This window comes from Periophthalmus magnuspinnatus, chromosome 21 (genome assembly GCF_009829125.3).
Source record: "Periophthalmus magnuspinnatus isolate fPerMag1 chromosome 21, fPerMag1.2.pri, whole genome shotgun sequence".
Classification (NCBI taxonomy): Eukaryota; Metazoa; Chordata; class Actinopteri; order Gobiiformes; family Gobiidae; genus Periophthalmus; species Periophthalmus magnuspinnatus.
In genome coordinates, this window is record NC_047146.1 from 9,250,831 (window position 1) to 9,772,319 (window position 521,489).

Consider the following 521,489-nt stretch of genomic DNA (forward strand, 5'->3'; position numbering starts at 1 on the left):
TTATATCTTTGACGTTCAAACATCTTATTCAGTTTTGTGATATGTAAAGTAAAGTATCATTTCTGTGGAGAACATTTATCCCTGAACTCGTCTGTGTTAAAGTCTGTGTCAAGTTTTAACACTGTATTACCTATTTGTGACACTTGTACTTCTTTCATAATTGCACTTTTAAACAATACAAAACAAAAAACACAATTATGTACTACTTTATCTAAAGATATATAACTGTTCTTGTTGATTTGTGTTGCAGATTCATCTCAACGGCAGGGTGATACCTCAGGGTTAAACCATTTGGTCCAGACAACAGGGTGTCTGGACCAGAGCGCAGATGGGTATGACACATTTAACACACTGTTACATGGTTGTTTTAGCACAATAGTTTAAAACATGATTGATTCTACACAATTACAACACAACATACCTTTACTTCTACCCAAGCATCAAACAGCAAGGTCCTAGTGCAGCCACACACACTCTCCATACAGACCAGCCACTCTGAATAAGCCCATCTGTGCACTCTGCTGAAACAATGGCTGAATTTGTGGGCTGACACTAGAGTTATGCTCCTGTCTGCTACTCCACAACATTTAGTCAAACCAAGCAGAAAAAGCATACATAGCCATACATCTGTTCCATCTGTCGCTTCACTGTACTAATGTTCTGCACTATCATTTTTCACACTTTCTCTCTTGTTTTTTTTTAATGTACAACCACCAGCACTAGGCTCTTAAAGACTCTTTGCAGCTGAAGTGATTCCCAGCTGACAGTACATCAGCAACTTTTTGGAAGATTATTAGACATCTTGGGAAGGCAGGCTCTAATGCAGTACCTCAACTTTAAAGGTGAACTTTTCTGATGAACTAAACATAGGGTGACCAGATTTTCAGAAACAAAAACTGGGACACATCCGGGTGTTTTGGTAATAATTAGGAATATGCACTCAGCCCATTCATGACTTATTCACGTATCTTGTTAGTCAGTATAATCTGAGAGACCTCAGTCGGTGCATTTGAGCGCATAATTTTTTTGTTCTGGTCATTTTCAAGCATGTTTTTCTGTATTTTGGCTCAGCAAATGAACAAAAATAGGGACGCCTGAGACTTCCTGTGTAAAACTGGGACAAATCCCTGGTTTTGGATGAATCTACTGGGACAAGGGACACAGGGCTCAAAAATAGGGACGTCTGGTCACCCTAACTATACAGCACCTGTTTGTCTCTACAAATGTGTTGAATTGTTTTGCCTTAAATGTTTCACAGCAAGGCATCGATTAATCTTATCAACATAGCATTTGTTCATGGGTAATGTTAACACTGCTTGAAAAACTTGCATTTTTACTGAGCAGGCTCAACTCTTCACAGATTTGAACTCTAACCTGGAAATGGAGATAGACAAATAGAATGTCACACTCTGGAACATTCCAGGCAAAGCAGTAACATCTCCATGGAGACAAGCATGTGACAGACCCTCCACCAGAAGCAGTAGTGCATCTTTAACAATGGTCACAATGAAACAACCCAGTCTAAATTACATTCATAATAAAAGAGAATAACTCATCCCATACCTTACTGGACCATTTCCTTGTTGGTCTATTTTTGGTGCTCAAAAGTACCATCCACAGCCATCCAGGACTCAGCTGCAAAAAAGGGATCTCAGAGTAGACTGAGAGAGCAAGATAGAGAGCCCCTGCTACTCCCGCACCCATAGGCCAAAATCCTCCTCTGACATCCCATCAGAGAGGGAGGGGGGAGAGGGGGAGAGGCGAGGGGAGCGAGCCAATACAAGTGGACGCGGGGGATAGTAGAGAAAGACAGCCAATAGATAGTGAGTATGAGATTAAAGAGTTAAGTAGTTGTTTGGCATAAAAAAACTATACACGAGATAAAATCTCTTATTACGGTGTGTTTTATGGCAGGCCCACGAGCAGCTGGTAAGTGGTGCAGAGGAGCCCAGTTTGAAGTGTGTGTAGGAAGGAGGGAGGACAATAGAGGGAAACTAAAATCACAGAAAACAGACAGATAAAAAGCTGTGTGGAGCAGATGCATAGGCAAAAGGACACTTCTCACCTTCACACCACAATTAAAGCTGCTAAATCTTTAGACCATTTTGTGAATTTTAAAAATGAGTGAGTCAGGTTAGTAAACTTACAGATAGACATATTTTGGGCATTTCTCGTTCTGATTTCTGTTTTGAAGTTGGGGTTACATGTTACATGTTAAAAGCATAAACATTTGATTCATAATCTCAATCTATCTAGCATAAGATGCACTATGGTACTTTTCTGGTGGGGGGGTCTACCTGCTTGTCTCCGTGGAGATGTGCTTTGCCAAGGATGTTCCATTTATGAGTGTTATTATTCCTCAAGAATATTGAAAAACATGCATTCTGACTGAGTGGGGTCTCCATTTCACAGATCTGACCTGTAATTGGGCCTGGTGGTGCTACCTGGTTGACTCCATGGAGAAGGTTAAGTTTAATGTGAAACAATATAAGTAACAATATCTCTATGCAAACAAGAAGGTGGTGTACCCTCCACCAGAAAATATTACATAGTCCACCTTTAATATATTGTAACTGTACATGGTTTAAACTTTGACAGTTTCAGTTTAATTTAAATCACCCTCAATATTTAAAGGCAGTTTATCAACATGAACTTTATTATGTTTTTGTGCTTTTGGTTCGTACTTCAATAACCAGCCGTTGAATGTCTTATTGACTGTACACACAGAGGTCGCTGAGTTTGGCATCAACAAAGTATGAAAGACAGGCATTTTGTGGAAACAGACCTGCTCTGAAAGGCAGATTCTCTTTTGGAAAGCAACAAAAGTGTGTGTGTGTGTGTGTGTGCATGTGTGTGTATGTTTGTGTAGGGGTGTGTGTGTGTGTGGGGGTGTGTGTGTGTGTGTGTACGTGTATATGTGTGCATGCGTGTGTGTGGGGGTCTGGTTGTGGCAATCCAAAACATTTCTCTCTGGGTGTCATCCATCATTTGCACAACACCCACAGTTCAACCCCTGACCTTGACGAAACGGTCAAAATTATAAGCTTAAATACTTCTCGCTTTCATTTCTCTCCGAGCACAGTAGCTTTTTAAGACAAAATTAATTTAAACCCTATCAAACTGTGACACTTTCATGCACAAATACCCTCTCTCCTACTACAGATTTCATATTATCACATTTTCCAGATCAACGGCAATTAGTGTCTTCTCAAGCTGAGGAGATTTAAAAATTATGGGGGCCACAGAACACAGTGTTGGGAATTTTGAAGCGTGGATGGGAAAAATCCAGTTTGTTGATAAACCAAATCCTCGTTTTAAATGAGAAATCCATGCGGTAACGTTTGCCAGTTCAGCTGCAGGGATCAGCCTGATTACTCTGGGCTGACTGCTGCAGATCAAACTAATCCTTAAATACAACACAAGTACAAAATGTTGAAGAGACACTTGTCAAAATTTGACAAGGGCAATGCAAAGAATTTGTTTTGGCTGACAAATGCTCAAGCAGGATGGGCCGAATTTAAACAGAATATATCATCAATATTATTATTTTTTTGTTAGGTCAAATGAAATTTAGATTCAAAACTTTATTCAAAACAGGGTGAAAGATTTTGTGTTAAGCATACCGTATTTTACTTCACTGACTTTGTATCTTGGCGCTTTTTTGCGTTTTAAGAAGGCCCACTGAGTTTAGGTTTGTGGATCACCTTTAGCCCCTGTCATCAGTCAGACCTGTCCCAGAGCTCCAGGACAGGCAAAGTGGAGGCAGGGGCAGGAGATATGGCACATGGACAACAAGATGAGGAGCGAGTGATTCAGCTGCATCATGAACATATGAATAATCAAATTCAAAATTATAATCATAACTACAATACTTGTGTATATTTTTAGTTTAGGACTGATATGATATATTATATTTCTGGACAACTTATCCATTTTACATAATTATGCATGTCATTTTTAGACCAGTATTTATATTTCAAAATATGTATGAACAAAATAATGACATGTATCAGTTAATAAATAAATAGTTTTACGGATAATTGCTTTGCTCTACTCATTTTGTTGTACTAATACCATGATTTGTATAACTTCCTCTGACATTTGTTCCTCGCAGACAACAATATGCGTGATACCCCCCCGTCCTGTGTGTGAGTCCAGACCATAAACACTGGCTGCGTGTGTACACAGCAGGTCTCATTTCCTTCTTCTCGGTTTGTCTTCAGAGCCGAGCCCACAATGACATCAGCTTCCGCCAACACACCACCCGTCGCCATGGCACCGCACAAAGACATCTCTGGCCCGGAGGAAGGAGGGGGACCATCACGCCTGTCACATTTTACCCATTATGGTGAGATTGGTGCTGCGTCCTCTGTCTAACCCTCTTCTGTTGCTCTTTTTTTTTAAGCCGACTGGTGTTTGAACAGCCGCTCGCACTGTTTACCAGAGCATCAAAGACCCACTCTGACCCTGGTGACTAGTGCACCCCTATAGGCCTGTGTTCTCCACTACTGCCACTGCTTTACTGTCTCTTCACTAATAGTTCTGCATTACAACAAAATGTCCCACCTCAGGCATGTACTTCAGAGTTTTCTGTGCTCCTTCCCCCCTCTCTGTCTCAGTGTGGGTCGCGCTCCTTGTCAAATGGAACCATGACTCTTTGGACAAAGTACTCTCCAAAGAAATGACCACCCACCGGGCTTTGTCTAAGTCTGCACCACTGGAGACAAGAGCCGAGTGTGTCTGGCTGAACCAGTCACTGTGGAGAAAGTGAATACCACAACATCAGTGACAAAGAACTATATCAAGTTTATTTTTTTCCACTTAGTCTACCCAAGAATCCATGCATGGAAAAATGCTTATTTCTGAACTATGTTTTGATGAATGTCTCAACACCAGTGCAACCAACATTTTGTTAGATTGCAAGGTCAATTACTCCCACTTTAAGGGATCAATAATTCATTCATTTTAGTGGCTTCTTGAGATTTCAAGACCTTGAGGTTGAACTGATAGAGTATTACATACCAGAAGGTCATTGGTTTAAGTCCTGGTCGGGGCATTATGTTTATGGTTATTATAATTTCTTATGTACAACTTGCTATTGTGCATTATGGATTGAGACAACCAAACATGGTGAAAAATATTTGTATAGGTTTATTTTCCTTATTGCGGATTAATACTTAAAGCAGCACTATGTAACTTTCTGAAGGTAGCACGTCACCTGCATGCCCCTTCATGGAAGTAGAAAGTTAAAACCACACATTCTTCATGTAGATATAGTAGTTTTATGTGGTACCATGGAATATTATAGCCAAATAAACAACAGTTATGTGAAAAGAAACAAGAGGAGGCTCTTCTCCAGGCCAAATAGGAGGCAGTTTTGTGTAGATGTGTCAGCTCACAGTAAGAGTGCACTGCATTATTCAGTATATTACAACATTGGAGAAAAAAAAAAGCTTTATTCAAGTCAAAATTTTTGCCAACAATGTAACACAGTGGGGCTTTAACAGAATATATGAACTGTGTAGGTGATTTCGACAAGCAAATGTCTTTCTGTATAAATCTTTTCTCTGAGCATACTGTATTTGGAGAAATGCATTGATATAGATTTCCATTTGTGCCTCCTGCGTAATGTAAATATGTGCTCAGCTTCTCAGGTTCTCTGGTGTCCTCAGGCTGTCCCTCCTCATTCAGCAGCCCCTCTCATGAAGTTACCACATACAGAGCATCAGTAACAATTTAGACAGGTTTATAGCTTCATCTCTGCCTGTTTGCTTTCGCTCTCTCAGGGTGCAGTTCCTCTTTGAAGCTCCCTCTAGTGATATCAACTAGAGTAGCAACCAATCCACACCAGATGATGTCATCTATTGTCCAGAGGTGATTTATATGTGAAATATTTAGAAATAAATGTTTATAAAAACTGATCATGTCATGAGGTGATATTTGATTTGGCAAACTACTGATAAAAGAAATGCATTTTTGTACAAGGTGACACTAATGAGGATTAAGATGAAATATGTCACACTAGTTTGATTGCTCCCATGAAGGTGCCTTCTCCATCCAGGGAAATGTTGGCTTTGGGCCTGGGAACCAGCACCTCCAAGTGGTCCCCAGATTCCAGCTTCACAACACCTAAAAAGGAAAATTTGTGTTTGGTTATTTAGTTGGATAGAAAGCCATTCAAATCCTCAGAATTGATGGCTAATAACTTAACCATATATATTCCTGCTTGTAGTTCATGCATAAGTAGTTGACCTTTGCTTCACAGAAACAATAAAATATGCTCACCACCAGTGTAGCAGGTGTTAAAAGAGTATTCTTGTCTCATATTTTTGATGCAGCGGAACAAAACCACATGAGGAGCCTCGTTCCCCACCACATTGGCCTTCCACCTGATGATCACTTGGCCCATGGCGACCTGGGTGTCCCTGTAGTAGACCTGTGTCTCAAGGTAAAAATGACACATTAATATGTATTTTCATACTACTAGAAATGCATTTAAATAAATATGACTTCCTTAACTGCAAAGAGCACTCCCTTTCTTCACTGTATTATGGCTGAGCAGTGATTCGCAACTCAGGAGCACCCTCTTGTGTTGAGTTTATGTTACTAACCTGGCTGTAGACATAGTAGTAGCCCTCCTGTATGATCCGTATTCTGTCCTGGTCCTCCACCAAGGCAGTACCTCGCCTCAGGCCTGTTTGCCAAGGGATACCAGTGTGTTCATCAAAGTCAAAGTCTAGTTAATAATAGAAATATAAATACAATATGAATACAATTTTGCTACATCCATCCAAACATACATTAACTTAGATGCATGATAAAAGCACTGTGAGGTGTACCTTTATCAAAGGGTTTCCTGCTGTCATTTGCCATAAACTGCAAACACGGCTGGGGTACTGACAATAAATGAAAAAGAAATTTGAAACATTAACATGAAGTTAGGACTTTTTACCCTACTGTTTTTCTTGTCAGGTGGTTAGTTTCCCAGCAATGGTCACAGTCACATTTGACTGGAATTTACACTCAATTTTAGTAGTAAATGAGACAATTTGCTTTTGCTTTTATTTTTAACTTTAAAGTGCACTATTTAACTTTTCTTGTGGGGTCCACTACCGTTTTGTCTCCATGCAAATGTCATTGATTTGCTTAGAATCTGTCACAATATGACATTAAATTGATTAAAAAACATGTATTCTTACTGTGAGTGGGATTGCTTTTTCACAGATCTGACCTGTAACTTGGCTTGATGGCATCATCTGCTTGTCTCCATGGAGATAAAAAAGAAGACAAGTTGATGGCTGACTGAAAAGTTACATAGTGCACCTTTATTGCGAGAGTCAATACCATATGTCCTGCATTGGTTGTATCATTTGTTAATCCCACCATAATGTCAAATACAAAAATACTGTATTAATCACTTAAGTAAAATTATCCCACACTGTTATATATGTATAATTTACAGCATATATAGTAGGTGGGTACATTTGAATTACCTAATGTTTCTTTACTAGTGGTCAATCTCTTTTTCCTTGTCAGTTTTGCAGCATTCTCTGACTCAGGCCTTTGCAGAGTCTCTTGGTTCCTTGTCTTGGCACAAATATTGTCCATCTGAAGAGTACATAGACTAAATAATAAAATACAACTAAAAGCAGAACAATACAGAATAATTAGAGTATGGGGTATTAAATCTATTGACTTATATTATATTAAACCTACACCCCATGGTCCTTACCTGGCTTATGTGCCCGCCCTCCTGTCCCTCCTGTCTCCTGCAGCAGACTTCAGCCTTGAGCAACTCCACCTCTGCACGGAGGCTCACCTGCTGGTAAAGCGACAAAGCAGAGAGCGAGGAGGAGGTGACAGCTGCCAGTGTGAGCAGGAGTACAGGCCAGGACGGCCTCCTCTGTGGCTCTATCCCTGGCTCCACACCTGCCGCCATTGGCACACACTCAGGACATAGCACTAGAACCGTTCCTCCTCACTGATCTCAGCTCACGCTGCGCCTCAGTAGATGTTGACTTCAGTCATATTCTCTAAAACCTGCCTATTTTTTTTTGTAAACTTCAATTTTCTTTGCTTTCGTTTCTGGTGTGTGTGCACAGAGTGTGTGCAGAAGGCAGAGGCAGGGTACAGTAGCTTCCTTTATTTTCTTTATTATGCAATTAATCAAACGCCGCTTCCTGCTCAGAAAATGTGTACCTTGTTGATAACCAACTGGGTCACACTGTTTTTCTAAATGTGAGGATCGTTATATTTTACTTTTTATGCATATATTTGGTGCATAATGTTTACTAATTTTGAACAAATAATGTAAATGTGACAATTAACTTTACCTAAAAAGTAATAGTATCTATGTGACTATTACTTGTCTTCTAGAAATAGTAGTATTTCTGGTCTCCGATGGCTGTATGTAAGGTTTACACCATATAAGTGAAGTTATTGTGAACTGAAAGAAGGAAGTGCCCTATATTTAAACATCCTAAATTTAAAGTGTCTGTTGTAGTCAAAACAAGTTTCTGCAAAAACATAGATGAACTTCATCTCAATGTATCAATTTATTGCATGTTACAGTACAGAAAATAGAAAGTGAAAGTGTGCTTACAAAATAAGTTTGATGTTTTGAAATAGAAAAATGGAAAAGCACTCAATACTCATTGAGATGAGTATTTTATGAGTATAAAACAATGGTTCATTCAGATGTCATTAATGTGGAGTAATTAAAGGATGTCCACTAAACACTGTGCTGCCTCAATACAATAGACTCTGTGCCAACACTTCTCATATACAGACCACGGCTCGAGTCACAAGTGAACACAGTACTTCTGCCACATCAAATTAAAACCAGACATTCACTTGGATATTTTCAGCAACACATTCAAGCTATGTTATGTGACCCAAGTCTGCACTCAAAATTAAATTAACACATTAGCAATTCAATCATTAGGAATAAAACTTAAATATACAAACTAATCACAAAAATCCCCTGAATTTAGACTGTACAAAAATTAAAGGAATTTAACATATTAAACAATATAATGCTTTGGTGCCAGTCACATTGTGAAAAAGAAATGGGCCATAACAGTATTACAACAATATTGGTAAGTACATAGACAAAGGAGAAGCTTGTTGAGGATAGTTTCATCGGGTTTTTGAACATCACAATTCTGTCACATTAATGCCCCCAATTATTATAATCTTTTGAATTATCAGATATTCATTTTGCAATAAGTTGAGTTGTGTTTTTATAAATGCACCCACATTAACAGTTTAGGTTTTCTTATTTTAACATTATGTGACAGACATCAGTGTGTCATATCTGGGGTGTGGATTTAGTACAGTGTACAAACAGTTAAAATATGGCTGAGGAAATGTGTAATCAAATGGCTTTGTTGCGTTGCTGTGCTGTGCACTGCAGTGTGCTGCATTTTGTAAGCCCAAGCAGATAACAGTGTTTTCATTGTCAGACTCTGCTCCACCCCTGGAAGACATGCACCAAAGGTTAATTAGCTCATTAAAAGCCCTCCAACAGACTACAGCCAGAGCGTCAGATAATCATGGGCTGACACCATAACCCACAATCAGTTGTTTTGTCTTTGAAATATTGCAAACAGTGACACACAGCAAAGAATAAAATTAAGAACTCGATAGCTATACAGTATGTGTGAGACTGGGCTTCATGGTGTACATCTTCAGTACTCCAGTAACTACCAGTTTGTGTCATGGTAGTTACTGCCTAGTAGCACACAAAGTCTTTTTAGATACACATTAGAAGACCAGATAAAAATTCATTATAAACATGTACAGAGTAGATGTTAACTGACTCAAAAGTAACTTATTTCGCTTCCCTTGCTTCTGGATATTATTCGTTAGATTATTAGGGTGCACTTTAGAGTGGTTAGGTCTACTCTGGGATCTTTCAGAAAAAGGTCATAAGTTTTACATGCATTCATAGCTGCACCACAAGACACCTATAAATCAGCAGAGCCATCCTCCCATGAACCTTTGAAGATTTTTCATAGCAATTACATTTACAAACAGAAGTAATAAAGTGAGATAAAATAATGTTGCAGACAAATGCATACAAATGTACATTCTTTGCCTCATCTTGTAGTCAACAGTTTTAAATAATAGTTACACTTGCAGAAGGCTGAGCACACTCTTCACTAGCATGGCTTTTAAGTAAGTCTTTCATAAACTGCTCCAGTGCAGCAAAGTAGCCCTGACACTGCCATGTGTCGTTGTGTGTGCCCTCTGGAAAAATAGCCAAACGTTTAGTCCGTGCTGGAGACAACTCATAGAGCTGTTTCATCATGACGGGTGGGATGAGCTGGTCAGAAAGACCAGACACAAACAGAGAGGGCATGCGGCACTGAAGCACATGCCGATAAGACAGGAACTGATTCCTGTAACACCACAAGGGCAAGAGGCGCATGGGCAAGAATGAGAAAAGGGTAGACGCCATATGAGGGATGCTCAGGAAGGTGTTCTCAACAATAATGGCAGCTACGCGATGGGGGTTGGCAGAAGCCAAGCGCACAGCCACAGCACCTCCAAGTGAACGGCCAAACAACACCACTTTAGTCTTGTCCAGATCTGGTCGAGTCATAACGTAGTCCAGTGTGGCCTCTGCATCCAAGTAAAGCCCATCCTCACTTGGCTCACCCTCACTTTTCCCATAACCTCTGTAGTCTATGAGCACTACATTGGCCTTCAGATTGACCAGCATAAGCAGAGCATTTGGCACTCTGTGGCCAATATTGCCAGCATTGCCATGGAAATAAAGAATAGTTGGTGGAGAGGAGGTGCTTTGATTGCCAGTTGTGACTCCAGGAACTGCATCCCCTCCAGTGTAGCGGAGTAGAATAAGGTTAAGTTTCACACCGTCTTTGGTACGAATGTAGACATTCTCATGAGGAATACCTGTAGGCAATGGGACATAGAGTCGAGATGAAGAGGGCTGGTCTGGAAAGTAGAGAAGCACATCCTGGAATTTGTAAAGTATGGCAGCAACAGAGGCCAGAATGAGAGCTAAGAGGAAGAAGCCTCCATACAGGTGAAAAGTGAGGATGAGAGCCAGAAGAGAGACGCGACATGCGCCCCAGGACCACGAGACCAGAGAGAGGGTGCAGCGCTCCAGAGCCCCCCACAATCTCCAAGGCTTCTCCATAACAGCGCCAGAGTAGAGTCACACAACACTCGATCTGCAAAGGAAGGAAATACACAACACACCGACAATGAAGTTAATGATTCATGAACAAAGAAATCTTACAGTAAATATTAGGCCTCGCGTCACATTATTATTACTGTACAGTATTAGCATTACACCCTAGAATTTAATAATGATATAGCCGTTACACTTCAATGTCAAACTTAAACCTAAACTTTTCTATCTTGCCTATATTAATGATGAAGTGTCACTTAACCTACACACAACTAGCTACTACTTACACCACATGAAGTGATGAGTGTATCAGCTTAGCAAAGGTTAGCTTTTAACTCACCTCTTCTCCATTTTCAACGTCTCAAGTACGACATGCTTTTGTCACAAGCCAGAACAACAACTCTAAACCATAGCATTAATCCGTGCGCAAGAATTGTGAACGATATCCTAATCTCGATGAAAATATAAAAAATGTCCCAATAACTAAAGAAACCGGTTGTGCTAGCATTCCTCGCACAGCTGGGTGTTAGCGTCGGGTGTGTTGCTCAAAAGCTTCCGTGTTATTTGGCAATGCGTGCCTAATAGTTCCGGTACACTTTTTCGCCCCTGCGCAATTGTCCTTTGTTAAATTAAAACTTTGACATTTTTCGCACAATTGATGTAACACATAACAATAATAAGAAACTGCTGCTAAACGGCCGTTGTACCCTTTTCTGACTGTAGGTTAATTTTGTGTTATTTTGTTTCTGTCCTCTAGGTGCTGCTCTTGGACCCGGTTTAACATGGAACGGAAGATAAAGAAGGTAGGCAATCAAGGAAATTGCAATTTAATGATATAATCGTGAATTATATGCACTTTGTCAAATGGAAAATGAGCAGATGTATGTGAAGAATCAAGGTCGAAAAAGGAATAATACAACCAAACATGTTGTCATAATTTTAACATTGACGCTACACACCTGCTGCATATCTCATAAACTAGCATATCAAGCACACTTTGTTAATAAGTCTTATGCACTGACTCTACCTAAAACCACGCCTGACTTTAATTCTCCTCCTCACTGTGTATTGATATAGCTGTATTTTACATCTTGATCACTCAGAGTATGACCTTGGAGGAAGCAGGCAGACCTGTGCAGTCTTACAGCTGTTGGTGGTTCAGCTCTGTCCTTGAGCCTCACTGATTTCATTTGATGTCTTTTGAGATGTGCAAACATTCTATTTTGGAAAATCATTATAAAACCATAGCCTCCATTTTTGAGAATCAAGACAAATAATGGCACCAGACTAAAATAACTGATGTGTCTGATACGTGTTATATAACATTTACCTCTGTGTTTTGGCTCGACTGGTGCAATGTGAACAGGCCCACATAGGTCATTAACTCTGCACCTTCAACAAAATATTGCATTAAGCCCTCATTCATATACATTTTTTGGCTTTACTGTCCAACAATTATTTGAAATATTGAACAGTAATCGCTGCAGCTCTGTAATACAGAGTTAGCCAGAAATAGTTATGAGAACTAGTGACAACTGGAAACATTGTAGGGCCGAAGGACACACTTATAACTCACCTCACACAATTTACCCACCGAGACGGATGGAGTGGCTCGGTATTATGACTCTTTCAAAAAATGACTAATGACACAGATGCTAAGCCATTGATGCCCATTAATTTTCCTGTTGGTCAGCATGTTTTAACTGCTATGGCTTTATCTCTACTCTTAATGGCAGCCAATTAGCATTGGCCAATTAGCATTTGTTTTGTCGTGTAAAGACATAACTGAACTTGTCTGATATCACATGATCATGAGTTATGCGTGTTTTATTTGCTGGAGACTGCCCCGTGCGAGGTGAGAGAAGTGCTGGTGTCCATGGCTACAATGTAAATGTGTTGTCACCGTGGAGACAGAGCATCTCTTTGAGTCGAGGAAGACAGCTACAGAATACAATCATAAGATTTATCAGAATGTTTGGACTATTCATCATATATGTAGACTTATACATATAGGATTGGTGAAAGGATGGATCAGGTCTTATAATCCAATAAATTAATTGGTTGCAGGCAGAGAACGTTTTCTGTTTATTTACCTTGACTTATATACTACAGTTGTGAGTGGTTGCATCTGCCAAGGGTAAATTAGCTAGAAATTGTTGTCTTAGGGTGTAATTAAGAGGACTCCTGATGATGGAGAAGACATTCCATGAAGACTAGCCTCATTTCTATGGCAATAACCCACAGACCAGATGCAGATGAGTACGCTATGACTTAGGCCTTAACAGGATACTTTAGTAAAAAAAACTTACTAAAGTCAATGCTATTTTTCTACTCTGCAACAAATACCTTAAATCTCAAAAGAAGATATCTCTATTTAGTCAGGCTATCCAGTATTCTTTGAACCTCATTAGCTGTCTTGTATCAGTTGCTACATTTATACTAATATAATACTGCCACAATAACTTGGTGAATAACACTTTGGCCAAAATATAACAGCTCCAGTGGTTGTAAAATATTGACAATATGACCCTATTTTTGTTTTTCTGTTGCAACACTGAAAGGTCTCCATCTGTGTGACAGATGATGATTGTTTCATCAGTGAATTTAACAAATATCTGTGTTTTATATGTTTTCCTCTAGACTGATAACCAATGGAGCGACTGACACGTGCTACAATCCACCAGGATTAGGACAACTAAAAATATCCAATAATGCTTCAGAGAAAACAGGGCAAAAATTATGCATATCATTGTTTTAAACGTCTAGATTACATTTTTGTGCATTTGCACAAAAAACAATCTTCTGTGTCTAGGGAGGTGTTCTCCTAGTGGAGGTAGATACCGAGACAGACCGAGGACACACTTTATCTCTCTGTGGCCTGGAAATGCCTTAAGATCCCCTTAAAAGTGCTGGAGGAGTGTTCGTAAAAAAAAGAAAAAAAAAGTTTGGTCATGGCTTACACAGCTGCCTCTGTAACCTGTGGTTTATATATGTGTCAATGGCATACTGATGTTGAGGAAGGTTTAAGGGCAATACAAACAGTGTGTTCAGTTTAAACAAAAAGAGCAAAAATATATCTACTTGGTGTAAAATTAAGCCAGGACATTTCTATGGAGAAAAAGACTCCTGTGTGCAAAGAGGTCATAAAGCCATTTGACTTAATTTAAGAAGAATCTTGGTCACTTTCAGAAAGTCATACAACTAACCAGGTATACACAAGTATTTGTTTTTGGTGAAAAAATCAAGTTGCCATAGCCTCCAATCAGGAGTAACAAGCGGGGACGGTACCGGTGTAAAGGCAATGTTTTTATAAATGTGTTGTGTGCATTAAAAATTATGTTTTTAAAAAAGCATGCACACTGTTAATCTCAGTGTAGCAGTAATGTATTGTTGTAAAAGTGACCTAGCACTGGTTCATTAGTATGTGTCAGCAGGTTACTCCCTGAACACGTCCTGCGGAGCTGTTGTCATTAAGAGAAATATCCCAGTGGGGGGCAAATAAGGCGGATAACACCAAACATGCTTTATTAATCACTGCAGGCTTAACAATTATCAGCAATCACATTAACGTGCAAATTAAACCAATGACCTGAGAGTAAATAAAGAACTCTGGCAGGCTTGGTGTTTTACATGTAATGTTACCAGGAAGTGGCAGTCCAGTCTGTGTTAAAGCTGTCCTTTAAATGAACTTTTCAGTCTTTGCATGTGTTTCCACTGGATAGACTTGTTAACAAAAGGGTTTAGTTTAGGCCACCAACATAAATATAAACATAAACATAATATATTAATTTCATGAGAAATTAGCACCTGAAAGTCCATCTGCCTTGTCTGAAGCTTAAAATGGCATCAAGTTCTCAAGGTACCTCCTCCATCACTAGCCATATTCTCTAGACACAATCTGGTTATTTTTAGAGTTGGTCTGAGTGATTGAACAGATGGGTGAAACGCACCAGTCCATGCTATGATAAACGCACTGTATATCTTCAGCTCCTCCGTCACTCAGGACTGTAGTAAGTCAGTGGAATGGCCGTTTTCTCTGGGAGCCCCTGTGATTTAACTCCAAACACTTGGAAGGCCTCGGGAATCACAGCCTATATATCACCGCCTCTCCTGCCTGTCTGACCCCTCTTCTAGCCACACTCGGCTTTTAGAGCTAGAGTTTTAAGCTGTTTCCACCTTGTCATCTCATTCCCTGTACTCCATTTCTCTGACACACAAACAGGGGCTGATGCGTTTCCCAGTCACCTCTCCTCCTCCAAGACCCACACAGTAAGAGCTAATGAAAAGGTATTGTGCACTAGTGTCGAGTGCTCAAGGGATGCGGCTCTAAATGTCAATGTTAATGGGGGGAATTAACAGAGAGTGTGTTGTTTTGGACCTAATATATGCATTCTGCTAGCACTTGTATGTGACACTATAGTGATTTACAGATCTGTGCCCTCTTCAGTGTGTATAGTGACAGGTTAAGCTGATGATATGAGCTGCCCCACACCCCACTCTTGATTATAGAGTATCACATGAGCCGCAGCCATAACCCCTGAGCGACCCCCATGAATTAACCACCACAAGGGGCTCACAAATATTCCAACTATCTTTCCAGGCTGATTGATTTAACGACTGCCATCATCTCAGCATATCATTTATTCTCCGCTGCTCTCGTTTGCTGTAAATGGAGTATCTCAGTGGTGCAATGCATCATGGTACCAGCGAGCCTATAGAGAGCTGTGTAAAAAAAGATTGATGTTTGTCTATGGATCATCGGTGATAGGCCTGTGCAGCAGCCCAGAGAGCTGTTCTCATTCTTACAGGTAAACAAAGTGCACTTGTGTTCTACAAGGTCTTTACATTCACTTTGTAAACCCTATCGGTATTTCATATGCAGTGCAGACCATGCATTGCTGAGATAACCAAGCTTTTTGGACAAAGAATGTAAAGACTCTGTAAACCTTCTATACTTTGTAACTTCTCTAACTGCAGTGGGGTTGACATTTACTGATTAAATGCCACACACCCAAACAATTGTAATAACTCACTCAATGGTTTGCAGTGCTCTTCTTAGCATGCATAACATACACATTGAGCAAAGTTCAGGTTTACTGTCTACAGCAGCTGCACTGAGAGAAGTAGTACAAGTGCTGTGCAGTGAGAGGCAGAGATTCACACGTGACTGCCAGACTGCAGAGGGTGTCTGCAAAGTCATCTGAGGTCGGCCGCTCTGTGATGAGAGATGAGGCACAGGAAGTACGGGCCTATGTCATACAGACAGCTCTGCATTCAAGACACCGGTTACAAAGCATGTGTGAATTGGCTGGGGCTCAACATAAAGCAAAGTAAACGGCATTGCACTTTTAAGGCACTTTTTCTGATGAAAGCCCTTCCAACACTCATTGCTTCTCCAATCATGCAACCAGACAGCAATGATATGAGTGAGAATAAGACTGGAGAAAGCGGATGTGCTGTGACTATAGCCCCGTGAGCTGTGTGGAAACAGTGGCAGGCAGACTCATCACAGTAACACTCCGCCTGTGCACAGAGAGGTGGGACTGGCCCTGCTCCACACCCGTCCCCAGCACAATCTGTGTCTGCTCTGTTCCTCCACTAAGCACCTCCTACAGCTGAGAGGTGACTGTAGCCCGGGCACTATGATAGCCACGATTTGACTTCAATCCCACTCCTTCAAAGGGCGCATGCTTTTTTTCCAGACTACTGTTAGATCCAGGGTAGACATATCCCTTTCATCTGGAGGTGCTTTTCTCTGACAGCAGATTAGCAGAAGCCAAATGCATTTAGAACTGCCAGGCTCATTTTCTGCTTACACACTGAGCCTTTATGTTTAGTATTAATAAATAGTTCATACAAGGTCTTCTACAAGTTTCCCTATGGATAGATAGATAAATACTTTATTCATATCTGGTAGAGGTATTGTTCAGTTTGATTTTCTGGACTTACACAGTACACAGACATGTGAATAAAATATGTTGTTAGAACTATGCAACATTTAAACTTTTGGTGAGAAGTTTATAGAACATTATGGGATCGATGCAAAGAGATTGTGGCGTTCTGTGTGTTGGACTTATTTTTTAGACAAAAATGTTTGGATTAGTGATGACAAGAATTTGTTCAAAACCTAAATTACAACAGAAAGAACTTTTTGCAGTATGTCAGGGTTTGAAATGTAGGTGCAGTATACGGGGCATGATTCTGCTGCCACATGTGTTTTCGTGTTCATATATTTAACACATCTTCCTATTTTACACATCTTACCCACTTAATTTAAATGGAGTGGGGTTTGGGTTTGTAGTCTGGTGTCTCCCTGCTTCCTGTCCACTCCAATCCAGGGCAGAGTGTTGTTCACACAGGGCTGTTTGGTGACACGAGCCCTGAGGCGGGTGCACAGATCTCGGCTGGAGTGTGCTCCTCGCTCTCAGCCCGGAGTTCCTGTAAAGCCTGCCTTCTGCTGTTTGCACGACAACTCATGCTGATGTACGCAGGCATGCTCCTCCATCTGGACAGAATGTGCCCATCGGCTCATTCAGAGACTACCGGGAACTTAGGGTCAAACCAACATGTGACGTAGAACTAATCCAATATCAAATGCATGTTGCAATTTAACTTTGAATATTTACAATACTATAAATTCAAATATATAACTGCATACATTTACACACGAGTCCATACATGTTCGGAGTACATGGATTATACACGCACGATATTGTTCCTTTCATTCACCTTGGATAATGAGTAAATAGTGACATGGCTCAACAACAGTGAATTGAAAAAATATACTAATAGATGTATATTCCCCTTTTGACAGTGAAAGCAATCCATTGTATCTGAAGAGAACCCTCTGACTTAGGAAGACACACCAGCGTCTCTAATATCGAGGTATTTTCCACAGTTTTATATTTGCTTCCTCCAGCTTGATGTCTTAATTATGGTCTGTCAGACCTCTCTCGCTAATAGATATGTTATGCAAAAATGTACAAAAAATCATAAATTTGTCTTGCATGGTTCAATAAACAGCTATGCAACAAGGTCCACCACTGCCAATCAAACTGACACATTCACACTCCTGACTGTTAACAGATAAATTAATCAAAAGTCACTCATGGGCTGTTGTGAAAGCTCAGCAGTATAAAGAGACCAGTTTTTCAGTTTGTATGTGGATCTGGAAATATATAATTTACCTGTTATGTTACCATTGTGATTTCTCTCGAGTAGTCAGGCCTGCAGCTAAAAGGCAAAGGAACTGGTGGTTTACTATGGCTTGGTTGTGATGCAGTAGCAGAAATGCTGATATTACGGCAAATTCTCAAAACATATGCACATTGTTCATAAAAGCTGGTTCAACATTAATACCATTGCTTGCCCAGAGCAACAGACATAATGTGTTTAGTACTGTACTTGATGGGAAGAGTCACAGGCAGAGAGATCTGTGACTCCTTTGACTTGACTAATGTAATAGTAGTTACAATAGTTAAGTATTTTTATGTGAAATCTTGATTGCGAGTTTAAAGGTCTTATATTATGCATTAATTGTGAACTTGAATCCATGTTAGAATGATGTTACCTCATCAAAAACATACCTGAAGTTGTGTTTTGTTTTATTCACACATGTTTGAGTAATCCTGCATTATTAGTCTGTCTACGACTTCAAAGCTTAAAATGCTCTATTCCACCAAGTGCTGACATGAAGTGGTAGTTTTCAAGTTAATAGCAACATTTACATTTTGTTCAGTGTAGACTTTAATTCCAAGGATGAAATTATCCAACAGATTCTAGTGAAGATGTATGAAGTTTAAAAACACAGTGGAGCATTCCTGTATCACCACATGACATCACAAGGTGGAACAGAGTGTTTTCTGTTTGAGAGAAGAACTCTGCCTAAATATGCAGGGTTTGTGTTTTAAACATGTGTAAATCTCTGTATATTTTCATTGAGGAAACATTATAACATTGCAAACATAACAAAATTGGACAATATAGACCCTTTAAATGAACTTCCTTTGCTAGTTTATTAAATAAATTGGTTTCAGTTTTGCGTGGCCAGTGCTCTGACTTCAGAGGCCACTCTAGGCAGCAGTCTGCAGCCAGAAAAGTTACATAGTACACCTTTAAAGGCAAAAGGTGAATTGTTATACACGTCCCCACCCAAACGAGTCCAAATAAACCAGCACAGATAGTGTGTGGCTCCATCTTGACTGTCTCTCTCTGTGCCAAATTTGCGGTCTTCTAGGCACATCTCATTAATCCCTGTTTCTTTTTATCGGTTTCAACTAATCTGAAGGAGGGGAAAGCCTATTATTATTTGCCGCCTGTGCTCTCCCCTTTTCCCTGACAATTACCGTGCATGTAAGAGGAGACCCTCTGAAGCCGTCAGTGATGTAACAGTGGAGCAAGACAAATACAGCATTAACACAATTCAACTGTCTTTAACATAGCAAATATTTTCAGGCTGTACCAACCCTGTCATCTCACCTTGCTAATTACACTGGAGCAAGATTGTTTTGTGTTGTGTATTTTGCCAACCCTTGTATGCATTTGTATTCTGTGTGTTTTCTAGCCAGGGTTGCCTTCCCTGACAGGCTATTTCCTTTGAAGCTTGAGGCTGGTTCCCCACACACACAAATTGCACAACGGGAATATACAGGTCGGGCATCGGGAATCACGGTTATAGGAACGGGCAGTGTCCTTGGGATAGTGAGCCGTCTTGATAAGGAGCCAAGGGATTCCTGAAATGGGAGTGGGTCGGACCAATCGATCTGGAGTATAAACCCTTAGGCGGAGCTGAGGTGGTACTCGGCACTATGGTACAAGCGCACAATAGCAACCCCATTATTCTCGTAATGATCCTGGATTCTTGTGACCAATTAGACAGTACTATTCATTTGCATTGGTTCGACTTCAAAAAACAGCCGTTGCAATCTCGCAAGAATGCTTTCAGGACATTACTGGAGAATGTGCATATTTAATCCCATTTGCTGCATAATTACTTCACATAATAACAGCTAATGGTGCAGCAGTGAGCTCTGTTTAGAGATTATTAAGTGTCATCTCGGGGCAGGTTTTTATTTTTTGGCTAATTTATGCTGTCAAAATAAGATGGTACAATGCTGTTTGGTGAAATGGCACTGAATCATAACAATGGTTTACCGGAGCACGCTGTTTTATGTAACAATCTAACCTAGAAGTGCTTAAAAGTTGCCTATAAAACAATGTTATTAACCATGGTTTTCTCTAACCTTTCCTGAAAATGCCATTAAAATCTAACCCATACATGGACTATTTCCCCGCTAACAAGCTATTAAAGCAGGCAAAAACAGAACCTCCCTGGTTTCAGTAACTACTTCCAAAGTATCAAACACATTCCTGGAACTTGACCATGTAAAAAAAAAAAGATAATAATCTAAAAAATTAGTTTTCATGTTGGGAGACCTGTGATGTAGCTGGACTCTATCATGATGACCAAATGTCACTAAATACCAGGCACCTTTAAGGGGGGTTCATATCACACAGGCTCACAGTTTATATTCTGCGAAGGGGAAATAAATCACTGTAGTTAATTTAGCGCTTCTGATTATATATACCATTATACATGTATCAGCAGTGACACCAGACATCTGAAGAATTCTTCTATCCATTTTCTTCCGCTTATCCAGGGCCGGGTCGCGGGGGCAGGAGTCTAAGCAGGGACTCCCAGACTTCCCTCACCCCACCCCACCCGATGTGGAGGAGCATTCGCGCTCCTCCTGTGTGACCGAGCTCCTCGCCCTATCTCTAAGGGAGCGCTCAGCCACCCTGCAGAGGAAACCCTTTTTGGCCGCTTGTATCCGCAATCTTGTCCTTTCGGTCATTACTCAAAGTTTATGACTATAGGTGAGGGTAGGAACATAGATTGTCCGGTAAATCAAGAGCTGTGCCTTTCGGCTCAACTCCTTCTTTACCACAATGGTCCAATACAGTCTGATACTGCACCAATCCACCTGTCAATCTCATGCTCCATCCTGCCCTCACTCGTGAACAAGATTCCGAGATACTTGAACTCCTCCAGTTGAGACAAAGACTCACCACCCATCCGGAGATGGCACACCACCTTTTTCCAGTTGAGAATGACCTCAGATTTGGAGGAACTGATTCTCATCCCAGTCGCTTCACACTCGGCTGCAAACCTCCCCAGTGCCTGCAGCAGGTCCTGGCTCGATGAAGCCATCAGGAGAACATCATCTGCAAACAGCAGAGATGAGATCCTGTGGTTCTCGAACTGGACCCTCTCTGGCCCCTGGCTGCACCTAGAAATTCTGTCCATAAATACAATAAACAGAACCGGTGATAAAGGGCAGCCCTGACAGACATGCACCAGGAACAGGTCTGACTTACTGCCGGCAACGCGAACACAGCTCCTGCTCCAGTCATACAGGGTCCAGACAGCCTTTAGCAAAGGGCTCTGGATCCCATACTCTCGAAGCGCCCTCCAAAGGACACCACAAGGGACACGGTCGAATGCCTTCTCCAGATCCACAAAACACATGTGTATTGGTTGAGCAAACTCCCATGAACCCTCGAGGACCTGATGGAGAGTATAGAGCTTGTCCAGTGTTCCACAACCAGGACAAAAACCACACTGCGCCTCCTGAATCCAAGGTTCAATTATCTGCCGAATTCTCCTCTCCAGCACCCTGGAATAGACTTTACTGGGAAGGCTGGGGAGTGTGATTTCCCTGTAATTGGAACACACCCTCCGGTCCCCCTTCTTAAACAGAGGGACCATCACCCCAGTCTGTGAGTCCAGCGGTACTGTCCCCGACCGCCATGTGGTGTTGCAGAGACGTGTCAGCCAAGACAGCCCCACAACATCCAGAGACTTAAGGTACTCGGGACGGATCTTGTCCACCCCTGGAGTCTTGCCACCGAGGAGCTTGCCAACCACCTCAATGACTTCGGCCAGGGTGATGGATGAGTCCACCTCCAAGTCCTCAGTCTCTGCTTCCTCCTCGGAAGATGTGAAGGTGGGATTGAGGAGACCCTCAAAGTATTCCTTCCACCGTCCGACAGCGACTCCAGTTGAGGTCATTAGTTCTCCGCATGCACTGTAAACAGTGTTGGTGAAGCACTGCTTTCCCCTCCTGAGGCGTCGGACTGTTTGCCAGAATCTCTTTGAGGCCGTCCGATTGTCCTCCTCCATGGCCTCTCCTCCTGAAGAATTCATACTAAAGAAAATACACTAAGTAGTGTGTAATGCAGTTTGCATACACACTATAAAGGCTCATTCAGACTCCCCACAAACATATGACCAAACCAAAAATGAAATCAGTGTATTATAAGGTATGGATAACATGTATTTAGCAGTAATTTTGGCTAGTCAAAAGATCTATTTGTTAATCCAGTTTACGTAATTCCTCGGGGGTTGGATATTTGGAATTCATCTTCTGCGCTTCTTCTGACTTGCCTGAGATCCAGAACACACTACACAATACTTTACAAAGATGTGAGTCTGGTCACTGCTGAATCTCCCTGTTTTCAAATGGGTGTGATTGACAGGTGGATTAGCCATGCATGGTCCGTTTATAGTGGAAAAATATAAGAAAAAATACATCACAGTGGGCTGAGAAACATCGTGGATTTCTGCAAAATCAATGAGTGAAGCACTAAACTGTGTTAATCTGAAGTGAGATAAATTTTATTTTATTTGTTAATCTTAGGTGACCAATGAGCTCCTTCGTTTCACATGTCTCATAGAAAAAAAACAAATCTGATTAGACAGTATTAAGATCCAACGGAGGGTGTGTGGACCAGTTGGATATCAATCTGTATAAAAAATACACAGAGATTCTGAATTTTCCAAGCAACAGGACAACATTACTTCTAAATACATTAAATCTACTTTGTCAATGCCACATTGTGTTGAATTTTTATGTCTCATGATCATCATGATCTACTGTAGAAAAATGCATATTTACTTATGTAATGCATGTTATATTGCTGAGCGTAAATGCATTTCTTTACTTTTCCTCATTATCCAGTGATGCTTTAACTTAAAACTGCTGTGGGCAGTGTAAAGGCTAAATCGTCACAGCTTGGCAAATAGATACACCAGGGGTCTCTAACCATTTTCCTTCGGTGAGCTGCCTTTACAAAACGAAAATGCAGCTGCAAGAAATTGAGTTTATATAAGAGCCACAGAAACCCTTAGATGGGTTATAGTTTGATGCCTATAAAACATAAACCATTATCCATTTAATAATGCACAAAGTTAGACATGAAAATAATACATTTACAATGGTAATAGGCAGTTAATGAATAAACATTTGAAGTCATGAAGTTATTCAGCACAATACATGTAATTCAGAAATCCCTTGGTGAGCTACTTGGAAGAGGGTGGAGAGCTACAGGTTGGAGACCCCTGAGATACAGAGACAAATGATGTAACCTCTCTCTTACGCTTCCAAATATAGAACACTTTCCTGCCATTAGGTACTTATTTAAGAAATTGCCTGTTAACTTTATGACTCATGATTTTAATATTAACTGGGCCAAAATGAAATACCTTCAATAATCAAAGACAATGTAATAGACCCTGGGCATGTTTATTTGTGGACATGTCTTTTACGGTCAAAAATAGACTATTAAGAGCTAAAAATAAACAAGACCAGGCGGCTTGCACATTTGGGACACTGATGCTAAAATAGATCTAAAGAACTTCATCAGTAACGAGAAACACACAAGTATCAGACCCACTTTCACTGTCTTTGCTCCCGTCAGTCATGTGAGATGACACAATGGCTTTTTCTACTGTTGTAGATGTTTCCTCATTGACTACAACAACAGCACCTTCCCCAGCATGCATTGTGAATCACTCACGTCTGGCAACCCATTACTGTTACTGAGATGGCACCAGAGCCAGGGTCCACCGATCGGTATTCAGCTCACACACTCACAGGTAGGACAGTGCTGGAACTCACCGCTGGGACACACACACTCGCCTTATGTTGTTGATTGGCGAGCTCTGAGGTGCTGACAGTAATCTGGCCTCCAACATGAAGCAATGAAATATTACATGTGGAAGCAACCTGCTATTTTCTGATACATTGTTGTGAGGTTTTTACTAATCTCATACCTACTGGACAGAATATACCGTATGATTATGTTACATTTCACTGACATAAAGTACAAATGAAAGTTATCATACACAATTCTGCACTTGTGGTATAGCCTCTATGGATTGATCTATAAGTTTATGGGTTTTTTTTTTAATAATAATGGCCTGTATTTGTTCCCTCTCACCCCACTGTGGCGCTGTACTGTTGCACTGTCTGATTTAAAGATGCAGTATGCAGTTGGTAAACGTCTTAGCCTATTGCATTTATAGGCTATTGCGAAATAACTTTGCAAAAATAACTGGTAAATCTTTCATTGTCTTATGTAACTATATGTGTTTGAACTTAAAACACTACTTGTTTTAGACTACTACATGGGATATGGCAATCATCTTTACCCAAAATGTATGAAAGGTCCAGTAATATCAATATTTTATTCTTTCACTCAAGTGTCAACTGGTTCAAAGTGTCAACTGGTCGACACTTTCATTAGTATGTGAGATTTAACAGCGCACTAAACAAAATAAACATTGTTCCTATAAATAGATATGTGCGCATCTGTTGAATGAGTCCACAAATTGAAACATGGAGGGGAAAACTTCTCCCAATGTGTGCTCTGGTCTAGTGCACAGTTCAGGTAAGACCATGTGAGCTGCGGTTTTCTTATGAATGAAGTTTTGTTTATCTTGCACCAAAAGAAAGATGTCGCTAGAAGTGTCTCTCAAAGCCCGCGTGTGCTCGTGCTTCAGCAGAACACAGTCAAAACAGCGTTGTGCACCTCTGTGCCCGGGCTCTCTCTCTCTCTCCTCTCCGTGTGCCTGCTGTGTGTGTGTGTTTGTGTGCGTGTGTGTGTGTGCCTGCGTGCATAGGCTATAGGTAATAAGCTGCTCTGCCACTGCGCAACGATGGAGCTATCGCAGAGATGGAGATGACGCAAACAGACTCAGCGCTCCGAAAAAGTGTTTCAAGACGAACATGGCGGCAACTTAACCGCGGTCCTAGATGACAATGGCCACCAGGAGAACTGATTCGAAGCTTTCCCCCCAGCGACGGGACAGAGACACCAGGCTGCGTGCTTCTCAGTGGCTCGTCGCTTTCCTTTAAGTCAATCTGCAACACAAACGGCGCGCAGCATCAGAGGCACCGCAACAGCTGGTCTACCCCGACCACACAGGACAGCGGATCTCGGGAGGAACAAGGGGGCATGCGGTCAAAGAGGACACCGTTTCCCCTCGGAGAGCCATGGAGAACCGGGATGCGGCAGCGCGAAGCTTAATCTGTGCGGGCGCGTTAATTGGACCGTTTACAGGAGGAGAAGCGAGTGGAGTCCACCTCCCCCAAAGTCAATGAGTATTGTGGCAGAGCAGCCCCCGCGGTGGAGTCGGCCAGGGCAGCGCTTTCCTAAAATATGACCAGGGGTGCTTGGATGCGTCGGCAGCATGATGAAGGCTTAAAATACTGGTTCGCACCCCGAGAGAACGAAAAGCCATTCACCGAATCGGAGCGGGCCCAGAGATGGCGCCTGTCGCTGGCCTCTCTACTCTTCATCACCGTCCTGCTCTCTGATCACTTGTGGTTCTGTGCGGAGGCCAAATTAACGCGGACCCGGGACAAGCGCTGGGACGAGGGGCTTGCAGTCACGGACATGGGCGAATACTCCCTACTTTACCCTCAAATGACACCCCACCCCTACCGACTCGCCGGAGAGCCCCCAAACACTATTTTTCTAGAGAATTCTACCAAACCTCTGCGGCGGATGGACACCTGTCGCCCGGACAGTGTGTCCAAAGACTGCTATACTTTCACGGACGCCAGGACCGTGTGCCGGGGCCTCTCCAACGCAGGAGACAACGGAACACAGTTTGCCTACGTAAATCTGAGCGATTTGTACCTTTCTTTTTGTAATTCCTACTCACTTTTGGATTTGTTTAACGGGTTTACGAGTGTGAACAATACAAATTGCACGAGCCTGGACGAGCAGGGATGCACTGAGTGTGTGGAGGCTTTCCAGCTGCTGGACCAGCAGGCAGAGGACAACTATAAGGAGTTTGAGACCCTCATCACAAAATACGAGACGGATGTGTACTCCGTCAGGACCTGCATGGAGGAATGCATGGTAGGACTAACTCTGGAGGTCACCTACACACACGTGAGCACTGGGTGACATGGGTGCCACAAGGTTGTTATGGCAACCGCAGGCACATCTGTCAGCCTGATAGTATTTATTTACCAGACTCTAACACACTGCATTCTTTGACTTTGCGGCCTCACTGTAAACTAAACCATGCAAAACATTCAGAGCCTACAGTCATGTAAAAGTATTCATAAACATGGAGGGGTGTGTCATAAAGTCATTTCATTGTTGATATTTTGACTGTAGTGTCGCTGACATCAGAATCTTCGCTTGTCAATGGCACAAAGAGCAGTGATTTCTAAAACAGACTGACCGATGTTTATTTCACTGAATGCAATCTAGAGCAAGAATCTGATTTGGACAGAACAACAGTTTGATGTAATAACAAATCATGGATCATGCTCAACCATCCATAACACGGACAACTTGCCCTTACCAATATTTAAATGAAAGCCACACCACAGGACTGTCCCATCCCCCCCTCCGACTCCTCTGTCTTTTCTAAAGCTAATCTTCCTCTACTGCTTTGTGAGTGTAGAGCTGACATTTGGCATTTGGAGAGAGAGGAGCAGCTCCCCCTCAGTGACACTATTAGACAATTGCTGAGTACTCCATTTAGTTACAACACACTGATGATTCATGCTACTAATTTAGGCTTTTCCATTGTCCCCAGCTTGCTTGTTGTGGTAAGAAACACAGTGGTCTAGTGACTCTTCTGTCAATAAATCCAGACTATATCCATATAAGCATGAAATAATGGAACATTCCAATGGCTGGCACATAAAAAGTAAAAATCCTGACATCAAAATGAGGAATGCATTTGTAAACAGCTATTTTCCAACATCATAACACCACTTTGCACTCTGCGTCCTGATGCATTATACATGTGTGTGTTATTTGTTGTGCAGTGGACTGTGGCAGAGGGCCGATTGCTTGTGTGTAGCTGTCCATGGTGCTGAAAATACACTGCAATTGACTGCTTTCTGGGAAACCACCGTGATGAACTTTGTAAAATCTTTAAATGAGGTTGTGGGGTTTCGACACAGTGGGTAATAGTGAAAAGAAACTGTTGTTAGGATTAGCAGATGAACAGAATGTGCCCTGTAGCATAACAATAGCCACAATAGCATGCTAATGGACAAAGTGCACAGGTTGGAAAAAGCCCTTTTGCTGTTTTTGTTTCTTGCAAGTGATGTTGAGCAAGGTCAGATGTGTTGTGACTGTTGCTTATTTGTGTGATGTTTGCCATGAGCATGAATTGTAAGTAAATGTTGATTTCCTTAGCTCTCAATGATAGCGGACTTCCACTCTAGGCTAATGTAATAAGACAAGCAAGGCCATCACAGCCTCTTAGCCCCCTTTAGCCAAATCTGAATTGCTAATCTGCCTGAATGTTGGAATGACCTTTGCGGAGACACAGTACCCCGAGCCTACATCATCAAACTGCTGTCCCTTAAGAAAGCCCTCAGCTGGACAATAAAAAGAAATGAGACATTTTGAAACAATTATTATTAGTCCTTTCCCTGACACTCATTAGTGATCATTTTATTATTTTGTCAGGAAGCCTTTGTTATATTGCTACAGTATTGAATTTATTTGTTTGAGAAATGGTATTTTGACTTTTCTTATAGCACTTTATTTAAAGCACTTTCTTTCTTCTAGCACTTTGTTGTTGTTTGTATGACACTGAAGGCAAGGTAATCCAGGTTATCAAGGTAATTTATTTTTGAGTGGCGCAATATTTTTATACAGTATTTTGGCATATTCATTTTATTATGACACTATAGTTCCAGTCATCATGGGCTGTAAGTGAGATTAAGTTTAGGCTGAACAAGTCCAACAGAGAACTGCTTTCTGGAAGATTTTTGTTGTTATCTGTTAGCTCTTTCATTAATTAAGGGGCAATTTAAACAGATTTTGATGTATACACAATACAAACAAGTATCACATTGTATTGTGACCCACAGGGAATAAATAAGTGGTTCAATGCTTGTTTTTCAGTTTATGTCTCCTGAGCACAATAATTTAATGGCACTTGTCCATAATGCATTGCACAATCACATAAATACAACCCTATTGTATATTTTGATAATAGTATTTTCATTTACCAGACCACTTATATTTAAATGCCCCAGTATTAGCCTTTTGGTAAAGTTGAATGGATTTATTTTGTATTTCAATAGACAATAATTTTCATACAATCATAATAAGAAAAGCCACAAAGGCCTAATCACGCAATATCCTCGTTATTTGAATCCTGCCAGTTGTCTTCCTCTGACACTCACAGCACACCAAGCCCCATGTGCAGTGTTTCCAGCAGGTCCAGACCTGACTGTCCCTTCCGGTGTAATTTAATTTACACTCCCATAATTCCCTGCTTCTCTGGTGGCTGTGTCTCTAGGGCTCCTGGCTTCCAACATGTTGATCATGTGCTTGCTGCCTCGATTTGTCACTGTCCGCTGCCTGGTATTTCACTTCCTCTGTGCCTCCTCTTCTCCTCTGTCTTCTCCTCCATCTGTGTCTTGTGTGTGGCTCCCTCCACCTCCCCATACTTCTTCCTTCAGGAGTCTTGAAAAGGCGTGGGCGCGTGCTTCTCTTTTCCAGCTGGTCTGATAGATACCGATCTAGGTTATGGTCTGTTTTTTCCCTTTCAATTACTGACTTGTCCACTGAGAGCTTCTTCTTTTGCTCCTTAGTTTATTCAGTCATCATTTCTCCTCCAACACTGTAGGGCTGTACAATATTGTGGATTACAAGTGCCAGTGTTTGGTTGAGAATGGTGATAAACGAGTTGTTGGGTCTTGGATTTGTCCTTGTTTTTAGTCCTTTAGACCTATTTCAGAGTAACCTTGACTACCTGGGTTTATATGTTTAGTCCTACTGTATTTCTTCTTGTTAAACCCCAAACTATAGTTCTTAAACCTTTAACAGCCATGTGTCCAAAGTGATCATGCCATTATTACTAAGTTCAATATAGTATGGCTGCATATACCAACGCAGCAGCTCGACCTTGCCCTGTCTACATCTGTCTAATTAGGTTGCTCTAACCACGTAACGTATATGGAAGTGCGATTAAAAGCAACATTATGTCTCAGACTTAACAGCGAGTCTGAGTTAACAAAGCCGGGAAGGATCATATAAACCAGCACTGATTAGATTAGGATGACCAATATTTGCACTACAGCTGAAGAACCAACAGATAGACGCCTCCATTCATGTTGGTATGAGGGGCTTTTGGAAGTATAGACTAATACGGAAAACTATGATTGACTTGGATCATTTGTTTCATTATTACCACCGCCATAGAAGTTACAGTACAGTTACAGTTAATCTGAAAAATCAATAGCTCGTTGTTGGTTTTGTTTTAAGAGAAGGAAGAGAAATACCAGAAAATGAAGTCACTTACAATTATTTTGAGGATGCTACAACATTACTTCTAATAGGTTCATGTTCTAGACTTTGTTGAGATCATAATTTAAGATGGAGGGAAAAGGAGCCTATGTAACTTTATGGGAAATTCACTGTTATTGAAAAAATATCCACCTGCAATTCACAAATGTTGAACCCTCTCATTATTTCTCACAAACTGGCTCCACAGACTCGCCATATTAATCTTAGAGCTAAAGGTTTAACTGACGACAATCATGTGTTTGTGGTTGAATAATGACACCACTTTCTGAAGCTGAAAAAATAATAATTTCACTTTTGCTTTAAATATGCTGACAGAGAACACAGTTTTTGTTTCATGTGGATAGGCCCAATAATTACAGAGATACACAAAGCATTTGCATTTTGTTATTTGCAGTTAAAAGGCCAATTGAACGAGATGGCTATAAATCTTTACTAGTGCAAGATTTGGCTAGTGCCCTTGTGATGGTCTCGGGAGTTTTTGCTTTTTACTGTCACTATGCCAGTAATATAATATTTAATGAACTATTATGGATACAGTGTAAACATAAATAGCCACACGGAATTGGAGTTATTTTGTACATCCTGCTGCTTTATCGTTTCTGTGTCTGGCTGCAGTAAACCTGTTCAAACACAACATAAATAATTTCCGCTTTGACACCTGACGTCCAGATTGCTCCATTATCGTCACTGACAGACCCCACTTCTCTGGACATCTTGCTGCTCTCCGTTTGAAATTCAATTAGGGCTCTGTGTTGCTTCTGTGGTCATCTCAAATACAGCCAGGGAAACCCCCCTTCACATGAGCAGCCTGTGTTTGTCTCTATCCAGTCCAGAGATAAGCCAATGTGTGTGTTCCAACAATGAACGTACACCAGCCGGGCGCTGTCCCTGGAAACACAGGACAACAATAGGACCATGGTGTTTTCTTTTTTAGTCATAGGCTCCAATAGACACACAAGATATTTTTTTTAAGAATTCAAAACTTCATTTGTATTTCAGCTTCTTTACGTTTGTGTCACTTTCACTTTATAGAAATAAGGACTATGCAATATTTACGATACATAAACAAATCAGTTTTTTGTGTTTGTTTTTTGGTAGTTTTTTTAGAGGAAATGGGTAAAAAAAAAGCGTAAACCTCATTAATGTCAAGGAAGGTGAGGTAAACACAAATGATGGACATTATAACCTGAAAGGTGCAGTGAATAGCACAAGGAGTATGCTCATGTTTGTTGTCAAAAGCGAGTAAAAGCGTCTGATAAGAGCCTAATTGTGGTGGATAAACTGCTGGGTGAAAACAGGAAAAATGTGGCGAACTACTGTCTGTCTATGCACAGTGGATAATTATAGCTGTTTTCCATTTAGTCTCATTGGTTCAGTGAATACAACAGCGTTTATGGACCGTACTACATATGTTTGAATTTGTGTGAATTGCCCCATAGATGGAGACGCTGAAAAGTTTTCTTCTCCCTTTCAGTGATATCTGGATAACACTCAACAAAGCTAACTTTTCTAGATGTTTTGTTTCCTCAGGACTGGCTTTTTTGAGCTGTGTTGCTGTCATCATATTACTTTTCATTTTATATTGTATTATATAGTCATAGCAACACATGTGTCATACAGTTGGTGTAATGATAAGATTACTGTAAAGCTGTCACTCTTGTCTTTGTCTGATCTCGCTGAATGAATTGATGAGTGGGTGATGTGTTATGTTTGATTTTTGGTGGCAGAGCAAATGGAGAGAGCAGGCTAGGGGGGAGAGGTAGCTATTGATTGTCATGCTATTGTTTTGGACAATAACTAACAATTCACGACCACTTATTTTGGTACTGTCCATACTCAAAAGGAAGAATACTCCACATTTAAAAAATAACCTAGTGTTGATGACAATTTATGCATTGCAAACTGACTGCAGCACCTTGAATAACCTTAATTTTGATAAGTGGTTAGCTTTGTTGAAAGAAAATGGAGAAATTACAACAGTGGAACGGATGATCAGTATTTCTATTAATCAAAATCACTGGAGCAGCTTCCGAATTCATTCTAATGTCTGTCTGTTTTTAAATCCTCAGTGTTTTATAGAATGTGATGAAAGAATTGAAATTTTCTGAGCATTTCAATTCTTTGCTGGTAATTTCCTATCCGTGTCAAAGTGGTAGAGACGGTCACTGGTGTGTGGTCTAGAGCGCTGCATTGAGTTTTACCCTTAGTCCGGCACAAATGGGAAATGTAGCCACAGGGCAAACATTACTAATGCTGGTGTTTAAAGACAGGTATTCTCTCGGGGTTTGTAAACAAGATCAATAACTTTAAGGATACATGCTCAGAATGTGTGCTTAAAACAGCTAATGGTTTCTTTCCTGTTGTGTACGTGTGTCGTTACTTCTTCATCAGAGGTAAATGCTGTATGGATTTAAGATCACATATATGCTTTAATTTTGCCTTACTTAATCCTTTAATACAATAATATGTTTGTATGTGTGTTATAGGACCACTTTACTAACCTTTCACTTTCACAGAGAATGCTTGGATTAAGCGTCTGTCAACTCTCTGCATGTGTTCTTGGTTGTGAGTGCGTTGCTTGAAAATAGTTATATAAGCATTTAATAATGTTGGTTTAACATGATGCTCCTAGAAACTGTCATATTTGCATTATTGTGTCACTTCGGGCTGCAGCTGGTTCCTCTTGTGGAATTTATCTCAAATAGGCTTATGGCATTATTTTATTGCGCCAACTACTTCCTACTTCAAAATAGAGCAGCTTTGCTTTCTACGAGGGCTCTTTTAGGCTACTGATAAAAGCCATATCCTACCTCAATTACACCCTTATATAATGAACGCCATTTAAGAGTTGAGGTACAGTAATCCCATAAGGAAACATTTTCAGTTGGGATTTAGCTGTAGCAATACATCTGCTTTCAACGACACGTCTGTTTTTGTATACTTGAAGCAAAGTGACTCAAAATTGCTTTAAAATTAGCCTCACTTCTTCTTGTCACATAGATGTATCAGAGAGACGGGCTCTCATTGATTTCTGCGGGTCATTCCAGAGAGATTGCATGCGGCTGTGGCATTAACACTCGCTGTCGTTGCTTCCATGTGGGCAGCCTTGCCTTGCTCGTTGCCATCCTTATTTTTAGACTCCCAACTAATATGGCTTTGAATGTGGGCTGGAACATTTTAAAATGCATGTTTTGCTTCCCATGTGTATGTGCACTGGTCATAAATACTAAATGAGATCGTAATTGATTTTGCATGTTGAATGTGAAAGCCCACAGACAGGCCCTAATGGTGTTGCTAAAGAGCTACAAAACTTCTTACACGTAGCACCGGAGCAGCTAAAGTCACGGTATTTTTTGCGTAGACAGTTCTGAACAACATTAAGATTTTGAATGTACAATTTTAAAGATTTTTATGATTACAAGATAGAGCCAAATTAGCTTGAGCATGTTGGCAGATTGCTCCTATTATGTTATGTTCAGGATCCCATGGCAATTTCAGCCTGGAAGGATAATGAGAAACGGATTCAGTGTATTTAGGATTTGTAATGCTTTGGTGGAGGACTACTTTCCCAAATGCATGGTAAGTCCTTCAGTGTTGTATATAAAAAAATAATACAAAATGTTTATCCACTTCATATACAACTACAAAAATGAAGTAGTCTTTGTTTCCAGCCTTATATTTACCTTCAACATGACCACATTATGATGCACATTACGGAATAGAATATGTGGCCCTAATGAGCCTTTTGTCCAACCAATACAGCCACATTTCATAGAATTTCATGGACCAGTTCTATGAAACAGGATAGGATCACAGTGTATGTATTTTTTTTTACCACATCTACAACAAAAATGCAGCTGGAATGTTTGAACTGTGAAATATGTTTGGGGTATTTTCTATATTATATCTCCAAAAAGAAATTTGTCCTCTACATTTCACCCACATTTTAATTATGCTGGGCCAGGAGCTGTGTGGCGCAGCACGCGGAGGTCCATCTCCAGATCTTGAGTGTGGTTTGGTCAGGACTACCTTTGCTGGAGGACAAGCCAAATGAGCTTGTTGTAGGTTATCCCTATAGAGAGCGTATTGCAGCGGGGGTGATAATGAAGGACAAGGTTGACCGCAGCAGCATTAGCCGTAGTGCAGTGCGGTGCTCTGACAAAGACTGAGTATCACTAGCCCAGTTCTCAGACTCATGTGACATTCTCACATTACTGACTCACCATCAGACTCTCACAGCACGTCCCGCTTCAGAACAACACAACCCACACCCGCAGTACTGCACACAAAGTAACTGTATGGACCCCTGTGCATAGTCACAGGGGGCGGCCATGTTGCAGAGGGCTGGGCACGGCAATAACGAATGAATGCTTTGATTAAGAGGGAACCACCCAGAGATGTGTGTAGCTATTGGCACATCCCCCGTTCTTACTATATTTTCTCACAAACAATTCATCTGAGCACCTGGCCCCTCTAATCCTTTGCATTTTAATCAGGTTATGGGGTTTCTGTCAATGGATGAGTGAGCGCTGAGTGCATGCTTCAGTGCAGGGCAGAGGGGGGTGGGATGTTGTGCTTTTTGTTTGGAGGCTTCTTTCTTTCTCATTCATTGTCCCCTTTGTCCCCCTGTATTTGCCCCCTACACAGTATGTATTTAGTCTTCCTTATAATTATGAAATAAACATGTCACACCAGCCTCAACAAGTCACATCCTCATCTTTCCACCCTCATGTCGTCAACAAATATAAAACGCAAACAACAACAAAACAACAGCAAAACAACTATGAATCTTTCTAAAATGTTGTAAAGGTTATTTTAAATTGTAAATGAAATCAAAGACAAAAATATTGACAAAACTAAATTGGTGGATAAGTGGATATCTTTACTTTCATTTTCAGTTCAGATGTGACAGTTATTTGCCCAAGGTTGCACTGTCATTTTTGTTTATCTAAGCTTGGAACTGGCGCAAAGAGTACACTTGATTTTGTTAATCAAACAAGGGTATGCAAGGCTGTATTTGAGTTTAATGGTATTATGTAGAAAACACCCAGTGGATTTCCTTGTTGCTGAGTGTGGAAACATGGCAGTACTTTGAAGTAAATGTCTTGTTGTGCATTCTTGGCTCATAGTGTAATTAGGTGTAAATATTGCATGTTTCTTTTGCTGTTTGCACGGTATTGTAATAATCATGCGGTACCATCACTTTAACATACACTTTATATATGTGTCATGTTGAAGAGGCTGACCTGCTGTTGGAAGCACTTCCAAACTGCATTTGAAGAAGCCCAGAACTGGATAGCATGCAGATGAGTTTGTTTTTTCCTCACTGCCTTCATTATAAGGCAGAGCGACTGATTATTCACATCATTACTCCATCGGCACCTAGCAACCAACCCTTAGTGCTGAGGAAGAGCCTATTGCCGGTACAAGCATGTCAATGCTTTGGTGGTCCGCTGGAGTATTTTTGCTGAATTTATCCGTGTATCTCTTGAAGTCTGGCACAAGTATTTGATTGTTAATGGAAAAGAGATATTTGGTGGCTACTGAAAGAACACAGCAAAGGACCAAAAGGATTTTATTATGATGAAGGCCTTATCAGGAGTATTTGATTAAGCAGTTTTAGTATGTGTATGAAGATGTGAGAGAGGATGGTGGGTGAAGGTGAGGTTCTTGAGTTTATCTCTTCCTCCACCTTATGTTATTCAGACTTTATCTCTGTTGAAAATAGCTGTGCCATTCACCATTACTGTAAATAATAATGCCTTGCTTTTATACATCTTTTATACATCATACGTCTTTTGAGATACTCCTTGAACATTACAAGGCTTTATTCATTCATTCCACACTCTGTGGTATTAAGCTACTGTAGCCACAGATGCCAATCTGCTTACGCATTCATCACATTGATACTAGCCAAGGTGGGTGAAATGTCTTGCCTACAGACACAATGACAGTTCGCATTGGTCCGAGGAGGGTTCAAACCACTGAACTTTGGGTTGGTAGACATGTGCTGTAAACACTAAGCCACTGTTGGTGTTGTCATTGTACGGCTGCATTCACAACCCCTGTCTGATTCTTTTAAAATCTAAGTGATGACTTGAAAAGGGCACCGGACTTTGATTATTTTGAAGATAACAAGCCAAAGAAAGGATTTTTTTCTTTTTGGTGTAAAACATTATCATAAAGCAGCATACAGAGAAGCTTATCCAGCTAAGGGCCCACAGCAAAGAAGGATTAGACCTAAACCGAGCCAGATATGAGGCAGAGGTGACAAAAGTGGGGCAGCATTTGTGTGACAAGTAACTACTATGATAACAATTTTGGAGAGCACTTGATATGCAAGTTTGAAAGAAGAAAGGGTCTGTTGGAGCAGCAGACAAAGATATCAGCTCAGAAACACATGTACATCCAGGTTGCTACAGCACACTTATTGAGTGGATGTCTGGACAGCCAAATCTTTCTTCGGTGAGATAACAGGAAATCAAATTTGAATGGCCAGCAAAGGACATTCAGGACAGCACCGTGCACAGATGGTGACATCATTTTTACACAACTTGGAGCGCCACTTTGTTGGTCTGTGTAAGATATGGACTGTGCATGTGCAAGTGTTTTTGGTTTCATGTTTTGTTTTGTTTTTTTTGGTAAATGCATCATCCCACTGGCAATAAATACACTGAAATTATTAAATTATGCCCCTCATTAGTTTGTGCCACTTCAGTTTTGATTCTTGAATGGTCCTGGATATTGGCCTTTTTTAATTTAAATGTTTATTAATAGATACATGATAAATGGGCAGATTTTATACAGCGCTTTTCCACCTTCAAGGCATTCGGAGCACTTTATATCAAGGAACCACTCACCCATTCGCGCACACATTCATACACCAGTGTACGTAGACACTGGGGGTGAGGTGGGTTAAGTGTCTTGCCCAAGGACACAGTGACAGCATTCATCTGTGGGAGCTGGAATCGCACCGTCAACCTGTGGCTCAATGGATCTGACCACCAAAAAAACCCCAAAAAACCCAATGATGTTTATGTCGATAGAGGGACGGGTAATGTCATGTGAATATGTGAGCGTTATATTGTGCCTCTAAAGTTACCTTGCTCGCCCAAAACATCTCTGACCAGATAAACACTAATTAAAAAAAAAAAAAAAAAAAAAAATGCCGTCATAGGTCAGTCAAAGGCATAGTCATAAAAGTGAAAAATAATACCCTTTTCTTGATTACTTAGCCTACATTTCTTTCCGCAATCCGTTCTCTGCTCCAGTTAGCTGAACTGTGTTATGCATGGCAGCATTTGTGCACAGATGTCTTTTCAGTTCATCAACATATATTCCACCAACGAATTTCATTATTAATTTGATCTATTTTGAATGGAGGCGTGTATTTTTGGTGTGTGTGGTCCAGGTCTGGGTGTTTAAAGAGGGAATATAATGCAAAATTATCCATAAATTTACAAAAGAAGGATACAAAACTCTTCACTACAACTTGGTAAATCTGATGGGATGTGCAGTAGTTTATTAGCGGATTGCACGCTGATTGTGTTGTAATAGTGCTCTGAAGGGGGAGCGAATTAGCACAAAGAGTAAATTGAGAGGAGCATCAAAAACGGAAGTTAAACTTATAAAACATGTTAATACGTTGTTTCTGGTGAATATAGTATTTCAAAACAATAAAAGGTAACATGGTGATGCAGATGTGTTAGCATTAATTCCACATAAAATTGTAAGTAACAAAAAAAACCCTCCTTCAACAAAAAAGAAGTAATTACTAATGTTTTTGAACTGGAAGCCATAGATGAAAAATGTCAGATTATGTGCTCGGTGATAGTTTTCATGAGAAAACAATGAAAAGACAATGAGCCCGACTTTCACTAACCGTCTTATTGATTTCCCATTTGAAGCAGGGTTGAGGTATCGGACAAGAGGAGATGGGGAGGCGGAGCTGTCAAAAAAGAGGAAGACGTAAAGCCCAGAGAGAGAAACTGCAAAAATAAAAGAGTGAAATATGGCGCTGTTTTCCAGATGAGAACAGAAGGTATAGTAGTAGACATATATTGTAGCGGCGCGTTGTGTGTAGGCCCGTCAACAGAAATTTAGGGGTCCGGAGCAAAAAGCCGCACCTGGGCCATCGTCTAATTGAAATTAATTGGTAGAGGGTCCAAATCTGAGCTCCTAATTCCTTTTGGACCCAACCAACCCATTCTTTGTTCCCCCGATCTACTCCTCTGCGCGTGTGTGGGTAGGGTCTTGACCTAATAACCCCTCCCCATTCGAAATTGATGCTTCCAGTCAAGCTGCACAGATGCCGCGAGCACAACTGTGGAATAGGAAATGATGGTGATTGATTAATAGGGGAATATGGCGCTCATTTCCTGGGCAGTGGACAGAAGGACTGCTGCTGACAACACGATTTAGCCTCTCCCTCCGTCACGGTTTCCTCACGCACTAACACAGCCCTAAAGCGTCCGCCATTGATCGTAGAAACAAAATATAAGCTTTCATTGTGTTAAGTGTGAGAAAGTAATCAGGACAGTCACATGTAACAAACTAACAGATTGCCTTTGAAAACTGGTCTGTCCATGTATTGATCCGGTGTACGATTTGCGTCACTGAAGACATGCCCATTGCAGCAACTGAAGCATTCATTCCAATTTGGACAGGAAAAACAGAAAGATGTTTGTGTAGAACCAATCTTCTTCTTATGTGGTGTTAATAATGTGTTAAATAATTGAATATTGTTCATTTTGGTTGACTAATGGTTAATCATTTGCTTATGCTTTTCAACTATAATATATATTTTTGCTAAAACATCTTACTTAGCCGGTGGCATTTAGCAAATTGTGAAGTTTTTAATTATTTAGGTAATTTGATATTCTCTTCTAACAATAAAATACCCAGCTTCGTGGTCTTTTAAAACTGGCTGACCCAATTGTGCGTTCCGACTCGGACATGTTTACAATGTACTCAGAGCTGAAGTTTGCTTTTGAAAATGAATATAATACTTTTTCTAAACTCGCTCAACCGTAACTTGCTTGTTCCAACAGCTGTTCCTCTGCCAGTTCGCATTCAAAGCAGGCCCACTTCCTCTCAGCTCTATCTCTATGTTTGTTTGTTGATACATGGCTCTGATTTGGCCATGCGTGTGCTGTGTAATTTACATGTCTGCGTGCGTGTCGAAACGGCGGTTGTGTGCGTGTGCGTGCGTGTGCGTATCTGGTGAAATCGCAGCTCTAATATGTCCTCTCAGAGTCTGTGTGTGGGTGACATTAAAGTTCTCATTAGCACTGTAATTCAGCAGCCATGTCACTACCAAGAAGCATGTCAACCACACATTCGGTGCATGATAAGGTACCAGCTTTACACAAGAACAAGACCTAAATACATTTCATAGTGACCACTGATGTAGTTATACTCAAAGAAGTCTCTAGTCCGGGGGTAAATGCTCCATACGTTACGTGACAAAGCTCTCATAGTGGCTCGCTCGCACCTCACAACAAGAACGTCCCATGTTTGACGCTATAGGTGCCGTGGGACCTTTTTGTATGGAGTTTGCAGTTACCCCACTTTGCGATTTAGCATTTCTACAACTAACTCCCATTGATTTTAACTTGATAGACCCTGCTTCCCTTTTCAATGCTCCTGAAGAGACCGTATAAGTGCCATCTACTGGTGTTTTATAGACATATTTCATGCCAAGACCCATCATTTTCACTTATACTACTCAAAATACAGAGGCTACGGTGTCCAAAATTGTTTAATAACCCCGTATAATGCATAATATAAAACTCAAGACTAAGACTTAATAAATCTTCTCCTGTTTCATGCATTAGCGCTCCTCCAAAAACACATTTCCAATTAAATAACAGCCATATAGATAAGTCAAGGTGAAGAAACTGCAGCACTCAACAAAGACATCACAATCTGGAGCAAATGAAAAAGATCAATATTTTTAGTCATGCATGAACCTCCAGCTACACCAGTGCCAGCCTCTTACTTAATAACACTGAGGAATTATAAATGATGCTGCATGATTTAGGGGACAAGATGAACCATGTCCCACCGCTGCTCTGCATTTTTCATTAAGTAAGTTAACAGCCCTATAGACGCTCTTTGATAAACTTCTGCTGAACTAAGGCCAAACGAATGCGCAAAGAGGACACCGATAATAAAGAAATTGTTGGATAAGGGATGAGCTGGGTTGCTATAGTAACAGGAAACTGGAAATTGGTGAAAGACGTGGAGTTTGTTTATGACGTTTTTTGTGCAAAGAAGAAAGGGTTACAATACTGCCACTGCGGTCTTGTAGATTCTATCACCCACATACCGCATACTAATCCGCTAGACTTTTTTTCCCTTGACCCTGGAAAATGTTTTTTGAAAGTGAGTTATTCACTGTGAACATATTTAGATCCAGAGCAAGTGGGTCAAGGCAGGATAGGGATATGGGAAGAGTCAGCAGTGAGGCCTGCTCTGGTTGATTTCACACATTCCCCAGGCTAACTATACTCGCGCTTGTTTGCTCTCACATTCAAGACAATGGCTACATATTTAATTGTAGTTAATCAGGCTATGACGCCAGAGTAAAGATTGTAGTTTGTTGGAGCATAGGTGGTAGAAATGAGGTGAACAGAGAGAGCCATCAGACTTGTCTCTTGTGTCCTTGGTGACGCAGATCTGCAGCTTTTCTGCGGCAGCAAGAACAACAGAGTGGGGGGAGTGAACAGGGGAGGCTCCAACGGAGGAAGCAGAGGAGAGAAGGATGTATGTGGAGGGTCACAGGCTGTGGAGACTGAGGAGGCAGACTGAGGAGGCCCCAGCACCAAGACGGAACAGGCAGCAGCTGCACTGGGACTTGGCTGCAACTCCACTTGCGATTTTCACTCGCGAAACGGGGTCTGCAATTTGCATTATACACAGAACTCCAAATGTGCTGTCAGGGAGACTGTGACAGATGATGGCTTTATATTGAGTGGTCTGGTTTGTTTAATGCTGCTTGTTTTTGACATTTAAAAGCATTAGTCATTTTTGCTATCTCTTCTTCTCATTTCCATTCGTAGGTTACTACAAAAACACTATAACTTATTACATCCAGAGATTTGCATATTGTTTGGGACAGGCTTTGATGGCTTTATTATTCATATGGGAACTGCAATTCTTTTATGTTATCCAATTGTCATTAAGGAAAAATTGCATTAGGTTACTCATAACTTTGTGACCACAATCAGAACAGATGTTTTTGTAAAGCTATTTTTGTTTTTGGTAAAAGGAAGTAGGTTGTATTGAATCCCTTAGAAATGTGAAGTGCATAAATGTGGTAACAGCTTATGCACAGCGGACTTAAATTTTGTATTATGTAACTGTTTCTGTACTTCTGAACCATAAAGATGAGATGAGATGTACATGTTCTATTCGGTTTGGGTGAAGTGTGAAGAATCTTGCTTCCCATGCATTCTGTTAAAAGCTCCAAAAGAGATGTGTCATTTTAGCACATGTAGTGAGGCTCAACACATGTCATATTTGACACAACAGATGTGTGAACCATTTGAACACTCTTTCTGATAAAGCCCGGAAATACAGCAGAGAGGAGTGCAGATGACGTAAATGCAGTAACCTCAGTGCCAATAAAAAGGGCCCATATTACACTGTTTTCTGATCTATGTTATAATGTTGTTTCCTCATCACAAACATAGCCACATTATACCAACATTATAACATATCTTAACGCTCAAAAGAGTACATTTTGTGTAATACAGGACCATTAAGGATATGGATATTCTCTCAGTGGCTTTGTGACAAAACAGAACAATTTATTTATTCATTTGTTTTCAATGTAGCCAATATAATAGAGGTCATAAATGTTGGCTGTGATGTGCACTGGTGTAATTTAACTTTGAATCATGTACAGTGAGCTTCACTTATCAGCAGAAACCAGTCTTAACAATACCGCTCAATTCTAATAAATCTAAATCTAATTTCTCATATAGGTCCCAGCTGGGATTTTTGTAGCCGTGGGGATGAGAGGAGATGGATGAGGCAGAACTAGAGCTCAGAATGTGGGAATTAAACTGGGAACAATGGCTGACCACCGCAACATGGGCCAGGGACTCAAGGCCACCTCCACCGTGGACCACTTCAGTCTCCACACTGACGTAAATTGGGTTTTTGGAATGGACTGCCACTTCAGCTCATATTCCTCATTTTATTGTTGAAATATGTTGCTCTTCACTTAAAGGCTGTAGGGTGATGAGTCTAAACATCAGGGCTTTGAATGGGGCTCGTCGGGTTCAGCTAACTAGAGCATTACTGTGCATGTTTTGGACTGATGGGGGAACCTGAAGTTGTTGTTTAATTGACAAGCATGTTTGAAATCATGAATGTAAACTAAATAGACTAAAATATGACTATAACAAACACCAGGAGAACCAGATTGAACCCACAGTCTTTTTGTCACAATGCAAGATATTATTAACATAAGTGAGAAACATTTTTCTGAAGAGCTGAGTGCTTCATCTCTCCCTGACTAATAAATGTTTTAGCTTCTATAAATGGACCTCTGAAAACTTTGGCTTAATTAATAAAGGTTAATGCATTCAAGATGGAACACTTAATTCTTTTATACAGGAACATTTCCCGAACATCCACATTCTCTCTGTTTGATATCAGCTCATTAGGTTCATTTTTAATTTGGTAAAAAGGAATTCTGAATGGTCTTTCTGTATTTTTTGTGTCTTAACCTGGTCTTTTCCCGAACACCACAGAGTGAGTGCAGATCTTTTAACCAAGCTTCAACAGTGACTAATGTTATTTTTCCACTAGAGTGTGCTGTGCAGTGTTTGTGATCCCTGTGAAAATTGCTGCTTTGATCATGACTTGGTCAGTTATTTCAATGCATTTACAAGATGATCTGCAGCTTGCCTGGGTCGGCTATAATGTGCTAGGTTGTGGGTAGTTTGCAAGTTCAAAAACGTACGTCATTATGTTTTGGTTTTTTTTTCAAAAACAAATTTCAATTTTATTATGAGTTGCAAGTGGGTAATATTGAAATGAAATAGTTGTGAATTAGAATTGTATTTTTCACAATATAACCTAATTGTAAAATATGTTTGTACAGGGTGTAGCAGTGTTTACTTTTATTGTTTGTCCTTAGTTTATGGTCTTATTGAGCACTTACCAAGAAATACGTCTCCATGCAATGACAGTGAACTCCGGGGCGTTTTATTTCCTCATATTGTCCAGTCACGCTTAAAGGAAGTGTTTAAAATTGTATTACTGAGAATGAGAAAAACACATGTTCTCTGTATATAAGTGAGGGCCGTAGCAACCCAGGTTCAGCTGTGGTTGCAATTCCCGTTTTAAACCTGTAAAAGTGTAAGCTACGTACAGTTTCTTTAAACCTTCTTACATAGGAAAATAAATTCCATTTGTCATTCCATAGCCCGAACTCCTCTCCAACACATGTTTTTACTGCCACGCGATTTTCTGATAGTCCACATTGATGGAAAAGCCAGGGGTTACCATTTTGAAAGTAAAAAAAAATTCTCCACAAACTGTATTAATTGCACAGCCCTACAACCTTTCATCTTGATGGTATGTGATCATGATAGTTCTTTTCAGTATTGTGTTAACTCACCTATATAATCCCTTTATATTAGGTTAGCCGCAGAACTGTAACTGCCTGGAGCCTTTGTGAGAGGTACCAGGTGTGTGGGCAGCTGGTCACACATCTCCCCTATGGTGTGTGTAGGGTTTTCCCGGCCTGTCCACCTGATGTACTGTACGTGTGTGTCACTGTACAGAATCAGAGTACAGCCTTTGTCCCGTCCCTGGCCTCCCTCAGGACAGCCTTATCAGCCCCGTGTTGAAAGGCCCAGTTTGCCCTCTGCAGGTGCTCTCTGTGCAGCTGCCATATTGGATTTTTTTAAATGGCGAAGGCAACAAATTTCAACTTCTTCAATAATTTATCATTTGTTTTTCATAAATAAAAGAAAGACAGAAACGCATACCAGTGAATTTATATTTATGGAGTAGCGACACGTTTTCTCTAAAGCAGTTATTGGATTTGGTACGATATTGTTGTTTCAAGCTACATCATATCAATTTACCACTGACATTTCCATATTTGTACTTTGAAAATAAATAAATGCGAGCGATTTAGTGGAGTAATCTGTTTCATTACCATTTTGTCCAACGAAAGCTTTTTCTTTTTAATTTGACCATTTTTTCTCTTTTTTCTTCTGCATCTGCCGCCTTCCCTTTTTGTGTTTTTCGACATTTGCGGAATCCATATTCTTTTCCTGTTTACTTCATTTGGGGTGCATTCGCTGGCTTTTATTTATTAAAAAAAGCTGATTTTTAATTTTAATTTGAGTCATCTGCTGTGCATTATTACATCTTTCCTCTGTGATTATTCTAAGTCCTGGGCTGTGGCAGTGATATGAGTGCGTTGAATGTTTTAAAAGCTGTGGTCGGGTGGAGGCCAGCAGCAGTGTCACCTAATATAAACTTGGCATCCTCAGCTTTAGCCTGCAGTGCTCCTAGACCCATGAGAATGCATAATGGAAAATGGATCTCAGAGAGGGACTGACCACTATTGTTAACTGGAGAGGGTTCTGTCAATCATCCACACAACACATAATTAGAGTAAATACTATCATAGTTACAGGAGGATGAGCTCATAAATCGTATGATAATAACAATAGACCGTTAAATACACAGTTGTCAGAAACAGAAAGCATAGGTTCTGCTTGACTGTAAACATAAAACAATCATAACTTACATCAGAGCTTTGAATACACCAAGAGTATTCTGCTGTAGTTCTTATCTTAACTGTACAAATACTTAAATAGTAATGTTTTACAGTCTAAGGCTAAATTATGCACACATTTGCTATGTTACGCGGTCTGTTGGGTAGAATTAGTAAAGCAGTGGTAGTTTTGAACTTTTTATGATACCTAGCATTTATAGCAGGCCCTAGCAGCAGGTTTTGCTTGTTCTTTTTCCTCTTGAGCTAAGTGTTCTTTATGGAGCTGGCAGGAGGTTGTTGACTACAGCTTAGGCTTCTCGTCCCTCCTCTGTGTATGCGCCCACTACCACACACACTCCCTCTCCCCGGTCCAGATACCCACCTTAATATAGACTAGGCACCTGGGAGAACAGCAGGGGGCGCCGGACCCTCTGGCCTCTTCCACAACTTTATTGATAGACATCAAGCTGAGCTGCCAATATCACAGCTGCATACGCCACACACCTGTGGAGAATCTTAAAGCGGAAAACTCTTATGAAACGGCAAACTTAATTCAACCTGAGTCCGCCCTCCTTATTGGTACAGGAGGATAAAATATGGAGAATAATGGCGCAGTAGAGGGGGCTAATAAGGAAGTGGGGAGGCGAGCAGGACGCAGTCTGTGGATAGAGAATGAAGAGGTGCTTAATATTTCATTAGTTAATTAGACTGTGCTACATTTGAGCGCGCCTTTTGTAGCTCCAGGCTCCTGAGTGTCACTGTGGCCGGCGCAGTCATCACTTACACTACGGGCACATTTCCAGCAGCCCCCTTCATTCACACATATTGTACAGTACAAGTCACACGGAGGGTTCAAACTGTATGTAACACATATTATTTCTTTATCTACGACCATCTGACACTTTATATTATGTAAAATGAGTTCTAATTATCTTTCATTGTAACTGACAGTATCAAATCTGCCATGTAATTATTATCTAAGATGGATCCAGAGTGATGAGCAAAATTTGCATAATAGTTCTGCTTTGATGGTTTCCTTGGATATTTTCACAGTATTTGAACTGAATATTCATTGTCTTCACCTGCAAATGTCTGATTGGAATTTCCATTATTTAATTGTGTGAAACTAACGGGCTAAGGGTTAGATTTAAATAGGTCCTGTACTTAATTGTGCCACTTGCTTTGTGAAACTATGCTACTGGCATTTGTGTAGGTTTCTGTGCAATTTAAATGGAGAGATAGCTGGGTATTAACAAAAGAAGTTCATTCAGAGGCTTTATTAATTCAATTTAGTTTGGGATTATTATAATTGTTTTTGTATGTGTGTTTAATAAGGTATAAACGAGCTAAATACATTACATTGGTCATATTTATGATAGATTCTGTAGAATTTTCAAAAACGTACCCCTACTTAAGTCAAGCTTCAATCAAATTTAAATGTGCCTGTCAACATTCACAGTCTTGTGTGTTTGCCCAGAGTTCTTGCCTGAAGGTAGGCAAAGTCAGGACAACAAGGCGAGGAGAATCCAGAACAGAAAGGGCGGCATTAAGCAACGCAGTAGGAGGTTTTGGCTTACTCGGAGAGAAAACCAAAAGAAATGCCACCAATCACCTGGGGCTTGAAGGTGCAGTACAATGGCAAGTGTGCTGTGTGTGTGTGCCTGATAAAAACAGACAGTATTAGGAATATTTACTCGAGGATTGGAGCTTTTCTGCATGTGGTTCTTGAGAAGAGGAAGATGTTTTTCCTTGACTGAACTCATGTGTAATGTCCACAGCTATTTTAGGAAACGTGTGTAATGTCCAAAGCTATTTTAAGGAAAGATGTCAAAGCACTATTCACTTTGTCTGTGGAATGCCCTGTATTTTTACCTGTGGTTTTTCCTCCTGCTATTTTTTACAAGTCATCACTAGCTGCGTGTATATGTGTTTTTTTATTCAACTCACAGCTGAAAGTGTGTTTTTGTCCCAGCAATGGTCCAAAAACAACGCCTGTGTGTAGTATAAAAATGAAAAATGAGATAAGACAGATTCTTTCTGTAGCGAGGGCAACTCAGAAAGGTGATTGCTTAAGAGGAGACTGATGCTACGTTGAGATGATCAAATCAGAGGAGGAAGAGACCTCCTCCAACTTCAGGTAGAACAAATGAACAAATCACATGGTATACTGGCTATTCTTAGTTATAAAACACACCAACTTAAGCGGCGTGAAGTACTATCTTTGTGATCGTTTTTAAAAGTTACTGTTCTGTTGTGCTACTGTACTTTTCCTGTATTCAAAAATTAAAATTGAGAAAGTTGGAATAAACCACCAGGTACTGTATTATTGAAAGTTCTTTGGCTTTTTATTGAGTTGTAGTATTTTTGAACAACAAGTAGCAATTTACTTTACCATTGCAGGATAGGGCCCATGTGGAAATCGCTGCAGCTGATCACTTGCTTCATCGTATTGTTAAGTCACCATTATAAAGTATACATGCCACTGCCCACTCCACTCTAGTGCGGTCATGTGCTTGAACCTCTGCACAGTTCAAATGTATATAGAATATTCCCACTCACTCCGCTCTCTCTACCTGCAATGTTTCACCGAGCAGAATTAGCTTTACAAGGGAAGATTAGCACTTGACGCTAGCTTTCACTCTCACGTTTGGGTGTTGTTGCTGCTGTTTTTAGCTGTGTTCACTCCTACACTGACGGTTCGAGCCAGAGATGACTCAGGACTACTAATTGTCTCCGGGGCATCAGAAAATAACCCTTACTGATCACTCACCTTCATACTTTGTCTTATTTCACTTTTCCTACTCTGATTTGGCCAATGTTCTGTATGGATTCAATGTGTTAGCGATAAAGGAGATTCGTGGAGCAGATACTGATTCTGGCAGGTCAGTCTGATGGGATTGACTGCAGTCCTCGAAGGCTTTTACTGGACTAATTAATGTCTCTTGGCTCGTGTGATACTGTGTCGGCGCTAAAGGCCAGGTCACATCGCTCTTACTATTGATCAGTGATTAATCCATTTAAGACAATGGAAATTTAATTCTTCAGGAAAAAAAAAAAAATGTTAGGCTAGTGAGATCTTATTTAGAGTGACATCATGTTGTGCTTGAACTTATATTTTTTTAACTCCAGATGCTCAAGGGTCAGGTTTGTGGAGATGTCCAGAGTAAGGACACATGTTTTTTTATATTTTCCAGGGCAATAGACACAACAAAATATAAGTTTGTGTCTATTTTTGGCTAAAAAGTGACATACTACGTGTTCATATCTGTCTTGTTTGAAGAAGAATATGCATTGAATCGAACAGTGTAAAGTCTTTTTTTTTTTTCTATAATATCACCCAGCCTTAGATTTTAGGCTGTGTTTTCCTTTCCGAGTGGGACCTTCAACCTCCCTGACATCGACCACTGTCCTACTGTCATTCTACATTTTGTGCTGCCTATTACACTATTTTTATGGCCCTTTACTGTGACTACAGGTTAGGGTTGTAAAACTGGTTATAAAATGATCAACTTGGGTCTTTTTAATCAAGAATTCTACAGCCAATCCTCTGTGGTTTGAAGAAGAGTCAAGGAAGAAATTGTGTTAAATGGCAATTATTAAAAGTCTCAGGAAATGAATATTAGCAGCATTTTTTTTTGTCAAAATTTGGAATAATTTCAAAATGGGTAAAGCATTCTCTATACATTTTTCCTCATAACCCCCAGGCCTATGACAGGTCCTAACTGTACAGTATAAGACAGTATTATGCCGTGGCAGAGCCTGGCTGTGTTAATGGCAGTCATTCATTAAACTGCTGTCAGACGTCCACTCAGTGCTGCAAGTTTGTGAAGCAGTGATCCATCCTTCTTCCTCAGCTGCACTTCCGTTCCCCGGCTCCCCTCCTCACTGTACACCAAACACCGCCTCCCATCCCTATCCATAAATGTCCTGTCAAGTCCAAACAAAGCAATTACCGCGTGATTACGTAAAGGGGATGTAAAAGAAGCTGTAAATGCCAAAACGCCTGTTCTATCAGATCCATCAAATGTTACAGGTGTCATGTCTGCCACAGCGCTGCTTTTCAAACATGTCCAAAGGCATTCATGTTGCCAGTTAATAGACATTTTAATGTAATAATATTTACAGTGCATTGTTTGAGGAAATGAGGGAAGGGAGGTAAAATAACTTGAGTTTAGTCCTGTGTTGGAGAGACGGGGTGGCAGACAGAATGGAGCGCAGTGTGATTCTGAGTGAGCCTCTAATACAAAGGTGTTTTAAAGGAGTAAAGGGGAAGGCAGGTCACATGTTCACACCTAACTACAGATTTTGTCACAGGCGGGATGGTTAAAAATAAAATCACTAGTCTAGTTATGTTTCGCAGTCATAGTGAGATGTGGAAAGCTCTTGTGAGTATCTTTGCCATTTTGGGAATGTTTAAGTAGTTTAATTTAAAGTCAAACACACATTTAGTTTGAATTCTTGTGGTTTTGTTAATTACGTAAGGGTCTGTATCCGATTTTTTCCCATGTATTTGAGAAAAACTTGTCTTGCTCCAGTACAGATATATTCTATGAGGAGCGCTGGTGGTCAAAATGTGTCCGCTGTGTGCTGTCTGCATCTAGTTAGAAAATAATCATTGTCTGATAATTAGAAAGTGTGTGTTAGCATGCTAGTTGTGGTTAGCGTTACTGTGACAGCAAAACTCCACATTGGTTTCAGAGGGTTGTGAAGAGTGCTTATAAACTCATCATGGTGAATAATTAGGGTGTTCTGAGTGCATAAGTTAAGTTAGGAATAACTTTGGACCACTGCGAACCATTAAAATTGTTTTGTTTTTCACGTTTATAAGACAATAAAAATCAAGAACAGCGTCTCAAATATATATTTCTTAGAAGGTATTTCTCTATTTTTTGCTCTTTTTGAATGTCTGTGTAGCTCCTGCTAATGAGTCTTTGAGTCTTTGAGTTACTGTCCATTCACTTGAACAGTTGACTATTTCTTTTTTAAATTCTGACAGATGATGAATTCGAGCATCATAATTGTGTCGCTCATAATGAAATATTTTCAAAGGCAGAGTCTTCTTCCAGGTTGACTTCAGAGAATTTTTGGTGCCTATTATTTTGATTTTAATGTTGTTCACTGCAAGAATACAAACAATTTACCGTACAGGTACTTGAGATAACCCTCACCTTAGTCTGGACTGGTCTGGAAAATAATAAAAATAATATAAACCAATGTTATAATACTTTACTGTTTATGACCACAGCAGTGAGGACACAAAGAAAAGACACCCCCCACACACTCAGTCGGCGTGGCACAAACCTGGTGGTGGAGCTCCCACGCTCTCCGCGTCTCCCCAGCACGGAGCTGCTTCTGTCTGTCAACACTCTAATGGGAGGGAACCAAACAAGGCCGGGGGACAAGGACCAGAATATACACGGCCCACATGCAGCGACAGCAGCACACATAAAAGGATAATGAGACAGTCTTTTACACATCACCATGGGTTAAGCTGCTTATGACGTGTTTGATAGTCTGGGATCAAATACAAATCAAATTTTGATGACAATTAACCACATAAATTCAAGTATAAACAAAACATTAGATTAAATAAATTCACAGTCAGTACTCCATTCATTTGATTTTCCATGCATTTCTGGAATTTAGATTTTGGTGTTAAAATATGTTGGACGGCAGTAGTGGTGGGTAAATACTGAAATATGGATAATGTTGTGAATGTTGATTTGGAGCTATGCAAAATTTTAAAAAGGTATATTTCTGTTATACTGACATAATATAGTTTGCAGCATCCCGCCAAAACGTGGTATAGTTTGTGGATTTTGTTCATTGACAGAGGCTTTTCTGATTCATTAATTTTCCCACGATTATTTACTAATAGAGCCAATAACTTTGTGTTTATCCTTTATTAAACATTGAAAATGATTTTGCTCAAGTTAAAGTTCAAAATAAATCTTTATTTGTCCAATACTACCTCTTACTGAACAGTTTTTGTACTCAGCCCCAGCATAAAGCACCATCTGGGACTACTATTATCTGCCATCTAATGTCATTGGCAGTGGTCCAGCAGACACAATGCCGGAAAAACTAGGCCTGTTGTTTTAGTACAGTTGATGACACAGTTAAAAACAAGGCTGCATAAAATTGAATAATGATTACGAAAGCGCTGGGTCAAGTTAAAGAGTGAATAATGATATGGCATGGTCTAGTTACTGCCTTGGGGTGTGCTCTTGTCCCTCTGGTTCGCTAAGCGGGAGGTCCCATTGGAGTCTTTGGGCAGAGATGACAGCTAAGTAGGTCCAGGACTGATGCTCTTCCTCAGCACGGCACTGCAGAGGCCCCGGCCCCCCCTCCACCTGCATTGTCCCGCCATCACTCGTCTTCACTCACCTGCATTGCACCAGATATTTCTCACCTCAGACAATACACCTTCTGTCCCACTGATGCATCCTGGGAGGATATCCACCTGACTCAGGGCTGTGGGCCGACTTCTGTGTGGGCTTCAGAGTGCCACAATAAAGATATGTGGCAGCATATGATGATGCAGTGGTGTCCAATTGGAACTGAAACTACATTGAGGGTATGTGAAAGAATACTTAACTACTTTTCAAAGGAAAATATTGCTCTTTGAATCAGCGGACCATGTTTTTATACCTGACCTTCAAGGTGGATAAGTGGAGGGAAATTGTGTTTCTTTTTTTTTTTTTTAGTGTCATGTTTGTGTAGACATACATTATTCATTATTCAGCTATGTAACAGTACTCATTAATAACGCAATCTTTAGATAAGCACTGTTATCTTGGCTTTATGTTTGAGTTATTAAAACCAGTTCGCTGCTCCCTTCAGAGGCTGGATCTGAAAAATTATAAACCAGAGACAGCCCTCTTTAAACAACTGCTCTCCTGACTGGCACATTGTTGACCATGTGGTTAGAGTTCTGATAATAAAAACCAAATTAGTACACACTTTCTATCCAGAATGGATACATAGCTCTATTGTGTGGCTTTTTTGTAGTGTTTTACCAGCTGTTTTCTGTTGTCTCCCTTCCCTTGGGTGCCCAAGACTTGTTTCACACATAAGTATCACCTCTATAGCACTTTTGGTTTACTCTGAAGTGGTGCCGGCAATCATAGGAAATAATAGTTGTAAACCTGTAAAGTAGATAGCTTGTAAAATCCTACTACATGGTGAGGCCAGGCACGCTGTGGACAAGCCCTGTATTCTGGTATGAGCAGTGCAGTTGTAGAAAGCCATAGAGAGCATTTTTATGCCCTTTACCTTCATCCCATCAGCCCAAACTGAGAGGACATTGTTGGCCTCATATGTGCATGTGTTAGGCCTGTGATAGATCATGATTCTGGGGGGTATTGCACCGGCTCTGATGAGGACACTGTAAATCAGGGCCCTTCCTCTGGCCGTCGCTATGGCGATGACTTCCTGATCCACTCTGCTTTGATTTAATAGTCCCGAGGGACCTCTAAACACACGCCATGGATGCTCTTTGGGCTGTGCTCAGCAGGCTCACAGCACCGTAAATTCAATCAGTTAAAGCTGGAAGCACCTGTGTGCACTTGAGGGTTCCTTCGTCTCGATGTCGTTAGATCAGGTAAGATTAGCATGATAGGCTTGAAACTTTCAGCATTTGTTGTCGCATTACAGAATCCCAGCATTTTAAGCTATAACATATTTGAAACCATTTCTATTTGAAAAAAACAAAAAACAAAAAAAAACTCTTTCATGGCCTTAGTATATAATCATTTCTAAGACATCAGTACCTCATCTGCTTTAATATTTAGATCATGTTGATTGCTTTTTAAATAAATATGGATGTGGTTAATAGACGTGTCTAACTCAACAAGGTTTATGGGTTTAGAAAATAGAGCCAAGCCAAATTAAGACCACTGACAGGTGAATCGAACAGCCTATCATTACATGGGCTGCATTGTACTGCTCAATAGGCATAACAACATGATGACTCTTCGGCTGGTGGTCATATTTTTAAGCCTAATCACATTTTCTTTGTTGGCAGTGCACCTTCACCCTGAACAGTGGCTACCATGTGAGATATTTCGCTGGCACTTAGGATATCTGAAAAAAAGCTGGTCAGATTGGACTGCATTATGCCCCAGTGTTAAGTGTGACAAGAATAAATCAAATATCCCCTTCATTTTTACACTGGGAGGACGCTAAGTGCAGCTTTTTAGCTCAGGCGCTGCACCAGAACCTTTCTTGTCATATGGCACACACTTACAAGATGCTATGTAAAATACATCCAGAAGAAAGTGCATGAATAATTAAGTTTAACATGAATTTTAGGCATTGTTCCAGCAGAAATGTTGACTGGATATTGATCAGTTGACTTTGTTCTAAAGGCTAAAGCTTTGGGGTAACTCGTGGATGAGCGCTTGTTTGTAGATTGTCAATGTTGCTTTTTTAAAATTCAAGAATACCAAGTTAATTTCAAATACAAATCCGACCTATTACGCCTCTCATTCGTCATTCGACACATGTGGCACACTGCTCCCAAGAGACCTCCAAATTAAGTCTAGTGAGTAACCAGCAAGCAAGGACAACCAATACTGCAAAATATCCATGCTCAACTACTAGTGATGCTAATGCTAGTCATACAGTTTGTCAGCATAACGGATGAGGATTCAATATTATCATCCGACTCCCTTTATTGGCTTTATTGATGTCCACAAAGACTGTACAGTGCAATCCTCTTGTTTACTGGTCAAATACTCCTGTAGTTCATTAAGCTCTCTGACGAAATCTGTGAGTGACTGCATGAAAGTACCTCATCTTTTAGACTTAAGCTTTTAATGTCATTAACTGTCAAAGAATTCAGGACAGTTACCAGAATGTTTGCACGTTTTGGTGGTTGCTCAAATTATATAGTGCTCTGCCTGGTTTAAGGAGAAAGAAAATAGAATGTTTGATTTATTTAAAGAAGATCTATTGTGCTTGTGTTTGCTATATTGTTATAATCTATGACACCTGTGGATTATTATGGTATAATTTGCACATTTTAAAGCGTAAGATTCATCTAAAGCAATTTAATAAAAGAAACATATCCGCTGAATTCCGCGTTAGAGAACTGCAGTGCCCAATGGGACCTGACGTCGCCTTTAACGTCATCACAACAAAGAGCCGTGTATCTCTCGGCTCCTCCTGCACATCACACTAATTTGTACCAAAATGACTACACAGCACTGGTGAATCCTACATGTATCTCCAATTAAGAAAATAAAACTGAAGAATGGAGTAAGTATGTTAAAGTGGGAGTATACCAGTGGCGGTGAAAACTGGAATTGATCAGCAATATGGCGTCTTGAAAATAAGTGATTAAAGATTACTCATACATGCACAAATCACTCCAAATACAACCCCGAGAGGGTAAATGAGAAGGAGAAACAACTATAACATGGTTAGAAGCTCTGAAAATTAGATTTTGCATAATAAGTCTGCTTAAAGATGCTCAAAGCGTTTCTTGTGTCTGATATAATTTATCAAACTACTGTATGTTTGCCCCGGTGCAGCACTAGTCACCAGCTGATGTGAAAGCTGCTTTGTGGTTCTCCATACCACACGTTCAGTAAAACCCACAAGTATAAGTAAGAATCTGCGTTGTTTTGAAAAGCTCTCATTATTTACTTTAGGATCAAATGGGAGAAACTTCTATTTTCTCGAGCAGTTGAGAAGTTGGAAGATGTTGGACAATCTGCCTTTCTCTGTGCTGTTTTATTTACTTGCTGAAGCCTTATTGTATTTGCCTTGGCAGGTCTGACAAACACAGACTGCTGTTGTTGTGTGTATAGTTGAAATCTCACTTTGGAGCGTCTTAAATCTTATGACGGCAAGGAAATCTTCTTTGCAAGTGTTAATAAATTAGATTTGATAGTAGGCCTGTCTACTCTCTACTCCAGAGGATGCTTGTGTATGCAAGTCTGAATCTGCATCACCTATACAAGATTACCCCTCAGTTATTATTGCATTTAGTGTCAGCATATATGTCCCCTGTGCTTTACTTACTTTGTATTATATTTGTTACTCTTTCATGGGCTTTGACTTCCTAGGAGACATTTTGAGGACACTATTCAAAAGATATATTTTGTTTTGAAGTGCTATTGCTATGGTGCTAATTTTCCATCACTTTGAAACCCATAGATATTTATACTGAAGTCATACAAAATTATTGTTTACCATTTCACGTCGTGACTTTTTTGTGCTATTGATGAAACTGGGTCTTGCCGTTGCCATGGTTATCCTCTGATCACCCTGGGTCATGTGCGACTGCTTCCTGTTTGCTCTTCCCTTCGGACATTACGGCTTAATCGCGTGGAAACAGGCCAAATTGTAAAATATGAAGCTAAATCGTCAGCAGCAGCAGTGTGTACCCCGACTAAAATAGCTCTCAATGCGTTCAGACAGAACTGAGGATATCCCCTCTACTGTGGCATGGGGCTAGTCCAGTACCAATGCAACGTCTCCCGCAAGCTCCCGTATTATCCAACCAGTGGCTGACAGCTTTGGGATGTGCCTGCCCTGATATATTTGACACACATAACACGCATGCATACACACACATTCACACACAGACACACGTGCTGCAGCATCAATCCTGCCCTAGCCTTAAGGGAAATGTAAAAGATGTGGGAGCGATAGCCGCAGGGCGTTACAAGGTCGCTGGAAAAACCTTTTAGCCTGCTGTACTCATCCTATTGGCCAACATGTCAGGACCGGTTCATCAGTTAACACAACATGAATGCTTTATACAGAGAAATAAATAGTCTGGGGCTGATTGCTGCCATATTTCTAGAGCTTAAAGGAATGTTTGTTGTGTTTGTTGTGTGTGTTTTTTTGTTTTTTGTTTTTCTGTTGAATCGTTGAGTATGGAGCAGCAGTATTGACATTAGAAGCCATTTTATTCAAGATGCTGCCTCCGTGTCATTGTTGTAGTAGAAGATCTCTTTTATCATATTTGATCATTTCTAGTCTTTATCTATATCAGAAGCATTATGAGACCACATGGTAATTTTAAAGAAACAACCATAATTTACAGTTGAAAATTACATTTCATTATCCCCCCATTTTTATGTGTTTTGTTATCAACACTGTAAGTATCAGATATAGTAAGTGTTAGCCTTTCCCTTAGTATAAAAATTAGTTTGAGCACTCTAGTAAACTGGCTGTTAAGTGCTTTTATTTGAAATGCAATTTATAATAAGAGAATAAGATACAGTTGAAATGCTGAAAGTTTAGACCATAAATCATTGCATTTGAACGATAATTACTATTTCTACTCTTTCTCCGTCTTGTTGCCCAGTTTGATGGTAAATGGTCAAATTTTTACATAGCGTTTTTCTACGTTCAAGGCACTTAAAGCTTTATATGAAGGAACCACTCTCACCCATTCACATTCACATTTACACCAGTGTAAAATAGACACTGGGGACAAAGTGGGTTAAGTGTCCTATCTTAAGACACAATGGCAACATTCATCTGTGAGACCTGGATTCACTCCACGCCAACTTGTGGGTCATCAGATCTGACCGCTCTACCATTCAAGCCGCCAATCTTTCGATCAGTGGACGAACACTCTACCAACTATCGCCCCATGATGTACATATTTTGAGCACTCAAGAACTCAAACAGAACTAATGAACGATCTTTGTAATCACCCTCTGTGACGCTTCACCTCTGGTCACTCACCATCTCCTACTGTGACTTCTGACCTTTCCCCATGAGGCCGCCGTCCAATATCGGAACAGAACGAGGACCAGCATTGCCGGTGACAGCTAGCATCACGAGTGGCCTCATGGGAAATGTAGTTCTGGCAATCTAGAGTGGAGTGTGAGTCACCATCTGTCCTCCCCTCTTTGCTCAGTCACTCACATGCACGCTCCGTCGTCATAGCTTATTCGATCGGCCCTTTTTTTTATGATGACTTGAAAATTGTGGCTTGACCTTGCTAGTCTCTTGAACGGTATCCACTGTCTCCTCACCTGGAGCTTGTGTACAGAGCGCGACTTGACTTGGCGGGCAGTGTTTTGGTATTCCGTGCAGCGTTCCATGGCCATATTGGCATTCCCATCTCATTGCTCTCTTCCATTGTGCATTCCGAAAGAGCTGCTCCTCTGTACTGCCATTCTACCCCCCAGCCAGCCCCTCCTCTCAGCGTCCCTCTCATTCTCTAGCACATCAGACTTATTATCCCCATTCACACTTGACACTAAGAACACTGAAAGAAAAAAGTGGCTGGATTTGCTTAAAAATAAAAATGGAAAGGGGTTGCATGTAATAAAATGATGTTTACTTCTACATGTAGGATAAGTACAACAGAACAACAGTGAACATCACCATGTGCTGCTTTTCCTCATCTTCTTAAATAGACATTCAGAAACAGGTGAAAGTCCACTGGGAATATGTTGTAAAAATGTTGTAAAATATGTTGTAAAAAATAGATTCTGTCAAAATAGTTTTACCGTAAATTTCAGACTGTAAACCGTTACTTTTTTCCGACGTTTTGAAACCTGTGGCTTATACAATCGTGCGGCTAATTTCTAGACTTTTACTGTCTACTGGCCACCGAGGGGCACTCTCTACCAGGATATGCAAAAGTGAAACAGACTTGGGGAAAGATTATGTGCTGAAAAGATATCATGCACACACCCTCATCATGGAAAACCCACGAAGAAATACATATGATGCAGCTTTTAAGTTAAAGGCGATAGATCTGACATCAAAGAAGGAAATAGAGTCACTGCACGTAAGTTTGGCATTGTTGAATCGATGGTGTGACGTTGGAGGCGGCAGCGGGAAGAACTTAGTTAATGTAAAAAGACGACAAAAGCTTTAAGAGGAAATAAAAGCAGATAACCCATGTTGGTGCTGTTTTATTTTCTAAACATGCAGGTATGTTCATTCTGTGTTGATGGTGTGTTGGTGCTGTACTGCCACTTTTTTAATTTAAAATTCAAAAAACCTCCGTGTACCGTCTTTCTGTATAAATATCTCACGTTACAACATATTTGTAACCTGTGGCTTATATTCGAGTTCGGCTTATATATATACAAAATGTATTTTCTTTTTAAATTTAGCTGGTGCGGCCTATATTCAGGTGTGCTCAAGAGTCCAAAATTTACAGTAGTTGGTTCACTTTGTTCATCTGTAGCACAGGTATTGGTTGTTCTTCCAATTCTGTCTTTTTTTGAAAGATATAGATTTTTTACTGTCTCACTCTTTATTTTAATTTAAACTTATTTTAAAATGGTACTGGACAGAAACACTGACACCAAATATGATGTGTGTTATCTTACCAGCAGCTACAGCAAAGTGTTCTGTGTATCTCTGCTTCATGTTTGCAGACTCTGTGGAAGCAATAAGTTCAAATGTGAGTACACTCTACTTCACACTCTTCTAGTCGACAGTCACACTAACCGTTTGTCTCGCAGCCCTTACTTTAACCCTAATTTCAAATAAAGCACACATGAACAATGACTACATTTAGGCCAGAAATAATGGAGCATATTTTAAAGGTCTTACCTCCAGAGCAGCTCTCCCAATCCGCTTGGAAACACACTGCAGAGGCTCCTGTAACTGTCCTGTGTCCTGTGCACAGGACAGTCCTGTCCCCTCTGAAAGTTTTGGGGAGGGACATTTCCGAGGGAGGAGCTTCACCACAAATAATGACAAAGTCATGTTTTCTCAGTGTGATTAAAACATGCAGGTCTAACATCGGCCACAAGCAGACGATCTTTGTAAGGCTTCAACATGCTGGACACAGAACTGAAAAGAAGTCATGTTATTGTTGTCAAATTTGTGTTTGCAATTTGAGCAACACTTTTCAGATCTTTTTTTTCAGTGAAGACAAGACCTACATAAACACAGGACCAGGGCGTTGACGTGAAACAGTGATTACGGTCAGTGTGGATCCATTTCAAAAATAGTTTTATCTTTGTATAGTGAACAAAAAATGTTTTATTGGTTGGTTGGTCTTCTACATTGATACTTGGAAGTTAATCAGAATGTTCTACTACTAGGCAAAAGATATTTTAGTTTTGAGATATTAACTCCAATAAGGGGTCAGCAGTTTATCTTATGCTTTGGCTGTTTAATTAAATCTGTTTCCTATGGTTCATAAAACATTTATTTATTTTTTAATTTTGTTTTTTTTACACTTCAGGGGATGGTTAACAACTAGTGCTGTAAAATTAATTGCAATCAAATCAAAAATGTCCTCTGTTAACAACTACTTATGTTCACTGTATTTGAATCTTGATTTTATTATTTAATATGTAATGGTACGAACTTCACGTCCTGCTTTTTCCCATGGAGATGTTATTTTATTGCCTGAATTATTTCTCAGTATAGCAAAAATTTAGAGAATTACTAAAAACTTAAATCTAAACATTGAACTACACTCATTGAATAGCGTGGCCATGAGGATTACTTAGACCTGAAGTCTTACTCTTATAACTGTTAATGAGTCCTTGGATGAAACTTGAAATTGGCATTTGTCTGTGTCTTTTTCAGTCCAGATCAGGCTGTTCTTGCAGGATACTGGTCTTCAGGGTTGTTTTGTAGAATCATCACACCATCAAATGCATTTTCTCAGCACACCTCTCCAGTTGTGAATGACTGGTGTGACGTTGTAAAAGGACTCCTAAAGGTATTATGTGTGATTGATTTTGCTAACACCTGCTCTGTAATTAAAAAGACACTATAGATGCTATAGACATCAACACAGTGTCCTTCTTTCATTAAGTATTTTCTAAGCAATTATTAACTATTGTAATATGTTTTTGTGCATTTATAAAAATTTGCATTTTGAAGACATTTTTTAGACTAATTATGTACCATAGTTGAATAGCTTTTGTCTTACTCTGGACAGAATGGGAATACCAGAGACATCATTAAATAATCTTTGTCTGTGAATACTAAACACTCGGTTGTCATGGCTACTGCAGCAGGTAAACCTCTACTGTGCCCATAAACAAAGAATTTAAACACAAGCATATTTGTGTAGCCCATTGTTCTGAATACACACTTATGGTTTGTATCTGAGATGTTGCTATGTGTGAGTCAGGAGAGTGATAGCTGACTATAGAAAACACGTCTGAGGAGCCTGCGCTGAAGCTGGCACTGGGATAAAGAATGGCCATCACTGTGCTGTTATGTTCAGAATCATCGTCAGGAGTGCACGTTTGTCAGCTAAATACACCCCTGGGTTTATTTATTAGTTAAAACTCAGCCTTGTTTACTCCTCTTACCCAGCACTTGACAACGTAAGACAGTTAGCACACCTAAGTCTGTTTTCAGGGTAATTTGAGAGAGCGTAACATAATAGGAGAGCTAGAATCAAAACAATTTTATGAAGTGCACAAAACATATGATCAGTATTACACAAAGAAAGACTATTGATGTTAATTTATGCATTTATTTTAGTTCTAGAGTATATCCACTCACCAAAGATATTCAGGTATGTATAGGGCTTCTTTACAATATTAAAAAAAAAAAAAATGCATATTGATAAGATATTTTATTGTACTCAGTGGTTTCCAAATTATTATTTTTTGCCTCATTTAAAACACCTGTCTTACATGATTAATGTTTTCCTCAGATGTTCTTGGTGGCCCACTTCTCTTTCTATCTAACTCCGTCCCTGTCTCCATATATTTCTTGTGCATGGATTGATAGACATGATGGTGGATCTCTTTCATACTTTGTTCTGATGTTTCGTTGAGTCTGTGTATGTGATTTTGTCTTAGTAAACAATCATACACATTGTGCCTTTTCTTGAGGAGTAGCCATTTCTTAGGGGCTTATTCAAAAAGATGCCTCTTTAATCAACAGGATGCCTGAACTACAAAAACTCAATATGATTAAGAACTTTTATAACCACTGTGTACAATAGAGCAATAATATATTTTATCTTTGTTATTAGGTCAGATAACCAAAGGCTTATTGTTATTACTTTTCCTGATCTAGCAAATGTTGACAGTGGCAGAACCATAAACTAAAGGTTGTAGTTTAAGGTCCCTCATTTGCAAAATACCAATTGTTCAGACCTGGATAGTAAAGTTTTGGCTGCATCTTAGTAACACATTTTTATCCATGTATCAAAGTGCACTGAGTGGTTATAGGACACACCACTTTTCCTCTCTCCATTTCTCCATCTCTTTGAAAGCCTCCCAGCAAAGAAAGAGTGGCAAATTTTGAAACCAAACAACACGCTGAACTCTGACCCTGTCCCTAGAGGAAGAGGTACCAGAGAATTGAGAGACAGATGGAGCTGTGTTGGAGGGAGCGTGCTGGAAAACACAGGACACGCCCCAACGGAGGAGAGAGTTTGGAAACTGTGAGAAAAGAGCAAAGGGACGCTGTCTCTGGTGGGGCCCATCACAGACATCCTGCTGTCTCGACAACTGTGCCATTATGAGTCATATCTGTGCTAGTTGGAATCACTCAAATTAATTAGTTTGGGAAAATGAATTGAAAATTTCAGGTGAAGAACAGAGGCAGCATAATAATGTGCACCACTTGACTCCAAAAGAAAGATTACAACCAAAACACCTGGTGGAAGGAAATAACAAGTTTCTAGTTGTTTTTATGTCTAAACATTGATTTATGTGGGGAAATTTGTGCATGTTTATAATAATTAATTGTGTCCCATAAAGAAATATTGTGAAAAACAGAATAGAAAAGAATACAATCATGACCACTTCACATAAGTCATGATATAATTCTTCTGTTTTTATCCCACAGTCAGCTGAACAGTGCCGCTATGATCCTGAAAAATGTGAAACTTAGTTCTTTTTGAACTCGCAGGTGGATATATTATCCAGCACCTTTTGACCGGGAGCGGCTGCATTCGACAGTTGGGTTGAACTATTTTGCACCAGAAACAACTGATGGTATTAAGTCGCAGCGAGAATTGAACCACAAACCCTTCAGTTTATAGTTGAACTGTCTAGCCCTCTATGTCTTTTTCCTCATGTTTTCTTATTACATGTGTTTAGTTAAGGGATTTTGCATTGTCATTTTTCATATTTAACTGGGTTAATCACATATGAGCAATCAAAGGAGAAAACCTGCTACAGCTTTGCATTATATTGCGTTATCTACAGCGCTCGGAGTTGTGAGGCGTCTCTGAGCCTGTGTAAATACTGTAATGTCCTGATACGCTATCGGCCCTTTGCTTGTTCGGCACAAATCACGACTCTATCTTACCATCAAACGAATTTTAGCCTGTGAAAATGGGTCAAGCCATACTTATTCCCCATTTCCTCCGCAGCTCAGCGACACTCCCAAGTCTCTGCCTGACTCCAGAAAACTGATTATTTCTAGCAGTTTTGTATATGCATGTCTTTATCAACTGCAAGAGGGAATCCACTAATTCATGTATTGGAGAACACATTTATTGACAGATGTGCAAACAGGCTGAACACACAGAAGCTTAGGAGCTACTTTAACTGATCGGGCATTGATCAGTACCCCTGAGAGTGGACCTTTGAGCGGCGGTATTAATAAGTGATACTACCACACACTAGACTTTACTTAGCATATTAAGGAAACGTTTCCCTGGAAAGGCTTACAGGCACACAAGCCACTTAGGGGAGTTTTGTGGCTACTGCATTTGCATGCTGATGACATTTAGCAGTACACACAGCCAAGGGACCCTTATGTAGACAGCTTGAAGAGGAGACTCAGTTATAAGCTGGCAGTCAAAATACTGTATCAAGAGGGAAAGTAGACTGCACTACTATAAAGAGCTTTACACTAGAATCACCTTCTCAGTTAAAACTCAGGGAAAAGTAGGACCCGTGAATAACATTAAAGAGTTAAAACTGTTTTTTGCCAGCACTGAATTCAGAGACTTCCACTGTAGTAAAGTGTACCCTGGCTTTTCTCAGGCATGTTGACTTTGAGATGTTTGCAGACGTCTTTATTGAGCTGTTCCTCCGATAGGTTGGTTCCCTCAGTCTCTTCTGTTGTCGAGCCACAAATCTGCAGTTGAGTAGAGCCAGCAGGCTGGCCATAAATCTCACTGACATTTATGTGTAATGTAAATACATTCACACCATGTCAGGCCTGAGACCAGTCTTTACTACCTGCTGTGCTTCAGGTGTTTTAGTAAAGCTACACTTTTTCAGACCCTTGGTGATAAAAGTCTGCCATGACAGACTTCTATACAAAAAATAAATGGGCGAATTAAGGTAAAATGTTATTTTAAAAAAAAAATAAAAATAAACAAACATGGAAGCAAGTGAAACTTGAAGTTTCTTAGCCTGGCTTTAAGTAAATCTGTCAGTTGTTTTGGCAGACACATGCTCACTGTCAGCTGTGATGTTTGGATTTACACTGTACAAAAGTACAGCATCTATTTAAAACAGAGTTATGCATAAAATGCTAATGAGTGATTAACATTCAGATAAGCATTTTCTGATTAGCTTATGGTCAGAATATTCTAGCAATGGAAATATAATTATATAATACAATTATAAAAGGAAATACAGCACATGATATCTGCTGATTTCTTGTTACATTGAGCACCTCCAGCATCTCTTCTCCGCTAAAGTGTCTGAAACATTTAGTTCTATAAATACTCACCACTAATTTTACATTTCTCACGACTTCCTTTCTGCAACTGTGCAAGATTAAAGAAAGTGCATATGTAGAATAGGCTTACTATTCATTAATCAATGCACATTTTGAATTGATTACAATTATCTTGATTTGATTATATGTTTTTAGCAGTAAGCATATTCATTAATACAGTATAGCCCTTTACACACATGCAGGGACACACACTCCAGCCTTCTCAGCCTAGTTTTATGTACACAATGCACACACACTTCCTCACCCTGAGGTGTTTCTGCCAGGACCCTAGTGTCTCTGTTTGTGGACATAAAGAGTGGGTCCGGGTGGGTCTCTCTCCCTGTTCTTCACTTTGCTCTTTAATGAGGGTGTGCATTAGATAATGGACACCTGGTGAAAATCAGTGTTTACATTGCAGTGAATGCTTGTTTCTTTTCATCATTAGCTTTGAGTTGTTAGCCACCGCTCTGAAAAATCATCATTTCCTTCCTTCCCACACTCTTTCTGCGGCACAGATATGCTCATAGTAATGTTTTCATATGTAAAATATTGAAGTAACACAGACTTTGAGGACGGAAAAAGAACAAGGGACAACATCCAGAGATTGCCCATGTGAAATGTTTATAAATTTGTTGTTTTTTTACCCCTCGAATGGGCTAAAAGGCAATATGTTCTGTCTACATGATCTAAACGTACAAAACACATGGACATCTGTTAGTAATATGTTGCAGATTCCTTCCAACTTGACAGATATTAGCCATTTTAATTGTACTATCACACCCGGCATTCATCATTAAACGGCTGTATTATGTGAGATGACAGGTCAGGCTTGCATTGGGATCCTCCTCTATATTTCACAGGTCATTTGTGTTCATACTACCTCCAGTGTCTTGTAATAGAGACATTACCCAACAATGGCAGAGCTCACAGCAGTGCACCCTTCATATTGTTCCCCCTGATGGTCACACCAGCCCTGCATGTCCTCTTTTGGCACTGGAATGTCTTCATGTGCCCTGGCTCATGTGCACGAAACAACCTTTTGTACTGCATATTGTGGAGGAAAAGGCTTCTATTCCTGTGTGAGGAGGAGGACACTGGTGAGAGGGGTCATCTGGGATTGTGGATATTGACGGAATTAAGGAATTACTGACTCAGTTTTCAATTTAAATGCTAATGCAATGGAATATGAGTGGTGACACCGGTGTGGAGATGGCCTTACAGGAGAGGTGCATGTACAGTATATGAGGATGGGTATGTTATGCAGGAGATCAGGTTGTGAAACGACTAGCAGGAGTCAGGAGCACACTCTGCACCTGTTGCTTTAGTTATTGGCTTATGTTACCCGGGGAATATAATATTGCTAAAGTGGTGTGTGATACCTGACACTACTTTCCTAGTACTTTTTAATGAAAAGTGTTTGTTTGAATGAAACACCACCCAATGGTTTAAAAAAAAAAAAAAAAAAGTTATTGTGGCTTTTTTGTAGTTTATATTACTGTCATTTAGCAATATAAGACATTCATTTAAACACTTTATAGTGCCATGGTAACAGTAATACTATAACCCAGGTTTGTCTCTATGTAAGTGCATGCTTTTTGTGAAGTGTGTCCTGCTTTCACTCGTCCCCAGAGTAACTCTCCCACTCTCATTTGCATAATGGAACAGAGCATTCTCATTGGGGATTGTGACTTTGCAGAAATATGCTACAAATATTCACTTTTATTACACATATTCTCATGGTCTACACTGCAGACTCACAATCACATGCTACACTGTTAGGAGGTTTTTATTTGGGTCATTATGGGTAATGGCATACTATATATTTATCTATGAAAAGAATCACATTGATATGGAAATGAGTGTGAATAAAACTGACATGAACACAAATGTTACCAATACATCAGACAAATAATGTACTTCTAAATATCATTCCATGTAAGGTTGTGCTACAGGCATCACCGGCTCTGTCCAAATGTCCACACTGTCCCCTACTGAGGACATTATTTGGGGCTTACACCATTTTTAGTGGTGTTCAAATGTGAGTCAGTGAAAATGCAGTGCTCTCAAACTTTCCCACAATGCACCTTGAAAAGTAGTGTCTCAAGACTTGTCAATATTGACCACATTGCGAGAGGCGGATAAACAAGTACAAACAGCGACAGGTCTTTAACTGAACACACAATTGAATGAAAGCAGATAGAAGTGTGGGTTTAACACACTGTTGACCTGTGATTTTCAATAAACCGTTATTAAATAAACCATTGCTGTGTAAAGTTGCTAGAGTTAGTCGCTTGTCTTATCTTGAGCTGTTAAAAGAGCCCATCTGTTTACAAGGTCCATTTTACACAAGTCCCTTAAATAGTGCAGTCCTATGTAGTGAGTGAAGGGTTAGGGACCAAGGTGGACATTCGGAAATAGCATTTTTTTTATTCTATTTTATTTATTTATTTATTTATTTATTTATTTATTTATTTATTTATTTATTTATTTATTTATTTATTTATTTATTTATTTATTTATTTATTTATTTATTTATTTATTTATTTATTTATTTATTTATTTATTTATTTATTTATTTATTTATTTATTTATTTTATTTTATTTTATTTTATTTATTTTTTTTGCTGATTTTTTTTTTTTTTTTCAATTCTGAATGACCAAGACTTTGAGTGGACGATCCAGATATGACTGTTAGCTGAGCACAGGGTTGTGAAGGTAATCCCTCTTGACAGTCTAGGCTCAACACATATGTTTAATGGGACTAAACAGTGGTACTAGCCTTTAAAAATAGCACGTGTTTCTGTTTCCTTGCCTCACAAACTTAAACACCTGTGTCTCTATACTTTACCAGTGTACATGGTGATTATGGCTATTGCAGGTATAGCACTGAGACTATTTTGGTAACTACGCTTGCCTCTGAGCGCTCTTCTCCTTTCTGCTCTCATCTCGTCTCCTCGTATATCAACCTCTCTTACCAGTGGTGAAGCCAGGGCCCCAGGCAACCAGCGCATGCTCCTCCAGTCAGTTTGTGCCATCACTGGAATTAGAGAGCTTCCTGAAAAAATAAATATTACATGCGATTGTGGGAAGCCTACTAGAGTCTGTGTTTCCTGTTACTGTTAATGTGTGGGAGAAGGAGTTCTGTAACATATTAACTACATGGCTGGAGTGGTCCTTGAGGTGTAATGAGCTGTCAGGTGCAAAGGAGGAGAGAGGAGGCTGCCTATAGCTGAGATTATCCTCTACAACTGTGAGTCTACACACTGTACGAACACTAATACGTCTGTGAAGGTTTCTGCTGGTTTGGTTAAACGTGGTTATTATATTATTATGTTTCAGAAATACTGCAGAAAATAATTCAAACTGTTTTTGTTTTTCAGTGGATCTATTATAACCTAAGATGACGCAGGGCCAAGATGCAGCTATTTGCACAAAAAAATGTCTACAAGATATGAGTTGGAGGTTTTCTTGGTAGAATGAATGGTTAAGAAATGCAGGTGCCATTGTGCCTTTGTGCAAGACATTTCTCCTGCCCAGTTCACTGTTCTTCTTCTCATAGTATGTGATTAGAGTTTTAATCGTTGGGTGTTTCTTGAATATTTGTAATGTCCATTTGTAATTCAGGGCACGTAATTTATTTTCAGGTGACAATTTTCATCTCATCAGCCTTAGTACTTTTTTTAAGGTAACTAAAACTGTCTGCTTCTTGTATGTTTTTGATGCACAGTTAAATCGATCTCACTCCGCATAACAGACGCTGAAATATTGAAGGATGAGTTAATAAAAGAAGCATTAAACACATGCAAACAAAGTGGAACCATACCTCAAAACAGGCAGATTGTCACAGGGTCAGATCAGTACAGTTTTCAAGTTCGTTATATTCCCCACTGCTTTTCTAAGGCTACTACTCTTGTCTGAAATCCACTTAACTGCTGTCTAGAAAAAGCCGACGTTCTGTGCGAGCTGCAATTAGATTAATAAATAAACAAGCCTGTAATTGCCCTCAATGAAATATTTAATTGGTTCGCCTGTTGGCTCAAAGGATTCTTGTCTTGCATTGTCAGCATTAATGATGCAATAAAATGTCATCCTCACCCCTTACCTTATTCTGACTCTTACTTTATCCTCTTTTTGCATATGCGCACACTAAAGCCCTTGTAGGATCCATATGTTCCCCCTCAACCATGTTATATTTCACTGTGACATGAGGCAGAATTCTGTACTAATACCATGCAGCTAAACAGTGTCACCCATGTAGCCTGTGATGAAATATGCACCGGCGCTAGCTTGACATGCTAATTCTCCCATCCCTGTCCAAGTGCGTACTGGTACATATGTATATGTGTGTGCCTGTGTGCATGGGTGATCAGGGCTGAAGCATTACAAGTGCACAAGACGCATACCAAGCTAATGATTAAGCCATGAATGAGAACATCAGAATCTATCACGCGCATGTTAGACCAGGAAGTGTGTACGGGTAAGGCAGGGGGAGAGCAATTTATCTCCTCCCTTACCATCCTCTCCTTGCTTCCTTCCCTGCCTTCCATGACAGTAAGAGGGCAAGAATGTGGCCCGGTTTAATACATCAGCTCCGGACTCTGAATGCTGCCTGTACTTTTTAGCCTAATTGGGTGCACCAAAGCAACTATGTCTCAACGCTATGACCCCAGCGGATTCTGTCATTCCTTTCTTCTAAATTTGGACCCCCATCTGAAAGCGCGCCCGATCCTGGCCCACTTTTCATCCACATGTGAGAAGGGAACACGCACCCTCATTGACCAACATGCTCCTTTAGACACTTTCTTGCTGTTTGTTTTGTTTTGTTTGTCTTTTTTTTTTTCTCGTGAGAAGTGTATTTTTAAAGAAGTCATGGTGGGATTGCGCACACGTCTGTACTTTTCACTAGTCCATCCATTGGGGAAATACAATATTAGGTATTCTTGTTATTGTAGGAAAGATTACAATCCCAAGTGAATATGCTGTGTACTTTAAACATCGCTGTGTGTTGTTGGAAGTAATTATTGTGTACATTTATAATAGGTCTCTCTTCCTGTGCAAATACCACTTACAAAGGTCTTACAAAGTCCGTCACCGTCTTCCACATATGTTTACAAAGACCTCCTTGAAAAGCTGAGGCGTTAACCATTCTGTTCTATCTTTTAATGAACGCATGGAGTTATAACACTGAAAACACTGTAAATATTGGGGGTTTCTTCCATAGAGAGAGTTGCACACTTACATGAGTCAGTATGTTGGTGAGTAGGTTGAGGACATGTGAGGTTTTGGATTAGCCTGAGCTAGCCTTGGTGTAGACTGCACTGTTGGGCTGTTTGCTGTTGGCACAAAGCTTATTTTGATGAAGGGTTTTAAGCCCAGGTTTCATGATGACTCAAACTCCCCACAGAACTGGATTAAAGCTGTAGCCACATTTTCACATATTACTTGTGCATAAGCGAGTATTTCCTTTATTTTCTGTTGGCTGTCTTCTGAAATAACATGATCTATTTATAGCATTAGGCGCAGAGCTGAGTTTTTATTACCACCTTTTAAAATCACTATTCAAAGTGGCATGTCATTTTTAGTTTGGTTACATATGAAGAACATTTGTAAGCACAAGTATGAGTTTAAATCTATCTAACCTCTTCTTAGCTTACGCTTACCCAATGGCACACTGTGAATATTCAAACATGTATGAATTTTGAGGCTTTAGAACAGCTTTTTTCTCAGACAAAGTGAATACTGTTGCAGATGGCGTGCAGCGGTCTGATTTTGTCACTAGGTGCTGCTTTTAAATTAAAGTGGATGGGGGGAAACACATTTGCTAATTTACAAGAAAAATGTTGGATACCACAGCGTTCACATTGTACGTTAGCATTCTGTTCTACTAATGTGACGTCATCTTTTTGTAAGAGGTGCAAAATGCAGGACGGGTAATTTGAGGATAGTTAGTCCTAACCCTACCCTATTCCAACCGTAACCCTATTGTAACGCTATGGTAACCCTCTAGTCCTAACCCTAACCTAACCGTCTAACCCTAACCCTACGCTAACCCTCTAACCCTAGCCCTCTAACCCTAACCTAACTCTCTAACCCTAACCTAGCCGTCTAACCCTAACCCACCCTAACCCTACTCTAACCCTCCATCACTAACCCTAGCCCTCTAACCCTAACGTAGCTCTCTAACCCTAACCCTACCCTAACCCTTTATCACTAACAATAGCACTCTAACCCTAACCTAACTCTCTAACCCTAACCCACCCTTACCCTACCCTAACCCTCTAACCCTAACCCTAGACCTCTAACCCTAACCTAACTCTCTAATCCTAACCCTAACCCACCCTAACCCTTTATCACTAACCCTAACCCTCTAACCCTAACCTAAAAAGTCAAATACAGTAGTACTTTTTAGTTTATACTCTTTAAAATCTTTCTTTGGGCTGGATCCTGCTCGTGTATACATAGATTGTTTATGTATCTTCTCTTAGACCCAGGTCATGAAGGAGATTGTATTTCACATTTTTACGCATCAGAAGTTTCACATAAATCCTTGCAGCCTTCATTGGAAACCTCTGGACTATTCAATTACTAAACATTTTGTGCATGTGGATCGTATATTTTTCTGACTGTTGCCTGCAGGTGAATATTGGCAAAACCCAGAGACTTTGTAACGAGTCTGTGGGAGCGAAGCAGTCAAAGAGGTTTGAAGAATTGATGTGGAGACATGTTGAGAAAGGTGAGCGAGTACCCAGGAGTCCATATCACAGAGAAGCTCCGTGTTGATGATGTGAGACCAAACAGCGCCTATGGCATCCCAGGGAGGGCTTTAAAAATGTATTCGCTCGCTGGATGTCCTTATGATCTTACACTCATGCAGCTGTGTGGAGCGTCCCATCAGGGCCGACAGCAAATAGTCAATGGTCTGGTCTGGAAACACGGCCTTTGGATTTAGAATGATTTAACAACAGTTCTGAGGACATTTTTGATTCATAGCTCTCACGTTTGGACTTTGTTGATCAATTTTTTCCTCGTGTAATTCACAACTTATGTCGGAAGTAAACAAAAACTAAGAAAATTGAATATGTTATGCTTTTCTTTCCTGTTGTTGTTACTAAATATGGGACTGAAGATCCAAACTCCATCCACAAGGGGGAGTTTAACCAACAAATTCTCTGCTTTTGTGAGACAGAATACAGCATTAGTCCAGGTCCAGGCACTGTCAAGGTCAAGGTTTGTCCTGTATTTGTTTTATTTTGTATTTATACAGTCTTTTCTTCTATGAACGCTATATAATACGAATAGAAAGGCTTGCATGATGCTCCTATTAAGCCATTTTATAATAACATGAACCATTATCTGTAATAATCTACATGCCCCTGACCCCACAAATGTCACTTATAATTGTGTAGATATGGCCACGCAGTCATTCATTGATATGCATCTCTGTGGGCTGTTGTAAGTGCAGGCTTGTTTGACACAGTTAAATTGATATTTGCTCAAATTAGATGTTGCAAATGGAGTGCAGAGTTACAGGGCTAGGTAACCCCGCGCTTAGCAAACACATTCATTTGAACGTCATGTTTAATAAATGTCAGAGTGCTAAGTGTAATCAGAAAGTCATTTATTGATGGTTTAATTTCATTACTGGAAATTATGTTAATGCTGATTAGGAGTATTTGAAATAATTACATTTGATGAACGCTTCAAGACACAAGATAACAGATCCAGTTCATCAGTTGGATTTTAGTTTTAGTAATACATTTTAATATTTTATGCTAAGATACAGATTATGTCGTTTCAATGAACTTTAACTGAACAACTTGAGATTGTTTCCTTTCATTCTACATAAACCGGATTTTGTTTTTTGTTCAGATCCCATCACGTGTATTTGGGGGCTTGGCTGACAGACCCACAGTATACAGTATATCTGCCAAATGCATGCTTGTGAACAGCATTTGTGTTTTGGAGCCGGCCTTGAGTGTCCATTCATTCCTGGCACTCTCCCTTTTGCTCAATTTATCATTCCCGAAGGTTACAGCTTGGTTAATTTCCTTCTATTAGTCTAAATGCGCTTTGACAAATAGGCTGACTCAAAGTGACGTGGGCCTTCCATAGACGCAAAGCAGTCCTAAAATATAAAAAATGATGAGTTTTGTGCGTTTTATAGAATGTCAGTGCTGTTGTATCTGATGCAAGTCTGCTGACAGTAACAGTGGATTTCAATTACCACAGGTGATGTCCTATGATGCCCTAAAGAACGCTTTGATTTTTTTTTTTTTTTTTATCCCTGAACTGAACGCTGAGATAAAGACCACTACTACTGTTTGATGTTGTCCGTATCTTTTTAGGCTGTGCCCACAGACTATTTTAACCCTTTCATGGTTTAAATAGTCAACCATTTGAATGTGTAGCAAATGGTAAAATGTGTTTTATGGTTAGAGTGTGTATTTCATATATATTTGTGATTTTGCTTGTTATGATCTAAATGGTCACTTTTTGTATAGTACGTTTCCACCTTCAAGGCCCTCAAAGCACTTTACATCAAGACAGACACTATGATCATGACTGTTCTAGCAATTATGTTTATGTCGAGAGCGGGATTTGAACTGCCAACCTTCAGATCAGTGGACAAACACTCTACCAACTGTCGCCCCTACTTCCTACAATGAATCTTGCTAATAGATAGAGGAAGAGTTTGCAAAACACATGAACCTTGCTCATTTTTGTAGTCTTAAATATGCTAATAGTCTGGACTATAGGGCTCTTAAAAAAAAAACATCCTTAAAAATTCCTCTCACGATAGAACGGAATTTTATGTCTCAAAAACTTCTATTCTGTAACAGCATGCTCTTTATGTTGAAGTATATGTCCGTAAACAGACTGTACCCCAGCAGAAGTACATTCCACTGAGCAAGCTTCTTAAAAGGTCGCCCTGAGTTTGCCTGATTCACCTTTGGGACACGGTGATAACAGGCCAGTGGATACAGGTTATTAATGCTCCAAAGATCTGCTGACACGGCAGGTACACGGCAACACCAGTGTGCTTTTTACACATGCAGCATCTGGGTGTTCAGGAGCACAAGAGACAGAAGGAGAACACGTTTGAGGAATAGCACTGCGAGAAGGAGAAGAAGAAGAAAAATTTATAGGAGAAGAACTATCTATAGATCTGATCTCCTACAAAAATGCAACTCAATGTGCGTTACAGAAAAATAATACATAACAGTCTAATTAGAGTGCACTTAAAAATGATTAACACGCCCTACTTCAACCACAAAAATGATTTACAAAAATGTTTATTTTTGGCATAGTGAAAGAACGCAGTTGCACCAGATCTGGACTGAACACAGGATGAAACCAGAAGGCTGTGGGTTGACGATCTAAGGGTTCTACTGGGTGTATATGTTACAAATAGTTGGTTAATATAATGAGGGGCATAACCTTTTACTCCTGTGTAAACAGTAACAAACATTAACATTTTGAAGTCAATTCAAGCTTGAACAGGAAGCCAACTGAAGTTTTTTGTTTGTTTGTTTTTTTTTTTTTTTTTTTGTCTGAGTAAGAATACGTGCAGCAGCATTTTGAATTAATGCAACGTCTGAATTGATTTTTGAGTAGGACCAGAAAAAAGGCTATTACAATAATCCAATCTGTAACAAATGCATGAATCTAGTTTTCAGCATCTCAAATGAACAAAAAACAAATTTTTTAAATGTTTTTAAGGTGAAAGACAGATGCTTGGGTGATATTGTTAATGTGCTGATTAAAATTTAGATCTGCATCTGTGATGACACCAAGATCTGTAACGAGTTCTTTTGGCTTGAAATTGAAAGAGTCTAGTTATTTTTGTGCTTTTTTTCTTTTGTCTTTAGGTCCAATAAGAATGTATTTCATTATACAGTTGAAGAAAATGTTTGCTTTTATACATGTGGAAAGTTAGTCTATGTATCTGTTATGTGTCTGTCGGCAACCTTGTACCAACTTTCCTTACGGGCCATTTTTCAAGCTCCTGCATCAGCTCTGCAGTGTCAAGGAGAGCAACGGGAGATGGCACCAAGAGGGATTGGGCCTTGACACTCTAAACTGTTGTGGTGATGTCAATGGGCCCGAGATGAGTTTAGAGCAAAGACTAATGGAGGTATTTGGTGAAGAGGTCATTTTGTCTGTTTGAGATGCTGAGCGTACCACTTTGGACATCTTAGCAGTCTATTTTTGTCAATTGTAGCATAACTTTAGCCGCTATTGTTTTGCAATTGTAAACCCAGCAATTTCCCTCCATAGTGAAATGCAAGATGGAATCCCATGTTGAATCATCTGCTTCAGTTCCTTAAACGTCGATAATACTGCGTTAGTAGTAACTTCATTTAACATAGCGTAAATACTCGAAGTCGTACATGGCTGAAAATCTCATATGAATGCGTTCTGGTTCTCTGTCGGAGTTAGCTTTGCCAAAGTTTGCTCCAGTCAATCATATGCAAGCATAAACAGACATGATTAACACAGCATTCAATCAAAGAGGCGAGACTTGTAGTGGAGACATATTCACTGATTCTAATTGCTCTCACACATTGAACTTCAGAAGGAGAGAGACTTCAGAACCACATTAGAAATCATTTTATCTCCACTTTTGCGACAATTTATGCATTTTTATAAAACAAGGCTTGCTCTAAATATATAGTGTGTGTGCCTTTATTGTCTTTAGGTGTGGGCGATATCACAAAAATAAACAAATTATTATTATATGCTTTTCTTGGAGTCACGTTTTTGTTGTTTTTTTAAGATTCATGTGCACTTTGTATCTTTATCTCTTAAGTGTTAACCAAAGATATCTGCTGTTCACATGTCACTGTAGTTGGTTAAATCCTCCCATCACAGAGACAAAGTGGAGTCTGAGTTTGAGTAAAGAACTATGCTGAGAACTGCTGAATCACGATACAGAAATATTGCCTAAAAAGCATATTTGTCACAGGGATGAAAGCACAATTTAATTTTTTTATTGCCACATCATCCAGCCCAATTATTATCAATATCTATCAGTGTCTCTCAGTGATTTTTGCATCGGTTTATATCAGACGCCCTTTGTTAAGCGAGGAGAGCACAGATTATTCAAACACTAGAATGTCCTTGACTCCGCATAAAGATTTTTTAATGACCTTATTCCACCTCGCCCACTTTTTCCGTAAATGTGGTGGCTCTTCTGGTTAAGTGGATGGAGAAACGAGAATTTGGGAAAAGTTTCACCACTAAAATATTAAACAAAGTAGATTCATTTTTCCCATATGTTCAATGTTTATGTCAACACTGCACTGATTCCCGGGGACGCTTTAAAACGGCTTTGTAGTCCATATAGAACCTATTTGCTGGCAAGATCGGCAGCTCCGTATAAAATAATACAACCCAAATGACGACGACGGTGCTCACGGCGACTTTCGGAATGAGTTGAATACACAAATCATGTTGCACCTGCAGTTTATACCTCTACAAAAAATGTCTTTACAAAATTGTGCATCCCATGGGTCTCTGTTTAAACCACTGATTTGTGCTTAACTCATGTTTGTTTACCTTCACGTTTTTTGGGGTTTTTTTTTTGCCATATCATCCAGCCTAGTTCTTATCAGTATCTATCACCGTGTAGTATCCAGTGATTTGTTGCATTGGTTTACATGATGCCCTTTGTTAAGCATGGAGAACACAAATGTGAAACTAAAATGCTGAGAGTTTGACATTCATCGTTTGAAGAATGAGGACACAGCAGTGGAATTCGTTTATGGGTTGCTTCATGCTTGTGCAGGGGAACATGTCCTGCCACAGCTAACAGCAGGCCCAATGACTGCACTGGGTGTTGATTCATCACTCTCACTAGCAGTAGGCCCATCTTGCCGATAATTATCTTTGTCAAATTAATTATCAGTGTAAGTGTCAGCGTGATAGAGCCCATGAATTACATCCACATAACCTTGATTAATCAACACAAAAGGCTTTTGGGGCAAATGTTCGGTGCATATGGATGTGCTTGTCTCCAAAAATGTCCGCCTCGCACTCGGATCTGTCTTCATTTCTTATCTACACTCCCCCTTTTTTTCGCCATCCTGAGGTCCTTTTGTCCTTTTTGCAGTATCCTCTAGATGGAAAACAAAGCCGTCTGCCTGGAAACATCATCTGCTACAGCTGGGCTCTGCATGTAAACTGATCAGGAGCACTGTTACTATTAATAGTGTGAGCAGTGCACAGGGAAAGAAGCTCAAATCCATCTTTAGCATCAAAGCTTTCTACTCTAACACTCGAATTGTGCACTGGTATGTTTTTAGTTAGTTTAGATGCAGTTATTTCAAAGTCCATGTACATATCAAACACAGTTGCTTTAAATAGGTGAACAGATATAAACATATTTAGTTTGAATGTAGCTTTTGATGCTATTTACTCATGATAATTACATGCTTATACTATATGTTTACTTCTAATAATATCTAACCAAGCCCTGATGTGGTCAATCGGACATCAATTGACCTCATCAGGGCTTCGTTTATTCATAACCGAACTGTTAGAAAATGAATCTACAGCTGCAATTGTCAAACACATAATATTTCCAGTATTTGAACAAAATATATTGATTCTTCTGTGCGACTGCCTGCATTGTAGTTTGCAGTCTTCACCGTGAGACCTACGCATTCGACACCTCACATGCCCTCGTGCTCTCACTCTGTATGGGGCAAATGTATTTCCCATTAATAATTTACCTCCTGTCATGACCGTGTCTTAGGTTCATTCATTTTTCACTCCATCTTGTCCCAGTGCCTTTTGTCATTCAGCTTTTGCACTCACATTACACAACGAGTCTGTGGGACGGGCTGCTGTGAGGTCCGCTTTGCTTTTTTTAGGATTACCGAATGTTGCATGTGGTTGTTACAAGAATAAAAGGCGCTGGATCTATCTGATAGTCGGCGGTTCAAGTTTACATTTATTATATTTGATTTGTTAAAGTTTTTATGTTCACTGATGTGTGGTGGTGAGATTTTTTTGGAAGTTTCAGACAAGAGATCAAGAAAAAGATTGAATTTTATGAATGCTGTTGAAGTGGCGTGTCAGTTCTTAGCGTCCAACTTTGCCAGGTATAGAGTTGGACGATGATTGCTAACAGAACTTTAGCATCTTTTCGATTAGCTGCTGTCTTAGTTGATCAAATTTGTGTTAGTCGATGTTAATGTTGTTTTGATTATAAGGATTTACACAGAACAGCAGCAGATAGGGGAAGTTAGTGAGCGAGTTAGCTGAAGATTTCGTATTTTTGGCATTTGTATTCTCACGATTTAGTTTAATGATAAGTTAATCAAATCGCAAAGGCTGCAGTTATTTAAGTACTAGAATGTCCATGATTTTGTGCAAAGAATAAGATTTTTTTACAGACCCCCACAAAAACTGTTTGCAATTCAGTGGATTTATGTGCTAAAATACTTCTTAGAGAAATAGCAATTCATTTTTTTCCACCAAAAATTGTGCATCTCTGCGTTATACCACAATAACGCCATGGGTCTCTGCATAGACCACTGATTTGTGCTTAACTCATGTTTGCTTACCTTCACGCCTGATTACGTACATTGACTTAGGGCCGTGTTAAGCCATGCATGCCTGTTTATTTATTTATTTTTTTCAGTATGGGTATGTCAATGCTGTTTTTTTTTTGTTTTTTTTTCTGTCGATTATATTTGGAGTGACCTCTGCTTTCTGACCCTTCAACTGCATCTTGTAGTGGAACTCCCATGGGCCCTCGCTGCTTCCACTGCCTCTGCCTCTGCCTGCTACTGCTCAGATTAGGGGATAGTTTACATGCTGGTGCTATCAGGCGAAAAGCCCCTATTTGACCTTTGGTATACAGTGTCAGGGGCTGCTCATTTGATAGTAGTCAAGTGCTTATACATATTAACAATGGTATTTTAATATAAATGTCCATATGTGGTATATTTATCTACTTAAAGGGTCTGTATCCTATTCCTTTTTTTTTTTTTTAATGAAATAAGATTTGTTTTGTCCCCAGTACATGCAGCTGAAACCAGAAGTTTACATTCACTATATAAAAAGACACTTGTGCTTTTTTTCCTCACTGTCTGACATGAAATCTGACTAAACTTTTCCTGTTTTAGGACAATTACGATTACCAATTACTTTTTCTATTTCCCAGAATAATTAAAGAAGGATTTTTAATACATTTTTTCTTTACTTTCTTCAGAGTCAGAAGTGTGCATGTAGTAAGATTTAAACTATTTGGGAAAATCCAGATGATGATGTCATGTTTTCTGATTTATTCCGGTTTATTGACAACATTTGAGTTAATTAAAGACACACCTGTGAAAGTCTGGTTCATCCTTAGGTGCAATTTCAAGATCCCTCAAGGTGCCACAGTCGTCTGTTCAAATAATTATACACAAGTACAAACACCATGGGAATGCAGCCATCATATCGCTCAAGAAGGAGACTGGTTCTGTGTCCTAGCGATTAATGTGCTTTGGTCCAAAAAGTGCATATCAACATGTGAAGATGCTGCTGAAGCTGGTAAGAGTGTGTCATTATCCACAGTGAAGCGAGTACTGCACTGACATGGGCTAAAATGCTACTCTGCCAGGAAGAAGCCATTACTCCAAAAGAAACATAAAAAAGCCAGATTACAGTTTTCAAATGCACACAGGGACAAAGACCTTAATGTCCTGTGGTCTGACAAAACTAAAATTGAACAGTTTGGCCATAATGAGCCTCATTACATTTGGAGGAAAAAGGGGGAAGCTTGTGAGCCTGAGAACACCATCCCAACTGTGAAACACGGGGGTGGCAGCGTCATGGTGTGGGGTTGTTTTGCTGCAGGAGGGACTGGTGCACTTCACAAAATAGATGGCATCATGAGGAAAGAACATTATGTGGAAATACTGAAGCAACATCTCAAGACATCAGCCAGGAAGTTAAAGCTTGTGCACAAATGGATCTTCTAAATGGACAATGACCCGAAGCATACTGCTCAACTGCTTACAAAGTGGCTTAAGTACAACAAAATCAATGTTTTGGAGTGGCCATCACAAAGCCCTGATCTCAGTCCTATTGAAAATGTATGGGCGGATCTGAAAAGGCACGTACGAGTGAGGGGGGCGTACAAACATGGAACAGTTACACCAGTTCTGTCTGAAGGAAGCGACCATAATTACTGCCAACTATGGTGAGAAACTTATGGAAGGTTATCCACATTTTTTTTGACCCCAGTGTTTAAAGGCAATGGCACCAAATACTAATGAAATATATGCAAACGTCTGACTTGGAAGAAAGCAATGAAAATACTGGCAAAATTCTGGCATCTAAATTCTGATTTCACTTCAGACACTGAGAAAAGGAAGTGTATGTGTCTTTTTATATAGTGTATGCTAACGTCTGACTGTAGAATCAAATAATACAGCACTTTTATTGTCCTCAAATCAGGAAGTAATGCTGATACGCTGTTAGCATGACAGCAAAACTCCATTCTGGCTTTTGAAAGTTGTGAAAAGCAAATATAAACTCTTTGCAATGAATTCTTGCAGGAAGGAAGCCAGGAATACACTAAAAAATTTACTCTTTTCCCGTTTTTAAGACAGAAAAAAATCAGGCACAATGACTTTAATATGCCATAATAAGTCCTTTGTTCATAATAAGATCTTAATCCCAATTTCTTTTGCTATTTGATTTATTCATTCAAGTGAGTCATCCAGTGTCACTAGCCACCACTTCTGCTGCTGAACTGGAGTCGAAAGGTTAAGGCAGTCTGTTATAGAGAGAGCTTGGGGAGCACAAAGGCAAAAAGAATCGGAACCATAAATAAAACAATGCTGCTATTTTAGGACAGCTGTGAATGGGAGACAGGAAGTGTATTTTTATTAAGAGTCAATAAAGTCCTCCTGACGATTGCGCCTCTAGATGGATGTAGTTTGAAGTTAGTCAATAGCTAGATGTTACTTTTAAAGCCCCGCCACACACTGCAGGATCATTTGCTCGATTTAGGACCCGATTTGCTTCTCCTTGACTTCAGGTCGGCGTGACACGATTTAGGATTCTCGTGTGTGATTTTTAAGCCGCAGCGCTCCTCATGTGTGTGGTGTCCGAGTGTTTCTGAACTGCTCTGTCACATTTTAATTCCATAACCATAAAACATCACCAGCAACAGCCAATAAACCAGAGCGTCATGGGGCAAATGGAGAGACGGACACAGAGGCACAAGATACAAACTCAGTAAATGGTGAAAATAATTCAAAGACGTTTTTATTATTCATCTCCCTTAAAATTGTTAAACTGTAGCATTCTCATCCATGTTATCCATTATAATGTGTCCACAAAACAGCGCTATTAATCCAGTTCAGAGCATTGTTTAAAAAGTAAAAAGATGACAGTAGTTCCTCATGTGTTTCTGTCTAAATCCATACACAGAGGATCGGGGTGAAGCTGCTGCAGACTAGTGATAGTGACTCTACTTCCTGTGTCATTTATCTGCAGCCTTTTGTGCATTAAAAAGCATTAATCTGAACTACTGCACCACATTTCACAAATAATAATAGCACAGTTTTGGCTTGCGTCTAAAACAGAAGTACAATGCTCTGATCTTTTGAACACTTAAGAGTCTCAGAGTGAGTCGTTTTACTGTAGACAGGAAATAACTGTCACGAGGTGCGCTCACAACTTTTAGCTTGTGGTGCGTGGTTTCTTCACTGCCATATCCGGCTGCAGTCCTTTCCAGTGTAACTTTCCTCCCTAGCCATTGTCCTGTATTTTGGGGTGGGGGTGTTAGGTGATGGTGCCCCTTTGCTCCATTATCTTACATATATTTCATATCTGTGCTTGTTTTGGGGTGTGGCTGGTTGCCGTATAAATAGACCTGTCACAGTCTGTCCATGGTGCACTCTCTTGCGTTCTTTCTCACTCTCATTGCGCACTGCCTCACCCTCCACACCTGGGGCGCACGCTCGTTGTGTTCGTTCCGTGGCTCTGCTGCTCGGAGCAGGCTGCACCACACCTGTTAGCTGCAGTTAGCCCTTTTGTGTTTGACCTGGTGGGACCGGCTGTTCTGTTTTCGTCTTTTGTTTGATAAGGTTAGTTTGGGGATGGGTTTGGCCACATGCTTTTGTTCTGTTTGGCTCATCAGGTCCATCTTTCTGTTGTTGCTTAGTTTTGGGCAAGGGAGGGGGTTTGGGGCATTTTAAAGTAAATTCAAATTAACTTAAAATAAACTATGTAACTTTTTATTTATTTATTTATTTTTCCCCCCCAACATCACATTTGATTTTAAATGTTTATTAAATGTCTGTTAGCATAATTGCTCATTTTGGTGCAGATCATTACTCCAAAGTGAATGAACATCTTTACATTATAAAGGTTTTGTGGCTCAGAGTAGAGTCCCATACAACCTCACAGCCAAAAGAAAAGTCTGATCCCGCAAGATCTCTTTATGCTTTACTGTGACGTTTATAGTTTTATTTCATTCATATTTTGCTGTTTCTTAACCCATAACAATAGCCCTCTTAGCTCCACTTGTCAACCGTTTCAGCTTGAATCACTGAAACAAACAGCAGAGTGTATCCCGGCTCCTGACAGGGCTGTTCATGAGCTTGTGCATGCATTTACATGCCCATTTGCTGTACTGTGGAGCGTGCTGTGACAAATGAGCAGAGTGCCTCGATAGCGCCTCGCTCAATCTCTTTCAGCACTTTTCCCTGTGAGCACAAGTCCAGATAAAACATTAAAGACAAGGCAATGACAATACAAGGGCCATCTGGGGCCACTTTAAACCAATACTGAAGCACAGGGTGCGGCCTTTGTCAATTAAAACTGCATTGGACTAATTGTAAGGAGATAATCTAATTCAGGAGGATAGCTGGGCCTGAACTGAAAAGCAACAAACTCGTGGATAATAAACAGGAGGGGGCAAATGCTTGGTCAATATAAAAACAATCTGTAAAGAAGATAAGGCATCAACATGGGCTGAGACAAGGGCAAGGGAGAGGCAGAGGAGAGAGATGTCCGACCTCTAGAGAGATGCTCAGGGAAGGAGGGATTTTTTTTTTCTTTTACCTAAGAAAAGCCAAAGTTGTAAAGGAATATTGCAAGGGTACACTGGCTGGACAGAAAGATGATGAATGTGTTTGCTAGGACCACAGAGGAATAGAAAGAGCAGAGATCTCTCATAGGGTCGCGGCGGAGGACTTGGGAGCACCTGGTTCAAGTTCATTTATAACCACAAAATGAAGTTAGGTGCGTGTTTGCGCTGAATAATTTCCACAGCCATTACTGCATTACAGATTGATCCAGCTGTATATAAACAAAAACAAACTACCTTTCATAGCATTCTATACATCCTGGGACCATTCATTGTAGTTTGTTCATTCATTGTTTTCTTCACACCCCACCTACTGAATAACCTTGACTTTCTCATTGTCTCCTAAGCTTGGGAATGAGTCAAACAGCTAATAAATAACCATGCACAGTACATTTGTCTTACCTGTTGGTGCAGCTGACACTGTCGATATCATGTAAATGCGATACATTGCTTATCTATGGGAAATGTAACACATTACACAGTTCATTCTTATCTTCGCCTGTTGACAGCTTCCTTTCAGAGAACACAAGAGCATCTGTTGCTTAAGCTAAATGCTAACCACACCGCTGGAGGAAAGTCTATGGGGCTGTTGAGTGATGATGTTATATCATTATTTTAGGGTCAGATGGAATATGATTTTTTTTTTTTTTTTCTTTTAAATCCTGGGCAGTACCAAAACAAGTGTGCTCTGATTTATGTTCAAATAATATGTATGTCACTGGTATCTTTATAAAACTATTTTTGTCCCCGGATATATCTTTAAATTGCCAGGAGATTCACACAAATTCTGCTTTCGTTTCTAGGGAACGATGTCAAACAGCCCCATTGTGCTTTTTGTAGGTAGACTGACTCCTACAGTTAGATCATGTGACCAGATCAGGTGACCAGATTTGTAACGCTGACATTCACACTGCGATGGAAGATTAGACAGAAGGTCATTGTGTGTGCGCGTGGTGTCCTCAGGAAGCAACCATATCTAGCATGAGAAATCAGATTATTAGCACACAGTGGTTTACAGTGGGCAAAGGGGGGGAGGGGGGGTCCATAAGGGGGTGTGCGACGTGCGCTGGTGGCTGGTGGTGCATGTGCAGTGAGCTGTGTAAAGTGGGCCTGGGAGGGTTTGACATGCTGCTGCTGCCTGCCGGTTCATTTCATATAAAAGCAATATGGACTGAGTGCATTATGAAAGTCAGATGATGCAACTCGTGTTATTCAGGAGAGATCATGTGGTAATATTCTCGGTGTTTATGAAAGGGTTTTCTGACCAATATGCCATCATGGTCACTTGTAAATTTAGACAGTTTAAACTTATACAAATTATATAAATGTACAAAAAACAGCTTGAGCAGGTTGTTGACAAAGGGTTGCACTTTGAGCCTACTGTATACTGGGTACATAGTCATCATGCTTTTGTGGATTCCCATTCCCCATCATAAACATACTTCACGTTGCATTTTTCTTCATTCACAAATGTTTCAAGGTCCCCTCTGAGGTCTCACACTTAGCTTGGATATATATTAGCGTGTTGGCCCAGTTGCTTAATGGCTGCTTTAATAGAAACATTATTTTTTGAGTGGTTCATTCCCACTGCTTTCAATGGAGCCCCACTAACACCTTAAGACAGTGTTAGAAATTAGCTGCAATATGGGCCTAATCAATCCTCTAATATTCAAATCCCATCATCCCATTCCACAATCTGAACAAAATGTAATAAAATTGATTGAATCCTTTGCGGTACTATTTTGCACAGTGCTCCCTAAACACTACAGTTACTTACTACAGCCTGTTTACTTCCTGGCAGCGGCCCCACACGTCTGCAGATATAGGCTCCATGTGATGTTATCTGTAGTTTGGGTGCTGTGTTTAGGGTGTGATGATTAGCTCGCAGCAGGTGCTAACTTGCTCGCCGGTCCCTGGAGTGAAACGCAGGAAGTATAAGCTAATTGCTGCATGTGCTACTGCTACACAACCAGGCGACCAGCCTACCGAATAAGAGGCGGAAATAATAAGGTGCTAAGTAGTCATATGTCTTCACTTGTGCACTTGGAGTGTTGAGAAAATGGGTGTCAGGTAATTATCAAATTAGTTTTTACAACACATGCAAATTACATACATTACAAGTACAAATTACATATTATAAATTACACTTAGCATGATCCATATCAACAACTTGCATTGTATACTTCTGCTGGATTATTATCAATCAAGAACATTTTCACTGTGTCTTTACTGCTGTTTGTTGTTGTTTCCTGAACACCTTCTAGATCCAGAAACTAGAAAATATATTTAAACCTCCATATATTAAATTTAGTAGCATTTATAGATTATACCAGTGTCAGAGGTCCAGTGCCTTGGCATTGGTCTGGCAGTGTGGCTATGCAAACTCTCCACCAATCAGCAGCTCTTATTTGTTTGACAAGATGGATGGTCCATTGATTTTATCAAACATCCTTCAAATGATTTATTGTTTTAAAGAGTCATTGTTTTCTGCTATGCCTTTTTGGGTGATGACTAAGGCTGTTACTAGAAGATTATTTTTGTTGTTGACAGCAATTTCTATGCTTTTTTAGAATTTTAACCAAAAAACTCTTTCTCCTGAAAAAGCCGGTTTTACAACAAAAATGAGTTATTGCTGGTCTGATAACACTCGTTCAATTTACTTGGAAAATCTCTTTTATGTGAACAAGGAGTATGCTCTTGTAACCATTTTTATAAATCTACTCTTAAGATGTCTGATAATGTATACACTGATGTCAGCCTTGCATTAATTAAACCATGCAGATGAGAGTCAGTGCATAGTTAATCAATATCTTTAGAGGTCAAAAATGCTACGTGTGTGTATGTTGGGCAGTGTGACCCCTTTTAACTCATCAATACTTCCTCTCTCCCTCTCCTCTCATCCCACAGATGGTGTACAAGCCGTGGCTGTGCTCACAGTACTTCCAGACCAACCAGTACCACTGCGCCGATCGGATCCCCTGCAACCAGTACTGCTTCGAGGTGCAGCAGCGGTGCCCTTTCATCCTGCCTGATAATGATGATCTCATCCACGGAGGCAGCCCCAGTTTTGTATGCACAGGTAATTAAGACTAAGGCCACGTGTCTAACCTTTAACCTCTAACCTCCAAAGTCCAAGATCATTATGATTTTGAACAGAAACATTTGCAATTTCTATTTCAAACTTAGGATTCTTAACATGAAAGAGCATTTAAATATGAATGGATGAGCTTTAAACTAACACAATCAGAGGCATTTTACAACATATTTGTGGACGTCTACAGTACAGAGTTAGAGTAAGACAACATATTTTGAATGTTTGTGGAGGAAATCATGTTACTTTAATAATCATCCATTCCAAATACAACTTGCAATTACATTTAACTGCGAGTAATTGGGCAGCACTGTGTCTCCCCTCGTGGGACTGTAGTCTTCAACACAGTGGACACTTGTGACTTTATAGTTACAAGATGTTCTGTCTCAGGAGGCGAACCGGGGAAACACAGCAATTTACTGTTGAAAGCTCACCACACTGCAAGAATAACTTAGCGCACCACTGGATGTGTAAGATATACAATATATAATGGCAATGTACAGGTAAATGCTGTGCAGGTTATGCAATAATAATTATGCTTGGTGTGAGTGAGTAAGTAGCCTGAGCATATGAGCAAGTCTTTGATGTTCTATTGTAAGAGAAGGCTGCTCTCTGGTGGACACAATGAGTATTGACTTGTTTTTGTTTTTTCTTCAATAATGCATTAAAATACTAAATTACTGTTAAGCTACAATATCCCTTTAATGGCGTATACATTATATACATACCCATGTTATCAATGATCGTCACATGACTATAAATGCCCCACTGCAGATTTATATATGTCAGTGGCTCTTTCAGGCAGTGTACATTTTTAACACTTCTATATCTCAACACATTTCATTCTTTAACCATTCATCCATGTTCTTCTGCCCCATCGGATGTTGAACTGCAGTGATGACTGATTAACACACAGACACAAATCCATAAGTTAGTGAATATGTTTCTAAAGGGAACAATAGGCAGTTGTTATGTAAGGCACCAGCATAAATGTTACTCTGCAATGGTTATTAAAAATTACAAATAGGATTTCTCTCTAATAGCAGTGCACCCCTGGATTTTGTACTGCTTATTGCATGCTGAGTATGATTACATAATTCTGACAGTGCCATTTGTGTGCCTCCTCCCCTCTCCACACTCCTCCCCAGGGCTGCTGGAGGACTATCCATCAGGTGTGGACCCGCGCTCATACTGCTGCGATGTGCGGTGGGACTTGAGAGTGGACAACCGCTCTCTGGGGAGCCTGAAAAGGACTCACCCGCCATGCCAGCACCGAACCTCTCTGAGCTCAGCGGCGGCCTGCAGACTGTGTAACAGCCGCCTCAAACTCTGCCTGCTGGTCCTCGTCCTCCTACACACTGTTGCCAGCCTCACTGCATCCCACAATGCAACAGGACTGGGCCTCCCCACCATCACGCCTCTGGAGGAGAGCCCTGCCAATGAGGAGTGATGGAGCTGCCAGGAGGCGGGTGAGGGGATTCCCTCACCATGGCAACCGCTGTGGAAAAATACAGCCACGGTTGTGCGGGTGGCTCGTGCTGTGCTCCCATGGACATTCTGCAACATTTTCTGACAAAGAGAAAATACAGGAAGCAGCGAGACGAAAGACACACCAATCAATCAAAAGGAATAAGTAAACAAACAGACACAATGAGGGATGGGAACAGTCCCCATGGAGACAAGGGGACAACGCCACAGCTTTTGTTGATCGGGAAGGCCGGCTTTCTCATGGCTGGATTTCTCTCACTGCGCTTTTTTACACTGTGTTCCAATTATCCGTTTCTGTTGCACTGGCTGACTATGGAATAACACAATCATATTCTCTTTTTAATGTTCACTCTTTGTGCTTGTTTCTGGGTGGCTCTCACTGCACACTCACATGAAACCACTGAACAAGACCGATCATTTAAACCCGCTCGCAGCTTTGAGTTCATCTCCATTTTTCTAAAATAACTACCCCTAATATTCTGAACAACCTGTAGTGGTTGGCTATTTTTCAGCTCTGCCCCACCCCTCAGCTCCACGGCCTCCGACAAATCATTATCACGTAATGTGTGTCTCTCTAGTAACCCAAAAAATAAATTAACAGTTCTGTAACTACCTGTAGCATGCATGTAGCACATATGGACATTGTCTCAAATTTCTGAAAATATTAGTTGATTTATGTAGCTTTTATAGATCATTGGTATCATATGAGAGACAAGTAGTGTTTTTAATTACTGATTAAGCTGTGCTACTTATTACCAAGCCGAGATAATGACACTAATTGACTATTTTGAGAATATTATTGCATAAAATAACCAGATAACCATCAGGGCTGACTTCATCTTAGTTCTCAAATTGTACCAAACCAGTAGCATGCCCATTGTTCTGCACTCCTCATTAAGTAAAAGGGCTTATGAAGATCTCTATACACAGTGAACACATCGCCATTACACCACACACAATACATCCATGCAGTTTAATATAAATCTCAATTTGTGTTCCCACTCTCACACCCAGAGCTCATTTTACAAGTGTAGAGCAGCCCCAGACTCAAGCACAAAGCTCAGATCTCATTGTGTACATGTACTATGGCATAACCTGATAATCTTTGTCAGTCATTTTGAATATATTTTCTCAATGTTGACCAGCTTGTGAAAAGAAAGAAATAGGTTTGACTTTTAAGGGCTGACTTCTTAGTTATTTTCTCCTTCGATGAACAAGGCTGGAAGATCAGGTAGATACCACTGCTGTGTTCGATTTGCTTGTGTGTTTTTTTTTTGTTTTTTTTTCTTCATTCAAAAAGTATGACAATGACTGAAATCTAATGAGATGTCCAATCTTATCAAAAACACCTGATGTCAACATTTAAAACTGCAGCAGATATGAGGATCCATTGCATATCTATAGGAAATAGATCTGCTTTTCTGTATTGCAGTTTAAACCCCGCCCACTTCATCCTCTTCACTTGCATGACATGTACCTTCTTCCTCATTGTCATTCAGCACAGCCATGCCCATACTGAAGGACTGTATTTAATGACAAATGCTGCTATACTATCGGCAAACCAGTAGATGGAGACATTATATTTTGTACCGCGCTACTGCACAAGGACAGTGGATTAAGAGAAGAGGACTCAAAAGATGGAATATGGGTGGACCTGCTATCAGTGTGTACACATTTGTATCTATCGCTAATTGCCTTTTGAAGCTTGTCGGGGCAGATGCAAGAGAGCATCGTTATGTGTTTCTATCTAGACCCACAGAGTCCTACACTGGTACTCCTATCAGCCCCCAGAATTATAAAATGCAAACCAACAAGACTAATAACGATTGGCAGTACTATGTTATCAATGACAAAGAATCATTTAAATCAGAACCTTGTGCTCAAACAGTCGTGCCTCACCCCTCTAACTGATATAAATGTACTCTCTCAATGTACATTTCTTGTGCCAAATAGTATGTTCTGGAGGGATTTGAAGTTCTAAGGTTAGGAACAAGCTTATGGTAAGGTTAGGATTAGGAAAGTAAGGTTATATAGTTCCTCCAGAGCTGACTATCTACAACTCATCATGAAGATTCTCCGTGGTCAGGGTTCAAGGAGAACACGGGAACTCCTCTACCCCTGACTTAGCTCAATAAATGAACAATAAGCCTTATATTAGTTCAAGCGACTCAAAGTTACCTCTCTTAGACTGGAATATTCATTGTGTCTTCTTAGTAAACTGATTTCGTTTTTCATCTATACCATATAATATAAGCACCAGCTGATGTATTTTTTGACGGTAACATCACCCGGTGCGTCACTATATATCTATATGTATGATATTGATGAAAGACTAAATCAAACCCCTCCTCTTTCTCCTCAGATTGTGCAATGTCTGCAAATTCCCACCTCCACCAATGTCATGCAAACCCGTCGCCAAAACACACATGTTGTCCCCCCGGCAACAGACATGTGTCCTCATCTCACCTCTGTGCACCATGCCCCATCGCAAAAAGCTGCTGGCCATGAAATCCTACATATTCAATACTGTGTTATGTCTACCATGTCCCTTGCTCTGTTTGGTTGCTAAGACTATTTTAGCCAATTTTATAATGAGGTGTGGTCGTTAAAAGGCATTGTATGTGAGTCTAGATCTTGGACAGTGATCTATACAGTGTAATAGAGGTGTAGTGACATTCCATGCACACACAAACTGATGATTTGTCCTGCGTTTGTTAGACTACGTTTGCCTCCTCCTGCCCCACCCCCACCCCCCAACGTCCCCAGCACCAAAAGTCCTGGATGCCCCCCTCAGCCTTCTCACCACTTCTCAGTTCTCTCTCCTGTGGATCTATGCAGAAGCCCGTTCTTTCTTTTTGGTTGTAAATATGTTCCCTTGTATGCTGAACAATGTCTGTCTTTTTGTGTCCTAGTTCTTTCTTCTTCTTCTTCTTCTATTCCCAATGATTTCATTTATTTATTTGACTTTTAGTTGTTCGCGTCCAAATTTTCCTCAATGTTAAAAGAGAATGTGGTGAGGTTTTAACCAATAGACTTGTAACTCAGATTCACAGCCTTATTGTGGAGGGTTGTGGCTCTGCGTGTGTGTGCGTGTGAGAAAAAGAGAAAGATTATTTAAATGAAAAAGGTTTAAAGGCATATAGAAGTATCATTGCGATTATAATTATTATGATTACTATTATACAACCAGTATATTGTAATATGATAGATGCTTTAGTTCGAGTAACTTCTTTAATTTTTTTACAAACAACTTTGATGAAATGATTTATAAAAGTCTCGCGAGTCATGATCTTTTCAAGAAGTATAAAGATTACAGCTACAATGATTACAATTGTGTTCTGATGAAAATAAATACAGACCTATATAAAGTGGTGGTTTTGGTGTGCGTTTGTTACTTTGTATGTTACCTGTAACTGCACTTCATTTTTACATTTAATTCAAAATGATTTCAAAAGAATGCTGTTTGTTATTATATAGAAAACACTTCCCTGGCCGGACAAAATTACTTTTTTGTTGTGTTGCATCAAAAGAATGTTACAGCAGATCACAATTAGAGTGTGAATAGCAAATAGCATTGTGTTGATATGGAGGTCCAAAGGGTGTGAAGGATGTTGACTAAATGTTAAGAATATTAGGTTTTAGAGAAGACATTGGGCTCTAAAATAAATAAAAATATAATAATAATAATAATAATAATAATAATAATAATAATAATAATAATAATAATAATAATAATAATAATCACACTCATAATCATAATCATAACAATAATAATCATTCTATTAATAAAACCAACCTTCCAAAACCTGAAAAATTGGTGACTCTAGATCAATGGTGCAACATAACAGTAAGTAACATTTGTAAAAGTAGTACTATACTTAAGTAGAAGTTTTAGGTATTTGCACTTAAGTTGATGCTTTTTACTTTTACTTCACTACATTTGAGAGAAGGTATCTGTACTTTCTACTTCACTACATTTTTGAACAGGACTGAAACTCAAGATATTTTTTATGATTGTTTGAGACCTTCGGAAAATGCTGATTTATTTTTACCATATTTGTAATTTGAGCAAGCAAAAATACAAATAAAAACAACTAGGAAAAAATATTGATTCAATTGTTTCTGTTGAACAAAATTCAGCACAAATCTTTATCAAAATCCATCACTACATTTGAAGCTTTATAAGGCCTAAAAACCTGTGTGAAATACTTTACTTTTTAAAATGGGTACCATGATACTTTTACTTTGACTTTAACATTTTTTTGCTCTGGAATCTGTACTTTTACTTAAGTAACAAAAGTGAGTACTTCTCCCATCACTTGTAAAAAACTGAGAATATGAAAAAGGTCAGAAAAAATATAATATGTAAACATCAGGTATAAGACCAGATCCTCCAAACAGAAATTCTCAATGAGCTGGCTGTCATATGTACGGAGCCCGGTATAGGACATTTGCAAAATCAAGGACCACAGATGGAAATCTGGTGCAGCCATCTGTTTAATGTATCTGCACACTGTCCTTCAAATAAATAAATAAAATAAATAAAATATAATGTTAATGCGTAGCCACAAGATTATTTCACATTCCCACATGATATTTATCTTGAGGGAACGACTTAATTATCACTAGGGAATGAGATATTGTTTTTAATTTTTTTTAAGTTAAATATCTTGTGCGCTCGTGAAAATATATGTATAGAAATGATTACGTTCCCTCAAGATAATTATGTCGTTCCTTCAAGATAATTATGTTGTTCCCTCAAAATAATATCTCGTTCCCTCAAGATAATATATTTTTTTTACTTTTTATTTTGTAAATATTATTTTTCTTCTTTCTGTCATCTGCAGGGCTCCGTACATTTGTCATACTTGCATTGTATTATTAATAATAACTTGTTCTATGCACAGATGAAACACAGAACATGTAAATAATGGGCTATTACTTGTTTGCACCAGAAGATGGCAGTCAAATCTCTCCTTGTGCAACGTGCTAAAAATAACACTGTGAATAGATGCATCCAGCCCAACAGCAGAGTATAACAGCAGAGATGAATGAACAAGCTGTGGTCATCTCCAGCAGGTTTATTGTCCAACCCAATACTTACTGTGTCAATGGGATTAGCCAGACGCACAAATACCTACAATCAATAACATCCGAACAGCCAAACAGCCTATCTGCATCACTGGACATGAGGCAGCAGTGATATCTTGCCTCTTGCATTATAAAACAGCTGACCAACACCTGAGTAGATTCACCTAGGTCACTCAGGTGAATTGAAAAGCATTTCCTTTATAATGAGATTGCACATGTGTGTATATTTGCAAATATTCCTGTCACCTTCCCCGAGTATGTGTCAGTGAATGTGTGAAATGGCACCAGAATTGTCATCATTCACCCATCTTGCACGTGTAGAGTATTAGATTTGTGAATACTAACCTATTTTAAACAGCAGCTTCCTGTGTGCTCCATTTTAGTGCGAGACAATGGTGTTTTCTTTCTCTGCCGCTGGCCCCTCCACTTCAGGATTAAAGCCTTTATTTCTATTGCAGTGTGTTGCAGCGGGGATGAAGTGCTCGGCCAACTAATCCTCAACCAGCCTGCCAATAGTGCGCTCCAGTGCCCCACCTGTCATTCAGACCACACGCTCTCATTGAGGATGCAGCGTTTGGGAGGCAAATGTATCAGGCTCCATTGTTAAATCGGTTCATAGCATAATGTCATTAATAAAGATAAGTTCCCAGCAGATATGGAATGTGTTAGCAAGTGACTAAAATGCCAAGTGCGCAGTGGGTGGACTTATCAGAGGTTATGTTTTTACTGGCAGTAGTTTGATCATTTGTCGGGAAGAAAGTTTGTAGTTGTAGCATTTTGGTTGTGGTAATAGTTGATCATTTAAAGGGCCCATATTAGGCTATTTTCTGATCTATGTTATAATGTTGTTTCCTCATTAAAAACATACATGGCGTTGTGTTTGTATCATTCACACATGTTTAACACACAATCCCTGCATATTTAGGCTGAGTTCTTCTCTCAAACAGAAAACACTCTGTTCCCCCTTGTGATGTCATCTGGTAATACGGGAAGTGCTCCATTGTGTTTTTAAACTCTACCTTCACTAGAATCATTTGGATCATTTCAGCTCTGGGATTGCCAAACTCTACTGGACAAAAGGTAAAAGGAGCTGTTAACTAATTGCTTCATGACATCACAAGGTGGAACAGAGCATTTTGAGTTTTGGAGATGTAGACAGACTAATAATAAAGGATTACTCAAACACATGTGCATGAAACAAAACACAACTTCAGATATGTTTTTGAGGAGGTAACAGCATTACAGTATGACATGAATTAAAGCTCACAAAAGTATTATTTCCGTAATATATTTAAGAAATAAATTAATGTGGTAGACATTTTAAATATTTTGACATGGTAAATGGTTACAATTTTATAAAGCGATTTTCCACCTTCAAGGCACTCAAAGCACTTTACATCAAGGAACTACTCGCCCATTCACACACACATTCATACACCAGTGTACACAGACACGAGCACCAAGGTGGGGTGAGTGTCTCCCAGAGATGTTTATGTTCGGAGACAGATTCGAACTGGCAACCTTCAGATCAGTGGAAAAACACATTTTTTAAGTTTAGAATTCAATCATGACTGTGGAGCATTTACCCCTGAACTAAGCAAATTCAAATAGGTAGAAAGCTGGTGAAATAAAACCTTTTTAACTTAAACATGTAAAATGTAATTTTTTTCTGAAGGAAAGTCAATAACCTGCTCTTCTCCTGCTTGTCTGAAATATTCCAAATCCTCCATGGAGACAGGCTATATTACAGGTTAGATCTGTGGAGAGGCAACGCAGCTCATAGAATGTTATTATGTCTTTTTTGCTGTTGTTGTTTCTTTAAAGAACAGAATGAATAAATGCAAGTTTAGTTACAATGGAACATTCCAGCAAAGCAATAACATCTCCATGGAGACGAGCGCATGGCAGACCCTGCGCTGGAAGAGTTATGTGGCGCACCTCTAATGAATAGCTTTGTGGATGGCTTTGTGAAACACCTTTTACTCCAAAACCATGTCCAAATAATCATTTTGACCACTTTAGTTCACATAAAAGACATTACAACAACAGTGTGGTTAAAATGTTGTTGAGTCTCATTCTGGGTATATTCCATTTACATAACAAGAATAAGACATCATTTTAATATTGGATTCTTAATAACCCCAAAACAGCAAATCAATGCTAAAGATAATTTTTTTTTTTTTTTTTTTTTTTTTTGTGGTATGCAGCTTCTGATGATTCATATCAATTCTCACTTTTCCATGATCCACTGATTTCACACTTCATTTAACAAGAAATCCTCACCTATCTGAGTGTTTCATTAGCAATGCTACCGCTATGCCTTATTACATATTAAACTGCCAGTTCTTACGTGATGGCTGATTCTTTTCATCTTTTGTGCATTTTTCCTCTAGTCTTTGTAAAGGGAGGAGATAACATGGGATCAGGGGTGTTCCAATCCACTGTCAGAGGCCGTGGGATCGCTTTTGTCGAACAAGCTGCATCATTTTCATACGGTCAATTTGTGGACTTAATGGACGAGAGACAATTAAGGTGATCCTTAGTCTCTAATAGTCATGCCGTCCATCACATGAAGCCAAGTGACCAGACGGTGCTCCCTGTGGTTAGAGTAATGATCGACACTACAATGGTGGTCAATGTCAAAGTGCACTCATTATTGACTGTTCAGCCTGAATGTTGTTTTAATTACACATATGTTTTGGATTGATTTGGAAAATATAGAGTCGTGTCTGCCAAACATAGACTGTATATATAAATGGACATAGCTAACCTGCTAGCCGCCATGTTCCAAACAGGAAGTGATCATGGACTGTGCTTCGGGCTCCATCGACTCCACCGTCATTACGATCCTGGTATTATTCCGTAACTCAAGATATGAACATTAATAACAGACAACAGGTTTGACTGACAGTGTTGCTAAGCGCCCGCTCCATGCTAAACCAACGGTGCGGGCGGGAAGGGGTGGTACCTTCAACAGCTTCGGTCCAGATTGGCTCTTTGGTTGCTATGATACTCGTGGTCAGAATTTTCAAATATAGAACACGGCCCATATAACTGCTAGCTGATGAGTTTCATTTGAACGGCCGAACGCTATGGGCGCCGTTCACTTCTTTATACAGTCTGTGCTGCCAATGGTAAGATTCTTCCTTACACACTTGAGTAGTTCAAGGGAAGATTTGCTTGGGGTCCAGGATACACACTTCTTCAATACTTTATGAAGATGTGAGTCGTAAAGTATTGAATGAGCGTGATTGACACGTGGATTAGCCAATCGGAGGGCGCGCATGGTCTGTCAGTATCGGAAAAAAAGCAAAACACTTATTTTTGTTAGGAAAGAGAATCCTTCCTTAAACAGGAATGGAGGCCTGAGACATAAGCTCCCCCGCCCATCTATAACTCCATCCTCAGATCCAGAACAATGAGAACAATAGCAGGGTCGTTAAGGGCTGAATAGGGTAGTTAGTAGACAATAGATGTTTGCAGTTTAGGGAGGTTAGCCCCTCCCCTCAGACAGATATAAGGCAGCGTCCACCAGTAATCTGAGCAGAACTGAAGAAGAGGCTTGGATGAGCAGTGAAACGTCTTCACTCTTACAACGATTTGTCCAGTTGACATATTTAAACTTCGTCTTTTGCTATGGATCCGACCTGGACGACTGAGGGTTTACACGGACACTAAACTCTGTTAATCTGAGGTGAAATAAATTAGATTTTATTTCTGAATCACAGGTGACCAATGAGCTTTTTCATTTCACATGTGTCATTGAAACGAACGACTCCGACTGGACGATCCCGTTTGGCCGGGTTTGATACACAACAGAGTATGTGGGGACCTGTAAAAAATACAAGGCCTGAAGGCAGCTCCCCTAGTGGTCGGGGGTGGCCCTGACGTTCAGATCCTCTTTATTTATTTTTATTACTACTCAGCTTACACATCTGTAGCAACCAACTTAATTGTTCAGAGTGTTAGTGGTGGACTTATAAATCTGTATTCTAGTATTAAGAACCTGTCTGCTCCTCTCCATTACCGGCGTCACATTCATTTAAAATCACTCTTAATATTTCACGTGTTTGTTTTTCACACTTGAGCTCGATTCGCGCTGCCTCCTCTCGTACCCGTGAAGACACAATTCAAGCACTGAATCATACAGAGACTTTACGGTTGCCAGGTAGAAGCACTCTCCCCCTCACACATCCGTCTCATCTTCACAGTGGTAAAAGCCCACACGCACTGGCAACGTCACTTCACACTCTCATTCAACTTAGCATCTGACAAACAAGTCACAGGCACTAATGCTCCGTCATGTACAGCCTTCCTTCCACCTTTGTGTATTTACCCTGTTAAAAAAAGAAGTAGTGGACACATTTTCCCTACTTACTGTTTACTGGATATTTTTGTGGCAATATGTACAACTCTGGATATTTTGTACAATGATTTTGGCAGTGGTGGATGAAGTACTCAGATAGAGTAGAGTAACTCAAGTAAAAGTATCACATGAAAAAATCTAGTTAACTAAAAGTATTTAAGTGCCCATTTAAAAATGCACTTTAAGAGTAAAAAGTAATAGTATTTCAGACAAGTGTTGTGAATGTGTTCAAATGTTAAATCAATCAATTTCTTATTTTTTGTTATGAATTCTGTGTATTTATTTTTGTTTGCTCAAAATCAAAGCTTAAATTGAAAGACTTTAGACAGGATGTTACCACAAACAATAAAACAACCCCTAAAATCATATGAAAAGTGTTTTTTTACTTTTCAGTCCAGTTCTAAAATGTAGTGGAGTAGAAAGTACAGACGTCTGCTCTCAAATGTAGTTAAGTGAAAAGTATCCACTGTAAAATGTACTTAAGTAAAGTACAGATACCTAAAAATTCGACTAAAGTTACTATTACTACTTTATTTGTTGCCTTCCCCCACTGGATTTTGGTGACGCACACAGGAGTAATGGTCAGGTTAATATAGCATTTAATCCCAACTTCTGTCACCTCACAGGACTTAAAAACAGAACAAACATGGAGCCAAAATGCATTTTAAACAGTTTATTTTAAATATGCTTAGATTGTGCCACACACATTGCCTTCTAGTCAAAGTGTGGCGTTGTTAGTCATTTTTAGTCGGTATAATTTTAAGATTTATTAAAATATATTGTCCCCATGAAAAAGCACAGTCAGCATTGTTAGTAAGATTGTTCCTACTGAGGCAGAGGTTTCAATCATTTTTACAGCCATGGAACTATTTCACCTATTTTGAAGTGTGCTATTTCTCAGTCTTTACCTGTCACAGCCCATATAATAAAACAAAAGCCATGACGTTGTGTGGCAGTACAGCCTTTGCCATTTAGGACCTCCATTTTCATTGGTCGTTTATGTCGCTATAACAACTTCACTTAAGTTGTTCGACCTTTGACCTCACCCATTTCCGGTCCCTGTTTGTTGTTGTCTGTTGTCGCCCTTGTCTCCGGGGTGTTGTGGTGCTACTATTATATGTGTGTGCGTGTGTTCTGAGCTCTGAGATGTTTGTAGTGGTGAAATAATGAAACTTTTGTCACAGCTTTACCTCCAGCGCTGATGCAGTGCACAGGTTTGTTTTTGCTTGAGTGATGATTCACCGGCGGCAACACCACCACACCTCACTGGCAGCCATCACCTTGTCGCCATGGCAGCGCTTCAAACACTCAGACCCCAACGTGACACAAGCGCTACTGAGAGACTCGCCTTAAACACCAACCAAAAACTGCTATTCTGCCATGTATGTTGTCATCAGTTTTTTCTCATTCCCACTGAAGAAAGACTTTTTCAACAGCAAGTGAACAAGAAGTGTTGTATTGTTATCGACAGTAGTTCAAGTAGCACTAATGACTACATTTCGTGAGTACATCCAACACGCTTTTACATTCATTTTTTTCCCCAATCCGGTGTATTACTGCTTCACAGAACAACATATAAAAATCACGTCTGTTGTTCCTCCTTGAAACTCTCAGATCTTTTCTTCAAAGTTCACTCAACTTCTCCTCTGGGTACTTTGTTGAGTGAGTAGTTGAAGTAAGAGTACCTATAAAAAGCCATTTCCTCCACTCGCCCACAAAGTCGAAGCTTTTCCTTTTCCCGTGTCAAAGGGACGCCACGTCTCGTCTTATAGAAATATATAATCACTACAAACGCTGTTGCTATGGCAATGAAACCGCTGGGTACCACATTTGGCAGATAAGAATCTTTTTATAGTATTTCAATTTTTGTTTTCCTTTTGAGAACACATTTTGCTCTCTGGTTGATGCACATGGCCTATTATTTGCAAGATTACAAAAACTCTCTATATAGTGTTTGTTCTAAAATGGACACTGTGAACACACGGCTTTTAATCTACAAAAGACCTCTGGAGATTATTATCACAGAGTCCTCCACGTTCTACCATCACCTTCTCTTTCCTGCCACATTTTTCAAGAGCCACTACACGTAATTGTGTGATTAGAACAACAAGGAGAGAGAATGTTTTCACTGCATCTCTTCGAAGGTCAAAGGCCACACAGATGGAGCGAGCTGAGGATTTAAAAGTCGCATCTGGCTTTCTCTTTGCTGGAATATTTTAATATATCCCACATGAAAACATATAGAATCATTAGAAAGTTCCTCCCATAGACCTTCAGTGCATGATTTAGCCTATATGTTGCGTTACGTTTATGGTACACGTCTGCACACATGTTAGCCGGTCACATGACGCAACACTGTGATTAGACCAATGGAGCTGGAGCCCGACTGACATCATCTGCTTCCGATGCCATCTGTCACCGCCCGACCCACCCACACATGCAGACACTGGCGTCGGGATTTCCTTTACACTGAAAAAAATGCGTTCAAGTAAAGGGTTTTTATTGCACTGTGCTCAAAATCATGTTGAAGTGATTCTTGAATATTACATACATTTTTGTGAGAGAAATAAATTACATTGTCATCGGAGTATTTGGCTTTTTTTTTTTTTTTTTTTTTTTTTTTAATGATTTGGGGTAGATCATTTATATAGAGAGAAAATAATAACGGTCCCAGTATTGACCCTTGGGGAACTCCTCTGCCAACAATGGTGGTGGTGGCTGTGACATTTTGCCTTCTAGAGTGTAAATAAAAGTTGAACCGGAGCAGTGCATCTTTAGTGAGACCGGCTGAATATAGTTTGTCCAGGAGGAGGTAATGGTCTACTGTGTCCAATGCCTTTGTGAAATCGATAAAAATTGTGCGTGTTAGGTATTCATTATAAAAAGCTGTAAAAAATATCATTGGAGAGAATAACCAGGGCTGTTGTCGTGGAGTAGTTTGGTCTAAATTCTGTCTGACTTGGAGATACAATATTATGATAATTAATATAAGATGAAAATTGACTGATTTTTTTCAAATATTTTATGTACTGTACAAATATTAGAAACGTCTGTGTGGAAGAAATTCCAGGCATCATCTATATGAGGTATTAATGACAAATGGTCCCAGTTAATACATTACAAAAGTGTTTGTAATGCATTCAAAGTTTTACATTGTCTAAATTGTATATACTTAGGAGGGCTTTTAGGGAGTTATATTTTCCAGACACAGTAGATAATGGAACGATCGCTCATGCAGTTGGGCATAACCCCGATGTATTAATCTGGGTCACTGACAAGGATCCAGTAAAGGAAAGATGACGATTGGTTATCTACCTGCGTGGGTTCATTAATTAATTGAGTAACATTTTTGATAAGATTTTTATCATTAACCAGTTTCTGTTAAAGTCATCAGGAATAATAAGTTCCTTTGCTTTATCTAAAGAGCTAATTTTATTCAGAATACAAAACACAAGATGGTCGTCGATAAATGTGCCAATTACAAGCAACTTTTTGGCGTGAAGTGGAAAATAGTATACCCTTCATCCAAGTGCCTCGGTCTGCCCTACAGACTGTAAAACCACTGACTGTAATTTCAGTTTCATTAGTATGTAGCCAGGTTTCTGCAGTGGTGTGACATCAGGGTCAGCAGAGAATGTCCTGCTGGTCCTGACAAACAAAAAAATGTAAAACAAATGATTTTATTACATCCATTAAATCACAAATTGTATTTTTTAATCTAAAATTCTCTCAAACCTAACATGAATAAGAGAATCCTATCAGGTTTGGTGTTAGACAGCAGCAGGGAGTGAGGTGCTGGTATCATACGGTCTGTGCAGTAACTTAGATTACAGCCCAAAGAGAAAACACAATGTTAAAACTTGCCCGTTATTGTGTTCAGTTGTTGTGTGTTCTGACTCGACGTGTGCACTCGTGTCGTCATACCAATCTGCTAATGCACTGTGATAAGTACTTTATGTGTTTACGTAGTAAGGCAAACAGTGTAGTCAACAAAAGCACTAAATATTGTGGAGTATCAGCACTGTCACCGGGTCAGCTCAGCCTCCTCCAGAGCAGCTGTGCAGGTGAGCACACAGGCTGAGAGGCTGTACAGGTATATGGTCACTTTGGCATCTATAGGCCTAAGGATAGTTATATCTGTAAATATGTGGAGCTGGTCCATGTCCCGAGGCCATGGTCCATCAATGTGTTTCTGACACAGTGTTAGGCTTGTGCAGTGTAACATAGACACGGAGGAAGAGGCATGAATTTTAGATGGCAACCTCCCAGATGAATAATCTTCAAACCTTTTGTTTTATCTTCAGTGTTATCTGAAGTATATGCCTACTAGTAAGGGATTCAAGGTTAGGATACAGTTGTTTGAACACGACCAAACCGACAAGCACGCACGCACACACACACACACACACACACACCTATAACACATCGTCAAATAAAAGGAGCTTGGATGAAGGGTATACTATTTTCCAGTGTTTATGCAGGTCCAAAAACAGAAATTAAAAATAAACACAAGAAGCCCTAATATTTGTACATAAAGGGATGGAGAATAGCTGAGTTTTTAATCACTTTTTCTTTTTCTTTTTACTTAATTAAGATTTCAGCAGCCAAGAGTGTCCATGAGGAATGTTCATAAGTTTAGTTTGAACTTGTTTTAGTTTAGTCACCAAAAATGCCATGTTAGTTTAGTCAACTAAATCCATAGTTTTAGTCAAATTGAAAATATATCATTTTTCACTATGATAATTATACTGCATGGCCTTCTGGGACATGTACACATATGTTTCTTGGATTGAGTTTGTTGATGGTCTAGTTTGAAGCTCGGGAATTGAACAGCAGAACTTGGATCTAGTCTCCATTCATTACTTTCATTCATTTATGATTTATTTTACATTTCTGACAAAAATATCAGTACTTCTGGTTGACTAAAAATATTTCTACCATCATGAATGCTTTCGATTTATTTTATTTTAGTCAGCAAAAATACAACATTGACAGAAATTATGATGAAAACATTTTAGTTGATGGCATTGTTTTGTTTTTGGTTTTTTTCAGTTTTGCCTGAAATGTTCCATGGTGTGACATTAGCCAAGATGTAGGTATCTATAGTGAGGCAACCCCGCCTTGTTTTTTATAGACAACAAATAGATATGCTCTCTTCAATGTCATACTAAGAAAGAACATTTCCATGGAGACAAGCAGATGATGGACCCCACCAGTCAAGTAGTCCAGCTTTTAAGATCAATGATTGACGTCTTGCATATTTGAGTTGTATTTACACTCATCCCTCACTGGTGTCACCTCATGTTGTGGTAGTCAGCAGCTCCTCTGTGTTTTTAAAGACCATGTACCGTCACGTGACCAATTCATTCAGTCATGCTTGCCATAATCAACCGTGTGAATGTGTTAAATTTAGTTGATCAATTTGAAGATACATCGCCTCAGACTCACAGCCCCACCTGTACTTCAGATGTTTGTGTTTAAATGAGTAACATTTTATTCCAGTATATTCACCTTTCCCCCTCGTCTGACCCCCTGAAATGTCAGATATTAATATTCTGAATGACTAATTTAGGTTCCTGATTTTCCTGATTTTCCTGTTTCCGATAAGGATGTAAAAGTCACTGCTGTCGTAATCCCGGCTTTGTCATAGGAAACGAACCACTAATATGTGCGCCTGCAGACTAACAGTTATATATTGTCTATAATAAGCCGTGTTGAGTCATTCTCAAGCCGAAGGTCTGACTTACCTCTTTCCATATGTTATGTGATATTTAACCTGATGTGTATATTTATTTATTATTATTTATTTACAATGCATTTTTTTTACATTCTTGGTATGAAGGTTCTTTTGGTATGACAGTCTAGTTACCTGTCCTGAAGAAGTATCTGAAGGTAAATAAATAACGCAAATACCATGACAAACCAGTATTTCACAGAGCAAACGATCAGATCATAAATAGTCATGGAGTCTCAGTTATAGTCTTAGGCATTTCAGCCGAGGTCCTAAATGCGTCTGGTGTGTTTATGTGATGCTCACCGAAGAGGATATTAAGTCGTTCCCACTGTCAGCACGAATCAGACAATTACCTCATTAGCAAAGGTCGCCCTCTCACCTTAGGCTCGGCTCTGACAGAAACAAGGCAAGATCCTACTGAGAAGACTGTTGTGTCATGGTTACAACTGAAATATAGGGCCTTCAAAGTGCACTATGGAACTTTTTTGATGGTGGTGGTGGGGGTTTGTCTCCGCTTGTCTGTCTCCATGGAGATGTTATTGCATTGCCTGGAATGTTTCACAGTTATGCTTCATCTTTCTTGCATCTATACAATGTGTTTTTCACCATGGAGAAAGGAACATACTGTGGAACATTTGAGTCAAAGCAATAACTACAGCTGTATTATTAAATAGTATGTCATATTCTGTAGATCAATAGACATGTTCATGACAAGACATTACATTTAGGAAGGATGCACTAGCATATACTCAATGCAGATGTAGCCAATTGTTTAAACATGCACTAAAGCAAAATTGGACAAGAAAAACATCATGCTGTCTTTCAAAATGATATTATTTTTCAACCAAAATGTAAAAAAAAAAAACATGCCCACATAGGAGTTATATGCTGAGTGCATGTTGTGCATCATCTTGACATGCTAATCTTGTTACCGTAATGGTTGCTATTACCAACAAAATATTTAACTGCTGCTAACCTAACAACATCTCATACGTCATACATGGCACCGCTCTGTTACTCAAAGCTCTACTAAAGATCCATTCCCTTAATGCAAAGAAAATCTAATATGAAGAAAACACAACAGATTTAGGGTAGTCCAAACAAGTCTGATTTTTGTAATCACGTAGAGTGGCCCCTGTGTTTGCCCTGCAGTCATACATCTCTGCGCTGTTATTTTGTTTTCATTTCATTAAATTGTAATAACTTAATGGAAATGACCATTCAAACAACAAAACAGTATTTTGATCAGTTCTGTCTGGACAGGCTGAAGGTAGCCTGTTTGTAATAGGAGTGTGAATATTAACATTTAACTGAACATATTTTTATCACCAGTTTTCTCTGCTTTATTAACTAATCATATGCTCCCCCATCTAACATACAGTTATTTCTGCAACTTGAACCATATCCTCTAAATGTCGCCTCAACCTCTCCATTCTCCCCTCTTCACCACTTATTTGTCCGTGTTTAACTGTCTTCTGTTTTGGATGCTTTTTGTGTGAATACCCCAAAAATATTTTAATTGAAGTGCATAGTACCACTGTGGCAGGATACATTTCAGATCTCATCTCTGCCAAGATAATTACTCCTGTCACTGGGGGTCAATAAAGAACCGAATGATTACGACTCAATCATAGTGACTGCTTCTTCTCCTCTCACTCTATTTCTGAAATATTAAGTAGAAAAACACAGTCACATCAAAGCAGGAGTTTGTCTGGGGGCAGATTTATGTGATGCTATTCAAAGCACTGCTTTAAGAGCACACCTCAGTGCTTTACCTCCACATAATAAAACAGACTTGTAAGTCCAGTCCATGCAGTCCTAATGTAACCCTATGAGAGCACCCAGATGGCTTTGATCTCACATGCTATCAGTGCAAAACTATTTCCAGTTTATGACCCTTTAAACAATAACAAAACACAGACATGAGGTAACCCCCCAAAGTACTAGCTTTAACAGCACTAACGCTACTACTATACTACTGTGTTGTTTGTTTATTGTTTCTTGTTGCTAGTTTTGCAACCAGCCAAAACCAGAAACCCAGCCACATTTCCAATTAGGGATTTGCTGGATAGTCTTCCCATAATTCTCGCATTCATTTGAAAGACTTCTGTTCTGCAGCTTCCCGTATTCTGGAAATCTGGAAAGCATTTAGGATTTTGACTTTGTACAGATCGCAAATCTTTTTTTATTTTATTTTTTTATTTATTTTTTTTTTTTTATCAACGTGGATCATGTCATTTCCAGCATCTGTCTTCAATATATTTTCGCCCCTTGCTCATAATGAGTTATTCTGTATACCTGTATGTGTATACCCATGAGTTTTGCTGTTTCTGCTTCCGAGTTTTACTTATTAGAGAGTGTATGTCTGGTTTAAGAAAGGAACTACAACCTGGACCTGAACCTGAGCTGCCAATGCAGATAAAAGGTTCTCTGTATTGTAACAGAATAGGCTGTGCTGGACTGATTAATGATAGGCTGAAGGTTCTGCGGTTTAAGTACTGAGTATTCAGATCAGAGACAATCCTTTTAGTTTTATTACCGACCGGTTTTGGTCAGAGAGACTCATTCTGCTTTCTGATTGGATTAACTTGAGAACCAAAACAAATGAAAACATAATTTGTCCATCTTGTCTCTGTCTCTGTGATAGATCAACTTATATATTTGAAAAAAAAAAAAAATCTACATATCTTTAACTCTTCCTCCATTGAAATTCATGTATGATTTGCTGTAACAGAAACCACTGTGACACATCTGACCATGAAAACAGTGCACCTTGTGTTAAAGTCCATAATATCGCTGACAGACTAAGCCCTCGGGTAATCTTTAAAATCATACCATTAGCATCTGCTCCAGACCCGTACGTGCGCGTAACCTACAGTGAGCTCGGTGAATGTGAAAGAGGATTTTCTTTGGCATTCAAGCAGAAAGAGGCGAGCCAGGATTAATTGTGTGTTTTCATCAGCGTACTGGTCAGAGGGGCTCCAAATGGCAAACCTTTTTGGAACTATCTTTTATTCTGTCGCCCAAACTCCCAGTGCAATATTTATACTCAGCCCTGAGCCAAAAAGCAACCATCAATACAACAGTGGGGCATGAATTAACTCTTGGCTTCTAGCTCTAAGGTGAATTTCACACTCTCCGGTGTTAGCAGCATGTGTTAATGTCCAGACAAAAACAAGTCCAGCAACAACATATTTTGAACCAAAAATAAAAACGCTAGACAGCGTGAAAATGTTATATTGGATTTTTACATTCTGATGTGTTGACATACTCATTTCATTTCCTGCAGTTGTTCTTTAAACACTTTTATTAACATGGATACAGCAGTGCTCTGGTTTCAGTTACACCTCCACTAAGTTACGGTAATGAATTGAAATGGAAGTGGTCAAATAGAAATAGATGCATGTTACATTACAATCTGATGGAATGACTGTGAACAATTACAAACAAATTGGAGTGGAAGAGACAGTGAAGTGGGCTTGTAATTTGCTGGGTGGGGGGTGTGTGCTTATGTCTCAGCAGCTTGTTCACAGTACAATAATAACCACTCAAGGTGACTCACGCAGACCTGTCAGCTTCACAATACTCTGGATGTGCCAGTGTCCCGAATGTGGTGACATTTTTTGAATCTGAGTAATGGGACACAAAAGAAATTATGTCAGAAGGAAGTAATGTTACAACACAGGCTTTTGAAAATTGTGATTGTTTGTATAGCCTTGTAAGTCTGAGCGTAGAAAGGTTGAAATGAATAGTGCGACTTCAATGGTTAACCCTTAAGAACCTTAGAAACCTGTTGTAAGACTTTACAAGACCTAAATGAATGAAACTGAAGTTACCGAGTCAGACTTTAGAGACTGTCTGGAAACTTAATCCTGATTTAGTCCTAGCGGGGCAACTACATTTGAATTAAGTCCTGTTCTAGATAGATTGTATAAAGAAGTGGACTAAGGGAGTGTGACGTCACCCACAGCCAAATGAAGCTCATCGAGGCTAGCAGTTATAGGGGAGAATTTGGAGCCAACTTCAATACTTGGAATTCTAACTGCGAGTATCATAGCAACCAAAAAGCCAATCCAGAGTGAGGATGATGAAGATAAAGTCCCTTCTTGTCCGCATTGCTGGCTTAGTACGGAGTGGGGGCTTAGCAACGCTGTCAATCAAACCTGTTGCTAAGGCTAGTGTGAGTGACCTCGAGGAAAGAAGGCGCCTGATTCGTCTGTTGTTAATGTTCATATCTAAATTTATAGACACAACAGTGAGGTAAAAATTATGTGGATTATGTGGAGAGGGTTAATACGGACATTTAAGGACCAAAATGATGAAGTTCACTACAGCATTTACAGAGAGAGGGGTGACAATTTTTCAATGTAAAATGAATTGAAATGAAGCCGGTGGAGCCAGAAGCGAGCCGTGATCATTTCCGATTCAGAACACAGCGACTAGCAGGTTAGCTATGTCCATTCATATAGAGTCTTTGGGTGAGCAACACACCAGTCAAATATGGTTCATGTTCAACAATAATAGTATTTGTTTTGGTGTAACTGGCAGTACTACACCTTGTCCATTATACTTAAGGTTGTAACATAATAGTACATTGTCTGAAGTGCACTGGGTTCAGACCACACACTGGTGCTGGTAGTGTGTGTGTGTGTGGAGGTAGGTGAAGCCTGCCAGACCTGACGTGATCCTGTTTCTTACAGTCATGCTCCAAAGCAGAGCGCAGCGTTAAGCCGTGGCGGCCCAAGTGTGGACAGGGGATTCCAGTGGCCTAAGCCTGTGGTGGGTGGTTGCTGTCAAGGCTGAGTCGCTGCTGTGGCTGGCTCCTTTTTTACCCAGACGTTGAAACTTATCTGAGCCTTATCACAGTGCATGGGGTTAGATTCAGGATTTTCCATCAGCAAGAGATGAGAGGACTCAAGGCCAGACCATTGTTGACACAACACACACACAACACATACTCATTGTCCATGGAACATTACCTGGCACACCCACTCTCCTTTCCACTAACTTCCACTTTACTTATATTTTACTTACATGCCTATGTAATTATGGTCTTGTAGAGTATACAAAACTAAATAACTGTGTTGAATATATTGAATAATTTTCATTCAAAGTAAAATGGGACAACAAACAAACAGACAAAAACATAGTGGTTAGGTTAGCCTTTTTAGATAGACCATTGATTTATACATAATTCCTTCTTGATCAGATGTTATTGCACAATATGATGTAAAACTGCCCACAGTTGTATGAGCTCCAGTTCAATATTTAATATTCACACAACTATGTGTTCAAAATGACTTGACGGACTTAAACTGTAAAAATCTGTCTAAAAAGTATATGACGGTGATTTGAGTGTTGTGTTTTCACTTGGCCCAGGCTGCACTGAGGGGAGCCTGGTAATTGGCTCTGATAGATTTGATTACGTCAGTGTGCGCCCCCCGCTGTGTGACTGCTCAAACAGCAGCAATCTCAGACTGACATGTTCAGGCATAGGGCTCCAGAGTGAGACCAGTTTATGCGTCTAAATACATACGCCTAAAATATGCAACTAAAAATGTTACTCTTTATGAACGTGGATTATTAAATGGTATAAAACACATTTAAATGATTGTTTTGATTGACAACTGAATGAAATGAACATTAAAGAAAAAAAATTCAATTCAATTCTTCTGTCTCACCTTTAATCAGACCCCTAAAGCCAGTTGCAGCTGATGTGCTCAGATCACGCTCTGGTGCACAGAGCTAAATCCAGAGCTCATAACTGTGGCTTTTTCATCTATTTGTGAATGAGACCCAGTATTTACCTTCAAAGAGAAGCATCAAACCTGTAGATCCTCCAGTGTGTTCAGTTACTTAAATGAAGCTGTTGTTGTGCGAGGTGAAAAAGAAAATAAATCTAGAAGGCAAAAGATATCAAAGATCAACGACTGAAAGTGAAAGTAAGATGGCTCATACGCGCTATAGCGAACTGTAAAGATTAATTGCTTTTTATTAATTCAACTTATTGGCCCCAACTCATTAACTCAAAGAAAAGGTACACTATTAAATGTAATTTCATCAAATAAACAACTTTCAAAAGATAAACCTAGTCATCATTCAAATATGATTTCCTTTTTTTTCTTTAATATGTGTGCAGTGTAGAGTTTAATAAGTGTGTAGTGTAGAGTTTAATATGTGTGCAGTATAGAGTTTAATAAGTGTGTAGTGTAGAGTTTAATATGTGTGCAGTGTAGAGTTTAATAAGTGTGTAGTGTAGAGTTTAATAAGTGTGTAGTGTAGAGTTTAATAAGTGTGTAGTGTAGAGTTTAATAAGTGTGTAGTGTAGAGTTTAGTAAGTGTTAAGTGTAAAGTATGAATTGTATATCCAGGTAAAAGTAACTAACCAAGTTATTTATTTATCCCTTATTGCTGAAGCTATTTAAAGACAATATATTACTATGGCTTAAATCAGCGGCAGGTTTTTGGTCCACCCTATACATGCCCTATACACTCAAAATGAAAATCTTACCTGCACCCAACTCAAACTGTTAGTCTGGAGCCCTGCAGAGACATGCAAATGAGACGAGAGCGGCCGGAGGTTAATGCAGGCCTGATGAGCTGTGCGCTCTCTCACACCCCCAGTATACTGATGGTTAATAACACTGCCACTGAAGACTGTACTTGCACTTACTTTGATTGGTGCAGTTAATCTGGAGCTTTCTACAGCAATACACCATGTAGTATTACATTATAACAATCATAGTCATTCAGTTTCATCATTGTTCCTTCCTCTGCCCAGAAGAGCTGCAACACATTTGTTTATATTCTTAATATTTATTGAGTTTAAAAGAAAATTCAGACTGAGGGGCTTGAATCCTCCGCTTCTTTAGTGGGCACTGTCTCATAGTTCACGTCCCACATCCTCCCCTAAATCTACTATTGCCACCACTTCACGTCTACCACAGCCAATCAGCTGTTAGTTACATTTAAATGGTCCTGAGTCCTCACTGAGCCCTCAGCTTGTACTGCAGCCCTCCTCACATTAACACATTATCCACGAGGAGACAGCATAACGCTTCATTTGTCTACCTTGAACCATCATCAGTGAGACATTCTCTCTGCAGCATCTTCAGCTCATCACTTATCTTTCAAAACCACCAGACTAGGCCTATGCTCTGGGGGACATGTGTTTTCATAATCTCTATTTCACTTCACTTCTACATTGTCCAGTCTTTTTCTGCTGAGGTTTATAAGGCAAAATGGCATACTAACGTCAGTGTAAGATAATTGTCTTAGTCAAACACAGTCCATCTTCATCTTGTCCATTTTCCTGCTTTGTTGCCCTGCTGCATGATATCAACAGGTGCCATGTAGAAGAGATGATTTGTTTTTCACGCCTTTTCAGTGGCTGTAATGTTATGGCTGACCACATGAGGCTCATTGGCACTCTAAAGGCGTCGATTGACTGATTGAAACACATTCTTCACACATCTTCACAAGGCAGAGCCCAGTATGTATTGTCCAGTGACACCTCAGTGACATAAATAGAAAGAGCAGGCCTCAAACTGCCAACCACTTTAGCTGTATAAATGGAATGAATCTAAACATGTTCATTGCAGTAGTGACAGATCTGTATATGGCGTTTTACTGCTGCCAGTTTTTTGTTTATTTGCAATAACTTGAATAAGATAAATGCTATTTCTTACACACATCAGCCTTGCCATATGGGAAAAGAGGGATTAGAGCAGGAGAATGTTTAAGAAAAAGTGCCTGTCAGTTTATTTTGAATTTTAAATGAAGAGACTGTATTTTTGAATGGTTTTGACTTTGTGTGCTTGCATCTTTTTAATCCTGTTTGCCCAGGGCTTTGTTGAGATCAAATTGGTATTGCAAACTGCCAAAAGTCTTCCTGATAGAGAGAGAGAAAAACCTTGAATAAGGCCTAAGACAGTTTGGGGCTCGGATCACACAAATCTGATCTACAATAACACTCTGAAAAACATGTTTTTATTGAAATAAAATATAAACAATAAATGTGGTAAGGTCTCATTAAACTAATTATAGGCAATACAAAACACTATCTATGTCAGGATTTGGGTTTTTTGTGTGTTCCTGTGTCATCTTCCCCCCCCCCCCTTCTGTGTCCTTGTCTGGAGCTGGATGGAGACTCAGGCACCACCCACTACTCATCTGCAGCCCATGAGCCATCAAACCTTGTGAGCACAAAAGAGCTGGGGATCGCTACAGAGGCTGCCAGATCATCGCGTCATCTTCCTATGTTTCTGCAAGTCTTCCCTCATGTCATCCTCCAGTTTTCTCATCAGTGTATCCTCCGTGATCCCGTTTCTTGGACCCACCGTGCACCTCAGCCTCTGACCCAGCTTCCCACTACCCGCTCCTCCAACCACCAGCCACATCCTCCTGTTTGCAATAAATTCTGTTAAACCTGTACTCCGAGTCTGTATCTTTCAGCCACCATTCTTTACGACAATCCGACAGACAGATAGATCATTTGGCTCACTGCTTTGTACTCAGGAGACCTTTGGCAGACAGCAGCGGCAGAGTTTACGGAGGGCAGCTCGATCCTACTCAGCATTGATCTAAAAGGACTTAACAGAAACTGATACAGTAGCTCTGGAGGGACAATGTCAACGTGCTACATATGTCGAGATGGATGGACTTGTAATAAGAAAGACTACTGTTTTGTAGGTTTTGACAAAATTATAATATAGTTAAAAGAACAGTAAAGTCAATTTAGGAGGCTTTTAGAGTTCTCTGTGCTGTGTCCATACTGAAATGAGCTCCTAAAGTGAAGCGGGTGGTCTATCATTCATTTGACACGTAAATAACAACAGGGCAACTGAGACTCAGCCCTGTGTGTAGTGTAGTGTAGTTTATGGTGTAAACTAGAAGTGGAATGAGACTATTGATTTTAGGGATAATCAGCCAAGAAATCACAGCCTCTCCACCAATAGTGCCCTGGCATTAGGCTGTTCCCTGTGGAAATAACAAGAGGACAAAAAGCTGTATACCACATTTCAGTGTAAATACAGCTTGAAGCCTGTCTAGTTCTGGTCATTATTTGAGACCAAATCTTGCCTGGACAGTGGGCACAGAGGGAGGAATACCCATAGGACAAGTGCTATTCTTACTCATAGACCCCAGGCTAAACTGTATTTCAGCTTTCCTCAGCAAATCTCGGAGTCAACCTGAACAAACTAACTCTTTGCTAATATGGTGTGTTCTATATGCTGAAAAAAGGTTTATCACCACAACTTAGAGCGATCAGCCATATCATTATGACCTCAGGTATCCTAATTCTTCTCTCCATAACGGCTAGGGAAACTGTGTTGCAGGTCAAGTCCTCCAGTGTAGTTTTGGCATGACACTTGACCCATTTATTGAACACTGTAGTCTTTGTGACAGGATGGACATCAAGGTCAATGTGCAAAAGTAAAAGGAAAAAACAAAAGTAATATAATTTACTGTAAAATACTCTCAGATATGATTTTGTGTTTTAGTTTTGTTGTATATCTTTTGAAAAATACACAATTTGATGTTTTTTCTTCCAATTCCATTCACATCCAATGATAAATCTCATGATATGACTCTTACTTAAGTAACTGTTCTGTCTGTACTTGTCATTTCTTAGACTTCTAGTTTTATTGCCTATTTACTTACAAGCTCCCATATGATTATAGTCCTGCGTGTGCTGATTCAGTGTCTGCTGTACATTCAGTTCTATAACACGCTGTGAATCATGGGAAATGTGGCAGTGAACACGTCAAGGAAGGCTATGCTAATCCCATATTAGCAGCTGTGCCTGTTCCTCTCAGCAGGCCCGACATTTAGAAAAGTACGCATTTTCATTAAAGGCTAATCAATTGACAGCTTTTAAGCATTGCAATAAAGAAAAGGTTGTAATTTTTTTTTTTGCTTTAGTTTGAACAGGAAGGATTCAGAAGACATTTTTCCTTCCTTTTATATTCTGGACAGGAAATGTGATCAGTAATGGATTTTAAAGTAGTGTTTGGAAAATCGAGGGGGTCCTGTTGGAGCTTTTACTGTCCGTTCCATCAGGCCTGAGTTGGAGCCATATTAAAACACTGTGCTGTGTATTTCCATGTCTCTGCTGAAGGCCCACAATTTGTACAGTCTGCCCTTTAAATAAGCAATCAGGCAACAGGAGATGGAGCCGTCACTGACCAGTCATATAATATGACGTTCTGCCTTTTACACAGCTCTTTGGGGCATTTTATAAGGCTCCTGTCAGTCTGCCAATGTTGTGCTCCTTTGACTTCACCAGTTCAAGAAAAAAGACCTAAAAAGGAAACATTTTCTATGCAACATTTGTAAAACCTTCAGTGAAGTGTTTCTGCTTCACTTGTCCAGTATATGTGGTTAAATTGGGGCGCCTGCCGGCAGAGTGGTTGGCACTTTAACCTCATGGTGAATGAGGATCTCTCTGACCTAAGCCTGCCATTCTGATCACATGTATCAACACTTCAAGATTTTATCAATGAGAACACTAACTCACACACTAACTCAATTATTATTTTGTTCATATTTTTGGGGACATTTTGTGGGGCTGGTGTTTAGCTGCAGCGCTGACACAGACAACACAACTATCAAGGAGACAAACTGACATTTAGAGTAGTTGAGACAGGGCGTGTAGGAGCCACTGTACATACTGAAACATGTTATATGATTAATAGTTTCTATATATGAGTGGCTATGGTGATTCTTTCCATTCCATCAACACACTGAAATATAGCTGCATATTATTTAAAGAATAAATGCAGTATATAATCTTTTTGTCACTTCGTTCTCATTAGAACAATCTATGACCTACAAGAAACAGGAGTTCTTTGAACATTTAATCTTTCATTTATTAATCTAAATGTACAATTTAAACACAATGAGCCATAGAAAAGCTCACTGTAATCTTTTTGTATTTTATTACAGTGCCAAACAAAAGATGTAATTTGCCCCATTTTATCCTTCTGTTAGTTGCTAAGTTACAGGAATTGACAAATGAAACGTTCCTTTCTGTGGAGTGAACATGCTTCCCGATGCTTTTGTCCTCATCTTCTCAGTGCAGTCCTGTGACTTTGTTTTCTTTACCTCCACCAACCACGTATGTTGTGAGTCACAGGAGAGTTCTTCTAACTTCACTTCACCAACTTAGTTTTTTTAATATGTTTTTTAACAATTACCATTATAAATATTTGAGCTTTTTGCGCAAACAATTTATTTTGTGTTCTTTAAGGAATTGTGCTTTAGGTAACCTTAAAATACCCAAATTTGTGCATTTAATCAACATAGAATAATTTATTTAAAGAAGGCATTTATTTATTTATCATATTGTGACGAATGCAAATAAAACTAAGTATATGATTTTTTTCTAAGAAACATTTAAGTCGACACGATGAAAACTTATCCTTTAAAAAATATATCTTAGAATTATGTATCAGTTTAAAATCTAAATGATCATTTTATTACAGAAACAAATATTGTATCCCAATAAATTATAAAAAACAAATAGTGTGAGCAACCTTCCTCTCAACCTTCAGCCTCTACTTTGAAACCGTTGGATCCACATTTTCACTCTGCCCTTTGTTTTATTACAGGTGATGGATTTAAACCAATTACAGTTTTCTCTATAAAAAAGTGTGTTGCACATCACTGTCTGTTAGACGAGAACAGCATTGTATGAAACGTATCTATAAGGGACTACTTCAAAAAGTGCCAGAATACCTCACCTGCTTCTTAATCATTGATACCGGAACATTTAATCCCAGATCACATGACTATATAAGACTAAGGACGAGCCGCACCAAAAATGAGATGAGAAAGAGGCTTTTAGCTTCACAAAAATGGAAAACACTTCAAGGAAAAGCAAAACTGGATACAATGATGACACCGTCGCAATTTGATAATCTGATAACAAAGTTTTATACACACATCCGGACCTGTTTGTAATGTTTTATATGGACTTGTATACTTGTTTTGTTTCATTTTCTTCCAAGTGCTCTCATTGGGTTCCTCTGTATAAATAAAAATAAATAAATTGTCTTATGGGGACAAAAATAAACTCCCCATCATGCAAATCCTTTATTTGATCAACAGCATAGTTTACAGTTCACGTATAAGTTGAAGGTTAGGGTTGAGGTTAAATTCAGGTAAGTTGACACAATTTTTTAATTCTATAAACATGACCTATGTGTCCCTACGTAGATATGTTCAAATCAAAGATACTGTAGCTGTTACTGATAAAAATTGCAATGCTGATTTATTATTGATAACAAAAAGATTGGAGAAGTTGTCCCATTCATTTATGATATAACATGGTGTTTTGGTTCTCAAGATCCAATCAGAAAGAGTCTCACGAGTCTCTCATTTGAGGTGCTAGTTTCAATGCTGAAGTTCAGGTGGTTTAAACCTAAAATGAATCTGTATCTTCACAGCACCATCATTAAACAGTGACTTTGCAGCTGTTCTATATACTGTTCATATACTGAGAATGAAGAAATTGTGTATATGTCCTCCATCTGCAGGTAAAGGCACAAGTAACCCGGGTTCAGCTGTCATTGTAATACTTTTTTCAAACTGTAAGATTGCAGGCTATACACGAGTTCCTTTAAGGTTAGGATCAGTCTCCAGGAAATGAAAGTTAATGTAATGTTCCCAAGAAGCATGGAAACCCAATGTGTGTGTATGTTTGCGTTGGCGTGTTTGTTTTTATTAACCAGACATATGTTAATCCAGATTGGGAAACTTTTAATCCAAGTTAAAGAAAGCCAGCTGACAGACAGGATATTAAATGTGACACCTTCCCATCAGGTTTCATTGTCTTTCTCAGCCCGCCGCTATATACTTTTCGGTTCACTGTTGCACACATGACATTACGCTTTGTTTTCCCGCAAACTCCCAGAATGCCCCTCTCTCCGACACTAAGTTCACCAGCTCCACTCGGAAGGTGAGCCTCTGCTTCATCTTGTCATTGCCGCTTTATAAAACTGACTCTCCTCTTGCTTTGACTTCCCTCCAAGTTTCAATAAGGTTAAGGAAGGTCGTAACTCTTTAACAAAACATGCCTAGTTAAAGAAAAGGTGTCGCAAAGGTCGCAATGAACTCTCCAGGCCCTCCGATGAAAGTCTGAGTTGGAAAAAAAATAAATCTCGTTAAAACCTTCTTTCCTCCTTGATGAGGTCAGGGGAGAGGTCTGCATTGTCATCCTGTTATTAAACCAGCCCCATATAAACAACTGGAAGAAGATGGCAAAGAGCTGATTGTTTACGCTTGAAAGTCAAAGTATTTAAAGTCAAGGTTATCGGAGGTAGAGGCAATCCGTAATTTTTATGCAAACCTGAAAGAAAACCTGAGACGAATGCATGTTTCATCCAGTTTTCAGCTGTGTAAGAGAGAAAACAAATGCAGAAGAATTATTCATGCACTAAATGAACTGAGCACGCAAGAAAAGGTAAGAAACGTTACACACATTTTGTTAAGTAAGTTTAATTTCGTCAGCAATAAGGAACAAGATCTCTGCTTATAACAAATGTGGAAATGAAATGAAGCGTGAAGGTCCACTGTGCAGATTTTCTGGTACTGGGCCTGCCATCTGTTTGTCTCCATGGAGATGTTATTTCGCTGACTGGATTGTTCCACAGTATGACATTAAACCTATCGCCATGTACACAGCAAATACAGCCAGCCACCTTGCCATGTTGCAAATCAGATCTGTGGAGAAGCAACGCCACTCGGTGTAAGAATGCCATGGTGTTCGTGAGCAATAAAAACGCCGGTAACTGAATAAATGCAAGTGTTTAATGTTGTACTACGGAACATTCCAGACAAAGCGCGTACATTTTCCAAAGCAGATGGCACACCCTAAACCTGGAAAGTTACATTGAGTGCGCCAACCTTTAAATGGATCCAATTTTTATTAAGGTATTACCACCTCAGCAGCATAGACACACTAAATATGAGTGGGTGAACTAAATATTCCATGGTCAAATGCCGTAAAGAAGGCATCAGCACCTCACGAAACCGCTCCACTCTCCTCAGCTCTAAGTCTAGTTGTAGCTGAGGAACAATCTCATATGTGTCTTAGCAAAAACAATGAACAAACATAAAGAAAAGTATCTGAAAAGCAAAGTATCCCAACATGCAGCAGCAGGACCAAATCAATCTAACCTAAATAGTATCTCACCAACTTTGACTCCATCACCACTTCACAACATCATCACACTAACCTCAGCCCATAGCCTGCATCTCTTCCCAATAGATAGTGTACTTTGGCGGGACGGTCTGCTGTGATTGGTCCTTTGATGACGTTTAGAAAAAGGGTTATGATTTAGAGAAAGATTAGCAACATGGCAAAGGTTAGGGTTGGATTATAAGGTTAGTAAAATGTTTTTGGTTAGTTAGGTTTCGCCATCTGCCTGTCTCCATTTGTGGCATTAGACTTATTGATGTTCCATGTGTTTACTATTCAAATATCTCTTGAAAAGCACGTATCCTTACTATGAGCGTGATCTGACCAGTAACTTGGTGTCAGATATTGTCTTCATTGAGATAAAGAAGTTAAATGCCATACTCAAAGCAATATGATCTTAAGGGAGACAATCGGATGCCCCACAAACCTTTATCTTAACTTACCCCATAAAATAGAACAAAACTGTCAAATATACAATACAAGAACAACCCCTCTTTCTCCTCAGGGCTGTATTACATTGACTTAGCAGCAGAACCATCTCAATCAGGTCTCAGTATACCTCTGCATCTTTTATTTACTTGTGTACTTCAGCAGCAACAAAATAGGTCACTCATTAAAATGGATTATGAGCAAGGAAAACAAGAGTAGGAGGACAAATATATAGGCACATTAGTAACACTAAGGAGTAGAAAATGGGAATGGTGTGAGTACTTGTTTGTCACAGTCTATTGCCATGGCTTCTCTCCACCTTCTCATTCCTATACAAAGGCGTGGATGTGGGTCAGTTTGTTTGTGTTAATGGCCTTTGGATACATGTTGAGAGCAGTTGTTTGTCAGTTTGGGTCTCCAGGTGTATTTGGCTTCCCAAGTAAGTGCCGATTTCCAAAGGTATAACCAGCGTAAAGGTTCTTTCCTGAAAATATTTACTATATTAGCTAAGCTTTTTAAGGGCCTGTATTACATTATTTTCTGATCCATCTTATATTTTTGTTCCCAGCATGTTGAGTTTTGGAGATGTAAACAGACTAATAAAAGATTACTCGAACATGTGAGTGAATGAAAACACAACTCCAGGTATCAGCTTAGTAGTAAGGGCAAATACAGACTGAAATGATCAGAATTATTTAGGCGAGCCCAGAGTGGAGTTGCTGCACTGAGAGTAGCCAGCTCTATTATGCACTTTGTATGTTAGTTTATGCTTATTAAAACCTGGAAATGACATATAAAGTCCAAAACATTACATACGTGGTTCATGCTATACTGTTCTGTTCTATCCACAGCTTATCTCTGCACAAGTAAGGTGTGGCGAGATGAGTGGTGATGTTCTAGAAATAATCTTTTTTTAAACAAATTGTGCATTTATTTTACAATATATTAATATAGTTGAATGGACAGATGCATAAATTGTCTTGTATGTTTCATTAGTTCAGCTCAAAGTCCATTACATGACATAAGTGGGAGAATAAGTCAATGTTTGGCTTAAAGGTCAGGCCCATGTTAATGGAGCAAGAAGATGGACAAGGGAGGCTACAGTCAATAAACCACATTTACAAAGGCTCCAGCACCCACACCTCAGCTCCCAGGAGTCAACTTTAGAAATAAAAATTAACTTCCTGTAGATTCAACACACAGCTTTCCCCTCACAGGAACGTGCACTGTGGGGCTTTGACAGCGGGACCGCAACCATCCCGGACCAGCGATTACGTGTACGGACCACAACATGCGTCACCATGTACCAGGCCACAGCACTAAAAGAAACAACCACGTTAGGATCAAAACAAGACCCGAAGTAAACAAAGGAAACAAAGAGCACAATAGAGCGAGCCATTGGGGCCATTAAGACTGAGTTTCAGTGTAGTCAGCTCCTCCCTTCAGACAGATATAAGGCAGTGTCCACCAGTGACCTGACCAGAACTGAAGAAGCAACTTGGATGAGCAGTCTTTGTCTTCACTCGTACAACTTTTTGCCCAGTTGACAGATTTAACTTTGGCCTTTATTATGGATCAGACTTGGACAACTGAGGAATTACACAGAGATCAAACTAAGTTATTAAATTTAACTAAAAGAACACTAGGAGAATACGTGCAGAGTGAAGGACAGGGAAAACTGCCAGGGAAACCCATGAAGTGCATAGGTCAGATATCTATGGTGAGAGGCCAAGAATACTAAAGGAAGTGCTATCTATTGATTGACAGTTATCAGGAGTAGCCAATGGGAACAGTCTCTTAAAGTGGCGAGGCCACCTGCAGGTCACACTGCCACAAAGCCATTTCAGGTTCTGTGCACAGTTTTCTTTCAAGTATTTTTCATCTAAATTACTAGTGTGCCGACAGCTGTCAGTCAGCGCTGGAGGTCCACCCCCTCTCCCTGGAGTTGAACAAACAGTACAAGTCTATTGATGGTATCACATTAGCATGAAGTGGTTATGCGGTTGTGAGGTACACAACCTTATGTGTGATACCAATGGCTTGTGTTAGTGCTGTTTCCTACACGACAGAGGGGACAAAAGCCAATATTTAGTCTCATTAGAGGACTTCCACTTCAGTATGCATCTATTACACTCCAAAGGCTTTATTTTTCTACGAGTGCCTCTCCATGCACTTAATCCATTACAATGGTGCAGGTAAATGTCAAGAAACATGATGAAATTTGCTAACACTTACACGTTTTAATGTCAAGTGTGACCATCTCCACTGGTCGTTCATTGTGTTGTCTGTGTCACATTAAAGCGTCACCTGATGGTCTCCTGATAAGCAGATAGTTATTGTTTTGCCTAGAGTGTTCACAGTATGACATTAAAAAAATCTATCTCCATGGAGACAAGCAGAGTAAGGCAGTGATAAAAACATGCACTTTTTATTATAGTATAAGTACATATTTTAGATTAAATTAAAACTAAAGTTGTGATGCTTCCTTTATAATAAAAAACTCATTTTATAGCAAACATTATTGCTTTAATTATATTTATTTTATGCACCATGTCTTAGATCAACAGTAACCCCAAGTGTCCTCAGAAAACCTCAAGTTTTAAGACCCCTTCTCAACTTTGTAGCTTCACCATTTATTTTATGGTCTGTTTCTTGTCCCATAATGTAATTGAACGGCCATAAGAATTTTTTCCAGGAACAAATGCATCCCATGGCTGGATCTTTTCTGCTTGTGCTGTCTGAAACCACTGTCATAGCAATAAATGGAAAGTGTCATAAAAGAGGCTTACCTGTGGAGCCTTATCCGTTTATGGTATAATAAGCAGGATCTGAAACTGCATTCCAGACGACAAGTAATAACTCAGGCTTTGCACACGTCTCACAGCACTCGTACAGGTAAAAGTTGCCAAGAAAAGCACATTAGAACAACGCAATATATCATTTCTATCTTAAAACATATTTTCTTAAAGTGATATTATTGGTTAAGGAGAATCCAATCAGGCACATCCTTCATACAATAACACTGGACATGTCGAGTATAAATGAATTAAATGATCCTGTACTTGATTTTTTCCATGTATTTGTGCTAAATTTCGTCTGCAGATATGTTGTATAAGTAGCTCTTGAGGTAAAAATAGGTCTGCTGTGTGCTGTCTGCATTAAATTGGTAAGCATTTTATTGTCTGTTAGCTTTACTGTCGGCAAAACTAAAACTCTGCTCCACTGCTCTGTTGTGAAAAGAGCTTATAAACTCATCACAGTGAATAATTAGGATGTTCTGAATGCATAAAGTAAGGGAGGAATAACTTTCGATCACTACCAACTGTTTGAAATGAGCTAGTTCTGTGTTTCATGTTTTTAAGCAGTGGTGGATGAAGTAGTTAATTTTGTTACTTAAGTAAAAGTCGGATACTGAGGCAAAAGGTTACTCAAGTAAAAGTATCACATGGAAAAATCTACTTACGTAAAAGTATTTAAGTGACCGTAAGTAAAAAGTAAAAAATATTTTCACACAAGTGTTGTTAATTTGTGTTAAATGCACTGATATTGATTAAAAATGATAGAAATTTTGGTAATTAGTTACAATTTGAATCAATTTCTTATTTTTTCAGATGTATTTTGTGTATTTATTTTTGTTTGCTCAAAGTCGAAGCTTGAACTCGAAAACTAGTCAGGATATTACCATGAACATTGTAAAAATAACCCCTCAAATTATATGAAAAGTACTTTTTAGTTTTCAGTTCAGTTCAAAAACGCAGTGGAGTAGAAAGTACAGACAGCTGCTCTTAAATGTAGTGAAGTAAAAGTAAAAAGTATCCAGTACAGATACCTAAAAATTCTGTGTAAGTACAACACTTTACTACTGAGGGTTTACAGAGACAATACTTTACTACTTTTACTTATTATTATGTTCCACCACTGCTTTTAAGACATTACAAATCTGGTAGTGTTAGTTGCTAAAATAATCTAACATCAGATACATTAGTTTGAATACATTTATTGAAACAAGTGTCAATATAAAGCCAGTGAAACATAGCAAAAAACACATATGAATACAGTTATATTTACAGATAAGTAACATATTTAACACACAAAATGACCATACATACACATACTATATTACATACATTCACGGCACACTTAAGGCAATGGTGGCCTGGCAACTGTGAGACTACAATTAACCCTTCACCCCAGCTCATATCTTTGAGCCTATAACCTTTTCACATGATCACTGCATATTTACAAAGCATCACGAAGCTAATATTAGGCCTGTCACGATACATTTTGAAGTGCGAAATATTGCTGAGGTAAATATAGACAGTAAACGATTAATAAAAGAATGAGTTGCAATAAATAAACAGCAGAATGAAACACTTTAGTACTGAGTCATACAAGTTATTTATTAAACTTTCTATAGATCAAATCTTATGAAACAGTCAAAAAATAACCAACAATTTTCCTAGTAGTGCAAAGAAAATACACACATGATAAGTATTGACCCCTCCATCTAGCATATACCAAAGGATAAGTCGATATAGTACTTACCGTGACAGGCCTAGCTAATATACAGTACTAGCCACAGGTTGTACCCACAAAAACAGTTCAACAAGTACTGCATGACACAAGTACAACCAATATCGCAGTATGCGTTGTTGTGACATTCACGGCACAATGGCTGTTCTAATCCTAATCCTCCTTAGAGATGGTGGCATCAACATTAATGAAAGAGGAGTCTGCTGCGGTGTCTTTGTCATCCTCATGCACAAGGCAAGGATCAGATGTAACTTTTAATAACCATATATTAAAATGTACGTATTTATCAGACTAAGATGTGCCATGTAACTTTTCTGTTGGTTGATTCGCCATTTGCTTGTCTCCTGTTGCTTTGCCAGAACTGTTTGATAGTATGGCATTAAACTCATCTGTCTCCATGGAAACAAGCAGCTGATGCCAGTAAAACAGCCACATTACAGGTCAGATCTATGGAGAAGCAACCGCACGGTCAGAGTAAGAATTCATCGTTTTGAAAGAATTAAAACACCAGTAATTGAAAAAAATGAAAGCCGTATTAGTTCAATGCCATACTGTGGAACATTTCTGCCAAAGCCAACAACTCGATTAGAAAAGTTACATAGTGCACCTTTAAAGTGCAGTAGTGAAGATGAGACACATGAATAACCCAAATGTTGTGACATTACATTCCATAAAATATATCAAAAATATTGTCAACATAATATTTGAAGATACATCAATAACATCTATTATTACAAATACTGTGTGTACTTTTTTCATATGTACTTGTACAACTTTTGTGCCTGCGATCAAATTCTGTTTGGAACAAGCATATACTAACATCAGATCTGTATAGACTTTCCTCCCACAGTCCCTGAACGCACCTGTCTTGCACTTCATCAGACAAATGTGCAGTCAACAATAGCTTTTTCCCAATACCTGTATGTAGTTGTTGTTATTTACACCCAACCCACAATATTTGCTTTTGTCTAAGGCAGTGTGCATCCCAGTCAAGAATTGTAATCAGAAAGATGCTGCAGTGACAAATCCATGGGCGTTTTGAAGTCTTTGTGTGGACCAGATGACAGTTTAAGCACCGCTGTGGGCAGAATAAGAGAATGAGCGAGCGCTCTGTTTGCTAAAGGTCAGCGAGCTGTGTTGACTCGATATGATAGATTTGTTCAGTGAAAGTGAAAGGAATGATGCAGATTTGGAACTGAAATCAACTTGAATAGTAACAAAGTGTGTGAATCACTACAAGTTGTTTTGAAAAAGTTCAAAATGAGAAACTTGTATTAAAAATTTAAAAAGAGAAAGTAGAAAGTAAGTAGAATTGTTTACAAATTGGATACTAAGATTAAAAAAAAAGGGATGAAGCAGTACCTTTTTTTTAAAGCAACACCACGTAACCTTCTGGAGGTGGAACATTCTCTATGGAGTTAGATACATTTTTTGTCAAAAGAGCCTTCTACAGGACTATAGTGAGTGTATATAGGCTTCTGGTGAATCTCAGGCTGAAGTCAGTACATGCTGTGGTCCATATGTAATTACAAAAAGCATTTCTCTTTACTGAATGATGTATGAAACGTCATCTATCTGTTTGGTTACGCTGCTGTTAAAAGTGATACTTGGGAATCTCTGGAAAAGCTTCCAGGATGTTTATTGGATATGTTCTGGCAGCTTGTCTCTGCTCTGTCTCGTTTTAAACACATTTGAACTGGCTTTAAAGTCTTTACTATTGACCAACATATTCATCTTGATCCGTTAGACTCTAATGTCATTTTCACAGGGTTCTGTCATCGCAGGTAGAATGCAAAGTGATTAAATAGGCTTTACAAATGGGATTGTGCTGGCACTTTATTGGTGCTGGGATTGATATTTACTACTTTTCATGACAGGGCCCTGGGGTACTCTATAAGGACTGTCCTCATATGAACCAGGCTGAGCTCATACTGCTCCACTGAAAACATATTTTATTTAGTAAGCTTCTGTTTGTGTATCGCAGCTACCATTTTGTAATTTAAAATGGTCCCTTTGGATGTTATTGCTCTTATTTTTTTCATTTTAATTAAATGTCAAAATTAGTTATGTGTAATAATTTTGTAACTTTGCCTTAAATGATATAGCCATTAACAGCCTATGTTCTGAGGAAATACTTGCTGATTTGACAATAGTATGTTGGAATAGACCTAGGAGTAATCATTTTGTATTTAATTAATCCCGTGGAATATTCCATGCTAAGCAGTAACATCTCTATGGAGACAAGCAGGTGGCTAAAACTCCATCAGAAAGTTAGGCTCCATAGTGCACCAGAAATTGTCATTAACATTGTATAAAAAAAATTGTATGTAAGCTTGTATATTATTAGACACTTGTATGCAATCTGTTGTATATAAACTTGTATATTATCAGACACAACAAATAAAGAATTATTCAGTCACATTTCCAAATGATGGCAACTATTTGAGTGCCAAACCCTGACACATAGTAAACCTTTCTACCTCCAGTTTTCTGTTTGTTATAAAGACTTGTCATGAAGAAGCCTAGTAACTGTTTTCAGACATTGTAAAATACGTCAACACCTTATATGACTAAACGTGCTGTAGAACCACACTTCACCGCCAAATATAGCCCCAGAGAAATATGTGACACACGCTAATCAGTGTTAGCGAGCTGTTGTAACTCTTTGGTCCATATGGCTGAGAAGTGTGTTGTGATCTGGGAAACTAAGTGATTACTGGCAACTGTTGTAATTAGTAGTGTGCGGCTGTAATAATAACTATAACTAGAACACACTCAGTGTTTGTGATAGAGTCATAAAGCCACAAGAGATACTGCAGAAAAATCACACACCACAGAAAAGTGTCACTCAAACACCTGTAGCCTCTGGATGTGTGGAAAATGCACAAATGTCCAAGAACTAAGCACAAATTATAGATCTTTTTATGTAGGCAAGCACTAAAAAGCTGAGAAAAAAAGTATCATTTCTATTTAAATTAGTACTTTGGTTTTGTAATACTGTTGTTCTATCTTTCAAACTTCAGCTGTACTTCAGCTATACTTCTCAACTCAAGTGAATTAGAGCACTTGAGTTGAGAAGTATAGCAAGAAACACACGTTTCCTGACACAAAATATGTGTTATTTTGAAATGTCTGCTGTTTCAGTCTATTGGCCTTATCTGGAGCTGTAAACACACATCAGTCCATACAAAGATGGAGACCATCATCAACAAGAGTGCATCCACAGCACCACAAAAGAAGGTGGAAAATAAAACTTTACACTAACTTTAAGTATGTTGCATATACAAGTGCCACTATTGTTCAAGACAGAAAGCAAAAGCGAGTTCACCCAATAGTTTGTCACAATTACATCAAACTAAAGCTATGACGTGAGCATGGCTGTCGCACTTGGTGAGAGCGATAGACATATGCATTGTCTGAAACATTTGGGGAAAAATATATTCCAAGGTAATTATATTAAAGTTTAAACCCATTTTGCACAGCCAAGCTAAGCTAAGCCTTAAGAGCTTTTTCCGATGTTTTGGTCACACAGGAGCTATTACTATAATTCAGAATTCTTCTAAATGGGCGGGATGATGGATGTGTGTGAGTGAGGGACAACAAAAGGACATCGTCCATCTCTTTACTGGGAGACTGACAGCTCTGTGCTTTGGTGTTCAGAGAAATACACTGCTGTGCTGAGCCCGCTGGGTGAAGGTTGCAACACAATTAGTGAAAGGGAGGCACACTGAGCGACAGGAGCAACAACACAGGACTCAACAACCTCCTGCCATTCTTCAACACCTAACCCACTGCAGGCAGTCCACATATAAACACTATGTGCCTCTATCCTGGCCTGAGCCACATTAAAGTACAATGCACAATAACTGTTACGTTTTAGCCTTAAAAACTCAACGGGAAACCGAAAAATTATGTAAGCTAATCAAGAGATAATCATCTTGTTTATGTAGATTTGGGTTTTCTTGCAGAAGAGAGAAACAGCACACCTTATTAATATGTTCTTTTAAAATGTCAGCAGAAAAACATGAACTGTACTGTCATATTTTTTCTTAAAAATAACGCAGTGGATACTGTCACACATCCGCCATGGCATCCAAGTCAATTTTCTTGAGTCCATAACTCTGCTCTTTGCAAGTATGGATTTTATGATCGTAGAAGTTTCCATCATTTTAGTAGTGTAGAAATTAAAATGTCAAAACACTGTCTACCACCCCACGTCCTGGAGGTTGGAATGCACCCTTATGGATTAGAAAATATCTTAAATTAGTACAAAACTAAAGGAGTTTCAGTTGGATGTCAGAAACAAAACAACTTTTAAGAGCATTAAGTATTATGTAAGTCCTCTGACAACAATACCAGCCACTATTCATCTACAGAGCTATAGGTGGTGTTTCAAGATTGTTGTCATGTCTAAATTGTATGTAACACTTACATCAGGAAACAACATCCTTCTGACCAGAAACTGTTTACACTATTTTCTTTCTATCTTCCAGCCTGTAATGTTTATGATAACCCAGGCCACTGATGTCTCTGATCACACATTACGAAGCAGGCACTTCATCTACAAGGCAACTTCTATGCTACAAATACACACACAAAATGACAGTGCAGGTTTGATTATGTTCCATTATGTGTTCGAAATGATCAGAGTACCTGCTTTCATGCTGTGGCTAAATTAACTCTGCAGACACAACACAAGCAACGTTATAGCACTGTGCTTTTGGTAGAACTGCCATAGAGGTATTTACCATGTAATAACGGACACTGCAATTTAAGCCATCTACTGCTACAATATAATTTTTTACCCCAACATCACGGTTTGAAGTTTATTTTTATGCAGATGTCCTCAACAGGGACCCATAGTGCTCACTGTGGTATAGCTAAACTTAGACATGGATGCTGCAGTGGCCATGGCGTCCTCCTCGTGTTCCCGTATCGAGTGGCGGCGATGGCGGCAGGGTGACGAGCAACAAGAAAAGGTGACCAGGAGGGCTTTACGAAACCGCGTGTTCATGAAGCAGTAGATGATGGGGTTAACGCAGGCAGAGGTGTAGGAGAGGAGGTGGATGAAACCAATGGGAGCGCCGGAAAGAGCGTGCAAGGCCGAGACATTGTCAAAGGCTCTCCAAGTGTTGACGCAGTAAATGGGCATCCAGCAGATAAAGAACATGACCACGATGACCACTAGCATACGGATTACGCGCTTCTTAGCTTCCAGTTTTGCCTCGGAGGTGTTGCTGCGGGGACGGTCCGACTTCTGGGACTTGTTGTGGCCCACGCTGGACATCTCCATGGACGCGGGCCGCTGGGACACATAGCAACCATCGCCATCGTCGCTCCCAGTGGACAGAGTGGAGGTCAGGCCATTTTTCACATCTGCAGAAGATAGAATGGTGAGAATACTTTGTAGTTTGTAAGTGTCTGTAAAAGATAGTTTTTGTTTCACAGGATGAAACATTTGTGAGAGAAAATGGTACTGTGCCTGGCTGTTTTTATTTGGATATTTTTGTTCTCAAATTATGAACGTGTTAAAGATAAACCCTCAGCCTTTTCAGCAGGTCTTAAACAATAAAAAAAAACAAAAACAAAAAAAACAACAACTGACCTTCACTGATCACAACACCTAATTCAGTTTTAGTATTATTATTACTATTATTGTTATTAATTTATTATTATTATTATTATTATTATTATTATTATTATTATTATTATTATTATTATTATTATTATTATTATTATTATTATTATTATTATTATTTATTTTATGTATTTTTTCTTCTTTTCTTTCTTCTCATCTATATTCTCTATACCTTCCTTTCTCACTTATGAATGAATAGTATTAGCACTTTCCTTTCCCATCTTCACCTGAGCCCCCTCCAAAATCACAAATGTCACACGCACACAACACACACAACACACACTTGTCACATACAATTGTAAATAGCTGTTACGTTCACAAACCATGTTACGTCTTGGTACGTCTTGTATGTCTTACCACAACTTGTCACTGTTGTATATGTATGGTCACTATGTATGTCTGTTTTGCATTAAATAATAATAAAAAAGAAAAGTACAGATACCTGCCCTCAAATGTAGTGAAGTAACAGTAAAAAATATCCACTTTTACTTTGTTACGCTCCACTTCTGCTTCATTTTAACAACTGAAGGACTGCAAATTAACTTCAAGAAACATGATTTGCATATGTTTATCGTCATGAGTTCATTGAAAGTCTAAAAACATTGGTATTCGTCCTAAAAAATGGCACTTTGTATTAAAATCTGCCATATAGCCACTGTAAAAGATTGAATATAATGACCCTGAATAAAAACAGATATGTCAAAATCACTAATTACTTACTTATTCGCTCATTAGTGTCTTGACATGATTAAATGCAGCGAGTAAAACTAAACCCCCTCAGGCTCAAACATCTTATGAAAAACTTCTTAAATTTGACAGTAAAAGTAAAAAAGTACGAGGTCAAAAACACTGAACGAGTCGAATTTACCCTGTTTAAATTGAGATAATATGAGCTCGTTTTAGAGGTGCGTGGTGCAAAAATGTGTGTTTTATGAGGTTATGGACATTTGAATATTTACAACACGCTACTCTGCATATTTCTTTACAGCTCTTCACGTTCTTGCTGACTTTATAAGGGAGGTATTGATAAAAGCGCACTACTTCTCTGCGCTTCCCCCTTGAGAGGTTCGCTAGGTTTACAGTAAAGACAGTGAAAGCAGGAAGGAGAGTTCAGTAATGGAGTGTGTTCTGCTGAGTGTGTGTTTTTTAACAATGCAGATGTGTGATGGACAGAATGCTCAGATTAATAGGATTTAATGAGTGTTCCAGCGGATGCATAAATGTAAAAGAAAGAAAAAAAAAAAATTCAAATAGTAATAATTAGTGATGTGACGTCCGGGAAGGAGTTGGCTCTTTTGAACGGTTCCTTAACGGATCTCAGTTTTTGAAAAGAGCCAAATCTTTTTTTTTCTAATTTGTATGCATGTTTACACTGGTTAACGCTGAACTGACACAAGAATCAGGACAAAAGCAGAGGAGGCGACACGAGCGAAAGATTTGAGTACAAAAAACACATTTGACATTTTAATAACAGTCTTTTAATTATTATTATTATTGTAGTGAAACTTTTTCTTTAGATTCTACATAATTCCAAAGGGTAAACTCACTCCCACTCTCAGTCTGAACCAGTTTAAAAACATTTTAGCCTTGGTCGTGTCCCTCTGTGATTAGTTTGTAGATAAAATGAGTTCTCACATTGGCTTCTGTCATATAAATAAATAAAGTCTTTTGAACTGCTCTTTGACATGAACTAATTCAGAAGATTTGGATCCCATAAAAAATAAATGTCCCAGCACTAGTAATAATGTTGATTTTTTTATTATTATTATTTTTTTTTATCCAATGGTGGAACTGCAGAAAATTTACCTTTAAATAATAATTATATTACACACTTCAGCTGTTTGATATATATATATATATATATATATATATATATATATATATATACACATATACAGTATTCTTGAGTGTGTTCATGCAGTATTCTTCAGTGTTAGTGCAGTATTCTTGAGTGTGTTCATGCAGTATTCATGGTCTTACCTGAAGAGCCCTTCTTGTGTCCCATCTCAAACTGAATGCCTCGGTACAGCTCCCTAGAGATGAGTCCATAGGCCACAATCATCACTACACCAGGGATGGCAAACAGCACAAGCAACAGCAAGATGTACCTGTACACACAAAGAGGAGAGAAAATGGTCCAATGCAATGCAAAAGACTTCGACTAACTCAATCAATGTAGAGTTGATTGAATTTGGCCTAAAGCGTTTTTCATTTTGAGAACAGAGACACATAGCTGCTCCCATCTGTTCTCATCAGATGCCTGATGCTTCAGGTTAAAAATAAAATAAAGGCATTTTCATTTCATATTTTTACTAGACACCCGACAGAGACAGACACGTGTGGACTATGAGAACACAGCACAGCACAGTTGTAAAGCAACTCCATGGTTTATTTTGAAACCTCCCAAATTAGATTTAGCCATCCTAATACTACGTGCCGTCACATCTAAGGACATTTGGTTGTAAGGACAAACTGTGTTCAGCTGGATAATCCCTAACTGTTTTGCAAATGACTTTGTATCTTTTAATCAGATAATGAGATGCACAGAGCTGCTAATGGTGTGAGCGTCCCTATAGGGGTAACAATAACAGAACTGCAAGCCAGGCTTTCAAAATGTATTTGCACCAGTGCAAAATTAACTAATACAATGTAAGTGAATTAAAAAGAGATTCCCTTATGGTGATCTTTATGGAATACTGCGTGTATGTCCACCAGCAAAAGTGTATTTCTACTCTGATCTCTGATGTTTGCTGTTGTGATTGTGCTTGAAGAACAAAATACTAGTTCTCAGAGTAAACCATTGTGTCAAAAGGACCGTTGTTTTGAAAGCTCTTATCTGCCCCCGTACAGACTGACCATGTCTGCTCGGCGGTGGCCAGGGGCCACTTGTGGCGACACAGGTGAGCTGTGGAATTATCGACTCGCTGCACCCGCTGTAGGTGACTGACCACAGGGTAGGGGATCATGATGATGAAGGCCAGCACCCAGGTGGTCGCGATGACTTTGTAGGCATGGGAGCGCGTCTGCCACACCCGCGACTTCAGAGGGTTACAGATGGCACTGTAGCGTTCAATTGCTATGGCAACCAGGCTAAACGTGGAGATGCTGACGGAGATGCCTGTAACATAATACACAGATCACATTCAATATATATGATTAGATAAATAAAAGTTATTATACGTCGGGGTTGAAAATAGACTGGTCCAATAACAAAAAGTAACAAAACGTGTTTGTTGATGTTCTTTAATCAGAGCAGAAGAAATGGGCCCTCTCCTGAGAAGCAGAGCAAATGAATCTAGTTGGAGGCGAGGCATCTTATCGACAGTGCGTGCAGAGGAAATCATGTTGGTGCAGGCACAGATGTGATCTGCCACATCCCTCTGACAAGAGGAGGCAGGAAATTACTCTTTACCTCTCATTCATGTCCAACTCTGCGCCGCCGCAGAGTGCACGTATGTTCTACCTTCACAAAGAAGATCAAACAAGACTCCAGTCTGTCCCTGAGGTCCTGCTGTCTGTCACTCCCGGGCAGCACTTGATCCACTGAAATATTTCTCCTTAGACAGATGCATGTCCTTCCATCTTTTCATTTGATCAAATTCTAAATTGTTCGTGAAAGACATCATGTTTTTATACTTAATAAGTACAGTTAATAAGCTAGCTGACAAGCACTGTTCCCTCTAAGTTGCGCACGTGCGCAATTGCGCACTGCTGACAAGGTCTCCGCGCACAGAAAATCTGTGCTGCGCACAAAAAAATCAAACCAGAATTGAAAATAAAATAAACACACAACAATTCATTCTGTGCTATTTTTCAATGTGAGTCAGTGAGTGTGACGTCAGTGAGTGTGACCGGGGACGAGCTGCTCCATAACAATTATGGCCGTGTCCCAATTCGCCAAACTGGCCTTAGGATCACCATTCGAAGTGTGCATCGAAGGGCAGTTACGTAATTTCCGGCGCGACAAGGGCTGTCCCATTTCAACACACCCTACTGAATGCGACAAACCTGCCTTCCCTTTCCACCGTTTCCATGGAGATCGGACGTAACTGAAGCGTGCATGCATGCACACTTCACGCACTTCTATATCCCATCATGCACCGCGACTACGCAAGAAACAGAGGAAAATGGACTCCGCTGCGCAATATACGTTCAAATGTTCGTACTGGTTTACCTCATCTACAACAGAGCGACATGAAACTGTTAAATCTGAATAAAGATCTGTACAGGCTGTGTGTGTGACGATTAAAAAGGAGGGGAGTTATATGGAATAAAGGAATGTGCAGTTATTGCTACACAATAAGAAGACATTATTATCATTAGAAATTATTACTGCAATAAGAATAATGTAAGAATGTTCGTTTCTATTGTAAGCGTCAAAGACCAAGAGAAACATAAAGTCAGAAGGGTTTAATGATCCACACAGGTAATGTGAACAATGAAGCAACGGACTCTCCGGAAAGGACAGAACAGAGTCCTGAGACGTGCACAAAATCTTTATGTGTTCCGGTACATTCCATACGTCTGCACCTCCTGGTGGGCACGTGCCATTTACCTTCGTGTTAGCAAATCAAGATACTAGCTTGATGTAGCGCTGCACTGCTAGAAAATCCCTCACAATAATAATATGGAAAGAACTGGCACGGCATAGAAGGGAAACAGCATCCTCTACTGTTATTAAAGTGGCGTAGACACTGGCCAAAATACCAAACCATTAAACTGCAATATCCCACTTTATGTACAACTAATCAGTGTTCTCTGGTTTATAGACTATGAATGTGAAAATGATATTTTTTACCTCTGTCTCTGTTATTACGTTTTCACAAGGTATATTTTGTTAACCCTTTAAACTTATGAAGTAGCTACAAATGAGAAAAAAATCACCTTGAACGTTATATTTGCCTATTGATATTCAACCCCCCCCCAAAAAAAAAGCTGTAACGACGACATCTTGACTTTTCTTCTATTAAAAAATACATCATTAAAAAATAAGGTACGTAATGTACGTATCGTACACTCAAAGACAGCGGTACAAGTGCGGTCTGTGGTGTAGACCTGTCCCACTTCAGCAAAATGGCGGCTACACTGAGGAGGGCAGATTCTCGACCGGAACCTTCAAACTACACTTTGAAGAGTACTTAGAAGGGACCCTTCAAAAGGTGTATTTGGCGAATTGAGACACAGCCCCAGTGTTTTAGCCGATGTGGCCGACATGGAGTGAAAACTCGCTAATCATTCTAAGTGTTTAACCCCTTAACGTTCTGACGGCCCGCCCTCGGACAAAGATCCGCACGTAAAATTACGCGTGCGTAATTGAGTAATTTTACGCACTGTTTTGCAGCAGTTTTGTGATTTAAACATGATGAAACAGACAAAACAAAGGAAGTACGCAACCAAGGACACTGTGGATGTTTGTACAAGTTAAACTTGAGGCATCTCGGACCCGGAGCGGTTCATGGAACCGAGTGAAGATCTCATGATGGACTGAGGAGTAAAGGACCTTATGTTTTGATGGACTGGATGCTGTTCCTGATCGGTAAGCGTGGTTTATTCTGCTATTGACTTGATTGTGGGTCAAATGTGTATTATATGTAATTAGTAGCATTAGCTAATGCCAATCTGCACCCCCCCGACCACCACCAATCATCACGCACACACCACTTGGGTGAAGTGTCTTGCCTAAGGACACAATGACAGAACTAAGGACACAATGACAGAATTTGGTCCGAGCGGGACTCAATCCTCCAACCTCTGTCACAGAATGTCACACTGTCACATGTACAGTGTGTTCTTAGTTCTTAGTAAGCTCAAGTTTTGCCATAGTTAAAATTAAATATTTATACTTCCAATAGCATTAACATACTACACAGGTCATGACCAAGATTAGATTTGTCATTTTTAGTGGGCTAAAGCACTTAATTAAAAGTTTTATAACAGAAATGTAAATGCGGTAATTTGATTATTTTAATAAACCGTTTAACGTCTGATGTCACTCACAGTGGTCCATGGGACCGCTCAGGGAGTTTGTGTGTTTGCTCAGACTCGTGAAAAATTAGAGGGAACATTGCTGACAAGTTAATCTGGTGTTCATCTGGACACTGTTTTTGCAATCACAATGTTAAGAAGAAGGCAACATTATATGAAAGGACTAACTCTGGATGAAGTGTACGGCTTTTTACAGAAATGAGAAGATGGCACAATAACAAGGACTTGCCACATCACTAGAACCAAACAGTCAGTCCTATTACTCAACTGTCCATCCTCAATAATCTGCTGAAATATATTTGTTTAATCTCAAAATTGTTGAGACACAAAAATGTAGGGAAGGTAATTAAATGTTTGTTGTGGTGTATTGATTGCATACTACACTTCTGACTTGCCCAAACAATCAAACATATCTGCATTTATCAGCATCTCCACTCCCCCGACACCAGGAAAAGCCACAGTGCTAATCTACAGCTCAGAGTGCAGGGAATAAATTGCCATGATCTTGTTAGCCTGCTGATTGTTACTTTGTTGTACTTGGGAGCACATAAATCAATATTGGTTGTACCTGAATGGGGAATTACACTCAAGGCACATTGTTACAGAGATAGTGTGGCTTTGTACTAGTGCCTTTGATCTCGAGTCTTGTAACACAACTCCACTGGGCTGTGTGGGATTAGGCTTTACCAGTAAACCACAAGACTCTGTTTCTGTAACCAAAGACCATAACATGAATAAGATCGATATATTTTTACTACAAGGTTCAGGTTTTATCATATTTATCCATACTAGCCTTTTACATTTCTATTAATCAATTTTACTTGGACGATGTTTTGATTCTTCGACTGTTTTTTGGACACACCATCTCATTTAGCATTTTTTTTGTCTGTATTTGTACTATTTTATACATTTTTTATACTTACAAAAGACATCAAAATGACAGTATGAAGTAAGATGTACGGAATTATGTAGTAAAGCAAAAAGATAAATTACTCCACTAAATGTTACAAATGTATATTTATATTAAAATGCTCAAAATATATTTAGTAGAGGGTTCTTTTTGGGGGTTTTAAGAGTTTGTTCTTTGCTTCATAACTCCATGTATCTCATTTCATATATTTGATGTATTCCATATGTATCTAAAATAGAGAAAGTAGTAAAAATAAAGAAAAACTAATTAAATGAGAGGATCCAAACATTTGACTGGTGTGTTTTTAGACATATTTATACACATACACAACAGTCAAAAGTTTGGACACACATTTTAGATACATGCAAATATATTAAGACATATGTAAAGAAAAAAGTAAAGAAAAAAGTGTAATAATTCTAGCAAATATTATGATTATAACATTATGAGATCATGAGAACCTTCTGCACCATTTTTGATTTATTTGCTTCTTTGTTTGTTTCAGGGGCAGTGCATATTAATGAATATTTCTGTAAATATGCCAGAATTACCCAACCAGGCAATTTTTCATCTGTTTCATCTTACATTTTCATAATTTATAACCTGGATGCCCTTAATCTTGGCGTAAATTAGCACAAAACTACACAAAATAACATAACAAAACAAAACAGTAACAGTTACTGTTTTGTTTTGTTATGTTATTCCTTTGCTTGTAACGATCCAGTTTGGCAAAAGACATATCTTGCATTTATCTAATTACACATGTTATTACTTACAAAACACCTTTAAAAACATTCTTAAAACGCTTCTCAACAGATGTGACCTGCAACTTGGCCTGATTGCAACGTCTGTTCGTCTCCATGGAGATAGATACATTCAATGGCATACTGTGGAAAACATCCCAAGCAAAACGACAACAACAACACCTCTATGGGAAAAAGCGACATAGGAGAAACGTTACATGGTCCACCTTTAAGAACCATGTGTAAAAGTATACGTAAAACTTTTCAAATGTTTAACAGCTTGTACAAAATGTATCAATGGTCAGATCTACTTGGGCTTTTGTGACATTTGGTACGACCTTTCAGTATCTAAATCCCCCAGAATGGGTCCCTCAAAGCCTTAATAGCAGTGTGATCCGAGCTCGTCGCACGGAGCTTGACCTCTGTTTTCATGGATGACGGAGCTTACATTCACTTTGATCAAACACCAATGGCATTTCACTGAGGATTTCACTCTGCTGCTGGGCCCTATAAAAGCAGCTACGTATGTGCTTTATTTAAGAGGGTTTTAAGAGCCATGTCTCTCTCATGTTGTAACAAGAGTGCACAATATCTTATCTCCATACAGAGTTTATTGATTTGCCTGGGATGTTACATTAAAGGGCATTAAAGGTCCTACATAACACAATTTTGACTCTTGTGAGCTTTAAGCCATGTTAGAATGTTGCTACCTCTCCAGAAACATACGTGGAGTTGTCTTTTGTTCCATTCACACATGTTTGAGTATTTATGCATAGTCTGTCTACATCTCCAAAGCTCAAAATGCTCATGTAGTGATAGTTTTCAAGTTAGCAGCTACAGTTTACCTTCTGTTTAGTAGAGATTGGCATTTCCAGGGCTTAAATTATCCAGAAGATTCTAGTGAAAGTGTATGGAGTTTAAACAGAACTTCCTGTATTACCACATGACATCACAAGGTGGAACAGAGTGTTTTCAGTTTTAGAGAAGAACTCAGCCTAAATTTGCAGGGTTTGTGTGTTAAACATGTGTGAATGAGACGAAACACAACTCCAGGTCTGTTTGTGATGAGGAAACAACATTATAACAGATCAGAAAATAGCGTTTAAACTTGCAGAGTGGAGTATTTTTCAGCAATAAAAATACTGTAAATGAATAAATGATGATGACAGATAAGGTCTATACTGTGGAACATTCCAAACAAAACAATCACATCTATATGGTCACACCAGAAAAAGTACATAGTGCATGCACCTTTAGCTAGTTATAATTACAATAATTCTTTGTTGTTTTCATCACTTTTGAAACACAGAGAACTTTTTCACTAAAAATATGTATTTAAATGTGCTACAAATGATTTTTACCATCGTAAAAACATGAAAAACAGAACTAGTTCATTTTCAACACTTTGCAGTAGTCCAAAGTTTTTCCTAATTTTTACCTCATGCATTCAGAGCATCATAATTGAAGATGTGTATGTGTGTGAATGAACTCACTGACAAACAAAATTTACCTGTTTATACCAATTAAATAACCTTGAACTTTCAGACGCTTTTGTTTTGAGGGTGAAGCTAACAACAACTAGCATGCTAACACGCACTTCCTGATCATCAGACAATAAAATGCTTTCTAATTGGATGCAAATGGTACACAGTGGACTTATTTTGACCTCTCAATCTGCGTATACAATATAATTGCATTGAATCCAGACGTGATTTAGTCAAATACATGCAAAAGAATCGCGTACAGGAGCTTTAAACTCTTTTTTTTTTTTTTTTTTCCACACACTAAGGGACGTAAACTTCTCCTCATGTCTGGCAAAATCATTTAAGCCGTCTACAGAACATCAGCGTGTGAAACATCTGATGAAGGCGACAGGAGTGACTGAAAAGCAGATATTTGAACAGGTCAAACATGCCACTGTTTTGCTTTGTCTTCCTCTTGTCCCCCATAGAGAATCCTGTCCTGGATGACTGCTCATGTCATATCATCTGTCTAAAAAATAAATTGAATGCAATTTGCAGAGTGCTTTTTAATATTTCCAGCTGAGTGCACACAACTGGGATCCATTTTTTTTTTTTTTTTTACCAGCACACCTTTCATCTGCCATTGTGTCTGTTCTTTTCATGTGGACGGCGATCCCTTACCCATCAGGTAGGCCACGATCTTGCACATGGCCGCACCGAAGATGAAGTCCTTGAGGATACTGGGGATGAGAGTGAACGGGATGCACACTACCGCCATCATCAGGTCGCTCACCGCCAGTGACAGGAGGAAGGTGTTGGTGACTGTGCGCATTCGCTTGTTCACCGTCAGCACCACGATGATCAGTAGGTTTCCAAACACGCTCAAGAAGAAGATCAGGGAGTACAAGAAGATGCGCAGGGTGTGGTTGTCACCTACAAGGCACAGAAGGTGTTAGAACTATACCTGACATCAACATGGAACTTTCTGAAGGCGGCAAGTCACCTGCTTAAAGAGTCCATATTACGCCATTTTCTGATCTATGTTATAATGTCGTCTTCTCATCAAAAACATACCCAAAACAAAAAATTAAAACCATACTGTAGCAGATGAAGATAGATATGTTTATGCCATACTGTGAAATATTACAGCAAAAAAAAAAAACACGTCAAGAGTCAGATATGTGCAAGCAGACTCACGGAAAGGACGTACAGTTTTCATCATATTTTATTGCAAATTTACAAAAAAACATGGTTGAACTTCCTTTCAGCTGTGGAATTTGTCTTCTAATTGTCAGATTTGTTGACCTGGTTTAAGTCTGTGTAATCCCTCAGTCGTCCAGGTCTGATCCATAGTAAAAACCACAAGTAAAATCTGTCAACTGGACAGAAAGTTGTAAGAGTGAAGATGTTTCGCTGCTCATCCAAGCCGCTTCTTCAGTTCTGGACAAAGCGCTGGTGGACACTGCCTTATATCTATGTGAAGGAAGGAGCTAACTACACTGAAACTGGAAACAGCTTTTGTTTACAGTTAACAGATGTGGTTTATGGTTAATATCTTTTTAGCAATTACTGAGCCAATGCACATGATTCAAAAACTGGTACAAAATGCAATATCTCCTCTTTCTGCACAAATGAATTGAGATGAAGAAAATATACGCTGTTTGACAAGTGTTAGAGGCTCAGTTAATCTCCTTTTAGAGTTATGTAGGTCCCTGCCCTCCATCTGAAATCATGCCATCATATTTCAGAATGTCATGAATACAACCTATTTCCAAATGGTGATTATAAAAGACTATTTGGTTTACAAGTTGCTACATAAAGGTTTTAACTCAGGTGAAGTTACGGTGAATGGTCACATTTTTTAAATAGTGCTTTACGTTAAGGAACCCCACTCATCCATTCACACACACGTTCATATACACCAGTGTACGCAAATACTAGTGTTGACGCGGATTAGTGGATTAGATTAACAGACAAACACTCTACCAACTGAGCTACTGTCGAGCTACTGTCATGATGGTTAAGAGAAGGCTGTACAAATGTGTAAATGCTGCTCAAATTATAATAGTAATGGACTGATATACTACAAATATGGTAAACAGTCAGATTTTTACGTAGGATATTTTCACCTTCAAGCGCTTTACATCAATAATAAACACATCTTTATAGGATAGAGAAGAAATGCATTGAAATGGGTGTGATTTGAAATTTAGAGAACAGAAAAACCAACATAGTCCAAATACTACAGGGGCAAAACTTTGAACTCAATCAGTGAGTGTAATCGACCCGCAGCATCTAGAGTTAAAGGGTATCCGTTCTCACATCTGATTAGAGCAAAGGTCAAGCTACATTATACCTTCAATCTCCACCTACTCCACTTACAATAACACAAAAAAAGATAAATATGGGAACAGCTATGTCAACCCTAACAACACTGTAGAGACGGTTTCGCAAATGGATTATGATCCCCCCCGAATGTGAGTGTTTTTGTGTACAGATTTACTTTCGGAAATGCACTCAAAATGGCCAACTTCAAACTTGCAACTTGAGAGGTTTCACCATTAGCCTCTTCAGTGGGTCATATCCTGCAAAGTGTTTGTTATACGCTATCGACCTGCCCTCACTCACACAACACCACTGTCCACTGCTTGTGTGTGTATCAAGCACAAAGCAGTGGACTTTTTATTGGCGGAGGAATAGGAGGCCAAGCACTTCCGACAACTGAAAAGAAACAGCTTCAAAGTTTGGGTTTTAGGATTATTAGATTTTTCCTCTTTGTTACTTATCCGCAAGGCATAAAAGATTATCTATCCAATTAGTTTTAGCCACTCTACAGGTGAGCAGACCATGATAATAAATATATAAACAGCCTGCATAGTTCTTGTTTCAATGCACTGCTACTTTATCTATGACACTCCTGGATCATTATGTCATATTTTGGACATTTTAACTCGCAATATTGAACTAAAACAACTTCGTAAAAAAGAAACAAGTCTGCTTTACAATATGACGCCGTAAAAACATCATCGCAACAAAGTACCACGTGCTGTCGGGTATCAGTTGGATTTTTTCGCGTATGGCAAAACGGTTATATGGCACTGACGAATGGTGGTGGTAAAAACGGGGGTAGATTAGACCAATGACGTCTTGACTACAGGAGAAAAATGATTGCACAAACATGCATGAATCACTCTATATAAAACAACATAGTTAAAAGCTCTGGAAAGTCGATTTGCATGGTTTAAAGTGAAAAATCTTAGTCAGTATAGGGTTTAATAATGGTTTAAAAGTGTTTGCCAAAGCATTACAACATGACCATAACATTTTAGACGTATTGTACGATAACAGCAATAAAAACTCCAGGAGACATTGGCTATTGGCACACATACCCAGACCATCAAAACACAGCGTTCCAGACTCCTCTATTTTCTTTGGATTACTTCTTACTTTTCAGTTTTTGTTTCATTCATTCGAGTGTATTTCCAAATGGAATCGTAGCATTTGTCATTAAATCGTTTAAATGCCATTGCCTCATTGTGTTTTTCTTTCATTTGAGAGCTTAGTGATGGATTTGCTAAAGTTACTAAGTCACTCATTCTTTCTCATCCCTCTTTCCGCACTCGCACACGCACACACACACGCACACGTAGAGCGCTCCCATCCACTGACATGTGGCCTCACCATCTGTCTCCAGCTCCTATGCAAATAAAAGCAATATCACCCCTAATAAGGCAGCCCCCGTCGCACACCAAAGCTTTCTTCTACTTTGAACTTGCAATAAGAGCTCCTGTGTGGAAATGTCCCCTCTACATGATGAGTCGGTGACAAAAATTGACACAGTTGGTGATATTAGGCTCTATCAGTGGCCTGATCAAATATGTTACACGGGCTTTGGCCTAATCGAAGTCAATTAGCTTCTCTGTGTGTGTTAGCAGCTGCATAGGCACACACTGAAGTCTCTGAGCGTGTTTGGATTGGGTTTTTTCAGACTAGTGCTAATATAACATCGCACAGAGGAGCATTAATCACACTGCTTTGGACCGGTACTGTTCTGGACAATTACAATTACAATCATTCTATATATTTTTTATGCAGAGGGATATCGGACTCTTCACTCTCTGCATCGCGACTCAAGTCAGGCCCAAACACAGTGATGGAGTTTATTAATTTCAGTGACATGTGAAAAGGAAGGAGCTCATTGGTCACCCATTATTTGCAACAAAATCACATTTCTCTAACCTTTGTGACGATTTCCAGTCCCCTGTGTTATTTTTTTCTAGAGATTTGGGCCCATATTTGGACTTTTTAGCATATTGGCTATCAGCGTTACATCTCCAGCACAGGCCGATATTTAGTTTTGGTACACACAAAGCTTTATTTTAATAATATTTAACACTTTAATATGAAGAGAGAAATGCAGTAAATGTGATACACTGCTATTTTAAAGGTTTGTGGTTAAAAAAACAGTTTGTAGTAAATTTAAATGACATAATTTGAGGAAGATATTCAAAATCTGACCTATATATCAGCCCAAAACATACAACTTGCTCTGGATTCTAAACAATCGGCATCGGGCATGACAAAACCCATCTCAATCAATCTCATTTTTTTTCCCTCATAAGCAGCCATACTTATTTTGATACAAACGGACCATGTGTGTCCTTAATTGGCTAATCCAAGAACTCGGTGACCAGACTCACATCTTGGTAAAATACTGGAGAAGTGCATTCTGGATCCCAGGCAACAGAACAATATCAAAATACACTAAAAATGCTCTGACAATTGTACTTACACGAGGGAGATGCTGATATGGACGCAATCATTTAGCTGATTTAATGTTTTGTAGATGTTATTGCTTTGCTTGGAATGTTTGCTTGGAGACTATCGTATAAACATATTTGTCTTTTATTTATTCACATACTGGCTTTTTTATTGGCAAAAAAATACTTGTTTTGGCAGCGTCTCTTGCTTGTCTCCATGGATACTGCAAAGTTGTATGCCATTCGGTGGAAGAGCATATCCATGGGGTTGCATAGTGTCCCTCTAAGTTTCCGTAGAATAATAAATGAAGCTAAAAACTACACTGAGTTATACTTTTAGGTATGTAAATATGTAGTCATCTGTAGTAGATTTTGACACAATTCACATTTCATCAAAGAATTCTGCAGGTTTTATACTGCTACGGGACACTCCTGGATAGAGGAGTACTGAAAGTAATTTTGGACATGGACTTCTGCAAGAACCTGAGAAGACTTCAGACTACGAGAATACCTCCAGTTTAATCTTGGATGCAGATAGAAGAACCTGACTCCCAAAAGCATCCAGAGTAAAGCACCTTTCAAAGGACACACAGCAGCGAACATCTGGCACTGAGCTGTGACCCATATGCTCAGGGAGAGGATCAGGAGACCAACTATGTCAACAGCCTGAACAACGCAATACACACTTTCAAGTCAACTTCTTGTTTCAGTATTACATTTTTCTTGAACTGAACTGACAAAGCTTGTGACAAAGCTAGATTGTGGATGGTAAGCATTACACCAGCGTTTCTTTTCTGTAGCGAAATCATCAGGTTGTAAATCGGGCCGGTGGATTTATATGCCAGTTCTAAGCCTGAACAAAAGCGGCTAAAGCTAAGTAGTGTTTATGTTTGTCTGTGTTATTTTGGTAGACGTACATTTACTAAAGAGATTAAAATAAAAGTCCAACCTCACCGACTCTCTGTTTCTTCATAACGGAACATTCATCACTTCTATTAGCGATGAGACTGACCAATATGAACAGCTGTTTATTCCATTTCCTGACAAAATACAAACTTCAGCCACTATCGGTTGGTATTTATTCATTTTGAAATTGTCAGCACAAACATTGGAGCATTTAGCATCCACCGTAGAGTTAAATTAGCACAATGTAACTTTTCAGGTAAGGGGTCGATCACCGTGAAGATGTTATTTCTTGCTTTCAAACTTATCTAACAAGCAATAATAGATGTTTGTATTGCTCAATGCATTTAAAAAAACATACTTTGTGGCGTCTCTTGGAGCTAGATAAGTTTAAAAGTCCTGTGTTTGGCAAAATTGTGTCTTGTGAGATTTAAGCCATGTTAGAATCGGCGTTACCTTCTCAAAAATACACCTGGAGTTGTGTTTTGTTTCATTCACACTTGTTTGAGTAACCCTTTATTATTAGTCTATCTCACTCTCCGAAGCTTAAAATGCTCTGTTACACCTTGTGATGTCATAAAGTGTAGTTTTCAAGTTTAGCGCTATCTTTTACCTTAAGTTCAGTAGAGATGAGCAATTCCGAGGTTGAAATTATCCAAATGATACTAGTGAAGGTGTATGGAGTTTTAAAACACAGTGGAGCACTTCCTGTATCACCATATGACATCACAAAGTGGAACAGGGTGTTTTCACTTTGAGAGAAAAACTCTAAATCTGCAGGGTTTGTGTGTTAAACATGTGTGAATGAAACAAAACACAACTTCAGGTCTGTTTGTGATGAGGAAACAACATTATAACATAGATCAGAAAATGGCGTAATTAATTTGAATGAAATTTAATGCCATACTGTGAAACATTCCAGACAAACCAGGTGACGAGCCTTCTACCAGAAAAATTGCACATTTAAACAGACAATCCAGCTACTAAGGCCAAGGTCTAACCATAATGATTTACTCGCTGGACACATCAAGGCTAAGTGATTAATGCAGATTTCTGTTTGGAAAGAGGCAAAGTGAGTTTTTTTTTTTTTTCAAACTATAATTATATCGGAGACAGGCCTGCAGTTTGTCATGTGGCGACTGTGCTTACTCCAGCCCATAACACTTCAGAAACACTGTTAACCCGGAGCGTCAGTGTGGAGACATGCTGAATATTCATGCTCATACCACATTAAAATTGATTTGTGCTAGTGACAAATTGCACTATTAACAATTCAGATCATTTTGCTGCTAATTTTGAAACACTGAGAAATGGTCAAACTAAGGACTCGGAGGCTTGAAAATTGAGTTCACTCTTCAGGTCTTAAGCAAGAAGGCATCAGTGGTAATTGACAGTTAATAGCCATAATATGACATAGTGAAGTGTGTCATAAGCTACAAGTCGGAGACAGCTGTGAATAAAAATAAATGAGATCCTGTCGTCTGAATGTGTCGACTGGGATGAGGTTTCACGGGGAGCACATTCCATACAACAGTGCTGTGACACTGTATTGTACTGTTGGATATATATGTCAGCCACTGTCACAAAGTATTCTTCATTCAAACCAATGAGCAACGGAACTATTTTTATGCCATAACCACTATATTAATTCATTTAGTTAGAACAATAGACTAATACAATAGAGCTGTCACTTATAGGAACTGTATGTACGAGTTTGAATTTTATACATTTGGCCTACGTGTGTCCCCACGTACAAGGTAAACATGTTGAAATCAAGTATAGTTTTAATTGATAACATTCTAATGCTAATTTATTCTTCATTACAAAAACACTGGGCATGATGTCCCATTTATTTATGTTATAATTTGTTTTTTGGTTCTCAAGATTATGATCCAATCTGACATGACATGAGTCTCTCATTTGTGTTGCCAGTTTCAATACTCAAACCCAGTTGGTTTAAGCCTAAAAGGATTGTCTCTGATCTGAATCCTTTCAAAAACCCCAGCACCTGCAGCCAAACATTAATTGGTGCTAGTGCAGCCGTTGCAGCTTAATGAGTAAATTCTGGAGGTTTGGTCTTTCCATATACTGAGAAGAAGTTGTATGTGTCCTCTATCTGCAGGTTTAGGCATTGGCAGCACAGGTTTAGTTGTGATTTGAGCAGTAACCCAGAATTTACATCTGGAGCTGTAGCGACGCGTAACACAGGCAAAGCTGCATCTGTGGGTATTTTTTAAAGCATCAGCAGAGGCATTAGAACTGCTTGGTATATTCTCACATTTCCACACCAAACTGTTTTATATTGCATACATATTGGTCAGATGCATTATAACTTTACAAAGGTTGTCAAGAGGAACGATGCTTTGCATAGCGATAAGCTAAGGCAGTGGTGCTTGCATTAATTAGGCAACTTATTAAATAAGTTTTGGTGTTTGCACGTCATCTGCCTTTTCCTTCTTAAGTTGTCCTTGTAAAGTTGATGTTTAACGCCATAAAGTCTTTTGTATTTATCCCCTATAGCTCTAAACTTTTAGTCATGAGTCATTCCCTGGATGTGACACACATTGTTTAAGCAGCTGTAGTGTTATTAGAGAACTTATTTTGAAAGGGCAACAGAAGTTTATTTTGACACCATGTGCATTTTTTTCTATTTTTCCCTTGTTAAAAAGTCTTCAGTTTTCAGTGTCACTCCATTGACACTGAAAACCTAGTTTGAGTGTAGCGTAATTACACCCGCTACACACGTAGTTGTCCTACCGCTTAAAATAAGAAGTGATTTCTTCACTTAAGCATTGTTACTGCTTTGCTGGAACTTGGAGGTAAGAGCACAGGCTACATACAGTTCCTTGTGTGACATGTAGGACCAGTTATAGGACAAAGGTATTAATGTCCACCAGCAATCTGACCAGAACTGAAGAAGCGGCTTGGATGAGCAGTGAAAAGTCTTCACTCCTACAACTTTTGTCCAGGTGACAGATTTAACTTTTGCTTTTACTATGGATCAGACCTGAGCGACTGAGGAATTACACAAAGATCTCCTCAAGAACTATTGGCGTACCACCATCAAACTGGTAAGAGAGCAGAGAATAAGAATCACTTAGGCTTTAGATATCGACAGAATCAGTTAATACCCCCAAGGTATTACAGAGGAAGGCACCTGAACCAGGGCACAGAGCAGCCAGTTTAACTCAATGTAACCTTAGGAAAATGTTCGGCCGTAGAATCAGCTGTCTGCATTTTCTTATCGATAACCTGAAGTTTAAAATAGAAAGCTTAAAAAGCAGGATAGCCACTTTAATCCCAGAAGAAATAGCTCAGCGGATTAACAATCTCATAGCCATAGGGCAGCTGAAATGACACAAGGAAAGGTTGAATCTAAGCCATTAAGGCTGAAAATGTAAACAATTACTGTTTCCAGTTTCAGTGTAATTAGCTCCTCCCTTCAGATAAATATAAGGCAGTGTCCAGCAGCAATCTGACCAAAACTGAACTCCAGTTGACAGATTTAACTTTAGCTTTAAGAATTTAAAACATTTTCTTTTGCACGGGAAAACAATGGATGGAAAAACAAGATTCACTCAACTCAACCAAACAGACAGCACAAGCATGTATCTGTCATTACAGTAAAGTCTTTCTACTGACCAGCCCATCCTCAGCAGTGTGTGTGTGTGTGTGTGTGTGTGTGTGTGCTTCTGATTGTTTTGCTACACTGCGGCGTACTCCTCACACTCTAATGGCTTTCATTTACTTAATAATTGATACAGTGGACACAGGTAATAGCTTGTTTTTCTCCCACACTTTTCACGCCTGCACCTCTGGTCCTCTGCACATGTCCCAGGCACCACATCACGACACACCGATCATTTAGGACATACCCGGCCAGTGTGGTCAAATTACTGCTACGCTGTGATAACGAACAAAAACAAAATTAAACATAATTCTAGAGAACTCATATGGAGAGTATTGGCGCTGGTCTGTGTGTGTTTCAGTAATTATTTAGAGTAGCATTTTGAGAGTGCTCAGTGACAGATGGAGGGTAGCCAGAGATAGGTGTATGTGTGTGTTAGTTTGTGTCGGTGTGTGTGTGTGTGTGAGCTATGTCTGACCATTAACATGAGCATTTTCTGCTGTTTACTGACACTGATGGCACAAACCTGGCATCCTGGAGTCCAGCCACTAAAATCAAAAATGACAACTCACTTTGCAAAGAGACATTATACTGCAATTAAGAGGATTACACATATATGCACAGTAACAAGGCTCCAATACCAAAATGACAAGTACAATATATACACTGTCAGAAAAATCAGAACAACACATTTTACTAACTTAATTATTGCCCTAGATTTATTTGAATCATTTTCCCTATTTTATGAGAGGTTTAAATACTATCTGGGGTAGTAGTGTCTCAGAGATTAGAGGTCCACAAAGCCAAAGAAACTGTTGTGCTCTTGGGCAAGACACCTTACAGCCAGATTGCCTATGAAAGAATGAAAAAGTGATTGCATACTTACAGTTTATCCTTCTACGTTATCAAAATAAAGCTGTTTAGTGTGGTAAGATTATGTTTTATGAAGAAGGTACTTAGCTACATGACTAAAGCTGGCACTGACTTCAAACTTGTCCCATGTGAGCCTCCATAGCAACTCGTATGTTCTCTAATGTACGCTGATTTACATATTCATTTGGGCAAGGATTTACGCCACATGACCTTCTACTGTTGTAACTCTATCGAGACTGCATTCAATCACGGAAGCCAAAACACCACAGCACTTATTCAAATTGCACTGTACTGTAGTATCTGTTTGTACTATATTAGTGATAAAATAAATAGGCTATAGGTTATTACTTGACATTTATATAATTACAATGTAAGGTGAGGGTTAAATGATGACTTAGAGATTGAATGCGGAAGCTTTAGTAATACCGTTCTATACTGGGATGCTATTCTTCTCTGGACAAACAAAACCCAGCAGAGGTTTTGCTGAACAGTTTGTTTTTTTTCATTGTGTTTGTGCCACGTTTGGACAAATGAAAGGCCACCTTGTATTACAACCTTTGCTGCTAATGCTAATTCTAATGATGCGAGCTAATGATGCTATAGAAATGCCATTATTCCCATTTTCACATAATCCCTTTCGTAAAGAATGAAAGTCAAATCTGCCTCTGTATTAAAACTAGACATTCTGCTCAGTTTATTACCAATATATTGTGAGTTGTATCAGCAGTTTCTTATTATGTGCAGTTTGAATGTCAGATATCACTTTCATTATTCATTTTATATTTATTTTCTCTCACCAGATGCCCTCCCTGCTTTGAGAGCCTTATTCCCAGAGATGTGCAATAATCGTATCTATCGAACATATGTAACTGTTTATCGCAATTAATGTCCATGAGATGTTTAATGTCAACCATCTGCTTCTTGAAGGTCCACACTTCACTGTGATTGGTTAAAGGGCCCATACTACTCTATTTTCTGATCTATAATGTTGTTTCCTCATCAAAAAAGTAGCTGGAGTTGTGTTTCATTCACACAACACAACAACACACAAGCCCTGCATGAGTTAAACAGAAAACACTTTGTTCCACCTTGTGATGTCATGTGGTAATACAGGAAGTGCTCCGGTGTGTTTTTAAACTCCATACACCTTCACTAGAATCATTTGGATGATTTCAGCCCTGGGATTGTCGATCTCTATTGAATTTAAGGTAAAGAGAAGCTGTTATCTTGAGGACTACAGCTTAATGACATCGTAAGACGAAACGGAGCATTTTGAGCTTTAGAGATGTAGAAGGACTAATAATAAAGTTACTCAAACATGTGTGAATGAAACAAAACCCAACTCCACGTATGTTTTTGAGGAGGTAACAACATTGTAACACGGCTTAAATCTCACAAGAGTCCATTTTGTCTAACCATATCTAACAATACGATATCACAATATGAAGTCATCACAAAATATCTCCTCCCCTATCCCAACTCTATTACTCCTTATGAAAAATGTATAGCGTTGAAATTAGCGTGATGCATAATTTATTTGCTAGCTTTGGTAAAATATTTGGGCTACATTTAGAGCTCGGCTTAGCTTAGCCCATGCTGCATGATGAGATTTCAAAACCAATGGTGTTTGTACAATCTACCTTGACTATATTTTTCATTATAAATGCATTAAGTGACTTTTTCCTTTCCACATGTTGCTTCGCCTCGAACATCAGAGCCCTCTTCCATCTATAGGGCCTAAATGTCAAGGCGAGCAGCTAATCCGGCATGGTAAATGTCACATAAGCCTGGCCACTAAGCCCGCTACACCCTCCGCACCATTTATATGCACTTGTCCACCACTGACGGACTGACGCTGCCACTTGTGTACAAAAACACACTTTCATTTGCTGGCATTAAACTGCATGTGTTAAAAAAAACCTCTCAACAGGTTTCAGCGACAAGGGAAGGTGCGAACGGGGGAGATATAGAAAAACACAAAGTTGCAAATGAGATCCAGACTGAATATTTCTTGCGTTGATTCCTGTTTTGTATAGGTGCCATTCGAGCAGCGGCTAGGGATTAGTTTCCATTGGTTCCTGAGACTGACTGATAACCCTCTTTTGTTTTTGTCTGCAAATTAATAAGCTCCTGCTGTCCGTCGCTGCCACATGCCACTACGCTGTATTAACATTACTCCCATTATAAAAAAGAAGGCAAGTTATTAACTGTCGATGATGCCTATGGAGCCCTACAGCACAAGGTCAATGTTTTAAATTCCACTGCTCCAAAATGACTTTCCAAAACAAAAATCTCCTCCAAATAAAGATGGATCCTGGTCACTAATGGAGTATAGGGCAAAGCTTGCATATTTAATGAACCAAGTTGTTCGCCTGGATGAATCTCAGGGCTGGCACATCATCAAAGTCTGTGCTATTTTCTAGAAGCGCAAAGACTAGAAGCCAAATGATCAAGAATTTACAAAACATTAAGTAAACATTCAGTATTGTGCTTGTGTCTGATATAATCTATGACACCCGTGGATCATTATGTTGTGATTTGCACATTTTAAATCACTATATTGATACAATTCCGCTGAAATCCGTGTTAGAAAACTGCAGTGCCCAATGGGACTGTCACTGTAAACGTCATCAAAACAAAGAGCCGTGGAGAGTTACAGATCATACTAGCGAGTAGCAGATTTTTTTTTCATTTGTACCAAAATCACGTTGCCGAAACCTACGCGATCATCAATATGAACTTAAATAAAACTGAAAAACAGAGTAAGTACAGAGCGGTGGGCGTACGCTGGTGGTGGTGAAAACAGTTATTGATTGGCGATCTGGCATCTTGAAAATAATCGATTAAAGATTGCTCAAAGATGCACGAATCCCTCCAAATACAGCTTCAGAGGAGAAATGAGAAGAGAAACAGCTATAACATGGTTAAAAGCTCTGAAAAGTCGATTTTGCAGAACAGGTCTGATTTAATTGGATGACACAGACACCTCAGATGTGTAGCTACTTGATCCCAAATAGACAATGTTCTGAAATAACAAGGCTCCATCATGAAATTTAAATCCTGATTAAAAGATTTTTTTTCAAGGCTTTCACATTTCTCTTTAAATAAACTGGGATTAATACGGAGGTTTAGCTGGTTCTGCCTCAAACCTTGTACAAAATACAGTTATATTGCGCCTCTATAATATTATTCATTCTATATTACTTTATCAATAAGCCGTGCAGCCTCTATGACAGATTCTAATTATGATTATTACCATCACGGGAAACGTTCTTGATGATTCACGACACTGTGACGCACTCCTCACACAGGCAACCCTGACAGATCAAACTCAGGGATTAGATCTGACCGAGGACACCAGCGGAGCAGAGGGGACACTGGGGTCAAGGGACACTGGTTTTAGCGTTTGTTTGGTCGGCTGGTGTGCTGTCACATGTGTTTGCTTTCTTTTAGCTGCTGCTGATGCATCAGTCAATAGCGAGATCTTGCCTGGAAATCCACAACATATTTGAACAGGTAAATGCGACGGTTCAAGAAAAACCTCAATGCCTCAAGAAAAACCTCAATGCCCCAAGGAGACCACTTCGGGCTCAGAGGTTTGAATCCAAGCTGTGAAATGCTGTCGGAATGAAGGCCTATTAACTTATCTTTCATTCACAGGAAATCAATGCGGCACTCGTGTGACAAACCTCAGCTTCATCTCTTTCATAAATGTATGTTTGGGGACTGGGGACACTGCAGATGGATGGGCAGAGTGACGCCTGGTGTAATGACAGTGACATGGAGGTCAAAGATAATCATTTCATTGAGCAGCTGCATCAAAGAATTCACAAGGTTTGGCCAGAACTGAAAATCCTAATAGAAATTCAGAGTTGTTCTGGCTTAAAATGCAATATTATAATGCAATCAACGACAACTCAAAAACACATTTAAGAAAGAATGTTCCAGCTGTAGTTTTTTTTACAGATTTTGACAGATGTAGCCTAGACTTTAGTGGATACAATTAACGCAAATGAATTTAAAAACAAAAAACAATGTATATTTGTTTAGTTAGTATGCTGATTAGTTTATAGTTTCATTATGATAACAGTTATATTTTCATTATGTTTTTTGACTTCCGGGGTCATCAAACTTAATTATATGCGCCCGGTTACTCAGGACTACCATAACTCTAACATTATTTTGCCAAGTATTTCTGAGCAGATGCTTCACATAATACAGTCAAGGATTTGATGCCCGAGCATGATCCTGTCTGTCTGACCCCTCGATCAGTGCCTGCCTCTATGGGATTCACTGAAAATAGCTCACACATTAACAGCTCTTTACTTTGGGGAAATGTCCACTTATGGCAGATCAGACCTGTTACATTAAGGGATGAAACGGTCGACCTGGGAATTTCAGCTTGGTTAGATTTACAGGGTTCTACATTATGAAAAATTGACTCTTGTGAGTTTTAAGCCATGTTGGAATGTTGTTATCTCACATGTTAAAGTAATCCTTTATTACTGGTCTGTCTACATCTATGAAGCTCGAAATGCTCAGTTCCACCTTGTGACGCCATGAAGTCGTAGTTTTCAAGTTAACAGCTACATTTAGGTTTAGTTCAGTAAAGATGAGCAATCCCGGGACTAAAATTATCCAAATTAATCTAGTGAAGCTGCATAGAGTTTAAAAAATACAGAAGTCAGAAGAACTCAGCCTAAATATGCAGGTTTTGTGTGTTAAACATGTGTGAATGAAACAAAACACAACTCCAGATATGTTTATGATGAAGAAACAGCATTATAACATAGATCTGAAAACAACCCTTTACTATTGCAAACGCTCTGAAATACTAACACATTGAAATTTAGCAGAAAAAAAGAAACAATGTTCATTTACTAAACGATTCAAATGTTGGTTGCAGCAGAGCTCTTACCCCGGTGCCTGGTGTACTGTGATCGGAGCACGGACGCGTTGCTGCAGCTCATGTTGGACCTTTCCAAGTTCCAAGAGGTCGCATTGTGCTGCGCATCAGGCTGTGCTCCAGCGCACTCCGGCGCAGAAAAAGTCACATTACGCGCTAAAATGTCCTCCATGTTTTAATCAATGAAACAGTCTCTTGAGTTAGTTTCGTTTGTGCGTAAGGCTTATGCGTAAAGCTGAGAAACAATTATTGTGCATCTCAACTTTGAAAGCAGAACTCAATGTTGTTTGGTTCAGTGCGTTCCCGTGCGTTCCCGTGGATGGAGAGGTTGGGTTTGGACGATGGCGCACGGTGGAGCGGGTGTGCCACTTGATGAGAGCGACTGAGCGTTGGCAGAAGCGCTCCAAAGTCATACAGCGCGGTGCGTGGGCTGCGTTTGAGAGCAGGAGGAAAAAGGGAGGGGTGGACAGAGGAAAAGTCGCTCATTGGTCGGATCTTTTGGACGCTCACGGTTAATGAAAACGCTCATTCTGAAAATATGCTCGTAAACTATTAATGGCGAACTGAGAATATTTGGTTCTAAAGTGATGCAATGAGGTGGATTCTAGCATATAAAAGTGTCTTATTTCATTAGTCTCATCTTTTCTCTAAACGTGCGCAGTGTCGTGTAGGTCTACTTACACATTTAAAATGAGATTGGAAATCTCCAGGGAACTTAATTAATAGGCTTGTCATGAATATTAATGTACTAATTATCATTTAGGCAGGATCTCTCTCTCTCTCAAACCCATTCGACAGTGAAAAAATTACCCATCACTCAAAATATTTCTCTAAGATATTATCCTGTGGTCCTCAGCGTCACGAGTCATGATGAATCCAATCTACATTTTTATACTGAGTGTGTAAAAAAATACACAGTTTATGAACAAACCTTCTATGCTGTATCATTTTCTGGCCATTGAAAGCCTTTGTAATTGTGTGTAACTGAACTTTTAGGTCAAATCCTTGACATTTAAGCTCTAAATGAAGAGAGTCTGGCTTAGACTGAATGACTTAATGGCACTTGACTTGTTCCGGCACAGTCAAGTGCGTGTCCTGTGGTGACTCTACAGACACACAGCTGCCCCCGTGTGGCCCATTAGTGCATTGTGTACAGACCGAGCACCTTCATCAAGATAAGAGGGTGTGTGGGTTTGAGCAAATTGAGTGCATTTTGTATTTGATTCTTTCAAGCAGCACTTGGCATTGAATTTATAGTAATTTCCATCTCTCTGCACTGTCCAAACCATGCCAATTTGACCTTTCTGGATACTACCTAGGATGTATCTGTCATTCATAAAGTACTACACTCAAAAAAAAAAAAAAAAAAAAAAAAGAAAGAAAAGGATGGTTGTGCCTCTCAACAGTCTGCCACATTTTGATCACCACCAGATGACTTGACTTGGCTGTTACCAAACAAGACAACAAGACTGACACATTTAATATGTCTGGATGGACAAGCGTGTCATTTGTGCTCTGTGGGTCAGCTGACAGGTACACCTCATGTTCCACAGGTGAATTTGACAAACACATAACAGCTGAAATATCCAGTGGACCATGAGGAGAATGAGGTGCAGGGTTCATCATCGCCTTGGCAGCCCTCCTTCAGTATTTCTCCCAGGTCTAATTGGGTGTTTCGGGGTAGGTCATGTGCAGTAGCTCTTACCCCAGATAAACAAGCTGTCTGAGGATGCTAATCACGTTAAATGGAGGGAGACCAGTGCTCCCTGTCGAGTGCAGTAATCACAAACTGGCGTGACGTGTTGATTGCAGTAGCACGGTGCTGATGAAGACAGCCTAAAGGAAAAATCATTTTGGACTTGGTTATTTAGAGACAAGGGCTGGACAAATAGTAGGAAAGAGATTTTTTTTAAAAAAGGTTAGTCTAAAAACAAAGTCATTCTAGTTAGCATCATGGCATTTTAGTGTTAAATTATGAGGGTAACAGATATAATTTCTCATCTTTTTCCAGGAACCTCTATGCAAATCAAACTATGCTTCCAATTTACTAATGTAACAGCTGCGCCACAAACGATCTGCAACTGCTACAGAAGACACCTGTGGGAGATTAGCATGCAAGAAGGAAAGATTTTGAGTTTCACAATGTGCTCACACTTCACTTTACTTTTGCTTTGAACAGCAATGAATAAAACAAATGACACTTTATCATAATTACGCTTCTAATAGCCTTAATAAAGCATGAACAAAGACTTACTTCATAATGAGGACGTGGTTTATTAAGAATGATTCAGGAACTACAAACAGAGCCCAGGTGGCGCTCAAGCACTTGCCCCTTTGACTGAAATACCCTCATGGTCAACACATTTTTGAGGGTTAATAATTGCTTCTGTGTAAACTCTGCACCTGACTGGGTGACAGGTGCATTGGAGGTGAGGCACTTGACTGAAAGAGTTTAAGAAGATTAACGTACATTGTCTCACTTTTGGTTTACCTTTATTAGTACAACGTTTCAGGGACCGAAACCTCCACATGCAGGGGGCGCTCTGTGCACTGGAGCAGGGCTGAAGCACAGCGAGGGAACAGAACCGATGACATAGGAGCTGAACACAAGCGATCAGTGTTTATAAAATACAGGTTAATGTCAAGCATGCCATAAAAATAGTTGTTATAATAATATGTTTTGGAACTTAGAGAGAAGTGCTCTAGAACAATGGGCCTATGTGTCATTGTTCTGTATCAGACAGCTGCAAGAGGTTAAATACATTAAACAGGATTTCTTCATCTAAAATACCCCAGATTACAGGAAATAATTTGCAAAATGCTCCTAAGCACACACTTAAAAGTAAAAGAAGCAACTTTTAAAATGCGTCAATAATGTCACGTTAAGCGATATGGAAAAGTGCCCTATTTTCTTGGTTGAGCACCTGCCCCTCACAATGTGCACATCCCTGCCTGGAGTTGTGTTTTGTTTTATTCACACATGCTTGAGTAACCCTTTATTATTAGTCTGTCTACATCTCCAAAGCTCAAAATGCTCTGTTCCAGCTCCATTCAAAAGCTAAATTTATCCAAAAGAATCTAGTGAAGGTGCATGGAGTTTAAAAACACAGTGGAGCACTTCCTGTATCACCACATGACATCACAAGGTAGAACAGGGTGTTTTCCATTTGAGAGATGAACCCAGCCTATTTACGCAGGATCTGTGTGTTAAATGTGTGAATGAAACAAAACACAACTCCATGTATGTTTGTAATGAGGAATAGATCAGAAAATAGCATATTATGGGGCCTTTAATAAACTATTTGTTCTCAAAGTTGTAAATTAAGTATTTCGTCATGCATTATTAGCGTAATTTAAGTGTAGTTATTATAAAAGTGCAACCAAAGTGGTTTACTCATGCATACACAACTCCTCCATCAATAGAAAACTAGACTGCAGTGAGATGAATGTGGAAGTTGAACTATATTTTTTGGCAGCAGGAACTATTGACTAGTTATATGGCAGAACAAATACTTAATACTGAGAGAAAGCAGAAGACACCTATTCAATACGTACACTATTAGCTATCGATATGCATTACCCACATGACTATAATGTGCTGTGAACAACAACAACGTGCCAAAAAGATGGAGAATAGAATGATGGTGCAGTCAATTCACATTTGAGAACAGCAACTCTGGAGTTTGTGAGTGTATCTGAGAAATGTGCAAGGGATCAATGTAGCAGTGTTTATTATGCAGACTCTATATGCAGTTATTTCAAAAATGTGCTGGGTTTAAAGTGGATTTAACACATCCAAACGCTGAAGACACTATTCATACTTTCACTCACACATCATATGCACATTAGACATTTGCAAACGCAGTATCACATTTTAATCTTGAATAAAGATAAAAACAAATTAGTAGATCATTTTCGCAATATTACAGGGCGCACCTGTCGTGATTTGTTTTGCTTGGTTTGACCCTTGTCCCCTCGTGATGGCTGTTGTATCATAAAATAGTGAAATACCTTTTATAGTGACTGTACACATAAACATAAGTGTTCTGTAAATGTTGTTATACTGTGCAGTGAAGATACATGTTGAGGAGCTGTCTGTTATCTGATGTTTTGTGCATTTAAGTGACAAAATACTTGTCTTGTCCGCTGAGTAAGAGATTTTGATACTGATCCAACAGCAATATCTTATCACGCTATATTATATCAAAGGTAATTGAACTGTAAAATCTTATGACATGGAAACAAGATGAAGGCCACTTTTGTAGTTCATCTAATTAGTGTTTCCAGTATTTTCCAGATTATATGTTGTGAAATTACTCTTGGTACCAACTTGACCTGACAATCACTGCTTTCGTAAAGTAGTCAGGCTTCATATGAATTATACAAGAAATTGTTAAATAACTCAGCGTTTAAACTCACCTTTGGCTTGTCAAAGTCCTTTATGCTGAAGGAGCAGGGGTGGAGGCCTGGGAGGAGGGCATGCCGGAGATACAGCAGATAACAGTCCAGCAGTGGCAAGTGGACTCCTCCTTTGCACCGGGACACTGAGCAGGAAGGAGCTGGTGAGTCTATACAAAAGTGTTTTTATTTTCACTTATTACCTACAAAAACAAAAAGAAATATATCCTTGGTTGTGATTTAAACTGGTTTAAAATGGTTTGATGTAGCTTTGAAATAACAGGTGTAATGACGCAGTGAGCATCATAGAGAATTTTAAAGAAATCTGAACGAATAGACAGTTTTCAATGCTAATAACTTTGCATCAAACTAACAATGTTTTCTAGACACAAAGTCACGTGACAATAGCTGCATCGTTACTACTCAAACAAACCATTTTCATATGTGTATGTCATATGTGTGTATATATATATGTTCTTAAAAAGTACAACAGTACAACCAGGATTTTAGAAACTTTAGTAATGCTACATTGTCATTCCTTGGTAATTTAAATCCATTTGCCAGCGTTGGGTTTAAATGGAGACCCCCATCCATTTGTACTGCTCTAGAGCTTCACAAAATCTGCATATCAAACATCTTTATTGCATCGGTTATAAATGAATTTTCCTTCATAAACGAGTATACGGTGACATTCCCTGCTCTCAAAGTCCAGGCCCCCTTTTAAATGGCATGTCATCTTCTTCAGCTGTGACTGTCATTAACCATTAACAGCTCAAGAGCACTGATGGAAGATTAACTTGCATCTTAGCTACCAGCACTGTGACACCTCTTTAAAGAACAGGATGATCTCTCACTGTAGAAAAAAATTGTTTTTGCTGAATTGAGAAATGTAGCCAGTTAGAAAGAATGAATGTGTAACTTTTTTCTCTTCAAGGAAATGGCGAGATACAAGCCAAGGGTGATTTCTTTGAACAAGAGGTCAGAGCAAACTTTTGGCTTCTACTTGAGAGTGGAGCATGAGGAGGAGGGACACCTGGTTCGCTGCTTGGAGATGGGAGGAAACGCAGAATTGGCTGGAATGAAAGATGGAGACCGGATCTTGAAGGTCAATGGAACGTTTGTGGATGGACTTCCCCACTCTGAGGTATGGCTGTAGTCAACAACACAAAACACAGAATATAAATGTAAGATGAACGTAACACTGTTTATCTCTGGGGCAGGTAGTCGAATTGGTAAGAAACAGTGGCTCTTCTGTCCTCTTCCATGTTTTGGACGAGGCATCGTACAAACAAGCAAAAGCTCAGGGAGTGAACTTGGCCGACTCTCACAGCTCACCAGTCACTAATGGTGTGTCCAAACATGCGCCCAAACCCAAACTGTGCTACCTTGTTAAGAACAACAGCGGCTATGGTTTCTCCCTCCGCTCAGTTAAAGGTAAGGTTTGTACACTGCTTATAAGAAATTCATAAGTGAAAACTTTTGAGCAAATAAAGTTATAGATTCATGCAGTTTTAAGAGGCTGTGGCTCACGTATCTAGAGATCAGGACCTCACTTATTTAAGCTATCACTCTTTCTGAAATGTGTAACTGAAATTAAACTGTCTTGACTTTATAATGATCCGCTTGTTCTTTTAATTAGTAAAATATCAAGTCAGTACAGTACAGTGAGTAGTTTGTGCTTTAACTTTATGGTACTTCTAATACTATTTTTATGAACAAGAACTTTAAGTAAACTTGCATACACAGCTGATCATCACACTAACCTTTAAATAACATTATACAGTATAGCCAAACCTTTTTGACACAGTGCTTTTGTTCTTTCAATGCTATTACCAACTGCACAAGGACGTCTCACCGTGCATTTGTCCTCTGTGTCCCTGTAGGCCAGCAGGGTTTGTACATGACAGAGGTGATCCCAGGAGGTGTCGCGGACCAGGCCGGGGTCAGACTCAATGACCGCCTGTTAGAGGTTAACGGAGAAGACATGGAAACACACGACCAGGCAGTGGAGAAGATCAAGTCTGCAGGGGGCGCTCTCCTGTTCTTGCTGGTAGATGAGGAGACAGAGAGACACTACCAAAGCAAACACATAAAAATTGGGGCCTGGTTAGCAACGACTAAGTACCTGCCACACAAGCCCAGAATCGTAGAGATGACCAAAGGAAGTGACGGCTATGGTTTTCTGCTAAAAGAGGAACCTAAACTCTCAGGTACTATCATAAACTATTGCAATTTTGAATAAAGCTTTTGTCATAATGGGCGTTCAGAGCTCTTTACATCAAGGAATCATTCTCATATTTATATAGACAGATACACATACAGCAATGTAACAGAATTGAAGTACCAACTGTGGCCAAAGCTGCCCTGTGATAGACAAGCACAAGAGAGGTGGCCAATCTGTACCACTGACCCCTCTGACCACCAATAATCACATTCAAGCAGAGAAGTGGTGGGTGAAGTGTCTTGCCCAAGGACATAATAGACCATATGTCAAGGTTCTTTTGTCAACCTGGGCTATGAGTGATGTTCTGGTAATTTGTGCCAATTTAATGATCCAAAAACCCAAATGATATTATTATCTAATAAAAAATCTGAATGAATGACCTCTTGTACGTGTAGGGCACTTCATCAGAGAGATAGACAGAGGGAGCCCAGCAGACAGAGTAGGCCTGATGGACATGGACAGACTGGTGGCTGTGGACGGGAAGGAAGTGGCTGGACTTTCCCATGAGGAGGTGGTAGACTGCATCCGTATGAGTGGCAACCAATGCTCCCTCCTAGTGGTGGACAAAGAGACAGACCAAATGTACGAGAAGGTGAGACAGAAGTTGGTTAAATACATAACATAAATCAAGTCAAAACATATTGTTTCAATGTGTATCTTGCATAAAAGAGGAGACATTGTCATAGTCACAGGTATGACCTTTGCAAATTGTAAACTTTGGTAACCTGATGACTTTAGTATGAAAGGAAATTGACAATATACCAAAATAATCATGAAGTGTGTACAGAACTTAAATTGCAAGATTAAATGGGGAAATTGTGTTTTGAGTAATGTGTTTGGTGGAATAACCCTGATTTGAAATATCAGTTTTTGAAATGATCTTTTAGTAGTTGTGCAAACAAATTTAAGAAATTTAAGATACTGAAGTCATACTCCAAGAGAAACCTAATCCTTACCTTAACCCTAACCCTTTCCGCTCTGAGCTGTTTAAATGTAATATAAAACAAGTACACTTAGAGTTAGGACTAGACTTTAACCTATTAAACATATCTTCTATTGGAATAGGGAAAAGTCTCCCCTATGCTTTTCTGGGAGGAGATGAAGGGTCTAACTTCACCTCCGAGCTACAACGAAGCTGTAACAATTCCTGCTGCCCACCGTCCACCTTCACCAGTTCAGGACAGAGAGGAGGACCTCAAACCCAAACTGTGCAGAATGGAAAAGACCTCCGCCGGATATGGGTTCCACCTAAACGGCATTCAGGGCGTGTGTGGACAGTACATCAAAGAGGTTAGGCATTATTAGATTATTGAAAGGTCATGTAAACTGTTACACCAGATGTCAGTACAAAAATGAAAGAGAAAACATTTGTAATTTATTCTCCAATTAGAACTGTTATGCAATGATCGTTTTTGATTATCAGACTTCTTTGTGCTTACGCACCATAAACCAGATCTAGTTAATGGGCTATCTGATTATTTTAGTTATCTGATTTTAACTGGCCATGCAAATGTAGTCCTGAGTTACCTGATCTGTCTGAAACTGTAATACATTTGATCCCAGGTCGTGAAAGGGGGTGCAGCGGACAGGGCCGGGCTGGAGGATGAGGACATGGTGGTGGAGGTTAATGGGGTGAATGTGGAGAAAAGCACCCATGAAGAGGTTGTAGGTCTGATCCGGAGCAGTGGTAGTTATCTGGAGATGCTGGTGGCCAGTAGGAGCGTCTATGACAGGCTCACAGCTAAGGGAGTGCCCATCACAAGAGCACTGCTGGGGGAGACGTCCTACGCTCAAGTTCACACTCCTGAAACGAGAGAAATACGACAAGAAACTCCACCGCCAGCTCTGCCAGAAGAACCAGAGCAACCAGCAAGATCAAGGGTGAGTTTTACATGCAAAAACATAATATAAATTTTAAAATATATGAACAATTAACTATTCTGAACTCTTTTGTTTGATTTGGTTTCAGAGCTCATCCGAGTCATCTTCTGCATCTGAAGCCAGTGTAGATGAGAGATTTTGAGTTGGTCTCCTGTTAATATTCACCATTTAACTTAATATTACCACAGTCACCAGAGCAGCAGAGCTCAAATTAAATTAAATAAACAAATGGAACTCTGTTGATGAATATTATGTCTGTATTTGATTCTATTAATCTTCTGACAAATAGTAAGAATAAAAATGTTTGAGGAATCAAGTTGGTGGAATAACACAAACACAAAGGTAGTGATGTAAGAACATGGACTGACACCGTTAGTACGTTGAAACAGTACGTTACATTTTGTAGCTAAGCTGGACTTAACACTGGTTCTGATAGAAAGAAGACAAAAGTCAACATGTATTGCAGATTCCTAGATGATAGTCTGTATTTAGGAGAGGTTAAGAGTTAAACATTAAATAATTAAACACACTTGAGTGAACTTTTTTCCAGTAGAATTTAATTGTCAACAACTGTCAAGTATTTGCAAGATAATTTGAAGGTGCCCTGCCTCTAAAAAGTCCAGTGTAATCTTCCATCTCTCAACTGGAAAAGAGACTATGTTCAAGCGCCAGAGTTTTGATCATGTGATCAGTTCTGGCTCATAAAGCCATGTGTTTCTCCGGTGCCTGCTTATGGGCCAGATACAGGAAAAGAATGCTGGACAGAGCGCTGACCAGGAAAATGACATCAAACCAGCGATGGTAGAAGTTGAACTGCAGCTCTCCCAGCACCTCTGTCACAATGGATCGGTATTCCAGCGGCATACTCATTCGCATTAGAAGAACAGAAGAAACAAAGTACATTCCCTGAAAGAAACAGACAAACATGCGTTACAATTTTTGGTTTAGAGTTTGTTTTCACAAAAAAGAACAGATAACTCACCATTATCTGAGCCAAAACAAGCACTATTACATTAGAAGACTTGCTGCTGGATATAGCGTAGAAGAACTACAAAGGAAAAATAATATATAAAGTTATAAACAAAATGTTCAAGACACATATTCAGGTGCATTACCATAACAGCAGACACAAAAAAGAGCTTTTACCTTTGTAAGAGTGATGAGTAAGCCTCGAATAGATGTTACAATTATTATACCAACCAAGATAAAAGAAATGTGTTGAGACCAAAATTTAACCTAAAAGCAAACAAAAAAACAAAAAAAAACCAAAGGAACAATTAGTAAAGAAATTTTCCATTTGCCATATTGTCTGTGATTTGCAGTATTTGGGTGTGAGAGTGCACATACATCAAACTGGATTCCCAAATAGTTCACGGTGATTTCAATGCCTCTGGTTACTGGATCTGTCTTTCCAACCCGATCAAATACAATGTTTATTGTTGCCTGCCAAGTAGTGAATATTAAGAACAGTCTCTCAGCGTGGAATACTATTAAGTTACAGTTTGATAAGCAACAGCAATCATACCATAAATATTTTCCAAACGCAATAAATGGAGAAGAAGTACCCTAGAAAGTTAAAATATTTCCCCTGGAATGTTTTGGAGTACTCAATTCTTTCCTGTAAGAAAAGAGTAAAAGAATAATTAAGGACAATCAAATAAATCACTATGAAATAAACTTGTTAATTATTACTGCTACTTAGAGCTTTTTTCATGTAACCACATTTTCTACAAATTTTTGTAGTTACTAGTTACTAGTTTCCATATGCAATATTCAAGAAGAAAAAACTACTGTGAAATTGCAGGATTTCAAATTATATATCATTTCACTATTTTCATTTATTTCCAGTTCATCATCACTTTTTAGATTACCTTGGTGGCTTGTAAGTCCACAGTTTCAAGGAAAAGCTGCCGACTTAGCTCCTCTAAAGCATCAACTTCCTGCTGAATTAAAGAAAGGTCTGGGGAAAAAATAAATAAAAAAATTAAAAAAATATATATATATGTTTCTCATTTATAATAAAGCAGAAGCATGGGTAAAATGTAACAGCAATGTTGCATACTTTCACTGCCCGTTTGTGTAGAGGTCACACTCTTGATCATGCCCCAGAATCCAGTCTGCTTGTTTTGGTCTTCCCCACGCTGGTAAATCTGTCTCCGTGTCATGGCAATTCTTAAGAAGTATTGAGATATTAACATAAAAAAAATTATAATAATCATGCAAATACAGCTGTTACCTACCTTTTCTTTTTGCTGACAATCATGTCCATTGTTTGTAGCAACCGCCTCTCCAGAGCAAGTATGTCACTTTCTGTTACATTCCTGCAAAAGCATAGTTTTGGATGCAAGGTAAATTTGTATTGGCAAATACATAATAGCAATGAACTTGTTCTACCTGAGAAAATATGACATGTATGTGTAGGGACAGTTCACGGCACCAAAGCCAGACAGTAAGGCCATGAGTGTGACTCCTATTACTCCAACACGACTAATAAGCTGCTCAATGGATAGGATTCCTGAAAATATTTAACAATAAATCAAACAATTAAAAAAATGCAAAAGTCATGATCTTACCATGCTTTGGACTGAGAATTGGAAAAGGGTCCCCAAGTTTCCAGAAGAAATACATAAAGGTAAACCAGACCATACAGGAAAATAGTAGACGCTGTCTGTGCACTGTGGAAACATACACAAATATCAACTAAGGCAATTGCACGCCAATTGAAAGATTGTCACACTGTACTTACACAGGCGTATGTTGCTCACAACAAAGTAACCAATGTAGAAAGGCACAACAAATATCAGCACAAGCAGTATCACGTAAAGGTTGAGCTTCCAGTGGAAATACCGTGAACTGTGGTGACAAGAACAGAAATATAACTGATAAAGTGTCTCACTTAAATTCATGGTGACAAAACATGAACATTATGTACCGACCTACTGCTTAAGGCCCCCAGTATCTCAAAAATGATGAGCTCAAACATGGTACATGAAAAAGCAAAGGTTACAGAAAATACCACCTGGACCACATACTGCCGCACCTGTCAGACACAAATCAGGACGCAGAGTTATAAATGCAAGAATACATTATTACATTGAAATGACCCAAATGAGTTCGACATAAAGATTGAAAATAAAAAAAGAATACCTCATAGTCTTTGAACAACTGCCGCATGAAGAACAACCAGCCAAATCCAAAGAACAGCACCTAATAATGCAAAAAGCCAATAGCCACATCTGTTCATCACTGCTGGTTTTCTCCAATTTCCAATAACACCCACTTTTCTCCGAACATGTTTATTACTAAGAAGGCAGTGAGAGTGGCAATAGCATCACCATAATGCAATATGCTCGCTGTACTGTAGTATTTAAGGACATATTTCTTTAAACGGGCTAAACAAAGTACAGAATAAAGTTTACCTGTGAGGTGAACATGATGACTGAGTCCACCAAGAAAGACATGTTTCTTGTTTGCAGTCGATCAGTGTTATATTGTGTTGAATTGGACCGGATTCTATAAGTACATTTTAAAACGATGGAACACGCAAGTTTTATCTCGAAATGGCATTTTTAGACAATATTTCGCATATTTATGGCTAAAACTTGCTCTACTGACAGATTATAGGCGATAAGATACGTCATTATTAGGCGTCTGAAGTTCCGTCGCCTACTGATGACGTCTCAAGTTATTTTATTTTTTTTTATTATTATTTTTTTTTTAATGCCTTTACCATTTTATTTGCCATCAACGTAGCGGATATATCTTGTGTAATTTTGTTTTATTATTTAATGAAATATACATAAAACTAATTACAAAAAATACGTCGGGTTGTAGTTTCCATCTTATTCCAGCAGAGGTCGACAGTAGACAGAATATGAAAAAAAAATAAAAATAAAATAAATAATAGGGATAAGCCTTTTTAGAAAATAAATCCTGAGTGCATGATGACAAAAAAATAACATAGAAATGTGTTAAACTTGTGGGTGAATTATATATTGGCTATAAAGTTATCCAAAGTACGCTCCAGGCTTCAGCTCTTGACCAATGGCACAGAAGATCCAGAGGCGCACCGTGGCTGTCTGCGTGTATCTGAGAGTTCTGACTCCTCATTTGCTGCTGCTGGAGAAAAGAGAAAACATTCGAGTGGGGAAATGTGTTTCTAGTCTGACTGGAATGTTTGAAGGAGCTGCTGCTGGATTAAATTGGGATGTACAAAATGTTGCAGGGATAAAATTCTCAGTGACTTCTGGACCAGGGCAGGGTAAGTTTGATGCTATTTTTATGTGAAGTTTTGATGCTTCTTCAAATACAAACTGATTAAATAAAATTCGTTTTACAAAATGTTTTGATATGAGCTCAAAGCTGCAGACACTTAAGAAATGATCATTTCTTTCTAATATTACAATGTTTTGTGTGTACCAGTAGGCCTATCCTTTTTTGTAAAAGACAAAATTGAAGATGAGGGTTCTGATCAGCTGTACAATTTCTCTGCCCGTTTTCTTAATGCTGCTGATGGCTGGGAGACTGCAGGGTAAATGTGACATTTTAGTCCAATTATAATAGTCTTTTGGTAACTGTCAGTATGTAATCTCTGTGGTATTCTGTATTTCAGGAAAAGTCACTGCCCCACAGTATATGCTGGCTCCAGTCAACAAGCCCTACACTTTGACTTGCAGTGTGTCCAAGGAGAAGGGCGAAACTGTGAGGCAAGTGCGCTGGATAGATGTAGAGAATAAAACACTACTGACCTACCAGCCGGGCAACAAGGACAGTGTGAGTGGCCAACAGCATGTGGACCTTGGCCCTGCCCCCAAAGACACCTCCAACGTCATCATAACCAGGGTCAGCTACAGAGACGAGGGCTGCTACACCTGTATCTTTGACATGCTTCCTTCTGGCTCACAACAAGCGACCACATGCATCACTGTTACATGTGAGTGGATTCCTGCTTTTAACTGGTTTTGATCAAGTTGTTACGCAAAAAAAAAAATCAGTAACAGGTTATATGTTTCTATTGTGGAGTTGGTGTAATCCCTTGTTTGTCCAGGAGTGGTCCAGGGTAGGAAAGGTTACTGAAGAAGTCATCTGTTTTTGAAATCAAGATGTTTCTTTGGCTTCTGGATGGGAGTCAGAAAGTAATACGCCATAGTTGTGTGATGTCTTGTACATTTTTCGAATTTGATTTTATTATTAATGAATTTTAAAAATCTGTAGTGGGAGGAAGTGATATAAATGAATTTCACAGTATACCTTAAAGATGTTAACAGATGCTTATAGGAAACAACCTGAATGCATTAAAGCCATCCATAACACATTTTTAGTGAAGACAGATGCCAGACTCAGTAGCACTTCGTTTATTTGAGTTGAATGCCAGGGGCTGAGCTTGGACCATAAAGCTTAGGATTTGCCTTTTTTTTTTCTTATACAGCAACATACAGGTGACTTGAGTGCATTTTTCAACACATTGCTGGGACCGTACACGTTTATATTTTAGGTCTACTGAGGAGGTTTAGATGAGTTATGAGTGTACACTACCTTGATCTAGCTTCTCCAAACACACTGCTGAGCCTATAGAGACTTCATCTCAGCTCTGTTAATAAAAGGCAGAGAAAAGGGGTTTACAACTCTAACTAGACACAGATGTTGCAGATTCCACTTACTGTCCTGTGCGAGGTGGTCTCATAGTTCCAGCTTTATTAATCACTTTATGTTGTACATTTGTCTTTCGCTGGACGGTGGCTGTGATAGCTCAAGTCACGGCTGACCGCAACAAGACAGCAGTGAGTGGCAAAAAGACACTTCTCTCCTGCTACTATGGCCTACCTGAGAAAGTGCAGCAGGTGGAGTGGACGCACAGCTCGCCGGACGGGCAGTATAGTCCCGTGGCTTCGTACGCGAAACAGAGTGACCCTATGATCGAGCCTACGTACGAGGGGAGAGCATGGCTTAGCTCGTCCCAGTCTGACAGCCAGCTCACCATCCAGCCTGTACTGATCAAGGATGAGGGCTGCTACACCTGCCTGTTCCACACACACCGCGATGGACCAAAGACCGCTACCGTCTGCCTCTCCACATATGGTAAACATCACTATATTTTCACCTAAGCACATAACATAAAGGAGAAAATATCTTCAGGAAAATTTATGTAACAATTTCAGCTTCAAATAAAAATTATTTATAGGCAAACTCCATAAAATCTTGCCAAGCAGTATTTCAAAAGTTTCCAGAAGAATTTCCAGCATAACCAGCAGCCGTAGTGTCAGATCTTCTGAGCCAAAACAATGCTGATAATGGCAGGTTCAACAGGTGAATACAAGTTGCCCATACACAGGCTTTTGTCTACCCTGGAACCTTACTATAAAGCCACTAATACATTGCTATTAAGTGTTTTTATACTATTTTGTAACCTAGAAAGGAATATATTATTTAAACTTGTGAAGTAAATAACTGATACGGTGCAAGCGATTCTGGCTACTGGAATTGTAGTGCTTTGCTTGAGACAAATCGATATATGTGTTACATTATATATTGCAGTTCTCTCAAGACCTATTAGTAACTACTATGTGAAGTTATAGTCATGAGAGTTTCTGAGAGACAAAAGAATACCATCGTTATCTTGTTGAAAAATGTGTTCTGTATTATAGCTATAGAGTTATAGAATGGTCATCTATCCTAAAGTGAGCTGTCAGCACAGGTCAGAGATAGCAGCCGTGGGAGTGTGTGGAGAGACAGGTGCCCCTCCTGGGATTTGCACTAGAATGTTGATCTCCTCTTCCGGACTTCTTCTGCTGATGTGTTCCTGATACTACAACATTTCTGATTCATACACACACACAGACAAAGCAGTGTGTTTGTGGAGTGAAGAATAGAGCGCTTGAAAGAGCACTATGGAGGCAGGGTCTGAGGTCTTGATGTGTGACTGTGGCAGTGTTCAGGCCGTACACTGATGCCTTCTGTGCTTTCTCCCACTGTCTCCCGTTCTCGCGCTGAAGTCTCCCCAACAGACTTGCTATTGTTTTGAATGGGGCTGTACAGTAAAGCGGGGTTTTCTGTTGATGACATACGATTTGCATTAGTGACGTCTGTGCGCTACAAAAACAAAATGCTTTAATATTGTGTTTCCATTGGATCAGATGAGAAGTAGACGCATTATTTATCAGTTTATGTTGGGGCTGGGGCTCATGAACAAGGTGACATCCCTGAATAGTCTATATCTAAGTGTACTCTGACCACAATTGCTCTAATGAGGAAATTGAATGAACTTTCAGACAAAAAATCCTAGGTAGTCTAATCTACTCTAGTGAAGAAATCAGTTTGGTATCTACTGTATAATCCAACCAAACTGGATACATGTTTATCTCGATTGTTATTTGTCCCCACCCAAAATTCTGGATAAAACAAGCCAAATGTCTGTGGCTAGGTCCGATGGTGCCAACAAAAATGTTCCTGCTTCCAGTGTATTACATTCCAGCTTCAGCACAGACAATTGAAAACAGGCAGAGGTTTACTTATGGATTATAAGTGTGCAGGAACTCACATAGTTTAGTGAGTCCAAAGGCTTCAGTTCCAGGTAACATCCCAAGACTTAACACTTAATGTGGTACAAAGCACAGAACCCTGCTCAAATGAATTTCTCATCCCTCTTAAAGACATGGCTCCATCTCTGTCTTCTATTTTGTTATGTGTGAGATGTTATCATTTTGCAATATGAAACTATTCTGTCTGATGTTTTTGGTAGTACATTTTATAACACTGAAATGAGCTTTTACTCTGCATTTTCTATTTTCCTTTATAATCAACAGCTCTTTACTTATGTTTCTACTCCCTGTCTTGCTTGCAGTTCTCCCAAAGCCTCATGTTACCTATAAGATGACCTCTCCAGGCGTGATAGAAGCCAACTGCACCTCTGTGTCCCGACCCCCGGCGGAGATCGTGTGGAACGTGGAGAGGGACAACCGCACCATAGGCCCCCCAAAGACCGCTCAGACGCCTCAGGATGACGGGACGACCCTGGTTATCAGCACCTTAACTGTCCAGTCAGGCCTGCTTAAAGATGTGTCAGTGAAATGCCTGGTGCACCACAAGGGCCTGGAGTCGCCTATTGCTGTATCCATGAACACTAAAAGTAAGTAGTTTGTTATCTGAAAACACAAGGGCTCAGTTTGTTGCTAGAAGGAGGAACAAGGAGCATTTAAATGTCAAATTTTTATGTAGCGCTTTTCCACGTTCAAGGCACTCAAAGCACTTTACGTCAAGGAACCGGTCACCCATTCACACACACATTCATACATCAATACACGCAAACACTGGGGGTGAGGTGGGTTAAGTGTTTAGCCACTTCACTTCAGCAATGTTGTCGTGAGCGGGATTTGAACCGTCAACTTTCGGATCAGTGGACAAACACTCCCCATTTATGTGCAAAGTTTGCGTCAGGAAAAAGTATAGTTGGTCCAAAATGATGATGACAATGCTGAAAAAATGACTAGAAAGGTAATCATAAAATCTTCATAACGGCTAATACTGTCCACGTACAAGTTCATCTTATGATTTAAAAAGAAAAAAATACATTAGATTTGCCACTGAATGCAAATCTTCTAAAGCATGTGTTATAAGAAACTAAGAGGTGAGACCCTTTGCTCTACTCTCCTACACTGTGCTGCAAAACAATGCAATACTGTCTTGTACTGTTGCAGTATTCAAAGTTAAATAATACCTTTGTACATACATACGTTTTTGTTTTTCATCTCTCTTTCAGTTGGCACGGCTCTGACCATCCTCATCTCCGTCACCACAGTCGCTGCCCTCTTGGTCCTGTCACTTTGTTTCTGTCTTTGGAAATGCTTCTTACAAAAAGAAGGTAGGTTTTAATATATTTTACATCGTTCTCTACATAGCTTCAGCCAATACATAAAAAACCACTACTAAAAAAAAACAAACACAAAAAAGAACAACTGAAGCGTATTATTTTTATTGCATCTTCTATTTTGCCTGCATGTCTTTTTAGCTGATTAATTTTACAGATGACAAAAGACGACAGCGCTTCACTGAGCCGCCCTTGTGAGTCGTCCCCTGTTGTCCCTTATCCGACTGCTATGGGTCCACTGACAGGAGGAGAATACACGCAACATCTAAGCAACAACTACGTGAACTTTGACACAATCTTATCATTATGTGAGCGCCTCCTCCACATCCTACTGTGATTCTCAGTGTTACGTAATCTCCTGGACAAACGGAGAAGTGCGGTATTATAACTGGTTGTACTGACGTTTCATATTCATTCAGTTTGTGAACTTTTTGTACAGCCTTGCATTAGTATATCTATGTTGTGCATCACTGTGGTGTGTGTTATTGGAACTTAGTTTTGGTCAAAATGTATTATATATTAGCAGAAGCATAGTACCGGAAGTAGTGAGTGTAATTTAAAAGCGCACTATGTAACTTCTCTACTTTCTTATCTCCATGAAGAGGTTATCGCTTTGAATGTTCTACAGTATCTTGCATTTATTCAATTACAGCTGTTTTTATTGCTCAAAAATAAACCAAAACCCTCGCATTCTTCTCCCCTCTCCACAGATCTAACCTGTAAACTGGGGGTAGATAAGATTAACGCCACACTGTACGTTAAAGGTTAAATTGTAGTAGCCCGAGAGTTGAAGAGAAGAGGCATGACGCTGGAGAAGTTTATTTTCCATCAAGACTTTGTGATAGTGTTGCCCATTCCCGGTCTAGGACACTCCAGTCTGGCTATGCTTCCGTTGTAGGGAGTATTATACCTCCGATGACATAAACCAAGATCACGAGCTGGCACTGAAAGTCCTGCGTACAGCACAGTAATGGAATTTATACAACATGGACTCCATGGACATAACCAGAGTGTGCTAAAATAGTGCACTTTTGAATTCTCTGAAACTGTAACTATATCCCATAAATTTCTTACACATACACATGGAATCCCTTGTCTCTTTCTGAGTTTAAGTACATGTAGTTTGGAGGAAAACCTGCTTGTGCCCTTGACAGGAATGCGTGTCCAGTCTCTGCGCCTTTAACTGTGTGACTGTAAAGTTCAACTGTGGTCAAGGGACAGATGCCTGAGATGTTCTAGTTTTCAGTAAAACGGTAACCACTTCAGTCTGGATTATAGGATTTGATAGATGTTTGTTAGCAGCGGTGGGAAGAGTACTGACAGTTAGCGGTGATAAAAACGTACTCAGTTACAAGTATGTGCGCTACTGCTATATTTATTTGTATTAGTCGTAAGTATTAGTTAGTTTTTAAAGCAGTTTTGGTTGCGCTTTAGTTCAGTTTTGTCCAATTGCAGGTGTAAAAATCTCATTACCCAAAAGATCAACAGTTACAGACAGACACATGAGTGACCACAATGTTGTACTGCGGTGATGTTACTTTTTATGATGTACATGCTGCAGGTTGTCAGATTTATATGCGTATAAAAAGACATGTCAAACACTTTAAAGCAGTGTAGAGCGATGCAACTTATCAAAGACACTACTGCGTATGTGTTAGTCTTAAGTAAGTTGTTAAAAAGGCATATCAAAATCAAATTACTCCTGCCTCGTAATAAAGAGGTTGTGGGTTCAATTCTCTGAGACTCTGGACTTGCTCAAAAATAATGTAAAGCATTTGTGACTTTTACTTTCTGTTAGAGCAGCGTTTTCAGTTTTAATGAACCAATCGCCTAAAGTCGCCTAAAACCATGAAAAGCATCCATCAGCAGAGGAAGATAAACTGTACACAAATGCCCTGATGGTTTATTTTATAGTTATAGAGTAACCATGGTGACCACTTGTCCCTGTTTTGATTGTACACACACACACAGGTATTTAGGCTCCTGTGCCTCGTCCCACTTATTTATGTAATGTTCTACTTTTTGATTGATGCCACATGATCAGTCGAAAAAGTGAGATTTTTGGGTGTTTCAACGTTGTAATATGTTGGCGTCTATTTCTCTTCCTTCTGTTTGTTACAACTGAGCAAAACTGAATCCCCTCCGTGTATCACTTCACCTCTTTTTCTTCACTGTCAGGTGGTCACTCTGAAAATTATATCCTTGTACTTTTAGCAGAACATTAGATACAGTACAATATTGGTAGTGGATAGTTGTTTAATAGTGAGAAATAAAAACATAAAAACAAGTTGCATTGTGCTGGTGCGTCTTATTGGTCTCATGGGTGTTCTCCTCAAGTCTTCAAATACTTTACATTCCTGCGTGGTTGGTCAAACCTGGCCTCCAGATGGCTCTTTTTTTTAAATATTTTCATACTAAACCCATGGGATAGTGGATCTAAAAATGGTGTTAACTCTCTCACACACACACAGGTTCACACCAAATACCTGCACAGTGAGTTAATCTAAATGTGATTATTTATCTGCACAGTTCGATATATTTAACTTGAACTTGAACAGGACTAAAACATATCTGGTTTCACGTGACAACCAGATCCTACAGCGAGGGAGTTCATTATTTCCACAGAACAAATGTACACACTGCAGACGTTGAGTTTAGTTACACAGTAATGGTCAAAAATATTTAACACTGAAAGATATAAACCTGACAGAGATTCTTCAAATTACTCAAGTGATGTGTTTGAAGCAACGCCAGATTCTGACACAAACTATCTCTCCTAAGTTGCTAATGCAGTGAACCCTGTTGTTTTGCACCAGTCCATGTTCATTTAAATTGAATAAGAGTGCTGTAAAACAAATAAAAATGTCATATATGTACAGAAAAATCACTTCACTTCTTAAAACTCTACAAAAAAACTGATATAAAGCTGCATTATCAAGTCATATTTTAACTGGCAGACGTTTGAGAAGTTCTGTACAACGTGGAGCCACCAACAGCAAAATAGATGAGATAAAAATGTACCAAAACTGCTCATATCTACTTTTTATACTGTCACATAAGATAATCATTAACGTACTGTAAAGTGAAACCACATCGAGGACCTATTGCCCCACAGTTTAAGGTTTAAGTAAGGTTCGTTTCCTGTATGCTCAAAATCAGTCACATGTGGTCTGTGAGCGTTTCCTCTAGGGCCAGTGCAAATGTGCAAGATATATGACATAAGAAGCATAAAATACATCACGCAGTACGCCGGTGAATTTATTTTGAATACATGTTTTTGTTGAAGGATTGTAACATTATGAAATCATGGTTCAAAACAGGACAGAAAGCTACAGATGACACAAATAGTCAAATCATAGCAAAAAGTATGTACAATTTTACGTTATGTTATCTGAAAAGAGGCCGGCCAGTCGGGTAAAGAAAGTAAGTTGAGTACGTATTTAAAACATATCAGTATTTGCTATTTCCAGGTAGTTATGTAGGTTTGATTAAAAGGTTATTGAAGTACACAAAACAAGAAGTAGAAAAATGTATGGAGCCTTTTAGCTGAAAAGATGGAAAGATGGTTGGAAAAAGTTCAGTGGTAGTTGAGTAATAAAAAAAAAAAAAATCTTAAAACTTGATATTATACAGTAGCTTTCCCCATTTATTCTACTGTACCTATAATTCAGAACTGACAACACTAATTACACTCATTTCACAGGTAACTTCAGTTGAGGCATGATGCTGAAAACTTTTCTTCGACTTAGTGCGGTCGATTTTTGAGTACACACCAGATGTTAGACTTTCAGCTGCACTTGAACCTGTTAAAACCTGGCTCCCGATGGCCCTCTCTGAGTTATTTGGAGGTTCTTCTATTACCGAACTTGAAATGTTGCTCACGATGCACGAGGCCTGGCGTAAAACTGGAGGACTTTTTTTGGGTAGGCCTGGTCTCAAATGTGATGGTCGTTCCTATATCAAAGAAAAATTGTGGCATTTGAACAATTAAAACTATTGAAAAAAATTGATCATTACAACCCACCTCATGTGTTTTTGGTTGGCGTCTTGGTCTCGCTAAAAAAGGAATGAGACAGATGTTAAGATCCTTTAGAATACTTTGTTAAATACTGTAAAATCCACACGAAATAGGCTTACATTTGCAAACGTAGAGTCTGAGCAGGGTTATGACTGTAATTGTGAGTAGGAGCACAGCTATAGAAAGAAAACTGATAAAATACACGAGTGCGGTCATCTTCATGTCATCTTCACTGGGCACGTTTTGATCTTCTGGAGAATTTTTAGGATGATCTTTGCCCCTTTGGTTTGTCTCTGTGAATAAAACTCCATTTAGTTTGGGTTAAATGAGGTGTTAAATAGCATTTTTCACATTAACAGTTTTCAAAAGAAGTTTAAATACAGATTAGATGAGGGATAATCTAGAACATTTTTAACGAGGATTTGAATAGCTTTTGCACAGTCACATGTGTGCATAGGGATATTTGAAAACCCATGATCAAAATTATAAAAAAAAAATGTGTAAAGATATAAAAAATAAAATGTAATTTACCTGAAACATTGACTTTTATTGTGTGGCCTATTGATCCGTAATTCAGTTCTCTACATGCGTACAATCCACTGTCCTCTACAGAGATCCTTTTGAATGTTAAAACAGACTCCATCTTCTCATTCGACAGCATGTTTTGATTTATCTGAATGTGATCTGAATTATTCAAACTCTCGCATTCACTTGTGTCCAGAACTTTGCACCAGACGACATGCACAGTCCTTCCGCAGTGCTGGATGGGACATTTGACCTCCGCATGTTGGTGAAGAGAAAAAGCAAATGCTGTTCCTCTTCGAACTGTCACCACAACATCACAGCTCTGCAAACCTAATGAAATACAAACATATATTACAACATTTCATTTATACTTGGTTTAGATTAGTAGTCCCATCATGGTCCTACCTTTACTTCCTCCACAAGGAATTACGATGAAACAAAAGAAATAGATCAGAATACGTGTGGTGGTCGTGACCTCCATCAGATTAGAAGAGGTAAGAAGCAGATGAGAGTAAATGTTGCTCACCTATGTGCTCTTCACCACTTCCTGTCCTCACTCTATGTATACAGTGTGTCAGACCTGTCAGACCCAGTCCTATTGTACCACCAAAATAGACACACAAAAAAACAAAAAACAAACTTTTTTTTACAGAGAAGACATGACACAAAGTGAAAATCTAAATATAATTAAATATACAACAATTCTATGGACAACAGTCATTATATAACGTATACAGTTTCTCATGTTTTTTTTGTTTTTTTTTACTATAAATGTGTCCATAGGTAATAAGGGAGTAAGAGAGGGGCAAAGGACTAAATTACTGAACTGATCTATTGCACAAACTACCAACTACCTGAATGCATGTCTCCATTACTGCCCCCTAGTGTCTAAATAGAAGTGTTGCAATCTGATGAAAGTGATTTTGTGCTTACATTAGTTTTGCATGTACTGCCCCATGCCAATACTGCCCTCTAGTGTCATACACGTATACAACAATATTTAACAGTATGTAGGGTCATAATTTGATAACGCTAAGATTATTTTTTCAGACCAAGGTTTAGTTTGTTTTCATTCCTGTTAGATAGAGACAAGCACATCTGATAAAAGTTGTGAGTGCGTGCTGGATCCAAAGACAAAAATGGTAGAAAATAACAAATAGATTCACACTGCAGTTCTTTGGAGCTTTTATTTATTTATTTATTTTATTATTATTATTATTATTTTATTTATTTATTTATTTTAATTAAATAGCACCACAGTGTTTCGGCTTCAGACAGGAAGAATGGGTTTGACTCAATGTGGTGCTATTAAAATAAAATAAAAACAAACTGGGAGCTCCAAAAAACTGCACTGCGGATCTGATCTTTCTTAGTTTGTTTTCATACCTGACAGTTTTGACTCCTCATAAATGGTCGTTTAATAGATCCATGGGTGTTCTTCAGAGTGGTTACATGATGTTGTTATGATGTGATATAAACAGACAGAAAACACACAAAACACAAAACAGAAAGGAGCAACTCAAATCAGCCATTTCTGACCATTGTAAAAGAGAGAAGCACATTATGGACTGGGACAGAGCAAACATTACTTATGGAAGCAATCGAAATATGAAAACATGCTCACGGGACTTTAAACCGGGACGAGGGGGACTTTTTACTCTCACACATCTGGGATACTGTCCTGAAGAAGTCAGACTGCAGATGGCGCTGTCGTCCTGCCTCCACTGGTAGGAAGCACAAAAACCAATCTGTGACGTGTGGAGCTGACTGGACATGACTGGACACGTCACAGCAACATCATGTGACCAGAGGAAGACGCTAGAGGGAAACTGTGATGAAAACAAACCAAACCTTGGTGTGAAAAAATAATCTGTTAGAATAATAATATCTTGTGTGCTATATTTGAAGACTGTGTACCTTCTGCTGCACAAACCCACATAGCTTCCGCTCTCTTCTGTCTCTCTCTTCTCTCTCTGTCTCTCTCTCTCTCTCCCTTTCTCTCTCTCTCTCTCTCTCTCTTTGTTTCTCTCTCTATCTCTCTCTGTCTCTCTCCCTCTCTGTGTGTCTTTGTCTCCCTCACTTTCTCTGTCTCTCTCTCTCTCATACTCTCCGTCTCTCTTTATCTCTGTCTCTCTCTCTCTCTTACTCTGTTACTCTCTTTGCCCGCCCCCTCTCTTCTCTCTCTCTCTTTCTCTCTCTCTCTCACTCTCTCTCTCTCTCTCTGTCACTCTCTTTGCCCGCCCCCTCTCTTTTTCTCTTCTCTCTCTCTTTCTCTCTCTCTCCCCTCTCTCTGTCTCTCTCTCTCTAAAGAAAGAGAGTAAGGGCTCAGCATGTTGTTCTTCACATAAAATCATACAGACGTATCATGGGAAACTGCACCTCAGGGTAAGTCTGTGTTTCTTATTCTTGTTTGACTATTTTATTGCCACAGTTTAGTCCAGTGTTTTGTATTTGTCTGTTTAAAAGTAAAAAAGTTTATTGAAATATTTATAGAGCTGATGACAAGTTCCTTTTTACTAACAGCTCAATGTTGCACTTATGAAAAACTTCCTGTTGCAGCTGTCAAGGAAATACTCAACTTTATCCAGGAACATAACATTTAGATTTTTACATTTATATTTATATTTGTAAAAAACAAAAAAACAAAAAAAAACATGGACTTTGATGAATTATAACGACCTAATTATGTTTTATTAATATATTTATATAGGAAAAAGAAGAAGAACAAAGCAAGAAGGAGTCAAGGTAAAGTTGTTGTGGAAGTAACTGTGAACAAAATTGCACAAATTTAAAAGACGTAAACAGCAGAATGAAATAAAATAGCACACAGTAGAAATGAATGAAGAGTTAATTTGTAAAAAAAACAAAATAAAAATTCTACAAAGATGACAAATTACCCTGTGTAAATGTGGAGAATATGGCAAAAAAAGACAACATTTCAAAACAGAGCTCTGTTTTTGCAATGAACTCTTCAAATATATCCTAAATCTGTTGTATTTTATTTGTTACATTTGCTGTTCATAATTATTACATATTTGTTCTTGTTAATTTTCTATTTATTTTACAGAGGATTCTGAAAATGAGGATGCACAGGTACTAAGAAAATGTTTTATATTTACTTCAGCAGCTCTGAGTTCTCATGGGATTTGGGTCTGTGCAGATAAAAGATGTGGGCAGTTATTTGCATTTGTAGTTAACATATCCAAACAGACACACTGTACATGCTGGATTTTAATACAGGAAGTAATAAATGGGAAAAATTATGTCATGTAAAATCTCTTTCTAGTAGCTGGTGGGAAGGCTGTAGAGATGATATATGTGAACTGAACCGCAAAGCCCCCACAAACCTAAAACAGCCCCGTGAGAGTGCACGTTACTTGAACAACATTTCAGTCAGAATGATACTATGATAAAACATGATACATAAAACGAGGAAGTACGGTAACAGGAGAGGTTCTGTCCACTTTTGCATGTTTGTATGGTGAGATATAGCCTACGCTGTATAGATAGGGGCTCATCATGTTGTCATGACTACTAGTAGTACAAGTAATAGCAGTACTTGTCATAGTAGCAGTAGTAGAGTGGGCTAGTGGCTCTTGGAGTAGGACTACTACTCTAATACTCGTGTGTATGACAGGGCTGTCAGAGTGTGCGTTGCATCACCAATGAAGGAGCAGTGACATGACCTTAGCATCAGCGCTCTAGGCTCCCTGGTCGTCCACATCACGGCCCGTGGCTGAGTGAACCAGACCTGGAGCAATGGGAGAGTCTTTATGCACTGAGTCTCACAGCCCATAGGCTACAGATGCACACACAGCAAGAAGCAACTCATTTGTCTTTGGCAAAAGCCTACGGTCAATAAATAATATGTTTATAATAGCACTTAAAACTACCATCTGTACATTTGTTTAAATTGTATTTACCAGTAGATGGCCCCCTCCCCACTCCCCTCGCCCGGCCTTTGTCCAGGCTCACCTCTGTCACACGATCAGACTGTGTAAAAGTGAACTAGACACTGGTGCTGAGTCAGTGTGTATGTACAGTTTACAGTCACTGCACAGCTTCCAAGTGATGTTACACGGGGACCCCATCAACTATTGTTATTAACACAAATAGATATAATATACAAAAAAAAAAAAAACAAAACAAAACTTTTTCAAACTATAATATTTACTTTTTTTTTTTTTTTTCAAATGAGCTCTTCTATGTATATGTATCCCCTCTGTATCTGCAGCCACGTGAGGATGTGACTTATGCCTCCATCGACCACAGCAGCTCCAAGTCTGTGACCACCAGAGCCACTACAGAGGCAGACTGTGACTACGCCACAGTGAACATGCCCGGAGCCCCCCTGCAGGAGGCAGAGTCTGACGGGTCCCAAGAAGACTGTGCAGCAGACGATTACATCACCATGAACTGAAACATCCACTGTCTGCCTCATATTGTTGTTAATATAATTTATTGAGTTACTTGTTGCTCTTGTATTTTGTATTTGTTTTTTGGATTATTATTCATTTAAATAAAATGTCAATAACTTCATGTATGGGACACCTCCTGCTACATAAATAACCAGAAGATGGAGCCAGCCAGAGTGTCACTTACTTACACTTCATTTCCATCTTTAAACCTCTCAAAACTTCTCCAACCTTTTTTTAAACGTTCAGTATCATTCAGGACATTCATGTATTTTAACAGCATCTTTTCTGCAACATCCACCTCAGGACACATTTTTTACACAGCTTGTGATGAGCCCAGTAGATATTACATCTTAAACGACTGGAACCATGACTGATGTTTTTCCTAGACCAGATGGTGAAATGATAGGGCATCCGGTGCACAGAGTAGTGTGTTCAGAATCTGCTCACATAATGCTCTATGTTAATGTTGTTGCGTGGTGTTTTTCAGAGCTGACACCAGTTTAATACAGGACGAGCACAAAAAACTGAAGATGAATTTCATACATTATGTCCTGGTCTTATTCTTTCAACTTACTTTATGAGAAAAAAACATGATTAGATCTTTGCAATCCCACTGTGTTGTGAAATATTGGACTTTATTCATGCGTCTTATGTTTGGTTCAACTCAAATTTCACCTACTGCACATCATTTCCAAAACAGTTTATATCGCCATAACTTCTCATCACAATTTAAATCTTTTAAACTGATGCTGATGTTAAATTTCATAGCTATAATTTTGACATTGTGTATTTTTTCAGCTCTATAATCCAGTGAGTAGTCGACGCTTTTTGAATAGTGTTTTTAATTTTCATCATTAATTATTTAGGGTTTTACATTTTACATTTTAAATTAGACAATAAAACATACCACCAAATATTTACAAATCATAAGATAACCTGCACAGTAAACAGCATGTGAGAATATTATTACTACAAAGGTAATTACGAGCCTAAAGTGTCTTATAGTACATGTAAATTACCACGTACTCATGTGTTCCAAGCTCTTTGTGACAGATGTTCCACTCAGCCTTTTCTGGTAAAGTCCTTCACACATTTTCAAATAAAAGTAGATGTTAAACGAACAAGTCTCTGGATGAATTATAAATGGAGTTGACGCGTTGCACATAGCTCTCGTAGGGTTCCACCTCCTCCACATAGTCCACCTGGATAGAAAGAACAAGAAAAGACAGTTCAGTGCAAACCTGGATAAGTGTTTTGGATGGTGTTTATTTCAGTGCTGCAGAGGAGAGGACTACTCACCGATTTGGATGAGTTTTGATTCATCCTGAGGAAAAAAAAAGACAGATTAAGAATTATTTCAGTGATTTCATTGAAAAATAAGTTATGAATCAGAACATCAGTGAGTTCTTCAGTGGTGTGTGGTGAGCTATATGTTCTTTAGCATGCTCTTTTATTGGACCTTTTTTATCTTTTATCAGTTATGTTTAAAAAAAAAAGTTATTTTAATTGACATAAAAAAGGAAAATAAAATGAAATATTTATTCTCAGAGATTCTCTAATTCAGTCATAGTCATCATCAGAAAGCTACACACGGACAAAGGGCTTTTATGTTGCACTTTTATGTTTCCAGCACAACTATATACACTTTTAAATGAAATAAGTGTTAATTGGACAATGTGGCACAATGATGCTTTACCTTAAATCTATAACTTTCTTTATTCCCAAAACCAGCAAGCCCAGGCAGAACACCACACTGATGAGAATAGTCGTATAAACCACAGGAAGATTTTGACCTGCGCCGAAAAAACAAAAAGACGAAAATGTGAAACTGAAATTCCTGAAACTGAAAACCATTTTTGTTTTTTTTGTTCTTACTTATGGCCTGACTGTTGTTGATGTTTGGCACAATGACTCGAGGCTCGTCCCAGTACACATGTCTGATGGTGCAGGACGTGTTTTGTGCTTCCTCAAGTGTGTTCACCTCCACAGAGCTCTCCACGGTGATGAGGCCGTCCGGTCCCCTCTCCGTTTCCACGGTGACATTACCGGTGACGCCCCAGCTGATGTTAGCCACAGGACTGGCCCTCTCCGCTCTGCACACCACAACTCTCCTGTCGCCTCTGCTCTCAACCCAAGAGGAGATCTTTGGAGGAGCTGAAACACACACACATTGAGCCTTTGTATTTAAAGTGTTTTATTAGACCAAACAAGTCCAATGGAAACTACAAGAAAATGAAATATAGAGGTCTTCATTATAGCGTGTCTGATTTTGATGAAAAGATTAGAAAAGATTTTGTAAAACAATTATTTAACAGGAACAACAAGAATAGATTTTTGGGGCAAAGTATCAAACCAATCACATTCATTATCAACAGTACGGTTACCACGGATACCCTAATGCTACTATTTAGATCAGGGGTGTCCAAACTATGGCCCAGGGGCCAAATGTGGCCCCCAGACCAGTTTTATTGGCCCTCAGGTCTCCTGCTGAACCAACTCAATTAATCATAAGCAGTACTTTTTACATAAAATTAAACTATTAATACCACTATATCCTCAAACATCACATTGCAGTGTGATACAGACCTAAAATGAATGTGTTTCAAGCCTTACTAATACACAGTGGCTCTGTCCAAGTTGTGTAAAACGCACTGCACTGCATTGATCACCGGTCTGTGGCCCTCTGCTTTGAATATGTATTGAGATGTGGCCCTTGATAAAAAAAGAAAAAAGTTTGGGCACCTCTGATTTAGATTATAATAAATAGTTGGCCTTGGAAAACAGAAAAAAGAAATTACGTGCTAAATAATCATTATTTTCACACAGTAGTCTATAGTGTAATATATATATATATATATATATATATATATATATATATATATATATATATATATATATATATATATATATATATATATATATATAATATTTGATATGACAGATTAAATATTTGATATAGGTTTTTTTTAGGTTAATATAGACCTAAAAAAATATATATAATATAATATAGACCTAAAAAAAAAAAAAAGTATTACATTTTTTTCTATTTATTTCTTTTAATAATAATAATTACTTTTTATTGTACTTGGAGGACACTGACACCAAGCATGTCTTTTTGGTAATATAAGCCCATGACATTTACATGACATTATACAGTTACAAAGTGTATTTACCTCCTCAACTTCAAATAAGACGTCTAAGCGCACAAACAAACAACATTTTCGCATTTCATGGTTCATTTTTTCTACATGTACCTTACCTGTGATATTGATGTGGTATATGAAGTTGACAGCTCCTCCACTGAAGGCAAAGCTACAAGAGTAATTTCCCACGTCGCTGTAGGAGAATTTAGGGATGTGAAGGACCAGCTTGCCCTTTGTGCCATTTCTTAGCAACTTGCCGTCATTGCAAGTGTCTCGATCATTAACTCCATTTTTTTGTCCAATTTCGCAGTTTTTGTCAGTTTGATTTAGGTGCCAAATAACAAAAAGTATTTTGTTATCTGTCCTTACTGCATCTTCACATGTCAGGTCAGCTTCCTCCCCGAGTCTGAAAGATGCGTACTTTACCCCTGAAACACAAGATAATATTGTGAGTCTGATGTGTAATGAATGAAATTTGTATCATATTCAAAATGCTACAATACAATACAGGTTTCAGAATGATACAAAAGCACTGTTTCCATAGCGCGTAACCATTTAAAATAAAAGTCTTTATATCTTTTGAATGGAAAAAACATCAAATCAAAACTCATGGATACATTTAAGTGTTCAGTTCAAAATCATTTCATATCATTAAATAAAGTTACATTAGCTTCACATAAGTACACTCCGCAAATACAACTGACAAATAAAATGACAAAACTATAGTGCACCACAACTGCTAAATCATAAATGTATTTTTACCATAGACTCGCGCAGAAGTACTGAATGTCTTGTTGGTTTGATTTGGGCCTGGAGGGATTAATATGTGAGTTAGTGAGTGTTAGACAATTAGAAAACATTGTTACTTGATATAGTTAGTTGGTTAGAGCTAGTAAGTGACTTTTTAAATTACATTTTGACATAATTTTACATCTTACCAATCCACAGTGCTTCAGTTTGTTTAGTCTGGTAAAGTACCTAACCAACAAAATTTCCTTTCACTCACTACTTTCCAGTTTCAGTTACAAATTAGGCACAAATCTGTACTGTATCCATGTATTTTTTTATTTATATGTAAGCTGTAAAGGCCCATAACGCTCGGATTAATGTCATTTTAGATACACTTCTTCATACATTTTACTATATTTAATGCTATACTGTGGAAAGCAAAGTAATAACATGTCTATGAGGATAATCAGGTCATAACCTCACCACAAATGTTCCATAGAAATGTATTGAAAATTATAATAGTGGCACAAACCTTCTTCAGCGCCCCACGCCTCTGATACCAAAACAACAAGGGCAACATGAAGCAGCAGCATGTCTCCTTCTCTCAAAAAAACATCTAAAATACCATATTAGTTCACCATTCCCCACCCTGGTCACCGTGTCCACAGCTACTCCTCAGTGTGAATGATCAGTGTATGGCGATGTGTCATTATGTGTGACTTGTTCCTGTGTCTCCCTCTGAAACGTCTTTCCACACAAACATCTGCCTCTCGCTCCCACTCATATTCACTGACGTTATCACCCGGTTTCCTCTGCTGTGGGTCACATGATCTGCAGCACAGCACCCTATTCCACCCCCCCCCCCCCCCCCCCCCTCTCACCCTTCAACACACTTCACCCAAAGGTCATGGAGGAAGCATTTGTAAAAGAATATTAATTACTCGTACTTCTATAAACAAAGTACTGGACTTGATATTGTTAAAATGTGTTTTTTACTGTACAGTATGACTCAAACGCTCAGATATCATTTTGAGTTTCATTTTTGTGTTCTCCTCTTATCGAATTACTACATTACTACGTTTGTCTTTCCACTTTTACTTCAAAGTAACGTACAGATAGTTACTCGAGTGGTACTTTCCTCAAATAGATTTCTACTTTACTGTAATTTCCATGATTACTCACACTTTAATGATGTGATATGATATATATTTTGAGTTAATGATACTTTTCCTTTGCAATGTGAATAATCTTAACATAAACACACATCTTTTGACACTTAAAAACTTAATAGTTGTTACTTCTGCTAAAATTGTACACTCACACTGCCAGAGTACTGATGTAGAAACCACATGTACTCAAACAAAAACTACAGTAAAAATACCAGCTACTGACTGTTTGAATCTTACTTTTAAAAATGCTCTTTGTGTTGTACAGGATGCGTGCAAATTATTTATGCTGAATAACCCCATATATGCAGAAGTCGACAGTTGTGGTGAAGCGTTGATGATAAGAATGTCATTTTTCAGTCCTTAGCTGTGTTTTGTTGAGCAGTTCACAGTAAACATTGTGAACGCACGCACTGGCAGCATTTGTGGTTAATAGACAGCAAGCACAATAAGAACATGTGGTTTGGGGGTAGGTGCTGACACATACAAGTGGTAAAACAAGCCTACTCTGGCAAGATTTATATTATCACCATCAAACTTTCCACTGTGATTTTAAAAGGGAAATTTTGCATTGAAATTGAAATGTTATATCTTAAAACGTTTAGATTTTATTTACTGCTTCTGAATATGTTTTGGTCCAATTCCTCTTTCTGGACTAATATTACACTTTGAGCACACAGCTGACTCTGTGCTGGCATGGTTTTCATTGCGACATTACCAATTGCTTAGTCAGCTGAGCATTTAGAAAAAAAATAACGTATTTACAAAGAAATGTTTCTACAGCACATACAGTTTCCCTTTGATAAAGCACACTTCCTGTTGTCACATCTGCGTAGTCAAACTTAGTGGAATACTTTCAAGTTGTTCACTATTTATTTGCATAGACAGATTTATATTAGAAAGTTACAAAAAAGCAAATACTGATGATGTGACTTTAAAGGGCCCATATTACACTATTTTCTGATCTATGTTATAATGTTGTTCCCTATTCAAAAACATTCCTGGAGTTGTATTTTGTTTCATTTACACATGTTTAACGCACAAATCCTCCTCATTTAGGCCGAGTCCTTCTCCCAAATGGAAAACACTCTGTTCCACCTTGTGATGTCACACGGTAATACAGGACGTGCTCCACTGTGTTTCTAAATCCCACACACTTTTACCAGAATCATTTGGATTTCAGATCTGGAATTGCCAATCTCTACTAAACAAAAGATAAAAAGTAGTAGTTAACTTATTCTTAACTATGAACTATCACGTCTTTACCTCACAAGAGCATTTTGAGCTTTGGAAATGTAGAACGGTTAATTATTAAGGGACCTCCCCGAGACAATATCTGACTTCCTACAAGCAAGATCTACCTCAGTGAGTCAGTTTTTTGTTTTTTTTTTGTTTTTCCTTCAAAATCCACCAGTCTAAAATCCCTAATATAAATATGTTAAACAGTAGGTTAACGTGAATCACAATATGACAAAAAGTGGCCCCTAAGCTTCTCCTCACACTCCAAGTACCTCTAAAAAATCAGTTACTTTAGTATATTTTACATGATTACTATTAGATTTTCATGTTTTATTGATTTGATATCCAAAATCTTCCAGGTAAAATTTACGGGAAAGAGCATTTTTATTCAAACCCCTTGATAAGTTCTTGCGTTGCTTCTCTATACTCCTACTCCTATTTTAGACCAAATGAAATAAAACCCACTTTAAATCTTTGTAACTTAGGAAAGACATCACAGTTTTTAGTTTGAATCGTTTTCTTATGGTCCCTTGTTCGCCTAAATACATAATATTACTTTATAGATTGAGGTATCAATTTACATCAGCTTCTTGCAGTTGCAGTTTGACACCTATGCAGAAGCGACGGGGTCTTTACTTTCGTTTGAGAGTAAATTGTATAGAACACTTTACATATTACTCATGCTAATTCACAAAACAAAAAGCGAGAGCAACAATTTCCACTGATAAAAACTTGTTTCCATACAAAGTTTATAACGTTTTTTTACCAGCACGATCCTGTTTTACGTTTATGTACTTACTGCATGTATTTTCAGAGATTGGCAAATGTATACACAAAACAACTTTATTCACAGATAAGTATTTTCTGTTCACTTCAAATACAATGATTCAGATTACTTCTATAACCCCCGACTTGCATTGTTATACGCTTAAAGTTTCTACGAATACAAAATGGTAAACAAAACAGCACTATGATATATTTACAGTTTGGTTTGTAATTTGTAGTTATGACCATCTTTTTGTTTCACCATCTCCATTTCGGACTTCTGTGAGTTCTTCCTGGGTTTATCTTCATCGTCATCGTCGTCGTCATGTTTAACTTCGTTTGTGAACTGCGCCTCGATCTCTGCAGGGTCTATGTAGGTGTAGAAATACGCCATGATGGAGAAGATGAAGCACACTGCCACCAGGAGAGAGGCGAACAACACGTACTCTGTCCACTGGGGAGGAAAAGTGACAAAATGTTGGTTTAGTTGGTTTAATTTCATAATTTCTACTCATTTCAATCTGTGCATTATATATTCTCAAATGTAGTATTTTTATTCTGGTTGCAGTGCATTAGTGTTGTCACGATATTAAATTTGAACTTGATTTTGATACTATGAAATGGACTCGATACTCAATACTGATTCTAATGCCACGATGATTAAAAAACTCTTAAACTGTGCTTAAATATTAAATAATAGTACTTTTCCTACTGCCATGTAGAGTTAAATCTATGTAAAACCCTCAGTCTTTACTTAAGTACATTTTAGAGTGGACATTCTACTCAACTGGACTGAAAAGTAAAATGATTTGATTTGAGTGGTTATTTTTACCATGTCCGTGGTAACATCCTGACTAAAGTTCAAGCTTCTGCTTTGAGGAAACAAAAATAAATACAAAAAAACTGAGAAATAATTAAGAAACTGACTCACATTGCTACTGTTGACCAAAACATGTTTCATTTTTAATCACATTTTTATCACTAAACTTAACACTTGAACTAATTTATAACACTTTTTACTCTTAAAGTACATTTTAAACAGGTACTTAAATCATTTTACTTAAGTAGAGTTTTTCATATGGCTTGACGTTTTTACTTTTACTTGAGTAACTTTTTTACCTGTGTATTTGTACTTTACTTAAATAACAAAATGGAGTACGGTACTTCATCATCATCATCAGTTTCGATAATAGTTTTTGCATCAATTACTATGTGATTTCCAGTGCTTTCCAATGTAACTCTACACTTATCACGTATAATAACTACACCTTACTAAAAGCATGAAAAAAGAAACTTCAGTGCATCTAATTTAAGCCAAAAAATGAACTGAGTATTAATAAGTTTGTACCTGTTTCGGAAGTTTTGCGAGTTCAGCGACAATCAGGACAATGAAGTTTCCAACTGCAACAGTGAGTAACCAACCGGCTTGGAGCACAGCCTTCATGTTGCTTGGTGCCTATGAAAACAGACCAGAGTATGATTTACATCCTTAAAGTACCAATATGTCACTTTTCTGGTACTTTTTCTAAGATTTTCAGTCAGTTTACTTTAGTATATTTTGTTTCAGTTAAAAGTTACATGATCCCCTTTTAAAATCCTGGCATTATCTCTCTATATGTAGTAGTTATTTTAGTATTTCATCATTTTTTACCTGTGAATAAGAAAACTCCAGCCCAGTGACAGAAAACATGACCTCTCCAGCAGTTATAAAGAAGTACTGTGGAATCTGCAAGGCCATGTGTACTGTGTTTGGTTTGATTTCCTCCACTTCAGTAATTTCACCTCCACACTAAAACCAAACAAACACACAAAAAAACAAGTTTCATAGACCAGAACACAATTAAATTTTATATACTGTGCAGGAGTAGAGCCTTACATCCGTCGAGAAAGTGAAAGTACTCGGGATGAAGTAAGTATACGAGCTCCCAAAGCCAAATTCTTTCTCGACGGTACAAGATGCAGAGTTGGAGCGGATGGTAAAGGTTTGCCTGGATTGAAACATGACGAGAACCATGAGCATAGTTGAGGTGAAAGTAGGTGTGTTTTCGTATTACTGTGTAGCATACATACTTTCCGTTCTTTAACAGCGAGTAGTTGCTGGCTAAAAGTGGTTCAGTGACTTCGAACTCGACTTCAGCAGTTGAAATGTTTATTGGGGTATTGAACCCATTGACAAACCTGAGAAGACAATTTTAATACTTACTTACTTACTTACTGTGGAACATTACAGTCAAAGCAACAGATCAGATAAGATGTTTACGCCCACCAGAAAAGTGACATCATACATCTTTAAGTCTTAAAAAGAAATGCAGATTGCCTTGCGCTTCAATATGTGTCTTTTTATGGGGTATTTATGGTACTTACCGAATGGCATTGGCTCCTTTTTGGGGTTTAGAGATTAAATCATCTGTCTACAAACAAAAAATAAAAAACTAAACTAAAACTAAAAGCATCATTTATAACTTTTACTTCTGCATTTAAGATTCTGTCTCACCAGCTGCCACTCGTTAGACAAATTTGTAGGAAGGAGAAGGGTCTGCCGATGACCTTTTGTCAGGGAAATGGTTTTTTTCATAGGAGGATTTACTACAGACACTGATATGATGTCGGTGTCCAGTGTGTAGTACTCAGGGCTGGCCTAATAATAAACACAGATCAGGTGAGTCATTTTGGTCCTAATGTTCAATACACTGTTCAAAAAAGGCTGAAATAACATACCTGATTCGGTAGAAGCTGTTCTTCATTATTGCCTTGTATCTGAACACTGATCACGTTGGGGGCCATATTTAGAAGTTTGATTTGGCTCTGGGAGGATGATGGAAACGTGGGCAGTGTTTTCTGAAAAGGAAACCAATAATGAGAAATGTACATGTTGATTTTTTGTTATTTGTTCTATTTATGTCTTTCAGGGAGATGAAAAATTGCCCTTGTTCCCATAACAATTAACTACAATTTCAAAATAGCATGTTCTAATTCTTGAAAGATGAAAAGTTCACGCTGTTTTTGATGAGACCAAATGTTCACTCGCCATCCAAAATTACTCACTCACCTGCAGCTGATCACACTACTTGTAATTTTTCAGCAATCCGTATCTTTTCGGTTAATATTTCACATGATTTTATTGCCATTTTAAGTAATCTAGCCCGACGTCCCTCTGTAATTAGATACTTACATCGATCTGTAGTTGGACGACAGCAGCACAGACAAAAGCCATCGCTGCTAGAAACATCCCCACTGTCATTCTCTTCAAGGGTCTGAAATCAAATGGATTATTCCAAACAGCTTCTTTTAGTTTGAAAAAATATAACAATACAATATGCAAATAATTTTTACTCACGAAAAGTTGAATCCACATTTCTTAATCAAGGGATAAATAATATTATCCATAATTGGCACCAAAGTCAGAATCAGAATGGGATTAAATGTCTGCAAAAATAAAAGTCATGTACTTTTTATTAGACTGAACATTTTAAAAGAAAGAGTAGCATGAAATTCATCTGAAGTTACCTGCATCTGATCAGGTTGGACAATGAATACCCCCTGCATTTAAAAAAAAATAAATAAAAAAATACAGGTAAATAAATAAATGATATAGAACTTTTATTTATATATTTATTTCTGTTTTTGATGTTTTAACTTACAAAGTCTCCATTCAGTGTAGTGGCCTGCAGTGTCCATCTTGAACCCTTAAAAACATATTAGATTTTTGTAAGCAGGAGAAATAGTGGTAGTATAGTAGTAATAGTATTAGTAACAGTACCTTTTGGTCAAACAAAGTCCAGAACATAGGGAGTGGGAGGTATAAAAACAAAACCTTCAGCACCATTTTGATCTGTGCTATCAGAAGTTTCTGTATAACATGAAGAACATTTTAGTCATTTTACAACAAATACTGTATCTGTTTGAAATGATATTAGATAAGATAAGATAAGCCTTTATTAGTCCCACAGTGGGGAAATTCCAGTATTGCACCGCATAATTAAAGAACAGAAGGAAAATGGTACATGCAATAAAACAAAATAATAGATAAATAGCTTAAAATAATTTAAAAAATAGACTTAAAAATAAACAAAAAATAGACTCTAATATAACATCTCAGGTTTGATCACTTACACCATATTTCTCCTCTGCCCAGTCCATCCAGTGTTCTCTCTTTGGATATTGCTTGCTTCTGTGTTTGTAGCGATTCTTAATAGCAAACTAGAAAAAAAATAAAAATAAAAAAAAACACTTATGAGGTATGAACTTAACTTGGTTACAATGATTATGTTCGTGTGTAACTTACCCCTATACACTTGCACACATCCAGCATGATATTGCCCTGTGGCTTTGCTTTGAAGTACATGGGACTACCCACAATGAACACCACTGTATGAGATACAAATATCATAAAAATCACACCACTTACTAATGCCTTGTAACGAGAGTTTGATAAAGACGTACCAAGAGCTACCACCATGAGAGCAGCAGGGACACCAAACGCCAGAGGATAACACTCCATCTTTGTGTGGATGCCACACTGCTGAGCTGCAGACATGATGTGAATATGTTTGTGAAGGCATCCAGTAAAACAGTAATAGACTATGTTTGAAACCATGCTACAAAGATCATTTGAGTTGTGCTATATGTTGTATACTCATACTGAAATCACCACTGTAAAAAGATGACCAAAAGGATTTTATTGATTTAACAAACCTATTATTCCAAACCATTTCTGTACTTCTTGCTTTGGTGTGACCAAACACCTGTGTTCAATACTGTTCTGTGTGTGCTGTGGTTGTGTACCTCTGAGAATAGGAGTGATGATGGTGGACAGCAGACTCCCTCCATTAATGCACAGGTAGAAGACAGAGAAGAAAGTTCTTCTTTGATTTTCCTATATTTCAAACATGCGCAATAAAGAAATGTAATTATTTTTGTTTGTTTGTTTTCATTGACTTTTGTGATTAAAAAAAGGGCAGAGGGAGGAAGTGGGGGAGGGCAGGACCATTGTGATCACTGGTGTAACAAATGCTCAGGAAAGATATTTGCACACCAGCCTAAACACATATCGATAAACAGTAGGTGTATTAAGCCTGAGTACAGAGCAGAGGTCACCTGTTCATTAGTAAACTGGTCTCCACCGAAGGCAGCCACACAAGGCTTAATCCCACCAGTGCCCAGAGCAATCAGGAAGAGGCCCACCATAGACAACACTCTGAGGATATGCACATATAGGATCAATAACACAGTGTAAGACTGAAAGAGTTTAAGCTGTAGTTTACGCACACATGAAAGGTCATGTTGTCTGGAGTCCCATCCCTGTTCTGGTCAGTAATGTCATGGACGGCACTGATAGCCATTGCGATCTGACCCAAAGCGTACACAATGGACAGGTATATGATAGTCCTGTAGAGAGGCATAAAGCGGTTGTTAAGCTCACCTGTAGAAGTACAGTTTCCATCTTGTTAAATGGCATCTGACATATTTCCTTTACTCACTTGAACTTTCCAAGCCATGAATCTGCTACAATGGCCCCCAGGATTGGGGTCAGGTAACAAAGGGCCACAAAGACGTGATAGATGGATGTTGCAAAATCATCATTCCAATTTAAGAAGTACTTGAAGTACAGCACAAGTACAGCTGGTCGAAAAAGCAAACTTTGTTTTAATGTAATGATGAAAGTCAGACATGTGTTTAAACATGTTTTGTCTCACCTCGCATGCCATAGTAGGAAAACCTTTCACAGAACTCATTAACAACTATGAAGAAAATGCTGAGGGGGTATCCACATATGACTGGACCCTAATGGACAGAAATACAACAATATTAGGAGTGTATCTTGGCTTATAAACTCTCACAATTCAGGACAACAGATCATTTGTTTTATCTTCATAGCGACGTTCCATTTTATATGGCATCAATTGGATTGCACAGTTGAATTAGTGATCTGTGATACATATGACATGATGTGGAATAAACGTATAAATCTACAGAGATTACCTTGCCCCTCTTCTCCTTCTTCAGCTCTTCTTTTTCTTTGTTTTGCAAAATAAATAAAAAAAGTTATTTACCCAAATAAATACCTGCACAGACTGCATCTACATCCACTGGTGTGTAAATGTGACAGTAAAACTATTTAACTGCCTAATGGAGGAGTGTTAAAGTGCTGTTTAAGTGGATATGAGGACATTTAATTATACACAAATATCTATATAAACTCACCTGTCATGCTGGTGGTTGTAGCACTCCTCTGGATGGGTCCTGTCCCCCTGCTACACTCAAAGGTAATAGTTGCTTATTAGCCCCTGATCTGAACCTACTGCTGACTATCTTTTTTATGATGGGAGGGAACAGAAGATATGGAGTGCTGCAGAATGTACAACATCATAAAGACACTGATTTCTAATGTCACCATAAATGACAAATAAAAGATAAAGCTCATTTATATATGTGTATTTTATTTAAACAAAAAAGCAAAACATTTCTGTTTACAGCAGAATGTTGACATTTGTGATAAATAAAAAGATAAAAAAGACATTATGCCCCAAAATATAAAACAATGTATAAACAATTAAATTAACACTAAAATGGTAAAAGCTTCATAGTACTTTTGCAGTAGGTGTACTGTCTGGATCCACACTTCATTGCTTTGGCGTGAAGGTGAACTTTTTTGTTTTTACAGTGTATGGGCCCCAGCACATTTTTTTCTTTTTGCAAATATTGCACACAGTCCTTTGCATGTACATAAATAAACATTACACTTCTGGTATGCAATGGCTTTAAACATATACTGTGTTAAACAACTTTCCCTCTGTTCTAAGACTTAATGTGATTAAAATAACTAAAAGGGCAAACATGTCGTAAAAACACATAGAACAGAGAGCAAATAACTGTCCATACACAGGCTTAAAAAAAGAATACTGTACATATACAACAAAAATGTCAACATGAAAAACACAAATGGGACGCGATGACATGCATAGAATGAGCGACTGCAGACACAATGTGGAGGCAAAGTCCAGCCACTCTCCATATCTGACCCTGAGGTCTGTTTCCTGTAAAACACTCTCTCACTCACTGCCATGCGCTTCTCAGTCTGCACCACAGTTAGCGTAGCTCCTGTGGTTTTCTAGGACTCCCATGGTTGACATGTCTCTGTTTTGACTAGCAGTGACCGGCCGAGTGGTGCAGTGGTCCGGTCACACTACAGAGGAGGAGCTGGGGATGCCCTGGATGGTGGCGCTGGTCGGGGTGCCGCTGATGGCATTGAAGATGTGCAATGAATCTGGCAGGACGCTCTTCATGCCATCTTCCACTGGACTGATCTGAGGAAAGACAATGAATAAATGTTTGATTTTTTAATGGTTTAGGATGATATTATAAGTATAAATCTAAGTTGGCCAATCTGATTTTTAATTGAAGAGTGCATGGTGGCGGTAGCAGAATGGTTAAGGCTCCTGTGTCTCAGGAAAGAAAATATGTTGGAATTGAATCTTTGGCATAACCAACAATCTTCTTTCATCCAGTTTCAACCACAAGGGTTAACCACTCCACCACATGGCAGCCTCACATTAACAAATATGAGAATTGAAACACAAAAACATATAAATGAAACCCAACAGTCACTGGATTTTTTCATCATAGTCAAACAATGAAACCTGCCTTTTACAAAAGACAAAACAAGAATTTGAAAACATATACTGTATCTTATATGTTTGTTGATGAGCACACACAGCAGATGTATGCATGCACGCTCTGATAAGCACATGCAAAAGTCTCAAAACACTGTTGATCTGGCCAGTTGAACAAGAACTGAATATAGGAGGAGCTTTTCAAAATATGACATGTGCTATTGATATGTGGCGGTATGCTGGCCATGTGTGAACTTTCATTGATTGTAAAATATGTTAAGATAAGACTCACGCATTGGTAATGATCTGTAATGACTGTTATATTATATAAAATTATGACAAGGCAAACCTGTAACTAGCCTGACACGGTTTGTTTAAGATTTCACCATTTCACTGCGATGCTGTAAATGTACTGTAAATGATTTTATTTAAGACTAGATATACGTTTGGGACTACTTTTTTGTCTGGCTGGACCAACACTAAACCATGTATTTTCACTGCATACATATAAAACTTTACCATCCAATCTGCTCATGTCAGCACAGGGAAGAGAAAACCAAGTTATCATTTGACAAAGCATGTAGATATGTCACGTGCCATCTTTCTCTAGATCCTTTTGCACACATGATTTAATCCAAACAAAGCACCTACTTGCTCATGCATGATGATAGACAGTTCTCGGGCCAGGTCCCTGTAGTTGGCCTTCATTTCATCATGGTACTCCTGCTGGTCCTCTTTGATTAATCGCTCATTGATGCCCAAACCCTGACCGCACGCTTCCACAAAATGCCTGCACAAACCGACAACCTTAACACACACGTAATGGCAATAATAACCTTGTGTGCATCATGTGACCTCACCTGAAGACCTCTTTGAGCTGCTTGACCTTGTTATCTGGATATTTCTTGGCACAGGAGTCATCTAAAAAGGCTCTAGCATATGCAAGCGGCCCCGCATTCACCTAAAATCAAATATTCTCAAAGCTATAGTACTATTCACAATGTATTTTAATATGTGATTTATGGTAGACACCTGAACACTGATGCTGCCTTGGAGCTTGAGCTGTAAGCGGATCATGTCCACTTCACTGGAGGAGCACAGCTGTTTTATTTCAGCCACTTTCTTGCTCATCTCGTCTATGGCCACCTCAATAGGACTCAAGTCTGTGTGGTGCTGGTACATGATGGCAATGCGCTTCTTTACATATGGGAAGCAGTGTGTAGCTGCGGAGGGAAGCAAAGAATTAGTTGGGACTTTTGTAGTAAGGTAGAGTCACATTAAGTGCATTTGTCTATTGGTGAACTATGTATTAAAAGGTCCATAAAGATAAGACAGGTTTGAACTTTTGGAACTTGAGGAATCGTAAAACAATAAAAACGTGATTAGAAGAAAACCTTGACAAACAGCTGACACCTCCAAATCCTAATCAAGAGATGTAGCATTTTGCAGACTAAACTAAATCACAACACTTCACTTTGACTCTTAAAATTATATTTTCTCATTTTAAAATACCTTCCCTGCATTATATTAAGGGGGGTAGGGTGTACAATACAATGTGCCAATATAAAAATAATATAATGAGCATTCCCAAGAAAATCTGATCATCAAAAATAATCAGTGGATTTTTTTGACTACTTACTGTATTTGTAAAACATAGTATGATGAATTTTACCTTTTTAACTTTTATCTTTTATCAGATTTGTTTGTTTCAAGTTTCTTTAAGTGTCACCATTCATACAGGATGTACCTATCTAAATGACATTTCAAACTTGTGATAACTCCATAAATCAGATAATGATCAAATGGTGTGCAAGTAAACCAAGCCATACATGCCACATTTTGGAAATACTGTACAATACCATAATAACTGTTATGGTTGTAGTCCTTCACTGTCGATACTTACTAGTTAGTATAGTCCTGCGTTTGCACTGTTCCTCCACCCCCCCCTGCTTTTTGCCTGAGATGGTAAAAGGCATCTCGAACACAAATCTCCGGATGTTATGACTCTTTTCAAAGTCTGTCGTCCTGTCGCCCACCTCCTTCTCGTCCAGATATGGTGTTACATGCGTCACCTGAATGTATGCATACTTGGAATCCAGGTCTTTAGGATTAATCTACAAAAACACATCATTGATATTATTGATATGGTTAAGGCTTTACAAAATGTGTTTATTTAAATGATCAACTCTTACCCTGCCAGAATCTTGAATCATCTTCACATTTTCTTGTCCAAATTTTTCAGAGTACAACTTGAGCAATCTTTGGGATATTTCAGAGAGCGGAGTGAATTTGGGTTCTTTGTAGATGTATTCCTTACCATCTTCATCCTCAAAAAAGCCCTTGGGAATAGAAAAAAAATGTACACTAAATGTAATGGTCAGACAATTTTGTACAAAGCCAGCAAGCAAATCTACCCAACTTTAAGCTATGCAAGTCCCACTTTGCACATACACAACACATCCTGCAGCCGGCCATCTATTGGGGCTACAGATTCTCTTTGTCAATGAATGTTATGTCCAATTTAGTGGGCCATGCACTTTGCTATTGAGAGGCACATTTGGTATTAGCATTTTAGGGCTTTACTACAGCTATAAACTACAGAATTATATAGTTATATAAGGTTTTATTAGTTACACAACAATAACTCAGTACATCACTGCAGACAACTAACTGCAACAGCACTGATTTACCTCAACATCTGACTCTGTAAACTGGTAATGCTAAAAGAATAGAAAAATAAATGTTATTCCTTACTTATATACTATAACAACATGTTCAGTATACTACAATGGCTAGTACAGCTTTAGAATATCAAGATAATCTTGACATTATGGCACTGGGAGTGAAACACAGCACACAAGGAGAAAGCCTCATGTTATGCACTTTTTTAACTATTAAACTGTTAAAGTTCCTCTAAATGTCAATAAGCCAGAAAAGTAAACAGGCAAATACATTTTTTTATGCAGGCAAGCTCCATGCAAAACAGGTTTAATTAGGGCTGGGCGATATGGGCAAAAAATATAATTGATTTTTTTGCGCGACACTTGAAATCTACAATTTTAATCAAAGTTAGAGCAGTGACTGCTAGTCTTTCAAATAGGGGAAACTCATTTTCAACATTTTCATTCTCATCATTCATCATCATCACCATTCTCATATTTAAGAAAATGTACAGAATGCATTAATGAGACTTTTAGCAATACCAATTGTTTAATTGCATAATAACCCTGCTTTGCAAGTAAAAAAGTCAGGAGTAAACTTGTTTCATAATAATCGATTTCACGATTTTGCAATTTTTCAAAATCTCAAATTAATGAAATTAATTTGAATAATTGCCCAGCCCTAGGTTTAATATATGAAATAATAAATATTATTTGTATTATAAATACATAATTGAATTTTAAATAGTGGCTGAGCAGTAAAATCAGCAGTAAAAGCACAAACAAAAACAAGCAAAGACTACAGCACAACTTACCGCAGCCTTTAAAGAAGGAAAAAAGTGGATAGGGATGGTGAATTATTAAATGCCACAGGCTTTGATTTTCTTTAAAATATTAAATATGCTCTATACTATGTGTGCATGTATGGGTTTCTAAAGATTACATAAAAAGTCAAACATTGTAGATATTTACCTGACCAAAAAAGGCCACTCTGAAGTAGGTCCCCAGTAGTCTCTTTCCAGTGTGCATGACCTCAGTCACTTTACTGTAGGCACGATGTAGTGTGTCATACAGGTGGGCCAGTTTCTGAACAAAAATTGGGAAATATTAGGATATAAAAATTCTGTATCGTACATAGAATAAAAGATTTACCTCAAAGTCCCTGCGCTTCTCATAAATGGGGATGATGAGTTTGTAGATGTCAGAAATAAGCTCATAGCGTTCTGCTTTCCACAGTCCATCTGCACAATTCTCCAACAGCTCCATCAGAACATCCTGAAGGGGGCAGCGGTGAGACAAAATGTTTTAGTGTCATTTTGTTGGATTGCTTCAACATGAAACAGAGAATGAATAAATTAATGAATAAATGAATAACAAAAAACACCTCATTGAAGTGGACATCTTGCATCCCAACATCTTCCATCATGGACGCTTCTTCATCAATATTTGGAGTTACAACCCGGAATGCTGAACAACCCTGTTTGAACATCCCTGCAGAGGAAGATCATGTATTTAACTGCCACTAAGTCAACCTCAAATACAGCTACAGTATATGTATATAACAAAAAGATACCTTTTCTCTCTAGGTATTCTGCTACAAGTGCTGCAACGTGCACATAGCACATGGCTGCCTGTAAATGAACGAAGTATCTTGATTAATATCTATGAGACTACAATCAGATGGAAGTGAATAATCCCTTACCTCTGACAGGTCTCCATTCTTCACATGGATGCGCGCTATGCTGTCTAACCAGGTCTTGCGTAGCTCTGGAGTACTGGCATAAGACTTGGCCAGACTGTACTGCAGGTCCACGAGCATCTCTGGGTCTCTCTCATGTTCTTTCATCTGCGCTGTGGCCATCAGAACTGTCCTGATGCGTTTGGTCAAGTCCTTCACGTCCGATGGGAAAGCTGTGTTCTGTTGTGGAGGATAGTGAGAATATAAGTACACAGAAATAATTACGTAAGACAGTAGAAAAACAATATGATTCCCACCTTAATAGTTTTGTCGCTGTTGGCACAGTTATTAATTATTGACAAAGATTGTTGGAACCTTGTGCTTCCTATTCCAATGACATCTGCAATCAACTGACTGACAGCAATCACCACCTGTAAATACAGAGACAAAAGTTAAAGTGTTACTTATTTATTTATTTTTTAGATTAGGAAAAAAAAAAAAAAAGCTAAATAAGATCAAACCTGCAAATGTGTTCGAACAAAAGACTTGCGACCAGTATAGTCAAAGTTGCTCTTCATGAGGAAATACAGCAGGTGAGCCGCGTCACTGCGTATGGAGCTCAGCTTGGAGTTACAACACTTCAAGATTTCATAGCAGAATGCGGCACACATGTCGGCGCGTCCTTCAAAAAATGTACAGGGAAACTACAAGAGAAATGACAGAGTCAAGCATTAATTGGAAACATTGTATTTGCAAACACAAGCTAGCATCTTTCTCCATACCTTATATATGAAGGTGCGCAGTGAGATAAAGACCTGCTTCAGTGCCGTTTCCGACTGGTTGATCCTCAGAAAACAGAGGTGCACTTCAAAAACCTTCTGCATGAGCGGACTATGACCATGGTCTGAGCACAGCTGTGTCTGTGAACAGAAATGGAGGTCATAACATGCTGCAAAAAATCAATAATGCAAAGATTGTAGAAAATGCTACCTTAAATCCCATGATGAAGACACTGAGAGTGTCCAGGACAGTAAGGCAGACCTCGGTGGCAATGTTTGCCTCCAGGAGCGACTGGTTCAACACATCTGCATCTGAGTGACTGTATGCTGCATGGTTAAAAAGAAACAAAAACATTACAACCAAAGCATTGAAACATATAAAGATACATTTATACAGCAAAGCCAGGTAGCTGATACATACAGATGATTAAACCAACACCATAATATATGGGCCAATAAAGTGTGTTTATGGACAAGAAGAACTATAATTCATGCAATGTTCCTCAAAAGGTTTTGTAGCTAAAAATGTCTGGAAGGAGCTGGTTTGTAGAAGGAACTTCTAGCTCTGCACAGAAGTTTGAGGGCCGACTGTATAAACATGCTCATAATTCAAATAAAAGAGCTTTTAAGAGTAACATATTGTCTCTCATGTTGATCCACTCTTACCATGATCTACAGATATTCCAAGAATACTTGAAATCTTTTTAACACTGAAAAATCAAAGATACTTTATTACACAAAATCAATCAGTAGACCACATATCTATACGCCCTTTAGAATTTCCCTAACAAAATGCCTTTGAGTTTATTTTGGTGAGTGATGGATTGTTTTTTAAAGCTTTGGTCAGCCATGGGTAGGATGTATGACAAATGGAGGTAGTTAATGAGTAACCATGTCACTAAGAAGCATAAGCAGCCTTAGGACATAATGTTGACAAAAGTGATCAGAGATGTTTTTCTTTGCTTGAAAGAGGACATTTGATGAACACTTGAATGGCACACTTACTGTGGTTAAATGTGAATGAGTTATCCAGGCTGCTGAGCTGCTGTAAGCGGGCATGCATCATTCCTGCCCTGTTACGGGACACAGGCAGAGTCTGAGACTTCCGCTCATGTGCCACGGGTCCTGCCCCATCCTGGTTCCTGATGAGGCAATAGCACAATGTCAGATGATGATCAGCCTTCAACATAGCCACCATTAGTATGTTAGAAAGCACCCAAGACAGTTCTGGCAGTTCTGTTGAAGAGCAGGTGTGAATGGGGATGTGTGATGTTTACATGCAAAATGTTAAGCAACTTAAAAGAAAAGAGTGCAAGAAGATTTAATATCCAGGCCATGCATGTTAGTAAAACCAAGTTAAACATGCACATGCAATTAGAGGATGTAAGTTGCACCCTTGTTCTTACCCAGGCAGAAGAGGACAGGACCCAGGCTTATTTCATTATGTTAAACTTGTCAGCATTTAAGTGAACAGAAGTGGAGACAGTTGGGGAGGTTAGAGAAAATAGCCAAAGACCTTTGAGACTCAAGGCCAAGCACCTCAAACGTGTCCCTTAATGCATTTATAAAAACAGCTATATCTATATATAAATGTAGAGTGGCTGCGCCTAGTAACAAATTCATTTCACACCTCTAGTTAAACAGACAGGTATGATTAAAACATAAAAAATATGTATGTGGTGAAATATTGGTATACTTGTTTTTTTTCCCTTTTGTCTTTTGTTTTCTTTTGTTTGTGGCTTTGAATGTGGTTATTTTTAGCAAAGTACCTACAACCACACTTGTGACACCTATAAGTACAATAATAACATACTATGATATCCTTTTGAAGAAGTGAGAGGTGTTTATTGACAACATTACCTTGCTATGTATCGCTTCCCCATATATCTGAACTGATGAAGGCATATTCTAAGAGGAAACATAACATAAAACACATTATATAATACATCTCAACTATAGACACTACTGCATACATCAGAATAGTCTACATTTAGTTTAATATAGTCTAAATGACTCACTCTAACAAGGTAAAGAAGTCCATGAGTTCAGCAGAAGAGGCTTTGTTCCAGTATGTGAACAAAGCATCTGAAACATATTTATATTTTACAGTTACTTAACCTGAACTTAAATGAAATCTTGGGAATGCGATGCTGTGCCGCTGTTACCTTCAGACATGCTTTTAAGCACATGCAGGAAGCACATGAGGAGGCTCTTGATCTCGGTCTGGTCCAGTTTGTCTCCTCTCAGTGTGTTTCCCACAGTGGATGGGGGCAGGTTCTGCAGTATTCAGCACATAATATTTTGATTATTCACACACATTTCACACATATTTCTGACCAACATTCTAGGCTTTGTACCATGGATCTATGCTTTATACAGATTTTATGTCGACACAAAACGCTGCCTTTGAAGAGAAAAGCAGAGAGGAGCAGCAGCACCACCAAGTGGTTTGTTGGTATAAAAGAAAATTGTTGGAGTGAGGATGTTTAAAACTGAGTTGCATTATGGAAAACATTACGCCACTAACTTTTACAGTTGTTTTTGTGAATTAAACTTGAGATTATAAGGAGCCAAATGATGCATGGTAGGATATTCACTGAATATTTTATTTGCAGTATGCTTGGACAATGTGTGCTCAAGATGAGAAGATCTTAAAAGTGCAATGTTTTTTTCTTCATTATCAAGTCAACACAAAGAAAGTAGAGCAAATAAGAGGTAAATCTCTTGAGAGCGCAGCTTATCAGCCTCCAGAGAAGGTCAGATAATGCCAGTGTGGTTTAGTCAGGAGGACTCTCAGGAGAACAGAGAACCAAAGCCTGAGATTATCTGGACGTGAAAGGGCTCAGAGTTCACCACACCACACAGACTTCACACTCCCAGGTGGGACAGAGAGACTGTACTTGTGTTGTAGTGTTGGATTGTGGTTCAGGCTCACATGGGGCTAGAGAGCAAGGACAACTCCACAGTAACACACTTTTTACATTTGGAGAACATGGATTCAAGAGGCCCTGCAGCATTTAGGCCAGTGCATTTATACGGAGTGTCCCTGTATAAAAGTCTCCATCTGACAGCCATGTGGTTAACAATGACACACAAATAATGGATTTTATATTGGTCTGCTTACATTTGCATTTACATTTTTCCCTCCCCATCAATAATTAATGTGGATCCTTATAAAATAGTAAAACCTGCATCAATCAAGTCATGTTTCATGTGGAGTACCTTGTCTAGGGAGTTGGTCTTGTCGTTGCTCTTCTCTATCAGGCTATTCCCAGAGTCAGTGCTGATGAGGGAGCCACGGGAATCTGTGTTTCTCACCAGGTTAATGTTTGGAGTGGATGAGTTGTGAGGTGAAGATGCTATGGTAACAGTTTTACCATTAATATTTCAGATATTTAATACAAAACAATGTTTATTTTATTAAAGGTCACCAGAAATAGCTCCAAAAACATCTTTGTGCAAGCTGGTGTCCAAAAATGTGCTGGATCTTGGAGGGGTCATCAGAGTATTGGTGAAGAGGGACTCCTCTTTCCCATTCTAAAACATCAAAAATGTACAATTATGAGCAAGAAATGCAATGAATACAGTTATACAGGGAGTGGTTAAAAATAATGCGTCAACTGATACTGACAAATGTTTCCACTCAAACCACTAGATGGCACCCTTACATTGTTGGAATGATTGACCGCAAGGGGCGAAACCTCTTTCACATTCAGCCTATTTACATTTTCCTGGAGTAGGCCAAACAAGGGGAAGTACAGAGTGGCCAGTCTGGCTTGTTGGCTCTGAAACACAAAATAATGTCTTAAACAAAGCCCAAATAAAATATACACTTAGGTGTCATTGTCACAGTGTCATACCTTGGAGGTATAGCGGTCATCAAACGTGTGCTTGATCATCAGGTTCTTCAGCACACAGATAGAAATCTGACGGATTTCCCTGAACTCCCGCAGTGCTGCACACACCTCCCTGAGGAGCAGTCCCACCAGGAAGTGATTTTTACAGAAGTCGTCTGTCAGAGAGTAATCCAGCTGGAAATCTGCCAGGACCAGTAAGAAAAGAGGAGATTAGGAGTGGTGGACAAGGAATCACATAAACAACTTTACATTCAGAAACAGATTTTTAAAGATATAAACAACTGTAGATGTACTTGATAATCATTTGTCTGATAGACTGTAAACATACAAAAAGACAGATGTCGACTTGGACATTTGACAGATGCAGGTGGTGTCAGAGAGTTTTGTTTCACATCAGCTTTGATTATTGTGGACAAATAGGATTAGAGCTAGTGATTGAACAGAGGCAGCTGTCAGGGTCAGGGTTTATTTACATGAAAACCAAGCCCAGTGATCACAGGCAATATTACATCATAGAAAAATGCTCAATCTAGAAAACCTGGAAAGCAAGGTTGAAAGTTTACCAAATACATTTTAATCTTTTATTTGGGAGATGATCTTTAGACAGCACAAGCAACAAAGGATTATAACTGATTCTTCTTGATTAGATTGACGTCTGCAGCATTTTAAGTGACAGACAGCAGCAGAACTTTCACCTACCTACTGCATTATCAGACTCCACTGTATTGTCCTGAGACAATACATCTAATATAGAAACACAGAAGAACCATGCATTTTGTATATCAAAATAACAATTGTTAACATGTCAATTAAGCTAGAATAGGTGGTAGTTGTGACTTACCTTGAAATCTCAGTATCCTTCCTTTTCCAAATGGCATAGGCAGGTTCAATGGCACATAGTGTTCATGGTTACACACAACACGTAGAAATTCAAACTTGAATTCGAACAATGTCTGTAAATGAAAAAGTAATTCAGTGCTAAAACTTAAAATACAATTGGTTATCTATGAGTTTTACCTTAGGGTCTCCAGGCACAAAACAGTTCATGTAGTTGTTGATCTGCTTGAACACAAAGCCTCTGTCCATTAGGTTAAAGCATCTCTGCAAAATGGAGGTAGAAAGTTTCTGTTAATGATTACAGATTTAAATAAATAAACAAATAAATAAATCATCATTGCGACTTCTAACCTTGATGAAGACTGCAAGGCTGTGGTTGGCGTTTCGGGCTGCGTCCAGATTGTCTTTGTACTTCTGGGTGATATGTGGCATTATCATATTGACCAGAGTCTCTACCGTGTGATGGAAGGATGCAGAAAAACGCTGATTTCTGGAGAGCTGAAATAAAACAAACATGTTATATAATGATGATAATGATGAAATAAATGTTTTGCTTTTTTAAGTATTTGTTGATCAGTATAAATGGGTTACACATACCTTCACCTTACAACTCTCAATCAAATACTGAGCCATGGACTTGACCAGGGCTTCAAAGAAATACCAGGAATACTATAGAATAAAGCAGAATGAATAGTTAACAAAACACAGAGGGCCAAGATCACTTGATTTACCACCAATATCCTTTACCTTGAGCAGTTTGTTACTCGTGAGGAAGTCAGTGGAGGGCTTCAAGATGGCCATCATGGCTTTGGCCAGTTCCTCATGAATTGTCCTGCTGTTGGCTGATGTGTAAGGCTCAGTCCTGAATACATACTGTAGAGAAATAAGCAATTATAACATTTTACTCTATTACACATGCAAGTAAATAAAACTGAAGTTAGTTGAAGTTTGTACCTTCACGTATGATCTCAAGTAATGTTCCAAGCCTTCTTCATGGCACTGAGCAACAATGTGGATCATGACTCTAAGAGGAAACACAAATTTATAAACTACCTATAAATAATACTTTGTACAAGGATCATATCATTATGTTTTATTATCAGTTCTTGCCTGGTCACATTGACAGCCACATCTTCCTGGGTTGCAGTGGTGAGCACCCGGAACAGCTGATTCAAGATGGTGGGCAGGAACTTGATCATTACATGAGCCTCCATTGCATGTAGACTCTGATAAAGGGAGGACATTAATAAACAAATCATTTAATTAGCCTGGTAATAATGAAAATTACACAGCTTAAAAAAGCAGACAAAAAGCTTTGTGGGCTCTGACGCACATGGAAACTAATCTAATATCAGCATGGGCCTTATGCCTGAGTGGACGGGACAGGGCAGACCCTGGGCTGTGGTGCTGCAGGGCATTTGTAACAGTTTAGCCAAGTCATTTGGACAAGAGCCACTCCGCACTGCTGACCTGCTGTTGACCCTCAGGACACTGCACAAAGGCAAATGGCCTGCCGGTAAACTGAACAATGTTATAATCCCAAAGGTATGCAGCTGATGTTATGCATTTCAATTGTTATCGTCAACATTACAAAGTTTATAAATGTTCTTTTGATACATATTCCTCAACTTCAATAAATCAATTACTCCTCGCCATGTCTTATATGACGACAGGTTGAATGACGATAGTTTTATAGTAATATTTCTTTTCTCATCCAGAAAGTAAATGAGCAGATTGGATTTAGAGAGCCTCTTGATTGTGTAAAAGTAGGCGATAAGTGTACCCTTTAAAAGTGTACCTTAAGATATTTGACCAGTTGTCCTCCTGACACTGGAGATGCAGATTTGTGGCTCTGACAGTGATGAAAGAAATTGTGCAAATGTTGATCCTGCAAAAAAGACATACATAGATGTCAAAACAATCATGTTAATAAATGTCATATTTTATAAATCTATAGTTTTTTTTTTTGTTTTTTTTTTTATACCAACCTGAGTGTAGACTGTGGAAACTAAGTGAGTAGATATCCGGAATAGTGATTTGCCTCCATCCACCCATTTGACCTCAGAATTTGTGTGCTATAAAATACAACACATTTTAGAGAGACATCGATTACTGCTGTTCTGTTAATACCTTGATAAAAATGGTAATACCTTGGCACCATCCTGACAGCTGAGGTATCCAGGGGGGAGGTTGGCAGCTACTGGGATGTGACTTTCATTCATGATCACACGACCATCTTTCAACAACGGGATCCAGGCGTAACCCACTGAAAGAGAAATGAGGAGAATAAAACAACAGTCATAGCTATCATTGTAGACTGTTTATTTACTAATGCATTACCTTGAGTTTCGACCAGTTCCCTCTTTTTGGTACTGGCCTTGCTGTTGCTCTCACAGCTGATGTGATAAAAGGTGAAGAGCAAGTGATGTTTCTCGTGCAGCTGAGTGGGAAGCTCAATTTTAAACTAAATCAAAAAAAGACAAAACGATCAAATGTCATTCCATACCAATCCATTTCTTCTCACTGTTGAGTTGCAGCACATTATCTTTATTTTCTATAGACTTTACATCAACCTTCATTTATACAAGCTTGAAACTGCCACATGTTAATTAATGTCTAACAAAATATTTACCTCATCATAGAACTCTGGGTTTTGCTGGTGATGCAATACTGCAGCGAAGGAATTTTTGGTAAATAAAGGTCCTCCAGGTCGGCCATAGATACACTGGAAAACATGACAAGTAATGCTAAGTTGGATTTACATAATAGATTTTTGCAAATTAATAAATTCTAGGCATTTTTTTTTTACAGTTTACCTTTAGTGATACAGCATCCTCATCATCTGAATCTCTGAACTCAATGCATACCGCTATATTTCTTGCCTGTATAACATAAGCAAAGTAGTTTCAGCATTTGTGGTTTCAGACAAGTTATAAAAATCGCGTTGTGTAATTAGTAATACCTTAGCAAATGACTTCTGCCCATCATACTTGAGGTACTTTGGATAGACGTAGAGGTGATTACTGTAGGTGGTGAACGGCTGGGAACATTTGGCTAAACAGGGAACAAACTCCTCCACTTCAAAGAAAATGGTGGCCTTCTCACTGACATCAAACTGCTTCACAGGAATGTAGGATGAGGTAACGCAATCTAAAAACAGGAACAGAAGTCAGACTAAATACACGGCCCACTGACACGCCTGTCTGGACTGAGCAGCGAGGATTTATGGAGCTTACTCGTCAAGTCAGGGGCTACGTTGTCGATAGTAACATCAAGATTTCCTAGGATTACAGGGAGCTTGGCCATCTTCTCGGGTCTTTGGAGTAAAGACCAAGATATCAGTTAAGATCAGAGTAGAAAGAGCAGATTATAAGAACTTCAGTAACAATAAGTTTCATCATATTGCCTCTAAAATATTCTTAGTACACATGCAATTACTTTCTGAAGTCAGCCAGCAGTTTGAGCATGTCTTCGTTGGACAGCTTGTTTCCGTCCTGTCTGTACAGTGCAGAGAAGCGAGCTCCTTTATCAAGAGTTCCTGAAGCATCTTTAAACAGAGGCCTAGGAGAGAAAATACTTGTTATATTTTTGTCCTGAAAAGTGTTTGAAACATCCAGATGAAAATAGTTCCCAGGGCAACATTGTAAATAAGGATTTGTTCTCAGTGTTTTTCCTGTTAAAATAAATGTTAAGCAAATAAAATAAATAAAAACAAAACATATACGTAGAGCACGATTTAATGCATTGTGTATTTAATATGCTTTTTGGCTGTTGCACTATCGCTGTTATATCAAGTTATAGCAACACAATACATTCTACATAACATTTATCAGATTAAAAAAAGTATTAGATAAGACTATTAAGGTATTTCACAATGATTACGGAATATCTGTAAGAAAAGGCTACACCTAATTATAAATAAAAAGATATCATGAAAACATACCTTGCAGCCCAGGCAAAAGGCATCCTGTATTGTCCTAATCTGCCACATGCAAGCTTGGCATTTTTCAAAACCTTCTGCGCCACCTAGCGGGGGAGAGGAGGTGTGCTTTTATTGCTTGTATTCACAACTTTATCCTTCAACACTGCTAATATTTTACATTCACAGTGAGAACATAAACACACTGACAGCTCTGAACAATGTGAACTCTCACAAAATGCATTATACATTTTCTCCAGATGATTGAATTACTACCACTGGGCTCCCTTCAGGGCCCAAAAGGACATTTCTCAGCCAACGTCAATGCTTATTTTGAGTGTGTGACTGGTCAGCACAGCAGCGATTATCACTGTAAAATCTGTAGTTATGCTGAAATCTGCTGAGACAGGTTATGTAAAAGGTTTTGGTTGGTCCATACCTTGGTGGAGTCTGAATTTTTCATGTAGGGTTCAGCGCAGTGGTTGATTCCCCCTTGAAGAACTTTTTCTATTCTTGCCACTAAGAAGATATCTGGATGTGGGCATGTTACTGAAAAGACTCCCTGAGAAGAAATAACAACACATAGGTATGAAGGAGAAAGTTTAAAAGAGTGTTGGTTGTAAAATATTTTTGTTGCTCACCTGTCTGGGATACTGCATGACTGACTCTGGGACTCCGTGGACTAGCCGGACCTCAGTGTGGATGTCTCCTCCTCCGTTAATGTACTGACTCGTGTTACTGGGCAGCATCCCTCGAACAGACGGGTGATTCAAGTCTACATGGAAGTCAGACGAGATCTTTCGGCCATTTTGGATGTCAAACAGGGACAGGGTGATGTAGAAAGGCTCCACCTGACAAAGACAAACAAAAAAAGCAATTTAGATGTAGGAGAGAAGTAGGACTATGTGAGATTTATTCGCTTATGTGTACAAGGTGAGAAAAAGTGTAGTACTATGTCAAGATGCTAATTAAAATAAAGCAGATTTAAAAAACAATTGGGTTTAAAATAGTGGATTTTAAAAATAATTCTTTCAATGTTTAATTTTATCATTTGTTTTGACTTTGCCATTTTAGTCTGCCTTTTTTGCAGAATTTTATTTCATCATATTTAACTATTTACATAACATTTCAATAATATAATGCATACTGAAATTAGATCCTGATTTTTTCGTGTGCATGTTAACGTAACCAATCACGATCATGTCACCGGAGGGAGCCGCTTCTGCATGTCACCTCGCAAGCTCTGTGTTTTGTTGGTATCTCGGTGTCATGTTATTGTTTCTCTGGAAGTCTTTAATAAACCCTTTCATTCGGGAGGACGTCCGGATATCAGAATCCATTATACAGACTAATGCTAAACATGCACTGTGGTCGCCATGACAACACATCCCTTCACTTGCCCAATCACCGATGGATCCGGTCACTATAAATAACCAGCACTTCCGTCTTTAATCAAGCGGCTAACTTTTTCTATTATTTGAGGCTTATTCTCACATTGGTGGTGGGTCCCTCCTCGTTCTCGGCCACACAGCTTTGCAGATTAAAAGAGAGGTCATTACAGTTCACCAGCACGCGCTTGCCAAACTTCTCTTCAAACTGCTTCACATCTGGCTCAATTCCTGAGAAATCTAATTTCTGTAAGTAAACAAGGACAAGTTATTACGCTGAATCACCTATATTTACTCTGTATGTACTTGAGTAGTCATGAGATAAGTGTAATGCTTGAAACGTTATAATCCTCATGCTCGATCGTACCTGTGTGTCTGGATCCAGTGTGAAAAGCTTTAACCGGGTCTCATTCAGCAGCCTAGTCGCAATATCTCTGGAGCTCTGCAGGAGAAAAATACTTACTTAAATTGGAATGGAAGATAAAACATAACTTTTCCTCCTTTGGATTTATTAGCTATTACAGCCTGTTCACCGTCATACTCTATAAAGTGATGTTATACAGAAACACGGGGGCTAGAGTCAAGTGGTACCGACGCAGTCATTCCTTCAAACACAAGGATTTACCGCTGACCAAATGACCTGCCTTGAAATGTAGGAGAATACATGTGCGCTTTCTAAGTAGTAAATCATTTCATTCATGTTAATTTATATATTTTTTTTAATTGTGACAGAGCACAGGTTACAACAAGATACAGAACTGTATAGTGTGGTCAATATTTTGGCATAGAAAGAGAATGATTTAAGCTTTTGAGTCATACACCTGCCCAATACTGTAGAGATAAATTACAAACTGATGTGCCAAATGATACGAAAGAGACAAAACAGTATATAAAGTCTATATAGTCATGCGTCAACAGATAACGTAGCACTAAAACAATGTAGTAGTGTACCAAACCTGGATATGAAACAAGGATCTCCCGTCTCATCTCCACAAATTTAGTGAAAACATAACTTGGAACATCAAAACAAAATGGGCAAGTATAATGCAGACCTACCTGAAAGCTGTCCATGCTGCCAGGGGAACTGTCAGACTTTCCAAGATCATCATCTGAAAGAAATACAAACATATGGGATAGGAGACATTAACACGAGTAATGGCAGGACATTACCAATGTATATTCTTTACTATCTGGTGACAGTTAAAAGCCAGTTATTTAATGCACACTAAAAGTAAGATCCTATATAGACATTGAAACCACACACAACGTCAAATGAATGTTATGCTCTTAAGGATTTAGTGAGATTAGTGAACCAGTAGACAGGAGGTGTTATATGAAGCCTGGGTGGTCTGGTAACAGTTAAAAAAAAAAGGTCAAAACTGAACCAATTAGAGTGAATGAATGAGTTCTATCTAAAAACACGTGCAAGTACAGAGAATATAAACAGAGGCTTATCCCAGCATAGCGCAGACATTTGCACTGTGTTAAATCCTGTTTAAACACACAATACGTTAGGGCATTTTCCATAACATAAAATGCAGTCTTGGAATATATGTCATAACAACGTTTTTCCCCGTTTAGGCCGTTGAGCTGTGAGCAAATAGCTACTGCTAAATTATGCTATTAAACGAAACACATTATGGACCATTAGCTCTTGCACTACCAGGCAGACTTTATGATCATGATAATAAAGCATTTTAGCCGTCAACATTGATCAGACAACATATTTTAATACTGTATCGTCCAACTTAAACAAGCCAGGGGATTTGGTCTATCCTGCAGCGTACTCACCCCTTCTGGTTATATATTTAGCCTTATGTTGCAATAGTACAGAATTTTTTGTGATGTAGACAGTGCTGCACATCTGTCCGTATACCCACCATCATGGACTTCTCCGTTCCTCTTCTCCTGCATGGCCATCTCAAAGCTGCTGTGGAGGATCTTGTTGAGGGTGTTGATCCATTCCTCCATCTCCCCCTCGCTTTCCGCTGCCAACAGGTACGTGCTCTTATCCTGCATCTTCAACTCAAAGGCAAACCTCCGGACTTTGGTATTCTGCAGAGAGGAAGCGAGAGTGTTGATGTTTATTTTAAAACACCAGAAAGATATGAAATACCCAATGTGTGTTTTTTTGTTTAGTTTCTGATTAAATGATTGGGGAATATTTACTTTTCACTAGGGGGATAGCAAACCTGAAGGAATTTTTGGTAACCTCCAAAGCTAACATGCAAACAGTGTCCGCTTTAGGTGGGTAGTTTATATTCTAACCTGTTACAAAAAGCCAGTAAGATTTTTATTTTTATTTTTCTTCCTGCTGGATAATTTCGATTGATTAGACTTCAGAACTTGCTTTTTTAACATTTGAACCATTTTAATTATAGCTGCCCCCATCTTTTTTTAAATAATATTGGCCTATAGAATACTGCAATGTAATGTGAAACACAGCCATTAAAAAAAAAAAAAAGACAGGTATGCTAATTCAAGGGCAAAACTCTTAAACAAGATTTACAAACTCAACTTTTGACCCCAACCCGAGTGGAGAGATATCACTGCGCTGTTTTCCATCACTACCTTATCATAATGTGGTGATCTGGCTGATTCCCGATTTTAAAACAGGTTGATAAGGTTTGAGCAAGACTTTTAGGGCAGTTTGTGAGCCTTGTCATTGCCAACATAGGGTGGATTGTTATGCTTCAGTTTTGGCTGCTTTGGGCAAAATGTTGACACAGCAGAGTGGGAGGGACTGGGAGGGAATGTCATTTTCTGGAGGTTGGCCAAGTAAACATTCGGGTTATTTTTTTCCTTTCTTGATAAGTAAACTTAATGAATTGAATCAAAGGAAAACACAGTTGTTAACTTATGTTGTGAGTTGTTTAGATAGTCTACAATATGAAATTAAATGTATCAATCTTACATTTATTCAATTACATATGTTTTATTGCTTAAAAATACTTTGAAAAAAAAATATTATTATTATTGTGAGCAGGTAGCTTCTCCACAAATCTGACCTGTAACTTGACCCAATGACGTCACCTGTTGGTCTAGATCGTGACAGGTGCCTTCAATTGTATACTGCAGAATATTCTAGACAATGCAATTTTCTTGGAGATGCCGGACCCTTCATCAGAAAGGCCTGGAAGAACAGGTCCCTCTGAGTTTTAAAATGAGTCTTTGAGGAGGCTGGAGGACCTGAGAGAGCAGCCAGAGGAGTAAAGGCACAGGAAGTCAGCAGTGTACTGGGAGTCTGTCCATGCCACGGAGTTTTGCACAAGTTGCAGTTTTTGCTTGTTTTACTCTTGCAGTTATTGCTTCCAGTGGATTTGCTGATCACCTAATTAGGACGTGACAGGGGCCCTAAACTCTGACCACATGTTGGCGGCCTAACAAAGTGCAGCGGCAGTTTGAAGTTTAACATGATGTCATTCTACACACATGATTAGCCTCGCTGCAAACCCTTTTCAGCTGGTTAAGTCATATCCCATATCCCAACTATATATGGTATAAAGGAGGTAATTAAACATAACAGTAATAGGTTTATGATGAGTGTAGTCTAGTAATAAGTGAACATGAATTGAAAACCATGGCTAGTTACTACATGTAGAGTATACTGTATGCTGTGTATAAATGTACAAATAAAAGTTTCATGACACTCCATTTAAAGCAAACTTAAGGAGGAAAACAGTCTACATGAAACAAAGCTAAACATGTAATGAGCTTGGATGTAAATGTCTTTTACCACAAGGATAAATACTCATCTGAGCCATTTTGATGCTGTCAGTTTATTAGATCTTTTCCATCCATTGACATTACAGGTAGACTCAGGAGTATGCACACTGCGCTGAATAGGTTAGCAGACACTAACACGTGCCATTGATTGTGCGGTAAGTGCATGGAAGTGAGACCTCAGCACTCACCTTGTTCTGTTCAGAGTCAGCAGTATGAAGCTGGCCCGAGGGAAGGCAGCTCCGGTTTCATTCAAGCATTCAGCAGGATGCTTTGTGAAGTGTTTGGCTACTGGATGTCGTGTTATTTTTTTTTTCATTAAGATGTTAAATTATTTGATTAGAAAAAGATATGAATTGGCATACAATTGGTGGATAAATGCGGTCATGACTTGTATGACAATGGGAATTCATTTTATTTTTACCTGGATTACACCCATACAGGAGTCCAGAAATATGGTTCCTTTGGGCTCTTTGGAGATTTTCTCATCCTTGTAAAAGTTGAGGTTATAGGAGCCGTCTCCCAGCTGTGCTAGATGGAAATACCTGCGCTTGAAAGACTGAAACAAAGAATAAAAAACTATAATTTAAGTGCATCAATACAGTAGACTTGAGACTACACAAGTACTGGCTCTCTTACCCTCATAGTAACACTGATGGCACTGTTCATATTGCCTTTGTAAAGCCAGCCATGTTTGGTGATCCCTCCCTTTTGTGATCCTAAGGAGGCCGTGTCCTGTAAAAGCAGAGACAAAAAAAACCTAATTAAGAAGTTAAAAGTTAACCCTGTTAGTCACAGACCTTCAACAGATGTTTAACTCACAGTCCAGCAAACATCGTCATGCCATTTATTATTCAAAACAAGTATTAAAGAGATTTATTTTTAGTAGAGGCGGTTTTAAAATAATGGTAGAAGGAATAATAACTAAAAGTGTAATGGAATGTTCCACAATATGGCATTAAACTTTTCTATCAACCACACAGATTAATGATTAATGACCAGATCGACCCCACTCTCAGTAAGAAAAAAGTGCACTATGTGAGTCATGTAAAGTGAAAATGTTGCCAATATAAAATGTCTGTGATCTGGTAAAAATATAACGCAATAGAAATACGCCACATGTTTTAAACCCATTTGAAATAAAGTACAGAAACACTGGCGATATATCACGAGGCTCTGCCAGACTTAGTTACAGACTCCAATATCATATCTCCTCTGTTTTGAACACACCCTCTGATGGCCTCAGATCTTGCGCTTTGAGATGACACAGACCTGAACATGATGTAGGTCGGCCTCCCTAAAAACAAGCACGCTCCAGAACATTCAACAAACTGGGAGCTACGGACCAAATAAATAACCAAGACTTTAACACATGGATCAAATCTTCTCACACTGCATGAGATCACCACCTTTTGTTGGCGTAGACCATCTATGACTACACACAAAGCTATCTGTAAAAATAAACCAGTTTTGGGAGTTATGGGGAGAAAGGTCTAAACTGGATAACACATTTGTCATTGTGAGTCAGACTACAGTAAGAAGTCAATGGTTTTTCAATAATTCTCTGTTCCAGTCCAAAATTATGGTCAAACAAAGCGCCCGGGGGCTTTAAAAGTGTTGGCACAGATGATGATATCTTCACCAGGCCTTGTGGACAGCGTATGGAAACCTTGCAGCCTGCCTGTGAGTGCTTGTCGTCAGTGTCTAGACAACTTTGAGCAGTCCCTGAGAGGCAACACAGTCTCCTGATTAAGTTTGTGAGTAAGATGTATAAATAGGTGTGCACAGTTTTTCAAAGCAAATGAGTAGTGAAATACACATTTATTAACGATTTATAGCTTTCAGTGGGGTTAGAAGTCATGATTTTGGCTAGTTATGGGTAATAAAGTTTGAAATTGTAAGTCACATTGAACATTAACATTATAATATACAGAAAATAGTTAGAAAAAAACAAAGTATTGGCTCTTTTGACCTCATTCCGCCCCACCCCCTTTTGCCACTACATGCTACTAAACCGCTTTCTTTGTGGTGGTACTTCCAGTAAAGTAGAGAAAAGGTTTAAAGCTAAAATCTCATATAAAGTTGATTGATTTGAGTAAAATGTTGAGTGTTCCCATGCACCAACAAGTCAACACTGCACCTATTCTCTGGGAGGCTTTAAAAATGACTCTGTAGTCCCTATAAAACTTATTTACTGTCAAAATCAGCAGCCCCATGCAAAGTAATACAACCCAAATGATGATGACGGTGCCCACAGCAACTTCCAAAATATCTCTCAAAATATCCAAACCAAAAAGATTTATATTAGTTACCAACAGGAGGTGCTGTTTATTATACCAGGTTAGTCATTACTGATATAAATACAGACATGGGACAAACAGGGAAAAACATAAGTGAAACGATGCCTAATTCAAACAGTTATGTCAGTCAAGTCAATGAATACTGAGCTGTTCTCTTTAAAACCTTTCCAAAGATAACAAATAGTGGCTTAATCTGTGCAAAGCTCACACCCTCGTCTCATTAGACCTACAGGAAATCCATCGTCTGCAAGGAGCTACACTTTTCATTGTCAAAAGAAAGTCTTGTTTAACTTTAAGTGGAAATTACCCCTAATTACACCCTGCACTAATGTAAGCTATTAGATCCAAATCTCTGTAAGTGCAGTAATGAGAACAGGAAAGACATTATAAACATTGAAATAAGCCGCATAAGCACTAAGTATAGTAAATATTATGATACTAAAATGTACCTCATCTTTGTCAGCATCCTCGTCCACCTCAAAGATATGGACAGCCAGTTTGTCAGGCCGGGACACTTTGCTGCAAAAGACATGACATATAATTCATAAGAAAAAGTAAAAAAAACATGCTATTTTTGATTAAATGCAGCATAAACATAAAGCAATAGGGTTTCACTTGTAGTAGGGATAAAAAAAAACGTTTAAGTAGTTAAAGATTTAGTGATGGTGGTAGTGGTAGGAGTAGGTCGTTAGTGTTTGGTCACAGCAGCAGTAAATAATATGGTAGTGGAGGTAGACAATAGAAGAAAAATTTAAATCTGTCAACTGGACAAAAGTTGAGGAGGCAGAGACTATATGGACTTCCTAGTTTATTGACCACATACAAATAATTGAGTACATTTTGAATATACTGTTAAGGTTACTTTACAAAGCTATACCAATTATATCAGTCAAACCCTAACAAGATTTAAATAGACTTTTTTAAAGCCCCACCACGTAACTTGAATGTTTGTCTTTACTGTAAATTGTCTTGCATTTCCACATACTGGACTCTTGTTCTGAAGTACGGGTTTAACTTTTAATTTCCATGGATTCATGCAAGTGACGTGCCATCTCCAGAAAGTTACGTGGTATCGATTTAATAACAGGATACTCTTTGTGCTCTCGTCTTGAGTGCCAAAGACCAAAACAATGTGAATATCAAAGTACTCAACTGTCCGAAGGATTCTAGCAGCACTTATCGTCAAACCTTATTGTTTCTTACTTCCTTAAATTCACAGTTGTCATGATGTCTCAATGTTAGTGTCCCTGCATATTAATATTTGGCAGTCAAAGTAATATTGTTCGGGGAATAGCTTATGATAACTTCCCAACATACCAACAACGACAGTGCTTTCCAGGCACACACCAGCCGGGAAATGCCCTAAATGCAATTTAAGGAAACATGCAGGTGAATAGAACGTAGGTGAGGTTTCCTTCTCATCATCTCAACACAGCACATTGACACCTTGTCTGCTACATGTTTTTTCCTAAGCAAAGTTTGTGGAATAGTTTCAGTTCAGCGACACTTTTGAACATAAATTATATTCCATAGACTTACACAGGCAGCTGTCTGAAGTCCCCTGAATAGTCCTCATACTTGTAGTTGACAACGTGCCAGTCGGACTTGTAGGTCTTAATGCACTGGAAGAGAAGAAAATTACAAAACATGTAATGTGTATAGATATTTAAATGGTTATAATAAAAAGTTGAACACCGAGGCAAACAACTAATATGCAAATGTGTCTTACTCTGTTTTATAAAATACTAAACGAATTACGAAACGGCAAAAAAGGTTCATGAAATCCATAATAATTATTTGAGTAAAACCAGGAGCTTTCGTTTGTATCATTTGTTTGTGTTGGGGTTGCCTAGTAGCTCGCTTTCTCAGATCCCAACCTGTTAAGGGTAAGAAACGATCTGAGAGACACAAATACATGATACAAGGTAGTAGCTCCTAGTTTTACTCAATCTACCTAATAATAAAGTGAGGGTCTGTTTTATCATCACACAAGATGTTGCTTGCCACCTATGTAATGTGTTTTAACTATGATAAAACATTTGTCAGTTTTACTTTGTGCTTGCTTATGAAACTTATACTTTTCATTACTGGCAAATATGTTCAACTTCAACTTTAATTTCAACAGACAAACTGGGAGTATGAGCATCACTGGCTTTGTTGGAAGACATCTGTTCTCCGTTATGGTCAGTGATAGGAGCAGCTCAGTGGTATCGCTTTTGCAGAAGGACATGCCCTTTACAAGAAGTGAGACCAAACGCAACTCGATCAGGAGAGACATCGGGAATAAGGAGGCTCCTGCAGTGATGATCGGCATGACTACCCTAGTGATGTCACCGTGTGGAAGTTCATGGGATCGGACAGGGCCAACACCCACGACCTTTGGTGCAGTGAATCAGTTGTTTGCCTAATATAAAAAAATAACATTTCTTGAAAATGGTAATCAACAAATGATCAACTCCTGTCATAGTTGGATTAAATGTATTGTACTAGAAATGTGGACCAGGGGTGAGTTGAATTTTACTGATATATTGTACCAGTTTTTATCTTTCATAAGTTACAGGAAAAAAAATTGCCAACTTTAGTATCTTTACTTTGACATCTCATACCTCTTGGACAAACAGGCGTTGAGCTTCTCTCTCTGCGTTCTCAGGCACCGTTGAAAAAACAGTTCTTCCTTGCCGCCTCAAAGTGGAGATCTGCGGAACAAACAGAAAACACTTCTTTAAATAAAAAAGTCAATCTGAAACCTATGAGACAATAAAATGAAACTGACTGCAGTCTATTTGTACCATATATAGTAGGTCAGTATTCTTAGAAGTAGGCCAAGTATTCTTAATGTACAATAAATAAATAGAACAGAATGCAATACTTAAGTAGTTAGTTAGTGTCTATAGTGAGTCAGAGAAGTTCATAATACAACCTTCTACAGCTGAAATCTCATAGTACAAAAAAATAACCAAAATGTTCTCACTAGTGCAAAAAAGTCCCCATGATAAATATTTTCCAATATTTTCAAAATTGTTCCACCTGTCATGTATTGAACAATAAGTCGTATCATCATAAAAGGCCTAGTAAAGGTTCAGGGTTGGTCATAGTCACCCAAATATGGCTTTGTTTAGGGCTTGAGAAAGTACGTGTAGCTGTGAGTTTACGGGGGCAGTTTGATTATTTTTCCATATGATTCAGCTATAGGTTGCGCCTCAGACAACACCCAGTCTTTGGACCTGTGCCCATAGATCTCTATTGTCTAACTAATCAGCATCTCTGACTTCATCTAACTTCATCTAATGACTAACATGAGGAGTCAAATCATACATGATGTGATCAATAAGACAGATGCTCCACAATTCTATATTTATATTTTTTTAATTTAGATATACATATAGATGCATATAAACTAAATTACATAAACTTAGTAGATATACCTACAGATATACATATATAACCATAATGAATGTCAGTGTACTGTGGACTGCATCCATAGACTGTATTTATAAATGGACATAGCTAATGGCTCCATCGACTCTGGCTCTAAATCACTTTATATTCAAAATTGTCACCCTATCTAACTGCTGCAATGAGCCTCGTCAATTTGGTCTTGAAATGTTCGTATTAACCCACTATGTATGATAATAAAATAAAAAAAATAAAATTAAATAATTAATAAAACAAATAAAAATTATGAGGCCAAAATTGTAAGTTGAACCGCACAATTATTATATTACTCTTATTATAAACAGTATCAAAATATTCTCTTGTCTTGTTCTCATGGATCCAATCTTGTGCCAACCTTGCTACACTACAAATATAATATTTTACTTCCTGGGGGTGTCCTCTAATCAAATGCATTATAAAGCAGCCCTTAACATCCCAGGAGGATTAGGTAAGGCATTAGTAAAGTGTGTATGACCACACACAATCCCTAGGAGCAAAACCAATGAATATAAGCATTAAGTGTCTCCACTTCAGCTGACTTTATTCAAAGGAAACCAGTGAATTGTGGCTTTGTGTGGGTCAAATGCTTATCAGCTGTATGACCTGGAGGTACGGAAAGAGTCTACTACTCACAAGTACTCCTGAAATAGTTGTGGATAGTGATAGTAGTAAAAATAACTTGTTTGATTATTATGTGGACTGGAATTTACCACACACCACAAATATGGGTGTTTTCTTTGAGGACAAACAACAAATTTCCTATTTGAATCACTTTGTAGAAATGGTCTTAACAATTTCCAGGATTTCATTTGTGAAACTAAAGGCTCCCTTTCCTCTGTGCAGCCAGGTTTCCTTTGAGGAAGAGACTAATCGGTACAACTCCAGCAGGAGAAATATAATGCGTTTGTTTGAGGTAAGAGTCAGGAAGTATGCAGACTTAAGGAAGCTTTTAATTAGAGCACAGGTCACCACAGAGGAACACAAGATCCCAAAACTAACATTCACTCAAAATGTGGTCCTGGCCTGGAGTGTGTGAATCCTCTTCTCTAGCCTAAGACCAAATACAGAAACCAGTAAATGGTGAATTTCTGATGTACTTTTGGCTTATAATGACAGGCTGGTCTCCCACAGATTTATAGGGAATTTAATATCCACCATGATTAGATATTAAATTAGATATTCAATTCAATGATATAAAATTTTAGGTTCAGCCTGGTAACTATATAGAGCTGTCATTGTTTAGATTCAGCCCATCGTTGTATGTCTATTATGTTACAGAAACAAGAAACCCCTAGATTTGCTTAACAGCATTATGACATGTCTTGAACATTCTATTAACTCCATGTGAATATTTTAAACATTCCCATTGGTTTTACTTTTAAACATTGTCAGGGGAATGACAGACTTTGAGATGGGCTGATAAAGCATCTACATCTGGTTTGTTTCAAATGATTCTTCTTCGTATCCCAGCTTTAACATACGCTCCACAATTAGCTCTGACTGAGTGTGCTGAAGTCATGGCGTGGCTATACATTTCCACTAAAAGCCCCTGACACATATAGTAATTGTCCTTGACACAGGCAGTGAAGGAGCACAGAGGCTGGAGCAGATGTTAGCTTCAGTCAGTGTTATTCTGAGGAGCAGTCACCTGTTGGGCCCTGACAACCAGCCCTGTGTGTTATAAGTGAGTGCAGTGGTATGTGCCGTCGTGGCAACAGGGTTAAAGAGAGTCGGGCACAAAGGCACAAAGTCAAGGCTGATGCCACAGAGCACCAGCTGCCACCACTTCACAAAACTGAGACTGACACTGTAGCCACTGTAACATGTAATTGTTATTTTCTACATGGATGTTTTCTTTCTGGGTAAATGAGTTAATCCAGCAAAGGCAGATGGTTCTAATGTCAAACCTACAGTAATCTGCATTTCTTGCCAATGCCATAAGTGAAATAAGAGTTAAGCCAGCTCTGAATATGGCCCATTTAATCATAAACATTGAAGCTATGGCTACAATACTAAGATCACCAGTGTTTTAGTCTCACTGAATAAATGTAGTGAGTGTGATTCCAGGACTGGCCAGGGCCTTTCTGTGTGGAGTTTGTGGAGTTTACATGTTCTCCATTTCTGTAAAGGTGCTCTATTTTCAACTACCACTATAAACAATAACAATATGGCCCCCTGTAGGGTTCGGACTTTCCCCGAAATGAGATTCCAAATCTTAAAAGATAATATCATTGTAAATAAAATGTTATGTGTTTCTAAAAATGAAATACTTTACTTCATTTCAATAAAGGAACCCACAGCAGATATGTATTGGTAACACGTGAGAAATAAAATGGGAAAAAAAAGGTCAATTCCGTGCTGATTGTGGGAAAGACTGAGTTTCCAGGGAGGACATCGTGCCTCATCCCTGTCTGTACAACACGGAAGGAGATAACACAAGCTCTGTAAAAACATTTGTGCCTAGTAAACTGATGGCCTCTGACCTGTCTCTGGTTTACAAACGCACTTAAACCACACCCTGGAAGCAAATGTGCAAAACTGATGGGATAATGATACAAACAATACATAATACTCTCTGGTGTAAAATATGACCCAAACTGACAAAGACTATTTCCAGGTCCAGTCTTGAGGATGTCATAATGATGAAACTACAGGAGTTGAACTTACTTCAAAGTCCTCCAGGGGGAACTGCAGCATGTCTCGTAGGACATCACTGAGGATCTGGGTCTTCCTCTGCACCAGCACATTCTCATAGTCCAGAGGCTCGATCACCTTCGGCTTTACCTGTGGAGAAGGCAACATTAACAGTAAGAACACCAAAAATAATAGTGTTTATATGGGATAGAAAAAAGAATATTCAGATAAAACCAACGCAAACAAGCACCTATGTACAATATATGACCAAATCTGATACAAAAAGAAAACTACTGGTGCATCTGGATTGAGTTGACAAGACTTCAAAAAACTTGAAATGGTATGGAAAATAAAAACATCCCACATACTAGGCCTGCAGTTAACTACTAACTCTCAAAACTATTACGTATTTCTATGTATCCAAACTGCACTCAGAAGACTACAACTTTGTTTCCTAGTACTTTTTCTGTATAAAGATATATAGGTGTAAAGACATATTACATTTGTGAAACATGAGTTTAATCTGCCTTTTACATATAAATACCAAATCTAGAGCTAAATCACTCACTTTCTGCTGTTGTCCCATATAAATGTGGGAGTGGGATTCATTTTTACAGAATGTCATACTTTCATAATATTGCAAGGACAACACTTACAACATCTGCAATTTCATGTAGACTTAAATATTCTTCAGTGAATTCATGGAAAATTGTCACATTTTTATACTGCACTTTTTCACCTTCAAGGCATTACATCAAGGAACCACTCACCCATTCACATACACTCATACACCAGTGTACACCGACTCTAGTGGTGATGTGGGTTAAGTGTCTTGTCCAAGGACACAACAAGAGTATTCATCTGTGCAGCTCGAATCGCACCACCAACCTGTGGATCTATGGATTTGACTGCTCCATCAGTTATGTTTTTTTTATGTCCATTTGAACTCATTAATGCAAAGAGATACTGCACAAAACATGACTTTACACCCGTCTTATACGTTTATGGTAAAAAATGGGTGTGAGCGAGTTTAAAATATAAAATTTGGGCAAAATAATCCAAATCAGCCTCACAAAAATCTCATCAGACCTGGATTCTAAACAGTATCAGTATCAGCCATGGAAAAACCCATATCGGTCGATCTCTTTTGGAAAGCGATGGTACATGTTCACATATGGTCCAAAGAGGACCGAAGTAAGTAGGGCAACAATAGCTCACATGGAGCTTATGGGAAGGAGTATGAATCAAATGCTGGTAAGTGCCAAATGAACAGTGACACATCTGGGACTGATATTAGCGTGATGTCAGTGAAGTCATGGAAATAAAATGAAATTAAATACGTAGCACAAGCAACATTGTTAATAACCTCCATAAAGAAGATCTGGGAGTAGAAGCTTGTATCAGTTTCAAGGACAAAGAAGAGCTAATGGTGCCTCTGTGTCTGCAGAGTGCGGTGGCTTGGACATTATCAGTCATCAAGTGAGTGATCACACATTTATCAGTGTGTCAAAGAAAAAACTTTGTGTTAAAACAAACTGTAGACATTCAGTGATTGTCTACTAGACAGGTAAATATTGGAAAGGTCCAGATAGTACAGACAAAACAGAAAAGCAACTAAGGATCTTAAGAAAAGAAGTATGTGGGCTTGTGTCGAGTAATCCTTCCAATATCTCCACATCTCAGAATAAGACAAGGTGAACAGGAAGTACAGCAGACACTTTAAGACAGCCAGAAACCAAAATATGATTTGATGATAACCTCACAAGCTGATTCATTTCCATTGTTCTTGAACAGTATACACTGGAAGTGCATAATCTTTTGTATAGTTCTGATTCCCAGTTTTAATCTATGTACATTTGTAGAAAATACTGTTCTATGTATATCTGTTCTATCAGCAATACATTTAGTCACTTATTGTAGCTAAAAAAAAAGGACACTACACTTGATTCTTCCCTCACCAAAAGAGATGCCTGTACAAAGAACTGCCCAATGCCCATAGTAAATGAACCTGACACAGTGAGAGTGAATGGGTGACTGTCGACACACGTCTTAAGTGGTATCTCTGCAATTAGACAGCCACTGTCTGAGGTCTTGATTTCAGTGTTCCCTGAGGGATTGTCTGCTGTGCTGCAAAGACATTTCAATTTCACTGGACTCATTCATCTCTGAGTCATTTTAATAGTGATGGTCTGATATGAGCTGATACTGATATCTGATATATTGGTACAATAAGAATATTTTTAAAAATACATACCATAGACCTGACATAACATATTTTGAAGCAGGATATGTCGCTACAGAGAGATACTGCAATAAGTGATAATACTGAAACTATGTTATCCAACTGACTCAATAACAATAGAGCAAGGTAATCTCAGTATACCTTTTTTAAAATAGAGAGCATCATTAAAAGGCCTGAGCTGCAACAAACAACAGAATGAACCAATAACAGGCCACAAAAGTAACTTATTCAACCCTTTACAGCTAAAATCTCATCGTATTGCAACTAAAATATCACAAATTTCCCAATTTTCACACAAAAAAGGATACAAAATTATACATGATAAATATTGAGCCCCAAAATATGTTGTTCGTGCTTTCATGTACTGAACGAAGTCGCTATAGACATTACTGTGACTGGTCTAACATACCATTTATGGGCCTTGCTAAGTTACAGTCAAGTTCACAAATTACCTTTTCACTTTTGTAACAAGATGTATTTATCTGGGATTTTAAATAATTTGTAGCATTGTGTAAATATACAGCCATGTTTTTAGCCAAGTTACTGTTACATTTGCATTTTCACTCATTTGTCTGTCCTCAGTGAATCAGATTTGCATTTCTGAACAAACTAGGAATGACACGAGTACATAAAAGAGTGCCGCAGTTTCGGACTATCGGCAAAAGACACTCCGGTATCAATATTCAAACTGTAGTAAAAGACAAAGAGTTGTAGGAATGAAGACGTTTCGCTCATTTAAGCCGCTTCTTCAGTTCTGGTCAGATTTCTGGTGGACACTGCCTTATATGTATCTGAAGGGAAAGGCAGTGTCCACCAGAGGTCTGACCAGAAATGAAGAAGCGGCTTGGATCAGCAGCGAAACGGCTTCAAATCTGTCAACTGGGCAAAAAGTTGTTGGAGTGAATTTTTCTTTTACTCTGGATCATCCCTGGACGACTGAGGGATTACACAGACGATATTGGTACTGATACATGGCTCTTCCCTACAGCACCAAAGTCCTGAGCAAACTTTTGAACCAGATGACATAAAATCAACAAACGCAACCAATACTACCAAGTCCAAAAATCCAGACACTTGAATATTTTAGATGTCCCATTTGTTTTAATAAGACCTCTATATAAACATCCTGGCTTATATTTTTTCAGCGTACATCATCATCACTGTTTCACTTAGAAGAAAGCCAAACCGAGGATCTTGCAGGATGCCAAACATTATTTAACTTGCGTCCACAAAGAGACAACCTCAGCCCTGAGCATCAAACAGAGCCACATAAATCTGTGGTCCTCCCTGTGTCCAGTGAAGCAGCAGCTGTTCAGTCGCACTCCTCCCATCACTGAGCTCTCAACACAGAACAATGGTGTAGTGTTGTGCCTATACCCGCTGATAACACACGCGTCTCTGCTACCAAACACTTGCAATAAATAAATACAAGTGTTGGGAAAGGGGTCAAAGACATTATAAAGCACTTATGTACTATTTTCAGTGTTAGATTTGTTTTCTCAGGGGTACGTTAATATGAATTGGATATTACTTTTGTACAAGTTGTCATATCAAGTCACAAAAGCACTGAAACGTAAGAGGCAGTGCAGATTGCAAATGAGAAAATCTGAGTACTGCCTGTGCATAGTTATAAAGTTATGACCAGCGCTTTGTCAGAAAATTGTGCTAACAAGTAAATGCAACTTTAATCTTAATTAGTTTCATTGTTTCATCCACCCAGACTGTTGCTCAATATGTTTTCTACCATCTCTGTGGATACACAAGTGCAAATTAGAAGCGGAGCCAAACTTGACTTAGACGTTTTACAGGTCTGCCATGTGAAATTATATGAACTACGCAAACTACAGGTTACGTCTCTGCAGGTATTTGGTGCAAAGTCCAACTGTTCTTCCTGCTAACTTGGCACTTTGAGGTTTAATGAAAGAGATGACAATAGAACACATGACACCTGCTGCACCGCTGTTGTAAACTTTTATAGGCAGTGCACAGTAGGCTACCTTTCAAAAGTACAAGTACATACATATTTGTTTAGGTATTTTAAGTACTACAACCTGTGGTACTGCATCTTCTTCAGCTTCTATGATGGGAGAGTTCTTGTACTGCTGCGGACTATGTATCACCAACTCCTTTTTAGCTTTGCTCACTCTTCCTTGCATTATTAACACTTGGGTCTAGATATCCACAACTTAGATCCAAAATAGGAAGAAAAAAACTGCATGTCAGAAAAAACGAAAATCTCAAAAAAATCCTTTTAGAAAGTTTCTCTTCACAGACTTGACAGCCTCCTCTAGTCCCCAGCCCTGTCTGAGTGGAGTAAGATGCACACCCAGAGCCACAGATTTGGGCCCCGCCCCCTCTCAGCTGTGCAACCCGGGGGAGTTTGTTACACAGGCGGGAGTCAGATAACAGCGCACTGGTCCACCTGCGCTGGGACACGGCTGACGCAGACAAACAAAAGACACATTCCCCCACGCAGTACAGTCTGGACAGCGGACAGGGGAAGACAGGACAGAGAGGGACAGCTGAAATAAGAAACGAGCCCACACAACAGTAAGGGGTCAGAGGTGGGGGATCTACGAAGGTGCACTAACTTTTCAGGCGGTGGAGGGTTTCTCTTCTGTTTTACCTTTATTTAACCAAGAAGAATTCCTTGACATGTAAAACGTATTTTACAAAAAAGACCTGCCAAAGTACCAGCATGAAACTTAGTGATCTCCATGGGTCAAGCAAAGTTACAATCTGCAGGGTGGCTACACTGCTCACATTTTGAAGATTGTACAGCAATATAAACATCTGAACACGGATAGACGTTTTGTTTATGTTGCAGGATTAGACACTGATCAATTGATTGTAGCAAAAGACCTTCATTGCTCAATATACAAATTCAAACTTGCAACTCATAGTCGTCATCCAGTCCTCCAAACGTACATCCCACAGAGCTCGGTGAATGCGGTACATTTTTGAGTTCTTAGTAATTGATACATCTCTGTGCTTTGCCTCTACCTCTCTCTGCTTGTTGATGCAACTGCTGGAGGGGCATTCCAGTCTGCCCCAGCCCTGGACGGCCCACCAAAGGTCCCGGCCTGACCTGTGGATTCCTGCAGGCCACATTAGAGAAGGATGTTGTCTTTTCACGCCTGACCCCTGTCCCCAACACAAGAGGGGTCTGCCGGTCACTCTCCCAGCTGGGCTCAGCCGGAAGAATGACATGAGGCGAAATATGACATAATGGAAATGAAATCAAACTGTATCCAAGCAACAAATCGATTGCCTCATTTTCAACATTTGGTTATTGGTTCTTGATAGCGAGCAAGAACGGGCATGTTATATGACTATTGTTAACCGGTATGTAGAAACACACTGTGTATTTGAACTTTACTGGGCCGATGGTGACTCATGTGTCAACTGATTTGTAATTGAGACATGTGACTCAAAATTCTGAGAAGATGTTAAAAATATTATTATTATATTATTATTTAAAAATAAAGTTGAGCTCATGACTGATCCTTTTGGAGTTGCATGGAAAGTGATCATTATTTTTGTCGAGAAGATTTGTATCACCAATTCTTAAGCCGACGGTAGAGGAAGTATACAGTCTGAACGCTCCTCGATGATGCCAACTAAAAGCCACAAGGGTCAACCACAAATGTATTTTTAAGAAGCAGGAGAACGATGTGGTTTATTAAACTAAAATATTAATATCCATATTTGCCCCACTCTCAACCATCAACAAGAAGATAATCAAATATATTAACAAAATGCCCAAACCACCTCACTCACTGTTTTCTGAAGGACTGCACTCCCAACTTCCAAATGTGTTATCAATACATCAGTATGACTAAAGCACTTATCATTTCTTGAAACCACCTCTTTTATAATATATTGACAAAAGCACTGGACTGAACTGGAATGGGGTAGGACTTTGAGGTTATGTAATAATGATTTGATGTAATCACTGGGCCCTCTCCGTATGAGCATAGCAAAACAGGGTGTAACCAGGAATGTAACAAAAACATCACCCCACTGTATCCCACCCCCCACCCTACTACGCAAACACGACTTAGCAAATTGTTCTCCTATTATAATTAAATGTCTTTTCCACATGCTGGATTCTTATTATTATATTTAGGTACAATACAATGCAGGCGGCAAAATAACAGGACACGATTAGTCAGAAATGAAAAAAATAATAATTGGATATATTTATGGATACATTTAAACTCTCTAGAAATATGTTCGCCAGCCATATTGATCAACCTAAACTTAAAATGTACTATATATAGTGTTCAATATCAATTATGGTCGCACTGGACAAGAGGAAAATCTGCGCAGGGAAGACAGGAGCCAGAGTGCAGCAGATAATGTTCCATGCACTGATTAGAGCTCACACGAAACTACTTTAGCCTATAGAGTCACTGCAGTCTGCAACTCCTTCTAGACATCAAGACGGCTACGAAAAAAGGAAGGAAAGTAGGAAGTAGCCACCAAACGAAACAGCCCTAGTCTAGTGAATGTATATGGAGCCTGACTGAATCCATTTGGGCCAAAGAGGAAGGTGGAGTGCTGATTGGAAGTGTATTGACAACAATTCACTGAGGAATTTGGCCAGTAGTGTGGTTTTGAGACCGCTTCATGGGTTGCCAAAAATCTCTCAAAGTGCACTTTCTTATATTTTCTTCTTGTGGTGGAGTGATACGCAGGCCCGGGTCTACATGTGAGCAAAAGGGAGCATTGCAACCTCAGTTAAATATGTTTGCACCCTCATTTCAGGCACATATTTGAAACTCGGCCTGCACCTGGACCTCGTGATGGTGATGGCAAAATGAATATGATCCAGGAAAAGCTTTAATTTAGTTTACAGCTACATGCTTAATCCATTTCTGCATTCCCAACCTAGTAGTAGTAGTAGTAGTAGTAGTAGTATTCTGTTCATTGAGTAAAATGAAAAACATAGATTTGACATAAAGTTGGGGGTACACGTTTCAAATTAACACAAAAAAATTACTTTCTCTCATCAACTTTTTTTTTCAGTCTTGCAGAGCTGACCATCCAAGAAAAGAGACAATTACTGATCGTCTTTAGAGCAGGGGTGCCCAAAGTGGGGGCCGCGGGATAAGTAACTATTTTGATTACATTTTGTGCTGAAAAGACTGTCAATAAATAAAAGGGAGCCCATATCAGACCCATATCAGTGCTCTAAAAAGAACAATAATTAAAGACATTTTTTTATATTTAAATGCCACTTTTTTACATTATAAATATGAATAAGGATGACCCTCGGACTGCTGATATGTATTAATTTTGGTCCGACGTGGAAAAAAGTTTGAGCAGCCCTGCTTTAGAGCTTAAGCAGACAGAGCAGACTGCTTTCATCTCAGTTCAAACTCTTATCAGCCTCTTTCCTTCATGAGCACCACTGATAAAGTCCAGAGAAAGTCTTCTTCACTGCTATCATATTAATATTACTGTTGGCTTCAGGCGTTTTCACAAATCCAGGAAGGAAATAAACCTTTATTCAGTCAAAGGCTAAGACAACGTTTTTTTCTCAAGTTCTTGTGTGCATAAATTGTGAGAATCAGGAGATATTGAGAAAGGGAAAAGACTGTTAGACATACAAAATATTTCAATTTAAACATAAAAGCCACATAACTGCAGACAAGCATGTCTATATACCGAAATTAGTACAACTGCCAATACCAGATATTTACCGATACCAGTGTAGGGACAGAAAATGGCACGTATTTCCTTAAAACATAGTTAATTTATTACACACGAGATCCAATTGTGTTACGCAACTGTTATTGATCCTTGAAATCACTACTGAACAGCTTTGTAGGGATAAAAGTTCAAACATTATAAGACATTTTAGACCAAAATCAGCATGTAAATAATCTTGTTACATCTAGGTGAAGGCCCAACCAGGATATCAGCCTAACTGCCATCACGAAACTGATACACGAGCCAATTTTTCAGTATTGGTGCCGATATTCTATAAAAGTATCATAACAGTGCGTCCCTAGTTATAGCTATAGTCTAGTATAGCATGTAGTAAATTAAAAAAGGCAAAAAAGTTGTATCAAATAAACAATATAAACCTGCAGCCATAAATAAGAGCAGTTTAATCAGAGGCATATGGTGCAGAAACTGAAATGCTAAAAGCTATACCCATTGTGTCTTCCTAATCTAATACATATTGCACCAGGATGACCCACTACTACACATTAAGTCTAGAAAACCCTCCTTTGCCCTATTGATCTTAGACTGCAAATGCTGGGTGAGGATTAGCGCTCTCATCCATCCAGCCATCATCATAAGACCATCCCAGAGGCCAAAGGGAAGCAGCCAGCATGCCCTTGACCCAAATCCCTGCTTCTGACCACGTTGGCCACAGTCCCACTGCCACTGCTGCGAAACTGATGGGAAACGCACAGTAAACCCACAGCACGAGAGGGAAGACAAGCTGGTACGGAGCCCTGCCAAGCCCACCACTGTACACATGAAGAGGCGTGATTGATTCAGAGCAGACACAGAGCCCAGTGTCACCCCTACCAACACACACATATTACACATAACACACACACACACACACACAACCAGATTTAACCCATTGAGAGAGACGGAGAGAGAGAGAGAAATCTGCCTGGCAGCTCTCCTACTGCCCTACATTTTACAGTTACACATGACAGACTATCAGCAGCTCTGTGGCAGGAGGAGTAGGAGGAGGAAGGGGGTTAGCTTTGTGGAGGCTCTAATTGTTGCTTCTATGCTGAAATGTAAAAAAAATATATATATAAGTATAAGTATATATATAAGTTAAGACGGTTTGCAGGTTTCCTTAGAAGAGAAATAAATCTACGGTTTAGAGTTACTTTGTATTAAATTGCTAAATATTTTCATTCATATTCAAGAGTATGACAGTTCAGTTGAATCCAATATGGGATTTTTAAACAACCTGTGCCATTTGTGTGAACAATTTAAAGTGAATGAAGCTTACTAAGGTGACCACATCATTCTTTTCATGAATATATATATGAGGTCATCTCTGACTCATGATGCAATTACACAAAGTATTTATAGATGAGAGACTGCAATAAATATGATGTAACCCCCAATAAACTCACACTATCAGTTCCCAAACCCACCTTGAGCACTCTGGGCACTAGCAGCACCCTGGACTCTCTCCGACTCAGCGCCCTCTCTGCCTGGGACGGTCCACATGACTCTGCCGCCTCCTTACACATGTACACGCTACAGTTTCTCTCCAGCACGGTCCGAAAGCCATCCACCACCACGGCGCTGGCGGTGCACCCCATCTCCGCAAACGCATTTGGGCATCAGTCAGCCAGGACGCCCCCCTCCCCTGGTTCACAAAGCTCTTGGTTCAGCTGTTCATGGTGAATAAGTCCCGGCATCCACAGAGGGCAGTGAGATAGAGACGGGAGTGCGCTGATAGAATTACCTCGATCAGCACGCGAGGAAGAGAGACTGAGAGAGAGGAAAGAGAGAGAGGGAGAGAGAGAGAGCGAGAGAGAGAGAGAGATGGGGGGATGAAGGATGCTGATGTGCACACAACATCACAGAGCTCGCAGCATCTGTCTCTTCCACTGTCAGCGACTATGTTTCATCTATAATATAAATGTTATGACTTTTCCCCTCATTTACATATTTTTGGTCGTAGAACTCATTAAAATTTGAATGTCCCTGATTGGTGAGATTTTTGGGAGCATAGTAAATGGGTTAAGTCGTTTCTCCAGAGGGACAGTGTGGTCCCCGCTTGGGCTAACTGCAATATGGCTGAGTGCTTATTTAGTTCAAATGAGAATCAAGAGCTACAGGAAGAAAACAAGCACATGTTAGAGTTAGCAGATGGGTTTTAATGTAGAATGAGCAAGTTTAAGGGATTTAGCAGTGAAAATTTAGGCTAAGCTTTTTACCCCTGATGAAGAAGTGTCCATCACTCGCAAAGCACTTCAAATACTAACACCAGAAACAAGATAAGTGAAGTGCCTTGCCAGTGGAGACATGGTCAGTAGGCAACAACAATGGAATAAGTATTTGAACCACAAACCTCCTGAATAATCAGTGTTTCTAATCTTGAGCTATTGCCTCAAATGACTGGCAAATACAAGTAGGTGTTCCTGTGTATTCTTTCATCTATCGTTTCAAAATGGGGACGCACCTTCAGATATATAGGCTGCAGATATTACAGTTATTCTGATTCTTCATGAAGTCATATTGAAAAACTTTGATGATACACATGGTAAATAGTCACAGTTTTATATAGCACTTTTCCACCTTCAAGGCACTCAAAGCGCTTTACATTAAGGAACCACTCACTCATTCATATACCAGTATACGCAGACAGTGGGGGACTAGTTGGGTTAAGTATCTTGCTCATGGACAACAACAGCATTCATCTGTGGGAGCTGAAATCCCACCGCCAACCTGTGGGTCAGAGGATCAGCTTTCAGATCAGTGGAGAAACACTACTAACTGAGCTATTGTCGCTCCAAGTGGAACAGAAGACACATTCAGGATCTGTGTAAAATAAATAATATCAAAATAAAGTTGGTAAATCCCTTGTCCATCTCCAGGTATAATCTCCATCTTTAGTATTAACCAAATTGAATCCATCATGTGTTCAATCAACTAGATACACATTATTTAAGATATTCTTGGTGGTGTCTCGTCCTGGAGCTATGGGCCTCTACACACTACAGCACTCCAGCAACACATGCTAGTGAAGTGCAGCAGCTGTGCTTACTCACATGACACTAAACTACCCTTTACTATACGTAAGTCTCTCTGACAACACAACACAGAAGAAATTTGGATTAGTAATGGAATAATTCAACCGTTTCCCTGCATTTTCATCTATTGCAATGAATTGTCTTAGGCTAAAAGGCAATAATAGAGCATAAATAGGCAAGGGCGTTCTCCTGCAAGCTGCTGTTATGTTAATATTTCAGTAGAGCATGACACAGTGAACTACATTCAGCATCAAGAGATAGATGCAGAAGATGGAGAGGGAACAGAGGTTTTGTGAGGGAAGAAAAGATCTGGTCCGCTGATTTGAGTGAAATTCATTTGCTACTTCAGTTTATCCTTTTCTTGCACTTGTGATCCTCTCTCTATCCTTAGTGCAAAGAGGGATTTTAAAGGCTTAGTATGTGTAATGGCTAGTAGTAATCTGGTGTAGGACTTGTAAAACTGCAAAGTCAGAAACCTAGACTCAGAGGAGCTTTGACACGCACTTAGCCAAAATAGTGTTGTTCTTTTTGCAAATGTAATCTACTTTCTACCCAAAATGGTTATTGGTCAAATCTGCAGCTTACAGTTATTACTATGACACGATTCAAACTATTTATGGACCATGGACCACAGATCATAGACTGTATATATAAATGGACATAGCGAAACTGCTAGTTGCTGCGTTCCACAAAGGAAGTGATCATAGGCTGTGCTTCCAGCTCCATCGACTCTGGCTCCAATTCACTTTACATTAGAAAACTGTGGCTCCTCTCTCTAACTGCTGCTGTCAGCCTCGTCATTTTGGTCTTAAACATTTTGTATTAACCTGCTCTACATGATCCTGGTATTTTTATTTCGCTATTGTGTCCGTAACTCAAAATATGAGCATTAATGACAGACAAATCAGGCGCCTTCTTTTCCAGAGGTTGCTCCTGCTGGCGTAAGGAACAGGTTTGATTGACAGTGTTGTTAAGCGCTGTCCCCTGCTAAACCACCGGTGCAAGCGGGAAGGGGCGTTACCTTCAACAGCTTCACTCTGGATTGGCTCTTTGGTTGCTACGATACTCACAGTCCAAATTCCAAATATGGAACTCGGACTCAAATTCGCCTGTATATAATTGTTAGCCTCGATGCACGTCATTTGACTGGAGTCGGACGCTATGGGTGACGCCACACTCACTTTGTCCACTTCTTTATACAGTCTATGCCACAGACCTGAAACTGTGGGAAGTAAATGCAATGTGACAGAGAACACGTTAAGCTAACTAATGCAAAAATGTTCTTTGTTCTTACTTACACAATATAGTAGAACACATTTTAAATACTGACAACATCTAAGCTTTGTCAAAAGAAGTTCTCATCTAACAATTTGTTTGGAGCCAGATTTATTTGAACCATGCAAGTCTTGTCTGTTCTGTAAATGTTTAAATTTAGAACTGAAAATGTCATCTTTGGGTAACTGTTTATATAGGAAGAGAATAAATACCATATATTGCTATTGGTCTCCTCTTTCTAAGTCCCAATACTCAATTAATAATCAGAATCTGCTTAAAATATTCTCACCTACCTAGCAGTTTCAACATTGCTCCTTTGTAGAAGTTTTCTCAGCCAAAGTTTGGCAGATGACGTGTAGTATCATGGCCTACATCTACAGCAGCAGGAGAAGAGATAAGGACCGCTCTGTGTGGGACTGGGTGGATTACTACTGCCATTGTTACTGTCAGGCATCACTTACTCAAAAGTGGCTTCACAGCTTGTAAAAGTGTCTACTGGTCTGTAAGATTGCAGTTTGTCAACCACATTTTTTTATTAGCCAATTTATTAGGCTTATACGGATTTATATGGACCATAATAGTAGTTTCACAGATGAATATGCTGTTTCTACTCTGAATGAGATGACATGTCCAAACTTTTGACTGGTAGTGTCTACAGAGTTTTTTGTTGTTGTTGTTTTTTTTACCATTTTCTACATTTTAAGTACATCCAGAAGACATCAAATAGTAGTAAAATAGTAAAATACCTCTACATTTTTCATATATCTTGCTTCATATATTTGATGTCTTCCATATGCATCTAAAACGTAGAAATTATATACTTTTGGTAGTGTATTTGGCTGTTTTAGTGCAAGATCATCATTTTGAGAATTTATGTTAGTGCTACATGTCCCGCCTCCTTTTAGTCAATTAATCCAAGCACTGAGCATGTCTTTAGTTAACCAGGAATTCACTTGTTGACCACAGCCTTCCTGGTTTGATGCAAATATTGCAAATGTATTCCATATTCTTCTCTATTCCTGAAGTAGAGCTATAATTTGGGACAGCACTGGCTCAGTTGGTAGAAACATTCACAAATCATCATTGCCATTGAGAGATAGATACGCAGCGGGTTAACTGTCCAAGGGTGAAAAAATGTAAACAAGTTTTGGGGGTTTTGGTTCCAGGTCACCGAGCAACGTTCCGGCCCTGGAAGTGTTTTAGGCTTCCAGCTTTTCTCTACAGTAACCATGGTAAACAAATCAACATATTACATAAAAGGTAGGGATCTCCAGCTGAAGTCATAAAGTACAGCTCAAACATCTGCCTCAAAAGTGGTTCGCTGTAGCCCCCAAATCCCGCCACTCGTATCTTTGCAGGTGTTCACGCTGTTAGCAGCAAGTGGCGGGTGGAGCCGAATGAAAAACATCAAAGGAGTTCACATGGAAGGACAAAGGTGAGTGCGAGTTTCCCCCTTTCTCACATACGAACGCTGCTCGCAACAATATGGCCGATAATACCCAAATGTGAACAAGGAGGCCTTCGGGAAGAGGTCAAAAGGTCAAGTCAACACTGAGTTTCCATGTATAGACATATCATAGGTCCAGGTTCAGCCAGGCAAAATGACATCATCTTTTGGCTACTACGAAGGTGGTAGGGCACAAGTAGATAAACGCACACTAAAAGTCTATTGAAACACACAATAGGAAGTGGCTGTTTCCTGCTGATGTGAGAGGATAAACCTTGTTAAAACAAAAAGGAGAGAACCAAGAAAAAGATCGGCCAATGCCAAATGATGTAACATTTCCACACTGGGGTTGATATGAACTAGAGAGCATAGTTAAAAGTACACAGCATGGAAGGTACTACTTACATAATACGACATGACAGGAGCGGACTGATAAAGATGCCAGAAAGTCAAATGTCAAATGCGCAGTAGTAATAGACATACCACTGGTTTAGTTTAGTATAAGTGCTAACAGCTGTAGCGTTAGTAGTACCAAGTAATGACATCTGAACACGGCGCAGTGATAGTAGTAGTGGAATATATTGCTGAAGTAAAGAGACGATAAACAGTATTAATGAAACCAAACCATAAAGCAAAACTATCCCCCAAAAAGTATTGTAACTATCCACCAAAAGTATTCTAAATGTGCAAAATTGTAAAAAAAAAAAAAAAAAAGAACTGTAATAAATAAATCTCTAAGTAGCTAGTTTGCATCTATAGTGAGTTCATAATTCAAATTTCTACAGCTCAAATCTCACCGTGGTACAGAAAATTAACCAAATATTCCCCGGAGGTACAAAGAAAAAGTACATATGATAAATACTGGCCCCCCAAAAATGATTGTTCCATCTGCTATGTATTGAACGATAACTTGATGCAATTTTTTATACTGATATAGTACTCTACATTACTTAAAATAAAGTCAGTGGTTCCAACTACAGATCCAAATGCTCAATCAGCAACGGTTGGAATGCCAAGAAGTCCAATCCCTGCCAAGTAGATTTTTTAAAGTCACCGCATCAGCTGAATCATTGTCTAAACAGTTTCATGCATTGCTTTTTGAAAATTGTATAAACTTTTGTTGGTAAGATTCGGAGAACTGTTTGTCTTGGAGCAAATACAGGGCCTCTCCGGTCCCTAAAATGGTGTAAAACAAACACGAGAGCCACATCCTCTTCCTTTCACGAAGTTGGTATTTTGGGACAGTTTATTTATCCTCAGATGAAAATCACCCATTTTCCTGAAGAGTACGGCATCCTTTACTTTGTAGTGAAGGCCACCAGAAAACAATGGAAGTGGCATTATTAATAGGGGTGTCAAACTCAATTCCACAGAGGGCCACATCAGCAAAATGGCTGCACTCAAATTTGCATAGATGTAAAAAATATGACTGTGAAACTGCGCATCTCCTGATAAACTGACATTTCAAGCCAGTCATGCCTTTTAATTTACCTTGTCGCGGGCCACATAAAATGACGTGGCGGGCCGCATTTGGCCCCTGGGCCTTGAGTTTGACACATGTGCATTATGGCATGACAATCCATTAACAGTTGGTCATTAACATTATTGTATTTTTGGTGGTATATTCAATTATATTTAAAAAAAAAAAAAAAAAAAAAGGTCAAATATTTTATGATTTTGAAGAGGGGCCTTGGTAACTTAAACAAATCCCTTACCTAAAGTAGTACACAGTTATATTCAGTCTTCATTCCCACACACTTGCATCTTCACTGATGTTTTACCACTGTGCCCATTATCTTTAATAGACGCCCCTATAATCCCCCATACCCACACAGCTCTGCCTCAGTGCCAGGTCTGAGGGTCTGAAGCAGTGCCAACCCCCCCCCCAGGGCCCACAGCGCCCCTCACTCTCTCGCACCAGCTGTGGTCGGCTTCACTAGACACAACATGTTGTAATCTCATAAAAATACACACTTGCTTACTTTGCTTCCACAAACTGATCGCACTGCATTTTCCAACCTCACCCCAGTAAATAAAAGGCACTTTCTGAGAGTTTGCTGAATAATGCTGAACGAGGATCCAAGTAAAATGTCAGATTAATGGATTTATAGAAGAACATTACAGCTGAAGGCAAAAGCTAGCACCCACACTTAGATTTATACAAAGACTGAATCAGAATCAGAATCAAAATCAGAAGACTTTTATTGCTATTGTCAATGAACACAACTCACAAACTAGGAACTTGCTTCGGTAATAAAGTGCAACATAAAAACACTGAATAATAATAATATAAAAAAGTAGAAATATAGCTATAAGAAGAAGAAGACTTACTTTATTCTAGTTAATAACTTTAAAAGTGCATTAAATTTACAACACATCACTCATTCACGCACCATTAAGTGTCAATATGCACTGGTCAGAGCAGGGTTCAGGTTGTCACACTAGTAGAAATCTGCATAGTAAAAGTTGTAGTTGTTGTAATTTAAGTTTTAATAGTATCATTAAATAAAACACTTAAAACATTTATAATCAGTATTTTAGCAGAGTAACACAAGTTCACAGAGTCTTTACTTTCATACAAATTCTCTTCCATCACCTCTGTATCTAGTCAGGAATGCTTCTACTGCCCCCTACAGGACCACAAGAGCACTGCAAGATCAATGACCAGCAATTAGTCACCTTACAGAGTATTCCATGATAATAATGAAACTGAGAATTGCCTCTGTACTCACATAACACACATTTGAGTCTCTTGAGCAAAACAGCCCCATTATACACACACAGGCCTAAGGTTATCCGACTTGCACTCACACACAGCATAGAGTAGCCATTGTTCATCACATGGATGTCACTTCTAGCAGCTTAGTGTGAAAACAACACTGCCATCTCTGCGCAGGAAGCAGAGGTGAATGTGGACACACAGGAAAGACACTGGAACTAGCCTTCAGCAACAGACTAAATGTAGGTATATGATTTGGCCTGCGGTATCTTTAGCTTAGCGCCAGTGCAGTGGTGACTAAGAATGGCTCATAGCAGGGTCATCGGCCGAGTGCAATCCAGGTGTGAAGTCACTTTTAGAGGCCCGGCTGTTATTAAAGTCAGGCAAAGACATGCAGTGTGGAAACTCCAAGGAGTGCGATTCACGGGACAAGCCTATACTGGTTTGAGAGGGGCCGCTAACGGGTGATGCATTCTGAAGTGAAGATACAATTGTTGCCTTTTCAAAATATTACAACACGATAATTTTATTGGTTTGATCTTGTTGGCAGGGACATTTTGTGATCACTGGCTATGCTTAGACTTTTTTACTTTGGTCTAAAAAGCAAATAAGGATTGTAATACAGATGCCCAACACCCCTTTTGTTGTGTTGGGCTCTATTTACGTTAAGTGTTTTGGAACAATGAACACACATATATTGATAAGAAATGTCATACAAATGCATTGATGAGGTTGGATTCTTTTCCAGTCTCCATACAATGTAAACTTGCACTAAAAGGTTTTGTTTTTTTAATAACGTTGATCAAATAAACGCCTGTAAGATGACTCTAATACCTACCATTATTATTTACCAAAGATCAACAGTAGTAGATTATATTTGGTGACGTGTTGTGACTATTTATTTTTTTTTAACAGATGGCATATGCTGAGATGTATCTGACATAAATGAATCTGCTGACCCCAAACAAATTAAAAGCTAGCTATAATCAATACGGCCATCTGCAGACAGATATATAAATGTAAATATTGCAATAGATCAGGTGAACAGAGAGATTTTGACAAAGGATATTATCGAGACAGTGTAATCCTTCCAGGAGTGATTCAAAGGGAGGAGTGACCAACTGCCAATCTTCTTTTGGGGTTGGATTTAATCATTCCCAGTGTTTCCAGCCAGTTCCATCAATAGAAAATGGCTTCTGGATGCGAGCCAAAACGTCTCGAGTCCAGCTGACCACAGATAAAACCTTCTCTACAATGGATAATATCATAATTGTTATTTCGGGGATATGAAAAATTAGAATACTGAGTATTTTCCAACTATAAGAAAAAAAAGCACACACACAAAAGACAAACTAATGATTGCTAAAGTGATATTTCTACATTTTCTATGGGTTTGGCAATGACTTGCAAGTGCCGCAGTGAGGTACAGAGCATGACAGTGAAGAAAGGGAAGTGTTTTGGGAACCTTAAAGACTCAACTGTAATCTGAGTTGGCTCATTGTGGGTAATCAGTGGAAATCCTGTGAGCTTGGTGCCTTGTTGACAATAAGAGGAAACAGGGTGGTAAGAGGGATAGAGGGGGAGATGAGAACATGTCCGTGCACCTGCGCTACTGTTTTAGTGAAGTGTGTGGTGCCACGTGGGTCCCCTGGAGAACAGCTGTGAAAGGCCATAGACTGATTTAGTACACTCCACTTATCTAATTAGGTATGACTGGGCTTCAGATGACACTACAACATTATTTAAAAGGTCCTATATTATGGAAATGTGACTTATGAGCTTCAAACCATATTAGAATATTATTAGCTCAACAAAGTCAGACCTGGAGTTGTGTTTTTTTGTGTTTTTCTGTGTTTTTCATTCACACATATTCGAGTAATCCTGCATTATTTGTCTGTCTACATCTCCAAAGATCAAAAATGCTCTGTTTAACCTTGTGATGTCATGTAGTGGTAGTTTTCAAATTAACAGCTACCTTTTACCTCTTGTTTAGCAGTGATTGCAAATTCCAGGGCTGAAATTATCCAAATGATTCTAGTGAAGGTGTATGGAGTTTAAAAACACACGGGAGCACTTCCTGTATTACCACATGACATCACAAGGTGGAGTGTTTTCTGTTTGAGAGAAGAACTAAGACTAAATATGCAGAGCTTGTAATATACTGTAGGCGCTTTAATACAGATGGGGGACAGCTAACATAAACACGGTCAAAATGTAAGTTCTTGTGTCTAGTCACTAATTGGTTCAACAGTTCTGAATTTACCTCTTGCCCTCCCATCATCACATAATAGCCATCACATACCACCAACAGTCACCATATGGTTTTGGTAAATAAAGTACAGTTTACATCAGCCTTCCTTAATAATGAACTTTAGTAGAGTAGAAATTGTATGTTCCATATGGTCCAATTGGTCCATCTGGTCTTCCGATAATTTATTTTAATAGTTTTCTTCAGACCAAGGTTTAAATCAACTGAATGAAGGCGTCACAGCATCACGTGATCACTCTGAGGAAGATCGCTAAAGAGCAGTAAAAACTGTCAGGTATGAAAACAAACTAAACCTTGGTCTGAAAAAAGAATCTATTAAAATAAACTAACTATATGGTTGAAATGTTAAGAGTCGTCAATGTTCTGTTTTCCATCCGATTCGCTGGTTTGAAAAGTACTTGTTTAGTCCTGGTTTAGTCCTCTTGTCTCAGACCGGTCCAAAACAAATTAAATTCACCTTAATAAATTGTATTCTGTTGTATTAAATATACATTAGCCTTTCCATAATTATAATAAAAATATATGCGTCATGTTTCCAGGTTGTGGTACTACACAGAAACACGCCCCTTCCCCTATAACCCCGCCCTTCCTGACAGAGGAAACACATGGTCTGGTTATGCTTCTGTTTGGGAAAAGCTTTACTTGGTCCGATATGGCACTGCCACATTCCCAGGTCTAAAGATGAGCAAATATGAGGAGTCCACCGCATTAGTATTGTTATTTGTTGGGGTCTAAATGGGGCTGCTATGGCAACGATGATGAATCTGACAGTTCAAACACAAAGTCATGCACGGGAAGTTTGAAGAAGAGATGTCCCAACAAGACACGGCAGAGGTTAGACGAGGTGAAGAGGAATTATCTTAAGGTAAATATTCTTTTCACAAGGTGCCGGATGCATGGAGCTGCTGTTTAAAGGGCAGCAGAGTTGAACTAGCTCTCTTCTTCCAAACTGTGTCTGTGGGATTTGAGAATGCATCACCTCCAGATTAGAATATAACACTTTGCTGGATTATACAGTATCAAGATAAAACTCATGTGATCTTTTATAGAGAATTTGAAAACGAGCAACCTAAAATGTCGTCTTAAGATGACTATTGCAAGATATCTGTGTGAAACAACAGGGCTAGCCAGGATGCTAATAGGTGTGAAATCACTCATTAGGGATTGAATGACTATGCTAAGTAGGACTCAGGCACAGTGCACAGTTAGGGTAAAAAAAAAATAGACCTGGCCTATAAACAGAAACTGTAAACAATAGGAGTTTTGAGTTTCAGTTTAGCCAGCTCCTCACTTTAGATAGAAATATATATAAGGCAGAATCCACCAGTAATCTGACCAGACTGAAGAAGCGGCTTGGATGAGCAGTGGAACATCTTCACTCCTACAACATTTTGTCCAGTTAACAGATTTTCTTTTTTTTATTTTGCTATAACTGTTGCAAAATAAAATCGAACTGCTTTAATTCATTTAAGCTTCTCATCGAGGATCCAAACACAGACAACAGTCATTTGTCAGTACTCACATACAAACATACATAATAAACCAAACTAATTTAGTGAAGTTAGTAATTTAGTGAATGAAACAAACTAATTTAAAAAGGTAATACGTCTTGACCTATACAGGTGAGGATATAAAAACCTGCCTTGGAGTTGCCCGTTCCTTTGGCCCTCCCTGTGTAAGCCCCGCCTCCCCTGCTCCAGCGTACAGCCAGTGGAATGTCAGCTATGTGCGCTACATAGTGGAAAGTCATTAGAGTTGATCCCTCCAGGCGCTGTCAGGTCCCATCCTCACACACCGCACAGCCCAGCCATCCTTATAAGAGCAGCTTTCAACCACGTTTAATTAGGCAAACAGCATGCACCGTGGGAACATGGGCCGGATCATATGGAAGGTTCTGATTTTCGCTCAGCAGTGGATGGACTCCCGTGTTGACTTAGATAATGATGCATTTAGCAGCTTACAGTGAGCAGTTTGGGAATTCCCTACTTGAGTTTGTTCTTCACTTTCACTTTGATCTGAGAGGGAGAGAGAGAATATGCCTAAGATTCTGAGCAAACACATTATGTGACACTAATTCTACATCAAAACGTAATGGAATAGTTTTTTTTTTAATCAAAGTCCAAAATCAGTTTTCCTGTAGAATTCTAAGTAAAAAACAATACTGATCAACTGATGAAACCTAATCACCAAGTGTCCAACTTTCTTGCACAATCCAAAACCCCAATGAATTTGAAAGTTCTGCCAAGTTTTTATGCCAAAAGGAAGGTTCTTTGATGTGGTAAACTTGGAAAATATAGAAGGAACAAGTCAAAAGGAGTAATGCTCATAGGTCAACCTTTATCAAGATGATTATGTTTAAATTGAGAAGAAGTCTATAGCTTTTGTCTCCTAACAAATGTATCGTGTCTGAGCTTCTTCCCTGTCTAGTAACTGTAGGTCTGTGATCAGAACCTGCCAAAGTCATGGAGGCCAGTCTGCTCCACACCAGGCTAAACCAGAGGATTAAAGTGGATTAACCTGATAAATGACTTGTTTCAGTATTTTGTCTGTCTAAGTACTTAGCCAATAGCCAACTTTTTTGCATTTACCGTGACATTCCATATAACCTTTTCAAAGGGCAACAAAACCTGATGGGTGAGTGCATCACTGGGTCAAATAAGGTGCAAGGCAGGTGCTCTGTGAGGATCCAGGGGGAGAAGAAAAGAGATCCAAGGCACTCTAAAGTCCTTTATTTAGGCAAAGCAGACATGTCGACACATTTCAAATGGTCTTCTTTTGGGCAGATAAAAATAAACCTTTTCAAAGCAGTTGACTATGAATATACATCAAAGATCCAGGTCTCTTTAATCATTCATTCACAAATAGCCCAACTGGCAAATGTTCAAAATTAGAACAAGACAAATCCTTAAGGTAGACAAAATAATAAGGTTTGCAGTGTATCTGGCTGAGTCCACCCTTCAATCTTTCCATCATGGCAATAGCAGCCTCTCCACAATTACAGGTCATCCCTCATCTATGGCACATGATGGTGGGGTACAATTACATTTAGGAAGAGGCTGGGAGAGTGGACGCACTGACAAAAGATCTTAAAAGCAAATGTGCAACTCATTAGTATACTTGCACTCCTAAATATTTCTCAATGAAGCCGTGGTGAAAGTGTTTGTGCAAAGTTCAGTCAGAGGAATATGCTTCAAGTCTTAATCCGATGAGCTTAATCTGCATGGGCCAGTCCATGTGTGCAGCCTGACCAGTTTCACCTCAAGGCAAATGCTCCGTCTACAAAACTAATGAATCAATGTGGCAAACATGTCTCCGATTTAATGTGACGGGCCGTGCAAAGAGTTACCAGGCTTGGAAAATAACTATGAAGCTGGAAACTACACAGGGTTTAATATATCAAATAAAAAGTATGTTATTGCAAATGACAGTTTGACAATAGCGGCATTCATGAGATATGCCACAATGGAAATCATGGTGAAAACTAATTATATATACTTACTACACTCATTGACAACTACTACAAAACATTTCACAATTAATCACCTTCATTAGAACAGCTTTAGGTTAAGACTGCTGGTTGTTAAACTCTCATCTTTCATTGCGTAACTTAAAAGGCATTCACAATCTAAATACACTTGCCAACAGGCCTGACTTGTTGACTGGTTGGCCTGTTGTTATCAGTTTGCGAAAGACAAACTTTTTAAAACCACTTGCCTAGGATCCAGAAAACACACTTCTTCAATACAAAGATGTGAGTGCGGTCAGCGGTGAAGCTCCCCGTTTTCAAATGGGCGTGACACACATTATCTGAGGTGAAATGAGTGTTATTTTATTTGTAAATCGTAGGCGACCAATGAGCTCCTTTGTTTCACATGTGTCACTGAAAAAAAAACAATCTGATTGCACAACCACATTTCAAACAATGGAGGACGTGGGGAGCAGACTGATATCAATCTGTAAAAAAATACAAAGAGATATTCTGGATTTACCAAAAAACACCATAACTGAACAAAAAATCAGCAGAGTTACAAGTTTGTCTCCACTCTTAAAACAGTTCCTTGAGTAGCAGCTGTAGTGCTGAGTAGAATTAGGATTAGAACTTTTCTTGTGGAGGGTCCAACACTTTCTTATCTTCTTGGAGATGTTACCGTTTTGCCTTCATAGATCTACAGTATGGCATTAAATCAATCTTTCTCCATAGAGACAAACAGGTGACACATGACTCAGGACAAGTTACAGGCCAGATCTGTGGAATGCACATGTCTCAATGCTTTACACCTGTAACCGAATGTATATATATACGCAAGTTTAACGCCATACTGTGCAAAGAAGGTAATAAATAACTGGCAAAGCAATAACATGTCCATGGATACAAGTCGAGATTCCACCATGAAAGTTACAGAGTGAACCTTTGGCCAGCAGCTTTCATCATAAGAAGCTTTACTTTATCACAATGTTCTCTGTCTGCAGATGGAAGAACAGGCAAATTAAATAAACCATCCTCGTCTGAGAGAACATACCAGCCTCCACCAAAACAAATCTTTCTGTAGCAACAACCTTTGAATTACTGACAAGAGAAATACCTTGAAGTTTGTGTTAATGCCCAAAGAGCCTGTAAAATGGCTAGTTAAATCCTAGAGGGTTAGTGAGAAAGTAAATGAGCTTAAATCCTTGTACAGAGGAAAATACTAGCTAGTCAGGCTCCTCAGCTGGTCTCTGTTATAGTACGGCAGTTTGGAACATGGAGTGACCCAAACTGCTAAGGTCACATACAGCTACAGGAAAACAGGCCTATCTATATAATAGCCTTGGGTTCTTCCTATTGACACAGTGTTACAACGGAAAAATCACAGCTCATTTTGGTATCGGTGGTGCAAATAAAAGTGGACATTGTATACAAGAAAATGTTATAAGGCATGAACAAAATGCAGTGACATATTAATATGAGTAGAAATACATAAGTAAAAACAGATTACATAGGCCTACACTGTCAGACCAAGTGTGAACAGCTGCTTGATAAAATAATATAAAAATGAATTGAATAAGCATTTCCTAAAACTACAAGATGTTCCTTATTGTGAGAGCAAAGTGAAACTGATGCTGTGTTTGTTTAATGACCTCTGATTTAGCAACTCATTGATATGGCATTATCAGAGCAGCTCAGGAGGACTGGAGTTATATCTAACATTCGCTTCAAAAAATTCTGTGACAGTGAATCATGGAAGTGGAAAATCTGGTTTAGAAATACAGCCAAAACATGCCCAAACCTACTCATAAGGTTGAATCAGTTTAATTTATGCCTCATTTATACCAACTTCATCACATCTTCGATTTGATACATGCGCAACTTCTGTAACAATTAAGATGTGTTAAAATGAAGTCACGTCTCTGAGTGCGTGTCTGCGGCAAAAATACGCAAGGAGACTATTTTTATGAGTGATTTTGTACCAGTTAGAGCCACACAGAAGATAAACACAAGAGCGCACAGGTTTACTTTACTTTAAACTGTGGAGTACTTGTTGAATACTGAGGGAGAAAGCATGATGGTTTGTGGTTTAACAACGAAAAACAGCATAGAGGAGCAGAGGATGAGTGGTGGAGAGTGCAGAGGAGTGGAGGATGATCAGAGGAGGAGAGGGAGAGGATTGGAGAAGAAAGCTCACGTCAGACTGAGGCGTGTCTCGATATTTTTGCCAGTCTTCTACAGCACAGGTAGGCTATATGCAAACTGTGAACACACCCACGTTTCACCTATAGACTGTATAAAGAACTGGACTAAGGGAGGCCAAATTCTGACCACAAGTATCATAGCAACTGAAGAGCCAATCCGGAGCAAGAGTGTTGAAGGTAACACCTCTTTCCTGCCTGCACTGGTGGTTTTGCAGGGAGCAGGCGCTTAGCAACTGTCAATCAAACCTGTTGCTAATGCTGGCGGGAGGGACCTCAGGGGAAAGATGGCGCTTGATTTGTCTCTTATTAATGTTCATATCATTAGTTACGGACATAATAGCGAAATAAAAACACCAGGATCATGTAGAGCGGGTTAATGTGAACATTTTAAGACCAAATTGACGAGTCTGACAGCAGCATCTACAGAGAGAGAGGCAATGTTTTGTAAAGTGAAAACAATGTAAAGTGAATTGGAGCAAGAGTCGATGGAGCCAGAAGTGCGTCCATGATCACTTCCTATTTGGAACGCGGCGGCTAGCAGGTTAGCTATGTGCATTTATATATACAGTCTATGGTTTCACCGCAGCCTTACCTATTACACATTTAGGTAACTATGCTGTTTTATAGTGTGGTAAGTCTCAGTGTAAACTGGAATGTGTGACAAAGTTGGTTTAAATGAGGCATAATTCTTGCTTAATAGATGAGGATTATTTATATGAACTGTGATCTGTTCTTTAGATTTGAAGACAACTATACAAAACATTATGATTTAATGGGTAAATCCCTTCAAGTTAAATTTTATGTGTTTATAACTGAATAAGAAAGCACTGTAAGTTAGCACTAACCACGCAATCATAAATAACCCATAAACAGTACAGTTCTACGAAAGCAGTTACGCAATGAGCCCATGACAGAATCATTTAGCACACATCAATACTTAATGTCACAATAATCGATCCCTAACAATACAACAATGGATGATCATTTCTTTTTATTTGATTTTATCCATGTTTTTATTGCTTCCTAAATGTAGCGGGCCACACATAGCCTTAAGATAGGTGTACCACTTAGGGCCTCTTCATGCATTATTGAACTGTGTGGATATCTGGCTCTACCCCCTGGGCTTACTCTTAGTCGTACCATTTACCAGCACTGTAAACAGGCACCTGATATGGCCTCTAGCCTCTGCTGCATACACGTGTAGGTAAGTACAGGTACAAGGTAGGTACATTCAATAGAGTAGAGTATGAGCAAGCTGCTGACGTCACACATTAGGGTCGTGTTTTCAATGTTTCCACAAGGAAGTAGGACCAGGAAGTGGAGCTTTATAAGGACAACTTAGCTTTTAATGTATTTATAGGGACATTTGATTTATGCATTTGGCTCATCACAGTGTCAAAGGTCAGAGTTTGACGCATTGACCCTAATTTACATGATGCGCCACTAATTATTTCAAGATATGACCAATAATGCATAAACATATCACCCAGGATTTTTCAGTTACTTGCAAATCAATTAAATAAATACGGACGTCATGAGGTGGGTCAAATTATATGTGAATGTTGTTAAAATGTAAAACGTAAGGGTATGTTGTTTATAATAAAAGAATTATGTCAAAATGCTGCAAAAAGAGCATCTTAATGTATGTGTATCTTTTAAAAACAAGGGTAATATGTACTTGTTTGGATTAGGTTTAAGTACCAAGTATATCTGACTTTTATTTTGTATTTTTTTGTAAACATTTCTGGCCCTTAATGTGTGTCATAAATCTCCAGTATATTTACATTAGCATAGAGAATCTTATTAAGCTGCAAAGCCAATAAAAATAACGGATTGTGGTAATTTCTCTAGATGTATTTCATAGTTAGTATCTTGCACCAACAAACTGTCCACATTGTCAATATTTTTTTACGGTTAATTCAATACGGATACAGCACTGCCACTTTGTTCTGTGGAGATACAGTGACTCAGCTGTTTGTGCATTCAGCTGAGAGGATAATGGCATCACTCCCCAATAATGACCCCATCTGGACTACAGCTCCCAGGGGTCAGAGCACACAGAACACAGGGCAGATGAGAGGACTGCTGTCATGGCATGGGGCAGTTAGAACTATTGATTACAATTACACAACAGCTCCCAGTGCCTCCATACAACGAGTCTAACTAAACTAAACATTTCCAACTGCTATTGATTTGTGATACCCACACATCCATAAATGCAAAAATGTAGTAGATAGTAGCTAAAACAAGCATCATCAATTATAACATCATTATATTTTGGATTTTACAAAAAAAAAAAAGCATAACTAGTCTTCTACAGTTTGACAATTTGGTGAAGTTTATAGTTTTATTTCCTGGTGGGATATGAGCAGCATATGGTGACATGTGGTGAGGTAATTCCCTAAACTAGCAAACATAATTTTAACAAGGTCCAAACTTTGTCTAAACCGCACCATAGTTCTGACTTGACTAATACAAAGATTCTTAATAAACTGTATATTTACCACATGTACTATCCCACCAAACAAGTAATAATTAGAAAAACAAAAGCCTGTCAGATGCACTTTAAGGTTTGGTTTATACAACATGGGATTAGGTGTGCTTTTGAAGAATATGTTTGGGAAAAGGCACATGAAGACTAATTAGAGGATATATTTGTATTGTTTATAGTACAGCTGCCAGTATTGATTGCAGGGCCTGCTGTTCTATCAGTGCATCCTCCCTTCTGGGCTGTCCTTGGAGAAACATGTTTTTATTAGAGGCACAGAACATTTTCTTCAGTTCAATCTGAAAGCTGTTTGAAGTAATCTTACTTTGTGATAAATTAATAGGCGTGCACTGTATATACTGTGTTGTCATTTAGTTTCTTAATGCATCCAGAAAGATTTTATAGGTAAACTTTACTTTTTCAGCTTCTCCTTTTAAGAATCACCTCACCTTTTAAGAATAATGTCACTTTCTTTTATTAGTAGTGCGCTTTATCCAAATGAATGGACTGATTTGTTTAAAAGGCAACCGAGATCTTTGCATATTTCACTTACTTTCTCTTATTAACTTTATGTTTTTGTATTAGCACATAGGAGTGACAGTGGTAAAGTTTAGCATTGTATAAGAAAAAGGGCTGTAGTCGACTTAAGAAATGATTGGACATGTCCTAACGATTGCTTGGTCAGCCATTCCCAAAGCCTGCTGTGCCATGGTCCCCCCTATCGATGCAAAGATCATACAGGGCCACTCTAATAATATTTTACACCACATTTTTAAAAATATATAATGTTTTCTCTAGAGATGTATTATTTAAAACAATACATTTCTGTGGGCTTAATACTAATATAAAGAAATATAAACAAATATCTTGAATTTTCTTTCCTGCTTGTTGTGGTGACAATCTTAATGCTTCTGATGTCCCCAGATGACACTTTGGGAGCCACTGGATTAGTCAATTTAAAAGAAGGCGTGGCAAAAGCTTTCAAAAGTGCTACGAATCTCTATGTACCAAACTCCACTCAAAAGACTATAACTGCATGGGAGTTCATGCAAAAACAACTATTTATGCAGATCAAATTATGAGGAAACGAAGAATTTATATAAAGACTATTACATTTGTGAATCAAGAGTTTAATCTGGCTTTTTACATTTAGATATCAAAACAAACACAAAATCTTCCGCTAACTCGCTCACTAACTTTTCCTTTCTATTGTTGTCCCATATAAATCATTACAATCTAAATTAAATTATTAGACTAATACTAATCTCTCCAATAGGCCCCAAAACATCCTTTAGAAATAGAAAGTTACCAGCAGTTCCCAGTAAACTACAGAACTGTGATATTTACCCCTAGCGCAAACATTGTAGTGGGAGCCAAAACAGATGACCATCAACCACAATATGGTCTTTATGGATCAGACTTCTCCTCCCTCTGTGGCACATGTCGCATGGAGGAATACATTAGCGGACAGCATATTGTTTTGTGTACTGTGACATTCTCATCCCACTGAGAGGTCCCAAAGAACACAAGACCCCAACAACACAACTATACATCCACTTCTACCGCGTGCATGTTTGCCCTTATGTTTATGCCGCTCACACAACAACATTCTGCATTAGCCCAGTCCTTCGGAGCATGTTAATTTCCCAACATGCATTCTTCCTCTGTGCTCTCCTCCCTCCAGGCATCTCTCTGGCAGAGCACCACAGTGAAAATGAATAAATAATACGAAGGTGTGGTTGGATGTCTGGGATCCTGAGTCAGGATTCCTTTTTCGTGACAGCACAGTTCTGGACGGTGTCTGTTGCCGTTACCACGCAACTTTCTTCCAGGAAAACAGTTAGAGACCACTCACCACAATACAGCACACATTTGATTAGCTTTGATGTATTAGAATATTGGAACATTTTATAAACCAAAAACAAATCTCTGTGAATGGATCCAGATGCGATGTGAGATTGTATTTTGATTGACACATCAGAAATTGAATGGGATTTGGAATAAACTTAAATTTGTGCAATTCTGGCTAAAGCAGACTGAAGTAAACCAAGACAAATTCAGGTAGAAAACACTAGGAACTGCAGCTGATTCCAGATGAGCACTTTGTTTGGGGCATTGCATCTCAGGTGAGCCAAACCGACTCATTTCATGCAGGCAAAAAAAGTAATATGCACAGTATTGTAGTGTAATACGTGTGTCTTTGTTCATGGTCTTTTGTACAGAACTATATGGCAGACAGACCATGATAGTTTTAGACTGGTAGAAAAGTGATACTCTGCAGGCACCAAATGCTCACTCAAACTTGTCATTATGTCACTGTCACTGGACACTCCATCCATACACCACATCCACACACACACATACACACATACCCCTTGTGAGAAGATATTATGTCATGACAGTGCATCCCAATGAAAAACAATACGCTCACTGACATATGGCACAGGGGTTAAACTGCACTGATTCTTTGGTGTCCATAAGAAACATTAAGACTGAAACAACACTAGTTTATTATGAATACTCTCTGGGATGGGATAGTCTCTCATCTAAAGTGATGTTTTAAGTCTGTTCAGGTATGTTTTCTTAAAGGAATCACGCAAAAGAACATAAAAAAGAAAGAAAAACAACTGTCTAGACGTGGTCATCCTAGTGTCATCCCTAACATACCTTTTCGAAACCTGACCTGTATTTTAAACCCTCCTCATGCCCACCACACGTGCGCCCTCCCCTCCCCATCCTTCTCCCTGTGCCAAAAGTCAGCTTCCGCTCACATTTTCCTATCAAATTCCCAACCAAAACAGGGAAACCCAAACGCGCCTTCGGGTCAAATACAAGAGAAAGTTGAGACGGGCGGAATTCAACGTGGAGCGCGGGTTTTATACTTACTACAAGCACGGATGTCCTCACCACCTCCGAGACGCTTTGCCTGAGCTCTGCCGCGGTGCCAGGCTTACCCAAACCACGCGTAAATTTCCTCGTCTCCGAATGCGCTGGAGTTGCCATGTCTTTGAGAGCTTTTGCATGAATACCAGTTCAGTCCACAAGTTACAAATAACACCCAAATGTATCAGTTTTATCCGTTTGCTCTAGCGCGTCTTTGTCACTCCAGTTGGAAACATGCTGAGGTGCGTCCACGCCTCGTACTCCACAACTTTTTCTAAACGCTATAAACCTTACATTTTAGTTTTGTGCTGTCAAGCCCTGCCTCGTTTTCTGACAGAATAACAAAACCGCGTTGAGAAGTGTGTCATTGGCCGAGTCCAGCCAGAAGAGTCAGGAGGTGTATAATCCCCTTGTGCGCGCACTGCACTCCGCCCCTCGCCGGGTAAAGGCCAACCCACCGCCAGAGCTCCATGGATACTCCACTAACTACAGCGAAATCTGGACTGGACTTTGAACTGCTGCTTCAAATGCTAAATATGAATACGTAAAACACATTATTAGACTAATTGAACACATCTTATCTGTGAAATATTTAGTTTTTTTCTGGTGATTCAACAAAAACGCAAAGGTAGAAAAGGTATTTGTTTTGCTCACATTGTTCCTCATTCTTATCAAGAGCTTTAACTGTTAAAAAGGGAAAGTAAATTGTTTAAAAAGTACATTTGTATACATTTGTTAATGTGGGTCAGTGTGTTGGTGGAATGGTTCAACTCGCTGCTGAATTAGATTAAGACAATGTCGCCATCTGCTGGCCACAGTTGGGAATACAACAACAAATATGATGGATCTTAAAGCAACACAAAAGTTCAAGCTATACCTTGAACGTTCTCCATAAAGATAAACGTGTAATATCAAACCATGACACATTTTACAGTACGGTTTCTTTGGAGAGAAGCAGGTGGTCACAAAAGGACGCATATTTTTCATGGTTTTCTTGTACAACTAAACATTTATGGTCTTTTTTGTGGGATAAAACGTTATACAGTACTGGATTTAATGTGCACATCTTGAATCAAAACATAAGAGACAGGTTTTACATTGAGTAAGTGTTTTATTGCTTTCATTTCCAAAGAGCTCTCTGTTGCATGGAAAGTTTTCCATTTAATATACTTTTCTTCAAAACCTTATCAAATGCATATTACCATTCGATTAGACCCACAGTGGGTCTGTGCATACAGGAAGCAGCCTACTACTTCAGCTGATGGCAAACAGCTTGGAACTGAAAGTCACTATTTCATTTCACACATAATCTTTTTAAAGCTTTTCATAACAATAACCTTGATTATGAATAAGATTATGACCTCACATTTTCTCTTACAAGAAGAGCTGAATTAATTTATAAAACAAACATAAATGATAAGTATCCATACAAGAAAGCTACAACAAATATTTACTTCACATGAAATGGCATTAATGATAATGGCACCTTCCTGGCTACACTGTGGGCTAGAAAAATGTCATCAAAATACTTTCATAGTTTAGTGATCACATTGTAAGCCAGGTATGAAAAGAGCACTAGGTTTTAAAGGGTGAAGTGTGAACCATAGAAAGAGATAGAAAATTAGTTTGGCACTGAAAATGAAGGACATGTTCATAGTTTTACATTACAAAGAAATGTGAATTTGTGGTGATAGTTTGACTATCTATAAAGAATACTGGAAATCTATATCATAATATTTCAACTGTAAAAACAATACAATTAAACCAGAAAACCAGTAAGGACTGAGGCCTTTAGAAAACTGTATAAAATGGCACCAGTAAAAAGAGGTTTCAAGAGTTGAGCAAAAATGCAGTCTCTGATGCAGTCTAAACCAGCGGACATGTCACCATTAAAGCATAAAAAAGCACCAAAATGTGCATGGACACGTGTATAAATGTCCCAGATATGTGTAGAAAACCAAAAGTCCAAAGAGGAAAGAGCAGAGAGGGCAGATGCTACCCAGAGTGTGTGAGCAGAACGTGAGGCAGCTTCAGTGCACATGGAGCTCTTTACTGTTGAGAACACGGCCACGACTGGCAGGCACTGTGGCACTGCGGATCACCTCCATCCATCTACACACAACAGAGACGTGCTTAAGGTCTTACAACGAGAAAATCACATAAAAATGTACAAAAGATTGAGCAAGTATACCTTTCAAATGTGTATTCACTCTCGGATCGGAAATAGTAGACGTGGGACTTGAAATGCAACTTGAATACATAGTCCTTGTGAATGTTTTCAGATTCATTGGGGATGGTGACAGAATATCCCAGCAGTGGAAGACTGGCCAGCGGGTAATCATCCTGAACAAGAGAAAAGCCAAGGTTAAATACCAGTAAGTGCAGGAAGAAAAAGTACAAAAATTCTCATTCTCCATGCATATGTGATACTGTGGTTCAAAGTCACAGAGCTGATGTTTGTATAGTGTTAGAGTGCTGCTAACCTGGTGGGATTTGTAGAAAAACAGGCTGAAATTGGTAAAGACCACCCATAGCTTCTGCCAGCCGTTGCTGTTTTTGAATTTCCTCAAGAGGTTTCCAGACAGCTGGTTCTAAAACAACACAATCAAGTTAGTCATCTGAGCAATATTCTCAGAAAAAAACTATTACTTCTGTTGTACAGTAACTGTACATTATGTACGCAGTGTGGACGACTTACAAGGCTAATTTAATGAAACAGGTGGTGTGCATTCTTTCAGTCAACTTAAATTAATCACATTTGCCACTCATTCAAGGCAAACTTGGCTTAGGATTTAGAAATACTGGAAGCACTGCATGTTCTTTCATGCAGAAATATAACTGCACAAATACAACACTGTATTTACTTGTTATAGAAGAACGCTTTAGTAATACTTGTAATCCATTGATCCTGAATATTTGAAAACATTAAACACTGAGCTTGTAGTAGTAACTGAGTAAATATACATTATAATTGTATTTTGAGTTATATATTTAGAGTCAGTGTGTAGCTTCTTCTGGTGTAGTGCAGGTAAACATAGCCATGTGCCTGTTTGTCTGCCTGGTTGTTTTACCTCTAGACTCTTGCAGCATTCACTAAAGGACAGGTTCTGAACTCGGTACCAGCAGATAACAGACAGAGGCACCGGTCCCTGGCCACTGGGGGGCCCCACCGAGGGGGCCTTATTCTCCCTGACTGGACTAGGGTCCTCTACCACGGAGCAATGCACAGACGCATGGGAGCAGAAAACAGAGAAAAGGGACAGGGAGAGACAGAAACACATTGGTGAAACACAGGATGCATGCAGTGGCAGGGATCACACGAGCGGCCAGTCCAGGCTGTGAACAGACAGGGTAACAGGCAGCTAGAGCAGAACGACCACACACTACAACAGTAACAGGGCTCAGAGTGGACAGCTGTGGAGGTTTAGTTCATCTACTCTTTGTGCTGCTCTGGTTCCATTAGAAACAGACAGAGGTGCCAGGAGAAAAGAACAGAGCAACAGAGGAAAGCTACCGTTGGTTAGAAAAGGACATCACACTGACGGCTGTTACCCACAACAGGGGGAGGTGGGAGAAGTATGCTCATGCATAAAATATTTCACACCACTTTACACAATTGTCTCTGATTATGTGCAAGATCATAGATAATCATATCTTATTATGTAACTGATGTGAAGCACTGCAGTTCCAAACACACCAGGACTAATTCTCCTATTCTTTAAACATAATAGCTGAAGGGCAGAGTCTTTTAAGGCTAGGCTGTTAATTAACAGAATACTTTTCCCACAAGAGTTTATCAAAGTGAATTAAGTAACAGTGAACACATAAAAACAGAGTAGAGAGAGGCGAGGGCAGATCTGAGGTAAGGCTAGCAGTTTGGACTGGTACCTCCACAGCTATGCTATAGTCCATCATGGACACACTGGTGTTCCTGTGCCAGCACACGTGCACCATGGTGTTACCACGGTGAGGGGTGGACCTTTCGGAGGGCACGTGCGGTGTGTCGTCTTCAGACTCCGCCTCTGCCGAGGAGTCCTCCGGGCATTCTGGGAAATTAGGAGGCTGTTACTGTTAGAAATGAGTGGGGTAGTGAAGGGGACAGAGAGGTGCTAAAAAAGACACTGATCACACATTAAAGCTTTCATGAAAGTAATAGTTCTGTGCTTTCCAAAATCCTCAGCAGTTAAAATTAAAATCATGTGCAAACGTCAGAAGAAAAACTTACTGTTGTCATTTAGGTTGCTCATCAGAAGATCTGTGGATGGTCCATTGCTGGTTTTGACCGCCTCTATCGCCATCTTTAAATCTTCTATCCACTTTTCCATTTCTGACAATGAACTGTGGTTTAAAAATAACAACATTCACTTTCTAGTTAGAAAAAAATGTGCTGCTTTATGCAAACAAACAGGGCTGTTCTATTAATCGTAGCATTTCTTTTCCCCATAAATAAAGCAGGATTCACATCAATAAGTGGTTTAACTGTAACCATCAAATACATTACTTTCATACCTTGCTGCTACCACCACTGACTGCTGCTGTCCCACCAACGTGAAGGCATGAGGCACACCCCATTCATCTTCACTCTCTCTGATCTGGAAGACAAACACGAGATAACGAAAAAAAACAAAAAACAACATTAGAGATTAGCGATATCTGGGACACCAAAACCAAAATAGAAGGTGTGCAGATGAAAGGCAGAACATGTGCCTGTGTCTTCATGGGGGGCATGTCAGCTGTTAGTAGCAGATACTTTGTAAAAATGGCAACACAATGAGAGAGATATAAGCAAGCAACTGTTTATTATGGAAAAACAATACATACTGTCATTCCACGCAGAGGCAGCTGCCCGTGGACTTTAAACTGATTGGTTGATGTCATCCCTCGACTTGTGTACAATATGACGTCGCTGAACTAACATAAACAAAGAGAGAATGTCATGGCAACAGGGCAAACAAAAAAAGCACCATGTGACCAGATATACAGTACTTTCCAGTAGCCAAAAATAGCACCAGTAGCCCTTTATTTACATTGACTTTAACTAGATCTTTTTGGTTACATAATACTTTCAGCCAGTGGAAAGTTTCCTTAGCTAATGATTTGTATGAGCCAGGAATTCTGCGTAATGTGAAAACCAGAAATACAACGGTTTCCCATTGACATCACTTTTCTCAATAATTACAGATATCCCATAAACCAAGACGAGAGCTAGTTACCAGGAAAAACATTCGCTGCTGAAGACCTTTTCCAGACAACTTGCTGAGGCATCCTAACCTAATGAACTCCTGGAAAAAAAGGTACAAAATCCATTATTTCTGCAATAAATGATTTCAGTGCAGTTAAATATATCTTTTATGCTCACCCGCCCTGGAACAACAAGATTGTCCACGCCAACTAAGTCCTTTTTTAGCTCCAAAAGTTTCTGGAAGTTCTCCATCTTGATTAAGCTTGTTTGGAGCTGATCCACTACTTCTGACACATCAGCTAAAGCCGCTATAGACCAAAGAAAGATATCAGTTTAATTCTACTAAGAAATAAGTCAGCTATCCACACTAACACTAACACTTTATAATAACTACACCTTAAATCGTTCATAATTAAAATAGTTTCTTGCTTATCATTATAAAGTGTTACTACATCAGCTAAAATATGTTGAGTAAAATACCTCTGCAGTCTCTAAAATCCACATGAGTTGCCGGGTAGTGTTTACATAATCGCTCCAGGATCTGCTTGTAGTGGATAAGTCTGTGTAAGGGTCTCAGGATGAACACATTGAGCGGGATATAACAGACTTTCTGAAGCTCAAAGTCTCTACAGAGGGTCTCCAGCCTGCGTGAGAGCTGGCACGCCTTCTCCAGCTCCACCAAGATGTCCGACTGCTTGTGTAGGCTGGTCGTCAGGGGCTGCAGATACAAAAACATCGATATTAACATTAACGGTAGTAGATCGTGTGTGTGTTTTGTGTTTAAATATAGTCTGAAAGTACTTTACCTTTAAGGCTTGTAGGTTCTTTAACATTACATCTCCAATGCGCTGGTAATCTCCTTTAATGTGGGCATTTGATCGTCCTTCCCTGTAGCGGATAGAATGATTAAGTAATACTGTTGTGTTGCTTTGTGTTTAGTGCCATATCTTTTAAAACATCTTTCACTGGCTTAAGCAATCACCTAAAAAGCAATATTATCCCCCCACACACATTATCATAGTTTCAATTAAAATAAATAATAATAATATAACTTAATTTAATTGTAAGTAGCCTATTAGATCTTTCTGTTTTTAATTAGTTAGAGAAATATTATCTATCTTGGTCCTCTCTTATTATAATTTTCTTTCATATTTTTTTTCTACCAGCAGGGGTCTCCCTTTAGCAGGATTTTTTTCTACTATTCTACTGTTACTGGATGCTTTGAACAATTCACTTTTTCACTGTTTAATTAAGCATGGTCTGCTTGATAACAGCTGCAAACAACACATGAAACATCTGTTATATAATGTTGTACCTTCACAGAATCATTTCAATATGCAAAGGAATAAACCACACAAACAACATCGATTTGCATACGCTTTTGGAGCAGAGTTGGTGGCAGTATCACATTGTGCTGATGCAGGTTTGGAAATAAAAATACCACCACGGCCCCGGCGGATGGGCACACATTCCTTTAGCCTTACAGCGTTTGTGCATCAGTGTCGGAGAGTGTGATGCACCGTGCTATCGGCATAACGTCATTAAAGAGATCAGACGACAAACCCCACAGGCAAAAACAGCTCTGCTACTGTATGACTGTTGCCATGGAGACAGCAACCCCTTAGGTCATCTAAAAGAGACTCTGCTGTTTGATTAAATGCCACTAAAACTCATTAAAACAAGCTAAGAAGTTGACGTGACAAACCGACAGCAGCAAATATGGCTGAGAGCTATAAGAACAACCTCACCATACTCACCATAGGGCCAGCCTCTGCTCCACCTCCCTGAGAAACCCTGTGTGGAATCTGTGCAGCGGCTCAAACGTGGAGGACAGGGTGGTCTTCAGCGAGTCGGGAGTGGACTCGTCTTTTCCTATGGCACTCTGGAAAGACTGAAAGAAGCAATAAACATGATTACTAAGCTATGTGCACAAATAGGGTTGCTAAACAAATACAAATGCTTCTATACTGTCAAAATCAACCTATAGAAAATGCACAGCTCTAATATACTGTATGCTTAGTAGTGTTGTGATACTTTTGTAATGACTTTTGCTGTAAGTGGCTTTGCTCCAGGTTTTAAGGGGCAGAACAAGTGCACATAATCATTCTTCTTTTATAATTGAAAGGAGATTTTAACTTTGATTAATTGCACAGCTGATAATGAACGCATACAACCCTGATTGGTTAAAAAGAGTTATTCAAGAGACATTACTCAACCAGCATTGCAAGGACCATTTTGATATTCCTTGATTCTGGGAACCTGGGAACCATTTGTTTCGTGGTATCTAAATCAACTTTCTTGTCATTGTTTTTAATACATGAATTGTTGAACTTCTATCTACTTCACACTTTACAAAATAAAACTATAAAAGCACAGATTCAAGTCATTAGTTGGACATAGTTGAAAGTAGTTTGGGAAAAGTAAATGTTTTGGAGAAGGGCCTGATGAAGTCGACCAGGGGGCAGCAGCTGTTGATCGGATGACTTCACTCTTAATAGATACACAAACCAGTCTGTGGGAACCCAGAGGCATGAGAGAGACACATATGGAGCAGCATGACTCCAGTATAAACACTACACCACACAAGATATACAATGGGTACAGTACAAATTTGAAATTAAGAAGAGTAACATGATATTATATAATGATAGACGAGCAGGTTTGCAGTAGTAGTAGTGGTAGTAGTAGTAGTAGTTCTGTGTATCCATATGACCATCTGTTGCTAAAAATACACAAGTCCAAATCAATGCAGGTCCTTTTAAGCACCACACATATTAGTATTCATGGCCTTGACTCCTTGAGATAAATCGTTACAGAAAAAAACCCTGTGTGGTGGTGAATGAATAAAAAATGAATTCCCGGCTGCCAAAATATCCCTGTGTCACTTCCCCACTGTTTTGTTTGGGTTCTGCAAACTGAAATGGAGCAACTAAGTGGAATAATCAATGTCTGCTCCCCAAGGTGAAAGAGAAACAAAAGTTTAGAAAAGAGATAGCAGAGCAGGAAGTCGGACTTACCACCGTGATCACCTCCAGATCTTTCACATACGTCCTCTCCGTGGTCAGCAGCTCCTTGGCGATGAAGTAGGCCCGGTCTGTAGGAAAACGCTGCACAAACACAAGCAAATAAGCAAATATGTTTCCTCCTGTGAAGTAAAAGGGTTTTTATTCTTATTAATGCTAATTTTATGATGATTATTTGTGATTATTTATGTTTTAATGTTGTATGGTGATTGTGCACTTTGAATTACGAGTTTGTGTATCTGTTGCTATATAAATAACCTTGCCTCGCCAATAATGTATAGTGGATTTTATCTAGAAGAGATGATACATTTGTTTTTTGGAAATATTACTATGCAAAGAGTAAAACGCAAGCCTCCGATGACCTTTTCAAATGGCACTTATCTGTTTTTGCAAATGAACAGTTCGTATGAATTTCCCAACAATAAACAGCAAAAACTTTACAACAATTAGTGCCATTCAACGCACATTTCACAGTCAAATTTATTCCTCCAAAGCCTGCGCTCTTCTCCACACAACATGCTTTCCCTGACAGAGAATCGGCTATAAACTTTACCTCATTGACTATTTGAGTCTTGATCTTGATTAAAATTTGATTAATTGCACAGCTCTAAACGATACTGACATGTTTTACTACAGGACATGTTTTAAAATCTAAATTGTTCATCGTTGGGCAAGACATTCGACCCACCTCCTTGTGTCTCTGAACACTGACGTATGAATATGTGTCTGAATGAGTGAGTGATTTGCAGATATAAAGAACTTTGAGTGCCTTAAAGGTGGAAAAGCACTATATAAAAATCTGATCATTTACCAAAGTCTGGCTGCCGTTTTTCTCATTGGTTTTGGCTATGAAGGACATTCTTAGTCCACAAGTACAGATTTCACTTTTGGATTTAGTATAAACTTTCCATTTTTGGGGTCTCATTATTATTCTGTATAATCTAAATGACCTCATAAGGCTGGTTTGTAAAGAATAGCAAGGAATGGAGAAGAAATGATCTGATTTTAGTTGTATTTATTTATGTTTACTAAAAGGAACCCACAGGACTGTCTATTTGTGCTTCTTTTGTTTCCATCCAGCCTATGTAGGAGAGTGGAAAATACTATGATCCCACTGGAGAGTTATTGAGGACAGTGCTATTTTTGGTATCAGACAGGGACTTTTTGTGGACCCGGTTTGGCATCAGACTTTATATTGTGCTCTCTGAAGTGACAAACCTTCCTGCGTACATCGTCTTCATCATCGGTGCGTATGCTGCAGGCGTCGTTGAGCAGGGGGCTGGTTAGAGGAGAGGGCTGCCGACCGTCTGGGCTAAGGCTGCACAGGTCCAGGGACTTCTGCCCATTCACCAGGCCCAGGGAGTGGCACGGGGACACGGGTTGATGAGGAGTGACTATACCTGTGGAGGGGTGACAGCAGGACGAGTGAGGGAATGGTCAAAATGTGGACATGTGTATACACCTACACCTTTAGACCACTCCCATTACTATTCCCGCAACAATTGATGAGACAACTGCAGGTATTACACTATGAGGATTACTACAAAAACTGCAATTGACAACAAATACTACAAATACCACTAAAACTAACAACTAGTACTACTACAATTACTACTCCTTTTACAAATATGACCACAACTAATGACTACTACTACTACTACTACAATTAAAACTACAACTACTAAAACTACTACTTCATCATTTACTACTGCTATAACAACTAGCCTATAACTGCCACTGCTGTTACCACCTCTGCACAACAATTGTCTGTACTTCTCTGTAAAAAAAACAAACAGTATACTTACTTCAGAGAGTATTAAATTGAAATACTGAACGTTGTTAATTTCCACTGTGTCTATTATATATAATTATTATAAAATGGTTTGGTTTGTGTATTTTTAAACCAGCGGTAAAGAGTAATTACCAGTGTTAATGAAGCCTGACCCAGACTAGACCTGTCCTCGGGGATATGAGTAACAGTGAGTGCTCTGTGAGGGATCTTCCAGAAGTGAGAATCATCATGAGTCACTGTACAGTCCAGACACATCTGACTTACACAGTCTCGTTACAGTCACTAAACAAGCTCAGACACACAAGGGAGCTACAGCGAGGGGGGGAACGGGTCTTTTATGTATCCGCACTCATCATCTACATACAAGGTCAGATCCACTATCCTCTGCTGTCCTCACTGCTGCTGATATAGGCCAGTAAACAAAATCTGTGCTACGCAAAACAGTGGGGGGGACATTCATAACACATCAAAACATATTTAACAAAAGCTTCATAAATATCTCCTTTATTGACTTTGGTATAATTTGTGTATACAGTACTAATATTTTTATAGCAGCATATATAGAAGCTCTGTGAACATGAAATATAATTAGTGATAGCGTCAAAAATCATAAACACTACACATTTAGAAAGCTAGTTTTGTTAGTAATGTTAGTACATATCAAATACAAGTTGCAGGTTGCAGTCTGTGGTTAATATACACATGCACAGAGTCTAAAGTTAGTAGGAATTTACAGTGATGTGAGGACATTGAATAAAGTCACATGCAGTGAGTAGCAGCACAAGCAGAAAAACAGCAGTGATCAATGAAACATGAGATTTGTCCGTATATAATTAGCTTCCTTTCTGATCACTGTCAAACAACATTTCACAATTTAAGTAACAGAACGGATTCATGCATATGCAGGAAACAGACAAGTCATGACAATTGCATGCTGGCAAAACAAAAAATGAATCATGTGATACAAAATCCATCACATACCATTCATAATGCATGACAGAGCATAAACAAAAACACAAGTGCAATAGACAACGCAGAAGGAAGAGGTGAATGAAAGTGCAGTGCAGTTTGCAGTTAAGTTCAGAGGAGGTGAGAGCAAATCACTGACAGAAACTCAAGCAGGTGTCAAGAGCAGAGAGAGATGAGAGCTAAGGGGAAAGGACTATAAGCTGTTATGAAGAGGATCATCTACTGTAGAGCTGGACCAGACAAGTCGCTCTGACCTGGAAAAACGCTACACTCAACCAAAACGGACTTTCAGACTGGCCCGGGCTGAACCAAGGGTATCAGTGGAGATGATGACATTTTAGCCTATTGCTCTTTTCCAGTGGGTATAGTGAGGTCGCCAAAGCAAATCAAATCATTTCCCTGCATCATTTCCTTTGCATGATTTGCAACACCTAATAATGTGCTTTCCTCATTTATTCCTTTTTTGGTCTTGCTAAAGGCCCGCTACCTGGAAACTGTAACCTTATGTGTATATACCATTCACATGTACATTCAACACCTAAAAATGGGGTCTCTTTGAGGTTTAAATCATCTAACTTGAGCTGTTCTTCTCCTGAGTCATTACGATAAATATAGGTCATGTTGTAAATAAATAAATAAATACATATATAAATAAATAAATAAAATATGAAAATGTTATTCAAGGCATCAGGAATACTGCTAAAAAGGTGAAAAAGATGTAACTTAAATAAACTCTGACTCATGATTTTCAAGTCTCTATGGCTAACAACTTTTTACAACAACAGTAATGGCACTTATTTCTAAAGATACTGACAAAAGACAAGATTCTGTATAAGAAAATTGCTTAATGTACCAAGCCATAAAAGTCTGACTATTTTATGCTGTCTCATAAGCAATGCATCTCCTACAAATAGAACCACTTATCCCTACCTCCTGCGGTGATTTCTTTTTAAGGTAGCGCTAAGCTTAAGATGGTCCCTCTGAACATGTAGCCAGACAAAACCAATATATCTCCCGCTCCATTAGGCCAACACGCAAAAGCTTTAAATGCAGATGTAGCAGCATAACGGGGATAATGCTAGAAGCTAAATTCATCATCGCTAAAAGTTTGGCAGGTGTTCCCATCTGCCTCCTCGTCCAACTGGAGGCTCCCGAAAGAGAACTTATTTCTAGGGATATTAGAAGAAGAAGACTGGACAGTGTTCCTGCACATTACTGGACTGCCTGGGTTTTCGGATTCGCTTGATTCTGAAGCACTGGTAGGGGAACTGTCATTGATTAGAACTACGCCCATGTGGTTGGTACGTGCTTGTCTTAAGCGCCTATGCCTAGGTCTGCCTCTACCTGGAGCTGTTAGACCGTTGGCCATCATTCGGCGCTCCAAGGCAGCCAGACGCTCAGCCCTGGATACACTTGGACGGGATTCCTGGTTTGACAAGTTGTGGGCTTTATGTGATCTAGATTGTCGATTTGGGGCAGTTGAGAATCTACCATCAGCGCAGTTTGATGAAGTAGGACCATAGCCATTTTGGATGCTATTTTGGTTAGCTGGTCTACTTTGGTTTGCAACTTTTCTCATTGGCAAGGTGACAGGACTGCTGAAATCTCTCCTGCCATCCCTCACTATTGTATTATTAACGTCTTCAGTCCTTTGATAAAACTCATTATTCATTCTAGTATAGGAGTCGCTACATCTCATCCTTCCTAAACTGTTCTCATGATAGCGGGGTGCACTCTGTGCCATAAAACTCTGATTTGAGCGAGCAGATATGTTATAATCAAAATCGATGCAGTCACTAAATGGGATGTAAGTGCCTCTGGATTTGGTAGGCCTAGATGGCGGACCTATATTTGGAGCGTCCATGTTGGTGGGTCTGGCCGGACTCCGGGTCTCATCAGATGGTCTGGACACAGGCCGCTCCTCGTGACCGTTCCTCTGGTGGTACGGACTGGCCCGTGTGATCCGGGACACTGCAGGGTCCTCCGCACTCACAGCCACTGAGTCTTTCCAATGACGATGAGGAGAGTCCACTCTTTCCCCCGGAGCGCCATGCTGTTAAAGAGGCAAAGACATGTAAGGACAAAAGTCACGTGGAAATGCTGTAGGTGTAACATTGGGAGTATTTTTGTGTTTTTGAAAAGACTGTACACTGTATACATAAACAATGATTAAATTATCATATTATCATAACTACAGTTTGCTTTCCATAATTTGGCAAATTTGAAAATATCATAAAATTAAAAAAAAATTTTAAAAAAAGTCAAAAAATTGTTGAAAGAGAAGATTTTTTTGTGTGTGTGATTTTTATTTTTATTTTTTTTGATTGTTTGTTCTGTTTAAGACAGTACAATTTCTCTGCAAATAGTTTTAACCAGATCTTTTTGTCTACTGTTGCAGGGGTCAATTTTACTCCAACGATTAAAATAGTGACATATATGTTTAAGTTAAAGACATACTTCTGGCACTTCGTGGTGTCTGGGTGAAGGCAAAGGTGACAGTCTGCTGTTATGCTGCACTCGAGTGTTGTACTGCACCCGGCTGTGTTTCCTGTCACACAGGAAGCGGAAGGTCAGTGTCTTACAGAGTCCAAAACACCCTGAGATTAACCAAATGTGTCCAAGCTGCCGGCAATCTTTACCTTTCAAACGGGATCTTCTTAAACTCCGACTCCCTCACGTAATCAATCACCTGCTTCTGTGTGCGCCCGCTGCCGAGACAAGTACAGAGGAGATAATAATGGGGTTTTCACGTAGAGCTGTGCTAGACTATGAGGTGATGGGTAGGGCCTGCTGAGAGGTACTTTATATTAAACTGAAGGTACCTGAAACGAAATGACGATCCCCGAGACATGAGCACCGGCTTACGCTTGGGCTTGGGCTCCTCGAAAAGGCGGAAAAAGGCATGATACTCTACACAAATCTTCCAAAAGACTTTACAGCAATCCCGGCTGGCCATCAGGAACTCCAGTGTGTCCTGGTATGAGCTCTGGTGACCAAACACAATTTAAAATAAATAATCCAGCTACAAATGAGCTTTGCATCTTACCTTGTCACATACATTCAGGTCTGGCCTCAGTTTGATAAGAAACCGTTTTCTCTTGAAGCTCAGTTTACGCACTTTAGACCAGTTGAAGGCGTTGATCTTGGTATGTCCCTATAATAAGAAAACAGAACATGCAATTTAAAAAATAAATATAAGGAACCTAACTTTAACCACTGTCCTAACGCTAACCTGAACATAAACACTATTCCTAAACTTCAACCAATCAAAACAAACCGTCCCTAACTTGCACTAATCATGTCACAACATGTCTCTTTTTGTTATTTTGTTCTTCAACATTAAAACTCAACTTAGCAAAGCCCTAAGCATTTTGCCTCTCTAAACTCAAAAGTAGCTTAAATATAAAACATTTCATCAAACAAGTAGAGACTCTTTCACCAATGCCTTCAGCTGTTGGCATGAGCAGAACTAACCTGAAAGACCAGGACGCCTGTGTGTGCCACTGCTAAACTCAAACTGGACCCCTCCCGATCCTTGGCGGGGTGCAAACGAATCCCGTACATTTCCAACCTTCGAGCCACCTCCAATAAATGATAGTCCGATTCTGCTGGTGTTTGACCTCTGCGACAAAACAATAGCAGAGAAGTTAAGTCTGTTCCCTTTCATTTTAAGTTTTGTTTTGTTTTGTTTTTTTATTGTATTTTATGTTTTGTATTTTGTATTTTTAATTTTATTTATTAATTTTTTTAAATACCAGATGCCCCGTCAGACAAAAATTTCTAATTTTCACTGGATTTCAAAATGGCATGGCACAATGTTAACCAATGGAGATCAATATGTGTCACAAAATGTAGTTTGTGTCAGAGAAATAATAGCTACCCTTTTCCATCAGCAAGTATTTTGTTCATTGCTAACAAACAATTAGACACGCTAACCACTTATTTCCTCTGTGCAGTTCTAGCTAACAGTGTAGATTAAACTCATTATGGCATCGAGCCAGAAATAACAACCACTTATCACAGAAGTTTAGACAGGGAATGAATCCTAATGGAAATCCACATGTCCGTCTTAAATATCAGCAGAGGAGGTAAGTCTAAAACAAAGTAGAGTTTAGCCGCTGCTCAAATGTCGTGAAGTCATGCGTGAGTTTGAGCGGTAAACAGTGAGGAGGAGATCTGGACTGTTTCCAATAATACTGTTCTGAAAGCATAGCAACAGTCACATAATGAGAAGAGTGGATAAAAGAAAAGCTCCAATACACAGGAATGCACCACCAGGCCCCTTCCAATAAAGACAAGAGGATCTGACACAGCTGTGAGCTACAACCAGGGTTTAAAGATGTCAACAGAGTCAAAATTGGGTTGAAGGCTATATACTGTTATAAATCCCACTATTATTATAAAGGTGATATATAAGTACACAATATAACATGGTGGACAAATACCAATAACTTAAACTGAAAGTAAGTTATTTTTTTCCACTCAAAAAGTACACAATATCTAACTGAGAAAACTATATTTTTACCAATTAGAAAATGACCAAAACTGCTGATATCTACAGACATTCAATACTTTTCCAGCTTATGCCACTACAGTCAAACTCAAGGGAACGAGCTTTAAAAAAATCCCTGTTCTTGTTCACGCATGAGGAGAACGATTTGTGCCCCGTCACGGTTTCACTGACCTGATGATGTAAGCTATAAAAAAAAGCCTGTTCTTCCAGTACTCAGCCTTTGATCCATACTCCACGTGTTCTACACCATTGACTCACATATGCTTTGAGTGAAACTCCATGATCTTGTCGATAAGGGGCATTTGATCTGGGATGTACGAGTTGTTGAGGAGGTGTGACCGGCACTGGCTCTCCTCGAAGTCCCCAATCTCAGCTGAGGACAAAGGGAAACGGAGAGGTACATTTAAGCCATTGTTATTAGTTATAATGAATAAATTATGTTTATGGGCTATTAACTGACTGCACATCGCTGTAAGTTACTGTCTTAGCTGTGTAGTGGTTAAAATTGTTTGCTGATAAAAGTTACGCTGTTTATCTTGGCTGGAGACACAAAAGGTTTACTAGCTCTTTAGCCTCTGTTAAAAGACTATAAACAAAGAATTACTTCAATTTAATGATAATAATTAATGAGGTTTGTACAGCCTAGGCTTTTTTTTCTGTATTTAAAGGTGCACTATGCAACTTTTCGGAGGGGAGGTGGCACCATCTGTTCTTGTGCTGCCTGGAATATCCCACAGTATAGCGTTAAACTTACACTTTAAAGTCAAAACAGTGTTAATCCACTGTCAGAAAAATATGGCCTTATCTGAGAGCCCATTTAACAATAGAAGGTAGTGTCATTTTTCTTTTTCTTTTTTTTTATTTATTTTGAAATAAAACTGACTTTGAGCTTGACATCCTTTCTACATGTTTCAAAGAATATGGTGTATTTGTTCACCATGGCACCACTTCTTCTCCCTGCAGCTCTGAAATGTCAGGTTATAAATATATGCAGTATTCTTTCGACAGGACGTCACCATATGCGCTCTTTCTGTTTGAGATTTCTGATTGAAAGGTATCCATGGCAACGTAAAGATAATCGATTTGAGACAAGGCGCTGAGGGCCCTCTCATGATGAGTAAGAAGAGAAAATGTCTGATTTACTTTGATCCGCAGAGCTAAATAAAGACTCACATTGGATAATATGGGAGACCAACAGTGCGGCGCTGGTGTCGTTACACGTCAGGCGACCACAAGAGAGATCCTGCTTGATCTGAAGAGCGAATAAATATCTGGAAAAAGACAATTCAGAAAGTTGGTAGAGTGTTTGTCCACTGATCTGAAGGTTGGCGGTCTGTATCTGCATATGGGTGTGTGGTTCCTTGATGTAAAGCGCTTTGAGAGTCTTGAAGGTGGAAAAGCGCTATATAAAAATGATAAACAATCCTCTTTTCTCTCTTCTTTCAGTTTTGTGTTAATAGGTGATATTGTGAGGACCTTTGCCCATTCAACATATTTTTTTAAATTGTTAACTGCAGTCCTAGATTTTTCTCACTCTGAAATTCATGGATAGTAAGTTCTGGCAGTTCATATCTTAGCAAAAAATGTTCTGCATAAAATACTGCCTCAATAAGTAAAAGCTGAGTTTCTTACAAAAAAAAAAAAAAAAAAAAGTAATCTAATCCTATCCACTTAGAAATTCCTAACAAGCATTTCTTTTCCAGCATCATATTTTTTCCACACTGTAAAATATGCGTATTAAACGAGCTTGATCCTTGCGCAAAGCAGAGAATAATTTACTCATTGTAATCTCTAGAGAGGAGTGAATCGTAAACATGGCAGCCGTGACATGTGAAGTGCAGCATTCCACCAGGAACCAGAACATGTTTCAATTATGCGTGTTCAGTACCGCTTTGCCACATCTCAAGGCATTTACATCAACAAACTGTGTATAAAAGCTAGTTTACACATCTCCTAAGAAGACATAATGAAATCATAACACAGGGCTAAATACAGAAGCATGCTTGGATAGACAGGAGATTACCTTGTCAGTTCTTCAAGTAATTGAGTGTGGTCAGGGGGAAAGAACTTCACGGCAAATCTCAGAGTGGTGTGTTTAGGCCCTGCAAAAGTATATGACATAATATTATTGTTTTTATAGGAGAATTGGAAGCTTAGTTTTAGGTGTACTTACGTCTGAGCTGCTTTATAATAGGCTTAATGTGATCTAACCAAACCTGAAAAAAACAAACAAAAAACAACACATGCATTCATTAATTTCACATTATGCCAGAGTAATTGGATACCAGCAACGAGGTACACTCACACCGCACTGCCCTGCCTCCAACTATCCTATTTTTCCTGTGTATTTTTCAAACCTACCATCATCTTTTGGTGGTTCTGAAACTCCAGGCCAAAGTAGTCTCCTTCAATGAGGTTCATATGGGAGCACACCAAGTCCAACAGCATTTTTCCTGGGGCTTTTTTCTGCAAAAACAAAAGGAAACATGTTGATTACACTTAAAATTCAAACACAATACTACAACAACTAGATAATATACACACTTTTACATATCTGCTTCAGGCACCACATCACTCTATATATATATTAGGGCTGTGCAAGTAATTATCATTTTAATCATAATAATAAAGATAGAGACTTGATGATTCAGTTGTCAATTATATGCTTGGGTGTTTTTAATCAAGAGGTTCACAGTCAATTTTCTGTCATTAAAAGCATGTGGTTTGAAGCAGAGTTTAGAGATTGGGAGAACAACGTGTCGTAAAGGCAACAATTGAACAATCGCTCAGAAAATATGTGTTCGATAAGACAGAATAAAATAAAATCTAAAATTATGAATGATTAATATGAGGAAAAAAATGATTGCTGCATTTTCATAACACCCAGGCTTATCCAGTAAAACCCAAACAGAAACAAAAGCTTGGTGTCCTTTGTAGCCCTGTCAGACTCACTATTGGTTAACGTCGCTGCTCTGGGCTTCCCCCTTGCCCCGGGCTCGCTGTCAACCCCCTTCCCCCTATGATGCTCCATACGCTGTGGGCCTAGCAGACTCCATGCGCCGCTGAAAGACTCACAGCTTAACTCCTGCTTTGATTTGGTAAGCGCTGGCAGTGTCGCTTACTGTCACAGGTTTTTAGCTTGAGCAAGATACAAGATTGAGCAAGATAGCAAGCAGCAACAACACAAAAATGCATCCAAATATCGTCCTTTAAGGTCAAATAAATGTCAGGGATTTCCACCACACAAGCAGAATGCGATCTTATCAGACACACAGCATACACACATGCACTACCACGTAATCATGTAACAAAACAGTAAATGGCATAAGGCATAGGTACGCTGCATGGCCAAAAAAAAGGTCACACACTCTAATATTTAGCTTTGATTATCATGCTTTGATTATCATGCTTTGATTTATCATGCGTTCACTGTGGCATTGTTTCGATAAGCTTCTGCAAAGTCACAAGGTTTATTTCCATCCAGTGTTGCATTAATTCTTGCATTGATGATGGTAGAGTCTGACCGCGGCACAAAGCCTTCTCCAGCACATCCCAAAGATTCTCAATGGGGTTAAGGTCTGGACTCTGCGGTGGCCAATCCATGTGTGAAAATGATGTCTCATGCTCCCTGAACCACTCTTTCACCGTGCCTGTGCCATCCGGGAAGAAAAAATCCATTGATGGAATAACCTGGTCATTCAGTATATTCAGCTGACCTCATTCTTTGAGCAAATACTGTTGTTGAACCTAGACCTGACCAACCAAAAGAGGCTCGTACCTATTTGCGTAGTTAAATTCAGGTGCTAGATGCTACAAAAAAGCATTAAAACACTAAAAACTAAAATCAAAACTGCAAATCTTGCTTTGTTCTATAAAACAGTTTCATATATATTACCAGTAGAATAGAGTATCAAAGATTTCATTTTTATTTGTCTTATTTTTTCTCATCTTCCTGTGTCCTCTGCCTCACTCCTGTCTGCATGGGCTGTCTCTTACAGAACACAGGGCGACCAGCTGTTTCCATATGGTGAGGGCTTTGATGAGAAAACCCACAAGAACTCATGAGACGGCTGCAGGGAAGGGCCACCAGCCAAAAAACGCCTTCTGCACAGACACACAGCACTAGTTACTAATATGAGACTCCGCTTACGAGCTGCAGCAAACCAAGAGTACACATGTGAGGTTGAGGTTTTGAGTTAGTTTGCTTCCTCAACCGTAGACTGTATAAACAAGTGGACTAAGTGAGTGCGACATCAATCACAGTGTTCAGCTCCAGTCAAATGAAGCTCACTGAGGCTACAGGTTATAGGGGAGAATTTGGAGCCGCGTATCATAGCAACCAAACAGCCAATCCGGATCCAAGACTGTTGAAGGTAGCACAACTGGTTTAGCAGGGAGCGAGCACTTATGCTGTCAATCAAACCTGTTGCAAACGCTAGAGGGAGCAACCTTGGGGAAAGATTTGTCTGATTTGTCTGTTATTAATGTTCATACCTTGACAAAATGGCAAAATTAAAACACTAGGATCATGTAGAGTGGGTCAAGATGAATATTTTAAGACCAAAATGACCAAAATGTAAGACCAGAATGACCAGAATGTATTTTAACATATACAAAACAATTAATAGAAAAGCAAAATATATATATATATATATGTGTGTTTTCCGGTCTGGTTTATTTTGCATTTTGATCTTAAAAAGGCTAAATAATTTGGAAAGCTATGGGCAGTATTTTCCAGATAGGTAATACGTAATGCCATATATCCAGTGTAGATATATATGGAAAATATGATGTTATGGTTTTCAAAATGTTGTGTCTCTTTACATGGGAAGTAGGGATTCAATTTTGATTAACAGACAATTAAAACACAGGTAAAAATTTCAGCACCAATGTGAGAAATTTAGTATTTAAAAAAAAAAAAAAAAAAAGCCTCCTTCACAGGATCCTCACTGTAAAAATCAGCTGTCAGCGTAAACTATGAAGTGACCAGGAGCCAAGAGGAGATGGTCAGCTCTGGGCCTGATTAGAGTGGGTCCGCTGTAGATTAAAAGCAGCTGTTCCCGACTGCAGAAGTGGAGCTGCCATTTGACACTGCTGCAGCCGCACAATAACATCACTGTTGTTAATGAAGCACAAGCCGGCGTGATTCAGTGCGGTCGTAATACGCTGGAAAACAATTACCTTGGTTGGTCAAGCGTTCCAATGACCAAAATTAGGGTAAAGATTTTGTAATGAACGGTAAAAGTCTTTGTGAAGGATTTTCAGCCTGTAGCCTTCAGCATGTGACACCAGACATCTATACAGAGAAAACAAGGCCAGGACTGCTCTCTTGTTCTGCTTTTTTATTCCAAATGCGACAAGATTTTTTCATCCTTTTTTCAAGCACAGTGTATCTTGTTTATATTGGTATTGGTATCTAGACAATATTCAAAAAAATGCATAGCTCTGTTGAGGCATTAGAAAATTGTAAAAGTTTTCTATGAGTTGATCAACAGAGCCACAAATAAAAAAAAAATTAAAAAAATAAGCATGAAAAGATGATTACTAATGATAAACCAGATGCTCATAAACTATTTTCTTTACTGTCCCATTGTGGCTGACATGGATTATCCCTATTTTCTAGACTTGGAATTCCCAAAATCCAATGGCAGTGTCATTTTTTCCGCACAATAAATACATTCTGGGAATACATGGAACTTTGGTGAACTTTTGGACTATTTTATTGCTGTTCCACTTCATGCGATAGAAAAAAATGTAAAAGCATAAAAAAATAACAAAATTTTCGATACATCTCTTTTCCATAAACACGTCGTGTGACCCGACCCAGAAAAGTATGAACCTCCTGCCACGTCTGGTAGAGCAGATGACATTCTTTCATCACGCGAAAGGCCAAGAAAATGTCACAGCCTCCTTTTTACGATCTATAAAATCCGTGCAGTCCAAACCCGAGTAGCTATAGTTCCCAAGTGGAGGCATGAACGTGATCCAGTCGCTTGGATTTCCTTAGACCGAATCTTTTTGCTTCGTTAGGCTAGCACACTGGCTCTTGGGATGCTACTACTGTTTACATGTGTATGAGTGCGAGCAAACTGCATCGCTACACTGACCCTGCCACGGCTGGGCTCACAGTGAAAGGCTAAATAAAGATGACAGCGATGTCTGCACACGTCTGCTGCTCTGAGGTCCTGAGGGTAGATGGTAATACAGTGTACCTCCCATCACCCATGCACACTTGGAATAAAGGCCACGGCACATGCCCAATAAAAAAGGTACAAGGCTGGACATTAAATAACACTTTGTTCTTGCTACTGTTCCCCTGAAGGAGTTGTTGGCATGGTCCGTCTCATTCACAATGCACTGGCAAGCACCCACATTTCACCAAGGGGAATACAAGGATATAAAGTGGATTATAGTTTAAGGCTACACTTTATGAAAACCAAAGTCGTTCACCCCAAAAAGCTGGAAAGCTGTATCAAAGACTTTTGAAAGTGCTGTGCCAAGCATCATATACTGTATGCTTCCACTGGCCACAGTAAATAATGACTAATATGAACATCAGTGCTGCTTGTTTTAACCATCGACTGTATATATAAATGGACATTTAGCCTCCGCGTTCCAAATAGGAAGTGATCACGGGGGCGCTTCCGGCTCCATTGACTCCAGTTGACTCCAATTCACTTTACAGTAGAAAACTATCGCCCCTCTCTCCGTAAATGCTGCTGTCAGGCTCATTTTGGTCTTAAAATGTTTGTATTAACCCACTCTAAATGATCCTGGCATTTTTATTGTGTGCCTTCAACAGCTTTGCTCCAGATTCATACTCCAAATTCGCCCCTATAACTGCCACCTTCAATAAGCTTCATTTGACTGAAACCCAATGCTATGGGTGTCCCTCAGTCCATTTTTTTACAGTCTATGGTCCTAACTTATTTGCAGTGTGTTGCAGCAATGTAATTAAAATGTAATAACACTTTTTTATGGTGTGCATCTTAAAATTCACATCTGCATGGAGGTAAAATGCATCATTAAGACGTATTGTATCTTTTTCAATTATAAATCAATTATAAACTTGGTCATATTAGGCCTTATTATTATATTAGTTGTATATTATTTTTGCATATAGGTGGCCCAGCATGTTTGGACTCAATAGTTTAACATATTACAATAAATAGAAGGAGTTTAAAGAGTTGATGTATGTTCTTCTTTACACAGTGGGCATCTCACTACAGCACCCCCCCGCTTTTCAGCCATACCTTGAAAGATAACGGCGCAGTCTTTACACAGCAGGACATGTCCTAGCCTTGACATTCAGCAAGCAGATTAAGGTCAGTGATGAAAGAGCCATTTGAAAAGTGAAATAAGCAAATCAAAAAGCGGGAAAAGGTCAGGTTTTGGATTCCGACTAACTCTACAAGGCTTATCAGCGCGTACACAAACAAGCTTAGGGCTGTCGAAAAGGCAGGATTATCACAAACCAACTCACTTTTATTAACAGAAGAAGCCTGGTGGTTACTGAAAACGGATACAAATCACATCATGTGCCTCATATTAAAGACTACGCTGTACCAAAACAGTCTGAGATCTAACATGAAATGCACAGTAATAAGCCAACATTATAAAGGTGGGTCAAATACTCGCACTGATTGTGTGTTGAAGGTTTGCCCCTGTTCCACTGTATAAAAAAGCTGTTGCAAAGTGTCAAAGGGTTTGTGAAAGCGAGGAACTGGTTACTACCAACATGTGGTTTGAATATTGTGGTTTTTTGTTTTTTTTTAAATTTGTTTTATTTAAAGTCCAATAAGATGACTGAAGATATGCCAGATAGATAAGTGCCATACAGTGTTAATTGCTGATTGTAGCTCTACAGTAGTACATTTTATTGCATCAGCTGAGACAACACTTTCAGTCACGGTTTCCTTATTGCATCATAAATCTATTTGATGGGCGAGCTATTATCTAAAAACCTTATTGGATGTCCTTGCTTATAAAGTCACGTATCCCTCTTGTATTCATTTGCTTGTTATACAGAGCCAGCCTATTTGCATATGCCAGCCTGAGCACACTGTAAGGGAATGGGAGGACGGGGAGGTCATGGTATCCAGGCTGATTGAGATTCAGGTCAGGCACTATAGAGGTTCCCAGGGTGACTCCAGGAGTGTGGGGGGTGGGCGGGGGGAGAGAGGAGGGAGTGGGGAGTGATAATCCTGTCCGACGCGCATCCAAACGTGTGGATACGCATATGTTAGCAACAATAATGAGCTGCAAATGATTATACTGTATGGCATTTCAACACCGCTTTGATGAGAGAGGAAACCAGGGAGCTAAGGACCAAGGTACGTTCACAATGCATCTGATTTTGACTAGTTCAGGGGTCTCAATTAACACTGTTTTGCCATATTGTCCATAGACAACGCACAGTGGCTAAATCCAGTTTTTCCTCGCTATAACACAAACATCCAGGATTTTTTGACTGGTAATAATATTTGTTTTTGTCAATAAAATAGTAGTGAAAGGCTTTATGAGGAGAAAAAACATCTTAAATATAAATACATGTACTGGTGGAGGGTCCAACACCTCGTCTCCATAACAATTGTTCCCCAGAATGTCACTAAACCAAAAATGTGCCTTGACTCTTTACAGGGTTAGACAAGAAGCTGTCATAGTCTATATAAAAAAATTGTGTCATGTGGAGAAAATCCATCTCCATAGAGACAAGCAGTTAACGTTACCAGGAAGAGTTACAGGTCAGGGGTCTCATTTATGAAGTGCGTGTACGTACAAAAATGATATATATGTGATTTTGCATATTAAGTTTACAGAAACGTGCGGGCAAATCCATAAACCATGAGCTCAGAGAGAGGAGAAATGATTAAGTTTGATGAGACTTGTGTTTAGTATGTAGATACACTTACTAAACATTCACTGCATCTCTTTCTATGTATTTTTTAAATGCCTGTAAAAGAATAAATGCAGGAGAATAAATATGTTAAATACAGTGAAGCATTCCAGGAAAAATAACCATCTCCATGGAGACAAGCAATTGGCAGACCCTCCACCAGGAAATGGCAGTGCACCTTTAACGTGACCCTGGAATACACTGCTCAAATATGATTCTTTTCTGCTTTGTCTCCTTTTCCATTTGCTCAGCTCCAGATGAAAAGTGACACGAGAGAATGAAAGCGAAAGTGGCGATCAGGTCGTCACAGTTGTCAGGACCATTCTGTCACACCAGCCATCCCTGCGGGGACTGCAAGGACAAGCATGAAAATAATGTCCCTCGACTGAATAGAGGTGGAATCTGAAGTAAAAGTGGGTTCCCGAGCACCCCCCCCCCCCTTCCTCCCTTTCTGGATGGCAAGAAACATATTGATTTAGCATAAGGAATAATTAAATGAGCTGTTGCGGCCATTGTGCTGGTGTGTGGAGACCTCCCACTAGTGACCATAAATCACGACAAGGGGCTAACTGTTAGTGCACGATCATTAGCAGACAAAAGAAACAACAGCAGCTATTTCCATGGATCATTCAACAAAACAAAAAGCTAAAACAAACTCGTGCTAAAGTGCTAGTTTGGGAGTTTGTGAATAAAAAGATCACTCTAAAACAATTCGGAAAAAAGGTGAAAAGGTCAAATTTAATCTTATTTATGACTACTTTTTTTTTTAATCTACTCATTTGAATATCGATTAGTAACCTAGGTAACTATATTTTATTCTCAATCTCACTCTTATATGTGTACTTTTCTTTTTCTGCACATCAAAACCAGCACATGTCTAATCCACAGTGCTGTTTTAAATTTCCAGGTTAACTTCACAGCACAAAAATAATCATAATTTTAACTAAACCAGATATTTGTGATTAGGATTTTTGCATAATCAAGCTGTTTTACCCAGATTATAGAGAACATACAAAAGGAATATAAAATGGTAATAGTCACATGGGGGGGGTTAAGTGTCTTGCCCAAGGACACAACAACAGCATTCATCTGTGAGAGCCGGAATCGCACTTCTTTATGTCGAGAGCGGGATTCGAACCGCCAACCTTCACATCAATGGACAAACACTCCAACTGCCAACTGAAATTCTGCCGCCCCCAGTCTTTCTGAATGTACTACGCCGATATTAAGGATTTACCGCAGTAATACATGCTCGGGGTATTTAAGGTGAAAGGAATTACCAGAAAACGAGTCCTCTTTTCACTTACTGAGGCTGGCAGTGAAATGTGACTCTTGGTGGTTGGGCTCAGACACCACGGGGCTGGAGCTGGGATTATTTCACTCACATGGAGAGAGATTCACTTTACATTCGGGCAAGAAGTACTTTGTATCAGGGCAGGGTTATAAAGGGACAGAATAATGCATGTAAAATGAAGCTTTGAGGAATAAAACTGTGGCCAGAGCCGATTGTTACAATTTGTCAAATAAAAGTGGTTATGGTTGAAACTTATATTTTCTGGGGTCTTTATGGCAAAATTCTTGTTCAGGGCTAGATGCTCCGTTTGTCCCAACCCAACGCTCAAAAATTGAAAAGTTGAGCCTATTTAAAGTGCACATATTGTGGTATTTGATGACTGATTATAATGTTGTTTCTTCATCAAAAACATACCTGAAGAACAGAGCTTTGGAGATGTAAACCGATTAATAAAAAAGGGTTACTTGAGCATGTGTGAATGAAACAAAACACAACTTTAGGTATGTTTTTGATGAGGTAAGAACATTGTAACATGGCTTAAAGCTCAGAAGAGTCAATTTTGCGTAATAGAGTACCTTTAAATATATTATGACACCTTTTTCCGTTTAAATACTTTGGGAATGGGAGGGTCAGCGTTTCAGTTTTTGGAACACAACCCAACTAATGTGTTTAAATTGATTCATCCAACACTTTTTCTTCAAAGTCCACTGCTCTACCTGCTCTAATACGTGCATTAAAACACTAGTTCATTTATATATTGCATTAGTTGCTCATCGACAATATATAGATTGCATGGTCCTGTAACAGTGACATGAAGACATCCCCACTACAATACAGAGAGCGTGAACAGAGTAGAGGCCTGAAGAGCAAATGAGACAATCAATAGGTTAATTAGGAGCTTAATTAAGATGAACATGGGACTGGCAACTCCCACAAGGTCAAACCAGCTGACAAAATCTTACGTACTAATTGGAGCATAAATGGACATGTATATCTTGCATGTATGAATTGCAATTTATATGTTATGCTGGTCGCTTATAGGAACAAATTAAGAAAGCTGTGAGGGAACCAAGTTGATAAATCTCGGTTTGGACATTATTTTTTCCTTCCCAGCGTAAAATCCAAAAAATGTGTCTGAAATAGTGTCTGGCCAACAGTAATTTTGATCCATCTTGCACCTTTACTAGATAAAAACACATAATTAAACCTGGTTCATTACGGTCATATTCCCTCAATATCAGACGATGTGACTCATGCAAATGTGTAACAGCTGTTGTGTCAAAGCAAGGCCAGGTAAACATCCACACCTTGAGCCCAACTCCTCACTCCTCACAGAGCAGCCAGATGGGACGCTGCCTTATACAGGAGCAAATGCCCACAGTCAGTTAATTACGTGGAAGCTCTTCATAACCAGCAGCTCGGTGATGCAGCGGCTGACATCTTGATTGGCTTAATTACTGTGATGTCTTCAGTGTGAGTGTGCAATGGGGGCATCGGGGTGTAATAATAATAGGAGCAATAATAGGAGGTTATTAAGACAAGGTGTGTTAGCATAATTAGATGCATATTGTTCTTTATAATATGCCCAGACTGATTTATAGTAAAGAGATCATATGTAATACAGTTAGTCTCATAGGGATTCATAAATAGATGCAAGGAGAATGAAGTGTTTTCATATGACACACTAAAGTGGTAACAATTATTGACAAAAAATGCAAGGAAGTACAAAAAAAATACATACATGATGGATCTTGCAAATAACAAAGCCTGCAAAAAGGCAAAAGAAAAAAACCATTGTGTTATATCATTTGGGTGGGATCCGGAATACACACTTCACTTCAATCTTTACGTTTTCAAATGGGCGTGATTGACCGGTGTATTAGCCAATCAGGAAATAAATATCACCGGGGCTAAAAAAAACGTTGCTGATTTCTACAGAATCAATGAGTAATGCACTAAATTCTGTTCATCTGAGGTGAGATAATTTTATTTGTAAATCAAAGGTGACCAATCAGCTCCTACGTTTCACATGTGTCGCTGAAAAAAAAAAATAATCTGATTGGACGATCATGTTTGTCCAGGCTTGAGACGCAACAGAGGGCATGGGGACCAGACTGATATCAATATGTATAAAAAAAAAAAAAAAATAGAAAAAAAACGAGAGATATCTGTCTGGATTTGCCAGGCAAGTGTATAATACAATAATCTATTAAATTTGATTAGTAAATAACTGAATTAGCAATGTCTTGAAAGTTGAGTTGTGCATGAATGTATCCACACTCTTAAAGGGACCACACTGCGCCTCTTCTATGTCAGATGCCTTGTCCCTTGTCCTCCTGTCTGTCCCCTGCACAAATAAATAATGACAGCTGCACATGCCTCTTTAGTGCTGAGTCTTTCCAGAGATTAGCTTTAAACGACTTAACCTCAGCAGAAGAAATCCACAGGTTGCAGCTCTGTGATGCAGTTCAGTTAGTGCATTGATCAGAGTCATGGTAGCATAGATCAGCTTTGTTATTTCTGCTTCACAATCAAACTTTTTAAAAATCAGTAATAAAAAAAAGGATAATAATTAATCTATTTCTCATTTTAACTGAATCAACCACATTTAGTCTAATTTACAGATTATTTGACGCAGGAAATGAATAGTATCCAGATCATGTCCATGTTTATGCTTACTCTCTAATAAATATTGTTCAAATGGTCAAAGTAATGCAGTGTAATCAGATATACAGTGCTGGGCAGTGTCCAAGTCCACAAGGTGCTTTCTCTTGAAGAGGATTAAGGTCAGGAGCCAGAAACTATTTGCAGAGTGAAACAACTGCCAATAATATAACTTCTACTGAGAATGTCCTCATTGTTTCTACTGGAACAGGATTAGAATTTACACTGAATAGGACAGTCTTTGTGAGCACCCGTCCATAACGAGCTGTACTGGTGTGATGTCGCCACCTGACCATGCGCTACAAGCAGTGAAGTGTGCGTTATACTCTCACATTTAAATTATTAACAAGTGGAGGTACATCTGTTGAACTGGACCACGCAGCAGTATCCCCACATTCCCTTTTGCTACACAGGTTATCTTGGTGTTTTCTTCGTGTTTTTTTCTATGTACTGTATCATCTACATATTTGTTTTTTGTTGTGTTTTTACGTGAAACATTTTGTGCTGCTGAAGTTGTATTTGCTGGTGCTGTATAAATAAAACTGAGCTGACTTGAATTACTTGACCACAAACACAATGAACATAATAAAACATATCACTGTGCACCTAGGCCTGTCATGGTAATTACTATATCGACTTATTCAATATGTGAAAGCTGGAACTATATGTTTTTGGGCTCTTAGTTTAGTTTAGTTTATTTTTGTTGTAATACGATAAGATTTGAGTAGTAGAGGGTTGAATCAGTGACTTCTATGGCTAATTATTGGTACATTCTGTTAATTTCTCCTATTTATTGCAGCTTTTAATGATATAATGGGGTTATCCTATTGTATCAGTAGCATGGAGTAGTGTCAATATTATCATTTATCGCAATATTTCTCTGTAGCAATATTTGTTATCATGATCGTGCACCGTGAACAGATTTTATAATTCACATCATCTGCGTTGGTTATAATATTATGTGCTTTCAGAGGAATAAAACCTCTTCAAATAATTAGCACGTCATAAAACATGCATTAAAATCTGCCCGATTTAAACCTGTAGCCCGGAGCTGCTAGCACGAGCGCCGGCACCATAACCACACACCATGACAAATGCACATGTTGTCCGGAGGTGGAATGACACATCTGAGGTTGTCGTGGAGACGTCAGGCGCGAGCTCACAACTGTGCGGCATCGGCACGAGCAGCTGCTGCCTCATGTCCACAGGCCACTGGGTCCAGCAGGGATCCAGGCCCGAAGTGACTGCAGAATACCAATGGTTTTGTCTTCCATTCAAACACGCTGCCTGACCGGTAACCATGACAACATGAAGACGTTTGTGATATTGAGCTGCTAAAAAATCGGTGGGATCATCTGAAGCTGACAGGAAGCATATGGTTTCGACAAGCAACATTTTCAGTGCTATGTTTTATTGACAAAATTAAGAATATGTTTTTGCTTAGTTTTATGGAAATGATTAAAATAATAGTAAGTAAAACCAGGACAATAGCAGTATAAACATGTGCAACTGTAAAACAAGAGGAATGTAGAACTAAGTCAGGTCCAAATCAGGACTACACAAGCACCAGTAATACTCAAATGAAGGAAAAGCATCAGGTACAATAAAACAGCAACATGTAAACTGCTACATAGTATATGGGGGGTCATTTATGGGTAAAACCTATAAAAGGAGAAGCCAGGAATGAAGGAGGATGCGGTCAGAAATGTGTCCTTTACTTAATTTTTCAATGTAATAATTACTGTAACCATAGGCACACATTTGGAGTTTAAAATGGCTACAACCACACCCCTTTGTGCACCTCAGATTTGCACACACCCAATACTGTAACTATGCGCTGTGTATAGCAAGCTTAAATTAAAAGAGTGGAGTAAGGGTGCAGGGTGCAGGGTGCAGGGTGCAGGGTGCAGGGTGCAGGGTGCAGGGTGCAGGGTGCGGGGAGGGGAGTCATGTCTCAGACTTGAGGGGGCATCTCTGACTAATTTAAGAATATATGCATTATACATGGTGCATGGGCAGAGGATTTGAAGCTCAGGTTATAAACTAGCTTTGAATGAAACGTGGATGACAATATTGTAAACCATTATTGCTTAAAACAGGCGTTCAGACCAACATCGCCATGGTAACGTGTAGATGAATATTTTGTCATTTATCCATTAACTCAAAATCCTATATAGGCTCAAATTATATCAGTTTAATTCACAACTAAGGGTCACCACACTGCATTCAGTATATCAAATGCTATTGAAACCCCATGCTTCAAATTTGCACGTTTGCGTCACTGCAGTCACTCGAGTGTAATTTCGCTAACTGAATATATTTGTATTGGGTTAAATGCTTCCATGCAAGCTACACAGAAAATGAGGTCAACTGTGCTTTTGAAATGAGGAGCCAAACGGATAAGATGCGTTTCATTAAAACTAGGTCAAGATAATCAGAACACTTTGAGTTTTTAATTCTCAAAATGTGGAAATCAAATGAAAGTGGCTGCAGAAAAAATATTTACTCAGTATTTGGTCCGAAGGGCTAGTGCTAATCATGCTAATCTGCCTCTTGACCATCGTTTCTGATGATTATCGCTCATTACACATTCATATAGGCAAGGCAGGTGACTTCACTTGTCTTGCAAAAGGGCAAAAGGGCACAACTGCAGCATGGACTGATCTGAGCTATTTCAAACCACTAATCTTAATCTTGGCTGTAAAACCGCTGAGCCACTGTCACTTGCATTGTTTTGATTTGATCCAACTCCTGAGGCATTAAGAAGTCTTTCGCTTTCACATTTGTCTCTAAAACAAAGCTATTTAGGACAAAATATACAGACAGAGTCCAACAGATGTTTACTTGAGTTGATGTTTCCATGACCCAAAATGAAACTTAACTTCCAACTGGGTGCAGGCGGCCTGTTTCTGACCCCTCTGGTTGGATTTGCATGTAAACACACTGATCACTCTTTGATGCGACAAAACTGAACTCCGTCTTCTGACCCTTTTAATCCCGCGCTGAAAAGGTTCATTCAGATAACTATTCACGAGTCAATGACAGCTTGTGAAAGGCACTCATTTGCTGGTGGGGAGACACAGCAGAGACCTGATCTTCCCAAAGCGGACCGCCCCCTACTGTTTATGTGAAAGGCTGCTTCCCCGGAGACAGATCTTTTGATATCCATTAAAGGGGCATTCTCACACTGCCCTTCAGTCAGGACACCTCTGACTCTTTTGGATCCGGTGCATCGCTCAGTCAATAGAGAAAGGCCAGAGGGAGGCTCAACAGTTGTGATACAGGTTGTAAAGCTTTAAAGATAGTGTCGTGAAATGAGCGGGCTGAAAAGTTGAGCTGAACATCGCCCAGGGCTAAAGGACACTGTTTAAGGTACAATCGATGAGATTAGTTTTCCACGTTACGGTGTGTGTGTGATTATGTCTGTAAATGCACAATAATGTTCATTGATTGATTTAATATAACAATTACAAGAACAAATGTGTGTTTAAGGGGGAATTATTATATTATATTATATAGTTGACTTTTATGATCTTATTCCCTCATTCCCTCATTATTAACCAAAAAATTCTGTTTTCACCTACCACTCTGCTGAGTGCTCTGTACTAACTGGTAATTATTCCAAAAATTAACTCTAGGTCATGAAGCCATTTTTCAACACAAGAGATTTATAAAAGAAAATGTGCTGCTCAGTTCTGTATTTTTGAACAGGACGTTAAATTGAAAAGGAAGTTAAATTGAACAGGAAGTTAAATAAATCAAGATTTGTTTTTCTCTCATCTGGATTATTGCCCAATGGTGTGGTCCACTGTGACAATCACAAAGATCAACAGACTTCAGCTGCTTGTCCTGTGTGGAGATGCCACCACTACACAAGTGATGCAAAAAAGTGATGAAGAAATATTAGATTATTCAACAGCTGTGTTTATCAGAAATATAATTCACACATACATATGTTTCAAAAAAGTGTTCCTTGGACAAAACAAACATTTTTATCCAACCAGACATGCCCTGAGATGCAGATGTGCTCTGCCAATATCCAGGACTAACATGCAGATAAGAACTGCTCTGTACTGAGCCATGCAACTGTAGAATACTTTACCTACAGAATGTATTAACGTAGAAGATACACAATGTTTAAAGGTCATTAAAACATTATTTTAAGAAATGTAGTGCATAGTATAGATTGTTAGGTACGGTAATTGTTATTTAGCTTTGTGCAAAATAAGACGGCACTGTTAATGATATATCTGTTTATTTTGTGTTGTGTTTTAAATGTAAAATATAATGTACATTATGTATGGTGTATGAATAGCGGCAGCTTTGGTGCAGTCTGCCATTTCTGTTGTTTTTAAAGAAAGATCTAATTCAGACATGTCTGTGTAATCCCTCAGTCGTCCAGGTTTGATACACAACAGACGAACAATCCAATTCTATCAACTGGACAACAGTTTTACAGTGAAGACGTTTCGCCGTTCGTCCAAGTGGCTTCTAAAAGAGGAAGAATTAAATTTTTCATCTGCTACTAATTCAGAAATAAAGTTCTTTTCAGGGATTCGTTACCATGGGAAGATGAGGGTAATTTGGCCTCTGCAAACTTTAAACCAGAATAAAGCTACTAAAGTGCCAATGCTATAACAGGAAAACTCTTGAATATTTTTAGGGCCTGGGAATGAGAGTTACCAGAATCACAAAGTGAAACTGTAGAATTCTTTTGTGTGAAGCTGAAGTCCTCTGTGGTACATATTATGTAACCCTCCATGTGTGGTGGTGGCCAGTATCTGGCATGCACAGAGCAGTATTTTCACACATTCCTCTTCTCCTCTGGTTTCCTGGCACGCTCTCTCTCTCCAGCACTCTGCAGCACAATGCCTTATGTCCCTCCTCACTCCTTCACTCATTAATCGTCCTCTGCCTCCCACATTTCTCCTATGCCTGCCCCGGAGACCCCCTCATTCAATTACTGCAGCGGACCAGTGGGAGGCGGGCTCAGCTGCACAGGTACACAGCAGAGGGGAATGCAACATGTCGCCAAACGGTCCATGGGAGGGTGGCTGTACTGCAGACTGTGCTGTGGTCTGCAGTAGTTCTATGGACAAAAAGGTTAATGCAGTCGTCAGGGGTTTGAAAATGTGAGGTCCACTTTGTGCAAACCTGGACACTGGTGTTGTGTGAGTGAATTTAATGAATAAATGCATATATTATAAGCTTGTAGTGAATTGGTTTTACAAAATATGTTTCATTAAAAGCAGCAGCTATAAAGTGGACTTGTGCCTTTCCATGTACACTGTCACTTCACATATTTTAAGCATGTTTGGTGCACTATAGCATTGTTTGCGTCCTACATTACCCAAAACTGCCTCTTGTGAGCTTTTAGTCATGTTATAATGCTGTTAACTCATCAAAAACATACCTGGAGTTGTATTTTCTTTCATTCACATGTGTTTCAGTAATCGTTTATTATTAGTCTGTAGGGGTAGTTTTCAAGTTAACAGCTCCTTTTACCATTAGTTCAGTAGAGATGGGCAATTCCAGAGCTGACATTATCCAAATGACTCTTGGGAAGGTAGATGAACCAATTATATTCAGTGGTCTGAAATATTTGTCTAGGCTGAGACTCAAACAATGACAGACACATTAGATACAGTATGTGATATCTTAGTATTAACACAGCTATATATAAGGTTACTAATTATTTTTTTCTTATGAAGTCGTCAATTATTAATAGGCTTTTTTTTTTCTTTTTTTTTTATTAATGCAATTATACATAGCTACAGGGCATCTAGCCACACCATCATTTTCAGCCATCCAGCATTGGGTCAACTAAAACATTTGAACAATATTTCATGACGTAAAAAGAGGCGCTCTGGTCAGCCCTGACATAAATTATCCTGTACGTTCTCAATGAAAAATTGATCACTCAGTCACCATTCACTAGGAGAATCCTTCTGAAGCTGAGTTACGGTGTTCCTCCTGAGAATTCACGAATGTATTCCAGACTGGGAGCACATCAGAGGGATTGGAGATTTGCCCCGGAGCAGCAGCGTCCCCGTAGCCCCGCCCATTGCGCCGTCTTGTGATGTCTGCCTATAGCCTTCTGCCACTCTGCCGGTCTACTCCAGCTCCACAGTTCAAGGGCTTAATATGAGCATCAAAGGGCGACGTGCGGCAGATAATATATGCAGGAAAAGTCACGGATTCCCATTCAAGCATGTCATGAAACTACACAATGGGATCAGAGGGTTTGTTTGGTTTTGTGTTGCGCGGCAGTAATAGAGTCAACTGGCGCTTGGCTGTACGAGGGAAATAAACATGAAAAAACTATGTAGGTACACACATCCACCTTGGTTGCCATAGGAACAGGAGAGACTCATTATAAAGGGATCACTTTTTTCCCAGAGCACCTGTGCACAGTATAGTCTCCGCAGCATAATGTAGAAGGTATTGGAGCCTTAACTATAACTTTCTTTATATTTGACAGTCACTCCATCAAACACAAACATCTGGACAATATTGCAATGTTTATGTCCAGAGAAAAAGAAGAGTATTACAGATAACCTAGACACCAATGGCAACAGCAACATTCGGCCAATGAAAATATATCTGAAAAAAAAATTACTACTAAAATTCTTATCACAACATTCAACTGTTACAACTTGTCTTCCATATTTTTGTGTAATATCCCGAAGCTATGAAATATCTCCACAACAAATCTCCACATAATTGAGTTAGCTACTTCAAATTTAGGTGTGCCAAGTAATTAAAAGTATGTATTTCATATCTCCAAGTTGAGTTACTTGGCCATACCCCAAAACTAATCAGCAAATGCAAGGATGGCAAGCATTCTCAGCGTTCTCCGTAATACGCCACAGTATTCCGGATAATTCCCCCCCTGCCTTTCCATTCCCACCGAAGCCACCAGCAGTCCACCACAACCCAATTATATTTTGGGATGCACCAGGGAAACGATGGCTGTGGGAAAAAAAAACATCCATCTCTCATCTGAGTCCATCCTGCAGTTCAGGGCTTCAATTTCAGGAGGTGAAAAAGTCATGAAAGAGGACAGAGTTCAGATGAGAGAAGTCTGTTTTGGCTCCGCGATACAAGGCAGGGAGCATGTGACATGACTTATGAAGCAATCTTATTCCATTTAGAATAACAATACAGCCGCAGTCTCCCCATGAGTACAATTACACGTGGTAAAGTGGTAAAGATTAAGCAAATCTATTTACTCTTGTGGATTCTTCGACATGTTTCAAAGCATCATACTTTTTCAATACATATTTTTTTGCTTTCTGCTGAATTACTATTGTTACTTGACGCATTTAGTGTAAAAAAGTCCAAGTATGAAAATCGTGCTTGATTAAAAACAGTTTATACTAGATTAATATTCTGAATTCAAGCCATTTGTTACCCTGGCACTACATTTTGGAGCTTTTGCATCGCCAACTAACTTTTCACACTGCAACCCACAAATCTCCCATGTACGTATACGTGACAGTAAGCATCAGACCCCCTCCCCCGTCCTTATAAAATCCCCACAATCCTAAACACAATGCCATCTTACAGGGGCAAAACTAGGTCAATCAAGCAGCGAAACCAACACGGGCTGATAATAATCCCCTCCAAAAACCTTACTGTCGGTCATATTTAAAATAAGGGGGATTTGCATACTATAGAAAAGTCTTGGCGCAACAAATGAACACGTACGGTACAACAGGAGTGCTCCGGTCCAGAATGTCTGCGGCATAATTGGTGTGCAGCCGTGCATTGCAGTACAGGCAACATTAATGCAGGGTGTATATGCAGAAGACCACCCCCCACATGCCCCCTTGCTCCACCCTCCCCTCACTAAACTACTCTGCTTCTTCTTCCTGGCAGCAGATATGTAGTAAGAGGAAGACAGAGCTCTGCAGCACGACGCTCCACATGCACCTCAGAGTGTCGCCATGGCAACCCCACATACGTAACGCCGGCGTGGTTTCATGATCTGGCCTTTTAAAGCGCGCGGCTAAAGGAGGGGAGGGAATAAAATGTAGCGCGATGTTTTATTCAAGGTTAAAATATGAATTATCTGGTGTTTCCGTGGCAGGGAAAATTACATTCTTGTCTTGTATCAATGACAATGGATTGGAAAGTGGATGTTTTAGAGTGCAAGTTGTATATTTTACTTACTACTACTACTATTACTACTACTACTACTAGTACTTACTATTACCCAGACATAGACCAACACAAACAGGGTCTAGTAAAAGGTTAATAAAGCTTAAGTTTAAGTAGAAAGGTTGGTGAAATAAATCTAGAGTGAACAGTTCCACAGTGGAGCTGAGATGAACAGTACTAATATAACACTACTACTACTGCAATACTACTATTATAATAATATAGCACTACTACTACACTACAAGAGGAGAAATAAGATAAAACTGTATTTATCTCACAGTGGAGGACTTCCCCGGTCATAGGATCTGTTTATATAAAGGACAGATAGTAATAATAAAAAGTATACATGCCATAAGATTCAGATAAATGGGACTGTTGCTATGACCACTGACTCACTTGACACAAAAAATTGACATAATAAAATACTGTACAAGATATTCCACATGGCAAACAGAACTTTCATTTCGTTTTTGGACATATAGATCACGTCTCACATCATTAAAAAAATGTACTACGCAAATCCACAGTTTATTTTAATCTTTGTCATTGCATAAAATCCATGTATTATTATTTGAAAAGACATGGGTAAACTATAATCACCACTTCAGTTGTTGTGAATTGTTACCCAATCTTGGCTGCATCTTTCATCAGTTATCTCGAATTATTTTGACACAAATTAAAGTCGTCTCCAGTGTAACAGATCTGTTGTTGTCTGTCTGTTGATGTCCAAAACCTAACTGTGAACAAATGTAATATATTAACCGAGACAGTGAGTAGTGACAAATTTCAGATTCTGGGATGCCACACATTCCCAGCCGCTCTGAGCCAGTGTGTCAGCAAACACTGCAGATAAGCATCACAGAGGTGCAGCAATCTGTACACTGTCACTAACAAGTCTTTTATTCACAAGGGGGAGGGAGATCGCCACGGTCAACAGTCTCCTACCAGTCCGCTGGCGCTAAATCACGGCACAAATAGAAGCATGTTGTAAAAAGCTCAAACTGACTGTCTCCATCGGACCAGCAGCACAGTTAATCTGCAGAGATATGAGTGTTCCTCTCATATTAGAGAGTAGACAGTGAATATAATAAGCTCACAAGACTCATTGACACGTGAACAAGTTGGAAGGAGGTTCAGACCTGGAGATGCTGCCTAAATCACACCGAGTAATGTGCTTTCCTTTAAACTACAGTACACAAAATCACATGAGAAATTGAGATAACATTAGCAATTGTTTAGATTGAAGTTTATAAGGTTAATGTGGAATTATCAGTAAAAATCAATACAGCTTTTCCAGAAAATATAATTAGAGATGGTGCAATATGGATTTTTATGGATTTTTTTTTGCCCTTTTGTGTTGCTGCTGCAACCGTTAATCAACGTTATCCAGCACCAACGTAAAGATTTTAAAAGTGGTAGCAAGACTCACGAATTGATGATGCGTTCTAGTAAGATGTAGCTGATTATAGTCGAGCACAAACTAATTATTTGCAGTTCTCAAAATACTCACCAAATGCATTTTTCTGGAATTATCACGTACTGTAATGCCAGATTGTATAAACATGCAGCTACTTTAGTTCCATTGCTCTTGTGTGTTTAAGAGGACACATCTGATCCACTCTGGACAAACCGGGGCAGCTTAGAAAAATACTGATGCCAAATATTTCCAAAAATTGTTATGTGGGACGATACAACCCCCCGATATTAGTACTGATATATAGACTGTCCCGAATATATATTTTGGAATTTTGCCATAGCAACCTCACATCCATTTATTTATGAAGCGGATTCTAAAATAAAAATGTTGCAGGTTGTAAATTCGATTCCAAGGCCAGCCAACTCTGGAGATTGGTGCTCACGATCTTGTCAGTATGTCAGCCCTGCAGCTAATGTCTCCAATGTGCCCTGCCAAAAGCCCATAGTTGAAGAGTTCTTCCATCCCCGGTAGCCCCATGGAAAAAGAAGATGGCGCTGGATTTCAAACCATTTGGAAAATTCTGTGCAGCCCGATTCCAAAACTAATTGTGCCCACCAGAATATAGCTGCCAAATCATGCTTGCTTTTCCAAACCATTTTAGCCCAGGTTTCATCAGTGGTCCCCCCCTGGAGCGCTGTGAGGCTGGGGTAGCAGACCATGTCCTCCACAGAAGAGTACAGTTTAACAGGATTTAGCCCACACCCACTCTCTCTTTCCTCTCTCAGAACCCCCCTCCTCAAACGTCGGCATGTAATATTTGAACGTACACACGCAGTGACACGAGGCGCTGAGGAGCTGGTGGTCTGTGATGTGAGCAAACAATATGTGGCTAGAATTTCAACAACATCCCTGTGTCCCAGAGCAGGGAGGCAATCCAGCAGAAAATCAAAGTTGCAAATAAGTCAGTGCTTTTGAAAATTTCAGCTCAATTTGATGTTTGTCTGTTCGAATGCTGCTAGACTGTGTTTATTGTGATTAAGGAATAATTAAGCTGGCAAAATGGGACAATGGAGACTGCTTCTTGGCAACAGCTGCAATAATAACTTCTCATTAAAGTCTAACGGAAGTGAAACAGGGACACATAGCAGAGAAATATTTATCCAGCACCGCAACTCAGACAAAGACTAATTGAACATGGATAGATCAGATTAAAATGTGTAACTCATACACTCAGACAGGACCTCAGCCAAGGCACTGAACCTGTCATGCAAATGCAACTGTATAACCACCATGGAGTCAAACTAAAAATATTTCTACTGGATCAATAGAAACAAGCATAAAAGTATAATAAATAAATAAATAAATACATAAATAAATAAATTCATGAATAAATAAATAGATAAATTTAAAAAATAAATGATAAATAAATAAATAAATAAAGAATGAATGAATATTAATGTTGAATGTTTAAATGTAATATATATTTTTTAATTATTGGATATTTACAGAGTGGGCTTAGACATGGACATGGGTTTAGACATGGATGCCATTTTGAGGACATTTGATTCGAACAATGAAAGGAGTAATGCTTTTTATCACACTGAAACCTATATAGTAATTTTATTTAGCAGATTATAACTTACTTTTTCTCAATAAACAGATTAACAAAAACATATAAGTCTATTTCACAACATAACATGACAGCTTATAGACCTGACATTTCCCCTGCCTCATTACATGCACATGTGATCCTCTTTGCTCTATCTTTTTTTCGGTGATTATTATTCTGTTTGTGTGCGTGCAAATTGGTGCTGCTCTAATTCCTGACATGTAAGCATTGATCCACAGGTGCCTACAATTCTACAGCGACATTAGACTTCATTGCTCCTACAGCCATCCAATGACAGGACTCCTCCATTATGTCATTACGCTGAGACCTCATTCCCATTCATTGCGAACAGAGCGGACCGGGGTTCTCCTAATTGCTTTCCATCACAATGAACAAGAGACAGTGTATAGGGGAATAGGCCAATGATTAGAGACATTTTTGGAGAGATGGAATTGAGCGCAGAGCTTTCTAGATGCTTGGGTGGTCTCTGCTGCCCTGGATACTATTGAAAACCATGTATGGGAAACAGAGTGCGGGTCTTATCTGTCAGCTAAAAATAGGTTAAAAATCACCAGTCACAAGAACAGAGGTGTGGACACACAGTGGCTCAGTTCAATCTCACATCTCACTTGTTTTATGGTTCGATATGAAGTCTGCTGTAGAAAATGCCAGAGCATGACCAGCTTAAGTATCCAGCCATGGGAGTAATGCGGCAGGACCACCACGGTCACATTGAGATGAATGAGAGCCTGTCACATGTGGGCCGTGGATAATGGCATCGTGGAGACTTCACCTTTAACACATAAGCCTGGTCTACCCTGAAATGGTCTCCCCGCAAAGTCCACGAGATAACATGGGTGACAGGAGCAGGTCAGTAATGCAAACCTGTTGGGCTGGGTAATCACAGAAACGTCATTTCTTTAATTTATTAGATGCACTTTCACAGAGTATAGAGATATATCAGAGAAGATTTAGTTACCATGGCACCTTCAATAGCCTAATGCGATACAAAGGGAATAATCATTTCAGTTTTACGCGGCTAAACCTGGAACAGTTTTGCTGAAGATGTGAGACAGGCCTCTACTTGGACAATGTTTAAATCCAAGCTCAAAATGTTCTGTTTAGCTGTGCATATGACTGAAATGTTTTTATTCTGCACTCTTCTATTTTAATTTTAATTTTATGATGAGTATTTATGATTATTTATGTTTTGATTTGTTGTGATTTTAATGTATTATTCTGTAAAGCACTTTGAATTACTACTATAAAACATATAAAACAAAAAATGTGGTCTCACTTGTCAAGAAAACTATAATATGTAATCGTCTCTTGGACTGTAACACTAATATTGCGCACATAAAACAGCATTTGAACATTTAACAGGACATTTAAGGCACAAGCAGGATTGTGGGATTGTGGGATCATGATTTGAAGCAATTCTGGCCAAGTGGCTGCAAATCAATTGAAAACCAGGCTCACTGTAACACTCTGAAAACTTGAGTGTTGCTGGTCTCAATGATTCTAACCACAGAGGCTCGGGATTTAAACCATCTGTCTATTTGAAAATATTTATGGATGTCAATTGCACATAGCCCGTGTAATCAGCTAATGTAAACACAGCCACATAGAGCATCCAACGCATGTCCGGCTTTATCAACTCATTTGTAACATGACCACAGTGATTGAATGTTGGCAAGTATCACCACTGATAATAAAAAAGGCAATGTTATTTCTGTATTCCAGGAACTACTCTATACAAAGCTTACAATGCAGAAGCCTAAAACACTCAAAGGAAGCACTCAGAGAAATGAAAGATGGAAGTATTTATCAAATGTTCTCCAGGGCTACGCTAATGGACAAATGCAATGTGCTATATAGAAGTCGAGCTGCCCTAAGTGACTCATTAGGACGAGAGCAATTAGCAGCTCTACAGTAAAACAAAGAGACAACTCTTGTGCACATATCGTCCCATATGAAGAGGGACTTTCTGTGTAGTTAGTATGCTACGAGTAAAGTGGGCCTAATGGACTATGTCTGCTGCCTTCATTCCCAGCACCAAACATGAACGTCTTTCTCTTCTCCTCAGCCCCGCACTTATCCAACTTGCTATCGCACTTCAGGAGGCAGCCAGACCTTGCACTGGCCATTACCCGACATGACCATCAAAGCACCAGAAATCTAGATTGCGTCAGGCCATTTTAGAATCTGGACAACACCAGCAAACCAAATGGAAAGGAAACGTACTTGGAGAGAAAAGAGTTTTGTCCAATGTCCCACTAATAGAACAGTAATGGCTTTTAGTCGGCTGACAATAGACATCAAGGTTCAACAACATTAGCAAGACACAAAAACCAGGACATTTTACATGCTTTTACTGACTCGGTTGTACATCTGTCGATTCAAAAGCCCCAAGCTTATTATTGACAATATGAAATGATTGGATTTTGATCTCCACATAAATTGCGCTGCCCGACGAGCTGCCTGTTGTGAGGTAAATGTCAAATACATTATCATATTTAAAATTGAACATATTTTGTAAAAACTTCATATCCTATTTCTGACCAAATTGTATATGTTTGGGATAAAAATTACATTTAATTTAACGTTAACACAAGCCGGAGGACATCAGAGGTTTTAACCAAATATAAGACTAAACCATAGACATATTTCATTGCCGTGTACCATATACAGTAGGTTTGTTCAGCCAATCAACATCACTGTACACAGGCAGCGTGCTAAGTAGGACAGCGCATGGTATGTGGCCCAAGAGATGGCCCCTTTTTGTTTTCTAGACCATATGATACTCTGCCTGCTGAGGTGGAAACTTATCCCGTGAACCAGAGGAACAGGAACTGAAGCCATTGGTATCGGTTTCTGGGAGAGGCTGCTGGACGTTTTTATACATTCGTAAAGTTGCACATTAAATAGTACATTGTTTGATCGAAGCAGACTTAAAATGTCACGATTTGAGACAACAGTACAAGATGCGATAAGCGCTTGACAAATGTGTTTGGTAGACCATGAAGTTATCTTAGCTTATCCCGCTGCAGGCAAAGATGATATCAGTGATGTGCAATCATAACGGCCATGTACTCTGTGTGTTTCATCACGATCATTTAGGATGAATGAAGTAGTCTTGAAAATGTATAAGTTATAAATATAGATATAGGACCTTCGGCATAGGTTCAACTGTGCTAATAACTGGTGATAGTATTTGGGAAAAGGTCCCGTATTACACAAAACTGACTCTTGTGAGCGTTAAGTCATGTTATAGTATTGTTACCTCCTCAAAAGCATAACTGGAGTTGTGTTTTGTTTTGAAATCCTTTATTACTGGTCTGTCTACATCGCCAAAGCTCAAAATGCTCTGTTCCACCTTGTGATGTCATGAAGCGCAAGCTCCTTTTACGTTTTATTCAGTAGATTGGTAATTCCAGGTCTGAAATTATTCAAATGACTCTAGTGAAGATGGATGGAGAAAAACACAGTGGAGCACTTCCTGTATTACCACAAGATGACATCACAAGGTGGAATTGAGTGTTTTCTGTTTGAGAGAAGAACTCAGTGTAAATATGCAAGGTTTGTGTGTTAAACATGTGTGAATGAAATAAAACACAAAATTATAACATAGAAAACAGCATTATATGGAGATATTTTTGTGATCACGCCATATTGCTACAACAAAAAACTGGTCGAGACTGATTAAAAAGTGACGACAAGTGAGAGGTACTCCTTGGACGCATTGGTGCCAAACTACATGAAGCCAGCTGAAATTCTTATCTTGACTGCTGACTCCAGATAGAAGGGGTAATGTGTGTTAAATTGAGCGGAGAATAAAGCATTCTGTTAGCGGGGTCCTTTTGTTACCCCTCTGCCAGCAGCCTCTTCAGACATGTGAGCCCCGCTGAAAACATGCCCACATCCAATCTGAGTGTTTACAAGTCTATTCCATGTATATTTGGATAATGTGCTTTTTTTTTTTTTTTACATTAGCAGTGAGTCAACTTAGCATTTAACTGGCTTTCTCTTAAGACTGTCAAATTCAAACATCTGCAGAAACAGTTGGCAATGCATTATTCATGTACAATAAAATGCAGATGGGAAGACTACAATTTTAAAAGCATATGATATGAATTCTATAAGCATACAAAGCTATTATTTATAAAGACATAGTAGTTCATCTTTGTCTCTTGAGATCCAAGGGCTATTTTGACTATAGGGAAGTTAAATATTTATAATTCCAACTCGGAGTATTAACTAATATGCCGGTTGTATCCTTGAGCACGACACTTCACCCAGCTTGACTTCACAAACATGTGGCGTGTGATAAGTGGTGGTCGGAGGGGTTGTCGACACAGATTGGCAGCTGCTACAGAAATGGCTGAATGTGGAGAGTGAATGAATAATGCACTAAACTGTGAGGTGACTTTGAGTGTCTAGAAACGCACAAAAGCCTCACTATAACCAGAGAAAGTAGTTCTGAAGCTAATATATGTCTCAACGGGATGATTTTTTTTTTTTAATCTTTTGTCTCCTCTATGTTTTTTATGTTTGTATAGGCAGATGTCCTTGGGCAAGACACTTAACCCCCACCTCCCCCCAGGGTCTGTGTACACTGGTGTATGAATATGAATGTGCGTGTGAATGTGCGAGTGGCTCCTTGGTGTAAAGCTTTAAGTGCCTTGACGGTGGAAAAGCGCTATATAAAAATGTGACCATCTACCATTTACAAAATCCAGTCGGTTACTTTTAAAAGCCAATAAATACAAAAATAACAAAAGGTGTAGGTGAGTTTATGCAAAAACCACAATTGTTAATGTATGAGGCATAAAAATAAAAGAGGAAAAACATATAAGAGGAACAACTGCAGTTCTCTGTATAGTTGGTTAGTAATATGACTCTTAAGCAAACATCGTTTCACAAATAGGCCACATCAAAGCCATTATACCTGTTCATTTTACAGCCATAGAAACAATCTATGGCCCACAAACTAACACTTTAAATACTTCCCTGTCCCAAAGAGTGCCAAGTATCTTCAATTACTCAAATCAATCAGAGTGGCCTTAAGCATCAACCACCGCACATTTGATTAAACTCTCACTATCTCTTACTCTCGTACTTTCTCCTCTCTCTCTCTCTCTCTCCTCTCTTACTCCTTTTTTAGAAACACTTTAACCTATATTGCCTTGGGACAGAGCCAGCGGGACCCATCCATCCTGCTTGGTGCACTCCCTAACTGTCAGTAATAAAGCTTAACTACAGAGTCCCATCCGCGCACACTGGATTGGTATGGTCCAGCTGCTCCTCCATCACCTCTTCAATGTGGTTAAACGCAGTGGCTTGGCTTTCTATTTCTGAGCCAAATGGCAGTCTTCTCACGTACTCCGCCCAGCACTCGTGACATTAAATCAAAGTGGACGGACACCTCTGCAAAAACACAACCGTTCTTAGAGGAATGCAGGAAAAGAAGCGGCTTACTCCGGATTCCTATTTTTTTCATCTGTAATGTTACACTTGGAAGTTAAACCGTATGTATGGGATTTACACCTCTGAACGTGTACTCCTGTCTGGATAACTGTAATAAATCATTTAGGTATTAGTATCAGTAGCACTAAGTCTTCCCTAAGCTTATGAAACATTGTGTATCTGATTTTGAACACATGTTGTGATTAGACATGAGCTGGGTTGTTCAAATATAGATCAAAACGAAGAGCTGCTTAATCCTCCAAATCCTGAAATCATGAATGGAATTTATTTTGTATTACTTTCCATTCATTACAGGAGCAGCTTTTTTACTAGACAAAAAGGACATATTTCAGTTGTCTAGTTGGTGAATAGAGGGATAATCAAAAGTGCAATACGATGCAATTATGGTAAATCAGTAAATCTCATCTTTTATATAACTATATTTTTGCCAAGGTAATGCCAGTACCAACCGGTTTGCATGTTCTTCTTTTTCACTAGCAACTTTCACAGAATTCAAAAAACTCATAATTGATCTGCCTCAAGGTTTTCAATCAGGTTTTCAATCAGGCTCCTCTGATGTTTTCTTTCATAATCTTATCCATCTCTGTCGCTCCAAAAAATAAGCCTCCACATCTACAGCTTTGCGACCTTGAGCTAGTTGTATAGTTGTATAAAAAAATGCACATCCCTTTATTTGCAGGCCCAATAAAAACTTAACAAAACACTTACTCCAGTTGGTTTTCCTTCTTATAACACTTGTCCCACCAGCCATTAATCTACCATCTTTTTACCTTTCGTGCACCTCTTGTACACCAGTTTTACAGTTCGATGCACCACTTTGGCACAAGCTGTTTCCATGCCAACCTCTTCCAAACACCATATAAAAAACTTGTTAGTTTTAGGGATGGTCATGAACTCACCGAGACGTCAAACACCTCCTCCGTGTCGTCGAGCATGCGGACCCTGATGGTGATGTGACGCCCGGGTGGCATCGCTGGAGGTCTGTGCCCGGGGTCCAGAGTGCTGATGCCCAGAGTCTCCGGAGCCCCAAGGCGCTGCCCTGCTCCAGACACTTTGGGCTCTGGGTCTGCCTCAGCCATCCTGCTCCTCTCTGCGCGCTACTGCCTGCACGTGGGCATAAGACAGGAGAAAGTCACGAGGCGTTTGATCAAATGTGTATAGGAAAGCAGGCCAGTCACGTTAAATACTATATCAACTTTTAGTCATTTTTGGGGGTCAGTGTTTATCGTAATTACTTTGTCTCAAGAACCTTTTGTTATTTTTCCTATTCTACGATTACATTTTAGCTGTAGATGATTGAATAAATAACTTCTATGACTCATTATAGATACAAACTCATTCAAACACAAGCGTTTCATTCTGTTATTTATTTATTTATCGCACATTTAGAATACTTTTTGGAGGATATTTCTGCTTTATGGTTTCTATAATATCGTTTATCGTCAATATTTTCTCCAGCAATATATCGCACTTCAAAATGTATCATCATGACAGGCCTACAGGAAAGAGAAAGCGTAATAATGACAGACGTCTTTGGGACACATTAAGGAACATGGTATGATGTCAATGGCAAGTAAGGCTGAACAGTATATCGCAAAAGTATTGATATCATGATACTGACTGACACAATAATCGATATCGCAACTCACTCAATATATTACCAGTATAACACCACAGTTCTCCATCTATGTACTGTTTTTAATGTTAAATACAGCTGATTTTATTCATGATTTCCTTATTAAATCCAAAAGTAGCCTTGAGTCAGTCCTGGTTTTGTCTGTTTTTTTGTTTTGTTTTGGGGTTTTTTGACACCACTTTCACTTCAGTTAATGTAATTTGTACATATATAGCAACATTCTCCCATATCCCGCAGTCCTAATGGCAAACTTTACTTTTTCTTCTCCTCTACCTCCACTATTACAATGTGGAGTAATTAATAGATACCAGTCTAGAGGCAACAGATTACATGCTTAACTATATATGTTGCTACTTTAAGAATGCAGTAGAGTAAATTATAAATACTTTAGTCTCCCTGGAGATACATTTGACCACTGCATTTGTCCCATGCTTCAACGCCACTGGAGCAACCACAATACTACACCTGATGAGTAGCTTTACATTCATTTGAAGTTTATGAAGCTGTTATTAGGTCTGTCACAATAAATAATACATCCACTAGTCATTTTTGGGGGTCAGCATTTATCATGAGTACTTTGTCTTAGTGTTAGTCGGGAACTTTTTGCTATTTTCCCTATTCTGACATTGGATTTTAGCTGTAGAGGGTTGAATAAATAACGTCTATGACTCATTATTGATACAAACTCACTACCAAAGTGTTACTTCAGTTCATTTAGAATCATTTTTGCTGTTGTGTCAGTGGCATAAATTAGTTTCAATATTATCGTTTATAGCTATATATCGTGCTTCAAAATGTGTTATCGTGACAGGCCTCGCTGTTATGAACTGTTGCAATGTAATTATAATGTAATTTATGTTGCCAAATAGTGTTTAAAGAGTAAATAAATAGCTTACATCAAATATACTTTTTCCCCAAGTCTGGACATGAAATACCACACCGGAATTGCAAAGGCAGCATTAACATTTCCCACTATTGGCTGATAACTGCCGCCCACAGGACCATTAATTAACAGTACACTCACAAGTCCTGCATTTCAAAGAGCATACTGGACACTTGTAATTTGATTAGATAAAGATGTAAGGAGGCTTGAGTCAAAAATCAAAGAGCTCATTGACTGACATGTTATATGAAATCACCAGCAGCCACCCACTCTGAAGGTTAAATTGGTCCCTTTGGCCATATGTTAAATGTAAGTATGTTAGCGCAATTACTTTTGAAGATGCTTTGTTAGCTTGACACCTTACCCTAATGTAGCCAGAGGGTTCACCACACAGAGCGACCCCAGTGTTGGGACAAAGTTGCATACTCATTCATTGTGCGCTGACATATGAGCCGGCTACAATCCAGGAGTGTCCACGGAGCATGTCCCCAAGGCCTGGCTGTCCTGCTTAATTTTGTTCTTTCTGGACACATTCCTGCAGCAGACCCATGTCATTCCCAGGATTTGGACCAATGTTTCATTAGAGCACTACGGGATCAGTGTAAAAACGACTGCAGAGGTGAGTGAGCGCTGCCAATTTCAACTCCGGCTGAATAAGGTGTTTTAAAGGATGACATAATGTAATCCAGGTGAAGACAAAATGGGCCAAGAACATTCAGGCTATTTTCCACATTATTAATTCAATTGAAAACTAAATGTTTTTCATTGCTTTTGTAAATGTTTTTCACAGAGCACATCATGGATAACGGCGAATTGAACTGAATTTACAAAGGGCGGTGGATTCAGACGTTGGGGTGACTGAAGCCAATTCCAGGAAATATGGGCCAATTAGAGCCATAAATGGACAGTGATTGTATCTTTTTCATGTTCACGCTCATTCAAAACTATGATATGTTTACCAGTGTGCAGGTGAAGCAATTTTTCATACCTTTGTCTTAGATTTTAAGTGATTTGCATTCTGTTTCAATACGTTTTTAACCCCGATACCCTTCTACACACGTTTATCTCCATTTTATTTGTGCTTGCAATTAGCACAAAGATTACAATGATCTGATCCACTGTACCTGTTAATAATAGTGCTTTGGATGATCCCAGCTATTGTTTACAATGTTAGTACACATAGCTAATAAAGATGCTACTCACTGCCTCAAGTGATACCACACTGCATCCTTAATACGCCTGCACTTGTATTCTCATCAGTACTCTACTCTAGCACTTGTTAGATCTAAGGTGTTACAGAACAGCGCATACACATACAAATACAAATATATGTGTTCTATAGCTCTACTGTATAGCCAAACACTGTCTGTAGATCGGCTGCTGAAAAGTTAATACTGTCAGTGTGGGCGCAATGAGTAATTACATAATTTTGTATTCAGCTGATGTGGTTTGGTGCCATTTGATCCCCTGGCCATCTCTCAAAGCCTGGCGCTCGCCCAGATTGCTGCCGTGTATCGAATGCAAGTGTGTAAATTCTTGTCCTGTATATCTGAGTTTAACCAGATGCTCCAAACCAAACACTGTACCAGGTAGTGAAAGAGTAGCAGTAATAATTTGAGCCAACATGCCCCCCTCCCTTACACCGGTCACATAAGTGCCTATGTCAAAAGCTCTATTGAAAAGGCAACTAAACAAACACACAAAACAGCTGCCAGTTCAACAGCTGTGGGAGTGACATAAAGTTGAAAATATATTGTCAATGGGGCATTCATGAACCCTGTTCCTGTCTTTGAACGTGTTTGCTTGAAATTCCCCACAAATGTGTAACATGGACCAGTGCCTGTTGACCTATTAAGTGGCTAAAACAGTGGCTCTTCTGTGTCCTGGGGCACACAGGGGCCACTTAGTCTAAATGCTCACCCCAGTACTGCACAACTGGAAGCCTTTAGTGACCGTTTAGAACCACACCAGCAGCTGTCTACCTGTGACAAGCTCCCATAAGACAAAACAGGCAAGAAAAGCATCTAAATTTGACTGGTAAGAAACAGAAACGTGATTCTCCTGGGTGTGGCTGGCGTTACTGGATCATTGTAAGTCTCATATGTTCACCATGGGGAGCACAGTCAACAGGGTACATGCATGTTGCAGCAGTAGCACCAGTAAACCCTATGCAAAATATGCGTAAATGGAGCGCGTAGTAGCAAAAGAGTAGGATGGCAGTTTGCACGCACCGACTCCTTCACGCACGCACGTCTTGTAGTGCATTCACACCGTTAAGGTAATGTAGGTTAATGGAGCAGTCTGCTGTAATCCCCAGGACACGATCAGCTCCTTCAGGAAGATGTGACATTGCACCCGCTTGGACTCACCTACTGTAAAATGTATATATGCATGGAAAAAGCAGTGCCTAGGGAAATAATGGCACATAAAGACACAATGCGTTTCCCCAAATATGATCCATAGCCTATATAATAAACTGCATTGCCATCGCCCATCCATACGCGCGCCGCAGACACATCGCAGGGGTAAACGGGGCAGTTACGCGCCGCACATGGACATTTCTGGCACATAGCGATACTTATTGACCTTCTACAAAACCGCAGGATCACTGAACAACACGGCAAAGATTCTCCCGAGACTTAACCCTAATCCGATTCTCATCAAACAAGTTGAATCACTTCCCTCAAGAGCACACACGCAAGACTCGGGCTTCGATCTACTTACCCTGCTCTCTCCTAATGCGGGCTTCTCCTTCTCCTTCCACACGTATGTAATTTCCCCCAGCACAAACGAGTTGTCACACGCACGTCCAGGCGTCCGGGGGAAAGAGGGGGAGAGGTCCGGGTGAGTTTTTTAGATGTTGCTGGTGCGGGAGAGGAGGCTTTGCGCGGTCGCCATGGCGCACGACTGAGTGAGCGAGCCCAGAGAGACGGGATTAGAGTAGAGCGAGCGGTGGATCCACTCCCGGAGCCTGCTCAGACAATGAAGGAGGCGCAGCACCTCCACCTTCAGAGCTGCGAGGTGATTTAGAAAGGCAACAGTGACATCTAGTGACGGATGACGGGAGTGCGCTTTCTACTATGCAAAAACATCAACTTTTCTACACGTTTTTACATTTCAGCCCAGGACAATGTTATGCCCATTTCAATTCATCAATACCAGGTGCACACAGGTTATATGCACACAAGAAAAACTAAAATATATAGGCCTATTAGCAATTAGCAATTAGATAAGCCAAAATAAAGATAATCACTGCCACTGAATTAACTTCTTAGGGTAGAAAAATACAACTATTTACTAAAAGAACCATCATTTTGGCTTGCTGCTTAAACAATGACTCTATCCTCCAAGCTTGAAACATAAACTATACATTTAAAAATAAGTCATAACATAACTAGGCCTATTTAAAAATCTAAAATGCACTTCCTAATTACAGTGGAGTTGTAGCCTATTGCGCTTCACTTGTCCTAAATGGGTTGACCAGGCCACAGCCAGTAAAAGTTCACTGAGTAGAAAAGTGAGTGAGCCTAAATGAGCTTCCCTGTTGTCACTGGTGTGGGTAAACTGCTGCTGTTGTTGGCTCAGGGCACATTTCTCACATAGTGCAGATGCAGCTGACCTGTCTGTGCCCTCTGCTCACACTCAGCTGCAGACACAGGGCCACAGTCTGCTGGTGACACTCTTCAAACACTGTAAATTCTCTCAACTTTTCAAATAAATGCCCGGCTGGATAAACACATGCCTGAACTATGGCTTTGTAAAAGTTCACTGAGAAATAAAGTGCAAACGTGTTGTTTATCCCAGTGAAATGTTCAGGAAGCTTTATTTTAGCTGGAGTGTTCTTCTTTATCCTTCTGTTTGAGTCAATCCTTACATTGTTTTTAGTACAATTGTGCTTGTGTACATCCTACTACTACTGTTACTACCTTATAGAACTGTTACTATTAATATGTGCTGCCACTATAGCCAGTTTTGTAACTACGATCACTATTGTCACTATGCCATTTATTTCTGCCCCTGTGTCAAATGATACCAGCACAACTATGTACCCAGGCTCACTGCAACACTAAATACTGTCAGTACTAATAATACCAGGACAGACCAATCTATGGGCAAAAATGGAAATACTTCTTGTTAATCGTTCATTGTGCAATGACAATGACTCACTGACATGCAGAGGATCAGGGGATGTGAGTGAGGGGGCGAGAAAAAGGAAAAATTATACAGCGTGTGCCAATGATGCAATATGCTGCACATCAATAAAATACCTGAGCACAAAAATAATGCATATAAATACAAAATACATTTAACATTAATGGAGACATTGTTCAACACAATCTATTTCCTGTACAGACTAATTAGCTTTACTACAATATCCTGCTGCTGTAATTACATAAAAACTCATTTCCTCACAGTCCACACAGCTCTATATTCCTCATTGTTTTTGCTTCTCCTCCTCCCCTTCCTCCTCCATATCTGAAACAGGACAGGGATAAAAAGCCATTTCTGGAGAGTGTATTTTGCATGTCTCCTTTGCGTGTATCGCGCGCCCACCTACCTTCACACTGGCAGGATAGCAGTCTCCATCCTACGCTTGTGTGTGGTGTACAGATGGGGATGGGAGATGGGGGGTTTCTTGGCAGCTCTTGTGGCCCTCCAGAGACACTGACACAGAGCTCAGCGTTTGAGCTATGTGAGAAATTGACTGAAAGATGTAGAAGGGGAGAAAAATAGTGGGAAAGTGGGTACAAGACAATTGAGCTTGGGATTAGTTATGTAAGCAGTCCAGATCTGCTGCCAGGGTGTCGCCGAGTGTAGAGTGATGTAATTTGTCAATGGATTCACATTTGAACAACACATCAGAGTTAATAGGATTACACCAAATTGTAAGCACTGGCATGGGGCATTCTGGTGAACAGGTCTACTATGAGAAAAATACTATATTTCTTAAATTAAAAAGTAAGTATATGTTTGACTACAGCAGAAGTTGTTGTTGTTGTTTTTTTTTGTACAGTCAAAACACTTTACTTTGCATGATTCATTTCCTCCACACCTGGTGGTGGTAAGCTCCTACAGTCATGACTGTAGTAGACTGATAGAAGCTTCTTAGATCTGATGAGATCAGGCATTGGTGGTACGGCCGTGTACCGAAGTATCACATTGTTCAGATGCAGTTATGTTTGTAAAAGTAATGATACTATATTCCTCTCGTGCAGCAGAGGGCATCTTTCACTAAATACTGGGGCTATTCATCATAATCTGACATTAAGGGCTTTGAATTCTCAATTGCTGTATCCATTGGCCTTTCTCCAGACATATAATATTGTTTGTCAACAGAATGGTAAAGAGAGCTGTGGTTTGTACAGAGAGAGAGAGAGAAGGAGAGGGATAAGCCACAGATCCCCGCTGAGCCCACCTCCTCCACAAGGAGATACAGCAGCAGGGGGGCTCCTCTCTCTCCACATGTTTTAACATAAGGCAGAGGAAATATCAGTCACTGCCAGAAACAAACAGCTCTAACTGATGTCACTGAAGCCATGTAGGAAAGATTAAAGACTCTCACCTGTATAATGTGTGAGGTGACACTTTTATATGACATTTGGGTCAACTGTCAGTCAATAATGTGATAATAATACATTTGCTTTGGGAGGGGCATTGCATCATTTCTAAAAATGTGCTTTTGTAATGTTTTGATACTAAAATGTAAAATGCTATTTGATCCTAAGGAAAAAGCTTAATATATACCCTACCATATTTGACTCAACAATAAAAAAGAAATGGAAAAAATGTCAGATTGATATTTTAACTAAGTAGTGTACTTTTATCAGTTATACTCTAATTGAAACACAGAATAAAAAATACTTTCTTTGCACAAACCTGGCACAGGGAAAGCACCAATCTCACGCAAAACAATGCTCTTACATCTCATAGTAGTTAAAATAAAGTGTTCTGCAAAACCAAGTGAACAGTTTTCAAGTGTGTGTGTGAGAGTCCATAGACCATCACTAATCTCAACAGCACTGCTAACGAACAAGCCTGACAACACCCCCATAGAGAGTGAAGTAGAAGAAAGATCTTTTGAAAAATCTAATCTCATTTACCTGTTTTTTCTTTTGTTTTGTTTTTTTGAATTTTCCCAGCTGTGCATTAGGACTTAATTAAATATTTAACGCTAAATTATAAGCATAATAAGACATGCATAATTGTACACTTCATGCTGTGAGAGAAGTGGACTGGTAAATAAACTGAAATTAATGGTCTGGCAGCTGTCCTTGCTCTATTTTGCAATACATTTAAATCTTTAAAGGACATTTCATGCACTCTTCCAGCAGAGGAATCTTGTTGCTTATTTACCGATCCCCCACTACTTGCTGCTCTGTTACAGCTGCAAATTAGGCTGTGAAATCGACAACTCATGTGTTTCCATCTTGTTGCCATGACAGCATGTTATTAGGCCTGGTGACAGTCATAGCTTTGGGCTTGTTTGCTCGCTCCTTTGGCTTTCTGCACAACAGTTGGTAATATGAAAGGCAAGGTTTTTCAAATGTGGGCTGAGAGCGAGGAGCATGTTTTAGTGGCTCTGTCCTCAGGAGGTGCAGATATAATGCAAGAGGAGTCAGCTGAATACTCTGAGAAAGTGTTTTAAGTGTCTATCCTTTGGTTATTTTAGCATATTTAGCAAAAATCAGGACTGTACTGACACTGGTAATCCCATATTTACAAAAGATTTTCAAAACATGGAGTAGCAGCTTAGAACGGGCAAGTACTCTTATTTAAAGCAACACTATGTAACTTTATGGTGGTCGTGGCATGTCACCTGCATGGTTCCACGGAAACAGAAAGTTGAAAGCATACTTCAGAACATTCTCCAAGGACATAAATCAGTTTTATACAATACAGTGGAATTTTATAGCTGAAGGAATAACATTTCTAAAGCTCCAGGCAAGTAAGAGTCAGGTTTGTGGAGATGCAAGTCCAACACATGTTTTTCGGTGTAATAAAAACACCCAAGATCATTTTTTTTTAAAGTTTTTATTTTAATCTGTTTTTAGCTAAAAGGTTACACAGTGGGGTTACATGCAGCAGAAATTTAGTATATACATCCAATTCATCGTTGTCCCCACCCACCTCGCCCTTTCCCGTGTTCCCGTGTTTCACTTTCTCTTTTGCGATTGGCTGCATCCTCCTCCATCCTTTCCTCACGTTTATTTGCATGCTCTGCTGCTGTCTCATGATTGGCTAATTCCTCTGTATCTGCATTTTGATTGGTTGCTTGGTTCATATCTTTACTCTGATTGGTTGATTCCGTCCAATAGAGTGTGGACCCAGGTCTCTAATAAAGCCCTACCTTTCACATTTACATATAAAGTGGCTAAATATTCAGGTTCAAGGAGAAACATTGCCATTATCCTGTCAGAAGTCGCCTCTTATAGATAAAATCCTGCTTGAAGCATGCTTTGCTTATAGAGTTCATGAGGTTCTTGCTGCGCCTGAAACTACATATAGGATAAGAAATGACATAGAATAAAACAACAAAACACAGCAGCTGCAATGTAATAGTGACTCATGTAACATTAAAAAGGTGCGATGGAGGGAACAGCCCACGGGGACCACTCATTTCTCTATCCGTAAAGTGCTAAAGTGTCTGCCTCAGGGTTAGCACCTCAGAGTGTGAGATATGTACAGTGTCCTTGAGGAAAAAAAACCTATATCCAGATGATGTGGAGGCAACAGTTTACAAGTTGTTTACAATTGTTTTTTTCACAGTTATTTAGTTAATGTATTTTATGTGCAAGCGTATACTGCTGCTCCGCCTTAGCTACACACATTCCCTGGCAGTCTCTGTAATTAAAATAAACTTCATTTAAGAGAGTCAAAACCATTAGGGAATCATTGTTCTACTTGTGTTTTGCAAGTAAGCACAATCACACAGCGGCTCCGTGTTTCTGCCTTTGTTTTTCTGAGCGCTAATTCCCCCTTTAAGAGCTCAAGACACTATTGATTTTCACAATTCTTCAGGTCCTCTGGCTTCATTTGCACCGCCTCCAGACTGGGCCATACTGAGACTTTAATGCTCCAGTGATCAATGGTGAGATTAAGGGCAATTTGAGGCTTGCTTTGTTTGGTGTGGTCAATGGAATCTCCTTCATCCTCAAAAAGTCCTTGGCTTAGCAGGGGGTTCTCATGCAGCCATCCCGAGTGTAAATGTCCTGATGATTAGCCGCTGTATTCAGACTGGGAGGTAGAGTTTGGGTCGGGGAGGGGCGAGGAGAGAGTGACTCACCTCTGCGTCTTTAGTGGAATAAGAGGTTGGAACAAACAAGCAGGTGAGACTGAGGGAGTGTGTAAGAAATCACAGGGCCAAGCAAGCACCCACTGAGAACCCAACGCAGGAGGGTGCCTTGTAAACTGTTCTTGAAAATGTGTTCCTTTTTGTCATTTCTGAAGTTTATTTTCAAGTGAAATTCATTCAAAGTGAAGTTTCAGAATAAATTAAGCAGAACATTTCAGAAATATTTGCAGATAAGTAACTCCCAACAACTTCATCTTAAACAGTCGCCCCAGAATTATGATTAATAATACTTGGGAGTGAGTACTTGTGACAAACAGGTTGGGAAACACTGCAGGATAATAACATTAAAACTTTTATCAACCATGACTCTCACCAACTATAATTTTGCTGTTTCTCCTCCCAGTAAACGTGCTTAATTTTTTCTTCTCCACCCACTCTCTCTAGCTCATTTACGGTGAGCATTTGGCAATCTATTCTTATTAGCTGCTTCCTGTCGACAGCATTGTGCCGGACGATGTGTTTCCTCATACACAAATGATGCTGCAGGATATTCCCTAATGAAGCCCTTTGAGACCACCGGCGCACCATCAAGTCGTTCAACCCTCCTCCCCTCCGCCTCCCCCTCTCCCATCACTCCATGCTATAAAGTAGCTCTGCAGTACAACACATACAAGTGACAGGCAACATCAGGTGGATCTGAAGAGGTCCTCAGAGGAGCCTGCGATTCCACACATCCATTAATTGGTGATTTCCCCAACAGACCTCCACAGCATCAGCTGTTCAAAACAACAAGAGCACCTAAATAGAAGGCCAAAAGAAGCCATTTTGGATTATAGGAGCTGTCCCCATTTGAAGCAGTGCATCCAGAAGGTTGGTGGTATGATCCCAGCTTCGACCAAAGTATGTTTTGTACTTGTACTTGACATGTCACCCACACTATATGTGGTGTGTAAGTGAATGCAAATTTCTAATTTTATGAGGGCTCCAGTCTGACATCAGACTTTCAAAGGGGTACAACGTTTTTTTTTTTTTTTTTCCATTGTAATTTAGTTCCAAACACAGTGTCCATTGGGAGGGCAGATGATCTGTTGCATCCACCAATTTACAATAGGTCTGTGACTGTTCTTCCAGTTCAAATGAAATACATCTTTTAACATTTAGTCTCTATAATCAGTGTTTCACCTTTTGTCTATGTATGTCTTACTATTTATATAATTTTGGTGCACTTCAAGGCTATTCTTACATTTTTACTAATACTACTAATAAAGTGTGGTAACATGATTTTAACTGCAGTACAAATTTTCCCAGGATGCTTTCTGGTCTGCTTGATCAAACTTGAGCATGAATGACCTGCATAATGAGAATCACAGTGTCTCTTGTTTTCCAAGTGGGCTGAAATACGTCTGTTTGCTAAAGCTTGTGCTGTGTAAAGAATAAGAGATGATTCCTCATTTGTGTACCAATCCTCAAAGTGTATCTCCACAGACTGTTGGCAAACACACTGGCCACACAGGCATACAAATGAAGAGAGAAGTCTGGAACATTTTAAACATTTCTATTTCTATTGAATATGTTCTGAATTAGGATTTGAAAGTTTGATTGTCATGGAATCATGCAGGTGCAAAGTTACATTGTGTTGCTTTAATAGTGTAGATGAGGACAATGGGAGCATTTTGTTTCTTTTCCAGAGACACAGTTCAGGTTAACTGGTTTATAAACTAAGTCAGACAATTTTACTTCTTTGATTCAGTGAGTGATCTAAAGATTATAAAGCAAAATTGTCTTGGCAGAGGTCTTTTGAGAACACCCCTTATGTTGCAGGTTTTCATCTTCCTGACTGAGTCCTCTCCCCTGACAGGAGCAGACAGGAGCAGACCGGAGCAGAGACCCGGAGCGGTGAGGACACTGGCAATCTCACGCTGCCTTTCGATGAGGAGGACTTGAATGTAGATGAGGTGATGAAGAGTAACAGAGGGCCCAGCATCAAACACTCAGAGGTGGACACAAGGTCAACCTCATCTGCCGTGCAGCCTCTCTCTATTTGGGGCTGATTTGAGACAGATTGAGAAAGCAGTGTCAACACATGAGAAACTGTGAGTATATTTGTGTGGTAAAGGAGAGAGGGCAGATGGAGGGAACAGGTTATTTAGAGTAAAGTAGAAAGGCTGTCCTGTAAAAGTCAAATAATGGGTGTAAATAAGTGTACCTCCCTCAAAACACTGCAGTATTTTCATCTATTTTGAAAGATATGGCACTTCACTGAAAGATAATGCAAACTTCACTTTCTAAAAATGTTTAAAATTCAGGTTTTTCCATAAAATGTAATGCCGTGAAATAAAATCTTAAGCCACTTTGTTTAATAAAGTGGGAAATTCTGTATATGCATATGTATGTATGTGGATGCATGGCTATGTATACTTTAGGTCTATATTATGGATAAAATTGTATATGTGGTGTGCATATATACACTCACCTGAAGGATTATTAGGAGCACCATACTAATACGGTGTTTGACCCCCTTTCGTCTTTAGAACTGCCTTAATTCTACGTGGCATTGATTCAACAAGGTGCTGAAAGCATTCTTTAGAAATGTTGGCCCATATTGATAGGAGCATCTTGCAGTTGATGGAGGTTTGTGGGATGTACATCCAGGGCACGAAGCTCCCGTTCCACCACATCCCAAAGATGCTCTATCGGGTTGAGATCTGGTGACTGTGGGGCCATTGTAGTTCAGTGAACTCATTGTCATGTTCAAGAAACCAATTTGAAATGATTGGAGCTTTATGACATGGTGCATTATCCTGCTGGAAGTAGCCATCAGAGGATGGGTACATGGTGGTCATGAAGGGATGGACATGGTCAGAAACAATGTTCAGGTATTCCGTGGCATTTAAACGATGCCCAATTGGCACTAAGGGACCTAAAGTGTGCCAAGAAAACATCCCCCACACCATTACACCACCACCACCAGCCTGTACAGTGGTAACAAGGCATGATGGATCCATGTTCTCATTCTGTTTACGCCAAATTCTGACTCTACCATTTGAATGTCTGTCCAATTTTGGTGAGCTTGTGCAAATTGTAGCCTCTTTTTCCTATTTGTAGTGGAGATGAGTGGTACCCGGTGGGGTCTTCTGCTGTTGTAGCCCATCCGCCTCAAGGTTGTGCGTGTTGTGGCTTCACAAATGCTTTGCTGCATTCCTCAGTTGTAACGAGTGGTTATTTCAGTCAACGTTGCTCTTCTATCAGCTTGAATCACTCGGCCCATTCTCCTCTGACCTCTAGCATCAACAAGGCATTTTCGCCCGCAGGACTGCCGCATACTGGATGTTTTTCCCTTTTCACACCATTCTTTGTAAACCCTAGAAATTGTTGTGGGTGAAAATCCCAGTAACTGAGCAGATTGTGAAACACCTTTCTTTCCCATTCTGACATTCAGTTTGGAGTTCAGGAGATTGTCTTGACCAGGACCACACCCCTAAATGTATTGAAGCAACTGCCATGTGATTGGTTGATTAGATAATTGCATTAAGGAGAAATTGAACAGTGTTCCTAATAATTCTTTAGGTGAGTGTAGATGCAGGTATATGGGTATTTACATTTTTATGCATTTGTGAAACTAAGAACTGTGTGTGTGACAAAAACAAACAAAAGAACTAACTTTTTTGTTTTAGTTTAGCAATGAAATCCATTCTCTTCACCAAGCAAAGGTCTAAGAGAACTGCAATACTCAAGTCACTTTACAGAGATTTTATATTAGAGTCTATTTTTAGTTTATTCTTAAGTCAATTTTTTTTAAAAATTATTTTAAGCTATTTATATATTATCTTGTTTTATTGCATGTACCATTTTCCTTCTGTTCTTTAACTGTGCGGTGCAATACTGGAATTTCCCCACTGTGGGACTAATAAAGGCATATCTTATCTTATCTTAACTCCACGATATAAAATATGTTTGTCTTACCACCATCCACTTTGTAACTGTGAATAACGCCTCCACCACTCACTTGTTTACCCAGTAGTAAACTGTTGAAGGTAGATAGCATTATTTGTGTTTACACCAGTATGTGTGAGGAAGTGATGGCGCAGAGTCCCGTGTTGAACGCACTTTTATTGTTTGGTGTCAAATGTAACAGTGTCGCCATCCAGAGAGGAAATAAATGGTCACATTAAAAAAATAGAAAATCAACAATGAATATGGTCACCCGGGAGACGAATTGGTATCCAGGGGCAACATACTAGATATACAGTCCACAGTGTCCAGATCCAAAATGACGTGTTAGCTTTGCACATTTCCACAGCTCAGAATCATCTCAAACCATAGAAAGTCCTTTTGGAGTTTAGCCACGCGCATAGACCATCAACTCAGTCCAGTCAGGGTTTTCCACAGGAGCTGGCACTTTGCAGTACAAAATATTTACACTACTTTATATTCTTTAGATCAATGCTGTTGTCGTTTCTAGTACTTGTTGCTAAAATACTCTGGGCACATAAAAGATGGCTATGGCGAGGGCTGCCCCATTCACAGGCACACGTCGATAAATCTAAATTATCTCTTGCTCTTGAATAGATATAATTATCATTTTTAATTTAAAAAGTAAAAAAGTAACGTGTTTCAAGCATTCGTTTAACTGTGTTGATTTTATATGGAAAGTTGGCATTACTATACGTCATGTTAAAGGCCATAAGAAAAACAAAACAAAACTAAAAAAACACTGGTATTTGACTGAATAAATGTGGTTTAAACTACTTTTTAAAACTTTGTGTTTAGCTCATACAAACAATAGTAAAAATGAACTATTCCACAATACGCTAATTTATTGACATGTGCCTGTATTTTGAAGGATAAAAAACTGATTAAAAAATACATAAATGTGACAAATGTTGGCATCTTCACGTGTACAGTGTCCCGTTCCTCAATAGAAACAGGTAATGCTAGGTAAGAGATTCAAACACTGAAGATGGTTTTGTACCATCTGAATGTTCCAATCAACAATCTGCTGTCTGTCCAAAACATCTCACGATATGCACCAATAGACATCAAAAAACAAAACACTTTTTGTCTGAAGTTTGCGCTGATAAGAATAGAAAAATAAAAGGTACTTTCAGGTCAAGCATATATTAATAAATTATTATGATGATCAGAGTGTTATGAAAAAAATATTAAACTTAACTCAATAAAAACAGAGTGATTTTTTTTAAAAGATAGAGTATGTAGCCTGTGCTCGTACTAGTTTAAAAAAAGAAACTATAATCGCGACTGAACCTGGGTTGCCAGTGTCTTAACCTGCAGATAGAGGCACAGACAAGTTTTCCTCATTCTCAGTGTATGAACAGGCCTCATGTGAAAGCTCAGAACCTCCAGAATTCACTCACTGAGCTGCAAAGGCTGCACTAGCACTGATTAACAATTGGCTGCAGGTCTTGGGGTTTAAGCTCAGAGAAGGTCCTTTTATGTTTATTTCCAAAATTAAATCTGAATTACAAATTATCCATACCCGTCCTTTACGCAGTATATTAACCTAATGGTGCTACAAAGACTACTTTTATTAGCCAAAAAGAAGTAAACCCACAACCTCAAGACGAGGGCTGTTTCACTCTGTTAAAATTAAATCACCATTTTACAGAATTAATCTTTTGAAAAACTGAAATGATATTTTTCGAACAATGTCCCAATTTATTAATGTGTGCTTGTACCTTCAACCTTGGCAAAACCTAAAAGCGTAGAAAGTCTAGGGAAGCTCATTAAACTTGTTTTTGGCTTAAGATTCTACAACTGAATGCCTGATGTGATGAATGAGGTACTTTGGAAAACCCCATTAACCATTGCAGAGTGAAGAAGACACTAAATGGTAATGGTGAGTGTGGTGATGACTGCTAAAAATGTCCCCACTGAAAATGGCAACAAACAACAACATAAGGCGAGGGCATGTTCCTTTAGACTCTATTTCTTTTGTGGCGTTTCTCATTCAAAATGTGTCCACCGCTCATACCATTTATCATTGTGTCACTTCTGATTTTATGCTCCGTAGACCTAAAATCCATTGCGTTCAACCGTGAATCCATCCTCCTTGTAATTGGCATCTGCATGTGTGTGTGCATGTCTAATTGCAAATATATTCCTCCACTGCTGCTGCTGCAAGACCCAGTCAGTTCCTCTTTGCAGCCCACTGTCCAAAGGCCCAGAGGCTATTGTATATTACAGGAGGAGCAGCAGGGGTCGTCCTTGTCGGGCTGGGCGGCGTAGTCCATTTGCCGCACGATTTCGGCGAACAGTTCGTCCACCATGGTTTTGCTTTTGGCTGAGGTCTCCATGAACGGGCAGCCCCACTCCTCCGCCAACGCCTGACCCTCACTCGAAGATACCTCCCTCTCGCTCTCCAAGTCCACCTTGTTCCCCACCAGGATCACCGGAACCTTCTCATACCTAAAACACACACAGATATGTAAGGGGTAAAATAATAGAAAAAATAAACACATTTTACATTTAGCTTTTAAATTGATGGGCAGTAGTGGCCCAAAAGTTGTTAATTCAATCTCATCTCTGTGCATCAGCGCATACTGTTGTTATGTCTTTGGGTAAAACACTTGTAACTGTAAATGTATAAATGTCATGTGAGTGATTGAAGATGGTCAGCGATGGTGTAGTAGTCTCACTCCTTTCTGTTCTGTCTTCTGTCTCACTTCCAGAGCAGCTGTGGTATAGAGTGAATGGATTATCACATAAGTGAGAGGTTTGTCAAGGTTGTAAAGCACAATAAAAATGCAAGTTATTGTGAAGTGACTGTGTCCCACAAGCTGTAATTCCCCTGCTTATAAAAATAAAAAGTAAGATTTACAATTTGCTGTTAAGTATTGTTTACAAAGTCAAAAGACATTTACACAAATTTAAAAAAGCCTTCCACGTAAACATGGAGTAAAAGACTGCAAGTGGGCAAGCTCTACATGAGTCTTTATAAGCAATCCACAGCCTGGATTTGATTTATTACTACTCAAATGCAAACATGTGAAGTTAAAAGTAAAATTAAATATGCAATCATTCTTGAAAGAACCTTGAGGAATGTTTTTGCAATAAAATGACATTATTTTCTATAAAAGGTATCTGTTTTGATTGCAAATAAACGTGACATTTTATAACCCATTGAAAAGAGCAATTTCAGAAACATCTGTTTTGAAGGGTGAAAATTGCAGACGGCTCGCTGTGGGCGGAGGGCCAGAATGGAAAGAAAAATATGTATCTACTTCTGTGACACTGCGGAGGAAACTAAAACACATCAAGTTCTCCGAGGGAGCAGGCGGTCACAGGCCTTCTCACTGTGTGGTCATCACAAAAACACCACGAACCAGGAAATGGGACTCTAAAGAGGGATCAACAGGGATAAAGATTCAAAGATTTGTATCTTATTTTGAGCACTCTGTTGTTTAAAGCCAGTTTACATGGCACCATTTATAGCACTCACCTACAAGTCCATCATCTTCAACACTACTAACATCAACAGAATTATCCCTCTTAAGTGAAATACACACTGCCTGGCCAAAAAAAAAAGTCGCCACCTGGTTCAGGGAGCATGAGACATCATTTTCACACATGGACTGTCCACCACAGAGTCCAGACCTTAACCCCATTGAGAATCTTTGGGATGTGCTGGAGAAGGCTTTATGCAGCGGTCAGACTCTACCATCATCAATGCATCTCAGTGAAAAATGAATGCAACACTGGATGGAAATAAATCTTGTGACATTGTAGAAGCTTATCGAAACAATGTCACAGCGAATGTGTGCCGTAATCAAAGCTAAAGGCGGTCCAACGAAATTTTAGAGTGTGTAACCTTTTTTTTGGTGGCGACGTTTTTTTTGGTCAGGCAGTGTAGTTTAAAATGACTACAAACTCAGTTACTGCCCATACAACACATAATAACATCATAATAAGGAACAATTACAGTATAACACATAGAATGGAAAAAATGTGCAGTCTATTACTGTTTCCTTGACCTGCACTTAAAAATACCTTTATTTTTAACCTACCTTTGAACCACGCTTTCAAAATTTGAGCCGATGAGTCCTGGTATTGTCATCTTGGAATATGCCCGTGCCATCCAGGAAGAAAAAATCATTGATGGAATAACCTGCTCATTCAGTATATCCAGGTAGTCAGCAGACCTCATTCTTTGAGCACAGACTGTTGCTGAACCTAGACCTGATCAACTACAGCGACCCCACATCATTTGCTTAGTTAAATCCAGGTGGCGACTTTTTTTTTTGGCCAGGCAATGTAGAAGGGTCATACATTAGGGAAAAAATCTCAATTGCCATGGTAACAGGTACACAGAGATGGAGGGGGTCTCCTAGGGTCAGGACCAGCAATTAATGAACTGTAAGTTGCTGAGAATAGCGACAACTTTGATCCACCCATTAATATATAATGCACAGTCCACTTTAATCTTAGCTAGCCCAGACTAGGTCAGCACCTGGAAGTGACTACAGCATGATCTCAAAATCTGTATAATGGTATAACTTTGGCCTGGTCCAACCATGCTCCTTTTTGTATTAGCATGTATTCTAGATGCAATTAGAAAAAGAAAATCTTCTATTGGTGGGGCGAACAGACATAGAGTCAGAAAAGCAATACACATGACACTAGCAAGGCAATCTCAAACCACAAGTGTTTGCATGTTCTCTCTGTGTCTCGGTCAGTTTCCCCTGGATACGCTGGTTTCCCTATCAACCTAAAACATACAAAAAAGAAATCAATCCTTAAGTTAAATTAATTTAGTTCTGACCAAGTCAAGCTATGGAGCTAGGTCCCTGGGCACTGCACTGGCACAGCTCCAGACAGGTGGCCCCAGCGACATTAAAGGATGTTGCTTACTTTATTTTACACAAAATTGAGAGAAAAAGTAAACAAATACATGGTAGCCTAATGTGACGCCTCTGATACAGAGAAACTGCATGGAGTTAGTCAGCCTGCAGTAAAGGTCTGCATTTAGCCCTAACCCACCTTCCACCTTTACTGCAACAGCCAATTATACAGTATCCAAGAAAATAACCCATAGATGGATGGCAATAACCTTCTAAGGGAAGCCACAATGTTCATTTAGGGGGGTGGTTCCATTTTTGGAGGCGGTAGTTATGGTCTCCTCAAGTCACAGGGAAGGTTGTGGTAACATAAAAGTACAGTATTTTACAAACTAATGCTGGAGTGCTCTGAAAGATGCTCAGTATAGTACTACTACTAGTGGTGTATGTTACATGTATGCAACAATTTGAAAAATATATGACAAATGATCAAATCTGATGTGATAGGAATTCCTACAATCACTTGAGGTACATATGTGAAGACTTTTGAGCATAATGGCTACATATAGGTCTTTATGCTGTCGGCACTACTTGAGGTGAGAGATTAAAACAACCAATAAAATGTCTGAACAATAACAGATTTAACAATATCAGATGCAAACTGTGAGCAATGTTGTACAAGTTTAAAACACAGAAGAGTCCCACATCCATATTAGTCCATGAGACTGGTGGCACTGAAGCACTGCACATCCATCCCAGCTCTCCCAGACACACTTATCTATAATGCATAACACCCCAGCTCATAGGCCTCTGACACAAGACGCTTAAAGAGAAGAGCTAAAATCTGCCCATGGCAACATCAATGTTGAAACAAGCATCTCCCAATGAATGCAATGATAGAGGGCAATTTTAAGAACTACATTTTTAATGAACAAGCAAACAGATTTTTAATGTAGAACCTGCAGATGATCGACAAATATTGCCCTGTGAGGTCTGAACAGAAAATCTACAAGTGCTACATTCTGAAGATGATTCTACAGATGATGTTTATACAGAGCAATGTAACTGGTTTACTTATGAGGTTATACCTTTCTCTTTTTTCCAGACGGGGCTATGCAATTACTTTCTCATACTTTCTTCACATCTCAGTGTATGCTTGGAAGGCAACTAAGTACCAAACATCTGTTCACTTCTTTAAAAGTCCCACAGAGCAGAACTCTGTTCCCTCCCCTGCTCTAAAAGGAATACTGCATTAACATTAACATCTAAAAGATTTAAAATGTATTTATCCTGTAAGGCTATTACTACTGATTATTCTGCCAATCGATAATCTGACTATCATTTCTTTGATTAAATGAATAGTTATTGGGTTGTACATATGAAGTTTTCAAATTATAAATACATAATGTTCAGACAAAATCCTGTGTCATTTTTATGTAATTAGCCTACACTGTAACTTGAGTCATGAAACCTCTTCTCTCAGCACATGGCATGTTTTGGAGTGTCTATACTGATGATAATTATTTGATTATTAAACTAGTTGTCCATTACTTGTGATTATCCAGTTACTTGTTTCAGTTCTATTGTCCTGTCTATGTTGTCCATACTGAACAGATACATTATATTATTATTATTAACAGTGTTACCTTATCAAACATGCAGTAACTTATGTTTGTAGTATTTTGTATTTTGTTTGTGCAGCACCACAGACTTCCTTTTCTGCAACATCAGCAACTTCTTCAAAACATTGAAAATATATACATCAAAAGCTAATTATAAAGCGAGCCTATAGAGGTGTAATAATATAAAAAGTAAAAAGTATATTGTGGTTGAGTTAAGGTAATACACTTGGTTTGAAAAATGCATATTCGCTGTGTTTTGAAGAAAGTGCCCCGAAAGCACAACTGCCTATCATGGAGAAACATCCGGGCTCCCTGGAGATCCACATTTTCCTTCTGAGCCAGTCGGATGGGGCTGTCAGCTAAAGCAGGAATGCAAAGAGGCAAGAGACTTTAAAGTGTGCACTACTGGGATTCAGGGACCCTTTATGGTCATAGGGTCTGAGAGTAGTAAAGGTATAGAATGTGGCCAGAACATTCAATTGAGTACCCACAGACTGTATAAAGAAGTGGACTAAGAGAGTATGACGTCACCCGTAGAGTTCTGCTCCAGTAAAATAAAGCTCATTGAAGTAAAGAGCCACTCCAGAGCCAGGCTGTTGAAGGTAACGCCCCTTTCCGGCCGCACTGCAGGGAGTTGGTGCTTCGCAACGCTGCCAATCAAACCTGTTACTAATGCTAGTCAGATCGACCTCTGGGAAAGAAGGCACCTGATTTGTCTGTTATTAATGTTCATATCTTGATTTAAGGACACAACAGTGAAATAAAAACACCAGGATCATATAGAGAAGGTTAATACGAACATTTTAAGACCAAAATGACAAGCCTGACAGCAGCAGTTACAGAAAGAGGGTCAGTCATTTTAAATGTATTATTATTTATTATTTAATAGATGGAGCCGGAAGTGCGCCCATGATCACTTCCTATTTGGAACGCAGCGGCTAACAGGTTAGCTACGTCTATTTATATATACAGTTTATGTGAGCACCACACCAAACTTGTTACTAAACGTAAAAGAAACCTAAAATCATCTCAAAACAAACTTAAGCTAAAACAAAGTCCTGTTTGTATACACTGCCAAAAACATGCAGGAGGGTCGCCTCTCCCAGATCTGACCTGGAACTTGGCCCACTTTTAATGCTATACATTGCAGGCAAAGAAATAAGCCGGTGGTGGACCCTCTACCAGAAAGGTTACATTGTGTACCTTTAAATACCTGCAACTACCTATTCTAGCCTAGCAAATCACATTTCACTTTAATATCCAATGTACTGCCCTTTAGTCATAAAACACAGTATCCCATGTGAACAGTTACCAACAGAGCAGCTGAGACATGCGGGTGATGAGGTCCCCAGTGGATATGAGTGGACAAGGGCATAATCATGCACCAGAAGTCTGCCTCTGCCACTCACTGCACTCTGTGATGGAGAGTGACAGGGTTTAGAGTGAGCCCAATACACAGGCACCTCTCTGACCCACCTGTACGAGGATATGCTCATGACAGGTCAATGTTATTCCAGCACTAACACAATACTGAATGAAAATATGCTTTGACAACAGAAGTTCTGTGTTCAAAAGGTGCTATTGCTATACACCAAGACTCCACTCCCAAGCCGGGCAGGGGCCTTTCTGAGTGGCGTTCCCTCTCCTTTTGTCTGGCTGGATTTTCTCCGGGTACTTCAGTTTAAGTTATCAACCTAAAACATGTGCAACAAGTAAAATCCTCCAGCTAAGGTTGTCCTTATCATGGCCAGCTCAAGATCTAGAGATGCATCTCCTGGCACTGCACTATGATCGCTCATGCTCCTGACAGGTTGCCCCATGGTACTGAAGGATGTCCGAAATTCAGACAAATGGGAAAAATGAAGTACAATATTGTTATTGTGTTATTGGGCAAGACAACTAACCCATCTGAAAAATGAATGGATGATGGGAAGTGGTTGAAAAGGGCGTAGATTAGAGTGGTAGTCATGTCTCTGTTAGACTGCTCTTGTGTTGCTACTCAAAACATCCTGGAAAATATCAAAATCTTGTATAGGATAAACCATTGGTTTCAGCCTTCATTTCAACCTTATCTCAAAAGCATGTATTATTATAATAAGGGCTGTAACCATTCAATGCCAATAACATTCTGCTATAATCACCATAAATGATATATTATGGGTACTATGAATGGATACATATTGCATTGTGAACCTCAAATGAAACTCATTTGCATTTTTTAAGAAATTTGACTTTTTCTGTTCTTTATAACTGATGAAACTATTATAAATTATTTTAAATGATTAGACTGATAAGTTCACATGAACTGATATCATCATATTAGTCGTTGTCAGGGATGTGCCACTGTGGCAGACAAGACATTATTTGGGGAGACGGTGCTGTGAATAGGGACATGCCCCAGGAGATTATAAAACAACTTTTTTAGTGAGCACAGATGTTTGTCGCAGTATTGTGTTACAAATACTATATGTATTAAGTATGATTTTTTTTTATATTTCATAAAGGAGGATGATAACAGTGTGATATTTATAAATTGCATGTGTGACACTAAACAATAGCATAATTTGTGTGTAGTGTGAAGTCTGCTGTGAGAGTATGAGGAATTTACATACAGTAGGCCAATAAACACAGCCTCTCAGCTCAGATGGGGAAACATGTTGATTTTGACCCCATTCTTTCAAACAAGCACAAACACACGTTTACAGAAGTGAACAGAATGTCACTTTAATTAATTATTTTGAAGAATTGCTGTTGTTGTAGCAAAAATATCTTTAATGATATTGTGACCTGATCCTTTAGTGTTGTGAGCTTACTGAAAAATAAAACTCTAATAGAAAGTGTGCAGTGTGAGCACCCATCTGATGGGCAGACAGCAAAGGAGCACCAGAAACATGACGCATGAGAGCCTGAGCTAACCTCTGCCATGTATCAATCCGATCACGTGACTTTGTGTGTCTGGCTAACTGCAGCCGACACTACAGACTCATCTCACTCAGCAATCTACTGGATTGTACCACTGTGTTAATTAAAACATGGCTCCTCTTATGCAGAGGCTGGTCTCAGGCATGTGTGCTCCCCTTCAGTGTACAGTGATGCACTGAGCTGTGCCTCTGCAGAGCAGAGCCCTGGGTATTCCCAGCTTCTTTCACTCAGGTTGCAGCATCCACCAGCAGACACTTTAGGAGGCTATAGATTCATGGGATGTGGATAGTGGTGATGTGGGTCACCATTTGAGAGCTTTTGCTGTTCCATATTGGCCTGCATGAGGTTTGCATTTGTCACTGCAGTGACATTGAGAATAACAGCAGGATTCAGGCACAGTAAGTGCATTGTTAGACTAAAGGACACAGTAATGCACTATATTATTACAGTATTGTTATAGTATAGTATGCACTGAGAAGCACACCCTTCCCACTGAGACAGTTAGATGAGGCCAAGGCTCGTCCTCGGATTGCAGGGCCCCAGAGGACAGCCTGCTGTGTGGAAATCTGTTGTCTGAATGAATGACTGTTGTTTTGTTTGACTGACCTTTTGACTCTTATGATCTGGTCTCGCATGGGCTTTATGTCCTGAAAGCTCTGCTGGTTGACCAGGCTGTAGACCAGAATGAACCCTTGTCCGTTTTTGATGTACAAGTCCCGCATGGAGGCGAACTGCTCGGTGCCGGCGGTGTCCAGGATCTCCAGGACCGAGGGAGACGAGTCCACCTCGATCTCCTTGCGGTAAAAATCCTCTATAGTGGGGTCGTACTTCTCAATGAACGTCCCGGTGACAAACTGCACGGTGAGGGCGGATTTTCCGACCCCACCGCTGCCCAGGACCACCACTTTATACTCGCGCATTGTGGATGAAATAAACGTGGTGCGGTTTCATCAATCTCCACGCGTCATTGAAAGAAACCCCGAATGCTCGTTTTTACATTCACCACTGGCAGCCCATTTTGAACAGATGGAGAATAACAGAGTTGCTTGCCGCTGATCAGCAATGGCAGAGCACAAAGAGTCGCTGCCCCAAGATGGATTTCATTGTAGAAATTCTCCCATGCAGGCCACACACTGACAGCTACACGGACACCAGGAGGACCGCGACTGTCCCAAACGCGCACGGCGAGCTGCTCAAATACGACTCAACGTTGAGGATGTTGGCTTTCATCTGCTTAGCTCACCCTTCTATCTGCACGAGGAAAAAAACAAACTTGCTCCATCGAGGACAAACGCTGGGATGGCCACAGGAACGAGCGCTACGAGCGAGACGTGGAGCTGAAGGCCGCTGCGTAAAAACAGCTCCAAAGCAAACTAGTAGCACACTTGTCCGGAGAACTTGCGTCTCTTTGTTTCGCCATCACCATCTCTGCCGTGGCGCTGCTCCTGCCAGTGCAATCCAAGTCGCCATACTCTCGGGTGGAGACACACGGCTGATACTGCGAAACCAGCCGGTCCCCACTCGGCTCCCGTACCTCCAAAAAAAACGCGGATCCTCCTTTCGTCAGATAGATGTGAGAGCGGCCCAATAGCTGCTTCCGCCCTCGTCCAAAACTCGCCTGAGCTTGAATGGAAGGCGCTCTCCGGCAGCCAGTTAAATTCACCGTTTCCGCTCATGTGTTAAAATTCCCATCATTTGGTTGCCCCAGTGACACCCAAAGAGCAGCGGGCCAATCACAGCGCGGCTTCGCTCTATGTTCAGCACGAATATGCACCGGATGCTGTTGCTATGGTAACGTTGCCAATTCGGTTGCCAAATTTTGGAGATGTCTGTAAGTTTACAAGCACAGAGGCACCACCACCAGCAGCATCATCTATTAAGACCACAAGCTAGTTCATTTATGTGTACAATGAATAGGGATTTGGCAATAAAAGTGCTGGTTCTGAGTTTAAAAAGCAATGACAGCAACAATAATAACAATGTAATATGTCAATACATTTCAAAATTTGTGACAGAGTCTAAATTATTACTTAAAACAAATCATTTCAAAATCTCTTGTGTGGTTGGGTCTAATCTCATGTTTCGTCTTGTCGGAACTCTGTCTTGACAATAATAAAGAGTCCAAGGACCATAATTGTGAAATGAATTTATTTTTTTAAACATTCCAAATAAGTGAGGAAAAATGAAAATAGCAACAGGTGGGAAATGTAAGGCAAACACCACAAAAGCATTCTTTAGAAAGTGCTTAAGAGAAATGCTTCCATCAATCAGGCAACTCTAAACATTCTTTCATAGCCCTCTTGATCAAAATCACCAGTAACTTTAGTGTGCAAGAGTATCCAATGATTTTGGAATGAACTGGTAGAACCTCAAAAATGAAACACTTGATATCAAGTTTCTGTTACGCTGCATTTACAACAGTCTATTTTGATCGTAACATTATAAAAGTGAAATAACAATTTTGTTGGGGGAAACGAGCCAATCCTTTTCACCCTTTTACTGCACAAGAGAAGAAACCTTTTGGGAATCAACCCATACCACAAACATTACATTTTAAGTCTAGTATTTGAACATGGGCAAAGTGAATTATCTAGCCTATCTGCTTACTTTAAGTGATCAACAAAAAAAATACACTAATACAATTGACTCTGTCAAGGCAGTAACACCCATTTTTTTCAATCATCTGTCATTAAGTCACTGCACATGGCAAAGAAAGCTTTTTCAATAAAAGAACACGTCACTTGAACCTCTGAGGCTCTTTAAGTAGACCTAACCTTAATAAATTACATTCAACATATAGTATTTAATTTGTAAAGTGTTGAAAGTTCATGTAGGCAAGGTAGTCAAGTGTTACATCAAGATTAAACTTGAACAAGCACAACTCTCTGCAGATTGTCTCGGTTACTGTACATATTTTCTATTAGTATATTTAATAAAACTGTGTAACCTATATTATACATTTTATCAACTGAGTTTAATCTAAAAACATGTCTGACTCCTAATGAACATGTCAACATAAAAAAAATGTCCATTATATCAATGACAAAGTATAAGTATATCCAGTTTTCAATGGTTATAAAATTTACTTTGACTAAGAAAAAGGGATGACTGTATGCTGAACATTTTACAGAACATACATAAATAAAAACCTCCAATAATAAAATTGACTAAAAAACAAACAGTGAACTATCTCTATTCACAAGTATTGATGCAATGACATGGCACTGCAAATCACATCTCCTTAAAGTACAGTTGGATTAATAGTATGCCACATATGCACAGTTCTTAGGCACTTGTACTATTCAGACAATATACAGCTGGCCAGTGCTTTTTCCACTATAAGACTTCAACACCAGCAGTAACACCACACTCCTTTACAATCACATTGCTTGTGTCTGATAACGATGTGAATATTCTGTGCGCGCACACACACTTACACACACACCCAATGTATCGACTATTGCTGACTTGCAGCAACTAAAATATCTATTTTTCTCTGTATCTGCAGTACAAAGGCACACCAAAAGAGGGAGCTCTGTTCCTTTTTACTAAAATTTTAAGGACTTGGTGTTCAGACAAACTATACTCAAGCGCTGGAGTTTAGTTAAAAGAAGTGCTTGGTTAAAACTAATGAATCAACTTTATGAAAATGTTATAGACACTTAACCTATAAATGTTTCTTTACAACTTACATTCAACAACACATTTGTTTGCTCTATCTGAATCTATTGGTTTTAAGCTTATCTTGGTTTGACTTAAATGTTACTTCTAATAGCTTGATAGACATCTTTATGATATTGTTGTTTATGGGGTTTGGTTTCTTTACCATATTCATATTAACCTAAACTAACATAAGATAATATTGAAGATAAAGTGTCATGCTGCTTGCTGTTGACTGTGTGTGGAAATTATGCTGTATTTACAAAGCTGCTGTTTGGGAAGTTCCATTGATGCAACATGGCACTCATATCCATTTCTGGGGATTACTTGAGGATGATCTGTCCAGGAGAAGAAAAAAAAAAAAAAAACACTTAGTGATTACAAAAAACAACTTGTATCTTAACTTAAGTTAAACATGGAGTAGGAGATTCATCGTTCATTGCATTTGTCGCATTTTGCATTGAAAGAACGTTTGATTGCATAAGCCACACACAAAGCAAAGCATGCCACGAGAACCATAGTATGTGCAACAGTTATATGCAGACTTTAAAAAGTGCACTCTATAAGTGATGAGATACAGCTCAGTACTAAACATCTACATCAACCACAAAGCCTAATAGACAAAGACAGACAGGCAATGCTGAGCTGACAGAGCAACTCCCCTGAATTAGAGACAAAGCATTTCTTGAGTCTATAACAGAAAGCTTTAAAAAGGAGCAAACCTGATTGGCGGGTGCTGTTGCTGCGTATGGGACACTGGTTGCGGGAGTTGTTGCTGCAGAGACAGTAGCAGGCGCAGTACTGTACATCATGGGGACTAGTTCAGGAAGGGAACCATGAAAGCAATGAAAAGGTATAGGTGGAGGGTTATGGTAACCAGTGCCATGTTTTTGCCTTGTTCTGGCCAGGCAAATACAAAACAACACTAGCAGCCAACCATCATTGGGTTAGACCAGCAGATGGCATGAGATCACACAGCAAAGCGAGACAGCAGGAAAGCACACAGAGGGCTGCTAATATGTAACATTAGAAATGTGTTTAGCATTTGACGGTCCAAGAACTCTCTAAATAAAACAATCTGAAGTACAACAAGGCATGACTGTGAAAGGAATTTCAGAGATTTAACTAGGTCAGATGACTGAGACAGTAAACTACTGAACATCTACTTAAACTTAGTTAAACAGTTACTAAACCATTTTCACATTTAGCAGTGTTTTGTTTTTGTAGTGATAAAATTGCTTACCCATGTTTGTGGCTGGAGACATGCACAAGACTGAACCTTAGAGTAAAAATACAGACAATTAAATGTATGAATGAGTGCATTGGAGACTGCAGGTGACTTTGAAAGCCTGGTGTTTTACCTGTGGGATAGAAAGCAGCTGAGGGCTGCTGCAGTTGTGCATTGGTCAGCGCCTGTTGGTAATGCAAAAAACTGGGATTGAAGAGGGAGCTGGCCCAACTGCTCTTTTCCAGAGCTTGTCTCTTTGTTATGGGCTGCAGGGTGCTGTTAGGAAACCCCTAGAAAACAACAACAGTGGTCATGAAAATCACTTCACTGTTCTACTTTTGCTGCAATGTACCAGAACTGTGTGATAAGCAGTCTAGACAATAGCATACAGTATGTTGGACATATGTATATAAACACTACAACTACTAATCATAGTAAGCAAACATCTTCCCATTCCAAAAGTTTAAAAATCAAGCAGTTTAAAACTGAGGTATTAGCTTGATGGCGCTGTAAATCACAATGACAAAACTTGTTATAGAACAATAATAAAGTACATGCAAAGCAAAAGGTCAATATACCAGGTCTAATGTTGCTTCGAGGGGTCGCTTCAGCGCTTTGGCAGTCGACTGAGTCTTTTAATAGCAGGCAGAGAGCACAAGATGACGGTGGGCCAATGGGATTGAAGCATGTAACATACAGGTAACAGCAAGCAGAAGTGCATCATGGGAGACAGCATGTGGACAGGTGAGGGGAAAAACAGAACTAAATAATGTAACACGTAAAACACAACAAGCATGCAGATAACACAATAAGCCCACACTGACTACCTACAGTTAGTACATTAGTTTATATATCACCTCTTTGTGTTACAATATGACTACACTATTATTGTGCATTTAAAGTCATTTTTTCAACTAATTAGTACAGGAACAGATTCTAGTCATAGTAATGACCACTGGTTTAACTAAAGATAAAATGTATCTGAATGTGTACTTCAAAAATGGTAATTGTAAAGAATCATACAAACATACACATCTGTAAGACAAAGCACAAAATTATCCACAAAAACTAAATATTAACTAATTATGGCTCCCATATTTGTTTTATATATTTACAGAAAAGATCAAATGTAAAAATCTGAAAAACATTACCATAGCTGCAGCAGCAGTCTGTGCTGCAATAGCGGTTTGAGTGACTTGTTGGTTGGACTTGATTTTAGCAAGCAAGTGTGCGGGCGGGTGAAAATATTTGCACTTCTCTCTGGAGCAGCGGCTCTTGACGTAGTCCATGCAAACAGTTACTGTGTTATCATTGGTGTCAATCACTGGACTGTCGCTGGGGTGAGCAAATCGGCAATCTGTCTCTCCTCTTGCACAATTCCCTCGTTGGAACTCACGGCACACCTGAATCAAATATTTAAAGCAGCAAAATGCATGCATTAAAAGTAATGGTGATGTTCAAATGATGGCTGTTAGGTCTACCTCTAGTTTGTCAGTGCGCTGCAGCTTCTGTGAGGGGGAAGAGGAGGAGGAAGAGGAGTTGGACACTGTCACAGGTGAACTCCCTGGAATAACAACGGAAGTGCTTGGAAGCATCTCTGTAGGAAGCAGATTCATGCTGTGGGCCAGGGGACTCATGTAAGTGCCATATCCAAGACCTGCATTTGAGGCCAGTCCCTGTGAGAAAAGAATGCAAACAAACACACGCTATTGTGCCATTGCAATGCATGAGAAAAAAAGGTGTTGAGGTGAAGTGCTCACCAGTGGCTGCAGACCAGAGCTGGGGATCATGAGCTGCATCTGATGTGTGAGCATGGCTGCTGCAGTCTTCTGCTGGATTAGGTTGTTGCGCCCGTTGATCTCCAGCTGAGTCTTGAGGTGAGAAGGAGGATGAAGGTACTTGCAGTTTTCTCGAGAACAACGACCCTGTACAACAGAATTTTTGTAAGTGGACACAGGCAATTACTTACTTCTTACAATAAAGATAGTAGGATTTTTGCAATTCATCAGATATGCCTGCAAATGTCTTGGTTGAGGTTCAAGTATTGCAAATGTAAATGGACAGTAATATTAAAGAGTACATTTTATGAAAAAAAAATAATTTCATACGCTTTTAACCAGACAACAGTATTCCCTCATCATTAACTTACTCAAGAGTTGTGTTTTAATTGAGTCATGCATGTTTTGCTTGTTAAGTGCAATTACTTAAGATTATTTAAAAACTGTAGATCACAGTTCATACATGCAGGGTTCATAAAAAAACAAAAGCTATTTTCAAAATATAAAACACATAAATGAAAATATGATTGCTACGGTGAAATTTTGTGAGGAGCTGGTCCCAGTTATGTAGTTTTGAACAGAAAGTCAAGGTACCAAGTTTTTTTTTAGCTCAGTATTGACGATATAAATGAACAAAATATAACAAATGATCTACATGTGTTGTTTAATAACAAATACTATTAATCTTCAAAATGATCAGTTTTGATAATGATAATCTGGAAGGCCATTTTAAAGTGGTGTTAGTAAGTACAGTTAGCTCAAAACATGAACTTTAAAGTAAGATACAGAGAAGTTGGAAGTTGGACATATGAGTTACTTCTGTTCCACCATGAGTCATGTGAGGTTCACAAACATACAGAAGTCTATTGATGCGCTCTGACAGCCGCAGAGCTGACTTAAAGGCCCACTACAACTCTGCTTGTAGCACCATCCCACCTCCAGTCCAAACTACAGAATTTTGCAGTTTAATCTTTCAGCAATGGTGTGATATTTCTGCACTTTTGTGGTTAATATTACAGTCCATTCACTTTATGTTCAGTACTTGAACCTCCACCAATACCTTTACAGGCATTTCAACTTTTGATAAATTGTAAAATAAAATATTCTCCCATCATCATTAATGAAATATTTCATTTTCTGTCAATATTGTCTTTGTTTGTTTGTTTATCAAATTGCATGTCTAAGAAAACAATACAAAGAAAAAAATAATGCAATCATTAAAAGTCCTCTTTCTAGGCACTCTGTGTCAAACTGTCTATATACAGAAGCTAAGACGATGACTCAACATGGGTGTAATCCGGGGGCAAAGCTGCATTGTGTGGTACTGTTGAATGTGTGAGAGTGGATTAGGACTACTAAGGCCTCACACAGAGCTAGTGAGCAAATAGGAGGCTGTAATCCAATTGGATGTTAGATTTCTTTTAGTGCCATTAGATAAATGTCAAGAGAGTCCTTTACTGCACAGTGCGTTCTTTATGTTTACATGTTTCACTGCACTTCATTCACACTAAGCCACTGCTAATCATTCAAAGGCCACAAGTGAAACATGGTCATCAGCAAAAAAAAAGTTTTTATAATCACAATGTCAAACAGCAGTCGGCAATCTATTACCTTAAGTGAGTCAAAGCAGGCAATTACTCTCCCATTCTCGACCTGGCAGCTCTTTGGTGGGTGAGCAAATTTGCATTCCTCATCACTACGTGAACAATTTCCGCGCTGAAACTGCCGACACACTTCCAGAGTCAGCCATTTTGTGTCTCTTATTGAAGAAATGCTCAATGCCATATTCAGATGCTTTGAATTTAGTGTATTAAATCAACAGGTAATTAACAGATAAAGCGCTTTACTATGTCCTTTGAGACCAAAATCTGCTTATGCACAGAGGTCTACTTTGAAATGACTTGATGAGTCTTCCATTGGCAGAGAAAACAGTTGCCAAACAACCTTTTAGGTTAATAATCCACAAGAAATATGGTCCATACTTGTAGTGATTTAAGGAGGAAAACGTAAATCCAATTTTGGTGTAAACCTTTGGTTTTAATATACACTTGGGTTTGTAGGTTGGGAAGTTGTCGTTTCAAGTCAGGGTTATCCTCTTTTCCAAGGCACTTGATGATCTGAAAAGTGAAAAATAATTTAATATTTATATGGAAAACCAATAAATATACTACAAAATAAATTAACTATAATATTTCACATCTAACAAATTAACTAAAACCACTATAATCTGTGTTAAAAATAAGGAAGTAAAAAGAGCCAATGCACAGTTCAAAAAGCTTGTGTCTGCCAAAAATAAATGAGGAAATGTTGAGATCCAAGCAGAAAGTGGACTGTACAAAATGCTCAGGAAGTTGATGATTAGGCAGAAAAGACGATTGGCTTGTGAGCAAAACAGATCTGCATGTTACAACGGGGCTAACAATTTATAGGGTCTTTACAAACAGTGGCCCAGATGACACAGATTTCAGCCGTCAACTACAGCCGTCAACACAGGTCCCTATTGTAGCACACTTACAACGTGGTTTCCCACAACATTCTGGAGCAAATTCCTTCAGGCGCAAGTCAGGAAGCGGAGCAGAAAAACCTACCTCTCTTACTTTGTGTTGATCTAAAAAACTTCTGGAACAAAACAATCACTTGCGATTCTATATTTGTAAGTTTAAACTAGATTTTAACCATAGACGTAGTAAGTATTTAGTAACTATTACTCTACTATCTCTCCTGGGATCTGGTCATCAAAGTTTCTTCTAAAAACAACACGGCTGTGCAACTGGCTGAACATTTCCAGCCACCCCCTTCCTGCCTGGTGCCGGCCTCTGGGAAGTCCCACCCAGTCTGCAGAGAGCCAATAGAAAATAAGGAAATCATATTCTGTGCAAAAAAGCCTGATCAGTTATAGGAAGCAAGAGAGAGGAGATTCATGGTTTATATGAGGTTATGTACAGTCATTTTGCTCCTATTTAGTCAAAAATATGTCAAAAATAGGTCCAAGAGTAGCCTTAGTCTAGTTTACCCTACAACTTTGTGATTTGTTTAGTCAACTATTTTGATTTAGCTTATTATTAGTAGTGACCAAAGACTAATATATTGGTGTGTTCATACTTGTTCTAGTTTGGTTCTGGTTTAGGCCCAGTTTAATTGCTAATATAGATTTGGTTTGGTCTTGTTCTATTCCAGGTTTGATCCAAGTCCAAATTTTGATGTAGTGATTGTGCAATTGTGAACGCACCCTAGTCAAAATACTCCAAATGAATCAAAGGAATGTAGGCTGAGCTCATTCACTGTGTCATTATTAAAGACAGTTCATGCGAATGATCAATGACTGTTATTACCGTCTTATTTACAAGGTTATGAGCATGTACATAGATACATCAACACTCCCTTATTATTAAATCTCAATGTAAAAGATGACGTACTATGGAAAAAGACACAGCTTCCTGGTCTTGTATTGCCAGCCTCAATTAAAGTTCTAGCCCTATAATTGACCCATAGCCAAGTCTAAAAAAGTCAATGTAGTCGCAAGCTAACGCTAACAGCGCATACATATCTGCAGTCTACAGGGGTCTATGGCGACTTTAACACTAAAATATCAATGTAGATGGTCCACTTTCTCTCGGGGGCTATAGCCTTAGGGCTAACGGTGTATGTCAAAAGCGACATACAGTAGATTAGCTGTATTAGCACCGCGTTAGCAAGGAGTACACCTGCTTACCTCATCATCACGGATATACGGCTGCAGAGGAAATCACGAATCATCCAGGGAAGTTTACGTCAGCCCAGACGAGTGACTCCAGACGTGTGCAAATACCTCTATTAACATAAAACTAGAAAATATTGTATGTAGCCTTACTTCCTCATCGTCACTTTTATGCACTGCACCGATTTAAGCAACAAGCTTTTGACAGCTTACTGTACTGTAGTGTGTTTAATGATACGCAGGGGGATCCCAAAACTCCGCATGCCTCTACCTCTCAGGGTTAATAGAATATATGCAAATAAACGTGTGTTGTATGCTTTTATACTCAAAGACGAATGGTATAAAAGGAGAGGCAGATATATTCTGGTACCAGGAGACCCGCTGCTGGAGGAGTCTTCCCTCCTCCCCCCCTCTGGTCACACAGTGGTACGGTCCACATGACTGCCAGGAGGCGAAAAAGGGCAAAGGGTTTGCTGTTACCAAGGGAACAGCAGAGACACCATCAGATTTTTACAAATGGCGGCTTGTTAATACTAATTTATCTCATTATTACCCCAAAATTTAGGCTTTTCGTTTTGTCTTTTCTTTTTTCATTGCATTTGTTTGTTGTCTTTTACCTTTCACATAAGGTCATGTGAGAGCCTCGTGTTTGTACGCGCTGCAGCCCACAAGTTTCCCAGTTTCCCACTCAGTCTTAATGTGTTTATGGTTTGCTATTGGTCTGAGCAGGTCTAACTAGCCTACCATCTGAAAGACAACAGGATTGTTTTGGCCTACACACACTAGGCCCACTCAACATTTTGTTCTTCTAAATTGTAAATGTGTTAAATTGTAATAAGCTGTTTATAATGTTATTAATAATGACAGATAAAGTTATGGACATAGTCTGTACAGGCTACTTGCAGATTCTAATTACAGACATATTTTAATAAATTAGTTTTGAATTGTACAGACCATGTGTTATTAAGGCTATCTCAATCCCCAAACACACCTAAATTAAATTCCATTTCATTTTAGCGAGCACATGGTGCTTTAACCTTAAGCCAGTATTTAGATATGGTACGCAACAGAGTATAGACTCAGGCATACAATTAAAAACAATTTACATGCAATTTACAAAATAATAATAACCTAATCACATGTCAGTTTTCCTATATAAACATATCCGTCTTGGACTATGAATAATTGACATATTCATTGTGTACCTGGGGGGCCTCCACACTGAGCTTCATCTAATCTGTCTCTGGCTCTTAAATAAACAGGCACTGCTGCAGCATTAAGTGGCGCACAGAAAGGTCACCATATTTTTCCCTTTGGTGCTACCTGTCACTGTCACTACACATCACTTCTGGAAACACAACACCCCAGTCTGTACCATGCATGCTTTGACCTACCAGGCTCAGATGGCCACTTCATTGGCTGATTTTAGCTTACAATTGAATTGTTTTTTTGTTTTATTATTATTATTTTTTATATTTATTTTAATTTTTTTATTGTTGTATTAGCAAAATTGAATATAGCCTAAATGCTTTTTTTCATTACAGTAACAAATGAATGGGAAATGGTAAAACAAACAAATTACAAAAAAATAAATAAATAAATAAAATGCTGTTTTACCCCACCATGTAAAAAGAGAAAAAGAAAAAAAAAACATTTGGGATTTTTGTATTGCAGTGAAAAACAAATGAAAACATGTATTCCCAGTGTCCATGTGATGGAGAATGAAGAATGTTAGGAAGCATGGTTTTAACTTTTTCATGGAAGTATGTGGGTGACCTCCAGAAAGTTATATGGTGTTGCTTTAACTTTCTATGTGTGACAATATTATATACGAAAAAACATGCAATTCCGTAATGTGGCCGGTAGATGTCAGTATTGTAGTTGTGTGTGCTCACTTCTCATCACTCCCACACGTCTGAACTGACAGATAGGCAATGAACCAACAGATTACTGAGAGTTGAAATCATTTTAATATATCCACAAAATGTTATTTGTATATGTATTTTTAATTTTATATTTATATTATTTAATTACCGTTTATGTCAATAACTAAAGGCAGCGTAGATTCAGACACACATTCCATCCTAGACATTTTATTACATTAAAGATTTAAGACTATGCCATTGTCTTCCTGTGCAGTTATATTAGCTCTACTACCATTTTCATATTGTGAGAGCAGCCTGGCTTTATGCTGACTATAAAAGCCCATAAAGTTGCACACACTTAAAACTCATTACACGTTTCCTGTGGTTAAACATGAATCTAATAGGATAGGGACCATCTGGGTGCAAGTGCTGAGGTAGCCAATGCAAAGGCATTTAACCCAGGCAGAAGGTTTAGCATGAAATTAAACATAATGTAAATGTGAAAGAATAGGGGTGGAAGAAGAAGATCTGGCTACATGACTTCAGATAACATCAATCATATGGAATGTAGCTAATTTTTAGTCTTTAGTTTCTATCCATTTTACATAGCGTTTTGTCAGTATAAGTAATGTTGAAGTCATACTATTGGGGTCAGCTAATCAAATCAAGCACACTTTTATTAAGACTCATGGAAGACCAACTATCACACACGATTGAAAACATTTGATTCTCTGTGGTGGTGCACTTTCAAAAATGATCAACAATTGTGTAGCAGACAGAGTTTGTGGTGAGAGGAAACAACTGCATGACACTATCCCAGACAGTTGTTTCTGTGTCATGGTGCAAATCACAGCAACAAAAAGGACTAAATAGGTGGGAGTAAAAGTTCAAACTAAAATATGTTCCTGACTCACAGTTTGAAATCATGTACTGACCCTTTAGGTTGTTAGCGTATTAATAGAGAAGTAGCTTATTCATGGGAATTGTTTCTGATATATTCCATTAATCTGCTTCGATAAACTATGCTTCTATTACAGGTTCTACTCCAACCGTTTGGGAATCGTATAAAGTCTAACCTAAGTTTTACTGGTTAAGTTGTTTGGAACTTGTGTTACTATTGTGTTATTAAACAGAAATATGTTCTTGCAATCATGTCATATTTGCCACTACATAAAATCATTAGTTAACCAATTATCTCTTAATTGTCTGCAAATAGGTGGTATCAGGCCTGTCCCCCTCTAATATAAATGAATAGGATGAAGGTCTAAAACCCAGGGGCCCGGGACCCCTCTATTCCCCTGTGTGGTATAAATTTATTGAGATGGTCCTATGTTAGGGACATATAAATGTTATGATTCATTCAAAATTACAAGACCATTAGAAACATGTTACAAACAATGTTGATTTGAGCAAATAGATCATTTATTGTCATAAACATAAAAGCAGCAAGCATAATCAGTCCTGGCCATTCAAAGCATTTATTTTGTTACTTTATAATAAAAAATGTACTCATCTTTTGGGTCATATTTTCAATGTAGAATAAGTATTATGTGCCCACATGTGGCATTTCATTTCATCACAAGACTTTGAGACATGTACACAGAAATAACTACACTTGTCTTGTTGAGTGCACAAAATTAAAACAAAAAGAAACAAACTGGTTCTCATTAGCGTGACAGTATCATTCATTCATTAAGACCCCTGCCAAAATGGGTGCGGACAAATCGTGATTCTCACTTCATTTATTTACAGTCCTGTCATTTCTGTGTAGATCAGAAGGTAAAATGACAAAGCAAAAATAAACAGTGGAAAAATGGGGAAAAAAATGCACATAAAGTGGAAAAAAATAATCTGTGTCACTGGTTCAATTCAACTATTCCATACCAGATGAGAGATCAGCTTGTCCTTGTTATTCCCTGGGTGCTCCCCCCGGAGGGACTTCTCCATGAAGGGTCCAGCTGATCCAAAACAGGTGCATGAGCCTCCCCAGTGAGATACTCTGGATGTGGAGGAGCAGCGACTCTACTCCAAGCTTGCTCTTTGTCTTGTACCCGATCCCTTTGGTCATGCCTCAAAGCTCGTGTTAATAATTTGGTAAACAGATCGAAAAATAAAGCTAGATTAGTCTTTCTGCACCGCTTTTTCCTTGCCACAAAGACCATAATAATTACCTCCCATCTGAAGCAATGGCTCGCTCTATCCATGTTTTTAGGTCTGGAAACTGGCGAGAGGTGAGTGTGACTTGGGTCTGATTTGCACACAAGAAAAGAATGAGATTGATTGGAGTGCAGGATCAGTGCAGAAATTCTTAACTTTATTATAGGCCTCAGTCTGTGCCTGCAAAGTAAAGAGGATTGCATCAAGGCATTAGGATATTCACATCAAATTGTCTCTCAGCATCTGAACTGAGTGAATCCATTTGACATATACTGACATGTGATGTTAACATGAAGAATGGATCAGGAAATGCACTTCTCGTTATGTTGACCCACTGTTTCCGCAACATGTACACTAATGTTTTGCATCTTCCACATTTACATAGTGTATTTCATGGTGATGTGTGATGTAATGTTTTTGGATGAAGCTTATTTAACATACACACTATGCATGGTCTCATAACGAGCTCCTACATCTGTCACCAGCTCACAGAACTGCAGAGTTCAGTCTAATAAATATCAGCATTTTGAAATATATATCTTTTGGCAGTTTGTGATGCGGGGCTTTGAGAGTGGACCAAATGCTCTGGGCTCAGCGATAATTAAAACAAGCTATATCTGCAAAGACTAATTTTAAATTTGAACATAAATAGCATATTGTATACAGGCTGATGTTCTGAATGGTGAATAATCCTATCAAATATGCAATTGTTTGTGTTTATAGAACAAATATTGTGCTTTTACCGTGAATAGTTTTACACAAATCATGGTCATTAGAAACTAAAATAGATGATTTTAATTTTTTTTTAAATGCTTTACTACCTTTCATTTTTTAGCACAATTCCGTTTTACTGGCAGTGAAAAGCAACACCAGAGAAAAGACTAAATAGAATTGAACAAACTAGACGTAACCAATCAGAATAGAACAAACCACATCAACAATCCAGGGACATTATCTGATGAAGTTGCATAATATAACCCCTTGACACATGTTGATCTAATTGAAACAAGATTGCAGTGTCACCCCTCTCCCATTCACTCTTTTGTTAATTTGTGATTCAGCTCAGAGCACACTTCACAAAATCTCCACCATGTGAACCACTGTTCTGAAAAAGTGGCACAATTTGTAGGTAATTTCACACTAAATGTTAACCCACAGCAAACATCTGCACTCATGTTTAGTGGAAAGCGGCACAGGGATTTCATCTGATCATGAGATAACACAAAGTGCCACTAAAGCCTGTTGAAGCAGGAGAACAAACCCTCATTCATCTCATCCCTGACACTGGTGCGCTGATACAAATGTGTGGAGAGGGGAACAGCAGAGCTATGCAGGGACACGCAGCTGGACACTGTCTAGTGCCACTTTTTTTCCATGGTTTTCAAAACGATAAAACAATTTGGACAGAACCATTTAAAATATTAAATTATATCTTTTGAATGTGTAAAAGTCTTCAAAATGTTGCAGATAGCAGGAAGCTGAAACCCATGAATACAGGCCTGTGTATCAGTCTGTTCACAGTCACAGCAGACACACACGCACACACAGATATTTATCAACTTTTTATTTCTGTCTCGTTTGTGCCCAAATGTTTGTCATAGGGGCCGCATTAAATCACAATTTAAATCAAGGTTATCAGCCATTTGGGGCGTCAGGACCGCTGATATTAATTTGAAAAAAATCCATGCATTCATTCTCAAGAGTGCTAAATTAAAAGCTATACTGTGATCTCGCTTCACTTTGGCTTACAACATTTCATAAAAACTCTTGAGATATTAAAAAAGTGGACATGTGACATGCAGTTGTCTTCTCTATGTTATATTCTCAGTGAAACATGAATTTGACTAGGAACAGGGACAGTCAATGACATTCAGCAGATCTGCAGTGAACATGTTTATGGCAGTTTTTATGTGTTTTTATCTTCATTTGAACACACCATAAATAAACCAAGGCAGAAATGAGGTGACAAAAAGTGTGTTTTCAGTATTTAAGACACTGAGGGGCAGTCCAAGGCAGCGCTGCTGTGAGCCTCAGACACTTGGCAGTTTCACAAGCAGAAGCACAGCTCCGGCACTGACAAACGGAGGATGCTAGGGCGGACTTATGATCAGAGACACGTGTGTGAGGCAGTCTGAGGACATGTTCAATGATTTGCACACAATACAACATGGCTGCTGTGCCTGCAGCCTCACCAGCGGGCCACCTGACTCGTGTAGTCCTCAGTGGTGGCACTAAAGTCCACGTCCTTGTCCATACGTTTAGTCCCTCCCCCTTGGCGTCTGGGAGGCCACGGCCTGCCCTGCTCCCTCTGCTCCCGGAGCAGACGCCTCTCCTCACGCCTCTTTAGACGGCTCTCCTGGTGCTGCTTCTGCCGGGTGAATTGGAAGCGCTGGAGGAACAGGTCTTTGGCGTACTCGTACAGCTGCACGTCCAGGTAGTTGAGCTCCTCGATGCGCCGGCGCACGGCCTCGCTCAGGGCTACATTAGCGGCACGCGTGCTGTTGATCTGAGTGAAGGCGGAGATGAAGCGCAGGCTGAACGTCCTCTCAAACAGGTACTGGGTCTTCCGCTGGAACTCGGTCAGGCCATAGAAGGCCATGTTCTTGAGGTTGCTCATGGCGCTGCTGAGCAGGATGTGTCCACGCTGGCTCTCATTCATGGAGGACAGATTGTAGCAGCCCACCAGGCTGAGGTCGGCCAGCATGCGCACCTGCCTGTTGTTGGCCAGATTGGAGGGGCAGTTCATGAAGTCGCTGAGGGTGACTCCGGACCAGTCGTCTCCGTTGTAGCAGTTGGGCAGCTCGTCCTGTGTGGGCGAGCGGCCATCACACATGTGCAGGGCGGTTTTCCAGGTGGCTCCTCTCTGAACGTGCTTCCACTCGCTCAGGTAGCGGGAGACGGGGTCACGCAGCATGGTGATGTAATAGAAGTTCCTGCAGCCAAAACAAACACAGTTAGAGAGCTGTGAGCGCGTCATGGTCACACAGAGCAGCCCTGCATTGTGCTGACAGATGGTGACTCTATGGTGTGTGCAACAGACTCAAGGTTGAATGCTAATTGGCAAACAGAAAGTCTTTCTAATGACATATTTACACTGTTTGTATAGGTTGCCCCGTAATATTGAACTATTGCATCAGGGAAGGATCTTTTCCATAACTTTTTACAATCCATACCTTCTCCTGGCAGCAGTGGGAATAATTGGCCATAGAGTCATAATGATAATTTCTTGGACAATGAGAAAGTGAGTGAATGTGACCCCTTTAAATGTGCAATGTGTCACTGTTTACAAAATAATGAGAGCTGGGTGTGAGTGCATCCAAACTCCTCTAACTTTAAATAGGGCTCTGAGCCATCACCAATCATGGACAAACAACCCACATTGGCCTGCAGAAGGTCTGGAAATGAGATTTTTAAAACACACCACTATCTTTACTCAGACAGTGAAGACATCCTCAGCCTCTCATGAAGGACAGTCCTTCAATATGGAAGACAAATGAAGAGCTTTACTTTGATTAATCAGTTTCGGCTCTGACAGCAAGAGGAAAGTCAGACCAGGGCAAGATCTGTCATGAAGAAAAGATGGCCACATGCATCCTTCTAGACAGAATCATCTAAATTGTAGTAAGCCATACATATTTTTGTGAAATGTAATTACTGTAATCTGGACAGAGAGAGAGTCATCACTGGTGTCAAGTTATTAGCATCTAACATTTTTGCACCATTATTTTGCAGTTCAGGGAATATTTATCTGGTCAACTAACCTGTTTTTCCAAAACATGGATTATAAGTTCACTTGAATATCTATTTAATAGAATGACTAAACCATCAAAAGAGAGATGATTCCACTCGACCAAACAGAGGGAGTAACTCTCTTTAACGTTTCATATGTACAAGGACTACATTGTCTCTGGATAGCACTTCTGTTTATGATCTTTGTTGGATTTACAAATACAAAGGATAAGTAATATAAAGTCCTTCTCTTAAAAGACACTCAAAGTACTTCAGGTTTAGACAGGCAGCCTCACAGGAGATCCACTCAAGTGCCCCGAGGTTTGGTTCAAATGCATCCTGATGGAAAACAAGGATTGGACAGGCGTAGGCCAGGTAAACCTCTGCTAAGGTAATGTCAAATGAATAATGAATGTCACAGCACCCGCGGGTGCAGTCTAGGCTGATAAAACACATCGTATGAGACTGAGGCTTCCCACACTGCAGCAGATGTGTGTGCCAAGGCTCTGTGTGGGATTCAAGGAGGATGACAACAGACACAGGCCAAGCACTCTCTGCTTTCTACCTCCAATCCTGTAGAAACAGGATGCATCCAATACAATATTTAAGGCAAACCACATTGTGCCTGTGTGAGTTTCTGGATATTCATGATAGAAGAAATGTGTGAAAGACACGCAAAAGGTGTAGTAGCACTATTATTCCATTAAGTCATAAGGTTGGTGTAGTGTATTACAATTTTGGTCAATACTTTTTACACAGTTAAGAGCACTGGACTCACATAGTTCTAATTGTTTCTTTCTTACATGAATGTAGATTTATGTATAGTATTTTTCACCCCAGGCTAGTTTTGAGAACATTATGAAGAATAGAAAATCACTCAAAAGGCACTAAATTGCAGACATCGAGTTAATGCAGAGTGCTAGTGAAGACAATGGTTACACAGCAGAGAATCCACAGGTTGCTATAAATACACTAGGCTTTGCCTTGGAGACTGACAGGAGGTGGTGGTGTTGACAGTGTCACCAGTGTTATCCAGGCCAGGAGCAGTGATTAGAGGCCCAGCTGCAGCCTGGCACTGGCACAGGGAGCGAGCAGGAGAGGGGAGGGGGCCAGAGAGAGGGGAGAGGAGGGGATAGGAGAGAGGAGAAAGTGGAGAGGAGGGCAGACAGGGGAAGAGGGGAGAGAGGGGGCAAAAAAGAGAAGCAAGAGAGAGGAGGGGCCAGGAGACAGGGGAGAGGGGGGGTCAGGAGAGAGAAGAGAGGAGCGAGATAGGGGGCAGGAGAGGGGAGAGAGGTGCTGTCTGTGTGCCCTCCATCCTCATTAGACGTTGGGTGGGACACTTGGCTGGCCCTGTCTGAGAGCTCTCCAGGCCCAGAGGTTAGGCCTGAGCTCCATCAGTGTCAGGCAACATCAGGCTCAGCAGGTCACAGGGCTCTTTGCACATATGTATGAAGCTCACAGGAGGGGGAGGGGCCAGGCAGGTGCTGGGATTTTAGGTTGTTCTACATGAGAATTGTCCACACCTTTGGACAAGTGGTACACAGAGGAGCAGAAAAAGACAAGGAAGGGTGTTACCGACAATATCCAACTGAAATGGTTTTGATATCTATTGTGGGAAAGCACATATAAATAACGCTATATTTCTACTACTTCTATATTAAGTCTGTGAAAGTATACAATCAAGTTATGTCTGTCTTTTCTGTCCACAGCCACACTTGGTTGTTGTTATTGCTATTACATCTCCATGGAGACAGAAAAGTTGCATATAGTACACCTTTAAATAGATTCCTGGAAATATAAAAGGGTAATGTTGGCAATTATGCAAATAATCCTTGCAGACAACTGAAAATGTTACTAACTAAAACAGTTATGAATATGTTGTAAATACTTTCCCCATGAAAGGAAATAAAATTGTTTTTGTGTATTTTGATAAGTTAACTGGCCTTGTTCATGCAACATAGAATTGTGCTTTTGAAATGGTCCATTCTGAGCACTTGGCAAGGGGCTTTTGTTCAAAATTGAGACCTTCAAAAAGTTTTAGTTCAATGAAAAAAATAATTACAAAACTGAAAGAAATAATTAGAAGTGGAAGAAGCAAATGAAATCAGATTGAGCCAAAATGGACTGAGATTGAATCCTGGTTCCAGTTTAATCACTGAAGCAAATCACTTTCCAAACATCAACAACAAAGTTTTTCTTAGTGTCTCTTGTCACCCTGAACATGTCGAGAATCACTGCTGCTGCCATGTTAGTCATGGATCAATAATGGATAGGAGGCATAGTGCATAATCATGGCAGACACACAGCTCCACTGGAGCACAAACTAAATAGATACCATTAAAGGGGATGGAGGAGAAATTGAAAAGTGTGAATAAAAATGGAAGGTTAAGTATGGGGAAACGATGAGCGGAACAGAGGAAGCAGTGCCGACAACACACGCGCTTAGTTCAATTTAGCAGCCAGTCGCTAATGGGGAGGCAGAAATATTGACACATGCAGCGTGCATAAAAGCATGAGAAAAAACAAGCGGGGAAAATAGAAAATTCATTCATTCAGAACCTAATATTAAGCAGCAGTGGTGAACAGGCAAACAGGCAATGAGGGAAGAAGTACATTTACTTATATAAGAGTAAAAGTATACAACTAAATTGTTACATGAGCAAAAAGTATGTAATTACCGACAGATAGTTAGGATAGGAAAATAGAAAAAGAAACTTAACTCGAGAACAGGGTTTGTATTTTTTTTTTTTTTTTTTTTTTTTTGCTGTAAAACATTGTTCAGATCGGCTGATGATGGACTCAATCACACCTACAATTGAAGCAAGGTCTGAAGAGTAGAACAATAACAGAAAAAAAAGGGCCAAAAATGCTGTGAGGCTGGCAATAAGTTTTATAAGGAATAAAAGTACATGCTACAGCAACTTGCTGAAAGTTCTGATCTACTATACTAAGTGACACTCAAAGAGCTTAGTGCTTAAGCCATTCCATATGGACTCTCCACATTTGGTGGTAAGTTAGCCATAGCTGCCTTGGGGCTGACTGTCATGCTGCGTTTAGTCTAAGTGCAAGGTGGGTCCGGTATGTACTTTGAGTGTGTTACTTGCAGATAGCCTGTTACACCAACTACGACAACTGTGGTGTGTATTTGACCAAAGCAACGTGGTTTCATGTAAGTTCACGCTATAACATTCGATGAATGACCAGAAAAGCGGGAAAAGAGATGCATTCTTTCCACAGACCTGGGACTCACTCAGACTCACACTCGGACTCGTACTCGCATTCTGCCTGTCCTGAAGTATATTGTGTGGCAGGTCGCAATGATGTGAATGAAGTCTTGTGGGACAGGCGCGAGTCCCGAGGCACACTGCACTTGCTGTCACTGTACAACCGGCAATTTGTGGCAATGGCCTCTCCTCCAATCACCCCATACAAGATTCATATTGCCCAATGTGATAAACTATTTTTTTTCCCTTAAAAAAACACTCAAGCAGTAGCGCAGTACAGTTTCTCATCTATTGTCTGGGCACTTCCCAACTCAACAGACAACAAAGACAACACAGTTCCTCAGTTTTATCCATTTGGCAAAGTGCACTGCCTTCGAGAAGAGTAATTGTCCATAATTATCTTCCCTGACACTCTTTGGCCCGGCACACATGTTTGATTACAGGCTGCTGAAGGCTCTGGATCCACTGCAGGAGAAGAGACACAAGTGCGTGGGAGGGGCGTGTAGCGGGACGCCGCAGGGTGGGCTACACTACAGGGACACAGAAACACAATCAGACAGGCCGAGATGGGCAGAGAGCTGTTCTAACACCAGTAAATAAGTAAAGACATACAGGTCCCGTATCAACAGTGGCAGCGCGCAGGGGTGTGTGAGAGACAGAAGTGTGTGTGAGAATCAGACAGATTGAGGTGTATTCTTTGGAGTTGGGAACTATTTTTACTACTGTGCACAAGGCTTCAACAATTTGACATTAATGATATAGCGTTGTAGAGAAAACCGATATGTTTGTGCATGCTAGGGGTTTGTATGCGCCTGCTACTTTACTGAAACAGAAAATATATCTACTGTGACTTGTATAGGGTTTATCTTTTGAGTTTTGATGATGACGATAATGTAATGTTGAAATATAAAGTAAGTACAATATAGTTTTGGATAATTTGGTATCTTACTCATGATATAATATAAAATTTGGTTCAAAATAATCAGAGTTACACCAGGTCATGTCTAAGGGAGAGTAAAAAATTCTGTAAATTCGATATAAAAAACACAAACAGGCTCCATATAGTCCAGGAGTTGAACTCGCAACCTTCACCTCAAGCACGGTTATGTTTTATTTATGAAGCTAAATAAACCAGCGGCCAAGGCATATTGAAATAATATTACAAGCTACTTTAATACATCTCCTAGCAACAAAGCTCAGACAAATGCTTAAGTGTGTTTACATCAGTAGCAGCCAACAGAGAGATCAAACTAAAGACATTTTAATTATAGGCCACCAGACCTTGCTCTTGGGCACACACCGACACAGTGCTTGTATTTACTATATGATCGAGTGTAATAGCTTAAACTGTCTTTGTATTTTTCTTTGCAGATCTGTCACAATGCTGTCAAGTTTTTACAACACGGTGAGAAGTCTTGGATAACTTAATTACTTGAACAAAAGAAACTTTGTGGGTGCACTGACAGCAAATAGCAGCTCTGTGTTATTTAAAAGATTAGCTCAGAATAAACATCACGCGAGCTGCTTAATTACAAGTGCAACCGCAGAGGAGACAGCCTGCTCCTGTCCCGAGTGAGACAGAAAGAAGGACACCTCACTTGACTCCTGGCCTTTTCTCCGCTCCTGTGTCCGCCTTGTCCCGCCTTGTCCCACACACATTAGTGTTCCCTCTGGATCCATAACCTTTTCTTAAAGGTTGTCACATTAATCACACGGCTGATTCCACTACTCCACAGCTCCACAGTGTCTGCTTCAGTCTCCTCTGTGCCCTCTGCTCAGATACTGCATACAGACAGTACTCCAGGCTCTTTGGCTTTGCATTTGACCTAATACGGTAAATCAGAGTGCGGGAATTTATAGAGGAAGTTATGTGTTTGTAAAAAAAAAAAATAAAAAAAAAAAAATACTATAGTGTAATGTAATGGTTTTCCAGCTGATATCCGTCTGATAAAAATAGTCGCAAATTCAGACTGAAGCAGATTCTGAGCCCTTCGGAGTACAAATGAGTGGCTGGTGTCTTTGGAAACTCTGTAGCAGTAAATAAAAATGTAAATATAGTAAAGAGTAAAGCTGAGTGGAGATAATGACAGTACACTGAGCATTTGATGGGTCTGGACAATTCCCATTTCAAAGCTGAAGTTTCACGTTACTTAACCTGGCTGTACATTTGTTTTAGCCTAGTTTGATAGAAAAGTTGACAGATATTATTTAATCTTTGAAGATAAAAAGGAACAGAAAAGAACATCACATCCACCCACCAGCACTCTCATGTCTCTGCCTTGACTTGAAGAAAGGCTATGTTTGTAGATACATTTGTTTGCACATTCACTTAAGATGAAGTTTAATAAAGCACATTTTTATAGGCCACTAAACACAATTGGTATATAAATTATGTGCAAAAAAGCATATAAAAAAGCAACTTCTATAATAATGTCATGTTTTTTATATCCCAACAGTATGTTAAGAGCACTAATAGCACATATTTAGCCAGTTTACAATGAATTCAAAAGTTATTAAAGAAGACCTATTATGCTTGTGACTGCTGTAAAGTGCTAGTCCATGACAACCGGGAATCGTTATTTTATCATTTGAAGGTTTTAAATCTCATTCATATAATTTCACATAAAATAACTTAATAAAAGAAACAAGTCTGCTGGCTTCAGCATTAGAGAGTGGCCAATGGGAGCTGACGTCGCCATAAACGTCAGCACAACAAAGAGTTGGCAGCTCCTATGGATAGCTGCAGATCACACTAATGAGCAGCGGATTTATTTTTTATTTGTACCAAAATGACTATGCAGTGCTGCTGCACATATCGCCGTTTAACAAAACAAAATTGGAGTACAAAATTAGTAGAGAGCCGATGGCATCTTGAAAATAAGTGCTTAAAAATTGCTCAAACATGCACTAATCACTCCAAATGCAACTTTGGGTGAGTAAATGGTGAGGGGAAACAAATCTAATGGTCAAAAGCTCTAAAAAGTCAATTTTGCAGAATAGGTCTGCTTTAAATAAACATCTGTACTGTCCAGTCCAAATTTCCCCCTATGAAATTTTAAACCTTACATATGGCTAGTTGCACAACCTTGGCTAAACCTATTCACTGTATTTTTCATTCATAAGTTTTTTTTTTCAAGGATGGTCAACAAAGCAGTAATCCTGATGTACTATAAGGAACCACAGACATGTTGAAGATGTGGAGGTACAGTATATTGTCGTATTGACAAAGTTAAACGTTACATTCCTGTCATTTCCGGTGAATTCTCTATACTTAGTACTAAGTACTATGCTGTTACTTAGTGTAAAAAGAACTACTGAAATACTGCAGTAATTTGTTTACTCCTCAGAAGTTAGCTTTTGATTCATATGGCCAAGGACACAACCTACACAAACCTTTAACAAACAACTTGAGGCTAAAGTCTGCTGTGCTGTGGCATTTTCATTCACACTGCAATGCTTGAAATGGGTTCCTTGACTGCATTTGAATGAAAAGCAAAAAGAAAAGTGCATTTCAATAGCTTGTAAAAATATGCCTATCTATAATCTTTCATAAAGATTTGACATCAATCCAATTATGAGTTTTACTGACAACAAAAGTATATAGAGATGATTAATTAACAAAAAGCTTTTTTCATATCATAAAAACGTACATTGTTTTACTAGTGCACTGCACTGCATAATATGCCACATGAAATGCATGTGGTAAAACATATTTTTCCATCTCAGAGTTCACTGTTCAGAAAAGCCACTGTGCGTTCACATGTGTCCTCCAGGTTTGAGCTCAGGTTAGTGTTCATGTAGATTTGGTTTGGCCTGTTCTAGTCCTGGTTTAGTCCCGTTTTCGTCCTGTTTATACCTAATCTTTTCCACGCAGACCTGTCACGATAACAAATTGTGAAGTGCAATATATTGTTGTAGTAGAAGTAAATATAGATGATTATAAAATGATAATAAACAATAATATTGAGACCAAAACATAAACTAGAATGATCCCCCAAAAAGTATTCTTAATGTACAATATTGTAAAAAAAAACAAAAACAAAACATAAACCACAATAAATTCAGTACTTAAGTATTTAGTTTTCTACAGCTCAAATTTCATCATAGTACAGAAAAATGACCAAACCTTTCCCACTAGTGTAAGGAAAAAGTCTCTATGATAAATACTGACCCCCAAAAAGTATAGTTTCATCTGTCATGTGTTAAGTCGATATAGTATCGTCGATTTGATATAAGTCGATATAGTACTGGTGACAGCCTAAGCTCAGGTTCCAGATTTCGTGCTAGTTTAGTCCCAGTTTTGACGTGGTGTATGTACAAGTGTGAACGCACCATGAGAGTCTTTGAAAACACTTGTATCTAAGCATTATCAGAATTTGTCTGCTGAATTGTCATGAATGTGCACTCATATTCATATTCAAACTCATTGGCAGGTCTTCCCCTCTTGTGCACAATCAGAAAACACCATCTCCACACTCTAACAGCTCGTTCTTCTGTCGCGTGCTGCCATTAAGTTCTGTGACACTGATGTCTTTTTAATGAGCGAGCTAAATTGGCTTCATACACACTGATTTTTGTGCAAATGGAGGCTCGGCTGACTATGAATGTCAAGTGGAAGACTAAATGTTGTCGGGCACATTGCGGGCCACGGGTTGTAGTCAAGCTCAAGCCAAGCAGTTCTTTTTGATGATGAAAAAATAATGACAGAATGCGGCGCCTATGCCACTGCCACAACAAGATTATTACAGAATGTGTCCCAGCAGACATCACTGCACCAATCACCCGCAAACACTTTTAACTTTTTAATATCAGAATAGTATCAAAGGCACACATGGTTTAGGGTGGGTTCAAACTCACCAGCTTAACTTTGCTCAAATTAACATGCTCCAACTTTCTCCTTGTGCAGTTAACTCAAAAAGTTGAAAAGTGTTATTTACACCATGATAGCATCTGAAATACTGAATACTTCCAATTTACTGAGCAGAGTTGAAAAATTTATTGAAGTAGTGGACTATACATACTATATCATATCAAAAGAAAGACATATTCAGGCCTTCATGGCAAGTCTTGGTAAAAATGGTACATGGTCACATTTTTATAGACCACTTTCCCACCTTCATGGCACTCAAAGCATTTACATCACGAATCATTCACCCATTGATTCAACAGTGTACACAGACACCAGGGCGAGGGGGGGTTAAGTGTCTTGCCCAAGAACATAACAACATCATTCATCTGTGTTGAGTGTGAACTTCAAACCACCAGCCTATGGATCAATGGATCTGACACTCGACCAGCTGAGCTACTGTCTTACTTTGTTGTTATGCAAAAATCTCGTCCATCTCATTTCCAAAAGAAAACGACAAAAAAAGTGACAAAATGTAACCGCATATGAATTAAAGACACTATTTCAAAAACAATCAACCATATTTTTGCTGAGAATGTGACATTTTGAGCAAACTCAGTGTAGAACTCCTGCTCCTCCTCATTTACATTTTTGCTATTTCTGCTGTTTCCTGTATGTATTGTACTGTATTTCATATCATCCATGCATCTTACATTGCTTATCCAAGGCAGGGTTGTTATTGCCTGGTCAGCCAAGAATAAAATCACATCCAATACCATACAAAGACATGTAATCTGGGCGCCAAGCTCCCCAAGTAAAGGGAGCTTGGTGCACAGGGAGGTTCATACATGAACCTTTTGTATCAAAACAAAAATGGCTGCTTACAAGTGAAAAAGAAAATGAGAAAATACTGGTATTCAGAGTAGGGAGCCATACTGAGATGTTGTGTGTAGAATATGCAGAGAGGACCAGTCTGGATCTCAGGCTAGAGTTGTTGAGGCAGCAGTTGCACCATCTCTGACACTGTCTTTGTAATCCCTCAGTCGTCCAGGTCTGATCCATAGTAAAAGCCACAAGTAAAATCTGTCAACTGGACAAAAAGTTGTAGGAGTGAAGAGGTTTTGCTGCTCATCCAAGCATATCTATCTGAGGCGTGGAGCTAACTAAACCGAAACTGGAAACAGCTTTTGTTTACAGTTTCTCTATGTAGGCTAGGTCTATTGAGATCTAGATAGAGCTAGCCAGGTTGCCAATAGGTGTGGAAAAACACCCATTAGTAGTTCAATAGACCTAACCTACATACAAAAACTGTAAACAAATCTGTAAAACAATCTGACCAGAACTGAAGAAGCTTGGATGAGCAGCGAAACAGCTTCACTCCTACAACTTTTTGTCCAGTTGACAGATGTAACTTTTGCTTTTACTACATCCCTGACATTATATTTGACCATAAAGTTGAACTGTAATTTTAATAAGTACTTTTTGAGTTCATTGTCGCTTTTGAAGTAAAATCTACTTTATTTTCTTGTATCCACATCCCATCTGACTTTCGCACAAAGAAGAGGTGACTGAGACTCTATCCTGTTAGCTCTCCCTCAGCATATACAATCACACTAAAGCTAACAAATGTGCCAGGCACTCCATCCCTTCTGTGGGTTTGCTTTAGCCTTTCATAAAACTGTTAAACAACCTCAGACATGGGATTGTATAGCACACTCCACTTACTGTGCAAGCAGTGAGATGATGTACTTGGTCTACGGCTGACCGATTTTGGAAAAAAAAAATCGAATTGCAATTTTTCGGAGGTTCCAAGTATTGTACACTGTAAACAACTGCAAGATCAGGAACACTTGAGAGAACACTGAAATATGAACTGATAAACTAATACAAAAATCCCTTGAATATTGCTGTTTGTAGATGTATTTAGTTACAGTTGTTACTTCTATAAAAAGATCTTTTGAACAGGACATTCTATTATCTAGGGTGCCCTAACTTGTTTCTTTGGCAGGCCAAGTATTAACATGCCGAGGGCCAAACCTTCATGTTTTCCATGTAAAAAATCTGTATGCGAAGATGTTTCTGATCAATTCTTGTGCTTTGGCTATGGACTCCTGACAGTCTTCTTAATGCAACATGGAATCAAAATAGACTTCATAAAAATCTCAGCAAACCCTGCGTGCCAAATCAGACTCCCTAGAGAGTCACTTTGAGCACTCCTGATCTAAAGAAATGCAGCCGTTGCACAAAATCAAACTGCAAACTCCATTTTAATATTTTTTTTATTTATCAAAAACAGAACACTGTTTTGAAAAATTGTTGAAAAGTTGTTTTTTTTTCTTTTACAGATATTATGAATGATAGTAAAGTTGAGTGGATTTGATCAAGGAGGAGGGAATCATATTTTTACTGCACTGAAATAGTTTTGGCTTGTAAATGGCCTACACCAGGTCTAGGGGTTCAGTCTTTTCTCCCTTAATGAGAAAAATTTGGATGCCCCTGGCCTACACTAATATGAAAACACTAACTTGCACACATTACTTATTATTTAAATATCACTGAGGTCTATCTGTTTTTGCATGTTTTGTCTTCAATATACAAGGTCTCCACAGCACATCTCCTGAATGTCTTGATTCCTGAATGAGGCTTAGAGACACATGCATTATTTGTAAGTGATCCTTAATGCTAGCGTGCTGCCACTCTTGCTCCCCCCTTGGCAGCCCGTAATGGACCATTTTTGAGGTTCCCGGCATCGGGCTCGTCTGACGGAATGGGGACAGCCTCCGTCACCTGGGGAAGACACAGCAAGAAGGATGGGACCTTTCATTTACTTGTCACCATGACGTCGAAGGAGGCACTTGACACGATGCGGCGCACAGAGGCAGTGTGTACCGGGAGTGGAACAGACAACAGGAGGAGAAATTGCCCTTCAAACTAAAGGAACATCACAATCTTTCTTGGCTTTGTGAGTGAGTAATGCGGCCACTTCAAGGTAAATGGCTGTATTGGTGAGCAGGGTTACGCTGTGTAAAATAATGTAGCAAGGTAACAACTTAATCCTCAGGTTTTGGACATTTTTATTAGGTCTCTGTATAAAGTTTATTTAGATAACTTTTGTATCAGGTAGGTGTTCCTTAATGTGCATTGGGACCTAGAATGTCCTGGTTTGGTCCTGGTTTGGTTCCAATTATAGTTCTAGTTTAGTCTTGGTTTTGTTCCAGGTTAAGTCCAACATAGACACTTAGTTCTTATGCATTTACATAATTATTGTAACGTTGTTTTGAAATTTCTCCACTTCCACCAATGCAAAGCCTTTGGTCACAAAGTCAAGAAATTTGCCCAAATTAGGTCTAAAATATGATCTTTCATCTGGGTTGAATGCTTCATCTATTGAGTCACAGAGCTCTTAATTAAAGCAGTCTGCCAAAACCAATCATTTGTTACTTTACTGGTCCCTTGTGGTTAGAATTTGGCAATTTGACAATATACTGTAATTAAAAGTTTTGCGACAAGTTGGTTTATTTTTATTTTGCCCATTTAAAAATATTGAACTGTAACTTCATTACATAGCATTATTCTGACAGTCTTTTCAAACACTATAAGTGCCTAAATAATGCCTTTTGAGTCTATGATTGCAGCTTATTCACAGCAGAGACACACAATGCACACACACAAGTGTCACCTGCAGGTGAAACATGAGAAACCACTTCACCACACTGTGAGTACAGCCATGTACCTCCCCTGTGCTGTGAGTGTGTGCTGTGAGTGTGTGCTGAAGCCTGAGCATTACCACATTCACATCCACAACTAAAACCAAGTCATCTCAGGTCACTTTAAGTCCTCGTGCGATTTTCCATATACGCTGCAGTGGTACCCTATATGTAACCTTGCAGCAAAGAGATAGGATAAAAATCTTTACGGTGTAATTATAAGCCATATATTTGCCAAATGGATCTGGAGGGCCTCAGCATCTTGCTGATCTGAATGAGAGCGTATCTTAAATGGAATCTGTCATCTAATTTCAGCGCGGGACAACAATGGCTTGACCTCCTGCTGCACGACGAGGAGCAAAACAAAGATTTAAATAGAAGATATGAAGTGGCGGTGTGGCTATAGAGAAGTATAGAGAATTGTGTGAGGCTTGAAGTAAAGCTGATTTAATACACCTTTCCCGTGTGTGAGAAAGTGCAATCTGCAATTTACTGCTTTACAAGTGTCTCCAAGGAGAAGCAACATGGAGAATGGCTTTGTGAGTGTCACAGTAATATGCCAACAGGGATAAGTTGAAATTGGACTTAACACACTTTAACACACAGGTGTGGGGTAATACATTTGTCATAAATGAAATTCTGATGAAAAAAGACTTTACTAATACAAATCTTTGAGTCACATTTTTGGTGGATGTGATTTCAGTAGAAATAACTGGCTAATATTGGCTAATGAAATTCATTGCACCAATCTGCGCCATCGGCCCCTCCAACCACCACCACTCACGATATTCAAACACAGGCAATGTAGGTGAAGAGTCTTGCCCAAGGACACAATGAGCCACAGCTGCCCCACTGTGGCACTTGGTATATTCCTTGCAGGCCCCTAGCAATGTCCTAACCAAGCACAAACCTCCTTAATTTCCAGGATCAGACGAGATCAGGCATTGTCACTGTGGTACGGCCGTACATCATGATAAAGCTTTACACTTTAGATTCAAAATAGTTGTTGTTACAACCCAGCTCAGATAGGGACAGAGGCGGTAACAAACCAAAATGGAAAACTAAAGTTATACTTTATTTTAAAGGTATGTTAATGTAAAAAGAGTGTAAGCGATAGTGACCAGGTGTGGCAGGAGGTCCTTTTAAGGTGGCCAGGTTCTAGGCAATGCATCAATCTACAGAGGACCCAAGAGCCAATCAGATGATAGCTGGAAATCAATACACCAATTGCCAAAGAGGTCTGTCAGAACAAGGCTTGGACAAAGCAACAGAGGGATCAGCTACAGGTACTCGACACATATTGCTGTAGGAGGAGCTGGAGGCCTGAGGCTGTAACGGTTGTAATGAAAGTGGCAGTGTAAGGTATTTTCTAGCAGTGCAGCACTACATCAAACTGGTATCTTAATTTACTAATGCTAAAAGCACATGCCCAGCAGTGGATACGGAATGCGTGGGGGCTCACAAAAGACACTATGTAGACCAGCATGGGGGCTTACAAGGACGTATGGATAATATACAAATGTAATACATTGCTTACTTTCTTACAAAGGTGCAAAAGCATCCTGTTTCCCATGACCAATAGCCATATACACTAAGGGAAGATAGCAGCTATGTTCTGGTCATTTTGGTTAAGGCCACTTCTTATCTGTAGCCCCTCTCACTAAGGAATGTGTGACCCCCCACTCTGAGAGGATTATAAAATACTCAACTTGTTCAACTTTACTTAAAATTTCTTAATGTGTAATGCCATGGAGACCAGACCCGCCTTACACATACATTGAGAGACATTATAAAAGCTGTCGAGGTGCACATCGCAGAACTCTCTTCTATTATTTCCGGAGAGTCCATTGCTTCATTGTTCACTTTATGTGTGGAACTCATTAAAACCTTCTGACTTTATGTTCTGACTCTTGGTCCGCTTTGACGCTTACACCAGAAATGAACATCCTTACAGCAGTTAATGCAGTATAAACAGTGGAAGTACTGATAATATTACTAGTTTTTAGAATAAACATATTAAACTTCATGGACAGTTGGACTACATTTAGTGGTAAAACTTGTACCGGTTTCAAAGAACAAGTAGTAATACTATGAAATAGTGCTGATAGTGGCAGTATAGAAGTGTATACTAAAAAGCAAGTAAGCAATGCTAGTACTTGTGACCAAATGGCCTTTTCCCCTCTACTCTCCGTCCTTCTGTTCTAACCTGTATTCTGTGATAGGAGACCAATTAGACAGTGTTATATGACAGGACTGCTTCAATTACTACAACAGGCCTGATCCTCCTGTCTAATTACGCTCCGTTTTATAATCTGCCCCCCTCTCTCAGATCTAGTATCGGGCCGACAGCGCGGGAGGAGAAAGAGGGGCGGGGTGGTGGTGGTACTCCCTGAATTAATCATATCTCTGGAGGGAAGACACAAGCACACAGGCTGGCATACGAGACCACACTGCATGTCACATCACATAACGCGGCATTCAAGACACTGAGAGCTGTGCTTGAGGAAGAAAGGGAAGAGAGTGAGAGAAAGAGCGCACGAGAGGGAGAGCAATAAAGATAGAGAGAGAGCTCCAGTCCATAGTATAATAGTATATATATATATACTACTATACAACATAGTGGTGCTAGTGTGTGTCAAAATTGTGTGGATAGTACTAGTGGTCTTTTTATTACTATTATAAGAAGTATCTTTGAACTCTGTAAATGTGCTGTACTTAATGTTGGTATTTTTGGCTCAAAATCTTAAAGGTGCATTGTGGAGCTTTTCTAGTGGGGGGCATTTAACCTTGGAGATGTTATAGTTTTCCCCTTTTTTTTGCTCTTTGCAGAATGGCACTAAGCTTGTTTATCTATCTCCATGGAGACAAACAGGTGACACCACTAGGTACAAGTTACAGGTGAGGTTTGTGGAGAGGTTATCCCACTCACTTTAAGACTGCATATAAAAAAAACAACAAAAAAAAACCAAAACAACAACAACAAGAATAATAATAACAATAATAATAATAATAATAATAATAATAATAATAATAATAATAATAATAATAATAATAATAATAATAATAATAATAATAATAATAATAATATATGTATTTGAATATTAAAAAATAAATAAAAAGCTGATAGCATCAAAGGCAACATATGCAAATGAAGCTAAATAGTATTATGTCTAAATGTTATGTCATTTTGGGAAAAAAGAACCACTTTTTATGTCTTCTGGGTTTTCCAAAACACGACCACTACATCAGCCCCCTCTCTCCCGCTGAGACTGAGGTCAACAAGCTTCACAGAACGGAGGAGATGTAAACACGCTGGGTAAACTTCAATGCAGCAGACCATGGAATATGAGCACACACTGTTTACATTGGCTGAAATAGATTTTTATGGCTACAGCAAAAACATGTCTATAAAAACATGTGATGTGCAAAAATTTACAAATTCATTGCAAGCCATCGTGTCAATATCAATCACACACCAGCAGTATAATTACATCCTCTGTGTCACTGCCATTACCACTTCTATAATTTTACTAAAATAAAATTCAACATTTATTGCATCGCTGCATAGTAATCTCTTATTCTTGAAATGTGCAGATCTGACATGCATGGCCTCCTGATAATGCGATGCAATAACTTCCCAAGTCTTAAGCGCTTTTCCTGTTCCGGCCTATTGAGCCAGATTAGATTCTAATGAATACATTTAATCAAGAACAATGGAGCTAGTATTGATTTTACGACTGTATGAATTTAGCCTAAGTGAGCGCTGGCTTTATTTGAAACGCCGCAGCCAAGAACTTATGACCTCGGAGAAATGGGGACTGCAGTATTGAATAAACATTTGATATAATGTGCATAATAATCCTATCTATTCATAACATATGTTTCAATGTGGAGTACTTCTGTGAACTTTCAGCAGCCGTACAATGAATCTTTATTTAAAAGTAGGCTCTGTTACAGTTTGATTTGAATGCACACACAGTTATTTCAACATGTTGTTTTGAATTCAGATTTAATGCAGTACTAAAACTCATGAATTTGGCACAAGTTTTTTTTTTTTTTTTTTTTCCACCCCATTAATTTAAAAACTCCTCCAGCAAATCACAAAAAATACTACCATAGCGCTAACTTTTCTTTCACTGTTCTTGTTTCTTGCATTTGGCTACCTCCACAAGGTCAAAATATAAAGCACATCCAGGTGTATAAAAGTCATCTCTTGAATGTTTTGTCTGATCCTTTCTGCCATGGAGCTGTTGGGAAATTGCATGAAAATAAATCTGGATGCATTTCCCAACATGACTTTTTCCTTATATGGCTGTGGCTGCATTGATCGGTCTCTCGGTCTCTGCATAATATGAAAATGGATACTTGCATATTAAGGCGGCTACCACTTTGGCCACTAGACGCTTTGCACTTTACAAATTAAGTTATTCCTATATACACTGCACTGCACAGACTGGACTTAATGCGTTATCCTAATGAAATGAATGCATCTATCTAATACTAGATGGGGAGATTATCTAACTTTGTGGAGCTGATTTTAGTCACTGCTTGGCACTGCGGATCAAGCCAGCCGCTCCGGAGAGGGGTTTAACCAAGGCTATAATCCCTGCCCTGCTGAGAACTTGGAGCAACTGTCTGCGTTCAAACCAGAGCTGGAAGTAGAAGGACTGCAGAAAACAAAAGAACAACAAACAGACATGGCTACAAATGACTATGTTGCTTTCCAATAGTAATTATGACAAAGTTCTTTTACAAAGTATGCAAATGAGCTGTTACTCACATTTATGAAGATGTATAATGATACCTTTTCTATAAAATAAAATGATCAATGAACTAAAGGCAACTAACAAATGTGAAATCTGGTTCTTGATAATACTTTTTGTCTGTATAATTAAGGTGCAATTCCACACAAATATTAGTAACATGAATATAAGGATGAATGATGTGATATAGGCAGTGGTACCAAGTAAAAGTAGTAAAGTACTTCGAAATTTGAACTGGACTAAAAAGTAAAAGTATGTTACAGAGGAGTTGTTCAAAATTTGAGCAAACAAAAATATTACGAGTAAAAACACCTGTAAAAAATGATTGATTCAACTGTTTCTGTCGCACAAAATTCAGCACAAATCTGTATTAAAATCACAACATCTGAAGTCGTATAAAACCTTAAAATCTGTGCGAAATACTTGTACTTTTTACTCTCGAAGCACATTTTAAAACGGTACTTTAAAACTTTCACTTCAGTAGATTTTTTCAAGTGATACTTTTACTTTTACTTGATTTTTTATATATATTTATTTGCTCCTGTATCTGTACTTTTACTGAAGAAACAAAACTGAGTACTTCTACCATTACTGGATATATTAGCCATTTTACTGTTTCCTCGATAAGTAAATAATCATTACAAAAGAGTGACTGAATATGTTGCCATCCTTTCCCACAGACAGCCTTTTCTCTCAAAACTCTTTACATTATTTAAGTGTGAGATTCTTACACGCTGTTTGGAGTCCGACCTTACCAGACCCTTTTTGTTGTTGTTGAACTTGCGGCAAAATAATTGGGTTCAACGATTATCCAAAAAAATGAAGCAAGAGTTTATAAGTACAACAAGTGACTGTGGTTAATGTGAGGACAGGCTGTTATTTGTCGCTATCACAAATATGATAACTGCACTTTAAAATATTCATGAGCAATCAGAGCTCTCATTTTGAAGAAAACCTGGCAGAAGTGAACAGAGTGAGGATGAGGAGGAGTGTTAGGTACTCACATTTATGCTGGAACATACGCTGTCGCCTTAAAATCTAAACAATGATTCCTCTATTGTATGAATTACAAAACAACTTGGTCTGAGATGTTTTTCTGAGTCTCTGGGCAACGCACTTCACACAAATTGTCTAATGGCAACAGTCCGTGGGTATGTTGCTGAAAAGGTCTAAAGAAAAAAATGAGTTTAATACATGATAATAACATAATAATAAAAAAATAAATAAATAGAAATAAGAGAGTGAGACTGTTGAGACTGCGGCTGAGACTATGTAGATCCGTGATTAGTCATAATACGCTGCATAAAAATAATGTTTTTGACAACACTAAAGAAAACACTTCTTTTTTTTTTACGTTATAGCAAAACTGGTATCAAAATCAGATCATTTCGGACTCATTTATACAGCACTTTTCCACCTTCAAGGCACTCAAATCAAGAAACCACTCACCGATTCTCAAGGAGCGTTAAGTGTCTTGCCCAAGGACACAACGAGAGCATTCATCCGTGGGAGCTGGGATCGCACCGCCGACCTGTGGGACAGTGGAACTAACCACACAACCAACGGTGAGTGTAAAATGTTTAGTATTACGACACTACTAACTACATGAAAAGCAAAACATTTCGTGCTTGTAGCTATAGAGTTAGAATATAAAAGAATAGACTAAAGATTCAGCGTTGTATTTAAAACCTTCCTTGGCCCTTCTGAAAATCCTCTGCTATAGGCGTAAGGCAGTGAGTAATAACAGCTGCACTTATAGGAAGGGCACTGTGGCAAAGAGGTACATTTAAATAGACTAAACTGTGCACTGCTCTTACCACAACACAACACAGCACCACTTACTAACACAACACTTGATTAATAGCTATTATTGTCTTGTATTACATGATATGCTCCGAACATATAGCTATTTATGCTAATTAGCACCGTGGCATATGGAAACACAGTTCGTCCGGCTGCTGTTTTATTGTAATGAATCGGTGGGATATAAAACATGTATTGAGTTCATACAGCAGGGCCTATAGGGAACAACTGTGTGTTTTCTAATGAAATATTCAACAGGTCTCCTCCACTGATGTCCAGCCTAAAGAAAAAGAGTCTCCTGGTGTATGGAAATCATCATCACCGTATCAATATAATTCACCATAACAAGAAAGGTGGTGACCTGCAATGGATTCTTTCATTCATCTTCCGCTTGTTTCGCTGATGATGTGTGGAGCCAACTACGAGTATGCAAGAGATATTTGACTTTGTTTGAACTGTATTTTATGTCATAGTTGTTGTTTTGGTTGAATAAAATGGTCCATGTTTTTTTCCCATGCGTCGCTGAAAAACTAAGGATGGTCCGAAATGCTTTTTACCATAGACTGTATATATAAATAGACATAGCTATCACGCTAGCCGCTGTTTTCCAAATAGGAAGTGATCATGGGCTGTGCTTCCGGCTCCATCGACTCTGGCTCCAATTCGCTTTACATTAAAAAACTGTCGCTCCTCTTTCTGTAACTGCTGCTGTCAAGGTCGCCATTTTGGTCTTAAAATGTTCGTACTGACCAGCTCTACACGATCCTGGTGTTACTATTTTGTCAGTAAATCAAGATGCAAACATTAATTGCTGTGATAGATGTGATTGGGATTACAAATATGGAGCTGAACACTATGGCGGACGTCCACTTCTTTATGCAGTCTATGATTTTTACACACCAATATTTGCCGATAGCCATATTACGATTTGAGCATCACTAGCAAGGCCCGCAAAGTTATAGTAAAGTTCACATTTTTTTTAAATTTTCACTTCTGTTCGATGTTATAATGTAGTTTCCTCATCAAAAACAGACCTAGAGTTGTGTTTGGTGTCATTGTTTAACACAGAAACCCTGCATATTTAGGCTGAGCTCTTCTCTTAAACTGAAAACACTCTATTCCACCTTGTGATGTCATGTGGCAATACAGGAAGTGCTCCACTGTGTTTTTAAACTCCACACACCTTCACTAGAACATAAGGTGAAACAGAGGTGAAGATTTGGAGGTGTAGACGGACAAAAAATAAAGGATTACTCAAACATGTGCGAGTGAAACAAAACTCCACGTATGTTTTTGATGAGGTAACGACATTATAACATTTTTGGTGTCGTATAAGACTTTTAATCACAGCTCTGATGCGCTGAAGACAAATTGGAAATGTGGAGACTAGGGCTGCAGCAGAAAAAATCCATATATATCGGTTACACTTTAAAACACTGACCTGTTTGCACACGTAACATTACAGATTCAATCCGTCGTTGATCTGTGGTGTCAACCCAACTCAAAGCCCTCGCTGCTGCTCTACCACCTCTATCAGCAAAAACCCCCTGCGATCTTAAATGGACCATAACTTCACATAAGCCCGCAGCCCACCTTTCTGTCTCCCCCCGTAAGAGAAACGAGATGAAATATATCACTTTTCTGTTTTATCTTCATCAATCATAATGTCCCATGCCCGTACACAGCAGTCCTCTCCTTTTAAGCCGATTTTAAGAGTGCAGATTTTCCAACCAACTGAACACTGTAACTTTGCAAAATGCCAGGAAATACGGCGTAGTCTTTTTGTAGATTCTCGTGATCCCTGTAATGCCGCAGTTGGTTTTTACTTGTCTCAAATCTTGGCAAAGCCTCCAGACATTTGTGCATATTTAATGAGACTTGTCCCCCGCAGTGGCGCTTGTCTGATTTATGGAGAGAGCAGAGTATCATTAGATATGAAAAGGAGCGTTTCAGACAGTTAGACCGCTCTTAAATAAATAAACGCTAACACTGGTGCGTGACTTTAATTACATTTTAACATTTGCATGGATCTACAATGTGTTATATGGGTAATTTTGCCTGAAAATTCATATATTTTCTTGTAATTGCCATGTGAATGCGTGTGACCATTATGTCCTTAAAGTTGGTCTTTAGAAGCAGAGTAAAATGGGCGAGCATGTGGATTTGAACTAGTTTCACAAAGGACACATTGTATAGGTCCTGTGGGGGGAATCAAAAGTGGTCCATAAAAGGAACAGCGGTACACGGCGACAAGTAATGGAAAGTGTGGCATTAAGGCCGGTCTGTTCAATCCAACTGACAAATGTAGAAAATATAAAACTGACAGAATACTGTACATTTAATTGACCATAGAACGAATGGTTTTACTGAAAATAATGTAAGTAAAATATGACACAAAAATCTCTTGTATTTTCTCTAATGTTGTCACTATACTCAAATTTCAAACTCGATTTTGATACCAATAAATAAATGCTACTATATAATAAAGTCTTTAGACAATAGAGTATCATTTTCAACATTAAAACTTAGCACTTTCTCATACTTGTGTAATGCCTCCGTCGTCCAGGTATCCCATAGTTCCATAGTGGTCCATGGGTGTATACTCATCTTATCTCATGGGCGTCTTATACTCAAAACCATTCTAAGGCTATTGTGGGAAGGTTCATTTCTCTCCTGTGAATATGACTTTTTACTATGGATACCTGCACAAACTGATCTAGTTTCAAGTGATGAAGATTTACCTTGAAAACAGAGTTAAGATTGTCTTTATAAACAATGTGGAGCATTCTTCCTGAAGATGTGAGACAGGCCTCTACTTTGACAAATTAAACTTTAAATCCAGGCTCAAAACAGTTCTGTTCAGCTGTGCATATGACTGAAAGGGTTTTATTCTGCACTCTTCTGTTTTAATGTTAATTTTATGATGGGTATCTGTGATTATTTATGTTTTGATTTGTGTGATTTGATGTTTTGCTTATTCTGTAAAGCACTTTGAATTACTCCCCATATTTGAATACTCTGTGCATTGGTCTTGTTCCTGGTGAAGTGTATAGACTGTACCTACTGGTTTGACAAAATTTATACCACAATTTCAGTAGTGAAAGGACACGGCAACAATAGTAATGTTGGAAGTTGTTTCAAATAAGGACAGCAATGAATCAGAAGTTAGCACGTGGGATAGTGTGCACTTTTTAAAATACAAATCCAGTACTTTTCTCCTTTTGTTAATACATGATGGGCATTTTGTCACTGCACTACTGCACTAAAGACACTGCCAGCTCAGTCCACATGTATTGTATAGCTCTATCAATGACCTGTGCCATCAAAGTTTGTAATAGTCATCCCGACAATGGAGGCATGTTACCAGGTCCTGTGTCTAGAGTTTCCTGTTGATTCTACTTTTCAACTCATGTACAACCTGGAACTTGGAAAAACTTCAATAATTTTCACTACAATAATGACTTTTTTTCAGATTTTTCATCATTACCACTTTGAAGTAACAGTACATGCCACACTCTACTCGTCTGGTCACTTAAATCATGTATTGCACTGGTATTTTCATGATCAAATTAATGGTGCCACCTTTCCGCTGTTTTGTAGATAGACTTTTATTGATTGTGTGAAATTGTAGCCTGGGCCTTAAATGGGTTCTGTGTCTGTTCCACTACCTCACAGCTTTTTCAACACTCGGCAATTGTGAAATGAAGACTCAGGAATCGATACGTGCCAAAGTCAATTTTTACTCATTATCATCAAGAACCCAGGTGTTATTAGGAGTCGATACAGCGGGAAAATGCCTTCATCAACAAATACAGGAATAGCAGAAAGAGAGACGTGGCTTTCTCTAAATATCATTATTAATCTGTGGAATATGAGCGCCTGTGGTGTGGGCCAAATGAGGAGAATTAATCACGTCAGACAGCACAATTTACATACAATTAATACTGCATTTCCTCTCGGTAATGCGAGACTTCCACTTCAATACATCGATTAATCTAAATATGATTGCATTGTTTGTGTTTCAGAAAGCTCAGAGAAAGATTCTGCAAAGTTATTTCAATGGGGAAATGGTCATTAAATTTAAAAATGTCTAAAATAGATTTGCTCATGTGTTCACAGAGATGGGGATGGCAGTGTGTAATGTATTCTGTCACAAGGAATGAGTCATTCACCGAGAAAATTGTTCTTGGTTTCAAATGTGATGCTTCAGAGGTCTGGGTAGTTTGAAATTGTATTTTTAGTTTGGCCAATTCAATACAAGTCCTATTGTGCAAAATGAAGAAATTGACAATTTAATGGTGTATTGTGTAACAACTAGCCCACTGTCTCCAACACTGGGGGAATTAAATGTACGAGAAATATAAATCTGGCTAAGTCGGAACAGTCTTGAGCATCCTTGGACATATTAACAACACTAAGACAGATAGAAGATAAAAGGATTAATGTTGCAACACTATAAAACATTAAACAAACAGTATGTAATGCGATATGTCAATATGCAATGCTATGCTACAGTGTGCTATACTCCAGCCGCTACAAGAGATTTGCTCAAAGACACAACAATGATGTGCCATTAGCTGGGATTGAACCACCACTCTTCAAGTTAGTGAGCAATCACAACTGATGCACATACCCCCAATGCTTTTTACATTTGAAAAAGTTTTCCATTATTCTCTTGCATGTCACCATTCAGCCACTTTGAAACCTTTCTTTGTGGAGTTTGCATGTTTTCCTTGTGTCTGTATAGCCATAGAAAAAATAGATTCATGTTTAAATCAAAGTTAACAAGCAAAATGCTGTACAGTTGACTGTAAACACATCATACTGAATGACATTTAATTACCTCTTCTCTGTGTAAATATTGACTGAAGGAATTCTATTGAGACATTTATCCATACTTATACATGTCCATACATATTGTGTAGCTTGTGGTATAGGCCGCCACGTTAAATGTTGTACGCCACGTTTCTCTGCGCTGCTCTAGTCTGGACTCATTCTTTCGCAACAACTTCCGGAGAACTGTCAAGGTCCTTCACACAATCTCTCGCTCTTGCTTTTTATTTGATTTTTTTCCTATTGAAGCCATTAGATCAGGCAATTTGAACAGAACCACGGCTTCCCACCCAGACAAACACAAGAAAATGTTTCTTTGAATTCAGCTGTTTCCTTTTTCTTTAAAAATTTTCAGAGAGATACACAGAGAGTTCGAACAGGTAAAAATGACAGAACAACCTTGGTGCAGTTTTCTATTCCATTTCAATGTGACTGTTAATGGGTATTTGAAGGGAGGGTCCTGTGTGTATGCACTGGTGTAATTTAATGATACTACGACTGTAGGTCAGCACATATTTCCATCAGCTCTATGGAGAAAAGTGGAGGCCAGATTGATGCAAGATTAAAACGTGGAAGGCAAATTGGGATTGTTATATCTTAACCGTGAGAATATATATAAATGTCAAGCCTCAAGTACTGCACATTGCAGTTCTTTAAGGTTCGTAGCTTCACATAAAAAGTCCGTACTATAACAATGTGACGAGTCAACATAAACATAGTACACTTCCTTAAAGGTGCACTATTGTTTTTGTCTCCACAGATACTGTATGTTATTGCTTTTCCTAGAATCATCCAAAGTATCGCATTAAACATATATTTCCATTGAGACAAGCAGGTGATGTCAAGAGGCCAACTTACAAGTCAGATATGTGGAGAAGCGAGCCATTCACAGTAAGAATGCATACTTTACAATGAAAGTATCCTCTGAAAATACAGTATATATATTCAATGCCACACTGCAGGATTTACTATTCTTGTGCCTTTTCTACACCCTGGATAGAAATCATCAAAGTCCTATTTCAATCAAATCAATAGTTCACATTTAAGACTCAAAGTTTTGGAAAACAGCAGTGCGTTCTGGGTAAAACTGCCAGCCGTTTCATACCTGAAATGACAAAGCTTTCTATATGTTCCAATTTCAGCTAATACCCGACTACACGCTGCTTCTTCTCAGCCTGTATATACTAAGACGAATTCTGTTTTCCAGCTTTGACATGCGCTCAATTCACTCTCCAAATTTCTTTTCACATATTCTTGTTTTTTTTTTTTTTTTTATCACTTTCCCCCTGTTGAGATGTACTTCATTCGAATGCATTGCTTTGAATGTGTGTAAAAATAGTGTCCGGGTCGGGTTATGTGAAGGGTGGAGTGAGTCGCAGTATAAATCGGGATAAATATAAAAATACTCAGAGGATTTGGACAAAGGGCATCGTCTCCATCACCGGAGGAGAACAGAGTGGGGAGAGTATAGGAGTATGCTTCATTCTAATGCAGTGTCCTTGACAGTGGCCAGGTTAGAACAGGGCCCCTGGAGTCAAAGATGGCTGCCATTTATTATCAAAGCGAAGTTCTAAAAAGGGCATTAGATTTACTGTATGTGCTGCTAGCTCAGAGCAATGACATGTTCAGCCTCCAGCTCTGCTCAAAAGATCTATGAAGGGCATCACTGAGTTTATGTGTATTTTAAAATAATCCAAATCAATTGTATATATTTTGTGGTGGGACATTTGACAAAACAGAATGGATATTTACTGTAGTAACTTGAATAGTTTTAGTTTATTCATTGTTGTGTGTGTGTGTGCGGGGGTGTGTGTGTGCGTGTGTGGACAGAGACACTTCACCTGTGCGTGCGTGTGGATGGAGACACTTCATCTGTACGTGTGTGTGTGCATGTGTGTGTGCATGTGTGTGTGCATGTGGACAGAGACACTTCACCTGTGCGTGTGTGTGTGTGGACAGAGACATTTCACCTGTACGTGTGTGTGTGGGGGGGGGGAGTGTGTGTGTGTGTGCCTGTGTGTGTGGACGGAGGCATTTCATCTGTGCATGTGTGTGTGTGTGTGTGTGTGTTTGGACACTTCACCTGTGTGTCTGTGTGTACATGTGTGTGCGTGTGTATGTGTATGTTGGGGTGTGTGTGTGCGTGTGTGTGTGGACCGAGACACGTCACCTGTGGGTGTGTGTGTGTGTGTGTGTGTGTAAAAAAAAAGCTGTACTGCAATCCTGTACTAAATATAGTTACATCTGCAGTCCTGGGGCATGTTAAAATAATGTTTATGACTTCAAGATACCTCAGAGTCTTTGTTGGCATGAATTTCTTTATTAAAAACTAGCAGAGGGCACTGGCAATGAATCCACAGACAATTTGACAAGTGAAAGACTTTGTATGAACCAACAGTTTGTTAGCCTCATAGCACAATCGCCTAAGTCATTTTTTCAAAGTTTCGGGAAAAATACAAAAATAAACTGCCCATGCTAATAAGCTGACTGGGCCAGATTGTGGTTTTGGCTGTGAAAATCTTAGTGATTGGCTGAGGACAGAGGCAATCACACTGACATATGTATCAGGGTCTGGAGAGGAGAAATGATTGGTTCTTCGGTCCAAATCCTTTATTGTGCATTGGAAGCTATTTGAACACGTAGTATACATATGGTGGTTAGGGCAGGTATTTTTAGTTCTGGAGAAGGAAATACACCAGATATGTTACTGAAACATTAATTAAACTCCAGGAGAATTATATATTTTTGATGAGATTATGACTTTGAAGTGACTTTTTTGGTGGAAGCTCGTTGTGAAGCTGCTTGTCTTTTTAGAGATATTATTGCTTTGACATTGAACGTATCTTACATTTACACTGGTGAGCAGGTTTCGCCTCTCCACGGATCTAACCTGTAGCTCGACATGGTGGTGATTTATGGAGATAGACAATGTTGTGAAATATTCAAGCAAAACATCTCCATAGAGTCCAACAGGAAGCAGACCCTCCACAAGAAAAGTAACCTTCAAATGTGCACTTTGCAATTTGTTTGGTGGAATATCTGCCACCTGCTTGTCTCAGTGGAGATACTGAATTTTCCAGAGTAAAGTATTAGACTTATCCATCTCATTTAAGCAGGTACCATCATTTAAGTTGCCATTTGAATCCAGAAAAGTGTGAAAAAACATGCATTCCTCTGATTGGTTAATCCGCTTGTCAATCATCCCCTCTGGAATCATGGAGACTGAGATTGTATCTGCATGCTACAGCACCACGAAAACTGCAGTAAAAGTACTCTGTTGCTCCATACTGCATCAGCTATAATCCCCAGCTTGAGTGGCACAGCGGGCTTAAATATCCCCAGTCCAGTTGGCCTTTGTATTCCAGTCTCTCTGCTCCCCTCTAGAGTCCACTTTGGTCCCAAATAAGCCCAAATGCCACTGTTCTGTCAGCTCATCTGTTCGCTATGGATCTCCTGTCCCAGCTTTGATGTCATTGTGATGTCCCTCTATGGAAGATCCCAGATAAAATATTACGGAGGGCTTTAGCTTTTAAGCCTGTTATTTCTGGGGATTATTTGGGTCCGCAGTTGAATTAACATTTTTTATTCTTTTCCTTTTTTTGGTGGCCACAAACTGGATTATGTGACTTGCAGAGGAGATATCAAACGCCCATCGATGATAGTGCCATGAGTCCCCTTCCATGTAGGAAACAGGCCGGTGTTGATTGGGTCTAGAAAGAAATGGGGACTTTGCAGTTTGGACTATACAATCTTACAGTAGAGTGAAGCCAGGAAGCAGAGCAAGAAAGTCAAATGGAAAGAGCCTTTTATACAAATGTGTTTAAATGTGACTGGTGTGCCACTGATAGTGCTGATAGTGCTCAGTCTAGTCTAAATCATAATTTAATAGTCACACTTAGCAAAAACCAAACATTTAAATAAAAATGTGTAAAACCTGCTAGTAATAATAACAGTAATAATAATAATAAAAAAAAGAAAATCCAATTCCAACAGTCATGCTTGTTAGACAAAAAACAACATGTTTTGAAAAGATTTTATGAAAAATTGAAGTCAGAGTGTCCAGAAGTGGGGCAAATCATATACAGTTTTTGGACTGGTTGGTTGGTACATGGCCGAGTGTTGCAAAAGAAAAACCTGAGTGTGGATGTGGTTGACTGGCCCGTCTACAGGGCATGCAATGTGCTGTGCACAAACACAAGGGCACTGCACACAAAGCAGAATACAGAGCAAACAAAAGGCAGATTAATGGTCAGGATAATCTGAGAGATTGGAGTTTTGTCCAAATCTGCAGCATGGCAACAACAACATCCATCACAAAACTACAATAGAATATTATGGAAAACGCTATGATATGAAAAATGTATTAAGTGAGTATGTCTGTCTATATCTATATCTATATATATGTGCATGTGTGTGTGTGCACGTGTGTGTGTGCATGTGTTGTGTGTGAATATAATTGTTACGTTTTCAAATACAATCATGTTAGTGTCAAATTTTAATTCTCCTAAAAGAACATTTTATTTCATTTTCACCTTCCCCCTTTCTCTGCCCACATTGCTGTAATCACTTACTGATTAAAAAAATAATAATTAGACTCACGTCTAAACCCAGATGCCCTACCCTGCTTAATGCCACCTTTTTCAGTTTGAAATTCCAGAAAAGTTGATGGTTAGACTTACTCTCCTTAACTGACTTTGTTTACTACGATCTTGTTTAAGTTGTTGGAATTAGGACAGCACGCTTGTACGAGGGGAGGCGTGCCAGTCACAAAAGCGTGTTATGAAAATGCTGTAAATAAAAGATGTGCTTGGAGATGTCTGCAGTTGGATGATTTCTCTGTAGTATTGTGAGGAGGGGTCAGCTGTCAGGTTGAGTACACAACAACATACTGCTTATCACTTTAGAGCTCATATGTTACACTTTAGGACACGCTAACACATTAACGGTAAGATTACATTTTCTTAATAGTAAACAAACACGCTGGCAATAGGAATAGCAGTAATAAAAGATGTAACAATCTTTTAAACTGTAGTATTTTTAAGGTGATATCAAGTACTTTCTACACATGAGACTTAAAACGTTTTGATATATGTTTAATTTCTTTTAAACATGCATAGTATAATTGATATGTTGATAGTAAAACCACTTTCAAGGTTTGTTAATAGTAATATCGGTACCACTTAATAATAACTACACTTTAATAAGCCATAATAACACATGAACAAAGAGTTTATTAAGAACTATTCAGGGTAACAGGCTGCTTTAAAGGCTGCTTATTTGTTCATTAGAAATTAAATATGTTTCCACGTTTTATTAAGGAATGAATATGTGTAGTTATGATAAAGTGTTACCATAATAATGTAATAATGGGAGTAGGCTGCGGGGGAGACCCAGGACACGCTGGAGGGACTCTCAGTTAACGTGGGAACGCCTTGGGGTCCCACTGGAGGAGCTGGAGGAAGTGTCTGGGGTGGAGGGAAGTCTGGGAGTCACTGGTTAAACTGCTGCCCCCATGACCTGGCCCCGGATTAACTTAAGAAAATGTATAAGTATAAGGTCTAACCTTTACTCAACAGTGCAGTAATATGCATATTAGCCCCGTGAGTACATATAGAGGATTTTGTAGTATCTGTACTTTAAAATGAAAAATTCTACATCAAAGAATTCAACCCATTAGCTTGAGTTTAAAGTTCAAATATTTCTAACTGCTAAAAAAAAGTATAAGTCGTGTTTTTGTCTGTGTCCTCTAATTGAGTATAACATCTATAAATACCTCATACTGGGGGGAGCCAAAATCTCCCGAGTATGCGCTTTACTTTTGTTTGAGTTCACTTTGAAGTAAAACACTCAAATACAGCCTGCTACGTTTCTTTAGTCACATCTATGCAAATTAGAACCAGGGCAAAATGAGTAAGAGCTTAATAAGGAACACAAAAGAGAGAAGGAAATGGAGGAGAAAGAGGGAAATGGAAAACACTGGCGAATCACTAAAATCATTTCCTATAATAATAATTTCCCCAGGGCTCTGTGGTTCTAACAGAGAAGAGACTGCAGACTCCCTCCGATAACAAGGTCAGCCCTGTTACCGAGTCGATACCGTCACGTCGCCCGAGCAAGTACAGTGCACTTGACTCATCAGTGGATCTGCATGTGTTTGATAAGCAACGTATTATATTACATTCCTTATAACGTTTTGTTCATATCAAACTTTGATCCATCTGTGGAAACCTAATGGAGAAGCACATCCAGATCTTGAAGCGGGACTTGGTTCAGGAGCATCAAACTGGAAAGGATGACAGACTGTGCTTGATTAAATTGACGGGGGAAATCAGAACATTCAGAAATCCAAAGAGGTGAAGTACAAGAGCTAACCACACAATTAGACTCCAAAAGGACATATGCATTTTACAGCAGCAAACGCCCAGGAATGTCTAGACAAAGTACATTTTTTTTTGTTCTTTTTCTTGAAAAGAGCTAATGTCAATACTTTTTTTTCACAGATTAGTTATAATTTGTGATAATGTAATTCAGAACTTGACTTTTAAGAGTTGCTGAATTTGCCTCATAAGCAAAAGCTGTTACATAAACTTACCAAATGTCTGTGTACTTTATAAGTACATTTTTCAAGTCTGCAAAAACACTTTCCTCTTAACAGAAAAAACAATTTCCTCTTAATAGAAAAAGAGCATGAATTAACCAGGCACAGACACAGACTGAACAAAGTTGATTTGGATTAATTGTTGGGTGAAGTACATTGACACTATTCTTGAGAGAACAGGCGTCTTTCAAATTCATCAGAGTTTGTGACTAACTGTGAGTAACTGCATAATGTTTTAGGTCTTTTCAGAATGATGAATAACTTCAAGACAACTTATTTTAGTGTTTTCTTTCTATATATGATCAGTTCTGCCCAAGAATATTATATTTTCAGAACTTTTAACTTCACAGTTTTTCCTTCACATTTATACAGAGAGAGCCCAATGAGAGCACCACACTCTCTTTTTCATGAGTGTCCTGTTAAAACACTGTACAATACAAACAAAACAAACTAAACAAACAACATTGGTCCATTTAAAACATTAAAAACAGGAGCTGGTGTGAGTATAAAAGTTTATCACCACATTATTAAAGTCCATTTGAGGCACCAGTGCATCCAGTTCTGTATGTCCTTCAAATACATTACATTTTTGTCGAGCAAAGTAACCAAAAGCTTTTTTAGTCCCTTATAAATACATTTTATACAATGTTGTTCTCCTCTGACAGATAGTGATGTTCATCCTACTTCTTCATAGAGTGAACAGTGATGGGTTTAAATTCATCACTTGTTATGAAACAAAGAGCTGAGTGTATTTAAAGGTTTCAAAGTACTGAAAAATGAAAGATTGCTTGAACAATTTATTTTCTGTAATTCAGTGGGATACAAGATTTGTTTCTGTAATAAAATGATCATTTTTATTTTAAACTGTTACATAATTCCAATATATTTTAAAGGATAAGTATTTGTCAAGCCAAAACTCAAGATATTTATAGGTTTATAGGCTTTTTGTAGCTTTTATAATTTACTTTTATTCCCTTTATTGTATTTATTTTATTTTATTTCAATGATTATTTAATATTTTGATGGAATTTTGGATTTAATTAAAACCTTGCTGCAGTTTTTAAATGACCTGCTCAGTAGAGGGAGCACCTGATCATTTTGGACCCAATTATAGGTAGAACTCTCAAATCCAATATGTTTTTCATTCTAATTTTTCTTTTAGGTGCATGTCTGTCTGCAATTTCATTAAATGTATTAATGAAAAAGTTCAAGGCCGTATCAGGGTCAGGGAATGCTGATGTTTCTGTAATCCAGGTCAGAGTACATGAATACACCTATTTGGACAGTGGGAAAACACCATTTCCCTTATAATTATAGGATTAGCTTGTTAAGATTATATCAATGAATGAGCCTTTATTTCAATTTCTAGAGTCAGGTCTGGTCAGAATAGACATAGTTGTGCAATTCAGGCAATTACATAAGTCTTTAAAAGTTTCATAGTCTTTCCCCAGACAGTTAATATTTATATCGCCCATTATTACGACCTAATCATTTTCCTAATAATAAAAGCATCAGGAACAGACAGAGACACATATTCAAAACATTTAGGCTTTGAGTACTTTGAGCATGAGAAGAGACGCTCCACAGTAGGGACGGGACAATAAACAATAATGTTGTTTATCGTGATGTAAAGGGTTGACAATAATCATTCCTGTGGCAGTTTATATAATCACCAACAAAGATAATCGCTGTTATATCACCAGAATGTGCAGATAAAATGACTTATCCACAGGGCAGTCAACGTGGGGGGACAATGGGGTCTGTTGTCAGGGGCCCCAGAGTGTTAGGGGCCCAGAATTGGACCCTCGTCTTATTAATTTGTATTACAAATTTCAGAATCAAAATCAGAAGACTTTTATTGCCATTGTCAGTGAACACAACTCACAAACTAGGAACTTGCTTCGGTGATAAAGTGCAACATAAAAACAATGAAGAATAATAATATAAAAAAGTAGAAATATAGCTATTATAATAAAAATATATACAACAACATCAGAACAACAGTGCAAACGTGACATATTATTCAGTCGATGGCTCTTCTTATACATAATATTCTCTGTTAAAGTTATAATTATTCATATTCATAACAGCTTTAATAATTATTGTGATATAATCGTTAATCAGAATTATTTTGGCCATGATAATCGTCACACAAAAGTCCACAGAGAGGTGAGCTTTAGCAGAAATCTTTTAGATCGCCTGTCACGACAAAAAAAACGTACAAAAAACGTGTAATTTTCCCTATTAATTTCCTCATCACTTATTTAACTTGACAGCCACATTTCAGAAAACACAAATATCTAGATGTGTTTGATTTGCCCAGACTTTAATATAATCTTTTTTAGATGTATAAATCATTTCACTGTGTACCTGTAAGCCATGTTTTCACACTATTGGACTAAAACACCAATCCCGTAGACGCTGCGATCTCCTAATTGCTTGTGTTGTTATGTGGCCCGGTGCGCATCATCACAAATACACTGCCCTTGGACTCAGATCAAATTTCATTACAGCACATTCTCACAGTGGGAAGACGGCTCGGCAGCTCTCCTCTGTGTGAAACGCTTTCAGTAAAAATATGAGGCTGTCGCGGTGACCTTTTCGCAGGTATCACCGGGAATAATTGGCAACAGTAGCAGCGTTGCTTATTCCATAACACAATTTTCCGGTTAAACATGAAATATAATAATACTACCAGCTTTTATTGATCACGGTAATGTCTCGTAGATAAAAATCAGCCCACGACTTGATTTCTCCATTTTGCTTTGAAATGATACAGGATCGAAGTCAACAGCGCTTCATGGATATAATGTGTATAGTTAGGATCGATCTGGGTCATCACGCAACGCTATGTGGAAGGTCATACCTCACAAAGATGGCGGCTTCTCTTCAGCGCTACAATCAATAATGACATTTAATACACACAAATGGAGTCAGGACTTGTAGGACAGTGACCGCACACTCGGACTAACAGCTCGGTAATGTCGGAGTCTTAGGTTGGAAAGTACTTGAGGCATACTTCAGTGTGTTACATTAGTGGACCGAAGCAACAGCGCTCGCAGTGTGTAAACTATTGGTTGTCGTCAGCCCCGAGGCACATGGACCAGACTGTCATCCATAAAAGGCAAATTGGTGATGTTACGACTCCTGGCTCAAGAGTTGCAATGAAGATAGAAACCAACACAGGGACTTACCAAAAAAACTAGTTTGTTTTAAAATACTGGGCGTTGGTTAAAGTTTTACAATAACAAAATGTGCAAAGGTGCAAATGTGCAAAAGTGTAAAGGTGGGAAAGGACAAAAGGGGCACCGGGATTAACAGACCCAGCCCTTAACTGGATGTCGGGGGGCTGTCACAGGGAAGTGCTCTGCCCAACGACACAACAAACCACCAACCTTCATCTCAAGCAACTAGTAACTGCCATCAATTTTTAGCTAATTTATACCATTAGCACAAGAGCAGATTTAAACCACCAAAAGTATTCTAAATCTACAATGTTATTAAATAAAAGAAACAGGAGCTGCAATAAATAGATAGCAGAATGAAACACTTTAGTAATTAGTTTGTATCTATAATGAGTCATCGAAGTGATTTATGCAACCTTTTATGGCGTAAATCCAAAAAATGACAAAAAAATGTCCCAGTAGCGCAAAGAAAATGTAGATATGATAAATACTGACCCCAAGAAAGTATTGTTCCAGCAGTTCTACAAGTCGATATGGTAATTATCATGATAGGGTTTTGATTGATTGACATTTTTGTATCAGTTTTGTTTTCCAATGCTCTGAAATGTTCAAATTATGATCGCACATATCTGCCATAGCTTTAATTCAATTCTGCATGTTTTTACAGTTCATGTGCACAGCTCTTGTATGTCCTCATTAGTTTTCTCTATCTTCTTTCTCTGCACCCAGATGGACACACAGATGGACCTTCGATTAGTCCAGTCTGCAGCCAGCGCGTCATGCTTCGGTCTATCAAACCCTACCGCTCCAAAATCCGCAAATTACACTTTTTTCCCTTTTTTTAATTCAACTGCAAATCACAGAATCATCGCACATAACAATAAAACGGAAGTCAACAGATGGTTAGCACCGTCAACGCAGCCACAAACAAAGCTATTTTGTCTTTCGAATCTGCAGCGTGCTTGTTAGTGTGCCCTGACAAGATTCCCTCCCTTTTGCACTTAGCTCCCGACCGACCTCTAGCAGTTGGAAGTCTGACCATCATTATCAGACAAATGTAGCTCTGATGCAGTGTAGCGTTGCTGGATTTGATAGCTGTCTTGGCCCCTGTGCTCTGAGGCTTTTAGAGTTATCAGCCCAGAGCATCGGAGCAAGAACCAAGACCCAAAATGGAGGTCTATATGGAGTGATCGGGCGTCTTCACCTGATAACATCACTGTGATTTATCTGTTTTCTGTCAAGCAGTGGTAATACAGTCCAATACAGGAGGCCAAGCTCGAAGGCATGATAGCCCCACAGCTTCCATGGCTTCTGTTACCAACCGGATCAGCTCAGATTAGGAGATGGGGATCCGGGAATCTACCCTCGCTCAAACTGAATGTAACAGGATGTAAAAAGCTTTGATTGAAATTGACTAAACTGACTAAATGTCCCATGATTTACTATGTTTTTTTTAGTTTAGCAGTGTCTCATTCAAAAAACAGAATACCATTTTGAGTGCTCTAGTCAACCAAAATGATTCCCTCTTCTGTACAGTATGGGAAAACTGGAAGATAAATGCAATAACTGAAGTAATTTACCCATTATTTAGACAGTTTTTGGTTTGAGTCCAGTGCCCCATTGATCGAGATGGGGATCCAGTCACATCTCCTTGGGGAAAGACCCTCCTGGCCCGTACATGAGTATGGTGACGGTAATATGAAGTGGTTCGTGGTGGTTGGACGGGCCAACGGCACAGATCGGTAGCCTCGCTTCCGTCACTATTTCGGTTGTTGAGGAAATAAAAACACATGCTATATATGCAGAGTAGAGTATTGTGAAAGTGTTATATTTTTACTATGATAATGTGCTTTGATTAAAGTCTGAATATTTGTTTATTGTTTAACTTTATTGTTTAACTTTATTGCTTTTAAATGTTAACTCAAGACTCATAAAAATGAATGGATATATGTGTACTCCCTTTTTTTGTTCATTCTGCTTGAAATAAGTAAATGAATTTTTACAAAAGGATGTTGTGTAAAATTGGATCATGTTTTCCTTAAAGGAGTGGGAACAAGGAAATGTATTTAATCCCACTGTCTTCCATTAGAACATAAATTGAAATTGTAAAATTAGTTTGGAAAAATAACTGGATAAAGAATGTATTTGTATAAAGTATCAGCTGTTTAAAGCATCTCATCTCACAGTTTGCTTTGCTATTTGCCTGCAAACACTACTGCTCTTAGATCCATAACAGAAATTTAATCTGTACTCCTTAATATCCGCAGCCACATTAAATCAATATGAGTTAATGTCCAAAACTCCTGTTGCATCCGGACAAAATGATCCCAGAACTCTGTCTCTTGTCTGGTCCAATTACAGTTCAATTCCAAGTGCTCCGTAAACTGTTGTATTTCCTACCAAAGCTGTCAGATTTAGTTGAATAGCAGAAGACGCAAGAAGTAATCACATGGAGGGGAGTAACTGTTGTAGGCACTTGAGTGGGACTTTGAGTGCTTTGGAGCCTGGTGTAGTTTCATTGAAGACTACTGCAGCAGCAACTTGTGTGTGGTGAACAAAGACTTCAGCGCTTTGACAGACTGATCACAGAACGCAGACAGCGCCGAGCCAGAGAGACGAGCGGCAAACAAGAGGGGACGGTGTATGCGGGAGCAACACTGATGATGTATTTGGGCTTATTTTGTAGGATTTTCTTCACATTACTATAGATTATTATTGCATTATCTACTGTGATTGGAAATGGTGCTGTATATCTTCTTTAAAAGACAAGTTGTAAGATAACTAAATATATTGTTTTGGAATTATGTCAAAACAGAACAGCAATAAGACTGAATCTACAGGTGTCATGAAAAATGAAGTAGTTTCTATGAAATTAAAAAGACAGTGAGAAACAGCCCCAAAATTGCTTATCTGTGCAGGGTAATTAGATAATTGTGTTTTTAGGCTGGAGTACAATGTGCTGACATATTCCAGTGCTTTGGGTCCTTTGATTTCTGAAGAGAGGGAGACCAAATCGAGGAATAATGAAATGTACAAGAAAAAACAAAAGACAACTGTAGGTAAAAGACAACTGCAGGCATGTTATTGATACCACAGCCATAGAGGATACGACATGGTAGATTTTGAAATGGTAGGGGGGAAAAAAAAAAAAAAGTTAGTTTAGAATTTTTAACTTTTTATAAAAGGTGGCAAGAAATAAAAGATGGATTAAAGCTGCATGTGGCTTTAAAAAAAAAATTAGAATTTAAAAAAATAAAACTTCAAGGGGGCGCCAGAGGGGCATCTTAAAAGATAGACCCTTAATTTGCATGTCATTGCTTCCAGCTCACAAATTTGCATTTGTCCTCCACCGTATGCATTCTGATCTGCCGATGTTTGTGAAGGATAGATTTTTTTATTTTTCAAAAATTTGCCATTTTGTTGAAATAGCGGCATGAGCATTCCTGACATTGTATACAATAAATAAAAACTGTCTGAGGAGATACCAAAAGTACGACAGTGTGCACTGTTGTCAGTCGCGGTTTGACCCAATATGGCCGACTTCCTGTTGTCTTGAAATAAGCACATTTTTCATCAGACGTTAAAGTTTTGTCAAATAAAATTGAGTTTTTGTCAACGCTCAGGGGGTAAAGACAATAGATAGAGTCATAAGACTTTGTCACTTTGTGCCTCATCACAAATACAGCCTCTTTGCATTTTTTCACACCTCCACAACAAACAGATTTCCTTTTTATTAATTTTTTTAGAATTAAATTTTAAGAGGGCGCTAGAGAGCCATTTTCTCAGATAGTGACTTGATTTGCATAGCATTGCGCACACCCACACCCACAGTTATAATCAAATTAAATTAATCTTTAGTCAGACATTGGTTTTGAGTCTTTATAGCAAGTTTTTTTTATAAAAAGCTGTTGGAGGAGATGCTAAAAGTAGGACATGTGCACGGTTGTCAGTCCTGGGTTTGATCCAATATGGCCAACTTCCTGTTAGGTTTAGGGCAGAGCCCTATTTTTTGCATGTCCTGATATATTCTGTTTTTCAGGTCAAGTTTCACCTGTCTGTGTTGATTTTTTTGCCGGTCCAGCTCCCATTGGCCCCATGAAAATCAAAGTTTGAGGTGGCGCTACTGAGCAGTCTTACAATATTTTCTCCGGGCTCAAAATTAGAGCTGATTCTCGTTCTGAGGCTCGGGCCTAATAAATGTTGTAAAAGTAATAGGAATAGTAGGAATCACATGATCATATGAGTGTGTAGGGAGGTGGGCTCCAGTGGCTCCCCCAGTTGTTAACTAAAGCAAAACACATCTATAAACGTGAGAATGGGAAGGATCCTTAGGGGCTAAAATCTGCTGTGGGATTTCATTGACATGTTCAGCTAAATAAATAATACTGTAATACAAATAAATATCAGTGGACTACTACCTTTATTAAAAATATATAATAACTTATTCATAATTTATAACCTACGGTATCTTCTGAACCGTTCTTTTGAATAATATTGTATTTTGGTCAACACCTATATAAACCTGTGAACAAAGCATGAAATTCCTTCCCTGCACGTGCCACTAGACAACAGCAAATTGACTAAATGGTTGAGTAAATCTGCTACAGTGGAAGTCACACCTTCCACAGTGTTTACGCCAGTTCCACAGAGAGCACTTTCCCCAGTTGTTGATTTATGCCTGACGTGGGACTCCTGGACCCTATGGAACCATCTCACACTTCATTTACTCATATGGCTGCACCGTGACGACTCCCAAGGGTGAGTGCAAAGGTCATAAGGCATTTCACGGCCATCTTTTATCCTAACGCTTCACACGCATTCAGTAGATTTAATAAGGTTTACTTGATAGTGCACAGTTAAAGTGGTGAAGATAAGAAAAGCTCTATTAGTTACATCAAACTGTTAGTATAACAAAAGAATTAGAAATGCTGACATGGCATATTTTAAAATAGATTTTGTTGGTGAAAGGTTTATTGCGGTAAAGGCAAATCTTCAAAGGAAAAAAAAAAGTCTATAAAGAAACAAATTGTTTTTTGTGATTGCATGAAGTAGCAGAAAAGACTATAGCATGGAAAAACTATGGTTTCTATTCTTAAGACACACTAGAAAAAGCATGTAGCACTGTGGTCCTCCCTATTAATCGACTTGAGACATGCCCTGTGCATAGTTGTTTGAGCGAAGTACTTCAATATATTATGCAATACATCTGTTGGTTGTTATACAAGAGTAAGAATGTGGGCTTTGATTGAAATTTGTTACAGAGCGTTTCATGCACAGCTGCTTTGAGTCCCTTTGTAAAAGAGATGCTTTGCTAATGCACACCGCTCTCTCCAGTTGAAAACGAGCAGTTGGCCAGACAGAAAACTGTTGCTAGTCAGCCAAGAGAGTTAGAGCTAAAGAAATATTTCCAGAGTCATTCTGCAGCAGTTCTGAAATTAACTTGTATGTTGTGCCAAGACACACCCAGCCCTGCTGTTGCATACACTATACCAGAGAGAACCAGGGCCAAAGAGATTCAGTAAAACTGCTGCAAAGAAAAATAGTGGGACGGGTTATGTCAAAACAAGGTTAAAAGGTTGGTGAGGCAAAATAATGCAGGTGTTGTCTCACTCATAGATAAAATATGAAGTAACAAAGTTGAATTTGAGAAATAAACTGTAGTGAATAAAGCAGTAAAGGAGTATTCTAGGAGAACATAATGAAAAAGGTGTCCAGAAGACTTCTATTCTCACAGACTGAACTGGATGTTGACCCCATATTTAAACAGTGAATTGATTCCCCCATATGATGATTTGCAGACAGTAGCCTTGCACCTTCCCACTTCCGGATCCATAATTCCAAACACATTGATTGGGCCTCACAGGGAGAGACTTTTATCTATACTTTACCCAATTACTAGCACAGGCTTATTCCACTCACAGTCTTGGGGAAAACACTCCAGATTGGCGGCTATCGTCATGACAGCAAGTCTTAGGCGCGGTACATTTGTGTGGCGAGCGGGAAGGCTGCCAGTTTGTGCACGCCACTGCTGCAGATTTACTGTGCCTGTCTGCATCTTCAGCGGCAGACGGAGGACCTTGCTCAGCCAACAAAAACACTGTCGGAGATAGCGCAGTGAGCCATGAAATTGATTTTGTATTAACAAACAAGGGGGATCTGTTTCTCCCCCTACTGTTAATCAAATCATTTCGAGGAATGAGGAGAAGATGAGAGCAAAATCATTAGGACCCAACGGTAAATCAGGTTCAAAGCCAACCTGTTGTCCCATTAACCCTGAGAGTGGCTCAATAGCTAATTAAGGCAATTACTTCAGGCAGGACACGCCAGTTAATCACCAATGACTGGGACATTTATAGAGGTGGCTTCATCACCATTGGCAGTGCTCTCTCATGGCTCCTTATGTTCTGTATGTGCAGAGGATAAGCACCAACATGGTCTGTACGCCTCCCACGCCTTGTCTACAAGCTATTAAAGGATACATGTGTTACGGACAGCTTTATCTCTGAATTTATGTCAAGGAAAATGTCCAAGAGAAGCATAAGAGTACTTGTTAGACATATATTCTACCTTCACTCTACATACTCAGTAATGCAGGGTCAAAGCAAGTAATAGGGGCTTAGAGGAAAAATCCTGACAGCCCCGATAGATAGAAAATAGTTTACTGTATTTTGTGTAGGTAAAAAACAAGAACAATGTAACTTTACTAACAGTTAGCAGTTAGATGCAGTTATGTAGGTAATAGAATTGCCTCTGTAAACAACAAAATGCCTTAATGTCTCATTAATGAAAATGGACATTACAGTGTATAGCGACAGGAGATTCTCGAGATTCTTGTTTTAATTAAGCAGGTCATAGTTCAATCTTTTATACGAGGTAATGGATGTGTTCAAAATGGACTTGGAAAAACTGACTCCTGCCTTGAAATCATAAATTGCATATATAATCAAAATAAATACATAAATATACATAAATATACATAATCAAAGCAAATGCGATATATTTTCCTTCCAAATTATGCCATCCTAGTTTAGTGCTCATTCTGGGGTCTCTTATTATATTTATATTCTACAGATTTCAAGACCAGCGACCTGAAAATTTTAACATCCTCCAAGTGCCTCATATATCAGTTACTCTGTAGTACCACTTTGACCTATACCGTTCCCTACGCTGCAGACTGGCACGGAGCTGTCCATGGTGCTGAACAGGGTTTGAGCACCTCTCTGCTCTAACAGTGTGATCAGCTTGAGCGCTGACACCTACCTTGTCAGCAGTTCGCCCGTCCCATCTGGCTTGAGGGACGGAGTTGACAGGCGGCACTGAGGGAGGCCCTTGTAGTGAACTGTCCTGAGTGGTGAGTATTGATTTTTCTGTTTGTCTCCCCTGACTGAGCCAAGGTGAAAGCTGAAATAACTCCCCCAGCAGCAGCAGTAGCCCAACGCTCTGCCCACTGGTTTCTCCCCAGACCCACACTACTTCCATAAGGGGTTGTTGGTTGGAAGGTCTGTCCACTGGCTGCTCATCCACGCACTGGTAAATGTCAGAGTTTCCTGGCCGCTGCACATCAGTAAATGCAGCCGGAACAGCACGGCACCACTCCTGGTTATACCATTTCCATTTTGCACACGTGAATATAAATCTGAGTCCAGAATGCCAGTTACAGTGAAGAGAATCCCACCCGTTGTGATGTGTCTTTCATTTCAACAAAGAGCCCAGTAGTGCATTAGGGAAGTGCAAAAGGAAAAGTCAAGAAATCTAAAACCAGTAATAGGTTAAAAAAGAAGAATTTATAATGATTGATCACAACAAGACTGAACTAATATGAAAACATGTAGCCATATAGTATATACTTCAAAGTTTTGACACCACTTGCTAATGTTATCTGCCCACTCACTGACAGCACACTTAATTACATAAGTCAGGCACAATATGATTCATGAGGAAGGGCCTCCATCTTAAACCACTAATGACAGAATAGTACAGTGGTTCTTAATTTTCCAAGCACTGACTAAATATATTAAACTCTAAATCACCACCCGATCTAAACTGCTTCAAAGACAGGAACATTTTAGCACTAAAGTAGAGCTAAACTAAGACTAAACCTTAGTAGGAACAAGGAAGACAAACAGAAATCTAGCTTTAAAATAAACAAACACTATAACTACAGAGGACCTTCACTGCCATCACTGAGAAATCACATCACATACTCACACTAAAGACAGACATTTTTGTTTTTGTCTCTCTAACCATCAGAGCTTCACATCACCGTCAATATTACAAAGTGAAAATAGTAATAAAAGACCAATTGCTTCCCTGTTAACGCTCATCCTGTGATCAAAAGCACTGTGCATTAATTAAAAGCATCAGTTTGTTGTTGTGTATTTGTAGCAGCCAGGGTTGTGTTGTTTGCTCTGAATAATTAAGAATGAGTGGAGAGGCCCTGGGGAGTCTATGATGAATCAAACATGAAATCTTAATAGGCACTTCTTTTTATGTCAGCATAAGACCGCTAGTTAAGTCAAGTATTTAAGTAGTGCTGTGTTACTGGGAGTTTACAAAGTACACAATGCCATAGTATAAAAAGTAGTATTCTTCAAGCTTATAAAACAGTACATGTAATAAATGGTAAACCAGGAAAGTTTGTTATTCATTTTGTTTTGATGTGAAAAATTCTAAAGTGTATTTTTACGGTCAACAGATGGTGCACTCTTGGGCCATTCACGAGCCTGAAGGAAAAGGTTAGGTAATAATAACTTGGTAAATGGTCACATTTATGTAGCATTTTTCCACTTTCAAGGAACTCAGAGAGTTTTACATCAAGGAACCACTCACCCATTCACACATACACTCATACACCAACGTACGCCGACACTGAGGGCAGGGCAGGTTAAGTGTCTTGCCCGAGGACACACCTGCATTCATCTGTGGGAGCTGTACCGAAAGCGGGATTCAAACCATTAACTTTATGATCAGAGGGCAGAGCTACTTTGTATTTTTTGAAATTCAGATAAAAAAAACTTTATTTATCCTCAAGGGCAATTTATTCATATTGCAAACTTGTTGAAATTTACATACAAAGCAAAAATAAAAAGCAAAAGAGTGGATTTTGGACTCCCATCACTTTATAGCATAGTAAAACAAAGCCTGTATAATTAGTTTTTACTTACACCAATCTCCCGCTGATTTGAGACGGCTTTTAGGCATCGCACTCCTTTCCAAAAATAATCATCGTGTAGGGTGTGCCCTGATGAAGGCTTAACATGTCTGCAGTCACTGTAAATACAAGCTTTTAGTTGTGCTTTCATAGAGGAAGGTGCCTCACTGCACAAAAACATATATTTCACAGCTTTTAAACACAGCCACCCACTGAGAGAGCCATTAGGACAGCTAATATCAGATGTAAGGACATGAGAGAATGGCATATTCAGGATCGTAAGGAGCAAAAAGGATGTTTAATACAGTTTTTATGTGCAGAAGGACCTGTACAATTAAAAGTAGTATATAATAGCACAAGGATAATTGCACCATATAAAAGAAATGAATGACTCCCAGGCTTAAATCTTGGGCACATGATTTTCACACTAACAGTAGTTTGAACTGCTATCTGCATGTCTAACTCGTTCCTTGCCTTCAAAAACTTGCAGAAGTCTGATTTTGCAATTTGTTTTAATACAAAATATACTATACATACAACATCTAGCTTTAGAGTAAGCTACTATGAACATTTGACTCAATTTAAAGCTTGCTTGTCTAAAATTACAGTTCTGTGGTTATATTTTTTCACTGCTGTGTCCTTGGGCAAGACACTTTTTTCCAGTCTTCTTACATTGGTGTATGAACGTGTGAATATGTATAGCTTGTGGGGCGCCATAGAGGTAGAAAATGTAATACAATTTCATCATTTCATAATTGAGGCATAGCTTGATGTCTTTGTTCCAGCGTCCCCTGGTTTGCTAAATGTTATAATGCTCTGTTCCATCCGGTTTTAATCTGTCTCTTCAGGAAGTGCCTAACCATGTTTTTTAAGTAAATCACATACCTTCGCTTCCTTAATTGACTTTACTACAAAGTATGTTTCGCTAATAGCTGACAGATATTTGTTTTAGTCTTATTTTAACTGCTTGGTGCCTTCTGTTGACAAAAATGGAGTTTGGTATGCACAGAAATTAGAAGTCTCAGCCTTAATGTTGTCCAATATAAGACTATTAACTTTGCTGCTGTTCTTTATGTTGAAAACTCTCTCCATTTACCAAAGCTCAGAGCATTTATTGTATTAGTATATGCCACAAAATAACCTAAAATGACCCTTTTCATCCAAAGCTGCATTAATACAAATATGGCTGTTTCTGTGGGTAGGTAGTGTTCTAAATAGTGATCTGTTGGCTGTTAGATAAAAACGCATACATTAGCAATCTGTTCAATAGGCTCAGACAGGCACACTGTGTTCTGTACCTACACATATAACCCATAATGATTCATATCTTTATAACACCATTTATTCTCAGCACATTCTGCATTTTCGCTATCGGTTTCAATATGAATGATAATGAAGTCTTTGTATTTGAATGTCTTAAGTGAGAGTCCGGCGTGAGACCAAAGTCAGTCACCACGTTACACTGTCATCTCACTCATGACGAAGTGTTGACCTGGACATATGCGGACTCCTCCCACACATGAACAGTACAGAAGCTGCTAAGGCCTACATGGATGAGGAAGTATAGGTTTGTATTCTAATAGCTGACTTCAACCTCAAATTTTGATTATGAAAAAGACACTTCGTGAGATATTAAAACCCTCAGATTTCAATTACAATATCAAAGCCTTAATGGGAAGTGGTGTCTGTTCATTTAATCTACTGATTATAGACTTGCTCTGCCAAACTCACATTACTACAACCACCTTAAATTAATACAATTAAACTTGAGCTTTCATGGATTTAAACTTGACTTTTATGAACTTTTTGTAACAGTGTTCCCTCATGATTAGCTTGCTCAAAGTTGTATTTCAATTGATTCATGCATGTAATCTTGTGTTGTCCTTCATTTGAGCCTTGAGCGCTTTGAAAATTTCACCTACCCCAAACCCCCGCTCTCAGCTTTGTCCTTACTTGAGATTATTCCAAAAAAAAAAGAAAAAAAAAGAAAACACAACAACAAGAAGCAGTGTGTTTCAGTTGTGCCTTCAAATACATCCACAGGTGTGTCTCTAATTAATCAAATGTTGTCAATAAACCAATCAGAAGCTTCGAAAAACATTATCTGTATTTTCCCAAGTTGTTTAAATGCATAATAATCTGACTGTATGTAAACTTCTAAAGAAAAACTATCTAAAAAAAATCCTTCTCTCGTTATTCTGACATTTAGCAAACAGAAATAATGTTGATAACCCTAATTGACCTAAGACAGGAAAAGTTTAGTCTGATTTCATGTCAAACAGTAAGAAAAAAAAAGTGTATGTGTCTTTTTATATAGTGTATGTAAACTTGCGGTTTCAACTATTTGTCAGATTAAACAAGGTCAAATTTTGCAACAATAAAAAAAAACGAAAACTCAATACTTGCTACAGTGAAATGCCACTATAAAGAGGTGGGACTTATCAGTTCTGCAGTTTTGAAAACAAAGTCAAAGGGCCCGTTTTTGCTAGTAAGCTGTCTCAGATCAATATTACAGTTTACAGCAAAGAAAAATAAAATCGTACATATTCTATAGTAATTTCAGTGTGTATAAAGGACAATATAGTGAGTGGTGCAGCGGTTGACTTTCACCTCACAGTTTTGGGTTTCTATTCTGAGTGGAGTTCTTTTTAGGTCGGTGTACAACTAGTATGAATAATTATAATTAAAGCACTTTACTTCATATCTGTATTCGTATTGTATTTTACTGCATGAAGTTAACGTACTCTAATAATTGATTTTCCTCAGCGTTTTATTCCTGGTTGCCTGTACATGAAATATGGCCTGCAGACACCCCGCGCTCCCCTCTCTCCACTTAGATATACTTCATAGTTGCTTCCTGTGTTCTTTTCTCCACTTTTTCAGCGGAACATCCTCTTTCCTCTCGCAGAATAAAATGAATGTGGTAGGACTCTACAATAGTGCGTTTTGGCCTGGCCTGGATGGATTGCATGGGAAGCGCTAAGATTGGTTCCAGTGTTCCCCTGTGGACAGAAGCCTTTGGTGTTTGGTGATAAATGCCTTCTGTGTGGTAATATGCTGTGATTAACGGACACAGCGCTCGAGCCGGACCCCCTCCCTTACCCGCCCCTCAAACCTCACAGAGACGCGCAGACACAGTCCCACTCCCACCGCACCTGAATCAATCATCTACATGGAAAGGCCACAGTGTTGTACCGGAACAGACGCGGAGAATCGGCTTCCAAGTATGTGTCAAAACTGCATAGATCCGAACAGGAATCATTGGGAATATATTCAAATCATTTTTCATGGTGTCGTTTCAGCGTGGAAGTGTCCAACAATCCACTCAGAAACTTGAAACGCAGGTAGTAAAAATCTCCACAAATGCTTTGGGTATACATCTAGTAATGGTCAATGTACAGTGGTCAGAGTCAAAGCTATTGGCGCACAGGTTGGCGGTGCGATTCCAGCTCCCACAATTGAAAGCTGTCGGTGTGTCCTCGGGCAAGACACTTAACCCACCTCGCCCTCAGTGTCTGTGTGTATGAATGTGTGTATGAACTGATGTAAAGCGCTTTGAGTGTCTTGAAGTTGGAAAAGCGCTATATAAAAAAGTGACCATTTACCATTTACCATAATAGAGGGTTTAATTACTGCTGCTTTGGGTATTTACGAAATTTAATTCTTGAATAGGCAGTAAACTCTACTTACTGGTGACTTGACAAATAGAGACCCAAATACAAAGTCATTTCATAGTAAAACCTCACACATTCTGTTCCATTACTGCGGACCTGTTTCTACAGCCTAATACTCAGAGAGAGAGTTTAAGTCGAGCTCAGGGGGGATGTAAGAACATGTCCAAAGGCTAACATTTGCTTTTAAAACCAGCAGAGACATTTGCCAAACCAAAAGTATGTGCATAATTTAACAAGTCAGAAAAGAAATATGTAATACACTCTCTCCTTCTAACCTTGCCATGACTTTGGACAACTGGACACTGATACAAGAGAGACTGAAATGGAATTTGTACTATTGTTTTAACTAGGAATGGGACAATAAACAATAAAATAATTTACCGCGATAAAAGGGTCGACAATAAGCATTCACGGGACATTTTATATAATTGTGAGAATTGCCAACAGAGATAATCGTCGATACCTCAGCGGATTGTGCAGAAAAAGCTACTTCTCTATAATGTTCTTTGCTAAATCGTAGTTGTTTTTACTAATAAAAAGGTACAACTCTGTAACAGTTGTTTAAATATGGAGCGTAGTCATAATATTTAAATTATAATTCATATATTAATATCCATAATATAATCGTGTTACAATCGTTAATTGCAATTATTTTGGCCATAATAATCAAACAACAGTTTTCACTATCGTCTCATGCCTAGTTTTAAGGCAGATACTGAACGTTCATTTAGCATTTTAAGCAAGCGGAAAGCATTACAACATAAGAAACAGATGATAAGAGCGCAGATACAGTAGCTGTCAGCTCGGTGACAGCTAATGGGGATCCAAAGAAATAAATACATTTAAAAAACAAACAAACAAACCAGCAGACTGCAGCGGTGTTGTGCTCTTTTGAACAAAAACAGGAACACTTTCTACTTTTTAAAATTCAAATGATTTACTTTCGCTGAACTAGACTAGAGCAAAAGAAGAGTAGGTGGACATGTCAGAGGTTGCGGAATGAGAACAACTGAAACGTGCATGAATGGAAGAAAATATACCAGTCCATCCCAGTTCATGAAGAAGCATCTTAACAACAAACTTTGTAGCTCCTTTAATGACACAAAACAATCCAAATATTAGCTAACACTTCATAATAACCGCACTTTGAATAGCCTTGATAAAGCATAAACAAAGACAGGAATTACTTTGACTTCTAACACTAGCTCTATATTACATTTTTTTATGTCTTTATCAGGACGAGCAATAACTTTTTCCATCTCCCGTCTCCCATCTTGTTGAGCAAATTAAGTCTAGAATGATACATTGCGTATTTGCATAAACACACTAGTCCTCCCACAGATGTGACAAGGTGCATCCAACTTGAAAGTGTAGTTCGGCAAACGCTGGCTAACTCCGAGATCAGATTTAATATCAGAGGCGACATTCAAAAGGCCTGCCGCAGCACTTTCACAAATAGCCGTGAGAGCGTATCATTGGCGGGGAGATTATGGCGGTGGCATAAGCAGTCAAATCAATCCCTGAGTATTTCTGTGCAAGTCGATGGAGGATACAGGTTAGGCCCATTAGTCATGTTGGCACCCTCCACCGCATTCCCAGCTTACAGACTTAGCCCTGCGCACTTCTGCTCAGAGCTAGCCACAAATGAGCTTTTTGTAACAGTATGTGAGAAATGGAGATGCTTATTGCTATTGTATATGTAGCATTTTGGTTGCTTTAAGGTTTATTGAGGAATTGCGTGTTACCACTTCAGTCAAGAATGGATCATAGAAAAACAAAAAAGTATCCAAAATTTATTATTTTAACTAGACTGGCAACCGATTTAGTCCAGATGCACTTCCTGGATTAAGCGTTTTTGTTGCTCCAATGCATGTCTTTACCCCAGAAACAAAACAAAAAAAAAAAGAAAGAAAGAAAATGGGTATCACAAGTTACTAAGTGATACTAAAACTACTATTGAACCTAGATACTTATTTGAAGTTGAAGATTTGATGTTGAAAAATAAAATAACAAGGATAAAATTTGACCTTTCCTGAAAAGTTTGAATCTTCTGGCGTTATAGAAACACTTTTTAGACCACAAGGAAATATTAAACACTCCACTTTTCTTTGTTGTTTTGAAAAAAAATAAAAAATCACATTCTATTATCTAAAAAGGAGTTTCTTATTATCATGGCGCTATCAAAATGATAATGTACTGTATTTGTTAGAATTCCAGCACCTCAACTTAACATGTCCTTGTAATTCATAAGTTGGATTATCACAGTGAAGAAAAGCTATTTGCAGATAATAGCATATAGTGAAGCTCTCAGACACTTGTTCTGGGTTGTATTATGATTCAGCACAGAGCCGGCTTTACAAGTGCAGCTAATGCCTCCAGCGCCTCCAGGACCATTTCCTCTCTCTACCCTTGAAAACAAAGTAAACTCATTCTGTGGCCGACTCCAGCAGAATACAAGCCAGACTTCTATTTGTAAAGTGATGAGGAGTTAAGAATGTAATGTATTCGTGGACATCTATCTAGTATTAGAAGGAGGTGGTACATTCCAATGACGAGGTTGATGTGCTGTATCATAACACGTACTGCGACATAATGCTATTTGTTCCACGCCAGCACTCTGCAATGCCACAAGATGTTGCTCTGCTGTCGGGGCACGTTGTGGTTAGTTTCCCATATGTCTGTGTTACTGTCTGGCCCAGGAGAGGCATGCAGGTGCTACAATAAAGCTAATAAAAAAGTCTTTATGAGATATTTTAAAAAACAACATCTACGAAGATTAAATTTAAAGAGGTGGTATTATGCTTGTACCATGTTATAGCATTGCTCCCTCATCAAAAAAACATGCCTGAAGATGTTTACGATCCCTCACGCTCCTATTTGAACACTCCTGTACGACTCTGTCCAAAGCTCCGCCCACAAGCCCACATCATCCATGCTCCCACACGACAATTCGCCATTAATATACAAAAACATGATACAAAACTACGACTTCACAAACCTGATGCGATGCGCTGCAGTGTCATAAGCGGAAAGCATGCTGATCGTGCTGAAGGGGGAGTGGCTTAGCATGGAGAGCAAAGGGAGAGGAGTGTCAAATTCGAAAGTGAAGCTTATGAAACGTGTTAATACGTTGTTTCTGTTGAATATTACATTTTCAAAACAATAAAAGGAAACATGGTGATCTAAATATGTTATGTGTTTGCAGTAAATACTCAATAAAACACCTTTTTTAACCTGAGAAACCTGATTTTCAAAAGTGTTTAAAATGTTCTGATGGGAAAACTGCACAGCGATCAGACTGTATTTGCTTTTACAGTATAATCTAAGTGGGAAAAATATAATAAATGACAAAAAAAAAGTCTGGTATACAGGCTTTAACTCAAAAATCTACATACGGTCCTCCACATTTTTACTTGGTCAAATGTTCCGAAGCTACATCTTAGGGGTTCATTCAAATACAGCTCATCTTCATCTCCAGTATTCTTACAGTACATTGCTTTTGTGAAATAGTGCTAGGAGGTAAATGGAGTTTGGAATTACTGCGCATCAAAGTGGTGTTTTAGAAAATCACAGGCACTGACACTGTAGAATAAGTCAGAGTACTTGGCAAATACAGAAATATAAATAATTGCAAATATAATAAATATTCCATACATTAAAATGTGTTGAGGGTAATGAACTTCTATGGGGTATTTACATATTTAGATCACCATTTTAGGAATTTTACTCTAATGATTTCCCACTTACATCATTAACAAATTGTCAGAATAACTATTTTTTAAATTAAGGAAACATTAAATAAACTATACACCATTACGTCTTTAAAGCAGATGGTGTAAATAAAATGATGGATATTCTTTTGTGATTCTGATCGTCCAATAAATAAATTTACCATTTAGTAAAACAAGATCCAGCACCTATTTATAACTGCTGAATTTAAGAAGCAATCTGGACGCCAATCTGTTGTGTGAGTTTATTCAAATATCTTTTCGATCTCAGTGTGACGCTGTAGCAGGAGGCGGCAGAGGACACCCACTTCAAGTCAGTTATCATGTTTAAGACGCCGTAATGTCAATGTGGAATTCTTATTATGACATGAAAACAGTATGTGGGGTTTCGATTTTACCTGAAGCAAGACTACGAGCTACTGCGACAACTACCAGCTCTGAAACAGCTTCCAGTTTAACCTGAAACTGCAGGTCAATTATTTGTGTTATGATTATCATGAGAAGCAACATAAACATTTAAAGACTAGTCCCGATTCCTGATTCCCGACACTTTAGACCTAGTATGTGAGCTGTGAAATGAAACGTTTTGAATTAAGTAAATGTGGCATAAACAGACAAAGACGGTATGGTTGTCAAAAGTATCAAAAATCGGATACTAATTGATACAAACTAGTACTGAAACTAGATACTCATTTGAGCAGGTGCTGATATTAAAAAAGTCACATTCACAGGACAGAAATTAACCTTTTCTGAATAGCTTTAGAATTCTCTTGAGCTGTATCAGAACAAGTATAAGACCACACAGACTAGTATACGCCCACGAAACACTACGGACTGACTGAGGGATTGCAGACACAAGGACAAATTGTAATATAAAAGAGCATACTATTATTTAATGTTGAAAATCACATTCTATTGTCTAAAGAAAGAGCACTTTTTATCATCATTGTGGTATCAGAATCAGTATTGAGTATCGAGTATTCCTTAGTATCGACTACTACTTCACTTGTGTCAAACAGAACTCCAGAACATCACGAGGTTTAAAGCAGGGCCAAACCGGGACATAGGAGTCTTAAACAGGATTAAAACAAAACGAATGCTCATTTATCAAGGAGAAACAAAGGTCTAAATCTAAATCAGGTCAGAGATAAACCTAGAATGAACCAGGACTGAACAAGGACTGGACAAGGACTGAACCAAAACTAAACCAGGACTAGAGTCAATGTAACATATACTTTGGATTTCCATTTAGGGACAAAAAGTACTACTTAAATCCCAATTTTTGGTTTCCACATGATTCCTTCGTACTCACTGGAATACATTACATTTATGCTGTTTTTCTTAGCACACCACGTTTAAAAATAACATTCCAGACATGGCAACTCTTCTGTCAGTCTGTCTGCCACATATGTCAAGTGTGAAGTAGTTGTGTATAAGGGATTACAATAACCCTACATAATTGAATACTAGAGAGACTGCTGTTTGAAGGATATATACCACTATGTTTTTGACTAATTGCAAAAGAATACATCTGTCAGGTGTGGGCTGTTCTTGTTTGGTTTGTGAGATCTAAACCTAAAACTGAAAAATCATCGAGATTTTATAAAACACCCAGCCCGAAAATATCCCCAAGTGCGAAGAATTTAGAAGATGCGTCTGAACCACACTGAGATGGCAGAAGAAAGTTCAAAGAAAAGAAAGAACAACAAAACCTTTTACCACAATCAAAACTATTTCAAATCATAAGGTACAAGTAATGTTAGAGCAGTGAGCATTTTGAATCAGGAGTGGCTGTGTAATACTCGTCATTTTTCCACAGCGAGGAATGCACCTTTATATACTATGCCTCTTAACATCACATAACACATGCAGCTTTCAGACATGGCAACCAACTGCACTAAGACGGACAATTCAGACCAACATAAAAAATATAATGCCACCACACACTTCAAATACGTATAGTTACAGTTCATGTATTTATTGTTCTGAGTTATTCTGAAGTCTGAATATCATAAAAATAGCTGGATACAGGTGATGAGTGCCTTGAAGGTGAAAAAGCGCTATATAAAAAATGTGACTGTTTGTGACCATTTACATATCAATTGCAGTATATGATGTTGGTTTCGGGGATGAGGGAAGTGCTTTCCACTTTTTAAATGTGTTGTAAAGTTTTTGGTCTCTATCAGCTGAAACATCTGTGCTACTGTATACCAATAAGAGCCTCTTCAAAGCTGTATTCATGAACATGCTGATTAAGCCCTCTCTGCAAACAGCCAACACTAAAGAATTTATGGTAAGAAAAAGTTTTTAGCCAATTACTTTTTATAGAGTGTCTATAGAGGGAGAAGTAGAATGGTCTTTTCTCAATTAGAGGCAAAACAGAGCCGGAGCTAATTGCCCCTCTCATAGCAGCGCAGCCACCAAACGTCCTGGTGGGGACATTAATAGCGGGCCACGGCTGGCTCATTTTCACCATTCTGAGGACTATTTTAACTAGATCACTACAAGGCGCTCTGTTTCTTGTACTGCCTGGGTCTAGGGGCTGATTTTTGCACTAATCAAAAGCTGACTTGGATGTAGGAATCCAGGCTCCCCATAGTACACCAGGGATCAAAGTCCCATTAAGAGCACGGTTTTAGACCAGGCCTGGATGTCTGGGCACGTTGAATGTGTGAAATGTGACACACATCTGAATGAACAAGAATGTGGACTGAATGTAATAGTATGAGTATAATAACAGTACATTATGAATAATAAATAAATACATCTTTAAAACAAATAAATTAATTTGATGACTCATAATATATAATTTTTTATATATATATTATCTTCTACATTAAAGTGAGACCATGCAGCTTCCTACAGACATGGAACATTCTCTGAGAAGATAAATAAGTTTATCCCAAACTGTGGAGGATTATAGCCAAAGGAAGAAGATTTCCATGGGAACGAGCAGGAGGAGGCCCTCCATCAGGTCAAATAAGGATGCATGTTTTTTCTATGTTTTTCAGTGCAATACAAACAGGGGAAAATAAAACATGGTTTTATTTTTGTGTATTTTTGGCTGGAAAGTTATGTGGTGGGGCTTTTAAGCAAAAAATAAAAAATAAAATAAACAATACTATACTATACTATAATACTATAATATAATATATTTGAATTATATAAAGCTACAATAGTGTTTGGTTGAGTTATTTTGGTTTGATTGAATTAGTAAAGCTAATAGCCACATTTATGTATCCAAGTCACAAAACACATTGTCACAATTCACAATAGAAGAATAAAACCAGACAGAAGCTCTGCCAAAAGCATCTAACCAGATGCATCACCACTTCCACTGTAACCGGAGCTGGATGGTTTGGCCACATGACCAAACAGTGCACTTTAATCACACCATAAGTGCTGATTCAGACTGGAACAGATTCAGATTTGCCAGAGCAGCAAGTCTCTGACAGCGGCATCAGAGGAGCGGCATGGCACAGCACAGCTTTCATTACCCAAAGTGGCTTTTACACAAAGACGCTAAGCTCCGGCCCTACCACCACAGAGCGGGTATAGCTTCAAGTCTAATGGACAATGACAAATATTCACAGCAAGTCAAGCACATGCCCAGGTTTTCATTTTCCAACGGGCTAATGATGCAATGACCTATAAAGGCTGTTATTGCATTAGGCTCGGAACAATGGGAGACAGCCCACATCTGTTTGTGACGGCCTACTTATCCAAGGATGATGATAATTCATGACATAAGAAGTTAATGTTCTGTCCAAACGGATTATTCAAAATGGCAATGATGCACACTTAAGTAAACAAATAAAGGTTGATATAATTGAATAATGGTGGTTAGACTTTTATTAAAGCAGATACAAATGTCAGAAATGGCCCCCAGAAAAGGGATATTTTTCAGTAAATTGTGTCAAACTTGCGTCTAATTCAACCTGAGAGCTGTAACCTCGGCCACATGAGGTCAGCAGAGAGATGGATAGGTATTCGTAGATAAACTAAATGATGTCAGTGGGTAGAGCATTTACCCGAGAACTCAAAGATCTGCAATCGTAGCCCAGGAAGTGAAAACGACATACAGAGTAGAAAAAGGTAGGCATCTGGGACAGGGTTTTTGAAATTGAGCCGTTTCAACTGCCATCCAGAAGTGATTTTCAGTCTAAAGGTACTGGTCTGAGAAGCAGAAATTAAATACACAGACTACAGTGTTTAAAGCACTGGTGGTTTCTGTAGCTCTAGCTAAATAATCATTAAATGCAGATGCCACTACAGACCTCTCAATAATAGCCATTAAGTTGTTTGTCATTCACTGAGCTTTGAGTCTGCAGTCTTCAAACACATTTAGTGTTTTAAGCGGGAAGAAAAAGTCAATTTATTGCACACATCCTGTCACTGTCACTTTCAGAGGAGCACTGTTTATGCATAGATGAGTTTGTATGGCTTAATTTCAACACTGATTCTTCTTTTCTTCAAGCAATCAATCATTTTATAGTTTCATAAGACTTTCACACATTTTGCAGACCATTAAGTGAACACTCCTTTCCTCTGCAATTTCAATCCAAGTACTTTACACTAGATCTCATGATTTATTATGGAGCTGACAGTAAAATGACATAGTTGAATAAGTACTCCTTGGCTGTGGGAGCATCTCCAGTTGGCATGTCCATCCACCGATTTATTACAGGTGAAAAAATGTAAAAATACACAGTTGACACATTTCTTCCCTGGTATTACATTATGGCACTTCTTGAAGGGTAATTCTAATCTTCTTTGTCATGTTGGAGAATGAGAGTTTGACATATGCCACTGCTCCCTCTGCAGAGGTAACACTTAATTATCAAACCAACTGGAATACTGCTCGGGCCTGCCAGATATGACGACTTCAATTAATGACACATGAAAAGCAATTGGGCCGCTCTGTGAGTCGTAGGCCTAAAAGGGCACAGCTCTCCCTTCTGATGAGGTGGTACTATACATCCGATCACTGACCCATGCTGTAAATCTGATACTTAACATTGAGCATGTCCATTGGGAGCCTCTGGTCTGCTGGTTTGTACTGTATGCTCCAAGACTCTTCTTTAAAAGGGAATTAAAGTTACCCCCAGTGGATGGAAATAAATTCAGGACATATACTCTAGGGTTGAATAAGCTTTTCGATATTATAGATACCAAGGGAAGCGAGCCTCCAACCACTATGCAGTTTTAAGACGGATGCGCTAAAGTCTCAACAAAGTCATAATTCTGCTACTACAGTGAAGTGTGGAATTGGATCACCTATAAAGTAATCATTTAACTGCATGAAGTTTCGTGGGAAGTAGTTGTAACAAGGGGAACAACATTGACAAAGCTGTGGTCTCCAAAGTCAGAATCGGGAGGGGCAAGGTTATTGTGGGCTTAGTATACAATGAGGAGTACAAGTCAGTGTAATCCCTCATTCGTCCAGAAGTGGCTCATGGTAACAGGATCGCAAAAGTTATACTCATTATTTTCCACATGGGTTCTGGCTACACTTGAGCCTGTGACAAAACTCTGATCTGACATAAACCTTAGCTGCCAAACATTCACTCTGAAGCCAGTTACAGGTGTACTGTGTAACTTCTCTAATACTTCAACCTGTTTGGCTCCTTGGAGATGTGATTACTTTGCCTGGGAATGTTTTACAGTATGGCATCAATCTTGCATTTAATCAAATACGGATGTTTTTATACCTGCAAAATACCACAAAAGGGTAGATTTTTGCCCTGAGCGGAGTCCAGTTTCCACAGACCTGACCTATAACTTGGCCTGATGGCGTCACATACTTGTCACTCTGGTGAAAGGTAAGTTTAATGCAATACTTTGGAACACTGGAGGCAGTCAGGTGGTGGACCCTTCATCAGAAATGCTATATTGCAGATTTAAATATGTAAAATATGTAAATATGTAACAGATTCCACTCTGCAGAAAGAGATTAAAGACATAGAAGAATTTAACACCCAGCAACCTTCAAGCCATTGTTCCCCATCCATGCATCTAACTTTCTATCACGTTTGTTTTAACTTAGAAAATGTTAAGGTTACACTGAGCCAACTTTCATAATCTATGCTTCATTTAGGCCATTTTGAACATTCACAAGGTGCAAGGGAGTAGCAGCGCATGAGTGTATGGGTCAGGTAGTGTAACAGACGCACGGTTCAGTGGTCAGAGCTCAGGCAGTTACAAGCGTGCAGTAATTGCACCCCTCTCTGCATCATTTATAATGAATAAAATATGACGCAGAGTGTTATTCAGCCAGGGATTAGAGCGTGTCCTTTGGGTGCCATGTAAAATGTCTATATAGTCCTGCAGCAGCAAGAGAACTCTTAGCAATAGACAAATCAACAAACAAAACAACTTGGGTGAAAAGCTAATTTGCACTGAATTAAGTATTATGTTTCTTAATGTCACAGTTTACAAAGGGGAGCAGACACAATTGGGAGTTCACCTATCCAAAAAGTTAAATATTTCATCTATAGTCACGCCATTCAACGCATTCTTCAAAGTCAGATTATTCTCAGAACTGGAAATGTTATTTAATTGTTAATGCCCCAAATCCCAGTAAACACATCTTTTGTCATAGCTTGATCTGTTTTCCCCTCATAAAAAGACATTGGGAGCCCATCGTCGCTCTGTTCTGCTGTTTTCCAGCTTGGATCTCTTTGTACTTGGGAGCTGCACATCCATAATGCATTAGCGACAAGAGCCAGGCTAATGAAGATTTTATAATTGATAAAAAGTGCGACATCAGCATATGCATAAAATTAGCATGAGGCTGCACTTAAAAGGGGAAGAACTGACATGAAAAAAGAGGAGGAAGTTAGTGGTGTCCAGAAAAAGACGCTTACACCATGTCTGACTGCTTTTTACTCCCAGTGGAAGAAGGAAAGCATGTGTAAAGATACAGCTGGGTTTCATGTGTATATAAGGATGAAATATGCATTATAAACAGAATGAATTAAAAGGCAAAAATGTTTCACTTGGTTCCACTGTGGAAACCAAGTGAAACTACGTACTAGTTTGAATCTTAATACTATGGGCCAAAGGTTGAAAAGCAAAAATATCTTCTAGCAAATATCTAGCAAAAAAAAATTACATAATAATCACATTTTTCCCATTTTCTTTTTCAATTGTATTCTGTCTCATTAAAACAAATATAAATTGCTTTCAATTTATTTTAATCTACAGAACCCAAACTATGCACAAAAATAGTCCCATCTGCACTAACAAGAGGATTGGCTGTAAACTGCTCAAATAAAAAGACCCAAGCATATAATTGACAATTAAAAATGACTCAATCTTGATCTTGATTAAAATTGGATTAATTGCACATCCCTCATTTTAGTTCCTGGGACATTTTGAGAATCCATCAGCGGGAAATTATGTCTGATCATACCTTACCTTCACTATTGCGGGATAGTACCGCTGCCTTGGTGGGGGTCTGGTGCATCTCCACTTATCAATAATACATTTGAATACACTTGTAGATGACATGTAGATAGCTGAAGATGAACCATATAAATAAATGAGGGTCTTACAGTAATCTGTGGCTTCTAAGCTCAGAATTTAAAGGGACAAGCCACAATCGTGAGAATCCCAACAACTGTAAGATCCTTCCAAGTGTATTTTATCAAACGACATCTTCAAACAGCATCTTCCACACATAAAAATAATATAACTTAGAGTAGGTGGAAGTGTAACAGCTCTGAAAGAAAACATATGCCGCAGTGTCAGGACTTCAATGCGTTTTTTAATCATATTTGTTCTCCCGAGACCCGCAGCCATAACAATAAAGCTTTGTTGTTGGGTGATAGATGTCATGCCAGCCTCGGAATGAAAACTGATGAGAAAATATTACAAAGACTGAGCCCAACAACTTTACTTTGGTGAATAAATATTCCTTTGATACTGCCCTATACATGAAGACACTGTAAAACGCTGATGTCAGTTTGCATATGTCACACCAGTGTACTTCATTATGTGTGATACAAGTAGGGCTGCCATTATTTCTTTACACTGAGATATTTTACATGCATTTTTAAATATATAAAAGTTGAAATATAGTGATTGAAGGCTTGGTTACAGAATTTTTATGAATAATGTTAATTATTGCTGAAAATCATAAATTGTTCATGTATTCTTTTTGACATTTTAGTTAAATAATGCCACGATCTTTGTTATAAAATGTTTTGTGGGATGTATTTTAGAGTCTGCATTGTTCAGTTAAGGATTACACAAAAATACAATGATTTTAATAGTCAACTAGTTAGAGTTATTCTAAATCAAATAGCTAGTAGTCGACTAGTTAGTGGTTTTTTTTTTGGTTTTTTTGATTAATTGAAATTTTGATGCAAATTTTATTCTTTTTGACATTTTGATTTAATAATGCTGTTGTCTTTGTTATAAAAGGTTTTTAGTGTCTGTATAGTCCACATAATGATGATGACTATCAAAATACGACTAAGGTTATTGTTTCATAGTCAATTAGTCGTGATTAGTCAAGTCAGCGTTGCAGCCCGACCTGACATCATTTAACATTTGTGCTTGGGTTGGGGACACTCACTCTTCTTCAGTCTCAATAAAACACAATCAGATCGTCTTCAACTAATACAAAATGCTGCAATAAGGCTACTGTCTAGAACCCCCCGATACTGCCACATCCCTCCTGCTCTTGCCACTCTTCATTGGTTGCCTTTTCAGTACAGAATCAATTTCAAAATCCTGTTCACAGCCTACAGAGCTCTCCATTAGCAGGGCCCAAGTTACCCATCCCAGCTTCTCCTCAGGCATGTGCCAGGTCGTAGTCTCAGGTCTGCTGACCAACAGCTGTTAAATGTTCCACGGACGAGGTTCAAAACAAGAGGTGACCGAGCATTCAAATCTGTTGCACCTAAACTCCCCCTTAATCTTAGAACAGCAAGATCTACTGAGTCACTTAAAATAAATTTAAGACTCACCGGTATATACTTGTCCTTCTTTGCTGACATGTTTTAATTGCCCTGAGTTCGTATTTATTTTATTGTTTCATAATGTTTCTGCGTTTTATCTTTATCCTTATCTCTAAAGCACCATGTGAGCAGATCTCTGTGAAAGATGCTCTATAAATAAATGTCACTTAAATTTGGTGACTGGGACATGCAGCAATGGCTTGAAAGCCTTACAAAGAGCATATGATAAAATGAAGCTTCTCACAATACAAACTGTGTCTTTTAAATAGCCCCTCGCTGCAACTTAAATTTACCCTGGCAGCTCTCTTGAGTTTAACCCAGCTTGCTCAGCACAGCAGGACATTTCTATTCAACAGGCGATGTACTAGCACCACGACTTGAAAGCCCAGCACTTACACGACTGTTTCTCCATGAAAAAGCCTTCACAGAAAAGTGTTTGTGCTGGCTCCACTACTCCCTGAATGACAGATGCCTCTAGAGGATCCACACCACTCTGACATATCTGACCTTTGGAGGGGCAGGGGCTAAGGGTGGCACTGTAGCTTTGGCTTCTGCTGAAAAGGCCAAACAGAGCCACGCAGATGTGCCACAGCTGCCCCGCCCCAATCCCCATGTCCCAGACCGGAGAGGGGAACGCCGGGAACCACAGAGAGACAGCCACTCAATCTGAGAGGCACCCAGCCGCAAAAGAAGCCTGTGCCATCTGATACGGGCACTGACGGAGCATCAGTATTCCTCATAGCCGTGCCTTGAGGTGGGAATGGAAACTTCGTGCATTTGTTTCTTCAGCGTTTATATGATTGAAAACATTATATTTAACTGTGGCATATTTCATTAAGTGGATATCAAGATTAATTAGCAAATGTCATCACTATTAAATGGGCTCTGATCACCTACAACTTCAATTAGAGCTACTCCACTTCCATCACTATGACGGACAACTATTTAAACTGCCACTAACAAAGGAATACTTTAATACTCATTTGGAAAATATATACAGTATAGCATTTAGTTGCCCTGTTTTTCACCCAGATATTGCATTCCCACTGCAACAAAAATGTAATCCTACTTTTTACTTCTAATACAAAGTAATACTTGAGAATTAGAGTAGCCAAAGTCTTTAACCGCACACTAAAGCCCATGAATGCAATCAATTTCTTTACATCAAAGCAGCTTATTTCACCATGCTAAACTGTCTATACTTACTCTATATTTAATTAAGGCACAGCTCATACACAAAGTGGATATAGAGATAAAATTTGCATAATGCCATTAGTCACCCGGCAGTAAAAGCGCCTTGCTCGGTGGCTGTTTAGTGAGCTGGTCTAACATTCTGCGTGTGCCAAGTGTGCGCTCACTCACTCGGGCCTCGGCACTGGGAGACTCATCTGAGAATAGCCAAAGAACAGGGGATGAGAAGCGCAGTAAGTGCACAGAGGATGGTGCAGCTGTGAAATGAAGAGCTGTCGCATCTACTGGCCACTCTCTCTCTCTCGCCTACAGTAAAGGAAAGGAAACACTTGGCACAGCACAAATATAATGTGTACTCATGTTCTTTTGACTTCACTGCATGATTATATTTTGGAGGAAAAAAAAAAAGAGAGGTGCTTTTGCAATCTTCCAACACCGACTTAAAAGTGTCTAGCCGCAGCATTTTCCATTTGGTACTTCTAACAACGTTTGCATATCACGTTAATTGAGTTTTTAATACTTGAATGGCCAGAGGAGTGGACAGTAGTTGCATGAAAAATGTGCTTTATATACAAGTCCAATTGAGATAAAGATGGACAATAGAAAGTAACACACATTTTTTTTTTTTTTTTTAAGATTACAAAAATAGCTATAACTTGCACAAAATACAATAAAAGACTTATTCCTGACATAGGAAAGAAAAAGAATTAAGCAAGTTAAGTAAGTGTGCCCAATCCTACCATATATATACCTATTTCTCTTAGGATTTATTGAGTTACAAAAGAGTAACTAACAAGCTAACTTTTACTTCCACAACCCCTTAACCCGGTGACTGTGATAAGATAAAACATAATGGGATAATTATACAAAATGGAGACTTGTGCACTCAGAACATTAAATGCACTGAGCAAAAATCAGTTTTCTTGCACACCATCTACACCTTACAACGTGTAAATCCTGCGTGGACATAAACAAACATTTCAAAGGAATCAGTAAGCCCGCGCTAGAGCACAGATTGGACTTGCAGGTGAACTAACACAGGTATAGCAGGGCCACTGAACGCTCCCCCCTGTTTGATAGAGTTGGATACACCTCAGCCTCACCGAGATGAAAAGGAATTGGTGGCCTTTCAAATCATTCAGAGTGTGTGTGCTTGCGCTTAATCGTATTCCGTTTTTAGCAGGTACAAATGCAGCTTTGATCTGGTGACAAATAAAATCACAACAGGGTGCTAAAATATTCGGACAAGCGGCTCACCAACACAGCAGTGGCAGTGGCACATGAGGAAGGACAAGATCACACAATATCACCCGAGCTGGAATACGGCTGTCAGGGAGGCTGTCAAAATACTGGCATCCAACACAGGGGCAGAGCTAATGTTAGTGGATGCATATTGTTCCTGTTTTTTTTTTTGTTTTTTTTTTTAAATAATTGCACCATATCAGCCTATTCATCTTGATTCATTATAGGAATTAAGGGTGAACGACCTCATTTGTCATCAACTATGGGCCTTGGGTGGGGTGGTGCACTGTGGACAAAGCTTGGTTAGTTTGCAATACTTCACTCACACATGGAGATTAATAGTTATAATACAAAGATGTGACAGAAAAGTGATAAAAAGTGTTGTTTATCAGCAATGAAGTCTTGTAGGTGTCTTATTGTGTTATATGTGCAAGGCTATCCTAGACATACAATACCAAATGTCCACTATTAAGATGATCTGATGTTTGTTATAATACTATGCAATAATATAAAAGTAGTATACAGACTGTAGAAAAGTCCTGCGTTTAAATATCTCATTGGACATAGCTGGTTTTCTTTAGTTTTGCATGCACGCAGGATTGGAGAGCGCGTGTGCTACTACTACTGTACCTTTTATTCCTCTGGGCTTCCTTCTTATCCATAATGACAGGTACACAGTTCGTCAGCTCGGTCCAATCCGCATGCAAGCCGCAGCTCCAGCCCGTAGAGAAGCGGGAGAACAGCCACGACTCCTCCTTCCCCGGCCGGTGACAGGTGCACTTCTTTTGCCCGGGTTTACAGTCACACGGCTGCTCCAAACGGATATTCCTCACCAAGTGCCTTCCGAAAGTGGTTCCTCCTGTCTTCTGGATGTGCAAAAACACAATCACATCGTCTCCCTTGATGTTGAACTCCACATGTCTGTCCAAGTCTCTTTCAGTGAAGTTAAACTTAGAGGGTGCTTTAGGAGGACTGTCTTCCTCCAAGTCTTGATCCCGGTAAAAATCATCAGTGTCCTCGTAGGCGCTGGAAAGAAGGCTCACCCCTCTTAATTTCTCTCCAGTCTTAAAATGGCATGAATTGCTGCCAGTGGGGCATATATACTGGTAACCTATCATAACAAAAAGAACGGCTAAAATGGGGACCAAGATGAGCTTACTGGATCTCTCATCCATTATATCAGGATATTGTCTTCATCTCTTTACTGTAAACAACTAGCACATGCTTCTTGGGAGTGGGTTATCCTCGTGCCCAAAACGTGCCACATGTTGATTACGCACAATCATACAAAACACCGCCAAATCTACCTACTTCCCGTAAAACTGCACTGTTCTGCGAAGCTTTTCCAAAGTCAAGACGCATTCGCTGGAAGGATTTGGCAGTCCAACTTCTAAAGCGGAACGCAGCATCTGTCCCGACGACTCCCATGCTCCGGCATCAAGTTCAAAACGGGGAAGCGGCGAATAATTTCACATGAGACAACAACATCACAGTTTAAATCACATCAAAGAACGTTTTAGTGGCAGACCTTCCTTCAGAAAGATCGCAATAAACGTGGATCCTCGGGCAGCATCCTCCAGCCTCCTTCTGAAGCAGATCTGACTGACTGCGCGGAGCAGAGCGTTTTTAGAGGCAGCCGCATCCAGCTCACAAAGGCGTTGTGCTCTCGTCGCCGCTGGGCTGGGGAACTCCACATCCCAATCATCATCTCTATCCCATCACAATCCAACCAAACGGGACGCATGGTAGATTGTAAGTATATGCGTAAATTACGCACAGAACAGGCTACACGTTATCATTTTGTGATCACGTCCATGCAAAAAAGATAAACGCATTGTAATTTAGTCAAAAGGTGGTTATATTATAGTACATATGGATGGATGTCACGATTTTGAAAAGCATACTCAATCAATCAACCTACTTAGAAGTTTAATCAACAGTAAGACTAAAACTAAATCTAACAAAAAAAGGAAAAACAACAACAAAAAAAACAAACAAAAACTAAGCAAAAACAAAAACAAAAAACAAAGCAGCAAAATTATGAATGGATGAATGAATAAATAATTATGCAAATTAAAGGGATAATTAAGTCCAGATAAAAAATAAAAATATAAAATAATAATAATAATAATAATAGTAGCAGTAGTAGTAGTAATAATAATAATAATAATAATAATAATAATAATAATAATAACAGTAATAATAATAATAATAATAATAATAATAATAATAATAATAATAATAATAATAGTAGTAGCAGTAGTAGTAATAATAATAATAATAATAATAATAATAATAACCATAATTAACTGATAAAAAATCGCATACATATACTAGACGTAGTTTTTATGTAGTTATGTGTACTATCCTATACTTGAACTGCTGACACACAACTTTTGTAGGATGTTGAGTGGGAAAATGTTCAAACTGTAAATCCAGACTGTGAGGTGTCCAAAGCTGCGCCTGACTAAAATCCTCCCCCCCTCACGTGTGATCCATGTTTACGCGCTGTTTTCATTGCGTCAGAGCTGTGCGTATCGCAAAAAAGACACGCTGTATTTATCACCGGCTTTTAACTCAGCGCTGGTATTGAAAATAAAGAAACTCCGACAACTTGCTAACAGGATGAGCTATGCGTGCTAACTGCTGCCCAAAATATCTGAAGCCCCTCGCTGTACATGGAGTGGTCAGCATCCACAGCTGGGTAAGAGCTTGTATTAAACATTCGTGCAGTGGGGCGATTTGCTTTAGATTCTGCTACTTTGATAAACGACTGTGGCAGATAATGATGGTTACAAGTGATTAGATTTGGGGTTATTGCCTGCATTGTGCGCTGCGTTAGCCCATACGCTCCAGGTACTATTCAAACGATCTACTTAACCTTCTTAAGCCTCACCAAAGCGACCAAATGGTGCGTTATTGCGCTTTTTGGGGGTTTTAAACTGGGATAATAACACTGTCGTTTGCTAGTCTCTTGAACTTGACCCTGCACACTGCTTCTGATGATACTGACATGTAATTAAGAGTGGGGTTACTACGTGGCAGTCCCGTGTCATGGTGCAAAGATTTGACCCTCCTGCTGAATGTGAATGTGTGGTTTCAGATTACTGCTCCCTGACGGACACAATGAGGAACCGTGGTTTGTTGTCACTGCTGCTGCTGCTTCTGCTGCTTCTGCTGAGCCCACAACATGTCACCTCATCCAAAGGCGTCAGTGCCAGTCTGAAAGCCAAGTGGAGCATGACCCCCTTTCTGTTGGAGACATGGTAAAGAGGGGGGTCCATTCAGTTTGAGTCACGCAATAGGTTTACATATGTGTCCTACTTCAATCAGCCATCATCCTAATAATGTAGGGCAACTCCCAGGCAATAAAGAAATAGTAATTCAAGCTATTATCTATATCAAGTCACTTATGGGAGTCTAAATTGACTAAAGGTTAATAGAGGGATCTTTAAAGGCCCTTTAAATGTGCCTCGATGTGTAAATGAACAGCATTAGTGGAACATGAAAAGGACAATGTTGTGGAAAAAATTACAATTCTTGATGAAAAGTAATCCATTTCAGCAACATTATACAGCATTATTCCTGTGGCTACCTCACTTGATTGCAGTTGCGACTTTAGTTTTGATTTTAGTCTACTCATCGTGTGTAATTATAGCTCGCTGCGTGTCTTTTGGGGTAGTAGTCTAGTCTGTAATGATGCACGTTTGAAAGCAAAAGCTACTTGTGATTTACTGTGTCTCATTTATCTGTGTTTGTTGTGTAGTGAATTTGTCGGTGAAGATGGAAATGAAAAATTCTGGCAGTTTGTTGACACTGTGAAAGAGCTCACTGTTTACAAGCAAGGAGGTGAGATTTAACTGTTTCTTGTAGCTATTGTAGTGACTTTATCTCATGACTTTCAAAAACTCTGTTAACCAACATTATATGTTGTTATATATTATCCAAACTTGTGAATTTCAATGGTCTTTAACACACTGACATTGTTAATTGCAGAGTCTGTGCGCTCCTACTTCAATCTGATTGTTAAAAAAGCTGGCCAGTTCCTCACGGACCTCCAAGTTAATCTGCTCAAATTTGCTCTGTCATTACGAACCTACTCCCCAGCGGTCTATGCGTCCCAGCAGGTATGTGGTCAAACACTGAAAAGATAGTTACTGAAGAGTTGGGCTGAGCAATTAATCAAATTCTTTTTATTTATTTATTATAAAACAAGTTTACTCTTGACTCTCTTACTTTAGCAGGGTTATTATGTAAGTACAATTGGTATTGTTAAAAAAAAAAATATATAATCTAATTTAATCTATTAAAATTAGATTACATGTTTGTAGAAATGTAATTTAAAGCAATTTGCAATTTCTTAAATATGCTGAGAATGAAAATGTTAAGAGCTTTCTGAAAGACTACAAGTCACTGCTCTAACTTTGATTGAAATCAACTAAAATTATAACTGTCAGGTTTTTGCAAAAAAAAAATCAACATTTCACTTTTTGGCCATATCGCCCAGCCCTACGAAAGATGTGATAATGATATGACCATTTCTTGTTGAATGTAGCATTACTGTATTATTTTCATACAAACACAAGCACATATTTCTAAAGTGAAGTTACTTGGTCCACTGAAAAATATCTTGTTAGGTAATCGTCGTATGAAACTGTGTGTAATATTTCGCATCAATAACTCATTTTCTCTCAACAGCACTTTTTCTCAAATCAACTGTAGACCGATAATTTTGTCCAATTGATCGGCACATGAAAAACACTGGGCTGATGATTAAACTTGATTAAAGTGATTTCAAAAGAAGTCATGAAAAATCAAGGTTCATTCATTCAGCATCATTGACTATCAAAAGAAATGTTTTATCAAGGTCTGTTAGGTCCTTGATAAAACATTTGTTTTATGTAAAAAAAAATTTAAAAAAATTGATGGGGTCAAAATTGGGGCTTCAACAGCTAAAATTGAATTCAAGGCAATTGTACCTTGTTCATCTATTGTTTTTGTATTACTTTATAATAACTACACCTTAATTAGCTTTAATAAAACACCGACAAAGACTTAATTCATAATGAAGTAATTGTTTTTTAAGAATGATTCAGGCTTAAGTACTTAAGGTGTTAGGAGTATGAGTTAGTGTTACCTACATTTTTATATTGCAATGTAAAAACAAGCAACCTTTTAGCCATATACGCAAAATACCCATTTCACCATAATTTTATCTGATATGAAAATTTCAGTGGTAAATAAAAAGGTGTTTCAAGGTTTTCAAGTACCGTACTTGGAAACTCATTGAACACCAGGATTACCAACACATTTGACAACTGCTAACAAAATAATGAGTGCAGTTGTTGAATTTGTTTAATTGTGCAGCATTTTTTCTATTCACAGATTGCAAGTGATGAACCTCCTCCTGACGATTGCGCTGCCTTTGTGTCTATCCACGGCCAACACACCTGCAGCCCCAAGGATATAAAGAAGCTCCTGAAGGCAGCTGCAGGCAGGTAACAAAGGAGGACTTTGAACTGTTAGATAGGTGGAACTCACTGATAGAAAAATATAATGCTGAAACATATACATATGTATTTTGTTTTGAAGTTTGTCTGAATTCTTACATTTATGCAGGACAAAACCTTATTTATACAAGGATGATCACATATATCCTGGTGGAAATAAAACTGAAGTGCCTATTGTGATCTTGTACGCTGAAATTGGGACCAAGAAGTTCACATCGTTTCACAAGGTGTTGTTAGAGAAAGCAGAAGAGGGCACACTTTTGTATGTGCTCCGACATTATGTAGAAGTAAGTAGCTTTTTTCTTTTTCTTCAAGATCCAATTGTATTTATGTGTCATGATACAAAAACAACGCTACTCCTCTTCACTACACCTGTGTGCATCTTTCACCAAATTGATAGGCTTCTGCCCCCTCAGTCCTTTTTCAATAAGTGATTCCTGTAAGCTGGCAATGCTCCTGAAATGTTTGTGGCCGACTAAAAGCTTGGGCTATAGATGCTTGCTGAAGGTTTTTTTCTTTCTTGGAGACACGTGCGGGCAGAAGCAGAGAGAGTGGGAGTGAAAGACTCAGGCATTTCTTTGAATCTCAGTGAACAAAAGTGCCAAGGTTAAATGTCAGTAAATCTGCTGCAGTGTGTGGCAGAGTCCTTGTGTGTTTCATGTTGCAGGCAAACAATTTTGTTAAACTAGTAATCGAATAGAAAAATAACATTGAACACCAAACAAGAAACTGTGTGAACTCAATAGTGCGGGTGTGTTCTGGGTGAAATGTCTGTTTTCAGGTTAGCTTTCCATGCCGCTTTGTCATTAAGGTCGTCTTTTATAGTCGCAGTCCCAGACCTATTAATTGTGCTGCTGGCATCTGTGAAACCTGGATTTTAGTTTCCAGTACTGAAGTGTAATTCATCATGATACAGAATGGGTAGCTAGGGTTGTTCACATGCAGTTGTGCTAGTCAGACTATGCATTTATCAAAAAGTGAAAAGTTAATTTCACCAGCCTTATAGCATAACTGTCTAAGTCATGTCTTGGGCAAATTGTGTTTCTGACTCATTCTACTCTCCAGACCCTGTTGCATCTGTAAGTGTCATTGGTTTTGTCTTCAGCCAGTCAGTGTGTGGTTTTCTGGCTGTAAAAATATTTCTATTTTACTCTATGCTACTCCTGAATTAGATGCTCCACAATTTCTGAATTAAATTTGTTAGCACTGTGCTATAGGGTCAGTGTTCTAACTTGCATATTTGCATATTATTTTTCTTGTATTGTTTATTTTTGTGTTATTTAATGGTTGGTATTGCGATTTCTACTGTGTCTGTTTTTTCTCTCCTTGAATTGGCACTGCCAATCATCTGCCTCCTAGCTTGCAGTTCCTTCTCTGTGTATGTAGGCTTGGGATGGATAGTAATATCGGGCGGCAGTGGCTCAGTTGGAGTGTTCTTCCACTGACCTGATGGTTGGCCCTTTGAATGCCAAAACAGACACTTAACCTGCCTCATCCCCAGTGTCTCCATACACTGGTTTATGAATGAATACTACCATTTTCATTTGTTTTATGATTAAATAATCACTGCTTATTATCATATTTCAACCATAGACTGGTTCCAACTTACTTGATTTTTTGTTTTGTGGCTCTGTTACAGAAATCAAAGCCTAAACCCATGCTTCTGTCTGGGTATGGTGTGGAGCTGGCTATCAAAAGCACCGAATACAAAGCTGTGGATGACACTCAAGTTAAAGGTGACTCACTGAACTGTCAAATTGGCTATTCAAATTCACATGCAATTAAAGCAACACTGTACAAATGATTGCTTTTTAGACTCGAGGACACCTTTAGCTGGTGAGGATAATGGAAATGATGAAGTTCAAGGTTTTCTGTTTGGGACTTTAAAGTAAGCTATTCAGTGTTATCAGAAATGCTTAATATTTTTCTCTAGCATGGGTTGCTGCTTGACTGAAGGATTTCATTTTTTATTGTCCAAGGAAAGCTCACCCTGAACTGAAGGAAGAACTTGGTGAATTGCGCAAACATCTCCTTGAGAGCATGAATGACCTGGCCCCACTCAAAGTGTGGGAACTTCAAGGTAAAATTTCGTCTTTATGTAGTGATTATCTTTGTGAGTTTTTGTGTGTTAGTTTAGCAGTGAGGCAGCAAGTGTTTTTTGTGCATTATGTCTTTGTGTCTGTAGGTAAGACACCCACTTTAGTATGATTCTGGTATGTGAGATTTGTGCTGGTTGGAGGGGCTGATGGAGCAGACTACCCCAGGGCAGCTGTGGTTAGAGTGAAATGAATAAAAAAAGCGCTCTGGGTGACTTGAAAGTCACTATATAAATTCAATGCAGCATTATTATTATTATTATTATTATTATTATTATTATTATTATTATTATTATTATTATTATTATTATTATTATTATTATTATTATTATTATTATTATTATGTTATTTAGATATTAATATATTTACTTGCAAGGCAGTTTCCACAATTTCATAGTATGCTTATTGTTTATTCTTTACAGATCTGAGTTTTCAAGCTGCTGCTAAAATCCTTTCTGCACCAAAGTTTGATACGCTGAAGATAATGCAAGACCTGAGTCAAAACTTTCCAAGTAAAGCAAGGTAGGAAAGTGGAGCTTTGCCTGTTTGCTGCATTATAATGAGCCCATTTATTATTTAAAATATAATATGTTTATTTTCTGCATTATATACAACCTATGGGAATCCTTTGGCTTTATTTAAAATTCACCCAGAGTATTCTTTTATAGACTTGGGTATAGACTTTTGCATTTGTTTGGATATGATTAATCAATCCAAAGGCACTTATGGGCTCCACAATGAACACACTTTTATGTACGCAGATGTCATCCATCTTTTTGATGTTTGCTTTTTTTGCACAAGCAGCTTATAAAAATGCCAAAAAAGTGCTGAGTAAGAATCAGGTGTTTACAGGGGAATTGACTGCAACCATCTTGAGAGCCTGCACTTTTTTGGAGATTAAAACTGGCATTTTACTAGCGGCTGGGGATGTGCTAAAAGCTGAGTGTAACTGTATACGTGTTTTACTGTTTCCACAGATCACTGACAAGGGTAGCAGTAAAGCAGGAAATGAGAAAAGAAATTGAGGAGAACCAAAAGGTCTGATATCATAACCAGCATCTCACATAGAAGTCCACTATTGTTTTATTATTGCCTTAGCACAATATTAGCAAGCCCAGCCCGTAATCTATTATCTAAAGGATATTATTTCTCAACCGTACTGCAGTAAATTTTTATTGTTAATTTCCCCTACATCTCTGGACTGTCTTTAACGTTACGAGTCATGCTGTGCTCCCCATGCTTGTCTTTCTCATTGAAACAGCCACCATTAAACATAGAATAACTCATTTAGAGCTTTAAGCATTCAACTGCCTCCTTCTGTTTGTTCTTTAAGCACCTCAGCGAGACTATTGGTGTGCACCCTGGAGACGGAGAGCTCTTTATCAATGGGCTTCATATCGATCTGGACGTTCACAACCCATTCAGGTAGGGGGTTGATTGTAAAGATCAGCTGGCTATCTGTGCCATTACTTCTTATAGTAACAAGAGTACAATTCCTCAAGTTTGTGTAATCTTTTTACAGCATTTTGGATATCCTCAGAGGAGAGGCTAAGGTTTTAGAGGGGCTTCATAATCTAGGTATAAAAGGGGAGCATCAAGCCAAACTGCTAAGATTACCTGTGAGCCATGTGGACGATAGTTATGCCCTAGACATCAGAGATCCGGCTATAATGGTAAGTCATGTCCTTATTCTTGGAGTGAAAATTAGATCTGGGATAAGGTTATTGCCGTAGCCCTGAGGATTACAGAAAGTTGAATTATTAAAGAGAAAGTTGGCCAAGAAAAGCTTTTCATTCATTATCGTGTACTTAAGGACAATAAGATTTCTAAACTGTGTGCGGCTGAAAAGTCTCTTTGGAGCGATTGATTATGTAGCCTCATTATGGTACACTCCTGGCACACATGTCATTACTACAGAAATGAGCTGTACTTACTGCACAAAAGCAGTACACAGCATGAAATCATACATTTATGCATTTTAATACATTTAGGTAGAGTCGTCTTTAAAGAAGATTTCATGTTTCATTTCATTTTTCATTTCTTTTCATACATGATTGTTTCTATTATTCTGTGAACTAAGAATTGTTTAGTACTTCAGACTGTGTTGGTATGCAACAATAGTAGTGCATGTAATTTATTTCTAAATGTCATAAATATTGTATCATAACATTTAGACACCTTTGGTGCTGTGAAGTTTGGTTGACACATGATTAAGGTTTTTTCACTCTTCTTTTGTCTTTCTTTTTTCCAGTGGTTTAATGACATTGAGAATGACCCAATGTACCGCAGTTGGCCATCGGGAGTACAAGAGCTCCTCAGAGCCACGTTTCCTGGAGTCATCCGACAGATCAGACGCAATTTCTTTAACCTGGTGAGTTGCAGACCATCCATCCATTTTCTTCCGTTTATCTGGGGCCGGGCTTCTGGGGCAGCAGTCTAAGCAGGGCCCCCCTGAGACTTCCCTCCCCCCTGACATTTCCTCCAGCTCCTCTGATGCGACCCCAAGGCATTCCCAGGGCGGCCAAGGGACATAGTGCCTCCAGCGTGACTTGGGTCTTCCCTGGGCCTCCTCAGCCCGAGTCACCTCAGCTGGCTTCTCGCGATGTGGAGGAGCAGCAGCTCTACTCTGAGCTCCTCCCCTGAGACCAAGCTCCTCACGCTATCTCTAAGGGAGTGCCCAGCCACACTGCAAACACTTTCAACCACTTGTATCCATCATCTTGTCCTTTTGGGCATTACCCAAAGCTCATGACCATAGATGAGGGCAGTCGCCAGGATTAATCAGTAAATCAAGAGTTTTGCTTTTTGACCCAGCTCCTTTTTTACCACAACAGTCCAATACAGCAACTGCATCACTGCAGACCCTGCACCAATCTGCCTGTCAATTTCTCCATCCTTCCCTCACTTGTGAACTAGACCCCGAGGTACTTGAACTCCTCCACTTGAGGCAGGGACTCTATACCCACCTCTCCAGGTGGGTGGCGAGTACTTTTTCCGGTTCAGAATCATGGCCTTGGATTTAGAGGAGCTGATTTTAATCTCAGCCATTTCAGTCTCAACTGATGAAGCCATCAGGACAGCATAATCTGCAAACAGCGGAGATGAGATCCTGTGGTCCCCAAACCAGACCAGCCACCACCCCTGTCTACCAATCCAGAAGTACCGTCCACGACTGCCACGTGATGTTACAGAGGTGTGTCAGCCATGCCAACCCCACAAAATCCAAAGACTTGTCACTGAGAAGCTTGCCAACCACCTCATTGACTTCAGCCAGGATGATGGATGAGTCCGCCCCCGAGTCCTCAGTCTGTGCTTCCTTTTCAGAAGACGTGACACCGAGGTGGCTTTCCATGTCCCCAAAGTCAGTTTTCATGTCTGGCATTTGACTGCAGCCCAGATCTCTCACCGACCCCTCACGGATCCTCCTGCAGGTATTGGGTTCACGGGATGACAACGCCACGTTGTTCATTTGGGCTGTGCCCAGCCTCGCTCTGTGGGGGAAGGCCCAGGTTACGGTGGTGTTTCAAGGAGGAGGAGATGCAGACCAGTACTATCTATTAATCCATTCAGAGATGCAGACCATTAAATGAATTAATGCATTTCTGCAAAGAACATTTATTCTTAATACAACATAAACCATTATTTGGAAATGCGTACAATAAAAGATTGATGTTTTTTGTTGCTTTTGTTCAGCAGGGGAATTAGCATTTATTTTTAGTACCACATTAGAAAGGCAAAGGATTTAAAACCATGAATTAGAGTTGATCAGTCTTGAAACTTTGCACCTAGTTACTACTAAATCATCCTTGTAAACAGTCTCTCTCAAATGCTGTGAAAAGGTTGGTGTACTTTTCTGATTGAAGTTATTTATCTGGTTTTGTCAGGTCTTGTTCCTTGATCCAGTGCAGGAGGAGAGCGTGGAGCTAATGAAACTGACAGAGCTTTTTTACAAGCACAAGATCCCCCTGAGGTTAGTGCTGGTAATTCTTCCACCGTTTACACCTGTCTGTGTCTCACCTCCAGTATTTATAATCTGCCCTGTCGTAATTCTCCTATCACCTGCAAATTGAATACTTGTTTTTGCCTTGTGTAGGATTGGATTTGTGTTTGTTGTCAACACCAAAGATGAGATTGATGGCTTCTCAGACGCTGGGGTGGGATTTTACAGACTGCTAAATTACATTGCAGAAGAATACGATTTATCCCAGGCCTTATTGTCTACAGTCTCGGTAAGTACATTGCATGCATAAATCAGTTTTTTAGCAAGCACAGTGTTGAGAAATAAGTAAGTTTTTTGTCCCATACCCCTACCCATCAGAAGTCTTTTTTATTATGCCTCGTATTATGCTGTGGATTGAGACATTATTAAGCTAGAAGAGTCAGCGGGATTTCACATCTCTTCCTTTCAAACTGAGATGGAAATTATTGATAGTGGCAGTGAATTGGAAGATGGTGATAGTCAAATTTGTTCTGTCTTCTTCTTGCAGCTATACAACAAAGTAGATGCAGGGGAGCAGCTGTCTGTGGATACTATCTCCGCGTACCTCAAGAGAAAATTCCCCAAAGCCAATGCAGAGAGGATACTGGGCCTGGATTCAGAATACGATGAAAGAAGAAAGGTAAATAAATATTGTATCTAATATGCAAACTAAATACACGGAGGATGAGGCACACAATATGATCTCTGACGAACTGAATAACACTCTTCAATGACGGGGTAACAGCTGGGCTAAACACATTGGAACACGGAAGTGAAAATTGTGTTCTCAAAATTGATGTGCTTACTTGAAGACCATGTCCATTAATAGGTTACATAAGGTCACAATTTTCTTTCTGGTGTAAAAGTTAGTAGTAAATCTATCAGTCTCCTTAAAGACAAGCAGGTAACTCCACCAGGTCTAAAACCAAGATATAGGTCAACTCTGTGGAGAGGCGTGTCTTGTGATTTTAAGAATGCATGTTTTTCCAAGTATTTTTTATTAAATCAAACACCTGTTATTGAATACAAGCAAGTGGAATAAGTGTAATGCCGTTCTGTGGAACATTCCTGGAATATCAATAACATCACCATGTAGACAAGCAGACCTTTAAGATTCAAAGGTATGATCCAGAATAGGACATTGATGTTGTGGGTCAGGATTTTTACGTTGCATATCCTCCACATCCATGATATAGAAAAAAAACTAGTGAGGTTTTTTGGTCCATTCAAATCCCATGCATGACCAATAGAGTAAGTAAAAGAACATGTATGTTGCCAGGTAATCACAATGTTTTACCTGATCAGCACCATTTGTATTTTCTGTGATAGGAAGGAGCACTCTTCTATAAAAAAAGTGGCCTTGGCGCTCTTCCTCTGGCTTTATTTAACGGAGTCCCACTCAGCCCAGATGAGATGGACCCAGACGAACTGGAGACTGTCCTCCTGCAGCGCATCATGGACACCACCAACGCCTTCCAGAGAGCTGTCTTTATGGTACCAAAGCAAAAACAACACTTGGAATGGATTTCTGATGGCATACCAGACTCACATCCTCAATCTTTTCTCTCTTTCAAGGGTCAGTTGACAGAAGGCGCGGATGTGGTTGACTATCTGATGGAGCAAGCCAATGTAGTCCCCAGGATGAACTCTATTATTTTAAGCAATGACCGGAAGTACCTTGACTTCACCGCCAATCCAAGTAACACACTTTGAGCTCGGGCTATATTGATTCAACCTCTGCTGCTGTCGTGACACTGGTGAATTTCTTTTGCTCTGCAGTTGTACACGACTGGGAGGATACAACTATGTTTTCATATATGGACTCGAGAGACAAGACGGCTGTAGTTGCCAAAAGAATTAAATACTTTTCAACTAGTGGTGAGTAATACATGCATAAAAGAAAATATATACTACAGAGTAAAATATTTCTACCATTTATTCATTTATTTTGATTTTGATTTAGCACCCAAACCCCAAACTAATATGCTACAAAACAAAAATTCAATCTGCTCTTGGTTACTGGCGCCAAAAAGTGTGAAATTTGACCTTTGTTAAAGCAGGCAGGTTGTGCCTCAAGCAAGGTAATTGCTGGGTTTGCTGCCTCCTGTCTGGCTTTGGGCCAACACTCTAAATGGTCATCAGGACCAGATTTCCCTGCTGAGGCTCTGACTCTGTCTTGCTCTGATTGTCACCTCCTAACTGACAGGATATGGTTTTAACACAATTTATAGTCTACATTACGGCTGTATTTTCAGTGCAACTGTTCTTTCATTTCAGATTCTAATGAAGTAAATGCTGTGACGATGTGGGTAGTAGGGGATTTTGACAAGGTTTCAGGAAGAAAACTGTTAATCAATGCTTTGAAACATGTGGTGAGTCCAAAATCATTTTAATTCACTCAGAATGAATAAATGTGGAACTTGATTTTCAGGACAGTTTTTCATTATAATGAGTAAAGAAAATGATATAAAAACAAAACAAAAACATGCACGCTTCAATTGGGGCTACTTAGTGGAAGGAAAAGAATATAAAATAAATCTTTATTGTTATCTTGACGCATATCTCCCTGCAGTACATCCTGCTAATTGCTATGTGTTTTGATGGTTCTGTGAGAGCAGAAAGCCAGCCGTGGAATACGTGTTGGAGTGATAGACAACCCCGAAGGCAAACTCACAGAGGATAACACTGTGTTGTACCGGGCGATTTGGGCTGCACTGCTAACTCAGAAGAAGAAGACTGCAGTTGAATTTGGACTCAAACTTCTCAAAGAGGAGAGCAACCAGCTATCACAGAAGGGCAGCAAGATGAAGGAGTTTCTACTAAAGGTAGACAATGAGTGCAAATAATTTAAGATAAACACTTTTTAGTAGTAATTATATTTATTTATTTAGTTTTTTTCTTCTGAAACAGTGTATTTTTATTGTAATGAATTACAGTGCAAATTGGGTGAGCTAATTATCTATATATAAGTATAGAATAGAATATAGTAGAAAATAGAAGATAAATGCAAAGTGTGGAAATCCCTTTTGAGGAATTGTTTTTATATGGGACAGTTAACATTAGCATATAAAAGTGCTTAAGTTCGCCATGCAGGCTAAGTTTAAACAGTAGTCCCATTGCTTTAGAGTTAACAAAATGATTTTTGTTGATGGATGATCCTATCATTTTAGCCCTCCTCTGAACACCAGTTTACAGAGTACTTTGAAAGCTCACATGGATAACACAGCGAGCGCCCCACTGCCTGTCAGTTCCACTCAGATTGCCACACGAGTCAACACAAGCTTGGCTCCTCTTGCTGAGTCTTGGGCTCTGAGCTGCTTGTGGATGGCTTGTGCCTGGGCACAGATGAATAGCCCAGGTACGTCTCGCTGTTCAACCCAGCTGGAGTCTCATGTGTTCAGCCATGCATGACCATCTCGGCCTCCATAAACACACTACAACCTAGAGCATTCCTCCCACCTATAAGAGTGTGTATAAGGCACTAATCTACAAATCAGCTGCAGACAGAAGGGGATACTGTCGCTCCCATCTCTTTTCTCCCACCAGAATAACTCCTAGAGCACAGGTTACATCTGGGACCAACTGTAACAAACTGTCCTTCAATTACTGCCCTTAAACAATGGAGAGAGAATGGGCTGGAAATAGAAAGGGGAAGATAGGAGCTGGCTGTGAGAGCTGAGAACCACAGTGGAGGGATATGAGTTTATTATTGGCTGGCAGGCAGACTTGCTGACTGGATTGTGCTGACATTATTGGTATTTCACCTGTTCTCCTGAGAAGGGAAATGTTCACGAAAGTAATAAGCCGGCCCACAAAACTCCCCCTCTCCCACACCTAATTTGTTATAGACAAAAATGGACACGGTCTAATTAAGAGTTTCCTGTATTAATTACAAATGGATTTAATTTCATTTTCACCTGTGCATTTTTGACAGCTACTTTGACTGGTTGAAATATTTTATGTTGGAAAAATGCAATGAAATTACTAAGAGGCTGCATCAATATCCTTGTAAAAAACTCAGTATTATACGATCTAATATAACTACAATATTAATATGAAATGTATATTATAATTTGTACATTTATTATGATATTTCTGTATTTTAAGGGAATGGATGACGATGCTTTTGAGAAGAAGTTCAATACAATGGAAGTGGATTTTATTCAGAGCCAGCAGCTCTTCTGCCAAGAAGTGTTGAAGTTAAGTCCTGGACAGCGGGCAGTAATCAGTAATGGCAGAGTGAGTTATATTTGTATCTTTTTCTTTCAAATAGCAAAAGAAAAATTGAATTCAATTTTGAATTCAATCTTTCTTTTGCTGGACAAAAGTTTAGAGTGAAAACGTTTTGCCCCTCATCCAAGTGGCTTCAGTTTTGTTCAGGTTAATGGTGGGACACTGCCTTATTTCTTTCAAATACAAAAGTAATCCAGACTGATGTAATAGTTGTTTCTTGTAACAAATGCTATTGGTAAATTGCAGTTCTTGCATATTTTCATTGTTGCAGATTCTTGGTCCATTTAATGAGGAGGAAGAGTTCACTGTAGATGATTTCCACTTGCTGGAGAAAATTACTCTAAGTGGTTCTGCTGAAAAGGTCCAAGCCAAGGTGCAGGAGATGGGGATCAAGCCAAAGCAGTATGTTTGAATCAGCTTATGCTTAAATGCAATTCTTTGTATTGTATACTTGGTCTAAGATTGTAATTGCTTATCCAGATTTGTCTTCTTCTATCTCTCAGGGCCACAGACTTGGTGATGAAAGTTGATGCCCTCCTAAATACAGCCCCCAAAGGAGAAGTCAGAAGGGACATCCATTTTTTGAAAGCTACACACAGGTGAATTTATATATGAACACATAATTTAGGGTGCCCTCCCCTTCTTCTGTGTAATACATTATACTGTGTTCATCTTCAGTGTTCTCCACCTGTCTCCACGGGAGCATGAAGTGTTCTATGATGTGGTGGCTATTGTTGACCCTCTCACGAGAGCAGCACAGAAGCTGTCATCATTACTCAATGTAAGTTGCAACTCTTTTGTAATATTTTGAGATTACCTACCTCCAACACTTTTACTAATTAACTTGACATTTGCATAACATGTTAATGGAGTAAGAATATTTCACTTAAAGTAAACCTTGGCTGATAAAACAAGAAGAAAATTTACTTTTTTGAATAAATTGACACCAATATAAACTACTACTGTGAATCCAAGTGATTTTAACTTCCACCATTTAATTAATGCTTAATTTTATGGCTCAATGTTGTATGTTATGTAATTATGTGTTTTATTCATGTTGACATTTACCACACATTTCTGTCTTGTTACTGGCAGGAGCTTGCCTGCGTGCTGCCAATACAATAATGTTATATTATAAAATTGTTCTCAGCTCTGTACTGAGCGGGACAATAATAAAGTACAGAGCTTTGTGATAATTATACCTATGTAAATTCATTACCAAGCTCTGTCCCAACTAAGGGTCTGCAATATTAATTAATATCTTTTTTTTTTGTTTCCAGATGATATTCAGACAATATTGGGGTAATCTATCAGATCAATCTATCATGTGCGAAAATGTGACTGTGAATGTCTTCATTTCACATATCACAAAATGTGAAAGGACTGTAAAATGAAACACAAAGGATGATACTTTCATTTCTATTATAGTTAACATACCTTGTAAAAGTGTTGCATATCTACATAACAACCAATGTGATATCAATTTTTTGATATGTCACCTGTAGCCCGAAAAAAATAATAATAAAAAATGTAAAAAATTAAATCGGTCCAGTTGGCAGCTGAACCCTGTCATGACCTTGCTCTCTTTGCATTTTACAGGTGCTGGGCCAAGTGGTCAACATGAAGCTGCAACTGTTTATGAACTGCAAGTCCAAGCTATCTGAGATGCCCCTCAAGAGGTAGGTAGTAGCTGTATCGGTAATTAAATTTTCTTGTTTGGGGTGTTTGTGCATCTCCTGACCACTGCAGACTTAGCAGCCCTGCCCTGTGTCTTCCCTTTGTAAGATTGCACTGCGCAGATGCAATCTGCTTAATAACACTGTCTTATTGCTTTGGGCCTCCCTGTGCTTCTACTAGCAAATTGTTCAGTGTTCACAGATGTGGCACAAATCAGCAGCTCTGGAAAAATGCATTGAAAAGGCCTAAACTGAAATGAATTCTATATTATTTTGCTTTTTTAAATTTTGTTTTTACCTTTTTAACACTTTCTGCCTCTGGACTCTACACATTCTGACTATACCACAGTTCAAAGAGCACATAGCTTTTACACAGTGCAACTTCCTGTGTCATATCACTTGTCAGATCATGGCAACTGCTGTAATCCCCAGGGATATAGCCAAGCCTTTACTGTTGGCTTGAGCATCAGTGGTTTCACTTGTTTTCTTTACTCAGAGGTCAGACTAAGGCATTAACTGGGATGCTGGTTATTTTATATCCCCACTGCCTTTGAGGAATGGGTCTTCTCCACAATAGCATTAAATCTAATATTCTCAAAAAGCTGTTATGTACAACCCTCGTATCATGTATACACTGGTATTCTTTCACCCAGGAGTCGTCACTGCTTTTATTATTTAGAGTCTGCTTTATTAACTGCAACAATGTACCGGTATGTATTTACTGTATTTAACTGTTCATACTTTGTGTTAGAGGACAAACTGAAGATGCAGACCACACATTGGTGTAACAATTGGCCTCACTGCAGTACTGTTCAGGGCTTAGGCTAGTGAACATAGTATTATTGTTTTTACTGCAGAAACATTAGCAAAATAAATGTATACAGTGAGAGTACAGTCGATGCCTTATTGTTAAGAGATCACATATACCAGTTCCCACTATCACAACACAGTCTTGTCCTAGGATGCTGGCTATTGCACAATATGTCATCATAATTTTTGTCCCTTGAAAAAAAAAAAGAAAAACCTTTTCTTGTGCTTTTATTCTCTCATCTGTGGCATAATAAAGTGGGATGCTGTTTTTGTGTTTTAGTTTTTATCGTTTTGTCTTGGACCCTGATGTAAAGTTCTTAGCCAACGATACAGTGTCAGCAGGACCAGTGGCACGGTTCATGGACCTCCCTGAAACTCCCCTACTCACCCTCAACATGATCACCCCTGAGAGCTGGATGGTGCAGGCTGTGAACAGCCCACATGACCTGGATAACATTCACCTGCTGGAGGTACTCAATGCTAAGAAAATACTTAATAAACATTCAATAGTAGTACTTTTACTTAACTTAACAGTAAGCTTAGTATGTTTACTGTTCTCTGTTCTATTGGATGCTCCTGCTCCTACAGCTTGTAATTGTAGATGCCATTCTCTTGTGCAGCCATCAGCTATGTGTTTATTGGAGGCTGTGTGCAATGTGTGGTTTATTTTCTGTTGTGAATTATTCTGTGTTTTATGGGATTTGCAAGTTATTGCAATTTGTTTTGTTTACAGTTTAGAAATTGTCTGAACTTAAGCGGATTAGTCTTTTTATGGGTATTGGGTACTGAAACTGATGTGTCACTCCAGGTGAGTGGAGTTGTCTCTGCAGAATACGAATTGGAGCACCTTTTGCTAGAAGGCCACTGCTTTGACCTTTCAACCGGGCAGCCTCCCCGTGGACTGCAGTTCACTCTGGGCATGAGCCAGAACCCACTTACATATGACACCATTGTCATGGCAAACCTGGTCAGTGACAGTCATTTCAAATCTCTGCAAGTGACTTTTACTAAATAGTGTTTCCACTTTAACAGGGATATTTCCAACTGAAAGCCAATCCTGGTGCGTGGATCTTGCGGTTACGTAAAGGGAGATCAGAAGACATCTATCAGATTGTGGCGTAGGTGTTCCTTCACTTTCGCATCATTCATGTACAGCAATTTAGGGCGCTAAAGAGGATGTTTATATGAATTTAGTGAACTGATCAGTATGTCCCTATGAAGGTTGTTTTCAGGTACATTTTCCCTTTTTAAAGTAGCAGCTATGAAACCCATCACTATGGAAACACAGAGCTGCTGACACTGTAGCAGCTCAAGGTTTTGATGAGTGCAGGGAGTTGTGCTCTGCGCAGAGGGGAGAGAGACAGGTAGGAGGAAAGGGCTGCTATTAAAAAGAAGAGCGAGCGCGGAGATGATTCAGCTGGTCACCTGCCATGCCATCCACCTCACAGCGCACAATATCAGCAGCAGAGTGTGGGGAGCTGGACGGCGTAGGAGTCAAAGGCTGCATTTACTCCACACTATGCGTTGGTGTTTTCTAATTTCCCCGGACAAACAGTAACAGTGCTGTGCCTTGGTGGGTTTTACTCTTTCTCACGTACTTTTGTTGCTTCTGTGATTCTAACCCTTCACTTTTCTTTGGATTTTATTTCAAAGCAAACAATGTTCTCGACTCATTTAAGTGACCACAATGGGAACAGACCTTCCTTCAAATAAGTCATAATAACCCGAACCAATCTCAAATCTGTCGTAATCCCTTAAACGCCATATCGGATGTTCACCACAGTCACTGATAGTGTCTTTGCCAGCCCATCCTCGTGCTAAGATTTAGGACACATATAGCCTTTGGTTCCTCTGAAATCATATCAGACAACCCAAGATTTATTCCCCAATCCTCCAGGTGGAGCTAAGAGGTGATGTCATTTTTCACCTTGGCAGTGTCATTATTCTTGTGGTTAGCGGCGCTCTGCTCTGGTTAGGTGGCCGATCAGAGCCTAGTGGGAGTGTCCGTGTTCTCTAGTCCCCGAGCATGCGTTTTCCTGCTTTTCTGCTGCACTGGGCCTTGACAGCGATGAATGAGATGGCCGCTTCTTCTCTCCTCCGAGCTGGAATACAGATTGATCTCCAGTGCTTTCTAACGCGGGCCGTAAAAGCTCAGTTTCAGCGAGTGACAGAAGAGGGCCATTGCACAAGCAGCACTTAGGCATAAGGGGGAAATGCACTTATTCCTAATATGGAGCAGGGGATGGCATTTATCAAAGTGATATGGTTAGGTCTTTCTGGAAGTTCTGTGTTGTAGTTAGTCGAGTATCAGGGACTTCAGGTCTTTGCAATGTTTTGACCCAGAATAATCCTACCTGGCAAAGCACAATGTATACGGTCCAATTTTCAACCTATACAGTGACAGGCCAGAGATATATTTTGAGCAGTGGGCAGCCTTTCTATTGAATTTGTCAGACTATGATGTGTCTCTCTTGGCTATTGTCCTTAAATATTACACAGGTCCTGTTTGTAAAAGTTTACTGTTGGAATGTTATATTGCCTAAACCAGCAAAACTCTAAAGCAGGACTGTGCCTTTTAATGTGATTACAGTTATTGCAACAGTTAATTACCAAAAAATGCAAATATTAAAACAAATATTAAATTCTGTTCTGAGTTATGTGGGTGTTAGTTTTGCATGAACCACAAGTCTGTACTTTAACAGGTTAACAGTTGGCAGTACATAAATAATCATTAATAATCATTTAAATTATGACTCAAACAATCACAATGATGCTAAACAATTTTCAATTCATTTACCTTTTATTTATACAGGGAGAGCCCAATGTGAGCACTCAGGCTCTCATTTAATTTAATTTCATTTATTTCTATTGAAATACAGCAAAATACAGACAAAAACAAATAAAACAAAGTACATAAGCCATTTATTTAACATTAAAAACAGGTGTAAGTGTGAGTATAAATGTTTGTCACCAGATTATTAAATTGCATTTGTGGCACCAAAGTATCCAATTTTGCTTGTCTTTGAAATATAGTACATTTTTGGGAAGTAAAACAATCAAAAGCCCTTTTTCCCCATCTCAGTTCTGGTGTGGCTAGTCTTTAGTCTTTCATCATGTGATCTTGTATTAAAAGTTCCCGTATCAATAGATAGAGATATTTCGACAGTCTGTCAAGTAGTCCCTTATATATACATTTTATACAGTATTGTTCTCTTCTGACAGATAGCGATGGCCAGCCTACTTTTTCATAGAGTGAACAGTGATGGGTTTTAAATTCATCACTTGTTATGAAACGAAGGGCTGAGTAAGAGTGCATCTAAAGGTTTCAAAGTACTGGCTGAATTCTGCATGTATATTATATCTCCATAATGCAGTAATAATTATAATAATAGTGAATAAGTGCTGTGCTACTTCAATTCATCTACCAATTTACAAGAATAGCACAAAAACTGTTATAAATATTGCATAAAAACTCCTTCAGAAAAACATGTGGTAAGTGATCATTGATTTTCATTTCTCCTCTTTGCAGACATGATGGCACTGATTCTCCTGCTGATGCTGGTGATGTTATTGTTGTGCTTAACAGTTTCCACAGCAAGATCATTAAAGTCAGAGTAAGTATAACTAACTTTTTTTTTGAATATTACTTTTTCTACACTATTCTATACTAATTTCTTATCATCATCCAATCACAGGTACAGAAAAAGCCTGACAAAATTAACGAAGATCTTTTAAGTGAATCAACTGAAAGTGGAGGCATCTGGGACTCCATTGCAAGGTAGTTACTCTTTTTTACATCTTAAAGCCCATCTTAAAGTATAGATGGTACCTGGTCTCATTGGCGGTAATAACTGTTGGGTCAGTCGGTGACTTATCTGCTGGACCCTGTATTTCACCTATTCATTGGGGTTTTCAGGAGGTCTTATTCATCCCCGGGATTCATGCTGCGATATTATGCTGTAAGATCTAATATAGCAAAAAATATGTGCTTCTGTAGGTATGTGCGTGGTAATTAAATGCCTGCGCGTGGTTGTGTGTGCGTGTGTGAGTGCGTGTCCTTACACCTCCTAACTGTGTGATCCTGTCTCCTCACTTTATGCCTGCTTTTTCAAGTGTTTGGAGCACTTTAGAGAAAAGGTAGGCTGTGGCGCATTTAACACTTATTTGTCATAGTCATTAGCATGCAGTGTTTATTGGCTCATTTTTTTTCTAATGTAATGGCATATGCTTTGGTGCTCACAAATTATCATCAGCAACTCAGACAATCCTTTGGGCCCACACTGTTAGCCTATTTACATACTGGTGTAATCGTAATACTTTAATTTAAATGGTGTGGTTACAGTCTTCTTAAAGCATGAGCAAAGACTTTATTCATAATGAACAGTTTATTATTCAGGCTTAGCAACTACATAACTTCCTAACCCTAACTCCCCCTAAAGCCTGTTAATTAAGTAGTTAATAAGCTTGGATCATTAAACTATAAACTATTTATTCATTATGAACATACTCTTTGTCCATGCTTTATTTAGGCTAATTAAGGTGCAGTTAATATAAAGTGGTACTGTTCTAATACAAAATATTCTACATAAGATATGCAAGTCCAAGTTACACTGAAGTGTAGTTAAAGGTCCTCTATTACACAAAATTGACTCTTGTGAGCGTTAAGCCATGTTATAATGCTGTTAGCCCATCAAAAACATGAATGGAGATGTGTTTTGTTTCATTCTTATGTTTGAGTAATAATTTGTCTATACCTCCAGTGCTCAAAATGCTCTGTTCCACCTTGCAATGTCATGTAGTGATAGTTTTCATGTCAACAGCTACTTTTTACCTTTTGTTCAGAAGAGATGGGCAATTCCAGGACTGAAATCATCTAAATGACTCTAGTGAAGGTGTATGGAGTTTAAAGTGTTTTCTGTTTCAGTGAAAAACTCACAGGATTTGTGTTAAACATGTGTGAAAGAAACAAAACACAACTCCAGGTATGTTTTTGTTGTGGAAACAACAGATCAGAAAATAGAGTAATATGGGCCCTTTAAGTAGAGGGTTCTGAAGTGGCTTTCTCAGTAGCCCATATTTAAATAGTTTAAATGGTGATAAGTTAAATCATTTTAAGATTGCTCCACAGAGTTTGCCTGAGATCAGGAATCTAGTACCCCTCTCAGGGACTCCAAAAAGGCCGGGTACTCTGCACTGGTGTTTGGCCCGTAGGCCAACACAACAGTCAGAGACCTGTCCCCGACCCAAAGGCGCAGGGATGTGACCTTCTCGTTCACTGAGGTGAACCCCAACATGTGGCGGTTGAGCTGTGGGCAATGAGCAAGGACAAACCAGCTTGCCGCCTCTCCCTGCGGGCAACGCCAGAGAAATGGAGAGTCCAACCCCTCTCAAGGAGTTGAGTTCCAAAGCCCAAGCTGTGTGTGGATGTGAGGCCGACTATATCTAGCCGGTAATGCTCAACCTCCCACACAAGCTCTTTCCCCCCAGCGAGGTGACATTCCATGTCCCCAGAGCCAGTCTACATGTCCTGAGATCCAGTTGTCGACGCCCCGTCTTCGACTCCCACCCAGATCTCGCTGCACCGGATCCTCCCTCGCTCCTTCGAGCTGAGCCCAGCCATCAGGTGCTCGCTCTCAAGCACCCACGCCAGGCCTGACTCCAGAGTGGGGCCCCAATAACACCAGACCGGGCGACGTAACTAGCCTTGTTCTTCCTCTTCTCATAAAGGGCTTCTGAACCGCTCTTAGTCTGACCCATCCCCTCTGACCTGTTTGCCATGGGTGACCCTACAAGGGGCATAAAGCCCCCGACAACATAGCTCCCAGGATCATTCGGGTGCTCAAACCCCTCCACCACGTGAATGTGACTGTTCAGGGAGGGGGGAAAATTTTTGCTATGGAAAAAATAAAGAAAAAATATATCACAGGGGACTGAAAACATTGCAGATTTCTACAGAATAAATGAGCAAAGCACTAAACTTTATTAATCTGAGGTGGGACAAATTTGACTTTATTTGTAAATCATTGGTGACCAATGAGCTCCTTCATTTCACATGCGTCACAGAAAAAACTGATCTGATTGGGTGATCACGTTTGACCGGGCTTGAGATGTAACAGAAGGTCGTAACTAAACTTAAATTGCATTAGGCCAACAAAAACTATTATTGTTATAGTTATAGTATATAACATATGCTGTCATAATTACATTTTAATAGTACTGAATAGTTATGAATTGATTACAACTTTATACGCCATGACTGCTATACAAAGTATAAGTACTGGAAATATCCATTTGGAGATATCCAAATATCCAAGTTTGGTGGGTCTTCAGTAACTGGCCAGAGGGGATCTTTGCAATACTGTCTTATGCTATCACACTCAAGATAAACTTTGCCAGCAGTAGAGGCAGAGGCAAGTGTTTTACGTAGAAATAGGCTTTCCTCAGTATTTTTCAAGAGCAGATTTTTTTTTTTTTTTGTGGCTCAATAATTCTTTTTAACGAAGGTGTTATATTTACAGACTTCTCAGTGTACTTTTCACCCCACATGTTCAGACTTCAAATAAACCCAAAGTCAAACAATTTTTCAAACATGACAAGTTTCCTTTTCGCTGTGAAAGCAAAGACGTCTCAATACAGCGGAGTTCATTGGTAACCTCTGAATGCTAGCAGTGATTCATTTTAAAGGGCAAGCCTGCAGACATGTATTGATCTAACACCTCCGAAGATTTGGCGAGGTGAAACTCGGCGTCAGTAAAGCACATGTAGGCTCCAGTGGCTTCTTTGGAAAGTTTTGAGCCTTTTAATTCATACATCATGTTCAAATGTACTTTCTTTTATGGTAAGAGCTATAGTACATACTACTGTGTCAATTTATCACAATACAATGTCTGTCTCACACATCGAAAATCTGAATACACAATAGTAGCATCACAACTGATACATCCCTGCTTCAGTGCAAATGTAGCATGCATCATATGGACTAAATGAAATACAGTTTGTGTGAAACACTCCACTGCAGCTTCTGCTTCTTCAAATCTGCAGCTTGTATTGCATCACTGATAGACCAGAGAGACTTATCTTATGGATTACTTTCTACATTTGATATCCATTACTGTCTACTTCCTGTGAAAGTTAGAAGAAAACAAAGGTTGGTCTTGGCTGACCAGACTACTGGCATGTTTCCATGGAGATTTCTCTCAGAACCTCAGTCCAACTACGTAGAAGATAGTCACTGCTGGTTTATTTATCCTCAGTCAAAGAAACACACTTAGAGACCAGAAGCTCCTCCCCTCTCCTCTTCTCTCCACACCCTCCATGTCTTTCTATTTCTCATTTGTGTTTTGTGGAAGTCTCAGAACTCGCCCTGAGTCTGTGATGGAGTGTGTGACAGACTCCTCTTCATCAGCAGTCGTTTTATACAAGGACATCCAGTCTGACTGCAGACACAACTGCCCTGCAGCACTAAGTCTGATTTGTGCCCACCAAATGTGCCCTGCATTAGCTGCTACTTCTAACATTGTGTACTGTTGTGACCCATGTCAAGTTCAGCATGAAACATTTTATTAGTCAAGGGTCTAATTTTAAGAGCTTCCTTAGTAGCTAGAGTAGCTATTAGCTGCTAAATATTTTGATGTAAATAAAAGAAATGAGCTTTAAAGTGTAATGACTTTTTTCATTATATATTTGGTTTGATTTGATTGTGTTTATTCTACTTGCTGCATGGCTTGTTTCAAATAGTAGTCTTGTCTAATTCTATGCAGTGATCATATCTGATTAAAAATGATTTTGTTGTTTTAAATGCCTCAACAGCATCACTGGTGGTAGCTCGAAGAAGGAGGATGTAGACAAAAAGAAAGAGGATGTTTTGAACATATTTTCTGTGGCCTCAGGACATTTGTATGAACGGTTTCTGAGGTGGGTCACTCTGGTTTTCATTTTTGCGTTTTCCTTTTCAGTGTCTTCTCCTTCACTCATTCCTGAACTCTCTGTCTCTTCTCGGTTTCAGAATAATGATGCTGTCTGTCCTTCGGCACACCCAGACACCTGTCAAGTTCTGGTTCCTAAAGAATTATCTCTCTCCATCCTTTAAGGTATGAGTTACACTGTTTTTTTTTACCTTTATGTTGTTGCTTGGTAATTAAAAATACAGGGGAGTATGATTATTACTCTTAATTTCTTCTAGTTTTGATTTACTTTTATATGAATACTGACACCTTTCTTTGTTGCTAAGGTTTCTTTAAAATGTGTCTACACACCAGAATCTTTTGTTAATGAAGTTCTGTGTTTGGTTGTTAGGAGACCATCCATCACATGGCCCAGGCGTACGGTTTTCAGTATGAGTTAGTGCAGTACAAATGGCCTCGCTGGCTCCACCAACAGACAGAGAAGCAGCGCATCATCTGGGGATACAAAATCCTCTTTTTGGATGTTTTATTCCCATTAGCTGTGGACAAGATCATTTTTGTGGATGCTGATCAGGTAGGAAATACTGCTGTCAGACTTGGGTAAAGATACTTATAAAATGTGACTAAATACTGTTGTTTTTTTTAAAATTCCTTTTCAACAGATAGTACGTGCTGATTTGAAACAGTTGAGGGACTTGGACTTGGAGGGTGCACCTTATGGCTACACACCATTCTGTGATAGTCGCAAAGAGATGGATGGCTATCGCTTTTGGAAATCTGGGTACTGGGCTTCACATCTGGGACACAGAAAATATCACATCAGGTAGCCCTCTAAGATTATATAATTTAAAAGGATGGCAATGATATGCTGTTGATAGAGAAGATTGTATTTATGGATCTTATATTTATGTATCTAGTGGCAAAGTTTTACCCAATGAAACCAAAGTATTTATTGATTCTGTTGTAAAGCTAGACTACATACCCTCCCAACTATGATAATAAACTATCCTGAATTGATCTTTAACAAAATACATAAATATAATTTTACATATCTCAAATTATATTAAATCAATAAGAAAATAATTAAACTAATAATATAAACACTATATTAGTGAAGAAATATCTAATTTTCTACCAGTCGGCTAAGAGAAAAGATATTGTACAACTTGAACAAATATTTTTAAGGACAACAACATAGCTATCAATTTTACACCATGTGGCAACTTTGGGGAATTTAACTTGCAAGTTTTATTCTACCAGAACACAACAAACCTGGAAAATATATAAGTAGACCACAGCACAAGCTTGTCTCAGTTGTGAATCTTTCACTTGTACATTCTGGCCTAGATTCTCTAACTTATGTTAAGAAATTATTCATTTCTCTGTGAGTACATATGACAGAGGACAGGGTAGCCTAGAGAAAATTTGTGAATCACAATATGGCAGTTTTGTTAAAATGGCACATCGTCACATTAATGAGATCACGGTTTGATTTTTATCAGCATACCGCCACGCCCTAAGTTAATGTTTAATGTTGCCATGGCTGCTTGGAAGATTGGAAAGTCAAAAACAGGATATCTTTGATAAAATCTTTCTGAGGAACTTCATTAGTCAACTTTGGTTTCTCATTTTAAGTTAATCTGCATATCCTTACTTATTAATATGCCATGTTAAGTACCATTATGCTAATACAGCTGTAGGGGGTTCGTTATTGAAGACATTCATTTTAGCCTATAATACTCTCGCCTGTTGAGGTTTTGTAAGGCTTGGATAATCTCACTCTGCTGTGCCTTTTGTAACCAGTGCACTGTATGTGGTGGATTTGAAGAAGTTTCGCAAGATCGCTGCTGGAGACAGATTACGTGGCCAGTACCAAGCCTTAAGCCAAGACCCTAACAGTCTGTCTAACCTTGATCAGGTAACCTGGGTTAATGTGTTACATGAATTATGAAAAGTAAAAACTAACTAACTGTGCCATGTAATTTTTAGGATCTTCCAAACAACATGATCCACCAGGTAGCAATCAAGTCTCTGCCGCAGGAGTGGCTCTGGTGCGAGACGTGGTGTGATGACAAGTCTAAAATAACAGCCAAAACCATAGATCTGGTGAGTGACAAAAATATTCAGTCCATCTGTTTTCTACTGAAGGACATAATGCTTACCTTATTTTTCATTTTTAGTATTTCCTTAAAAGTATAGAAGGATCTTACATGCAATATATATGTCTCTTTTTAACCTTTGATTGTATTACTTGTTAGTTGCAGCATGGAAAAGCAAGAGCAACATTTACAGCTGCGAACATACACGAGGCACTTGACATTTAGGAAGCTACTGTGGAGCAATCCTGCAGTCTCCTAAACTAATTTAGAGAATTACTGGATAGGCTCCAGTCGACTGGAATAGGAAGCATTGGCTCATTGTGGTTTAGGACAGCACTTTGTAATTCAGACACAAGACATGCTCTAATGTCCTTTTAACAGAATAGGAAATCAAATTAGGTCCAAATGCACACCACAGACAGTGCTAGGGATTAGACCGGTTGGTGCAAAATGGCAGTGATTGCTTGACTGATACTTTTCGTCTGTGTTTCTCACAGTGCAATAACCCAAAGACCAAGGAGCCCAAGCTCACAGCAGCAGCCAGGATTGTGCCTGAGTGGGTTGAATATGACAACGAGATCAAGCGGTTACTGAGAGGAGTCCAAGAGAAACAAGAGAGAGTATTAGAAAGGCAGAGCTCATCCTCACAAGCAAAAGGTCTGTTCAGTGTCAAAGCTAATGCCGTACTGTCGTAGTTATTCCAAAATGAATGTACTCACATTTTTTCTGTCTCCTCTTGTGCTGCAGATGTCCAGAGAGATGAGCTTTAGTATTTGCCAGCATCATACTGTACAGAAAGGAGTCTGCATCATTTGCACACAGAGCACCTGAGAATCTTACAGACATTTCCAAACAGTGTTACATCCTCATCCTGAGGGTAGATATTTTTATACTTGTCATGCTGTGTTGGTCGGCTGTGTTTTGTTTTTTTTTTACGGAAAACATAAAAAATAAACAACGCATTGAATCTGTAATCCACTGTAAAATTTAGAATGGTAAATTCCTGCACTGAAAAACTATAATTTAAACCACATTTAATAAAATACAAAAACAAACAAAATACACATTTCACGATTATGATTACAAAATTGTAATTTATTAAAATGTTTACATTTCTTTGTCTGTAAATGTGTTATTTATGCTTGATCCAGTATTTTAACTCAGGAATAAGATGGCTGCTCAGTAGAATCAGTCTGTTATAGGTGCAGCAGGACTGGTCTCAGGGCACTCATCCTTTACTGTGCTGTGTCAAATACCAGTGTTTGTACTGTGGTCTGCTGGGAAAGAATAAATCTTTTCTAGAAAACATTACAAATGTTTATTTGTGGTGTCCATTTGCTGGATTGACTTGTGACAGAGGGTGTTTATGGCATCAGTTTCCTCTAGTGTCTTTATATTATTTTTCTATAGATTTAATTTTCTTTATCATCGTATGCATACAACTCAGATATTTGTCAATAATTTTATTTAAAGTACATAAATAGATCTTCTCATTTAGAAACCTTCACAGATAGAAAAGTCCACATACAAACTGAAATTTGCCATTATCAAAGACACTTTGTATCAGGTGAGGATGACTTCCTTCCCCATGACACATGTGGCACAAGCACCCTAACAAAATCAGAGTTGTCTTAGTCAACTCAGCATCTTAAATAAGGTCACATTAAGTCCACAATTTCTTAACACTTTATATGCTATGGCACAGCAGTCCAATATTGTCCCTTTCCAACAAGGACAAAATTATAAACATCCACCAAGTTCAGCTCATCAGTTAAAGTTGAACTTGAAGTGAAAATTTCCTGATCCAAATGGGTTAAATCCCTGAGATCCGGGGAAGCCGCCGTAGAAGTGCTGATGGAAGTTTTGTCCCTGCTGGCTCTCCGGGTCCATGGGGTCCTCTCCATGGTCAAACTTCTCTCTCATCTCTGAAATGGCACAAGTTCACAGTGTTTAAGTACCAAATCAAAGAAAATGTGAAATTACTGCAGTTAAAAGTAAAATGTGAACTTTATTATTCTGATTGAATGATGTGTTACCTGGATTAGTGAGGACCTCTTTTGCCTGAGCGATGTCTATGAACTTCTTCTCTGCCGCCTTCTTCTCCTCTGGATCCTGGAAGTTGTCCGGGTGCCACTGTTGAGCTAGTTTCCTGTAGGCTTTGATAATCTCCTTTTTCTGAGCAGTCCTGCAACCAGAGAGAACAAATTAGCATAAAATGTACCTATTGGTACCAATCAAAGTACCTTGAACCTTGATTAAAGAACACGAGATTTATATCAATCAGTAGTAAGTTACTCACCTTTTTACTCCCAATATTTTATAGTAATCTTTTTTCTGGGACTGTTTCAACAACCTCCGAGCTTTTTCCAGGCCTTCTTTGATTTCTCTGTCATTTTCATTCAGCTTTGCAGCACTCTCGTAGTCCTTAATGGCTGCAAATGAACAGAAATGCATATTACGTCAGTTGTGTTTTGTGCAAACAGATCCTTAACACTCTCCAGCTCCATTGTTAACTCCATTTTTTTTCTGTTAACAAAAAAAAGCACTTTTCACAGTTCCACCAGCCAGAAAACCAGCTAACCTTCAGATCATTTGGCAGGGGCTCGGGGCTGTTGGGGTGTGCACGTTTGACTCGCTTTGAGGATTGTTTACCCTGTAAGGTGTAGTGGGGTGAAGCAAACACCCATGGGTCCTGACAGTTTAAAAGCCTTCCCCTGGCACCCCACCTGCTGATGTGTTCACACCGATGAGCTATGGTTCCACAGCTAAAAGCCCTCTGGTGCAAATGCAATGCTAACTGCACTGTACATCATTAGTGTTAGGCTATTGCTGCATATTTATTGTGAGATTTGAACACAATCTGAAATGTAGGTTAAGGAACAAAAAACAGCTTGTTTAAGAGACTGGCAAAATTGTATTAGTATTTAGTAACGCATTAAAATCCAAATAATTTACTTAATTATCCTATGGTTTGTATAAAAAATAAGAAAAGCAGCACTAAGACTTCTAGTAGAGCAATGGAAGTATCTTTGTACATAGTACATTTATTTGAACTTTTTTAAGATCTCTACAAAACTCTTGCCAGGTGCTGCTTGAATCATTTGATTGACAGTTGGATACTACTGGGGCTAGGCATGATGTTAAAACTGCACACAACTGCTTAGGGTAAAATAACTGGCAGATAAAATGTTGAAGAGCTGAAAGGATTCATATGGATTTCAACATCTGTCACGATGGCACTGATAGCATTTATAGCAAAAGACCATTGTTTTGAGTTAATCCCTTAGCTATTAAAGGATTTGTGACAATGATCTGATGTGCCTGCACTGTACTGTCAACAAATCTGCCGTACTTTGACATATGAAGCTACATATACCAGTAATCCACACGTAGCATAACAGCCCCCCAGGTGTGAGGTGGTTGTTCACACAAAAACAAGAATGATGATTATAAACCAGTCTGTTATCTTTAATACCGTAAAAAGACCTGTTGCATATTTGACCTACCTTCTTCATACTGCTCCTCCTGTATGTAAGCTTCTGCCCTGTCCTTGAGTGTGTACACATTGTCTGGTTCTGACTGCAGGGCTTTACTGCACACTGTCACAGCTCTGTTGGACTGCTGGCCCTGCTGCAAACCACACAGGGCTATAGTTACTCTCTGTGGTGAAGTGTATCATATGGCAGCCACAAGGGGTCTTACCTGCACCAGAGCGTGACAGATGCGCTGCTCAGCAAGGAGAGTGAAGTGATGCACATTGGGCTCAGTCTTCATCACAGCCTCATATTTGTCAACAGCTTCTTCATATCTGATGAAGAATGACACAGGGGTTAAATGGCAACTGTGTAAGTGCCTGGTATGACAACTAATGTTTAGACTGAAACAGACTATCTGGAAATGGTATACCGTTGCTTGCCAGAGCCACTATTAAACTCTTAAAGGGACGATATGGCGCTATTTTCTGATCTATGTTATAATAATGTTTTGTCATCACAAGCATACCTGGAGTTTTGTTTTGTTTCATTCACACATTTAACACATAAACTCTGCATATTTAGTCTTAGTTCTTCTCTCAAACAGAAAACACTCTTGTGATGTCATGTGGTAATACAGGAAGTGCTCCACTATGTTTTTAAAGTCAATTTTAAAGAATTTTGGATAATTTCAGCTCTGGAATTGCCATTATCTACTGAACAAAAAGTAAAAATGTAGCTGTTAACTTGAAAAGTACCACTGCATGACATCACAAGGTGGAACACAGCATTTTGAGCTTTGGAGATGTAAACAAACTAATAATAAAGGATTACTCAAACATGTGCAAAGGAAACTAAACACAACTCCGGGTATGTTTTTGAGGAGGTAACATTATAACATCGCTTAAAGCTCACAAGAGTCAATTTTGTGTAATATAGGAGCTTTAATGTTTAGATGATCTAAAAATGATATATCATTACTTGACAGTGATTATTAAACTCTTAAAGTCTTTTAATATTGAAACTTTAGGTTTTGACTCAGACATTGACCCCACCATGTCCATTTACCTGGCCATGGTGGAAATGGCTATATTAACTTTTTCTCATTTTCGATGAGCTATGGCTAATGACTAAGGTTGCAAGACTAATTTGCAACTGAACTGAAATAACAATTTTGCAAATGGCAAAGACGGCAATTAGGTAAGCAACATAATGTGCAAACAAAATAACCTGTCTTATTATGCAACATCCTTGAACACTAATGTGTTGTCTGTCCCTCAGTCGTCCAGATATGATCACAGGAAAAGAAAAAATCTATTCTGTCAACTGGACAAAACATTTTTTCCGTGAAGATTTTTGGCTGCCGCTTCCATTATAGACCTGAATGATTATGCAAAATATGACTTGGGCACAGTTCACACTTAGTGTAGCTCAACAGACCTAGCCAAGAAACAAACTGTGTACAGGTATGTTAGTGTCAGTGTAGTTATCTCCTCCCTTCAGATAGATATAAGGTAGTGTCCACCAGCTAAGAAGCGGCTGGGATGAGCAGTGAAACGTCTTCACTCAAAAGACTTTGTCCAGTTGACACAATTGAATTTTGCTTTTATTGCAATTTGTTGTGAAATTCTAGCAATTTGTATTAGTTTAGCAGTTTAGTTTAGTCTTCTGCATCTGGATGAGTTTGCATTTCTGATTTTTGATTTTTAAACAAGATTTTAAAAGTAAATCTTGCATATCATGTTGTGTATAATGTCTCATACTTTTTAACATGTAATTGCACTGTAAACATCTATGACATGTTTTTCTGTTCTATTCCTGTTTCAAGAGTGATGTACAGACCAAAAACCCCTACGTGAACAACCAAAAACTCTGCAGCTACCAGTCAGTCTCTAAAGTTTCTATAGTACTTATTTATTAAAGCAAAAAAGCCACAGGGAATATTGTCAAAACATATCCTAGGTTTTATGAGGCTAAAATAAAAACACCGCCATTGCACCATATACCCATCATACTATATTCTGAGCCAATTAATGTGAAATGTTATGAATCCCAGATATAAAGTGACATCCATTCACAAAATGATGGGATTTGCACGGCTGTTTGTGAGGCAGAGATGTCGAATTGCTTGAGGATAAAGATATAGTCTGTCTACAGCTGATGCAATCCGGAGTACACGGAGGCTATGGTATAATATATTTACACAAGTATAGACTTCGCAGAGCGGTCACATACACACAGACTGACACACACAGACAGATGCACACACCTCTGTTCTTTGAGGAGTTCCTCTGCAGATTGGATTTGTTTGTTGAGCTTCTTGACCTGTTTGTAATGGCTGTAACACTGTTTGTGATCAGGATCCAACTTCAGACACTCACGGACCTCACTGTCAACAGACCATACCAAAAAAAACAAGTTTAATTTGTAGAACGTCAAATACACCATAGAAAATCTTGAGTAACAAGTCACGTCATTTAACCCTGCCTCTTTGCCACAATTCCATTACAATTATCTTATAGGAAAGATGATCAATGTACAATATAATACCAATTCTAATACTTGTACTACTTTAGTATGAAGTTTTAGTTTTGCTTTTTCATTATTTTTGTTCTTTTTGTTCCAATGAGGCAGTGTTTTTATTTAATATCACGTAATCAGAGGTGATTTCATTTTTTTTTTCCCCAGTGGGACAAGACTAATCCAAGATGGGAGACAAAAAAAGTTAGGTGTAGTGCAGGATAGATCTTATCTCCTATCTTAATCAATTCTTTATGCAGCTTTTTTTAAATAGTTTTGCATATAAAATAACCATTTACATTAATAATTTGTATATATGGACCACCTCTTTGATGGACATCAGTTTGTCTTGCAAAATATCTTACATCATTCTTTATTTCATTGTGATGGGTATAAGAGTGCTTTACTTTTAAATGGTGTTATTCTCAACCATCTTATTTCAACGTGGCACTTATTGGATTGAAAACAAATAGAGTCGAAATTTCAATTGAATGGCCAAACAGCACTCACTTGAGGGACAGCTCATGGTCTCCAAGGTTATAGTAGATGGTGCTGAGTTTGTAGAAGGCCTGCGTATTGTCACTCTTTAATTTAGATGCAGCTTTTAAGTCAGTGGCGGCTTTCCACATCTCTCCCATTTGAATAAAGCACTCCGCTCGCATCTCACGAGAGTTGGCGTCCCAAACACAGGTCTATAACAAGACAGACATTAAACAACGCTCCTCTTGTAATACAAATTGGTAGTGATTCTAACTTGAATTTTAGAAAATTAAGGAACCCCTCTTACTTCAATGATGGTGTCAAGCTGGGATGCGGCAGTCACATAGTCCTTGTTCTTGTAGTTCCTGTGTGCCTCTGCTGTGAGCCTCTGAATTTCATCAAATTTTTGCAGCAGACTTTGTGCTTCAGTCTCTTCTTTCTCACTGGGGTTGGACTTCAACTGAAACAGCAGCGAGATATGTTTTATAGATCTGTAAATTTTCTCAGAATTTCGGCAACTGCATCCATATTTTCTACCATAAATGTATTTAATGTGGAGGACATTGCATAAGACAGAGATTATTCAGACTGACAGCTTTGGAAAGCATATACTTGTGAGGCATTGCCCAGGGTAAGTATAAGATTGATGACAAGGCAAAAAACTGGGCACTACTGGTCAGATCCCATGATATTCAGGATGACCTCTCTGAGCTCTACTCCATGTTTCTTTATAAATGTTTATAAGATGAGTCATGGTTATTTATAAATCTGCTTTGTTCCATTTGGTACCTTAGTCCTGTATTCCCAAAGAAGGGCATCTTGACACTTCAGCAAGTCTTTTGGAATTAATTCACTTTAAACAACTATATTAAAGAGTGTACAATGATTGATCCTAATAAGCATAGTTAAAAACATTACAGATACACTTAATATTCAAAACCTGTTCAACCACTAAACTGGGATTACACTAAATAAATCACCCCACTGGCTATTAAAAAAGAAGAAAAAAATCTTTGGAGATTGATTCAAGATGACCATGAAAATTGGTTTGCAGCTCAACAGTGACACCTTCTGATGGTGCTTATCATCTTTTTATTTTATGTCTATCCTGTCTGTTTGCAGAAAGTTTCAAGAGGTTATTTTGAGACTTACCACTTTCTTAAAGTCGCTCTCTGCTTCATCTAGTTTTCCATGTTTCAGAAGCAGGTTTCCTCTCTGTAGCCGTGCCTGGGAGAAAGTAGCAGATAAACACACCATTACAGCTGGTATAATGGCCTATTTTCTCAACACAGTTCTCTCTTATGTCATACTTTTGATGCTTTACCTAGGCTGTTGATGTTTGCATTTCTACTGGTAGTGGCAACAGTTTATATCAGCACAGAATGTTTTACATGCATAGAACAGTAAGCAATAGTGAGTGTGTTTACTGAAAAGAAAAACTTACAGAAGTGAAGTCTGGTTTGAGCTCAATAACTTTGGCCAGATCAGGTAAAGCTGACTTTGATTTGCCCATAGCTAAATAGACAGTCGCTCTTCTGTAGTAAGCCAAATAATTCTTTGGGTCGCCATCTGGTAAAAACAAAATTTTGTGAGTAATAAGTTAAAAAGGCATGAATATTATCCTGAGCATGCAGTCAGTCTTTCTTACCTACAGCTGCATGAAAATGAGACAGGGCGTCGGCGAGTTGTCCAGCAGCAAGCAGCTTCTTTCCCATCTCCATGTGATTGTCTACACTGCCAGATTTTACTCCTGGGAGAGGGACACAATACAATAATTATTCACAGCTATACATGTCAAACTTGCTATGACTATATGCCTGTGTTATGAAGCAGTGTTCTAGATGGGTCCTTTTAAGTTAAGATCCCTTTACTTGGAAACCATTTGGCACTAGATTATGAATTACAATAGTTTAAAGAGAAACACAACAAAAGTACAGACAATTTAATATAATCAGGGGATATCTTTACCCATATGGCATTAGAAGCTGCAGCTTTTGAGGCTACAACTCATGATTACAAATAAACAGCAGGACCATGAGCAGCACAGATAGAAACAGCAGGATAGCAGCCTTTTAACAGCAGCATGGGGGAAAATATCGTAAAGTAGTTCGTCATTATTGTCGTGATGAACAAATAATAAAGATGTGGCTATATAAAGCGCCAGGAAAGGTCAGTAAACTTTAACCTTACATTTACAAATAATTAACCACATTTCCTTATCGTAGCAATTAATGTTAATCCTCAAAGCGTTGAAAATAGCTCTTTGATCAGTTATGTCGTACGTTATTGATCAAATGATTGGATGTGGTTTAGCGTTAGCCAAAGTTTCAAAAAGTTGCTAACACTTTGCGCATTTCAAACACTGACTGTACATAAAAGTTTCAAGTTAAGATTTTATAAGAAGACAGCGTTTTAAGTTTTTGCAAAAATCTACTTCCTTACCTTGATACCTCATGTCAATTAAAACAAGGAGATACGGGATATAGTTGATTATCTTGTGCGCGACATGGCCGATGGAAACCATACTTAAACACGCAGAGGCACGGCTATCGCTACGTAATACAAAGTACAACTATGGAGATTTTGTCTAATGTTTCGCCTGTCATTAAATTTCTCCAAATGTCCCGTGTGTTGACAGCTAACAGCAGTACTGGCTCGGATCTCCCTGGTGGAGCGTCTCTGGTGGAGGAAGCCAACCGGTCGTGGGGCGCTGTGATTGGCTGAAACGCCTAGATAACCACGCCCCTTTCCATTGGTTCAACAGAGAGGAGCCACGGCAGCACAAGAGCCTATCTACTCTGCGTGTGTGCAAGGTGTGTGCGTGACGGAACTGCGTTATTATTGTCTATGTGAAAGTAAGGGACAAATATTTTATGAAGTCATTTCATTAATAACAGGCTACAGCGTTGGCTTAAGCATCAAACTTTATAAGGGTGTTCAAAGGTGAGATACACATCAATACAGCTGTGCCCAAACTGAGAGAGATAGAGAGATAATGAAGGCTATTATATCAGTGTTAGTAGTTATATTTCATGAATTAACTTCCTAGGACCTGACACATTTTGGGTTGTCTAGGCCACAATGCAATTTTTAGAAGAAGAAGAACAGCATACAAAAACAGCAACAATGCAAAAAATGTTCAATTTAGAATATTTTTAAGAGATTAGAATTTTCAGATTTTTTTTTTTTTTGTAAAGGCATGTGTCTTCCTGCTCCTGTCAGCAGCACATCACATGAGACACATTGTTCCAAGAGGCACAATTGTTGTTTCTCTTTTTGTTTTTAAATTCAGGACAAATGTTGCTGTGTTCAGGCACTTAAATAAATAGTTTTTGCAAATCATTATTCAAATGTTTTATCAAAATGATTCAAATGTCCACATATGAGGACATTTGCTTTACATCACTTTTCTCAGAAACTACATAATGTAAAAAGATAATTCTTTGTTTTTACACTCACCGGGTCCCAATCAGCCTAAATAACAAAGAGAAATTAATAAAGCATGTCATGCAAGAGCTCGAGTCTTAGGAGGTTAAAAAAAAATACGATTAGAGCTTTGCAGTACCCTTTAATGACAGTGATAAATAAGGTTGCCAGAGTTGTCACATGGGCATATATTACAAATAAACAACAATTTGTACATTTGAAAGTTTGGTTACTGTGAACATTCTCCAATACAAGAAATGGCCTACAACTCTACTGACATTTTACATTTGTACTATTGTCACATGTTGTCAGATGTCTTGACCTTAAATGAATGAACAGTAAATCCACACAAGAGTTTGAAAGCTCTTTATCCTCTGTCACACATCTGCATTTGTGCCGGTTGTCTTTGTGATACTACTGATTCCAGATATGCTGCTGGCTCTGCTGTCGCTGCTGCTGATCCTTGATTTTCGACTCTCCGTCACGACGGATCGAACAGAGGACACCGCGCTCTTTCCAGTGGGGACAGCAATGTAGGCTTCCGGCAACGGGAAGACAGGGTATTTCTGTGAGCTGTTGTGGGGCAAATATTGAGTTAGTGAAACATCCAGACAATATAAATGACTTAATTAGGATAGCAGTACCTGGACCGGCAGCCTTCTTTTCCTAAAAAAATACTAATAAGAAGACCTCCGAATACAAGTAGAGTGGAGCCTCCCCAGCCAACGAACACACCAACGCCTATTTCAAACCTGGCAACATAAGAACACATCAATTAGACAACAACAGGTTTTTATATATCTCTTATATATGTACATACCTTTGAGCTCTGAAAGTTGGGTCGTGAAATTCTGATCTTATTTTATGACCATAAAATGAAAAAGCCACCATAGAGCACATCCCTAAAATCAAAATATTATAATAAGCACACACAATATATAAAAAGTGCACTTTGCTAGAGTCCACATATTACATACCTGAAATAAAAAAATTCATCCCACCAGCAAAGCTTATCCTCGCATTTGCTAACTCAGATCCTCCAATTTTAGTGCACTTCATGCCCACTAAGACCAAGATTGATCCAAAAAAAGCCAAAATAATTGAGATGATGATGAGAGCACGGCACATGTGAATATCCCCTAGGAAAATGACAATGACAAGTACAATATATTTCTTTTATGTTCAGTACAAGAATAGCTGAAGTATTTTTCTATATACTTTTACTTACAGTTCAGTGCTAGCATGGATGGGATTCCCTTGCAGTCAGACACACCGGTTGAATCAGATATGCAGTCCTTCCACAGGTTGGAGAAGTAGTTTGAAGTGGTAAGTACAATACTGTCCACCTCTGACCATGTCCAGATTTCTGTTGGCATTGTAGAGCAGACAAGGATCCAACCCGCAACACATACCACAAAGCATCCAATCTCCATGTACATGACCACTGTCCTGTACTTCATCTTTGCTGTTACTTTAGGCTGAGTGAGGCTAAGCAGGTCTACAAGTTACTCTGGTTAGCAATAATGCCCGGCTCTACGAAAGTCCCTCCTTCGTACCTGAACTAGAAAATAAACAAGTGGCAAGAGGCTGAACGTTTTCACCTGAAACTTTGCTTGGCCTCTGTTCTAAAGGTCACCTTGTCTGACGTGGTGTTGTCCCTGTGCCATCCACAAGCCGACCCGCATGGTTTCACATAACATCCAGCTTTTGCAGCGGACATGTTGTTTTGGGTTGGCTCCTGTTTCATGAGTTTGCCTTAAAACAGGAACGACAAACAGAGATACTTACATTGACAAGATAACAGATAGGAAAGGGACTGTGTGTGATTGATACGAAGATACTTACACACTGGGCATATGTGATTTGTCAAATTAAATGTTGTATAATGCAATAAACCATGGGATGCACAATATAGTCTGCATCTCCAGGCCATGATATCCTCTGCCAAGGTATTTTTTTATTATTTTTTTGAATCAGGTTGATTCTTTTAGATACTTTATTTAAGTGACTTTATTTTAAGTGACATGATAGGGTTTCATGGCTTATTATTTATCTAGTTCAGAAGTGTCGAAACTTTTCTCATTAAGGGCCACATAAAACACACACAAAGCTGAGGGCCAAAGACTGGTCACCAATACAGTGAATACTTCAAATCTATGTTATTATTACAAATTAGACTGAAAGTGAAAAGTACTGTTTAAGGTAATATGGACCAATTCACCTGGAAGCTTGAGGGCCATGAAAATATGGTCTGAGGGCCGCATTTGGCCCCCGAACCACAGTTTGGCCATGCCTGATTTCGACAAAAAGACATTTACCAGCACATGTTAACTTTTTTTGTTTTATTATTAAAATGAAACTTAAGGACACACTGCAGAACATAGCAACATAATTTTGCCTTTCAGTTGAGTCAATAGTAGTAAACAAATGTCAGATTGATTTCTGCGAAACTGAAAATGTACAATACAATAGCATACGTTTACAAATTCATGACAGCAGTTGACATTCACCAGTTAGTACTCATTTTGTTTAGTTTATTTTTAATCCACATAGATATTTACAAGTTATTAAATGCTCATAAGGCAGCTACACGAACGCGTCCCTCTGTGAGATCTTCTCTGTGGTGCGAGAGAGCATGGAGATCTTGGAACTGCTGGACCGTCCGGAACCGTAGTAGTATCCATACTGCCTAGAGGGTCTGTAGTACCCAGTGTACATGGACCTGCCTCTGGAGCGGGGGGCAGCGTACGTGTTGGCCCCATTTACTATGTCTCTGTGGAAGATCATGAAAGTAGTGAGTGTAATGCAATGAATATGAAGGGGAATATACATAAACTGCGACTATAAAATGGTCCCATGTGTTGGTCCCATACACATTCAAAGAAAGATTACTCAAATAGTGAGTGTAGTATCATAAATGCTTAGTGAACCTGAACAACTACTTATGGAATATTTTTGAACTTGTGTGCTCTCTATTTTAAATCATTTATCTGGTACCTTTTAGGGAAGATGACACGGAAGACAGTGACAGCATAAAGAATAGCCCCGAAGTAGATGAGAAAGCATCCAACCAGGCCAAGAAATATGGGAGGTCCAAGATCATACCTGGAAGCACCAAGAACATCATAACAAGTATCTTCACTTTGTTTGCGTGTTTTAAATGAATATAAGTTACCTTAACACTCCAGGTGCTAAATTCAATGCAAAACTGTTCCTGGCAACTCTGTTTATGTATAAGCAGTAGCCACAAATATCTGAAACACCTGCAAAGATTTTATTGTTACCAAGAATTCAGGGCAAAATATTTCTGAGATTTTCAGAAAGATGCTAATTCAAATTCACCTCCAATAAAGTGGAGGATAGCTCCAACAAGAACCATTTTATCTTTCACTGCTTCAGATCCTCCGATATAAGTGCACTCCATCCCCACAAAACATAATACTACTGCAAAAAATGCAATAGTCAAGCCACACATGAGCAATCCCCGGACTCCTTGGACATAAGCTGCAAAGGAAAAAAAAGTACTTAATTATTTAAGTTATAGTCATGGCACAGATAGTGATATTATAAAGCTTTTTAGCAAAAAAAAAAATAAAAATCTGTGCATAAATTATAAATGTGTTTTTGTGATTCTAAACATTGAAAGTGCATTTTCGCTGAAAAATGTATAGTGGCTATAGTAAATTTAGGAACATGGTTAGTCGAAGAAATAGGATTATATATAGTCATTGTACTATGGTGTTACAGGTAGCAGAAAATACTAAATGTGAGCCTATACAGTACACTCTTCTGCTGGACTCCTATAAAACTATTTGAAGAATAACTCGAGGCCCAGGGCAGACTTACTGGCAACACTCCAGAGCACAGGATAGTCCCTGCAGTTGGTGATGGCTGTAGAATCAGTGAAACAGTCCTTCCACAGGTTGGACCAGTACCAAGCAACTTTAATAATATTGGAACCTCCCTGTCCCCCAATCTGACTTATCCTCCAGTAGTCCATAGCCATAGTGCACAAGACAAAGAACCATCCCAGCGACGTGACAAGGAAACCAAAGATCTGGATAAGACGTTTCCTCATAGTTAATGCAAAAGTAAAAAAAAAATATATATATATATATTGTAAGGTTCAAAATGAAGCTCCTTTCTGCCTGTTCCTTTGGTTGTAGGTTCTCATTTGGCAATAAAACGGAGTTGCGTAGCGCCATATGTCAGCGCTGTTGATGAGGGCACTGTGTTACATGTTGACTGTAAATATGGAAGTGTGCTGACCTATCAGGACGATCTGCTCTGCAGGTGCCAGCCTTTTTGAAATCTGATTTTTTAGAACAAGAGGACTTCAGATTAATTCTTGTTAGTTGCTTCTTAAATTTTGTTATTTGGGGGACTGCAAAACATGAGCCTGATGTTTCGCTGCACTTCTTAAACACAGGCATACATGGTAAATAAGAGAATATATCACATACAGTTCTTGGTTGTTGCATTCCCATATGTATCTTTTCATATGTCAGTTTAACAATACCATTTAGATTATACAATAAGAATCATTTTATTTTACTGAAAATGGATTTCATTAAAAGGTAAAACATTAAAGCTACAGTATATTAGTCACCAAATCAGGTCAACAAATCAGGTAAAAAAAATTAAATAACACACTACTGCCCTCTACTGTCCTTTTATTGTACATACATAATTTAACACACGTTTACTCACAAATGAAATGCACAACCAGTGTTTAACATAATATATAAAATGTTATGACAAAGTAATAATAGAAAAAAAAAAAATTCTCTTGAGTGGCAACTGAAAACTTAAATGCCCATGTGGTATAAATAAAGTTATCTGAATCTGAAAACAATAAACTGTGATCATTTTCTGTGGGTAGATGACAAGAAAATCCAACAAACTACAGTTCCATATACCTATTATATAAACAAGTAGAAATCTGTATTATAAAAACTTTTATTTTATATATATCAAAATTATGTATGAATCAGGAACTTGATTAAACGTATTCACTTTTGTCAAAGGTCTGGTTCTTGGAGGAGGAGCTGTACTGAGGGGCCGGTCTGGAGTGCCCCGATACCCCCTGTCCCTTTGGAAAGGAGGTCACATGAGAGACATTGCCTTTGTAAATGTAGGATCTCTGACTGCGACTGCAACACAAAAACATTTATTCAGTATCACACAAGTCTTTTGGTTAGCTTCTTATCCAAGTTGGAATCTACCAACACACTTTTTATCGAGAACTGTTGTACCAAATGTTACTTTTTCATGTATTTTTAGATTTCCAAATTGTATGAAACTTTTTTGACCTTGGTGGCAAAGTTGTTCATAATGTCAGTTGGCTGTGTTGGTGAATTTCTCTTTACACATATGATCACATGCAATATTATATTTATTTCTTTAACAAACCTTTTGCTAAAAGAGCCTGTAATGGAGAAGCAGAACATGCAGCCTCCCAGAATGCAGAGGACAGATCCTGCCCAACCAATGAACAATGCAGCACCCAGCTCATATCTAGGAAATACAAAGATACATTACAACATATTTGGATACACTGTAGACTTCTCCTCAAAAGGTTAGCAACAAGAAAACTTACTTTTGTGCCACAAACATTGGGTCGAAGAACTCTGAGGTGATACGGTGGGCATAGAGAGAACATGCCGACAGTGAGCAAAGGCCTAGGAAATAAAATATATAAATTTTGAAATGCAGTATTGAAAGTATTGAAATTATGAAATATTTTGAAATATTTGAGTTACTTACCACTAAGGATGAAACTTACACCAGCCAAACATGCAATCCTGGCCTTATTCTGGTCACTTCCTCCTATTTTCGTACACTTCATTCCAACAAGGGCAAATATGGAGCCAAAAAATCCCAGGCAGACTGCTGCAATCATGAGGCCTCTGCAAGCTTGGATGTAACCTGCAACCATAAATGTTTTGTTAATGACACTTTTGCATTTCCAGTCTATAGGAGCGGCTGACCTTGGGGGTGACATCAACTATGGGAACCAATTTGTCACGCGAGTATAATGTTTTTTCTTCTTTGTGGATGTGATTGTTGAGGCAAATATTATCCAGAAGTTAACCCTTGCTACGAGTCAGCTGTGGTAGAAAGCCCCGGAGGTGTTCTCAGTAAATCTCTTTTATAGCGAGCTAAGGCTAAACATTGACTCAATTTAAAGTTGCGGCTTCTAAGAGATATCTCACACTTTTTAATGGCTGTTGTTTGGCATGATCTATGGGGAAACTGGCATGACTTTTTGGAACTACATAGATTAGTTACAAATGGATATAAACTGTAATGACATTTAGAAAAAAAAAACAGTATTGCTTGCTGCAGTTTTTAGTTACATTTTAATTCCCATTACTAGTTGTCTCTTTTTTTTTTGGCAAAATGAGGTTGTAATAGTTGTAACACAGTACTAATGATAGAAGTTGAGAGTAGTAGATAGAAGTAGTAGTTAATGGTACTATTATGATATATTATATATGTTAATAATTGTTGGGGTATAATATAATAAAATATTATCTTGCATTTTTTACATCTAAAATCTCAGAGCACACTCCTTTTACAGTCTTTTTACATGTATTATTTTTAAAGAATCCTATAATGACCTTCTTGACTAGTGTTAATAAAGTTAATACTTCTGATAAGGCTTGTTCATTGTAATAGTTTTTGATATATTAACGATTCAGATGGAAACCAAAACACAGTGCATTCAGCATATACAATAATTTGTATTAACAGCTGTAAAAGACATGTAACAGGAACTTTGTTTCCAGTAGAAGAAACAGCTGTAGCTTTAGAAGTATTGTTTGTGAGATTACCGTGACATATTCATAAGTCTAAATACTGTTAGATGAAACACAAAATGTAGTAAAACACCATATTGTACCAAAAGTATTACAAAGCAAAAGGAATAAATAGTGACCATCCAAGGCTAGCATTGAAGGAAAATCCTTGCAGTTGGAGACTCCTGTAGAATCTGTGACACACATCTTCCATAGATTAGACCAGAAGGTGGCTGTGGTGATTACTGTCCCATCAATTGTAGATACTTTCCAATAGTCCGTGGGTAAAGTGGAAGAGACCAGCACCCAGCCTGAAGTGGTCAAAATGAAGGCCAAGATCTCCTGGAACATGCTGCTAGATCAAGGTGGAGACCTAAAGTGAACCAGAGGCTCCCTACCAGTAAAACTAGTTGAAAAAAGTAGTGCTAGTGCTAGTTGAATGAATAGGATGTGATTTATAGTTAATGTGTTATGGACACTTATATTGGGCTGGGCGGTGTTTGGGTTCTGACACATCACACGTCACAGGAAGTGTTCATGTGACATCACTGTGTAGGGGTTAAAAAGATACACATGCTCAGTGGGCATCCCGTGCACAGGGACACAGTGAAGCCAGTCAATATGTTACTTTCTACCAGACACTGTGAACTTCCATCTCACCTCTGACTAATACAGAGCAACTGCTTCAACCTAACATGGAACGATTACTTATTTACAGCATACAGTGGCTCATATGTAAATAGACCATATGCTCATTTTGTTGAATGCAATATATTATATATTTAGGTGGCATTCAATATGATTTACATCTGTATAGTAAAAAATACAAGAACTGATCTAAAGCATTTAAGAGATAATGATGTTAATTATGTGAATATATAACATGTTATACACTGTCATCTGAATGTAACATATACAGTCAGATAGTCTGCGCACATCAGCACCACCATAGTGCTGTAAACAACCACCATGCAATAATCAATATATTATGATTCAATTAATTTTAATGTGGTGTCCATATCAGGCTATAGATTGTGCTTTTAAGATCTGTATACGTGACATAGCTTGCTGTATATATGGCTTAACAGATACCAAAATAGACTAGTAATATACATAAATAATACAATTACAAATGATTAAGTTATATTACAGTTACTTAGTTAATGTTATTTTTTTGTTTGTTTGTTTGGGTGTTTGTACAAAACAAGAACCTGTATCTGACACTTTACAGTAAGGAAAGTCTGCAGCTAAAGTTTGTCAAAGTTGTCAGTTTCATTGTGTTTTACAAATGATAATACCGAGGATTATAAAATCCTTTGACTCTGCATGTTTGAGTGTGATAATGTATCCACCACTTTAAAAGCAGTGGAGCCTTGTGTTAGCCCTACCTTCCAGCTGGAGGATGGTGTGATGGGGTCGGCAGTGCACAGCTCCAATGGCATTCCCAGCACAGTTGTTCCACAGCCCCTGCAGCACCCAGGTGGCTGTGATCACCGAGGACGCCCTGCTGGTCGCCCGCCATTCATTGGACACAGTGGCAGCAAGAGAAGCCCCGAGACCAGCCAGGCCACTGAGAAAAGCAAGGATCTGTAAACCTGACATAGTGACAATAATAGACCATTAGAGATTTAGACTAAAGACCAGATAAAACCAGGTCAGACATGTGCATTACACTGGCAACATGTGTTTCACAGATAATTTACAGAATAGACACCTTGTCTATGGTGGAGGGATGGGCAGATGACTACAGGAATGAACCTTAATGTTTTAGTTAGTTACTCAGTGGTGACATTTGGTGAATAAGGTCCTCCTCCTGTCGCCTGTTTTTTCATCCAAAATAGGCCAAAGTCTCATATTAACATAAAAATAACACATGAGTAATCAGTAATCCTAAAAGTAGCACATAGTATGAGCTCAAAGTCCACACATGGCTCAACTGCTTTTTAAAAAAAAAAATCAGTGGAAAATAGTTTCCAACTTCTACTGGAACTGAAATAAGTGTTTATATGAGGCCAATATTGAATGCCCAAAAGTAAAAGTTACTGACACCTACAATCTAAGTCTAACTGTGGCAGGGCTGCCATTGTCAGATGTTTAGCCCTAATGTAGACTTCATGAAGTGTGGGTTTAGATTTAGTGGTACTCGGAAAGCCATATATCATCTTGGTACTTGGTGTGAAAAGTATGATAATGACTGGCCTTAGTGATGCTTCTTTAAAAAAAAAAAAAAAAAAAAAAAGAAAGAAAGAAAGAAAACGAAACATACTGGAAGCTTGTTGTGATAAATATTTCTTTTTTTTTTTCGTCTGTGCGATATTATTCATCATGTTTGTTTTGTCTTTTTATTACTATGATTTTTGTGATATCGTGGTGATGAGGAATCTTGTTATTGCGTATATCAATAAATTACAATAATAAGGTTTTTATGGGCAAAACATGTTTCCTGAGTTACCAGAAAGAAAAAAAAAAAAAAAGTTCTTTATCCGCCCATATGGCAGTGGGCGGGGCCATGCGGGCGCGCTCACCTGACCGCGTGGGTCAGGGCTCTCGTGCGCTGGTCCTGTAGCAGGTGCATTTGAGCGAAATACTTTACACAATCTCTATGTAACCTTTGGAAGTTTTGTTTTAACTGCGTATAATTTGCAGAGAAAGGGTCACTTTCACTGCAGGGCGCATGGAGCCTCACCGAAAAGAGGCAAAGGATAATCCTCTGGCCACTGCTAATCTTCTTTCGAAGATTTTCTTCTGGTAAGAAACCTGCCGGCCAGTAACAGCCGGCTTTGACATTCAATGAATGAATCTGACCAGTGTCTGACATTTAGAGTCACTTTAACTGACAGCAACAGGTAGCATAGCCATCTCTGTTAGCATTGACTTTATTGTAGAGTAATTATGCCAATATCTTATCTGATAAAATGTTCTTTAGGTAATTTTGTATTTTGAATTTCAGCTGGTTAAATCCACTATTCAAAGTTGGATATGACAGAAAACTGGAAGAAGAGGACATGTATAAAGTGTTGCCAGAAGATGCATCTGACAAACTTGGAGAGGAACTGCAGTGGTATGGGTCAATTATAGGTTTATCTCACAACCAAAACATCCACACCACTTTAAGTTACCTGTTGGACTTTAACAGCTTGGAAATTCTGTTTAAATTGTGTGGTAAAGTTGTTATGCAGACCAGAGTTGTATTTCTTCATCGCCCCCTGCACATGACACCCACACTGGTCTGAACTCATTTGCCTATATATAGACAGGAGTCTGACTGAAACCACAGGAAAGGTCAGCACCATTCCCACTTTATTGTCAATTCTGACAGCTGTTTCCTGACATTTGTTTGTGTTTTTCATACATGATAAGAAAATGATCCTTTTCTTATTATTTGTTAGTGATGAGGTTGAGTGTGGTTACCTGCACAACACAAAATATTTGTGTTTTTAGGTACTGGGACCTAGAAGTCAAACAAGCAGCTAAAGACCTTCGCTCTCCTAGTTTTGGGAAAGCGTTGATTTATTGCTTTTGGAAGTCCTACTCACTCATTGGAATCTACATGTTTATAGAGGTATCATGCACACTGGTTATAGTATTTCTGCTGAAAGCTTCACTTAAGTTTGCCATTATCTTTCAAGGAAATCATCCGTATCATTCAACCAGTGCTTCTTGGAAAGTTGATTGAATACTTTGAAAGTACATCGGACATTAGTGAAGCCTATAGCTATGCTGCGGGCATCTCCGTGTCAACCTTGGGTGTTACTGTACTTCACCATCTGTACTTCTATCATGTCCAAAGAGTGGGAATGAAGATTCGCGTGGCTGTGTGTCACATGGTCTATCGCAAGGTCGGCCAACACTTTGCAACAACAGGTTCAAGGATTTGTTTATCTAATTTTTTTTTAACCTTTGTTTATTTCAGGCTCTATGTCTCAATAGCACAGCTTTAGCAAAAACTACCACTGGACAAATAGTGAATCTCTTATCCAATGATGTGAACAAGTTTGATGAGGTCTTTTTCTTTTTACATTCATAGCTTATTTGAAATCATTGTATCAAGTTGGACATCCAGTTGCTTTTTTTGTTTACAGGTAACCCTTTATCTGCACTTTTTGTGGATTGGGCCACTACAAGCTCTAGCTGTTATCGTTTTGCTTTTATATGCTATTGGTCCTTCATGTCTGTCTGGAATGGCTATCTTTTTAATTTTGATGCCAGTTCAGACTATGTTTGGACGTTTGTTCTCAAGATTCAGGTATGTTGTCTTCTGAAAACTGTTGTTATTTCTTACCACTACATTTATTTAAGTTTTATTTATACTTAAATTTCTCTTTCAGAGCTGAAACTGCAATTCTAACAGATGACAGGATACGCACAATGAATGAAGTCATCTCTGGTATCCGTGTTATAAAAATGTATGGCTGGGAGAAGCCTTTTGCCGATCTCGTGGATGAGGTCAGAAGGTACAGTAGGCCAGTTTATTTAGTTGTACATCACTGAATGTTTGATAATATGTATTTGAAATCTACAGAATGGAAATCTCCAGGATCATGAAGAGCTCTTATCTGCGTGGCCTGAACATGGCGTCGTTCTTTGTAGCCAGTAAGATCATAATCTTCGCCACTGTCTGCGTCTACGTGTTGATGGGGAACCAGCTGTCTGCTAGTCGAATGTTTATGGCTGTAGCCCTATACGGCGCGGTCAGGCTCACCATCACACTTTTTTTCCCCTGTGCTATTGAGAAGGTGTCAGAGTCTCTCGTCAGCATTAGAAGGATTCAGGTATATCTAAAACACATTATAATAACTGCATTGTTGGCATGAGACAAACATTTCAAACTCAGTGATTTGATGCTAAGGAATAGACTTGATACTCACACTAATTTAGCTATCACAATGACTATTTTATCATACAATGGAATGGAATTTTCACCTCAAAATTGGAGTCGTCATTTAATGTGGTCCTTTGTCAATATCTTTTTCAAATGACAACTCTACTTTAAACTACAGGTTTCTGTATGTTTCATGTAGGGTTTCCTCTTGCTTGATGAAGTTTGTCCTCAGTCTCCCAGTGTTACTGTAACAGAAAAGGGTGACTGCATAGTCAAAGTCCAAGATTTAACCTGCTACTGGGATCAAGTAAGTTTACTGGACATTTATGTAGCTGTAGACAGAATGTCTCTTTAAAAGTCCTGAAAGTGACTAGCGATAATTCCTGATCAGGACTGACCAATGTCAACCATTTATATTTTATCTTTGACTGAGTTTAAATAACACAAACTGACTGTGTATTTGATTTTTCAGATTCTAGAAACTCCAACCTTAAATAATGTGACTTTTACTGTGAAATCTGGACAACTCTTGGTAGTTATTGGACCTGTTGGAGCTGGAAAGGTTTGCTATGGTTACATAATATTACAATTTTTGATATAATGGATAAAGCATGTGCTTTATTCTTTCAGTCCTCCCTTCTCAGTGCCATCCTGGGAGAGTTGAGTCAGAACAGTGGCTTGATCAAGGTTAGAGGAGACCTGAGCTACACCTCTCAGCTGCCTTGGATACTGCCTGGTACAATTCGCAGCAACATCCTCTTTGGCAAAGAGTTCGACTCCCAGAAGTATAATAGAATTGTGAGAGCGTGCGCCCTTAAGAGAGTGAGAATCCCTGCACCCTGCCGCACACTGTACAGTCCCTGCATTCCACCTGTTACATGTACAATACTAGTGAGCTTAGTGTCAATGACTTTTGACTATTGCATTGGGCCCTGTTAAGGACATGGACTTAATGCAGGATGGAGACTTGACCGTGGTTGGAGATCGAGGAACTAACCTCAGTGGAGGGCAGAAGGCCAGGGTCAGCTTAGCCAGGTTTGCTCAAAACGTCAGGCTTATTACATACGTTTTGTTATGCCATGTTTTATAGTTGTGTGTTTTTCTTAGAGCTGTCTACCAGGATGCAGATATCTACTTACTTGATGACCCTCTGAGTGCAGTGGATGCTGAGGTTGGAAGATACCTTTTTGAGGAGTAAGTATTTATTTTTCATATTAATCTTTAGGTTGTATAGAAACAATCATTGTATTACAGTTACATTATTTTGGTATTGTGATTCATTTGAATTCTTAAGTTATTATATATTACAAATACATAACTATATATTACATATTATATACTTGACTTTGGTTTTATTTTTATTTATTTTTTATTTAATTTATATTTTAGTTTGAATATATTTTCTTAGGTGCATCTGTGGTCTTTTAAAAAAGAAGCCCCGCATTTTGGTCACTCATCAGTTGCAGTATCTGAAGGCAGCCGATCAAATTGTCGTTCTAAAAGAGGTGGGGTACATCATGACATTTTTAGCACTTTGAACTAAACAAATATGATCAATTACTGAAATAGATGTTGAACTTGTTATATGAAGAGTTAATTTGAGTCATCAGAGGCTTGCAGTTAACTTTTAGTATAGTAATATTTTCAAATTTTACTGCTATCAAAATATTATTCCATCACTTCTTGATAAAATTCACTATACACTGTTGTCATTGCTAATATCTCTAGAGGATGGTAACAAAAAGAAAAATAGAATCAGAGTGTCTGTGAAGTTTGTATTTTCACTGTTAATCACCTAAAGCAGTGTAGTACTGAGTAATTCTCCATTCAGTAGTTCCTCTTGCTTCACTTGAAAGTCTTTGAATATTAAGCATTCATCTGAGGTTGATTTTATTCAGTGAATGCATTTCAGCGATGATACACTTGGCAAGAGAAAAAAAGTATCAAAACAAACCTGTACTTCTCCATGCAGTACTTATAGGGATAGTCCCCTGCTATGAAAACACAGCACATATTGTGGTAGACCCTTGAAATGATATTCAAATGTCATACTTCAGTGTGCATATATACATGCATGCCACTTTCATTTATCCTAAATTCTGTAAAGCACTTTGAATTACTTTGTGTGCGAACTGTGCTATACAAATAAACTTGCCTTGCCTAAACCTGCCTAAATTATTTGTATTGGTGTCAGCTGTCTATATGTCTTCTCCTTCTTATACAGGGTCACATGGTGGCGAATGGAACTTTTAGTGAACTGCAGCACTGCGGTGTGGACTTCACCTCTTTGCTGAAGGATGAAGAGAACCCAGAGGACGAAAGGCAGACCATTACTCCCAGCTCTGGAATGGCCTCTTGCTGCTCACACACTCGTTCAAACCACTCCACCTCTTCTATGTCCTCCCTCTCCTCTTCCCAGTATTCTTTAATGGACGGCACACAGTCGCAAGCAATGGTAGGCAACTTCAAGTGATTAGTTTTGGCTTGAGTTTTTCCTGCCACTAGAGGGTGTAACATACCTTATTTTGCCCACTTACTCGCAGCAATCTAATGGAAAGTGTTGCTGGATGACTGCAGTTGACTCTAGTGTCTGTCTATAGGTAATGCAAGCAATTCAGGAGGAAGTCCGCTCAGAAGGAGATGTCGGCCTTTGCCTTTATGTAAAATATTTCAAAGCAGGAGCCAACTACATGATCCTTTTGCTTCTCATCTTACTCAATGCTTTGGCTCAGGTGAGTTACATTCATTTGAATGTGAAAGGCACACTTAATAGATATGTTATTCCAAGTAATAATTTTTATTTTGTACTTTTTGTTAGACTACATTTGTTCTGCAGGACTGGTGGCTGGCTTGCTGGTAAGACTTGTTTTCTCTTAAACCTTGTGAAAATAGTGAAGCTTAAAAAAGGTTGAGAAAGCTAAAATGACATTTAGCCTGACTGGAAATGGTTGATGATTTAATAGAAGGCGATTGAACCGTTTTTCTTGCCATTATCCAGCTCTTGTTGAATGTGACCTTGTGTTTCAGGGAGAAGCAGTGTGTTTTGTGTAGTGCCTCCAGGCGGCATCTTTCTTTCTTTGTTGTGTTTATTTGTCCTTGTGGATTTTTGGTTCTTTTGTGGCTGACTTGCAGGGCCTCTGAACAGAAGCACATCAATGTGACAGAGCACCTCAATGGCAGCCTCCCCCAGCAGCTGGACCTTGACCTGTACCTAGGTGTTTACGCAGGTGAAGCTGCTCAACACACATGGCTTTTTGTGTACTGTTAAGGCTGTGAATACAGCAGCCATTCAACGAACAGATCCACAGTTCTTTGGCTGCGGCCCAAGGCCTTCAAGGCCCACTGTTTGTAGCGGGCCTCAGCTGTACTGAGAGATAGCAGCGCCTGTCTTGTTTTCTGCTGCTGTACTGCTCTTGATTGTCTCCCTGTGACTTTCTGGTTTGTCACTCCTTTAAGATGTGCTTTCATAGAGATTGATCAGCTTTCAAGACAAAAGTGAAAAGAATTACTGTCATATTTTCTATGAACATACAATATATAGCACATATGACATGCCCTGTAAGTGCATTGTTGACCTTGAAATGCCACTATAGTAATTAGTTTTGTTCTATTGCCAGGATTAACAGTTACCTCGGTTCTCTTTGGCTTCCTACGCTGCTTGGTCTTCTTTAATGTCCTGGTGAGCTCTGCCCAGACCCTGCACAACAACATGTTTCAGGCCATTTTGCGGGCTCCAGTTTACTTCTTTGACATCAATCCTATCGGTAAGTACTACATAGTAAATTAATTTAATATTTAGTTCTTAAGAGTGAAAATCATCAAGGAAACAGTTTCTGATGCAAAATGCATTGCCACCAGTAGAGGGCAGACTGTTACCTATGTGTGTGCATGCCATTGCTTCAGTACACATATATAAAAGTAGGAATTGTAGTATTGGATGAATTGCATTATAAATAATGTTAATAATGAAACAAGTTAAACAACCTACCTAATACAACAGCAGCTCTTTTCTTTTATAGAGTAACTTACCTGACCTCACCTCCTGTTATACTGTATGTGTTAATGTGTTTGGATTTGAGCTACTGTTATCTTATTTGAGTATTCATTGGAACAAAAACACAAACGATTCCATTGACTAATTCTGTTTGCTCTTGATCTTGGAGGGAGTAGTGTTTGAGTGAAAGAGCAGTACAAACATGCACTGTTTGTCTTGTGCACTGTATCAGAAACCTCTTATTATGTCATTAGTCTTGTAGGTTGGCCATAGTCTGGGGGGAGCAGATGGACATGATATTAAAAATAAACACTCACTCCAAGTCTGCCTGCCTTCAAATTCAAATATACAAAGGGGCTTTACCAAAATTTGCTACTGTCATATGAAATTTCATGTATGTTTTATTGGTGGTGAAAAAATAAAAACAAATCATGTAAATTAATACTATGAATACAGTATGTCAAATATTAAGTGGCCCATTTTGATAAGTTGAATTTTCCTGAGTATTGTTCACCTGTCAACAGATAATTACTCAGCCTAATCTCCTCAGTGCGACATGCGTGCGTACAACACAATCAGCTCGGGTGGGAATTCTTAACAAGAAGGAAACTAGTATCTGCATAATGACTCACAAACATGGCTAACACTCGATTAAATATGGTTTAAGGGTGTTGAGGAGCTATGCTTTCCACTTGCATTATGGGTGTAGCGGCAAAGAGCTGCACAGGTCCTAATAGCAGGCTTTTGTTTTTGCTTTTGAATATCAGGCTACCTCAAATCTTATCTGGGTGTGCCTTACACTGTAATCTTTGACCAAGATGAGAACAAACACTTTGGATGATGTGATAATCTGTTAAACAGTGCAGCAGCAAAGGAGAGGCTTAGCCGATATTGTTAAGTGAACTGAATGCCACTATCAGTATGGTTTGTAGGACCAGTCCAGTCTTAGAGTCAGCACACCAGCTTGGGCAAACACTGCTATGGATACAGTTTAGGACAGCTTTAAGTCAGTTTTGTCTGTACTTGAATGCACATTTTAGTTCAGCCGAGACCTTCCTCTACACTCATGAGTTACATTCTCTTCAGTTACATTCTCTTTTCATTCTTTGCATCACTACTCTTATATTAAAATAGTGTGTCATTTTACGCACAGTATATCATTTGCTTTCAAGATTTAAGAGCGTTATTTTTCAGGGCATTTTTGTTACATTTTTTATTTTGTCTACATACTTTTAAAATTATTTGTAAACAATTGCCAGATTTTTTTTTAATTTTTTTATTGCAAGTCATCACAATTTCCTCATTGTGGGACAACAAATAAACTTTATCTTATTTTAAGTCAGTGAAATTTACTTTGAATTGTCAAGTTGCATGTTATTTTGTCTTTTTTTTTTTTTTTTGCATAAAATAAATACAAAAAAAATGTTACTAATTTTAGTGGATATTTCAACTTTTGGTCATTACCTGTACCATGTGATTACTGATATCTGCTAATATTGGTTCCTTTATGGAGCCTCATTGGGAGTTACATGTGGGTATTTTTTATTGAGGCCTGTGTGTGTCTTATAGGATTTGACAACTGTTTACACATGTAAGTGATAGGTTTGCTGCTTCTGAACAGCTCAGGCTGTTTGATAGCTGTCCTCAGAGTTAAAGGTTACCATTTCAAGCGTCACTGCACAAAGGTCTTATTTGTTATCCTATGAATGTGGTGTGTAACAATAGTGTACAGCTTTGGTGAATTGTGATTGATTACAAAGGCTTTGTAGCAGTGGCAGTATCACAAAGTCAGTTAACTTGTGTGCTTTGTTAATACTTCCATGTTAGGTGTGGCTTTGATTAAAGCTTTTTGTTGTAACATACCATATTAAAAGAAAATATTTACTTTATTGATTTATAGTCAAATGTGTTGCGCAATTTAAGCAATAAGTGCGGCTTGATTACAGCCGTTAATTTAAATGTGATCCAGTTAGAGCAGCACAGACAGCAGCACGGTGAGCTGATGTTGATCCCTGTAATTTAGTGTCATTGAGTGGGCTAATCCCCTCTGAGACTGCAGGCCAGGGCTCCAGCTCATCAGCACAGCCTGCACCGCTGACACACAGTGCCTCTTTCACAACGGGACAGTGCGCCGTCCGACTACTGGCTCCGTCTACAAACATTAGATCTCATGTTGTCCGTGATGTGAGGTCCTAATTGTGTGGATGGAGGAGATGTTTTGAACGTCTGTATTCCAGGTGTGCACTGCCAGAGTGGGAGAGGGGAAGAGTAGTAGTGCAGAGAGGATGATGATATCGAAGTGTGTAAATTGAATGTGGAGATGGAGCCGTGTGTGTGTGCAGCGCAGCTGATAGGGCTCCCCCTCACTCTGCACTTCCACTATTTAATTGCATGAAAGGGAAGGAGAGGAGATTGCAGGAGCCTAGCGGTGTGAGCGGAGAGAATGGATTTAGAATGTATTAGTATTGGCAGCAAGGCGCCGGCGGTGGGAGGCTGCCCCAGGCCCCTGGGCCCTTCATGGAAGTGCAGGTGAGCTGTGCCACCTCCTGCCTTGGCAGGCCTTTTCTGCCTATTTCTTCATTATCGGACGAGCCTCAGTGAAAGAACCCTCCAATTGCAGTGGGCCCACACATGGAGCTGTGCTCAGTCCTCTGCTTATCTTGATATTTACAGGGAATAGCGATTAGCCACACGCCCTTCTCCAGCCGATCCCCACTGTTCTACTTTTTAAGTGTGATTGGGGGCCATGCTCACCTATCAGTACCTTAGCAGTCACCTTAGTTGGGGGCACCTGGCACTTGATATTTTCTAAGTCTAAGAAAGTGGTGCAAATCTCCCCTGGAGTCTTAAACCATGAGAAATTGTTTGATACTAATGCTGCTGATATCCTGAAATGTCTATAGCCTTCTGGACACAATAGGTGATATTGTTGACAACCACCCATAGAGATTGAAGCCATTGTCCCATGCCGTTCTTACCTCATAGGCATTTCCATGCTGTCTTTGTGTAACTGCATCACTGTAATGTATCCTCCCTGTAGTCTGTGTGGGACGCACAAGGGTCCCTACTTCATTCACTCTAAAGTCTGTCAACTGAGCCGCTGTCAAACAGCTGATAACTGATGGTTGTTGTGTGCTCCAACACCCTCCAACCACGAAATGATGTAATTCAAAGAAACCTAGCCTTTTCTTATTGACATTGTTAGTGTGGCATGCATGAATCTAGGTCATCTGTGGCTTCAACAGTAAAATTACATAAAATATTACTGGATCTTCTGCAAACAGTTTGTCAAGTGCTGCTGTATTGGTAGACATAAACGCAGAGATAGAGGCCTAGTGAAGAAGCAGCTCTACCTCCGCTTGAACCCTCCCCTCAGGATGTCTGTATGCTAAAGGGGCACTCAGTGTGAATAAGATTAGTCTGCCTCCAAGTGTACAACATGCTTACGCCACTTGACTTTGAATCAGTGCTGATTTGGAGCATTGCTGGGTTGTTGTTGGGAATAATGCTCTGGCAGGGTTTATGCAATGGCTGTTATGGGGAGCCCGGCCTCGTCTGCATGCATGTTTTTAGGCGGGAGTGGCATTTTGGATAAAGCTGTAAGCTGCTTACGGCCGTGGAGAGAGGTGATTACAGGGACGACTGCGAGGCCGCAAGGCAACTTTTAGGTCAGGGGTGCCCATGTTTCACTGTACTATACAAACAAATTCTGTGCCAAATCGCTCCACAAGTTCTGTCTTGGTTTCATCAATTATGTCCTAAGAATATATTAAAATGTGTATTCTGTGGTGTAAAGAATCATGTATTATTTTCATTATTCTATAGGTTGTGGTCGGCCCATGAACATAAAACCATGTGGTAATCTTATCACTGACAAAAGTGTCATAAAAAAACGACTTATCCTACTACTTACTTACACAGTTAATGTTTTTTTTTTTTTAATGTTCCCTCTCCGCATGTGGTTTTTGTATGTCTTTCCGAGTTAGAGGGCTTCCTTAAGGGAGGATGACAGAAAAAGCCTCTCTGTCCCTTTTACCTTAAAGTCGTATAGAGAGAGGATTGGCTATCACTGACCTTGCTGTAAAAGCACCTGGAGTGTAATCTGGTGTGCTTTGGGAAAGGAGTAAGGGAGAAATGTTAGACAATAAAGGCGGCCACAGCACCTGCAGAGCACCAGACAAAATAATGAACACCTGAGTAGATTGGAAGCAACTCAATTAACGTCACTGACACTGCCATTCAGAGCACGGAGGCAGGTACACCGCTCTGCTGCCCCTTTGTTTCAAAACAAAAGGTGCCCTCACTTATTCAGCCAAGACTAGGGCAGTCTTTATGAAATAATAAGTCATTGTTTAATCTAGATAGCCCTGTTTCCCTTGTGATATTGTGGCAGCCCAGATCTAATTCAAGACTTGGATAACAATTGCTCAATATAACAAAAAGACTGGAGGAAATTAAAATAAAATATTGTTTTATGAGTGGTTGCTTCTCTTACACTGATTACTTACTAGGTTGTGTAAATTGTGTCATGTGTAGTCAGCTATGTGAACTTATTCATATAATGCATTTTTCAAACACACAAAGGGCCATTTTTTCACATGGTAATTTCTTATGTTTGCCTTTGTTTCTTAGGACGGATTCTCAACAGGTTTTCAAAGGACATTGGCTACCTGGATTCTGTCCTCCCATGGACGTATGTGGACTTTATCCAGGTGAGTCTCACCTCAGCAGGTTTGGTGGCTGGTGCTGCAGCATGGGGAGGCCATTTCATGCCTGGCTAAACCTGCTTTGTGGTCCGGGTCTCCTAATCTGGAAACAATTACTGTAGGATTACCCAGCAGCGCGGCCCAGCGCCCGCACAGATTTAATAAAAGTGTGCACATAGGCTGAGGGCGTGGCTCCTTCAGAGTGACACAACACAAGCGGCATCTTCAGAGAATGTGGAGGGAACTGAGCAAGTGATTGGGAGCACAGAGGAAATAAAGGACACAGAATGATGAGGAAAACAGTGGGGAGGCGGGGAGGGCACGACAAGGATGATGCTTTGAGTGGCAAAGAGAAGGAGCAAAGGCAGCAGGCGTGTGCTGTGTTTACAGGAGTGAAGCTGGAGGTGTGGTCGGAGGCAGCGGACAGGTCATTCGGAACAGATTCAGAGCTGGACTCCAGAGCAGAGTCACTGCTGCTCCACTGTCAAACAGGCTTCATAGCTACGGGCCACCCTGATGCATAACCAGCTTAGGTTACCAAGTGCCACCCTGCCACCCTGACAGCCATCTCCCACGAAAGCCTGCGGTGATGAGCCAGCTCATGCACCTATAGTGCCACAAAGAAGGGAATGTTCACTGCACAATTCGAGGTAGAGGAGCAGGCGTGGCTCCTTGGTTCGGGCCAAAGAATAGAACAATAGAGCGCTGAAAATGAATCCCCCTTCCACAATGCCTGAGTGATGTTTGTGGCAGATACCCATCTCACAGTAGACAAAAGCCATCTTAAATGCTGAAAGCACAAAAGATCATACACACAAAAGCTTTTTGTCTGCTATAGTTCCCCTCATTTTGATAATAAGGTGAATAATGGCGGCAGTAAATAATAACTTTGTAGAAGGCCTGTAGGTCTGACTCAAAGCAGTGAAAGTAGACTAGGTCATGACTGAAGGCACTTATGCTGCACATTTCTCTCTAGAGTTACACCGGCCTGACAGTCACATGTCTTGAACTGACTCAGGAGTTCTTTTAGTATTCTCTGTAGCTAACAAAAGTTACTGTTATTCATTCAAGCTCATTAAGGTGACTTCACTTTTTTGTGCTTTTTGAGCTTTTGGAGGTTGTTGTTCACAGAATGGCCTCAATGCCTCTAAGGAAGGACCAAGATTCTCACTCTTTGTATCAAACTGTTAACTGCTCTGAAAGCTCTTGATCCTTTCCATTGTTGCTCTTTCACTGAAAGACATTTCCCCAAAGTCCTTGTTTAAACTGTTGTTGGGGAGGGATGAAATTAAACTTCATAAACAATGCACTAACAGGTTTATCTCTTTCAATTGGGAGAGGGCCCTTCTTTTTGGTAGGATTTGCTTCTGATCCTGCTTCTTTTTAGTAAGGTGAGCACTTTTCAGCCCCTCACTCAGCACTGCCTCCATAGCTGTTAACAAGGGGATTCCCTCCAGCTGGGAGAACCCAGTTACACCCCACTACCAATTTTTAAACAGGTCCCATTTAGCAGTAATTTAGTATATTGGAGAAAGACTCTCTTTAAACTTTATGGTCAGGGGACAAAGACAGAAATGTCAATTAAAAACACCTCAGGCATTGAGGACTGTCAGCTATTGTGTGGACTTGACCTTTAAATCCTGGGTTGCCTCTATTTTCACAGAGGGGGCAGAGGAGGAGGGCAAGACAATGAGGGGGTGAATACAAGGCTTTTTCACTGGAGGATTTGTGTGAAGGCTCTTGACCAAGTCACACCACTAACTGTGGGGTCCCAAGCTGCATTCCACGCTCTTCTTAAAAATACATAAATTCATTTTGTCAGCATAACAACAGCTGATACTTCTGTCAAACATTATTTTATCAGAACATTTATTAAACACAATAGATCATTACACACTGTTAAAAACATAATCATCTCTAAGAATTTTACATTTGTCTAAAGATATCCCCTCAGCAGCGGAGGACCAAAGGTGCTCACAGACACCAAGGCAAAGAAGCCTATTGTCCCAAAACACTGGCGGGTGGATCATTGTGAGTCTCTATATTGTGGCGATTGTGTGTTAGGCCTCTTTAGTGGCTTTATGGGATATGAGAACTGCTGACGTAACTGTGAGTGCTGTAGGATGAGATTTCACCGGCTTTCTCTGGTTCTTTACCACAACGTGACAGAAGAAGTGAAGAATGCACTGGCTCTAGGCATTACACAGGTTACCATGAGAAACACTGGACAACTTCTATTTTCCAGCATTTGTTTTATGACAACTAAGTGAAAAGTATTATATTTAGACTAAAGAGTTAACACTATTAAAAGAAATAACATTGTTTTTTTCCATGTCTGCACAATTGCAGCTCATTACTACTAGATGTGGTGATTTGATGGTGATTATTGGCAGCTCAAAGCTTCCATTTTGTGCATGTGTGGTCCTCTATGGTGCTGTGGTCCAGCTCCTCAGCTGCTGTGACTCACAGAGTCAGGCCAGGAATGGCCACTAAAAGCTTGTGAACTTATCCAACAAAGTGCTTCAAGTCCTAAATCTCCCCACGTCAGTATGACGGAAATACGGGTAATTTGGTTTCCTCTGAGTGACTGTTTTATTTGCGATTTGTTGTGTCTTTGAAATCCTTTTGTATTGTTTTGAAGAGAGTGGGAGAAAACATGAATGAATTTGCCAGACACAGTGATTTATAGTAGCAAGAGAGAGTGAGAGAGCACATTTCAAAGCCTTTCTCTTATATTCAAAATGGGCCTGGAAATCAACAGCTTGACTGAACCCAAATAAGTGACTTCTTTTACCTTTTCACACAGCACAAAGGCCTAATCCTTGGACTACTTGAACCACCAATGTAGACAGCGCTGAGACCACCACAGTATGTGTCAGACCCTCCTCACACTCACAAAACACATTGACTGCAGCTTTATGAAGTGAAAATGCCTCATGTGAAGGAGGTGTCTACAGTCATTTCTCCTGAAGAAAGGCCTCCGCATCTGGGCATTTAATGCTAAAATAAAGCCCTTAGACAGAGGAGAAAGGATTGGGTCACTTGTATTGTCCCGGGGACCAAGTGGAACAGCCCTGTTTTGTTTCAGTACCACTGACCCTTGCAGCTTATTGTGGCGGCCTGTCATGGAAAGTGTGGAGTGAAAAAAATTCCAGCAGTGACAGAGGACCTTCTTTAGGATTTTTCTTGACCACGTTTTCCCCTCATTTCCCGTTTTGTTGGCACTGTTTTCCCATGGGCCAATATCGCACGCTGTCAGTAAATAAAGGGAGGATGAAAAAAGCATTCTGACTCCTCTTGTCCTCAGGGATGTTTAAGGCATGTGTTTATTTTCTGACGCCAAACAACAGCCGCTATCACTGCTCAACACTAATATTGTAATTAACTTCAATTTTCTACATTTACTTGCACATCAAAGGGCCGATAGAATCACTTAGGAAATAAAGCAATTAGGGTGAGTCGAGATCTGAATGGTCTTTGGACACAGCGGAGCGTCCGTTTGCTTTACCGACTGAATCACATGCATGCGCTAGCTTTCTTTTCCATCTAAAGAGCAATTAGGGCTAATTCTTTATTTAAACTGTTTGTATACAAAGCCTTTCATCCTTTTCTCCCCTCCTCTGTGCGGTGGGATGTGGCTCTGGGAGGTTTCTGTTTCCTGTGAGGCTAGGTTGCAGATATGGATGCAGACTTAGATGATCTGTTATCGGAGCAGTGTGTGTAGTGTGGGTGGGGGTCACGGTGCTCCCGATGTGGACACGATAAAGCAGCAGACCACGCCAATGGGTCACATCAAACAGGGGCTTTGGCGACAGCTGGCCCCCGGGAGCAGCACCACTATCTAATGGATCCTGTTCTTCTTCTGTCCCCTCACATGACCCCAGCGTCAGATAAGCTGGTCCTTAATACAATATGGGCATTTACTAACTTCTAATTGACCCCAAAGGCAAAAGCGATTGAGTGTTGCTGAAGATCAATCTAAACCAATGGAAAGAAACATAGGATAGGAGGTGATAGGATTGTAGTGTAATTTCAACCCATCATCTTCTGAAAAAGAACGATGAATTAAATTAAAAACTCACAAAAATGTATTAGGGAAATTGATCCGATTGTTTGTTTTTTTCACTTTTTTCCTCAATAGAGCAGGATATCATGGAGTAAATGTTTATGCTAGCATCTCACTTTGCAGTCTGGTAGCCTTCCATCAAAGCCCAGATTGAAACTTATGTACTGTGAAATTCTCAGGATCAGTTGTGCTCAGTAGCCTCCACTCACAGTTTGATTGTGTGGGCTCCACTTCAGCAATAGTTAGAGTAGTAATACCCTCTTATCTGAACAGCAAATGGATTTGAGTGGCTTTTGATCACAAAACTACACTGAAAGTGATCATGCTTAAATGTTCGCCTAAGTGGCAGATAACATCCGTAATTAAGGTGCTAAATTAAATTTACATCTCTTCGGGCAAGTCACAGACCACTCAAGGTAACAGTATGATCCTAATCTCTGGGTGTTAGAATTCATCTTTTTGGATGTGTCTAATTTCAGGGTGTGAGGTTTCAGTTTTATCAGTTAGTGATAGGATATGACAAACACTTTCAGCTGTGGAGAACTGATCCAGCTCTTATTTTTATTTCAACAAAATGCCACTTGAAGATATTTTATGTTGTAGTAATTGCTGCTCAGATATTTTACATGTTTATCTTCTTTGTGTTTAAATGTTAAATATAATGCCTGTGTTTCTGAAGAGGTAACAAATGCAAGTTTGTTTACGGTAACAGCTTTACAGAGGTGTTTCATGCACATTGTATAAATAAGGGTCAACAAAAGCAGATTCCCTACATTGATCTGTCAGAGAACAACAGTCTAAAGATCCCCTCTGGTCTTCTGTTTTGCCACTGTCACATACTGTAGCTGATGATGAGTCACGGTGTTGTTGAGGGTTCTGTGGCGTGAGTGCGATGTATCAGACATCCAGTGTGTGGTTCCCAGAGCCTCTAGTCACTGTGGCCAGGTCTGTTGGCCAGCTCCTGTGCCAGCCGGGCTTATGGGCCAGAAGTGTTGAAGGGGAAGCCCAGGGGAGCCGCGGATATGAGCTGCAGTGGCCAAGTGGTAAATTCTCACCTGCTACTAAGTGAGAATTAGAGCTGTGATGGTTTTCCTTTCACACTGTGAATCACATAACCTCAGTACCATAACCTGCTGTTTACTGACTGTGTGGCCCTGACCGTCTCACAAAATGCCACTCAAAGGGTTCTTCTCTTTTACTTCCCATAACACATCCATTCACTATTTTCATAACACACATTCATTATTTGTATTTAAGTCCTTTTTTTTGTCTGATCAGGTTCTGCTCCAGGTTGTTGGGGTAATTGGTGTAGCTGGTGCCATCATACCCTGGATTCTTCTGCCAGTGCTTCCTCTTTTTACTGTTTTCCTGTTTCTGCGACGCTACTTCCTGCAGACCTCAAGGGACATCAAGCGCTTGGAATCTACCAGTAATTTCTTTTTCCTTTTGGGTGGGAGTCTGGGCATGTTCATTTGTTGTATAAGACAAAAGCAGACCACAGGAATGCTAATAGACCATTGAAGAATGCCATGGTCATTAGCATAAAGGCTAAAGGTGGCAGCAGCCTATGGCTCGGCCACACGCAGTTTTCTCAAGAGACTGGAGTTCATGACATCACTTACAATGGGAGAAAAGCCAAGCAGCCATGACCAGACCAGAGCCCACAGCATTTATTTTATCTGAGACCATGAGCTGAAATGCCCATTGACCAACAGTTTCCATCAGAGAACAAATGTTCTATCTGACTGCTCACAGGAAACATTGAGATTTTTATTTTTATTTTATTTCACGAACAGAAACAAAAGACTACTCAAATTTACCCTTTACAAAATGAATATAAAGATTTTCCCAACTGCATTAAAATGTGAATGACTACCTAGCACTGCAGTGTGCTGCAAGTAAATGTATTATGCTGGAAATCTTAAAAAACATGTTGTATATTGATGACAAATTGTAGACATGATACATTTTGAATCATCTTGAAAATAAAAACTTTATCTTAATGTATGGGTTAGTTTTAGCAGTTGACCTGGTTCAAAGAGTCACAACCTGATTAATGAACTTATAATTATATTTATATTAAATACTGAACTCTGAAATTTGACTTTTTAACATAGTTCATAAATACTGAAACATATACTTGTATATAAAATAAGAATACTACTATTGTCCTCGTGTCTTTTCCAGCTCGGAGCCCTGTTTTCTCTCATCTGTCTTCGTCCCTTCAAGGCTTAACCACAATTCGCGCCTTTAAAGCCCATCAGAATTTCCAGCAAATGTTTGATGACTACCAGGATCTTCACTCAGGTAGGACACATCCATGTTTCCGTCACTCTTGATGTTTTGTTTTAGTGTTTGAGCAGAATGTTTTGGTGTTGTATTTGACAGAGGCTTGGTTCCTTTTCCTTGCTACCTCTCGTTGGTTTGCCATTCGCCTTGATGGCATTTGTTCTATTTTTGTCACCATTACGGCTTTTGGTTGTATTTACCTCAGAGATGGTAATATTTTGGCTTAAACATAATTTTAACATTTGATTTTATCTGTTGAATTACTTCCAGCTCTTATTTTGCAGGGCTGAATGCTGGCGCTGTGGGTCTTGCATTATCGTATGCTGTCACTCTCACTGGCATGTTTCAATGGGGAGTTAGACAAAGTGCAGAGATTGAGAATATGGTGAGAAGTAGTTACAATAATCTTCTGAACTAATTTTATAATAACAATTTCAAATAATCCTCCATAGATGACTTCGGTTGAGAGGGTGGTCGAGTATGCCAAGTTGGAGAGTGAAGCATCATGGGAAACTGACACACAACCACCATGTGACTGGCCCAAGACAGGCTCCATCACATTTGACAAAGTAAACTTCTCGTATAGCCCCAGCAAGCCCTTAGTCCTGAAGAATCTAAACATCACATTTTCATCAAGAGAAAAGGTGTGTGCTTTCATTTTAGTTGTGTGTGTAGTGATGCTTGACTCAGAATGCTGTGATTGTATAGCCACTATTTGGTTCTTTCTATGTGGCATTATTCCCAAATCAATTATTAAAAGGACACCATATTGTGCGTCTGAAGCTTCGGGACTATAGCATTTGTGATTCATGGAATACATATCATGTAATTAAGACTGTTCAAGTGGATCCATTTGTCACTGTATTTGCATTTTGAGCTACCAAGAGAAGGCAACTGTATATTCTCTATAAGGAAGAGATAGTGGTGGGAAGAGAGAGGCAGGCAAAGGGAGATGGTTGAGGATGATTGAAATTGTATTTAATGTGGGCGGGGGTGTATTTTGCATGGCTATGGTCGGCCAGGGCTGCTGATTTTACAATGGTTGGGTTGATAAGTGCTGGGGTCTTGGCTCTGACAGCCCATGGGAGGGATCTCTGTAACATGCTATTGAAGGTGTAGACCTTTGTGACTCCTGACGGTTCCCCTGACAACCTTCTCAAGGAAAACTCCAGCTCCTCTCGGACAGTTATCATTCCTGTCTAGAGACTGATACAGGCCATGACTATGTAAATAAAAAAAAAAAACACTCAAAATTACAAATTTAAGGATATTCTATGGGACAAGCTAAAAATACAGTTATTTTAAGAGTCAGTATGTAAAACTTTATAACTTTAATAACTGTATCATTGTAATCCATGCTGGTTAAACCTACAGGTTAAGAATAGGCAATACGATCACTACTGATTTTGCACAGCACAAAATGTAAGCATAAACATGTGTATTTACTTCAGAAATAACAATTGTAAAGTCAACTTGTGCAAAATATGTAATGTTCATGAAATATTGCAGAAAAATCTTTCTTATAGCTACTACCAAATGTGTTTAACAGTTTCACAAGGCTAAATTAATCTGTCCTCTTTTCTCAGGTTGGTATTGTGGGTCGCACTGGTGCTGGGAAAAGCTCGCTGATCTCGGCCTTGTTCCGGCTGGCAGAACCCGAGGGAAGAATAATGATTGATGGTGTTCTGACTTCTGAGATCGGCTTGCACACTCTTCGCCAGAAAATGTCTATAATCCCACAGGTAGACATTCACAATCAATAGAGGAGGCCAAGTGGGTTTAGAAAAATATCCACATTTACTGATATTTTAGAACATAAAGAAGTACAATTATGTCTTGTATTAACTTGTTATTCTTTAGGGTTAGGAAAGTGTTAGGAGAGACTGTATTGTTTATGTACCATTTGTGATAAAACACCAACGCTTTCCTCATAGTGTTTATAGTTAGGTTTGGCAAAGGTTTAAAGCACATCTAATGCATTTACAGTATATATTATGACCTCTTGTGATGAGGTAACATATTGATTGTAAGAAGGTTAAAAAGAACTCTCTGACTTTCCAGTTGCTGCAAAAGTAAGAAAACGGCATATGAACACTTGTAACACAAACCTCTTTGGTTTTGGTCTTTTTCTCCGCGTGGCTTTTAACAGCTAAAACAAGTGCGGAGAATTACAGGCGTCACTCAGGGGATTTCTGAAAGTGAGACAAACGGATGCCTTGAGACAGTTTAACTTTATTTCCGCTTGTTGAAACTGATACAGCATTAAGAAAATGCCAGCCTGCGGGTGAGTGTCAGCAGAGAGGAGGGAGGGGAGACTCCCACGGCCTGCGCTGTGAAGAGAGCAGCTCCCCGCTCCTGACAGAGGATTAGCCCTCTACCCCCCGAACATGGGAAAGCTGCTTAGAAGAAGTCTGCTCCATGCTAACAGTCCCCATGTACACTGTCACCTAGCCCAAACTGGGTGCAGCCAACATGCCCAAAACAGTTTCATTAATGCTGCATTTGAAAGGTTCCTGGCATTGGTGCTACTTGTGATAAAGTTTTCCCTCTTCATCCAAAGTAGTTTGAGATGGGTGTGATGCGTGTTTGATGTGATTTTGTGGAGCTCTTCCTAGAGGGCAGATGTAGGGAGTCTAAACTTTTACTGCACGCCCAGTCGCATGTGACATATAGCACCTGGCATACTTATGATCTCTACTCCTACTACTTCTGAAGAGACAGGTTTCTCTGTGCCAGGGCTTTTGATGTGAAAAACTTATACAGAAAGACATGTCATGCATTTGCTCAAATCCATCTGAACCTTTTTACTCGCTCACTAGATGTCATAGATAAATTGACTTTCAATATTTCACATAGCATTTCATATCATGATTATTCCTATTTCTAGTATACTATATATTACATGTGAGGAGTTTCATTATCCTCCTGTTCAGATTTTATTATGATAAGTTTTTATTTGCATATGACATTAAAAAAGAATGTATTCCTTTTATATTGAATTGATGTGAATGTATTAGTAAAAATGGGTTCTGTGGCAAACAGAGGGCTTAGAATTGGTGGAGCACATAATCGGCCCATGTGAAAGCTGTTCTTGAAAGCAGTTTTTCCAACCTCACAGTGAATCCCTCAATTAAAGTGTGTCACAAAACTTGCTTGAATTGGGACTTCAGTTGGCTAAATGACAAGGCCTTATTTTTGGTGACGGATTGGAAGTAAGGAGGCGGAACATTTTCTAAGCCATAGGCAGTTGGGATGGAAACTGTATATTCTGAAGTAGAATACAAATTGAGTAGTTATTATTCCAACCTGCATGTAGGTGTGGTGAGAAGAAAGGCATTTGCCGTAGTAGTTTGTGTATCAGAAATACTGGCACAGACTTACCTTTAAAACCACCTGACCTTTATAAGAGCAAAGATCTAGGCGTGGACTATGAGCTGCATTCACACTATCAAATCTATAGCATTAATGCGGGACACTCACCCTTTTAGACCCATTGTGCACTTGTGTACTCTGGCTCAAGCTCTAATCGCACAGTTGCCAGGTGCACATTGGCTATCTCGATTTGAGGTCAGATCCATATCTTGCGAGTAAGTAGGCTCAATTTATCACTTTGCCTGGAAAGCAGCAGTGAAATAATAATTAAGGATAAGGTTGCCAAACATATTTTAGCCAAACAATAGAATAGCTACGAATAATGTAAAAAAAAGAAAGAAAACATTACATTTGAAATTACTTTTTAATATAGAGGTCAAATCAATACCTATTAGTTCTACCCTCTGCACTACAACTAAGAGAGAGGTTGTTTGTCAGCAGAGCCATGATACAAGTGTGCGGCTTACCATAATTATTGTTGACATGATACAGAGGTGACCCTTCATAACCTGTAATGGACAGATATTGTGTATTTTACTTTCTGGGGACACATGTGTTGCAGTGCACTGCCAGGGGCCAAGCTCTAGTTTTCTTAGTAAAAAGATCAACTTACTAAAGAATAGCTGGATGGTTCATTGAATTTAGCTCTATAGTTTAGCAGGTCTTTTGTGAACATCTTCCCCTCACACATAGCCTACCGGTGCTCTATAAAGCCTGTCTTAACCCTTTCAGATGTCTTCCCCTTGTCATTATCTTAACTGGCCACGGCCTTCTCCTTCTATATCCATCTATCCCCAGGACCCAGTGCTCTTCACAGGCACCATGAGGAAGAATCTCGACCCATTCAGCCAGCACACAGATGAGGACCTGTGGAATGCACTCCAAGAGGTACTAGCGTGGCTCTCAATGATTCCCCCTCAGCAGCCCAGGGGGGATCCCTCTGTCCCCCGGTACAATGCTGCCATTCAGCCTCCCTGCTCGCCACAAGTCATGGGGGGAAATCCCATTAGGGCCATGGGGCCCAGCTAAATGTGCGGCTTGTAACTGGGAGCCATTGAAAGTGCTTGGGGAGATGTGTTTGGGCAGTCAGGCCAACCAGGATGAAGGCTCCCCCCACAGCGAAGGGCTTCAGCTCCTACTCCTGCCTCTGAATGGATTTGGTGGCCTGGATTAAAGCTAGAGGCTGGCCACAAGAGAGCACTGGCCAAGGTCATCAGAAGACCTGGCCCTGCTTTGTGCCAGGCGGTTAATGGGTGTGTTTGGATGGCTCTTTAAAGACATCCCCACAGGAAGCCATTATGTGGGAGTAATGAAGGGCTGGGGTCTGCTCTCCCTCTCTGCAGGTGCAGATGAAGGTGGTGGTGGAGGAGCTGCCCAGTAAACTGGAGACGCTCCTGAGTGAGGCCGGAGCAAACTTCAGCGTGGGCCAGAGGCAGCTCGTGTGCTTGGCCCGGGCCATCCTCCGGAAGAACCGCATCCTCATCATCGACGAGGCCACCGCTAATGTGGACCCAAGGTTAGGGTTGAGCAAACACTGTTCGTCCGTGAAAGGATGCTTTTCTAATCCCTTTTTATAGCAGCAGAAATGTTCCTTGTAAAACACCAAATAAACTATGTCTATTGTTAGTTTGTACACACATAAAAGGTGCTCATTTCTAACTTTTCTGTCGCAAAGTAAGTTGACCTGAAGCTGCAGTGTTTTGTGCTCCTTGTGCACATACCGTGTCCCTGATGAGCTTTTGTTCTGCGCTCAGTAAAATCCCTGCCCAAGGGCCTATAGGAAGAGTGCATTTTGTGCTTAGGTGTTGTGTTCCCTGTTCCTTTTAGAACCGACAGTCTCATCCAGCAGACGATCCGGGACAAGTTTCAAGAGTGTACAGTGCTCACTATAGCTCACAGGCTCCACACTATTATTGACTGTGACAAAATACTGGTAAGTAAGAACACAGTAAATTTCCATTGTCCAACACATTACACTGTGTTAAAAACAGAAACACTGAAAATAATGCAAGACTCACAGGGTTCTCTACAGATTTTCATTCTTAATAGTCATATTGAAACAGCTGAGCCGACTTCTTCCTCACAGCACTCAGACCATGTGATCTTTGGCCTGTCCTGCTACTACCCGCAGAGGTGCCAATTGATGCCATTCGTGACAACATTTGTTAAGTGTCTAGAGCACAGAGCATGACCTAGAGGCTGTCCAGACGGATGAGAAGGGTTAGATGTGTAACAGCAGGGTCAGTTCACACCCACGCTTGTGCTAAACAGCACAAAACTGCTGTGGAGCTTAGGGTTTCTGAACTCCCATATGAAGTCTATGTACTAAATTGATAAAGCCCAGCACATTTTAATTACGAAAGTTTCCCTAAACCTTAACTTAAAAAAGTTACTTTTACTGACTCGCGTTTTAATTTTATGACTACAGTTTCAGGAACTGCCCTTTCAGAACATACACTTGAAGCTTAGCTATTTACAAACTACTTGTTACAGCTCTAAGAAGATCAACTGTTAAAATTTGTCTCTGAAATAATTGCAGGCTTGCCCCTCCTTCTTTAACTGACCCTACTCTTTGTGCAGCTTACATGGCACAAGATGATAACACGATGATGGTAATTTACTGGAGTCCCTTAAAGGTGTAATTGTTGGATTTGACTGAGGACCACCCTTGAGCTGCTGAAATGCCAGAATAAATACCTGGATATATGGGGGTGCTAGAGTCTGTCCGCGTCAGCACACTTTGACTTTCACTGCATCTCACCAACTTCATTCAATGTCTATAGCCCTGTCGCACGGAGATAGCCTAGTGTTTGCTGTCCCTGTGACTCATGTAAAATGGAAGGGTCTTTAGCCCATTCATCTGGCTCTGTCTGCGTGCATGGCTCAGCAGAGAAACAGCTGAAATGTTAGTTTTCCTTTAACTAAAGTATACAGACTGCCACACGTACACACACCCTGCATTGTTCTGTGATTGTAGGTTCTAGACGCCGGGCGAATCCAGGAGTATGACGAGCCCCATGTGCTATTGCAGAACCACCATAGCCTGCTTTACCAAATGGTGCAACAGACCGGCAGGGCTGGGGCCACGGCCCTGCTTCACACAGCTGAACAGGTAACCATAGCATTAGCATAGCATAGCAAAGCCGCACCCTCCAAGTTAGCCCTGTCAAATAAAAAGGGTCCAGCAAAGGCACCCTAATCCCACACTCTCCCTCTAACTCTAGACTTCTCCTCCAAAATAATAAGCACACATAGCCCTGACAATGCAATGCCACTTGATTACCATTTTAATTCAAAAGTGCCCACTCGGAGCGAAACACCATAACATTAATTTCAAGTGAAGAAATAGTCCCTTTGTAGATTTCACATTTTCCGATGCTATCATAGAAAAAACTTGCCATATAATCTTGCCTTTTCATAATGTAATTTTCAGATCATTTGAAAGATGATTCTAGAAAAGCAGCTTTCTTTGCACTGTATCTATTTGGAAATATTGGGTTTAACTTCATCGTGATTTGGGATAAACTTTCTATGGGGATTACTGTAATAGAGAATGTCCATATTTTCTTTCCGCTGCGAAATTCATTTGTGATTGTATTTCCCCCTCAGACACTGGCCAGATAAGCGTTGGCTATTCATTGTTCAATTCCATTTTATGTGCATCTGTCTGGGACTACAGATACCATATAGCAACTTCAAACAGGTCTTTGTGAAATAAGAAAAAGTAGGCATCATTTCATTTTCTCTCTGTCCCTGCGCACAAATTTATCAGTGGAACTCTATCTTCTTCTGCCCAAGGAGTGGAATGAGTAAAATACTGATTTGAAAGACTCAGTGGTATTATTTGCCGGCGTCTTCCGCGGCACACTGGTGGATTGGTAGTGACATTGTTCAAGCCCTATTCTCTCTTTATTGTAGGGGGCTCACCTCCGATCAGATTACGCCGGCATCTATAACTGTCTAGCACCACTTATTAAAGACTGAGACAGCCCGCATGTTGTGTGTCAAGTTTCTATAGTTGTCAGTCAAGGTTTAAATACATTCAATAATCTGATAGCGTGCTGTAGTGAAAGAAAAGCCCTGAGTAGACGCTGCTATATCTCAACCTGTTTTCCTCCATACTGCAAAACTTTCTCTTGTTGTATTATTCTCAGCAGCACGTCAGTCTTGTCGCTGTAAGAGAAAATTAAGTCAAGCTCGGATATGTATTTAGCACAGTTGTTTATAAGGTCGAATAAGCCACTTTCGCATGCTTCAGTGAATGGTAAATCCCTTCTCCCCGGTTTCTAATCAGATCTGACATAAATCGCACCTTTTTCAGATGGTGGCGTAGATTGGGCGGCTCGTGTTGTGTGTGACTCTGCTCTCCCTTGATGCGCTTTCAGGTTTACATGAACAAAAAGCGAGGAGCCGCAGAGGAACGGAGCGCCCGGGACGTTTATGTCATCTTTGAGACGGCTCTTTGACACTGCAGAGAGACGCCGTGGCCCTGTCATGTCTACCAAATCCTGTTGTAGATACTAGACTGGCTTGTGTGTTACATGGAGTACGTTTACATGCAGGAGGAGTAGACTAGACGTGTTGCCTTAGACTGATTATAATTGGATTTTGCATACAAATATATTCTTGTTTTTCCTGATAAATGGGTCCCCAGCTTTTGGGATTGACAAAAGCCCTCTCTGGGTTTTGAGTTATGTAAAATTAGGACAGTTGCCATGACTATAAACTTAAGATAAAGGAAAAGTTGTGACATTTAAAGATTCACTATGTAACTTTTTTAATCGAGGGTCCACCACCTACTAGTCTCTATGGAAATGCTGTTTGTGTTGCCTAGAAGGATTCACACTATAGATTAAAGCTTATCTCCACAGAGAGAAGCAGGTGACACTAATTAGCCAAGGTACAGGTTAGATCTGCGGAGAGGCGACCCCGCTCGCAGTAAGAATGCTTGTCCAGGTATCTTTTTAATTAATACAAAAAAAAAACTGTAATAGACTAAATGCAAGATATTACATTTAATCTCCACAAGAAAAAAGTGCACATTTAACTTGAAACTTTTCAAACTACAATTATAAATCATTTGTTAAAGATAATTAGCGATGATGTAATATGACAAATTTGAATCAAGTTTAGAGCATCGTTTAAATCTGCCTGTAAACGTACTTGTGTGGTTTTGCTGTGCTGAAGTGTGTGATGTAGATTAGAAGTGAATGTCTTTGAAAATGTGCCTTTATTGAGAGCATGCCACTCCACTGTTGTTTACTGATCCTATATTTCTGTGTGTTTAGACATCTGTAACAGCCTCTCTCAGACTCTGGTGCTCCAAGGTTTGCCATAGAGCGTAATGTTTGTGATGTTTTCATTTGGAGAATCATTGGACTAGATACAGAGAGGAAGCCGATGCTGCTCCGTGTGCCTTAATCAGATTATTGATTGTGGTTGGAAGTGCACTGTTTTTATTGGATGGTTTGCTGGTTTGTTGTAGTTTTATATCTACCTCAGCTCCAAAGCATAATGAATGTAGAATTTTTAGGCAAATATAGGTGAATCAATTAACTATTCAACCATAGTGCTGGCCTATTTTATTTTTAATTATTTTTGACTTCCAGGTTGACTTTCTGAATGAACATACATCGTATTTGTCATATTTTATCATGTAATTGTTTCACTTTTGAAACCATATAAACTGTGTTAGCTAAAGAAAGAAAATACCACGTAAATTTGATTTGAAAGTACACTCCATGTGAAATACAGTCTTTACAAAAGTTTATAATCAAAACTAAACTTGAGCCAAAATCGATTTATGTGACATTATTGATGAATGTAATTTCCTAGTGGTGCAGAGAAGGGCTGTAACGATTAATCAGAATGTGTGTTATGTAGATTATGTAGACCCGAAATGACCTTTTTATAACATAGACAGTTGCATTATAAAAAAAAAAAAAATTTGCATTTCAAGCTTTATTTGGAAACGTTCTACATATATCTCACTGTACATTATAAGTAATTGTTTGACTATTTCACTAAACACAAAAATGAAATAAATAAATAAATCTCTGACTAATTGACTCCTAAAATAATTGTTAACTGCAGCCCTAGTAAAGAGTAATAAAAAAACAGCACATTTTCCACACTTGCTTTATAAATAGTATTAAAATGTAATATGTAAATATAATATGTTTGTTTACAGAAAAATAATATAATAAAAGTGTTGATAAAACCCTTGATTGTTTTATGCATTCTTTACCTGCTTACATTACAGTGACTCACAAACCATTTCTTCCTGCTTGGGCGGTTCCATGGACTGAATGATGTTTGTCTCAGATCAGTGGTTACAACTGCTTGGGCCCACAATGCTACAAATTGGTGAGTGGTTAAAAAGGAAAACAACCCTGTCATTACTGTGTTGAGTCAAGGGATTATTTTACAGTGCAAAACCATTAACTCAGTTGTAACATTTTAATGTGTGCTGCTGTCACAGTCAAGCCCTAATTTAAATTAAATGTTCATCATCGCCAGCTCAATTAGAAAAGAGCTGCTTAATTTGCCTTCGCTGAGACAAGGAGCAGAGCAGTGATTACACATTCAGAGATGGCTGTCAGTAAACACTTAGCGCACTATAAAAGACAGTCTTTAACCAGGGCCTAGATTTGGGTCGTGAACTGTGAGACAACCTGCTCCTTTAAAAGCTGAGTGATTTACACAATTCATTACAGCCAGTGAATCTTTAGCCAGCGTCATATTAAATGCTTACTTACTCTCAAATAGCCCCTTGGGAGTCGGATTGTTGGCTCACGAATAGATTAAAGTTTACATTGAAAAGAGAAATTGAATTCAGAGGTAATCAATAGCATAATGGGCCAGTGAGAGGAGCAGGCTGCCTGAAATGAAATTACCATATTTTTAATCTTAATTTTCCACCCTGTTTATCTGACAGTGTGGATGTGCAATCCAAACAGATAATGAGAGAGTGGGATATTGACAGCGGGGTCCTCTGGAGTGCTTGTTTCAGTGATTAAACGCTGTGATGTGTGATTACTTTGTGTCGGGTGTCAGGCTGGTGGACAGGGGCCCAGGGAGAGGCAGGCGCAGAGCAGCTGGAGCATCAGTGGAGTCTCCGGAGGTACCAATGCACCTGACACAGCATTGACAGCAGACTCCAACCCTATCTGGGACCGCAGCGCACAATAGCCATACTCAGAGTGCTATCTACATCACAGTCAGCATATATCTTCTCTGCTCGGCCCACGATAACAGCCCCACACAAGAATGGTACCAACAAAGTTTCCACAATAACTATTATTAAGCAGATACCTTGCTACGCCTCGCCATAATAGCCACATTTTGCAACGCATCTGAATAGCAATAGCATCAACACAGCACTGATATAGCCTTAATAAATAAACGTCTGAAAAACCTAGCTGTCTGCACAATGAGGAAATACAAAAATACAAAATAAGAGTCAGCACAATGCGAAAGGAAAATAAAAATGATGAATTCAAACTGTAGCTGTGAGCACTTTAAGAGACTAGTGATTCGTCGATTTGTGGATATAATTCCATTCAGTCAAAGATGTACTATTGTCAGTGGGTGAAAAGAATAGCAGATCAACAACTGACGCTGATGCAAATTGTTTAAGGATGTTTTGTCATGGGTCTATAAATAAGTTGTCTCAAGGCCATTTAGGGTTGAGAAGACAATGTTTTTCATAAACTTTATGTTGTGCCAGCGTTTTCTTTTGTAATCCACACAGCGGTTTTGACAAATAGGAACAAATTGCAGGCGCTTGAATGGCTCAGAGTTGGGGAGTGTCAAAACCAGTGTTGAAAGAAGATTTTTTTTTTTTTTGTAGGCTGAATCTAGATCCGAGTGATCCCAGGCATAAAGTAGGTAAAGTTGAGGAGAAGGGAAAGAGGGAGGATTTCGACAGGCAGCAGTGAAATTTGGAGAATCGACTATGGCGGGCTTTGTTCCTTGCGCCGCTGACATGGGGCGGGCAAAAGAGGGGGGCGAAGCCTGGAGCGAATCCCCAGAGACGCAGCCTTTTCTAAAGTAACTGTGTGACAAGTTCCCAAGACCTGACACGGTTCGATGTGGAAAAAGAAGAAAAACAAACAAACGCATTTTTAAAATACACACCACGACACTGGATATAGTGAGATAAAAATGGCTTTTCATCTCGATAAAAATAGGAGCTCAATTTCTCACATGTAGACGTTGTATATTCCAGATTGTAGCAACAACCTAGTTAGAACAAGTTTCTCTCTTTGACAGACTTAGTTTAAGTATATGTAGAAGTACTATCGGCAACTTCATGAAAACTTTGTAAATAAAATCATCCAAGACAACATTGCTTTGTGCTGTTTGCAATGGTCAGGCTGTATCATCATTGCTCAGCAGTTTAGTGACCACTTTCCGAAGGACTTGCCAACTAATACAGTACAAACCATAATTATAGATGGCGCATGGATTTGACAATTATGGTTTGTAAACTCTTGGGGCTGTGGCGTGCTGCAGTAGAAGTCGGTAGATTCTATTTGCACGTACAACCACATGTGGTGAGAGACCCATTAATTTGGTGTAAAAGCAATCTGTAAGTAACAAGTGATATCCTCCTACCTGCCTTGGCCTCTTTGAACTAAACCGGCTGTTGTTGTCCAGTGAAAGGCCTCCGAATAGGAAACCCCTCTGCATGGTTTAGCTTTAAATCCTAGCCATGCTCCGTCAACTTCAAAAAGTGCCATTTGATTCTTCAGCTGGGACATAAAGGAGCAGAGTGGAGAGCTAAACAATAGGACAGGGCTTATCTCATCAGTAAATAAGGCTTATTGCTTGAAGCTAAAAGAGCCTATGCTTATTGGTGATGTCATGCCTTTGTGGGGAATTGATGAAGCTTGAGGCAGGGGCATAGTGTGAGTGTGAATATGTGTGCGAGGGGAGGAGGCCTGGTCACCCACATTCAGAGTTCTAACTTCTGCAGGCAGAGTTTGATATAATTTAAAATGTATGACACACATTTAAGCTGGGGCTACACTCAAATTGTGGTCTTTGGTGGTAAACTAACCCAACTGTACTTCAAAGTTCCATCTGGCCGGGGGCTTTTATCCTGGGCCTTGAGAGCGGTTGATGTTCTGTGCATGTAAACGTGCAGCTTTGGGTAAAGGTGGGGACAGCTTGTGTCCGCCATTATTGTGTGCTCGCATTTACGCGGGTCCAAGGGGCTGACTGTGTCTTTTGGGGGTACTTTCTCATCACTTCTCCTAATGTAGAGACCCACAGCGTCGGTGGCAAGTGCACAATGTGGCTGTTGTATGGTTACTGTCAGCTCTCTCAAATAAGGCTTCCTGTTCATTAGACTTCTTTTCACCTCTGCACAATGCACTGGCTTTGCTGCAATAGTGAGTCGACGCCCATCTCTTCAATGCCATGTGAATAGTTCTAAATAGTGTTTATGCAAGCCATTGTTGTCTTTTGTGTGTCCAGTCTTAATGCAGAGTGATTTGCCTGCTTTTGTGGCCTGGGATACATTATCTCGCCTATGTGGCTTCAGATACATGGCTGTCCTTTGAGCCTGAAAACAGTCTAAAAGTTAACTCCCTATGGACATTGCTGGAAATACCCCTTAAAGTAGGCCAGTATACTAAATGACCTGTTTAATATGCCTGAGGTTATTCATTTGTAAAACACATCTCCCCGCCTCTATTCAAATTTACTCAAAAGTTGTAAAAAGTTAGAAGAAGCAAGTTGAACTTTGTCCCAAAGTTGATTATCTATCTTCATCCGTGACAATTGCTGCTTTTCCCCCTCGATAAATACACAGTAGACTTGATGCTTTTTGCGTTCAAAGATTAGACTGCACTATCGGTTGCATATCTGTATTTAAAGCCTGTGTCTTTATTCTCCGAGCCGTCAGTGTGAAAATGAAAGAGTAATACAGATCGACAGCCAGGTGGATAATCTGACACTCGTCACAGTCAAAGAAAGAACAAACTTTTAAATCTCTCGGATAAAGTCAAAATTTGACTTGGCTTTTAAATATAATTTTTAAAGAATATAAATTCCTGTTCAGTAAAGAAAAGGGCATTTTGCAAAAAACTCAAACAAAACAAAAAACAACACAGAAACAAATCTAAAATGACTAAAAATAACAGACTATATTAAGTAATAAATTGCCGCTTTGGATAAATATAAATACTGTGTGAGCTATTAGTGTAGTTGCTATAGTTGTACTTAAGAATATCAGTTGAACAGTCAAACATATTTCATTTCTTTTATACCAGTTTATTACAATTTTGAGTAAAGGTACATGTCCCTCCTTCACTGAAAACATATGATCTTTACATAAATAATGAGGTGTAATACTTGTGTGATAGTATCCAGTTACTTTCCACCTCTGCTTACAGATGTCACTTTAGAAAGTTGTTTTTGTCAAAATCACCTGAAAAGTGAGAGACGGCGTATTATATCCTTCATGTGTTTGTGGCTTTGTGCTGGTGAGAATATACATCACCTCCAGAGAGAAACTGATCTACCCAACCATTCACCACTGGGATAGTCGCACAAAAGCACAAGATTCTGCGGCACTGATGACATTATACTCATTTCAAAAGCATTCACAGTCAACCACGCTGAACAGAAAGAAGATGCTTTTAATGACGGCCAATGATTACAGGTGAGGGAGGTAACTGATAGTTGCTCCATTATTATTGGAGATTTGGTTGTGTTTGACCCCCTGGAGCACTCTGCGAAAGGAGACTCTGAGGAGAGGAATCTTACGGTGGCTGACATCGCTGGTTTAGTGCCACAGGAAATGAGGCAGAGGCGAGGTACAGGGGCGTGAATCTTGATGAAATTTCAGATTCTATAGTTGTACATATGAAGAAAGATTATGACAAGTTCTTTCATTTTCATTAACATCCTATAGTACTATTTGTCACAGCAAACATGGTGCAGGTTGTTGTGAAAACTCTGAACTGCAGTATTGTTCCAGTATTACTGCAGTAGTGGTTGTGTTGAAGTTATTTGTAGTAATAGTAGAAGTAGTTATGGCCGACTCTGCATTTCAAACATCATTGTACTTTTAGATAGGGCAAATGTATTTCCAAAAGCACCATTCATGTACAATAAATAAAAATTCAGTTCTAAACCAAAAAGGTAAACAGCTGTATCTTGACATGATCTGAACAACAACGATTTCACAATTTGCGGTTGAATTATTTGGGGATACTGGTAACATCTTGTAATAACTACACTTTAATTAGCCTTAATAAAGCGTGAACTAACATGCTGTATTAAGAATGATTCCAGCTTAATAACCTAAGTCTTCATGTTTTATTAAAGCTAATTAAAGTGTAGTTATTATAACGTGGTACCGGGATACTCTCTTGGAATTAACTACCTTTTCCTTTAAATTTTTATCCAATCACTTTTACCGTTAGATTTTATGCCCTTTGTAATTGCTCGGGGAATCTGGTTTATAGACATTTTATGAACTTGTCAGGCACGGCTCTGTTTTGTCTCAGGACTCTGTATCTCCACTCTCTTCCTACACACTTGACCTCCATTCCCCCACGAGTAGCGATTCACATTTGTATTTAATGAACTGAAGTCATGTGGTAATTCATCTCCCTCTACAATACTCCTCCGAGCACAAGTTCCTTTCACTTTTTTTGACTTGTCTTGCTCCTGGCTGATATTTTCATTAAAGGCCCCCTTATCAAATAATGAAAGAGGAATCTTATTTCTTGCCCACTGCTATTACCACCCACAAATCAAAAAGGTTGCCAGCAATGTAACGTCTCGCCTCCCCATGTCAGTTAATTAGGTTGTGTTGCGCTACATACAAATGCTACTTTCATGAGAATAATCTGAAACAATGAACCCGCTTTTTGTATTGTCTCGCCCTCGCAAAGCCCTCTTAATTATTATCAGCGAGTACACGGCCAAGTTAATTGAAATTTGAACATCTAGTCTTTATGCTTTACAATGGTTTTGTTTGTGCCGTTGAGCTGCAATAATGCCTGGTATCATATCTCTATTTAGAGGAGCATTGATCACAAGGAGACAAGCTGTGTAAAAGAAAGAAATGTTTTAACCATACTGTTGGTAATACATGCAGCCCTCTCATTGATTTAGCCTGGAACATAAATATGCACAATCTTTCAGATAATCTTAGCCGGGTCTGCATGATTTGTTTCCATTGATTAAGTGACATGGCCGGGACTCCTCATTGCATGATTATTAATATAGTTTGCATTGATATTATTTCTGCATTAACAACAATTTCACCAAGCGGGGAAGATTACAAGCCAGGATGCAAAAAAGTGGAGGCTTTAATCAGCTTTTGATGCAAAATCTTTACAACTTGAATCAATCTTTATGGACAAGTGTGTGCGAGTTTTGAATAGCGCACTTTTTAAAGAGGCAGTGCCCTCCTGTCAGATATTTTGCAAATTACAAATCCTTCTAGGAATTTGAATTAGGCTTGTGCAACACCACTTGTTTTTGTGACACTGGAGATTTCACTTGCTTTACATTATATTTGAATGTGATCATGCCAACAATTCCCAACTAGCGTGGGATTGTATCGCAAAACAACCCACAACAACAAATCTGGCACGCTTCTCTCCCAGTGGGATTTTTATTTATCAATGTCCTTCTTTTGTGGTATTGGCCCACGAACAGAAATAGCTAGAACAAAATAATGAAATAGATAAACAGTGGGTTGTCTTTATGGCCTTTATGTGTTGAGATTCCTGAGCCAAGAACATCTCTGAAGTTAACAGCATTCATGTTTTCTGGTCACACTCTGTCACACAGTATTTGCATCTGCATGTCCGATTAACAAATATGACATATTCCTAAGATCAGGCTCCTAGCGCTCTCGCCGCCCACCATGGCAATTAACTGTCTACTAAGCTAAAGAGCGGAACACACACGCCTGATGCAAGCCAGCAGAATATACAGCCACACATCCTTGTATGCCCTGCATAGACACTCCAAATTCTGATTGACTTATTGATTTATATTGAAATTAGATTCAATGTAAAGGACTCACCTGCTATGTCACTTTTTCAATAGGCCTCTTAAGCAAAATTTAATGTCACTGAACGTATTTGAAGTTAGATTGTATTGACCTTCACTCGTGTTGCTTGTTCTCGTAAAGAATACAGGAGAGAGTGAAATAACTTGAATAAGCTTAATAGATAGATACTTGTAGAAAAGAAAACTGCTTTTCACGGCTTTGTGTGCGTGAGGGTAGAGGCCAACTGTCTTGGACAAAAAGGATAAGAGACCTTTACAATAGTATTATAAAAAAGAAGTTTCTGTTAATATGTATGTGATGTGAATAGGCTTTGACTAATAAGGGTTTTCTGAAAGTGCAGTGCTAATATGGTGAAGTGTCTAGACAAGGCATGTTTATTCTCTGTATGGCACAATTCACACTCAAAGTAACTTATTTTAAAAGGTTTCACACAAGTTAATGGTGCCCTAATGTAACTTTTCTGGTGGAAGGTCCATAACCAGCTTGTCTCCATGGAGATGTTATTGCTTTCACTGGAATAGTCACAGTATTGTATTAAACTTATAGATAGCCAAGCCAAGTTACAGGTCAGATCCGTGGAGAGGTGACCCTGTGTGTGTGGAACGTTCCAGGTAATAAAGTACAGAAAAATACCAAAGTTCTCTACTAGTACAAAGAAAAAGTGCACAAACTATTGTTCCATATACTGAATGATAAGTCGATACTTTTTTACTAGTCAAACTTTTTTTTTGGTGCCACTTCGAATAAATGGTAAGGGTACTGAAAATGATAAGAGGCCACTTCAGTTCAAGTGAATATGCCTTAAATAATTATTAACACAATTTCTCAACATCCAGAAATCTGACTCTTATCTAAAATAAATGGAGGGTTTTTGTCTTTCTTTCCAACAAGCTTCCACAAACTTTACAATCTCATTTAATAAAACCATTGACCATCGGGGCATAGCCAATATAGAGGTTAATCCATTCTAGTCTCTATACTATGGGATGCTTATGGAGGCATATTTGCTTAGAGCAGCCATGCAAATTATTACTTACTGCCCCTGTAAGCTGATAACACAAATTAGATCCCCCATTAAAGTTGAACAATGTATATAGAATGAGGAAAAGATGGCGGTGCGATACCTGAAGGGTTGCCTAAGTCGCGCGGTGTTAAAATATGCCTCGCACTTGCAAACTTCAAAAGTGTGGAGATGTGTATCCGCAGGACTGGAAGATGCATAATGGTAATCTCGTATGCACAGAGGCAGCTGCCAGGTGGAGGATAGCACAGCGCATGTTTATGAATAGGAAATCATTACGGGGACTGGGGAGCATGGCGGCATGGACCAGTGACACAGAACTTTTTTATCATCTAGCGAGAGCACACTAGAGCACGCCAAAGTTCATCCGTCTAAATGTGGAGCCTTGCACAGAGGAGCCACAGCAGTCTGCTTGTATTATTCTAACTTTACTGTGTGTGTGTATGCGGCAACTGCACGATAATTGCTTACACTGGCAGAGTAGTTGAGTGTGTGGTGAATATAGTTTGCTGTGACTCAATAAGGGGGTAGTACACTCAGGAGTTTGGAGGAGACAGTTGCAGTGCCGCATAGGAGAATGCAGGGCTACGTGCACTGGCTGCATGTCATTAAGGGGTTTATTTGTAGGGATAGGCTTATGTGAGTTTTTTTGTTTTTTGTTGGGGGTTTTTGAGACGATACCGATATTTGGCCTGCTGCTATGGCCGAGAACCAATTTATTTTGCTTTTAAAATCCATAGCAAGGCCCACAAATGTATCTTAAGTTTAAGTAAAGATCACAAATTAACTTTTGTAAAACTAAAACATGTTTTTATTAATTTATTTAAAACAAGGACAGTGCACAGAAAACATCAATCTCAAGAGAAAAGATGCTCTGTGTCAGAGGCAGCTCCTTTCCATGTGCAGACCTTGGGCAGGTACAGAAAACATTAAAGAGTCTATTTACATAAAAGCACTTCTAACAACAATATTTCATCAATAACAATGTCTCTTTAAAATCACCACAATGTATTTATCTGAGATTTAAAATAATTAGTGACATTTTTTGGTAAAGATACATATAACACTCTTCTATTTTCAGTTCTCATGAGTTTGTTCAAAAAGTCAAATCTGATGCACTGAGGACAGGTTACTGGAGCTGATATATCGCCCATCCCTGCTTATGTGTACTAGGTATTATAAAAGACAGAAGATGCAATAAAAAGCTAGAATAAATGCATACACCATATACATTTTTTAAAAAGACTGAGATTTGCAAATCAGGTGGGTCTCACAACCATTCATCCCAGTCACTAGTTCAATGTTCTATCTAATAAAAAAGCCTTAAAAAGAACTAGGTCATTGTGTGTTTGTTCTGTGTCTAACAGTCCACTGAAGACAGATGGGACAAGATCTCTTGCTTTTGTTTTTATTTGTCACAAACTAAAAATGGTTAAGCACTGGTGAGTTTTAAATAGCAGTGCTAAAATGATCTTGCTCTTTTAGACCCAATCTTGTATCTTAGGAATTACTTTACTTAATTAATTTTGATAGCTTTATTTAATATTTTTTTGCTTGTCAGATCCATTATTGTTTAAGTTAAAACAATGCTTTTAATTCACCTAAAATTACACCCGTATATTTCGTCAGATATCACAGCACGTTATCAGCACAGTGCAATGGAGCCCTCTGCCCTGTAGCTCCTCTTCTTATCACATGTGTAGTTTAAATGCATTCAACTCTCTGGGGGTCAGTCTGTGTTTAGCAACCCTTTAAGGAAATGGACGATGTAGTGGTGACACATTGAGGCGACGAAGCGCTCCAGCCCTGCGTTAATTCTACCTCTGACTTGTTGTCTTTAGAGCCCTTTTCTGGCTGCTGTTGATAGTTGGGGATCCATCCTTAAAACCGGACTCTTTGTTTGGTGGACCATGGAGTCAGCAGTTCATTCTCTAACTGACGACTGTGAATGCCGCCCCTGCTGAAAGAAATGAAGCCCAAACACAAAGGCAAATTAAGGCTACAAAAACACTGGCCATTGTCCCATTGTCGGGGGTCACAAATCGCCACGTAAAAAAGCTACGCAGCGTGGTTGAAATGTATTCCAAAAAGCCCTCCCTCCTACCCTCTCTTTTCTCAGCTCTTTATATTCATTAGATTCATTATAGGCCACAAAGGATTGCCAACAAAACAGCTTGTGATTTTTAGTTGAATTCATCCCCCTCTGAGGCCTGCAGGGAAATTAAAGTAGGTGACTATCACTGGAAAAAAGGGGGGCCAGGCTTGACACATCTGAAGCCTGCGCTAATGCTAATAGCCAAGCGTATCCGCAATACACAGGAGCTGACCTCGAACAGATTGTGGGGGCTTTAAATCATTAGTTTGCAAATGGAGCCAAAGTACATGAGTGTCTTCTTTGGTTTATACAAAATAAATCAACCCACTCTCCAACCATTTGATTAGTGTTTGTCAACTCCCCTTTTCTTCTCCCAGCGCCCACCGCCTCGTTCTAACCCAGAAATTAATAAAGAAGACACAGTAGAGAGAGGCGCGTGCACGGCTCAGCACCTGTTAAACAAATGCACTTAAGGCGGGCAGGCGAATGGCAGACAGCTTTAAATGAGTGTAAAATCTTCATTTAGATGATGTCCCTAGGGCGTGCTTATTACTTGAGATTTATATAGCATTAGTTCTGCCTCCTGCAAATGCGGCGCACCATTCCACCTCAGTGAAATATGAAGAGGGTTGATAAAAAGCTACAACAGATTCTCACGTTAAAAAAACACACTAAACCTTTTAAAGATTCATTAATTTAACTTGTGGCACGTGGCACTGACATACACAGACTGGTGTGCCCCTAAGCGCTCACTGCTAAATGGGAGAAAAGGTGTCCTTTTGAAAAATGTGCTCTGATAGATAGTGAAAGGACACTGGAGTGATACTTGTCAATATTAAATGATTTTATTTTTAACAGGGATATATTTAGTTTTAATTAAAAGGCCATTTCACGTATCTGTCAATTAAAATGTGTCAGTCGTTTGTTTTTGCACAAAATGTTTCACAGCAAAATCCCTCAAGCAGAAATTCGGAGCTGATCTTAAAACTGAACTACATTTATATATATTTTTTTATTTTATTGCACAATACTGAGAACATATTCAGCATTAATGATCATGTTTACACAGTTATGCTCTGTATTATTATATATCACATTGTGTTAATTTGAGATTTTTAACAATGATTTTTTTTCCCAGTGATCTGACATAAGAAGTATTAGTTTTAATGAATGGTGTGTTCCTGGTTATTAAGAATTCCAAATATTAAAGTAATCCCCATTGTGAACATAGTGCTGTCCCTCATTGCACTGCGTTTAGTGAGTGATCCTGTCATCACGAGATGCACATCTCACTGTGGAGCTTTTAAGGAAGTGTCCACAAAGGGATTTCATCTGTCACACTGGCCCCTATTCACTTCCCCTGCTTCAGTCACCAATATGTTTTGTTCCCTCTGCTTTTCAATTTGTTTACATTTGGCCTCTACTGGAGTGGGACAGTCTATTGATTTGGATTGTAGCCGCTTCCTGAGAGGGGCGTTAAAAGCACCCATACACTCCTATCCAGTCTTTAGGCCCTGCTCTTGCATTATATTGTGTTGCCTGGTTGCCGGCTTGTGTTACAGTTAGTGGGGAAAGGCCCTATATTTGGCTGCACAAGGACTTCGCCAGGAGAAAAAAAAAAACGTCCTTAACTGTAGCAGAGGCCTGAGACTTGCTCCAGGGCTACACAATGCAGAGCATTTGAATAGGAGACGCTGTGGGACATTTACCCCCTACTGTGGCTCTTTTGTCCTGCTTTTGTTTCGCACATTTCCACTAAAACTGTACCATTAATACGCCACAAAATGTTTCACTCTTCAACTCCAAAACGTATATCCTTCTCCCCTCAATCTCTTCTTGTCTTCCATTGATATTATTTATGAGAAGCACCTGTCTCAAATTCAACATCACAATTTCTATGAATGAAAAGAATCGTTCCAGATGAAAGTCAGAATGCTTTTGTAAAATGCCCCTTTCCTGCTAGCCTTTTTCGCTTGAAGATAAACAATTTCCTGTGAATATATGGCCCTGGCTATCCTATCTTTCACCGGCATCAGAATGTGTCCCATACTGAGCCTATTGTAGTCCATTAAAAGAAATCCTTCCCTGTGGCAACCATTTTGCAGGTTTTCAAGTAGATAAATGCCTTCCAAGAGGGATAAGAATGCATTTCCGACAAAAAACTGCATTAATGTTTGTCAACTATTGCGATAAAAACTTCACAGCCACAATTCTTTTTTTTTTTCTAGATCCAGAATCCATTGCTAAAGCTGATTGGTCTGGGGAGGCTGCCTACAGGTTAGCAAGCCGCATATCCAATCTCTGACAGCAATATGTGTCACCGAATTGCTTCATGTTCAACACAAACCCGTGGTCACTCTATATATGGAAATCTCTGTCTTCAGGGCGAACAAAAATTAAAAAGGTGAGATTGGCACTTTAACCCCTGCGCCCCCTGGAAAATATGTTTTAGTCTGATACATTATACTACTGCGAATTATTTATCAAGAAGATACAAGCTTGATATTTGGGAAGGAATAATGAGATGTTGAGGTGGCAGCTGGAATGTTCTGGTCCAGTGAGCAGCATCTATGGATCGAGGGAATGGAGTAAATATGGCCGCCTGGGAGACGCCATGTGCTGAATGTGAACGAGTTTGGAGCTGTGGAGATGTAGTGATGACCAAACACTGTCACGTGGAGTCATGTGTTATCAAGGCTGCAAAACCTCTTTGAATGATTTAACATTTAAAACTATATATGGAAGTTGCAGCCTTTTTGACATCTTTTTGGACAATAGTGACAACTTTTTGACTTTTTCATGAAGAGGTACGATTTTGACAGATACTTTCCTCTGTCAAATAATTATCAGCTACTAAATGTATAAAGTATTGATTATATAATAGGAGCAAATTCGTGCCATCCTATGCACTGTAGCTTTTCCTGCTTGTCTCCAAGATATTAGTTTACCAACATGTTCCACAGTATGGCATTAAACATAAGTCTATCAGTCCAAGTTACTGGTCTGCTCTGTGGAGAGAAGGAACAAAAACGCCCGTAATTAAAAATAAAACCATAATAATTCTGGGGAAAAGTTCAGGCAAAGGAATAACATTTACATGACGACAAGCAGATGGCAAACGCAGTACACTTTAAGGACTTTTCTGTTCTGTCTTATTCTTTCAACACAGTCCGCTGAAGAATAGCAAAACAAAATAAATAGTTTTCCCAAATTTTGATTAGCTGCACTGCAATTGAATTCAAACGTGAGCTTGTAATTAGAGTTCCCGTAGTGTGAATGCAGTCACATATGCCCCATTCTGTGCTTTAATAGTACGATCAAGCCAAAGTTCCTTTATTGTTCATTCATACTAGTAATTAAGGTCACTGAAAAACCAATTTGCTTTGAGAACAATGACACTATTCATTTTAAAAAGTTCAGTTGTTGTTTTGAAGTAGCTCGCAGCATAATAGCAGTTCAAATAGCGGGCTGGATCCTATCAGGCAAAAACAAAACAAGTGTTGTGCTTACCTGAGTTGAAAGAGCCCACCTGTCGACACGGTGACAATAAGCCATGCAGTCCGTACAAAACAAGTGAAGAGGAGAAATTGTGTGAATACAGCTGAAGTGTGTCTCTCCACACTCCACTATCACTCCACAAGAAGAAAAGTGAAACAAAGGCATGGAAGGATTGTATTAATTCACTTCAGTGCCTGTCAATCAGAGCTTTCACTGCTCTGTAGCATGTAGCACTGGTCCCTTGTGCTTCCAACGCGTCGTAACACAGGTAAACATGACTTGCCTGACGCTCCATACAAGATTTGAGCTTTGATTTTTGTAACTCTCAACAGGAACAATGGTCTAGGGGATATTTGGGAGCTGAAAATTAGGTATAGAGGCATTTTACAGGATCATTGACAGTTCTACATTGATCCCTTCCTCATGGCATCTTTTAGCAGGTGAACATTTTGTCCCTAAGTTCATGTTTTCGACACTAAAATGGACATGTTTTGGGGAAATGTTTGTTATGATGCAACACTGTGGTTATGCAGCTCATGTAAATTGTCCTTGGTTTGCATTTGCTAGAGACTGACCAGGTATCGCATGGAGTGAAGCATGGCCCGTCCAGTTTGCTACTACTTTTCTAATGGAGGGTCTGCCACCTGCTTGTCTCGATGGCTATGTTATTTCTTTTGCTTAGAATGTTACAAAATGTATCTGTCACCATGGAGACAAGCAGGTAGCCGAGTTAGAGGTCAGATCTGTAGGAAGGCAAGCTTGCTCACAATAACAATCTATGTTTAAGGTGTTTTTTTTTTAACATGTTCAAGATATTTTTAAGCAATAGAAACCCCTGTAATTGAAAAAGTATGTAGATAAGCTTGATGCAATACTGTGAAACATTAAAGACAAAGCAATATTATATCTAAAAAGCGTGTAGTGGATCCCAAACCAGAAAAGTTACATTGTGCTCCTTCAAGTTTGAACATTTACATAATAAAAAAAGGGGTTTGGAACATGTTGAGTTCACATTTGCCTCTGAAGAACTATAGAAACAATCTTCTTTGGTATGTTGTCCCAGACTTGTTGCTCCTAATTTTCTAAAGACCATTTTGATGTCTGCTGCGCTCTTGTTTTTGTCTTGGTTTATTCTACCCTCTGTGAACATCCCGTTGCTTTCCCGGGCCCCCTTTGTTCTTACTGAAGGGCCCTTTTATTTAGTGGAAATCTCCCATCTCAGACCAGCGCTTTGGTTTGATGCAGCTCTTCATTAATCTGGTGGAGCGGGCCTGTCGTTTTGATGGGAATTGAATTTGATCCTGTATTGTGGCGCGTATGGATAGCTGACAAAGCCTTGTGTACCTCCCTGTGTACCTCCCTGTGTCTGTGCACAATCACACGCACCCAATTAAATAATTTGGTACAATAAAAGCGAACAAAAGGAGAAAGAAAGTGCGGGCTCAGACAATTTGCATTCTACCTATTTCTGTATCATGGTAATTAATTTGCTTTGAAAATCACAAGGGGAGGCACAATGCAAAACAGCGCGGCGCATTTAAAGTATGTCACCGGATGTGTAATGTGTAGCTGTCATCGAAAATCACTGCACGGAATTCAAATTGAGTTTCATTTGTGATTTTTTATTTTTTTTTTGTCTCATTAGGACTTGTTAACTGGACAACTGCCTTTTAATTACCAAGGTGTGAAGTGTGCCCTGTGCTTTTCCTGGCCCGTGCAGTGGAGGCTAACTGAATCATGGTTGGAGGTGGGCGATAGGCGTTGATAGGGCACATATGGAGCTGTCACTGCGCTGGTGGGCTCTGCTGGTCCAGCCGCTGTAATTGAAAGAAATGAGGCATGGAGCTGACACATTAGCAGTCTCCCCAGAGATAGACCACACAAAGGCACACACAGACCCAGTGTCTCCCCTCATCTGCACATGCTATCTGGGTACACAGGGACAGACACTGGGTTGTAAGCGGGACATGGTGTAAGACTGGGGAGGTCCGTCTGGGTTAAAGTGTATATGACATATGAGAGGTTTTCATGTTTTTCCAATTATTACTTGGTTTGGTGGGATAGTAGCTGCGGTAAATATTTATCATAGTTTAACGTCAGTGGAGGGACAGTTGGTTGACATGAAAAGTTGAAAAGAAAATAAGTTTAAACTGAATAAAGGTGTTGTCATTTATCTTATTAGTCTAATCCTATAGCAATCCATTATGGTTCCTTTAGGTAACAGGTATGGAACAAGCTATGTATGTCACATCTGCGGCCCGTGTCCAACCAGGAAGTTGGGGTTTACACAAATTTTGAAAAACTTGGAACTTTATACACTAAAATCTTAAATATAAACATGTTTTAGTGAAATGAGTAATCTAATCTGTCATATGCACTTTAAGGGGATAATGAGAAACTGCTCTGTGCTGGGTTAATCAGCTCATCTCACTGCAGCATGGCCATTTATTTGCTGTTTATTGGGTGAGTGAGGGCCCCGAGGGGAGGGCTGTCAGTGAGGAGGCACATGCACCTTCTTCCTCTCTGTGATTTAGAGTGGTCTGGAGCTGGAGGGCAGATTACACTGGACACTGATCAAACCTTATTTGCACTCTGATGAGACAAACTGCTCCCTCGCTGACCGCCTCAGCCCATTGGAGACGGCTGCCCTGTGTAAAAATGATTAACAGTGCCAGGCTTTTGTGGCAGCCATTCACTGCTGAGTAAGTCCTGCACAGAGAGGCTTCTGTACATCTCAACTTTATGAAATCATAACTGTGTTTATACCAGTCAGTCAGCATGTGTCCATTCTGCACTAAAGAAGATGTGGCTTTATAACCATGTGAACAAGAACATCATCTTTATTTTGAGCTATTATAACTTTTTCATTTTTCTCCATGACATAGTCATATAGAACCCAAATAGCAATATCAAACTCAAATGTTATTATTGCAATTTTTAATACACAAATAGTCACTTAAATTAAAACAAAAATGTACATGCCTTAATTTATTACGCAAAACCAAAGCAAGGCTAATATTGGAAAATAAAATTAAATAAAATTTTAAAAAAGTTTAAAAAAAACATACATTTTTGTTGAATAAAAAGTTTTTGTTATTATCATATTTGCATTTGGAAATATCATGATATTGATATTTTGGCAATACATCTCGCCCCTTAATTCTCACTTGTCAAGGCATCGTTTTGTCTCTAAGTATGAAACTACTGTGACGTAATATTCTTATCCATCAGAGCATGCACAAGTCTAACACAATCAATGCAGTTGTCATGATGTCAGTTTCCCTGTCCTCCCGTGCTCTCTCCCCCTCCCCTACCTGCGTGTCTGGAGCTGGGTGGAGTGCCTGACTCCTCCCGTGCACACCTGGGGTGCATCAGCCTAATCACCACCACCTGCTGCTGAGTACAAGAAGGCTTGGCAGTCTACACTCGGTGCCAGACCGTCCGCGTGTAAAACGTGAATGTTTCTTGCTAAGCTTTGTTATATGGTACTGTCCGGCAAATGCTCATTTGGATTTATGCACCCTCCAGATTCCTGCCTCTACTCGCCCAGCTCCTGCCGCCACGTTCCAGTCCCGGTATCGCTTCCAGCTCGTCTTGTCTCCTGCTCGTCTCGTCTCCTGCTCGTCTCGTCTCCTGCTCGTCTCGTCTCCTGCTCGTCTCGTCTCCTGTCCGGTCCTGGTCTCTGGTTTGTCACCCGTTCCCCGCTCTGGTCTTCGTCTGATCCGCCTGCCCTGGTACCGCACCTGCTTCTATCCCCGTCCTGGTCCTGTCCTGCCCGCCTCTACCTGCACCGCACCCGCCTGACCCGTCTCCCGCTCCCCGGTTCCTGTACCTGCTCTTGTGACCTGTTTAAAGACTGCATTTTCACCGCTGTAAATAAACACTGTTAAAACTGCTCTGGTCTGCATCCTTTGGTCCTATCCGCACCGTTACGACAGAACGGTCTGGCCACTATGGACCAAGCAGGCTCAGATCCGGACCAGACGCGCCGCCTCACGCACTCTCACCCCGAGGCGGTGCTGGGTCAGCATGAACAATCCATTCGGACTCTATTGGAGCTAAATCAGACATTGTCCCAGCAGGTGGCACAGCTTAACCACCAGGTGGCCGCGCTCCTCGTCACCCCGCCTGCTGCAGCCGGAGCGCCGCCACGCCTCCCGGAGCCGAGAGGCACGGATCCGGAGCCGTATGCTGGACAACCTCACCTCTGTCGCGGATTCCTGTTCCAGTGCGAGTTCATGTTCCAGCAATGCCCTTCTCGTTTCAGCTCGGGGGCCACCAAGATCCGATATATATGTGGATTACTCCGGGGCAGAGCTCTCCAGTGGGCAGAGGCGCGCCTAATGAAGACGTCTGTGGATAGCCTGGATTTTAATGAATTTGTGTCCACGTTTAAGCTGGTGTTTGACCACCCGCACTACCAGGACAATGCTGCCTCCCGGTTATTGACTCTCAGCCAGGGCTCCAGGACGGTAGCGGATTATTCCATTGAATTCTGGACACATGCGGCGGAGCTGGACTGGACGGACAGCGCGCTGCGGGCTGTGTTTGTGCGGGGCCTGAACGAGACTTTGAAAGATGAATTGGTTTCCCGGGACGAACCCCCCGACCTGCGGACCCTCATCTCCCTCACTCACCGTATAGACAACCGCCTACGGGCTCGTCGCCGAGAGAGACGCCGGTCACCGGTCCCGCCGGAGCCACGCGCTGCCCCGCCCCCGCCGGATGAGCCCATGCAACTCGACAGGACCCTTGTGTCGGCCGAGGAGCGTCAACGGAGGCGTCGTCTGGCCGGGGCTTGCCTCTACTGCGGTGAGCGCGGACATTATGTGGTCACTTGCCCAGTTCGGCCAAAAGGGGGGGCCCACCAGTAGCACTGGGAGTACTGGTGGGCGAGCAACACATCCTGGACTCTTCTAATAGACTGCGGCTCAGCGCCACCCTGTGCGTTCGCACAGAGACCTTATGCGTTTCCGCCCTTATCGACTCCGGGGCTGAGAGGGACTTTATTGATGCCCAAGTCGCGGAGCAGCTCGGGGTCTACCTGGAGCCCCTCGAACGCCCCTTAAATGCCCAGGGGCTCAATGGACGTTTTCTGGGGCACATCACTCACATCACAGAACCTGTCACCGTGATTCTGTCCGGCAACCACCAAGAGAACCGTCAGTTTCATGTCCTGTCCTCCTCCGCTTCTCCTCTGGTCCTTGGTTACCCCTGGCTACGCGCCCACAACCCTGTTTTCGATTGGGCCAGGGGCGGAGTTTCGGGCTGGAGTCCCGATTGCCACGCCAAGTGCCTTCGGTCCGCCCTCCCTCCGGCCGGGAGGTCCGTTCCTGTCGCTGATCCGTCCCCAGACACCCCCAATCTGTCCTCGGTGCCTGCTGAATATCACGACCTGGGGGAGGTTTTTAGCAAGAGCAAGGCCCTCTCTTTACCGCCCCACCGTCCATATGACTGCGCCATTGACCTCCTGCCGGGTGCCCCACTACCATCTAGCAGGCTATATAACCTGTCTAAACCTGAACGCGAGTCAATGGAGGACTATATCCGTGGGTCCCTGGCTGCCGGAATCATCCGCCCGTCCACTTCACCCGTGGGAGCGGGGTTCTTCTTTGTGGCTAAGAAGGACAAATCCCTGCGGCCTTGCATTGATTACCGGGGTCTGAACAATATAACTGTAAAGAATAAATACCCGCTTCCCTTACTGGACTCGGCATTTACGCCCCTCCACGGTGCGACCATCTTCTCAAAGTTGGATTTGCGGAATGCGTACCACCTGGTGCGCATCAGGGAGGGAGACGAATGGAAGACGGCCTTCAAGACACCCCTGGGACATTTCGAATACTTGGTTATGCCCTTCGGTCTCACCAACGCCCCTGCCGTATTCCAAGCCCTCATCAACGATGTGCTCCGTGATTTCCTTAACCGATTCGTCTTTGTTTACTTGGATGACATCTTGATTTTCTCGCGGTCCCCCCAGGAGCATCATCAGCACGTTCGCCAGGTTCTCCAGCGCCTCCTCGAGAATAAACTGTTCGTGAAAGCTGAGAAATGCGAGTTTCACGCAGAGGAGGTCAGCTTTTTGGGCTTCATTGTGGGGCGGGGCCAAGTAAGAGCTGACCCTGAAAAGATCCAGGCTGTCACTGAGTGGCCCGTTCCTACCAGCCGGAGACAGCTCCAGAGATTTATCGGCTTTGCCAATTTTTATAGACGTTTCATCCGGGATTTTAGTAGGGTTATCTCGCCCTTAACTAAACTCACCTCTCCTGCTTTGCCGTTTGCCTGGTCTCCTGAGGCGCAGACAGCCTTCGAGAAGCTTAAGAGACTATTTACCTCCGCTCCCATCCTGCACCAGCCCGACCCTTCACGGCAATTCATCGTGGAGGTCGACGCCTCCGACTCGGGAGTGGGGGCCGTGCTTTCGCAGAGGTTCGACCCCCACAACCGCCTCTGTCCCTGCGCCTTCTTTTCCCGGCGATTGTCCTCGGCCGAGGTCAATTATGACGTGGGGGATCGGGAGCTCCTTGCCGTAAAGCTGGCCTTGGAGGAGTGGCGCCACTGGCTCGAAGGGGCGGAGCAACCATTCATCGTCTGGACCGACCATAAAAACTTGGAGTACATCCAGTCCGCCAGGCGCCTCAATCCCCGTCAAGCTCGTTGGTCCCTCTTCTTCAGCCGCTTCAACTTTCTCCTCACCTACCGCCCCGGATCTCGGAACGTCAAACCCGATGCCCTCTCCCGCCAGTTCGCCCTGGAGGATAGCCCGGTCACCGCAGAAACAATTATTCCCTCCTCGTGTGTGGTGGCCGCGGTCCATTGGGATATCGAGGACACCGTCCGAGAGGCCCAGACCAACGACCCCGACCCAGGTAACGGCCCTCCAGGTAAACTGTTTGTTCCCGATTCTGTCCGGTCTCAGGTGCTCCAGTGGGTCCATGCCTCCCGTTTCGCCTGCCATCCTGGTGCCGGTCGCTCTCTCTCCCTCCTCAGGAGACGCTTCTGGTGGCCCACGATGGACACAGACACCCGGGCTTATGTCGCCGCCTGCCAGGTATGTGCTCGGGCCAAGGCCTCCCACTCACCCCCTTCTGGTCTCTTGCATCCTCTCCCAGTTCCTCGTCGCCCTTGGTCCCACATCGCCTTGGACTTCGTGACGGGCCTTCCCCCTTCCCAGGGGAACACGGTGGTTCTCACCATTGTGGACCGCTTCTCCAAGGCCGCCCATTTCGTTGCCCTGCCTAAGCTCCCCACAGCCAAAGAAACTGCCGACCAGCTGACCAGTCATGTCTTCCGACTCCACGGCATCCCGGTGGACATCGTGTCCGACAGAGGGACCCAATTCACCTCTCAGGTATGGCGGTCTTTCTGCGACGGTTTGGGGGCCACGGTTAGCCTCACGTCCGGGTTCCATCCACAATCTAATGGGCAGACGGAGCGGGCCAACCAAGACCTGGAGTCGGCTCTACGGTGCACAGCCTCCGCCAACCCCGCGACCTGGAGTACTCACCTTCCCTGGATAGAGTATGCTCACAACTCCCTCGTGAGTTCCGCCACTGGGATGTCCCCCTTCGAGGCATCGCTGGGATATCAACCCCCTCTCTTTCCCACGGAGGAGAGGGACCTCGCCGTCCCGTCTGTTCAGCGCCATCTCCAGCGCTGTCGCCGGATCTGGAAGAAGGCCAGGGCGGCCCTTCTTCGGGCTGGAGCGCGCACTAAGGCGACGGCCGATCGCCACCGTGTCCCGGCGCCCGTATACCAACCTGGCCAGATGGTTTGGCTCTCCGCCAAGACGGTCCCGCTGAAGACGGACTCCCGTAAGCTGTCCCCCCGATTCCTGGGACCGTTTAAGATCATGAGGATCATAAATCCATCGGCGGTGCGCCTCCAGTTACCCCCGTCTCTCCGGATTCATCCGACCTTTCACGTCTCCCAGGTTAAACCAGTCCGGACCAGCGACCTGTGCCCTCCGGCCGATCCCCCACCGCCCGCCCGAGTCATTGACGGCCACCCGGCGTTCACCGTCCGCCGCCTGATTGACGTTCGTCGCCGTGGTAGGGGCCTCCAGTACCTCGTCGATTGGGAGGGTTACGGTCCGGAGGAGCGATCCTGGGTGCCCAGGGCACGCATTCTGGACCCCGACATGGTGAGAGACTTCCACCGCGCTCATCCTGACAAGCCTGGGGGTCCACCAGGAGGTGGACCTTAGGGGGGGGGTACTGTCATGATGTCAGTTTCCCTGTCCTCCCGTGCTCTCTCCCCCTCCCCTACCTGCGTGTCTGGAGCTGGGTGGAGTGCCTGACTCCTCCCGTGCACACCTGGGGTGCATCAGCCTAATCACCACCACCTGCTGCTGAGTACAAGAAGGCTTGGCAGTCTACACTCGGTGCCAGACCGTCCGCGTGTAAAACGTGAATGTTTCTTGCTAAGCTTTGTTATATGGTACTGTCCGGCAAATGCTCATTTGGATTTATGCACCCTCCAGATTCCTGCCTCTACTCGCCCAGCTCCTGCCGCCACGTTCCAGTCCCGGTATCGCTTCCAGCTCGTCTTGTCTCCTGCTCGTCTCGTCTCCTGCTCGTCTCGTCTCCTGCTCGTCTCGTCTCCTGCTCGTCTCGTCTCCTGTCCGGTCCTGGTCTCTGGTTTGTCACCCGTTCCCCGCTCTGGTCTTCGTCTGATCCGCCTGCCCTGGTACCGCACCTGCTTCTATCCCCGTCCTGGTCCTGTCCTGCCCGCCTCTACCTGCACCGCACCCGCCTGACCCGTCTCCCGCTCCCCGGTTCCTGTACCTGCTCTTGTGACCTGTTTAAAGACTGCATTTTCACCGCTGTAAATAAACACTGTTAAAACTGCTCTGGTCTGCATCCTTTGGTCCTATCCGCACCGTTACGACAGCAGTTTATTTTGACACCTTAAACATCAACTTTTATGTCTTAAATCTCGTGTTCCCATAATATTTGTGCTTTTCTGCACCTTTCCACTGCAGCATCGCTGGCACACATGCACACACAGCCAGGAGCAGACAATATATCCTGTAACCTTCAAAAGTATTGTGTACAGAAAAGGTCCCCTGTTGCATTGAGAGTGGAAGGCACTCCAGCTCCGTCATTGTACTCCACATTTTCATGCTTTAGTGCGACACAAAGCCTGCTCTTTCCACCAAATGATCAGGCCATCTTAAATGTTTACACAAAGCAGCTGAGACTGAATAGCTATGTATGTTGTGCATTGGCAAGGTCTTCCTTCTTTCATCCCCTTCTGTGCGCGGCCTGGCGTCGGATTAATGAAGTCGTGTTCTGATCACTCTCCATCTGTTTTTTTTACAGTATTTACCGCATTACCATAACCCTGGTGCAAGGCCCATTTAGAGCAGCGCTCCAGTGAATGGCCAGTGTATTAAGGCAGAGAGGATTATTGTAAAGAAAATGTACAGTATAAACAGCCAGGAAGAATGGAGGGCAGTATGCATAATGGAATCTGAAAGCTTTCATTTTTGCCTCATTGTCTCTCCTTCCTTCTCTAAACAACCTTCCCTTTTTGCAGCTATCAGAGTGAAGTTCTCACAGGCAAAATGAGGTGTATTCATGCATCCTGAAAGAGGCTTTTAAGCTCGAGTACAGCTCAAACAAAAAGGAAGGTGAGCCACGGCTAGCCCAACTATGACTCAATACTTATAACCTTGCCGTGTTCAATTTAAGAATGCAACAGTACAAATCAGCGAAAGCACAAAACAGTCAGACTTTTTGCTATTCATTAATAATATGTTTTTTGTCCCGAGCGCTAAAGTGATGCATTGTGTCGCAACTTTTGTGAAATGTTTCTCGATAATTCCAAAGCAGAAACTGTTAAATGTGAATCGTGAGTGTGACACTGATCCAAGTCTTTTTCTGTGAATTTGTGCTTTTGGGGAGAAGTATTGTGCGCGTATTGATTTAGGGCGCTCAGCTGATATCCATCTTCAAGATAGATGTTCTCGTATGATAAGATACAAAGAGCATTTTTCTTAACTGTCAGCCCCCCACCCTTCCCTCCTCTCTCTTCATTTTGCTAACTGGTGCTCAGGGCTGCTCCTCCGCTGACCAAGCATCGGCTGATAAATGAACTCCTTTCAATTCAAGGGAGAAAGAGATAATCCCAGATAATGTGGACACAGTTTTCATTTCTTGTCACCCAATTAAACTGCAATTATCCCCATGCAGGAGAGGAGAAAAGTGGGAAGAATGGTCAAAGAATGGGAGACTCTCACAGACACATTAGCCCAGATTTGGTCCATGTTGATAAAAGAGAACTATTTCTTTGCACTTGGCAGTACACAGCGAACTGAAGACCGACTTGGTTAATGCGAAGAATGCCCTTAAAACATTTGTGTCATGGCTTTTCTAGAATTCGGAGATAGGTCTGAAAAATGTTCAAGAATGTGCAAGAAGTCAGTGGAGAAACAAAAAATGGTAAGCTTTTGTGAGGGGCCTTTAGGGGATAGATTATTATTTACTATCATTGACTCTTTAAAGGTGCACTGTATAAGTTTTCTAGTGGAGTGTCTGCTGCACATTTGTTATTAGTTTGCCTGGAATGTCACGCAGTATGGCATTTAACTTTTCTATGTCCATTGAGGCAAGTAGGTGACGCCACCAGGCCAAGTTAGGTCATGTCTGTTGACAGGTGACCACGGAAATGTTTGTTGAGGTATTTCTGGCAATAAAAACAACTGTAATTAGATAAATGCAAAATAGATAGGTTTAATACCATGCTTTAATTCAAATATCTCTTGTTTTAGACCAGTAAAAAAGATTTATGTTAAAAAATGTATGTTTGTAACTCACTGAAATGAGCATTGAGCACTATACTATTTAAGATGATCAGTGATGATAACTGCAGCTACAAGGGGTTTGTAAAGAAGTAGCTCTTAGCAAATGTATTTTTTGCATTCCTTACATATGCTGTTTGCAGAGATTAGGACTAGTAAAAGAAAAAAATAAAGCGGAATTTTTCTTTTACTGTGAATCATACCTGGATGAAAATGGGATTACACAGACACTGTCACAATATATAAAGCATTTACCAGCAGGTTTGAGTCCAGGTCTGAAGCCATTAAGCCTGATTGTAGAGCGCTCCACGAGTCTTTAAAAACATCAAGGATTTTTCTATTCCTCTTTTTTATTATTATCATGCTAATGGCCTTTGTGCACAGGAACAAAAGTGTGCATTTTGTGAATCCTTTGTCATCGGCGACTGATCAATGTAAAATCCCTGACGCTGGCTACACAGGGGTTCAGAAACCTTCAAACACTATTTAAAAAGTGCTTTTGACTGGGAGCTTACTGTTCTTTAAAAGCATTGATCAGCTAAAAAGGGGGGACGCTTCCTGTGTCAATTGTTTGCCGCCAGATTGAAGCCAACTCTTCTTCCCTGGCACAAAATCTAAGAAGTAAATGAATGTCTTTTTTAATTACTGTTCCCCTTCGTAATTATCAGACGGGACAATTTATGGATTAACATATTGATTTCACTTGACCCTTGGCGAGGCTTAATTTGGACAGGCGTGATACTTTTTTGGCTGGGGATGGCAAATACAAACTGCCCAGGGCCCCTCCTCTGTTCTGCTCTTTAGGCGTGTCAACCCATCTTTAGCAAATATCTCCAGGGACGTCCGGTGTGAGCCTTAAAGCACCCCTACCCCGCTTATTCACAAGGGAAAACCGCAATACTATTGACTTTTGCCAAAAAAAAAGTGAAGGAGCAGAGGTTTAAGTAATGAATTAATCTTGACGAAAGCGATTAGTGCTTTGAAGTCTTTGATTGGGTGCAAAGCTAGTCACTTCACTATCCTCTCCCCCTCTCAGGCGGCGGAGATAAACAGTAGGAATAAACACAAATCATTAGGCAAACATCTTAACACGCTAACACAGGCTGGCTGCTTATAATGCTGATAAAGGGTGTCTATGCACTCAGGATTCTAAACAGCAGACAACTCAAAGCCCAGGGGCCAAACACAGTCTGTTGTAAATATTTTTGGCCCTAAATATATTTTGTTTTTCAACCTTTTCAGCTCTAGAATCGTCATGAGGCCTGTGTGCTGCACCTGAGTGTGTGCTATATGTGAATATGGGTTTTCACGGCTTAGTTGACTGAATCTTTCCTCACTTTTTATTACAGATCAAAAGCTTAAAGATATTGTAAAGCAGCTCAAATCCATATTGTAGCTCCTAAAAGTAGTTTGTTTTTTAAAAATCATTGTTATCATTGTAGAACCAATTGATTTTGGTGTTGTATTTATGAATGTCATTGCGCTGCAAATGCTATGGGGATCTAAATAAACAATGAACTCTTATTAATATGGTGAGAAATAAGGTCTTGATACGGATGTGAATCAATGGCAGGGCAGGGTCTTGGAATTAAGTAAATAAATTAGTTTAATGGTAGTAGAATTTGCTCTTTTTTTGCCCCTGTTTATATATACGTACTGTGATAGCAGATATACATACATCTTCTACTGTATAATTGGTTATAGTATAAATGAAATAGTACACTTTGCCTTTGGTATATTTCCTATACAATTACAGCATTCAAATTTAAGATTGACATTGGCGCCTTATAATACGCACAGGCCCTAATGCCTTGCTGATTATGGTGATGGCTGAATACTTTGTCAAAATGTGATCAATATTTCCTATAAGTGAGTGTGCATGAGTAATGGTATGATTACACGCAACAGGAGAGAAGGAGAGGTAGAAAGAGAAAGCGAGAGAGAGAGAGATGAATACAGTCCTCTCTACGGCTGCTGTGTCCATCAAATAATGAGATCACCTGAGACAGCCCCCCTCCACAACAGGATCTGCTGACAGGACACTTGCCCTACCATTGATCATGCTGTCATTCAAGACAACGCCTGGGGTGCACACACACACTCCACACACACATCTAACAACTCTCTGTAGTATATATGACTAGACAAGGTTTACTTATTTATTCGTTTGTTTGTTTGTTTACAATACAAAACTTGAGCTTGCTCCAAAATTATGTTTGTTATGCTGATTCAAATGACGAAATCTCTGCTATGTGTTGTATGAATGCATCTGAATGAGTGAGTGTGAGTGCGACCAGTGTGAAGGCAGTGTAATGTTTCCTTGTGCCGTGCCTGTATTATGCAGTCCAGTTGTTGTTTTGTCCCTGAGGTATGTCCGACAACAGGCCCATAATAGGACTCACCTAGAGAGACTCCGCATTCAGCCTCCACAAAGGGCCATCTGCAGGAACTCTGTTATTTTGCTCCAGTGAAAAGTCGCACTTTTTCTCTCTCAATGACATGGTTATTATCTTGGTCACTTAATCTCCTCAAATAAGATTGATTTCTCCTTTCAGGCTGTGTTGGAGAGCTTCTGTCAGGCCATGGGAACCATAGAGGAGCATAGAAGCTGAACAATTTTCCCATTTGATGGAGGTCACCGTCACTCAGGCAGCTTTCTTTGACTCAACGCTGGGTCGAGACACAAAAGGTACTTTTCTGTTACAGACGAGAATGCACAATGTACAAGAAGAGAGAGGATGGAGTGTCATGCAAATGTTAACGAATCAGGAGCAAACAGGAAAGACTTTAATATACTTTTGCTTTTAAAAATTACACTTAGCACATTTAGTTTCCTTAAAAAGAAAGAACTAAAAAAGTTATCTTGAAGGAGAGAAGAAAAGTATTTATCTAGGGAAATCTAAGGGAAATCTCATAAGCTTTACTAGCTCTAACTTGTACATATAACACTATAGCTACTACAGCTTACTCCCACTCTTACTAGTATTACTATATTACTTGTATGATTATACAGAAAATAAGTATTGCTACTCAGTGAGGTCTGTGTAATCCCTCAGTCATCCAGGTATAATCCATAATGAAAGAAAAATTCAGTTCTGTCAACTGGATTAAAGTTTTAAAGTGAAGACATTTCACCGCTCATCCAAGCATAAGTTCTGGTCAGATTTCTGATGGACAGTGAAACTAACACACCTTTTGTTTACAGTTTCTGTTTGGTGGCAAGGTCTAATGGGCTCCATTAAGTATGAACTGTCCTGAGTCATATTTGGCACAATCTTTCAGGCCTAACTAATGTTATCACGATTGTTTTCCATGTTTTAATTTAGTTTATAGACAGAAGATAAATTATGTCTAAGCCCCCCCATTCCTGTTCAAAGGTGGATTGTTTTTCCTAACAAAAATTGTCTCTTGAACACCCCTCTTAAATAATTTTATTTCCTTCTAGCTAAGATCTGTACCTCACTATCTTCAAAGGAGTGGTTAGTGGCTTTGAGATGGAGATGTACGGCAGACCGGGGTCCCGATCTGTTCGCACAATGGTGTTATTTCACTTATGCCACTTTAAAACAGAAACTGGTTGAGACAAACGACAAAACACCAAGCCACGGACAAACCAATGCAGTCTTCTCTTGTCAGTGTAGTGAAGGCTGCAGTGAGTATTATATTGAAGAAGCAGCCACTCCATAAGAGAATGTACTAACACCGTTGCTAGAGCTCCTTGGGACATCAATCTGCTGTACATCTCCATCTCAAAGCCACTAACCACTCCTTTGAAGATAGTGAGGTATAGATCTTAGCCAAAGAAAAGAAATGGCTTGAGTGGGGACTTAAAGGGGCATTTTTTGTTGAACAGGATCTCCTCAAAACAAGGAAAACTATAGTGACAACCAGTATGTTAACAGGTGTGAGAGCACCCATTAGGGGCCAAAATTATTTTGCTAAATTTGACTCAGGGACAGTTCACACTTAGTGTAATTCATAGTCCACCAGCAATTTGACCAGAACTGAAGAAGCTGCTTGCATGAGCGGAAAAATGTCTTCACCCTAAAACTTTTGTCCAGTTGACAGAATAGAATTTTTCTTTAGCTATTGCTACTTAATCAACGATATGAAATGTTATGTCAGGAGTATTCAAATAATGAACATTTATTTAGAAATGTGCCTCATTAAATTACTTAAAATAAGAAGTATTTTGTTTCATTGGGTGTAATTAAGTGAATAGAACTTAGTGATTAGTTGGGTTTGTATGCTTTCAGTCAAATTAAGTTAAAACAAAATCAAACTTTTGTTTCATGTGTTACATCCTTAAGCATACTCTTCTCTCAATTATCAAGCTGTGACTATACCTATTCAGTCATCTATTCTGTCCCATTGTCAAGGTCAGTGTTAGGGTACAGACTTAATTATGGAACATTTTCTTCATTTAACCTGATTCTATTCAGTTCATTCTGTGAAAGTTCTTTATTTCTAAGCCAGTGACACGATGCAGTGATTTCACAGAAGAGATTTGAATAGAGACAAATTGTATTTAACTTTGTCAAACTTCATTTCATTGAAAACCCTGCCCGCTTTGACCTCCCCCTTTTTCACCTTACCTATTTATCATACATTCCTATATTCACTTCTTCATTTGCCATTCAAAAACATTACTGTGAGGTCAGATGTAGCTAATAAGTTGGAAGCAGTACATTGTCAACAGTTCCTATAAGTATCATTGATGTTAAAGATGAACAAGTCACCCTGTGTATTTTTCTTGTTTGAAGGACGATGGCTGAACTGTGAATGCCAAAATAGTGCGTTGCGGTGCTGCCATGGGTTCAAGGAGATTGGATCACTGTTTTGTTCGTGGGTCGGCCTCAATTCAGACACTACATAAAGACGCAGAGAGGCTGGGAGAGAGCAGTCTTTGTCAAGCTTGAAGGAAAAAGGTAGGATAGTAAGGAAAAAAATACCCACGATGCAACAGTTTTTCTCTGATCCCGACTCCAACTATATATGTATGGGCAGAGATGAGCTATCTTGTCTGCCTTTTCTTTTGCCTCTCTGTCCGTGTGATGAGTTAGCAAGACCTGCAAGTGATGAGGCGAGATAGAAGATAGAAAGGGTGCCGCTATCAGGTGGCATTCTGGGTAATTACAACTCTCTATTTGGGGGGCTTTGCCAAGATCCAGAGCAGAGATAACCACTATATAATGAGGAAGAAAAGGCAGCAGATAAAGGACAGGCTAAATGGTGCAAAAAGACTATGATGGGAAAGTCATCTCACAGCCCCAAGCCTAAACACACTGTATATTTTTTGTATTAGTGACTACCACAATTACTAGATCAACAAATGTACAAATACTGCTCCTTAAAAATATTTTTAAAATAGAAATAAAAAGGTAGACATTGATGAGATAGCTGCAGGTCATTTAGTAGAGCAATTTGTCTGCTAAGTTTGACAGTTCAAATCCTGTTCCTGTGTATTTTTAATGTGACCTTGAGCTAGACACTTGCCTATTTGCCATAGTTATTATTAATTATTAACTTATACTTATTTTAACTATTACACAAATACCTTACAACAACAAATGCACGTAAAATTATTCTATAAAAACAACCCAAGATTTATTTTTTTAATTAAAAGAGTGTACTCAATTAGATAACTTGATTTCTAAATCAAGCAAACAAAAATATCACTTTGTATGTTCCATTGTTCCATTGTTTTAACCTTTTTCAAAATAGTCTATGTTGGAAAAGTCATCATAGCGCTGCAAGCCAAACGTGTAGTAACTAAACATACTGTACCAGGCCCTCAGGCATCTATCTAGTTCACAAATGGCACAAGACACACAGATTTTTTTTTTTCCTAATGATCCCGTGAGTCACTCGATTGGTAGCGCTCGTGTTGTTTGCCCCTCAGGCTGCACAGATATTCTGCAAGTGTAAGATTACATATAATACTTTGACAAGCGCTGCTTTAAAGATGAAGGTCTTATCAACCTTGTGGACTGCGCTGCCTTCTGTGGCGCTATTCTCCGGCTCTATAATGTGCTTTCTAAGTTGTGTTTGTCCGGGTGCTCAAAGGCAAACTGCTTCAGCATCCTTCAACCCCTATACACACTTTCTCTTGTATATTATTGTGTCTGTTTTTTTTTCTTCTTCACCAAAGGATCATGACCACTATCAATAGTATTTGCGTTAATGTGATTAAGTTAATACCAAGCGGATTATTTCTCAATTCCACTTGATATGCGTAATATTTAGGTTGGTGTTTTTTGAGTAAACATTTTCAACCAAAATAAGACAAAGACGTGAAAGCATGCCCCGGGGAGCAATAAAAAACTGTATAATTAGAATGATTAAAAGAAAAGTGTACAACTCATTTGGCACTTGGTGAATGTATTTGCAGCGTTTCAAAATGGGTCACAAATTTAAGACGCACAAGACAGGCGATCAACTTTATTCACATTAATTATGCATTTATTCAGACGGCCTGCGTTAGTCATTCAAAGTGATGTGAATTGCCACAATCCGATCTTGCGCTTAAGCGTGTTTTCTACATATTGTAAAGGGCTCTAAAGCTACCTCATTATGCAAAAAAATGACTTGGTCCCGTCTAAAGTCTTTAAATAGTAATCAATGGGGGAGCTAAACTGTTTGTCATTATAGGACTTGATGAAAAGGCCTGCTTTAAAAGTCAGTTACTGCCGCTAATGGCTTGTGATGGGGACAAATTGACTCTCAATACGCTCTCCACACTACCCTTTTGTCCTTTTATAGAAAAATACATTAGTAATTTCTATTCCTGGCGTTCCAAATCTTTGATCTGGGAATGCTTTGTCTCTACTCGCAATTTCACTAAGCATCTTATTGATAGGGAAATATGGTACAGGATACAAATCATAGAACTAAAAATATTTTGTATTAATTTGTGAAGATTTTTATTTCTCAAACAATTAATTCATTTTCAGTGGATTATCTTCGTTATCTTTAATCGGCTGTAAAAACTGGAGCATCTTCGCACTAATCCTTAACAGATAAAGCTCGATTTGAATCTCGTCTTGTTATAGGCCCTACATGGAAAATGCAAAAAAATACCATAGATATTTCAATTGAGTTGATTTATTTATTGCCAAACTGTGAGCAAAAAATAGGCAGGTATATTCAGCCCATCCTCATCTTTTCTTCAAAAACCACCCGAATAATGAGTTAACTTTCAAGTTCAAAACATTACTTGGGTCTCGGGGGGGTCTTGTGAAGTAATACTGTTTGTTTATCCAGAAAGAAAAAGTCATCTGATAAGAAGAGGTCAAATGCATGCTACCTTGAAATCAATTTTAGCTCCATCTCCCAAAAGGTGCCACTCCGGGAATAAACAAGAAAGAATACCTAGAGTGTTGGGTACCTCATCACGTCGCTTTATAATTTGGTGCTATCATAGTACCTCGGGGGGCTCCTGTACTGCAGACTGATGGCTTGTGCAAGTGGAAGTATAGCAATATGTCCCCATGGGCTTGTTGTTGCTTATGCCACCGCTGCTGTCGCCTGCCTTCTATATTTGCATGATATTTTTCTATTCAGTTCCCTTATCACTGTAGCGCTGTGAGGTAGGAGTGCTAGAGCTGGCTTCCGTCTCAGAGGCTGGACCAGGCTCTCTATCAGCAAGGTAATTCTGCCACTCTCACTAACTCATCTTTCAATTATTTAAGTGTCATTTCCGGCATTCAAGCACAGGTAGAAGAGGATAAGAACATGTAAACTGATGTGTTAAATATGGTATCAGATCAAAATTAAATTTAGTGCCTTTTTTTTATTTTTTTGGACACGAAAGCTAAGATTAAGATGGCATTTATGTCGAGAAGTGATGAAAATCCTATTGTGCTTATTATTATACATCTGAATTTACATTAGAATTACTCACAAATGTTAAATATTTTTCTTAGTGGAACCCTGTAAGATTTTACAAACTCTTTTTTCCTGAGATGAAAGTGCTCTGATTTAATCCCACAAATTAATTTTCATATTACGGTACAATTTCAAGAGTGAGCACAGCGCAGTCCACGCAAGGTGAGCACAGACTGTTATCGATACGCATGAGTGAGTGGGCCCTTCCTCCAGAACGCACAGCTTATTTAATAATAATAATAATAATAATAATAATAATAATAATAATAATAATAATAATAATAATAATAATAATAATAATAAATTTGAGGTATTGTTATTTGTTCTTTAATAAACTAAATTAATTTGACGTCTATTTTATGCTCATTTTAACAGCAGACCTGGAGCCTTCAGAACTATTTATTATGTTCTTCAATATAGCCCTTCTCTGCTGCTTTTTTTATGTACATTTATAATTACGCACAACGGGTAAAAAGGTACGAGAACAAACCACTTAAACGCGCAATTTACTCAACAAGTCCTGCTAGATAGCTGTAATTGCTTAGCTGAATATTCGCCATTCTCTCATTTCACTTGTCGATTCACTGCCCTTGGGAAAGTCCTTTGAAGTAAACGTTTTAAAAAAGCGAAGAAGAAGAAAAGGGGGGAGCATTTCTGCAAAGTAATTAATTTGAACCGAGCGCGATTAGAAACACTCGAGACCTCCCTAACGTGAGACTATTTACGACAAATGCGGCTAATGTCAGAAAATCTCCCTTTGCTTGTCGCCTGGTTTGCTCTTACTAACTGGGGAGTGACAGACTGGGACTGACATGAGGGACACACTAGACAAGGCAAGTGTGAAAATAGAAAAAAAAAAGGTCTAATGAAAAATTTAAATAAAACGAAATAAAAGCAATAATGCGGATAAGAACGACCGCCTAACGAATAAAAATGAAGACGTTATGCAAATGTTCCAAAAGCCATGCGTAAAATGTTTCCCGTTATGTGCAGGCAGGCTGGTAGTTGCATTGAAGGCCTAAAATTAGAACAATAGGCCCATACAATACAATACAATAAAGACACTTAAACGATGTCCTTTCTTAACGTCACGGTAACAACAGCAAGATCATCGCGTTGTGCGTAAAAGAACTTTGACAGATAATGACGAGCCCAGAGCGCGGACAAGGAGCGCTTCAGCATCAAACTCCAACGGGGTGGGATTTGGAGAGGGAAAAGTCCCGACAGCTTGTCAGCCCTCAGTGCGCATGCGTCAGTAGCACTTTCACTACCTGACACTGAATCCGTGTATTTCACATGGGGCACGCCGGAGCGCTCATCCACTCGCGTAAACGACACTGTTGCTGCCAGTCCTCCGCGTCTGCGTCTGCTTCATGATAGTCCCCAGTGACAGCAAGGAAGGCAACACGGCTCTTATTCTTTTCTTTTTTTCGATTTCTGTCATAAAATTATTGGACGGCACAATGAAGCTGAAAACATAAGTTCAGGACACACGCGGAGACGGACGCTTGTTTTTTTCAGCAGATAAGCATCGCCGGGATGCAGAATTGAAGTCTTGAAAGTAAGTAAATCGATTATCTTAGTTTTTTGTGTGAATTTACATTTAATTGTGTTGCGTTACGTGCGTCTATTCGACTTTTAACATCATCTGTGCTCTTTCTGGTTGTTTTTGTTAGAGTTTGTCATCACCATGTCAAAGCCAATGGATCACGTAAAACGTCCTATGAATGCCTTTATGGTGTGGTCCCGAGCCCAAAGAAGGAAAATGGCTCAAGAAAACCCCAAAATGCACAACTCTGAGATCAGCAAGCGGCTGGGAGCGGAGTGGAAACTTCTGACAGAGTCTGAGAAGAGGCCGTTTATAGACGAGGCTAAACGACTTCGCGCCATGCACATGAAGGAGCACCCCGACTACAAGTACAGACCGAGGAGGAAGCCAAAGACACTCATGAAGAAAGACAAGTTTTCCTTCCCGGTGCCCTATAACCTCGGGGAACACGAGGCGCTCAAGGTGAGCGGCCTGTCTGCTGGAGCTCTTTCGGACTCTGTCATAGGAAACCCAGATAAAGCGGCGGCTGCAGCTGCTGCAGCTGCGGCGCGTGTTTTCTTCAACCCGTCCATGTCCACGAACCCTTATTCCTTTTTCGATCTGGGATCCAAAATGACTGAACTTACACCACCTTCTTTCCCGTACGCCTCCCCGTTAGGGTACCCACCTGGAAGCGCTACAGCCGCTGCGTTCGCAGGGGCAGGTGGCGTGGGCGGAGGCACGCACACTCACACGCACTCGCACCCATCACCTGGGAACCCGGGCTACATGATCCCGTGTAACTGTACGGCGTGGCCCTCAGCGGGTCTCCAGCCGCCTTTAGCCTACATTCTGCTGCCTGGCATGGGCAAACCTCAACTTGAACCTTACCCCGCGTACGCAGCGGCGTTATGATAGGACACCTTCAATAATGTGAACTTACCACGAAGAAGAGAAAAGTTTTATTATGCATGCACAAACTTGTACATGTGATGAAGTGCTCGTGATCTCACATATCACATGTGTTCTGTATATGATTATACCTTTATCTATAAGGTTATTAAGACACTTTCTGGACAATACGAGCTGGAAGCACTGGCTCAAAATGGAAGAGTTTTGAAAATGACTGTAAATGTGTACACAAGAAAACAATCGCCTCTTTGCCACTCAAGGCTTGTGTTTTACATAGGGCCTGTTTCACTTCCCCGGTTTAGTGTATATATCTATTTTGAGTTTTACCCCCAAAAACCTGTTTATAGATGTCTGTAATATTTATTGTTTTAGTGGAATCTATGGTGAAGAAAGCTACACTGGATATGTCATATTTGCACATGAGGGTGTAAGTTATTTCTCTCGTCCAACACACTGGCTTTATTACGATTCTAGGCAACTTTTTTTTTTACCCCTTCGCCCTTATTGCTCTTATCTTGTGCTACAGACAAAACAGCGTTTTAACTAACTCTTATGGACTTTGTATGTTTTGTGTTTTCTTTCAAACATCCCTTCTGTATTTCAATCTATTGCTACTTGTTGAGCGTAAAAAAGGACGCAAAAAATAAAAGCGGATGAACGGAAAGCAATACACTTCTCGATGAGATGAACAAGATTGTTATCTATTTGTCCTTTTTTTCTTCTCCTCTCTCCCTTCTGGCTTCGGTCTGGTCCAGGTGAAGTGTAAGGTATCCTCTAAAGGCCGCTTTTGTCTGCGCTTTGAATGCCATTACTACGGTGTGTGTGCGTAAAAGTGAATCTAAATCAAGCCATTGTTATCCGGAGCCAAAGTCGTATTTATCACAATTTTAATCGTGAATGGGGAGGAAGATAACACCGTTAGCTTTTCTTTTTCCCACATGCAGAGACAAAAACGTATTTGGAAAGAGGAACAAGTGCGCCTTTCAAAACGAGCCGAGCGCGTAATATTGTCGAGGAAATGACAAGTGGAAAGAAAGTACAGGTGTGTGTGTGTGTTTTAACTGTTGGTAGCTATTAGATCTATGACATGTAACCCGAGTGACTGAGACGAACTGAAAGAGGGAAAGACGCGGATTCATAGGGATCAGAGCGATTATGCAAAAACTAATTTGGACAGTCCAGGGATAATTACCTCCGTCACGCTTAATTAAACCCTTTCAGTGCTGCGTTCACCATAGTGACACCCCCGGCCTAGAACCTAACCTCCCCTCTCCTCACCGCCCCACCCACCCTCCTCTGCCACCCGGACATCCCAACTTCCAAGATCACTTTTCCTCTGAAAAAGAAGAGAGAAAAAAAAAGTTTTTTTCTTGTGCGTAAAACCAGTGCTAAAATCCGTTACAAGCAGGTGCATCGTGGTGGAATTTACACTTCAAAAAAATAAAAAAAGATTAATAATAATACATTTTGCCACTTAAAATACTTTGTAAGCATAAATGTCCTAAAAAATATGTGCGTAATCTAAAAATAGCAGATTACGCAAAGCTTCAGTGGGAAATTTCTCCTTTTTTTAGAATCTTTCTCGGGGGTGAAAAGGGGTTCCAAGAATCTGAAAGAGTTTTTTCAACTATGGGAGCGTTTAGACGGTCGAGGAGGTTTTGTGTGGGAACAAAACGCGGGGTTGGGAGCTTTTTGTGCGAGTGTTGTTTGTTGAAGTGGAGCTCTGCAAAAGCGGCTGCCTTTCCCTCATTGTGATGAAAGCAATCAGTGGTATTTGGAAAACTGTTAGCATTGTGCACTTCTTCTGTGTCCATTGTGCGGGATTTCTTTTCACCAGGTTTTTTTTTTCAGCCGATCCAGCTGGCCGGAGTGAATAGCGCAATGTGTACACGCTTTGTCCCTCCAAGCCCTTCAAGTAGCCCTCCGTGAATAGAGTGAGTTGACACTGCATGACAGTGAAACAACATAATAAAAAATACATGAGCGCGTGAATAGACGCAGGCGCATAAATAAATAAAATGGGTGGCCAAAACTGGATAAACCGAGTGACAAAACGGTGAAAGGGGGAACAAAAAGATATTTAACACGCTAGATTAGCATGAGAAAGCAATCTACAAGCCAGAACAATTGATGAATGGGTTTACTGGCCAAGAAAGAAATGGACTAAATGCCTTTTGAATAGATGGCCTATGTTTTTCCTGTCAAAGACTGAGGCTGAATGGGGACAAGGTGGAGATGGGACACGGGAAGAAGCGGGAGAAAAGTTTGGTCCACTCCAAAGGTGGTTACAAGTTGGCAAGGTGCATGAGTAATTTAAAATCACAGCCAAAGGAGTACAGAGCATGGTCCAAATTTCAAAGTTCTTAATTATGAAACCTTACATTAATTATGACCTGTCTTCATCAGTGTGTTTTCTTGTATAGCTTAATAAACGTATTCACAAAATGCCACATTTCCCCTTAACCTTTCCTTAAATTTAAAACCACTATTACAACACACAATTTATCAGTTTGTTTATTTAACAGTGTGCACCAGGACCTTTTGCAATTGCAGCTACATACTTTTTTTTTTTCCACATTTTTAACTGAACTGCATAGATTAAAATAAATGAGTGAATAGTGAGCACAAGAGCTGTGTCTTGTATGAATTCGTGTGCCGTAATTTACTATTTTAATGCAATGAAAACTTTCTAATATGAGTAATCACATATTTTTCTTCAATAAATGTGCATTCATTTCCAAATTGCACCAAGGCCTTGAAAGTCATTACAGTCCTATTATAAAGCATCTAATTAAAACAACACTTATTCCTTTGTTTAATAATCAAACATTTTGATGAGGAGAATAATATTAAGTTTCAAATGTTTGACAGCTCTTGTTTGGCTGTATTCACCCACTTTGACATTTCCAAAGGTGAGAGATTTAGGGGCATGGCAGCTGGGTGATATTCTGTAAGCCCCCCTCCGATGCCCCTGATATCATTATGTTTTAGTGTTAAGCCCGTTATGTGCCTGTAAGACATTGTCGGTGTGAGATTAGGCAAATGAACACACTACATATGTATCTGCAGTTCAAGCGTGTTTGACCTCACAGCCATGTACAATAGTTCCCTCATCCCTAATTTGCCTAAGGCTGGCCTACGAGCAACCAGATTATCAGCTTGCCTCAATAGCAGAAGATGGTATTTTTACTGACATGAATAATACATCAATATAGTCTTTGAGGATATTTTTTTCTATTTGTTTGCAGGAGAATTTACCTGGAATGGCTACACCTGGATCCAGTGTTGTAAACCTCAAAGAGCTATCACCGCTCACCTCTTCCATCTCATTTTGAACCAAATCAAAGTGTGCAAAAGTCTCTCCTCCAGCAATCTCTCCAATCTCCAAGTTCAGGTCAGGAATGTTTATGAAGGCGCACATATTACCTGTAATCTGTCCGAGTGGGAAGCGCTGTATTTTTTTGGACTTTTCTAGGCTCCCAGGAGGGGGGTATAAAATGGGGGAGAAAAAATTATCTCGCATTGCACCTTTGCGGCAACAGCTGAAAAACGTGGCAAATCAAAGGCGGAAAAAAGGGTAGGTGTGTCGCCGTGCCCAGGGTCAGTCAGAGAGATGAGGAACTAAACAGGGAACCTCTGAAGTCCAACTTTGGATATTAGGAGTTAATGCTACAGAGTGGGTTGAAGCGGGAAGCAGACAGGTGGGATGTGTATGGAGAACAAAGTGAGATACTCCATATGTTTCTATACAATCTGGGCACAGTTCCCTTATTATAACAGTATATGTTTTGCATATTTACAGATTTGCGTAGTTATTTCTCTTTTTGATAGTCACCTTGGTTCATTTAAATTCAAGTTTAAATAACAAATAAAGATACAAGTACACACAGAGATAAGTATTGGTCTGCCATTATATATAGCCATATAATTTCTAAATAAATAAATCTGTACTTTTGGTTTAACACATAGTCAGAGTGTCCATATATAACATAGTGTAAGGATTAAAATAAATAAAAACACAAATGATTTTAAAATTCCAATACATATTTACAATTTATAACCCGTCATGCTAAATTATTGTACTTTATAGTCGTATTCCTGTCCAGTCACATATGGGAAGTTAAGGAAGCCTTGTTTGACTTTACATCCTAAATATGCTCTTGTCATCTGGTCATTAGTTGATTTAAAAAAACAAACAAAAAAAACATATCTAAAAGTAAAATTTTTGAATGATTCGATTCTGCTGAGGGCTGAGAGCGTCTCCTCTGAAACAGTGCTGAGCTCAGTCTGACTCTAAAGCTCCCACTGCTGTCTAAAGCCGCCCACTGCACCGATAACCACTTGAAATTTTATGAATCACTTCGAGTGGCATTTCCTAGTCAAAAAAATAAGTGTACTTTAAGATGAATGCTTAAAATGTCTATGGAGACCGATGATAAGACTTTCTGTAAATAGTTTATGAAAACACTGAACCCAAAATCAGGAAGCAGGATTACTCTCAGAATACGTCAATAAATTAGAATAATGTCAGTGTGTGTAGCCCTTTAAAAATATTCTTTAACAACTGACATGACATTTTTTGTTCCTTTTCCAAATGACCGCTGGCACAGATTGGCTGGCTCTCATATTAATTCCCAGGTTTTTCAAGGAGGGGAGAAAAATATATCTATCATAATGAAGTTGAAGAGCCGATGCCCCGAGGTACAGTCATGAAGAATTCTATCTTACTATAACACAGGAGACACAGGCTAAAAGATAAGTACCTGTCAGCTTGGCACACTCTACATGCGCTGCCTATCAATAAAAGGAGATTATTTTTTCCCACTTATTACAACAAAGATCTGGAGGGCTCGGAGATTGCACCTTTAATGAGTACGAATCATTTGCAGACATACTTGAACACACCCCTCCCCTCCTCTCTTCACTCAATTTTTATAAGAACTTATTAAAATGAACTATTGCCAACATTAATTCTCCTGGATTATTTATTACATTTTAACAGGATTAGGGAGTGCAGAGAGCGATTTGGGATTCACAGCCCGTTGTTGTCGATAGGGAGGTTTTTAAGCGCTGAAATTCTCGACTTGTTGAAGGTAACGCAGGCAAAATAGATCATTGTCAGAATGGGATGTGACTCCATAACTAATCTTTGGAATTATGTCAGGTGAATAGAAATGTATTTTTTTCTGTCAGTAAGAAGTGTCTATCATTATGCCTGCTATACATTTCATTATGTCATATATTAAGGGCTTAAATATTAAGAAAAGGTGCATTATGGGCAAAATTGGGTTATGTGCTGTATATCGGAATATGATTAGGTATTCAGTCTGAAACACAATACCAGTGAAATGTAATATATTTGGCAAAGATCTTACACCATCCTGTCTCAGCCCTTACCTCATCCAAGCTTTTGACTGCAACACAGTACACTGGCTCATGTACAACTGCTACTGAAGAAGTTCTCAGATGCAAATACTAAGTAGAAATACATGTAGTCATTTTTTGTTGTGTGTGTAATCGCTCATTCGTCCAGGTCTGATCCATAACAAAAGACAAAGTTTAAATCTGTTTTAAACTTTGTCTTTTGCTATCTTTTGTCATGAATAATTCAAGAGAGCAAATAAAATAGTATTATATTTAGGGCAAGTCTATATTGCGATAAAAATCTAATTATAATCTTCATGTGAAAATTACCTATTTTGGTCATATCAGTCATATTTGGTCCTATTCCATTCAGTGTTTTTCTTTTTAATGAAACTCCCTGTTATTCTATTGGCCTCTGTCATACTTTCAGTGAGTGACAGCTGGAATTATCCAATCACAGTAAATGTTCAGACCCAGCAGATGACATTTATCTCTTAAATGCAATGAAAAAATGTAAACAAATTTCTTACCATATCGCCCCCTAATTATTCTTGAATCTGGAATGGACTAATATTACTGTTTAGATGTGGGAGTGTTTACAGTGTTTTATAGTTTGGATTCGCAGTTCACTAGAAAAAGCATTCAGGACTAACAAATTAATCTTACTCACATGGGAGAAATTACGTCACTGGCAGAATTGGAGTTTTAGTGTCTCTACTTTAGATTACTTTTATGTAAAAAAATATATATATATATATTACAAAGATTTTCCCTTTTTCTCCTTCTTTTCTTATGCAAGTTACTCTCACGCTTCAGAATCCCAGTCCTCTACCCTACACTTTGTATCCATGCTGCCGTATAATGCACTGGAACAACCATTTACACGTATAGACAGGCACTGACAACCCAGCTATAATTCAACCAGATAGCTTATCATATTCAGCAGAACATCTAACAATAGCTATATAATCTGCCAACATGGCCGACCGGCGAATTGACTTCCCCTGATGAAGAGGCATGACTTCATACCTTAATTGTGGCGTATTGCGGAGGGGTCGTCAGAACAAATCTATTAGCAATGGTCCCACTGTACATCACACGCGGGGGGCCATTCACTTTCCACACAAGAGTCTTTAGCCTCGCCTCGTCATATTGTGTTGTGTGTGGCAAATTTTCACGTCCTTTTGTCGACAAGCGAATACGGGCTACATTCAAGGTAATAGCTTTTGAACGTTTGCATTTGTGACCGCTTTGTTAGGCGGCACGTGGAGAGAAAAGGTATCTCAGAGAAAAAAATGGAAAAAGGGGAAGCATAAAAAGCAAAACCAAAAGTCTGGCCTTCACTGCTGCCAACAAAATGCTACAAGGCTAGGCATGGCTCGAGTACCTGCTCCCAGACAGCCATCCGAGGGCTTCTCCAATATGCATTTTAGTCCATTTTATACAGGAAAGTAGATTGAGTGGAGCAATACATAGAGTAAAAATGGCTTTCATACTGAATGTACACAAAATGGGTCAAGTGGATTGGTAATCTATGTGATATATTTATATGAAAATGAATGAAAATGAGCAAATGTCTTGAAACTGTAGCCTTCTATTGCTGATAAAAGCATTTAGAGGCTTAATATTTAGACATAAAATGGCGCTAACTTTTGTTGAGTGGTCCGTTACCTGCTTGTCTTCATGAAGATCCTATTTAATTGCCAAGAATGTCTCACAATGTGGCATTAAACCTATCTATCAGGCACAGGCAGTTATTTCATTACAGGTTTTTTACTGCTAAAACAAACACAAAAAAAAAACTTAGTAAATGCATTCTTATTGTGCATTGTCACCTCTCACAGATCTTTAACTTGGCCTGGTGGTGTTTAACTTTAATACCATACTGTGGAATATTCTAGAGACATATGGGAACCCTCCAGCAGAAAGTTGCATCGTTACAAAGTTAAGATCGAAGCCATATTTTGGAGAAAAGCATGGGCCTCTTGTTCAAGCTGATAAAAATGTTTGGTAGCTTTATATTAACTACATCTTTATTAGCCTTAATAAAACATGAACAAATAGTGTATTAAGATTGATTTACTTAATTAAGGGGTTAGGGCAGGTGTGTCAAACTCATTTTCATAGAGGGCCACATCATCAAAATGGTCGCTCTCAAAGGGCCAGATGTAAATGTAAGATAAATGTAACCAACAACTTTTTCTATATTTATTACTTATTATTCAAGTTACAAATATTGCATATGGATTTGCATAGATATGAAAAAATGTCTGTGTAACTGTGTATCTCCTGATGATAAACTGATATTTTAAGACAGTCATACCTTTTAATTTACTTTGTCGTGGGCCACATAACATGACCTGGTGGGCCACATTTTGCCCACGGGCCTTGAGTTTGACACATGTGCATTAGGGTAACGAGTTTGAGTTAAGGTGTTAATTAAGTTATTAAAATTACTTACTAAGGCTGAATCATTCTTAATAAACAATTTGTTCTTTATTAAGTCTTTGTTCGTGCTTTATTAAGGCTAATTAAAGTGTATTTTTGTGAAGTGTTACCATATGTTCTATATCAAATAATGAATAAAGAGACCATAGTCAGATGACCTAGTAATATACACAGCAAATGTTATTACAGTTAAAATACAAAATGCAAAATTATCCAAGGATGGAACAGTTGAGGGTTAGCAACAGATAATGCCACGCCCCATTAAGAAAAGTACAAGTTGGTGCTACTTTTTAGAATTCATAATAAACTTCTCCCCTCACATTTTTTTTTCCAAGCGTCCTTTACAAATAAACACAAATGAACATCTAAAAACCTAGCTTGCTATTTCAATGTTAGCACAGACAGGTGTAAAAATATACATAGGCTTACAGGGAGCGCGAATAACAGATTTATGTATGTGGGGTGCTCCTGTCAGCTCGCTTTTCCTGTTGCGTCATTCACCTGCCTCGTGCGCTCCGTCGCCAAATCTGTTAGGATGTTGTGTTTTTCCCAGCCACGTGTGATCCCCAAATGAGTAAACAACTATCCTCGCCCTTAATTTGATGCACAATGTACGGTGACAGGTGTAAGATAGGGAATCCAGAGTCACATGTCAAGCCGTTTCTGCACGTATAAATAAGTAAACGTAACATATAAACGCTAATGATTCCATGTCAGCACTCAGCAAAGTCGTTCTGTTGTGGTGTGAGCTGGTAACAAGTCAGAGCGCACTGTAAAATGTAATAAAAACAACCTAAGAGTACACATAGCAAAAGTGATATTTTTATTCTCATGGTAACAAGAAATCTGGAAATGTGTGTCAAAAGTACTGTAAGATAACTAACAAATATTATAAGAATATGTTTACCATGTGCTTGCTTATGGGCAGATCGTTCTTGTCTTTACCAAACGCACATGTTGGTTTGCAATTTGGGTGAAGTGCCTTGCTCAAGGACACAACAACAATGCGTGTAATCACTGAGGTACAAACTGTAGTAGACTGTAGTAGTGTTTTGGGGCATATACCTTTTATTGAAAAATTATTAAATGTAAAAAAAAAAAATGCAAATTGCTGTCCAGATTTTTGTTGCTTTATCCAATCGTAGAGATATGTCGCTTTATTTTAGGAAATATATTAGTTTCATGCTTAAATGTGGAGAAAATTCTGAAGGTTTTCAAATCCCTGCCTTCTTTGTGTTATATTATAAACAGTGTCTCAACTTTGTTTGAAAGGCAGTGTACATATAGTGGGATAATAATAACAGAAAAACATTGATTAGATGTCACAGCTCAATGGTGTCTTTCTATTGTGGTGAAAGATTAGCAGCTTGTTTTGACCCGATCTGGCCTCTGTACCTGCACATCCCATTCACTGCCAGGTGATAAAAGCTTATATTTGAATAGTGTGTGTAATGTTGCAGCCCGGAGCGTTTACACAGGTAACATAAGACTTGGACAGCACACTGAGACAAAGCTCTCTGTGCTTCCAAAATTGCTGGACAGCTCCGGGGCTGACATTTAACACATAACATCCCCAAACAAAAACACATTAGCAGAGAAAAGCCAAGCGCTAGGCCTTTGAGCTAAAACTGGAAATTCGAGTTTTGGCAAAAGGCGACTGACCCAAATTTTCCTTGGCCCTCCTTATGTCTGACATGCTTGTGCGAGCTGGGCCCCGGGGTGACGTATCCCTTACACACGGATTGCCAGTGCATTTACATAGCATGCTTAATGAGAGATCAACACCAGCACAGAGCCCCGGATAGAAAGCTTTCTTGTCCAAATAATGAGCGAGCGATTGATCCATACTCAAACAAGCCGGTGTGCCGACTTAATACCAAAGGCAGATTATAGCCGCTGCCAAAAGTGCCCTGGCGTGCGACGTCTTTTTGCTTAGAGGGTCCCCCAAACTTGTCATCACATTAGCACATGGTCAAGGAGTACATCCCAGCCCTCTCATAATCTGCTTTCCTGCACAATTAGCCTTCTATAATAAGGCAGACGCCTGACAGCCGCCAGCCACACAGCCAATTCACTGGCTCACTCAGGATGGAGCATTTAGCTCTGGCTCCTCAGCTTCTTCTCCTGTAGCATCAGGGAACACTACAGAAGAAGACACCAGACTGTTGTCTATGGCAGAGCTTCACTGTGGAGGAGTCAAACTGAGTCTGAACAGAGACACAGGACACCCAGGGCTGAAGACGTGTTTTAGCCCCAAAATCTGTGCAAATCTGATTTGAGAGCGGCTAGAATGGCAGGGGATGGCAAGTTTTCTGAATAAAATAATAGATAATTTCATTGTGACAAAGGCGAGGAAACTATGGAAAAGAAGAAAAAGGCAGAAGGCTGGAGAAGGCTGGGGTTTGAAAAGAATAAGAAGAATTGTGAGCTGCTTCTTGCGAGGCAAAAGAAAAAAAAAAAACACTGATGACACCCGGTTCCATTCTTCCGCTCTCCCCTTTTTCTGCTCCTCGCCTCGCAGCACGGCGGGCTAAGCTGGGAGCTGTAATGTCATTAAATTGCAAATGCTTTTTTTTCATTTCCGACACACACTGTTTACTTATCTGGCAAAAACATATGTTGGAAGGAATCCGTTAAATTCTGCCCATTGCCTTGGGTGAAAGTGCAATAGAAACGGGCCCACTGAGCTCCTTCTGTCGTCTCCTTTTAGCACTTTGCCTTATCTACAAGGCTGCTTAGCAGCAAACTGGCGAGTTCAATGAAAAATGAAGATACAGTGTGAGATTAGGGAAGAACAGTGAGGGGAGAAATGCTTGGAGAGAGGGTCATCCCATTGCAAATGATTTGACTCCTCTCCATCTGCATAAATGACTATTTTTAAGGCATCTCCAGCGTCTGTATATTTTTCTCACTCTGCCACACATTTAATTTCACGCCCCGTGTTCTGAATATGCTTAAATGCATATCTCTGATGCACCTTTAAGCCAGAGGAAAGAGGATGGGGGGAGGTGGGGAGGGTACGAAAGCAAAATTAAAGATAAAATGGTGTGATTTGCACTACAAGTCTATTACTTTATGGCATTTACATATAGTTTACCTCTGCAATTCCAAGATTTTTCCCTTGCACCTTCCTATCAGTATTTGGGCTTGTATAAATATGTATAAATCTTTGTTGAGGAAAAAATAGAATTCTTAGCTGCACTGGAAAGTTTGAAGGGTGCACTTTCTTGCTTCAACTTCTGCTGCTCCCATGAGACTGTCAGCAGATCTGCACCAACAAAGGAGCAGGCTTCAAGCACCCCACACCCCCTCTGCCCCTCCCTTACCCCTCTCCCTTCTCCCTCTGCCCCCTCCTCTGATGGGACAGGGCGCCCCTCCTTCACCCCTCCTCCGATGGGACAGGGGGCTCAGGGTCAGGGCCGTGTCTGTACAGGACAGACCTGAGATCAGCTGCCTCCTGCTCTTGGTCCTTGCGTACTTCTTCTGTTGCTCTGCTAAAACTGATCACTGGCAGATGCTGGGGTCTGGTTGTCCTGCTGCATACAGAAGTTTGAGTTGTCACGGAAACCCGCCCTTCGTGCTGGAGAAGACGCAGCCTGTGTGGATTGGCCTGGGAATGAAAAGAGCGCGGCTATTCAGAGCACGATTCCTCTCCCTCATTGTCTGCCTTTTTCAGATTTGAATGCGCTCACTCAAAGCACACGAGGAAACTGCTTCAGCTTTCTGCATTGTACGCATCCTCCCTCTTTCTTTTCTATTTGCAATTAAATGCATTTCAAATGGAACAACTGTACAGAAAGCATTGGTGATAAGGACGAATTCCATTGCCTTTCACCTCCTTTGTAGTGGCTTTGCAATTTCTGAGTGCTCTTATTATGAAAGCTGCACAATCCAAACATATCTTTGAATGGAAAATGCCATACAAACTTAAGTATTGCTTCATTGAAAATTAAATTGAAAGTCGTTTGTAGTCTTGTGTTGCTTATGCTTTCAGACAGGCGGATATTTGGAGGTTTAGTGAGTTGACAGTGCTGTTGTTTGAGAATACTTTGCGTTGATCACAAACATGGAAAGAAATCAATCAATTAGAATTAACGTCATCTGGTCATTTAGGGCTAGCTATCCTCCATAAGCATTGTGTTTTCGCTTTGTGTGCACGGCGTCAACCGCAAAACCAATCTCATCCCCCAGACATGAATTTTGTTGAAGGATTTGAACGCTGTAAATAACTCCAAACCCGCTCTTACGAGGTTTACCCCTGGAGCACTTTGTAACTTATCAGGGCTTGTGCCTTGTGCCTCTCCTAATGCCGGCATTATGCTCAAATGTAAATGGGTACGCTGCCAGAGAGGTGGGCGGGGATCACCCAAGAAAGAATCACTGACGGGGTCTAGTCTGTCTTCTGATTGGGGCATAGCAAAGTAAACAGTATACACTTTTGTTGTATGGGAACACTTGGGCATAAAAGGAGTATTTTGCGGTTTTATATTTAAGACAATTGTGACATGTTGTTTGAGTTATTGCATAGAGTTAATAGTTTGGATGATGTTTTGATTTTTATAAACGAAGGACTGTTCTATGCTACTGCCTTTCATATGAGACACAATCCACTCCACTTACTGGCACTGTGTTAATTTGTATGCCTCTACTTATGAAAGTTTATGGAAGTTTTATATAAATCAGAAGTAGATATGCAGTAGGCTGTTATACAATATAAAACTGAACACGTGACCCTTTGGCAGTCTCTCAACGTAGAGCTTTATTTAATTATTTCAGCTCTATTCTCAAACACACATACTTTTTTCCACCTGTTCATCCTGTCTGTCATCTTTTGTCACGCTAACAGTGAGGAAAAAAACAACAACAACAAAAATGATCGTTTCAATTACCTTTTAAGGCAATATAAAGCTGTTGAATATGAAGTGTGTAAGACTCATTTCATAATAAACTATAGGCTCTGAGGTTTAATGTTTCGTCACCCCATCGCTAGTACTATGAAATAATAATAATAAAATGAAGTATACCCATATAAACATGTGAAAATAGGTTATATACATAGAGAAACCGTCAGAGGCATTTGTTTATTTGTAAAAGCTTCTTAGATACATCCTCAAAAGTAGTGTGTTTGAGGCAGACACATAGAGACACACACAAACATTCACTCTCCTCAAGTTTAAATAAGCTCTAAACAATTATGAAGTTGTGTCAAAATTCTGCTTTGGCCCTCGTTTGTTAATTATACTCATTCATTAATACACAATTTACTTATAGGCATAGTATATTTATTTACATAAGTCATAAAGCTTTACATTTTACTATGATTAGGCCATAACTGTTAAAAACCCACATATATAGTAATGAGCAGTGTCGCCCCGGGCCCTGTTTTGTAGTTCTAATTTCCATCTCTAATGATACAAGAGTCTAATTACTAATTAGACGACCTATTTAAATTGATGTAACGATGAAGCGTCTCTCCCTTATATGGCGCGTACTTCTGGATAGCATCTCTGTGCATTTGATCACATGTTGACCTGTAATGCCAATTAATCCGCAACACATAACTGCTCACTGACAGAGGCTCGTCCTTGGATTCTCTTTATAGTTAATGAGTATATCAACCAAATCTTCCCCCAAACAGTTGACCTCCAGCATTTTTCCCAGCACAAGTATTAATCGTATTTGACGGTGTTGCCAGAAGAGGGTGGCTTGTGTACAAACTATGTGGCCCCTAGATATTCATTTAGCGATGGATAGGAGCCTTAAAGAGGATTAGAACTCTATGCGGGCCAGTCATTTCACAGGAGCGCATACCACCCAGTCTACACTATATTCTGTCACTCACTTCTTGGCATGCCTCAGATTTGAAATGGTGACAGTTAAAGTACAAAGATAGCCAATCCCAGACTATTTCATGGCGTATTTGGAGGGGCAAATGCAAACCGGGCAAAGGCAGGACGACCGGGAACAGCAACAGTGCCCTCCTGCTATGCTCCACGGTACTGCATTGACCTATAGAGTTGTGTAGTAAAATGACACTTGCATAGGCATGTCTAGTTCTCTGAATGCCCAGGAACATATGTAGATAACCAGCAATTTTGAAAAAAAAATTCTGTTTGGAGTTTTGGTCGTGAGTTGTAGTGTTGTCATAATGCAAAAAAAATTTCTAATTTAAGTTTTGATACTGTAGCAAATGGATTGTATTTGTATTGTAATTGAGTTGTATCTTGATGTGATACAGAATAGAATATTTACTGTTTATACTGTTTATACAATAGACTAATTTTCAACACAAGATATTAGTAGTTTGCATTTTGTCCTTTATAATCGTTTGGAAATACAAGACCATTCTAAAACAATTCACAAAAGGTCCAACTTTGTCCTACATGTCATTTATATGTATTTTCAAGCCCAGGCTCAGTTAATCCTCTCAATTTCTCGTGTCTCATAATAACGTATAAAACTTTGGTATTACAAGCTACTTATTCCAAGCTACTCGTCTCAATTGGATTATGCTCAATACTATAAACAGTTCCACAAAATGATACTAATGTAATTAAATTGCATGGCGAAAAGGCTTCTTTACAAACCACACATTAACTTGTATTTGCATTTTATCCATAGTACTTGTTATGTAAAAGAAAATGAAGACCTTCATCAAACCAAATAAATTTCTCACTAATAACCTGACTGCACTGCCATAGTTACGCACGTTCATTCTGGATGCTGCTTGAGTAAACCTAAATGCTCTATGCGTCTTATTGAGAGCCTTTTTAAACTAAGCTTTGCTCCTATTCTCAAAAAAGCAAAGAACATATCTGAATACAGCCTATTTTCCTGTTTTGAGGCTATGGCACTACTGGCTCTACGTACCAGTCTTCTCTAAAAGTACCTCAAGTGGTCTCTATTGAGATTTTTAAAAGGCTTCCTTTTATTTCTCTGAATTGTATCTTCTCAAATGTATTTTGAAGTATGTGTCTAGAGCTTTGGGAGAAATAGCTGTATTCTGTTGTATCTACATAGCAACAAATAGATCACATTGGAATTGAGTAATGACAAGATTGTATTGAAACACTATTAGCAGAAGAATAGTGCGTCTGTGCCACTTCAAAGATGCATTATGGTCCATTATGTGGTAGCTGAGAGGAGCTCTGTAGTGAAAAGATGTAGTTTTGTGTTCAAGTGATATGCAAATGAGCATATTCAACGTGCGCTCCATCTGTTCTGTGAAATCTAACAATATTGTCTTCAAAAGAATACCTCAATTAATGTTAAAACTCTCAAATTAACCCTAATGTGAGGTTAGTATACACATGGCCCCTCAGTGGATGCTTTTTAGATTTGTTTTAAAATGTATACCAATAATGTTCTATTTGCTACAGCCTTTATACACTGCTTCTTTATGGCTCTCTGGCACCCTCCTGTGTTTCAATGGGAAACATACAAAACCACTAGATACGAAATTCAAGTAGGACAATATTTGTTATTTAAAAACATATCAAGGATTGGTTTGTAAAGCTCAAATTTTCCAACCAGTTCAAGCTCTGATCAAATCAATGGAGATGAGTATGTTAAGCAGTTGTATATTATATAAATCAATGGAAAATCAGAAGCCATTCTAAAGAGAAGCAATTACACCGGGGCTATATTACCTAATTAAGTGGGACAGACTTGTACTTTCATTATCACTTTAAAGACACATTATGTAACCTGCCATCTGCTTGTCCCCATGGAGATGTTATTGCTTTGCCGGGAATTTTCCACAATACGGCAATAAACACATATCTATCTGTGTGAAGACAAACAAGTGACACTATCAGGCCATGTTACAGATATTTTTGAGCAATAAAAACACTGGTAAATGAATAAATGCAGGCTAAATATGTTTAATGCCATACTGTGGAACATTCCAGGCAAAAGGCCTCTCCATAAAGATCAGAATATACCAGACACCCCTCCAGAGAAACTACACAGCACACACAGGGATGGTTTAAATAAAGTAGATGAGATTAGATTAAAATAGTTTTGCTCAATTTTAAATATATTCTAAAAAAAATCTATAGTTGATGGATTGTAAAACATTTAATTATGCTGTATTGAATTGTATTTTAAACTTATAAAAACATATTCTTGTCTATGCTACACATTTTCCAGCAAACCAGTGTATTTATCTTGCATTATCAGCTGGAGACACAAAGAACAAAAGCCAAATGCAGTTTTTATGCCTTCACCCATGTCATCATTGACACAGTCTCTCATTGAAACAAATGTGCCTTTTGCTGATGTGTTTGCCTTTCTTTTTAATATGAAGTCTTTTTCCAGGAGCTGGCCTCTAATCCTGTTGGGAGCACTGAAGCTTGGCAGCCATGTTGTGTAACTACTCAAGAGTATTACGTCCAGTCATTCCACATCTCCACACACCAATCCAAGTACTTTCCTTTGATTTTGTTTATCTGTTGTCTTAAAGGCAGGTTGTGTTTGGGGTAAAGAGGCGAGCATGTGATAGTGCTTCAGACTGAGCAGGTGTA

At 39.4% G+C, this 521,489-nt stretch overlaps 20 protein-coding genes across 39 annotated transcripts; 6 read left to right on the forward strand and 14 right to left on the reverse strand.

Moving 5' to 3' along the window:
• Positions 1–5,474: 5,474 nt before the first annotated feature.
• On the reverse strand, positions 5,475–8,044 carry tnfsf13b (TNF superfamily member 13b). Of its 3 annotated transcripts, none has more exons than XM_033986978.2 (6): positions 7,733–8,044; positions 7,494–7,608; positions 6,840–6,896; positions 6,612–6,736; positions 6,286–6,436; positions 5,475–6,129 (listed from the first exon to the last, which is right to left on the reverse strand). In XM_033986978.2, the coding sequence occupies exons 1-6, from the start codon at positions 7,937–7,939 to the stop codon at positions 6,017–6,019; spliced, it is 768 nt and encodes a 255-aa protein (XP_033842869.1). In that variant the 5' UTR covers positions 7,940–8,044; the 3' UTR covers positions 5,475–6,016. The 3 variants fall into 3 exon arrangements, with proteins under 3 accessions (XP_033842869.1, XP_033842870.1, XP_033842868.1); XM_033986979.2 differs by having other exon boundaries at positions 5,481–6,129; positions 6,286–6,442; positions 6,612–6,694; positions 7,733–8,034; XM_033986977.2 differs by having other exon boundaries at positions 5,481–6,129; positions 6,286–6,442; positions 7,733–8,034.
• Positions 8,045–8,536: 492 nt separating this feature from the next.
• abhd13 (abhydrolase domain containing 13) lies at positions 8,537–11,735 on the reverse strand. Its single transcript, XM_033987410.2, has 2 exons — positions 11,502–11,735; positions 8,537–11,201 (listed from the first exon to the last, which is right to left on the reverse strand). The coding sequence occupies exon 2, from the start codon at positions 11,165–11,167 to the stop codon at positions 10,121–10,123; it is 1,047 nt and encodes a 348-aa protein (XP_033843301.1). The 5' UTR covers positions 11,168–11,201; positions 11,502–11,735; the 3' UTR covers positions 8,537–10,120.
• Positions 11,736–25,153: 13,418 nt separating this feature from the next.
• On the forward strand, positions 25,154–87,884 carry LOC117389888 (NALCN channel auxiliary factor 1). Its single transcript, XM_033987625.2, has 3 exons — positions 25,154–26,371; positions 84,151–84,322; positions 85,483–87,884. Exons 1-3 carry the CDS (start codon positions 25,664–25,666, stop codon positions 85,782–85,784), a joined length of 1,182 nt encoding a protein of 393 aa, XP_033843516.1. The 5' UTR covers positions 25,154–25,663; the 3' UTR covers positions 85,785–87,884.
• Positions 87,885–124,958: 37,074 nt separating this feature from the next.
• Positions 124,959–150,274, reverse strand: cckbrb (cholecystokinin B receptor b). Its single transcript, XM_033987223.2, has 5 exons — positions 150,000–150,274; positions 135,599–135,850; positions 128,673–128,934; positions 127,797–127,924; positions 124,959–125,554 (listed from the first exon to the last, which is right to left on the reverse strand). Exons 1-5 carry the CDS (start codon positions 150,157–150,159, stop codon positions 125,025–125,027), a joined length of 1,332 nt encoding a protein of 443 aa, XP_033843114.1. The 5' UTR covers positions 150,160–150,274; the 3' UTR covers positions 124,959–125,024.
• A 4,185-nt stretch (positions 150,275–154,459) lies between these two features.
• pdzk1 (PDZ domain containing 1) lies at positions 154,460–158,706 on the forward strand. The gene is made up of 8 exons (XM_033986895.2): positions 154,460–154,549; positions 155,320–155,529; positions 155,606–155,819; positions 156,269–156,595; positions 157,005–157,201; positions 157,675–157,899; positions 158,173–158,490; positions 158,579–158,706. The coding sequence occupies exons 2-8, from the start codon at positions 155,323–155,325 to the stop codon at positions 158,630–158,632; spliced, it is 1,542 nt and encodes a 513-aa protein (XP_033842786.1). The 5' UTR covers positions 154,460–154,549; positions 155,320–155,322; the 3' UTR covers positions 158,633–158,706.
• Positions 158,707–159,001: 295 nt separating this feature from the next.
• Positions 159,002–162,151, reverse strand: si:ch73-390b10.2 (Golgi pH regulator). The gene is made up of 14 exons (XM_033986896.2): positions 161,910–162,151; positions 161,638–161,697; positions 161,427–161,530; positions 161,237–161,343; positions 161,064–161,165; positions 160,885–161,005; positions 160,731–160,811; positions 160,553–160,662; positions 160,362–160,450; positions 160,016–160,108; positions 159,838–159,933; positions 159,637–159,726; positions 159,473–159,538; positions 159,002–159,396 (listed from the first exon to the last, which is right to left on the reverse strand). The coding sequence occupies exons 1-14, from the start codon at positions 161,949–161,951 to the stop codon at positions 159,190–159,192; spliced, it is 1,368 nt and encodes a 455-aa protein (XP_033842787.1). The 5' UTR covers positions 161,952–162,151; the 3' UTR covers positions 159,002–159,189.
• Positions 162,152–162,617: 466 nt separating this feature from the next.
• zgc:113337 (uncharacterized protein LOC503741 homolog) lies at positions 162,618–169,569 on the forward strand. 4 transcript variants are annotated; one of them, XM_033987083.2, is made up of 7 exons: positions 162,618–162,751; positions 162,913–163,021; positions 163,103–163,423; positions 164,239–164,568; positions 166,331–166,615; positions 167,246–167,347; positions 167,511–169,569. In XM_033987083.2, exons 2-7 carry the CDS (start codon positions 162,949–162,951, stop codon positions 167,549–167,551), a joined length of 1,152 nt encoding a protein of 383 aa, XP_033842974.1. In that variant the 5' UTR covers positions 162,618–162,751; positions 162,913–162,948; the 3' UTR covers positions 167,552–169,569. The 4 variants fall into 4 exon arrangements, with proteins under 4 accessions (XP_033842974.1, XP_055086473.1, XP_055086472.1 ...); XM_055230498.1 differs by having other exon boundaries at positions 162,916–163,021; positions 167,511–169,548; XM_055230497.1 differs by having other exon boundaries at positions 162,937–163,021; positions 167,511–169,547.
• A 1,037-nt stretch (positions 169,570–170,606) lies between these two features.
• LOC117389652 (uncharacterized) lies at positions 170,607–172,372 on the reverse strand. Its single transcript, XM_033987351.2, has 5 exons — positions 172,302–172,372; positions 171,903–172,226; positions 171,491–171,664; positions 171,378–171,409; positions 170,607–171,307 (listed from the first exon to the last, which is right to left on the reverse strand). The coding sequence occupies exons 2-5, from the start codon at positions 172,030–172,032 to the stop codon at positions 171,014–171,016; spliced, it is 630 nt and encodes a 209-aa protein (XP_033843242.1). The 5' UTR covers positions 172,033–172,226; positions 172,302–172,372; the 3' UTR covers positions 170,607–171,013.
• A 4,772-nt stretch (positions 172,373–177,144) lies between these two features.
• On the reverse strand, positions 177,145–180,941 carry si:ch211-214p13.9 (cell surface glycoprotein CD200 receptor 1-A). Of its 2 annotated transcripts, XM_055230638.1 has the most exons (7): positions 180,719–180,941; positions 180,220–180,267; positions 179,574–179,885; positions 178,190–178,468; positions 178,011–178,107; positions 177,614–177,638; positions 177,145–177,516 (listed from the first exon to the last, which is right to left on the reverse strand). In XM_055230638.1, exons 1-7 carry the CDS (start codon positions 180,777–180,779, stop codon positions 177,427–177,429), a joined length of 912 nt encoding a protein of 303 aa, XP_055086613.1. In that variant the 5' UTR covers positions 180,780–180,941; the 3' UTR covers positions 177,145–177,426. The 2 variants fall into 2 exon arrangements, with proteins under 2 accessions (XP_055086613.1, XP_033843306.1); XM_033987415.2 differs by lacking the exon at positions 180,220–180,267.
• A 2,278-nt stretch (positions 180,942–183,219) lies between these two features.
• LOC117389698 (solute carrier family 15 member 1-like) lies at positions 183,220–189,629 on the reverse strand. Its single transcript, XM_033987413.2, has 23 exons — positions 189,561–189,629; positions 189,339–189,373; positions 189,053–189,140; positions 188,837–188,978; positions 188,625–188,744; positions 188,454–188,553; positions 188,142–188,232; positions 187,800–187,883; positions 187,642–187,724; positions 187,470–187,556; positions 187,117–187,206; positions 186,998–187,042; positions 186,864–186,896; positions 186,694–186,782; positions 186,529–186,610; positions 186,075–186,194; positions 185,851–185,994; positions 185,721–185,767; positions 185,427–185,534; positions 185,233–185,344; positions 185,008–185,145; positions 184,705–184,812; positions 183,220–183,810 (listed from the first exon to the last, which is right to left on the reverse strand). The coding sequence occupies exons 1-23, from the start codon at positions 189,565–189,567 to the stop codon at positions 183,571–183,573; spliced, it is 2,193 nt and encodes a 730-aa protein (XP_033843304.1). The 5' UTR covers positions 189,568–189,629; the 3' UTR covers positions 183,220–183,570.
• Positions 189,630–189,779: 150 nt separating this feature from the next.
• On the reverse strand, positions 189,780–248,307 carry LOC117389854 (dedicator of cytokinesis protein 9-like). Of its 2 annotated transcripts, none has more exons than XM_033987580.2 (53): positions 247,926–248,307; positions 218,213–218,329; positions 214,717–214,806; positions 213,650–213,732; positions 212,560–212,629; positions 210,450–210,545; positions 210,235–210,369; positions 207,968–208,142; positions 207,144–207,196; positions 206,455–206,529; positions 206,194–206,334; positions 205,341–205,550; positions 205,139–205,261; positions 204,724–204,806; positions 204,219–204,341; positions 204,017–204,096; positions 203,743–203,930; positions 203,597–203,662; positions 203,413–203,505; positions 203,121–203,244; positions 202,931–203,046; positions 202,769–202,855; positions 202,579–202,668; positions 201,891–202,006; positions 201,735–201,804; positions 201,528–201,653; positions 201,378–201,449; positions 201,132–201,278; positions 200,961–201,044; positions 200,785–200,896; positions 199,947–200,125; positions 199,755–199,871; positions 199,518–199,623; positions 199,309–199,445; positions 198,252–198,363; positions 198,105–198,171; positions 197,947–197,994; positions 197,092–197,228; positions 196,298–196,413; positions 196,090–196,227; positions 195,829–196,011; positions 195,625–195,738; positions 195,332–195,547; positions 195,203–195,260; positions 195,014–195,120; positions 194,782–194,904; positions 194,602–194,715; positions 193,162–193,308; positions 192,873–193,083; positions 192,002–192,192; positions 191,830–191,930; positions 191,621–191,759; positions 189,780–190,663 (listed from the first exon to the last, which is right to left on the reverse strand). In XM_033987580.2, exons 1-53 carry the CDS (start codon positions 248,040–248,042, stop codon positions 190,538–190,540), a joined length of 6,249 nt encoding a protein of 2,082 aa, XP_033843471.1. In that variant the 5' UTR covers positions 248,043–248,307; the 3' UTR covers positions 189,780–190,537. The 2 variants fall into 2 exon arrangements, with proteins under 2 accessions (XP_033843471.1, XP_033843472.1); XM_033987581.2 differs by lacking the exon at positions 247,926–248,307 and adding an exon at positions 222,473–222,727.
• Positions 248,308–249,013: 706 nt separating this feature from the next.
• LOC117389186 (FERM, ARHGEF and pleckstrin domain-containing protein 1-like) lies at positions 249,014–298,435 on the reverse strand. Of its 2 annotated transcripts, none has more exons than XM_033986808.2 (27): positions 298,175–298,435; positions 293,831–294,035; positions 265,763–265,867; positions 265,575–265,617; positions 265,425–265,503; positions 264,575–264,672; positions 263,660–263,774; positions 262,363–262,510; positions 261,947–262,042; positions 261,711–261,874; positions 261,528–261,596; positions 261,346–261,436; positions 260,734–260,941; positions 257,346–257,527; positions 256,122–256,211; positions 254,862–254,995; positions 253,911–253,992; positions 253,585–253,822; positions 253,282–253,412; positions 253,136–253,204; positions 252,744–252,833; positions 252,432–252,514; positions 252,148–252,260; positions 251,811–251,968; positions 250,406–250,513; positions 250,114–250,265; positions 249,014–250,034 (listed from the first exon to the last, which is right to left on the reverse strand). In XM_033986808.2, exons 2-27 carry the CDS (start codon positions 294,008–294,010, stop codon positions 249,953–249,955), a joined length of 3,108 nt encoding a protein of 1,035 aa, XP_033842699.1. In that variant the 5' UTR covers positions 294,011–294,035; positions 298,175–298,435; the 3' UTR covers positions 249,014–249,952. The 2 variants fall into 2 exon arrangements, with proteins under 2 accessions (XP_033842699.1, XP_055086819.1); XM_055230844.1 differs by having other exon boundaries at positions 261,935–262,042.
• Positions 298,436–307,834: 9,399 nt separating this feature from the next.
• On the reverse strand, positions 307,835–318,627 carry LOC117389627 (ras-related protein Rap-2a). The gene is made up of 2 exons (XM_033987322.2): positions 317,689–318,627; positions 307,835–310,169 (listed from the first exon to the last, which is right to left on the reverse strand). The coding sequence occupies exons 1-2, from the start codon at positions 318,000–318,002 to the stop codon at positions 309,932–309,934; spliced, it is 552 nt and encodes a 183-aa protein (XP_033843213.1). The 5' UTR covers positions 318,003–318,627; the 3' UTR covers positions 307,835–309,931.
• Positions 318,628–319,211: 584 nt separating this feature from the next.
• On the reverse strand, positions 319,212–327,670 carry LOC117389086 (muscleblind-like protein 2a). Of its 6 annotated transcripts, XM_055230847.1 has the most exons (11): positions 327,461–327,668; positions 326,337–326,583; positions 325,360–325,865; positions 323,731–323,895; positions 323,452–323,646; positions 323,122–323,373; positions 322,549–322,602; positions 322,104–322,260; positions 321,986–322,021; positions 321,465–321,559; positions 319,212–321,080 (listed from the first exon to the last, which is right to left on the reverse strand). In XM_055230847.1, the coding sequence occupies exons 3-11, from the start codon at positions 325,531–325,533 to the stop codon at positions 321,066–321,068; spliced, it is 1,143 nt and encodes a 380-aa protein (XP_055086822.1). In that variant the 5' UTR covers positions 325,534–325,865; positions 326,337–326,583; positions 327,461–327,668; the 3' UTR covers positions 319,212–321,065. The 6 variants fall into 6 exon arrangements, with proteins under 6 accessions (XP_055086822.1, XP_055086821.1, XP_055086820.1 ...); XM_055230846.1 differs by lacking the exon at positions 326,337–326,583; XM_055230845.1 differs by lacking the exon at positions 321,465–321,559.
• Positions 327,671–333,038: 5,368 nt separating this feature from the next.
• On the reverse strand, positions 333,039–397,661 carry hs6st3b (heparan sulfate 6-O-sulfotransferase 3b). Its single transcript, XM_033987035.2, has 2 exons — positions 396,738–397,661; positions 333,039–334,400 (listed from the first exon to the last, which is right to left on the reverse strand). The coding sequence occupies exons 1-2, from the start codon at positions 397,280–397,282 to the stop codon at positions 333,656–333,658; spliced, it is 1,290 nt and encodes a 429-aa protein (XP_033842926.1). The 5' UTR covers positions 397,283–397,661; the 3' UTR covers positions 333,039–333,655.
• A 1,068-nt stretch (positions 397,662–398,729) lies between these two features.
• On the forward strand, positions 398,730–425,729 carry uggt2 (UDP-glucose glycoprotein glucosyltransferase 2). 2 transcript variants are annotated; one of them, XM_055230850.1, is made up of 41 exons: positions 398,741–398,811; positions 399,211–399,373; positions 399,874–399,956; positions 400,104–400,234; positions 401,493–401,605; positions 401,727–401,904; positions 403,257–403,353; positions 403,433–403,505; positions 403,597–403,697; positions 404,136–404,235; positions 404,691–404,751; positions 405,047–405,138; positions 405,236–405,386; positions 405,965–406,084; positions 407,598–407,683; positions 407,807–407,942; positions 408,201–408,332; positions 409,022–409,186; positions 409,268–409,391; positions 409,472–409,570; positions 409,970–410,064; positions 410,311–410,517; positions 411,800–411,931; positions 412,197–412,327; positions 412,429–412,524; positions 412,604–412,706; positions 413,525–413,604; positions 414,692–414,881; positions 415,220–415,378; positions 415,444–415,529; positions 417,941–418,025; positions 418,107–418,189; positions 418,328–418,408; positions 422,221–422,325; positions 422,417–422,501; positions 422,707–422,889; positions 422,978–423,138; positions 424,119–424,233; positions 424,305–424,421; positions 424,912–425,071; positions 425,162–425,729. In XM_055230850.1, exons 2-41 carry the CDS (start codon positions 399,234–399,236, stop codon positions 425,182–425,184), a joined length of 4,659 nt encoding a protein of 1,552 aa, XP_055086825.1. In that variant the 5' UTR covers positions 398,741–398,811; positions 399,211–399,233; the 3' UTR covers positions 425,185–425,729. The 2 variants fall into 2 exon arrangements, with proteins under 2 accessions (XP_033842246.1, XP_055086825.1); XM_033986355.2 differs by lacking the exon at positions 418,328–418,408 and having other exon boundaries at positions 398,730–398,811.
• Positions 425,730–426,084: 355 nt separating this feature from the next.
• Positions 426,085–433,646, reverse strand: dnajc3a (DnaJ (Hsp40) homolog, subfamily C, member 3a). Of its 2 annotated transcripts, none has more exons than XM_033986356.2 (12): positions 433,330–433,646; positions 432,536–432,637; positions 432,332–432,456; positions 432,040–432,114; positions 431,195–431,347; positions 430,918–431,099; positions 430,157–430,276; positions 428,117–428,222; positions 427,921–428,044; positions 426,714–426,846; positions 426,451–426,599; positions 426,085–426,339 (listed from the first exon to the last, which is right to left on the reverse strand). In XM_033986356.2, exons 1-12 carry the CDS (start codon positions 433,409–433,411, stop codon positions 426,182–426,184), a joined length of 1,509 nt encoding a protein of 502 aa, XP_033842247.1. In that variant the 5' UTR covers positions 433,412–433,646; the 3' UTR covers positions 426,085–426,181. The 2 variants fall into 2 exon arrangements, with proteins under 2 accessions (XP_033842247.1, XP_033842250.1); XM_033986359.2 differs by having other exon boundaries at positions 427,921–428,041; positions 433,330–433,576.
• An 835-nt stretch (positions 433,647–434,481) lies between these two features.
• On the reverse strand, positions 434,482–442,826 carry LOC117389616 (claudin-10-like). 2 transcript variants are annotated; one of them, XM_055230855.1, is made up of 7 exons: positions 442,502–442,826; positions 440,080–440,241; positions 437,656–437,817; positions 437,489–437,576; positions 437,311–437,418; positions 437,000–437,086; positions 434,482–434,886 (listed from the first exon to the last, which is right to left on the reverse strand). In XM_055230855.1, the coding sequence occupies exons 1-7, from the start codon at positions 442,713–442,715 to the stop codon at positions 434,691–434,693; spliced, it is 1,017 nt and encodes a 338-aa protein (XP_055086830.1). In that variant the 5' UTR covers positions 442,716–442,826; the 3' UTR covers positions 434,482–434,690. The 2 variants fall into 2 exon arrangements, with proteins under 2 accessions (XP_055086830.1, XP_055086829.1); XM_055230854.1 differs by lacking the exons at positions 434,482–434,886; positions 437,000–437,086; positions 437,311–437,418; positions 437,489–437,576; positions 437,656–437,817 and adding exons at positions 439,199–439,466; positions 439,726–439,830; positions 439,913–439,994; positions 441,254–441,465.
• An 814-nt stretch (positions 442,827–443,640) lies between these two features.
• LOC117389617 (ATP-binding cassette sub-family C member 4-like) lies at positions 443,641–470,294 on the forward strand. Of its 4 annotated transcripts, none has more exons than XM_033987309.2 (31): positions 443,641–443,861; positions 444,064–444,174; positions 444,555–444,675; positions 444,743–444,952; positions 445,027–445,116; positions 445,196–445,359; positions 445,442–445,567; positions 445,636–445,885; positions 446,135–446,242; positions 446,408–446,497; positions 446,566–446,757; positions 446,876–446,970; positions 447,043–447,129; positions 447,344–447,440; positions 448,160–448,390; positions 448,536–448,667; positions 448,754–448,791; positions 449,068–449,162; positions 449,553–449,699; positions 454,562–454,641; positions 459,980–460,130; positions 460,889–461,008; positions 461,090–461,200; positions 461,275–461,375; positions 461,443–461,634; positions 462,577–462,732; positions 465,161–465,250; positions 465,706–465,878; positions 466,190–466,295; positions 467,340–467,474; positions 468,748–470,294. In XM_033987309.2, the coding sequence occupies exons 1-31, from the start codon at positions 443,788–443,790 to the stop codon at positions 468,826–468,828; spliced, it is 3,954 nt and encodes a 1,317-aa protein (XP_033843200.1). In that variant the 5' UTR covers positions 443,641–443,787; the 3' UTR covers positions 468,829–470,294. The 4 variants fall into 4 exon arrangements, with proteins under 4 accessions (XP_033843200.1, XP_055086826.1, XP_055086828.1 ...); XM_055230851.1 differs by having other exon boundaries at positions 443,684–443,861; positions 461,443–461,559; positions 468,748–469,008; XM_055230852.1 differs by lacking the exons at positions 443,641–443,861; positions 444,064–444,174; positions 444,555–444,675 and having other exon boundaries at positions 444,827–444,952; positions 446,566–446,733; positions 468,748–469,008.
• Positions 470,295–503,999: 33,705 nt separating this feature from the next.
• On the forward strand, positions 504,000–506,457 carry sox21b (SRY-box transcription factor 21b). The gene is made up of 2 exons (XM_033987355.2): positions 504,000–504,273; positions 504,389–506,457. The coding sequence occupies exon 2, from the start codon at positions 504,403–504,405 to the stop codon at positions 505,153–505,155; it is 753 nt and encodes a 250-aa protein (XP_033843246.1). The 5' UTR covers positions 504,000–504,273; positions 504,389–504,402; the 3' UTR covers positions 505,156–506,457.
• The last annotated feature ends 15,032 nt before the right edge of the window (positions 506,458–521,489 follow it).

What these genes read in the sequence shown, in the direction of transcription:
- tnfsf13b (XM_033986977.2), bottom strand. Translation starts at nt 7,939, where the DNA reads ATGGCGGCAGGTGTGGAGCCAGGGATAGAGCCACAGAGGAGGCCGTCC. An exon ending in AGGGCGGGCACATAAGCCAG is followed by an intron (nt 7,609 to 7,732) that starts GTAAGGACCATG and finishes TGTACTCTTCAG; the next exon opens with ATGGACAATATTTGTGCCAA. An exon ending in CAGGAAACCCTTTGATAAAG is followed by an intron (nt 6,737 to 6,839) that starts GTACACCTCACA and finishes ATTATTAACTAG; the next exon opens with ACTTTGACTTTGATGAACAC.
- abhd13 (XM_033987410.2), bottom strand. Translation starts at nt 11,167, where the DNA reads ATGGAGAAGCCTTGGAGATTGTGGGGGGCTCTGGAGCGCTGCACCCTC.
- LOC117389888 (XM_033987625.2), top strand. Translation starts at nt 25,664, where the DNA reads ATGACCAGGGGTGCTTGGATGCGTCGGCAGCATGATGAAGGCTTAAAA. An exon ending in CCTGCATGGAGGAATGCATG is followed by an intron (nt 26,372 to 84,150) that starts GTAGGACTAACT and finishes CTCATCCCACAG; the next exon opens with ATGGTGTACAAGCCGTGGCT. An exon ending in CCCCAGTTTTGTATGCACAG is followed by an intron (nt 84,323 to 85,482) that starts GTAATTAAGACT and finishes ACTCCTCCCCAG; the next exon opens with GGCTGCTGGAGGACTATCCA.
- cckbrb (XM_033987223.2), bottom strand. Translation starts at nt 150,159, where the DNA reads ATGGAGGACATTTTAGCGCGTAATGTGACTTTTTCTGCGCCGGAGTGC. An exon ending in GATCGTGGCCTACCTGATGG is followed by an intron (nt 128,935 to 135,598) that starts GTAAGGGATCGC and finishes ATTATGTTACAG; the next exon opens with GCATCTCCGTCAGCATCTCC. An exon ending in GCCACCGCCGAGCAGACATG is followed by an intron (nt 127,925 to 128,672) that starts GTCAGTCTGTAC and finishes TTGTGTGTACAG; the next exon opens with GTACATCTTGCTGTTGCTTG.
- pdzk1 (XM_033986895.2), top strand. Translation starts at nt 155,323, where the DNA reads ATGGCGAGATACAAGCCAAGGGTGATTTCTTTGAACAAGAGGTCAGAG. An exon ending in CTCCCTCCGCTCAGTTAAAG is followed by an intron (nt 155,820 to 156,268) that starts GTAAGGTTTGTA and finishes GTGTCCCTGTAG; the next exon opens with GCCAGCAGGGTTTGTACATG. An exon ending in GTGGACAGTACATCAAAGAG is followed by an intron (nt 157,900 to 158,172) that starts GTTAGGCATTAT and finishes ATTTGATCCCAG; the next exon opens with GTCGTGAAAGGGGGTGCAGC.
- si:ch73-390b10.2 (XM_033986896.2), bottom strand. Translation starts at nt 161,951, where the DNA reads ATGTCTTTCTTGGTGGACTCAGTCATCATGTTCACCTCACAG. An exon ending in AGTTGTTCAAAGACTATGAG is followed by an intron (nt 161,531 to 161,637) that starts GTATTCTTTTTT and finishes TGTGTCTGACAG; the next exon opens with GTGCGGCAGTATGTGGTCCA. An exon ending in TACATGTCATATTTTCTCAG is followed by an intron (nt 160,812 to 160,884) that starts GTAGAACAAGTT and finishes ATGCTTTTGCAG; the next exon opens with GAATGTAACAGAAAGTGACA.
- zgc:113337 (XM_033987083.2), top strand. Translation starts at nt 162,949, where the DNA reads ATGAGGGTTCTGATCAGCTGTACAATTTCTCTGCCCGTTTTCTTAATG. An exon ending in CACATGCATCACTGTTACAT is followed by an intron (nt 163,424 to 164,238) that starts GTGAGTGGATTC and finishes TGGCTGTGATAG; the next exon opens with CTCAAGTCACGGCTGACCGC. An exon ending in ATGCTTCTTACAAAAAGAAG is followed by an intron (nt 167,348 to 167,510) that starts GTAGGTTTTAAT and finishes TTAATTTTACAG; the next exon opens with ATGACAAAAGACGACAGCGC.
- LOC117389652 (XM_033987351.2), bottom strand. Translation starts at nt 172,032, where the DNA reads ATGCTGTCGAATGAGAAGATGGAGTCTGTTTTAACATTCAAAAGGATC. An exon ending in AATAAAAGTCAATGTTTCAG is followed by an intron (nt 171,665 to 171,902) that starts GTAAATTACATT and finishes TTTTATTCACAG; the next exon opens with AGACAAACCAAAGGGGCAAA. An exon ending in CAGACTCTACGTTTGCAAAT is followed by an intron (nt 171,410 to 171,490) that starts GTAAGCCTATTT and finishes TTCCTTTTTTAG; the next exon opens with CGAGACCAAGACGCCAACCA.
- si:ch211-214p13.9 (XM_055230638.1), bottom strand. Translation starts at nt 180,779, where the DNA reads ATGCTGCTGCTTCATGTTGCCCTTGTTGTTTTGGTATCAGAGGCGTGG. An exon ending in TACTTCTGCGCGAGTCTATG is followed by an intron (nt 179,886 to 180,219) that starts GTAAAAATACAT and finishes CTTGTGTTTCAG; the next exon opens with GGGTAAAGTACGCATCTTTC. An exon ending in AAGAAAGTTATAGATTTAAG is followed by an intron (nt 177,639 to 178,010) that starts GTAAAGCATCAT and finishes TTTTTTCCTCAG; the next exon opens with GATGAATCAAAACTCATCCA.
- LOC117389698 (XM_033987413.2), bottom strand. An exon ending in TCTCATGGTGGTAGCTCTTG is followed by an intron (nt 187,725 to 187,799) that starts GTACGTCTTTAT and finishes TATCTCATACAG; the next exon opens with TGGTGTTCATTGTGGGTAGT. An exon ending in TCCAACCTGATCAGATGCAG is followed by an intron (nt 186,783 to 186,863) that starts GTAACTTCAGAT and finishes TTATTTTTGCAG; the next exon opens with ACATTTAATCCCATTCTGAT.
- LOC117389854 (XM_033987580.2), bottom strand. Translation starts at nt 248,042, where the DNA reads ATGGCAACTCCAGCGCATTCGGAGACGAGGAAATTTACGCGTGGTTTG. An exon ending in GCTTAAAAGCATGTCTGAAG is followed by an intron (nt 198,172 to 198,251) that starts GTAACAGCGGCA and finishes AATATGTTTCAG; the next exon opens with ATGCTTTGTTCACATACTGG. An exon ending in ACAGCGACAAAACTATTAAG is followed by an intron (nt 195,548 to 195,624) that starts GTGGGAATCATA and finishes CCTCCACAACAG; the next exon opens with AACACAGCTTTCCCATCGGA.
- LOC117389186 (XM_055230844.1), bottom strand. Translation starts at nt 294,010, where the DNA reads ATGGCTGAGGCAGACCCAGAGCCCAAAGTGTCTGGAGCAGGGCAGCGC. An exon ending in AAGACGATGTACGCAGGAAG is followed by an intron (nt 256,212 to 257,345) that starts GTTTGTCACTTC and finishes GTGTTTGTGCAG; the next exon opens with CGTTTTCCTACAGACCGGGC. An exon ending in ACTATAGCATAGCTGTGGAG is followed by an intron (nt 250,514 to 251,810) that starts GTACCAGTCCAA and finishes GTGTTGTTTTAG; the next exon opens with AACCAGCTGTCTGGAAACCT.
- LOC117389627 (XM_033987322.2), bottom strand. Translation starts at nt 318,002, where the DNA reads ATGCGCGAGTATAAAGTGGTGGTCCTGGGCAGCGGTGGGGTCGGAAAA. An exon ending in CAGATCATAAGAGTCAAAAG is followed by an intron (nt 310,170 to 317,688) that starts GTCAGTCAAACA and finishes TGTGTGTTTTAG; the next exon opens with GTATGAGAAGGTTCCGGTGA.
- LOC117389086 (XM_033986662.2), bottom strand. Translation starts at nt 325,533, where the DNA reads ATGGCATTGAGCATTTCTTCAATAAGAGACACAAAATGGCTGACTCTG. An exon ending in CCTGCTTTGACTCACTTAAG is followed by an intron (nt 323,896 to 325,359) that starts GTAATAGATTGC and finishes TCTGTTGTACAG; the next exon opens with GGTCGTTGTTCTCGAGAAAA. An exon ending in AGACTGCTGCTGCAGCTATG is followed by an intron (nt 322,603 to 323,121) that starts GTAATGTTTTTC and finishes TGCTATTAAAAG; the next exon opens with ACTCAGTCGACTGCCAAAGC.
- hs6st3b (XM_033987035.2), bottom strand. Translation starts at nt 397,282, where the DNA reads ATGGATGAGAGATCCAGTAAGCTCATCTTGGTCCCCATTTTAGCCGTT. An exon ending in GAAGCCCAGAGGAATAAAAG is followed by an intron (nt 334,401 to 396,737) that starts GTACAGTAGTAG and finishes TTTTGGCTGCAG; the next exon opens with GAACTTCTATTACATCACCA.
- uggt2 (XM_055230850.1), top strand. Translation starts at nt 399,234, where the DNA reads ATGAGGAACCGTGGTTTGTTGTCACTGCTGCTGCTGCTTCTGCTGCTT. An exon ending in AAATTGAGGAGAACCAAAAG is followed by an intron (nt 404,752 to 405,046) that starts GTCTGATATCAT and finishes TTGTTCTTTAAG; the next exon opens with CACCTCAGCGAGACTATTGG. An exon ending in ATAACATTCACCTGCTGGAG is followed by an intron (nt 414,882 to 415,219) that starts GTACTCAATGCT and finishes GTGTCACTCCAG; the next exon opens with GTGAGTGGAGTTGTCTCTGC.
- dnajc3a (XM_033986356.2), bottom strand. Translation starts at nt 433,411, where the DNA reads ATGGTTTCCATCGGCCATGTCGCGCACAAGATAATCAACTATATCCCG. An exon ending in AATTGACATGAGGTATCAAG is followed by an intron (nt 432,638 to 433,329) that starts GTAAGGAAGTAG and finishes TCCCTCTCCCAG; the next exon opens with GAGTAAAATCTGGCAGTGTA. An exon ending in AGAGGTCCTCACTAATCCAG is followed by an intron (nt 426,340 to 426,450) that starts GTAACACATCAT and finishes GTGCCATTTCAG; the next exon opens with AGATGAGAGAGAAGTTTGAC.
- LOC117389616 (XM_055230855.1), bottom strand. Translation starts at nt 442,715, where the DNA reads ATGTCAGGTTTACAGATCCTTGCTTTTCTCAGTGGCCTGGCTGGTCTC. An exon ending in CACCATCCTCCAGCTGGAAG is followed by an intron (nt 440,242 to 442,501) that starts GTAGGGCTAACA and finishes TTATGGTTGCAG; the next exon opens with GTTACATCCAAGCTTGCAGA. An exon ending in TTAGCACCTGGAGTGTTAAG is followed by an intron (nt 437,419 to 437,488) that starts GTAACTTATATT and finishes TGGTGCTTCCAG; the next exon opens with GTATGATCTTGGACCTCCCA.
- LOC117389617 (XM_033987309.2), top strand. Translation starts at nt 443,788, where the DNA reads ATGGAGCCTCACCGAAAAGAGGCAAAGGATAATCCTCTGGCCACTGCT. An exon ending in CTTTCGAAGATTTTCTTCTG is followed by an intron (nt 443,862 to 444,063) that starts GTAAGAAACCTG and finishes TTTGAATTTCAG; the next exon opens with CTGGTTAAATCCACTATTCA. An exon ending in ATGTGAACAAGTTTGATGAG is followed by an intron (nt 445,117 to 445,195) that starts GTCTTTTTCTTT and finishes TTTTGTTTACAG; the next exon opens with GTAACCCTTTATCTGCACTT.
- sox21b (XM_033987355.2), top strand. Translation starts at nt 504,403, where the DNA reads ATGTCAAAGCCAATGGATCACGTAAAACGTCCTATGAATGCCTTTATG.